Source organism: Hemitrygon akajei, chromosome 12, assembly GCF_048418815.1.
Source record: "Hemitrygon akajei chromosome 12, sHemAka1.3, whole genome shotgun sequence".
Classification (NCBI taxonomy): Eukaryota; Metazoa; Chordata; class Chondrichthyes; order Myliobatiformes; family Dasyatidae; genus Hemitrygon; species Hemitrygon akajei.
The window spans coordinates 21,986,733-22,489,916 of record NC_133135.1 but is presented as its reverse complement, the minus strand read 5'-3'; the positions used below and the strand labels follow the sequence as shown (position 1 = coordinate 22,489,916).

Genomic DNA, 503,184 nt, shown 5'->3' with positions numbered 1-503,184 from the left:
TGACCTCCTAAATATACTGCATTTCTGTACTTATTTTGCATTTCTTATTTTGGTCGCCTCTGAATGTGACAGTGTAGACCTGGAGAGCGGCCATGGGGGGTGGGAGGACAAAACACGCTTGAGGCCTTCAAACATCGACGGAGAGTAGGGAATTTGAATGTAACGATAATTGGATTTATATTTACTTTTGTATTAAAAATCACTTGATGTAAAGTTCATGGGAAGAGGAAAGGTAAGAGAATTGGGGGCGGTGGTAGGCCATCTGGCGTTTTGTGGCTGCTCTGCTCTTCAGCGGGATCATATTTAATATTTTACCTCAGCTGTTTTCCTGCACTATTGCTCGATTCTCTTAATATCTAGAAATAACGGTTTTGAGTGAACTCGGTAGCTGAGTCTCCACAGTCCTTTGATCATTTGCAAAGATTCATCACTCACTGAGTGAAGAAATTTCTCCCGATTTCAGTTCCAAATGGTCTAAGCCTCAATCAGTTTCATGTCTTTTTCCCCAAATCAATTATTCTCTTTGTGTCTCGACAGGTTTCTTTTGATTCTTTTTCCCCCTGAAGACACACAGAGATTTTTGGTCATTTCCTGATCCGCATTATAAATCACGGTGCCCTCTATCTGTAAATATCCTCACTAATGTTTTACTTTTTACATAGTTATGGACTTTCTTCCAGTCCATTTTTATGTTTCTGGACAATATTATCATACACTAACTTGCCATTGTTTGATTATCAGTTTCAGAATCAATATCACTGGCATATGTCACGAAATTTGTTATTTTGAGGATGCCGCATAAACCTATAAATTACAATAAGGAATATATGTATATGTAAAAATTAATAAGTAGAGCAAAAACAGAGGGCTAGTGTTCATGGGTTGGTTCATTGTTCACTCAGAAATCTGATGGCAGAACAGAAGAAGCTGTTCCTAAAGTGTGTGGCTTCAAGCTCCTGGACTTCACCTCTCATTGCAGCGATGAGAAGAGGGCATGTTCAGCGTGACGGGCTCCTTAATAATTGACGCCGCCTTTTTGAGGCATCACCTTTTGAAAATATTCTTGATGGTGGGGAAGCAAGTGCCCGTGATGGAGCTGGCTGAGCTTGCAACCCTCTGCAGCTTTTCCCAATCCCGTTGCAGTGGCCCCTCCACGCCAGAAGGTGGCGCAACCAGTTAGCATGCTCTCCACAGTACTGCATCTTTAGAAATCTGCTCAAGTCTTCGGTGACAGGGTTTCAGATTTCTGGATCATTGGAATCTCTTCTGGGGAAGGTATGAACTGTACAAAAAGGAGAGGTTACACCTGAACCCGAAAGGGACCAAATCCTTGCGAGCAGGTTTACTAGAGCTGTACAGGAGAGATTTAAACTAATTCGGCAGGCTGATAGGAACCAGCTTGATAGGACCGAAGATTTGGAGCTTAACATCCAAGGATACACATTGTAACAAAAGAACAGGCAGAGGGGGTGGAGTGGCTCTGTTGGTAAAAAAAAATTACATCAAGCCTTTAGAAAGAGGTGTCTTAAGATTCAAAGATATAGATTCCTGCAAGTCATAAAAGACCATGATGGGAGTTTAAATATAGGCGTTCAAATAGTAGCCAGGATGTAGGAAAAAAGTTACACTGGCGATAGGAAAGGCATGTAAAAAGATCAATGTAACAATAGTCATGGGGAATTTCAATATGCAGGTAGATTGGGAAAATCAGGTTGGTGCAGGATCCCAAGAGAGGTAATTTCTAAAATATACAAGATAGTTTTTTTTGGAGCATCTTGTGGTTGAGCCCACTAGGGGAGTGGCAATTGTGGATTAGGAATTGTGTAATTACCCAGGTTTGATTGAAGAGCTTAAGGTAAAGAAACCCTTAGGAGACAGAGATTGTAATATAGTAGATTTCACCCTGCAGTTTGAGAGGGAGAAGATAAAGCCAGATGTATCAGTCTCACAGTGGAGTAATGGGAATTACTGAGGCACAAGAGAGGAGCTGGCCAAAGCTGATTGCAGCGACGATGACAGAACAGCAATGGCTGGAGATTCTGGGGCAATGCGCAAGACACAGGATAGAGACGTCCCAAAGATGAAGGAGGAGGAGGCAATCATAGCTGACAAGGGAAGGTAAAGAAAGCATTAAAGGAAAAGAGAGGGCAAAATTTGGTGAAAGTTATAGATTGGGAAGCTTTTAAAAACTAACGCAACTAAAAAACCATGGGGGGGGGGAGATGAAATTTGCCTTCCTACAGCTACCCAACAATATCAAAGAGGATACCAAAAGTTTTTTCAGGTATGTAAAGAGTAAAAGAGAAGCAAAAGTAGATATTGGACCACTGGAAAATTACACTGGTGAGGTAGATAGATAGATAGATAGATAGATAGATAGATAGATAGATAGATAGATAGATAGATAGATACTTTATTCATCCCCATGGGGAAATTCAACATTTTTTTCCAATGTCCCATACACTTGTTGTAGCAAAAACTCATTACATACAATACAATACTTAACTCAGTACTAATATGATATGCATCTAAATCACTAGCTCAAAAAGCATTAATAATAGCTTTAAAAAGTTCTTAAGTCCTTAAGTAATGGGGACAAAGAAATGGATGGACTGAATAAGTATTTTGCACTGTGTAACACACTAGCAGTATGCTAGATGTTCGAGAGTGTCAGGGGCAGAAGTGAGTGCAGTTGCTATTACTAGGGAGAAGGTGCTTGGGAAGCTGAAAGGTCTGAAGGTAGATGTGTCGCCTGGACCAGATAGATTACACCCCAAGGTTCTGAAAGAGGGTGCTGAAGAAACTGTGGAGGAATTAGTAATGATCTTTCAAGAATCACTAGATTCTGGGATAGTTCCAGAGGACTGGAAAATTGCAAATGTTATTCCACTCTTTAAGAAGGGAGGGAAGCATAAGAATGGAAATTATAAGTCAGTTAGCCTGACCTCAGTGTTCGGGAAGATGTTGGAATCGAGTATTAAGGATGAATGTTAGAGGCACATAATAAAGTAGGCCAAAATCAGCATGGTTTCCTTAAGGAAAAACTTTGCCTGACAAACCTTTTGGAATTATTTGAGGAAATAACAAGCAGGATAGACAAAGGAGAATCAGAGAATGTTGTGCTCTTGAATTTTCAGGTGCTGTACATGAGGCTGCTTAATAAGATAAAAGCCCATGGTACTACAAGAAAGATACTTGCATGGATAGAAGATTGGCTGACTGGCAGGAGGGAAAGAGTGGGAATAAAGGGGGCCCTTTCTGGTTGGCTGCTGATGATTAGTGGTGTGGCGGACGGCTTGGTTTTGGGATTGCTTCTTTTCACGTTATGCGTCAATGATTTGAGTGAAGAATTGGTGGCTTTGTGGTTAGGACTGCGGATGATATAAAAATAGGTGGAGGGGAAGACGTTGAGGAAGAATGGAGTCTGCAGAAGTACTTAGATAGATTGGGAGAATAGGCAAAGAAGTGGCAGATGGAGTATAGTGTAGGAAAGTGTAAGGTCATGCACTTTGGTAGAAGGAATTAAGGCGAAGACTGCTTTCCAAATGGGGTGAACATTCAAGATCTCAGTGGTGTTAATGGGCTTGGGAATCCTTTTGCAGGATTCCCTGAAGGTTAACTTGCAGGTTGAGTCGGTGGTGAGGAAGGCAAATGCAATTTTAGCATTCATTTCAAGAGGACTAGAATATAAGAGCAAGGATGTAATGCTGAGGATTAATAAAGAATTGTTCAGATTGCACTGGGAGTATTGTGAGCAGATTTGAGCACCTTATCTAAGAAGAGATGTGCTGACATACAAGAGAGTCCAGAGGAGGTTCTCGAGCATTATTCTGCGAATGAAAGGGTTAATATATGAGTAGTTCTTGATGGCTCGCAGCCTGTAGTTGCTGGAGTTTAGAAAAATGATTGGGGATATCCTTGAATCCTGAATATTGAAAAGCCTAGGTAGAGTGGCTGTGGAAAAGATGTATCCTATATTGGGCGAGTTTAAGACCATTGGGCACAGCTTCAGAAGAGAGAGATTCCCATTTAGGACAAAGATAAAGAGAAATTTCTTTAGCCAGAGGGTGGCAAATCTGGGGAATTCATTTATTCATTGCCACGGACGGCCATGGATACTAAGTTATTGAGTGTATTTAAAGCGGAGGTTGACAAGTTCTTGATTAGTCAGGGTGTTAAAGGTTACGGGGAGAAAACACAAGAATGGAGTTGAGAGGGATAATAAACCAGCCATGATGGAATGGTGGAGCAGTCTCGATGGGCTGAATGGCCTAATTCTGCACCTGTGTCTTGTGTTCTTACGGTCATATCAAGTCTTCTCAAACTCCAAATGAAACGTAGCTGCTGTCATGCCTGCTTTGTAATTGCTATAAATGCTGGACCCAGTTGGCAATTTGGGCTGAGAGGCTTCATCAGGTCCTGAGGCTGCCTAACCTGCTGAGTTCCTCCAGCATTTTGTGTGTGCTACTCTTATTATTACATCTCTGCCTCACTTCCTTTACCTTTATGCCTCTCCTTCCAAAATATCATACGTATCTTTGAACATTCATTTCTCTCTTTTGGTCACCCTGCAGCCCCATTTCCATATTGTTAAGTAGATTTTAATCATTTATTTCTGTTCATGCTTGTTATGATTGCTATTTGCATTTAGGTGCACTCCTTTCATCTTTCTCTTCGAAATTCTTTACGCATTTTAGCTCTGCTGCTTTTCATTGATTCCTCTGCCTTTTTATTTCACTCAGTACTTTTCTAGCTTCAATTTCCTGCTTTGTTCCTCTTTATCATGAAGGTTCCATTCCTCTCGAGGTCTGACCAATGTTTTATAAAGTTGGAGCATAATCTCCCTGCTCTTGTATTTAATGTCCTAGCTAACAGATGCCAGGAAGGCAAGTGCCTTCTTAAACATGGCATCTGCCTGTGTACCTCAGAGTCACGCTGTTCTGAGTACTCTCCGTGACTTTGCCATTCATTCTGTATGTCATCAAATCAAATGAAGTTTAATTATCATTCAAACCATACATGGATACAGTCGAATGAGACAGTGTTCCTCTCAGGCCAAGGTGCATAATATACATTCGAAATAGTGAGGGAGGAACTCAGGGAAACATATGTATAGTCCAAGTCCCTGATGGTCCAGCTCCTGGCAATCCAACCTGTCATTCCATTGGTCGAACACGGGAGGGCAGCACAGTCAGACGATCCCAGCTCCCAATGGAGCACGGACGCCACACTACACCGCCTCCAGCGTCTTCACACCTGGGCTGCAGCAGCTGACAAGCTTGGGGCTTGAGGCCTAGTCCTCACTACAGCCGAGGCCACGCTGCTGCCTCATCGCCTGTCCCTCCACCGAACAAGGCAAACAGGTCTGCGGAACCTTACGCTATCAATGTCCAACAGGGACTTGCAACCGCAAGAGAAACTTCCAAGACCGTCACTCATGGCTACACAGCACGCAGCTTTCACGCACCAACTCCAATGCCTCCAAGTAGTAGGCAGCAGCAAGGTCTGCACCCAGAACGTGCCTCATTAATCCCCCAAAGATACATCTCCTCATGCTTATCTGAATTAAACTCCATCTGCCATTTCCCAACCCATTTCACTTTTGATATTACTCAACAGTCTGAGACTACCCTCCAAATGCCAACAACTCCACCAACCTCGGTGTCATCGGCAAATTTACTGATAATGCCTCCAATATAATATTCAAAACCATTCACGTACATTGCAAAGAGGAAGGGTCCACGAACTGATCCTTGGGAAGTACTACCAGTTTGTGTCATCCAACCACCAAAAGAGCTCCTGTTCTATAGCATGGAGTTCAACCTGATGCTGCTGGAAACACTCATCTGATTATCACATATGGCAAACCTGAGACATTCCACTCAGCTGAAGTACCTTCCATCCAGGATATCGAGATTTCTTCCTCACTCTCCAGATGAGTATACTTGGCTCTGTGCAAAGATCGCGTCAGGGAAAAATATGCTACTAGATGGCAGTACCAAGAAAACATGCTCATGCTCTCAAAATGCTGGACGAACTCAGCAGTCTCCTTGTTACTACCATTGGAAAGGAGATATAGGAGCCTGAAGACTCTCACTCAATAGTTAAGGAACAGTTTCTTCCCTCCCGTCATCCGATTTCTGAACAGTCCATGAACCCATGAACACTACCTCGTTAATCATTTTCTCTGCACTTTTTATTCTTACAATTTACAGTAATTTTGTCTTTTAAACATTGATACAATGCTCTCAAACCACTGCCAATTTTAAGTCCAGCTTTTGCTGCAGATCTGCTATCTCTGCTTTCACCTACCTCTTGTAGTTTGTACACATTTCTCTCATTGTGGCTACCTAGGTCTGCTCTGTAGCACCATCTCAGAAAGGGAACAATCTTTTTAAAAAGCTTGATGATGAATATGGCAATGAGTTTATCTGCAAACACTTGAAACACATAGACCTGTAATTTACTGTGAAAGTTAGGTCAGTAGTCCTCTCCCATGTATGCAAAGTCCAGGAACTTTTTCATCAAATGCAATCTTTGCACAGAGGGTTAAAGCTTGTCTAAGTGATATACGGACACATTGCTCTCATCTGATTTGTTCACAAGGCAGGGAACGCATGCTTCTCTCCACCGAGTTGCCCTGCCTGTCCTTACAGTTTACAATTTATGAAGGACAAATTAGACAATAAAAAATATTCAGTGTGAAGCTTGTAAAACATTTATAATTTGTTATGTTAAATTAGTTGTCAGAGGTCTTTTCTAGAGACTCAACCAATGTTTTAAATTTATTCCACTCTACTTGTCATTGAATGTATTAAAAACTTAGTAAGTCATTTTATTTTATTTATCTTTCTTCTTTCTCTCTTTTTCTGCTGAGCTAATCTTTCATGCTATTTAGTTCTCTTTCCACAATGGATGTGACATTTACTGTTGTTTGTTTATTACGTGCCATGTTGTGGACGATCATGGTCTTTCCATGATCATGGCTGTTCTTGGCAAATTTGTCTACAGATATGATATGCCATTGCCATTTCCTGGGCAGCATCTTTACAAGACAGGTGACCCCAGTCATTATCAGTACTCTTCGGAGATTGTCTGTCTGGCGTCAGTGGTCGGATTACCAGGCTTTGTGATATGCACCAGTTGCTCATATGACCATTCACCACCTGTGCCCATACCATCGTGTGACCCTGATTGGGGGGGGGGGGGGGGGGCTGCTAAGTAGGTGCAACACCTTGCCCAAGGGAGTCCTGCAAGTTAGCAGAGGAAAAGAACACCTTACACCTCCTTTGGTAGAGACATATCTCCAACCCGCCATCCGTTAAATATGCATTAAGTATACTCAGTCTAATTACCATAAGACCATTAGACATAGGATCAAAATTAGGCCATTTGGCCTATCAAGTCTGCTCTGCCTTTCAATCATGACTGATCTTTTTTTCCTCTCCTCAGCCCCAGTCCCCGTAACCTTTCTTTTCTTTTTCAATCTTTTTATTAGTATTAAAAATATTATGAACAAAATACAATCAAAATATTAATAAAGGGATTACAAACATACAAATTCCCATTACACATGAAGGAATACATAAGCAATGAATACAGTATAAATAAGTTTTCCTGAAACATAAACCATAAAGTATATATATGAACAAGGTAAATCTAGATATTTCATAATATATAATATAAAAAAAATAGATAGATAGATAGATAGATATATACTTTATTCATCCCCATGGGGAAATTCAACTTTTTTCCAATGTCCCATACACTTGTTGTAGCAAAACTAATTACATACAATACTTAACTCAGTAAAAAATATGATATGCATCTAAATCACTATCTCAAAAAGCATTAATAATAGCTTTTAAAAAGTTCTTAAGTCCTGGCGGTAGAATTGTAAAGCCTAATGGCATTGGGGAGTATTGACCTCTTCATCCTGTCTGAGGAGCATTGCATCGATAGTAACCTGTCGCTGAAACTGCTTCTCTGTCTCTGGATGGTGCCATGTAGAGGATGTTCAGAGTTTTCCATAATTGACCGTAGCCTACTCAGCGCCCTTCGCTCAGCTACCGATGTTAAACTCTCCAGTACTTTGCCCACGACAGAGCCCGCCTTCCTTACCAGCTTATTAAGACGTGAGGCGTCCCTCTTCTTAATGCTTCCTCCCCAACACGCCACCACGAAGAAGAGGGCGCTCTCCACAACTGACCTATAGAACATCTTCAGCATCTCACTACAGACATTGAATGACGCCAACCTTCTAAGGAAGTACAGTCGACTCTGTGCCTTCCTGCACAAGGCATCTGTGTTGGCAGTCCAGTCTAGCTTCTCGTCTAACTGTACTCCCAGATACTTGTAGGTCTTAACCTGCTCCACACATTCTCCATTAATGATCACTGGCTCCATATGAGGCCTAGATCTCCTAAAGTCCACCACCATCTCCTTGGACTTGGTGATATTGAGACGCAGGTAGTTTGAGTTGCACCGTATCACAAAGTCCTGTATCAGTTTCCTATACTCCTCCTCCTGTCCATTCCTGACACACCCCGCTATGGCCGTGTCATCAGCGAACTTCTGCACATGGCAGGACTCCGAGTTATATTGGAAGTCTGATGTGTACAGGGTGAACAGGACCGGAGAGAGTACGGTTCCCTGCGGCGCTCCTGTGCTGCTGACCACCGTGTCAGACCTACAGTCTCCCAACCGCACATACTGAGGTCTATCTGTCAAGTAGTCCACTATCCAATCCACCATGTGAGAGTCTACTCCCATCTCCGTTAGTTTGTGCCTTAAGATCTTGGGCTGGATGGTGTTAAAGGCACTAGAGAAGTCAAGGAATGTAATCCTCACAGCACAACTGACCCCATCTAGGTGAGAGAGTGATTTGTGCAGCAAATACGTGATAGCATCCTCCACTCCCACCTTCTCCTTATACGCAAACTGAAGAGGATCCTGGGCGTGCCTGGTTTGTGGCCTCAGATTATATGAAAAGTTAACTAACCTACTAATCTAGTATCTAAGGAAAAAAAAGAAGCAAAGAAAGAAAAAAAACTAAAAAAAAAGAGAAAAAAAGGGCTGTTTATAGTATCTCACAAGCATACATAAACATCAATGTCGTCAACTCCGATCCTCTCAACATACATACGATTAAAGCTGAAAAAACCAATAAGCTTGGCACAGGGCCATTACATCATATGAAAATATTGAATAAATGGTCTCCATATCTTTTCAAATTTAATAGAAGTATCAAATATAGCACTTCTAATTTTTTCTAAATTTAGACATAACATAGTTTGAGAAAGCCAATGAAATACCGTGGGAGGATTAATAACCCCGTAACCTTTGATGCCATGTCCAATCAAGAACCTATGAAGCTCTGCCTTAAATACACCCAACGACCTGGCCTCCACAGCTGCCTCTGGAAATAAATTCCACAAGTTCTCCACCCTCTGGCTAAAGAAATGTTTCTGCATCTCTGTTTTAAATAGATGACCCCCTATCTTGCGGCGGTGCCCTCTTGTCCTAGACTCCCCCACCATGGGAGACATCCTTTCCACATCTACTCTGTCTAGGCCTTTCAACATTCAAAAGGTTTCAATGAGATCCCCCCCCCCCATCCTTCTAAATTCCAGCGATTATAGACCCAGAGCTATCAAACGTTCCTCATATAATAACCCTTTCATTCACAGAATCATCCTTGTGAACCTCTTCTGAACGCTCTCTTAGATGAGAAGCCAAAACTGTTCACAGTACACAAGGTGAGGCCTCACCAGTGCCTTATAAATCCTCAGCATCACATCCCTGCTCTTGTATTCTAGACCACTTGAAATGAATGCTAACATTGCATTTGCCTTCCTCACCACCGACTCTACCAGCAAGTTAACGTTTAGTCCCTTTGCATCTCAGAATTTTGGATTTTCTCCCCATTTAGAAAATAGTCTACACATTTATTTCTACTACCAAAGTGCATGACCATGCATTTTCCAACATTGTATTTCATTTTCACTTTTTTGCCCATTCTCCTAATCTAAGTCCTTCTGCAGCCTACCTGTTTCCTCAACACTACCTGCCCCTCCACCAATCTTCGTATCATGTGCAAACTTGGCAACAAAGCCATCTATTCCATCATCTAGTCATTGATATACTCCATAAAAAGAAGTGGTTCCAACACCGGCCCCCGCAGAACACCACAAGTCATTGGCAGCCAACCAGAAAAGGATCCTTCTATTCCCACTTGCTGCCTCCTACCAATCAACCAATGCTTTAACCATGTTAGTAACTTCCCTGTAATATTATGGGCTCTTAACTTGGTAAGCAGCTTCACATGTGGCACCTTGTCAAAGGCCTTCTGAAAGTCCAAACTACAACATCCACTGCATCCCTTTTATCTATCCTACGTGCAATCTCCCCTTAAGGAAATCATGTTGACTTTGTTCTATCTTGTCTTGGGTCACCAAGTACTCCATAACCTCATCCTTAATAATTGACTCCAACATCTTCCCAACCACTGAGGTCAGGCTAACAGGTCTATAATTACCTCTCTGCTGCCTTCTTCCTTTAAAGAGTGGAGTGCATTTACAATTATCCAGTCCTCTGGAACCATGCCAGAGTCCAATGATTTTTAAAAGATTGCTATTAATGCTTCCACAACCTCTACCGCTACTTCTTTCAGAATGCTAGGGTGCACTTCATCTGGTGCGAGTGACTTATGTACCCTTAGGTCTTTCAGCTTTTTGAGCACCTTCTCCGTTGTAATAGTAACTGCAGGCACTTCTCTTCCCTCACACCTTTCAACATCTGGCACACTGCTGGTGTCTTCCACAGTGAAGACTGATGCAATATACTCATTTAATTCATCCGCCATCTCCTTGTGCTCCGTTATTATTTCACCAGCTTCATTTTCTAGCGGTTCTATATCCACTTTCATCTCGTTTATTTTTTACATACCTGAAAAAGCTTTTACTATCCACTTTGATGTTTTTTGCTAGTTTGCTTTCATATTTCATCTTTTCCCTCCTAATGGTTCTTTTAATACTCTCTGTAGGTTTTTAAAAGCTTACCAATCCTAATAACATCGTAAGCTGAACAATCTCGGTTCTTTCACATAATTGATTAAGGAGAACCCTAATGCTGTGCTTTGTACTCCCATATCTCACTTTTAGTCCTCTTGCAGATGCTTAAACAAGTATCTTGAGCAGCGGTTCTCAACGCTTTTTTTTGCCAGTGAACCCTACCATTTACTGAGGCTTCTATGGACCCCAGATTGGGAATCCCTGCTCTAGTACAAAACTAAGGGATGTTGCAGTGTTTTAGGTGCTATTGATGAGCCATTAAATTAAGGATGTTTCTCTTCTGTTGTTTTGAAAGACTCCATGACACCACTTCAGTGAAAAACAGTGCAAACTACTGATTAGATTTATTTATAAGGTTAAGATTAGCTTTATTTGTCTCCTGTACAATGAAACATCAAAACATACAGTGAAATGTGTTGTTTTACATCAACAGCCAATGCAGGTCGAGGATTGTGCTGGGGGCAGCCTGCAAATGTTGCTACACTTCCGGCGCCAGCTTAGCTTGCCCACAGTTCACTAACCCTAACGGCATCGCTAGCCCAAATGTCCAAATGCCAGCTCACTTGAACATCTGAAGTGTTATCACCATTTTCTTCTCCACGGAGGTTGCCTGACACATTTAGAATTTCTGCATTTTCTGTGAACAATTTCAGATAAACAACATCTACTGCATTTTGGTTCTGTATAATCAAAGTATTTCTTTACATTGGAATATTTACTAAACATTGCTTCATGTGCCTAGGAAATGCAAATGCTTTTGTATCAATCTAAATGGATTAAGTCAACATTTTATGGTGTTGTGATTCTAGTAATATTTGCTGATTAATTAAAGGTAGCCTTATCAATACCAGGTATTTGTCACTCAAAAACACAAAGTGACCCAATTAACTATAGTTATAATTATTTTATCAACAAAATCCTTGGGCTTTGTAGATATACAACTTGTAGATTTGCAAAACAATATTGTAGATATACATTTTATATCTAGGATTTTGTAGATAAACAGATGACTACACTGATGTTATGACTTTCCTTTTTGAACAAGTGCATAGTTCATAGTTTTGTTGTGATTTTTTAAATCAAGAATAAACTTGGAGGTTGGAATTAATGTTTTCCATTGTTTCACATGGAATAATCTTCCTTTGTTTACGATGTACATACAGGACTGCGTTTGTAATTTTCGCATATGAGATGTGGAAAAGTGTTTAAGTGCCTGTTAAAAGCAGCATCTTTGTAAGATTTATCTTGCTAACATCAACTTGCAATGCTGCAGTTTGCAAAATGGCACTATATTTACAGTATATAGTCTGTGAAATTAATTTTTAGATATTCCTTTGAAAGGTGGGTCTTTGGAATGTTGGGTGAGTTGTGTGAAATTCCTGTTTATTCCACAGTGTCAACTAATACAATGGAAAGAGAAAAAAATGACAGTTCAAGTTCATTGACTACGACCCCAGCTTGGAGTCGTGCCAGACTCGCCACACTGCAGCTGTGCATTCCCATTCCCCCTGTAGCCTGAGCCCACACTTCCGTAGCTGGTAGGTGCTGCAAAGATCCAATCAACTACCATTTCTCATATACTTAACTGTATACAATCTAAAGGACAGTAATTGTGGTTAAACTACAGTAAATAGCAAAACTAAAAATTTTTTTTGCAATTATATTGAAGTATAATCTGCCAAATTCAGTTTGCTTCTGAATACTGTAAGATGGCCCTAATTATTCAAGACACAATGCTATATCTGCTTAATATACCTAAATATTTATTGAGACCTGTACAGTACCTCTATATAACCACTATGCTTTGGACTTGTTTAGCACTGACAGCTTTTCATCTGTAGTTTCTACGAAGATTGATAAAGCATTCAGAATCTTACAGTAATTGATCTTCCATGAAACTATATATTTTTAATTTATTGAGATACAGTGATCTTTCACAAATTGGTACTTAAGTTATTTGGCCTTGTTTAAGAAAACTGTTCATGATCCAGTGATTGGGGAAATAAAGACTGAATATTTGGTAAAAGAAGTACATTGAGGTAGCCTGAATCAAATAATTATCCAAAGGACAAATGAATTAGAGCCAAACGATAAGCTGGCACTGTACACCTCATTAGTTAGTGCTTTCATGGAGAATAGGAGAATAAAGAGAGAGATTTTTTAAAACTATATCAATGAAACGTCGACAGTGCTTCTCCTTATAGATGCTGCCTGGCCTGCTGTGTTCCACCAGCATTTTGTATGTGTTGTTCAATGAGTGTTGATGTTGGTTTAATTGGATTATTAATTACAGCATTAAAATGAATGCTCACTGAGCCTAGACCTGAATCCAGATGGAAATGTTGTGCCCATCTGCCTGGCCTATATTTTAACCAAGCACAAGAGTTTAAGCTTTTTGGGCAAAATAAATCCAGCTGAGTGAATAACACATGGAAGTCCAACTCTGAATGATAAATACATCTGTTGTTTAAAAAAGTCTGATGGTTCATCAAATCTCTTGAATGCAAAGATCCCAAAGTGAAACACAGTATCTAAAACATTAAATTACATGCATAAATATCAAATGCCTAATCCTGACTCTTAATTCCCAGGAGCATCACTGCAAATTTTACAAACCATTAGCTAGTACTCCTATGTTTTATGTAAAACATCTTTGGAAACACAACTTTATTACAGTTTATAGAACACTTATAATCTCCACACACACACACATTCAGTATTACAACGAGAACTCCCAATAAATAGCTCACATTTTTATGAGGTGAATTGATAAGAATGTGAAACAATTTTGTAATTATGAGTAATACTTTTGAAAGCACAAGGACAAAATAATGTTTCAGAATGTTAACTTCATTAACTTAGAAACAAGCAATAAAGCATATAAGGCAGATGAGTTGAAGGCACAGATGTACATATATGGAAGTATTTCATTTTAACTTTAAAGAGCAACAAAAATGACAGCTTAACATTCCTGGTTACAAGGCTATCAGACAAAATAGATACGGAGATATTATTGAAAGTGGCAATACTGGTTTAAGAAACAATCAGAGCTGTGGGAAGGGAAATGTTAGAAGGATCATTGAAACAGACTGTAAGGGGTTGGATTAAAGAACAAAATTACTGCAAAGTAAAATCAAAGAAAATCCAAAGGTGTGTATGTAAAGAGCATGAGGATAACAAAGATAACCTTGTGAGTCTAAAATCAGCGGTAGGGAAATGGATGGGAAATATTCTGAGGGATAGGATTAATCTGCACTTGGAGAGCCAAGCATTTATCAAGGATAGGGGAGAACCTATCTGTGTATTTTGACTGAAACCTTTGAAGAGGTAACTAATTGTTCCATTGAAGCTACTGCACTTATATAAAGCTTTTGACGAAGTCTCACACAGAAAAATAGTCCACAGGGGATCTAGGGTAATTTCACGTATTGGATTCAAGATTGTCCAGGTTAATTCCTGCGATGTCCGGACTGTCTTATGCAGAGAGGTTAGAGAGACTGGGCTTGTACACGCTGGAATTAAGGAGATTGAGAGGGGATCTGATTGCAACATATAAGATTATTAAGGGATTGGACAAGATAGAGGCAGGAAATATGTTCCAGATGCTGGGAGAGTCCAGTACCAGAGGGCATGGTTTGAGAATAAGGGGTAGGTCATTTAGGACAGAGTTAAGGAAAAACTTCTTCTCCCAGAGAGTTGTGGGAGTGTGGAATGCACTGCCTCAGAAGGCAGTGGAGGCCAATTCTCTGGATGCTTTCAAGAAGGAGCTAGATAGGTATCTTATGGATAGGGGAATCAAGGGATATGGGGACAAGGCAGGAACCGGGTATTGATAGTAGATGATCAGCCATGATCTCAGAATGGTGGTGCAGGCTTGAAGGGCCGAATGGTCTACTTCTGCACCTATTGTCTATTATCTATTGATAGCCCGAAGGTAATGGTGAGTTTTAGTGAGTGGAAGCTCATGACCAGTGGTGTACCACATGAAATAGTGCTGTGATCCTTACTGTTTGCAATATACCTTACTAATTTGGAAGTGAGTATAGGAGGTATCATTAAGTTTGCATCAGACTCTAAAATTAGTGATCTTTTTGATAGTGAGAGAGGGTAGACTTTAGCTACACAATGATATTGATAAGTTAACAAATTTGCAGAGCAATAACATGGAATTTAACCCTAAAACAAAATGTGACAGAGGACAAATTAGGCTCAGATAGACACACTAAATAGTAGAACTCCAGGAAGTACTGAAGATCAAAGAGACATTTGTGTACATGTTCAATATTTCCTGAAGATGGCAATGCAGATATATAGAAAGGCAAGCAGAATAGTTGGCTTAATTAGCTGGGGCATAGAATACAAGAGCAGGGAGATTATGGTACAACTATGTAAAGCATTAAGTCACATCTAGAGTATTGTGTGTAGTTCTAGTTGTCACATTACATGGAGGATGTGATTGCATTATAGAGTGTGCTGAGGAGATGTACTGGGATGAAAAGAGACTGGATAAACTGGGTTTATTTTCCTTGGAGCGAAGAACACTGAGGGAGATCTGATTGAGGTATGCACAACTATGAGGAGCATGGATGGGCCTGACAGCAAGGAACTCTTCCTTTTCGCTAAAGTGAGCATAACCAGAGGCGTAGGATTAAGGTCAACAACAGAAGATTTCGAAAGGATTTGAGGGAAACAATGTGGAAAGTAGTTGAAATCTGACACATTCGAACTATGGGCTGTGTGCTGAAAAATGGGATGTCCTAGATTTTTGACATCCACCAGGGACACAGTTACCCGAAGAGTTGTATGACTCTATGTCATGCTGCAGCCCTTAAGTTCAAAATGGAATTTCAACAATTTCTTTAACCAGCCTTTTTGATTATCTCACAACTGGCTAGTTGGGAAAATCAAGGAACTGCAGAAATCCGAAATAAAAACAGAAATGACTGGTACACTCTGCCAGTCAGGAAAGAAAAATAGCCAACATTTTCAGGTCCAGGTGCTTTTGTCAGAACTGGAAAAGAGTTAGAAACAGATCAGTAGAATAAAGAAGCTGGTCACTTCTGTTGCGATGTCATTCATCTGCAATGTTTCCTCTCTACGGATGCTGCTTGCTCTAGGATGGCTTTTCAGCATTTTCTAATTCCAGATTTCCAGCAACTCTTGTTCCAGCATTTTGTTTTATTTCCTCTCTCTCTCTCTCTCTCTCTCAATCTCCCTCAAGGCGTACTCCCTTTAAATAGATCAGCTGCCATTATTAAGACCATCACCCTTTTTCAGCTGGCATTAATTGGCATTGTCCATTTTCCCTTCCACCCAACATAGAGACACCATTTTCTCTCTGCAATCCTGCACTCTGTCTGCAACTTAAAAAGGTTATTGATCTGAAGCAGCCACTCTTTTTCTTTCCCCAGCTGCAGTGTGGTATGCTGGGCATTTGCAGCACTTTCCCATTTTATTTTGGGCATCGATTGAGTTTGGCATGAGGATTAAAGTCACAGTTGCAAGCTATGTGTACTTTGGCCCACATGAAATATGGTTCCAAAGTTCAAGGATCAAAGTAAATCAAAATGTGATTCCATGTAACAAAGAGAGCACGGCATATACAAATGTTGCAATCACAAATTGTCGTATAAATTATTATTTTTTTTGTAGAACCATGCTGTATGCTTCCCAATTTATTGCCCACTTAAGATATGACAAGACCATAAGGTATAGGAGCAGAATTAAGCCATTTGGACCATTGAATCTGCTCCACCAATTCATCATGGCTGATACAATTTTCCTCTCAGCCCCAATCACCTGCCTTCTCCCCATATCCTTCCATGTCCTGACCAATCAAGAATCTATCGACCTCTACCTTAAATATACATAAAGACTTGGCCTCCACAGCTGTCTTGTGGCAAAGAATTTCACAGATTTATGACTCTGGCAGAAGAAATACCTCCTCATCTCCTTTCTAAACTGACGCTTCTCTATTCTGAGGCTGTGTCCTCTGGTCTTAGACTCTCCCACCATAGGAAACATCTTCTCCATGTACACTCTATCAAGTCATTTCACCATTTGATAGGTTTCAATGTCACCCTACATTCCTCTGAATTCTAGTGAATACAGGCTCAGAGCCATCAAATGCTTTTCATATGACAAGCCATTCAATCCAGGAACCATTTTCGTGAATCTTCTTTGAACCCTGTCCAGTTTCAGCACATCCTAAGATAAGGGACCCAATATTCCTAGTGAGCAAATTTTATAATTTGCTTTATAAAATTTCAACATTACATCCTTGCTTTTATATTCTGGTCCTCTTGAAATGAATGTCAACATCACATTTGCCTTCCTCACCACAGACTCAACCTGCAAATTAATCTTCAGGGAATCCTGCACAAGGACTCCCAAATCCAATTGTACCTCAGTTTGTTGTATTTTCTCTCCATTTAGAAAATAGTCAAGAAGTGCATGACAATACATTTCTTCAGACTCTATTCCATCTGCCATTTTTTGCCCATTGTCCTAATCTGTCTATGTCCTTCTGTAGCCTCTCTATATCCTCAAAATTACCTGCCCCTCTACCTATCTTCATATCATCTGCAAACCTTTCAATAAAGCCATCAATCACATCATCCAAATCATTGACATATAACGTAAGAAGAATCGGTCCCAACACAGACCCCTGTGGAACACCACTAGTCACCTGCCACCAGCCAAAAAAGGCTCCCTTTACTCCCACGCTTTGCCTCCAGCCAATCATCCACTGCTTTATCCATGCTAGGATCTTTCCTGTAATACCATGGGCTTGTAGCTTGTTAACCAGCCTCATGTTTGGCACCTTGTCAAAGTCCTTCTGTAAATCCAAGTGTACAATATCAACCAGTTATCCTTTGTCTATCCTGCTTGTTATTTCTTCAAAGAATTCCAACCGATTTGTCAGACAGGATTTTCCCTTGAGGAAACCGTGCTGACTATGGCCTATTTTATCATGTACCTCCAAGTATCCTGAGACCTCATCCTTAATAATTGACCCCAACTTCTTCCCAGTCATTGAGATAAGACTAACTGGTTTACACTTTCCTTTCTTCTGCCTCGCTCCCTTCTTGAAGTGGAGTGACATTTGCAATTTTCCAGTCTTCCAGAACCATTCCAGATCTAGTGATTCCTGAAAGACATTACTAATGCCTCCACGATATCTTCAGCCACCTCTTTCAGAACTCCTGGATGTATTCCATCTGGCCCATGTGACTTATCTAACTTTAGATCTTTAAGTTTCCCAAGAACTTGTTCTCTAGTTATGATAACTTCACACACTTCATGCCCCTAACACCTGGAACTTCCATCATACTGCTAGTACTTTCCACAGTGAAGACTGATACAAAATACTTATTCAGTTTGTCCGCCATTTTGCTGTCCGCCCCCCCCCCCCCCCCCCAATACTACATCTCCAGCATCATGTTTCCGTGCTCCAATATCCACTATCACCTCTCTTTTACACTTCAGGTAACTAAAGAAACTTTTAGTATCCTCTTTAATATTATAGGCTAGCTTACTTTGGTACTCCATCTTTACCTTCTTTTTTTTTAGTTGCCTTCTGCTGCTGTTCGAAAGCTTCCCAATCCTCTAACTTCCCACCAATTTTTGCTCTATTATATGCCCTGTCTTTGGCTTTGACTTCTCTTGTTAGTCACGGTTGTGTCATCTTGCTTTTAGAATACTTCTTCCTCTTTGGGGTGTATATATCCTAAGCTACACTACTGCCAACACTTGTAGGGGTTCCCATACTGGGGTCCACGGACCTCTTGCTGCATGGTATTGGTCCATGGCATAAAAAAGTTGGGAACCCCTAGGTCACAGAGGATAGCTGATCATTCTACTTGGTCCTCAACAATATAAATTTGCTTATTTGTTTTATGGACAACACACACAAAAATGTTGTTTGAACTCAGCAGGTCAGGCAGCATGTATGGAGGGAAATGAAATGGCATCTGCAGTCTCTCTTATGTCTACTATTTACTTCATACTTTGGTTTGAGGGAAAAAGGAGCATGATATATAAAATTAAAATGAATACAAGCAGCCATTTATTGACTTAGTTGGACATTTAAAATTTTATATTTCACTGGCAAGTATGAAATATTATAAAGTAATTCACCCAAGTCATAGGTATATAGATATTTACTGTAAATTCAGAACATGTAATTTGGATCTTAGGAGGAAACTATTTTCAGATGATTTAAAAGTTTAGACAGAAAAACAGTGCAGATTAGGGGAGGTCTATAGAAAAATAGAATTTTTATATTTCCTGCATTAATATTTTAATGTCTTTTAAATATATTAGAATTGGCATAGGACATATAATCTACCATTCTCTGTGTAAAAAATGTCACCCCCCCCCCCCCCACATCGCTAAACTTGAAATATATCCTTTAGGTATTTGACATTTCTACCCCAGGGAAAATAGAATATTAAATAAAGTACTGTAGATATATTGTTCCTTTAATAAAGCCAATACTTAAGAGAGAAAAAATATAGAGTTGTCATTTCTTCATCTAGAAACACTGTTTGCTACAAGGAAAACACCTTTTCTCCAAAATCAGACAGCTATACTTTGGCCAACAAATATGGTCCAATAAAAATCTGTTATACTAATTACGGTATTGTTGATTTGTCCTTGAATAAATTATACAATAACATATGAAACAAATGAAACACATCAAAAATATGGAATGAATTCATGACAAATGCTTATGTTTCTAGTGAATATTGTAGAACAGTTATACAGTGTGCAGACTTACAGTGCATTTGCACATAATTTTCACAATTTTTGTCCATGTGCATTGGTACCCTTCTTGCACATGGATATGTAACCTCACATTAATCACAGTCCTCAAATTTGACTTACTAAATTATAGATTAATATTTTCTTAGGTTGTTAGTTCTTTGTGATCAGTGTTGACTGGTTTTTAGTCCAGTTCTGTGGGCTCTACTGAAGGCTGTTGGAACCTGCAGACTTTGCTGTTGATGGGACAAAGGGGAACTTGATGGGAAGGGCTGGAAGGTGATTTTGGAGGTGAGATGCACTCCTGCCATTTGCACTGGGCTTGCAATTGTCAAGGGAGCCCTGAATTTTCCTTCTCCATTTTGAATGGTGATAGGCTCAGGATTCTTGTTTGGCATCAAAGGTTACAGGGAGAAGTCACAATAATTGAGGGGGATAATAAATCATTCATAATAGAGTGGCAGAGCAAGCTCGATGGGCTGACTGGCCTGATTCTGCTCTTGTGTCTTACAGTCTTATGGATTCTCTGTTGCAGAGAACGGGTGAATCTAAATGCAGGACACTGGCACGGAGATAGAGTTAGGATGCAAACAAGGGTGTGAGCGTGGCTGGACCTGAACGGCAAACAGGAGGATGAACGAAAAGGCAGGCGGCAGGAAAAACTTATCTTGACACGGAGCATTGCTGGAGCTGAACAGCAAACTGGATGATGAACGGAAAAGCAGGCAGCAGGCAATACTTATCTTGACATGGAGAGACAGTTACATGGGCAAACCTCGGTACTGGAATAAAACTTAGAATACACAATCCTAAGCGGCCAGGAATGTGAATTACCACACTGGCTGAAACAACGATCTGGCAATGAGTGGATGCAAAGTCGGGGTATTCATGCTGCAGATTTAGATGAGAATCAGGTGTGCGGCAATCAAGGAGCCCAGGAGAACACGGGGAAATGGGAATTAGGAGAATATGAGGAATTGGGACCGTGACATTCTCAACAGTCCGTGAAGATGTCACAACTTTTTAAGGAACTTATGGGTGATCCTTGAACATTTTCCCCTGTCTACCTGGTAATGTCATGGCAGAGCTTGGAATAATGTGTGTCCTCTTTGGGAATCTGATGTTTGGCATGTAAATGGTGCAATCTGCACGTCTGAGCTGATTGACTTTTATTAGGGCCTCAAGATTGATTACCAGTGAATCTAGATGATTTTGCAGATGCAGTAAATTATAATCAATAGTATATACTATTCTATTTAAGATTTGTATATGCAGAATTGTGTTTGTTTACAATTACAGAAGCAGTGAATATCTTACAGTAATGGAGTTAAGGTTAAGCACAATCTTATGGCAGAGTAATGGCCTATTTTCAATCAATCTGAAGTTCACATATTATGTTTTATTTTTACATTTCCTTTCTATTCCTCTAGGATTATGGCCACGTGTATGAAAACAATTACACCCTGTGACGAGGGATGGCGCTGCAGCACATCAACACCACGGAGAAGTTTCTATTACAAGTCCAGGCACAGAGACTTAAAATGGAAAAGAAATGTCACCTACGATGTTTCATAGACTACAGTTACGTAGAAAACCTTAATGGCATCTTAGGAAGCACAGCTGTTTTCAACATGGAGATTTTGATACATTTAGAAATTACAAATGGGAAATAGTGTACTTAGCTGAAAGAATCAAATGTTTATGCACAGCAGGAATAGCACTTACAATCCATTATCATTTGTTTCCTATTACAATAATCTTTTATCTTCCTATCTATACATCCCATTCTAAAAAATTCTTATAGGCTCAAGCATCATTCATCATTCACTAACTTTGCCTCATTTCTCTTCACAACAATGATTCTCCTGCTCTCTGTCCTCAATGCCTTGTAATTAATTTTGCAATGTCCCAGCTTTTCTAACCAATTCTTCATCTTTACTCTTCTTTGCACCATCCTAGCAATTCTAGGCAATGTTCTCCATTGTCCTAAAACCTTCCATATTATGTACCATTTTCTGTCAGCTTTTTTTAAATTCGTGGCCTTGCCTCAAAGGCATGTGTAAAGGGCTTTTGATGTATTGCTTTAAATTCTTATAACTATGAGTTAAATATTTTCTCATATATAGATTAACCAACTTTTCCCCATTCAAGTCTTATGTATTAAAATCTACTATGTCTATTTACCATCACTGACTCTTTTTATCAGGTTTGGAAGACTGGATATTCATATGATTTTTCATGATAAAAAGATAAAAATATTTAGAAAACATATTAATCAAATATTTTAATAAGTGATCACATATCAAGTTAAATTGCTGTTTCCTGAACTTATTTGGTTGAGTTTTTACATCACTTTGTCCAGTTAAGTCCATGGCACAGACCAATAGAATACTAGATTTCAATGTAAAGTATAAAATGAGTAATAATGGTAACTTTATATAAAAATATAAATAAGCTTGTGTGGTTTTGAGTTCCATGTCCTATGAAGGCAATAGGGAGTTTAGCATAGAATTAATAGGATGCTAAATTTCAGTAGCAAGAGGGTGGTGAATGTGGAATTCGTTGCCACAGACGGCTGTGGAGGTCAAGTCGTTGGGTATATATAAAGTGGGGTTTGATAGGTTTTTCATTAGTAAGGACATCAAAGGTTACATGGAGAAGGCAGGAGAATAGGATTGAGAGGGCTAATAGATCAGCCATGATTGAACAGTGGAGCAGAAAGGCCAAGTGGCCTAATTCTGCTCCTATGTCTTATGTTCTGTCTGACAGGGAAAAGAGCAAACACACTGACAATTTGGAACATGTCTAAAAAAATGCTCGAAACTCAGTCAAGTATATTGTGTACATTGTACATTCAGTTATTTTTTGCTCATCGGGTTGAGCAAGGTTACTGCATGCAGTGGAAGTTCTCTAATTGAGCGTGTCAAATTCGGCATCATTCACTCTCAGTTCTGTGCAGTAGTGCTCACTGAAAGCCATGTCTCAGCCTCCAAGCACCACAGAGTGAGTAAGTATGTTGACAGTTTCCATTTTCTACACCTACAGTCTATGACTGTTATTGCAAAGTTGGTGGCAAAAATGATTTCCTCTGCAGGGACTTGACGGACAGGACTGAGACATGAGAAACTTCAGATGCTGGAACTGAGACGGGATTGAAATGCAGTTTCCATAGTTTCTCTTCATCCCATCATTCTAGGTTGGATTCCAACCCTGTTCAAATATCTTGAACACCAGCTTTTAATTATCTATCCAGTTTTCCAGAATTGTTTCCTCTTTCTTGCTGAACAACGTTCACATTTCAAGGCATATTGTCTGGTTCTGTGAATCTGCAGAGAATTGTAGGGAAAAGAAATATTTAAAATAGAAGGCAACAACATCTGGTCATTGGGAAAAAAATGAAGATTTCAATATTTATTGAAAGAACAAAAACATATTCCTAACTTCAATCATTTTTGAAATTTGCTCCCACAATTTATAACCTGCTCTTTGGATCTATTACAGATTACACCATATTCTCAATTATTGCAAATTTTTATCATGACTTTGACTGAGCCAAATTGTAGTTTTTGCTTTTTTTTCTAAATCGCACATTCACACATATTTGTTGTTTGAATATGGGAATATTACCTCCAGAGTGAGTCCCCAATTACTTTATGTCGATGAATATTTTTTAAAGTAACATGTAAATAAGCTCTTAATAAATGCTATTAAAAGACTGAAAAAATCTTTAAGGACGTCGACTTTTTTCTTACTACTGGAACCAGAGACGTATCAAAAGGCCTTTAGTTTCATGTCGTCTTGCAGAACAGTATATTAGTGTTCCATAAACTCGGATACTTACCTCAGGTATGTGAATTGCAAACATGTTTATCTCAATTTGCGTTTCAGGATATTTGGAATACTCGACTAGACCAATAAAAAAAACTTAAGTTAATCTTTCATTTTAGAGACCTGAAGGGTTGACGTAGGTGAAAGGGAAAACTACTGTTGGTGATCTTGTTACAAGAAAAATTTTGGAATATTTTAATCACCAAGTATCAAAGGAAAAGCCCTTAATAATCCTTCCACACAAAAAATCTTCCTTTTATACTAAGATGTTCCACCTATTATAATTATTTTTCTCTTTCTGGCCTCTAGGGGCAAATGCTTTCCTCAATGTCAGTGTTAGATATAATAGAAATGTCTAGTGATTACTTCCAGCTTGGTTCTTACTATTGACCTCCTCTCCCCAATAGCGTGAGCTTGTGAGGCACAAGTCCACGCATAACCCAGTAAAAAAATATTACTGGGCTATTCTCACGGACGTGCAAATGTATAATCAGAACATTTGGAGAGAAACTATGGAAACTGCATTTGGGTCATTTCAATCCCATCTCGGTTCCAGCATCTGACGTTTCTTGTGTCTAAATTACTCTCAATACCAAGCCTTGGGAGTAAATGTGACAGAGGCTTATTTATCATTCGTGTTACTGCAAGCCCTGGATCACCGCAGTACTTCCGTGGAGCAACATGCTGGAGGAACTCGGGCAGCTTCTACGGAGAGAAATGAACAGCCGAATGCTTTCCCAAAGCTTTCATCAAGTCCCTCCAGTATTTTTGTGTGTGTTGCTCCAAATTTCCAGCATCTGCAGTCTCTTGTGTCTCCAATACTTCCGTGAATGTTAGGATGTCTAAGTGTTAAATATCCATGCATGCAAGCAAGAAGGGCTGGCAGAAGATAAAACAGCACATTTATTTCCACTGAACTGCTTGGCCAGTGCAGTTTTCCTCTAATGCTCGCATTTTGATTGGATTTCATCGCTCGGACGTTGACGTACTCGAAAATTTTCCACTGGATTTAAAAAAAAAATCTCGGCAGCCCACCCCTCAAATGCCAATGCAACCCGATCCCTCTGCCTTCACCTGTTACGGCTGCACCAGATTTCAGCCCGGGGGGAGGAGGGAGCGGCGCTCGGCCAATCGGCTGCCGGAGTCGTGGTCACGCGGGGGCGAGGCGGGCGCTGGGCGAGCGGCGAAGGTAAGCGGCGGCGACGGCGGCGGCTGAGGTTTCTCTCTCCCCTCCCCCGAGCAGCGACCAAGTGGCGAGACGTCAAGCGCTGCCGTGAGAGGATTCCGTCAAACAGAAGGGCGATGACAACCAAAACACTGGCGGGATCGAACCCCAGCTCGGTGAGGCGGGTGAGTGCTGGCGGGGGTGGGGGGGGGGGACGGCTCGGCTCGGCTCGGTTGTCCCGACCCCGGGAGGGGATTGTCCTCTCCGCGCCGCCAACCGGGAGACCGGGATCCCGCCTGGAAGTGGCAAGAGCCTGGCGAGCGCTTCGGTCGCCCCGCCGGTGTGAGCGAGAGAAAGTGACCGTTATTCGAGGCTCGTGGTGCGCGGAGCGGAGCCCGGCGGGCGGCGTGTTCTCCTTCCGGTGGGCTCCTACAGCGCCGGACCCTCCAACCCAACAGCGGACCAACGCCTCCTTCCCCCCCACCCCACCCCGCCACCCCCAACTTCCCTTCCACAGCTCTCTACATCGGCGTCTACAACATTTCCGCCCCCACCACCACCACCTTCCTTCCACTCTACACCAGCGCTTTAACAGCCCGCTTCCCTAACTCTGTGCAACGGAGCGGCTCTAACACCCCCCACCTCCCTTGCAAACTCTATACCGGCGCTTCCAACAATTACACCCCCCCCCCCTTTCGCAACTCTACACCGGCGCCTTCAACGGCCCTCTTCCCCCACACCCCCATCTCCCTTGCAAACTATACACCTCCCCTCCCCACTTTCCTTCTACAACTGCCGGTGCCTTCGACAACCCTCTTCCCCAACACTATGCATCTCCCTTGCAAGTTCTGTACATCGACGCCTCCGCAGTCGTCTTCCCCTATTCTGTGCACCAATGCCTCCAATACACCCGCCCCTACTGTCTTCCTCAGTTCTGTGACTGTCTCCTCCAACACCAGCAGCCTCCCCAACTCTGCACCTGCGCCTCCAACACCGCACCCACACCTGTCTTCCCCAACTCGGTGCATGTGCAGCTCCAACACCAAATTCCCCACCTCCCTAAATCCGTGCTGGTGTTCCTCCCATTGCAGCAACTTTTCTCGACCCCCCCCCCCCCCTCACCAACACTCTGCACCATGATACTGAACTCTTAGACCTCTCTAGAGTGAGGTAGATCCCTTGCACACTTTATCTTTTAGGGCAATTGTCCACTTTATCACTGTCAGCCCCTCATTTCTCTTGTCTCCACGTTTGATCTGAGAATCCAATGGAATTTTTGCTGCTTGAGCCACTGGTTATGTTTTTTCGTCAAATTATCCAGAAAGTGTGTCAGCAACAATAGTCAGATGAACTGGGTGTAGATTATCTAATTAAGGAATGCAAGTATTCACTGCACAGTGTACTATCAGTAGAGTTTTTAACTAGGTGCTTTTTTTTAAAAAAAAAACTGGTCTACACTTACTCCTGCCATTTTGACCCAGTTTATTTTCTGTTGCATACTAGCAAAGAAAATTATTTGTATGGTTGTCACAAACATTTGATTTCTAAAGCAGCTTTCTTTTTCAGAAATTTCACTAGTATAATTGATCAGACTATTTTTATGAATAATACAGGTTTAAACTTGTGATGCAGTACTGGTAAAATGTGCTCTGTAAAAGCTGAAGTTTACTAATCTATGTTCTCAGCACAAAACAGGAAAGTCTCTTGCAACAGATTATTATGTTGATGTGGGTTACCACTTCAGAAAGAAAGATTTGAGGGTTATGCTGTTTCTATGAGATATTTTTGTGCATCAGTTTAAATGAGTTTCACATGTTCTCTTTACATTGTTTTTATAATCTGGTTTGATTTCTCGCCATTCCATGTTACAGAATTGTAGATAAGCCCATAGACCCTCATATTTGTATGTAAATATTTCAGATAATAGTTTAATCTTAATTCTGGTGACTAGCAGTATTTTGTCTTTGGGGACAAAATGTGTAATAGGTGGGAATTTGGATCAATTGGGACTTTCAGCTTTGCTCCCTTTTGCAAAATGATCTAAAAGATTGTGCTGTTGAATATCTTTCAGAGCATCCCGAGAATGGCAGATAGTGTAGTTGACAGGTGACTTGAATCATTAATTTGAGCAACAAGACTGTTGTACTGAAAGTCACTCAAGATTTGTGAATAACATTGTAATGAAGCAAATTCATTATGTGTGAGAGAAAATAATTTCAACTCCTATTTAATAATTTTTAATTGTGTTTTTGCCATGTTTTGTAACTATATAACCACAAGCTGTTGTTTGGATCATGTTGGGATTCAGTGAAACTAACTTCCCAATAAAATTCTTTGAGGTTATCTTCAGAACGTTACTAAATGTTTTTCTATTCTCTTCATAGGGTCTGTCGTCCTAAACTTTTGCAAATGGTCTTTTAGCCTGGACTTCAGATCATCCTGAGAAATTTGCAAGCATCGCAACAGCTGGGATGTTGCGACAGACTGTTGGAAGTAATAAACGTGGTTTAGGTCTCTCCCGTTTATCCAGTTCAAATCTCTTTGTGTTGCCCAGCTCAGGAAACTGGAGTATGGGCCGAAGTGTCAAGAGTGGTTCTGTCAGCAGCATCAGCTCTAACTCAGACTGTTACGACAATCCAGTTGTGGATCCAGAATACATAATGCAGTTGGTGAATGATGTCAGGAAGTTTGCAGATGTACTGGAGCATTTGAAAGAAGCCTTTCTTTCAGGAGGTAGGTTATTTATTTAATGTTCATCTGTGATTTTCCTGTGAATATGCTTGCTTTAATGATTTGAAGCAAGCAGCATAGAAATAGTGACAACTTTGGAGGTAGCAACTCAGCCAAAGCCAAAATACTACTTAAGTTGTTACTTGTGTTCTTGTACAGTGAAAGCTTTCCCTAAAGCAAAATGTTCCTTTAGTCTTGTAGGTGCTTTGATCGTTCAACTTGTCACCATTCATAAAATTAACTCCTATTGTTATTTGTTCAATCCCTGGATATGGGCTTTACTGAAAGAGTCACATTCCTAGATGCCTTGAGAAGGAGGGGTTTTGAACCACAGAAGACTTTTAAGTGGTGAAGGTGACTCCCACTATGTTGTTGCCAAGAAATTTTGAGGTATTTTGTTTAACAGTGGTTGAAGAATGCTGAATAAATGTTCAGATCTGAATGGTATGGGCTTTGGGAGCCAGAGCACCATTTGTGTATGTTTTAAAATGTAATGGATGTTTTGAATTTTGACTGTGTTGCCTGAATAATGCAATAGAATTTCCTGCAGTATATTTTAATTCAATAATATGAGTGAAAAGAGCGGAAAAGAAAACAGGTGAACTGAATAACTTTTGTTTTTGGTGATTTTAAAGTTGAGATCCCATTCAGTTGGGTAATGGAAATCATTTCATAGTTGTGTGCGGAGGTTGTGCAATGGTTGAAGTAGATCATCTTTCACATTTTGGGCAACCACTATCAATTCCTTCCTGTCCACCATGTTTGTTGTATAAAATTGATGTAGACCTCCTCTCTTACCTAGTACAGGCCTCTGATCCTTGACCGAGGACACTGTCCTGTCCAATTCCCCTGTGGTCCCATATCCCACTGCACCCCTATCACCACTCCTGACTTTTCTCTTTCCCCTTTCTTCCTCACTTCTGATTCCAAGCTTCACTCCAGCTCCAACCCCTGCTATCTCTTTACTATCCCTGCCCGCCTCTAATGCTGAACAGCCAATCCTCAGCAAATACTTCTCTTTTAGATCTTTGTGACCGTACCTCCTGCAAATTGGTGAAACCAAGAGTGAACTAGGCAACTGTTTTGGAGAGCACCTGTACCCTATCCATAATGGCCATCTTGACTTTCCAGTTGTTGATTGGTTGAAAGTTGTTTTAACATTTTCTCACACCCATACCAACTTGTTTGTCTTCTGCCAGAGTTCGAGGATAGATGGGAAGAACAACATCTTGTATTTGTCTCAGGTAGCTTGCAGTTACCTGAAATTAGAGAATTTGCATCCCTGTAGTCTCCTTCCCCACACACTCAATTATCCACCAAATTTTCTTCTCCCTTTGTGCACTTTTCCCATCCCTTCTGCTCATCTCGTGCTATCGGCCCATCTTCCCTTCTCCATCTGATTACCTACCATTCTGTACTCCACCCCACCTATATACTGGCCATCTTTCCTGGCGCAGTGCCTTGACCTTGACCCTCTCAGTCCTGGTGCAGAGCCTTGACCTGAAATGTCAAATTACACCCTTTGCTTCCTTAGATGTTGCTTGACCTGGCTTTTGTTCCAAGTATACGGGTTTGTTTGGTGTCGTGATTTTTAAAAGTAAAATTCCTATACTCATTAAAATAAGCAGGTAATAGTAATACCAAGCATCATAATTTTCCAATAAGGAATTGCAAAACATCAACTTTAAAGAAATATAAAATAATTTAGCACTCACATCTTCCCCTCTCCCCACCCCTTACTTTTACTGTTATTGCTTTCCTCTTTCTCATTTCTGGTGATCATTAACATGTTTAACAGTTTCTTTCCATAACTGCTGCTTGCAAGATTGTTTCCAACATATTCTGTTTTTATTTCTAATTGCCAGGATCTGCAGTTTTTTGATTTCCAGAAATCCCCTAGTTTCCCAGTAAATATAACATAATAACTGAGATTGGATAGCCCTGGGGAGAGTTGATCATGGTGTTCATTTATCGTGTCTACAAGAAAAGAATCTTTCTTTTTCGCTATTATATCACTCTTTCCAGCAAGCTTTCCAACCATGAACTAAACTACCTCTTCTGAATCATACAGAATGCCTTGCGCATTTGAAGGTTCTTCCACTCTTCGCCAATACTGTTTCTTGACTGAATTTAAATATCTATATTTTTGCTTCTGCTCAACACTGGTTTAGTGTAGAAAAGCAGGTATTATATATGTAATCTCAGCAGTGGGTGGTGAATTTATCTATATTTCAGCAGAGTAGGAATGCAAAATTTGCCCTTGGTTGTGTATTTAATGAATTTGTTCACCTAGTTCTCTTGGGAAATTAATGATACTATAAAATATTCAAAAGCCTGTGTGACTTAACATAGAATTGTTCTGCCACATTGGTACCATTTGGCCCATCAGATGTATGTCACTTGTTTCAAAGCAGTCTGTTCAGATACATTCCTTGTTATTTTCCTATAACCCTTCAAACTGATTTCCCTCACTGCTTGCTTTACCAGTTCCCATTTGAAAGTATTGAAGTTTGTAAGATTGGCAATATTGGCACTACACTTAATCAGTAAGTTTTAGATCAGTATTGCTTCTTTGCATTCTTAAAGGTTTTTGCTTGCATTCTCCCTGCATTTTTTCACTACTTTCCAAATCCTTGAATTACCAGTTAATGACAACTGCATTTTCCTTATCTAAACTTCACATGATCTTGTATAGCACCATCAAATAACCTTTCAGTTTATTTGCTTAAATTAAGGAATGATATTCAGTCCCTTGCAAGGGGGGACATAGAATCTGGGGATGTAGGGTCAGTATGGATAGAACTGAGAAATTCTAAGGGTAGAAAGACCCTAATGGGAGTTACCTACAAGTCCCCAAACAGCAGTCTGGATATAGGGTGTAAGTTGAATGAAGAGTTAAAAATGGCATGTCGCAAAGGTAATGATACAGTTGTCATGGGGGGATTTCAACATGCAGGTAGACTGGGAGAATCGGAATGGTACTGGACCCCAAGAAAGGGAGTTTGCGGAGTGCCTCCGAGATGGATTCTTAGAACAGCTTGTACTGAAGCCTACCAGGGAGAAAGCAATTCTAGATTTAGTGTTGCGCAATGAACCGGATTTGATCAGGGACCTCGAGGTAAAGGAACCATTAGGAGGTAGTGACCATAATATGATATGTTTTAACCTACAATTTGAGGAGGAGAAGGGAAAATCGGATGTGTCAGTATTTCAGTTGAACAAAGGGAACTATGGAGCTATGAGGGAGGAGCTGGCCAAAGTTCAATGGAACGATACCCTAGCAGGGAAGACAGTGGAACAAAAATGGCAGGTATTTCTGGGAATAATGCAGAAGGTGCAGGATCAGTTCATTCCAAAGAGGAAGAAAGATCCTAAGGGGAGTAAGGGGCGGCCGTGGCTGATGAGGGAAGTAAAGGGCAGTATAAAAATAAAAGAGAAGTATAACATAGCAAAGATGAGCAGGAAACCAGAGGACTGGGAAGCTTTTAAAGAGCAACAGAAGATAACAAAAAAGGCAATACACCAAGAAAAAATGAGGTACAAAGGTAAACTAGCCAAGAATATAAAGGAGGATAGTAAAATCTTCTTTAGGTATGTGAATGGCAAAAAAATAGTTAAGGCCAAAATTGGGCCATTGAAGACAGATATGGGTGAATTTATTATGGGGAACAAGGAAATGGCAGATGAGTTGAACAGGTACTTTGGATCTGTCTTCACTAGGGAAGACACAAACAATCTCCCAGATGTAACAGTGGCCAAAGGAACTAGGGTAAAGGATGAACTGAAGGAAATTTATATTAGGCAAGAAACGGTGTTGGATAGACTGTTGAGTCTGAAGGCTGATAAGTCCCCAGGACCTGATGGTCTGCATCCCAGGGTACTTAAAGAGGTGGCTCTAGAAATTGTGGACGCATTGGTAATCATTTTCCAATGTTCTATAGATTCAGGAACAGTTTCTGCTAATTGGAGGGTGGCTAATGTTGTCCCACTTTTCAAGAAAGGAGGGAGAGAGAAAACGGAATTATAGACTGGTTAGCCTGACGTCAGTGGTGGGAAAGATGCTGGATTATATTATAAAATATAATATATTGTCAATTATATTGTTAATTGATTATATTGTCAATTATAAAAGAGGAAATTACAACACATTTGGATAGCAGTAGAAGGATCAGTCCAAGTCAGCATGGATTTATGAAGGAAAAATCATGCTTGACTAATCTTCTGGAGTTTTTTGAGGATGTAACTATGAAAATGGACAAGGGAGAGCCAGTGGATGTAGTGTACCTGGACTTACAGAAAGCTTTTGATAAAGTCCCACATAGGAGATTAGTGGGCAAAATTAGGACACATGGTACTGGGGGCAGAGTACTGACATGGATTGAAAATTGGCTGGCTGACAGGAAACAGAGTAGTGATTAACGGGTCCCTTTCGGAATGGCAGGCGGTGACCAGTGGGGTACCGCAAGGTTTGGTGCTGGGACCGCAGCTGTTTACAATATACATTAATGATTTAGATGATGGGATTAAAAGTAACATTAGCAAATTTGCTGATGACACAAAGCTGGGTGGCAGTGTGAAATGTCAGGAGGATGTTATGAGAATGCAGGGTGACTTGGACAGGTTGGGTGAGTGGGCCAATGTATGGCAGATGCAGTTTAATGTGGATAAATGTGAGGTTATCCACTTTGGTGGCAAGAACAGAAAGGCAGATTACTATCTAAATGGAGTCAAGTTAGGAAAAGGGGAAGTACAACGAGATCTAGGTGTCCTTGTACATCAGTCAATGAAAGCAAGCATGCAGGTACAGCAGGCAGTGAAGAAAGCTAATTGTATGCTGGCTTTTATAACAAGAGGAATTGAGTATAGGAGTAAAGAGGTCCTTCTGCAGCTGTACAGGGCCCTGGTGAGACCCCACCTGGAGTATTGTGTGCAGTTTTGGTCTCCAAATTTGAGGAAGGACATTCTTGCTATTGAGGGAGTGCAGCGTAGGTTCACAAGGTTAATTCCCAGAATGGCGGGACTGTCATATGTTGAAAGATTGGAGCGACTGGGCTTGTATACACTGGAATTTAGAAGGATGAGAGGGGATCTGATTGAAACCTATAAGATTATTAAGGGATTGGACACACTGGAGGCAGGAAGCATGTTCCCGCTGATGGGTGAGTCCAGAACTAGGGGCCACAGTTTAAGAATAAGGGGTAGGCCATTTAGAACAGAAATGCAGAAAAACTTTTTCACCTAGAGAGTGGTGGATATGTGGAATGCTCTGCCCCAGGAGGCAGTGGAAGCCAAGTCTCTGGATGCATTCAAGAGAGAGTTAGAGCTCTTCTAGATAGCGGGATCAAGGGATATAGGGAGAGGGCAGGAACGGGGTACTGATTGTGTATGATCAGCCATGATCACAGTGAATGGCGGTGCTGGCTAGAAGGGCCAAATGGCCTACTCCTTCACCTACTGTCTATTGAAGCAATTCTGGTTTCTTCAGCTTCAGTTTTTATCTAGAATATCTCAAATCTGGTACTAAATCTCGTAAATCATGTAATTCTGAAAGTCAAAGCAAGACACATAAAATACTGATGGAACTCAGCAAATCAGGCAGCATTCATGGAAATGAATAAACAGTCAACATTTTGGGCTAAAACCTTCCATCAGGACTGGAAAGGAAGTTGGGGAAGAAGCCAGAATAAGAAGGTGAGCGGGCAGGGGGGAGGACAAGTTAGAAGATGATAGGTGAAGCTGGGGGGAGGGGGAGTGGTGGTAAGAAACTGGAAGGCGATATGTTATAAAGTTTGAGGAAATAATTCTGGAGCCTTATGAATGCTGAAAAAGAAAGGAGTGTAGATTCTTGACAGATTATAAGAAAATGACAGATCAAAAATGAATGGATTGTAGATAAAATTAAGGATTATGGATTTTATTATAACATTTGCTGAACTAATTTTAAGCAAAGTATGGAATATAAACCTCTCCCTAGGTAACTGTTACATTCATTCAAAACATAATCTATTTTTTCCTTTTGATTTCTGATCCTGTGCATTTCCTGGTTTAAAAATATGTTCTGCTTTCTTAATTTACTGGCGCAGAACACAAAGATGATTACACCTCTTCCCATGTAGGATTCATAATAAATGTGTGTTACAAATGTCACAATGCAACAGTAGTGCAGTTAAGAACTTTTGCCTTGCAGCTGCAGCCCTGAAGTTTTGGGGGGGGGGGGGGGGTGGGGACTCGGGTGTGTGTGTTCTTTTTGTTTCTGCTTGAGTTTTCTGTAGTTGTTCTGGTTATCTTCTACATTCCAAAGATATGCCTGTGTAAGTAATCCCTACTGTGTAGCGTGTGGTAGAATATATTGAGATTGGTATAGTATTAGTGTATATGTTTGCTTGATGTGAACTTCAGTAGGCTACAGTTGTGTAATTCTTATGAACACTCTTATTAGGAGTGCTTCATTATGGTCTCTGTCATTTCAGAATTGTTTCAACAATGGCGTTATCTGTAAAATTGCATCCCTCTGTAGAGCAGATCAGCTAAATCTTTGTTCTCCTGTTTACTCTCCATGGTACACAATTGGAATTCCAAAGAAGTGTTTTAATTGCTTTGTTCCTGATTCAGTTCCTGCCTGCTGTGTTGTTGCTTCACTGTCATCTGGGTGTTTTCAGCATATCTTTGGTAATATTAATTACTTTTTATATTCAATGTTGAAATGTCTTAAATATGCAGAGGTAAAAGCTTTAATTGCCTTAGTTCTCTGGTGTTCTCATTTGTAAACTCCTTTCAGAGAATTAACCACATTGGCAGGTTCTCCACAGCAACACCGAAGTTCAGATAATACAATATGTAATATCATTTATATTGCTGTATTCCATTCAGCCCATTGAATCTTTGCTGCATCCTAGAGCGATCACATTTAGCCGTTTTCCCCCTTGCTTCCCTATGACCTTCCTGATTCTGACCATCTGTGTACACTGTATAACAGTGATTAATTAATCTACCATTGCATCTTTGGAATGTAGGGGAAGCTATAGCGTCCTGGGAAAACCTATGTGGTCACAGTGAGAATGTGTGCAAATTTAAATCTTTTGGCAGATGATTATTCCTCGAGTAGTATCACTATTATGAGCCTATTACAGCTCGGGGTGTTTGAGTGTTCAATTTTGGTGCTGTCTACTAGGAGTTTGCACATTCTCTCTGTTAACCGTGTGGGTTTCCTCCAGGTGCTCTACAATCCAAAGATAGGTTAATTGATCATTGTAAATTGTTTTGTGATTAAGCCAGAGTTAAATAGGTTGGCAACAGGGCGGTGCTGTACTGTATCTCAAAATAAATAAAGCAGTATTTTGACATTTTGTATCACTTTGTAAGATCTTATTGTGCTACTGGCTTTACCCATGCTGATGTAATTGTACTGTGGAGAGCATTCTAACTGGTTACATCACCATCTGGTATGGGGGAGAGGGGAGAGACACTGCACAGGATTGAAATAAGGTGCCTAAAGTTGTAAACTCAGTCAGCTTCATCATGGGCACTAATCTCCCCAGCATCCAGGACATCTTCAAGGAGCGATACTGCAAAAAGACAGCGTCTGTCATTAAGGAATCCCATCACCCAGGACATACTCTTTTCTCATTGATACCATCAGGGAGGAGGTACAGGAGCATGAAGGCACACATTCAATGATTCAGGAGTAGCTTCTCCTCTGCCATCAGATTTTTGAATAGACATTGAACCCATGAATACCACCCCACTGCTTTTTTTCCCTCTTTTTGAACTACATGTTTAACACATATATACATATTCTGTAATTTATCATATTATTTATGCAGTGTACTGCTGTAATATAACAACAAATTTCATGACATATGCCAGGGGTAATAATTCTGATTCACAGTATTTAGTTTTGTGGTGTTTTGGAATACCTAGATCTGTCATTTGTATAGTTTAATTTATAACTTCATTTAATAAGCATTTGTTACTAATTTGTAGAATGTAGTTGGGAACTTTTGACAATATTATTGCATTGTTCTTCCACTATGCCTTTCCAGGATTTTGATGTGGAGAAAATGAGGTATCTGCATTGTAATACTAATCCAACAATATCAAACAGACCTCCACAGCAGTTTGCTGGGTTGTCCAAGCAGTCTGTGTCTTAATGCTTTGTTTCCCTCTTGGCTATTCCTACATCTCAGATCAATTGTTTGAGGAAGGACCCTAGCTATGATCTGTATTAATTTACATATTGCACAGAAGTATTTTTGTTTAACAGTTTAAGGTTAATTTTGCTTTATGTGGCAGAACTTTGAAATTTATAGTATTTGTCACATTTTTCATGTTCATCACCAGTAATGTTGCACTTGATAGTGCCAAAATGTTAAAAAAGTTAATATTTTAGGTAATTTTACTATATTAAATTTTATAGGAACTTAAACATAATTTGGCCAATTTGTTTTTGAACTATTTAACTCTAAATGAGAAATCAGGTGACATTGCTCATGTAATTTGGTTTGAACTGTCATTTTTTGGCTAAATGAAAGATATACCTGCGAAATGGATATTGCTACCAAAAAAAATCTTTTAAATAATGCAATTTATTCCAATTTGGTGTTAAACAAATCCTTTAAAAAATTAAGCTTTATGGCCTGATCAAGTGCAGAAAGTTGAAATATGAAATCTAACATCAGTGATGTTTTTTGAATGTTTACACTCAATTCTCTTTTCCCAAATGTGGATCCAAAACCTGTATTTTGCTTTGTCTTGCTGTAATCCCACCTCATTTTTTCTAGTTTCTCACAAAATAGACAGGGCTTTGCATTGTGGCAGGACTATATCACCTCAACCAACCACAATCCAATTTTTAGTCACTTGTCCATGCCTGACTTTCAGCTCCTCCTCTCTCCCTTCATAAACCTCAGGTCTTATATCTTCATAAATTATAGGAAGAAGAATAGACCAGTGCATTATCTGGCAGAGCTATGAAGAATGGCTCAGACAGCAAAACAAACATAGACTCTGTGAACTGAATGGCTTCTTTTGTAAACAATTAAATATTCTATACATCTTGCTTTCATGATTTTTATGATTGTACAGTCTGAAAAATATAGGCCCTACTTAAGTTTTCATGCCGAACTGAACTTTGAAGAGTGTCTAACAATTGAATTATCTTCCTGTTTTAATTTTTTTGATATGTTAGTTCTCAATGAACAATTTTGTGTCTTGAATGTGTAGGCATTGGGGCACATCTTTTACCTAATCTACTCCCACTTCAGGCAGTTTGGCTGCTTCAACCCAGAGAAGTAATGGTGATTATACATAATTTTTTTCAAATCAGAGTCTGAAGCCATGGATGAGAACCTAGTGATGGGGCATTCGAATGGACTTACTTTTCTTGAACTGGATAGTAAATATCACATGTTTTGGAAGGTGCTTCTGAAGCTGTGATGAGTTGCTGCTGTATACTTTACAGATGGCTCATGCCACAGACGCGGTGCACCAGAAGAAAATGAATGCTTAAAACAAAAGAAGGGATGTCATCTATCAATTCTGGAATTGCACTCATCAGGCAGATGGAATATTCTATCAAAATTTTATTTTTTTATTTTTACAACTTTAGAATTAATTTGGCCAATCAGTTTCTGGCTGGTTTTATCCAATAGTATTCTGCAGAGGTGTGCTGCTGAATTTTACAGGCATTGTTTGTACACCTATGCCTCTTGGAGATATTCACACTACAGATATATCAAACAAAATCTGTTACTTATCAGCCATAGCTTGAAAGCTGCTTGTAGGCTTAGACTGTCATTTTCTGAGGAATTACAGTTAGAAGGATTATCCAGGTTATGATGGTAATTGAAGCAGCTGAAGATGGTTGGAACTAGAACATTTTTCTGTAACAATATTACAAATTTTTTCATTAAGCTGTGATTGACATCCAAGAAGTAAGAACCGCAACTGTCTTTTTGTGCTGCACTTGGTGGATGATTTTCCCTTTGATTCGATTGGCTTCAATTTTGCCAAAGCTCCTTGGTGCAAAATTTGGTTAAATGTTATCTTAACTTTTTCATTCTTCACCCTGGTATATAAATTTTTTGATTATTTTTACCTCATAAGGCATATCAACAGATTTAGGCCATTCTCCCCATTGTTTCTGCTCTGCCATTCGATCAGGCTGATTTATTTCTCTTCCCCACCTCATTTTCCAGTCTTCTCCCTGTAACCTTATTATCAGCCTCTGCTTTAAATATGCGCAATGACTTGGCCTCCACAACTGCCTGTAGGAATTAGTTAATCAACCTCTAGCTAAAGAAATTCCTTATCTCTGCTCTAGAGGAAATTCCTTTTATTCTGGGGCTCTTATCTCTAATCTTTTCAATACTTGGTAGGTTTCATTCAGATCCCTCCATTCTCTGACACCAGTAAGTACAGGGCCAGAGCCATCAAACATTTCTCACATGTTAACATTCTCAACTCAGAATCAATCTTGTAAACATCATCTGGATCCTCCAGCACATTGATACTTAAGTATGGGACCTCCTTAGTGCAAAAGGTTTAAGTGGGGCAAAATTTGTTGGGTGTGTCTAGAAAGGATTCCTGATGCAGTATATGGAGAATCTAACTAAAAGAAAGGCCATACTAGATCTAGTACAAGACAGTGAACGTAGTCAGGTGATGGACCTCTCTGGATGAGCATTTCCGAGCTCCATAACCTTTAGCACAGCCATGGACAAAATAGGAGCAGACAATATGGGGAAGTATCTAATTGGGGGAGGGCTAATTTCAAAGTTATTAGTCAGGAAATTGGGAGAGTAAATTTAGTGTAAATATTTTCAGGGAAATGCATAGCAGAAATGTGGTGGTTGGTTAGGAACCACTTGCTTGAGGTTCTGTGTAGATTTATCCCTTGATACAAGAAAAAGGATAGTACAATAAAGGAGCCACAGTTGATAATAAAGGTAGAACATTTAGTTAAGAGGAAGAAGGGCGTATACTTAAGTTTTACAAAGCAAAAATCAAGCAAGCCTCTTGAGAATTGTAAGGTATCCATGAAGGAGTCACAAAAGAGACTGCATTGTCTATCCTCATTATTTCCTTAAGGTATTCCAACAGATTTGTTCGGCATGATTTCGCCTAAAAGCTGATATAGGCCTATTTTAACATGTGCTTCCAAATATCCTGAAACCTCATCCATAATAATGGACTTTAAAATCTTACCAACTACTGAAGACATGCTAATTAGCCCATGATCTCTTGTTTTTTTTGCATCCCTCCCTTATAAGGAGGGAAAGAGATATTGTTTATTTTCCCAGTTCTCTGGAACCATTATGACTCCAGTGATTAAATAATCACGATTCTTAAATTATCACTACTGATGCTTCCACAGTCTCTGCAGCTACCAATTTCAGAACACAAGTCCATTTGGTCAGGTAAATTTCAGTTTCCCCAGCACCCTCTTAGTAATAAGAACTCCCTCCTTCCCTCCCCCCCACTCCCCCACTGCTCTTAAATTTCTGGCATGTTGATGTCATCCACAGAGAAAACTGATCTAAAGTAGTCATTCAGTCACCTGCCATTCGCCATTACTACCTGACCAGCATCATTTTACAGCACTCCCATGTCCAGTCTTTCACTTCATATACAGTGGATTCTGGTTAGTTGTGCCATTGGTTAATCAGGGTAGCCGCTTATCTGAAAGAACAGAAACTATTTGAGAAAATAGCCAGGTTTCACTTCATTTATTTGGGATACTGCCACTTAATTGGGGCAGAAGACTTACTGAACAGTTTCTAACTTGCGTCAGTCACCTGCACTTGTGTGGCTGTTAGACAGTACATGTTCGGAATGTGCAGTTTTTAATTAGCATCAGTTGCACAGGTTTGTATTCAAAAAGCAGTGATTTTTGTCACTGACAAAAAATAGACAGCAGACAATTCAGAACTGTTTTGCTCACTACGTATTCAAACATCCTAGGTTGCAGATACCAGAAATCACCGGGAGTGAAAATGAAACTATTTCACTACTTCATCTGGTTAGGAACTATGAAGAATTTGAAAGTGACAGTCATCTTCAATGTCACAATGAAAATGAAGATTTGGAGGATACAGTTTTCAAAAGCATTGCATGAAGGCAGTCCATTATGTGCACTAGGCGCCTGCACTGACTTTGTTTACTTAAAGTCTGTGAAAAAATCACTGCAGCATACACTGGATGAATTCCCCCGATAACTATTAAGAACTAATTCAGTTTTATAGTACTGTAATAGTGTTGGTAGTAGAAACATACAAAGCCTACAGCACAATACAGGCCCCTCAGCCCACAAAGCTGTGCCGAACATGTATCGTCTATTTTTCTAAGTTCCATGTACCTATCCAGGAGTCTCGTTTCCGCCTCCACCAACCCCGCCGGTAGCCCATTCCACGCACTCACTACTCTTTAAAAAGTTTTTTAAAAATTTACCCCTGACATCTCTATACCTGCAAGCACCTTAGAAATACGCCCTCTCGTGCTAGCCATTTCAGCCCTGGAGAAAAGCCTCTGACTATCCACACAATCAGTGCCTCTCATTGTCTTGTACACCTCTATCAGGTCACTTCTCATCCTCCGTCGCTCCATGGAATAAAGGCTGAGTTCACTCAATCTATTCTCAAAAGGCATGCTCCCCAATGCAGGCAACATCCTTGTAAATTTCCTCTGCACCCTTTCTATGTTTTCCACGTCCTTCCTATAGTGAGCGATCAGAATTGAGCACAGTACTCCAAGTGGGGTCTGACCAGGGTCCTAAATAGCTGCAACATTACCTCACAGGTCTTAAGCTCAATCCTACTATTGATAAAGGCCAATGCACCATACACCTTCTTAACCACAGAGTCAAACTGTGTAGCAGTTTGAGTGTCCTATGGACTCGGACCCCAAGATCCCTCTGATCCTCTGCATTGCCAAGAGTCTTAACATTAATGCTATATTCTGCCATCATATTTGACCTATCAAAATGAACCACTTCACATTTATTTGGGTTGAACTCCATCTGTCACTTCTCAGCCCAGTTTTGCACCCTATCAATGTTCCACTGTAACCTCTGACAGCCCTCCACACTATCCACAACAACCCCAACCTTTGTGTCATCAGCAAATTTACTAACCCATCTCTCCACTTCCTTATCCAGGCCATTTATAAAAATCACGAAGAGTAAGGGTCCCAGAACAGATCCCTGAGGCACACCACTGGTCACCAACCTCCATGCAGAATATGACCCATCTGCAACCACCCTTTGCCTTCTGTGGGCAAGCCAGTTCTGGATCCACAAAACAATGTCCCCTTGGATCCCATGCACCCTTCCTTTCTCAATAAGCCTTGCATGGGGTACCTTATCAAATACCTTGCTGAAATCCATATACACTACATCTATGGCTCTACCTTCATCAATGTGTTTAGTCACATCCTCAAAAAGTCCAATCAGGCTCATAAGGCATGACCTGCCTTTGACAAAGCCATGCTGACTATTCCTAATCATATTATGCCTCTCCAAATGTTCATAAATCCTGCCTCTCAGGATCTTCTCCATCAATTTCAACCACTGAAGTAAGATACCCTGCCTATAATTTCCTGGGCTAAGATCCCTTTCTTGAATAAAGGAACAACATCCACAACCCTCCAATCCTCCAGAACCTCTCCCTCCCCATTGATGATGCAAAGATCATTGCCAGAGGCTCAGCAATCTCCTCCCTCACTTCCCGCAGTAGCCTGGGGTACATCCTGTCTGATCCTGGTGACTTATCCAACTTGATGATTCCCAAAAGCTCCAGCACATCATCTTAATGTCTATATGCTCAAGCTTTTCAGTCCACTACAAGTCATCTGTATAATTGCCAAGATCCTTTTCCATAGGGATCTAATTTATTCTCTATTTCATTTAAATACATAATTTATTACTCTGTTACATCGTAGTTCACCTTTTTTAATACCTTTTTAACTATTTCTATGGAAATTCGGCTGATTGGGACAGCCGCTTAATTGGGCTGAAATGTACTGGTCCTGATGTGTCCCAAATAAATGTGAAGTGGTTCATTTTGATAGGTCAATTCTTAAGTCTCTGCAACTTATTTTGATTCTGTGCTGTGGTGCCCCTTCCTTCATACCACACGGTGATGCAGTCAGTTAAAATGCTCGCCACTGTACATCTGTACAATGTCTCTGGTGACATAACAAATCTCCTCATACCCAAATGAAATGTAGCTACTGTCATGCCTTCTTTGTAGCTGCATTGGTATGCTGGGCCCAGGATTGATCCTCAGATGTACTGACATTGAGAAACTTGAAACAGCTCACTCTTTCCACTTCTGATCCCTCTACGAGGACTGGTGTGTGTTCCTTCATCTTACCCTTTCTGACTGAAGTCCACAATCAGTTCTTTGGTCTTACGAGTGCAAGGTTGCTGCTCTGACACCAATCAACTTGCTTATATCTCGCTCCTCTAGTCATCATCTGAAATTCTGCTAACAATAGTTCTGTTGTCAGCAAATTTATAGATAGCATTGGAGCTGTCCTAGCCATAGTCATGGATGCAGAGAGTAGAACAGTGAGCTCTACTCTCTAAGATGCATCTTTGAGAAGCACTTGTGTTGACTGTCAGTGAGATGTATATTATATGTAACTAATTTCACTGATATTTTGTAGGTCAGTTATAAGATTGGCAACATCTATAGCACATCAAATGACACATTAGTGACATTCTTCCCTGCACCTGGCAGTTAGAGAAAGAAGAAAAAGATCTGCACTGATTTAGTGCCTTTCACAACAACAGTATCTAACAAAGAAGATTACAGCCAATAAAGTACTTTTGCAGTGTAGTTATTTCGCTTACTTGTTTGTTCAAGCATATGAGAGTTTGTCAAGGACAGGATAGGAGGCACGCTGCACACTTAAAGAATATCCCCAACTCTAATGGTGAAACCTATGTGATCTTCAAGGCAAAGGCATTCAAAACTGTCTCTTCCACTAGTGGGTCCTTTTAATCACAGAAACCATTATTTAGCCTATTTTCTTAACCACCACATGATAGCAACAAAAGGCTGAGAACATCTGATACAAACTGAAACCCAATCACATTCTGACTCTCATGCTGAAAAGTTCCAGAATAAGCTGCATTTCTATAGTTTTAACCATAACCATTTGGAAAATTACCTATATTTTCTGTTCGGGAGAAAAAAGGTCAACTTCGATTTAGGATCTGGACATAAATGCAAGACCTGCATTTATTTCCCACCCCTCTGAAAAAATACAGGTGAAATGCTTGAAATGCTGCTGTCCTTCTAGTGAAGGCAATCACAATGCAGCGGGGGAAGGAATCAAAGATTCCAATGCAGCGGCTGAATTTCAGGGGCAGAGGTTGCAGATCTAAGAGCTGCAACTGAACAGTCTATTGGTGTGTGTATATATATATATATATATATATATATATATATATAACTAGTAGAAACAGAATCCATGATCTGCCAGTGGTGAAGAGACTAAATATACAGCTTTACATTTATAAATGTATCAGCTCCTGATACGGCTTTAGTAAACTAAATTGTGGAGGCTAAAAAAACACGAAATGCTGGCAGAACTCAGCAGGCCAGACAGCATCTATGGGAGGAGGTAGGGATGACGTTTCGGGCCGAAACCCTTCATCAGGAGTGAAGTAACATGGGATGGTCGAGGGGGGATAAGAAGTGGGGGGAGGGATAAAGTAGAGAGCTGGGAAGTGATAGGCTAGAGGGAAATGGGCTGGGGGGAAGGTGGAGAATTATGGGAAATAAAAGAGAAAGAAAGGTAGGGCTGGGGGGAGAGATTATAGTGAGGGGGGGAAAGAGAGAGAAAGAGAACCAGACTAAAATAATAGATAGGGATGGGGGTAAGGGTGGGGGGCAGGGTATCAACGGAGGTCAGTGAGTTGGATGTTCATGCCGGCAGGAAGGAGGCTACCTAGGCGGGAGATAAGGTATTGCTCCATCGACCTGCGTGTGGCCTCATCTTGACGGTAGAGGCAGCCATGGACAGACAAGTGTGGAATTGAAGTGTGTGGCCACAGGGAGATCCCGCCACTGCTGGAGGACCGAGTGCCAGTGTTCAGCGAAACGGTCTCCCAGTCTGCGGCGGGTCTCCCCAATGTATAAATGGCCACATCAGGAGCACCAGATACAGTGGAGGCTATTGGCTCAACAGACAGTAAACATATGGATAGAGTAAAAGGAAGTAGTAGTGCAAGAGAGGTTACTGAAGTATCCAGAATTTAAAAAAAGACAAAGTTTAGAAAAAAATAAACTTCAGACAACATGGAGACAAACTTGAGAAGAGGGGTGATGACTACAGGATGAAAGCTGTTATATTTGAATGCACACAGTGAAATTAGCAAGTACGACGTGGGCATTAGTCATGGCTAAAAGACCACAACTAAACATCCTATCAAAAAGTAGATGGCAGAGGTGGTGGGGTGGCTCTGTTAGTTAAAAATACAAAATCAAATCCTTAGAAAGTTGCAGAATCCTTGTGAACAGAGTTAAGAAACAGCAAGGGTAAAAAGACCCTGATGGAAGTTATATGCAGCCTCTGAACAGATTCAGGAAATGGCAATTCTACATTCGGTTTCATACAATGAAACAGATTTGATTAGAGTGGTAAAGGAACCCTTAGGAGGCAGTGATTGCAATATGATAGAATTTACCCAGCAATTTGGAAGAAAGAAAAAATCCATTGCATTGGTTTTACAGTTGAGTAAAGGAAACTAGAGGCATGAGAAAAGGAGATGACCAAATTGGTTGGAAAGTGACTCTAGCAGGGATGATGGTAGAGTACTAACAACAGGAGCTTCAGGAAGTAATTCAGAAAATGCAGGATTATTTCATCCCAAAGGCAGCAACACATTCTAAAGGGAGCATGTGGATGAGGTAAGGTGGATAACAAGGGAAGTTAAAGACAGCATAAAAGCAAAGGAGAGGGCATACAATATTGCAAAAGGTAGCAGGAAAATAAGAGAATTGGGAAAGTTTAAAAAAACCCAACAGAAGACAATTAAAAAAGCAACAAGGGGAGAAAAGGTGAAATGTCAAGGTACACTGGGGAATAATACAAGAAGGTACCATAATTCCTTTCCAAAATACCGTGTGGTATGAAGGAAGGGGCAGCACAGCACAGAATCAAAATAAGTTGCAGAGACTTGTAAATCTGTCTCCATCAGGGCACCAACCTCCATAGTGTCCAGGACATCTTCAAGGAGCGATGTCTCAAAAAGGCAGCATCCATCATTAAGGATCCCCATCACCCAGGATGTGCCCTCTTCTCATTGCTACCATCAGGGAAGAGGTACAGGATCCTGAAGACAAACATTCAAAAGATTCAGGAACAGCTTCTTCTGCTCTGCCATCGGATTTCTGAATGGACAGTGAACCCATGAACACTATCTCACTACTTTTTTTTTGCACTATTGAACTATTTTATATTTACTGTAATTCACTTTATTTTCTCTCATGTATTGCATTGTTCTGCTGCCGCAAAGACAAATTTCACAACATGTGCTGCTGTTATTAAAACTGATTCTGACGTACTACAGATATATTGCTTATTGGATGGATGGCAACCATTAGTCTCACGAGACCACAGATCTGCGCCTGGAAAGTCTTGCTTCAGCCTTTCCAGGGCACAGGCCTGGGCAAGGTTGTATGGAAGACTGGCAGTTGCCCAAGCAGCAAGTCTCCCCTCTCCATGCCACCGATGTTGTCCAAGGGAAAGGCAAGGGCTGATGCAGCTTGGTACCAGTGACGTCGCAGGAGTTGCCAGAGCAAGGTTGATGACAACGTCAGACTACCTTAGGGATTCCAGCTCCGGATTTGTCCTCAGGGTTTACTCCCGAAGCCTTTCCTGTAAGTGGGTATGACTGCAAGACAGCGGAGGTTTGAAATCAGAGTTTTCCCTCTCTTAGATGGACTGCCTTCCCAGGCTGACGAGCTCCATCTACCCGAAGCACTGGTTTAAGGTGCCAGGACCCGCCTTCGCCCATTCTTCTATCAGTAGAAACATTTTCGCCGGGCTTAGAGGTTAAGCCACAGCAGAAGGCCAGGAGTTGGACTTGGTTGTCAGAGGCTATTTGAGGTGCACGCCATGAGGAGCACTTTTTAGGTTGTGGGAACTTGTCCCCACTACTGTGTTTTCACTCCTTGGAACTATTGTGTATTACAGATCAGTTTATTACAACAGTGTATTGATGTAAAGCAATGATAAATTGTGAGATCTAAGCCCTCTTATCATGCTAGGGAACCATTCAGTAGTTTTATGGATCAAAGCTGTCCTTGAGCCTGATGCAATGCGCTTTCAGGCTTTTACATCTTCTGCCTGATGAGAAGTGGGGAAGATGAGAAAATATTTTGGATGGATTAGCTCTTTGATACTGGTTGCTTTTCAAGGCATTAAGAAGTATAAACTGATTCTGTGGAGGGGAGGCTGGGTTCCCTGATATGCTAAGCTGTGTCTGCAACCCTCTGCAGTTTCTTGTGGTCATGAGTAAAGTAGGTGCCTTACCAACCTTTGATGCATCCAAATAAGGTACTTTCTATGGTGATTTAATAAAGATTGGTGAGGGTTGAAGGGGAACATACAAAATGTCTTTAGCCTCCTGAGGAGGTAGAGTTCTGCTGAGACTTTATTGGTTGTAGTGTGAATGTGGTTAGACCAAGGAAGGCTATTGTGATGTTGTCCTAGGAACTTGAAACTCTAAACTCTTTTGGTATGAGCACCTTTGTAAACTGGAGCCTGTTCACTGCCTCCCTTTGTAAAGTCATTGACTAGCTCTTTTGATTTGCTGATGTTGAAGGAAGGGTTCTGTCATGATACTATATACTCTATCTCCTTCCTATATTCTAACTCATTGTTATATGAGTTATGGTATCATCTGCAAATGTGTGGGTCGAGGTTCCCAACCTTGGGGTCCGTGGTATTGGTCCATGGGATAAAAAAGGTTGATCTGGCCAAACGGTTGTGAGTGGAAAGGGAATAGATTTAAGGGGCTGAGGATACAGCCATGTAGGGCACCAGTAATGAGGATAATTGTGGTGGAAGTTTTGCTGCTATCCTTAGTGATTGCAGTTTGTTGTTTAGAAAGTCAGAGATCCATTTGCTTGGGGAAGTGTTGAGTCCCATTTTAGGAGTTTGAAATGAGATTGCTTGGATTTGTACTATTGAAAGTGGAGCAGTGGTCAATAAGATTGTCAATAAGTGAAGGCAAATGGGCAAGTATCATAAGAGATAGGAGCAGAATTAGGCTATTCCACCCATCGCGTCTGCTCTGCCATTCCATCATGGCTGATCCAGGATCCCATTCAACTCCATACACATGCCGTCTCGCCATAACCTTTGATGCCCTGACCAATCAGGAAATGATCAACTTCCGCCTTAGATATACTCATGGACTTGGCCTCCGTCGCAGTTTGTGGCGGAGCATTCCACAGATGCACTATGCTCTGGCTAAAAAAAATTCTCCTTGCATCCATTCTGAAAGGTCACCCCTCATTTTTGAGGCTGTGCCCTCTAATTCTGGATACCCCCACCATTGGAAACATCCTCTCCACATCCACCCTATCTAGACCTTTCAACATTTGATAGGTTTCAATGAGATCCCCTTGCATTCTTCTAAATTCCAGTGAGTACTGGCCCAAAGCTGGCAAACGCTCCTCGTATATTAATCCCTTCATTCCCAGAATCATCTGAATGCTTTCCAGTGCCAACACATCCTTTCTGAGATATGGGGCCCAAAACTGTTGACAGTACTCCCAAGTGCAGCCTGACCAGTGTCCTATAAAGATTCAGCAATATCTTAATTTTATATTCTATTCCCCTTGAACTATAATGCCAACACTGCATTTGCCTTCTTTACAACAGGCTCGACCTGTACATTAACCTTTTGGGAGTCTAGCACAAGGACTCCCAAGTCCCTTCTGCACTTCTGACATTTAAACCTTCTCCCATTTAGATAAAAGTCTGCACTATTGGTTCCTTTTCCCCAAAATGCATTATCATACATTTCTGAACAGTGTATCCCATCTGCCACTTTTTTGCCCATTCTTCCAATTTGTCCAAGTCCTGCTGCAATTACATTGCTTCCTCAGCACTACCTACCCTTACACCTATCTTGGTATCATCTGCAAGCTTTGCCACAAAGCCATCAATTCCATTATCCAAATTATTGACAAACAATGTGAAAAGTAGCGGTCATAATACTGACCCCTGCAGAACACCACTAGTCACTGGCAGCCAGCCAGAAAAAGGCCCCTTTTATTCCCACTCATTGCCTCTGAGAATTCAAATGAATGTTATCTACTGCCTCTCCTTTGTCCACCCTGCTTGTTAATTCCTTGAAGAACTCTAACAAATTTGTCAGGCAAGATTTTCCTTTACAGAAACCATGCTGACTTTGACTTATCATTAATCTCCAAGTACCCTGAAACCTCATCCTTAATGATAGATTCCAATACTTTCCTAACCACTGAGGTTGGGCTAACCAGGCCTATAATTTCCTTTTACCTTTGTCCCTTCTTAAATTGTGGAGTGACACTTTCAATTTTCCAGTCCTCCGGGACCGCGCCAAAATCAAGTGATTCTTGAAAGATCATGACCAATATATCCATCATCTCTTCAGCAACCTCTTTCAAGACTCTGGGATGTAGTCCGTCTGGTCCAGGTGTCTTATCCATCTTAAGACCTTTGAGTTTTTTACCTTTAAGACTTTTTCCTTTGCAATAGCAATGGCATTCACTCCTCCCTGACACTCATGGACCTTTGGCACACTGCTAGTGTTTTCCACACTGAAGACAGATGCGAAGTACCCATTAAGTTCATCTACCATTTCTTTGACCCCCCCCATTACTTCTTCACCAGCATCATTTTCCAGTGGTCCAATATCAGCTCTCATCTCCCTTTTACTCTTTTTATATAACTGAAAAAACTTTTGGTATCCTGCTTTATATTATTGGCTTTTGTTGGATTTTAAAAGCTTCCCAATCATCCAACTTCCCCACTCACTTTTGCTATGTTATATGCCCTTTCCTTGGCTTTTATGCAGTCCATAACTTCCCTTGTTGGCCATGGTTGCCTACTGCTACCATTTGATAATGACTTCTTCTGTGGGGAATATCTATCCTGCACCTTGTGAACTATTCCCAGAAACTTCAGCCATCTCTGCTCTGCCATCATCCCCCGCCAGTATCCTTCAATCTACCTGGGCAAGCTCCTCTCTTATGCCTCTATAATTCCCTTTATTCCATCGCGATACTGATACATGTGACTTGTGCTTGTCCCCCTCAGGTTGCATTCAGTCATACTGTATTATGTTCACTGTCTCCTAAGGGTTCCTTTACATTAATCTCTCTAATTAGATCTGGATTATTACACAACACCCAATCTAAAATGGCCTTTCTCCGAGTAGGCTCATGCACGATGCTCTAAAAAGCCATCTCATAGGCATTCAACAAATTCCCTCTTTTGCAATCCAACACCAACCTGATTTTCTCAATCCCTTTGCATGTTGAAATCCCATTACAATTGTGTCATTACCCTATAACATGCCTTTTCCAGTTTCCTTTGCAAACTCAACCCCACATCTTCGCTACTATTTGGAGGCTTATATTTGATTCCCATAATGTTTTTTTTTTCACTCTTGCAATTTCTTCACCCACGAAGATTCAGCATTCTCTGACCCTATTTCACCTCTTTCTAAAGATGTAATTCCATCTCTTACCAACAGAACCACACAAGCACCTATAGCTTCCTGCTTGTCTTTTCAATACAAGATATATTCTTTGATGTTAAGCTCCCAACTTATGGCCTTCTTTCAGCCAAGACTCAGTGATGCCCACAACATCAAACTGACCAGTCTCTAATTGCACCATGTATTCATCCACCTTATTCTGAATGCTATGCATATTTAAATACAGCACCTTCAGCCCTACATTCTTTGCCCTTTTGAATTTTGCCTTTGTGGCACAATTTATCTCTTTACTCTGTATTTGTACCCAATCATTGGCTTGTCCTTGCCTGTATTCATGTTACATCCATCATCTACTTGAAAACCTGCTGGCTCATCCTCAGTTCTATTATGTTGGTTCCCATTCCCCTACCATATTAGTTTAAACTACTCCCAACAGCTCTAGTAAACCTGCCCACAAGAATATTGATCTTCCTCGTATTCAAGTGCAACCATTCTTCTTTTTACAGGACCTGCCTGGCCCAGAAGAGGTCCCAATTATGCAGAAATCTAAATCCCTGCCCCCTGCTCCAATTCTTCAGTCATACATTTATCTGCCACCTCACTCTATTCCATCCTCACTGTCATGTGGCACAGGCAGCAACAACAGGCATGTATCAGTCAAGAGGCATGTAAAAGATGAGGATAATTCGAAGTATTATATGAGTTGTGTCGCATACCAAACAAATCCATCATAGAAACTACCTTTGTGCCTGTCTACTAATTGAAGAATCTCAAATGAACGGAAGTAGTTGCAGGATTGGGGGTTGCAATTTAAAATGCGGGTACTATGCAGAGGTGAATTTCTGGAGTTCTGATGAATGTTCAGGAGGCTGGGTCATTAATAATTTATAGAGAGGGCGGAGATAAAATTTTGAAGGAGCATGGAATTGAGCACTATGTGCAATTGTTGCAGAAGAGATGTGAATTGGGACAAATGAGCCATGATCGTATTGAATGGCAGGGCAGACTTGAGAGGCTAAGTGCCTATTATTTTCTTGTGTCCTTTCTATTACTGATTAAAACAAACCATATAATGACTTCTATCCCATCCACTTGCCCTGTCAGATCACTTTCATGTTTTGTAAGGAATGTGTACACAATCATTGTTTTTTGGTTGTTGTAGTTTAGTTATACATTATTATGTAGTCTGAAAACCGTTTAACACCACTAACATGACTGTCTTTAAATTGGCGTATCATCTAGTTAAACACACATCATTTAATGTAGAAAAGCAATAAAGTTCTGTAATCAGTGGTGTTGAAGTTTTTAAGTTAAATAGTCTGTGTCTAATTCTGGCAAATTTATAATCTGAATAATTCCGTGAGAGCTCTGTTTATGTATTCTCTCATGAGCAAAACTAAGATTTCTAAAATTTCTAATATTTCTAAAATTCCAAATTTAGATTTTTAATTATACTTGCCAATACTACTGCTGATTCTTGTATGTTCCTTTTGGAAAGAAGCTGCTTGTTAACTGGTAAGCCACGGGTGATTGACTTTTATCTGTTTGCTGACCACTGGAGACTGATTTGGATGCTACTGTGGTATGGCATATGACTCAATATGCTGCTATTTCACTATTGTAGGGATTATTACAGAATATCATAAATTGAATTATTATAATATGGTAACATGAGTTTGAAGAAACAACTATCTGTGGATCGCTTTCATTCTGGAACTCAGAATACATTGACTGTTGAGGAATGGTGCTTTGAGCCCCGAGCAATAGGATAGAATAACATCTTGGCACACATCAAAATGATTGCTGTAATAAAATTGACTGCACCTTAAACCACACACTTGTCTATTCAGTGAACTTTTGTTTCCCATAGCAAGCTCAAATATAATCCAGATTTTTGCTGTTGCTTCTGTGCAGCAGTTGCTCTTTTTTTTTCTCCACCTCATTTGTTCTTGCATTAAATTAAAATTAATTGTATAGGAAATCTTCATTACATGGCACAGCAACCAGGCATAACCTACATTTATGAGAAGTATTCCAAGAAGCCTCAAATCATAATATAAAATGAATACCCCTGGAGATGTCGGGGGTAAGTGTTTTACTCAGAGTGTTGAGTGAGTGGAATGGGCTGCAGGCAACAGTGGTGGAGGCGATTACGATAGGGTCTTTTAAGAGACTTTTAGATAGGTACATGGAGCTTAGTAAAATAGAGGGCTGTAGGTAAACCTAGTAATTTCTATGGTAGGGACATGTTTAGCACAGCTTTGTGGGCCGAAGAGCCTGTATTGTGTTGTAGGTTTTCTATGTTTCTACATATGTACCAAGCAAAAATTGATATGTAAAGAGATAACTCAGCACTTGGTCAGAGTAAGACTTAATAACCCTAAAAAGAGCAGTGATGAGGTGGAAGAGATTTAATTGAGGATGATGGCACAGCTCTCAGTAGTGAGGCAAAAGGAGCAGATTGAGCTTGTGTTGAAGAAAGCTAATTTGAAGGGATGTGGAAAATATTTCTAGGATTGATGGGTGTTAAAGAAGAGGAGTAATAGGTCATGAATTAATTTAACCAAATGTAGACTACATTTTCAAAGGGAATAGAAGAATGAGTGAGCATAATTGATGCAAGAAATAATTTAGCCATCTGAGATTTTGATGTGATTAAGATTACAGATAAAGTTTGAAGACACACGAGTAATGTATTAGAATCACTGAGTCTAGAGATGGTGCTGGAGTCCAGCAGAAATCTGTGCTTCAGGATGGCACCAGAGAGCAGCACAACTGATGGTGACGTCCTGCAGACAGTTCAAGAAACTACCTCTTGTACTTGTACTTCTACTTTCAAATATGATTCTACTACTAAGATGCGTGTGATTGGAACCTGTGATTTATATTTTGGAGGTGTGTTTTAGGGCCAGTTGATTGATCTGACACTTCACTGTCTCCAAGGGAGTTCAGTGAAGTTGGGAGTGGAGGGTTCAGCCTGCAGGCCTGAACAAAGGGTGCAATCCCTCGATCAACTCCTTTGCTTCTCTTAGATTGAGATGTTGAGCAAAGACAAGAATGGAATGCAGGCGGTTGTTCAACGCTGTCTGCCTGCTTTTGACCGGCCTTCCTTGACCTCTCACTAGCTGCTGTTGGAGGCTTGCGTTCCATGTTTGCAAGGATTGATCGGCGAGTTTCATGGCTGTGGACTTGTTTTTGGGGGGGGGGGGGAGGAGAGGGAGGTGCTTTCGGTTTATGTTGCTTGAGTTTCTGGATTCAGGTTCCTTTTTTTTGGCTATTCATGAGTGGTTTGATTTCGGGCAGGTGGGGCTCACCTAGGAGAAGAAAAATGCTGATTTTTAAACCTCCACCCATGAAAAAGGCTTCTGGAATAAATACCAAGGAAAAAATCTGGAGCCGGGGTCCCTAAGGCAGTTTAATGTTGTTTACACCTTCACACTGGCAACCTCTGCGACAACACTAGTGCCAAGCTGTATCGGCACTTGCTTTTCCTTGGACTACATCAATGATGTAGAGAGGGGGAACCTGCTGCATGGGCAACAGCCGGTTCTTCAAATCTTCCCACCCAGGCTCACACCCTAGAAAGGACACAGTCCATCCTTTACGCAAACCGGTGATCCCCGGGACCGATGGCTGCCTACTAATCAGGATGATTGACTCAGACAGGATCACTTCATTGAAGACTTGTTCTGCAGCCTGTAGTCAGCTAGGGGTTCAGAACTGGACTAAACTGAATACCACTGGATTCCTGGTTTGATATATTGTGTGTTGTACACTCGCTTTTTACCATTCGTGCAATTTGTTCTTTTTTGACCACTTTGGGGGTTTGATTTTTCTTTGAACAGGTTCCAGGGTGTTTCTTTGTTTCATGGCTGCCTGCAGGAGGGCAAATCTCAGAACTGTATTTTGAATATATATTTTGATCACAAATGTACTTTAAATTTTTGAATCTTTGAAATTTCAATAGAGTATATGTTAGGTTAGGACCACAAACAGTGATTTTATGTAGATGAAACTTTTGAATTTTGAGATGGAGGACATGCAGGTTTCAAACTTAAATTAGTTAAATGGATCACAGATTGTAACTAACTTCGAAGTAGAACTTGTCTAGAAATTAAAATGGATATTATCATAAGATGCAACAAATCTTGAGTGACAGATACAATGATAGAGGAACTCAGCAAGTCAGTTAGCAGGTAGGGAGGAGAATAAACAGTTAATATTTTTGGTCAAGGCCCTTCATCAGGATTGGAAATGAATGGGAGGGGAGAATGAATGGAGTACAGGATGGCAGGTGATAGGTGAGATGAGGTGGGAGGGAAGATGGGTTGGTAGTGTTGTGGGAATGAAGTAAGAAGCTGGGAGAAGATGTTTAGAAGAGTAATGGACTGAAGAAAAGGGCATTTAATAGGAGAGGACAAGGTACCAAGGGATAAGGGGAAAGAAGGGAACTGGAGGGAGGTAATGGGCAGGTGTGGAGAAGAGAAGTGAGAGGGTAAACAGTATGAGGAATAGAAGAAAGGAGGAGGGAGGGGGAAATTATCAGAAGTTAGGGAAATCAGTGTTCATGCCATCAGGTTGGAATTTGCTGTGATGTGTTTCTCCTGCAACCTGTATTTGGCCTCCTCTATCCCTGGCCTCCTCTACTGCCATATGTCAAAATGGGAGGTCAAATTTAAATGTGTATCTACTGGTAGATCCTGCCTTAGGGGTGGGCAGAGCAAAGATGCTCAACAAAGTGGTCTCTTAATCAGCTTTGGGTCTCACTAATGTAGAGGAGGCCATGCTGGGAGCACTGGATACAAGAGGATCCCTTCGAAGTGAAGTGTTGCCTCACTGGGAAGGACTATTTGTACCGTGAATGATGGGTAGTTAGGGAGATGTAGGGGCAGGTGTAGCACTTGTCATGCTTTCAGGGATAAATGCCAGGATGGGGACGATTGGACAGAGATTTACTGGGATGCTGCCTGGATTAGAGAACTTCTTATGAGTAAAGGTTGAGCAAGCTAGGGCTTTTTTTCTTTAGAGTGAAAAAGGATGAGAATTGACTTATTATTCAATAAAAAGTACAGACAGAGTGGGTAACCAGCACTTTTCTCCCCAGTGCAGAAATGGATAATATGTGAGGGCATAATTTTATGATGGTTGGAGGAAAAGATAGTGGAGATGTCATGTGTAGGTGTTTACTCAGTGTGGGGGTGTGGAATATGCTGCCAGGGGTAGTGGTAGAAGCAGATACATTGAGGATATTTAAGAAACACTTCGATAGGCACATGGATGAAGGCAAAATGGGGAACTGTGAGGGAAATATTAGATTGATCTTGGAGAAGGTTAAAAGGTTGTCATGACATTGTGGTCCTAATGGCCTGTACTATGCTGTACTGTCCTTTGTTCTGTTATGATTCACCTTCACACAAGCTTTATTTCCATGATGTTCCTGCATGTTTAATCATCTTAATTAAAGATAAAATTTGGATCAGAAGATTGGTTTATAATGAGTTACTTACAAAGTCATAACTGCTAGAAGTGGTGTACGATGTGTAAATTAATTTATCATTCCTTTGTCCCTTCCCTCCCTGTCTCCACTCACTAGACTTTGTTACAAAAAATGAGTTTTTACATCATAAAATGTTTTATTTAAAAACAATTGGCACCAGCAGCCTCTGGTAAGGACTTTAAGTTTAGCACTTCAAGAGATCTCCTGAAGTGCTAACTGCAGTTCTCAAACTGCTTGACCTCTGAACTTGATGCACCCAAGGTCAAGGCACATAAGATCTGAACCAGCTACTACGAGGTCCAATTACACTATTATCTACCTACTACTCCCATTTTTTCCTATTTTCCATAGTTTTCCCATGTTTATTCCCTTCCCACAGGCCTGCAGAAATGGTTTGCAGCTGCAAACCTAGCAGGCAGCTGCGATTTGTGAAATTTAGAGTTTTTCATTATTGTCCTTAAATGGATTAAACCACAGAACAGCAATCTTTTCTTTCAGTAGACATTTGCCAAATTTTTAACTTCTGGTTGGAACTAATGCAGTATGCAGTACAATTTAATGCACATCTTTGCCTTTGCTGAAGTTCATTTTTTTTAGTTAAACAGGTCACATGAGACAATTCTGAAGGGTGCATATGTATATGGGCTGGTATGTCATTAATCATTTGAAAGTGACAAGAGTATATTGAGAGCATTGTTACTTGTGCATTTGAGATCCCCTTTTTTGTAAACAAAAAAAAAGTTGCATCTTCATTCAATATGCTGGAGGAACTCGGCAGGTCTGACAGCATCTATGGAAAAGAGTACAGTTGATGTTTTGGGGCTAAGATCCTTCATCAGGACTGGGAAAAAATGATGAGTTAGAGTAAGAAAGTGGGGTGAGGGGAGAAGAACCAGAAGGTGATAGGTGAAACTGGGAGGGGGAGGAGTGAAGTAAAGAGCTGGGATGTTGACTGGTGAAGGAGATACAGGGCTGGAGAATGGGGAATGTGATAGAGGACAGAAGGCCATGGAAGAAAGAAAAAGTGGGTGGGGGAGCACCAGAGGGAGGTGATAGGCAGGTAAAGAGATAAGGTCAGAGAGGTGAAGGGGCAGGGCAGTACCAGAAGTTTGAGAAGTGTATGTTCATGCCATCTGGTTGGAGGCTACCCAGACAGAATCTGGGTAGAGGAGGCCATTGATTGACATATGGGAATGGGAAGTGGAATTAAATGGGTTGCCACTGGGAGATCCTGCTTTTTCTGGCAGATACTCGGCGAAATGGTCTCCCAATCTATCTTGGGTCTCACCAATATGCAGGAAGCCACACCAGGAGCATTGGATACAGTAGATGACCCCAACACTCACAGGTGAAGTGTCACCTTACCTGGAAGGGCTGTTTGGAGTCCTGAATGGTAGTCAGGAAGGAGGTGTAGGGGTAGGTGTAGCACTTGTTCCACTGCAAGGATAAGTGCCAGGAGGGAGATTAGTGGGGAGGGACAAATGGACAAGGGAATCGCGTAGGGAGCAATACTTGTGGAAAGCAGCAAGTGAGCCACCCATTTTAATTCCACTTCCCATTCCGATACGTCAGTCCGTGGTCTCCTCTACAGTCGAGATGAGCCTTGTATCTCTTTCACCAATCAACTTTCTAGCTCTACTTTATACCCACCCAGTTGCACCTGTCATTTTATGTTTCTTCATCTTCTTCTCTTCCCCCCCCCCCCCCCCCCCAACAACCTCTAACTTTGACTCCTCATATATAATCATATATAACAATCACAGCATGGAAACAGGCCGTCTCGGCCCTCCTAGTCCGTGCCGAACTCTTAATCTCACCTAGTCCCACCTACCCGCACTCAGCCCATAACCCTCCACTCCTTTCCTGTCCATATACCTATCCAATTTTACCTTAAATGACACAACTGAACTGGCCTCTACTACTTCTACAGGAAGCTCATTCCACACAGCTATCACTCTCTGAGTAAAGAAATACCCCCTCGTGTTTCCCTTAAACTTTTGCCCCCTAACTCTCAAATCATGTCCTCTCGTTTGAATCTCCCCTACTCTCAATGGAAAAAGCCTATCCACGTCAACTCTATCTATCCCTCTCAAAATTTTAAATACCTCGATCAAATCCCCCCTCAACCTTCTACGCTCCAATGAATAGAGACCTAACTTGTTCAACCTTTCTCTGTAAATTAAGTGCTGAAACCCAGGTAACATCCTAGTAAATCGTCTCTGCACTCTCTCTAATTTATTGATATCTTTCCTATAATTCGCTGACCAGAACTGTGCACAATATTCCAAATTTGGCCTTACCAATGCCTTGTACAATTTTAACATTACATCCCAACTTCTGTACTCAATGCTCTGATTTATAAAGGCCAGTGTTCCAAAAGCCTTCTTCACCACCCTATCTACATGAGACTCCACCTTCAGGGAACTATGCACTGTTATTCCTAGATCTCTCTGTTCCACTGCATTCCTCAATGCCCTACCATTTACCCTGTATGTTCTATTTGGATTATTCCTACCAAAATGTAGAACCTCACACTTCCCAGCATTAAACTCCATCTGCCAACGTTCAGCCCATTCTTCTAACCAGCATAAATCTCCCTGCAAGCTTTGAAAACCCACCTCATTATCCACAACACCTCCTACCTTAGTATTATCGGCATACTTACTAATCCAATTTACCACCCCATCATTCAGATCATTTATGTATATTGCAAACAACATTGGGCCCAAAACAGATCCCTGAGGCACCCCGCTAGTCACCGGCCTCCATCCCGATAAACAATTATCCACCACTACACTCTGGCATCTCCCATCTAGCCACTGTTGAATCCATTTTATTACTTCAGCATTAATACCTAACGACTGAACCTTCTTAACTAACCTTCCATGTGGAACTTTGTCAAAGGCCTCTGAAGTCCATATAGACTACATCCACTGCCTTACCCTCGTCAACATTCCTCGTAACTTTTTCAAAAAATTCAATAAGGTTTGTCAAACATGACCTTCCACGCACAAATCCATGCTGGCTACTCCTAATCAGATCCTGTCTATCCAGATAATTATAAATACTATCTCTTTTCATCATCTCTATCATCTTTTTTTCTCCAGTCCTGATGAAGGGTCTCAGCCCGAAACATTGACTTACTCTTTTCCATGGATGCTGCCTGGCCCGCTGAGTTCCTCTAGCATTTTGTGTGTGTTGCTTAGATTTCCAGCATCTGCAGATTTTCTGTAGTTTGTATCTTCATTCTTTGCCCAAGGGATCCCGCACTTCTAATCTAGGTGTATGTCCGTAAATGTAGTTATTTTATCCAGTTATTATTTTACATATATTTGATTTTTGTTTGTTAACTTCAATGCATTTCATTTTTGAGTTAATTTGTAAAATCATTGGTAATGAACTTTGAGTGCTGCCAGTAAATGATTAAACATTATTTGGGTATATCTTTGCTTTTTTTCCAGAAAATAAAAGTTTACGTCAGATGGCTCATGAACGTCTAGGAGAGCTGTTACGGGTTTTAAAGTCGGTGATCAGCAAACATCAGTCATTAAATTCAGTGGATATTCTAAGTGCGACAGGGACAGTGATTTCTAAAGTAAAAGGTAAGAACAAACAATTCAATTGCATAACGATATGTAAATTTATTTAGAGAAATATTTAATGTGGCTGAGCTGTATTAAAATAGAAATATTTAAGTACATTGTATGCAAACTTTATTTAAAAATTTGTAGATTTCATATTGCTTGATTTCTTGTGTGCTGGTTTAGCTTCTCCCACTTCTCTAAGTAGAAGAAGGTGCTGCAATAATTAGGCACATGAATTTGATACCTATTATTAAACTAAAAATTGTGCTCTTGCAGTTTCATTAAGAATCTTAGTGTTCATATTTGTTAATTTTGCACTACATTGAAGGGAAGCTGAAATTTTAACTTCAAATTCAAAAAAGAGTTGATGAAAAAAAAGTTTGTGCAAGTAAGGAAAGTATTCCTCAAACTAGCACCACCTGGTGGATTTGAATCTACATCATGACATGTGGAATGATACAGTGGATTCCAGTTAATTGGACTTTTGGTTATTTGGGGCAACTCTTAAAGAACCAAAACAAATCGAGAAAATAGCCGGGATTCCTTTCGTTTATTTGGGACACTATGCCATTCAAACGGGGCAAGAGACTTGCCAGACAGGATTAAATAGCATCAGTCGCGCCCACTTGTGTGGCTGCAGGATTAAATAGCATCAGTCGCGCCCACTTGTGTGGCTGTTAAATGCTATGTGCTTAGAGTGAACAGTTTTTAATTATTGTCAGCTGTATGTATGTGTTCAAAAAGCAGTGACCTTTGTCACTGATAATTGGCAGGAAAATTCAGAACCATTTTGCTCACTGGTGTCAATCAAGCATTGAGGTTTGGAGAAGCTAGAAACAGCTGGGAGTGAAAATGAAAGGATTTTACTACTTCCAAGTTAGGAACTAGAAGGAATTTAAAGTTTTCAACAATTGAATTGAGTGTTACCTTTGATCCCCACCAGACACTCAGCTGTGTCTCTGTTTGTATTTGACAGTGGCCACACCCCATACACCACTTCGACAGGTGGGCTAAACCAGGTGAGAGTAGCTGACAGGTCCCTTACTGCGATAAGTTAAGAATGTGCCTGTCCTAGCATGCGAAGACAAGTGGACTTGGAGGATAAGACCTACAGTGAGATGCAGTGGCCAGGAAAGTGGTTTAGCAATAGTATGTGGAGAGCAAAGGACATGATGAAGCACAGAAGAAATTGTGGTCACGCCCTGTAATCAGGGAAGACCCTAGTTTTGACATCTACTTAGACCATTGGACCTGGACTTCCGAACTTGAGAGAGTGGAACACCCCCAGTAAAATGGCTGTTTCCACTTTAAAAAAGAATCTGCTGCACAGGTTTCCTGTCATTGACACATTCAATGGACAACAACCAATATTGATAGTTTTAATTTGTTCCGTAACTTTATTATGCCTTAACCACTTTTAATCTTTGACCCCCCCCCCACCTTACACAATTTAATCCTGAATAATCTTAACTACATTTCGCAAGTATATCACTACTCTTAGAACTGATAATAACAATCAAGTTGTCATCAGCAGGTAGAGACACAGGAGATGGGCAGGGTCTTAAATAAATATTTTATCATCTATTTACTGTGGCAAAGTTCATGAAAGCTAAGAAATTTAGAGAAGAGAACAGTGTCTTGGAACAATATAAAAGAGATGCTGGCATAACCATATCAATGTGGTGAAACTTGGACTCACTGGTATCTATTTTGAGTCAGGCAGCACAGAAAGAAGCCTCTCAGCCCATTATATCCATTCTACCCATTATAGCCCCATATATAGTAATCTCATTTACCAGAACTTATCCACAATCTTCTATTTCTTGGCAATTAAATGTCTTGATTAAATGTCTTAAATGTTGTGAAAGTACCTGCCTCCATCATCCACTCAGGCAGTATGTTCCAGATTCCAGCTGCCCTCTAGGATAGGCTCAAAACTTCTATCTTGAATGCCAGGGTGCTACAATATTTTGCTATGGTGGAAATGTCATTCTATACTCTTGTTTGGTTTAAAACTTGATCATTATCTTCCTCCTGATTAAAGAGCCATTTTATTGATCTGAAGTAAAGTTTAAGGGATTTGATCAGTTTTTTGCATCCTGTTCATTTCTCTAGTATTTTTATTATATATTTTGAGTTAAACATAATGAATTTTATATAGATAATAGCAGACAAGCCTGTTAGTCGATTCGATCAATTACTCTGCTTTTCTGACAAAGCTTTCCAGATAAAGTATCTTTATTGTAACTATTAAAGTTGAGAAATCTCTGAAATTGCATTTTCATGTTTAGCACATTCAAATCTTTTGCAATTAAGGAGCACTTGGTAGAAGACATTATGCATTGTATGTCATCAGAAATCACATTTTATTTTAAAAGCCTTTCTCATTTATTTTATTTAGTCTTATATTACTGTGATCCTTTGGTATGCTTTTCACACCAGAAAACAGTAAAACAGGACACAAGCTGAGAAGGGGGTATACTTGGGGAAAGGTGTTCTTGCAGTTAACTTTAATGTTCTATAAATATATTTTGTAACCACACCCATTTTTTATTATGAAGTATTGCTATAGATAGTCCGCTACTCGGGAAGTTACAGAAAGATTTGGAAAGAGTTACTGGAACTTTTTAAATCTTAGCTTTGTAAGTTATCTAGTTGTAAAGATGTGGCAAAATATCTACCTCAAATTGTCATTGTCTTTAAAATTCTTGATGGAGTTATTGTTCAAACTTACTACTTGTGTTTATGTCTTGGATGTGAGCAAAATCTGCAGGAAGTTTATTTCCTTAAAACTTGATGAGATCAAAAGACTAAAAGCAAAATCTTTTAACAGGAGCTTTCCTGCAACAGGAAAAAATTCTTCCATTTACATATTTTACACAGAAAAGCTAGTGGTAGCATTAGTGGAGTGCTAAATTAGGATATTGATAAAGACTTGTGTAATTCTTCAGGGCAACTTAATTGTATAAATTTACTGCAAAGTTTGAATATATAAACTGCATTTTGGAGTGTGAATTGGCAATGAAGACAAGTATTCAAATAATTTGTGCGGTATACTTAGGGTTTTATTCCAAACCAGAGCTTACACTTTGTGGGGGGAAGCAGAGAGGGGAAGGAACTGAAATGTTGGATTATAGTTGCCAACTCCTGGGAGAGTGCGGAGGTCCTTGCAGAGAAATTTTATGCAGATTTATTGAACCAGAAGAAACTTTTTTTTATTATTCACACAGTATTGCTTTGTCAAAATGGTTTGTTGCAAGAAGATTGTACTACATCTTCAAAAGAAGTTAATTAAAGAGTACTTTGTTATGGCTTACTCACAATATGTTCGCCCTGTTAGTGTGCTTAACGGCACAGGAAACTGATGTCTTGCAAGATTTCAGTCTTACGAGATTTGGAACAGAAGTTCCAAAAGGGTCTAAGAATTTTGTTTATTCTTGAATGATTCGGTACATTTTGCCTGTGAACTTTGTAATAGCTGTGTCGGTAGATTCCGTTCAGCAGTTACATCTGTTGTTGTATGCTATTTGAGGTATTTATTATATTTATATTAAATCAGCTTGGCATATACATACTACTGAAAATCCTTGTGCTTGTTGAATTGGTTTACATTAATTGAGATGCATATGATTTACTTCATAATGTGGAGTTGAATACCTTGTACTGAAGTGTTATTTCCTCTTAGGTGCAAATTACAATGAAGTAGATGAAGAGAAAAGAGAACATTTCAGTGAAATATTTGTTTCTATTGAAGCATTGGCATTCACTTTTGGTAATGTGTAAGTAATAACAACTAATCTTCTATTGCTATTATGAGGATTTTAGCTGGAATATTAATAAAAATGAATTTGTAGTTTAAGAATGCCTTGAAAGATGATTCAATTAAAATAATTTGTTTATTCATTTAACTATTAAATTTTAGCTGTTTTTTTTCCCTACTCCTTCCTATCCCTCAGATCCACCCACACCACTTTTCCAGTTTCTGATTTTTTTCTGGAACATGGCTATACTGCATTAATGTCCTTCCCGTAGTTTTTGCTTGTGAGTTTACACACTGAAAGTCAGCAGTGTTTTCAGCAATAGTAGTCAAGCTCAAACCTGTTGTTGACTACATCTGATATTTGATTACTTTAATGCTACTAATTGTTTGGCAGCCAGGGAAATGAACCCTGACTTTCTTTCCCACCCCCCCCCCCCCCCCCCACAGTTTTGTGTCTCACTATTTGTAGTAATCAGTTGCTTTTAAAGTTGAAATCTAAAACTAAAGAACTAAAGATTGAAAAGCGAACCACAGCCTTAATGGACTGAGGCTGAGTACTTCTATCTGTAATACCATTATGGCAATTGCACCCAAATTTAATGTGCATCTTCAGGTTTGTTTGGGTTTAGAAACTGAAACTTAATACCTGAAGAAATCTTTGCTTCAGTTTGAAGGTTGTGTGTGTGTGTTTTAGACTAATACCATTTTGTTTTCAAAAATGCACAAGTTGAACAAATTAAATGAGAATTATTTTATTTGCTTACAATTACCACAGATTGCTTGTGTGATAGTAAAGCAAACTTAAAGTAAAGCATAACAGCTCTTTAATAGTAAAGAAACTTTTTCTGAGAGAATGTTCTCTTCCATTTTGATTCCATGTGCCTTGTGTAACTGGGTAATCACACTATTTCTTAATAATGTCCTGTTTATATCCACGAATGTAAAAATCATTGGGCATTCTGTAACTTCTACTATGGTTAAACCAGGCAGGCCCTTGGCAGTAAACTTTCTAAAATAAGTTTCTATTTATTTATAAAACAACTGTACATTTATAAATATATTTACTTTCTAATGTAGTGTTTAGATTGCTATTACTGTCTCTTAGTTTCTTCCATGTTGGAGCTTTGTTTATTACTTAATGTCCTAACTTCATTTTAAAGCATGAAATGGAATCTAATGATGTATCTTCCAGTGACATAATTGTTATGATTGTTGCATCACAGTATTACATTGTTCAGAATGTTCTTGTGACAATCACTAGAGTGACATTCTAGAATTAGATTCATGCTGAATCTTCAATATAAGTAGGTGCGATAGAAAATTTGCTTCATTCTTCCCCCAACGCCTGCATTGAACCTTTTTAACTTTAATTTATACCTGTGAATATGGGGTACCTCAAATTGGTGAGGAGTAATGTGGCTGAAATTATAAAACAGGAAGTTACTGCATGAACTTGAAATTTAGAATCTCAACTATATTTCTCATGTCAAGAATTTTCAAGGTGGAAAGTAAGTAAAGGGAAATGCAAGTCAACCTGATGAAAATGTAACTAATTTTAAATCACCAAACATTTGGCTTACAGCATTTCAGACTTTCTTATGGGAGACGTGGACTGTAGTTCATCTGTGGGACTCCCAATCAGTGGAAGAAGCCGCGTAAGTCCATAGAAAAGTTTGTTAATAATGCAGATAAATATATTTATAATATTACAGACTCCTGCAAAACATAAGGAGTCTTCTGGATAACGGTACAGCTTTTTAAAAGTAATCCTTGCATCACAGTATTACATTGTTCAGAATGTTCTTGTGACAATCACTAGAGTGACATTCTAGAATTAGATTCATGCTGAATCTTCAATATAAATAGGTGCGATAGAAAATTTGCTTCATTCTTCTCCCAACGCCTGCATTGAACCTTTTTAACTTTAATTTATACCTGTGAATATGGGGTACCTCAAATTGGTGAGGAGTAATGTGGCTGAAATTATAAAACAGGAAGTTACTGCATGAACTTGAAATTTAGAATCTCAACTATATTTCTCGTGTCAAGAATTTTCAAGGTGGAAAGTAAGTAAAGGGAAATGCAAGTCAACCTGATGAAAATGTAACTAATTTTAAATCACCAAACATTTGGCTTACAGCATTTCAGACTTTCTTATGGGAGACGTGGACTGTAGATCTATCTATCTATCTAACCTAATTTTATCATCCTTTCCATGCAGCACAGTCATTGATAGCCTCTGCATATACACAAACTTTTTTCCCCATACGTACCTTCTACCTTAAATGTATGTATTTCCATTTCCACCCTATCACAGATCTTCCTGTTTTCTCCACCTCTTCCTATCCTCTGTAATTTTCATTTCCAGCTTTTCTCAGTTCTGTTCCAAATCATCACCTTAAAATATCATTCCAGTTTACCTTGTCACTAAAGATAGATAGATACTTTATTCATCCCCATGGGGAAATTCAACTTTTTTCCAATGTCCCATGCACTTGTTGTAGCAAAACTAATTACATACAATACTTAACTCAGTAAAAAATATGATATACATCTAAATCACTATCTCAAAAAACATTAATAATAGCTTTTAAAAAGTTCTTAAGTCCTGGCGGTAGAATTGTAAAGCCTAATGGCATTGGGGAGTATTGACCTCTTCATCCTGTCTGAGGAGCATTGCATCGATAGTAACCTGTCGCTGAAACTGCTTCTCTGTCTCTGGATGGTGCTATGTAGAGGATGTTCAGAGTTATCCATAATTGACCGTAGCCTACTCAGCGCCCTTCGCTCAGCTACCGATGTTAAACTCTCCAGTACTTTGCCCACGACAGAGCCCACCTTCCTTACCAGCTTATTAAGACGTGAGGCGTCCCTCTTCTTAATGCTTCCTCCCCAACACGCCACCACAAAGAAGAGGGCGCTCTCCACAACTGACCTATAGAACATCTTCAGCATCTCACTACAGACATTGAATGACGCCAACCTTCTTAGGAAGTACAGTCGACTCTGTGCCTTCCTGCACAAGGCATCTGTGTTGGCAGTCCAGTCTAGCTTCTCGTCTAACTGTACTCCCAGATACTTGTAGGTCTTAACCTGCTCTACACATTCTCCATTAATGATCACTGGCTCCATATAAGGCCTAGATCTCCTAAAGTCCACCACCATCTCCTTGGTCTTGGTGATATTGAGACGCAGGTAGTTTGAGTTGCACCATATCACAAAGTCCTGTATCAGTTTCCTATACTCCTCCTCCTGTCCATTCCTGACACACCCCACTATGGCCGTGTCATCAGCGAACTTCTGCACATGGCACGACTCTGAGTTATATTGGAAGTCTGATGTGTACAGGGTGAACAGGACCGGAGAGAGTACGGTTCCCTGCGGCGCCCCTGTGCTGCTGACCACCGTGTCAGACCTACAGTCTCCCAACCGCACATACTGAGGTCTATCTGTCAAGTAACATGCTGAGTATATTTTATTTCACACTATATTTTTAGAAATCTCATCTTGCTCTTTTATCTCCATAAACCAGTTACATATCATTAGAAAGAGTTTGGCTTTTTTCTACTCTATCAAAGCCCTTCATTGTTTATTATGCCGTTTCTTAAAACTCTTTTTAATCTTCTAAGGAAAATAACTCCAGCTTCTATATGCAGCACAGCAGTATTGATTGGAACATGCTTAGTGTGGTGATCAGGAATCATTTTCAAATGTTTGTTGCACTGTTCATTCACATACTGATTTGCTTGCTATGAATGCTTTTAGGAGTCTGTATGCCATGCATATTAGATTTGTTGAATGTAGAATTGATACGTGGGCATTTAAAAAGGTGGGTGCATGCTCTTGTTTATATAACACTAGTTTATAAATCAAAATTAGATTTGATGTTGTTGGTTTAGTTTTCTTGCAAAATGCTTCAAGTATATGTTCCACCCTTTTGCTGAACAGAAATGACTTAAAAGAAAGCAAGTTCCAGCAACCTCTTGCTGATTGTTGCTTTCAGTGATGTGGAATTTTGTGATTCAGTAAATATTATTATTTTACTGACTCTGTGCAATTAATGATTTTTAATTTCTTTTCATTAAGTCCTATGAAAACCTGTCAATGGGATCAGGAGGATCTATTCACGAAAAGAATGACCTGCAAGGTATACTTAAGTTTTTGATATTTTAATGACCTGAGAAATGTCATTGGCTGCCAAATTTCTCACTGTACATCAGTAAATACATGTAGCAAAGTGCTTATTCCAAACAGATTTTACACAACTATCTAAGGAGTGTTTTTTTTTTATTTCCTGCTTTTTTTCCAGATATATCAGAAATGTTGACATTTTAGTGATTTTTGGATAAACTTATCAATGCTGTTCTTAATGCCTTAGCTAGATTCCATAACATTTTCCCTCTTTTTTCCTTCCTGCAACCTGTACAGGATCTGGTTTAATGAAGATGAGCTTTGTACTGCAGTATCTATGGTTAGGGAATTGCTGCGTTCATTTCTTGCAACTGTTTTGTGTTCTAAATTACTTATGATGCAAGACTCCACTGCCTGCTTGAGCATTGTCAGAATCAGAACCGGGTTTAATATCACTGGCATATGTTATGAAATTTGTTGCTTTGCAGCAGTAGTACATTGCAATACATAATAAAACTGTAAATTACAATAAGTGTGTATGTAAAATAGATATTTTAACTTTTTCTTTTTAAAATTCAATTAAGTAGTACAGCAAAGAGGGGAAAATACTCAGGTAGTGTTCATAGATCTATGGCTGTTTATCTTATTCTGAGCAAAGGATGTGATTAACCCTTGTCAAAGGTATATGTGATCTGCTAATATTTTTTTAAGTTCCACAAGTTCAATCTTCTGATGAGATTTCCCACTGCATTGTTGCTGGGTTTCCTTTTATAGTAGCAGGAGACACCGAAAGGACGCGTACAGGCACTGAGCTGCTCAGTTCCTCCAGCTTTTTCTATATGTTACGTATACAGGTACTCCTAGGTTGCAGAAGAATTCTGCTCCTGACAACAGTCTGTGAACCGATTCTTATCTTAAGTTGGAAAATAACAGTTTCTCAGTAAAAGTGAGTGACAGCAATAACATTCATTTGCAGCCATTTGTCACAAATATAGTTATACATTTTTAATCAAGCAGCAATTGAAACACTTGGAGATTTGTCCATACAGACATAGTATTAATTATCCAATGTTATTTTTACATTTTGAAGACTACTGGAACATGGATGTTTGTCATACAGTTGACAGGTTTTTTTTCACTGAGACTTTGTGAAAATTCTCCCATAGAATTCTAAATATCGTGTGGATAGTCTGAGGCTTTTTCCCAGAGCTGAACTGGTTGCCACAAGAGGACAAAGGTTTAAGGTGCTGGGGAGTAGGTACAGAGGAGATGTCAGGAGTAAGTTTTTCACTCGGAGTGGTGAGTGCGTGGAATGGGTTGCCGGCAACGGTGGTGGGGTCTTTTAAGAGGCCTTTGGATAGGTACATGGAGCTTAGAAAAATAGAGGGCTATAGCCTAGTAACTTCTAAGTTAGGGACATGTTTGGCACAACTTTGTGGGCCAAAGGGCCTGTATTGTACTGTAGGTTTTCTGTCTTTCTATATGTACAAAGTTGCATTTCTGTGAAGTGTCCTGGTACATAGGGAGCCCTTATACTCAGTGCAGGCAATGTGCTACTATCAATAAGTGAATGCTGGTGCAGGGTATGTGGTTGTGGGGGTAGCACACTCCCAGGATTGCAAAGACTCAAGAAGAACAGTATTCTTGGGAGGCAAGTTCCTTGTCCAAAAGAATCTCAATGGACCGCCAAGGATACGGCCATTTGCTGCTGTTTGGCATATCCAGCAATGGTGCCTGGCTCGTGGGGGGTGGGGAGGGGTGGAACGGATGAACTTTTCTGTCCTTGGTATGAGGCCTGGGTGACGAGCAGGGAAATGTATCAGCAATAACATGGTATGATCTTGGGGCTTGAAAACGGAGTGCAATGTTGACAGTAATGTTAATTGTGACTACTCACTACCAGCATATATGCAATGCTGGATTTACAGTGGCAAGAGATTCCTACTCAGTGAGGACTGTCTTGGCTTAGAGATTTTGCCATGAGTGAAGGTCCCTACACTGAAAAATGTCTTGGATGAAGAGCTCTTCGGAGTTTCTTCCACATGGTTCCTGTGCTTGTCAGTAATATCTTTGACATCTATGGCCTATTCCCAATCTATCCAACAAAAAGTTTTGTGCAGGTATTTCCATAATAGGTCAGGTTTAGGTGAAGAAAACTGAAGATTCTATGTATGAATGAAGTGTAAAGCTGCAAGTTCAATTGTCATTCAAGCATACACATGAATACGTCCAACCAAAACTGCGCTCCTCTAGGAACACTGCAAAACAAAATACCAACAGTCGCACACAGCATACAGCACATTTAGCACATATAATAATGACAGCAATTCACTGGTTAGATCCGCAGTACTTGATGTTATTATCCAGTGGTCTCTTGAAATCATAAAAAAAAAGAATGGTTGATAGTTACACCTTTGTTTGGACATAGAGGCTGCTGTGACCATAGGCGCCACCATCTTACCGATAAATTACACCATGCTTGGTGTAGCTTGGCTAGTATAAAGTTTGAATATGGTGTCTTTAATAAACACGAGAAAGTCTGCAGATGCAGGAGGAACTCAGCAGTTCAGGCAGCATCCATGGAGATGAATAAACAATCGACATTTCTGGTTGAGATGAGACCCTTCTTCAGGACTGAGAAGGAAGGAGAAGAGGGAAGGAGACTAGCTGGAAGGTGATAGGTAAAGACAGGTGGGTGGGAAAGGTCAAGGGCTGGAGAAGAAGCAATCTGATAGAAGAGAGTGGACCATAGGAGAAGGGGAAAGAGGAGGGGACACAAGAGGAAGTAAAAGATCAAAGTGGAGGGAAAAGGAAAGGGGGTCGAGATTGTTTGCTGGAAGGAGAAACCAATATTCATGCCATCAGGTTGGAGGCTACACAGACAGAATATAAGATATTGCTCCTCCACCCTGAGAGTGGCTTTTTGTTGGCACAAGAGGAGACTTTAAATGTTCCTTTAAATCAGATGTTCAGGGTTAATAAAAACTGACTGTTCAGCAAATAAGCAGTTAGGTTGAAATTTATATGGGCGTGGAATTTCAGGCATCATACTGTTGATGACAGTTAGGGAATTCCTACAATAAGAAGTTCTTTCTGGTATTAAAAATGTCATTTGAAGATTGTTAAATTTCTTTATGGATTCTGAGACTAGGAAATGGGGAATATAACAAAAACTGAGCCCTTTTGCATCTCCACTACTAATTCAATCCTTCATAATTCAGAGGAATTTTCATTAGTATTAAAAACATGGTTCTAATGCAAAAAAAAAATCACCCAAATGAAGACAAAGATGGTTCAGCCCATTTTCAACTGCTTTCCATTCTTTTGCATCATTGTGTGAAAAGTGATGTTTGGAACAGCATGACCTTGCATTTTCTTATTTTCTTTTGCTGCCCAGTGCCTGCAGCTCAGAATGTAAATAGAATAGTTCTTTCCATCTACAAAGATTTCACTATTCTTGCTTGTCACCTGTTGTTTTCCTGCTGTGTGAATGGCAGACAGAATCATACAATACAGTCTTGTTTGGGAAAACCTACAGCAATGTCATCCAAAAGGTCTATGCCACGCTCAATGTGGAGTGATCAGATACAGTCCACTTAAGAGCATTCTGCTAATGGTTGAATTGCAAATGTAACAAATAAATACTGCAATGAAGTCATCTTGTCTCTGCAAATCAGGAAGTCTTAAGCTTGGATCCCAAGATCATGAGTTAATAAACAGAAGCCCATTCTAGATATGGATTCTCTCCTAATAGGTTCAAGGATTAATTTATTTACAATTCATCTAAATCTGTTTTTGCCATTGCATAATTTTTGATGGAAAGCGTATAATGCGATGAGTTGGTGCAATTTGCATTCTCTACCTAAATTGTGAAGACTAACGTCCATTGAAGGTCAAAAGAAATGTGTTGTTCTTTTCGCCAGGGCAGGGGAATCTAAAACTAGGTGATATACAAGAGGGCATCATGTCACTGTGCCCATGAACTGCCTAGCATATAGTAATTGAATCATTGTGGAAAGAACGATTATTTCTTTATATAAGTGGGCCAAACAATAAAGAAAGTAATCAATCAATCAAGATGAGTTTTTTGACTGTTACTGAGACTAATGGAGAGTATGTATTGTGCTTTGAGCCAGTGAGAAAAGCATTCCAGCATCAGGAAGTTGCTTACCTTGTCCAGAGATGAGGTTAGGGCAATTTTGAAATAAATCAGCTTGCCATTTTTAAGCTATTAAAGCATGCAAATAGAGCAGCAAAGCACAGTTACGCTAAATAATGACTAATAAATTCAACTTTTGTATGACTTGGGTAGTTACAAAAATTATATTGATATTTGCATGATAGTTGCTGTAATAATTCTCTGTATGTGGTCTGAATGTTTACCACATTTTTCACTTCTTGGAAAAAAAGACAAAAGAAAATTTCAAGGATGTTATTTACTTGAATTTAAAAAGAAAAACCTCTCATTTATAAAGAATTAATAGTGGAAAAATAACCAAAGCCGCCTCAAAATTTACTGATTTCTTCCTACAATAGCTTAAAGTTGTCACTTTAACAGATCAAGACCTGAAATATCAATTAATGATATTTTCTATTTTTGTTTAGCCTGTAGACTGCATCAGGTTTGTGGTTGAGATTTGTGAAATTATTTGAAAATTATCTCCAGATCACTGTAGAATATACCACAAGTAATGTTAAGTAGTGCAGGGTCTAAAATGGAAACTGCATATTTTAACATTAGAGTTTGATTTAAATATTAAATGCCTTTTTTGATTCAGTGTTAGTATACTTTCATGTGTAAGTTCAAGCACCACTCCCAAGACTTTGGCATGTTTTCATTTATTGCTCTAGTACACATATACAGCTGGTGGTTTTGCTTTTACTCAGAACATTAAATGGGCATCCAGGAAGTGTCTTTGAATAGATATTTTTAAAAATCTTTAAAATATTTTATAAGTGTTTGAAGAAAAATAGAGGAGCCCACTTGGTATCCTGGTTTATCTCTCAGCCAATGCCATCAAATTAACCAATTAATTTATTTGAATGATCTTGCAGCATGCAAATTGAATGCATCTTTTCCCCATATTATATCAGCAGCTTACAGTTCATAAAGTACTTTGTTGGCTGTGAAATGTTTTGAGAAATTTGTGTTGTGAAAGACACCGTAAGTTCATGTTTTCTTTTTAAGATGGATACTAAATACTTAAATGCACCACTGGTGGCAAGGTATGCTGAATGTTGCCTCCCCCATACCACCACCAGGTGTCAGCCATTATGCAACTGTTTTTACACTTTTCTAAATATTAACTGAGCTAAAAATAAGACTGGGTAGATTTACTTGGTTAAGTAAGTAGGTTTGAATGCCAAATCATAAGATCAGTTTATTTTAAACACATTAAAAATCAGTCTATTTTACTATAGGATAATGGAATGAAAAAGTTCAAATATTTTGCAGTTGATGACATGCTAAGAGAATGCTGTTAAAATACATAACTGTGTTGCAGTCATTAATGAAATGCAGAATTTGTGTACAATTACCTAGTAAATTTATCTCTTGTATTTTCAAATTGAACAGTCATTAACTGTAAATAAACTTATTAGACTTGCTATTGATTTGGAAAGCAACAACTTGCCTACAAGCTTTTGTTTGTTCTGACTTCATAGTCTCTATCACTGTAGAACTACGATATAACTTGGCATCAGTTTGCATTAAGCTACATTACAAGGTTACAACTTCTCAGTGCAGCTTTATTGGTTTCAGTTTGTTGTTTGAATTTAATTTATGTTTCATTTGTATTCTTGTGTTTTCATTTCCTGTTTTCAGGGGCTCTCCGAGCAGAGGAAGTTGATAACATGCTACTTAAACATGATAGTGGGATAGAGTCAGCTTTAATATATGCAAAAAATTGGTCAAAATATACTAAAGATATTCTGGCCTGGTTGGAAAAGCGGCTCAATCTAGGTGAGTGCTTCAGGCAGTTGTTTTAATAGCCAAAGTAGCTTTAATGAGTTGGCTGAAAGGTGCTGCAGTATCCATGTTCTAATGCTGTTTGCAATTTTCTTTGTATAAGTAAATAAGATTTTGTCTAACTTGTGCCAGCTTACTTATGTTGCCATTTTAAGAAATTTTGTTTTGTATCTTATTAGTGACTAGTTGTATTAACTTCTTCATTGAATGTAAAATATTACTTGAACTTCTGCAGAATGATTCATATGTTTAATTAATCTTGCCCAAGGGTGACCTGAAGGCTAGTGGGGGAAAGGAGCACCTTGCGCCTCCTTTGGTAGAATTGTATCTCCACCCCACCAACCAAATTGTAGACTAGGCCTATATTTATTGCCCATCCCAAACTGTGAAGTTTGTTGCTATTTTAACTGGTGACTAGAGGGGGATGAGTGGCATTACTAATCATGGAAAATGTCACAGCATTGCTCAGTCAGAATAAACTGGAGAGCTCGACTAGTAAGGCTTTATGGATAGAAACTGAGGAATAAGGAAGGTATGACCATGTTAATGTGATTTTATTAGAGACCATTCAACAGTCTGCAGGATTTAGAGGAACAAATTTGTAGAGAGATTGCAGGAAACAAGGTTGTGATAGGTGATTTTAACTTTAAATATATTGACTGGACCTTTGTATTGTAAAAGGGCTGGATGGGAATGAGTTTGTCGAATGCGTTCAGGAAAGTTATTAATCAGCATTTAGAAATCTTAACAAAAGAATGCGATACTGGGTGTCCTGTTGGGGAATGAGATAGGGCAGGCGATAGAATTTTGTGTAGGGGAACACTTTGCCTGACCATAATGCCATTAGTTTCAAGGAATTATGAAAAAGGATAGGTCTGATCCTTGAGTTGAGGGTCTAAATTGGAGAAGAGCCAATTTTGATGGTATCAGAAAGTACTGGCAAGTGTGGATTGGGGCAGGGTATTTTCTGGTAAAGGTGTACTTGGTAAGTATGAGGCCTTCAAAAGTGAAATTTTGAGAGTACAGAGTTTGTATGTTCTTCTCAGAATAAAAGGTGGATATCAGGTTTATGGAACCTTGCTTTTCAAGAGATTGAGGCCCTGGTCAAGAAAAAGGAGGTGGTGTATGGCAAGTATAGGCAGGCAGGAACAAATGAGGTACTTGAGCAGAAGAAATGCCAGAGAAAGCTTAAAGGAAATCAGACGTAAAAGAAGACATGAGGTTGCTCTAGCAGAAAAGGTGAAGGAGAATCCCTAAGGGGCTTTAGAACAAAAGGATAGCAACGGACAAAACTGGTCCTCTTGAAGATTAGAGTGGGAAGAAATGGGGGAGATTTTAAATGGATTTTTTTTTTTGCATCTGTATTTTCTTGAAAGACAGGCAGTGTCTATGGATGTGAGGCAGTGCTGTAGTGAAGTCATCAAGGATTCAATATACATTTATATCAAAGTATGTATGCAGTATCAACTCACAGACCTCCGTTGATATCCCTGCCCCCCCCCCCTTACCCCATCCCTAACTATAATTTTAGTCTGGTTCTCTTACTCTCTCTTTTCCCCCCCCTCACTATAATCTCCCCCCAGCCCTACTCTTTTATTTCCCATAATTCTCCACCTTCCCCCAGTCCATTTCCCTCCAGCCTATCACTTCCCAGCTCTCTACTTCATCCCTCCCCCCCACTTCTTATCCCCCCTCGACCATCCCATGTTACTTCACTCCTGATGAAGGGTTTCGGCCCGAAACGTCATCCCTACCTCCTCCCATAGATGCTGTCTGGCCTGCTGAGTTCTGTCGGCATTTTGTGTTTTTATTTATTTTCAGCATCTGCAGATTCACTCATGTTACTTTACTCTGAGGGTGGTGAGAGTGTGGAGTGAGCTGCCAGTGCAAGTGGGGAATGTAGAGTCCATTTCAACATTTAAGATCAATTTGGATAGGTACATGGATGAGAGGAGTATGGTGGGCTATAGCCCGGGTGTAAGTTGATGAGAGCAGGCAGTTTAATTGTTTGGCATGGACTGGAGGGCTTGTTTGTGCTGTAGTGTTCTAGGAATCTAGATTTAAACTTACGGTTTTTCAGTAGTTCAGCAACTATACACAAATTCATCTTATTAAGAGGTATCCTAGAAGGTTGACATTCATCTCTTTTGGGACCTTGTGATACACTGATGTCCTTCTTTCCCTTGACCAATTTTCTGATTGTTTGATCAATCCCTTTAATCTCATGGGTTTAAAGATGCACAAGATAGAATTTCAGATTTCTTTGAGAGTCCATGCATCTTTCTTTACCAAGGAACTCAACTCTTAAGTAATAATAATTTGATTTTTTAAAACATCTGTTCCCTTTCACGCTTTTCCAAGAACCTATTATGTTTTTCGAGTGCTGGTTAATTTTGTCCTTGATTGCTCTCAGAGTTTCACCCACTGTAAATGTTAGGTTGACAGGCCTACATTTATCAGGTTGACTGTAGCTGATTTTGTTAAACATTATCCTCTGGTATTGCTTCCACATTTGAGTATTGGACTTGGTAATTCTGGTAAAATTTTCAATAATTTCACTCATTTCCCTCTGCAACTTAGTTCGCATCCACATCAAATTAATTTCCTTTTAATGCTGCCAGCCTTCTCATCAACTTCTCTACTACCACTTGTATGGTGAAAACAGGAGCAAATAAATAGTTTTATTGCCACAGATTGCCTCTGCTTTGATGAAATCTCCATTTTAATTCTTAACTCAGCAACCCCTACACCTGCTACCCTTATTTCATTATCCTTTTTCCCATCTTTTATAATTTCTAACTATTTTTTAAACTTCTGCAGATATGGAATATGCAAGAAATTTTTCAAAGTTGGCAGAGTCAGCTAAGACATTTATTGGTCAACAGGTAAATATGTTTGTTATTAAAGGAATGCATTATTGCAAGTAACTACAAAGTAGACTGTTTTAGGAAATCAACATCTTTTTTGCTTTTCCTGATACATGCTGACAAGAATGGGGTGGGGCATATATTCAGGACAAGTTAAGTTATAGTACATATACAAAAAAAATCGGATTTGTTGAGCAAATGAGTCGACACATGAGAAATTTTAAATGTAGGCAGTCGGGGTGCTTGCCTCAAGATATAAATCGATTTACACATTAAACTTACCACATTTATATTCTTTGAATGGGAAAGCAGCTCTTAAGGAAGAAAGATAATCCAATATGTAGAAGATCTGTGTTCTTATTTTAGTTTTTTTTTTCCTGAACAGGTACACATGCCATTTCATTCAGTGTATATGTCTGCTTTTGAATATGATATGGAGTACTCTCAGGCTGTTCTTCAAACTGGAACAGGTCTCCAGTTAAATAAATTTATTCAGGTGAGTTATTTGCCATCCTACCAAAGGGTCTCAGCTGAAACTTTTTTTTCCATAGATGCTGCCTGGCCTGTTGTGTGTGTTGCTTGAGTTATTTGCAAGATATATTTCTCTTTTTTTAAACACAAATCATTGTATAGATCACATCACTTTAACAAATTCAAAAGTTAGCCTACAAAATACACTTGTTTTTCATGGCAACAGTTGCCTCACTAAATCACAAGTTCTAGTCTATAGATGGCAATAATTGAATTTGTGACTGAGTTCATTTGCCACAAAGTGAATAGTTTTTTGGTTGTTCCTTGGCTTATCAAAACATTGCCCATATTTTGTGCTACTAGGGATGTGTGATTCTCATTTGCTTCAGATATTCCTTCCTCTGATTTTTAATTACCCATACGCTATTCCTGAGGTAGATAGGAGAGAACTCTGAGATGCATGTTTCTGGAACTGATCACTATTTAAGTTCTCCTTGTTCAGCATTTCTATGTAACTTAAATTATGCACAATATATAGACGAATTAGATTTGCAAGGTTATCTTCTTGTGCAGATTTATACATGGATTGATTGCGATAACTTATTTGAAATTGCAATTTGACTTGTTTAGTTTCATTTGAATCCATGATAAAAGTTAATTTTAGTAGCAAGCGAGGTAATGGTATAAAATGACATTTTGATTTAAATATTTTACAGCCACTTCTGCTGCGAAGAAATGAGCTAGATAAGCAGCGTAAAGAAATTAAAGAACAGTGGCAAAGGGAACAAAGAAAAATGGTACCATTCTGTATACTTTTTAAAATTTTTGGACTTGCTCATTATATGTGCTTTTAATATAAAATGTAATCTTTCATATATTTCACAGCATGATGCAGAAACAACCTACAGGAAGGCAAATCTTTTGTACATTCAGCGCCAGGAAGAATATGAAAAGGCAAAATCTTCTACAATTCGAGCTGAGGAAGAACATGTAACTTCAAGTAGTGGACTGACTGGAAACCACAGCAAGCATCTTGAGAGAAAACGGAAACTGGAAGAAGATGCTTTACAAAAAGTATTTTATTTACGTAATTTAAGTGTGTGTATATATGTGCGTGTACACACACACACACACACACACACACACACACACACACACACACACACACACACACACACACACACACACACACACACACACACACACACACACACACACACACACACACACACACACACACACCCACCCCCCCCCCCCCCCCCCCCCCCCCCCCCCCCCCCCCCCCCCCCCCCCCAAAGTATTGAAGTGACAAGCTCTTTGTTATCTGTGTTGACTGCTACAACTTTTAACTCATCTTAAAGTCACAAACTAATTTGAACACTTCAAAACTTGACTTCTCTGGTACATAGTGCAACATGTACATATCATATCATATACATATGATGCATATCATATTATTACTGAGTTAAGTATTGTATGTAATGAGTTTTTGCTACAACAAGGGTATGGGACATTGGAAAAAATGTTGAATTTCCCCATGGGGATGAATAAAGTATCTATCTATCTATGGTAGCATAGCAGTTAGCGCAGGCATTGAACTTGAGAGTTCAATCCTGGCACGCTCTGTAAGGAGTCTGTACGTCTTCGCTGTGGAATTTGTGGGTTTCCTCTAGGTGTTCTGGTTTCCTCCCACAGTCCAAAAATGTACTGCTTAGTAGGTTAATTGGTCATTGTAAATTGTCCCATGATAGATTATGGTTAATCAGGTTTGTTGGGCAGTGTGGCTTGAAGGGCTTATTCTGCGCTGTATTTCTAAATAAAATAAAACTATTATAATCACTTTTTAATAAAAAATGAATTGATTTTTCCCTCTTCTTGTAGTTGCCATTTTGATAATTGGTTTCTGTGACTTAAATTGCAGTCATTGCTTGGATGTAATTGCATACATAAAATATTTTCTTGGAAGTGAAAATTGCTATTTGGTTGATAATAATGGGTTGTGTCAATATTTTCTGAATTCAGTCTGTTTATTATTATTGCCTTGCTGTCTTCCAAATTTCCTCATTTGAAAGCAATGTAGTACCACAACTTAAGTTGCCTGTGGGGTGATTTGTGTCTTGTTTGTTTGAGATTTGGGATAATTACTGAAATTAAAATGAGTTACTTAAAAACTTAAAAATTCTTTTTGGTAGGCAGAAGAAGCTGAAGAGAATTTCAAATCCTCTATATCAGATGCCAATGAAAAAAGAAGCAATATGGAAAGCATTAAGAGTGATATACTGACACAATTACGTGAACTTGTCTACCAGTGTGATCTCACCTTAAAATCAGTAAGATTGTTTTCTGCAAATCATGCTTCGGTTGCTAAATCATATATGAAGTTGTTTCAGCTTAAAGGACTTGAATTGGGCATAGTGGCATGGAGAGTTCGGTTACCCTAGAGCAGGGGTGCTCAACCTGGGGTCCATGAACCCCTTGCTTAATGGTATTGGTCCATAGCATAAAAAGGTTGGGAACCCCTGCCCTAGAGTATTGGTTATAAGACCATAAGATATAGGAACAGAATTAGTCCATTCGACCCATTGAGTCTGCTTTGCCATTCAGTCATGGCTATGATGTTTAACATTCTTTTCCCCACAGAATTAATAAGCATTGAACATAAATATCATTTTTAATGTAATATATGAAGTTAACTTGCCAAGCAATTTTTCCCCCCAACATGCATTCCATTGATTTTAACGTAAATTTTTTCAGGTGACAGTCAACTTGTTTCAGATGCAGCATGCTCAAGTGGTCTCCCTTCCTGTTAATTACCAATCTCTTTGTGAGAATACCAAGTTATATGAGCCAGGACAACAGTATTCAGAGTTTGTCAAAAGTTTACCAAAAGAGGAAGTTTCAATGGAATCGTGCCTTATGCCATTTCCGGTTTTGTCCAGTGGAGGGTATGTATTTGAGTGGTGTTGGCCTTGAATTATTTTGCTTTGTGTCCCTACCTAAAAGGACGCAGGTAAGGTACAATAAGGTAGTGTGAATACTTTGTACATGAATATTCTATTTATTGAATTTTGCTGTAACAAGTGACATTCACAGTCATTGCAGAAGAATAGACTGATGATTGATGCATTTTGCCTGCACTTTGTCACAGGTTTTCTTTCTTTATCAAAATTATTTTCTTAGTGGGGGGCATACACAAGGTCTTTACAATGCATAATGTAGACTAATACTTGTGGATTATCTCCCCACCACTAAATTCCCATTAACGAGGAGATATAGCTATTTTCCAAGAACTTGTCCATCCCATCTAACATAATAAAGCTCCATTATCTCACTATTCGGGAACCTCAGTATTTCAGCTTCCAGCTCACTTGGTAACATTTGTATTTCTTTCTGGAGCCCTGGCTTGCCATGCTCCCTTGAAATTTGCTAGGTTCAATGAAGTGATATGGGTAATTTTTCTTTAAATTGAATTTTTTAAGTAATTTAAGTAAAGTAATTAATATCATAATTGTCCAGAAAATCTGCTAGCCCAGCAGCACCAAGGTGCCAATCATGCTGAAATAATTGAATTTGTATTGTTAATTTAATATAAATTCTAGTAAAACAATTTCCTCTTTCCCCCCCCCCCCTACAGGCTTCCAATTACTAAAAAAACGACAAACAGTCCACATTCATCACAAGGAAATTTGTCACAGACCTCTGGTACCTCAGGTGATATTCCACTTCAGTCACCTGATGTGGAAAGTTCTTTTCATGTTAAGTCCAATAACCTGGAAGAGAAGCAATTGAATAGCATTGATCTTCAAGGTATTTACAAGGAATTTTCTTTCTCACAGGCTGTGTTCAACATCTTAAAAGATTGTTATTTAATTACAGTGCATTAGATCTTGCAGATTTTTAAAAAACCTGAAATTTAAGAGGAGTTTGATATCCAAAAGTTCTGAGGCTGTAAATCATATGTTGCTATTGTGGGTCATTATCAATAATTTAAATCATTTCATCCGTGCTCTCCAAAAGATGAAATGATTTGAAAATTTACCACAGAAAGAACAGTTTCTAAGAAAAGTTTTATCATCATTTTGTATCTTCCACCAGTGCAGACCTACCCTTGTTTTTTATTTATGTTTCTGCATTTTATGTATGAAACCATATTTGCGCTTTAATTAGCAAATTAACTGGCAAAGTGGTGCTGCTCTAGCAGCCCAGGTTTGAGCCTGATCTTTGGTACTCTACCATACTCAGTGATTCAGAACAGCTGCTTGCCCTCTGCCATCAAAATTTTGAACAGTCCTTAAATCCATCAACACTGTCTCATTAATCTTTTTGTAATTTGTACATTTTTTCCTTTGCACTGTATGGCTAGGCACAACTTTATATTTCATGTTATATATGAATAATAATATATCTCATTCTGATTTTCCCTGTGATTGTTTAGGCTTTGAAAAGCAAGGGAGTTGATCGGCATATGCAAGACTGTGGTTTACAGGAAAATAAGTGGGGGGGGGGGAATGATATTGAGCACAGACTTCTTGAGCCAAATGGCCACTTCTTATGAGGCGAGAGTGGATATTAGACCACTGGAAAATGATGCTGGAGAGGTAGTAACGGGGGACAACAAAATAGTGGAAGAACTGAATAAGTATTTTGTGTCTGTCGTCACTGTGGAATCCAAGTGTCAGGGGGTCATGAAGTTACCATAACTGAGAGAAGGAAACTGGAAGGTCTGAAAGTAGATGAGTCATCTGGACCAGATGATATAGATTCTAAAAGACATGGCTGAAGAGATCATGGAGGCATTAGTGATCTTTCAGAAATCACTAGATTCTGGAATGGTTCTGGAACACTGGAAAATTGCAAATATCACTCCACTGTTCAAGAAGGGAGAGAGGCAGAAGAAAGAAAACTATAGGCTAGTTAGTGTGACCTCTGTGGTTGGGAAGATGTTGGGAGTCGATTAAGGATGAGGTCTCAGGGTACTTGGAGGAGGCACATGATGAAATCAACCATTGTCAGCATGGTTTTTTCAAGAGAAAATCTTGCCTGACAAATCTGTTGGATTTCTTTGAAGAAATAGCAAGCAGGATAGACAATGGAGAATCAGATGATGTTGTGTACTTGGATATTCAGAAGGCCTTTGACAAGATGCCACACAATGAGCCCATGGTATTACAGGAAAGATTCTAGCATGGATAAAGCAGTGGCTGATTTGCAGGAGGCAAAGAGTGGGAATAAAGGGAGTCTTTTCTGGTTAGCTGCTGGTGAACTAAACATGTTCCACGGGTCAGTTTGGGACAGATTATTTTTACATTATATATCAATGATTTGGATGATGGAATTGATGGCTTTGTTGCAAAGTTTGCAGATGATACAAAGATGGGGGGGTCGTATTTTTGAGGAAGTGGAGGGGCTACAGAAGGACTTAGAATGGGCAAAGAAATGGCAGATGGAATACAATGTTGGGAAGTGTATGGTCATGCACTTTAGCAGAAGAAATTAAAGGGTTGATTATTTTCTAAGTGGAGAGAATTTTTTTTTAAATGAAGCACAAAAGGACTTGGAAGTGCTTGTGCAGGATTCTGTAAAGCAGCCTTTTTCAACCTTTTTGCCCTGGAGGAATCCTTGAAATAATTTTCAGGTCTCTGAGAACTCCTGTGTAAAAATTATATCTACAGCTCATGTACATTAGTATGATCTGTAAGTTGTAGATATAATAATCTAAAAATAATTTTCAATGCTCTTTTGAGAAGAGAATGGATTTTTACCCAACCTTTTTGAAAAAAAATGTAGTAAAGCTTACTTTTCTTGAAATTAATCTTTTTCAGTTTCATAAATTTTAAAAACTCCTAAGACAAACATAATAAATTTCTGTTAAATAACTGGCTTAAGCCAAAATGGGATTTAATTTTTCTTAAGGTAGGCTTGGTAGATTTGATTTAAATAAAGGTTGTACATTGATTTTAAATAAAAGTTGTACTGTTTGGTTTGAGATTCCAACAGCCATTTAAAATAATCAGCACTTTTATGTATCATAGGTCTGTGATTTTTAGTTGTCTTAATCGATTTTGCTGGAGCCATTGCTACATTTATAAGTTGTTTGCAACAGACTAAGCACAATGGAATAGGGCTAAATAAAATATAAAGAAGAAATGGCATAATAAATCCTAAATGAGAAAACCGCAAGAAATACCAACACTTCACAATACAATTCACTTCTAACCTACACAATCCACTTTTTGCAATGTTTACAACAACAGTAAAGCGGGAAGTCAGCATTTGAGTCACAGAGCATAAAAATCTCTTCTTTAAAATGAATATTTCCTTCCAATTTTCTACTACATCAGTAGAGTTTGCCCACTCCTTTAGATCATTTGGCGGCGTGTGGGGGAGTTGGAGGTAGTTCGGGAAGGAGAGACTTGAGTAACAGCCCAAGTTGGGCAAGTCCATTCAATGCACAGAAAATGCACTTCACACTCTACATCAGCCTACTGTCCTCCCTTCCATACAATACAGCACTCACAAATTATAAATGTAAATGGCCTCCCCTATCCCACGTCAGAAACTGAGAATAAACACAGTCCTACTGCACACTGCTCTACTGGGCTGAGAGACTTCTAAGAGATTGTGAACAGGGCTGCTCAGTCACTGCCCACTGCTGCAAGCACTAGCATCACAAGTTTAAAAGACTGTTTAATTTTTTCAGTCACTATCTCTGATGGAACCTTTGTGTTCCACAGACCCTGTTGACAAGCACTGTCCCAAAGGATAATTTGCAGGTTGAGTCTGTGGTGAGGAAACCAAATGCAATGTCAGCATTCATTTCAAGAGGGCTAGAATATAAAAGCAAGGATAGAATGTTTAAACTTTATTAAAGCACTGGTGAGGCCTCAATTTGAGTACTGTGAGCAGTTTTGGGCCCCATATCTTAGGATGTGCTGAACTTGGAGAGGGTTCAAAGGAGGTTTACAAAAATGAATCCTGGAATGAATGGTTTGACATATGAAGAGTGTTGGCTCTGGGCCTGTTTTCACTAGAATTCAGAAGAATGAGGTGTGACCTTATTGAACCCTATCAAATGGTGAAAGGCCTTGATAGAGTGAACATGGAGAGGATGTTTCCTATGATGAGGAGAATCTAGGGCCAGAGGACACAGCCTCAGAATAGAGAAGCATCCTTTTAGAACAGAGATGAGGAATTTCTTTAGCCAGAGAGTAGTGAATTTGAAATTCTTTATTGGCCAGGACAAGAAGAGATACGGGGAGAAGGCAGGAGATTGGGTGCTGAGTGGAAAATTAGACCAGCCATGATTAAATTGTGGAGCTGACCCAATGGGCCAAATAGCCTTATTCTGCTCTTATATTTGATGGTATTATGGTCTGTGTTGAAATTAATAAAGTTGTTTATGTAGAGAGTCGATATGGATTTTGCAGGCTAAATGGGCAACCTTGAGCTATCATTTTAATTCAGTACTTCATCATTCTATGATTTTGTCCTGTTGAATGGGCAGGTTGTCAACAATAGATAAATGTTTCTGTAAATCTTTTTTCAGTTTTGTTAGTATGGATTTTTTGTCTTCTATCCGTGCTGCATGGTTTTGCAAGATGATCTATTGGGCTAATAGTTTAAGGTAGAGTTGACATTTTTATAGTCTAAACTGTATTTCTGGTTTCCCTTTTGCAGCAGTCCAAAGTCATGGGGCATTTAGAGCTTGGCCCTTAGGACAGCAGGGCAGTGGTATGTGCAGTGATTCAGAAAGTGGAGGAGGAAGCAGCGAGTCACAGTCTGTGGATTCCCCTTCTACTAGCCCAGGTATGGAAATTAAACCTTTAGTAACTATTCCTGAATTCCGAGTGATCATGAGATGTTCATAATAATTTAATTCTTTAAGTTCTAAAAAATTAGTTCTTTACGACTAAAAGATGTCCCACATCGCTATTTTGTTTTATATGGTAGGAACATGAGCATTAGGTGTTACAAGATCATTTGCTGCACCCTACCACAAGTCTCTGAAGAATGAGAATCAGAACCAGGTTTAATATGACTGGTATATGTCATAAAATTTGTTTTACAACTATATAGTAATAAAAACTATACATTACAATAAGTATAGTACTGTGCAAAAGTATTGTACACGTGTAAAGGACACGTTTTTTTAAAAATCTTTAAAGCAAAGATGCTTTCAAAAATGAAAAGTTTCTAACTATCAAAATTACTATAAGGAGCAATAAATGGTGAAAAAAATCAAATCAATATTTGGTGTGACTATCCTTTATCTTTAAAACTGCATCAGTTCTCTTAGGTACACTATTGTGGACTTTTATAAGAAAATCGGCTGGTAGGTTGTACCCATTCAATTTGGAGAACTTGCCACAGTTCACAGACTCTGGCTATCTCGCTTGCCTGTCTCTCCGGATAATCCCAGACTGCCTTGATGGTGTTGGGATCAGGGCTCTATGGAGGCCATTCTATTTGTTGCAGAACTCCTTGTTCTTTACACTGCAGATAGTTTTTGGCCTTGTGTTTGGGGTCATTATCCTGCCGCAGAATGAAATTGGGACCAATCAGACGCCTCCTTGATGGGATTGCGTGATGGATGAGGATCTGCTTGTACTTCTCAGCATTGAGGGTTCCATTAACTGACTGGATTGCCAACTCCATTTGCAGAAATATAACCCAAACCTGCAGGGAGCCACCGCCATGCCTCACTGTTGGCTGCTGACACTCATCCATTTAGTGCTCTTCTACAAAGAAACTGTAGCTGGTTTGAGCCAAAAATTTCAAATTTTGTCTCACCAGTCCTGAGCACTTGCTGCCATTGTTCAGCATTTGTGTTTTTGTGGATGGGTGCATCTCTTGGCTTTGCTTCTACTTTGGAAGAATGACTTCTTGGCAGCAGCAGTTCCATGAAGACCAATTCTGACAAGACTTCTCCGGATTGTAGAGGGGTATACTTGGGTTCCAGTAGTTTCTGTGAGTTCAGAATTGATGGCAGTGCTAGACGACTTCCATTTTAGAAGGGATGCCAGTTTGATGTATCTCTCATCTGCTGCACTCAATTTTCATGGCCAACCACTACTTTTCTGGTCCTTAATCTTGCCTGTTTCTTCAGAAGAACTTGAGCAGCACATTTTGAAATTCTCATCTCCCTTGAAATTTCTGCTTGAGAAAGACCTTGCTGATGCAGATAGCTGCCTTGTGTCTTGTTGCTATGCTCACTCTTGCCATGGTATAAGAATTAATGATATAAAGTTTGAATTGTGGCATCTGCCACATCCTCATCTTACAGTTTGGTTGCCCTTCACAGTTTGATTTGTTCCACACTCATTTCAGTTTCAGTTAATCAGTTTAGTTCATTCAAATCATTATGTCATTGATCATTAGCACCCTGTTTGTTATCTTTATTTAATCATGCACTGAGCTACACATTACCTACAAAATAATTAAGTTTTTATTTGAAAAATGGTCTATTACTTGTATATTACTTTACGAAATGCAATTTCTCTAACTTATATAATTGTTTGGAAAATGAATGTTAAGAAATCTAAAATATGCTCTTTTCTACTGATACACTCACTAAAACAAAATTTCGATTAAAAAAAAAAATAATAATAATCTTGGATGCCTAAATTATTTACACAGTACTGTGCGTATGTATATAAATAAAATAAAGTAAGTAGTACAAAAAGAGAGGGGGAAATATTAAGCAAGTGTTCACAGGTTCATTGTCCATTCAGAAATCTGATGGTGGAGGGAAATGAGCTGTTCCTGAAACATTGTGTCTCTTCAGGCTTCTGTTCCTCCTTGATGGTGTCGATGAGAAGGGTGCATATCCAAGGGGATGGGGGTCCTTAATGGATGCTACATTTTTCAGGCATTGCCTTTTGAAGGTGTTCAGAATGCTGGGAATCTAGTGCCCATGAGCAAGCTGGCAGAGTTTACAACTTTCTGCAGCTTTTTCCAATCCACGCAGTGGCCCCATAAACGGCGATGCAGCCAGTTAGAATGCTCTCCGCAGTACAATTGTAGAAATTTGCAAATGTGTTTGGTGATGTACCAATTCTCCCCAAACTCATGAAATATTGCTGCAGTCATACTTTCTTTGTAATTGAATCAATATTTTGAGCCCAGGGTAGACCTTAGAGGTGTTAACATCCAGGAACTTGAAATTGCTCACCCCTTCCACTTCTGATCCCTCAGTGAGGACTGATGTGTGTTCCCTTGACTTGCCCTTTGGTGGTTTTATGTCAGTAGTTGTTGGTAGAAAAGGTGAAACACTATTAATATTGTAACTGCAAACATGGATCATTTTTGTGCATATTGGTGTCTAAGGAATTTGAAGGAATGATTCCTCAATATTCAGTTACAGTGCACTGTGTAAATGAGGCTAAGTAGAAAGTAGAAGAAACATGGATTTAAGCCCCATTTATGCATGATTATTTGACCCATCCTAGGCAAAAGGGATACTGGCCTTGGTACCAGTGTCTTTTAGGTTGAGAAGATTTATGAAACTGACTTTGTCTTTGTATTAAGCCCATGATTACTGTCCTGGAGTTTTGTGAGAATGAGTAGTATGTATTGGAGCTTAGAATATAAGGAGTTCTTATTGAAACAAGATACTGTGATAAATTTTGGGAGATCAAATGCAATTAGTGAAATCAAATCACAAATGAGAAAATCTGCAGATGGTGAAAATCCAAGCAGCACACACAAAATGCTGGAGGATCTCGGGCCAAGCGGCATCTATGAGAAAGAATAAAGTTGATGTTTCGGGCCAAGTCCCTTCATTTTGTATGTGTGTGTTGCTTAGATTTTCAGCAGATTTGCTCCAGTTCACAGTTGTTGCTTTAGTCAATTACATTCTTATTATCTTTCCATTTGTCCCTTACAAGATCATTAAAATTCACAAGCCTCTTTCTCTTTGCTTGTTATTTAACTCATTTAAGAGAAAGATTCCTGATCCCTTTTTTTAACCTATCTTTAAATATTTTGGCTGCATGATCTAAAACAAAATTATCTAAGGTGTGGCAGGAAGAGTTTAGAATTTCTGTGATACTGTGGTATGGAAGCCAACATTCTCTAAGTGAGGAGATGAAAGTGAGTGGAACCCAAATTTATATTCAGTTAGCAATCTTGAAATCCAATCATAAGTCATTGTGTTAACATAAGTAGGTTTTGTTGCCATAATTGATGTTATGCATTTACTTTGTTTGATGCAGGTGATTTTAAAAGAAGGCTGCCCCGAACACCTTCAACAGGCACCATGTCTTCAGCAGATGACTTGGATGAAAGAGAGCCACCATCTTTGTCAGACAATGGTGTGTATTTAGTTCCCCTGTGCATTATATTCGGGTGTGATTGAGGTTATCATTGCAAGTGATATTGTCTAGTTTACTATTACAAATCATATCACTGCAAAGTAAATTAATTTACTTTTAGTTATCTTGTTTCCAGTGGGCACCAGAGGAGATTGTGTGATAAGATTGTGCTCTTAACATATAATTTGTTTTAAAGAAGCCACTCTAGAAGTTTTCTATTGTGCGTTTTCCATTTTTCATAATTGGGCAGCTTCCAAGTACGGTAGCCAGGAAACACAAAAAGAAGATTCTGGCAACTTGTATGAGATGAGGCTCTTGAACTTGATGTAGGAAAGTTAATTTAGGATGCAAAGCATTGTGTAAGTTGTAGATCCCATGCAAGTACTGACATATTACTCACTGACACCTTCCCTCACTGCTGCTAAAACATTCCATACAACTATCTTTAATTTTCTTTTGAGGAGCTGCAATGTAAGCTGCCACCTGATCGGTTCATTCTGTCCATGTGGCTCTTGTCAAATCATCTTTCATGAAATTTGAGATCCAATTTTTCCAGATTCATTGGTCAGGACCATGAAGAGCAAGCATTATCTAAAAATAGATGTGCACAAATTTTTGAGTTTGATATTTGCTAGATGTGTGGCAGAAATCTGAGACTGATCTTTCAGAATAAGATTAATTGTGCTGTACAACTTTCTTAAAATGTAGGCCTAAATGAGATTGTAGTGGAGATGGCAAGTTCTCCAGGACCCTTCCGCAATACCGTAATGTCAAAGGCATCGCTAACACATAAACTGCGAAAACTGCGAGCTCCATCAAAGTGCAGAGAATGTGACAGCCTTGTGGTGTTTCATGGTGCTGAATGTGAGGAGGTAAAGTATCTGTAACTGGGTAGTTACTTGCCATATTAAAATCTTATGTGCACAAAGTTCTATTTCTCATGAATTAATGAAAATTAACCAGTTTTTGGGCATTACCTTTAATTCAGTTTACCTTTTAGATAGATAGATAGATAGATACTTTATTCATCCCCATGGGGAAATTCAACATTTTTTCCAATGTCCCATACACTTGTTGTAGCAAAAACTCATTACATACAATACTTAACTCAGTAATAATATGATATGCATCTAAATCACTAACTCAAAAAGCATTAATAATAGCTTTAAAAAAAAAGTTCTTAAGTCCTGGCAGTTGAATTGTAAAGCCTAATGGCATTGGGGAGTATTGACCTCTTCATCCTGTCTGAGGAGCATTGCATCGACAGTAACCTGTCGCTGAAACTGCTTCTCTGTCTCTGGATGGTGCTATGTAGAGGATGTTCAGGGTTTTCCATAATTGACCGTAGCCTACTCAGCGCCCTTCGCTCAGCTACCGATGTTAAACTCTCCAGTACTTTGCCCACGACAGAGCCCGCCTTCCTTATCAGCTTATTAAGACGTGAGGCGTCCTTCTTCTTAATGCTTCCTCCCCAACACGCCACCACAAAGAAGAGGGCGCTCTCAATAACTGACCTATAGAACATCTTCAGCATCTCACTGCAGACATTGAATGACGCCAACCTTCTAAGGAAGTACATAATTGTATCGGAAAAACATGCCGAATTACTGATTCCCAGAAGTAGCAATGTCATAAATCTAGCTGATCAGTCAATTAGATTTAAGTTTTTTAACAAAATGTGGAAAGCTGTACTTTGTTTTAACGCTCTCAGTGATAATAGTTTATAAAAAGTGGTTTGACTCAGTGAGCACTGCAGAGTGGAAATACAGTAATCTCTAGATGTCTGTATTTATTTGTGAATGTGAGCATTCCAGTTATTGTTGAATACTGAAATTTCATCACCAAATATAAAGGTGTAATTGTACATAAATGTGAATTAAAATAGAAACAGACACTTACTGCAAAAAGGGTAATTCCATTGGCTGCTTCTTGATTGAGAACATCCGATGTTAAATGTTTGCTGGTATTTGTCACTGCTAACTTAAGAAATGCAAGGAAGGAAACAGCTGATATAGGTCATTCAAGATTCTATGTAATTGGAAAAAATGTGGTGGACCTAGCCAGCTGGACCCATTTGTTACTGATTGAATGTAGCTACAATAGAAATCCTGCTCAGTCTGAGAGGAGCCACAAGTTCAAACATTGATGCATGTGCTTGGCTGTGGAGCCAATGGTATAAAGCTACCATCCACAGGATGAGAACTAAATACCACTTGTCAAAATTCCACCCAATTTCTTCCTTACCTGTACAGGCTAATGATGTGTAGGCCAATCTAGCTGACTGTCCTGTTCCAGAGAGGTGCTGTGAAGTTTTAGCAATGCATTGACTTGTTACTGGAAAATCCCTACTCCTGGATTGCTCTGAGCCTTCAGTGGGCTTGAGGTTTGTCACCTGTGAAAACACTGGTTATTTTTTTCGCCATTGTGTCAGCGAGGTAGTCTTAATGGTGGGAATCTCAGCAAGATTTGGCTCTACTACTAGGCAAAATGTGGAGTCCTGCAATCAAGCTGAAAGACAGTTGTGAGCACTTTTGCTGCTCCATATGACACAGATGACATGTCGGCACAAGAACACCCAGGTGCAACCAGTGTAATTTAACAGAAGCATAATGTATATCTTATAAACACAAGATTATGCAGATGCAGGAAATCCAGAAGAATACACACAAAATGCTGGAGGAACTCAGCAGGTCGAGCAGCATTTATGAAAATGAATAAATAGTCATTGTTTTGTGCCAAGACCCTTCACTGGGACTGGAAAGGAAGGGGGAAGGTGAGAGGAGGGGAAGGAGTACGAGTTAGAAGTTGATAGGTGAAGCAAGGGAGGAAGTAAGAAGCAGGAGATGATGAGTGAAAAAGGTAATGGGCTGGAGAAGGAGGATTATGATAGGAGAAGGGGATTGGGCTATGGGAGAAAAGAAAGGAGGAGGGGAACCAGGAGGAGGTGATAGATAGCTGAAGAGAAGTGAGAGGGGACCCAGAGTGGGGACTGGAGAAGAGGGAAGGAGAAATATTACTAGAAGTTAGCAAAATCAATGTTCATATAATCATGTTGGAGGCTATCCAGACAGAATATGAGGTGTTGCTTCTTCAACATGAGAGTGACCACATTGTGGCAGTAGAGGAGGTTATGGGCCAACATGTCAGAATGGAAATGAGGATTAGAATTAAAATGGTTGGCCACCTGCTTTTTGTGGGTGGAATGAAGGCACCCGACAAAGCAGTCCCCCAATCTACAACAGGTGTCAAAAGCAGTCCCCAAATCTGTGTTAGGTTAACAGTGGTTGACATAGATTGGGGGACTGCTTTGCTGAGCACCTTTGGATGGAACTTCTATCACCTACTAGCTTGTATTCCTTCCCCTCCCTCCATCTTAATCAGGGTTCTTCCCCTTTTCCAGTCCTGACCCAAAATGTTGATTGTTTATTCATTTCCATAGATGCTACCTGATCTGTCAAGTTCATGCAGTATTTTGTACATCTTTTATAGCTCCCTAATCATTTATACTACTTTAGCTGATTCTGCTGTTATCAGAATAAAGGAATAAAAATATGTTCTTTGTGTTTAGTCCTATGATTTGTATTGAACTGAAATTAACATTGTGAGTTAATACTTGTACTTAATTTCACTTGGCAGTGTAGTTTGGCATGCCATAAAAAGTGTCTCGAGACTCTAGCTATACAGTGTGGCCATAAGAAACTTCAGGGTCGATTGCATCTGTTTGGAGTGGATTTTATTCAAACTGCAAAAGATTGTTCTGATGGAATCCCTTTCATTATTAAAAAATGCACTTCAGAGATTGAAAACCGGGCTTTAAGCATAAAGGTAAGATTTGTCATGTGTTCTACAATGACAAACTTTTTCACTGATAATGATAGTATTATTGTTTGTGGAAGTAATTCTGCAATAATTGATGTGCCACCAGGTTTAGCTCAGTATTACATTATGAAGAACGTGTCTTATTTAGAACAAGCTCATGATAGCAATAATCATTCAATCACACGTCTTTAAAATAATTTGTAGTACTTTAAGAATACCAATTACCTACATAAGTAAAACCAGAATTCCAGTTAAAATAATTTTTAAAAAGCATTCTTTTTGTTTTTTTTGGATATTGCTAACACTGGTAGTAAGGACACATTTATTGCTTTATCGTGTTAAAAGTGGTGAATCATCACACAATGAAGTATTATGTTACAAACACTTAACTATGTAATCTAGGTTTAGAGCTCTGTGATGTTCAGTTCAAGTGGTTCTGCTAGTTAATGTATGAGTATTCAGCACACATTAAATCAGAAAAATTAAATTATTCACCTTAGAATTTAATTAAAACCTTAAAATTGCCTGAAGCTTTGGCCTCTAAATCTGCTCTGACAATTTTCTAGTAATGCATTGTCGTCTTTATCAATGTCCATATTCTATTTGCATAGTGTAAATTAGTTGTGAATGCTTATTTACTTAGTTTATTCTTTGTCAAAGGGTATTTATCGAATAAATGGAGCCAAATCTAGAGTTGAAAAGTTGTGCCAAGCTTTTGAAAATGGAAAGGATTTAGTGGAACTCTCAGATTTGTATCCCCATGATATTAGTAATGTGTTAAAACTGTTTCTTCGTCAGGTAAGCCATATCTGATATGACACTATATGTCAGTCATTTTTTTTTTTAAATCAAGTTTTTATTGAAGTGACATCATTATTTTCTTTTGAACCATAGCTTCCAGAGCCGCTGATGTTGTTTCGCCTTTATAATGAATTTATTGGCTTGGCCAAGGAATGCCATAATGTGAGCACTGAAGATGACGAAAAACGAAAGGGTCTGCCAGCACGCAAGTGGTCAGCAAGTGTAGGAAGAAAACAAATTCTTTCTAAAGTCAGAGATTTACTCAGGCAGTTGCCACAACCAAATTATAACACTGTGCGGTATCTCATAAACCACCTTCGCAGGTATGTAAAAGTAAACATATGGTCACTTTACATTTGAATATATCAAGATTTTTGAGCATTGCTGTTTATCCAAACCTCCATGTGTCACATTTCCCCAACCAGCCAAAAGATGTTCGTTTTTGCCTCTGATTGAAAGAGTGCATCAACATGCAGGTTTAATGGCTTGCTTCCAAAGTCCTATGCTGCAAAGAGCTTTGTCATCAACAGCAAGAAGCTTTGTACAAGTGAACTGCGCCTCTTGCTGAGAGAAACTAAGCATTTAGATACCGAACAGCTTGAGATCCAGAATGGTATTTGTCCTTCAGTACAAGTAAAAGTCCATGTTTGAATTAACTTTTGTCAGTTGTCTTCCTATTCACTCAACATTAGTACCTCAGTACTCTGCACAGAGGTCACTTAAACAGTGATATTGTTTATGATTGCAGAATGCCTTGATTTTTTTGTGTGCCCTTTCAGTTTTATGATGCATTTTACAGGTATCAGTAATATTTGAAAGCCCATGCAGAGAAAAAAAATTACAGTATCCCAGCTTCAAAAGTTGACATGTGTTTTTAATTTTATTATGTCTCTGAAAAGGAAATTTCATCCAACTGGTGGTTTTCTGAGCACTTTGAAGCATTCTCCTTCAAAAAGATGCTTTACAGAATAAAATCTGAAGAGCATTTGCCTTCTGCCATCGTAAATCTGAATCAAATTCTACGTCTTGACTGCATTGTATTCAGTGGCATTAATTTCATGCTTAAATTGCTCTGGTAACTTGACAATGTGGCATTGACGCTGTGTAACTATAAACAGCTTCAAGTTCCTCAGCATCCACATCACCAAGGACATCACGTGGTCTGTACACACCAGCTGTGTAGTGAAAAAGGCACAACACCTCTTTTACCTCAGACAGTTGAGGAAGTTTGGGATGGGCCCCCAGATCTTGAGAACTTTCTACAGGGGCACAATTGAGAGCATCCTGACGGGCATCACTGCTTGGTATAGGAACTGTACTTCCCTCAATCACAGGACTCTGCAGAGAGTGGTGTGGACAGCCCAGCACATCTGTAGTTGTGAACTTCCCATGATTCAGGATGTTTACAAGGACAGGTGTGTAAAAAGGGCCTGTAGGATCATTGAGGACCCAAGCCACAATCTATTCCTGCTGCTACCATCCGGGAAGCAGTACTGCAGCATAAAAGCCAGGATCAACAGGCTCCGGTACGGCTTCTTCCACCAGGCCATCAGACTGATGAACTCATGCTGATCTGAGTGTACTCTATATTACATTGACTGTTCTATTTATTACAAATTACTATGATTGCACATTTAGATGGAGACGTCGTTAAAGATTTTTACTCATGTATGTGAAGGATGTAAGGAGTAAAGTTAGTTCAATTCAATTTACCTTTTTTTTAAAGCTTTGTTTCCATTTATGTTTTGTGCATCATTTGTTGAACACAAGAAAATAGGACTAAGAGTAGGCCAACTAGCCCTCGTACATGCCCCATCTTTAAATCTGATCATAGCTAATCTGCTTCAGGCCCCAACTCTTATGCCTGTTCCCCGTAGTCCTCAATGTTATGATCTTTAAAAACAAAATTATCTACCTCCTCTTTAAACACCTTCCATAACCTGCTGAGATAGAAAATTCCAGAAATTCACTGCCTAAGACCTGTCATTTCCATTCTTTCAGTATAAGTTGAACTGTATCTTGCATTGTGATGTACTTTACAGTACCTTTATAGTAATTACAACCAATTTTCATAAAGCCAATTCCCACTCATTTATAATGTTTAACCAGGGGATAAATATTAGCTTGTATACCAGGATAACAGACGTGTTTTTCCACTTTAGTGTGGTACCTTTGGCTGCCTAATAGTACAAACAAGCTGAATATTTCCGTTCTCTTGATAGTGTAACATTTTCACAGTTCTTCATTATGATGCCACTTGTTACTTGAATGAACAACTTTCACAATTAGAAGCCAAAAGTGTTACTGACTAAAAACATTAACAGATTCACACATTTGCGTTTCCTCAACAGGGTAGCAGAAAAAGAAGAAGAAAATAAGATGTCACCTAGCAACCTTGGGATAATATTTGGACCTACTCTCATTCGACCAAAACAAACTGATGCTACTGCTTCATTATCTTCTCTTGTTGACTATCCGTATCAGGCTCAAATGGTGGAACTACTCATTAATTACTATGAAAAGATATTTGTTTTTCCACTGTCTCCATCATATTCACAAACTGGAAAGACCTTATTTGATGAGAAAGATAAGGTTATTCCTTTGTCACCTGAGGAGGGTATCCCAAAAAACAAGGGTCATGCAAAAAATAACAAAGAGGTAAGTGTTGGCTTGACCATTCTATAGAGCTTCTAGGAATTTAGATTTTTTCCCCTCATTGGAATACTCCAGAAATGTATTTCCAACAAAAATCAAGACAAAATATCTTTTGCATTAGGATCAACAAAGATCCCAATTTAGAAATCAAAAAATTAATTTGTGGTAATACTCAGCAAGCCAAATGTATTTCTGAAAAGAGAAATAGGGTTAATATCTCCATTTGAAGACTTTGTAAAAATACAGCTTTCAATAATTTGCAATTGTTTTTGGTTCTCAGTTTGGTTATTTTGGCACACTTACATTTTTGTATTTCTTATCCATAAAGTTCATGATTATTAGTCCTATAATAAAAATATATTCCAAGACTCTGTTTCTGAAGTGTATTCACAAACTTTAATCTTAGTTTAATTTATATAAAATCCATATATGGTATCAGGTGAGAAAATGAAATAGATTTCAGTTCGAATTGCTGAAAAAGAGAAAGGAAAAAGAAATGGAAAGAAAGCTTATGAAAACTTTAGGATTTTGAAAATTGAGAGGTTTTTTTTTGTCGGTGGGGTATTGCTTTAATGTTATTTACTTCGGTAGCAAAAATGCTGGCTGTGTATGATGAATACATGGTGGGGAGAGAGGTAGATTAAATAGCATGAAACGTGACCATGGTGTGAAGTGGGTTCATTCTTAATTACATAAGGCTTAGCTTGTAATCAAGTCACAAAACTTGATTCTCTTTGTTAGGTGTGAAGGAAATAGGAGCTCTTTTTTTCATTTACTTAAGACTTTTAACAAATATGGAAATAAAGTTCTGTAGCTTATTGGGAATACTCCAGGCAATGATGATGATGCAGTGATTGCATTATTATGCTAGTAACTAATAGTCTAGAGATGTTAGTTCAAATCCAGCTAGCTAAGAAATTGTAGTTCAATTCATTGTCTGAAATTAGTTTCAGTAAAGATCACTAAACCACCAGAATTTTATTGGGTGGATGGGAAATAGCTATCCGATTTACTTAAATCATTCAGCTGAAATTTTTTGCCATACTTAACCAATCTTGCCTGTTTCAAAATGCTCCATTTAGTCACAACTCAGACATCTATACCTGCATGTGACAAGATTTCAATAATACTCACAGCTGTGATAATGTATCACAAATAGCATTCATAGTCTGTTAGTGACTCTTTCCAGTAAGAGGTTGTTGCCTATCCTTGACATTCTGTGTAATAACATGGAGATTGCCAATGAGCAGAATCTCAATTAAACCAGCCAGCTCTTAGGACAGGTAGGGCTAGGCAGTGAATGATGGCCTTGCCATTGATGCTTACTTCTCAAAATGTAACTAAAAAGATATGCAGTTAAATGAAGTAAATATATTTCTGCCTTTTAATGCTGGCATAAGATTAATAAAATGTGTTGCTCTTAATGTATTATTACTGCCTACACATAAATATAACGGGGACATTTTTGATATTGGCAGGGCTTTGCGTTGTCTGGACATGAAAAGGAATCATCACAAAAGGTATCTTCCAGTAAGACCATAAGTGAAGGAAAGGATCTAAAATGGAGCAGAAAGGTCAATGAATTAGGTTTGTATCTTGGTGTGTATTTATAAAAGAAATCATGTTTTGGGGATATCAGGACTGAATGAAAGCATACGTTGTACAGGGGACCCAGTGTAGAGTAACAAGGAGAGTAGTGATTTGTTTCCGAATGAATGGATCATTAATTATTCATCTTTGAGAAATTGAAATTTTTCTTGGGATTAACAGTTTAAAACCAGTTGACAATACTAATGTATGAATTATACAATATTTTCAGGGCCAGATAACTCTATCAACCTGGAAAAATGTGAGATACTGAAACAATTACCAACTGCACAAGCTTCTGAAGAACACAAAGCCAACAAGTCAGCAACTGAAAAGGCCAGTCAACAGCTTGTTAAAGTTAATATGCGGCCTCCTAGGCCAAAGCCAATTATTCCAAGACCTGCTAGCCTTCCTGTTCCTGAAATGCTTTCTTTGAATGACAGAAGTGTGAAAGGGTATAGTAAAACAAACAATGAAAGGAATACTATTATTGAAGAAGTTCCAGAGATGCAAACTCCATCTCGTTCACCTACATGTTGCAGACATTCATATTATGACACCCAGTCTCTGCATCGGACTTGGGACAAGCAGTATAAGTGTTACGGGATAACTCAAAAGACAGCCATGATTGTGGCAAATGTTGCTCCAGAAAACAAAACTGTTGACAATTCTCTCTCTCCACACTTTGCTCAAGGTTCTGGCAATAGCTTTACAAGTAGCTTGCTGCCCAATAAACCAAACACAGTGACTGTTAGACAGGTAAAGACCACAAAGATTGATGGAAACTCATTAGATCCTGCACCACCTTATGCATTTCGATCTCCACGAACCTTACAGCCTCCACCTGGCACTTTTTACAAACCGCCCTCTAATGCACTCAAACATGCAGAAGGTTCTACGCTCAAACCTATTGTAGCATTAACTAATAACTCGGATTCTGTACAAGACAGCAATGGAACAATTAATCCTGAAGATAATGGATCTAAGGAATTGGAAAGTTCAGCAAGTGCAGCCAAAGAAACCCAAGCAGAACGCAAACTGGCATTTCAAAAACTGCGATCGAAACGACTTCCACTGGACTATGAATACAGAGAAGCCCATTTTGTTTAAATGACAATTAAATTAATTCTTAGTGTTATTCTGCCAAGTTGCTTCATTAATTTTATTTTTCCATGTGAGAAGCCATAACATAATCTAAATGTAAAACTTTCATCAGTGGTGCATCCTTGAAGTGATCTTCAATTTTCCACGTTGCTGTGTCATTGTCAAGTGTTGCTATGTTCATATTTCCAAAACTTCTCAAGCTTCCTAACAAAAGCTGTAGTTACTATTGATCTTTAAATGAGTTTTAAAATTGTATGGTAGCGTACAATTTAACTGTATCTTTTCCCAGAAAAAGATGAGGTAGCTGCTAAGTAAGCAGCACGGCATAAATTTATTTTGTGGCAGTAGTGTTATGTTTATATTCAGTCAGGTTTCCAAAGTTTTGCAACATTTATATTCTCAACTGCCATTCTTAATTGTGCAATGAAAGTTTACTATGAGTCTTAAAAACTGCACAGGTGTGCCAGAGCCCATGTTCTTTAATGTGCAAAACCTTCAAATATATTCCTATTAATTGTTAGCATTTGTAAGCCAAGTGATTTTCAAAATGCTTAAATTGTCATTTTATTTTATTGGTGTATATGTAGTGTGGTTCATGTCCAGGACGTGTGCTCATTAGGGGTTCTGTCTTAAAATGTGAATTACTTTTGTAAATTGTGCATATGTTTATTTATATTATGTTCATCTTGTTGCATGTATGCTTTGTTTACATTACTTTGTACACAAGACACTAAGCTATGTTTCTTAAAGCAAATATATTAATACCTATATATAATGTAATGAATTACAAGAAATGCCTTAACCTTTGGGAAATTGCCTTATGTAATTTATTAAAATTTAGGTTTATGTGTATTTTATAAATATTGAATTTATGTAAACTAATCGGGCATCCATCTGCATAAGACCAATTATGATATATTTGTAATGCTTTTAGGTGGATTACATAAGCCTTAGGAAATTTGACTGAAGTGTAAATGAGCAATATTTTTCATCACTGTTTTAAATGTTACTTCAAGAATGCCAGAGTTCTCTGTATTTACAACATTTTAATAAGAACTTTTACCAGTGATGCATTGGTCTTGGGTCTTCAGGTGGGAGACCTCCAATGAGAGGATGGGACATAATTGCTGGAATTTGAGATTATGTTAAATGTGCCTTGAGTTTACAGTTAAGATATTTTCTTTGAATAATGCTGGTAATGTTGCAGAAACAAGTTGTTACTGCGTCCTTTCATTCTGCTATGTTGCTTTATTGGAATTTCTGAACCATTATCTCATTGTATAGCATTCAATTGTAATAAATGTTCCTCTGTTTTTCTAAATTGATTATTGGTGGAAGAAAGTGATTAGAATTCCATATCTTTAATCACTTTGACACAACCTTTATCAGCTTAACACAGTCTTTATCCACTATATCTAATAGGAAAGTCACGTTTTGAAGTGTGGAGAGTAGGGAGGAAGATGTAGTTATTTGGATGTTTGCGTACACCAATTGTTCTTGGTTTGGTATCATAAAGTGTTGATGAAAATTTTCAACAGTTCGGGTAGCATCTAGGTTGAAAACTAGTTGACATTTTGGGTCAAGACATTTCATCTGGACTGAAGGAGTAGAGAGGAGATGGCCGGTGGCAGGAGGCGAGTGGAAGGATTGACACAAGAGCTGAGAAAACAGTAAGTGGATCAAGATGAGGTGATGGAGAAGACTGGGGTTGGGGGTGTGTGTGTGTAGATCAAGAGTAGATCCTTCTGTCTCTATTTTTCTAACTATTCTGTTCTTCCCACCTTGGCCTCGACATGTGTAAATTCTATATTATGAGGACATTAATGAATGTGCAACCAACTCCTGTCAAAAATGCACAAAGCTAGCAGAATTTATCATTTTAATTTGTTAAAAACAATATTTTGGAGTCAAGTTCTTCCTAAACAGCAATGGTTCCAGAGCACTAAAAATGGTTTTAAAGTATGTGCAGATTAATTGCTGGCTTGTTTCTGTAAGCTGTGAATTGTGTCAATGTGCCATTCTTTAAGTCCATACGGTGTGCTCAAGCAGACTAGACAGACTCGATTCCACCTCCACAAACTAGTTGGTCTCAGGATTTTCCTTCGGAATATAGCCTGAAAGAGAATGAGAAGATGTACATAGCAGGATGGACTATTGGTATTGGTGCTGGATGGTCTTTGGTGAGAAAGTAAAGCTTTATTCATGGAAAGAGTTCTTAGATGGAGAATCTATCTACTCAGTAGGCACAAAAAAGAAATTTGGCTCTGAAAACCTGCTTTCAAAAGGTCCTCTGCAGTCAGAATGCAAAGGCTGTAAAAATTATAGGCCAAGAATAATTAAGCATCTTTTATCTTGACTGAGGTTATGTACACTTCTACATGACATTAACAACTTGAACTAACACCAAATACACTTCAATGTACTACAATCGAAAGGTGTTGAGATCCTTTTTGCATTTTCTGTGGTTTTGCATTACTAATACCTATATGGTCAAAATGTAAGTAGCATTACACAAAACCTGCTCTAGGGATTCTTGTAGAGGCTGGCTGCATTTTTGAATTGGGGGTGGGGAAGAATTTTTGCTCCACTGGGCAACAGTCTTATGCCTTGCCTCTCCTGCTTACCATCAGAGATAACCAGTATAAGAATAAAACCTAAGAAAGAAATTGCAGTCCCAATTGTACAAATCAAAAGGATGCTATTTGCTTACAAATGGCTTCTAATTATTCTAGATAATCCTTACTGCCTTTCTTCCCTGTCATTCCTATGCATTCAGAAATGGGTCCATTGTAACTTTTCAGTCAACAAGGTCAAGGCAAATCTCATTACAAATTGATTTTGGTATTCCTGCCTATATCCTTCACCTCCTTGTTTATAAAGAATCTACCTCTGCCTTAATAATACTTGAAGACTGTTTATCCATTAAGGGAAGTGTTCCCACAACCTTAAACCTCCTGAGTGAGAAAATTATGCCTCATGTGTCTTAAACAGGCAATACCTTACTATTTCTTTTTAAATAGTGACCTCTGGTTCAAAATTCTTGCTTAAGAAAAAACATCCTTTCCACATCAAAGCTGTTGAGATTTGGGTTTAGAAAATCAATAAAGTTTTCATGCAAGCTGATAGGGTTTATAAGAAAGTGTATGGTATGTTGACCTTCATTAGTCAGGGATTGACTTGAAGAGCTTTGAGGTAATGTTGCAGCTCTATAAAATCCTGGTTATACCACAGTTGGAGTATTGTGTTCAATTCTGGTAGCCTCTTAAGAAGGATATAGAAGCTTTAGTGAGGGTGCAGAGGAGATTTACCAGAATGCTGCCTGGACTAAAGAACATGTCTTATGAGGATAGGTTGGGTGAACTATGACTTTTTTTTGGAATGGGAATAAGAAGTGACTTGCTGGAGGTGTACAAGATTATAAGAAGCATAGCTTGGGTGGAAAGAGCTATGATGCTTCCTGTTCAATAGCAGGATTGCCTGCTACAGTTACCTCTTTAAAGTTCTATCCAGAATTGGAGTTGCCTCCTGTACATTGCTTAACTTTGCATGCAGACTTGCAAATACATTATTTGTACTTAAGCAGCATGTCGATTAGCTTGCCTATTTGCACGACTAATCCATGTTACTTTATCTTTCTTGACTTAAGACTCAACTCCTTGCCCGATGCAACACTTGCAGCTCCAGCCTTGAAATGTGACTTGTAGTGCTAGCATCTAAGCTCAAAATTCAAAGTAAATTTATTATGCAAGTATACATATCACCATATACTATCTTGAGGTTAATTTTCTTGTGGGAACTCTTAAGAAGATAAAAAGAAACACAATAGAATCAATGAAAAGCTGCACACAATAATGAGCAAACTGCAAAAAAAAACAAATTGCAAATAAATAAGCAATATATAAGGAGAAAATGAGTTGTTGCACCCATAGATTGTGAAATTGGTTCAGTGTTTGGGTGGATGAAGTTATCACCTCTGGTTCAAGAGCCTTATGGTTGAGGTTCCTGAACCTGGGGCTCCTGTTCCTCCTTCCCGAAGGTAGCAGTAAGAAAAGAGCATAGCCTGGATAAAGACAAAATCTGCAGATGCAACACACAGAAAATGCAGGAGGAACTCAAGCAATCAATATGAATTGAGATATGGATAAGAGTAAACAAGTTGATGTTTTGGGCTGAGACCAATCAGCACTTTGGTCTTACTGATATTGAGTGCAAGGCTGATACTGTCACACCACTCAACTAGCTTATTCCTGTACACTCGTGTGTCCATCTGAGATTCTACCAACAGTGGTTGTATTATCAGTAAATCTATACGTGGCACACAGTCATAAGCCCACAAGATACAGGAGCAGAATTAGTCCATTTGGCCCATTGAGTCTGCTCTGCCATTTCATCATGGCTGATCCAATTTTTCCCTCAGCCCCAATCTACTTTCTCTCTATATCCCTTCATGCCCTGACCAATCAAGAATCTATCATCAGCATCATCATGGCTTGACTTCACGAACAAAGATTTAGGAAGGGGGCTGCCCACATCTGCAGAATGGTTGTAGACGTGGACGTGTCCTTTGGCCTGCGCAATGGTTTTTTTGGAGTGGAATGCAGTGTGCACGGTACTGGCCCCACCCTTTACACCCAGGGTTCATCTGCCATTGCCTAGCAAGCTGGGATGGTGACAGCGAGGTTCTCAGGTCATAGGAGTTATGTTGGAGTGTCCTCCTAGGTGGATGGCCTGACAAGGATAACGAGCTCCACCTGCCTGGGTTTGGAGTCAGAGTTGTCCTTCTCTTAGGCTGGCTGCCAACCAAGGCTCACGAGCCCAACCTACCCATCCAGCTATACCACCGGACACTTGGTCGCGCTATGACGTAGTAAGCTCAGTGGAAATGGGGGGCACCGACAAGAAGGTGTTGCTATGGACGCTTTAGTGTCGGAGAGGCCATTTGCAGTGGCCTCCTGCCTAGCAAACCAGACAGTGACCATGCAGCAATCAGTACACCAGGAAAGGAGCGGCAATGTATTGCGTGTGCACTTTACCTGGGTGAGTGGGACGCCAAGCCCAGACCTCACCAGCCCCCCAAGAATCTATCAACCTCTGCCTTAAATGTACAATGCCTGTAAAAAAAATATTCACTCCACCTTGGAAGTTTTCATGTTTTATTGTTCTACAACATCGAATCACAGCGGATTTAATTTGGCTTTATTTGACACTGATCTACAGAAAAAGACTTTGCCATGTCAAAGTGAAAGCGGATCTCTATAAAGTGATTTAAATTAATTACAAATATAAACACACAAAATGATTGATTACAAAAGTATTCACCTCCTTTAACATGACACAGCAAATCATCACTGGTGCAGCTAATTGGTTTTAAAAGTCACATAATTGGTTAAATGGAGATCACCTGTGTGCAATCAAGGTGTTTCAATTGATTGATAAAAATACACCTGCATCTGAAAGGTTCAATTGCTGGTGAGTCAGTATCCTGGCAAAAACTACACCATGAAGACAAAAGAACACTCCAAAAAGGTTATTGAAAAGCACAAGTCAGGAGATGGATGCAAGAAAATTTCCAAGTCTCTGAATATTCCTTGGAGTACAGTTAAGTCAATCATCAAGAAATGAAAAGAATATGGCAGCTGTAATCTGTCTAGAGCAGGTTGTCCTCAAAAACTGAGTGACCATGCAAGAAAGGCACTAGTGAGGGAGGCCACGAAGAGAAATATGACAACTCTAGAGGAGTTCCAAGATTCACTGGCTGAGATGGGTGAGACTGCATACAACAAATGTTGCCCAAGTGTTTTTCCAGTCACAGCTTTATGGGAGAGTGGCAAATAGGAAGACACTGTTGAAAAAAGCTCACATGAAATCTTGGCTAGATTCTGCCAGGAGGCACGTGGGAAACTCTGAAGTCAGCTGGAAGTTCTGTGATCTGATTAAACCAAAATTGAGCTTTCTGGCTACCAAACTAAACACTATATTTGGCATAAGCCAAACACAGCACATCATCAAAAACACACCGTCCCTACAATGAAGCATGGTAGTGGCTGCAACATACTGTGAGGACTCTTCATTGCAGCAAGCTTGTGAAGGTAGAGGGTAAAATGAATGCAGCAAATTACAGGGAAATCCTGATCATTCACGATCCTCATGCAATCTGACAGAGCTTGAGCAGTTTTGTAAAAAGAATGGAGAATAATTGCTATGTCCAGATGAGCAAAGCTGACAGAGAGACCTATCAACACAGACTCAAGGCTGTAATTGCTGCCAAAGGAACATCTACTAATTACTAACTTGAATGGGGTGAGTAATCATGCAATCAATTATTTTGTGTTTAGTAATTGTAATAAATTTAGACATTTTGTAGAAATTTGTTTTCACTTTGACATGAAAGAGTCTTTTCTGTTGATCATTCTCAAAAAAGCCAAGTTAAATCCACTGTGATTCAATGTTGTAAAACAATAAAACATGAAAACTTCCAAGGGGGTTAAATACTTTTTATAGGCACTGTATATAAAGATTTGGCTTCCACAGCAGCCTGGGGCAAAGAATTGCACAAATTCACCCCTCTCAGGCTAAAGAAGTTCCTCCTCATCTCCATTCTTAAAAGACACCCCTCTTTACTGAGGCTGTGTCTGCTGGTCTTAACCTTTCCTGTCATTGGAAACCTCCTCTCCACATCCACTCTATCGAAGACTTCCTCCATTCAATGGGTTTCAATGAGATCACCTTTCTTTCTTCTAAATTCTAGGGAATACAGGTCCAGAGTCATCAAATGCTCTCCATATGAAAAGCCATTCAATCCTGAAATCATTTTCATGAAGCTCCTTTGAATCCTCTCCAGTTTCAGCACATCCTTTCTAAGATAAGGGGCCCAAAACTGCTCACGATACTTCGAGTGAGGCCTCACCTAGGCTTTACAAAGACTCAGCTTTACAGCCTTGCTTTTATATTCTAGTCCTCTTGAAATGAATGCTAACATTGCATTTGCCTTCCTCAGTCATGGGTATAGAGAGAGTACAGCAGTTGGATAGGCACACATCGCTGAGGTGGAACAGTGTTGATTGTCAGTGAGGAGAAGGTATTATTACCAATTCACACAGATTGTGATCTTCCAGTTAGGAAATCACAGATCCAATTACAGAGGGAGGTATAAAGGCCCAAGTTCTGTAGTTTATCGATCAAGACTGTAGGAATGATAGTATTAAGCGCTGAGCTATAGACAGCGAACAGCATCCTGACGTGGGTGTTTGTATTGTCCAGGTTAAAGGGCATGTAAAGAGCTTTAGAGACTGCATCTACCATAGATCTATAGTGGCGATAGATAGGCAAAATGCTGTGGGCCCAGATCCTTGCTGAGATGGGAGTTGGTTCATCTTGTTGTTGAGGCATCTTGTGTGGATAGCCTGGATAGTGGGGGTCCTCGATGATAGATGCTGCTTTCCTGCGACAGTATTCCTTGTAGATGTGCTCAATGGTGGGGAGGTCTATAACCATGATGGAACGGGCTGTATCCATTACTTTTAGTTGTTTTTTTTTCATTCAAGTGCATTGTTATTTCCATACCAGTCCATATACTTTAATGCACATCTATAGAAGTTTTTCAAATTTTTTGATGACATACTGAATCCTCACAAGCTTCTAGTAAAACAGAGGCACTGCTCTCACACACAAAATGCTGGTGGAACATTTATAGGAAGAAGTACAGCTGACGTTTTGGGCCGAGACCCTTCATCAGGACTAACAGAAAAAAGAGATGGTAAGAGATTTGAAAGTGGGAGGGGGAGAAGACAGGAAGGGGAGGGATGAAGCTAAGAGCTGGGAAGTTGATTGGCAAAAGGGATACAAGGCTGGAGAAGGGGGAGTATCATAGGACAGAAGGCCTTGGAAGAAAGAAAGGGGGAGGGGAGCACCCAAGGAAGATGGAGAATAGGCAAGGAGTTATTGTGAGAGGGAAAAGAAGAGGAGGAGGGGCATTAACGGAAGTTAGAGAAATCAATGTTCATGCCATCAGATTGGAGGCTACCCAGACGGAATATAAGGTGCTGTTGCTCCAACCTGAGTGGGGCTTCAGAGGCACTGCTCTGTTTTTTTTTTATGATGGCAGTTACGTGTTGGACCCAGGATGAATCCTCTGAAAAGAAAGTGCCAAGGAATTCAAATATGCTGATGATCTTCGCCTCTGATCCCCCGATGAGGACTGGCTCATGGACCTCCAGTTTCTTCCTCTTGAAGTCAATAATCAGCTGCTTGATTTTGCTGACACTGAGTGAGAGGTTGAGCTGATGGTCTGCTTGAAATCACTTGATGATATTCTTACATTTTTGTTTGCGTTCTTCCCTCCCAGCATGCAGCTTGCTTTGCTTACTGTCTGAAACACAAACGGACTCAGGATGAGGGCTGTAAGGAGAGTATGGAGAAAGTAAGAGAAAGCATGCTAGTCCACATTTTATCAAGTGAAGAGATTGTGGGATTAGATATGACAATAACATCATCCAATCATTTTGGCCTCACAATCCATCATCAGAGTTTGCTGTAAACACGGTGAACACATCCTCCTCCTGTTGCTTATGGATATGCAGCCGCACTGTTTCCCAGTGCCTAAATGCTAGTGATGGTGTTTTATTTAATCATTCACAAGACATGGGTGTTCCTAGCAGGGTCACCATTTAATATCCACCTCAGAATGACCTTGAACCAAGAGACTATAAGCATCATATGTCTGTGAGTCACATATGTGTCATGTAGGGTAAGGAGAGATGTTGTACTTCCACAATGCTGTCATGATTACCAGTACTGATATGATTTTTTAATATTTGATGAGATAAATTCTGGATTAACTCAAATTCACAAGCAATATATCAAGAAGCTCTAATAGCAGCAGCCCTGTCTGTGCCATCCTGGGTCAGTGTATAATATTGAGCGATAAGATAAAATGCCTGAAATTAGACCAGTAATATCTAACATAGAAACATAGAAAATCTACGGCACAATACAGGCACTTCGGCCCACGACGCTGTGCCGAACATATACTTACTTTAGAAATAGTTACCCATAGCCTTCTATTTTTCTGAGCTCCATATACCTATCCAGGGGTCTCTTAAAAGACTATCGTATTCACCTCTACCACAGTTGCCGGCAGCCCATTCCATGCTCCCACCACTCTCTGTATAAAAAAAAACACTTGCCCCTGAAATCTACTCTGTACCTACTTCCAAGCACCTTAAAACTGTGCCCTCTAATAATAGCCATTTCAGCCCTGGGGAAAAAGCCTCTGACTATCCACATGATCAATGCCACGGTTGGTGAAGCCAATGCTGACTATTGCTAATCATATGATGCCTCTCCAAATGTTCATAAATCCTGCCTCTCAGGATCTTCTCCATCAAGATACCAACCACTGAGGTAACACTCACTGGTCTATAATTTCCTGGGCTATCTCTACTCCCTTTCTTGAATAAGGGAACAACATCTGCAACCCTTCAATCCTCCGGAACCTCTCCCCTCCCCATTGATGATGCAAAGATCATTGCCGGATGTTCAGCAATCTTCTCCCATGCTTCCCACAGTAACTTGGTGTATATCTCATCTGGTCCCGGTGACTTATCCAACTTGATGCTTTCCAAAAGCTCCAGCACATCCTCTTTCTTAATGTCTATATGCTCAAGCTTTTCAGTCCGCTGGAAGTCATCCCCACAATCGTCAAGATCCTTTTCAGTAGTGAATACTGAAGCAAAGTATTCATTAAGTACCTCCGCTACCTCCTCCAGTTCCATACACACTTTTCCATTGAAGTAGGAATCTAGAGTAGAATATTGTAAAATCTGCATCTTGTGTTTATCAGTGCCTTCCAACTCTGCACTTTAACACGACCCGTAATTCTGTTCTTTATTACTTCAACTAAAATATTAGCTTGTTGACGTTATTGACTGTTGGAGGAACTCAGCAGATTGAGCAACAAGTATCAGGGGAACAGAGCTGTTAACATTTTGCATCGGGACCCTCCTTAAAACAACTCTAATTCCTCTACAAAAATGAATATGAAGTCATTCTGGGTATTCTTGCAAGGCTTTTTTTCCCCATTGAAATGTTAATACGGTATTTAGTAAAAGGCATTTCAAAGGGAGCTGGTTTAGATTTGCCTTTAAACAAGCATTGACAAACTTTTTGAACCCTCAAATTGTTTTCATAAAGCCTATAAATATTACTATTACAGTGAAAGTTTATTTTCCTGCTTGTTTACACCCTTCACTTGTATGGAAACCTAGTAAGATAAACAACTCAAATTGCTTCACAGACATTGAACCACGAAATTCTGACTCGCGCCATATAAGGGAGAATTAGGGAAAGTGATACAAAGCATTAAATAAAATTAAAAAAGCTGAGTGATGCAAAGACTTGGGGAGTCATTCCTAGAGTTCTGGGCCTTGGTAGAGGAAGGCACTAATGGTGGGATAAGTAACTAAACTCAACCCAGAGGAATGAATTAAAGGAGCGTACACACCTTCAAGACAGCAGAACATCACAGAGAGCGAGAGGAAAAGTGTGGGAAATTTGAGGACAACAGTGATAATATTAAAATCAAGACATTTCAATACGCATGTAGATTGGGGAAATCAGTTTGGTGCTAGATCCCTTCAGAGGGAATTTGTAGAATGTCTACGAGATGGCATTTAGAGCAGCTTGTGTTCAGCCACGAGGGGAAAAGCAATTCTGGATTGGGTATTGTGGAATGAACCAAATTTGATTAAGGAGCCTAAGGTAAAGGAATGCCTTAGGAAGCAGTGATCATAATATGATAGAATTCACCATGCAGTTTGAGAGAGAGAGAGAGAGAGAGAGCGAAGACAAGGTCAGATGTATTAGTATTATAGTGGAGTAAAAGAAATTAAAGCGGCTTGCGAGGAGAGCTGGCCGAAGTTGATTGGAAGTGGACCCTAGCAGGGATGATGGCAGAACAGCAATGGCTGGAGTTTCTGGAAGCAACTCAAAAGGTGCAGATAGATACATCATGAAATGAAGTATTCTAAAGGGAGGATGACAAAACCATGGCAGACCAGGGAAGTGAAAAACAGCATAAAAGCAAAAGAGAAGGTGTGTAATAGACCAAACATTAGTGGGAAATTACAGAACTGAGAAGCTTTTAAAAACCAGCAGAAGGCAACTAAAAAAGCCATAACGAGGGAAAAGGTGAAGTATGAAGGTAAGTTAACCAATAGTATAAAAGAGGATACCTGGAGTTTGTACAGATATGTAAAAAGATGCTGGGGAGGTAGGAATGGGGAACAAAGAAATGGCCTACCTACATCAGTCTCCACTGTGGAAAGTACTAGCAGTATGCCAGAAATTCAAGAGTACCAGGGGGCAGAAGTGAGTGTAGTTGCTACATGAAGGAGAAGGTGCTTGGGAAGCTGAAAGGTCTGAAGGTAGGTAAGTCAGATGGACTGGGTTCTGAAAGCAGTAACTGAAGAGATTGTGGAGGCATTAGTAAAGATCTTTCAAGAAACACTAGATTCTGGAACGTTTCCAGAGGACTGGAAAATTGCAAACTGCGTCCTTTAAGAAGGATGGGGGGCAGAGGAAAGGAAATTATAGGCCAATTAGGCTGACTTCTGTGTTGGAGTTGGTGTCCATTATTAAGGATGAGGTTTCCGGGTAATTGGAGGTACATGTTAAAATAGGCCAAAGTCAGCATGGTTTCCTAAATGGGAAACCTTGCCTGACAATTTTTGAGGAAATAACGGGTAGGATAAGCAAAGGAGTCAGTGGATGTTGTTTACTTGGATTTTCAGAAGGCCTTTCACCAGGTGCCACACATGGCTGCTAAATAAGAGCATGTGATGTTACAGGAAAGATGGCAGCATGGATAGCAGGTTGTTAACTGGCAGGAGGCAAAAAGTAAGACTAAGGGGCGCCTCGGAATATGTGTAACTTGGGTGGTTTATGGCAGGATTTGAGTTGTTCTCCAATCTTGCAACGTAGACCTTGACATGTAGGCCTCAATCCCATTTAGAAGCCTATATGGGCAAAGTTCCAGATAACGTACAGAGTTCACCATGTAACCAATCAGTGATGAGACGCCCTCCCTACATCAGCACATCAATTGAGTTTCTGTAATGATGACCATTCAACTGATTAAGTATATAAAAGCAAAGCGTTCAGAGGTCACACCACAGGTGAACAGTGCACTGATGACATCTCCTCCTATGGTGATGAAGGTTTTGTGAATGGATTGCCTAGATCGGAGAACAATTCAACCCAACCATAAAAGGGGCCTTTTTCTGGTTGGCTGTTGGTGACTACTAGTGTTCCACTGAGGTCAGCATTGGTATCGTTTCTATTCACATTATATGTCAATGATTTGGATGACAAAACTGGTGGCTTAGTGGCCATTTCTGCAGATAATACATAGACAGGTGGAGGGGCAGGTAGCGGTGAGACTGCAGAAAGACTTGGACAGATTGGGAGAATGGGCAAAGAAGAGGCAGATGGAATATAGTGTAGGGAAGTGTATGGTTGTGCACTCAGGTAGAAGGAATAAAGGTGTAGTCTATTTTCTAAATGTGGAGAAAATTCAAAACTCCTGCAAAGGGACTTGGGAGCCCTCGTGCAGGATTCCCTAAAGGCTAGCTTTCAGGTTGAGCTGGTGGTTAGGAAAGCAAATGCAATGTTAGCTTCATTTTGAGAGGACTAGAATATAAAAGCAAGAATGTAATGCTGAAACTTCATAAGGCATTGTTCAGACCGCACATGGAGGGAGTATTGTGAGTAGTTTTGGGGTCCCTTTTCTAAGAAAAGATGGGCTGGCATTGGAGAGGGACAGAGGAAATTCACAAGAATGATTCTTGGATAAAAGGATCAACATTTGAGGAGCATTTGTTGAGTCTGGGCCTGTACTCACTGGGGTTTGGAAAAATGATGGGGGATCTCATTGAAACCTATTGTATTTTGAAAAGCCTGGATAAAGTGACTGTCGAGGGGATGTTACATACAGTGAAGGAGTCTGGGACCAGAGTACACAGTCTCAGAATAGATATCTATGTAAATCTGTGGAATCCATTGCCATAGATGGCCATAGAGGCAAAGTATTTACAGTGCCTATAAGAAAGTATTCACCCCCTTTGGGAGTTTTCATCTTTCATTGTTTTACAAAATTGAATCTCAATGGATTTAATTTGACTTTTTGACACTAATCAACAGAAAACAATTCTTTTGTATCAATGTGAAAACAAGTCACTACACAGTGATCTAAATTAAGTACAAGTATAAAACACAAAATAATTGATTGCATATGTATTCACTCCGCCCCCCGCCCCTTAATATGACACACCAAACTAGTACTGGTGCCGCCAATTGCTTTTAGAAGACACAAAATTAGTTAAATGGAGATCTGTTTTTGGAGACCTGTGTGCAGACAAGGTGTTTCAATTGATTGTGGTAAAAATACACCTGTATCTGGAAGGTCCAACTGCTGGAGAGTCAGTATCCTGGCAAAAACTACACCATGAAGACAAAAGAACACCCCAAACAACACTGGAGAAAAAGGTTATTGAAAAGCAAAAGTCAAGAAATGGATACAACGAAATTTCCAAGTCACTAAATATCCCTTGGAGTACGGCCATAGTGGGGTGTGTCAGGAATGGACAGGAGGAGGAGTATAGGAAACTGATACAGGACTTTGTGATATGGTGCAACTCAAACTACCTACATCTCAATATCACCAAGACCAAGGAGATGGTGGTGGACTTTAGGAGATCTAGGCCTCATATGGAGCCAGTGATCATTAATGGAGAATGTGTGGAGCAGGTTAAGACCTACAAATATCTGGGAGTACAGTTAGATGAGAAGCTAGACTGGACTGCCAACACAGATGCCTTGTGCAGGAACGCACAGAGTCGACTGTACTTCCTTAGAAGGTTGGCGTCATTCAATGTCTGTAGTGAGATGCTGAAGATGTTCTATAGGTCAGTTGTGGAGAGCGCCCTCTTCTTCGTGGTGGCGTGTTGGGGAGGAAGCATTAAGAAGAGGGACGCCTCACGTCTTAATAAGCTGGTAAGGAAGGCGGGCTCTGTCGTGGGCAAAGTACTGGAGAGTTTAACATCGGTAGCTGAGCGAAGGGCGCTGAGTAGGCTACGGTCAATTATGGAAAACCCTGAACATCCTCTACATAGCACCATCCAGAGACAGAGAAGCAGTTTCAGCGACAGGTTACTATCGATGCAATGCTCCTCAGACAGGATGAAGAGGTCAATACTCCCCAATGCCATTAGGTTTTACAATTCAACTGCCAGGACTTAAGAACTTTTTAAAAGCTATTATTAATGCTTTTTGAGATAGTGATTTAGATGCATATCATATTTTTTACTGAGTTAAGTATTGTATGTAATTAGTTTTGCTACAACAAGTGTATGGGACATTGGAAAAAAAGTTGAATTTCCCCATGGGGATGAATAAAGTATCTATCTATCATCAAGAAATAGAAAGAATATGGCACAGCTGTAAATCTGCCTAGAGCAGGCTGTCCTCAAAAACTGAGTAACTGTGCAAGAAGGGGACTAGTGAGGGAGGCCACCAGGAGACCCATGACAACTCTGGAGGAGTTACAAGCTTCAGTGGCTGGATGGCATAGACTGTGCATACAACAACTGTTGCCCGGGTGCTTCACCAGTCACAATTTTATGGGAGAAAACAATTTTTTAAAAATCTCACATGAAATCTTGGCTAGAGTTTGCCAGAAGGCATATGGGAGACTCTGAAATCAGCTGGAAGAAGGTTCTATGGTCTGATTAACCAAAATTGAGCTTTTTGGCCACCATAGGCCAAACACTGCACATCATCTAAAACATGAAGCATGGTGGTGGCTGCATCATGTTGTGGGGATGCTTCAGTGCAACAGGCCCTGGAAGGCTTGTGAAGGTAGAGGGTAAAATGAATGCAGCAGAATACAGGGAGATCCTGGAGGAAACCCCAATGCAGTCTGCAAGAGAACTGTTACTTGGGAGATTTGTTTTCCAGTGAGACTATAACCCCAAGCGTAAACCCAAAGCTCAACAGGAATGGCTTAAAAACAACAAAGTTAATATTCAGGAGAGGCCAAGTCAGAGTCTAGACCTCAATCCAATTAAGAATTTGTGCCTGGACTTGAAAAGAGCTGTTCACTCATGATCCCATACAATCTGACAGAGCTTGAGCAGTTTTGTAAACAGAATGGGGAAAAACTGCAGCGTCCATATGTGCAAAGCTGATAGAGACCTATCCACACAGACTCAAGGCTGTAATTGCTGCCAAAGGTGCATCTACTAAATACTGACTTGAAGGAATTGAATTTGTAAGTGATTTATTTTTTGTTTTATATTTGTAGTTGATTTAGATCACTTTGTAGAGATCTGTTTTCACTTTGACATGAAAGAGTCTTTTTTTTCCCTGTTGATCAGAGTCAAAAGAAGCCAAATTAAATTCATTGTGATTCAATGTTGTAAAACAATAAAACATGAAAACTTCCAAGGGTGGGGGGAGGGCGAGTACTTTTTTAAGCACTGTAAAACGGAGGTAGATAGGTTCTTGATTAGTCAAGCAATAAAGGGTTACGGGGGAGAAAACCGGATAATGGTTTTGAGAGGGATAATAAGTTCAAATCCATTATACAAGTACACATATGTCACTGTATGCAACACTGAGAATTATATTCTTTAGGAGGTTCACGTTAAATACAAAGGAACAAAAAAATAATAATAAATAAACAATAAATATTGAGAACATGAGATGAAGAGTCTTTGCAAATGCATCCATAGGTTGTGGGAACAGCTCAGCAATGGGGCAAGGCCATAAGACGAAGGAGCAGAATTAGGCCATTCAGCCCATCAAGTCTGCTCTGCCATTCCATCATGGCTGATCTTGGATCCCACTCAACCCCATACACCTGCCTTCTTGCCATATCCTTTGATGCCCTGATCAATAAGGAAACAATTAACTTCCGCCTTAAATATACCCACGGACTTGGCCTCCACCACAGTCTGTGGTAGAGCATTCCACAGATTTACTACTCTCCGGCTAAAATAGTCCCTCCTTAACTCTGTACCTCAGCAGTGAGTGATCCCTTCTGTTCAAGTGCCTGATCGTTATGGAATAATAATATATAGAACATAGAATAGAATAGTACAGCACAGTACAGGCCCTTCAGCCCACAATGTTGTGCCGACCCTCAAACCCTGCCTCCCATATAACCCCCCCACTTTAATTTCCTCCATATACCTGTTTAGTAGTCTCTTAAATTTCACTAGTGTATCTGCCTCCACCACTGACTCAGGCAGTGCATTCCACACACCAACCACTCTCTGAGTGAAAAACCTTCCTCTAATATCTCCCTTGAACTTCCCACCCCTCACCTTAAAGCCACGTCCTCTTGTACTGAGCAGTGATGCCCTGGGGAAGAGGCGCTGGCTGTCCACTCTGTCTATTCCTCTTAATATCTTGTACACCTCTATCATGTCTCCTCTCATCCTCCTTCTCTCCAAAGAGTAAAGCCCTAGTTCCCTTAATCTCTGTTATAACTGTTCCTAAAATTCCTGTACCTTCATTCTGATGGCAGCAGTGAGAAGTGAGCATTGGGGGGGTGGGGTCCTTGATGTTATTTTCCTGCGACAGTGCTCCATGTAGATGTGCGCAATGGTGGGGAGAGCTTTACTCCTGATGGACAGGGATGTATCTGTTACTATTTTGTAGTCTTTCCTGTTCAAGTTCATTGGTGTTTCCATGCTAGGCTGTGATGCAACCACTCAGCACATTCTCCACCACGTATCTAAAGAGATTAGTCAATGTTTTAGATGACACGCCAAATTTTTGCAAACTTCTCAGAAAGTAGAAGCTCTGTTGTGCTTTCTTTATAATGGCATTTATGTGCTGGACCAGGGTGGGTCCTCTGAAATGATACCACTGAGGAATTTAAAGTTGCTGACCCTCTCCACCTCTGATCCTCCGATGAGGGCTAGCTCATGGACCTTCTGTAGTCAACGATCAGCTCCTCAGTCTTTCCAGACATTGAGGAAAGTTTATCGTGGCACCCCTCTGCCAGATTTTCAATCTCCCTCCTCTATGCGGTGTGGTAAACTATGTATACCTGTCTGGACACGCCCCCCCTGTTGACTGCTCCTGTGGCTCCTCCCACAGACCCCTGTATATTGACCCAGTGATTGGGGCACTGCTCCTCCCTCAGTCTTCAACATGGTCGTGCTCCGTTTTCGCTGTTAATAAAAGCCTATTGTTCACTTCCAGTCTCCTAGAGTTATTGATAGAGCATCATGCTGACACATGATTACCTTTGATTTAGTCAACGATAGAGGTGTTGTCAGCAAACTTAAAAATGGCATTGGAGCTGTGCTTAGCTTCACAGTCATAAGTACAAAGTGAGTAGCAAGGGACTAAACATACAGCCTTATCATAGTCCATGCTCTCTTCTTGCTGCTGCCATCAGGAAGAAGGTACAGGAGCCTCAAGATCCACCACCAGGTTCGAGAACAGTTATTACCCCTCAACCATCAGACTCTTAAACCAGTGGAGATAACTTCACTTGACAATCGATGAACTGTTCCCGTAACCTTTGGACTTATTTTTGAAGATTCCTCATCTCACGTTCTTAACATTTATTGCCTATTCACTCTGTTGTATTTGCACAGTTTATTGTGCTCTGCACATTGGTTGTTTGTCCACCCTGTTGGCAGCAGTCCGTCATTGATTCTGTTGTGTTTCTTGGATTTATTGAGTATGCCCACAAGGAAAACGAATCTCAGTATTGTATATGGTGTAATCTACTTTGATAATAAATTTACCTTGAACTTTGTGGTGCACCTGTGCTGATGGTGATTGCTGTGGAAACTTTGCCAATCCAAACTGACTGGGGTCAGTAGGCAAGGAAATCGAGGATTCAGTGGCTATTAGTTTTGAGGGAATGACAGTATTGAATGCTGAGCTGTAGACAATAAAGAGCATCCTGATGTTTGCACCTTCGCTGTTCAGATGTTCCAGAGCTGAGTGAAACGCCAATGGAGTGGCATCTGCTGTTGACCTTTTGTGACAGTAGGCAAATTGGAGTGGATCCAAGTCAGTTTTCAGAGAGGAATTGAATGTTTCATCACCGGCCTCTCAAAGCACACTTCATCACAGTAGATATAACTGCTACTGGATGATAGTAATTGAGGCAAGTAACTGTGTTCTTCTTAGGCACCGGTAGAATTGAAACCTGCTTGAAGCAGGTTGGTGCCTCGGACTGTTGAAGCAAGAGGATAAAGATATCACTGAACGCTCCAGCCATTTGATCAGAAACTCAAGAGATTCTGCAGATGCTGGAAATCCAGAGAAACACAGACAGAATGTTGTAGGAACTCAGCAGGTTGGGCAGCATCTATGGAAATGAATGAATAGTCGATGTTTCATGCCAAGACCTTTCATCAGGGCTGGAAAGGAAGGGGGAAGGTGCCAGAATAAAAGGTGGGGGGAGGGGAAGGAGTACAAACTAGAACGTGATAGGCGAAGCCAGGTGGGGTGGGGGAGGGGATGAAGTAAGAAGCTGGGAGGCAATAGGTGGGAAAGGTAAAGGTTCAGAGAAATTGGAATCTGATAGGAGAGCAGAGTAGACCATGGGAGAAAGGGAACATGGAGGGGCACTGGGGGAAGTGTTAAACAAGTGAGGTGGGGTGTGGGCAGAGTGGGGAAATGAAGAGGGATGGGGGAGATGGAAACAATTCTGGAAGCTGGCAAAATCAATGTTCATGCCATCAGGTTGGAGGCTGCCTGGACTGTATATGAGGTGTTGTTCCTCCAACCTGAGAGTGGCCTCATCACGGCAGAAGAGGAGAGCATGGATCGACATGTCAGAATAGGAATGCGGACTGGAATTGAACTGGTTGCTTTTTTGCAGATGAGGTGAAGATGCTCGACAAAGTGGTCCCCCAGTCTATGTTGGGACTCACCAATGTAGAGGAGGCTGCTTTAGGAGCACCTGATGCAGTAGATGACCACAATAGATTTACAGGTGAAGTGTTGGCTCACCTGGAAGTACTGTTCGGGGTCCTTGACTGGAATTGAGGGCAGAAGTGAATGGGCAGGTGTAGCTCTTCTGCCGTTTGAGGGATAAGTGCCAGGAGGGAGGTTAGTGGGGAGGGACAAATGGACTAGGGAAGGGAGCAGTCCCTGCAGAAAGCCGAGCTCAGGTGTTTAGTACATGGCCAGGTTCCCTGTCTGGACCGAATGCTTTCCAAGGGTTTACCCCCCCCCCCCCCCACCCCCAAAAGAAATTCTCATGTCAGCCTCAGAAGCTGAAATCATAGGATCACTGGGGGCTCTGGGAGTTTGTGAAGATGCCTCCATGTTTTGATGGTCAAAACAAACATAAAAGGCATTAAGCTCAACTGAGAGTAAAACCTTGCTCTTACCTGCAGTATGTCACTTGATTTCACTTCGTAGGAGGTCATGTATTCAAGCCCTGCCACGGCTGTCGAGCATCCTTCAATGACTCGAGTTTGGTGCAGAGTCGCCATTTCACATGTGAGACGGCTTCCCTGAGGTCGTGCTGGAGTTTATTTTGGTACCAGGCCTAAAAGACACTGATTTGGCCCTCAGTGGGTTGCAGGTTTCTTGGTTCATCCAGGCCTTCTGACTGCGGAAGACTGTGACTGATTTTGTGGAGACACACTCATCTGCAATTGTCTTTACAAAGTCCATGACAGCTGTGGCGTTTTTGTTCAGATCCTCTGAGTCCTTGAACTCGTTTGAAGCAATCCTGTAGCCATTCCTCTGCCTCCTGTGACCATCTGTTTGTTGTCCTATATCTTTGCTATCCTTAAATCAACCATGATGGAATGATGGAACAGACTCGATGGGCTGAATGGCTTAATTCTTCTCCTGTCTTATGGTCTATGGTTTTGTATAACTGGATGCCATGTTGCTCTTCAAATGCATGGGCAGCAAAATTTTGTGTCCACTGAGCTTACAGAGTAGTTAAAGACAGGCCAGACAGAAGTGCAGTGGGATAATCAGAGATGATAAACATAGGAGACTCGACCAAAGATGATATGAGGTAAGCAGATTCCAGTAATATTGTGAAAGTGAAAATACATGGTCCATGTGATGACCCATAAATCTGCACGAGTTTCATTTAATCCAGAGCCTGGGCAGTTTAATTTTACTGATATGATGACAAATACCAAAAATCCTAAAATTGAAAGGTATTTTATGTGAACTGTAGCTAATTTTATTTGAATTTTTGGGCCACCTTACCAGTTCAATTATATTTTCTAATTCTAATTCTTCCAACTTCTTGAACCAAACCATGTTAAGGAGCCTGTAGTGATATAACCACCGATTAAGTGTGAGTCAGTGAAGGAAAGCCATGTACAGGTCTTGTAATAGAGTCTGCCTTTGTGTTTGTTACTCTGTCAGTGCATGCATAGATACACCGGAATAATCTATCAAAATCACGTCACCCTGTTGATATTGTGAGCTCGATTATTAATTCAACAGTCCAATCTTTCAGTTAAAAGAATGGCAAAATTAATTAGAAAATGTTAATGAAATTCTAAATATTCATTGTTTTATATTAACAATTTGGATTTTTATGCAATTAGAATACAGAGCTCTTTAACAAACAGAAATTTACAATTTCAAAAGTTGATATGATTTTGGTAGCCAGCCTATAAAGATTGTGCTTTTATCCAATTTGTTCTGTTACTCGGTCAGTGGAGGTTTTACTGAACTGCATCTTGGACTAATTAATAATGACAGCCCTGCATATGATTTGCTGTATTTTAATAAGGATGTCATCATATCGGGCCCCGAAATGTAGGTCATGTCTTAACAAATTCTCCTGTTAGTGATTTTACCTCATGATTTGTTTCATTTTTTTCAAATCAAAACTTAGTGAAAATGTAACTTGATAAAATTATTGAGTTCAACAAAGTCGACAGGAAAGGCAATTCAACTTTAACCAGTTTTTCTTGCACAAATTCAGTTGTTCCATTTTGAGAAGGGGATTAAAACAAGCAGATTACATTTGAGCTGTGTAGTTTGGCGCAGCACCATCATTAGGTCTCGTGTAGAAATGTATTCTCCAAAGAAGAGTTTGTTTCCCCTGGATATTTCCTCCAAATGTCATTTCTCTGTCTGAGGTAAGCTGAACTATATGTTCTCCTGCCTTTGCTTTCTACAAATAGTTATTTTGTACAGTCAGCCTTCTCCTTAGCATTCTTGTTAATCTGTTACAGGCTTTATTGCCGAACCGCGATCATTATTGTGCCAGTCATGCCTAACAACATTTGGAATGTAAGAATTATAGTGTTCATACACTTGGAAAAGAAGCCATTTTAGTCCTTGATTGAGTGGGGAAATGGATGAAATTTTGTTTGAACGGATGATAATGCTCCAGGTTAAATAAATAATGTCATGAAAGGTAGTTCTAAATTCTAGTAATAAGCTTAGAAATTTTCATTTGGATAGCAGTTTCTGATAGTCGTTTTAAGGTAGTCACTAATTAGGCTGCTGAGTATTTGCTGTGATTATTCAAAGAAGAGTTTAGGAAAGGGTCCGAAACCTAAGGTTTAAAGATCCCTCTTGTATGTATTCGGCCTAACAAATGCATCAGGTGCTTGGCCAGTTCAACAGCTGAGCATTCCTGAACAGTTTGATAAGCAAACGTCACCCACAACGTCAATGCCTATAAAATCACCACAGCATGTTCAAATTTAGAGGTTACCTATTCTTACTTTAAAGTTGCTCAGTACAATTAAATGAAAATTTCCAGCAAAGAGTATTTCATATGATTTAAATAAATGAGCAAATAGCAAATCTTCATTAATTGAAGTACTTCTGATGTAGCAATGAATATCCCAAAATATACTTTTTTTTTTGCCTTTCGATAATTTGGTATGAGTAAATAATCTATAGATCTCTTGTCCACCTTGTTGGTTGCAATTTTGTTCACTGAAGAAGAAATGATTTTGCTTTATCAATTTGCCTGTATATGTGGCTGAATTTTGAAAAATTTACGGAGTAGCATATAGCAATGTCCTAGATACAATATGATTGTCTTACATGGCTTTATTAATGTCACATGTATCGAGATAAAAAAATGCTTCACATGACCTCATACAGATCATTTCATCACATCCGAGCATAGGAGTTGTACAAGGTAAATCAGTAACATGTTATAGTTGCAGAGAAAATGTAGCGTAGCCAATAATAAGGTGCAAGTCCATAATGAAGTAGATTGTGAGGTCAAGAATCCATCTTACCCTCCAAGGGGACCATTCAATAGACTTATTACAGTGGGATAGAAACTGTCCTTGAACCTGGTGGTATGTGCTTTCTGGCTTTTGTATCTTCTGCCTGACAAGTGGGGTGGGGGAGGAATAAGAAAGAATTTCTGGAGTAGGTGGCGTCTTTGATTCTACTGGCTACTTTGTCGAGGCAGCAAAAAGTGCAGAAAGAGTCCATGGAGAGGAGGCTGCTGTACTGAGACAGTGAGAAGTTCAATGTCGCCTGGCCACCTTGAGGTATTAGTAGTTTTCTCTCGGGAGCTAACGCTAGTCAGTCCACATTTCTAGATCTGTCAGCAAATTAAAATCCTTTTTTACTAATTGGATTAAGTATTATCATAGAGCAGGGACAAAATGCTAATGCTTCAGTTTTATGAATATGGTGGTTGGACGTGAGCAAGGACAAGAGCATGCACACTGGATCTGATGATCCAGTTCAATTCTGAACCAGTTAATAGGATTTAGATTATAGAATATAAAATAGGAAAAGGTTGTAATGTAAGATATTAGAAACTAATTTTGTGAAATTTGTTTCCTTTGTACTAGACGTGGAAGAAATATAATAGATAATACAATTACAAACATAATATGAAACTTGGATAATGAAGTGATTTTAATTCATTTTAATATTACAATGGGAAAAAAAGAACTGGAACTGTTGCCTTTAGAGCAAAGAAATGCTTATTCAAGATTCAAAGTACATATGTAGTATATAACCCTGAAATTCATCTTCCCTCAGACAGCCATGAAACAAGGAAAACCATTGAACCTGTTCAAAGAAAAACATTTACCCCCCCCCCACACACACACATGCAAAAAATAAGAAATTGCACAGACAATTAATAAAACAAGTGAAAAGCACTGAATGTAAAACACAAAATAAAGAGTCCAGTTCAGCTCAACTCTGATTCAATCTAGTGGATTTAACAAAAATTTTGAAAATAAAAAGACATTTAATTAAAGTAATTCACGTAAGGACATTTATATGAATTACACAGTATAGAATTAAATCAAAACAAAGTTTTGAATTTTATCTGCTGAGTATTTCCTGAACTTTAGAGTTGTGGCTTATCAAAATCAAAACGAATCTATGACTCCAAGGTTCAAGAAATACTCAACAGATGAGGCAGCATCTATGAAGAGAGAAATAGTAAAGTTTCAGGTCAATGATTTGTGGTTAGAACAGCCTTTTCAATAGGTTATCTGGGATTGTTGAAGAATGGTAGAAAAAGAACAGTAAAGTGACTTTTTGCTGGTATCAGGAGCCAGCATCAATGAAGACCCAGAACCTTTCTCCTCCAGTTTCTCTGTGTCCTCCTTCTAACTTTGGTGAAAGTAAAGTATAGGAAGATGTAATACAATCTGCTAAATCATTTTCAATGGTTTTACAATTTTGCACAATGCCAACATTACACTGACCATTTTGGAGCATGTCCCTGTCATCATTTGTTTGGTTGTTATTTGCCATGTTTAATGACGTATGCGATCATGGTCTTTCTGTGACCGTGATTCACCAAACTTCTCTACAGCGGCGGTTTGCCATTACCACCTTCTGGCCAGTGTCTTTACAAGACGGGTGACCCAGCATTATCAATACGCTTCAGGGACTGTCCGACTGGTGTCAGTGGTCACATAACCAGGACCCATGATATGCACCAACTGCACATATGACCATCCACCACGTGCTCACATGGTTTCACGTAACCCTGATCCGGGAGCTAATCAGGTGCTACATCTTGCTCAAAGCTGACCTGTAGGCTGGTGGAGGGAAGAGATGCCTTACAGCTCCTTTGGTAGAGAAGGAATGCGTTACCACCTCACCACCCATTGACAATAACACTTTCTTGGAGATTAGAGTCCTAGAATCTTAGAGTTATGGACCACTTCGGCTCAACATGTGATCAAGTTGCTTACCCGAGCTGGTCCCTTCTCTCTGCATTTGGCCTATATCCCTTTAGGCCTTTTCTATCCATGTCCCTCTCTACACATCACTTCCTGTGGCAGCCTGTTCCACATACCAACTCCCTTTGTGTGGAAAAACTTGATCCTTGGGTTCCCTTTGAAATTTTTCCCCTCTCACTTTAAATCCATGCCCTCTAGTGTTAGACTCCATTACTCTGGGAAAAAGACTGTGATCATCCACCTGAACTAAATTAAGGAATAATAATTAATTTATTTTATGATTTAATTTGAGACAAACTTGAATGATTAAGTGCAATGTCTGCTTTCCTTCTAACCTCCTCTCCTTTGGGAATAGGCACAATCATCTTCAGGCTCAAAACACGGTGGCAGAGTCAAAAGTGAAACAAAACTCCCAATTTCACTAACTTAATTGAAATTGCTGTATAGACTAAAGGGAGGACTTTAAAAGAGCTAGGCATAAAGTACTATGGAAAGGTGATTCCACAGTGTGAGTAACTGAAATAATACATTTTGGATAATGAAGAGGGTATAGAATTAAATACTGAAATAACTTGCTCTTCATTGAAAGAGTTCTCAGAGTTTGAATGTGAATATATGCAGATCTTCAAAATTTTACAACGCTAAAACAATGAAATTTGAGAATGAATCATTATGTTCAAAGATTTAAATAGATCAGGGATGACCAAAAACCGGAAATTTATTTCTATTGATAACAAATGGTTATGAATTCAGTATAATTTTAGAAATGAAAAGGCAGAAGTTATGTTCCTTAATGTAGAACTATTGCATTATGTGATTATGCAAAGAGATCCCTATCGCATTTCAAAGGAATTCAGAAGAAAATTTCAAAAATATCAAATGATAAAAGAAGAGGATTGAGAAATTAATATTCCTGACTTTAAGATGCTAAGGAAGGGGAAATACCAGGGGCTGGTATGTTTATTTAAAAAGTCTTTTATAGCACTGGAGAATGAAACTGAAGTTGTCAAAGACAGAACGCATTTGTTTAGAACGAAACAAGTAGAAAGGAGTTAATATTACTGTTGCATATATACGTTAGACCACCAACTGATGGAAATGCAATAGAAAAGCAAATTTGTTGACAAATTCCAAAATAGCTAACTGGAAAATAGTTATTTCATAAATTTTTGAACTTCAGAATGAGCGAAGTATATTTCTAAAAGAGCCAAGATGTTTAACAATGAATAACATTGTGAGATTCAGAACACTCACAGAGTAAAGGTTCAATTAATAGTTATCTCTTTAGTAAGATGAAAAGGGAGATAGCCTGGCACACATAAATTTTAAAACATGAATAGCAAGAAGACAATGAACAATATTCCATATCTCGGGAGCAACTTCCTGGCAAAGACAGACATTAACTATGAAAATCACCACTGCTTTCAATGTGCTATGACTGCCTTTGGTTGATTGTGGAAATGAGTATTTGAAGATCAAGACCTCAAATCTGGCACAAAACTCAGAATCTGTTGGGCAACTGTTATCCCTTTCCTCCTATAAATCTTTAGGTGCTTGGCCAAAATACACATGCTATTCTGAGCTCTGTCATTGGAAGTAATTGCCAGGTTAACAAAGGAAAAGATTCCAGGACGGGCTCCAAGCTAGCCCGAAGGAATGTAACATCTACACTCATTCTTAATGATATCCAGCCCATGCGAGAGGAAGGGGAATTCAGGATGGCACTGAGAGACTCGAGACATATTGGGAACACGCAGTAGGTCTGCGTTAGTAGCAGAAGGAGTACATGACTGTGGTAAACTATGTATACCTGTCTGGACACGCCCTTCTGCTGACTGCTCCTGTGGCTCCTCCCACGGACCCCTGTATAAAGGCGATTGGGGCACTGCTCCTCCCTCAGTTTTTGAGATGTCGTGCTCCCTTTACGCTGTTAATAAAAGCCTATCGCTCACTTCCAGTCTCCTAGAGTTATTGATGGTGCATCAATGACCTCACCACCTATCCTTTCAGCTGCCCCATCGACCACAACCTGCTCCCTCTTCTAGAAGAGACAGCGGCTCCCACATTGACCTGATTAGCCACTTCAGAATCACAAAACTAGAATGGAGGGCAGGTTCAGGTACAAGACAGACCAAGCCTCGCCGTGCAGTAGGTTTCTGGATGAGCAAGTAAAGGGATGTTTATGACAGATATGTCCTTTTATTTAAATGTAGAGATGCCAGATTGAATGTTGCAAGTACATAGAAAGTGAAAATGGGATTGAATGTGAGACCAAAAGATAATCTTATCAAGATATATAAAATCAGAAGGGGCATGGATAATGTGAACGCACACAGTCTTTTTCCCCCATGTAAAGGGCATCAGAAACTTAAGGTATAAGATGACGGGAAAGACTTAAGACAGATATAAGCAGCAACCTCTTCGTGCAGAAGGTGGTGCATGTAGAGAACAAGCTAACCAGTGAAACTGGTTGAGGAGGTGCCATAACACATTTAAAAGGCATTTGGTGAGATAAGTGGATGAAGAAGTAGATGGCCACATGGATAATAGGAAAAAAATGGAGGGCTACGTAGGAGGGAAGGGTTAGATTGATCTTGGAGCAGGCTAAAAGGTCAACACAGTGTTGTGGGCCAAAGGGCCTGTACTATGCTGTAATGTTCTATGTTTGCGGGACACAGGCCAAATCCAACTAGCTTAGATAGGTCTGCATGGATGAGTTGGGCTAACAGGCCTGTTTCCGTGCTGTATTGCCCTGTGACTACATAACAGACTTTCAGCTCTCCTTAGAGATGAGAGTGGTGCCAGTGGAGAACTGCATTCTCATTTGAAATATGGGAGAAGGATAAACCCAACAACTGCAGGCCACTCAGCTTCGTGTCAGTGGGAAAAGAAATTTATAAAGTCGATTTATGAGAAAAATATTAATAGTTTTCATAAATACTAGCTAGACAATGAAAGACAGCTTGTATTTATTAAAAGCTAACTTGATCAAATTCATTGATAAAATAATAAACCAGACCAATGGAAATGCTGTTATTGGCATGGCTGTGAACTTTCAAAAGGCATTTAGAAATATACGACGTATTAGATGTGCAAACAGAATTGGATTACAGGGATTCCGGCGGCAAAGACACAAATCTTTGTGAAGGGCAGAAAATGGTAAACGGTTACCATTTAGTCACAGGGAACTGTACAGTGGTGTCTCCAAGGCTCAGTATTAGGCTCTTTTTAATCTGTTTAATGACTTTGGGACTCAAGTATAGAAAGCACGTTATGAATGTTTACATAAAGACAATAAACTTCTCAAAAAAAAATCAGGATTCAAAGTCCCTGCAGAAGAGTCTCAGTCCGAAACAACTGTTTATTAATCTCCATAGATGCTGTCTGACCTGCTGAGCTCCTCCAGCATTTGTGTGCGTTGCTTTGGATTTCTAGCAACTGCAGACGTTCTCATGTTTATCATTTGATGCTCCACTGCAAAGTCACTTCGAGGAATGCCTACCCTGAAGAACTTTAAATCTTCTCTTCAGCCCCGAAGAAGGGACTCAGCCTGAAACGTCGACTGCTTACTCATCTCTGTAGATGCTGCCTGACCTGCTGAGTTCCTCCAGCATCTTGTGTGGGTTGCTTTGAATTTGCAGGAAGTGGATTAGTAAAAGACTCAGACAAACTCAGGTGAGATTTAACACAGTACTCTGAAATCATACGTTTTTGAGGGAATTATAAGGAAAAGCAAAATGAAATAATGCAGGTTTCACAAGAATTCTGATTCAGGAAGTGTTTTTACACAGATATTTAATGTTGAAATGTCACTTAAATGTATATGAAACCATTGGCTTTGTTAATGGGAATGGAGAAATAAAGCCAAGATCCGTCCATATTGCTTTTCGGCATTGAAGGAGGTTATTTGGTCTATCAAACCCAGGCCACTCTCATTTTCTCCACTAACTTTCCATGTATTCTATTCTCCCTACACTCCCATCAAATCCGGCACCTACCTCCAAGGCCCCATCACTTAATTGTACACTGGTAGCAATTAAGTAATCAATCAGCTTGTTTTTGTGACATGGGCAGTTGTTGGAACACCCAGAGGAAACCCACACAATCACAGGACACACAGAAGGCATTGAATGTGAGAACTGAACCTGATTCATTGACACACTGAGACGAAAGTCCTACTGATCACCCTACTGGCTATGATGCTGAGTGATGTAGCCTGTGGTTGCTGCGTGACTGGGGTTTTTCAACATCAGACACTCTCACTCAGGCAGCCCAGCCAGGGTTGATTAGGCCCTGGCTTGTGTCCCAGCAGCATTGGTTCACGGATCACACCTCTCAATCCGTTGCCATCTAGAGGCTCACCCAGCAGCCTCTGTGACGGTCCTGGTGGCTCTTTTCTTTGCCGCCCCCGTACATTCCACCTCTATAGGCTTGCACCGTGTCCTGCACCTCTGTGTCTCACACTGCTCTACCAGCTCCTGCTATTTGGCTTCCTTACCTTCAAACTCCTCCTCAAACCAGTCTTCCTAAGGAACTGTCAGCTCTGCTATGACCACCTGATTTGAGGTTTCTGACAGAATGGCTGTGTCAGGCCTCAGTGATGAAGATGCAATGAAGTCAAGGAACTTTAATTGCTTGCCCAGATCAACATTCAGTTGCCAGTCAGACGCCGTGGCAAGCAAGCCTGTTAAAATGACTGCTCTGTCCCACCATTATAGAACATTGGCTAAAGCTTAACTAGTGGTCATGTCTGAGCAAAAAGTCAGATTTGGGTAGAAATAAGTAAGTATTTATAGAAGCAAAAGGAATGTTTAATTCCAGATTTAAAGAAGGAGGTACAAGAAAAATTGAATGGGGGAATCAGAAACAAAATGAAACCTGCTGGAAGAACTTAACAAGTCAAGTAGCAGCTGTGGATAGAAATGGGTAACTGACGGTTTGGACTGACTTCCTGCGTCAGGGCCGAATGGAGCTTGAAGCTCATGGGCCAAAATGGTGAGAAACACGGGTACTGTGGGAGGACATTTGGCTATAGCAATGAGTCCTGATAGTAGTGAGTAGCAGGTCTCGAACCAAAAAGTCAAACTATCTCTTTGCCTTCACCGATTTAAAGATGATTGTAGGTTACAAACAGAGGTACAGTATACCATGAAACCTTCACCCAAAGTGTTGTTATAATCAGGAATGTGGTGTCTGAGGGGGAGCAGAGGAATTGAATCAAAAGCAAGTTTCAAGAAGGGAAGGAACCAACCAAAGGCTTTGAGGAAATGGCAGAATGGTGGGTCTAACTGGACAACCATGTTGAGCTAAACACTTATTCATGTGCTGCATTTTATGAATCCATAATAATTGTTCCTCCTTAGTTACTTAACCGTCTGCTTCATCTTTTCTTGTGTTCTTGTACATCAGTCAATGAAAGCAAGCATGCAGGTACAGCAGGCAGTGAAGAAAGCTAATGGCATGCTGGCCTTTATAACAAGAGGAATTGAGTATAGGAGTAAAGAGGTCCTTCTGCAGCTGTACAGGGCCCTGGTGAGACCACACCTGGAGTATTGTGTGCAGTTTTGGTCTCCAAATTTGAGGAAGGACATTCTTGCTATTGAGGGAGTGCAGCGTAGGTTCACAAGGTTAATTCCCGGAATGGTGGGACTGTCATATGTTGAAAGATTGGAGCGACTGGGCTTGTATACACTGGAATTTAGAAGGATGAGAGGGGATCTGATTGAAACCTATAAGATTATTAAGGGATTGGACGCACTGGAGGCAGGAAGCATGTTCCCGCTGATGGGTGAGTCCAGAACTAGAGGCCACAATTTAAGAATAAGGGGTAGGCCATTTAGAACAGAGATGCGGAAAAACTTTTTCACCCAGAGAGTGGTGGATATGTGGAATGCTCTGCCCCAGAAGGCAGTGGAGGCCAAGTCTCTGGATGCATTCAAGAGAGAGTTAGATAGAGCTCTTATAGATAGCGGGGTCAAGGGATATGGGGAGAGGGCAGGAACGGGGTACTGATTGTGTATGATCAGCCATGATCACAGTGAATGGTGGTGCTGGCTAGAAGGGCCGAATGGCCTACTCCTTTGCCTACTGTCTATTGTTCCTGAACGACGTTTGGGACCTGTTATTAAACGCTTCTGGAGGGAGACATTATAACCCTCCTGCAAATCACACAGTGCGATAATTGTCATCAAACAATGAATTCTGTGACTATTGTACGACTGGAGCACTTGTCCTCCAAGAGGACCACAACCTTGTTGTAGGGTTTGAAGGCTTGAGTGCCTCAGTGACCAGGAGAGCTATGTTGGCTGGAGTCAGAGCCTTGTGCTTTGGCTCTTCGTGGGGTCATCCATGCCAAGCAGGTCAAAGGGTAGAGGCCAGATTAAGAGCGGTCCACCAGTCCTCCAGGTTTGGGGGTTCAGCTCAGGGTTAACAACCCTGACTGGTCAACAAAAAAAATGGTTCCGGAAACATCAATGAAGAATCCGCCTACATCTGTGTGTGAAGGTGTGGACAGACAGAGATGGAGGACTTTCATTGCTACCCTAAACACCAGCAGCATAATAGGAAGCAAGCAGTAAGGAGCAGGTGTCAACCAAGCCTTTCCTGGCTTAAGATTATATCACTGGATCCCTGTCATAAATTACTGTCACCGTAAATCAGTTTTACCCTCAGGCAGTCTAACTATTGGCAACAAACAAGATGTTGGAGGAACTCGGCACATCAGGCCGAGCTGCTTCAGCATCTAACTCCATATCCCAGCATCCGCTGCCTTTTATATCTCACTGGTCTAATTATTTGGGTGGCGTGGTGGAAATGCATCTCTACCAAAGGAGGTGTAAAACGCTCCTTTGCTCCACTAGCCTGCAGGTCACCCTTGAGCAAGGTGTAGCACCTGCTTACCCTTCCCCATCCGCTCTGATCAGGGGAACGTGAAACCATGGGAGCGGGAGGTGGATGGTCATATGAGCAGCTGGTGCTTATCATAAGTCTTGGTTATGTGACAACTGACGCCAGGCAGACAATATCTGAAGAGTATTGGCTGTGGTAACCTGTCTTGTAAAGACACTGCCCAGAAGAAGGCAATGGCAAACCACTCTGTAGAAAAATTTGCCAAGGACAATCATGGTCATGGGTAGACGATGATCTCCCATGCCATGCGGCACGGCACATAATGATGATGGTGGTCTAATTATTATACCCTTAATCTGCAGAATTCACAATTTTGAAAATGGAAGGCAGGTTGATCAGCCTCTGTAAAGGGCTGGTTTGAATATTTCCAGTACATACCCTTAATCAAAACCAAGAAACCATTCTGTTTGGTTTGAATGAGGAATGCACTTCTGAAATGTTACCTTGTCTTTTTACTCCACCTACTTTGACCAACCCATTGTGAACCCCCATCACTATCTGATTTTACTTTTTCATTTGCTTTTAATCATAACATCGTTAAGAATTTCAGCCATCGCTGACTACCCGGAGGTTTTGGGACTCTCCTGGCTTGAATGGCTCAGCTAATCATTAACACGAGATTCTGCTGATGCTGGAAACCCAGGGTAACACGCACAAAATGCTGGGGGATCTCTGCTGGTCAGGCAGCCTCAATGGAGGGGAATGAACAGTTGACATTTCGAGCTCAGAGCCTTCATCAGGACTGGAAAGGAAGGCAGAAGAAGTCAGAATAAGAACGTGAGGGAGAGGAAAGAGGACACCTTTCTCACTTGTCACCTCCCAGCTACTGACTTCATTACCCCCCGCTGCCCCATCTACCTTCTTGCTCACCTAGGTTCACCTTTCACCTTGCTGGTATTCTGCTGCCCCACACCTTCATCACCCTTCCTTTCCAGTCTGAGGTCCCTCCGAAGAGGCTGCCTGACCTGCAGAGATCCTCCAGCATTCAGTGTGTGTTATTCTGGCCGAGCTAATCGCTGGTTTTACAAACTGAGCTATTTTGAAGAAGCTGAAGAACTCTGAGTCAGGCACCAGCATCTCCTGAATTGTTGTTCCTTCCTGTTTTTAAAAATAAATTCAATTGTCTAATGTCAAGGCATTGCTGTTTATATTTTAGAAGTGCATATGCTAAATTACTGTAGTGGGAGAGGGGCAGAAGAATGAGCTCCTCCAATCAAATCACTCTCCTGCTGTGGAAGAACTGGACCCTCAGGAAGAGACAAAAGGTCAGTGAGTGAACAAAGCCAACAGTCTGTATTCATTCCCACACCAATGAACAGTAGAAAGGAAATAGCACAGGGAGACTATTAATACGGGATCAAATGTTATGTAAACAAGTTCAAGGACTGAGGTAGCAGATTTTCACCAAGTTCAGCTTTGCTCTTTTTACCTCAGTGCCTTGTGACATGGACTTCATTTCATTTGAACGTTGGTAAGTTGGCTTTTGTGGTCGGTTGGGTTGTTACAGCACAGAGCAGGTGCTTCTTGTCGGTGAGCCACACCGCCCAGAAACCCACTGATTTAACACAAGCTTAATCACAGAGCAATTTACAAATGAGCAATTAACCCTACTAACCGGTACGCCTTAGGCATGTGAGAGAAAACTGGAGTTCCCGGAAGAAGCCCACGTGCACACGGGAAGAACCTAAAACCTTTCTTCCAGAGAATGTCGGAATTGAAATCTGAATCCCCGAGCTGTAATAGCGTCACCCTAACCGCTATGTTGCTGTGGCGCCCATGTGGTAGCTCAGTTCTGGAATTACAGCAAATAGCTTCCATTCAATTCTATGGTAGATGTCAGTCATCAATGACATTGCTCCACTATCAAGTTATCCACTGCTAGGATACAAAAGGTGTTTCTTTTAGTAGTGACATTCCTTCTGTACACTGGACTGGAGATGGTGGATGTAATGCAAGTGTTCACACCATTTATGAGGGACATACACAGGGCAAATGCAAGCAGGCTTTTTCCACTGAGATTGGGTGAGATTGCAACTGGAGGTCATAGGTTAAGAGTGAAAGGTGAATTATTTAAGGGGAATCCTAGGGGGAGCTTCTTCCTTCAGAGGGTGGTGTGAGTGTGGAATGAGCTGCCAGTGGAAGTGGTGGTTTCAGCATCTATTACAAAGTTTAAGAGAAGTTTGGATAAATACATGGGGTATGGAGGTGTGTGATCCAGTTGAGATTCGATGGGACTAGAATAACAGCTTGGCATGGACTAGATGGGCCAAAGGGTCTGTTCTCTGCTGTAGTGCCCTATGACTCTGTCCTAGGTTTCCTCTGATACTGCAAGCCAAAATGAATATACCTAAGACTGAGAAAAAATTCAAGTCAAAAGAAAGTAAAATAAGAATTTTAATTGGGTATTTAGACATAGGATGACCTGTAGACTAGACACCTAATAAAAGATCAGTTAAGATGAGATTTTGGTGTGTTTATGTGTATGGTTAATGGTGCCTTTGCATGGTGATTAAGTTTCTAGTCTTCTTTCTGGAGACGCTGACAGCATAACTAATTCAAATCCCACCATGACAGTCGGGAATTTAAATTCTAGGAAATAAATACATCCAAAAATATTAAATCAAGTCAAGTTTATTGTCATTTAACTATATACATGTATACCACGTTTCTCCAATCTGCACTGTAGTATACATAACACACATTACACATAATAACTAAAGAAAGTAAGGATGAATTAATACAGATACATTAAAATAGATAAACAAACTAAAGTGCATAAATTAAATATTGAAGGGTGCAGAACAGATTGACCAGCTGCACTTTGAGTGCAATGCGGCAGAGTTTAGAACCTAATGGCCTGAGGGAAGAAACTGTTTCGCATCCTGACCATTCTTGTTTTTATGCATCGTAGTCTCCTGTCTGATGGTAGAAAGTCAAAGATGATGCTGGATGGACGGGTGGGATCCTTAATAATACTGAGGACCCTGCCTACGCAGCACTCATAACTGTCCCTGAAGGATGGTAGGGAGACCCCTATGATCCTCTCAGCCATTCTCGCAGTCCATTGTAAATGCTTGCATTGGCAATGGTAACCTTGAAATGATAAGATCCCCGTTTTTAAAAAAACCTTATTTATCAAGGTCTCACAGGGAAGGAAATATGCTGCCTCCCCAGTTACTTGACTCTCAATTGCGAAGTTCTACTAATGACCACCTTACTCAGACTTCCCAGAAAAAAGAACAGACATTTTTTCATCTGAGTTGCTGCGTCTTTAGTCTTTCTGATAATCAAAGTTACTGATACATATGATTCTTGAGCTGTCAATTACTAGGGGAGTTAGCTGTCTGTTGAGTCATTTCCGTTGCATCAGTACCATGTACACAGTCTTGCTGTCGATGGTGTGTCTTATCCAGTCAATCTTGAAGGTAGCTTTAATATAGAAGTAAAATGCCGTAATGAAGAGATATGCACAAATTGGGTAATGCATTAACTACAGCATATCATTAACATGGTGTTCAGAATCAGAATCAGGTTTAATATCATAGGCATACGTCATGAAATTTCTTGTTATGAGGCAGCAGTAATTTCAATGCATAATAATAACTAAATTACAGAAAGAGTAAATGTAAGAAGTTAAATAAGTAGTGCAAAAAGAGAAAGAAATGTAGTGAGGTAGTTTTTATGTGTTCAATGTCCATTCAGAAGTCTGATGGCAGTGGGGAAGAAGCTGTTCCTGAATTGTTGAGTGTGTGCCTTTAGGCTCCTGTACCACCACCTTGATGTTAGCAATGAGAAGAGGGCATGTCCTGGGTGATGGGGGTTCTTAATAATGGATGGTGCCTTTCTGAGAGATCGTTCCTTGAAGATGTCTTAATGCTGGGGAGGCTAGTTCCCCTGATGGAGCTGACTGAGTTTACAAACTTTCTGCAGCTTATTTCGATCCTATGCAGTGCCAGACTTGAATGCTCTCCATGGTACATCTATGGAAATTTGCAAGTGTTTTTGGTGACATACCAAATCTCGTCAAGCTGCTGATGAAATATAGTCTTTGTAACTGCATCAATATGTTGGGTCCAGGTTAGATCCTCAGAGATACTGACTTCCTGGAGCTTGAAATTGCTCACCTTTTTTCATTCTGATCCCTCAATGAGGACTGGCATTGCCAGTAATTAAGACAGAGGAACAATTTAATAATAGCAACTAAGGTGGACAGGAGAATAAAGGAAAAAGATACACGTCAACTATTTACACAGATAAATGGCTGGTTTGATAAACCATCTATTACTACTTCCAAACTGCCTGAGCTTGGCAAGAACAATACTGTAGCCAGTGTAAGAGTTTGTTTTAGGTCTATTAAGACAAGAAATAGTTTTATTCCTAATCCTTTATCTAGAGTTTGTCAGTACTCAAAGAAAAATTTGTTGACTTTTCCTTTTAGGTATCATAGTTGAATCATTTGTCCTTCTATCCCAGCTCCCAGTAATTATGAACAATCTGCTTATTGGTTCTGAAGCGCACATGCTCAACATGTAGAGTGGGTTTTAGGGTTGTGAATCCATTGCAGCATCTGAGGGGAGGTTTTGAGTTTCTCCCAACAGACATTATACCTGATGCGGTACTATGCAGAAGTCTAAGGCACATGTATATAGCTAAGCTGCCTTAGACTTTTGCACGGTACTGCAGTAATTTTATATAATTCATGGTACTGCTGCCACACAAAAAAAATAAATTTCATGACACACGTGAGTGATGATAAACCTGATTCTGATATGGATCTCTGTTGTGGACTGAGAGTGGGAAGCAGGCAGGGAGAGGGGAATCATGATTAGGAAAGGGGGAAGAGAGAGGGAGGCACCAGAGAGACATTCTGTAATGCTCAATAAAGCAATTGTTTTGAATCAAATGACCTTGCCTGGTGTCTCAAGGCTGTGTGTGTCTGCACTTACACCACACTCACCTCTCTGCCCTGGCTCTCCTTCTCTGCCACCTGTCCCACAGCCCTCCTGTGGCACTCCACCCTTACCATCCCCAATGTCCTTTGTTCCCATTAGATTTAGAAACTCTCTGCTCCACATTGACAAATACAGTACTGTGTAAAAGTCTTAGGCACCCTAGCTAAATATATGTGTCTAAAACTTTTGCACAGTACTGTACAGCCATCCTGTACACTGATAAAAGTGGTTAATGAAATGACGACATTTATAGAGTCATACAAAATGGGAACAGGCCTTTTAACCCAAATGGCCGATGCTGACAAAGCTGCTTTTCAAGCTTGTCCTACTTGCAGCCTTCAACCCAAATCCTTCCAAACCTTTCCTCTCTATTAAATTGTACAACTGTCTTCTAAAGGTAACTCACGCAAAATGCCTGAGGAACTCAGCAAACCAGGCAGCTTCCATGGAAAGGAGTAAACAGTCAAAATTTTGGGCTGAGTCTCCTCATCAGGACTGGAAGAGAAGTCGGAGTAAGAGGTGGGAGAAGGGAGGAAAACGCACAAGGTGGTGGATGATAGGGGAAACTGGAAGGGGTGCAGTAGGGAGCTGGGAAATTGATTGGTGAAAGAGATAAAGGGCTGGAGGAGGGGGAGTCTGACAGGGGAGGGTAGAAGACCATGGAAGGAAGGGAAAGAGAAGGAGCCCCAGAGAGAGATGATGGGCAGGTAAGGAGATAAGGTGAGAGAGTGAAACAGGAATGGGGAATGGTAAAGGAGAAGGGTAGGACAATTACTGGAAGTTCGAAATATCGATGTTCATGTCATCAGGTTGGAGGCTACCCAGACAGAATTGTTATTGTACACGTCTTAATTATTTCCTTTGGCAGCTCACTCCGCATACTTACCCTCTGTGTAAAAAAAAATAGTTGCCCCTCAAATTTGTATTAAATCATTCCCCTCTCATCTTAAACCTATAATCTGTAGTTCTTGATTCACCAGCCGTAGGGAAAAGATTCACCCTAGCTATGCTCCTTATGATTTTAGATAGATAGATAGATACTTTATTCATCCCCATGGGGAAATTCAACTTTTTTCCAATGTCCCATACACTTGTTGTAGCAAAACTAATTACATACAATACTTAACTCAGTAAAAAATATGATATGCATCTAAATCACTATCTCAAAAAGCATTAATAATAGCTTTTAAAAAGTTCTTGTCCTGGCGGTTGAATTGTAAAGCCTAATGGCATTGGGGAGTATTGACCTCTTCATCCTGTCTGAGGAGCATTGCATCGATAGTAACCTGTCACTGAAACTGCTTCTCTGTCTCTGGATGGTGCTATGTAGAGGATGTTCAGAGTTATCCATAATTGACCATAGCCTACTCAGCGCCCTTCGCTCAGCTACCGATGTTAAACTCTCCAGTACTTTGCCCACAACAGAGCCCGCCTTCCTTACCAGCTTATTAAGACGTGAGGCGTCCCTCTTCTTAATGATTTTATGCAGATGAACCATTTGTAATGCATACAAATACACATGTATGACCGAAACTTTATTTAAAACAAAAATCAGGCAGATTTTAATACCGCTATTAACTGACAGCTGATTTCTAATCTCTGACCAGCTTCGCTTCCTGGTGGAACTTGTTTGGCCTCTCTCTCTTTTCCTTGTTTTGGTTTGGCTGCGGAAATCAAATCCTCTCTACCAGCAACATGAATGTGAGTAATATTAAAGCTGATGTATGTTGTTGGCTTTACCATTATATCTGAATCACCGGCATGCACCTCAGTGTTGAAAAGATAGAATCATTGTTTTCGAAACTCCAGACCCATAAGTAGAAAACTGAACCCAACAACATACCAGGAGAAGCTGCTGTGAGTAAAATGCTAAAACTGAATATTGCTGGCTGGAGTCCCTGTCTGTTTTTGATCTGAATAATAACTGCACACCATAAGCTGCCCTAATTCATCAATCTCTTTCCCCAAGTGGTGCATATTTCATGGACAGAGAATACCAACAATAGGGCAGGATCAGCTCTCTTGGTGTTTCAGCTGAAGCTGAATATTTGACGTGGTTCCAAACCACTTAGTTTGACTGAAGTATTTGTGCAATCACGAGAAGCAGGGGGAAAACAGAGCTTCTTTCTTTGGACACAACACCTTTGTTTTTAATAGAATTTAAACTAATTTCAAAGAAAGAGTACTGAAATAAACTTAGAGACAACAGTCTTTTGAAATTTCTTTTCTTCCCCCCTGTTTAGGCCATTTTCCCAATAAAGCAATGCCCTCTGCGGGAATGTTGCCATGGTTACAGGGAATTTTCTGTAATCTCAACAACCCCTGCTTCCAGTACCCTACTGATGGAGAATCTCCTGGTGTGGTTTCAAACTACAGAAACTCCATGTAAGTATAATTTACGGATTCATAATAATATTTACCACGTACCATGATTCATTTGAAATCTCTTAAAAACCTTAGATGGGAACAGTTTTTGGTAGTTTTAATAATATAAATGTGTGTGCCACTCAAATAACTGGAGCAAAAACACTTAGTCATTCACAGATTATTAAAAATAAAATGTAAGGCTCAACATTTTGTAGCTACAGATGTTTCAGATGTCCTTTCCTCTTTTCTCCCCAGTCCTTACTTTGATCTGTCACCCTCTGGCTGTGAGTTGTAGCAGTTGTCCTTTCATGTCACAGTGATCATTTGGTGCCGAGGGATGTGTGTGTTTGGGGAACAATGAAGGGGTGAAGAGATGGTGCACGTACTTCAATTACTTTCCTCTTCCCAATGGCTCCACAAAGTTTGTTATCATCACCGACGACTGGACTAAGTCCAGTTGTCACTTCAACAGCAGCAACGATCAAATCTCCAGAGACACAAGAGATTCTGCAGATGCTGGAAATTTTGAGGAACACACACAAGTGCTAGTCTTGGTGAAGGGTTTTGGCCCGAAACATCGATGGTTTAATTCCCTCCATAGGTACTGCCTGACTTGCTGAATTCCTCCAGCATTTAGTGTCCATTGCTCATGAAACCTCCAGCCTTGGGGTTATTACAGGTAACCTGATACCTCAGCAAACACAAGGAAATCTGCAGAAGCTGGAAATTCAAGCAACACACACAAAATGCTGGTGGAACGCTGCAGGCCCGAAACGTAGACTGTACTTCTTCCTATAGATGCTGCTTGGCCTGCTGCGTTCCACCAGCATTTTGTGTGTGTTGCCTGATACCTCAGCATGTCCGATTGTGGGACTATACCAAAATATTTTTTACTCTACTGTCAGATTGATCCATTTAAATACATTAATCTCAGGACGAGGTTCAAAGGATTTATTGCTAACTTGTGCATCGATCGACATTAAATATAGGTTGGCATGGTAGTGTAGCAGTTAGCATAACACTATTAGGGTGCAAGCAACCTGGGTTCGAATCCTGCAACTGCCTGTAAGGAGCAAACACGAGGAAATCTGCAGATGCTGGAAATTCGAACAACACACACAAAATGCTGGTGGAACACAGCAGGCCAGGCAGCATCTATAAGGAGAAGCACTGTCGACATTTCGGGCCGAGACCCTTCGTCAGGACTAACCGAAAGGAGAGATACTAAGAGATTTGAAAGTAGTGGGGGGAGGGGGAAATGTGAAATCATAGGAGAAGACCGGAGGGGGTGGGTGAAGCTAAGAGCTGGAAAGGTGATTGGTGAAAGTGATACAGAGCTGGAGAAGGGAAAGGATCATGGGACAGGAGGCCTCAGGAGAAAGAAAGGGGGGGAAGCACTAGAGGGAGATGGAGAACAGGCAGAGTGATGGGCAGACAGACAGAGAAAAAAACAACTAAATATGTCAGGGATGGGGTAAGAAGGGGAGGAGGGGCATTAACGGAAATTAGAGAAGTCAATGTTCATGCCATCAGGTTGGAGGCTACCCAGCCGGTATATAAGGTGTTGTTCCTCCAACCTGAGTTTGGAAGTTTGTATGTTCTCCTCATGACTGCATGGATGCTCCGGGCTGGAAGGGCCTGTTGCTATGATACATCTCTAAATAAAAATAAATAAATAAATATTCCCCCTGTGCCACAATGCTCACTTAAAGAATCATGCATTATCCAACTTACCACAAGTACATTTGAGGGGCAGTGTAAGTCATTGTTTATTCTTCTAAAGAGTCAAACTATATTTATTATCAAAGTATGTACGCAGTATACAGCCCTGAGATTTGTCTTTCCACAGACAGCCTCGAAACAAAGAGACCTATGGAGCGACCCTTCCATAGCGGATGGTGATGCAACCGGTTAGGATGCTTTCCACGATAGAAATTTGCGAGTGTCTCTGTCTTTGGTGACATTCTAAATCCTCCTCGAACTCTTAATGAAATTTAGCCACTGTTGTGCCTTGGTAATTGCATCAAGATGTTGGGCACAGGATAGATAGAGATGTTGACACCCAGGAACTTAAAACTGCTCACCCTTTCAAATTCTGATCCCTCGATGAGGACTGGTGCGTGTTCCCCTGACTTCCCCTTCCTGAAGTCCACAGTCAATTCCTTGCTCTTTCTGATGTTGAGTGCAAGGACTCAATCCGCTGCATCCTCGTTAGCACCTGAAGTTCTGCCAACAACAGTCATATTGTTGGCAAATATATAGATGGTGTTTGAAATGTGTCTAGCCAACAACCATGGGTGTAGAAAGAGTAGAGCAGTGTCTAAACGCACATCCTTGAGGTGCTCCGGTGTAGATTGCCAGAAAGGAAGAGATGTTAATTCTGATTCGCACAGACTGTGGTTTCCCAGTAAGGAAGTGAAGGATCCAGTTGCAGAGGGAGGTACAGAGGGTATGACTGCGTTGAACACTGAACTATAGTCAATAAACAGCAGCCCGACATAAGTATTACTATTGTCCAGGTGATTACAGCCATTCATGATGTTAGGTTTCATTTGTAGGAAGTAATGGTTTGCAAACCCTGCCAGACCTGACATGCATCTAATTCAATCGCTAATCACAATCGGAATTGTTTTCTCGCCCATAAAATAGCCTTCCATATTTCGTACCCGGACTTCTTGTATAGTTCTGGATCATTGCTCTTAAATGCCACAGATCTAGTCCTCAGCAAACTATGAATCTACAACTTTTGGTTTGAGTATTGCTTAGAAGTGGTCCTTTATTCCAAGAAAATAGGGATAAAGGAATTCCCTAAAGGTTAACTTGCAGGTTGAATCAGTGGTAAGGAATTCAAATGCGTTGTTAACATTTATTTTGAGAGGACTAGAATATAAATGCAAGGATATAATGCTGAGGCTTTATAAGGCATTGGTCAGACCACACGTGGAGTTTTGTGAGCAGCTTTGGTCCCCTTATTGAAGAAAAGTTGTGCTGGCATTGGAAAGTCCCGAGGAGATTCACAAGTATGATCCTGGAAACAAAAGGGTTAACATATTAAGAGCATTTGATGGCTCTGGACCTGAACCCACTGGAGTTTAAAAGAATGAGGGGGGATCGAATATTGAAAGGTCTAGACAGAGTGGATGTGGAGATGATGTTTCCTTTAGTGGGGAGTTTTGGACCAGAGGGCACAGCTTCAAAAAAGAGGGATGTGTGTTTGGAACAGATGAGGAAAAATTTCTTTAGCCAGAGGGTGGTAAATCTGTAGAATTCATTACCATGGATGGTTGCGTAGGCCTTAAGGTGGGGTTGATGGGTTCTTGATTAATCAGGGAGTCCAAGGTTACAGAGAGAAGGCAAGAGAGTGTGGTTGTGAGGAATAATTAGACAGGATGGAATGGTGGAGCAGATTCGATTAACCAAATAGCCTAATTCTGCTCCAATGTCTTATTGTCTTATGGAACCTGTTCAAAGAACAAAAAACATCAAATCCCCCAATGCACAAAAAAGAACAAATGGCGCAAATGAGGGAAAAGCACAGAATATAAAGTATCAAACCACAAAAATAATCAAAACAGTCCAGGAATGTTCATTTCACCTTCTCATCTAAACATTCTGACTCCTTTTGGAGAACAGTTCTTTCAAATTCCTCATTCCCTGGAGAGGCACATGGACAGGAGATTATGTGGCCACAGAGGGTGATGTGCTGCCTCCTGGGTGCTAGGACCAAGCATGTCTGAGTAACCGCAGAAACTGCTCAAGGGAGAAGGGTGAACAGCCAGAGGTCGTTGTACACGTTAGTACAACTAACATACCTGTAGGTAGACATGGGATGACGTCCTGCAGAATGAGCATAGGGAGCTAGTTAAGAAATTAAAGCGCAGGAGCTCGAGGGAAGTGATCTTCAGCTTACTGCTGGTACCATGTGTTAGTGAATTCGGGAATAGAAAGATAGGCCAGATGAATGCATTGCTGGGGAGCTGGCATAGGGTCAAGGATCTGGTTTCTGGGATGATTGTGTCTCTCCTGAGGTTGAGGCCACTTGTACATGAGGGTTGAGCTGCACTTGAACTGGAGGGGTCCAATATCCTAGAGGAGAGAGCTTGGAGGGTTATGGGCCGAATGTGGACAACTGGGACTAGCAGAGAGGATGTTGTGGTTGGTGTGGATCAGTTGAGCCGAAGGGTCTGTATCTACGCTGTATTACTCTGGAACACTGTAGCTGAGGCCCACCAGACCTCATACCTCCAGCGCCCTATCTTGGATTCTGTGCCCTGGTGCATTGTAGCTGAGATTGCCCATTCTCTCTGTAACTGCATAGATTTCTCCTGGATGCCTGGTTTACTCCCAAATCCAAGAAACATGTTGATTGGCTGCTGTAAATTGCCTCAGGTAGGTGAATGGTTGTAGAATCAGGGGAGAGAGTGTGGGAAACAAGTGAGGGAAGTGAAGTGATGGCATTGCTCTGAAAGGCAACGTAGACTCACTGAGCTGAATGGTGAGTATCTTTGTTGTCAGGAGATGCTGTATGAGAAATATATATCCAAACCTCCATATTTCCCAACCATAACAGGTAAAGTTGACTGACTTTTATTAATGTGCTAAGCATGACCCCGCCAACTGCTTGTATGGCTGAGACTGGCCAACTCTGAGCAGGCTAAGGACCGCTGGGTGTTACCTAGATTTGCTCTTCAACACTGCTATTTCAGAATCAGGTTTAATATCATCGGCATTTGTTGTGAAATTTGCTGTTGTTTCGGCAGCAGTACATTGCAATACATAATCATGGAGAAAAATAATTGAGAATTACAGCAGGTAGGTACTGTATATATTAAATAGTTAAATTAAATAAGTTGGGCAAAAATAAAAATTAAAAGAAAAGTAGTGAGGTGGTGTTCATGGGTTCAATGTCAATTCAGAAATCGAATAGCAGATGGGATGAAGCTGTTCTTGAATCGCTGAGTGTGTGCCTTCAGGCTCCTGTACCTCCTTCCTGATGGTAGCAATGAGAAGAGGGCATGTCCTGGGTGGGATCCTAAATGATGGATGTCACCTTTCTGAGATCACTCCTTGAAGATGTCCTGGATACCAGGGGAGCTAGTGCCCATGTTGGAGTTGAACTTTCTTATTTACTGCTGGCATTTAGGGAAGCAATGAAGGTCCTCCATCAGAGACATAGAAGGATTCTTCATTGCTGTTTGACCAGTCAGGGTTGTTAGCCCCAAACCTGGAGAACTGGTGGACCACTTTTAGTCAGACCTCTACCCTTTGACCTGTTTGACATGGGTGACCCTATCAAGAGCTAAAGCATAACGCCCTGACTCCAGCCAACATAGCTCTCTGGATAACAGAGGCATGCAAGCCTGCAAACCATAACAAAGTTGTGTTCCTCTTGAAGGATGTTGTAAGGTAGCAGTTAAATATTAGTGCAGTGTAGATTTTGTGTGGAAAACCTAACGTGTTTGTATTCTTCTGGTCTTCTTTCTAGACTTGCACGTATATATGCGGATGCTCAGGAGCTGCTGGTTAATAAACCTGAAATTCATAAGCTACGCGTAATCTGGGATGACGTCAGCTTTCTATCCGACTTCATGGATATTCTCAGAACCAATCCGAGGAGAGTTGCAGGCAAGGAGTTATGCCTTCATACATAAATAATATTTCAAGAACTCAGACTATAAAACAATAAGACATAGGAGCTGAATAGGCCATTTGGCCCATCGAGTCTGCTCTGCCACTCCATCATGGCTGATTTATTATCCCCCTCTATCCCATTCTTCTGCAATCTCCCTGTAACCTTTGATGCCCTGACTAATCAATCTCTGCTTTAAATATGCCCAATGACTGAAGTGAAGCCACAGGTGTAACTTCGGACACATAACAAGGTAACAGGGTGGAGATACATGTCTACCAAAGGTGTTCCTGCAGGTCACCCTTGGGCAAGGTGTAGCAGCTGCTTAGCCCCCTCACCACCCCCCCAGGATGACATGAAGCCATGGGAGCAGGTGGTGGATGGTCGTATGAGCAGCTGGTGCACATCACAAGCCCTGGTTATGTGACCATACTCTCTGAAGAGTATTGATAATGGCTAGGGTCACCCATCTTGTAAAGACACTGCCCAGAAGAAAGCAATGGCGAACCACTCCTGTAGAAAACTTTGCAACAACAATTATGGTCATGGAAAGACAATGATTTCCCACGTGACACGAAACGGCACATAACAAATGAAGGAATGAAAGTAAACAAAGCCTAACAAAGACCAGATAAAGAGTTATTCTGTATTTTCTTGTATGCCCCAACTAACGAAGGTCATTATCGCATGTGCCTTTTTATTACGTTATCTAGTGTACCTGCCACCTTCATAGATCTTTTCTCTTGCATGCCAAGTTCGCTCTGTCTGCCTGTTCCAGTTACGGTAAGTGTCCTAGCCACAGCAGTGCTCCCGAGGTGCATTCCCTCACGTTTATCAGAGTGCTGGGGTGCAGTACTGGCATGGACGGGGGATTATTTCGCAGTGGTCTCTGTTGGAACTAGTTCCATAAACTGACACCACCTAGCAGCAGACCAGCACAGCAACGACAATACAGGGCTGCCACTGCATAATACCAGGGCCAAGTACTGAGGCGGGGGGCGGGGGGGTGGAGAGCGGTGCCGGAACCACCAGTGTACAATTGTTCCACTGACGGTTACAGAGGAGGTGAGGATAGTGCTCAAGCCATCGAGGTCAGGATGAGTTATGAATGTATTATGACAAGATGAGGTCATTGCTTTGAGGTGTGGAATAAGGCAATGCACCATTAAGACCCCGAGTTAATGGGTAAGGGGGTCAAGCAATGTGTCATGAACTGCAGTAAAAGCAAGAAAGAACAGGCATCTATTTTACACAGCGTCACATTGTCAGGATATCTAAAAACATCACCTCCTTTAAGCACTGTTGACATTTAATTGCTGTTGCCAAAATGTCAGCAGGAATACCAGTATTCACAAATCAGAGAAGTAGCAAGTTCATCTAATACTGATACCAGACGTCCCCCAAAAAAACTGTCTGGGAACTAGGAGAGTTTAATGATTATCTTCATGTTTTAAACCCACTGGAGTACATTGCCTAGACTCGATTCAGCCACAATTAAAAGTCAGCGTTCACTTAGAATCCCTGTAGTTACAGTCCACAAACCAAGCCAGAAATCTTGGTGTTGTGATGGACTCCGACTTAAATTTTAATTGCCTCGTTAAGACAATTACAAAGTCAATCTATTACCACCTTGAAAATATAGCAAGAGTTAAAGGGTTTATTTCTCAGCAAGACCTAGAAAAACTTGTCCATGGGTATATTTTTAGTAGGCTTGACCGCTTTAATGGCGTTTTCACAGGTCTCTGTGAAAATCCCTCAGATGGCTCTGGCTCATTCAGAACGATGCTGCTATAGTCCTTACTAACACCAAGAAAGTAACACATATCACTCCAGTTCTCAGATCCTTATGCTGTTTCCTGTCCATCAGAGGACTGACTTTAAAATATTACTCCTGGTTTATAAGCACTGTATGGTCTAGGGCTGAAACATATCTCTGATCTCTTGCTGCATTGAGAACCTCTTTGAGCTCTCAGATCGTCTGGGGCAGGTCTGCTTAAAGTCCCCAGGGTCAAAACTAAACAGGGTGAAACTGCTTTTAATTACTATGCTCCACATATCTGGAATAACCTCCCAGAGGATCTGAAGTCTGCCCCAACTTGAAGCTCTTTTAAATCGAGGCTTAAAACTTTTCTTTTTGCTGTAGCTTTTAATTAGAATCATCTGCACTGTAACTTCAATTTATCTATTTTTTTGTATGATTTTACTCTCTTATATATTGCCTGAAATTTGGTGTTTGATTTTTTTATATCTTGTTCTACGTAAAGCACTTTGAACTGCCTTGTGTTCGAAAGGTGCTATACAAATAAATCACTTGCTTGCTTTTACAAATCATTGATAGTAAAATGGAACCCAGGAATATACTTGTACTCAGTCTGCAGAAAGGAAGGGTGATCTTTTATGGAGAAAATGAAGTTATGACATGATTGGTGGGGTGGAGATGCATCTCTACCTAAGGAGGTGTAGGGCACTCCTTCCCTCCTCTAACCTGCAGGTCATCCTTGGGCAAGGTGTAGCACCTGCTTAGCCCCCTGATCAGGGTCACATGAAGCTAAGGGAGCAGGTGGTGGATGGTCATTTGAGCAGCTGGTGCATATCACCAGTCCTGGTTATGCAACCACTGACACCAGGCAGACAATCTCTGAAGAGTATTGATAATGGCTGGGGTCACCATTGTAAAGTCACAGCCCAGAAAAGGCAATGGCAAATCACTTCTGTAAAAAAATTTTACGAAAAACAATCATGATCATAAGACCATAATCTTCTATGTTACACAGCGCAGCACATAGTGATGTTGAGGTTGTGACAGCACATCTACAACCTCTAGTCCATCACTAATGACCAGGCAAGCCCCTCCATCCAGAGATATATACCAAGTTATACCTAAGATGTAAGAATATTTGTCAAAGATGTGGGTCTTCAGTCATTTGAAAGGACCAGAGATAATGCAAGTTTTCTTGTTAAGAGCAGAGAGGTTTCAGGAGAAATTTAATATTTTGATAAAATGAATATCCAAAATATTTTAGAGCAACTTGTGAAGTGAGTACATGCCAAACTGCTCAGGTGACCTCCTGATTAGTAAGGGTCTCGCCCAAAACATCAATGGTTTATTTTCCTCCATAGATGCTGCCTGATCTGCTAAGTTAGTGTCAGAGAGTCATAGAATGCTACAGCACAGAAACAGGCCCTTTGGCCCATCTAGTCTGTGCTGAATTATTAATCTGACTAGTCCCATTGACCCGCACCTGGAACATAGCCCACTCTACCCCATCCATCCATGTGCTTTATAAGATTGCCCTTAAGTGTTGAAATCAAACCCATATCCACCACTCTGCTGGCAGCTTGTTCCACATTCTCACCACCCTACGAGTGAAGAACTTTCCCCCTCATGTTCCCCTTAAACATTCACCTTTCACTCTTAACCTATGACGTCTGGTTCTAATCTCACCCAACCTCAGTGGTAAGTTTCTCCGGCATTTTGAGTGTGCAAGTTCCTACCATCTTGCATTCTGACTAGAGTAACAAAGTTAGAAACTAACTATGTTGAAGGGTGAAGAACACTTTATTCTTCTATTTAGTTATTTTCATGATATGCTGTTTCATTTTCAGGGACAGGTATTCGTATCAAAGACATTCTGAAGGACGATGAAACCCTGACCTCATTTCTACTCAAAGAAATTGAGCTTTCCGACTCTGTTGTGCATCAGTTGATCAATGCCCAAGTGCGACCTGAGCAGGTAAGTGTTATTGGGACTGCCGCCTGCAGAATAATACAAGAAAGCAGGAAATGCCAACCCCCTTCCTGCTCACCCCACCCCATTCTCACTAAGACCATGTTTCCATCTATTCAACTCAAGTAGAGGCTTTTCCATGTTGTCCTGTCAGGTACAAATCAACGGCACTCAGTGGCCACTTTATTAGGTACACCTGCACACCTGCTCATTAATGCAAATATCTAATCAGCCAATCATGTGCTGCAACTCAATGCACAAAGGCATGCAGACATAGTCATGAAGTTCAGTTGCTGTTCAGACCAAGATTCAGAATGGGGAAGAAATGTGATCTAAGTGACTTTGACCGTGGAGTGATTGGTGGTGCCGGATGGGAGTGGTGGTGGTTTGAGTATCTCAGAAACTGCTGATCTCCTGGGGTTTTCATGCACAGCAGTCTCTGGCGTTTACAGAGAACGGTACGGAATATGAAACGCAACCAGTGAGCAGCAGTTCTGTGGCCGAAAGTGCCTTGTAATGAGAGAGGTCAGAGTCAACACTAGCTCTCAGAGCATTCCCATTAATTTCATTTTGCTACGCATTTCCCTGTAAACCGTCTCTCTCACATACACTCAGTAGTTAGGTACGCCTGTACATCTGCTCGTTAATGCAAGTATCTAATCAGTCAATCATGTGGCTTCAACTCGATGCGTAAAAGCATGCAGATATTGTCAAGAGGTTCAGTTATTGTTCAGACCAAACATCAGAATGGGGAAGAAATACGGTCTAAGTGTCTTTGCCAGATGGGGTGTTTTGAATATTTCAGAAACAACTGGGATTTTCACACACAACAGACTCTAGAATTTACAGAGAATGGTGTGAAAAACAAAAAAAAAAACACCCAGTGAGTGGCAGTTCTGTGGGTGAAAATACCTTGTTAAGGAGAGAGGTCAGAGGAGAATGGCTACGCTGGCTCAAGCTGACAGGAAGGTGTCAGTAACTCAAGAAACCACATTACAACTTTGGCGTGCAGAAGAGCATGTCTCAATGCACCACTTGTTGAACCTTGAAGTGGATGCGCTGCAGCAATAGAAGGCCATGAACATAGACTCAGTGGCCACTTTTTTGGGTACAGGAGGTAGCTAATAAAGAGTATATTATTCAAAAGTCCCTTCTCAACAAAGAGCTTGGCTGTAAAGCTGTTCAGTGGACTCTTCCTTGACCAGGCACACAATGCTGATCCAGAGTACGATGGTATATTCAGTCTTTAATAGAGGGTGACATTCAACTTGGATAATGTGATGTCATTTAGTAGAGTTTCCTGCAGAGGCATTAAATATCAGGCAGTGTTGGCAATGACCGCTGATCCATCATGAGCAGATATAAATTTCTATCCTGCCTTGTGTGGTGGGAACAGTTTGCTGATGAATTCAATTCATCACTTTGGTGACCAAACAGAGCAGAGTTGATGCAATCCCCTGCCTCCTACTTCCCCCAAATCCCCCCCCCCAAACCACATCCCCCACCCACCACAACTTCTGCAGTTCCTCCCAATTCTGGTAAACATTAGAGAAACCTCATCGCCGAGCTGTGAATCTCCTGGATCAATGGAATAGAATGAGCGTAGGGACAGTTAGCTCACCAAGGTCATCTGCTTCATTTGCAAATGCTACATAAGTCGGTAAATCTATGAGTGGGGAAGCCAATGAAATGTGCAGGAGCCGTGCATCTGTTTTCTATCTGTCTTGCATTTTGTGTTGTGCATTTATTGTTTATTGTGGATAGTTAGTCACACGGGTTGGGGCATGGTGGAAGCAAATAATTTAGTTATGTATTTTTATATGATATCAGCAGATTTTCTCATGTTTGCAATTACTTTGTCTTTGGGTCAGTCTAGTTTGGGTAGAGCTAGAGTCTGGGCCGAGGTGATATCTTTTTTGTTGATTACTTAAATTCACTTAAACTTACTTGAATACACTTGAATATTCTTGACCACATTTAAGAACACTTGGCTTGGTTTAATACGCAAAGACTATTTATTTCATTATGTCGCTAGTTTAATTTCATTAGTTTTTATTGTTATACGATTCTTCATTGTGCTGGTTTCTTAATAAAGGATCGAACATATTCTTCAACTATGGAACTTCATTATTGGGTCTTGGCTTGAGATGTTGATCGTTTATTCCCCTGTATAGATACCGCCTGACTTGCTGCATTCCTCCAGAACTCTGTGTGTGCTACTCGTGAGTTGTTTGGTGTTGAGCTTGGCACAGACGTTGTGGGCTGAAGGACCACTTTATGTTTTACAGCAATGCTGTTGTGCATTTACGTGGCACCTTTAATATACCAAGTCCTGAGATACTTCACACAAACCTACACAAAAACAACTCTGAACTCCCATCACACTCTTAACTTCTTTATATAAGTGGAAACAAAACACTTTGTAATAGAGAATACAAAGTTTTAAAACAGTATTAAAGAGAATTTATTAGAACAGCTTTATTTGCAAGTGCAGTACACACCCTTAACCAAAAAAAAAATTAAAGCACAGATCAGCCCTTTACTCACTGAATGTCTAAGTGTTGAAGTAATTGCAATCTGCATCAGAATGTTTCTTTTGGTTTCGGTGTGTGGCCTCAAATTCTTTAACAGATGGAATGCACTAGTGTGGGAAGCAGCATTGACTGACAGTGCCCGGATAATAATAACATTGGAACACAGTGTTAAAAGTTCTTTTCATATGCAAATAATAAAAAGTGACAAAACATCCAAGTATGCCTTGATTCAAAATTACCCAGACTTAACCATCTTAACTTTCATTAGAAGCTTCAAACAGAGACTTCCTAAAGAACTATCGGCATTTTTGTGGCATGCTGCTTTGACCAGTGTGTATTGCTGTGTGCTTGTGGTTATGACAAATGGCTGCGTCCCTGAATAGTATTCCCGCAAACAAATAGTACAATGTCTTATTTCACACGTACTTACTAGGATGAAGATTCACAGAAGTCTGCAAATCGCAAGAGGGACTTTTTTTTTGTTTTCATTTTACATTTTAGGAATAAAGTGCGTTATTTACCAAATGATTAAATTAAAACTGGAGTTCAGAAATATGAAGGGAGGATCTCATTGAAACCTATCAAATGCTGAAAGGCCTCGATAGAGTAGATTTGGACAGGATGTTTCCTATGGTGGCAGAGTCTAAAACCAAAGAACACAGCCTCAGAATAGAGGGATGCCCATTTAGAACGGAGATGGGAGGAATTTCTTTAGCCAGACAGTGAAACTGTGGACTTTGTTGTCACAGGCGGCTGTGGAGGCCAAGTAATTGGGTATATATAAGACAGGGGTTGATAGATTCTTGATTAGTCGGGGCATGAAGGGATATTGGGAGAAGGCAGGTGAAAATGGATTAGCTATGATGAAAAGACAGATCAAATTCAATGGGCCAAATGGCCTAATTCTGCTCCTATATCTTTATGGTCTAAGACAAGCTGTTGGTGATGGAAATTAAGGTTCTTAACCCTCTCAACCTCAGCACCATTGACATAAACAAGAGCAGAGCGTATGGGCCAAATGGCCTAATTCTGCTTTGTTGTCTTAAGGTCATAAAATTAAGGTACCAGAAATTGGAAGGGCTTACGGCTGTCATTCAATTTAATCTATTTATCTATTTATTTTGTGATGCCTCACAGAATAGGGCCTTCCAGCCCCGATTTACCCTAACCCATCCAGAAGACAATTTATAATGACCAACTAACCCAACTGATAAGTTTTTGGACTGTGGGAGGAATCCAGAGCAGCTGGAGGAAACCCATGCATCCCACGGCGAGGACGTACGGAGTCGTATTATAGAGGAGGCAGGGATTGAACTCCAGACACCCTCCACTGTAATAATGTTGCCTATCGCCACAATAAGTCAACGGCAGATGCAATCTCAATGGCTCTCCACAAGGCTTTGAACCACCTGGACAACATAAACACATACGTCAGGATGCTGTTCATCGACTATAGCTCAGCATTTAATACCATCATTCCCACAATCCTGATTGAGAAGTTACAGAACCTGGGCCTCTGTATCTCCCTCTGCAATTGGATTATCAGCTTCCTAACTGGTGGATCACAATCTGTGCAGATTGGTGATAACATCTCCTCGCTGACGATCAACACTGGCGCACCTCAGTGGTGTGTGCTTAGCCCACTGTTCTACTCTCTATATACCCACGTCTGTGCGCTAGGCATAGCTCAAATACCATCTATAAATTTGCTGACGATACAACCATTGTTGGTAGAATCTCAGGTGGTGATGAGAGGGTTTACAGGAGTGAGATATGCCAACTACTGGAGTGATGCCGCAGCAAAAAACTGGCACTCAACGTCAGTAAGTCGAAAGAACTGATTGTGGACTTCAGGAAGGGTAAGATGAAGGAACACCTACCAATCCTCAGAAAGGGATCAGAAGTGGAGAGACTGAGCAGTTTTAAGTTCCTGGGTGCCAAGATCTCTGAGGACCTAACCTGGTCCCAACATATTGATGTAGTTATAAAGAAGGCAAGACAGCAGTTCTACTTTATTAGGAGTTTGATGAGACTTGGCATGTCAACAAATAGACTCAAAAACTTCTATAGTTGTACCATGGAGAGTATTCTGACAGGCTGCATCACTGTCTGGTATGGAGGTGGGGGGCTACTGCACAGGACCGAAAGAAGCTGCAGAAGGTTGTAAATCTAGTCAGCTCCATTTTGGGTACTAGCCTACAAAGTACCCAGGATATCTTTAGGGAGCGGTGTCTCAGAAAGGCAGTGTCCATTATTAAGGACCCCCAGCACCCAGAGCATGCCCTTTTCTCACTGTTACCATCAGGTAGGAGTTACAGAAGCCTGAAGGCACACACTCAGTGATTCAGGAACAGCTTCTTCCCCTCTGCCATCCGATTCATAAATGGACATTGAATCTTTGGACTATCTCACTTTTTAAAAAATACACAATATTTCTGTTTTTGCACATTTTTAAAAATCTGTTCAATATATGTAATTGATTTGTTTATTTTATTATTTTATTTTATTCTTTTTTTTTCTCTGCTAGATTACGTATTGCATTGAACTGCTGCTGCTAAGTTAACAAATTTCACGTCACATGCCGGTGATAATAAACCTGATTCTGATTCTGAACTGCTGCGCTACTGTGACACTCCAAGAAAAATAAACATAACAGCTGCTATCTGCTATGGTGACATTGAAATCAGAATATTCTGCAATCAAGCCCCACAAATATTTAGGCTGACACTGTTTATGATGTGAGATGATACGTTAACGAAGGAATCAAAATCAGGTTTATTGTCACTGACATATATTACGAAATCTGTTGATTTAAGACCATAAGCTATAGGAACAGAATTAGGCCATTTGGCCCATCGAGTCTGCTCCGCCATTTCATCATGGCTGATTAATTTTCCCTCTCAGCCCCAATCTCCTGCCTTCACCCCGTATCCCTTCATGCCCTGCCTCACCAAGAATCTATCAACCTGTGCCTTAAATATATCCAATGAAATAATTACTTATCAATATTTATTGTTGGATACAAAATTAGAATTGTTCTCATTCTTGCACCAGCAGTGCACTCAAGACATAAAAGTTAACTTCAATTGCAAGAAGTGAACAAGTATTTACTGCAAAAGAGAAATAATGAGATAGTGTTTGTGGGTTCATGGACCATTAGGAAATCTGATGGCAGATGGGAAGAAGTTGTTTCAAAAAACATTGAGTGTGGTTCTTTGGGATCCTGCAACTCTTCTGCAGGAGATTGAAATGAGAAGCGGGCATGTTGTGGATGCTGAGTGCCCTTAGAGATGGAAGCGTGGGCTCATGTGGGTACTAATATTTCAAAGAAAAGATTTTCTTTATTATTACCTGATTTATTTGGTCTTTATCAGGTTGTAGTTGATGGCAGTTTGTTGTTGGGAGAATGAACTATAACAGTTTCCCATATTACAGCAGTAACAACAGTTCAAAGGTATTTAAGTTAGTTGAAAAGTATTTTGGTGTATCCTGAAAGGGAGTTGAGAACTGCCACATATATGTAAAACTTCGCTTTGCTTTGAAGTCGTGTATAATGTATTTATAAACTATGCTGCACTAAAGTAGTTTTGTTACCATCAGAACTGTGAAAGCTACACAGCAACACAAAGCTCCCATCAATGAGATTGTGATGTCCCACCAAGCACACAGACCTGTCAGGTAGAATCACAGACAAGAGAAAATCTGCAAATGCTGGAAATCCAATGCAATGCACACAAAATTCTGGAGGAACTCAGCAGATCAGGGAGCATCTATGGAAGAGTGAACAGTCAACGTTTCAGGCCAAGACCCTTCTGCAGGCCTGAAATAGCAGCTGCTTACTCTTCCATAGATGCTGCCTCAGGTGAATGTTAAAGATACTATAAAATTATGTGAAGAAAAGCAGGGAGAGTCTCTCTGTGCTTTGGCCAGTATAGCCTTGTCCACTGACGTCGCTAATTATCTAATCATTCATCTCCTTGTAGTCTGAGATATCTTGCTGTGTGCAGATGAAATGGCGAGCCACAATTCAAAGGTTCTTCATTGGACATTCCCACATTGCAAAGACATTCAGTTCGTTATAAGTTATGAGCATGCTGTGTTGGTGCTGGATGCATGACAATGCCCCCAGCACAACCCTTGCTGATTTGATTTGTCATAAAATAATGAATTTCACGGTATGCTTTAACGTACGTGACAAATGAAGCTAATCTATCTTTAGGCCAATCTATCTATCAAGTGTCATGAGGCCAAGCCAGGTTCTAGATAATTCTTTTGTTTCCATTTCCTCTCACTGGGGCTAAGTTTGCCGATGACAGTACGGTAGAGAGCGAAGAAAGATTATAGCAGACCCTAGATTATCTGGGGAAGTGACCCAAAGAATGGCAGATGGAAGTTAACTCGGACCAATGTAAGGTGCTGAACTTGATTAAGCTAAACCGGAGTAGGACTTACACAGTAAATGACGTGGCCCTGGAGAGTGGAGTAGAATAAAGAGAACGTTGAGGCAAACTAGAGAAACAAGTAGACAAGGTGGTGAAGAAGGCACTTGGCGTGTTTGCCTTCATTTAGGACACTGTACAGGAGTTGAGTCACCATATAATGCACTGGTGAGACAACACTGGGAGTAACCCAGCCATTAGGTTGAAAAGATTCAGGTGCATGTTACAAGGGGTGATTGATAAGTTTGTGGCCTAAGGTAGAAGGAGTCAATTTTAGAAAACCTAGCACATTTATTTTTCAACATAGTCCCCTCCTACACTTACACACTTAGTCCAGCGGTCGTGGAGCATACGGATCTTGGACCTCCAGAAAGTATCCACAGATGGGTGATTGATAAGTTCATGGCCTAAGGTAGAAGGAGATGAGTTATACAGCTCTCGTTACATGCACATGCAGGTCAACTCTTTGAGTGATTGTGCAGAAAATTTGAAGTTAATAACTCATCGTCTTCTACCTTAGGCTACGAACTTATCAGTCACTCCTGATGAGTTATTAACTTCAAACTTTCTGCATAGTCACTCAAAGAGTTGAACTGCATGTGCATGTAACGAGAGCTGTATAACTCATCTCCTTCTACCTTAGGCCACAAATTTATCAATCACCCATCTGTGGACCCTTTCTGGAGGTCCAAGACCCGTATGCTCCACGACAGCTGGACTAAGTGTGTAAGTGTAGGAGGGGACTATGTTGAAAAATAAAAATGCTAGGTTTTTTGAAAATTGACTCCTCCTACCTTAGGCCACAAACTTATCAATCACCCCTCGGTACATTGACTGGAGGGCTTGAGTCATAAGAAGAAGCTGCGACTTTTTTCTCTGCAGTGTGGACCGATAGAGGTATATAAAATCACGAGAGGTGTAGATAAGGTGAATGGTCACAGTCTTTTTCCCAGAGTAGGGTGTCTGAAACTAGAAGATATAAGTTTAAGGTGAGAGGGGAATGATGTATAGGGGATCTGAGAAGCAACTTTTTCACACAGATGGTGAACAGCCTCTTCCCCTCCACTATATTTTTGAACAGTCCATGAACACTACCTCACTATTTTACTCTCTTTCCACACTATTAATTTACTTATATATATATTCTTATGTTACTGAATTCCATTGTACTGTTGCTGCAAAAATAACATATTTTGCACCATATTTTAGTGATAATAAATCTGGTTCTGATTCTGATTGGTAAATTTAATGAGCACTCAGAGGAAGTTGTAGAGGTATTTATACAATTAAAGTTCAAAGTAAATTTTATTATCAGAGTACATGTACCCACATACCACCCTGAGATTCATTTTCCTGCAGGCATACTTAGCAGATCTATGGAATAGTAACTATAACAGGATCAATGATAGATCAACCAGAGTGCAGAAGACAACAAGCTGTCAAAATGCAAATATAAATAAAAAGCAATATACATGAGACCAGGAAATAACAAATAAATAGTCCTTAAATTGAGATCATTGGTTGTGGGAACATTTCAATGATGGGCCAGGTGAGTGTAGTTATTCCCTTTTGTTCAAGAGCCTGATGGTTGAGGTGTAGTAACTGCTCTTGAACCTGGTGGTGTGAGTCCTGAGGCTCTTGTACCTCCTACCTGATGGCAGCAGCCAGAAAAGAGCATGGCCTGGGTGGTGAGGATCTCTGATGATGGATGCTGCTTTCCTACGACAGTGTTTCATGTAGATGTGCTGAATGGTTGGGTGGGCTCTACCTGTGATGTACTGGGCCAAATCCATTGTCTTTTATATAATTTTCCATTCAAAGGCATTGGTCTTTCCATACTAGGCTGTGATGCAGCCAGTTAGTGCTCTCTACTACACATCTATAGGGTTTGTCAAAGCTTTTAATGTCATGCCAAATCTCCACAGACTCCTAAGGAAGTCGAGGCACTGATTTGCTTTCTTCGCAATTGCATTTATGCGCTGGGTACAATGTCTAAAGCATATTTAGACAAGTGCAAGGAGAGTAAAGGTTTGGGATGTGGGCTAAACACAGGCAATAGGACTCACTGAGATGGACTGCTTGGATAAGATGAATTGAAGTTTCTGTGCTCTATAACTTCATGATTGTAGGGCGCTAAATCAGCTGCGATTCACGAAGTAAATTTGCAATTTGCGAAGTACAGGCAGTGGGGCAGTGAAACTGACTCCTGAATAATTTACACATGTACACACCCTCTATCCTTGGTACCACCAGGTACAAAATCTCTCACAAAATGAACTTTTATTCATATTTTATAATCCACGCCTATCAAGTTTGCTGTGTCAAATGCCCCTTATAATGCAGGCATTGTACTTCTAAGAACACATCTTGATGGATCACAGTACATCTTGAATTATGGGATCATAGACCAATGGAACATGCAAAGAGACCCATTATCCCATTGAATCTGGTGTGGTGCCATTTTCCTGCCTTTTCCCCATCGTCCTGTAATGTTACAGCATGAACGGAAGCCATTCAGCCCATCGACTCTGAATATCCTCTAGTCTCCCTGTCCTCGCCACGGAGCCTGTACTGCATTTCCCTACCCTACCTGAAGTGTGGTTTTCAGATATGAGCACAATATCTCTACAGCGAACCAGACGGGTTTTCTTTCCTCTAACAGGTTTTCATAACTTCAATCCTTTTGTATTCTGTACATCTGTATGACTTTCTTTGCAGCTTTATCACTTTCAAAAAAAATTGTCCATTCAAATCCCCAAATTTCCCTCATTCCCTTTTAATATTGTACATGTAGATATATCGTCTGCACTCATTCCTCCAGTCCAGCTGTCACTTGGTAACTTTCACGTCCAAGGCATCTGCTTTTCTCACCACTTTATCTGCTCCTGACGTCTGTAATCTCTGTCCACATTGTTCACAATGCGCCTGTGCTATTTCTGTCCTGTTTCTCAGTATTCCCAATGTCAGCCTGCAGTTAGAGGAACTTCTCTTCATTAACTTCCTCTTCCCTGCTAAAGTAAAACAATTGCACAGATTGAGACGTTGCTGGGATTATTGTTCAATCCACCCCCTTTCCTCTTTGCAGCAGTCGTTCCCAGATCAGAGTAATTACTGCAAAGCCACATTCACACAGTCAGCTGTAACCACTTGAATAAGTGATTATAGACAAATAACTACAAGAAGAGATAAGATTTTAATTAAGCTTCTTCAGGAGTAAGAAGTGCCGGGGTTGATTGTATTTAATGTATTTAAGTAAACTACTTAAGAACTTTTTAAAAGCTTTTATTAATGCTTTTGGAGAGAGTGATTTAGATGCATATCATATATTTACTGAGTTAAGTATTGTATGTAATTAGTTTTTGCTACAACAAGTGTATGGGACATTGGAAAAAATGTTGAATTTCCCCATGGGGATGAATAAAGTATCTATCTATCTATCTATCTATCAGACTTACAAGCATTTCAGAGTAGAAGGCACTTTAAGTCCAAAAGTTCAGAGTAAATTTATCAAAGTACATATATGTTACAATACCCTGAGATTTGTTTTCTTGCAGCATAAAAAGAAAATACAATAGAATTTATGAAAAACTATACATAAACAAAGACTTGACTATACTAGGCAGAATAATAGTTCAGCATGGACTAGATGGGCTGAAGGGCTTGAGCTGTGATTCTCTTTGACTTTGACTCACAAACAATCAATGTGCAAAAGACAAACTGCAAATAACAATAGTACTGAGAATAGGAGCGACCTGTTGAAGGGTCTTGGCCCAAAAAGTTGACTGTTTATGCTCATCCATTGATGCTGCCTGGCCCTGCTGAGTTCTCCTGCATTTTGGGTGCAAAGAGTCCTCGAAAGTAAGTCTTTAGGCTGTGGAATCAGTTCAGTGTTGGGGTGAGTGAAGTTACCCTCTCTGGTTCAGGAGCCCGTTGGTCGAGGGGTAATAACTGTTCCTGAACCTGGTGGTGTGGGACCTAAGACTTCTGGACCTGCCGCCTGACAGTAGTAGTGAGGAAGACATGGTCCGGCTGGTGGTGGTCTTTGATGATGGATGTTACTTTCTTGTGGCAGTGCATAATGTAGATATATTGACTATTTCTACAAATTAACTTGTATGCTATAAAAATGTTTTTGCATGAAATATGCCTTTCATGAAAGCACGAATTTAAAACTGGTGACGTACAAGAGTACAGCTGGAGTGGGACTTTCTAGAGCAATAGAGCAGCCAAGTCTGTAGCCTGCCTGGAGAGAGTATAGCGTTACTGTGCTGTTGGCTGGGTACCTTGTAAAAACAGGGAGGGAACCACAGAGCCCAAATCTCCCTATGGGTGGGTGTGACTGCAACACGGCAACTGCTTTGCAGAGCAGAGAGGGCCCACAGGTCCTGTGATTCTGGTCATCTGCTTTCAGCTGGGTGGGTTGAGGAGGAGAGGGGTTGTTATTCATCAATTTGACAAGAATTCAGAACAAAATGAGCTGGACACATTTCAGCAAATAAGATCATGGCTCTTCCCGTCTTCGCTTTATCAACATCGTGGAAATATTTGCCCAGTCTGTTGCAGATGTCGACATAATTAGTCTTTTGGCAAATCAGCAATCCAATTACCCTGACACGGAATTATAATTAGTTTCAAAATATTTGTTGAAGTTAAGTTATCAGTGAGTCCACAGCAGCACAATCGTGTGCCTTCATTAGATTAAAAAACCTCAGGCCAGCCAGTCGGACAGGTTGAAGAATGATACATTGATAATAAATGAAAAGCTAACCTTGCTTCTCTGATTAAGCCCATAGCATCCACAAGCTTCTGATGTCAGTTGCTTAGTTACCAAGTATTTGTCAAACTTCAGTTAGATAGGAGTTGTAAGCTCGGTAAATTTCCCGAGTCGCTTTTGTCTGAAACCAGCAGCTCTGTGAGGGACATCAATTTAACAGATTAAGATCGATGGGAAATGTAATGTGTCATAATGGATCCAGCACAGGGTTGCTTTGTCGTTTACACGCACTTTGACGAAGAATTGGTATCACTTGTACAAGGGTTACAAAATGTGAGTAACTAGCAAGACTGTTTCTTTATCTCTATCTCTGCTCTTGGTTAGCTCCAACAAGCTTCCGGACTCCATCCCAGAAACAACCTTACCCTGTCAGTCCTCAAATAGCCAAGGGTTATGTAGTTATATACCAACTTTGATAAGAATGACCAGGGCATTGAGAACCCATCAACCACAAACCTAAAGAAACACACACACAGCGCTGGAGGAACTCAGCAGGCCAGGCAGCATCTATGGAAAAGAGTAAACAGTTGACATCTTGGGCCACAACCCTTCATCACGTACTACTTTGATCTCCAGCATCTGCAGATTTTCTCTTGCTTGTGACAAACGTAAAAAGTTATTTTAATTGATGCCACGGTAACATAGCAGTTAGCACGATGCTATTACAGTGCAGGGCATCAGAGTTCAGAGTTCAATTCTGACATCATCTGTTAAATGTCTGAACGCCCTCCCCCGTGGACTGCGTGGGCATTCTCTAGCTGTCTGGTTTCCTCCCGCATTCCAAAGACGTACCAGTCAGCTGGTCATTGTAAGTTGTCCCGGGATCCGACTAGGGTTAAATCAGGGGTTCCTGGGCGGCACAACTCAAAAGGCCGGATGGGCCTATTTTTCTGTGTATCTCAATAAATAAAAGATAAATAAAATATTTTGGGATACAGTTACAGGCCCTTCCGGCCCATGACCAATTAACCTACTAACCTGTCGGTCTTTGAAATTTGGGAGGAAACCCTTACGGTCACAGGGAGAACGTACAGGCACTGGTGGGAATTGAACCCAGATCACTGGTGCTGTAAAGCATTACACTTACCTCTATACTATGTTCCTGGACCCGAAGTGCCACCGTTCCTTAAAAGGTGTTTCCAAACTGGGGTCCACAGACCCCTTGCTTAATGGTATTGGTCCATGGCATGAAAAGGTTTGGCTTAAGAGTAAAGCCCCAGCTCTGGAGGTGCCTGTAGGCCAGGGTCCTGTAAGAAGCCCATGACCCAAAGAACAGATGGTGGATGCAGAGATTTCTTAAGGTTCAGCAACTCCCTGATGGTTAGGATGCGCACAGGTTCTTTCAGGACATTGTCGAGGTCTTTCAGGACCCAACCACTCAAGCCCCCCCCACCTGGGGCCAAGAATGAAGCAAACTCGTTTCTACTCTGGGATAGACTCTCTCTACCCTTCTTGTGCCTCCCATCATTTTAATTTTTCAAGACTCTCCTCAGCCCTCAATGCTACAGAGGGGAAAAAAATCCAAGATTTTTTTAAACATGCAGCAGAGTAACAGGTTGTTCTGGTCCATTTAACCCACGCTAACCAATTACGCCCATACGACCAATTAACCTACTAACCCATAAGTCTTTGGAATGTGGGAGGAAACCGCAGAGAGAACTTTTAAACTCCTTACAGACAGCAGCAGGAATTGCATCTGGGTCTTCGGCGCTGGAATGGAACGGCATTACTCTAACCCCTATGCTTTTGTTCCGTCCAAGTTTGTCCACCCTCTCCTTATTGCTTCTCGCCTTTATTTCGGACAACATCTTGGTAAACCTCCTCTGCACCCTTTACATCCTCCCGGGAATGGGGCAGTCAGTATTGAACGCAGCCTAGCCAGAAGCCCTGTGCCACCAGCTACCTCGCAGACTACTCACCTGCCTGCTCTGCCCTCAGGGCTTCGGAGAGGGAATTCCAGAGCTGAGACTGTCCAAAGAAGAATGACATCTTGTAATCCACATATTCCCAGTCAGGGGCATACAAAGTACAACAAACAGAGGAAATTAGAGATTCAGAAGGGTTGTTGAATTGAATAGGGCTACAAGATGGGGAGGGGCATGTGTCTGGGGTAATTTGAACAGAAGGGTGAAGATATTAAAATAATGGCAGTGTCAGTCCGGGGTCAGATAACGGCGACTGAGCACAGGACAGGTTGATGGATGAAGTAACGGGGTAGGCAGCACAGATTTGGCAGAGTTCAGGTCTTCAGGCAATGAACAGTGAGAAGCCACGCAGGGCGGCATTGGAATAACCTCCTTTGTCCCCAAACATGTCAAAGTTATTGGTATTGGTTGAGCATTGCCACATGTACGGTAAAAAAAATTGTCTTGCGTACTGTTCATGCAGATCAAATCATTACAGAGTGCATTGAGCTAGAATAAGGTAAAATAATAACCATGCAGAATAAAACATAAGGATATTGAAAACATGCAGTGCAGGTAAGCAATAAAGAGCAAGATAATAATGAGATAAGAACTGAAATTGTCAAATCTGTAAACTATTTATACAGATGTATTTAGACCATGATGCTCACAAAGGTTTTAGATTTGAGAATTTAAAAGGACTTAATCTTACTTTATTTCTCATTGTAATACAGTAATTTTTCATGCATTGCACTGCACTGCTGCCGCGATACAACAAACTTCATGCTGAACGTCAGTGATATAATCACACCAACTATTAGCTGTGATGAAATGGCAGAGCAGTCTCAATGGGCCGAATGGTCTAATTCTGCTCCTATATCTCATGGTCTTATGGAAATGAATACAGTGTCACAGGTAGATAGGGTCGTAAATAGAGCTTTTGGTACATTGGCCTTTATAAATCTAAGTATTGTGTATAAGAGTTGGAATGTAATGGTGAGGTTGTATAAGGCATTGGTGAGGCCGAAATTGGAGTATTGTGTGCAGTTTTGGTCACCGAATTACAGGAAGGATACTAATAAGGTTGAAAGAGTGCTGGGAAGGTTTACAAGGATGTTGCCGGGACTTGAGAAACTGAGTTACAGAGAAAGGTTGAATAGGTTAGGACTTTATTCCCTGGAGTGTAGAAGAATGAGGGGAGACTTGACAGAGGTATATAAAATTATGATGGGTATAGATAGAGTGAATGCAAGCAGGCTTTTTCCATTGAGGCCAGGGGAGAAAAAAACCAGAGGACATGGGTTAAGGGTGAAGGGAGAAAAGTTTAAAGGGAACATTAGGGGGGTATTCTTCACACAGAGAGTGGTGGGAGTGTGGAATGAGCTGCCAGATGAAGTGGTAAATGCGGGCTCACTTTTAACATTTAAGACAAACTTGGAGAGGTACATGGATGAGAGGTGTATGGAGGGATATGGGCAGGGTGCAGGTCAGTGGGACTAGGCAGAAAAATGGTTCAGCACAGCCAAAAAGGGCCAAAAGGCCTGTTTCTGTGCTGTAATGTTCCATGGTTCTATGGTTCTTCTAAAGTTACTGAAGACCTGATTCTGATGCTGATTCTGACTTGGCATTATTCTACTCCCAACAGATGCATAAGTATTCACATCGGAGAGCACCCGTATGAAGGCTTGCTCGTGGATTGTGGGAAGCGCTTGGGAATGCTAAATGTAACACTGCTTGTTTTCCTTTCTCCCAGTTTGCTTATGGAGTCCCAGATCTATCCCTTAAGGACATAGCCTGTAGCCAGACCCTCCTTGACCGCTTCATCATCTTCTCCAGTCGGCGAGGTCTCCGCACGGTCCTGAACGGAATGTGTGTCCTCTCCCAGCAACGGCTCCAGAGAGTAGAGGACGCGCTTTATGCAAGCGTGGATTTCTTTAAGCTCTTTCAAGTGGTACATCTGTTATTCTACTTGCTTATCATTGTTAGAACATAGTTATTTGCTGTTTAAAAACCTTCATCACATTTTTTTTTGCCTGATTTCATCTTTACATTAACTTCAAGATGAAAGTCACCAGTTGTTGATTTTCAGTAATTCATACATTCTTTATGAATTTTCTTAAATTTGAATATTACCTAGCAGGTATATAGAAAAATAACTAGAATGAAAAAACAGTCTTCTCAAAGAATACTTTTGAGGCAACCTAGAATTAACATCTTCATGGAATTAGGCAGAAATGGGTAATAGTAGGAAATGTTAAGTACTTTTTTAAAGGAGGGGAGGGCAGGGGAGACAAGTGTAGGTTTAGGAGAGACATGGATGGCTGAAGGAAAGGTGCGATGTATAGGAGATTAGATCTGGAGGAATGATGAGGGCTGATGGTGGTTGAACAGAAACTCAGAAACAGGAAGACACAGAACCTGTTTGATGTTGAGCTGAATTTCTGATCTAAGAATGAAAATATCCAAAACAAGCTCTGTTTTCTTTTCAGCTTCCGAAAGTGCTGAACAGGCATGCGAGTGGAATAGACGTGCACTCTTGGATAAGGATTTTAAATGACGCGTCATCCGTCCTGGAAGAGGTAACGAAGTGCAGTGTTTGTGTTCAAAGTCGTGTACGAAATACTCAGTTCCATCTCGTCGCTGCTATAAAAAGAAAAGCCCTGTGCTTCAAATCCATCTCTGTCCAAGAAGGCTCGTTTCAGAATGCCCTGAATTATGTGAAATGGTCCACACTCATTTGAAACTGAGTAAAAGTAGCTAGACTGAATTTTATATCAGTTTGATATTGGAACTCAGTTTCCTTTCAAACATCAGTGCAGCTGTTGTAGTCTGATGTCATGGTATTAACCATACTGGATGGAGCAATCTTTCCCAAACCCCATTCAACCTCTCTAGGCGACTGAAACTATTGTGTGAGGTCATTACAGGTTACTCACTCTGCCTGGCTACATTCCAGGAGGTTTTGTTGCATGTAACCCCTCCTTCACCTCCATCCCTCCCATGATGGGTCAGCAGTTTTCAAAGCTCATGAAATTATACTGCACAGAAGTAGGGCCTTCAGCCATATCTACTGATTTGTCTACACGAGCCAGTCCTATTTATATACCTGTCTAAATGCATTTTAAATGTTGAAACTATATACCCCTCTGACAGCTTCTTCCACTTACCTACCACCCTCCACATGCAGTAGAAGTTTCATCTCGGGTTCTTTTTAAATCTCCCTCATCTTAAATCTAGCCCTCTAGTTTCAAAGGCCCCAGCCCTTTGAAAATGATAGAGACCGTTATCTAAACCCTCATGATTTTATATATCTCACCCGCCTCAGCCTCTTGTGCTCCATGGAAAAGGCCCAGTTTCTCCTTATAACTCAAGCCTTGCAGCCCCAATAACATTATCTCCAGCAAAATCACATTCCTCCTGTAGTTGGGCAACCAGACCTGCACACAATATTCCAAGGATGTTCTTCGCCAACGTCTTGTACAGTGTAACTTGAAATTCCAAACCCTAGACTCAGTGGCCTGACCGATGAAGCCAAGTCTTCAGTTTCTTCCTACTACAAATAAAAAAAAGATAAAAGGCTGCTCATGATAGGATGTCTTTTGATTGTCATTCAAATAGCTTCACTATATGCTAGAAATGTTTCTGTTTAAAAACTAAAATGTCCCAAAAAATTGAAAAGATAAACATGTTTAGCTTGGTGCCAACGATTTGACTCCTGGGTTTGGAGCAGTCTAAGAAATTAATTTTTATTTACTGGCTACTCTTGAAAATCCTTCTCTCTATTCAGCTTTGTAAATCCCGGTATAAGCTGCCTTCTTTTCGGACTGTTCATTGGGACTGAGGGTGACTAACATCCACGCTGGTTTTGTGGGTTCTGAAGTGGCTGGTGAAGTCAATGTAGGAATGACAGATGGGGCTGGAGCATTCCGATGGAGCGGTGGGTGGGTGACTGGTTTGTAAGGCGTCTTGCTACTCACACAAGGCCTCAGTGCACTCTGATCGCACGTTCTTGAGGCTATCAATACCACTCAGAATGCTTATTTTCCCCTTAAAGTAGTACCTAGCCTCCTGTTGTAAGTACTTGTACGTATTTGGTCGATATGTTCTGTTATCATTAGAACAGTGATGATAAGAGCTTGTAAGTGTGTTGGTGGAAATAAGAACTGGAACCTTCCCATACCACTGTTTGGAAATGAGCTGGTGATTCCTCTCACTTCTTCCTGAAGGACCTCCACAAAAACGCCTCTCATTTCCCTCCCTGATATTGACGGAGCAGCTTGATCTTTCCAAGTTTCTATTTTCGAACATAGAAGACAGAACACTACAGCCATTACAGGCTCTTCGGCTCAGAACATTGTGTAGACCTCGTAACCTACTCTACAATCAACCTAACCCTTCCCTCCTAAATAACCCACCATTTTCTATCAACCACATTGCCTATCTAAGAGTTTCTTAAATGCCTCTAATATATCTGCCTCTATCACCACCCCTGGCAGGGCATTCCACACAACCATCACTCTCTGAGTAAAGAACTTACTTCTGCCATCCCCTATACTTTCCTCCCATCACCTTAAAATTATGCCCCTTGTATTAGACATTTCCACCTGGGGGAAAAGGGTAATGGCAGTCCACTCTATTTATGCCTCTTGTCATCTTGTACATTTCTAAAGTTACCTCTCGTCCTCCTTTACGCCAAAGAGAAAAGCTCCAGCTCACTCAGCCTATCCACATAAGACATACTCTCTAGTCCAGGCAGCATGCTGGTAGCCCACTCTGCACCCTCCTCTATTTTGTTGCTTTGTTAACTTAATCATGTATGAAGTGACGGATGTACTCAATACTTTTCAAATGATTTCCACACAGTTCACTGCTCGGGACAGTGTTCGAGATCTACAACAGGTTGTTTACCCGTTGTTTACTGAGGGTGGTCCTGCGTCGTTCAGTCAACTGATGGACCTGTTATCGAGTCTAATCTGTGGCTATCCTGAGAAAGGAGGCTCCAGGGTTTTCTCTTTTAATTGGTATGAAGATAACAACTACAAGGCTTTCCTGGGAATTAATAACACAAAGAAAGAGTCTAAGTATACGTATGATTATGCAACAAGTAAGTATTTTTTTCCATCGAGTTTCCATGGACATAAACGTTCATTCACTCCACCATCCTCAAACAGAGACTGCAGTCCAGACTGTGTCCAGTCCTTGAAACACACTCACCCACCTACTCTAACAGCACCCCCCGAGCCCACAACTTCCAGCACCAAATTCAAGAGTAACGCTGTATAAAGAGAAAAGATTAGTTTTATTTGTCACATGTACATTGAAGCATACAGTGAAATGTGTTACCCATGACAATAACCAACACAGTCTGAAGATGCGCTGGGGGCAGCCCACAAGTGTCACCATGCTTCCAATGCCAACAGCTTACCATCCTTTACTACCCGAACCTGGGAGGAAACCGGAACACCCGGAGGAAATCCTTGCGGTCACAGCGGGAATGTACAAACTCCTTACAGACCGCAGCGAGAATCGAACCCTAGCCACTGGCACTGTAAAGTGTTAAGTTAGCTCCTTCACTAACATGCTGCTCCTGTACAGAAACAAGACCACCTACAGTACTGTGCAAAGACTTAGGCACGTACTGTATCTGTGGAATTCGTTGCCACAGGCAGCTGTGGAGGCCAAGTCATTGGGTATACTCTAATAATAATAAGTACTTTATTGATCCCGAGTGGGAAATTATTTCATTACGGCAGCAACATTTAAGAACACACTTAGCTATAATAATAAATGTAGTAATAATAATAATAATAGCAATAATATGTACTAATCATAAAGTACAAAATAATAATATACACAATAATAATGTGCAATAATAACATACAAAATAATGAAACAGTGACTATTGTACTATGATGTGTGTTCTCCTGTCACACAGAGATGAACTATTGTATATGCTTATTGCATTTGGTAGGAAAGATTTTCTGTAGTGATCCTTGTGACCGTGGAGCTGAATGTGTCTGTTTGAAATGGTGCTCCACTGTTTATTCAGTCGGTCATGGAGAGGATGAGTCAGGTTGTCCATAATGGATAACAGTTTGTTTAGTGATCTCCTCTCCACTGCTACCTCAGAAGAGTCGGGTTGTAGCCAAGGACGGATCCAGCTTTCTTGACGGAATCTGTTTGGTCTTTTTGCATCATCAGCATCAATGCTGCTCCCCCAACATCAGGCAGAGGTTGTGAGGTTCTTGAGTAGTCAGGGCGTGAAGGCATACAAGGGAGAAGGCAAGAGATTGGGTCTGAGAGGGAAATGGATCAGCCATGATGAAATGGCAGAGCAGACTCAATGGGCCAAATGGCCTAATTCTGCTCCTATATCTTATGATCTTATGCCTCTTCCACTTTGTCTGACAGTTCATGCTATATACTCATCGCCCTCTGGGTGAAAAACCTACCCCTGAAGTCCCCTTTAAATTTCTCCCCACTCATCTGAAAACTATGTGCTCTAGTTTTAGACTCCCTGGGGGAAAAAAAGACCGTGACCATTTACCATAATTGGCCTCTCATGAAATTATAATGTTATTTCATCATTGGTTCTAAATCCTGGAACTCTTTACCCAACAGAAATATGGAAACGCCTTTGCTGAAAGGAATTATCCCATTAATTTGCTCTGCTGTCATGGGTGTCCACAACAGTACTCTGTCAATAGTGTTCACGAGCTGTAAATTGATGAAACTAAGTGCAGAGAGTGGGTATCAATCAAATATTATCAGTATCTGCTTGGAAGGATTTTATTTTATTCTGGTCATTTCTGTTGGAATAGGTAGCAGTCTATGATGGTCAGATGACTAATATTTGATCATGTTTTCTGTAGCTCCCTTCTGTAATGCACTTAATCAAAACATGGAGTCCAACCCTGCAACCAAGATAGTCTGGAACGTTATGAAGCCATTACTAATGGGCAAGGTTCTGTTCTCTCCAGACTCTCCTGCAACACGACAGCTGATGAAAAACGTGAGTTCACAGGATTGTTGGGATAATTTCATCAGAATCTAAGCAATACATAGCACAGGTCCTTCCGTACACTACTTCCATGATGCCAGAGTCCACGCCCATTTATTCCCCGTTCTTGTTTGTTCGTGAACTGAATAGCCCGTTAGGTGCCATCAGATGACATTTCAGAGCTAAGCATATTGCTATGGATCCAGAATCATGTTAGGGCCAGACTGGGTTAGTCAGCAGATTCCCTACCCTATGATTAACCAAATGGGTTCTAAGATGACTCATTAGTTTCATGGCTAGCATCGCTAATTTCACATGCATGCAATCCTATCATTTGAGGGCAGTTTATTAATTTGCTTGAGTATTTCTCTGCTTGTGAGAATGCTAACTTTGAATAAAGTTGTATATACTGTAAATGAGCATCATTAATGTTTTAACCTGGATTTTGCTGTGTACTGAGGACTGGCGGTCCACTGAAAACCAAGACTTGCTTTACACACCATAGCCTATTGGCTGCAATCAGCCTTTCACTGTAACACAAAACAATAATTGCTTCTCCAGAGAACGTGAAGGTGTTGAACTTGTATCTGTATTTAGATAAGATGGCTGAACAATACTTTAGGAAATACAGAATGAATACTTGTCAAATACTTTTTCAGTTTGTAGATTTTGCATTGCATGTCAAATGCTGCTTTTGGTTTTGAAGAGTGATTAAGGTCATCTTTTACATGCTGCACAAGCTGGAAAATAGAGCAATGTGGTCTATGGCCATTAGTTCCAAGCCAACATTCAATACATCTCCTCAAACACTTAATATGGTATTGTGTCTCAAAGTGCAACCATCAGCCAGCCCAAATACTTCCAAAATGTCAGAAGATTCAGGATCATGCCATGGTTCTACTGAAAAATTTCCTCCAGCTGTTATTGATTCCCTGGATACATTTTACAGGCGCCATATCATCACAATATCACATATACGGTGTTATATCTGATCACCCAGTGAGACATTTAGCAACTCCTGTAAATGACTGTGTTATTTAAAAGAAGAATTTGTTCAAACCACTCTTCCGTACGTGCGTCCTGGGAGTATTTAAATGGAGCGTAAACTGATACATGCTGTCGGAAATTTCTTCACAGGCTAATGTCACCTTTGAGGAACTGCACAGACTTAAGCAGGTTGGGAAGGTGTGGGAGGAGGTGAAGTCTCAGCTTTGGAACTTCTTCCAAAACGGTGTGCAAATGAACATAATACGAGTAAGTGCTGACCATAAGCAAAGTGTTTCCCCACATGCCAAGCAGTTATCTCTCAACTCATTAACTTTTATCAGCATATTTATCTGGAATGTTCAATTGCCTCTGATGAACCTGACAGCAGATTTGAGTAGATATCTGGCCTGTTTATACTGGCATTGATTTCTCTATCTGGTATCGAGAATATTTCCCTCCCTTAGTGAGTAGATTTAGATTACGGTAGATTTATTTGTCATGTATATTGAAATACATTTCATTTGCATTAGCAACCAGTTCAACCTAAGGGTGTGCTGGGGGCAGCCCGCAAGCATTGGTGCATGGTCCAGTGCCAACATAACATGCCTACCATCTTCAGCAGAGCAAAACGCAGCTGACATACAATAAGCAACAAGAACAACGACGAGACAAAATGATGACAGCAAAACAAGCCCCTTTCTCACCTTCTCACCCACACACACAGTCGGGCCTACATCTCCAGGCCAGGCTTTCTCCAGGCCTCTGACCTCCAGTCCTTGATTCAGGCCACAAGCCCACTGATGTGCTGTATTCGGACCTTTGACCTCTGTACTCAATCACCCAGGGGTTTCCCCACACTCGCCAACCCCAGGCTGTGCCTTCATAGTGTCAAGTTATAATCTCAAATTTGCTAGAGATTGTTTTTAAGATTAGTAGTTAACATAGGAATTCAAGAACTGTAAAATACTCATGGTGCTCTAATACTTCTCAATGGGCTTTCTGCATTCCAGAGGACTGACACATGGAAGTTTAACTATGTAGGTTGATATATGATATGAATTTGGGCAACTTTAAACCATTTCCAAGAGGCCATGCACTTAGTATACAAAATTGCCCCTACTACGGCATTAACTCAACCCTGAGCTGTCGTAGGAGAGTAAGTATGGGAAGGGATTTTATTTTAAACCATTGCAGAATGGAGGTTATTTGCTGATCTTTCATCTAAGGCACGTTGCTGGAATTCAAAGCAACACACATAAAATGTTGGCGGAATCCAGCAATTTAGGCAGCATCTATGGAAAAGAGTAAACAGTCGACGTTTCAGGTCGAGACCCTTCTTCAATTACCTTTAACCCTACCTCATCATGTTTAGTAAAGGACTGCATGTATTCACATATGCACACAATATGCTTCATGTGCCTTTTCAAAAGCAATTTAAATCAGAATCAGGTTTATTATCGCTGACATACACTGTGAAATGTATGCAGTGCCGTGCAAGACATAAGAATTGCTATAGGCACAATAAATTCCCATGCATGCCCCTGTCTACCAGGCCTGGGAACACTTGCAGCTAAACTGTCATAGAAAGAGGTTTAATCCTTGGTATGTTTTTTCACTACATTCCTTGCCTTTTATTTCCCACAGGATTCAATAAAAAACCCCACTGTGTCATATTTCATAAACAGGCAACTGGAAGACATGGACGTGACTGCCAATGACATCATAAACTTCCTAAACAACAGACCATTCACTGATAGTACAGATGGAACGCCAATCTTTACCTGGCAGAATATTTATAATGTAACCGATCAGATCCTCACCACTTTCAATAACTATATGGAGGTAAGAAAACAGGAAAATTGATCAGTCTCGGATTGTGTTGTAGAGGTGAACTGCACCTGTTTGCTGTAACTCTGTAACCAGCTACTCCCTGGCAGATAAGGCAGCTTAGTGTTGTACAGGAACCATTTCTTATTTTATGTTTCAGGATGATTTATTCATTTTCAGACCATTATTTCTATATCACCATCCCAAATTGACGATGAGAGGGAGTGGGTGGGTGGTTTGCAAATTATGGTTTCGAGCGGCAGCCCTTGTAATGAGTAAGCCCCACAGTTTTGCCACAGTCACAGTGAGGGAGCAGCAGGGTACGTAGACCATAAGACATGAGAGCAAAATTAAGCCATGCAGCCCAAAGAGTCTGCTCCACCATTCCATCATGGCCGATTTATAACCCATTCTCCTGGCCTTCTCATCGTATCCTTTGATACCCTTACTAAGTAAGAACCCATCAACTTCTGCTCAGAAACTACACCCAGTTCCTAGCTGATCTGGAATTTTGCGGTGCAGCTATTCCCATGCACCATCTGGCCCCTTCTCCTGGCTGGACTCTTACTGTGTACTTTTCTTGTGGTCAAAGGTGTTTACTTGGAACAGTGCGGCAACGTCTAAAGCAGATTTATTATCATTGTCACATGTCGTGAAATTTGTTGTTTTGCATCAGCAGTGCAGAGGAATACAAAAAAGTTACTACAAGGAGTATAACAAAATAAATAAACAGCGCAAGGAAAGACCAAAATAGTCATGGTTCATGGACCATGCAGAAATCTGATGGTGGAGGGGATGAAGCTGTTCCTAAAACATCAAGTGTGTGTCCTCAGGCTCCTATACCTCCTCCTCAATGGTAGTAATAAGAAGAGGGCAAGTACTGGATGGTGAGTGCCCTTAATGGCACCTTCATGAGGCACCACCTTTTGAAGATGTCCGTGGCAGTGGGGAGGCTAGTGCCTCTGATGGAGGTATCTGGTCTACTGACTCAGCTAACTAGGTCATAGCACAGTAACAGGGCCTAGGCTTCTCTTCAGCAACATCAGGAATAGGTAGAACCACGGTATCGAGTGCTTTTCACACTTTTAAAATCTCACCCTCTTGTTTAACTCCCTCTTTGGCCACACGTTTCAGGCATCTCCATTTCTATAATGACCCCTGTCTTCCTCTCCCTGCCAATGGGCAGCCATTTTCAATGCCCCATTGTTGACGCCATGGCTCCAAGCTTTGTAGTTTCATTTCCAAACAGCAATGCCACTCTACCTCTATCTCCTCCTTGAAGATAATTGGAATCATGTTTATTATTGTCACATGTACTGAAGTACAGTGAAGTGCTTGTCTGGCATACTGTTCATACAGATAAATTCATTGTGCAGTGCGCTGGGGTAATACAAGGTAACAGAATGATCCCAGGAATGAAAGCGTTAAAGCAAGAAAACTTTTCAATGGCTCTGGGCCTTTACTCACTGAAGTTTAGAAGAATGAAGGGAGATCTTATTGAAACCTATCAAGCATTGATAGGCATAGTGGATGTGGAGAAGATGTTTCCATTATAGTCTGGGACCAGAGGGCACTGCCTCAGAATACAAGGATGCCCCCTTGTACAGAGATGAGGTGGAATTTCTTCAGCCAGAGGATGGTGAATCTGTGGAATTCATTGCCACAAACCACTGTGGAGGCTATTGGGTATATTTAAAGCAGAGGTTGATTAGTCAGGACATCAAAGGTTATGGGGAGAAGGTTGGAGAATGGGACTGAGAGGGATAATAAATCACCCATGTTTGAGTGGTGGAACAGAATCAGTGGGCTGAATGGCCTAATTCTGCTCCTATGTATTTTGGTCTTATAGAATGCAGAATAAGGTGAACAGCTGCCAAAACCCCCATGAAGAGTCCTGGCTGTTTTGGTATAATGAAGGCAGTCTAGAAGGGCATGTTGGTGCTGCTGAGACCAGTTGTTTCCTTCCTCTTGCAGTTCAATTGATAATTGAGAGTATCCACTATAGGGATGTGCTGCAGTCCTATTGGACAGAAGACCCATGTGACAATGTAACACTGACAGAAACACTCCAGCCACTATAGGAGCCTGTAGTCCCCAAAATTATATATATATATAGTACATATTAGTATCTCAATCAGCACATTCCAATACACAGCATGCCTCAATGTGTTTGTGAAACTATCACAATACTCAACACCTATTTAGCCATGATGCTGAAGATCTAGTGAAGCTTAGATTCAAGTACACAGGGTTCCATTTTCACTGCTGTTGGTTTAGTTCATGCCATAGGGAACACTCATCTGGCGTTACCGACACATTTCACTGTTGTCAGCATGTTTATATAGCTTTGGGAATTTTTTTTCAAAATAAAGATTGAATCAGCTCTGTGATTTAACTTCATCCCCCGGCAACCGCACTTGTTCCAGAATCCACTCACTCAGGAGATAAGATGTCTTGGCGCTGTAACAGTCGTCTGACAAAGGAGATTAAAAAGATCATCAAGATATTGAAGACAAGTAATTGCTAGTTAGTGTTTTTTTAACTGTTCATCGAGGAAAAGAGATGACATTACCCAACACCAAATATGCAACATTTGACAGCAAACAGATACTGTTTTGAGATCTTCCTGTACTTCCAAAGTTAATTTTCTTTCAGTGATTCAGCATCAAGAATATATGCCTGGAGATTGGGTAGGATAGACCAGCAAGATCATTTTCAATGATCTATATGAAAGAATCCCAGTGAGGATTCCAGCTGTCGCTTTAAAGATTCAGGGATTATGGACCTCTGTTCTTCTCCCTAAAAGTGCCATGGATCGATCAATTTTTGTGAGAATAATTTTCCGGGGCCCATCTTTTGTGAGTTTGAAACCTGTTGCACTTTTTCCTCTCTTCCCATTTAAATTCAAAGTGCTTTTCAGATTTTGGCTGCTTAATCAGTGAAAGGCTGACAGAACGGTAAGAGTTAAGATAAGCTTGTATTCTGGTGCTGTTTTGCTAAACTTCACATCTTTTAAGTATCTTGCTCATTCCACGATAATTCAACAAAAGACAAGTTTTTGTTATCTGGACATCTGTGGTTGCTTACTGCAGGTGCGGCAGAGTCGACTAAAGTATAAATTACTGTTTACATTTCAAGCATTTAATTACAGACACCATAAACTGTTATCTTCTCACTCTGCTATTTACTCAGCCATTCTCTTGTGGTAAACTTTTTGATTATTTGCAGTGTTTAAACCTGGATAAATTCGAAGGCCACTTGGACGAAGGGCAGCTCACCCACAGGGCACTTTACCTTCTGGAGGAGAACAAGTTTTGGGCAGGGATTGTGTTCCCGGACTTGCACCCGTGGTCAAACAAGCTTCCAGCTCATGTCAAGTATAAAATCCGGATGGACATTGATGCGGTGGAGCGAACAAATAAAATAAAAGACCGGTCAGTTTCATTCATAGAACGTAGAATGGTAGAATGGTCTCTGCAGACCAAGATGCTGAATTAAACCAGCTCCCTTCTGTTGGCACACAGTCCCTCCACCCTGTATATTCACGTGTCTAACACCACTATTGTATGTCCTTCCACTACTACCCTTGGCAGCTCATTTCAGGCATCTATCACTTTGCGTCAAAGAAAAACTTCCCCTGTACATCCCCTTAAACTTTCTCCTCTCACCTTAAATGCATGAAGAGGTCTATAAGTTCCGAAAGTAAAACCAGCTAGCTATTTGCAAACTCTCAGTGATTTTATATTCATTCCCGTAAGACGTTGGAGCAGAGTCAGGCCATTCGGCACAGCTGCTCCGCTATTTCGTCATGTCTGATTCCTTTTCCTCTCCGCTCCAATCTCCTGCCTTCTCCCTGTATCCCTTCCTGCCATATGTCCATGGACATGCCGAGTTCCTCAAGCAATTTGTGCGTCTGCTCCTATCGGTAGAATTCCTTCCCTGTGTGTCCTGTTGGCATGATACAGGTTGTGAGTGCCGTCTGTCTGATCTGTCTTCCTCCAACCGACATCTGAATGAAGTACGTGTGAATTTTAAATGGCTTGGACCCATTTTGCAAACATGCTTTACCAGGAGGGAAAGTTGACTGATTTCTCCAATCACTCCTGAAAACAACACCGTGTACTGTGCGCAGAAGCAAAATGCCGCCTGTACTAGAAACAGGACAGAAAATGCTGAACATATTCAGCAGGGCAGGCAGCCTCTATGGAAAATCAGAGCAAGCTTTTCACTCATTGACCTTCCATCAGAAGCTGCACACAATACTGAGAGAGGTAAAAATGAATGGATCCCCGGGTGGGATAGGGTCATGCCTGTCCGGTGAGATCTAACGGTCAGGCAGGTGGTCCTGCTGTGCTTCGTGGACAGCTCAGAAGATGTCATAGTTTGTGATCTGTGTTCTTGGCTGTGGCTGGACTTGGGCTTCCGAGGTCGAGAGAGCGGGACTGCCTGAGAGCACGCGCTTTTCCACTTTAAAAACTCTCCCACACAGGTTTCCTGCCTTTGTCGAACATGACAAAAGCATTGTGTCGGACACATGGAAACAAAAACACTGGGCAGAGAGATTGCTTTCAGTGGCTGAAATTGAACCCCCATGGACTCTACCTCACCACCCCCATCAGTTCCACAGGCAGACAAATGCCACGGTTACTTGCTTGGGCATTTAGTTTGGAAATGGCTGGCGGTGGCATCCAGCTTGTTTCAGAATGGGCTCTTCTCCAATTGTTCCACTTGGCTGTGCTATGAAGTGTAACCAGATGAGCCCGAGTTATTGAAATTAGAAGTGCACATTCTCTCCTATGACTGTAACATGTACACAATGGGGGATTGTTTCACACAATAGAAGCACAGTGTCCATGGGAGATGTTGAGTGATCCCCACTGCTCATCATTCCACAGAGCTTTGGTGTAGCTATTTCCTTGTCATTCCCCTCTATCTGACTGTGGGTTCTTTTATGTTGTGTGTACCCCACCCTGCTCCAGGGCCTATACAAGGCTAATTGTGAATATTCTCAGCCACGTTGACTGGGCAATAGTCCAACTGTGTGGTTTGGCCACTCTTTAAAGAGCCAACACAAGTTTCAATCCATTTCATTGTAACTCTGTCTTCACTTGAGACAGGATGCGACACTCCCTCACTAAACCAAACCCCCAGGCCGTTCCAGTAGCACTGAGTTAGATTGCAATGCCTCTTCCGGATAAACATGCACCTAAAATGGAATAAGCTACACAGTCTGATTCTGTCATGGGCATCAGAAAGATTCAGCACCAGGTGTAGGAACCTGAATCGCTACATTTTATTACCAGTAATGACGCAGAAAGCACTGGAGGAGCTCGGTGGGTCTATGGAGAGAAATGGAGAGTGGGTGTTTCAGGTTGAGACCTTTCACCGGTTCAGGAGTGAAAGGGGAAGTTAGCCGGTTTAAAAAGGTGGGGCAAGAGCTGGCAGAGTGATAGGTGGATCCAGCTGAGGAGGGTTGATAGACAGCTGAAGGAAGGTGGCAATAATCTCAGAAGCGATAGGCAGAAGTGACAAAGGGCTGAAGAAGATGAAATCTGATAGGAGAGGGCAGTGAAGAGTAGAATAAGAGGAGGGAGGTGGGGGGGAGTGTGTGGGTGGTGGGCAGATGGAGAGGGTGGGGGATCTTGCAGTAGGTTAAAAGTTGGCACAACATTGTGGGCCAAATGGCCTGTACTATGCTATACCATTCTGCGTTCAATAAACATCTGCTGAAGTTGTAATGATGGATTCATTAGTAAATGCACCATCTGGTCTGGTGCTGGGTTAGGCATAACAAGAAGGTCTTCATACACAGTACCAACTGCTCTGTGTAATGAGTTATCTTAAAGATGAACACTGCAATTGCCCTATATTTTCAGAGTTAAGGGGGGGGGGGGATAACTGGGACACTGAAACCAGTGATCAGGTTTGGGTGGCAGGGTGGAGATACATCTCTACCAAAGGAGGTTTAAGGTGCTCTTTCCCTCTGCTAGCCTACAGGTCACTCTTGGGCTAGGTGGAGCACTTGCTTAGCCCCCTGACCAGGGTCACATGAAGCCATGAGAGCAGGGGGTGGCTGGTCGTATGAGCAGCTGGTGCACATCACAAGTGCTTGTTATGTGACCACTGATGCCAGGCAGGCAATCACTGAAGAGTATTGATAATGGTTGGGGTCACCCGTCTTGTAAAGACACTGCCTATAAGGCAATAGCAAACCAATTCTGAAGAAAAAGCTGCTAAGAACAATCATAGTCATGGAAAGACCGTGATCACCCATGTCATATGACACGGCACATAATGATGATGATCTCTCTTGTATGGAACATGGATGCATTATGCATTAGTGCAGAAAAAATGTATGCTTGGGTGTGGGACTTGCTATATAGACAGTCTGTGTCTCAACAATTAACATCTACATTCATATGTGAAGGTTGAGTACTTGGGAAAGTACCAAAGATTTGACTATACCCACAAAATTGGTCCATACTCGTACACCATGCCACATGTGTAGTGATTTTGTTAAGTCTTAATTTATCCCTTTCCTTTATCTACAAATTCTTCCACGGACCCATTCATCTTTGTTTTGTAGCCTTGTCCACTTCCAGTGCCACCTGAGCTCTTCCCTTCTGTGACTTGAATTTCCTGTACCTGCTACCTACGTGCTCCCCAGCCCATCACTGACAACTCCAAACCTTAACAACCTTTTGTGGCCGGCGGTAATGGTGACTGTCGATTCAGGCACTGAGTGCACTGTGTCTCCCTAACTCTTCTCTAACAACGGGCAGGTGGTAATAATCTACAAAACATTAAAAATCAGTTCACTGTTTCACAACGGCAAGTGATAACGGGAGAAATCTGCTTAACCTGTCAAGATAGCTACGCTTAACATATTGCCCTCTGTTAATCTATTAACAGGATAAGCGAATTGGTGGTTGATTCACAAGCAGTAAGCCCTGATTCTCAACACAGCGGTGTAAAGGAGCAGATTCCCAGTTACGTTCCCTTCAAATGAGCACAAGGACTACCCTTGAACCTCAAGCATCCATGAACTGCTTGAACTCCTCTTGGTCATTTGTCCCCCTGAAAGTTCTCAGCTCAATTGTATGTAACTTCCGCAGCCTAATTGTCTGTTGAACACTCATAACAATTTGCACTTGTAGATTATCTTTAATGTAGTAAGTGTTCCGAGGTGCTCCACAGGAGGGTTAGCAAGCAACATCTGCCATCGAATCACATAGCACAATACTAGTGCATACTGCATTTTCCAAAACTTAAAAACAAGTAGGATGGAAGAAGTTTTAGTGATCTCCCTATCAGAGGAAGGAAAGGTGGGAAGCACAATTTAAGGAAAGAATTCCAGAGTTTCAGACTGCAGCAGCCACCAGTGATGAACAATTAAAAGCACTGCTACATGGTGGCGTAGTGGTTAGCACAACGCTTCACAGTACAGGTGACCCAGGTTCAATTCCCGCTGCTACCTGTAAGAAGTTTGTACGGTTTCTCCATGACCACGTGGGTTTCCTCCGGGTGATCCAGTTTCCTCCCACAGTCCAAAGATGAATCAGTTGGTAGATTAGTTGATCATTGTAAATTGTCCTGTGGTTAGGATGGGGTTAAATCAGGCAGCAGGCTCAAAGGGCCAGAATGTATCGCAATAAATAAATAAAATAGTAGATCTGATGCCATAAAATTACAAATAAAATTTCAGCTTCAACCACACTGGTTGCTCTCAATTACAGAAAACAGGTATAGGATCCAAGGATCTCTACACCTGACCCAGAAATATCCCTCTGCCACCCATTCCCCAACCACCACACATATAGACAGAAACGCGTGCACCCACACACACGCACGCACGCACACCAATGCGTACAGTGAAGCACGTTAATGACAGAGTCTGAGGATGTGCAGGCGGAGTGGCTCGAAATGTCCGAAGAGCCTACTCCCTGCTGAGTCTCAATCCATTTCTTTATGAATGTGCTGAGCAAGACTGACAATGGGGTGGTATGATCAAACATTTTTACTGAGTCACGCCAGTAACAGCACGTGCTGGGCAACTTACTGTGGCAATGGTGAACCGGCCCATCGAGACGGAAACATGCACCCTTGAATGCCTGGCGATAAAGAAAGAGCCCTCTGCGTGTGTGTGGGGGGGGGGGCGAATCAATTCACTGCGCAATCCATTTACCTCATGCGCTCCTGCAACATCCCCGCAATTGATTTGAAACGGTTGGCATTTCCTCTCAATCTCCTTCAATCTGTTGTGATTTCTGAGATGTTTCTGCCCTTTCAGTTGTCCCATGTGTTGATCATGCATGTGGAAAGGAGAGATTCCTGATATTTCCACCTCATGAGCATGGGCCCTTCTTATTTACACCATTACTGGGCGCCACTCATTCTGTATCTTATGTTAACTGGGTGCTTGCTTCTCCCACAGGTACTGGGACCCAGGACCCAGAGCTGACCCAATAGAGGATTTGCGTTATATCTGGGGAGGTTTTGCTTACTTACAAGACATGATTGAACATGGAATTATCAGGACCCATACCAGCACCGAGGTCCCATCGGGAATCTATGTCCAACAAATGCCATATCCCTGCTTTGTTGACGATATGTGAGTGAACTATTAACTGGTATTCTCTTAAAATTTTATTTTTTAAAAGATGATTTAGCTTCAGCAACTTGGATTTTGTTTTAGCACTGTTTAATGATAGGATATGAATGATAGAAAAATGGAGGGCTATGTAGGAAAGATGGGTTAGATTGATCTTAAAATAGGTTAAAAGGTTGGCACAACGTCATAGGCTGAAAGGCCTATACTGTGCTGGAATGTTTGATGTTCACTGTACAAGTAGTACATTTATTCCAATTTCATTAACAGTAAGGTGATTTCTTCAAGTGTCAGGTCAATTCTTCCAGAAATATGAAGAAAACACTTCTGGAAAAAGCCTGTTGAATTCATCAGTCCACGTTGAGGGGTCAGGACAAGGGAAGTAACCAACTGCATCAGGATCATGCCACAGATGCCATGAAATCCACAACCACATGAAACTATTGAGAAACTCAGCCTGTAGTTTTTGGTCAACTCTGGATATTGCTAATATTGAGGCTCAATGTGGATGCCCCCCCCCCCCCCACTAGGTCTTCTGAAGGGAAGATCCCTCCCACTGGCAGCTGGCAGGAGTCAGGCCCTCGGCTGCTGTGCTGCCTCAAACACTCTGCACCAGGGTACAGTGTCTGCCACCTCTACCCCACCACCACACCCCCAACAAGCTGCATTCTCAGATTGATTAGATTGATCTTAAAGTAGGTTTGGGCAGATGTGGTTTGTCACAGTGGCTGGCAGTTCATCCAGGCATGGGGTTATAGAACATAGAATAGTACAGCACGTTACAGGCCCTTCGGCCCACAATGTTGTGCTGACCCTCAAACTGCCCATATAACCCCCCACCTTAAATCCCTCCATATACCTGTCTAGTAGTCCCTTAAACTTCACTAGTGTATCTGCCTCCACCACTGATTCGGGCAGTGCATTCCACGCACCAACTACTCTCTGAGTGAAAAACCTTCCTCTAATATCCCCCTTGAACTTCCCTCCCCTTACCTTAAAGCCATGTCCTCTAGTATTGAGCAGTGGTGCCCTGGGGAAGAGGTGCTGGCTGTCCACTCTACCTATTCCTCTTAATATCTTGTTCCCAACCTTTTTTATGCTATGGACTTTTACCACTAGCCGAGGAATCCATGGACTCCAGATTGCGAACCCCTGATCTAGGAGAAGATAAACTCTGATCTCAAGCTTCTATTGCCTTGCGGATATACCCACTCTTGACGAAAGCTTCAGGAGTAAACCCTGAGGAAAAATCCAGAGCTGGAGGCCCTAAGGCAGTCCTATGATGACCAATACTGACTGGCAACTCCTGCGACGAAACTGGTGCCAAACTGTATCCCTTGGATTCGTCAGCTGCATGGAGCAGGGAGTCTGTTGCATGAACAACAGCTTGCTCTCCATATCGTACTGCCCTGACTTGTGTATCACAGAGGCAGCTGGGATGCAACATCCATGCTCGACCCCGACCAACATAGGGCCTCTGAAAGTAGGTTAAAATGTCGCACAACATCGTGGGCTGAAGGGCCTGTACTGTGCTGTAATGTTTTACGTTCTATCGGTGGGTTACCCAGGGGAAACATTACACATTAGATTACAACTGGAATAATTCAGCGAATACTTCCCAAGACTTTCAGGCTTAAATTCCTAAATTTCCAACCACAAACAACGCAAGGTTAGTCATTGATCATTATTGTTATAAATCAACCAGGCTTGCTGCGAGAGACTTTCTGGAGGCATGACCTACGATGCAGAGAATATAATGTAATCTTAAACATGTCCTAATCAGAAGTTACCAGCCACCAAATGATGCTTGTTGGGCACAAATTTACAAACTTGTGATTAGAATCTAGAAGAAATTGATCATTTTCTTAATGTTCGGTTTACAGGAAATCTAACTTGAAAAGCAAACATCTGCAGGTGCTGGAAATCTGAAATAAAAATAGAAAGTGACTCAACAAGTGTTATCTGTAGAGAAAGAAATGAAAGTAAGCTTTCAGGCTGATGAACTTTAGTTTGAATTAATTATAAGGGCATAGTAAATGGAGGCAGGAGAAGGCCATTTGGCCCATCAAGCCTGCCCTATAAGTCAAAAAGATCATGGCTGATCAGCTCCACCTAACTGCCTTTTCCCCATAACCCTTAATTTCCCTGCTTAGTAAAACTTATATAAATTATTATAAATGTGACAGTTTACATCTAGTAAACTAGACATTGTATATACCATGGTGAGATAATAAAACATTTTGTTTAACCCTGGGTTGTATGAAGACTCTAACACAGACAAAATACTGGAGAAACTCAGCAGCATCTATGGAGAAGAATAAATGGTTGACATTTCAGGCCGAGTCCCTTCATCAGGACTGGAAAGAAAGGGGGTGAAGCCAGAGTAAGCTTCCCTCCCTCACCACCTTGTTCCGTCTTCCTCCCCTTTCCTTTCCAGCCCCAATGAAGGGTCTCGGCCTGAGATGTCGACTCTATATTCCCCTCCATAGATGGTGCCTGACGTGCTGAGTTCCATCAGCATTTGGTGTGAGTTGCTCTGGATTTCCGGCATCTGCAGAATCTCTTGTGTTTTACTGTGTGAAGACCAATAAGGAGAGCGTTTGAGGATCCAATTCCTGCAGGAATGAAGGAACTCCTCAACAGCATTGTGAGGGGAAGGAATGTAAACCAGAAGGCTTGCCACCTGATATTAGCACAATTGTTATCTATTTGCTTCTTACACTTTTAACTTTTGCTGCAATTTATCTGCTGTGCCTGCCCGTTCCCCTTCCCACCCCTCCTGCCTATTGACTCTTTCTTTTCACCCCCAGCTTCATGCTAGCACTGACCCGTTGCTTCCCGATGTTCACGGTGCTCTCCTGGATTTACTCCGTCTCCATGACCGTGAAGAGTATCGTCCTTGAGAAGGAGCTGAGGCTGAAAGAGACCCTGAGAATCATGGGAGTCACCAGCTGGGTGCATTGGGTCACATGGTTCATCGACAGCTTCCTCATGATGGCAGCCAGTACGGTGCTGGTGACTGTGGTGATCATGGTAAGAACTCAGTGATGAGCACCACCCAAGCACATGGCATTCACCTTCAGAACAGTAGCGCAGGAATAAGAGTGGGAGGTAGAGGAGCCTTAGGCTGCACACCACCAGGTTCAGGCACAATTCCTACCCCTCAACTATCAGGCTCTTGAACCAAAGGGGATAACTTCACTTACCTGTGATTGAAATGTTCCCATTACCAAAAGACTCACTTTCAAGGATTCTTCATCTCACGCAATAGATATTTATTGCTTGCTTGCTTGCTTATTTCTTTCTTTCTTTCTTTCTTTCTTTCGTATTTGCACAGTTTGTTGTCTTCTGCCCTCTGGTTGAATGCCCTAGCTGGGCGGACTTTCATTGATTCAAATACATTTATTATCAAAGAATATATGAATTACACAACCTTGAGATTTGCTTGTTCACAGGTAGAAACCTGAAAAAAACCCAACTAAAGAAAAAAAAGAATAAAAATAAAAGACCGACACCTGATGCACAAGAGAAAGGAAAAAAAACACAAATCATGCAAGCAGTTGAAGTGAGCAACAGCATTCTGAACCAGAACTGAGAGCTCAGACCCAGAGCAGCATAGAGTAGGCCCAAAGCCTCACTTCTCAGTTTATCATATTAGCGAGCACGGAGCACAGCAGCTGCGGCTGTCTTCATAGACACAGCGCCATGGAGATGACCATCATGGAGAGCAAGTGAAATCTGCTCTCGTCCCAACTGACACCCTGTCTTTCCAGTCCTTTTGGGCCAACATTTAAATTGACCAAACAACGCAAAAGCGAAAGACTCCGGCACCCAGACAGAAGAGTAGGATCACGGAGGGCGAGAAAAATTGGCTCTCGCTTCTGATCTGAGCTGGCGTTTAAACTGTCAAGACACGTATTGTGCCTCTCACTAAACCACACCGTCCGATGACTCGCTCTGGGCCCAGATTTCGTCACCCAGACTGAAGCCACTCACAAGGTCTTCAAATCAGCTTGGCACCCAGAGCGATCCAACCTCACACCCAGGCCAGTTGTACAGGCACCAGATCTCCTCTGCCCAGGCCCCAACTTCTCCTTTTAGTGCTCAAAGTGCTCCAACATCACTCCCAGGCCAGCTGTACGGCCATCAGAACTGCATCAGCAAAGATTCTGCAGCACACCATCTCCGCTCATCCCCCAATGTCACTTTGCCATTGCCTGTCCCTTCTCTGTTTATGGCAATAATTTAACACAATTTACCACAGAAAAGGTATTTTTAGTGAAGTTTTTGGTCAGATTTCTTAGCTTTTTGACTACGTACCTGAAAGCAGTCGCACACGTTCAGTAGCGCCATCTTAACCAGAAGGCAGTGATTCTGTTATAGTTATTATTCTATAGATTTATTGAGTATTCCCACAGGAAAATGAATCTCAGGGTTGTACATGGTGACATATATGTACTTGGATAATAAAATTTACTTTGAACTTTAAACTTCACTCACCTCAACTCTGAACTGACTCCACAACCTATGGACTCACTTTCAAGGACTCTACAACTCATATACTTAGTGTGTATTTTTTATTTGCACAATTTATCTTCATTTGCCATTTGGCTGTCTGTCAGTCTTTATGTATGTATAGTTTTCATTAATTCTATTGTATTTCTTTATTTTCCTGCAAATGCCTGAATAAAATGAATCCCAAGGATGCGTCCGGTAACACATACATGCTTTGAGAATAAATTTACTCTGACTTTGACTTTGAAATCAGCATGACCATGGACACAGGCAGTGATCAAGTGTATTTGTGCCCTGTATCACAAGACTGTTAACATTCTTTGATTTGGGAGCCTGGTTTGAATTAGTTTCCCATCAAATATTTCTCTAAACAATGGGTGTATGGGTAACAACCTCAACCAGCGAGTTATCTTTTTCCACGTTTATACTTCCTGGGTCCTTTTGCATCGGAAAATCAAAGTAACTTTTTAATGCTTTAATGGACTAAATGGATCAGTTTAAGTTGTGGACAGCAACTTAGTGGTATCCAGGTTAAGAAGAGTTCAGAGACAACTCGTTGTGATGAAAAAAAAATCAGGAGCTGCCTTGGAAGGGAGTGGGAGGAGAAGCTGGATAAGGAAAGATCCAGATCAGGCAATTATCACAAGCACTGCATATCGTCCTAATTACAGGAGATTGCAGATTCAAGGTTACCCTTTCTTTTGCAATATACTCACTTCAAATGAAAAAGCTTGGGGTTTGGCTAAGATAGGGCATGAGAATATTTTAGTTACCGAGTCAGAGATTGGATTGTGCAGTCACTTTATTTCGACAGATGCTTATCTCCAGAACTTTTTTGTTACTATGATGGAGCTGCAGGGAACCCCAGGGCAACAAAATTATTTATGTCTGAAAGTTTCAAGATGTAGAAGCCTGAATCTGTTCACAGCCCACTAAAATACTTCACAGTTAAACAGAAATGGTCAGGTGAAAATGAAACGAACGGCTGGTTAATCTGTTTTTTTATATATATTGGCTCTGTTTGAGGGTTATATGTCCATTCACTGTTCTTCATTAAACAAAAACATTGTGGAATATGTTACAAACGCAACTTCAAATGCTGAAAATTTGGAATAAAACATACAATGCTGGAAATGCTCACAGGCCAGGGAGACACAGTGTTAATGAACTTCAAAGTTCAAAGTAAAATTTATTATCAGAGTACATACATGTCACCACATACAACCCCGAGATTCTTTTTCTGCGGGCATACTTAGCAAATCTATAGAACAGTAACTGTAAACAGGATCAATGGACAACAAGCTGTGCAAACGCAAATATAAATAAAAAACAATAAATAATCAACATGAAATAACAAGATAAAAGAGTCCTTAAATGAGTGTAGTTATCCCTTTTGTTCAAGAGCCTGATGGTTGAGGGGTAGTAACTGTTCTTGAACCTGGTGGTGTGAGTCCTGAGGCTCTTGTACCTTCTACCTGATGGCAGCAGCGAGAAAAGAGCATGGCCTGGGTGGTGAGGATCTTTAATGATGGAGTTGCTTTTTCTACAGACAGACAGACAGACATACTTTATTGATCCCGAGGGAAATTGGGTTTTGTTACAGTTGCACCAACCAAGAATAGTGTAGAGACATAGCAATATAAAACCATAAGTAATTAAATAATAATAATTATTATTATTATAAGTAAATTATGACAAGTGGAAATATGTCCAGGACCAGCCTATTGGCTCAGGGTGTCTGACACTCTGAGGGAGGAGTTGTAAAGTTTGATGGCCACAGGCAGGAATGACTTCCTATGACGCTCAGTGTTGCATCTCGGTGGAATGAGTCTCTGGCTGAATGTACTCCTGTGCCTAACCAGTACATTATGGAGTGGATGGGAGTCATTGTCCAAGATGGCATGCAACTTGGACAGCATCCTCTTTTCAGACACCACCATCAGAGAGTCCAGTTCCACCCCCACAACATCACTGGCCTTACGAATGAGTTTGTTGATTCTGTTGGTGTCTGCTACCCTCAGCCTGCTGCCCCAGCACACAACAGCAAACATGATAGCACTGGCCACCACAGCCTCGTAGAACATCCTTAGCATCGTCCGGCAGATGTTAAAGGACCTCAGTCTCCTCAGGAAATAGAGACGGCTCTGACCCTTCTTGTAGACAGCCTCAGTGTTCTTTGACCAGTCCAGTTTATTGTCAATTCATATCCCCAGGTATTTGTAATCCTCCACCATGTCCACACTGACCCCTTGGATGGAAACAGGGGTCACCGGTGCCTTAGCCCTCCTCAGGTCCACCACCAGCTCTTTAGTCTTTTTCACATTAAGCTGCAGATGATTCTGCTCACGCCATGTGACAAAGTTTCCCACCGTAGCCCTGTATTCAGCCTCATCTCCCTTGCTGATGCATCCAACTATGGCAGAGTCATCAGAAAACTTCTGAAGATGGCAAGACTCTGTGTTGTAGTTGAAGTCCGAGGTGTAGGTGGTGAAGAGAAAGAAACACAGGACAGTCCCCTGTGGAGCCCCAGTGCTGCTACCCACTCTGTCTGACACACAGCAGTGTTTCATGTAGATGTGTGCAATGGTTGGGAGGGTTTTACCCGTAATGGACTGGGTTGAATCCATTACCTTCCATAGAATGTTCCGCTGAAAGGCGTTGATGTTCTCATGCCGGGCCACAATGCAGCCAGTCAGCACTCTTTCCACCACACATAGAACATAGAACATTACAGCACAGAAACAGGCCTTTTGGCCCTTCTTGGCTGTGCTGAACCATTTTTCTGCCTCGTCTCACTGACCTGCACCTGGACCATATCCCTCCATACCCCTCTCATCCATGTACCTGTCCAAGTTTTTCTTAAATGTTAAAAGTGAGCCTGCATTCACCACTTCAACTGGCAGCTCATTCCACATTCCCACCACTTTCTATGTGAAGAAGCTCCCCCTAATATTCCCTTTAAACTTTTCTCTTTTCACACTTAACCCATGTTCTCTGTTTTTTTTCTCCCCTAGCCTCAGTGGAAAAAGCCTGCTTGCATTCACTCTATCTAAACCCATCATAATTTTATACACCTCTATCAAATCTCCCCTCATTCTTCTATGCTCCAGGGAATAAAGTCCTAATCTATTCAACCTTTCTCTGTAATTCAGTTTCTCAAGTCCCGGCAACATCCTTGTAAACCTCCTCTGCACTCTTCCAACCTTTCAACTTTTAGGGAATTATGTATCCCTCTGTAGAAGTTTGCCAAGGTTTTCGATGACGTGCTGAATCACCGCAGACTCCTGAGGAAGTAGAGACGCTGTCGTCCTTCCTTCACAATTATATTATCAAAGTATGTGTGCAGTATTCAGCCCTGAGTTTCGTCTTCTCCACAGACAGTCACAAAGTAAAGAAACACCATGAACCCGTTCAGAGAAACTCATCAATTCCACCCAGCCCACACACAAAACAAAACAAATCGTGCAAATGGAAACAAAAAAGAAACAAGCAAGAGACACAAAATATGAAACACTAAATCAAAAGAGTCCATGCTTATTCATTTCAGCTCAGTTTTCATATCAGCAAGCTGCCCTGATTCAAAATCACCAAAATAGTAACCAAAAAAGACACGATCAGAAACCAGAAACACACCATAACATGAACTCCAGAGTCTAGGCCATAAATTTGGTCCATCAACATTTTCATCTGTCTGTCCCCACAAATGTTCTGCTGAGTATTTCCAGCAATTTACATTGTTAGTACTATCAATCCACTACTGGGCACATATTAAAGTGTCTACAAAGCTTATCATCAATTACTGTCAGAGTTCTTGTCACTGACCAAGCCTTTAATTATGTGATTTGCTCTTTCTCATGTCTTCCAGAAGTTTGTCTTCCTCACATTTTGTTCTTTAAGATTTTAATTGTTTAATTCTCTTTTGCTTTTGTTCCCAGAGAGGAAACGTGCTGCACTACAGCAACCCCTTCCTCCTCTTCGTCTTTCTCCTGGTCTTTACCGTAGCCACCATTATGCAGTGCTTCCTGCTGAGTGTGTTCTTCTCCAAGGCAAACGTGGCTGCTGCTTGCAGTGGGATCATTTACTTCAGCCTCTACCTGCCTCACATTCTCTGCTATGCTTGGCAGGACAGGATGACCAGAAATATGAAGTTGACAGTGGTGAGTTTAACAGAGTGAAATCCTTACCTCTTTGAATAGTCCAGCACTGGTTCACATTAACTAATAGATGAGGGCATTGCAAAGTGCATCTGTAATATTTTAATCAGGATTCTCACACCCAACTTAGACATTGAGTCACATTGGAGACCTTCATGAATTGCTTCAGCCATTAGAAAGATTCAAGATTGTCAAATGCCAGGTGTAAAGGAGAATGGAATAATTGTTATTCCAAATCCGATGCAGCACAAAAAAACACAAAGAAAAAGAACGGAATAGTCAAATTTTAAAAGCACAATAAACATAAATACATAAGATAGCTTATATTCATAGATTAATTGTATGTCCATAAAGTGATGGTGCACATAAGGTGCCCCTGATAATTTTATATTCTTCTATCAGGTCGACCCCTCAGAGCCTGATGCTCCAGAGATTGTCCAATCTCTCCATCAGCACAAAACCTAGCAGACACTACAGGGAACACCGAGGGGGTCAGAGGTTCCTCAGTGAGGTTGAGCAAACCCAAACTAACATTAGAAGTTGCTGCCATTATTACTGCAGAGGCAGGATATCTGAAGTGGCTGAATTCATTGCTCAATAGTGTATGCTACTGCGTCACTGTTCCGGGGACTGAGATTCGATCCTGACCTCTGGTGTTGTCTGTGGGGTGTTTCTACACTCTCCCTGTGACTGTATGGTTTTCCCTGGATTCCCCAGTTTCCTCACACTTACAAAACGTGCTATGGTCACTGTCTAAATTGTCCCCTAGTTCATTAAGAGGCAAGAGGACCACGTGAAAGTTAATAGGCACGTTTAAGAGAGAATGTGGTATTGCTACAGGAAAAATAAGGGTGGAAGAATGGGTCGGGCAAGATTGCCCGTTGGGATCCTGCATAGGCCAAGTGGCCGCCTTCTGGGCCATAATAAGAAAGAATCTTGAGAGCTGTAGCAAACTTACACAGAAGGCAAGTTGCTGCTGCTTGACTCTACTCTGTGTTTATCTGGAACACTCGAGAACACCATCATCATTGAGGGCATATTTTTCCACAACATCATTTAAAATCTCAGAAAGAGAATGGTAAAAGTTTGCGATGTGTAGCAATGACTTGGATGAAAATGTAGATGGGTAATTAGCAAGTGTGCAGGTGACACCAAGACTGACAGAGCTGTGGACAGTATCAAAGAATACAGCGTGATATAAATCAGCTACAGATAGGGGCCGAGAAGTGGCAGCTGGAGTTTAATCCAGGCAAGTGTTGGGAGCTGCATTTTGGGAGATCAAATGAAGAGAGAAAGTATACAGTTAATGGAAGACTCCTTAATAGCACTGAGGTACAGACGGATCTTGGGTCCATGTCCATAGTTTATTGAAGTGACTATGCAGGCAGATAAGGGGGTAAAGAAGGCCTATGGCAAGGTTCCCTTCATTGGTAGGGTGTCAAGTATAAAAGTAAGGAAGTCATGCTGTACCTGTACAAAACTTTAGTCAGACTGCGCTTGGAGTGTTGTGTGTTACAGGAGGAATGTGGAGACTATGGAGAGGGTGCAGAAGTGGCTTATAAAATGCTGCCTGGAGTAACGGACATGAGCTCTAAGGAAAGGTTGGACAAGCTTGGGTTGTTCTTCATAGAGCATCAGAGGCTGAGGAAAGGCCTGATGTGTGTTTCTATAAATGACAAGAAGCGTAGATAGGGTAAACAGCCTGAACCTATTCCTCAGCGTAGACTGTCAAACATCAGAGGACATGTCTTTAAGGCTAGAGAGGGTAAGTTTAAAGGTGATGTGAAGAGCAAGTTTTTTAAGCTGAGAGTGGTAGGTGCCTGGACTAGGATAACAGTGGTTGTATTAGAATCATGCACACTAGTGCAGTTTAAGAGGCTTTTAGAAAGACACATAAATATTTTGGAAGTGGAGTTGTGTTACTATTGCTGCACATAACAAGTTACAAAGGAAAGCTTGTCCTGTATATTGTTCATACAGATCAAATGATTACACAGTGCACTGAGGTAAATCAATAACAGAGTAATGTGTTACAGTTATAGAGAAAGAATAGTGCAGGTAGCTGATAAGGTTCAAGGTCAGGACAATGCAGATTGTGAGGTCAAGAATGGCCTGTTCAAGGTTGTACTGATAGATATTCTAAAAGCCTTCACTGTGGTTGTGTCAAAGGCAATTCGCTGTCGTTGAAGAGCACTGCGAAGGGTATAGATAGGGTAAATGCCAGCAGGTTTTTTATACTGCTGGGTGAGACACACACTGGGTTCAGACTGAAAGGGGAACAGGAGGAGAATTTCTTCATTCAGAAGTTGGTGAGAGTATGGAAGAGCTACCAGCAGAAGTGGTCAAGGAGGGCCTGATTTCAACATTTAAGGGTAGTTTGGATAAGTGCATGGATGGGAGGAGTACAAGGACAATGGTCCAGGTGCAAGTCATTGGGACTAGGCAGAATAATAACCTGGCAAGGACTAGATGGGCCTGACGGTCATGACTCTGTTCCGTAGTGCTCTATGTCTCTGTGCTGTGACCATCACCGAATTGTTGGTGTGTTTCTTGACATTTCAGAGCCTGTTGTCCCCAGTGGCCTTTGGGTTTGGATCGGAGTATCTATCCCGCTATGAGGAGCAGGGTGTGGGTCTACATTTGGGCAATATCCATGCCAGTCCTGTTGAAGGGGACGAGTATAGTATGCTGCTCTCCATCGCAATGATGCTCTTCGATGCTTTTCTGTACGGAATTCTCGCCTGGTACCTTGATGCCGTGTTTCCAGGTATGCTGACGTCAAGTGGGAGATAGAAATTGGTTTATTGGAGTTGATTTTTTTATTATCACATGTACCGAGATACAGTGAAAAGCTCGTCTTGCATCCCTTTCATACAGATCGAGTCATCACATCGTGCATTCAGTCAGTACAAGGGAAAAGAAAGCAGAAAACAGAACAAAGTGTTGCTCTTACAGAGAAAGTGCAGTGCAGGTAGACAATAAGGTCATAATAACGTAGATTGTGAAGTCAAAAGTCCAACTTGTCAAACTGGGAATCCATTAAATATTTTTACCACATATAGATTTTACAGGAGGTATCTATTTCATGAAGTCTCAAGATTTTGTTATAGTAATGATTTGCAAACAAATATTATTAATTCCACCTGTTATTCTAACGATATATCTCTTTATCCCTAAATTACATCTAAACCATAGAAGGGATCACAGTCTCTGCTACGTTTAACTGTTTAATTGCAGAAGCACTGTAGGTAACATTTAATAATCAAGTGTAATCATGATAATTTTTGAGAAGTGCAACCTTAATATCCTGCATTTTAATCTTATTTGTTTTCAATTGTAATACAATAAGCAAGAACAGGCACAATATGGTTATTTATCATAAGCACAAGGGTTTTTGCTGACGCTGGCAATCTTGAGCAACACACACACGAAAAGCTGGAGGAATTGAGCAAGTTGGACAGCGTCTATGGAGAGGAATGACTGTCAGCATTCCAGATGAGATTCTTCATCAGCCAGATGAAGGGTTGTTGGCTTAGTCCTTTACATGGACGTTGCCTGGCTTGTTGAGTTCCTTCAGCACATTGTGTGTGTTCCTCACGGTTATTTATCAGCCAGTTCATGGATTCATAACGGAACCTGTCAGATACTATGCAAGCAGGATACTAGGGGCAAGAGAATTGATGAGAGCCATCATGCAGGTTTCATAGATGCAAGGGGACTTCACAGGGGGACGTGCAAAATCCACATGGACAGCACTCTGGGTCAGGATTGAGTCCAGGTCACTGGAACTATGAGACAGCCACCATGTGAGGCCATAACTAAAGTATTTATTTTACATAGGAACACAGAAAACCTACAGCACAGTACAGGCCCGTCAGCCCACAATGCTGTGCCCAACATGTACTTATTTTAGAAATAACCTAGGGTTACCCGTAGTCCTCTATTTTTCTAAGCTCCATGTACCTAACCAGGAGTCTCTTAAAGGACCCTATTGTATCCGCCTCCACCACCGTCGCTGGCAGCCCATTCCACACTCTCACCACTCACTACATAAAAAATTACCCCTGACATCTCCTCTGTACCTCTTCTAAGCACCATAAGACTGTGCCCTGTCATGTTAGCCATTTAAACCCTGGGAAAAAGCCTCTTGACTATCCACACAATCAATGCCTTCATCATCTTATTCACCTCTATCAGGTCACCTCTCATCCTCTGCCTCTCCAAGGAGAAAAGGCCGAGTTCACTCAACCTATTCTCATAAGGCATGCCTCCCAATCCAGGCAACATCCCTGTAAATCTCCTCTGCACCCTTTCTATGGTTTCCACATCCTTCCTGTAGTGAGGCAACCAGAAATGAGCACAGTACTCCAAATGGGGTCTGATCAGGGTCCTATGTAGCTGCAATATTACCTCTCGGCTCTTAAACTCAATCCCACGATTGATGAAGGCCAATGCACCGTATGCCTTCTTAACCACAGAGTCAACCTGCGTAGCAGCTTTGAGTGTCCTATGGACTCGGACCCCAAGATCCCTCTGATCCTCCACACTGCCAAGAGTACTACCATTACTACTATATTCTGCCATCATTTTTGACCTACCAAAATGGACCACCTCACACTTACCTGGGTTGAACTCCATTTGCCACTTCTCAGCCCAGTTTTGCATTCTATCGATGTCCCGCTGTAACCTCTGACAGCCCTCCCCACTATCCACAACACCCCCAACCTTTGTGTCATCAGCAAATTTACTAACCTATCCCTCCACTTCCTCATCCAGGTCATTTGTAAAAATCACGAAGAGAAGGGGTATATGACCCATCTACAACCACTCTTGGCCTTCTGTGGGCAAGCCATGGGATCCACAAAGCAATGGATCCACAAAGCAATGTCCCCTTGGATCCCATGCCTCCTTACTTTCTCAATAAGCCTTGCATGGGGTACCTTATCAAATGCCTTCCTGAAATCCATATACACTACATCTACTGCTCTTCCTTCATCAATATGTTTAGTCACATCCTCAAAAAATTCAATCAGGCTCATAAGGCATGACCTGCCCTTTACAAAACCATGCTGACTATTCCTAATCATATTGTACCTCTCCAAATGTTCATAAGTCCTGCCTCTCAGGATCTTCTCCATCAACTTACCAACCACTGAGGTAAGACTCACTGGTCTATAATTTACTGGGCTATGTATTCTCACTTTCTTGAATAAGGGAACAACATCTGCAACCTTCCAGTCCTCCGGAACCTCTCCCGTCCCCATTGATGATGCAAAGATCATCGCCAGAGGCTCAGCAATCTCCTCCCTCACTTCCCGCAGTAGCCTGGGGTACATCCTGTCTGATCCTGGTGACTTATCCAACTTGATGCTTCCCAAAAGCTCCAGCACATCCTCTTTCTTAATATCTACATGTTCAAGCTTTTCAGTCCGCTGTAAGTCATCGCTACAATCACTAAGATCCTTTTCCATGGTGAATACTGAAGCAAAGTGTTCATTAAGTACCTCTGCCATCTCCTCTGGTTCCATACACACTTTTCCACTGTTACATTTGATTGGTCCTATTCTCTCACGTCTTATCCTCTTGCTTTTCACGTACTTGTAGAATACCTTGGGTTTTTCCTTAATCTTGCCCAGCAAGGCCTTCTATTGGCCACTTCTGGCTCTCCTAATTTCCTTCTTAAGCCCCTTTCTGCTAGCCTTATAATCTTCTCAGTCTCTATCATTACCTAGTTTTTTGAACCTTTCATAAGCTTTTCTTATCTACTTGACTAGATTTTCAACAGCCTTTGTACACCATGGTTCCTGTACCCTACCATCCTTTCCCTGTCTCATTGGAGCGTACCTATGCAGAACGACACACAAATATACCCTGAACATTTGCCACGTTTCTGCCATACATTTCCCTGAGAACATCTGTTCCCAATTTATGCTTCCCAGTTCCTTCCTGATATCCTCATATTTCCCCTTACGCCAATTAAATGCTTTCCTAACTTGTCTGTGCCTATCCCTCTCCAATGCCATGGTAAAGAGATAGAATTGTGATCTCCAAAATGCTCTCCCACTGAGAGACCTGACACCTGACCAGGTTCATTTCCCAATACCAGATCAAGTACAGCCTCTCCTCTTGTAGGCTTATCTACATATTGTGTCAAGAAACCTTCCTGAACACACTTAACAAACTCCACCCCATCTAAACCCTTTGTTCTAGGGAGATGCCAGTCAATATTGGGAAATTAAAATCTCCCATCACGACAACCCTTTTATGATTACACCTTTCCAGAATCTGTCTCCCTATCTGCTCCTCGATGTCCCTGTTACTATTGGACAGTCTATAAAAAACATTCCGTAGAGTTTTTGACCCCTTCCTGTTCCTAACTTCCCCCCACAGAGACTCCGTAGACAATCCCTCCATGACTTCCTCCTTTCCTACAGCCGTGACACTATCTCTGATCAGCAGTGCCACACCACCACCTCTTTTGCTTCCCTCCCTGTCCTTTCTGAAACATCTAAAGCCTGGCACTCTAAGAAACCATTCCTGACCCTGAGCCATCCAAGTCTCTGGAATGGCCACAACATCATAGCTCCAAGTGCTGATCCACTCTCTAAGCTCATCCGCTTTGTTCATAATATTCCTTGCATTAAAATAGACACATCTCCAACTGGCTATCCTCCTGCTCACACTGTCTGCAAGCTTTCTCTATTTGTGAGCCAACTGTCCCTTCTTCTGTCTTTCCCTCTCCCCAACAATTCTAGTTTAAACTCTCCCCAACAGCCTAAGCAAACCTCCCCACCAAGGTATTGTTCCCCCTCAGATTCAAGTGCAACTCATCCTTTTTGTACAGGTCACGTTTGCCCCAAAAGAAATCCCACTAATCGAGAAATCTGAATCCCTAACCCCTGCTCCAATCCCTCAGCTATTTCCTTTTACATTTGGGATCCTGGGTAACCTCCAATGAGTCTTGCTGTCTGAATCAGGAGACAGACTCTTTCAATTGAAAAGAACTGAATCCATGCTGGTCCAACCTGATGCAGGAACATCTCTCACCACAGAGACATATAGCACTATAATACAGAAACAGGTCCTTCCGTTCTTCTAGTCTGTGCCAAACTGTTATCCTGCCTTGTCCCATCACCATGCACCAGGACCTCCAATCCATGTACTTATCCAAACTTCTCTCAACTGAAACCACCCCACCCCCATCCATTTCCACTGACAGCTTGTTTCCACACTCTGAGTGAAGAGTTCTCCCTCAGGTTCCCCTTAAATATTTCACCTTTCACCCTTAACCTATCACCTCTCATTGTAGTCTTACCCAACCTCTGCAGATAGTGTCTATCTTATCTATGCCCCTTATCAAATCTCCCCTCGTTGTCCTACACAACAAGGAAAAAAATTCCTAACCTGAACCCTTTCCCTAAAACTCAGGCCCTCCAGAGACAACAACATTCTTGCAAATTTTCTCTGTACTCTTTCAATATTTTTGATATTTTCTTCGTAGGTATATAGGTGATCAAAACTGCACACAAGACTCCAAATTTGGCCTCACCAACATCTTATCCAACTTCAACAGCCAGGGAACTTAAATCGGAACTGTGACCATAAAGCTGCAATTACTTGTGTGACCCTTTGCCCTCCTGCACTGGTTCCCAAACTCCCAGCAACAATCAGTTTTTGTGACGTTTGGAATATCTGCCTCCCAGACTTCCCTCAGCTATGTAACTAAGTGCTGGCAGTCCCTCACGGAAATGCCGACATTCCTGGGGAAGTTGTGAGCCAATACAGGATTAAAGATTGCTTGCATTTCTATTTATCTGGAAAAAATAACTTTACCTCATCCCAACCTTCATGTCCTCAGGAGAAGCAAATTAAAGATGCCAGTTTCCTTTGGTAATGATGTCATTCCCATTGAAACCATATAAGAATATTTAATAATGGTATTCCAACAGGAGATTTGGTGGCATGATGATCATGACAGGTTGAATAGTTCACCTCATCTGTTCTTAATCAGTGTATTTTTCTTTCTTTTCTTTTTACAATATTTTTATTCAGAAAAAAAAGATTTACAGAGTGCAACACATAGATACATCTCAACATAACTTGTTCATATATTGTAATAAAATTGATCAAAATGTTATAGCATAACACGTAAAGGTATACCACTCTGTAATCAAAAATTTAAAGATAAGTCATACATCATATAATAAATTTTTTATATTAAAGCAAGTCAACCCCCTACCAACTACCAAAGAAAAAAGCTGATGGATGACAATGGATAATTAGAAAAAAAAACATATTCACTTAAGAAGAGGAGATAAAAAATATACATAAAAGTCTGTGCACTGTTAAACTTTATAAATTGGAAAAGTAATTTAGGAAAGGTCCCCAAATATCATAAAAAGATTGTTTTGAATTTAAGACTGAGCAGCGGATCTTTTCTAAATTTAAATAAGACATAATATCACGTAGCCATTGAAGATGTGTAGGAGGGGTAGACTCCTTCCATTTAAGCAAGATTGCTCTTCTTGCTAAAAGAGAGGTAAAAACTAAAACCTGTAGGTTAGGAGTATTTAAAGTTATATCTTCATTTGCAATAATACCAAACAAGGCAGTAAGGGGATTTGGGTCAAATTGGACCCTAAAAAGTTGAGAGAAGGTATGAAATATTTCCCGCCAAAACTTTTCAATTGTAGGGCAAAACCAAAACATATGAATGAAAGAGGCATCAGCAGAGTTGCATTTATTACAAAGTGGAGAAACATTCGGGTAAAAACTGGAGAGCTTCTGTTTAGAAATGTAAGCTCTATGAACCACTTTAAATTGTAGAAGAGAATGACGAGCACAGAAAGATGAATTATTAACCCGTTTAAGAATTTTATTCCATCCATCATCAGAAATCTGACAATTTAGGTCATCCTCCCAAGCTTTTTTTATTTTATCTAAAAAGTCTTGTCTAGAATCAATCAACAAGTTATAGATACCGGTAATAGAACCATTAACAAAAGGTTTTAAATTTAAAAGATCGTCCAGTAAATTTTTATCAGGACCTATAGGAAAAGTAGCTAACTGGAAACGTAGAAAATCTCTAATTTGAAGGTATCTTTGAAGGTATTTTTAAAAAGAAAGGAAGAAAATTAGATTTTAAGAAGGATTAGCTTTATTTGTCATATTACATCCCATGTCAAATCATATCATCAAGGATTATGCTGAGCACTGCCAGTGTCACCTCCCTTTCAGTGCCAATGTAGCATGCCCACAATTCGCTAACCCAACACGGTAGCACAGCACTGTTATAGCTTGGGGAGCCGGAGTTCAAATCCAGCGTCCTCTGCAAGAAGGTTTGTACGTTCTTCTTGTGAGCACTTCAGTTTCCTTTGGTAGCTCCCACAGTCCAGAGTTGTCGCAGCTAGTAATTTACTTGATCATTGTAAACTGTCCTGTGATTACACTAGGGCTAAATCAGTGGGCTGCCGGGCAGCGCGGCTCAGAGAGCCTGAAGGGCCCGTTCCGCGCTGTACCTCTAAATAAATAAATATGTCTTTGGACTGTGGGAGGAAACTGGAGAACGTGGAGGAAACCCACAGGGTTGACTGTACAAACTACTTACAGATAGCAGCAGGTACTGAACCACAGTCTTACAGCTGGAACTGTCATAGTGTTACTCTAACAGCATTAAAAAAACATTGTATTGTATAGAGTCCTGAAGAAGTATCTTACTAGTCTGTGCATACTACTGGCTGTGTCGTGAAAAAGGCATAACAGTGCCTCTTTCACTTCAGATGATTGAAGAAGTTTGGTATGGCCCACCAAATCCGAAGAATTTTCTATAGGGGCATGATTGAGAGCATCCTGACAGGCTGCATCACTGCCTGGTACGGGAACTGTACTTCTCTCAATCGCAGGACTCTGCAGAGAGTGCTGCAGGCAGCCCAGCACATCTGTAGATGTGAACTTCCCACTATTCAGGACATTTACAAAGATAGGTGTGTAAAAAGGGCCTGAAGGATCATTGGAGATCCAAGTCACCCCAACTACAAACTGTTCCAGCTGCTACCATCCAGGAAACAGTACCACAGCATAAAAGCCAGGACCAACGGGCTCTGGGACAGCTTCTTCCACCAGGCCATCAGACTGATTAATTCACGCTGACACAACTGTATTTCTATGCTATGTTGATTATCCTGTTGTACATAACATTTATTATAAATTACTATAATTGCACATTTGACGGAGATGTAACGTAAAGATTTTTACTCCTCATGTATATGAAGGATGTAAGTAATAAAGTCAATTCAATTCGTTTCAGCCCCAAAGGTCCACTGTCTACTCTTTTCCATAGATACTTCCTGGCCTGCTGAGTTCTTCCAGCACTCTGAGCATGAAACTTTATATATTTATAATGTTAAGCAACACACACAAAATGCTGGAGAAACACATCAGGTCAGGCAGCACCTACGGAGATGAATAAACAGTCGACGTTTCAGGCTGAGACCCTTATTTGGGACCTGAAGGAGGGTCTGGGCCCGAAACGTTGACAGTTAATTACTTTCCATAGATGCTGCCTCACCTGTTGGGGGTTCCTCCAGTGTGTTGTGTGCGTTGCTTTGGATTTCCAGCATCTGCAGACTTTCTCCTGTTTATTTTTATAATGTTCTTGTATTTGGGGATGATGGAAAATTTGAAGTTTGCCTCACAATTGCCATTGCTGACACTAGCATTTAACTCCAGAGTTAAGTGACACACACAAAATGCTGGTGGAACACAGCAGCCCGGACAGCATCTACAGGGAGAAGCGCTGTTGATGTTTTGGGCCGAGACCCTTTGTCAGGAGTCCTAGATGCTGCTTGGTCTGCTGTGTTCCACCAGCATTTTGTGTGTGTTGCTTGAATTTCCAGCATCTGCAGATTTCCTCGTGTTTGCTTTGCCAGCATTAAGTATTTAATTTTGTGGCATGTGGCCAAGTGGTTAAGGAGTTGGACTAGCGATCTGAAGGTCATGAGTTCGAGTCCCAGCCGAGGCAGCGTGTTGTGTCCTTGAGCGAGGCACTTAACCACCCATTGCTCTAGTCCACCCAGCTGAAAATGGGTACCAGCAAAATGCTGGGGGTTAACCTTGTGATAGACTGTCATCCTATCTGGGGTGGGGGGGGGGGGGGGGAGTCTTGTACAGTTGCTTCACGCCACAGAAACCGGCATAAGCACCGGCTCTGATGAGCCTATAAGGCTCAGGACAGACTTAACTTTAAGTATTTGAATAATTGGATTCGAGTTTTGGATCAATCGTCCTTACCTTTAGACACCAGTACGGTAGTCTAACCACTGTGTTTCTGTGGCAATATTAATCGCTATTCAGAGGTAATATAGCCCAGAACACTGTATCTATGCTTTAACTCACCTCGTGCTTCTTTTCTGTTCTTTAGGCCAGTACGGAGTACCAGCACCCTGGTATTTTCCACTGCAGATTTCTCACTGGGTTGGTGCTGAAAAGCCCCAAGCCGCAGCAGAAGGTGAGTTATTTATAAACCGAGAAGCCATTTTTCCCGATCGTGTTTCCCCCCCTGTTGTAGCTGATATGGATTACAGGAGTATGTCTGAGACAGTCGGAGTGGGTACCCTGTGATTACTTAACTAGATCACATCTGGCTTTGTGAAGGCAGAATTCTCCACTTAAAAGTGTCTGAAAACTTAGCCAGTTCTTTCCTATTATTACCAGAGACTTAAAAGAGACTCGGCATGCTGTCTATACTCTTGTTAAAATTAAAGCCTTGTGCTGACTGCATTTAAAGTTACATCAATGCACAACTTCAATGGTGTTTTCGTTACAATGGCAAACTGCCAAGTTATCATGGGCGGCAGTATAATGGCTCAGTGTTGAATGGGCAGCGCTGGATGTGACAGGAATGAGCTTGTGTACAATTCACCTTCATTGTCATGATGCAGCCAAGGATACAAAATAAATAATTCCATAAAAACGTACAAAATAGAAGCCATGTTTGGCTATACTGCCTCTGAGCCTGTAGGATTACCCATGAATTTACAGTTCAGTAAGTTCATGAGTGGTCCAATACCTCAGGCATACGTTCCCAACTGATTCTCTTATGCTGCAAGTGCAAATATTAACTTGAGTATCCACAGCACTCCTGGCCAGAGCAAGTTCTGAGTAAAGATATCTTCAGGTGAGATAGTAGGAAAAGATTTAGGCGTATTTGATATGAAATATTTTGGGCGGCACGGTAGCACAGTGCTTTACAGTACAGGTGGCCCAGGTTCAATTCCTGCCACTGCCTGTAAGGAGCTTGTACGTTCTCCCCATGACCACGTGGGTTTCCTCCGGGTGCTCCAGTTTCCTCCCACAATCCAAAGACGTGCCAGTTGGTAGGTTGATTGGTCGTTGTAAACTGTCTCGTGATTGGGCTGGGATTAAGTTGGGGGGATTGCTGGGCGGCACAGCTCTAAGGACTGGTAGGGCCAACTCCATGCTGTATCTAATAAATAAATAAAAATGAAGTCCGATAGCGGTCAAGCCCTTATCCAGAATCAGAATCAGTTTATTCAAGAATATTATCTCAGGGCGGTTACTTTAGTTAATCCTGAGGCTAAATATTAATGAATTTAGGCCATAATGTCAACAGTCTTCTTATCTCAGACTCCTTATCCAGAGATTATGTCCCTACGTTCCAGATTCTCCAGACTTCAGTGTCAACTCAAAAACATTCCTTCACAATCCCGTTCCTTATTGCCATCCAGCCTAATTATGAAGGCTTCCGTGCTGGCTCAGTGTTGTTTTCCGATGGAGAGATAACTTTGGAAATTTAACAGGTAAATTCTGCCACGTGATCAGTGTCTTCAGATTAGCTAAAGTAACTGCCCCAGTATTATATTCCTGAGTGAAGTAATTCTTTGTAAAGTGCTGCCAGTGTGGATTAATTTAGTTGGGACACATTGTAAGCTATTTCATCATAAGCTATTGTATCCCAGTTTGCACCCGAAGTGAGCATGAATCAAAATTTACTTTTAATCCTTGCTAAGACAAAAATGAATTGAAAGGAGCTGTGAAAGAGCCTGAGAAGGTGGAGAAGCCTGTGGAGGCAAAGGAAGAGAAACCAGCAGAGAACACAGCAGAGCAGGTGTCAGACAAACCCGGGGATGGCGACAAGCCGAAGGACGGCAAGAAGATTTGCAAACTAAAGGAAAAAGAGGTGAAGGAGCAGCTTGAGAAGGAGAGGCAGGCGAAGGAGAGACTTGAGAAGGAAAAGCAGGAGAAGGAAAGGCAAGAGAAGGAAAAGCAGGAGATGGAAAGGCTGGAAAAAGAAAGGCAGGAGAAGGAGAAGGAAAAGGAAAAAATCAACCCTGGTAATAACTCAAATCTGTAACGTTTTAAAATCAGCTTTACAGCACTCCATGATGTTGACTATGTCTGTCTTTATCTGTTGGCAGTGACAGCAGCAATGGCAGGAAACCCTCTCTATGAGTTGGAGCCTTCGAGTCTGACTCTGGGAGTGTCCGTTCAGAACCTGGTGAAGACTTTTGGTGAGGGACAGAAGCCAGCCGTAGATGGGCTGAGCATTAACTTCTTTGAAGGGCAGATCACTTCCTTTCTGGGTCACAACGGAGCTGGAAAAACCACCACAATGTAAGAGCTTGTGTTCTATTTGTTGCAACAATGAAAGTAATCACTGCCCAGCGAAAATATGGAAACAAGCCAGGCTCATGCAGCTCTGTTTACATCCCTGCTCAAGTCAAAGGCAGTAGAATAAAGGGCTGTTGGCCATCTGCACAGTGAAAATAATTGCTCTGCACAATGGCTCTTCTGTAACTATTGAAAATCTGTCATATGTTACCGAGCAGTATCAGTAGAACATGACTTGCTACTGACCACATGCAAAGGGGTTGCATTTGAGTTCCTGGGACCCAAACGAGCAACAAAAGATTGTGAGAGGAGGGCTGAACAGAACAAGGGCAAGTACGAAGGGGTATAGAAAAGCAAAAACAATTGACCAATATTTCCTGTTACTTGGACAGTATGTTTTACTGGAAGGAGTTTCAGTAAAATTCTCTTCAGCATTAATCCTCTCTACAGTTTAGTGCAGATAATTTGCTAATTTACTGTAGTCACCCAGTTCAATGTAAACCTTGGGAAGCTAGGCATTCTCTGTCCAAGGAGCACACGTGGCCAATCACTGAACTAGAACAACAGCTGCTGCTGAAATTATCTCGAGCATTCGGCAAACACGTTCCATCTGAGTCGTTCACTTGCCTTCTCCCAAACACCAGGCACCGAGCTCCAGCTCCGGCTCTTCTGAGTTAAACTTTTCAGAAACCAGGAGCAGGAAAGTTCCTTATGTCTTTGTTGTTTTGTGTACACCCTATGTCAGATTGGACTGCACCTTAAAAGATAATTTTAAAAAACAGGAGTGCAGGGGTACAAATTAAACGGGGTGAAGTATATTCAGTTTTCCAAGAAGTTTAAAAGCAAGAGAAAATCTGCAGATGATGGAAATCAAGGTAACACACACAAAATACTGGAGGAACTCAGCGGGTCAGGCAGCATCTATGGAAATGAACAAACGGTCGATGTTTCAAGCTGAGACCCTTCATCAGGACGGGATAAAAGAGATGAGAAGTCAGAGTAAGAAGATGAGGGGAGGGGAGGAAGGAGTCACTCAATAACTGCTATATAATAATAGAGTCAAAGAGAAGTACAGGATCAAAATGGTCCCTTTGGCCCGTCCCTTTGCCTATCTATACTGATCTAATCAGCCAGCATTAGGCTCCTATCTGTCTATTTCTTCCCAATCCAAGTACCTGTCCAAATGCCCCTTAAATGTATTTGGCTCCACCATCTCTTCTGTCCACTCATTCCATATAATAACTGCCCTCTGACTGGAAAATCTTCCCCTTCAGATCTCATTTAATTTTCTCTCCTCTCATTTTAAACCTACTGTATGCCTCTCTTTAGACTCTCTTACCCCATGAAAAAGACTCAAATGATCCACCCTATCCATGCCCCTCATAATCTTATAAACCTCTATAAGGTTTTAAATTCAGACGTCCCTCTTTCTTATCCAAGTCACTTATAGGGTACCTATGAAATAACGCCAAGGACCCAGCATTAATCCCTGTATTACCCACTGGTGACAGGTGTCCTGTCAGAAAAGCAACTCCCTACCATTGCATTCTGTCTTCAATTACCAAACCAATCTTGGATCCAATTTGGCAACATGTCTCTCCCTCTCTCACCTTAGCTTCTTACACGTCCCTCACCCCCTGTGACGCTTCTCCTCCTTCCCTCTCTATGGTCTTCTACCCTCTCCTATCAGACTCCCCCTTCCCCAGCCCTTTATCTCTCCCACCAATCGGCTTCCCAGCTATTTACTTCATGCCTCCCCCTCTCTCGGTTTCACCTATCACCTGTCCCCTCCTACTTCTTCCTTTCCTCCTCCCACCTTCTTATTCTGGCTTGCTCCCCCTTCCTTTCCAGTCCCGATGAAGGGTCTCTGCGCAAACCGTCGACTGTTAGTTCCTTGCTAGAATCCATGTATACCAGATCTACTACTCTGCCTTCATCAGCTTCCTTCAGTACTTCCTCAAAAATCCAGAGCCAGGGCTTTCCCTGTACAGAACCACGTTGACTTCCACCAATCAGTCCCTGCCATTCCAAATGAACATAAATCCCGTCCCTGAAATGAGATTCAGCATTGTACTAAGTAAGTGTTTATTAAATAAAAGATAACTTGAATTGCTGTAATAATGAGATTTATCCCTGGGATAAAACAATTTCAGACTCTAACAAGTTTACCAAAACTTAAAAGGTCCAAGTAAGGAAAACAAGAAATTAATAACAAGCATTTAAATAAAACCCGCCGTGCCCTTGTGTCATACCAAAGCACCTTCACGCGAATAATGAGAGGGATATAAGAGACAACAGAAAAATAGACTGTCAGTACACAGTTTATTTATCTGATCACATAATGGAATTGAAATGCGTCTCAAGAAGTGACCTATCATAGACAGGCAATGAATGAAGAGATACACACTGTTGGTTAAAGCTGCACACTGATGTTAAGATTTATTATATGCTGCCCTAAAGTGGTTAGCTGACATTTATAGCTGGAGCCGAAGCTCATATTTTCAAATTATTGATCTGAATTAAAATCCAGAGTTTCAGAAAAAACTAAAATAATTTTAATTGGATAATTGAGTAAACATAGCTGCAGGGAGTCAGCATCAGCGTGTATTCACTGGAACATGGTTGTTTAACTTGCAGCATGGTAGTGCAGCAGGTAGAGTAACACTTTACAGTGTCATCTGTAAGAGCACGGTGCAAGGAGTTTGGATGTTCTCCCTGTGACCGTGTGGGTTTCCTGCAAGTCATTGAGTTATAGAAACATGGAAAATTACAGCACGGAAACAAGCCCTTCAGCCCATTTGTGCCGAACCATTTAAACTGTCTACTCCCGTCAACCTGGGCCATAGCCGTCAATACCCCTATTGTCCTTGTATCTATCCAAGCCTCTCTTAAACATTGAAATCGAGCTCAGATGCACCACATTCATTGGCAGCTGGTTCATCTTTCTCACAACCCTCTGAGTGAAGGAGTTTCCCCTCATGTTTCTTTTAAACTTCTCAACTTTCACCCTTAACTCATGATCTCTAGTTGTAGTCTCACCCAACCTCAGTGGAAAAAGCCTACTTGCATTTACCCTATCTATACTCCTCATAATTTTGTATACCTCTGTCAAATCTCCTCTCAATCTTCAAGTCGCAACCTATTCAATCTTATAGCTCAGGTCCTCCAATACCAACAACATCCTTGGAAATTTCCTCTGTACTCTTTCAACCTTACCTATATCTTCCCTGTAGGTAGGTGACCAAAATTACATACAATATTCCAAATTAGGCTTCATCAACATCTTACACAACTTCAACATAACATCCCATCTCCTGTACTCAATACTTTAATTTCAATGAATTATGGCCCTGAATTCCCAGAGCCCTTTGTTCTACCACACTCCTCAATGCCCTACAGTTCACTGTGTAAGGCCTACACTGGATGGTCCTACCAAAGTGCAACACCTGCATTAAAAACCATCTGCCATTTTTCAGCCCAATTTTTTCAGTTAGTCCAGATGCTGTTGCAGGTCACAATAGTCTTCCTTGCTGTCCACTATAGCCCCATTCTTGGTGTCAATACAAAATTTGTTGATCGAGTTAACCGCATTATCATCCAGATCATTGATATAGATGTCAAACAATGATGGACCCAGCACCGATCCCTGCGGAACTCCACTAGTCACAGGCCTTCAGTCAGAAAGTCAACCATCTACAACCATCCTCTGCCATCTCCCACAAAGCCAATATCTAATCCAATTTACTACCTTATCTCGAATGCCAAGCAACTGAAACTTCTTGACCAACCTCCTATGTGGGACTTTGTCAAATCCCTTGTTAAATTCAATGTAGACAACATCTGCTGCCTTGCCCTCATCAACTTTCCTTGAAAAACCCTATAAGATTGGTTGGACATGACCTACCAAGCAGGAAGCCATGCTGACCATCCTTAATCAGTCCATGTATATCTCTTATATTTGGTCTCAGAATATCTTCCAATTATTTTCCCACTACTGATGTCAGGCTCACTGACCTATAATTTTTTAGTTTACCCTTAGAGCCTGTCTTAAACAGCAGAACAACATTAGCTATCCTCCAATCCCTTGGTACCTTTCACTACGGATGATTTAAATATCTTTGCTAGGGCCCCTGTGATGTCTTCACTTGCGGCCCACAAAGTCTGAAGGGCAAAAACCTTGTTAGGCCCTAGGGATTTATCCACCCTAATCTGCCTCTGCTTTCCTCCCACATTCCAAAGACTTACAGGTTAGGGTTAGTAAGATGTGGACATGCTACATTGGCGCCGGAAGCATGATGATACTCAAGGGATGCCTCAGCATCCTTTCTTGCAGAGGATATATTTCACGGTATCTTTCAATGTACACGTGACAAATAAAGCTAATCTCATTCTCCACACAGCAAGTGGCACTTTCTTCTTCTTTGTACAGTGTACGTAGGTTAATAACCACCCAGTCTTGACTTAAGGATCTAGAATTCATTCATCAGTCATTAGGTTGACCATCCTGCTCCAACCAACAAGTTAACACTTTGAAGGAAGTTGCTGTTAATGGTGTCCTTGTTCAGCAGTTTTTCTTCTCTCTCAAAAACTAAGTCCAGTCAATGTGAGGTGAGTTTATTGTTATCTACACAAGTGCAGTGAGGTTCAGGCACATTGAAAATATTGCTTGCTGCAGGATGCAGGTTCAGACAGCACACAGAACGTAAACTGGACAAAAATTATACAAGACAGTGAAGGAAGCAAAGCAAGACTTTAGTGCAAGAGGTGTTCCCGTGCTGAAGCAGTCAACTTTATGCTGAAGCCAAACTGCCATTCCAGTTCATGTAATTGAGTGATGTGTAATGCAGCGGAGAATGAAAGGTAGCAGAACATGACCCCAGTCTTGCTTACTAGCAGCCCCGCTCCCCACCTCTTATTGTCTGTGCTGGGTTAGCTGGTTTAACAGATAGTTTAGTCTCCTCCTCCTACCCACCTTCAAGTTTCTCCTCTTTACTTCCCCATCCCCCGGCCCCTGACACACCCCCTCTTCCCTGATCTCTGCTATTCTGGAGGTGAGTGTTTGTCAAGGATGCGTGAAGGTCCAGTTGTAGTTTGTCTGTGGGGCTACTGATATGGAAACAACCTGGCCACCCTTGTTATTCATGGTTCACACTGAAGTGGCTTCCTTGGCAACATGCTGGGGACGGAGCAGGTGGACAGAAGCGTCAGCATAATCAGGAAGGACGAAGAACTTGTCAAAAGGAGCTTTAGCATTCCAAACTATTTCCTACAGGAGCAAACAGTACTGATTGCAAGATGTCTCTGATGGATTGCAAGTGCCTTATAATAACAATCGAATTTCCGTAAAGTTGTGTAATTACTTCTTAAGATGTGCAACAGCTTTTCCACGTGTGCTCAGTTTTCAAAGTGGATGATATTATGTCTGCCAGGTCTAATGAACTTCTCCCTCTGTTTAATAGGTCAATGCTGATCGGTTTATTTCCACCCACATCCGGTACTGCATTTATTAACGGCAAGGACATCCGCACAGAAATTGAAGCTATTCGACAGGACATCGGCATATGCCCCCAGCACAACATCTTGTTCAATAAGTAAGCAGAATATCTCAACAGATCTGGATGCACAGTTCTGGTCGCCCCACTATAGGAAGGATGTTGAGACTATAGAAATGGTGCAGAAAAGGTTTACCAGGATGCTGCCTGGTTTAGAGAGCGTGTGCTATCATGAAAGGCTGGATAAACTTCAGTTCTTTTCTCTGGAGCACCAGAGGCTGAAGGGGAGAACTGATAGAGCTTTAAAAGTTTATGAGTGCCACAGACAGAGTGGACCATATCCCTCCAAGCCCCTCTCTTCCATACACCTATCCAAACTTCTCTTCAATATTGCAGTTGAATCCGTATCTGCCACTTGCACAGGCCTCATGTTCCACACTCACTGCACCCTCTGAGTGAAGTTCCCCTTAAATGCTTCACCTTTCACCCTAAACCTATGACCTGTATTTCTAGTCTCGCCTAATCTGAGGGGAAAAAGCCAGCTTGCATTCTAAACCCCTCAAAATTTTGTATTCCTCTGTAAGAACACATCTTGGTCACCTCTGCTCCAGGGAATAAAGTCCTAACCCATTCAACCTTTCCCTATACTCTGGTCCTCAAGTCCTGGCTACATCTGTGTAAATGATTGTGAAGTTTAGTACAATATAGTACATTTTGGGAAGAAGAAATGGAAGGTCTCTTAGGATTTAGAAGGTTCTAAGTGCTGTAGTAGAGGATGATTGGATTCTGGGTTACAAATAAACCAATCAAATAAAGCTGCACAACAGGTAGCAAGCAATACCATATTGAAAGCAAATTAAGAAATGGACATTTTTACTAGACGGACAGATTCCACATTAAACTTGCATCAGAGAGATTGGATGTGGAGAGATATTTCTATAAATAGGGTATTCTAGAATCAGAGGGCACAGCCTCAGAATAAATAGATGTCCCTTTAGAACTACGATGAGGAGGAGATTTCCACAGCTAGCTGGTGGTGAATCTGTGGAACTCATTGCCACGGAGGGCTGTGGAGGCCAAGCAGTTTGTTGCATTTCAGGTGGATGTTAATAGGTTTTCGATTGGCAAAAGGATTAAGGATTACAGGGAAACACACACAAAATGTTAGAGGAACTCAGCAGGCCAGACAGCATCTATGGAAAAGAATACTGTCGACGTTTTGGACCAAAACCCTTCGGCAGGGCTACAGGGTGAAGGTGGGAGAATGGATGAAAAAAATCAGCTGTGATTGAATGGTGGAGTAGACTCAATGGGCCAAATGGTTTGATTCTGCTCCTATCTCTTCTAGTATCAAACCTTAGCCAAGCCATACTTTTCAAGTGTTTCTCCTGATACCAGCATCAGCCGTCTCTTGAGTCTCCACACGTGCACACAGATCTGATCACCACGTTATTAAAAAAATGATCACGAGACGATCGAGGGGATGCAGTGAGGATTTAAAATGACGGCTTCGAGTTTGGACAGACCCATACATGTCAGAAAGAAGTATACAGACTGGGTCTCCTCACCGTCAAAAGAAAGCTGGTGGGAGATCTAACAGAGGTCTTTACAATAATGGAAGTTTTTCATGGGGACTGAATACAGAGAAATTATATTTTCTTGAGAGGAAAAGCGTAGTTAGAGATTTTTCAAGATAAAATAGTTGCCTTGAAATATAGTTGGGAAGCTTCACCGAAAGGCCGGTAGGTATGTGAAACCTGCTATCATTGAGAATAGGAAGGAAGCGGCTCGACAGGGGTATGAGACAGAAGGAAACAGCGGGTCCCGGTGACATATTTACAGAAGGAAATATTGGAGGTCTGAATGTGGCATAAACACCACGGTAGAATTATCAGGCTGAATGACTCGTTTTTCGAGCTGTCTATCTACATAATGCTTTGCTCTGGAGACATCTATATGGCTCTCTGGGCAAAGAAGAAACTGAAGGAAATGTGAAGTAATGAAGTTGAGATTAAGCAATGTGAGTTAAAATTTTGGAGCCAGTTCACGTAGCAATGCTTTAGAAAAAAAATCATATCAAAAACTTGACGATTTGAGCACATTTTTCAGAATCAGGTTTAATATCACTGGCAGATGTCATGAAATTTGTTGTTATGTTTTTTTATACATTGAAAAACATTGATACTGCCTGGCCTGCTGAGTTCCTCCAGCATTTTGTGTGTGTTTCCCTGTAATCCTTAATCCTTTTGCCAATCGAAAACCTATTAACATCCACCTGAAATGCAACAAACTGCTTGGCCTCCACAGCCCTCCGTGGCAATGAGTTCCACAGATTCACCACCAGCTAGCTGTGGAAATCTCCTCCTCATCGTAGTTCTAAAGGGACATCTATTTATTCTGAGGCTGTGCCCTCTGATTCTAGAATACCCTATTTATAGAAATATCTCTCCACATCCAATCTCTCTGATGCAAGTTTAAAAACTGTAAATTATAGTAAGGCGTATATATGTAAATAATAAAAAGTCAAATTCAATAAGTAGTGCAAAATGAGAAAAAATAGGGTTCAATGTCCATTCAGAAATCTGATGGCGGAGAGGAAGAAGCTGCTCCTGAATCGCTGAGTGTGTGCCTTTGGGCTCCTGTACCTCCTCCCTGGTGGTAGCAATGAGAAGAGGGCACGTCCTGGGTGATGGGAGTCCTTGATGATGGATGTCGCCTTTTTGAGCCACTGCTCCTTGACGATGTCCTGGATAGTACAGAGGCTAGTACCCACGGTGGAGCTGGCTGAGATTAAAACTTTCCTCGACTTATTTCAATACTGTGCAGTGAAACCTCTCCCACCCCCATACCGGATGCTGATGCAGCCAATTAGAGTGCTCTCCGCAGTACCATGGCACCTCTGTGGAAATTTGTGAGTGTCTTTGGTGACATACTAATTCTCCTCAAGCTCCTAATGATATACATTAGGAGTTTGACAATTCACCTTCAGACAGTAGGCGTCACCAGCATGGCCAAAAATTCCTCCACTGACAACAGAAATCAGACTTACCTGCAACTTTGCTGTTCTCTCACAAAGAAACCTGTGTGGGGTTTGGCAGTGAGACATCACTCAGTGTCTCACGTTGATATGTTGCAGAGAGCACCTCACAGACTCTGTTATTGCTTTTCCGTCCTATTACCTTGAGGAAATACGAGGGAAAAGCATCGTCAGGATGCACACTGAGGCTGGGAGACGCTCTCTGCAAAATATCAATGCAAGACCTCGCAGAGGTCAGGCTTGTACTGATCTGTATGGGTGGCAGGCAAAACAAAGTTTTTCACTGTATCTGTGACAATAATATGCCAATTACCTATAACCAGCAGTATGGAGAAGTAATCAGAGATTTGATCACTGATGAGAGAATTAATCAGAGATTCTCCTTTTGGTGACAGCACACTATACTTGCAAGCTGCACGCTGTGATACCTGGCCTTTTGATCAAGCCAAACCTGAAAGAAGAGTCATATGTGGCATAAGAGCTAATTGTGCCAATTCATTGCATGTGGATCACCTGTGCCCTTTCCCCACACCCCTCTGCTCCCGTACTTTCCTACAGTTCTACTGTATTCTCAGCCACTATACTGCCACTGCCATAGAGAACGTTCTTTAATCTCTAACTCACTTCCCAGAGGTCTCAGCAGACATGCCCACAAAGCTTTTCATACAACTCATGGTAGGAGCCGCGACTGCACAGTTAGAATGCATACACCTGTGAGCTAAACACTATCACGTTGTAGTTAATGCACTTTTGTCCAATTGCACAGATTTTCTTTGGGTGTGTCTGTGTTATGTCCAGCACATACTTCATACACCAAAATAATGTGATACCCACTTAGAAACATAGAAAACCTACGGCACAATACAGGCCCTTCAGCCCACAATGCTGTGCCAAACATGTACTTACTTTAGAAATGACCTAGTGTCACTCAAAGCCCTCTATTCAATTAGGCTTCATTGTGCACTAATGTTTGCACTGATGCTGTTTGCCCTGCTTTTTGTCATCAGAATCAGGTTTAATATCACTGGTATATGTGGTGAAATTTGTTTTTTTTTTGAAATACATGCTAAATAATTATAGAGAAAAATACCGAGTTACATTAAGTATGTACTTGTCTATTCAATAGTTAAGTTCAAATAAGTACTGCAAAAATAAAAATAAAAAAGTAGCGACTCCTGTCCATTCAGAAATCAGATGGCAGAGGGGAAGAAGCTGTTCCTGAATTGTCGTGTGTTGTGCCTTTAGGCTTCTGTACCTCCTTCCTGATGGTAACAATGAGTGGAGGGCATGTTCTGGGTGGTGGTGGGGGGCGGGGGGACCTTAATGATGGCCACGGCCTTCCCAAGGCACTGCTCCTTGAAGATATCTTGGAGACTCCAGAGGCTAGTACCCATGATGGAGCTGACTAGTTTTACAAGTTTCTGCAAGTTACTTTGATCCTGTACAGTAGCCCCTCCACCCCCCACCCCATACCGGATGGCGATGCAGCCTGTCAGAGTGGACACTACACTGCCTCACTGTTTTTGCACCACTTCTTTGTCATATATATTTCTTATTATAATTTATAGTATATTTTATTGGATTGTACTGCTGCCACAAAACAACAGATTTCACAACATAAATCACTGATATTAAGCCTGATTCATTGACTTAAGTTATAAACTCAAGATATATAAAATAGATGCAATTCATTCCTGTCTGTAATGCGTATTGAATCATTAAACACAGCTGCACAATAAGGCACACTAAGTGAATTACTTCCCCCCATTCATTGATAGCCTCATGTTATACAATGGTCAAACGTTTTGTTCGCTGCGATGGGTTTGCAGAAGAACATAAATGCTTGTAACTACTGAAAGACAAGGAAGCAACACTGACACACGGCTGCACCCTGGACAAAGTCACAAAGATGTGCTCTTCTCCACAGCACATCACTTCAATTCACCTGGCAAAAGAACTGGCACATCATAGAACGCAGGGCTTCCTTTAAATCTAGAATCTGTCCAGGGAGAAAGATGATGCACGAATCATTTATTACACAGCGGGACTGCAGAACGATTCTGTGTTATGCTGGACTGCAATATCCATCAAGATAAGCCAAGTGTATCAGTCTTGGAATCTGGTCCACCATTAAAGTGAGCTTATGAGCTGGTCAATAAATGCTGGGGAATGCTTGGTATGTTGGCCTGGGGAAGTTTGTCTCTCTCTCACATGTTAAGGCTGGAATATTATTCTTGAGCCTGGAGTCTGAAGGAGGCTATGTGTGGAATCATCTGATTTTTACATTTATCTTCCCTGCAGTCTAACGGTGGCAGAGCACATCTTATTTTACACTCAACTCAAAGGCCACGCAGCTGAAGAAGCAGAAAAGCAGACAGAAGTAATGCTGGATGAAATTGGATTGATTCATAAAAGAGACGAGTTGGCTCAAAATTTATCAGGTAGCAGCCCATTTGCCACTTGTTTATTCAAATACTGTGACTTAGCCCTGTTCCACCGTTCTGTTTTGAGTAGGCCATCTAATATTGCTCAGTGAGAATCACTAAGCACAAATTTGGTTGGCATGTGTCAAACCCAACAAAGCAACCTGCATTTCAGAAGGTTTTCACAAAGTATCAGAAAGGTTATGAGGTTCTTTATGCTTTATTTCTTATTCCTTAAACTTATGATCTCAAGACGTAAGAAATGGAAGCAAGGAGTGAACAACCTTCTGCTCTCTTAATCCACTAAGATATTTTACCTCGTCGTCTCCTTCCTGTACAGAAATATATCTCTGATTCCCTTTATATCTAAACTCCATTAATCTGTCTTACTATATTTGGCAACTGAACCTTTGCTAGAGAATTAGAAAATTTCTTTGACCTCTAGGTAAAATAAAATTCTTTCCACTTCTACCATGATGATTGATTCCCCCCACCACACCTCCACCCCCTGTTTCTGAGGCAGTGACGCCTGGTTTGAGCCATTTGACCAGGAGAAACATCATCCCTACATCTCCCCTGTCAAGTTCCAGGAGAATTCCATATGTTTCTGTGAGGCAACTTCTAAACCCTGAAGGTTATAGACGTTGTTTGCTTCCTCCCTCTTTAAACCCACCAAACCAGTCCCTCCATTTCCCTCCTTCTATTGCAAGTATATTCTTCCCTGTGCAGGGAGACCAAGAGTGTACACTTCATTCCTGGTGCAGTCTCAGCAGGGCTTTATGTTATTGCAGTTGGACATCTTTATTCTGTAGTGAAATTCATTTGCAATGAAGAATGTACCACTTGCATTCCTAATTACTGGGAAGTTTTCAGTGTCTTCTGCCTCAAACGATTTGTTTAATTTCTCTGCCAGTTCCTACGGGTGAGTCTTATCACAGTAGGATTTCATGAGATATTAAAGCAGAGTTATTAACCTAAAGTACACTGCAGATGCTGTGGTCAAATCAACACGTACGAAAGCTGGATGAACTCAGCAGGTCGGGCAGCATCCGTTGAAGTGAGCAGGGGCCGAGACCTTTCGTCAGTCCTGTTCATTTCAACGGATGCTGCCCAACCTGCTGAGTTTGTCCAGCTTTTGTAAGAGTTATTAACCTATTGGCCAGTGGACACTGTTTGCCTTTGTGACTCTGAGGGTCACTGTCATGAAGATCTATAGCTTGACGTCAGAGTACAACTTGTTGAAAGTTTTCCTCTTTCCTTCCACAGGCGGAATGCAGAGGAAATTGTCAGTAGCCTTAGCATTCATCGGGGGAGCTAAAGTGATAATTCTGGATGAGCCAACGTCTGGAGTAGATCCGTACTCCAGGCGATCTATCTGGGATCTCTTACTTAAATATCGTTCAGGTACGGTACCCCTTCGATGACTTCAGTGAGAAAAGAAAATGCAATGCATGCAATGAAGTTACAGCGAAACCTTTTATCAATATTGTATCCTGAATTTGAAAAATATTACTTGTGAATGCTTCATCGACAACTGTACAAGAAAACTGTGTGCTTGCCTGTCTGCTTGCGTATGTGCTCGTGTGTGGGTGTGTTGTGTGTCTATAAAGTGATTTGAAAACTTACTGCTAACTGTACATTGAAGCATATAGTGAAGCACATCATTTGTGTTAAATCAAAGCGGTGAGGATTGTGTTGGGCAGCCCACAAGTGTTGCCATACTTCCGTCACCAACGTAACATGCCCACATTTCACTAACCCTAACCGTACATCTTTGGAATATGAGAGGAAACAAACATCTGAAAGTGAGAAATATTGTTTACACCTGGCTCTGATTGGGCTTTCAGGTAAGGTCCAAGCCTATATGTTAGTCCATGCCAATATTGACCACAATCTGTTCCATCATTAACCATACTCCATACCATAGTTAACCATTAGTCAGTTCCACCGTGAACTATTCTCCTTGCCATCGATAACCAAAGCCCATACCATCCTTAATCAGTAGTATGTAATTGTTAACCATAGTGCATACCATCAATAACCAGTCCTTGCCATCGACTCTGCCATAATTTCATTCAAATTCCACCCTTTAGGCTTACCTGCTGCCAACTTAACCATATAACCATATAACAATTACAACATGGAAACAGGCCATCTTGGCCATTCTAGTCCGTGCTGAACGCTCACTCTCACCTAGTCATACCAACCTGCACTCAGCCCATAACCCTCCATTCCTTTCCTGTCCATATACCTATCCAATTTTTAAAAATAACAATATTGAACCTGCCTCTACCACTTCTACTGGAAGCTCGTTCCACACAGCTACCACTCTCTGAGTAAAGAAGTTCCCCCTCGTGTTACCCCTAAACTTTTGCCTCCTAACTCTCAACTCATGTCCTCCTGTTTGAATCTCCCCTACTCTCAATGGAAAAAGCCTATCCACGTCAACTCTGTCTATCCCCCTCATAATTTTAAATACCTCTATCAAGTCCCCCCTCAACCTTCTATGCTCCAAAGAATAAAGATCTAAGTTGTTCAACCTTTCTCTGTAACTTAGGTGCTGAAACCCAGGTTAACGTTCTAGTAAATCTCCTCTGTACTCTCTCTACCTTGTTGACATCTTTCCAATAATTTGGTGACCAGAACTGTACACAATACTTCAAATTCAGCCTCACCAATGCCTTGTACAATTTTAACATTACTTCCCAACTCCTATACTCAATAATCTGATTTATAAAGGCCAACATACCAAAAGCTTTCTTCACCACCGTATCCACATTTCCAGACTTTACTGTCCCGTCCAGCCTCTCACACCATTCCCTGTACACTTCAAGTCATCCAAAACTCTTAATGATCTAGCTTGCACTGCCCTGTGCTCTCTGACCTGTATTATTGCCCCAGAGAAAAATTCTCATTTCATTTTCAGATTGCTCCTTTGTCTTTCTCCTCCCATTCCCTCTCACCTCCTCCATCCTTGCAATCACCTGAGGAATCTGTGTTCCTTTAATTTCTTCTTTACTCATTACTCAACCACTGACAGCCACTGGAATTCGCTGCCTTAAATTCACTGTCTCCTCCTCCTATCTCATTTAAGATTTTCCTTAAAATGTCTGTCTTTGACTAGGTTTTCAGTCATCTTCCTTATATACAAAGAATGAATCGGCTTTGATATTCTTGAGACATTTTGCAATCTCAAACATGCTATATAAAGGAAGATACTGTTCTTAATTTTGATAAAATGGTGGTCTCATAGCAAAAAATAATGGTTGGGTGGGGGCAAGGAGGGCTGCAATTCGAGCATTAAAAAAGTCTGAGTGTGTCATAGGTTAATACACCGTGAAACAGCCCTTTGGCCCAACATCCTCTTGGCCAAGTTCCCTACTGAGCGCGTCCCGTTTTCTTGTATTTGGCCCATGTCCCTCGAAACCTTTCCTAACCACGTACATGTCCAAACATCTTTTATACACTGTAGTTGTATCTGCTTCTATGACTTACTCTCGCAGCTTGTTCCAGATTGCCGTTGCCCTTATTGATTTATTTATTATTTGCATTTGCACAATTTGTCGTCTCCTTGCACGTTGGTTGTTTGCCAGTCTTTGTGTGTAGCTTTTCATAGATTCTGTTGTATTTCTTCGTTCCACTGCAAATGCCTGCAAGAAAATGAAGCTCAGCAAATAATGACATATGCTATACTTCACTTTATCCTCCGCATGCCCGTCAAGTCCCCTTTAAATATTTTCCCTGTCATCTTAAGTATTTGCCCTCTACTTTTAGTCTTCCGCTATATTGGGGAAAAACAGGCTGAGACCATTCGCTTTATCTTACAGTTTTATATACCTCTATAAGGTCATTCTTCAGCCCCAGGCACTCCAGAGTAAAATACTCCAGCCATCCAGTCTCTCCTTATAACTCAAGCCATTCATTTCTAATAATATCCTCATGAATCTTTGAAATGGAATTTGGCATTAAGGAAAACATTGGTGAGCGAAACTGCGCTGACCATTTCTCTGACATGTCTCCCCTCCTTGGGCACACGGCACTGAGTCGTGGTCAAGGAGAGTGCACAGAATCGCGGTTACCTTCTTTGGGTAGGTGAAAACCTCCCACCGTCCAACACGCACACGGTCAATGTCCAGAGATTGGAAGCTGATGAATGAAGCCCGGAGACTGGTGCAGCAGGTGCTCCACGGCCAATTCGAACAGCAGATGGACTCGTCTGATCTTGGCTCCTTGTTTGTATCTTATCCACAAAGCCACTTGTCTCAGCAACAGAGTGTTCTTGTGCTGCATGTCAATCTCCTTTAACACAATGGGTGCCTTTATACAGGAGAATTCACAAGTTGAAAGAGCAAACACTGGAAGAAACCCAGCAGGCAGCCCAGAGATCTTCCATAGGATGGAGATAACATTGCAAGATCAATGGCATCTGATTTCAGATTTCTTGCATCTGCAATGATTTGACTCTCGTTTTGCATTAGTCAAGGTTTGATCTTGGTTACCCAATTTGAATTAAGAGCTTCATTGGTGCAAGAGTTTGCCTCAGGTGTCTCTGAACCAGGTTCAAAAGTTAAAGTACATTTATTATCAAAGTACATATATGTCACCATGTATATGCTACTTCAAGATCAATTTGCTTACAGGCAGTCACTGCAGAGAAAAGAAATACATAGAGTCCATGAAAAACTTCACAGAAAGACTGTCAACCAACCAGCGTGCAAAAGAACACAGATCCCAAAGAAAATAAGTAGATAATAAATAAACAAACAAATAAATAAATAGGTAGATAATATTGAGAACATGAGTTATAGAGTCCTTGAAAGTGAGTCCACAGGTTGTAGAAATCAGTTCAATGATGAGGTGAGTGAAGTCATCATCCCAGCTTAGGAGCCTGATGGTTGAAGGATATTAACGTTTCCTGAACCTGGTGATATAGGAGCAAAGGCTCCTTGTACTTCCTTCCTGATGGCAGCAGTGAGAACAGAGCATGGCCTGTATGGTGGGGGTCCTTAACGATGGATGCTGCCTTCCTGTGCCAGTGCTCCTTGTAGAGCTCCCAGGGTGATGAGCAGTGGTGCTGGGTGCTGCTAGCACTCTGAGATCACTGTGGTTGAGCGAACACACAAGCTGCTTTCAGTTAAATAAGGTCAAAGCCTCGCATTATATCTACAGCACCGGAGAAGGCAGGAACGGGGTATTGATTGTGGATGATCACATTGAATGGCAGTGCTGGCTCGAGGGGCCGAATGGCCTACTCCTGCACCTATTGTCTATTTATCATCGTCCAACTACAAGACATAGGAGCAGAATTAAGCCAAATATCCCATTGTTCACGGCTGATTTATTTTCTCCTTCAACAACTATTCCTTGTATCTTTTGACGTCCTTACTAATCCAGAACCTATCAACCTCTGCTTTAAATATATCGAGTGCAACAGTAAGATGGCTGTTAGGCTTACATTCAGGAGCACTCTCTGAGTCTGAACAGCCTGTCCACATGGTGTCCATAACAAGGCAGTTCTGATCAACTGATAATATTTTGACTGCACTCTGTGCAAGTGCAGTAATGTTGTTATTGAGGTGACTTCACATTATCCAGTGAGAACCATTCCATCACAGATAAACAGTTCCAGGAACTCTCCTCCCATATGGGCCTCTCCTACTCACCCCTTCTGAGCCATGTGCAGCAGCAGAGCTGGTAACCGATTCAGAAAAGGGACCATAAAGCAGTATTTAAAATATCTGGAGGCACAAGAGACTGTAGATGCTAGAATCAGATGATGGGTCTCAACCCCAAATGTCAACTGCTTGTTTCTTTCCATGGATGCTACCTGACATTGCTGAGCTTCCCCAGCAATCTGTGTGTTACTTAAAGTATAAACTTCTACTCTTTTTTTCTTTTTCTTCTCCTTCACTCCTGCTATTTTCACCTTTCCTACCTTGTACCCAACTCCATCACCTCACCACCCTCACGACCTTTATCCTCACCCTCATCTTTACCTTCACCATCTCAAAATTCACCTCCAGTACTTTATCCTCCATTGCTTTCACCACCTCCAAACAGAGGATGACTTGATTTCACTCTGAATGTGTTAGTTCTGAAGTGACTGATGAGGCCACTCTGGGAGCTGCAGATCCTTCCATAGTTGGGGCAGGAGGTGCCTGGTGGCAGCTGCTGAATTTCTTCAAAAAGTTTACAAAAAGTTCTTGATGCCATCTGGAATACTCCTTCTCCACATTGAGTGGTCATGGGCCAGAGATTGTCAGGGGTCAGTGGGCACGGTGCATTTTCATCACAAAGGCTTTAGGTACATTCTTGAATCTTTTCCTGTAGCAATCTCTCCCCATAACAGAGCTCAGAGCAGAATGTCTGGTATGGTCTTCTGAGAGCTGTGGCCCAGCAGTGCTGACAAACTGTAACCAGGGGCTCAGTGCTGGGGGGGTTTGGCCAGGGAGAGGACACAGGCATTAAGTTGATTATTTTCCCAGTGAATTTGACTGAATTTGGAGGATCTGGCGGTATCTTTAGGCACCTGCTGCAGGGTCCAGAAGCATCCAGGAGTGCAAGGATCACTATGGGTTTGTGTTAGGTCTAGATCTTCAAACACTCTTTTGCACAATTGACCAAAGGCTAAAGAGATGAATTTCATCACTGATGACTATTGTGCCATATTAAATAAAAGCATGCACGCGGGAAATAACTTTAACCTGTGTTTTCACATTGCAGTGAAGGAAAAAGAGAACAACGTGCATGTGCAGAAAACAGATCAATATGTAGTGCTGGAGGGGGGTCATTAATCTAAAAGAAATAGACCCATACATTACACTTCCTCCCCTTTAGATTAATGAAACATAAACTGTGTATGTACACCACATTCAATTTCCCTTTCATAACCCATATTCCAAATAAACATGCTTTCACAATTACAGTCCATAACTAACTTCACAGTTCTAAAGGTTCAGTCTTTTTTGGTGGTGCTCTGTTTCTTTCAGGGTAACACCTCTAGACCTGTGGAGTGGTATCAGGTTTAGTAGGTGTTTTATACAAAACAAAGTTCTTGGTTTCCAGTGTCACGTTGCTGTCCAGTGACTGTAATGCGTCCGTCCTGTTGGATGCAGTCAGCTCAGGAGTGTTCCCCAGCTGAGCATCCAGTATCTGATCCACATGACGTCTCCAAGTCTGATCTCCAACATCCATTGTGTACATCAATGGTCCAGTTCTTGTAGCTATCCTACCAGATGTCCACTTGTCTTCTCAGTAATCATATTCTAGGACTTCCTGTTTAATCTCGAATCTCCCTGCTGCTTCACTTGACAACTGGCTGAACTGTTTATTCTGCACTTCCCTCTGTAGATCTGGTTTCAGGAGCTCTATGTGAGATCTCAGATTCCTGTTCATGAACAGCATTGCAGGTGTTTGATCTGTTGTCGCATGAACAGATTTCTGATAAGCAAAAAGGAATTTGTCCACCTTGTGCTGTAGAGAAATGTCCTCCTTTTCTGTAGCTTTAATGGACTTCTTGAAGGTTTGGATAAACATTTCAGCTAAGCCATTCATTGCTGGGTGGTGAGGAGCTGACTTGAAATGGCTGATGCCATTTTCCTTCATGAACTGTCGGAATTATGTGTATTGTGGTCCGTTGTCACTCACAATTTGTTCTGGTATGCCATCTCTGGCGAAGATGGTCCTCCGAGCAGAGTCAGTCTTTGCTGAGGTGGTTGACTTCATTGGTATTTCATTGGTATTGATTCCTGGGATGGCAGGACTTTCATATGAAGAAAGACTGGATCGACTAGGCTTATACTCACTGGAATTTAGAAGATTGAAGGGGGATCTTATTGAAACATATAAAATTCTAAAGGGATTGGACAGGCTAGATGCAAGAAGAGATTGTTTCCGATGTTGGGCAAGTCCAGAACGAGGGGTCACAGTTTAAGGATAAAGGGGAAGCCTTTTAGGACCGAGATGAGGAAAAACTTCTTCACACAGAGAGTGGTGAATCTGTGGAATTCTCTGCCACAGGAAACAATTGAGGCCGGTTCATTGGCTATATTTAAGAGGAAGTTAGATATGGCCCTTGTGGCTAAAGGGATCAGGGGGTATGGAGAGAAAGCAGGTACACGGTTCTGAGTTGGATGATCAGCCATGATCATACTGAATGGCGGTGCAGGCTCGAAGGGCTGAATGGCCTACTCCTGCACCTATGTTTCTATGTTTCTATGTATAACGTCTGGCCACTTCGAATGAGGATCCACAGCATTCAGAAACATGGCCCAGCAAAACAATATACATTCTTTGCAAGGAAGACAATGGCCACTCCCATGGGTGTAACAGTGCCTGTGGGAGTACATTTTGAACTTTTTGGCATCCCGAGCAGCTTTTGGCCAAGTTTTCAATCTGTTTATCTATTCCCTTCTCAAAAACCTTCTGATTAACATTAAGCAGCTGTGATCGCCTCTGGTTAGTGCTACCATTTGGGCTGCCACACTGAGAGCTTTGATTGAGTGCCAGTCCAGTTGGAATTTTCTCAACCATCAACATCTGAAAAGTGCTGGCCCTCCACTTTTCATGCTTAAAACATTGTTTGGCCTCCACACATCACATTCATTTTCAGTTTGCCTTTGGGAGACACTTGTTCATCTTTAGCATCACTGAGGTCTTCTCTAAGGGTACCTTAGATAACAGACCATTGCCTCTGGAATTATAGACAAAGCTGATCCTGTAACCAGCTCCATTTTCAGTTTTACATCAGACACATCTACTATGATCCATGTTATACTGCGATCTGCTTCAGTAATACTATGCAGTTCTAGGCATGACAGTTCACCTTTCTTAGACTCTGTGTTGTCTGATTCTGTTTCACATTTGGTCACTTTATACATTTATACACTGTATACATTTCATACACCTCTCCCATTTCACGCACGTCTGCTCTCACCCCACCCGCCCGCCACCTCCCTCGTCCTCACCTACCAACCCACCAGCTTCCGGGTCCAACGTATAATTCTCCGTAACTTCCGCCACCTCCAATGGGATCCCACTACCAAGCACAGCTTTCCCTCCCCCCCCTTTCTGCTTTCCGCAGGGATCGCCCCCCCCCATCCCTTCCCACCGATCTCCCTCCTGGCACTTATCCTTGTAAGCGGAACAAGTGTTACACCTGCCCTTACACTTCCTCCCTCACTACCATTCAGGGCCCCAGACAGTCCTTCCAGGTGAGGTGACACTTCACCTGTGAGTCGGCAGGTGAGGTATACTGCGTCCGGTGCTCCCGGTGCGGCCTTCTATATATTGGTGAGACCCAACGCAGACTGGGAGACCGTTTCACTGAACACCTACGCTCTGTCTGCCAGAGAAAGCAGGATCTCCCAGTGCCCACACATTTTAATTCCACATCCCATTCCCATTCTGATATGTCTATCCATGGCCTCCTCTACTGTCAAGATGAAGCCACACTCAGGTTGGAGGAACAACACCTTATATTCTGTCTGGGTAGCCTCCAACCTGATGGCATGAACATTGATTTCTCTAACTTCTGTTAATGCCTCATCCTCCCCTTCTTACCCCATCCCTGATTTATTTATTTCCCCCCTCCTTTTTTTCTCTCTGCCCATCACTCTTTGCCTGTTCTCCATCTCCCTCTGGTGCTCCCCTCCCCTTTTCTTTCTCCCGAGGCCTCCCGTCCCATGATCCTTTCCCTTCTCCAGCTCTGTATCCCTTTTGCCAATCACCTTCCCAGCTCTTAGCTTCACCCCACCCCCTCCGGTCTTCTCCTATCATTTTGGATCTCCCCCTCCCCCTCCTACTTTCAAATCTCTTACTATCTTTCCTTTCAGTTAGTCCTGACGAAGGGTCTCGGCCCGAAACGTCGACAGTGCTTCTCCCTATAGGTGCTGCCTGGCCTGCTGTGTTCCACCAGCATTTTGTGTGTGTCACTTTATACCGTTGCTCAGTTTTGTGCGCACTTGGTGTGCTCCTTCTCTCGTCTGCCTTGCGTACTCTCTCTGTGTGACCTTGTCTGTGGCACTTTCTGCAGACCTTCTTTGAACCAGCAGTCATTTGCATCCTGGGAGGATTTGCCACATCGATAATATCTTTGGCTTTTTGCACCGTTCAGGGACATTTTGTGCATTTCACATTCTAACCTCCTTTTCTCTAACTTTGCTGCACCCTTTGTTGCAGTCTGTAATTACATTGCAATGGTCAATGCCTGTTCTGAGGTCAGGTATCTTTCGGACAGTAGCCTCTTTTGAATGCTTTGACTACGCATGCCACATACAAACCTGTACCTTGATGCATCAGAAAGTCCATCTCTAAAGTAACAGTACTGGGAAAGTTTGCACAGTTCTGCAATGTATTCAGAAAGGCTTTCATCTTTCATCTATTACCTGCGGTTTAGGGCTCGAGAGATTTTGTAAAATTGTAACAATTTCATCAAACGTAAGACTTAAGACCATAAGACATAGGAGCAGAATTGGGCCATTCAGCCCTTCGAGTCTGCTCTGCCATTCCATCATGGCTGATCCCAGATCCCACTCAACCCCATACACCTGCCTTTGATGCACTGACTGATCAGGAAACAATCAACTTCTGTCTTAAATATACCCAGACTTGGACTTCACTGCAGTCTGTGGCAGAGCATTCCACAGATTCACTACTCTCAAGCTAAAAAAAAATTCCTCCTTATCTCTCTTCTAAAGGGTTGCCCATCAATTCTGAGACTGTCCTCTAGTTCAGGATACCCCCACCACAGGAAACATCCTCTCCATATCCACCCTATCTAGTCCTTTCAACATTTGGTAGGTTTCAATGAGATCCTACCACCCCCCCCCCCCCCCGAATTCTTCTAAATTCCAGTGAGTACAGGCCCAAGGCAGTCAAATACTCCTCATGCATTAACTCCTTCATTCCTGGAATCATCCTTGTAAACCTCCTCAGGACTCTGTCCAATGATAACACATCCCTTTTGAGATATGGGATCCAAAACTGTTGACAATACTCTTAGTGCGGTTTGACTAGTGTATTATTTTGCATTTGCCTTCTTTACCACAGACTCAATCTGTAAATTAACCTTCTGGGAGTCTTGCACGAGGACTCACAAGTCCCTCTGCACCTCTGATGTTTGACCCTTGTCCCCATTTAGATAATAGTCTGCAATATTGTTCCTTTACCAAAATTCATTATCATGCATTTCCCAACACTGTATTCCATCTGCCACTTTTTTGCCCATTCTTCCAGTTTGCCCAAGTCCTGCTGCAATCACATTGCTTCCTCAGCACCACCTACCCCTCCACCTATCTTCATATCATCTGCAAACTTTACCACAGAGCCATCAGTTCCATTATGCTTGCTGGCTTTTCAGCAGTTACTAGGTTGTGTAAGAGACTGTACGTCCTTGCACCTGAGAAATGTAGGGGCTTTCTTTTGCTCCTCCACATTGCTCGTGTTACAATGCAGTTCAACCCTCTTGATGTATGACTCCCATCTTCATTAGGGCTATCAAATTCATCGACTTTCCCAAATGAAGCCATCACCACGTTATTTCCACTTTAAATTCAGCACGTCTTTCGCTGTTACCCATGGATCCTTCAGTGTTCTCGCTGTTTTGTCCCATAATTGCCGGTGCATTCATGATATCTTCGTAGTCGTCACCAATTTGTTGTGTCTGTGCACAACCACATATCAATTAAATAAAAGCGTGCATGTGCAGAAGATGCGTTTAACTGGTGTATTCACATTGCAGAGAGAGAAATGTGCATGCATAGACAACAGGTCAATACGTAATGCTAAGGGGGTTGCGGTCATTGCTTTAAAAGAAATAGATCCCGTCCATCTTCACTGAGAGGTGACTCTTGAGATATGAGAAGAGGACCATATTTTCCAATACCTTCCCATGAGCCTTTGCTGTGTCAGGGGATGGCATTGTACAACAGCAGCATTTTAGTAGAGGGCTTTTGTCATATTGAGTGTCCCATCCTCTCATAATCTTCTTCAAAAGTAAAACACAAACATGAGATTCTGCAACACACACAAAATGCTGGAGGAACTCAGCAAGTCAATCAACATTTCGGGGTGTGAGCCTTCATCAGGACTGGAAAGAAGCTGGAATAAGAAGATGGGGGAAGAAAGAACGAGCCAATATAGCATTAAATACACAGCAGGTATTGAGTTATTTCACAGCAGTTTTGGTGTATAATAGTAGGCTTTACTAGACCTTGGTAGGAAAGTTTTAAAGAGATGTGGGCCAAACCCAGGCAAATAGATCTACCTTAGATGGCCTTTTGTTTGGTAAAACTGCTGAAGGGACTGTTCCTGTGCTGAATTACTGTCTGACTTTGACTCTAGATATAATGTTGGTGCATAAATAAAGCTGGGTGGTACGATATAAATAATGACACACTAACAGAAATCCACTATTATGTGTCAACTATATATCACTTTGGACTCCACACTACATATATTAGAGTCATATGGTAAATTCTGCTGCAGTAGAAAGCAGAATTTCTTTAGCGCCCAAAAACATCTGAAGCACTCATAGACCATTGTAAGGTGAAATCTGACCCCGAGCCCCTTGAGTAAATGTTACAACAGATGTCAGCAATCATAGTCAAAGGAGTTGATTTTCAGGAGAATCACAGGGCGAAGGAGAGAGGTTGGAGTGGAGGGGTTTGGTGGAATTCCGCAGCTTAATGTCTGGGCAGCTGAAGGCAGAGCCGCCTGGGGTGGAGTGATGAATCTCAGGAATGCTGAACAGAGCTCTATAATTCACACTGCTGATATGGAGTTCTGCACACCCAGGGGGCTTAGCGCTGCTGACAGGACTTTCTCTCTGTTGACGGGAATGAATCCCGCAGGACCTGAATTCCTGTGTCTGCCACCGGCATTGTGAATTGTACAAATCCGTACCAATAATTTGGAAAGGAAAAGGAATTTTAAGGTATTTTTAACTGAGATTATACCAAACAATGCACATTTTCATAAACGCAGGAGACTCTGCACTTGCTGAAAATCCAGGGCAACACACACAAGATGCTGAAAATAGCTTCTCTTTCAAAATAAAATGTTCTCTCTTCCACCCATCTGAATATTTATCAAGAGCGCTACGTACACAGGGTTGCTAGCATTGTCAAGGATCCCTCCCACCTGTCCCACAATCTCTTTGACCCCTATCATCAAGCAGGAGGGACAAGGACAAGGATTGTTAGGATGGGAAACAGCTTCTTCCCCCAGGCTACTGAACCGCCTGCCACCACCCAGGTCTCATCAGCTACAAAGCGCCAGTAGCATTATACCGTTTACTTTTTAACTTGTGTCGTAAGTGCTGAATCCTGGTCTTCTGGCATATATTTTAATATTTGTTAATTCATTTGTAGTATTACTTTATCTGTATATGTGTGAGTTATACTGTGCTGTGCATCTTGTCTGGAGGAACGTTGTTTCATTTGATGATATACGAGGGGTGATTGATATGTTCGTGGCCTAAGGTAGAAGGAGTCAATTTTAGAAAACCTAGCACATTTATTTTTCAACATAGTCCCCTCCTACATTTACACACTTAGTCCAGCGGTCGTGGAGCATACGGATCTTGGACCCCCAGAAAGTGTCCACAGATGGGTGATTGATAAGTTTGTGGCCCAAGGTAGAAGGAGATGAGTTATACAGCTCTCGTTACATGCACATGCAGTTCAACTCTTTCAGTGATTATACAGAAAGTTTGAAGTTAATAACTCATCTCCTTCTACCTTAGGCCATGAACTTATCAATCACCCCGAGGAGTTATTAACTGATGAGTTACCAAACTCTTCTCAAACTCTGCTGCATGCCTGTTGTGAGCACAGTTTTCATAACACCAGTTCTGTATTGGGGGAGAATACAGAAACAAGTGCAGTTAATGAAATGATGAGTCACTTATTCTAAAACTTCTCAACTAAATCTCAAAAGATTGGACTGAGGTTTCACTCTGTGACCTTTGCCACCCTCAACTGTAAGTTCTGAAACCTTTTGTTTTTATTATTTTGCTGTTGCCCCGTTGACGGTAAGTGTAGGGAAACTCCAGCAAAAGTTTTCAGTTTCACTGTGAATTATTCACTGCCATCTCTGAAAGATCAGGCAAGGAGCAGACTCACCCGTTCCGGTGTTAATAGTGCCCCTGACAAATGAATCAGACTGAATTCTCAAAATAAATGTTTGGAGAGTGACTCTCACCAGGTGGAACATGAAGGTGTACGGGTTAATGCTGGCGCTGTAAAAAGGAGAGGAAATGAAATGGCTTATTGTCAAAAGCAAACCCATGGGAGTCCATTTGGTTTGATCTGTGCCGTAATGTGCAGTCTTGATTGTGGGTTTCCTCGGTGGAGGGGGCTGACAGGGTAGCTATCATGTACAGGGGATGAGAGAAGTGGAGGAAGTTAGTAGGAGAGAAGAGCTTAAAAGGAAGTACTCTACTTTGAAATTACTCAAAATAATTTATACCAGAGATTAAAAACTACAAGTCTCTGACTATTAGCATGCAGGCATGCAGGTTGCTTTTATGCAATTCCTAATAATACCAGTTTAACAGAGGCATTAGCCATTTAAATTAATTCGTTTAAAGTCCCCTCTGAATAGAGTGGGCAAAGAATTCAACACAGACGTGACAGGCATCCATGTGGTAATATTGTGAAATATGTTCCCTTCCTGAGCTGAGATGTTTGTGCTATTATGTCACATTTTCGGAAGGCCTCTCCCCTGCAGTTCGCTGTAGATTAGTTCTGTGTCCTTGCTGTTTTTTTTTTATATGCCACTCTTGGCCAGGGCAGCCTCTCAGCTGGAACATAGATTATTCAGCTGTGTTTAGTAACTTTACGCATGAGGACATCTGGACTCACATCATAGCCAAAGAACCACAAGGCAGAATATGTCGATAACTCATCTTCCACATCTTCCAACCACCCTCTTTTCTGGCAATTGCCTACAGTTTTATTGTACATAGTTGCACCTACACTAATAAACAGAATAATTAAATATTTTATATGAAACTTGATAGATAAGGAATTTATGACTAACCAATGCTTTTGAATTCTTGAAACATTCCCAATAGTTCCAGTAAATAGTTCATCAGGTTTTCTTGTGTCTCAGTGGTAACTCTCTCAGCGCTGAGTCTGAAGACTGAGTGCCTTCTGAGCTCCTGATAGCATGTTGCAGTCTAGCGCTTCACCAGTGGGAATACCTCCCTGCATAGAGGGTTCATCAGTTCTCTAGGGTAGCAGTAAAAATCCCACAACACTGTGAAACATAACTCAAAGTGAAACCTTTCAGGAGTGACTCAGTCAGACCCCACTTGGAGTACTATGTTCAGTACTCGCTACAGGAAGGATGTGGATTCTAAGAAGAGAGTGCAGAGGAGATTTACAGGGATGTTGCCTGGACCGGAGAGTATGCCTTATGAGAACAGGTTGAGTGAACTTGGCCTTTTCTCCTTGGAGCGACAGAGGATGAGAGTTGACCTAATAGAGGTGTATAAGTTGATGAGGGGCATTGATCATGTGGATAGCCAGAGGGTTTTCCCCAGGGCTGAAATGGCTAGCATGAGGGGGCATAGTTTTAAGTGTTTGGAAGTAGGTACAAGGGGGATGTCAGGGGTAAGTTTTTCCACACAGAGAGTGGTGGGTGCATGGAATGCACTGCTGGTGGCGGTGGTGGAGGCAGATACAATAGGGTCTTTTAAGAGACCCTTAGATAGGTACATGAAGCTTAGAAAACCAGAGAGCTATACAGTAGGGAAATTCTAGGCAGTTTCTAGAGTAGTTTACATGGTCGGCACAACATTGTGGGCTGAAGAGCCTGTAACGTGCTGTAGATTTCTATGCTCTATGACTCTTCCTTCATTTTGTGCGCAGGGATGTAACTGAATTAATATTTACTCTGCAAAAAGCAATGGAATTTAAACAACTTAATGTCGAAGATAGTCAAACACAGACACACGCCAAGTTTGATCTGAGCCTTTATGTGTAAAGTCTTGCTAGTGGTTTAGGTATTTTGTTTTTATTTAGAGACACAGCATGGTAACAGGTCCTTCCGGCCTAACGAGGCTGTGCCGCCCAATTCCACCCATGTGACCAATTAGCCTACTGACCTGTACACCTTTGGAATGTGGGAGGAAACCAGAGCACCTGGAGGAGACCCACATGGTCACGGGGAGAAGGTACAGACTTCTTACAGACAGTGGCAGGAAGCGAACCTGGATTTTTGGTGTTGTAAAGTGTTACACTAACTGCTATGCTACCGCGCCGCCCCGTTCAGAAGAAAGCTCGTGAGCTAACAAGTAAAACAAATGTGGCTGGGGGATCTTGGGGGTGAAGCAAAAATAAGAGGGAGAGGGGGAAGAGGGATTCAACGAGCAATAGCCATCCATCAATCTACATCACTAAAGCAAATTATCTGGTATTGCACTATTTTTTTGCTGTTTGCCATGGGGAAACCTGGAGGGCACAGTTCCAACATCACAACGTGGACTGAACCAGCTGTAGCATGCTCAAAGATGTTCCAAAATGTCCATGCAAGGTGCAATACCGGAACAGACTCGATGGGTTGAGTGGCCTAATCATGCTCCTATGCCTTATGCCTTATGGTTTAATAGAAAGTTTTTGTCTTTATTTTGTGTATATTTCATTATGTTTCCACCAATCCAAAACCATGCTCAGAAAACCCCCAAAATGATTACATTTCTTGTAATCACATTGACTGGTGAACTATTGAGAATGTAAACACAAGGGGTTTTACAGATGCTGGAAATCCAGAGCAACACACGCAAAATGATGGAGGAAGTCAGCAGGTCAGGCGGCACCAATGGAAATGGATAAGCAGATGATGCTTCAGGCCGTGACCCTTTACGAGGACCAAAAAGGAAGAGGGAGGAAGCTGGAGGAGGGGAGGGGAAGGAGGTCTCACCTATCTCCTACACAAACACAAGAGATGGTGCAGATGCAGGAAATCCAGAGTAGCACACACAAAAAAGCTGGAGGAGCTCAGCAGGTCAGGCAGCATCAATGGAGAGGAGTAAAGACGACGTTTCAGCCAAGACCCTCATTGGTCCTCTCCGAAGATGCTGCCCACCTTGCCGAATTCCTCCTGCTTTTCGTGTGCGTTATTAACGGCCAGCTTGTACTCCTTCCCCCCTCCTGCCTTCATATTCTGGCTTGTTCCCCCTTCCTTTCCAGTCTCGCTGAACAGTCTCGGCCCAAAACGTTGGCTGGTGGTTCCCCTCCATAGACGCTGTCTGACCTGCTGAGTGCCTCCAGCATTTTCTGTGTGAAACTATTGAGAAAATGTTTTATTCCACCTGAGGAATAGTGTGAAGAGCAATGGGGCAGGCAACGCTGGCTGGTGGAAAAGCTCCCTCTGCTGGACAGTGTTGACTTTTCCAGTAACAGCCCAAGAAGGATAAAAAGTTCCCATGCTGTTGCCCTCAGGAAGAACGATCATCCTCTCCACACACCACATGGACGAAGCTGACCTCCTCGGCGACCGAATCGCCATCATCTCCAGGGGGAAGCTGCAGTGCTGTGGCTCCTCATTATTCCTGAAGAACAGCTTTGGCTCCGGTTTCCACCTCACTCTGGTCCGCAGCATGAGGAAAGTGAAGCGACAGAGACGAGATGCAGCGGTAAGTTGGTGGACCACTGTGTACAAACAGGACAGGCCACGCAATCTGGAAGGGCATCAGTGCAGCTCTAGGGGTTCTTTGTTTTCTAAGGGTAGATCATATCTCATGACGGAGTGGGCTGTTGACAATGTACATTCATCTTTAGTGCACATGTCAATGGAAAGGTATTTCCCTGATTCTTTTCCTGATGATTATTGGTAAAGCAGCCTCAGGAAATTACCCAAGACTGTGCAAGGGAAACATTGCCACAGAAACAATATAACTGATCTCAGGGAAGTGGGTCAGAAATATGAAGCTAAAATTGGAACAGATCAAGGAGTTCGTCTCACACAGATGTAAGACCATCCTGTGGAGTCAATTCTGTTTGCTGCTCTGCGGTTTTGACTGACATCTGCTGTTCTTTTACCCACCGACGACCACAGCCGACCTGTGCCTGTGAACCAGGCTGCAGCTGCTCCTGCTCCAATTGCTTCCCCATCGATGAGACTCTCCCAGAAGAAGAGCCAGATGGTACGGTTTACAATTCCACCCCCCCCGCCCCGCCACCCTTCTTAGTGTTAGATGTTCCATCCAGGCATGTGAGTGGCATCATTTCTCCCTGCCGTGTAGGAACCTGTCTGAACCAGCCAACAGATCCAGGCTGCTAGTCAATTACAAAAATGTGGTAGATTCGCCAACATTTGTGTTTTCCCATCTTTGGTCAAGCATTTGACCAGGTCCTTCTTGGCAGGTTAATCCAGAAGGTTAAGTCACATAGGATCCATGGAGACTTGAAAGATTGGCTTCAAAATTAGGTTGACCATGCAAGACAGAGTAAAGTGATGGGAAGGGTGTGGTTTTGGTTGGAGGTCTATGAACAGCAGTGCAAGGATCAGTGTCTGACATATATAAATGTCGGTGGGCTGATTAGCAAGTTCCTCAAACACACAAAAGTTGGTAAAATTGAGGATAGTGAAGAAGGATTCAACAGGATACAGAGCAGATGGGAATGTGGACAGGGATATGTAGAAGTGTGAGGTGTTGCACTTTGGGAGGACAAATGTATAGAGTAATCCTGGGGTGTAAGCCCAGAGCACCCTGCAAGCAGCAACACAAATGGACAGGGCAGCAAGGAAGGTACCTGGGGTGTTGAGTATAAAAATTGATAACTCGTGTTGCTTCTGTATAAAACTTTGCTCCAGCCACATCTGAAATATTGTGTGTAGTTCTGGTCACGTGGGAAAGTTGGGGAGGATTTGGAGAGGGACAGAAGAGGTTCACAAATGCATGTTGTCCTGATTGGAGAGTTTCATACATGGCGAGAGGGTGGACAAACCTGGGTTATTTTCTCTGGAGTGTCAGAGGCTAAGTGGAGACCTGTTAAAAGCATATTACATTACGAGAGGCATAGATAAATAGTCAGGGTCTTTTTTTTCAACGCCAGGTGGAAATGTCAGCTACTATATTGAATAGGTTTAAGGTGAGAGGAGGAATGTTTGAAGGAGATTTAAAAGAGCAAGTACTTTACACAATAAGAGGTTGAAGGCTGGAACGCATTTCCAGGAGAACTGGTGGAAATGGATACCATACCAAAGTTCATGAGGCACTTGGAAAGGCACGTGGACAGGAAGTGACAGCAGGGCTCTGGGTCACGTGCAGGCAGATGGGACTAGTTTGGTCTGACATCACGATCTGCACAGGTATCATTGGCTGAAGGGCCTGTTTCTGTGCTGTGTTCTATGTTTGTTTGCCCTCAGCAAGGCACTGGTAGGAAACTGATGCCACAAAGCATGCAAGCAATGGTCTAGTGTCATTTCTAATGTTACTGCTGCAGACCTACCCCTCCCTGTAACACTGCTAGTTCCTTTCCCCATTGCAAGAATTCCCATTTGATGTTGTTGTCGTTTCGACAGGAAGAGGACTATTTCTTCAAAGTTTGAAAGGTTAAGTCTACAAGGTTAGCCAACAGGAAATGTCATTAGGCTCTGAGCTGCAACACAGCATCTAAAGCTGCAGTGCAAGAGGCTTTGTATCTCTTAATAACCCTCCAAAGTGTCCCTCGTTCTTTGGAATTGCATTCATTTTCAATCATCCATTATTCTAGTCTCACGCAGAAATAAATGTGTGTGGAAATTAGCATCCAAACCAATGCATTCCCTTTCACATGCCAATCTAGTTTTTGCTGCTTTAACAGATATAGGCATTTGTAAACCACTAGGGATGAATGATTTTGTTAAAATAGCAGGTATTATTGAAAGTCATATCAGCATGTGAATGCCAGTATTTCACTCAGAGTCATACAGCCTAGAAACAGGCCATAAGACCACAAGACATAGGGGCAGAGTTAGGCCATTCAGCCCATTAGGTCTGCTTCGCCATTCCATCTTGGCTGATCCTGGATCGCACTCAACCCCATACACCTGTCTTCTCGCCGTACCCTTTGATGCCCTGACCTGTTAACCTGCTTTAAACGTGCCCACAGACCTGGTCTCCACCATTCAGCCCACAGCTTCCACCGCGCGGTTCGAGGCTTTTACTTCTTACCTCCACGTAGAATGTAGCAACTGGATGTAGATGGAGGGCAAGTGGTCACATCAACCTGCCTCATCACTGAACACATTTGCAGCTGATCACGGCAACTCAAATTCTTCACGCAAAGTCCAAGTCCAAGTCCCCTCCTCTTGGCCCTTCACTTGCCCCATAAACTCACCAAGAATAATCTATCTAGATAACACACAAAACAAAGCTTTTCACTGCATCTGGATGCATGTGACAAATAATAAACCAATTACGCGGTAGTCATGGAAAAGGACAGCACAGAAACTGGCCATTCAGCCCATCTAGTCCATGCCAAAACCATTTAAACTGCCTACTCCCATCGACCTGCACCAGGGCCACAGCCCTCCATACCCCTACCATCAGTGTACTTATACAAACTTTGCTCAAGTGTTGAAATTGAGCTCGTGTGCATGACTTGTACCTCCTCAATAACTGAACATCCTCAGCTGACTGGGTTGAGAATTCCTGACATTGTGACCCCCCATTTCCCCATTCCGAATTCTCCCACTTGAAGAAATGGACTCTCGGCATCTTGAGTCTCAATGAAATTATCCCTCACTTTTCTAAATTCCACTGAGTTTAACCGGATGTTTTTAATTCTAAACCACTAATGATAATGGATTGTGTGCGTTGGAAAGATGTTGACTGAGTTTTGTAAACTGTAATGCCTTCTTGTACCTCTTGTTGATATCTCGCTCCAGGTGACGTAGACACATTAACAAAGCTCATCCAGCACCACGTCCCCGAGGCCCAGCTGATAGAGAACGTTGGCCAAGAGTTGTACTACCTGCTGCCCAGTAAAGACATCAAACACCGTGCTTATGCCAGTCTGTTCCGAGAAATTGAGGAGACGCTGCAAGATTTAGGCCTCAGCAGCTTTGGGGTATCTGATACCTCACTGGAGGAGGTGAGGCTGGTTATTACGTACTCCAGGAAGTTTTTGTTACCAGCATCTCAAGTCACAGATTCATGGCATTAACGAACATAGAAACAGTCCCTTCAGTCCATCTGATCTCTGCTGCCCACGTTGCTGACCTGAACTAGTCCCATTTGCCTGCATTTGGTCCACATCCCTCTAAACCAGGGGTTCCCAAACTCTTTGGTGCCATGGGGCTCCTACAATTAACAGAGGGGTCTGTGGACCCCAGGTGGGAACCCTCTGTTCTAAACCAAATTATTTGGTAGCTGAACCAAAACAGCCTTTCCAAAGTTGTGTCTGTAGAAATAGTGAGAAGCCATTAGGTAAGATTCTTGCAGACAAAGCACAAAGGTTCCAGCTCCTAGAACTAGGTGGTTTTTAGTTGAATAGAGGTAGATGTTGTCTTTTAAATGTACTAATGGGATGCTCACTTAAGCCAGAGATCAGGTGAAGATTTTTCTCTCAGAGGAGCTTTGGTCTTTGAGGAGAAATGGAAAAATAAATCCTTGAATGTTTTTATGACAAATAGATTATCATATGGTGGGCATGTACTGTCGGCACCAGAGTGTGTAACAGGACGTGCAGGATGTCCCCAGAACATCCTTAGTTTGTGTTGGTTGTCAACACAAACAATGAATTTCACGACCACGAGGAAGTCTGCAGATGCTGGAATGTATGAAGACTGTAACACACACAAAATGCTGGAGGAACTCAGCAGGTCAGGCAGCACCTATGGAAAAGAGTAAACAGTCGATGTTTCGGGCCAAGGCCCTTCTTCAGGACAGAGGAGGAGGTGGGAAAATGCCAGAATAAAAAGGTGGGGGGAGGGGAAGGGGGCCAGCTGGAAAGTGATAGGTGAGGCCAAGTGGGTAGGAAAGGTCGAGGACTGGAGAAGAAGGAATATGATTGGGGAACAGAGTATACCATAGGAAAAGGGGAAGGAGGAAGGGACCCAGGGGCAAGAAATAGGAAGGAGAGAAGAGGGAAAAAGGTTGGAGTGGGGAATAGAGGAGGGATATTTGTTCACCGGAAACAGAAATCGATATTTATGCCATCAGGTTGGAGGGTACCCCAGATGAAATATAAGGTGTTTCTCCTCCACACCTAGGGTGGCCTCACCTTGGCACAAGAGAAGGCCATGGATTGCCACATCAGGATGGGAATGGGAATTAAAATGTTTGGCCATCGGGAAGCCCTGCTTGCAGTGGTTGGCGTATTTCACGATGTGCTTGTGATAAATTAACAAATCTGAATCTGGATCTTTATAAGGAGGGAATTGAAAGGGAGATAGTAGTGACAGACTGAAATTGTGATCGATTGACCATGATCTTATTAAACTGAGGAGCAACTTTGAGGGCATGACTTAGCTACTCCTGCCCCTTATTAAAATATTTATATTTACATATTATATTTTGGTATCTTTATGTGTCTGAGAATATCAAAAATCTATGTTTTTTCAAACTTTCTGGAGGAATGCAGCAGATTGAGCAGCTTCTGTGGGGTGGGGGAAGGGTTGGCGACAGTTCCATTTCCTACTGCAGATGTAGCTCAAGCTGTCGAGTTCCTCCAGCAGATAGTTTGTTGCTCCATATTCCAGCATCTGCAGTCTCCTGTGTCTTGACAGAGGCAAACAAATTGGATTAAGGAAGTCCATGTGGACATTTGTAGCATTGTTAACTAATAAGTTCAGAGATGAGGTCTGGAACTGTGTTCATGTGTTACCTCATAGGTGTGCTCTACATGACCTTACACCCAATAGCTGAAGCATGTAAGTTTTTTGGAAATAGTTGTAATATACACCCAGTGGCCACCTTATTAGCTACATCTGTACACGCTGTTAATACAAATATCTAATCAGCCAATTATATAGCAGCAACTCAATGCATAAAGGCATGGTCAAGTTGTTGTTCAGATGAAGTATCAGAATGGGGAAGAAATGTGATCTAAGTGACTTTGACCATGAAATGATTGCTGGTGCCAGATGGGGTGGTTTGAGTATCTCAGAAACTACTGATCTCCTGGGATTTCCATGTGCCCCAGTCTCTAGAGTTTACAAAGAATGATGTGAAAAACAAACAAAAAAGAAATCCAATGAGTGGCAGATCTGTGGGCAAAAATATGTTGTTAATGAGAGAGATCAGAGGAGAATGGACAGACTGGTAGATTAGGATAATAATCTATGAGACAGGTCAGTATCTGAACAGTGGCAGATATTACATCAGCTGGTGGATAATACCCAGCAGGGATTTCTCTCATATTAGAAAGAGGAATTCCCTGGGAAAGAGGCACACAGAAGGAGGACATGCCCTCGTCTCATTACTACCATCAGGAAGAATCAATGTTTTAGGAACAGCTTCTAGTCAAGGTCAAAGTAACACTTATTATCAGAATACAAATATGTCACCACATACAACCCTGAGATTCTTTTTCTGCGAGCATACTTAGCAAATCTATAGAACAGTAACTGTAAACAGGATCAATGGGCAACAAACTGTGCAAACGCAAATATAAATAAACAACGAGCATGAAATAACAGAGTCCTTAAGTGAGTGCAGTTATCCCCTTTTCAAGAGCCTGATGGTTGAGGGGTAGTAACTGTTCTTGGACCTGGTGGTGCGAGTCCTGAGGCTCTTGTACCCCCTACCACACGACAGCAGTGAGAAAAGAACATGGCCTGGGTGGTGAGCATCTTTGATGATGGATGTTGCTTTTCTATTGCAATGTTTCATGTAGATGTTTCACTGGTAGGGAGGGCTTTACCCGTGATGTACTGGGCCGAATCCATTACCTTTTGTAGGATTTTCCACTCAAAGGCATTGGTGTTTCCATACCAGGCAACTTGTCAGCTCATTTTCTATCACACATCTATAGAAGCTTGCCAAAGTTTTGATGACATGCTGAATCTCCGCAGACTCCTGAGAAAGTAGAGATGCTGTCGTGCTTTCTTCGCATTATATTTATTATGATGGGTCCAGGACAAGTCCATTGAGATAGTGACACCCTCCACCATCAGATTTATGAATGGTCCATGAACACTACCTCACGATTTTTGCTCTCTTTTGCACTATTTGTTCAATTCTTTATTAGAATTTCTTTAAACATAGTATTTTTTGTGTATTGCCGCAAAACAATAAATTTCAATCCATACATCAGTATAGTAAATCTGATTCTAAGACTGGTTAACAAAGCAAGTCAAGGATAATGTTACATTGAAAAATATGGCATACAAAGTACAAGGACTGATAGCAGGCCAGAGGACTGTGATCCCACAGCGAAAAACTAAAGAGCTCATAAAGATGGAGAAAACTGATTTTGAGAGAAAATCAAAACAAACAGTACAAGTTCCCATAGACATGCAAATACAAGGAAGTCAAGGATGGAAAGTTCAAAGTAAATTTATTATCAAAATAGACCACATACAACTTTGTAATTTAATTTCTTGCAGGGATCCACAGGAAAATAAAGAAATACAATAAATCCATGCAAAACCACACCTAACAAAGGCAGACTCCCTAAATGTGAGTTTATAGGCTATGTAGTCTGTTCATCCACACCAGTCCAGAGCCCAGTGGTTGTAAGCAACAACTGTTCCTGAAGCTGGTGGTGTGGGGACCCAAGACTCCTGCACCTCCTGCCTAACGGTAATTAGGGAGAAGAGAGGGAGGTGGGTCGAACACAGGCAGATGGGATGGGCTCAGCTGGAGGGTCCTGGCTGGCACGGAGTAGTGGGACTGAACACCAGTTTCCTTTCCACCGCCAGGCCTCGACACTTCGATCTGGCTTGAAGTCCACTCTCTGTGGCTCTCTCTTCTGGCAGTGGCCATACCTACACTCCTGAAAGTCGAATTCGCTGAATGCTTCAGGAAATTGTAAACTTGCTAGTTTGTTCGGATGGTTCAGAAGTTCATTTCTTAAAGGGAAATCACAGGCTGCAGATTGCAGCAGCCATAGTTCAGAAGGAAAGGAAGTAGAATATCTAGCAGTTTTGTGAACTGCCTGCAAAACGTTGCTGTATATCGCCAGCGGCATCATGAAGTATGGACCATTAGATCCAATCTGTTGAAATAATATCATCATCATCATTATGAGTGATGTCATATGACATCATCATTATGAGCGATGTCATATGACATCATCATTATGGACATGTCGTATGACGTGGGCAATCATGGCCTTTGACTATGATTGTTCTTGTCAATTTTTTTCTACAGGAGTGGTTTGCCATTGCCTTCTGGGCAGTGTCTTTACAAGATGGGTGACCCCAGCCATTATCAATACTCTTCAGAGATTGTCTGCCTGGCATCAGTGGTTGCATAACCAGGACCTGTGATGTGCACCAGCTGCTCAAATGACCATCCACCACGTGCTCCCATGGCTTCACGTAACCTTGATCGGGGATGTAAGCAGGCGCTACACCTTGCTCAAATGGGACCTGCAGGCTAGCGGAGGGAAGGAGGGTTTTACACCTCCTTTAGTAGAGAAGTAACTCCACCCTGCCACCCAGGTGAATTGATAGCAGGAGCTAAAACAAGGGCTGATATGTTAAGTTAACTCATTGTTTCGGTCTTCACCATGGAGGATAGCTGCAAATGTGTTAAGGTAACAGTTGGGCTAATATTGGAATCAGGTTTATGGTCACTGATATAGGTCATGAAATTTGTTGTTTTGAGACAGGATGAGTGGACAAGGGTGTCATGTAGAGATCGATCCCTACGGAAAGCGGGGAGGTGGGGAGGGGAAGGTGGCTGAATTGTAATGCTACATCTATTTTCTTGTTTTGAACCCATCACTCCTGTGCAAGGAGTTTCCCAATGATTCAACCACTTTCTGAAACTGACAGTTCAATTTTGAGCTACGGGGTTTCCAACCAGCGGTTGTGGGCTTGAGTGAGTCATCGTTGTGTTGGACAGAAATTTCAGTGCAGATCCACCCACCAGTCTACCGTGGCTGCATGAAAGATCTCTTTCTACTTCTTCCTAAAATGCAGTCAACATTTATAGCTCTTCCCTGACTGATCTCAGAACTAAGTGACCAACTTCAGGAGATGAATAACAGTTAATAGCATTGGAGCAAACACGAGGAAATCTGCAGATGCTGGAAATTCAAACAACAACACACACAAAATGCTGGTGGAACACAACAGGCCAGGCAGCATCTATAGGGAGAAGCACTGTCGACGTTTCGGGCCGGGACCCTTCGTCAGGACTAACCGAAAGGAAAGATAGTGAGAGATTTGAAAGTAGGAGGGGGAGGGGGAAATGCGAAATGATAGGAGAAGACCGGAGGGGGTGGGATGAAGCTAAGAGCTGGAAAGGTGATCGGCGAAAGTGATACAGGGCTGGAGAAGGGAAAGGATCATGGGACAGGAGGCCTCAGGAGAAAGAAAGGAGGGTGGGAGCACCAGAGGGAGATGGAGAACAGGCAAACAACTAAATATGTCAGGGATGGGGTAAGAAGGGGAGGAGGGGCATTAACGGAAGTTAGAGAAGTCAATGTTCATGCCATCAGGTTGGAGGCTACCCAGACAGAATATAAGGTGTTGTTCCTGCAACCTGAGTGTGGCTTCATCTTGACAGCAGAGGAGGCCATGGACAGACATATCAGAATGGGAATGGGACGTGGAATTAAAATGTGTGGCCACTGGGAGATCCTGCTTTCTCTGGCAGACAGAGCGTAGGTGTTCAGTGAAACGGTCTCCCAGTCTGCGTCGGGTCTCACCAATATACAAAAGGTCACACCGGGAGCACCGAACGTAGTATACCACACCAGCCGACTCACAGGTGAAGTGTTGCCTCACCTGGAAGGACTCTCTGGGGCCCTGAATGGTGGTGAGGGAGGAAGTGTAAGGGCAGGTGTAGCACTTGTTCCGTTTACAAGGATAAGTGCCAGGAGGGAGATCGGTGGGAAGGGTTGGGGGGACGAGTGGATAAGGGAGTTGCGTAGGGAGCGATCCCTGCGGAAAGCAGAAAGTGGGGAAGGGAAAAATGTGTTTGGTAGTGGGATCCCATTGGAGGTGGCGGAAGTTATGAAGAATTATGCGTTGGACCTGGTTGGTAACTTCTGGGTAGCCTCCAACCTGATGGCATGAACATTGATTTCTCTAACTTCCGTTAATGCCTCATCCTCCCCTTCTTACCCCATCACTGATTTATTTATTTCCCCCCTCCTTTTTTTCTCTCTCTCTGCCCATCACTCTTTGCCTGTTCTCCATCTCCCTCTGGTGCTCCCCTCCCCCTTTCTTTCTCCCAAGGCCTCCCGTCCCATGATCCTTTCCCTTCTCCAGCTCTGTATCACTTTCGCCAATCACCTTTCCAGCTCTTAGCTTCATCCCACCCCCTCTGGTCTTCTCCTATCATTTCGCATTTCCCCCTTCCCCCCACTACTTTCAAATCTCTTACTATCTTTCCTTTCGGTTAGTCCTGACAAAGGGTCTCGGCCCGAAACGTCGACAGCGCTTCTCCCTATAGATGCTGCCTGGCCTGCTGTGTTCCACCAGCATTTTGTGTGTGTTGTTGTTTGTAATAACATTGGAGTTGCCATAAATAAGCTAGACTAGTTATGAACAGTAGATTCCTTCCCTGAACATATCTATGAGCTAGATAGATTTTTGGAGTGATCCATTTTGTTCATGGTTGTCATTCCTGATGACAGCTTTTTAATTTAGATGTATTTAATTGCTTTAATGGTGAGATTTGAACTTGTATCTTCACATGTAATAATCCTCCCATCTGAATACTGGCCTAGTAGCATAGCCATTATGCTTCTGTAACCCCACTATGCTTCTAGAAATTTAAAAAATTATGATGGATATTATAGGACATCTACACATGAAATCTGGTTTCACACCCCATTAGATTTGCTTTCAGCATTTCTGATTTCCCAACGGGTGTGACTACATCATCACTGGAAATAAAATTAGCTTACGTACTCGAGGTTGTTTCATACCACGGCTGGGATCGTGGCAGCAAATGGGTAAACTCCACAAAATTTAACGGCACTAACATTATTTATGGTCCGCTGCATGTATCGAGGATAAGCAGTTGCCAATGTTAATGTATCAAAGTGTGGAAATAAATAATTCATAAGCACAGAGTGCTGAGAAATACAATTAATTTATGCAGTATCTCCTTTACTACATCATTTCAGTCATTGGAATTTGAAATTATTGCTGCCTGTATTTCGCCTGTTGTCTCTAACACCTTTAGTTCACCTGTCATTGTTCTTCATCTTCACTTGCCACCTGTACTTCATCTACCTTCTCCAGATGACAGTAGTTCAGTTCTCCATGTTCTTTACCTTCTTGTACCTCACTCTCTCCCTTCTTGACCTACTGCCTGCATCATATAGTCAACTCCACCCATTCTCCATGTCTCACCTGCTGCCGTTCTTTAGATCAATTGCAATTCACCTAACATCTATACCTCACCTGCTGCCAGTAATTCAATTTAATTGTTTTCTAACCTGCAGATATTCCTGAAGGCTACGGAAGATGCAGCTCTCAAAGCAGGTAAATAAGCACTTTCAAAAAAAAATCCTGAAAAATGTGGTTATGTTGTGTAATTTTGGTGAGCTTTCTGGGAACGAATATATCTGCAACAGTGTGCATTCTTCCGATTTGAAAATTTTGGACCCATTTTTGTTCATCAAAGCTTAGGTAAATAACCCATGGAAGGATGGAAATTAAGTCTGGTAAATATCAGTGTAAGTAGCTGTAATTTATGATGCCAAGCAACCTTTTTGCTACAGACCTGACCAACTTAAACTGTGGAGTTTGACCAGAGCACCAGGGAATGATCTAAATTCACTTTTGAATATCCATTTCTTTTAGAAGTTTTGTTTATTTACCTTTGGACTCTTGTTCTCCCTGTCTTAATCCACCTCACTCTCTTTCCTGCCATTTTGTGAGTGTAATCTTATTTTGTCTTCAATTATAATATGTTCTCTGATTCCTGTTTTTTATTCTTCTGTTATTTGTTTAAACACTGTTATTCACTAAACGCTCAGTGCCTTAGATACATTATTATCACCTCATGGGTCATTTGTAAACTCTTCAATAAAATATTCTCTAATAATTTATCTATGTATAATATAATAATCATAAGGGCTGTCCAAGAACATAATCCTCACCACGACAAAAAAAATTCTCAAATTACTAAATTCTTACTCTTTTTTTCCCCTCCCTTTGTTAATCATGGTGCCTGCAAGGCTGTGTGATCCCAAAAAAATCAAACACAGGCGTTGAAGAGGAACAGGAAACAACAGTTGTCAATATTGAAGCAAAGGATGGTGAGTCGAGAGAGCATTCCCCATTTCCCTGTATTCTGCATGAGGACCTAAGAAAGCCAGGGAGGGGAAATTCACCTTTAGCCCTTGAAGCAAACTGGATGTGAGAGTATCAGGTGTGCGTAGTTCTCCCTCCCAACATTTATTGCAAAGATTTTTATTGGAACTGAGCATACAAAGCTACAATAATACTCCTGCATACTTCCAGCATTGGAGTTGGGGGGTGAATTGCCCTCCTCATATCATAGTTTTGATCAGACTGTAGATGAAGCCTCTGTGATATTAGAACTGACATGGTTGTTAATGCAAACGACGCCATGCCACTGTACGCTTCAGTGTACATGTGATAAATAAGTCTGAATCTTGTTCCTGATAGCAATCGTTAACCAGGACCTCACAGAAATTCTATTTTATTGTGTGTAATTGTCTTGTTGATCACATAAAGCTAGACAAAAGTCTAATATTAAGGGCTAAAGGAAACACATGGTTAAAATGGGATGAGTGCAGAAAAGAGTAACGAGGATGTTTCCGGGACTCAAGGGTGTGAAGTTGGCCTGGCTGGGTCTTTATTCCTTGGAGTGTAGGAGAATGAGGGTTGATCTTATAGAGATGCTTAAAATTGTGAGAGGCATGAATGAGGTGGATGGTAACAGTCTTTTCCCCTGGGTAGGACACCCCAAAACTAAGGGACATAGACTTAGGGTGAGATGAGAAAGATTGAAACAGGACCTGGGGGAGGGGGGGGGAACCTTTTCATACAGAGGGTGGTGAGCATGTGAGAAGTGGTTGAGCAGGTACATAGGTATCATTTATGAAGCACTTGGACAACTGCATGGAGGATTGGGTCTTAGAGGGATATGGGCCAAATGCAGGAAACTAGGACTAGCTGGGCTGGAACTGTGATCAGCATTGTCTCATTGGACCAAAGAGGCCTTATCAAGACTGTATTGCTCAATGACTCCATTCAATGTTATTGTTACTAGCAGAAATTAATGTAAAATTAGGGATTTTATGCTTCAGTTCCACAGGGTATTGAAACTACCTCCACCTGCACTGCGCTTTTCCTGTAGCTGTAACTGTAGCACTGTATTTGGTAATTGTTTTTCACTTTGTACTAACTTGTACTTGTGGTTTGAAATGATCCATATGGATGCCGTGCAGAACAATGTTTTGGAACATGTGACATTAATACACTAAACCAATTACCAATTATAAATAGAATGTAGAATATTGAGTTGCAGTTGTGGAGACGGTGCAGTGCAGGTTGACAATAACGTGTAAGGGCCAAGACAAGGTAGACTGAGAGATCTTTATCATATAAGAAATCCATTCAAGGGTCTTAAAACATACAGCGCATTTGTGCACTATGTGGAGCTCTATGACTGATCAGCTCATACGTAACAATAATTTTGGTTCATGTTACCATATAGCTACATATGTTTGCGAATTTCTATTATTGCCGGTCCATTCGCATGATGGAATATGTTCCTTCCACAGAATGTTGCTACCTGATAGCTGGGGAGTAACCACGCAGACACAGAACAACTTTACTGCCATTTCAGTCAGTTTTTTTGCTTCACTCAGCTTAATGACTCCTCTCTTTTGTTTCTCTTCCTTAGACCTTCATTTTCACTGTGTAGGCTTATATTGTCATTATAGATCAGTACTTTACAATTGAACCTTAAATAAGCAGGTCTATTCCTGTTTCAAACAATGGATAACTTTTTTAAATCTTTGAAGTTCCAATTACTTACATTACTGGTTTTGCCCTTAGAATAATTCTTGGCACTTCCTTTGATAGAATAAAGGTTGAGAGATGAAAAATCATTGCAATATTTTTTCTTCAACTTTCCTTGGATTGACTACAGAAACAGAACAAATTCCTTCACAATTAATCATATTATGTGTGTGATTTCCTCTCCCCTTCTCTACCTTCCCACAGAAAAGGTTCTTCTTACCTATTCTGCACAAATAGTAATTATCAGACACTAAATTTCATAACTTCATTATTAACACAGAAATTAATCTCTACTTCAAATTATTAGCCTTGGTCTCCAAAGTTAAAAGAAAAGTCAACTTTTAACTCAAAGGATAAAAATTCAACATTGGAATGAACTAATCCCTGGATAACATGTAGCAATACTCAGTGGGAAAAATCATCAGTTGTACAAAATAGTGTAAAATTACAAACATTTTAAAAAACAGATGGTGAACAGAACCAACAGTGTTCATTTGTATGAGTTGATTATTCATAGGTTTTCACACTGTACGTGAATGTCAAAGTGTGCACATTAAAAACACAAACTCACGGTTTAGAAGCAGGACTGGGCCGTCAGTACACATTCTGCTCCGTGAATTTTACATTCCATTCATCTTCAAAGGCAGTCTTTTGTGTTGATGAAAAACTAGTGCCACTCCAGGTTTCTGGGTTCTGAGTGACTAATGAAGCCAATGTGGGAGCCACAGATGCATTCATGGATGGGACAAAAGGTACTTGATATGGTGGGTGTGCAGTTTGTGAGGTAGTGCAATTCTTTCACCAAATATGCAGTCTTCTGTTTTCATTTGACCCATGGCCTTGAAATTCTCAATAGCACTCCCAAAGCTCTTTCTCTACCTTGAGAGATCATGAGCCAGAGATTCCCTGGAATTAGGAGGGATGATGCCCTTTCCTGTCCACCTGATATCTCCTCCAGAAACCATTCAGAACAGAGTGTCTTTATTGGAAGTTTGTGGCTGGGCATGGGAAAAAGTAGCTCCATTATACATTGATATTATCTGGAAGGGTGTCGAAGGAGTGGTAAAATCTCTGGTGAAGGGGCTTGTTATGTAAATTCTGGCACAGCTCAGTCACCTCTGGTCCCCGTCAGACACTCAGCTCTCACCTGTGGCTCCAAGTAGCTGTTCACATGTGACAGCAGCTACCACCCGCTTCATCTCTTTGACAAAGCCAAACCAGGTGAGGTTAACTGAGGGGCCTCTGTGAGATAGGGACGTTGCCACAGATGGTTGTAGAGGCCAAGTCTTTGGATGTATTTAAAGCAGATCTTGAGAGGTTCTTGATTAGAAAGGGTATCAAAGGTTACAGGGAGAAGGCAGGGGAATGGGGCTGAGAGGGATAATAAATCAACCATGATGGAAAGGCAGAGCAGACATAATGGACTGATTGGTCTGATTCTGCTCCCGTGTCATATGGTCTTAATTTAGGTGCTGCATTATATCCCCCTTATGCCTGTCACAGCAGGATAAGTAGAATGTTACAGAGTACATCACAGCTGACAAATTGATGGCAACTTGTTGCTGTTGATTTGAAACAATCAGGTTTATATGTCATGAAATTTGATGTTTTGTGTTAGCAGTATAGAGCAAGACATAGAAATCACTATAACTTACAAAAATAGTGTGAAAGGGGAATAGCAAAGTGACGTTCATGGGTTCGTGGAAAATTCTGAAGTCTGATGGTGGAAAAAAAGAAGCAGCTCCTGAAATATTGAGTGTGGGTCTTCAGGCTCCTGTATCACCTCTCTGATGGTAGTAATGAGAAGAGGGTATGTCCCAGATAGTGAGCGTCCTTAATGATGGATGCCGCCTTCTTCAGGCACCACGTTTTGAAGATGTCCTCGATGGCAGGGAGGCTTGTGCCTACGTTGGAGCTGGCTGAGTCTTTAAATGCAATGTTCTCTTGCTCTTTTTCCCTCTGCCATCTATCAGCGTCCACTGAACCTACAGTTCAGGCTGGGAGGAGCTGGATACTTGCTGAGTAAACCATGCCTCGGTCAAGAGGCCGGCATCTGTGTATTGAATCTTGGCAGTGAGCATTGGATCATGGAGTTAAGCCTGATGTCCAGATGCATGTAATTACAGCAAGACTCAATAGCACATTAATGAGGAGCAAGACTCTGGCCATGCTCCATCCACCCACTCCCAAAGCAAACAGTGATCCAAAACACCAACACACCCTCTTTGAGCTGAGCTGACAATTCTGAATCTCCAACGCCATTTAACTCAGATCCCTAACTGAAACTTCAGGCAAGGAGTACTTGATTTTCAATCATCATGCACAGTGCATTACGGCAACAACAACATTTTTCATTGTCATTAAAATGTGATCATTTAAGAAGTCTGGTGCAGAAGGTCACTTCAAATAATATACGGAGTTAAAGAGAAGTAACAGGAGTTACAGAACTCCGATGTCTCACTGATGTGCAGATGTGTAATTAGATCTAATGACGAAGCCTCCAGGCATGCAGTGTCATGGGATCACAAATAACCTTTTATCCATTCTGCAATTGTAATTACACTGGAATTTAAAACTATGATTTTCTTGTGATGAGTATGGTTTCTGGAAAACTGGAAAAGGTGATATTGCTTCAAAAGTACAAAACTTTCAATGGAAACAACGGGTTTTATTTCACTCAGCGTGTTTTCTTGAGTGAGAGCAACTATGGGGATAGAATTCCTCCATGTTTTGCCCATGGACTGACAAGATAGTCTTGGAAAAGGAACACCTCAAGCGTCCAGAAGGAACTGCAATCCCCATCGTGGTTCCTAAATGATTTATTGGCTCTATCTTTATTCATCAAAAATTGCTTTATTGGGCTACCTTCCTGAAATCCGTTTCAAATTATTGCCTTGAATCTTTACTATTGGTGAATTTGGAACAGTGGCCCAAGATTGAGTTTATTTTTAACTGGCTTGGATATCTTTCAATTACTTCACTTCAAGGTCTCATGTCCCATTTTTTCCCAATCAGTCCACTCTTGCAACTGGACAAGGCCCATGTTCTTCTCCACGATGTTAACTATAGACTCAACCAGCTCATTCTGGGTTTGAATGAAAAGCAGTAGGAATGATGCCATTCTAAAAACACCTTTTGCTTCAACATTCTCATTCAATCCCATGTTCCATTGTGAAACCCCAACTTTAATGCTAAGTCATTGCCATTAGTGATTTTGTTTGGGAGGTAGTGCATATTTAGCAGCTCAGTGAACCCATATCTAACCCAGTGGTTGCAAGGAGAACAATGGGTCATGGATAGTTCAGTGGACCAGAAGCACCAGTGTAGTGTGAAGATCTAAATTCACCCTGAAAAATCCAGAGAACTCAAGGTAGTCATTAAGAAGGTATACATTGTGCTGGCCTTCATTAGTTAGGGGATTGAGTTCAAGAGCCATATGGTAACGTTGAAGCTCTATAAAACTCTGGTTAGACCACATTTGGAGTATTGTGTTTAGTTCTGGTCACCTCAGTATAGGAAGGATGTGGAAGCATTAGAGAGGGTGCAGAGGAGATTTACCAGGATGCTGCCTGGATTAGGGAACATCTCTTATGGGGAAAGGTTGAGCAAGCTAGGGCTTTGTTCTTTGGAGCAACAGAGGATGAGACGCTACTTGGTAGAGGTGTATAAAAACATGAGGCATGGGTAGAGTGGACAGCCAGTGTCTTTTTACTGGGGAGGCAATGGCTAATGGCAGAGGACATCCTTTTATGATGAGCTGAAGAAAATTTATGGAGATGACAGAGGTACACACAGAGGTGGGTGCCTGGAATGTTCTGCTGGGATTGGTACAATCGGGAGTACTCTTACGCATATGGACGTAGGAATAATGGAGGGTTATAGGTTAGATTAATTGTAGAGTAGGTTTATATAGCTCAGCTCAATATCTACCCTCCTGGTCTTTTCCTTTTGACATACTCTTCCCAACCTCTTTCTTCCTGCTCATGACATCATTAAATCTTTTCCTTTGATCTAATACTATCTTTAATATTTTTTGATAGTCACAGCTGAGCCTCTTTTCCTGTTTGTTTTTTTAAACAAAATGTAAACCAGGCACTATCTCTTTAAATGTTAATAATTGTTTATTTACATATAAATGTAATTTCCCCAACTCACTTCGCATACTTTTGTATTTGTTTTACTCAGATTTAAATCTTTGCTTTCAGAATGAACTGAGTGACTTACAATATTTATATTTAAAGGGTCATCAGAGTCCTGATGAAAGGTCTCAGCCCAAGATGTCAACTATTTATTCCCTTTCATAGATGCTACTGAGTTCCCCTAGCATTTTTTGTGTATTTCTCAAAAGTTCCAGCTCCTGCAGAAAATCTGGTGTTTAATATATGAAATACTGTTGTTTTTGATCACTGTCCCTCATAAGCCTTTAATGCCAGATTTCCAATTAACCATCTCTCAGAACATTATACTTGAGCTACAGCAAAAACGAGAAAATCTGCAGATGCCGTAAATCCAAAGAAACACACACAAAATGCTGGAGGAACTCAGCAGGCCAGACAGCATCTATAGAAAAGAGTAAACAGCCGAAGTTTTGGGTTGAGACCGTTCCTCCGGACTGGAAAGGAATGGAAGAAGTCAGAATAAGATCTAAAGATCGAAATAGACCTAAGGCAGCCTGTTTCCTTGCTGAATCCTCAACCTCTTTATCCAGAAGCCCATCTCTTATTCAGTCCATCAATTTGTCCTTCAAATGTCCTAACCTGCCTTGTTCAGACTACATGTAGATTAAATTTTCGGTACTATTTCCTTTCCACGTACCTGCGAATATGTTGTATGGTGCCAGTGATTAGTGTTCAATTCCCACCGCTTTCTGTGAGAGGTTTGTATTGCACATTCTCCCTGTGATCTCATGGATCTCCTCCAGGTGCTCTGGTTTCCTCCCACATTCCAAAGATGTGCGGGCTAGGGTTAATAAGTTGCAGACATGCTATATTGGTGCCCAAACATGTTCTCTTATAGGCTTCTCCCAGCACATTCTCGGACTCATTAGGGTTATAAAACCCTAACCCTAATGTGTTAGTCATTGACACAACCAGCACCTTCATGGAATGTTTAGATGTACTTGACAAATACAGCCAATCTAAATGTAAATCTCATTTGTATCATGTTCTACAACACAATTACTGTTCAGAGACTTGTCATCAACCCTTACCAGTGTTTCCTGACCCCTGTAGTTACCCAGCTCCACCTGCTGATTCTACACCACAATGTGTTGAGGCAAGATCCCTGTCGATTGATGTTATCTCTTACTAATAGTGCCACCACTAGCCCCCATCCCCACCCCACCCCACGTCCTTTCCTTTTCTCACCCACCCTTCCCAAATGTCAAATACCTTGGAATATTTAGTTCCCATCTTTGGACACCATGCTACAGAATTTCTGTAATGGGAGTTAGATCATACTCATTTAAACTATTCTTGTGTCCACTTTGTTGCATATACAGCAAGCATTTATATTATAGTGTCTTTAAATTTGTCCTTTGACATGTTTCTCTATTCTGACCTTACTCGCTTTTGTTTCCGTGATCTCTTTATTTTGCTTAGCACATTTCCAAGTTCAGCTTCCTGTTTTGTTTCTCTCTCTCATGACCCTCCTATCGCTTCCCTTTTCCCTGTCAAGCTGCCTTTAACACTCCCAAAAAGCACCAGCAAATCCCTTCACCCACAGCCTGCTGTTCCACCCCGCCAAGATATTGGTCCATTTCTGCTGGGGTGTAACCTATCCACTTGTACACAGCCCAGCTGCCCCAGTTCATTGGTAAATTAATCCATTATTGTCCCGTGTACTGAGGTACGGTGTAAAACTTGTCATGTATACGAGTCTTGATGAAGGGTTTCGGTCTGAAATGTCGACTGTTTATTCCTCTCTCTAGTTGCTGCCTGACCTGTTGAGTTCCTCTAGCATTTTGTGTATGTTACTCTCAATTCATTGCAAAAGTGCATTGAGGTAGTACAAGGTAAAACAATAACAGAGTGCAGAATAAAGCGTCAAAGTACAGAGAAAGTGCAGTGCAGGTAGACAATAAGGTGCGAGGTCATAATGACGTAGATTGTGAGGTCAAACATACATCTTATTTACTAGGGAACCATTTGGAAGTGTCATAACTGCAGGATAGAAGCTGTCCTTGAGCCTGGTGGCACATGATTTCAGGCTTTTGTATCTTCTGCCCCATGGGAGGAGGGGAGAAGAGAGAATATTTGGGGTGGGAGGGGTTTTTGATTATGCTGGATGCTTTACTGAGGCAGTAAGAAGTATAGACAGAGTCCTTGGAGGAGAGGTTGACTTCCATGATGCTGGTGACCAAGTGTCACATTGGCAGTATCCCTCCAGCCATGTTCTCATTTGGTCTCTCCTGCTGTTTCTGAAGGTGTTTCCATGTGTACTGGAAATAGTCCTGAGTTTCCTAGTTCTCTAAATTTCCAAGTTCTCTAGTTCCATGTTCCTAGTTCCTTAAATTCGACCAACTACATTGTGTAGACATGATAGTACGTTGGACTGGAGAGAGTGAGGAGGAGATCCACCTGAATGTGGCCTGATTGAAGGACTTTAGTTCCGGGGACAGATGAGACAGGCTGGATTTGTTTTCCTGGATTGAAGGAAGCTGATAGCTGACCTGTTTGTTATGTGCGATATCGTATGATGTAGTTGATCATGGTCTTTCCATGACATGATTGTTCTTGGCAAGTTTTTCTAGAGAAGTGCTTTCTTCTGGGCAGTGTCTTTACAAGACAGGTGACCCCAGCCATTATCAATACTCTTCAGAGATTGTCAGTTGTTGCATAACCAGGACTTGTGATCTGCACTGGCTGCTCATATGACCATTCACCATCTGCTCCCGTGGCTTCAGGTGACCCTGATTGGGGGATAAGCAGGTGCCACACCTTGCCCCAGGGTGACCTGCAGGCTAGCGGAAGGAAGGAGTGTCTTACACCTCCTTTGGTAGAAACATTCAGTATCTCCACCACGCTGCCCAAGGTGACCTGGTAGAAATATAAAAAATATTTTGAGGCATAGGTCAGGAGGATGGTCAATCTCTTTCCCATCCTAACGGTATCAAAAACAAGAGGGCATAGGTTTAAGGTGAGATTAAGGTGTTTAAAGGAGATTTCAGGTAAGCCTCTTGGTCAGCAGGGAGGAGATGGGCCAAAGGGCCTCTTTCTGAGCTGTATGACTCTACATAGCACAAAGTGTAAAAGAAAATCCATCCAGTGAGGAGCCGGTGGGGAGGGGGGGGTCTCATAGGTTCTCAAAATGTGTTTAAAAATCTGCATGGTGATGGAGTTCAAAAAATGTGGACTGTCACTGGACCACCGCAAACTCTCCTACCAATGGTGGAGTTCAGGGAGAAGGAAATGGAAAAGCAATGACAGAGGTGTACAAAGTATGAGGGGTATAGATAGGGTAAATACAAGCAGGCTTTTTTTCCACTGAGGTTGGGTGGGACTAGAACTAGAGGTCATGGGTTAAGGGTGAAAGGTGAAATGTTTAAGGGGAACCTGAAGGAGACTTCTTCACTCAGAGGGAGATGCGAGAATGGAACAAGCTGACAGTGGAAGTGGTGTATGGTTTGATTTCAAAGTTCAAAGTAAATTTATTATCAAAGTACGTATATGTCACCATATACTACCCGGAGATTCGTTTTCTTGTGGGCATTCACAGTAGATACAAATAAGCACAATAGAGTCAATGAAAGGCTACACACAAAGATAGTCAAGCAACCAATATGCACCAAGACAAACTGTGCCATTACTAAATAAATAAATAGTTAGTACTGAGAACGTGAGCTGTAGAGTCCATAGCTTGTGGAATACTTCATTGTTGAGGTGAGTGAAGTTATCCAGGCTGGTTCAGGAACCTGATGGTTGAAGGGTAATAACTGTTCCTGACTCTGACGGTGTAGGACCTATGCCTCCTGTACCTCCTTCCTCAGGGCAGCAGCATGAAGGGAGCATGGCCTGGATGGTGGGGATCCTTAATGACAAATGCCACTTCCTTGTGCACCACTCTTTGTAGATGAGCTCATCGATGGGGAGGGACTGGGCTGTATCCATCAGTTTTTGTAGGCTTTTCCATTCATTGACATCGGTGTTTCCATACCAGACCATGATGCAACCAGTCACGATGCTCTCCGCTGTGCACCTACTGTATAGAAGTTTTGGGTGACGTGCCAAATCTTTTGAGAAATCTTCACAGACTTGTAAGAAAGTAGGAGCACTGCTGTGCCTTCTTTTTCCATACCAGTCCCAGGACAGATCCTCGGAAATGATAATGCCAAAGAATTTAAAGATACTGACCCTCTCCACCTCTGATACCCCAGTGAGGATGGGCTTGGGCATCTCCGGTTTCCTCCTCCTGAAGTCGATAATCAGCTCTTTGGTTGTGGTGACATTGAATGAGAGATTCTTGTGACACCACTCAACCAGATTTTCAATCCCCCTATATGCCGGCTTATCACCACCTTTGATTCAGCCAACAGCGGTCCTGTCATCAGCAAACTTGAATATGACATTGGAGATGAACATTGCCTTTAAGAGAAAACATTTAAACTTCATCATTTAAGAGAAATTTGGATAAGTACATGGATGGGAGGTGTATGGAGGGCTATGGTCCAGGTGCAGGTCAATGGGAGTAAGCAGAATAACAGTTGAGCACAGACGATGGGCTGAATGGCCTATCTCTGTGTTGCAGTGCCCTGAGACACTATGTTTCTAAATGAAGGAATTATGCAGAGAGCAGGGTGTGGTGTTGGTGCCAGAGTATAAGTTTGAGTGGTTTATACACCGGGAACACTTCTGTGGGCAGCAGCCATCTTTGGTTTATATTGCTCAATGAGATCACATCTTGTAAATAGAGCCATCTTATTTCCAGTGCTTTGTGCAAAGGTTTAAATATTGTCTTAATTTCTGAATGCAATCAGCAGCCAGGGGGCAGTCCCAGAACAGCCAAGCTGTGGAGAACACGCAGAACGCTGCATCCGCTTCTGAGGTGATAGCCAGCGGGCAGCCGGCAGCGGAGAGCTCGGGTCCAGCCCCTGACGAGGGGCCATCCAACCCCACCGACCAGCCGCCAGCACCAGGGAGCGGCGGCAAGGGCTCCAGGCAAATCAAAGGCACAGACCTTCTGAAGCAGCAGTTCAAGGCATTGTTCATCAAAAGGCTGAACCATGCTACCCGCAGTCAGAAGGATTTCGTGGCACAGGTAGAGTGAAAAATATCAGGCCTCCCTGACTTAAGTTGTCTTTTGATTAATATTTATTCATACCTGGACATAGCATTGAACAGAGGGGTGGGAGTGAACAAACCAACACTGAAGGAGCTTCCAACTGCACAGTAAAGTGTTCTAGACCATAAGACCATAAGATATAGGAGCAGAATTGGGCCATTTGGCCCATCTATTCTGTCCTGTCATTCCATCATGGCTGATATGTTTCCCTTCTCAGCTCCAATCTCCTGCCCCCTCCCTGTAATCCTTCATGTCCTGACTAATCAAGAATCTATCAACCTCTGCCTTAAATATATCCAATGACTTGGCCTCCACAGCCAAGGAGAGGAAAAAGCAGTTAATGATGTTGGACCAAGATCTTGCTCAAGCATCTGCAGAACCTCATGCTATTTATTTTATTGTGAGTTCCCACTTCCTGCTCTCCTGACAAAACTTACTGAAATTTGAGCATTAAAAGATGCCATCAAAAGCACCATATGACATACAGTATAAACACTGTCGCCTCTACCAACCCACGCTGTTCCTTTCATCTTTCATCAGAAATTCTGGGGCATACTCCAGCGTGAGAAGGTTCTTCCACCACCCCAGCTCCACCTTGTTCTGGCGGAGATCACTTGAGTGGTTACAGAGCAAATATCAAACCTGTGGTGTGTGTGCGTGCGTGTGTGTGTGTGTGTGTGCGCGTGCGTGTGTATGTGTGTGTGCACGCACGCACACTTCCTTGTCACACTGTGCAATGTTCCTACACGCAACCAGAAATCAAAAAAACTCAGTTTTAATCTTAAGATCCAATCATTAATAAACCTTGTCAAGACAAACCATTGCTCTGGGCAGTTCTTCCTCCACTTTTTTTTTGCAGCTGTTAATCAATACTGAATTATGTTCATTTCCTTTTGCTTTGCCACTGAACAAGAAAATGAGCATAATTCAGTACTGATTAACAGCTTCACCTTCAAAGTGAAAGAATTGTGTTTATACACCCCTTTCTCAAAGCGGTCAGATTCTGACAGAGATTGATATTCACTCATAGATCCCCAAATTATCTAGCTGTTGCTGCATCTAAGTGTATGTGCAATGTACCTTCTTTAGTTTGACTGCAGTCAGTATATTCTGAATTGATTTTGACCAAGGGGTTCTGGGATCAACACAGAAATCAATGCTGACACTCTAATGGAATACTGGGGTGTGCTGTCTCTCAGATGATCCAGGTCTGAGGAAGAGCAGCATGATTATGCCAAGTGTCTTGGCCAATATTTGTCCTTTCCAAGTAACATCACGAAAACAGGTCATTATTACACAGTTATTTCTGGGACTGCATTGTGCGAACTGCCACCTTCCCTACTTAAGAATGTCAGGGTTATAGAAATGCAAGTTTTATTTTAAACTAATAAGGAAATTCTCAGATTTGGCGGAGTGTTTGGAACTGATCCCAAGCCATGACAATTATCCCTCAGAGACATGTGCATCAGTGGTGGGGCTCTGTTGCTTTTGGAGTAGCTACAATGAGCCTCAGAAAGTGAGCAAATAATAGTGCTTCCCACACTCACATCTGTATATTTGTGTATATTTTATAATCATTTTTAAATCTTGACAACTTGTAGTGAGAGTGGAGGGCAGATTCAAGGATATAAAATTTCAGCTGTGTTATTGTTGACTCAGGTATAGAACCCATCCTGTACAAATTAAACTTCTTTCTTTTTAACAGTTTCTCCTTCCTGCCAGCTTTGTGCTTTTGGCTCTTTTCTTCTCGCTTATAATCCCTCCATTTGGAGAGTATAAAAGTTTAACGATCCACCCATGGATGTACGGTAAACAATACACCTTCTTCAGGTAAGTCAGCTGCTTTTGACAATTTCACATTATGACGTCCTTCTGTTGGAATGATTGGTTTGTTATCCATTGTATCCGATGATGACAGTGAAACCTGTGCAAGAGAGTCTTCAAAGTGGAAAACCCACTGCACTGGAGCAGTTCCACTCGCTTGACCGCGGAACCCCAGGTCCAGTCGTATGAGTAGGTCTTCCTTCAATGCAGTGGATGACCATGACTTCTTTTGAACCTTGTCATGCCCGTCACTCTCCACGAAGCGTTGCAGAACCCAGAACTGCCTTCCTGGCCATTGCATCTCATCTGACAATGTGCCAGGGTTGACTTCGCATGCTGGGAAATGCATGTCCCTACCTCTTTGGGGTATGAGGCCCACTGGCTACCCTCACCTGGTATAGCCCCCCCTGCCAAAGCGGTGTACAGGGATGTGGCTGCTGTAGCATATGAAGAGTTGGAACTGCAGGTGAGAGCTGAGTGTCCGGAGGGAACCAAAAGTGAGTGAGCTGCCCCAGATTGGACATGACAAACCCCTTCACCAGAGGGGCTAACCCTCTCTCGACTCCTCATTCTGTTGGAGTATAATACATATTATTGTGTTGTTTGCTATACTACACAATATAGAGTCATGAGTACTAGATATCAGTATTATGCAGAGTTTAATTTATATAAAATTGTCAGATTTGTTTGTTTAATTTATATGACAGTTTGTCCTCATAGTGGTTCCCTTGCTCAAGATAGACCGTGTTGCATTCATGACCTTCCAGGCTTTGAAAGCAGCACCTGAGGAAGGCTGAAAAGATGTCCTGCATCTCTATTGTCCTATCTGATGTTTTAGACACTCGGCCATCATTCTCTGCAGGCCCAACACTTCCAGAGCACATTATCTGGATCTCTTCCTCTTCTGTTTGTGGAAACTTGTAATACATTTTTGTTTATTTTTATTTGGAGATACAACATAGTGACAGGCCCTTCCGGCCTAACCAGCCTGCCCCGCCCATTAACACCCAGATGACCAAGTTACCTACTTTGGAATGTGGGAGGAAGCGCACGTGCTCATGGGAGAGAGTGTAATGCTCCTTACACGCAGCGATGGAATTCAACCTGGCCGCTGGCAATATATTAGCATTTTGTTAACCATTACCACAAAAGCTGTGGCTGGGAACACACTTTACAACCTGCGAAGCTCTAGGGAAACCCTGATGATATGGAAGAAGCCGTACAAAAGCAAAGTCTTTTTGGGTGTCAGGGTGGAGATACTGAATGTTTCTACCAAGGGAGGTGTAAGGGGCTCCTTCCCTCCGCTAGCCTGTAGGTCACCCTTGGGCAAGGTGTAGCACCTGCTTAGCACCCGCCCCCCACCCAGATCAGGGGCACATGAAGCCATGGAAGCAGGTGGTGGATGGTCAAATGTGCAGCTGGTGCATATCACGTCCTGGATATGTGACCATTGATGCCCGGCAGACAATCTCTGAAGAGTATTGACAATGGCTGGGGTCACCCGTCTTGTAAAGACACTGCCCAGAAGAAGACAATGGCAAGCCACTTCTGTAGAAAAATTTGCCAAGAACATTCATGGTCATGAGACCATGATCGCCCACATCATAGGACACGACACATAGTGATGATGTCATACGTCACGGCACATAATGATGATGGTAATGATTTCTGCAGCACCACTGTATGTCCTCTAGCCCATTTAAACATAATCTTTACAAAATCATCTTTAATTCTTTTATAATTGAGATAATTAGTTACATATTTAAATTAAAAATGCATTTCATAAAATATAAATAAGATTTTCACAATTTCCATGCTTTTGTGATTAGCGGGTACTTTATTCATGCTAGGAATTTGCAACGTGGTGCAGATACGTACTTTGGAGATTGGTGGTGTCGTGGTTAGTAAGGCGCTTTACAGTACAGGTGACCTGGGTTCAATTCCTTCCACTGCCCGTAATGAATCTCCCTGAGACCACATGAGTTTCCTTTGGGTACTCCAGTTTCCTCTCACAGTCCAAAGCCGGTTCGGTTGGTTGGGTTAGTTGGTCATTATCAGTTGTCCGTGACTAGGCTAGGATTCTATCATGCAGTTGTTGGGTGGCGAGGCTCAAAGGGCCGGAAAGGCCTACTCCATGCTGCATCTCAATAAATAAAAAAAGAATCAATGCTCGTCTGCCAAGTGACAACCACATCCTGTGAATGAACTAATGAAAGTTGTCACGGTTTACACACAGTGGCCACTTCATTTGTTATCTCCCATGGTACAAAATGAAGCGGTACCTCCAGAGTGTGTTTTTATGGTCTTCTGCTGCTGTGGCCCATTCACTTCGAAGTTCAACTTGTTGTACATTCAAGAGATGCTCTTCTGCACACCACTGTTGAAATACATGGTCATTTGAGTTACTGTTGCCTTCCTGCCATCCGGCCATTCTTCTCTGACTTCACTCATCAACAATGCACTTCGCCCAAAGAACTGCCGCTCACTGGATTTTTTTTAATGTTTTTCACACTGTCCTCTGTAAACTCTAATGAAAATCCCAGGAGATCAGCAGTTTCTGAGATACTCAAACCACCCCATCTGGCACCAGCAATCATTCCCATGGTCAAAGTCACTTAGATCACATTTCTTCCCCATTCTGATGTTCAGTTGCTGTTCAGATCAAACCTCTTGACCATGTGTACATGTTTTATGCATTGAGCCCCTGTCTCATGATTGGCTGATTACATATTTGCAATAACGAGCAGGTGTACCTAATAAAGTGGCCACTGAGTGTTTGGAATCTGAGAGTAAAAATTATTTAGCGTGATCGTTCTAACACAAACGACCACAGCATACACAGATTCCTGATGATCAACATGTCTTGAGTAGCTGTGCACCATTGTGCTGTGACAAAGGATCAGTTTATTTGTAAATAAGAGCATTAGAAGCAGTTCTCTATAAAAGTTCTGCACAAACCAGATGTACCAGTGAATATTAAGTACAAACCACATCTGGATATCCCCCTGTTCACAAAATGCTTTTTACATTAAATGCTGGTATTATTTTAAGATGAAGCTGTAGAGAGGTAGCTCTGGTCAAAATAATTGTCATGATCTGCACACTAGGTAATATGTTTGTTCCTTCCCTGCATCTCAACAGCAATGAATTCCCGTCTGATAAGAAGCTGAGCCCGATGACAGAGGTCCTGGTGAACAAGCCTGGATTTGGGACTCGGTGTATGAAGGACAACCCCATCGAGTAAGACTGATTACTTTCTACAACCTACTCACTTTAGGTGAAATTAGCATTGCTTTCTGATGACCTGCTTCAGTCCCAGTTCTGAATGCCATAGTTTATATATCCTGCCTTAACATTCAGTGTCCATCTACCAACAACACTTGTGTGTTATTTTGAAACAGGAGCTACCCCTGCAGTAATCACTCCAGCAACTGGGAAACCCCTCGAGCTGACCTCACAGTTGTCAACCTGCTGAAATCCCCTTTTTATTCCAAAAGCAACCCTTCACCACCATGCCAGTGCAGCACGAAAAACCGGCTCATCATGCTTCCTGACTGCCCCCCAGCGGCCGGAGGCCTTCCTCCACCACAGGTACTGACCACGTTCTGTGAGACCGCTTCCAAATGAAGCAGACCTGAGTGAGTGTGTGTCCATCTGCAGGGACCAGTGCAAGGAGGCAGAGGTGTGTGTGTGTGTGCGTGTGTGTGTGTGAGGGTGTGTGCGTGTGTGTGTGTGTGTGTGCGTGTGTGTGTGTGTGAGGGTGTGTGTGTGTGTGTGTGTGTGTGTGTGCGTGTGTGTGCGTGTGTGTGCGTTTGTGTGTGTGTGTGTGTGTGTGTGTGTGTGTGTCTCAGACAAGTCAAGTTTATTGCTATTTAACTATACAGTGTACACACCTATACCGTCAAAAGAAGCAACATTTCTCTAAAACAGTATAAAGCATAGCAGTACACATAACAAACAATAACTTAGGAAAGTAAGGATGAAATCTACAAATGAATTTTGCATAAATAAACAAAGTGCATAAATTAAATATTGTAAGGTACAGAACAGATGCGGCAGGGTGTTCAGAAGCCTAATGGCCTGAGTGAAGAAACTTTTTACCCATCCTGACTGTTGTGTGTATATGTGCACATATGTATGTATGGTATGTTTCTGTGTTTCTGCATGCATGCATATGTATGTGTGTCCATCTGTATGTTGTGTGTGTGTATGTGTGCATTATGCATCTCTGTGCAAGTGTGTGTATGTTTCTGTGTGTGTGATGCACCATCAATAACTCTCAGCGACGGGAGGTGAACGATAGGCTTTTATTAGCAGCAAAAGGGAGCACGGCATTTTGGAGACTGAGGGAGGAGCAGTGCCTCCAATCGCCTTTATACAGGGGTCTGTGGGAGGAGCCACAGGAGCAGTCAGCGGGGGGACGTGTCCAGACAGGTATACGTAGTTTACCACAGTGTGTATACGCATTATGCTTCTGTGTATGCACGTGTGTGTGTGTGTGCATTGCACATCTGTGTGCACACATGCATGTGTTTGCATGTACATACTGTGTGTGTGTGTATTGTGCATCTGTCTGTCTGTGCATATGTGTGCAGGCTCGTGTGCGTGGATGTTTCTGTATGTCTTTATACAAACACCTGTAGATTAGCTTGACTCCTGCTGGAAGATTGTTTGAGGTGAGGTGCAGTGTTGAAGATTAAGGAAAGAGCTGTTAAGGTAGTGGCGTTGCTTGAGTTCTCTGAACTGTTACTGGCTCTGCTGTGGTTTATATATGGCTTATGTGGCATCATATATCAGCAGAAAGATAATTGCAAATACTTGTGGGGAGCCAGTCTACGTCAGCCTCCACGATAAGACCGAACTGAATCTTAACCTCAGTCACGGAATTGTAGTACACAGCATGCATTCAGGCTCTGAGCTCCAAGTCTGCTACAACCCATTCAGTGATGTGTGTGAGAGACCGGCTTCACACTAAACATCTCCAAAGAGAGGCTGTTTACCAATCAGCCTTCACTATGTATCATTGGCCGCTGACAGTGAAGGTCCATGAGGAGATCTTGGGGAAAAGAGCGGACCAGTTCCCATACCAAAGTGGCCACTGATGAGGAAATCGACTCCGCCCTGCAGTGCATCAGCACAACCATCGGTCTTCTGAGGAAAGAAGCGTTTGAAGTTATAAACCACAAACTGAGCATAAATTCATGGTCTATGGAGCAGCAGTGATCCCTGGCCTCCAATACTCTTCAGAGACAGAGTGGCTTATGAAAAGGGTGTCGAAAGGCTTGAGGGGGAATGGAGCCAGGTTGCGTTGATGGGCAAGGGCAAGGTAGTGAGACCAAATCTGAAATTTTGTGAGCAGACCTAAGGAGCACCTCCATGAGATGGGCTTATTTTTCCCTTGGGTTAAGGAAGACCATGGGATGATCCTGCTGTAGTGTAGAAAGCTGACAGGATAGATTCAGGAATAATTTCTGTTCTGGGTAGCTTGTCTAAGGTGAGTCATCCAATTTGATAGAAAAAGTAGAAGTACAGGCTATTTTTCAAATGATGAATGCTTATCACAAGCATACCCTACCTAAGAAGATCAATAAAATTGCTGGAAATCTTTAAGATAAAAACAGAAAAGATTGGAACCCCTCAGCAGGTCAGGCAGTATCTTTCGAAAGAGAAACAATTAATGTCTCAGATCAGGGACTCTTCCTCAGAACTGGGTAAGAGTGAAAAGCAAGTTAGCTTTCAGTGGCAGAAAAAGATGATGAGGGACAGAGAGAACAAAAGAAACATTTTTGGTAGGAGGAGACCAAATGTGCTAATGTACCAGCTGGGCACATTATTCTTCTTTATCTGTATTTTATGATGCTAATAGCAAGTCTGTGGGACCTGACCAGGTTCAAGTTCTTCGTCAACTGACAGAACATATATACAACCAAACGAAGCAGTGTTCCTCTGGATCACAGTGCACCAACACAATTTATATCACACGCAGCTCATAAACCAAAATATCAAACTATAAATAAGTTAATAAAATATAATTCGAAATGTATGCAGTGAAGTGTGGCACAGGCAAACAACAAACAGCTCGTTGTCCTCATGATGAGATCTCTGTGGTGGCAGAGTATTCATTAGTCTCACAGCCCGAGGGAAGAAGGTGTTACCCAGTCTGGTGCTCCTGTATCTCCTTCCTGATGGTAGTGGGTCAAAGAGATTGTGGGATGGGTGGTAGGGATTCTCAACAACATTCCTAGTAAATGTCCTAATGGGGTTCCTCTTGACGATTTTTACTATCCTCTGTAGGGTCCTGTGGCTCAATGGCTTGCAGCTTCCATACCACACAATGATGCAGCTGGACAAGACACTCTTGTTGGTGTTCCTCTAGAAAGTTGCTAGAACAGGAGTGGGGAGCCTTGCACACCTCATTGCTCACCTAGAAGCTGGGCCTCATTTCAGCAATGCAGGAGGGGACAGACAGGAACATCAGAAATGGAGAGGGATGAAGAGTTAAAGTCACAAAAGTCAACATGCAGGTGCAATTAAGATGGCAGGTAGTTTGTTGGTCTTTATTCTGAACAGATATGAGGCACCTTACTCCAGGCTGTGGTGAGACCAAATCTGAAATTTTGTGAGCAGACCTCTATGAGATGGGCTTATTCTCCCTTGGGTTAAGGAAGACCATGAGATGATCCTGCTGTAGTGTAGAAAGCTGACAGGATAGATTCAGGGATAATTTCTGTTCTGATAGCTTGTCTAAGATGAGGATGATAGCTTGTCTAGGTGAGGATGGAAAGTTTCTTCAACCAGATCTGGCAGATCTTGGGAATTCTCTACCTAAGAGGCCATGGAGGGAGTGTCAATGAGCACGTGCAAACATAGGACCAGCTAACAACGTGCTGGAGGAGCTCAACAGGTCAAGCAGCATCTGTGGGAGGAAGGAAACTGTCACTGTTTCGTGTTAAAACTCTGCACCGGTACAGAGCCTCAGCTCTGCACTTCACACTCCCTGAGTACAAATATTGATGGGTTTTAGTTGGCAAGGAAATCAAGGGATATATAGTTAATGCAGGAGAATTTAAAAGATATTACTGAATGCAAAACAGGCACACCAGGCTAAATATCTTATGCCTGATTGTATTTCTTATGTTCTTACAGGAGGTTGAGCGAGTTAGGGCTTTTCTCTTTGAAGTGAAGGAGGGTGAGAGGTGGGTTGATAGAGGTGTACAAGATGATAAGGGACATAGATCGAGTGGACATCCTGAACCTTTCCCTCCAGGGTGGAAATGTTAATACAGGAGGGCATAATTTTAAGGGAATTGGAGGAAAGTATAGGGGAGGTTGTCAGAAGTAGTTTTTTTTTACTCAGCAAGTGATAAGTGTGCAGAAAACTCACCTTGGGTCATGGTAGAGGCAGATACGTTAGAGAGATTCAAGAGACTCTTTGATAGGTGTGTGGACGAAAGAAAAAATGGAAGGCTATTTGGGAAGAAAACATTAGATTCTTCTTGGAGTAGTGAAGAGATTGGCACAGCATTGTGGGCGGAAAGACCTGTACTATGAAACGTGGACTTTTTACAGAAAGTAATTCAAAACCCAAGTCAGTGGCCACCAATGATGTCTCTGTAAAGTCCTCCAGATCTTCAAGCAGAATATGTGAGTTAATGTTAGTGCCCTCTCCAGACCATCATCCCCAGTAGTGAGATGCCAGTTAAACTCAGCCAGCTCTGACTGGCAGGCTACCTACACACCAAATTCTCTGAACAGGCACTTGACTCCAAGCTCCACCACAGCAAGAGTTTACCAAATGATTCAACCATGTTCTCAAAGCCTCCTTTTGGGGTACAAATCCTAAATGACCCGAGGTCCATGACCCCTTAATTGAACAGGGAATGCTTACGGCAGTGTTGATAACCTCAGTCCCTTTGTTAGGAGTGACAGAAGCCTGATATCTTAGGGTGAATGAGTACTACCTCCCACTTTTCCCCTTTAGCACCTCCTAATCCATTGGTTGCAGAATCAGTGGGTCCAATATTGGCCCCAGAACACACAGAACTGAGCATATATAGGAAATTAGTCAGCCAGCACTCAGAGTATTGGGAGCAGTTTTGGGCCTCTGATCTAAGAAAGGCTGTACTGGCTTTGGAGAGGGTCCAACAAAGGTTTATGAGAATGATCCCAGAATGCAAGGGTTAATGCACGAGGAGCGTTTGATGGCTCTGGAGCTGTACTCACTGGAGTTTGGAAGAATGAGGGGGGATTTCATTGAAAGCTATCGAATATTGAAAGTCCTAGATAGAGTGGGTGTGGAGAAGATGTTTCCTATAGTAGGGAAATCTAGGACTGGGGGCATAGCCTTTGAGTACAAGGACATCCCTTAAGAACTGAGATGGGGAGGAATCTCTTTAGCCCAGAGGCTGGTGAATCTGTGGAACGCATCGTCACAGATGGCTGTGGAGACCAAGTCATTTTGGTACATTTAAAGTGGATGCTGATGCGTTCTTTATTAGTTACCCAGAGAAGGCAGGAGAATGGGATTGAGAGGGAAACTGAATCAGCCACGTTGGAATGGTGGAGCAGACTCAATGAGCGGAATATCCTAATTCCACTCCTATGTGTAACTGGAGTGGAAACATATCATCCTCAACCTCAAACAACTGCTTAAGATATTTGAATGTGGGTGTGTATCAGTCTGTGTCTGTGTTTGTGTCTGTGTTATGTTATTATAAGGTCCTGATGAAACATTACTTGCAGATTAAACAACATACAGTTCATTGGCAACATATAATTACAACTGGAAAATTAACTGGTCCAAGATGATCATACTTGTGTGTATATGTGTGTCTGTAAGTGAATCTGCATCTCAGCATGCGATTTTGCTGTTGTTAGAATGAAATAAACAGTCAATGAGAAAGGGAATTCAGAATCAGGTTTATTATTACTGATACCTGTCATGAAAGTTGTTGTTTTGTGGCAGCACCACAGTGTAAGACATAAAAATTACAGTAAGTCACAGTAATAAGTTATCAGTGCAAAAGAGGAACGACAAATCCTATTCGTGGGTTAATGCACCGTTCAGAACTCTGATGGTGGAGGGGAAGATGCGGTTCCTGAAACATTGAATATGGGTGCCCAGCCTTAGCCCCGACAGTAGTAATGAGAAATGGGAGTGGCCTGGATGGTGAGCTTCCTTGATGATGGATGGCGCCTCTCCACCCCCGCCCAAGGCACCACTTCCTGATGATGTCCTTGATGGTGGGGAGGGATTTGCCCTTGATGGATTGAGTCTACAACCCTCCGCAGCCTCTTTCAATCCTACGCATTGGAGTCGCAGTACGAGGTGGTGATGAAACCATTGAGAAAGCCCTCCACCATACAATTGTAGAAATTTCATCCATTATCACAATAGCTTATAAACTGCTTTGAGCTTAATTCTGTTAATAAAAGAAAAGTAATTTAGTTTCAGTTTTTTATGTGGAAGCCTATTTTAACATTAATATTCAATTCAAGTTTAATTGTCCTTTAACCATACATGAAAACGCATGAATACAGCCAAACAAGGCAGCGTTACTCCAGGGCTGAAGTATAAAGCATAGTGCAACAGTCACACAGGACAAAGATCGCAAGCACATAGGATATCAGTGAGATACAGCCTTGCAAAAAAATCTGCACCCAGAAATCTGCAGTCAACCACAATACAGCTTGTCTTCTGCTGAGTGAAGGTTGGGGGAGGGGGGCAGCACCAACTCCAGCCTAGATGCCGTGCTACATCACCCCCGGTGGAGCACCCCAGCTCTGACACCTCTCTCCTGGTGGTTGTAAACAGGCAACACCCTGGCTTGAGGCGTAGTCTTTGCTACGACCGAGGCCACACAGCAGCTCCCCTGCCGCCTGCCATTGCTCACCGCCAATAAATCAGTGAATTGAACTTGCAGTTTTCAACATTAGCAATGTCCAAAAGGGTCTTGTGATCACCAGTCACTCACTATCAGACTGTAAGGCTCCAGCAGCAGCACGATGCACAGCTCCTTCATTTTGTCCGCCAACAAGCAACACTTCAAGCCCTTAATGTCTAGCAGGATCTTGCGATCAATAAAGACATGGTTAAAAAGGACAGCAGCACCTTTTGTTGACCCGCAGAAGCCTCTGTGGTCGAATGTGCCATGATCTTACTGGAAAAAACCTTATCCTTTGACACAAATTAAGTTGCTCTCTCCATTTCAGAGGGTCCAGAGCTCGACAGACATTCTGCAGAATCTCACTCAAAGGAACATATCGGATTTCCTGGTTAAAACGTACCCCAAACTGATAAAGAGCAGGTAGGACTCGTTCTACATGCCGTCAGGCTTCTGCTCATTCAGAACTTAGAATTCATAAACCACATCATTGTCCGAGTAACAAACTCTTACCCGAATTAGAAGTGTCTAGTTCTCACCTCAGAGGATTTCTGATCATTTTGAATATTTAATCTTTCTGCCTTTGTTTGTGTCCTTTAGCATGCAGAGCAAGTACTGGGTGAACGAACGCAGGTATGGAATCAGTTTATCCAATATACAATAAATCCCAAGTGTTTGAGAAATGGAACTGAGATGAGAAAAACATAAAGTGAATGTGCTATATCCAACGTCCTGTTAAAACCAGGGGTTTTAAGGGTTGTCGTGTTTTTTGTGCTTTCCTGCCCCAATAACTTTATTCCACAAAGTAAAGTTTAAAAAATCACGTCAATGAATTGTTTCTGCCCTCAAAGGTTCACTCCAGCCCAAGTGGTACTCTTCAAAGTTTGAAGTTCAAAGTAAATTTCTTTTCAAGTATGTGCCCTTGAGAGTCAGTTTCTTCAAGTTCATGTTCACAGTTCAAGTTTAATTGTCATTCAACCAAATGTGATTACCCATGAATACAGCCAAACGAAGCAGGCGATACTCTGGGGTCAAAGTGTAAAACACAGTACCAACAGTCACACACAGCACAAAGCATATATAACACATATAAAATAGCAGTAAAATATAGTCACACAAAATATATATATATATAGCCCAAGTCCATGAATGTTGTAGCAGTCTATGGTCAAACACAACCCAGCTCGTCTTCTGCCAAGTGAACGCTGGGGGGCTGCACCACACCACCTCCTCCACCTTGATGGAGTGCCCAACTCCAATGCCTCGCCCTGGCTGGCTGCAAACATGCAACGCCTTGGCCTGAGGCCTAGTCCTTACCACGACCAAAGTCCCACAGAACCCCCCCCCCCACCCCGCCATCCGCCAATAAATCAGTGAATCAGACTTGCAGCATTCCACATCAACAATGTCCAACAAGGTCTTGTGATGACAAGGAAAGTGACCAAGATGATCGCCCGCTGTTAGACTGCACACTTCTTTTGCACACCAACTTCACTCTGTTGCAGACAGCATCACGGTCCGCACCAAATCCGGCTGCTGCGGTTTCTCCACCAATGAGCAACTTGGGTAGACCTACAGTACCTCAGATTCTTAATGTCCAGCAAGGTCGTGCAATTGTAAAAGATATGTTTGATAAAGGGAATATCGCCTTGGGTTAACCCCATAGAAGCCCTTGTGCCATCTTGTCGGCATTTAGAGGGGAAATAAACTGAGGAAATACAATTGAAGCTTTGAAAAAACATACATAAACAAAGACTGACAAGCAACCAATATGCAAAAGAAGACAAACTGTGGAAATAATGCTGAGAAGAAGAGTTGTAAAATCCATAGAAGTGAGTCTGTAGGTTGAGGAATCAGTTCAGAATTGAGGTGAGTGAAGTTATTCATGCCAGTTCTGGAGCCTGATGGTTGTAGGGTAATAATTGTTCCAGAACCTCCTAGTGTAGTCTTCCATGCCTCCTGCCCAACAGTAGTAGCAAGAAGAGAGCATGGCTGGTTGATGGGGGTCTTTGATGATGGATGCTGCTTTCTTGTGACAGTGCTCCACATCAGTGTACTCAATGGTAGGGAGGGCTTTATGGGTGATGGACTGGGCTGCATCCACCAATCCCTGTGGTCTTTTCCATTCCCGGGCACTGGTGTTTCTGTACTAAGCTGTGATGGATACTCTCCACTGTACGTCTATAGAAATCAGTCGAAGTCTCCAAGTCATGGGATAGACCTCTACCGTATTGTTGGACATTGTGTGCTCTGTCTCCATTTCACCCAGTCACAAAGCTGCCTTGGAAAAGGGGCAGGCAGTCAGAATGAACAGACTTCTGGTACCCCATTGTTTAGAACTGTAGGTGGTCACCCAGGAGCTGTCAGATGAATAGATCCCCTGACCAGCCCAACCTTTGCTCTAAGTGCTCAGAGATCAGTAGCCTGAGACTTGTGCAGATAAAACCTGAGAAGCAGTCTTTTTAAGAACCCAAACATAATCTACAATCTCTTTCCAGCCAGTGCTTTTTTTTTTGTGTCTGCTGTGAGCTATTTGGTCCAGTTGAAATACTCCTTGTTGGCTGAAACAATTCACAGTGCTTAAGATGAAGCCCCTCTGGACCATCTCCAATGCCAGCACGTCCTTTCTGAAGATAAGGGGCCCAGAGCTCCAAATGCTGTCTTTCCAAGGCCTTATAAAGCTTAAGCAGGACTGATGGCCTAAACGTAATTGCTCTTGTCCAGAGGTGGCGGTCACCCCTTGAAGCACTGCATTTTGTTTGGTGAAATGAGTCCCATAATTTGGCACCAGCCCAGCTTCAATGAAGAAAAGATCATATTTCTGAGTGGATCCCCCGTGATCTGGAGTTGATCCACTCGTGGGGAGGCAAATGCTTTACCTGGGGGGGGGGGGGGGGGGGGTGTATGGGGTTGGCCATGACCTCGTGTAGAACGAGCATTACATACTCTGTTTACTGTCATGGTGAAAGGAATGCTTTAGCCGGAGGGAAGGACATCGCCGTGTGTAGAATTAATATTGCATATGTGGATGGTAGGGGTATGGAGGGCCATGGCCCAGTGCAGTTTGATGGGAGCAGGCAGTCTAAATGGCTCAGCAGGGACTAGATGGGCTGAAGGGCCTGCTTCTTTGCTGTATTTCTCTATGACTCTATGCCTCTATACCCTGTTAAATGTCAAGGAGAGGCTGAACTGGGGAGGGTTGGTCATCACCTCGTGTAGAGTGAACCTGTTGCCCAAGCTTCAGTGTTATCCAGGTGCTGCCGGGCACTGATATCTTCTATTAATTTCCTGATGGCGGTAAAGAGAACTGAGCATTGGGCAATCTTTGTGGAACATTCACACAATGACCTTTCGAAAAAGAGCAGGTCACCAGATCTGGTAGGGCTGAGGGTGTTGTCCTGAGTAGTTCGTGCAGGGAAGTGCTGAGTCCGAGCTGACAAGCCTCCTTCTCGTTGTTGTTCGTCCGTTCACTTGACGCGTGTCTGTTTCATCACTCCAGGTATGGCGGCATCACCATCGGAGGAAAACTTCCAGGCCTACCCGTCAACCATAAACAGATGAGCAGCTTTTTCTCCCAGCTGGGCCGCCTGCTGAATATCACTGGGGTAGGCTGCTCAAACCTTTGTTTTCTACCATTGCAAAGTAGCTCTTTGTTCAGCCTAGTTCAGTGGTTTTATTGTATTACATTTCACATGATGTGGTTTACCCAAATGAAGGAAGTTGCAAGTGATCGACACTGTTTTAGTCACTTCCCTTGCAATCAGAAACTAATCCTCAACTATTTCCCTGCTGCTGAATGATCTTGTGTTTATCCAGATTTCCTTTTGAAGGATGAAATAGTCCCAACTCACTACGGCTATTCACATCATGTGGTGGGGCTACAACTAGTGCTCATGAGTTAGGGTGAAAGGTGAAAATTTTAAGGGGAACTTTTTTTTTGATTGATTAAAGATTGATTGACTGAAATACAGTGCAGAATAAGCCCTTCCTGCCCTTCAAACTACACCGTCCAGCAATCTGACTACATCCTAGCCTAATAACAGAACAATTTACAATGAATGACTAACTAACCTACCAACTGGTACGTCTTTGGACTGTGCGAGGAAACTGGAGCACTTGGAGGAAACCTGAGCAGTCACGGGTAGAACATACAAACTCCTTACGGGCAGTGGCAAGAATTGAACCCGGGTCGCTGGTACTGTAAAGCATTGTGCTAGACCACTACGCTACCATGTCACCAATGAGGGGAATCTTTTTCACTCAGAGGGTCGTGAGAGTGTGGAACGAGCTGCCTGCACAAGAGGTGCTTGTGAGCTTGATTTCAACATTTAAGAGAATTTTGGATAGGTACATGGATGGAGGGCTATGATCCCAGTACAGGGCAATGGGTAAAGGCAGTTCAGATGGTTCAGCACAGACAAGATGGCCTGTTTCTGTGTTGTACTACTCAATGACTATGATACCATCCCCAGTAAAAGCAATACACTGGTTAATGGAACAATAAATATTTTAAAATCTCCAGTGGGTTCTTAATGTTTTACTGTTGATCTTCAATTTGGGTTTAGATATCAAATGATGTCTGGTTCAGTAATGGATTAATTAATGCAACAGAGAAGCCAACCTAATACCTCCCTCCATTCCAGGGACACTGAGTCAATTAAATGACTTTGTCAAAGAAAGATGACAATATAATTACAAATTTCTCTTTGCATATTTGATAATCCACATAAACAGTACACAACTAGCAGCATTTTAGTACTGAAGAAGGTGCTTTGGCTGATGTTACCAGCTGATGGAATAATTCAAATGTCACATTGGCATTACTTGGAGTTAACATCACCGAAAGCACAATAGGGTTAAAGTTTATTTAGAGATACAGGACCTTCTGGCCTAATGAGCCTGCGCCACCCAAATACAACCATATATCCAATCAACCTACTTACCAGTATGTCTTTAGAATGTGAGAAGATACTGGAGAACCAAAGGACACCCACACCTGCACAAGGAGAACATACCGTCTCCTTACAGACAGCGGCAGAACTGAACCCAGGTCACTGGCTCAGCAATAGTGTTATGCTAACTGTCATGTCACCCCAAACGTGTCAGTGTTAGTTCACTGTTCAGGATTTTGTAAGGCAGTTTTGGATATGAAGTCTAATCAGTCTATTACTTGGTAATGATCATATTATTTTAGCCATCAGGTTCATTGACCTTCCAAAACCTTATCTTGTGGGCCGGCTAATCTTCTTTTCCTCTTTCACCTTCTCTGGTGAAGTGTTGTTGTTGCAAAGGATGTCCCTCTACTGTACAATGTGTATAAGCTCATCGCATACATACACCTGAATGCAGTTTATCTCCAAATGAAGAGGGAAAAGATGCACTTCATTGTTAAATAAGTTTATAGATAGGGCCATAGGGCAAGGCCATCCTATAGCATTCAGAGGATATTTCCATGTTTCATTGCTCCCTCTAGTGGTAGAAAGATATTGCTTCTTCCATCCAATTCTAGTTACAATGTTCATGTTGAATTCCTGGTCATATTATTCAATTAATTGATTTTTTTTTTTGCACTAGGGCAATACTACACAGATGGTGTTTAGCAATCTGAATGACTTCCTTAAGTATTTGGAGACTGAAGAAAATATCAAGGTGAGTCACAAAACCTGAAATAAAGACCACAAAATTCTTTTTGTTGTGCTTGTACCTTTTGTAGCGGCCAATTCTAAGAAAAAACAATTGCCACTACTGGCAACCACCATGAATTTGTTATACTTGTATGATGCGCCTCAGCTCCAATAATGATGGTTCCAAAAGTCGAAGAAAGTTATTCGATCCTTTATTCTCAATTAGCAAACATATCATCTAGAAGCGATGAAATTTCAGTATACTTAAGCATAATTAACTAAGCTTTCAGCAAAAGATGTGACCTCAGCTCCAAACCACCATGAACAAAGCTTTTATTCCATGGCAGATTGCAACATCGTAATCAGCGAGCTGTTTCGTTTCATTGGTCTCCCCACTCGCTGTGAAAGGGTGACTCCTCTCTGTCCCTTGTTATGAAGAGAGAGAGACAGAGAGAAAGAGCCCGTAGCATGTTGAATTGTCAGATGAACAATTGTTTTTGTTGGACTGCAAGTCATGGTCTCTCTTTGGGGGCTTTGCTATTGCTTGTTTGGTGGGTGCTGAAGTAACTGGGGGAGGGTTGACACTGCTGCTATTTGTGTGTTGGGGGAGAGGGGTGCTTGGGCATCCAATGTTTTTCTGTCACTCATTCTCTCCTGTTTTCATGGATTTCTGTGAAGAGTAAGAATTTCAGGTTGTATACTGTATACATTCTCTGATATTAAATGGAACCATTGAAAACAGAATACAATGCAGATATAGAGGAGATGCATGGCTCCTACATTTTTGATGCAATCGTTTGCTTTGTTCTGTGTGCACACCAATCTGTGGTAAGACTCATACTGTTGGCCATCTGGAAAAAGAGCAACTGGATACCTCAAGGATCCGATGTAAAACTATACTCCACATGAAAACATCTGACCTCATTTAGGATTTCATTTATAAACCAAAAGTACAAAACTGATTCTTGCTTTCGTGTCAGGAGCTGTGACTCCCTAACGTATATCTATTCCAGGTGTGGTTCAATAACAAAGGCTGGCACGCCATGGTTGCCTTCACGAATGTGGCCAACAATGCAATTCTTCGGGTGAACCTTCCCAAGCAACATCACGCAGAGGACTATGGCATTACCGTCATCAATCATCCGCTCAACCTCACAAAGGAGCAGCTTTCAGAGGTGACAGTGTAAGTTGGTGAGCGCTGAGGCCACATTTATTGAGCGACCCCTGCCCATCTCTGTCAGTCACGGGAATAGGCCATTCAGCATACTCCACTATTTCACAGGTTCATGTGAATTATAACCTCATTATAACCAATAATAACCTCAACTCCACATCCTTGCCAACCCCAGTGAACTTACACTTTCTTGCTGATCAGGAATTTACTTCAAAAGTATTCAAAGACTCTGCTGCCAATACAATTTAGACCATGGGACCACAAGACATACGATCAAAATTAGGCCATTTGGCCCATCAAGTCTGATCTGCTATTCAATCATGGCTGATCCTTTTTTTTTTACCCCTCCTCAGCCCCACTCCCCAGCTGAGGAGAATTTCAAGGAGAATTCTCCAAAACTCATAACCCTCTGAGAGGAAGAAAAGTGGCTTCACCACAATTTTAAATGGGTAACCCTCACTTCTAAACAGAATCAAGATTTAATACTTGCTACCACTTAATAATTTTGAGATTTGCAAAGCATCTTCTGAAACCTCTGAAAGCATCACCTATAAAACAATCAATGGCATGGTACCATTGCAGTTAACGTAACGTTATTACAGAACCAGTGACCTGGGTTAAATTCCATTCGCCGTCTGTAAGGAGTTTATATGCTGTCCCTGCGACCATGAGGATTTCCTCCGGGTGCCCCAATTTCCTCCCACATTCCAAAGATGTGCGGGTTAGTAGTTAAATTTGCCACATGTGTGTACTTGGGTAGCATGGGCTCGTTGGGCTGGAGGACCTGTTACTGAGCTGTATCTCTAAATAAAAATTAAATTGAATATTGCAAGTTTTCACTAACCGCAGGGGAAGAATATCCAGTAAATCATTTTTTGGAGCTGTTGGCCCAGTGATGAACAATGGCCAGGAGTCTAAAAAGGCAGATGGGCAAGAAAGGCCTGGGGCCGTGCTATATCTCTATAAGAGCCTCTTTGAGTCTCACTCCCTGTTATAATTGTATCAAGCTTGCTAGTGTTTCTCGCCGCCATTAACAGCAAATTGGATATGTGATTTCAGCCTTACTACTTCAGTGGACGCAGTGATTGCAATCAGCGTGGTCTTTGCCATGTCGTTTGTCCCAGCCAGCTTTGTGATCTACCTCATACAGGAGAGGGTCTCGAATGCGAAGCACCTGCAGTTTGTCAGTGGAATGAGCTCGACCACCTACTGGGTGTCCAACTTCCTTTGGGATATGGTACGTCATAATCAGAGGGAAAGTGAGCGCACCCAGGCAGTAGCAGCTGGTAATAATGTTCCTCACTTGAAACTGTCTTATAATACATGTCAATTGTCTAAAATGTAATATAATTCAGTCACATTATAGAAATAGATCATTGCAATATGCCAACACCTAAATATTATGATTTTGAGTTGCTAGAGCTGATACGATGAAATTTTAGAACTCAAAGAATTCAGATATACAAGTCAAACACGGTTAACCTTTTAAAAAAAAACAGTGTTAAGTAAGTTTAATTACAGTTCCTATAAAAAGTATTCTGCCTCCCCTCCCGGAAGTTTTCATGTTCTATTCAACATTGAATCACAGTGGATTTAATTTGACTTTTTTGACACTGATCAACAGAAAAAGACTCTTTCATGTCAAAGTGAAAACAGATCTCTAAAAAAAAGTGATTAAATTAATTAGAAATATAAAACACAGCATAATTGATTGCATAATTGCTCACCCCCTTCAAGTCAGTATTTAGTAGATGAAACTTTGGCAGCAATTACAGCCTTAAGTCTGTGTAGATAGGTCTCTATCAGCTTTGCACATCTGGACACTGCAATCTTTCCCCATTCTTCTTTACAAAACTGCTCAAACTCTGTCAGATTGCATGGGGATCATGAATGAACAGCCATTTTCAAATTCTCAATTGGATTAAGGTCCGGGCTCTGACTTGGCCGCTCCAGGACATTAACTTTGTTGTTTTTAAGCCATTCCTGTGTAGCTTTGGCTTTATGCTTGGGGTCTTGCTGGAAAAAAAATCTCCCAAGTCACAGTTCTCTTGCAGACAGCATTAGGTTTTCCTCCAGGATTTCCCTGTATTTTGCTGCATTCATTTTACCCTCTACCTTCACAAGCCTTCCAGGGCCTGCTGCAGTGAAGCATCCCCAGAGCATGATGCAGCCACCACCGTGCTTCATGGTGGGAATGGTGTGTTTTGATGATGTGCGGTGTTTGGTTTACACCAAACATAGCCTTTAGTCTGATGGCCAAAAAGCTCAATTTTGGTTTCATCAGACCATAGAAACTTCCAGCTGACTTCCACATGCTTTCAGGCAAACTCTAACTGAGATTTCATGTGAGTTCTTTTCAACAGTAGCTTTGTCCTTGCCACTCTCTCATAGAGCTGTGACTGGTGAAGCACCCCGACAACAGTTGTTGTATGCGCAGTCTCTCCCATCTCAGCCACTGAAGCTTGTAACTCCTCCAGAGTTGTCATAGGTCTCTTGGTGGCCTCCCTCACTAGTCCCCTTCTTGCACGGTCACTCAGTTTTTGAGGACGGCCTGCTCTAGGCAGATTTACAGCTGTGCCATATTCTTTCCATTTCTTGATGACTGACTTAACGGTACTCCAAGGGATACTTGGAAATTTTCTTGTATTCATATTCTTGAAAACTTCCAAGGGGCTGAATACTTTTACAGGTACGGTATATTCAGCTTTCCTAAGTGGTTGGTTAGCTGTTCCTTTTCTGATTATTGATTCCAGCATCTTGTCAATAATACATGTTAAACTAATTGGCCTGTAGTTCCCTGCCTTCTGCCTCTCTTCTATTTTGTACAAGCGAGTCACCCTGTAACCCTCCCAGAGTTCAGTGTGATATCGAGTCATAGAATACTACAGCACAGACACAGACCCTTTGGCCCATCTAATCCATTCCAAACCATTAGTCTGCCTAGACCCATCGACCTGCACCCGAAACATAACATTCCATACCCCTCCCATCCATGTACCTATCCAAAAACCTCTTAAATAATGAAATCAACCCTGCATCCAGATGGCAGCTCGTTCCGCACTCTCACCACCCACTGAGTGAAAAAGTACCCCCCATGTTCCCTTAAACATCTCAACCTTCACCCTTAATCCATGATATCTAGTTCTAGTCTCATCCAACCTCAGTGGAAAAGCCTATCTATACCCCTCATAGTTTTGTGTAACTATCAAATCTTCCCTCTGTCTTCTACATTATAGGGATTAAAGTCCTAACCTATTCAACCTTTCCTTAAGTCCCAGCAACACCTTGTTAATTTTTCTGCACTCTTTTGATCTTATTTACGTCTTTCCTGTAGGTAGGTGAGCAAAACTGCACACAATACTCCAAATCAGGCCTCGCCAACGACTTGTACAACTTCAACATAACATCCCAACTCCTGTAGTCAATACTTTGATTTATGAAGGCCAATGTGCCAAAAGCTTTCCTTACCACACTGCCTGCCTGTGATGCCACTTTCAAGGAATGATTTATTGCCAGATTGCTACCGCACTGCTCAGTGCCCTATCGCTCGCTGTGTCGGACCTACCCTGGATCGTCCTACCAAAGTGCAACATCTCACAATTGCTTGTATTAAATTCCATCTGCCAATTTTCAGCCCATTTTTCCAGCTGGTCCAAATCCCGCTGCAAGCTTTGATAGCCTTCCTCATTTTCAACTATACCCCCATTCTTGGTGTCATCGGCAAATTTGCCGATCCAGCTTACCACATTGTCATCCAAATCGTTGATATAGATGACAAACAGCAACAGACCCAGCACTGATCCCCCCCTGGCACACCACTAGTCGCAGGACTCCAGTCAGAGAGGCAACCATCTACTACCACACTCTGGCTTCTTCTGCAAAGCCGATGTCTAATCCAATTTCCAACCTCATCTTGAATGCACACGAATGAGCCTTCTTGACCAACCTCCCACAAGGACCTTGTCAAAGGCCTTGCTAAATCCATGTAGACCCCATCCACTGCCTTGCCTTCATCAACTTTCCTGTTAACTTCCTCAAAAAACTCTATAAGATTAGTTAGACAGGATCTACCAAGCACAAAGCCAAGCTGACTATCCTTAATCTGTCAATGTCTATCCGAATACTTATATATCCGGTCCTCAGAATACCTTCCAATAACTTTCCCACAGCTGATGTCAGACTCACCAACCTATAATTTCCTGATTTATTCTTAGAGCCTATCTTTACAACATTAGCTATCCTACAAACATCCGCAACCCACCAATGGCTAAGAATGTTTATAATGAGTATTTTGCATCAGTCTTCACTGTGAAAGACACTAGCAGTGTGCCAGATATTGAAGGGTGTGAGGGAGGGGAAGAGGAGTGCAGTTACAAGGGCGAAGGTGCTCAAAAAGTTGGAAGTCCTAAGGGTACATAAGTCACCCAGACCAAATGATCTACACCCTAGGGCTCTGAAAGAGGTAGCTATACAGATTGTGGAGGCATTAATAATGATCTGACAAAAACTTTTGGACTCTGGCATGGTGCCAGAGGTCTGGAAAATTGCAAATGTCACTCCACTCTTTAAGAAAGGAGGGAGGCAGCAGAAAGGAAATTATAGACCAGTTAGCCTGATCTCAGTGGTTGGGAAGATGTTGGAGTCAATTGTGAAGGATGAAGTTATGGAGTACTTCGTGGTACAGGACAAGATAGTACAAAGCCAACATGGTTTCCTTAAGGGAAAATCTTGTCTGATGAACCTGTTGGAATTCTTTGAGGAGATTACACGTAGGATAGATAATGGGGTGGATAAGCAGTGGATGTTCTATATTTGGACTTTCAGAAGGCTTTTGACAAGGTGCCACACATGAGGCTGCTTACCAAGTTAAGAGCCCATTATATGTCAAGAAATTAACTGGCATGGTTAGAGCAGTGTCTGATTGGTAGGAGGCAGCCAATGAGAATAAAAGGGTCCTTTTCTGGTTGGCTGCCATAGGGGTCAGTCAGTGTTGGAACGGTTTCTTTTTAAGCTGTAGGTGGCTTTGTTGCCAAGGTCGCAGATGATATGAAGATTGGTGGAGGGGCAGGCTGTGTTGAGGAAACAAGTAGGATGCAGAAGGACTCAGACAGATTAGGAGAATGGGCAAGAGAGTGGCAAATGAAATGCAAGGTTAGCAATTGCATGGTCACGCACTTTGGTAGTAGAAATAAATGTGCAGACTATTTTCTAAACAGGGAGAAAATCCAAAAATCTGTGATGCAGAACAATCTAACTTGCAGGTTGAGTCGGTGATGAGGAAGGCAAATGCAATGTTAGCATTCATTTCAAGAGGTCTAGACTACAAGAACAGGGATGTGATGCTGAGGCTTTATAAGGCACTGGTGAGGCCTCACCTTGAGGATTGTGAACAGTTTTGGGCTCCTCATCTAAGAAAAGATGTACTGGCACTGGAGAGGGTTCAGAAGAGGTTCACAAGGATGATGCTGGGAATAAAGGGGGGATGAAGGATGGGAGGGGGGGATCTCATTGAAACCTTTAGAATGTTGAAAGGCCTAGACAGAGTAGATGTGGAAAGGATGTCTCCCATGGTGGGGGAAACATAGGACAAGAGGGCACAGCCTCAGGATAGAGGGGCATCCATTTAAAACAGTGATGCGGAGAAATTTCTTTAGCCAGAGGGTGGTGAAGTTGTGGAATTTGTTACCATAGGCAGCTGTGAAGGCCAGGTCGTTGGGTGTATTTAAGGCAGAGATTGATCGGTTCTTGATTAGGCATGGCATCAAAGGTTATTGGGAGAAGGCTGGGGAGTGGGGCTGAGGAGGGGAGAAAAGGATCAGCCATCATAGAATGGTGGAGCAGACTTGACAGGCCAAATGGCTCATTCTGCTCCCATGTCTTATGGTCTTAAATATCTCTGCTAGGGCCCTTGAACCTTTTGCACTAGCCTCCCACAGGGTCTGAGGGAACAGCTTGTCAAGCTCTGGGGATTTATGCACACCAATTTGCCTCAAGACCACAAGCACCACCTCCTCTCTCATCGTATAGGGCCCATGACCTCACTGTTGCATTGCCTCATTGATGCACCATCAATAACTCTCTCTGAGACGTGAAGACGAGATATCGGCTTTTATTGACTGGAAGAAAGAACAAGCCGTAGTTGACCACCATACTACATCCTGGAGACTGAGGGCCGGGCTCAGGCCTCAATCGCCTTTATACCGGGGTCTGTGGGAGGAGCCACGGTCAGTGGGAGGGACCACAGGAGCAGTCAGCAGGGGGCGTGTCCAGACAGGTATATGTAGTTCACCACACTCATATCTACAGAATCTGTGTCCATCTCCCGGGCAAATACAGAAGCAAGATCTCCCCCATCTCTTCCAGCTCCACACATCAATTACCAATCTAATCTTCCAGAGGATCAATTTTGACCGTTGCTATCCTTTTGCTCTTACTATACCTGTAGAAGCCCTTAGGATTCTCCTTCACCTTGACTGCTAAAGCAACTCATGTCTCTTTTATTCAACCTGATTTCCTTCCTAAGTGTTCTTTTACATTTCTTACACTCCTCAGCTGCCTCATTTGTTCCTAACTGTCTGTGCCTTTGATGCACTTCTGTTTCTCAACCAGGGCTTCAATTTTTCTCAAAACCAAGATTCCGTAAACCTGTTACCTTTGCCTTTTATTCCCACAGGTACATACAAACTCTATACTCGCAAAATTCTCACTTTTGAAGGCCACCCACTTACCAAGTACACCTTTCAGAAAATCACCTGTCCCAATGCACACTTGCTAGAACCTTTCTGATACCGTCAAAATTGGCCTTACACCAATTTAGAATCTCAACCCAAGAATCAGACCTATCCTTTCTCATAAACACTTTGAAACTAGTGGCATTAAGTGTTCCCTTACATAAACTTCTGTCACCTGCCCTGTCTCATTCCCTAATAGATCTAGTATCGCACACTTTCTCATTGGGACTTCTATGTACTGATTAAGGAAACTTCCCTGAACACATTTGACAGATTCTATCCCATCCAGTCCTTTTACATTTTGGGAGTCCTAATCAATATGTGGAAAGTTGAAATCACCTACAATCACAATCTTGTGTTTCTTGCAACATTCTGCAATCCCTCTACAAATTTACTCCTCTAAATCCTGTAGACTGTTGGGTGGTCTATAATATCATCCCATTAACGTGGTCGTGCCTTTCTTATTCCACAGTTCTACCCATAAAGTCTGTCCTGACTGAGCACCGCTGCGACATTTTCCCTGACTAGAAATGCCACCCCTCCCACTCTGTCACCTCTAAACCAACAGGACCCTGGAACATTGAGCTGCCAGTCCTGCCCCTCCTGCAACCAAGTCTCACTAGTGGTAACAATGTCATAATTCCTCATGCTGATCCAGGCCCTGAGGTAATCCACCTTTCCTACAATACTCCTTGCATTGAAATATACACAGCTCAGAACATCAGTCCCACTGTGCTCACCCTTTTGATGACCAAATTTGTACGTATGTAGGCTTGACAACGTCTTTCTGCACGACCACTCCACTATCTGTTCTAGTGCATTGGTTCCCATCCTCCTGCAGCTCTAGTTTAAACCACCACACTGCCCCCCCCCCATTCAATACTAGCAACCCTTTCCGCTAGGATATTAGTACCCTCCAGTTCAGGTGCAAACCATCCCTTTTGTACAGGTCCCACCCTTCCTGGAAGGGAGCCCAATGAAAGATATCAATCAATGGGCCCTCTCTCTCTGCAGACATAACCCTTAAATCCCAGTGCAAAGTTCAATGGGCACTGTGACTTACTGCTTGAAGCCCCCTGGTTTCCTTCAAAATTTAACCCCTTATCATTGAGATTTTTGTCATTTCTACCATGTTGTTTGGAATTAGTCTGTCTGATATCCTAGGGGTATTAACAATGCCTTCCATGGTGAAGACTATTGCAAAAAAAGTTATTTGACACATCTGCCCTTTCTTTGTGCGCTGTTATTAATTCACCAGTCTCCTTTCCTCAGAGTTCCTCACTTACCTTAGCCGCCTCCTCCTAGCATACCTGGTTGGGAGCTGAGGGACTGAGGGTGTGAATTAACAGAGGTTCTAACAGACATCTTCAACATCTCTCTGGATCAGTCCACAGTCCCTTCAGGCTCCAAGGCAGTCTTCTACAACACCAGTTTGATGTTTAGCCTGATCCTCTTGACCATGTCTACATGCTTTTATGCATTGAGTTGCTGCCACATGATTGGCATAATTGGGTATTTGCATTGATGACCAGGTGGCCACTGAGAGTATGTACTTAGACAATAAATTTAATTTGAACCTTGAACTTTGATTGCTGTGCTATCTTGCAGCAGTTGTAACATTTCACCTGACAATGTTTGCTTCCCTATTCCTCAGTGTAACTACTCAGTGACTACAATAATGGTAATCCTGATCTTCATTGGCTTCAGGAAGAAAGCCTACACCTCTTCACAAAACCTGCCTGCATTTGTAGCTCTGTTACTGCTTTACGGGTAAGGCATAAATTCAACATCTCCATTATTCATTTCCTCAGGGGCTGATTGGTCATTATTTGTCTGCTGGCATCAAGCTTCAAACGTGTGTTCCCCTCTGTTGCAGGTGGGCGGTGACCCCCATGATGTACCCAGCATCGTTTGTGTTCAGTGTTCCCAGCACTGCCTACGTGGCTCTGTCCTGCATCAATCTCTTCATCGGCATCAATGGCAGTGCCATCACGTTTATTCTCGACCTGTTTGAAAATAGCAGGGTGGGTGTTCTTTGAGTTTTTGTAAGCCTACTAAATAGACATTTTGTTTTACTCTTCCCTGGGAGAATGATGGAGTGGGCTGAGATACTCCTGCTCTGCTGGTTCGCATTATTGGTGGAATGAGAGACTAGATATTTAAAAGCCATTATAGGCCAGGTAATCAAGCCAGGACTTGAAGACCTGAGTTACAGGGAAAGGTTGAATAGCTTCAGACTTTATTCTCTGGAATGCAGGAGACTGAGGGGAGATTTGATAGAGGTATACAAAATTGTATCGATAGGGTTAATGCAAGCTGGGGTTGAGTGAGACTAGAACTAGTGGTCATTGTTTAAGGGTGAAAGGTGAAATATTTAAGAGGAACATGAGGGGGATCTTCTTCGCTCAGAGGATGGGGCAAGTGTGGGACAAACTGCCAGCAGAAGTGCTGGATGCGGGTTCGATTGCAGCGTTTAAGAGGAGTTTGGTTAAGCTGCAGATCAATGGGATTAGGTACACAGAATAAAAGCTAATGTGGTCCAGGTAATAACCAGGTAAACAGCCAGGATTTCAGAACATGACTTACAGGGAAAAGTCAAATTGGGACTTTATTCCCTGGAGAGTAGGAGAAAAAGGGGAGATTTGATAAAGGTATGCAAAAGTAACATTTAAGAGAAGTTTAGATAAGTACATGGATTTGAGGGGTATGGAGGGCTATGGTCCAGGTGGAGGTCGATTGGACTGGGTAGAATAGCAGTTCAACATTACTAGATGGGCTGAAAGGCTTTTTTGTGCTATAATAGTCTGACTCAAATAAATGGGCCTTCTTATTTCATTTTGTTCAAAAAATACAATGTTCTATTTTTATTAAAATGTTATTTGTTCAACAAATGAATCTCTGATAATCTGCAGGAATTCAATAGAGATAGTTCGTTTGTTTAATTGTCATTCAACTTTACATGAATAACATTGAATATAGGCAACGAAACAGCGTTACTCCAGGGCCAAGCTGCAAAACACAGTACCAACAGTCACATACCGCACAAGGCACGTATAAGATAGCAAATATATATAAGATATCAGTAAAATACAGTCACACAATAAAAATAAAAATAGTCCAAGAGAATAAAATAACTGTGCAAAACTCTTATATGTGAGAGAGAGAGAGAGAGAGAGAGAGAGAGAGAGAGAGTAGGAGAGTGAGAGAGAGGGTGAGTGAGGGAGACTCTGCACCCACACAATTCCCCTCCCACCCCTGGCACTCCTTCTCTGCCACCTGCCCCACACCCCTCCCATGGTGCCCTACCTTCACTATTCCCAACATCCTTTGCTCTCGTGGGATTTACAAACTCACTCTCCATTCCATGTTAATAAATACAGTATTGTGCAGAAGTCTAAGGCACCCTAGCTATATATACAGTATGTGCCAAAGACTTTTGCACAGCACTGTATAAAGTAATGATGAATGCCCGGAAGGTAGGGCAATGGGTGGCTAGTAAGGTTGTTGGGTGATAACTGAAATACACAGTGAACTTGTAACTTCTGATGTTCACTAGTTCTTCAGGTATGTCCTATTTGCTTATGGCCAAAGGTCAAAACAATTAATACTGCATGATTTTTCTATTCCAGGGTCTCCAAATGTTCAATTCAATGTTAAAAAATGTTCTGCTAGTATTTCCACACTTCTGTTTGGGAAGAGGTTTAATCGACATGGCTATGAATCAGGCAGTGACTGAGGTATACGCAAGGTTTGGTAAGTCTTCACATAGTCCATCAGAGAGTCAGTAAGTGTGTCTCCATCCTCGGGTCCTATTGTTCTTCAGTCATAAGTTGAAGGTACTGTGGAGGGCGAATATAATACTGAAATGAAATTACGATGCTGCCTGGCCCGCTGTGTTCTACCAGCATTTTGTATGTGTTGTTGTTACCATTTTAAGACTTAGTTTCACATTTTAAGTTTCTTCAATGTGCCATTTGTCAGTACAGAATCTGCAAGCAGAGACTACACAATTATTAATCTCACTTTTGACTTACTTGTGAGAAGGTACTGTTTACCTTTTTGGAGAAAAAACAGAGTAAGAAGCCCCAGCCAATTACACCAGTAGGATCAAGTAACCCACGTGGTCACAGGGAGAATGTACAAACACCGTACGGACAGTGGGAAGAATTGAACCCTGATCGCTGGTGCTGTAATAGTGTTATGCTAACCTCTACTCTATTGTATCAAAGCAATAAATGTGACGACCCTTAGCGTTCTCTCAATTTTACCACCCTCCCAGTGAAGCTGAATTGCGAATGTCCGCGTCCTCAGGTCAGGTGTATTCAGAACAATCTCTCTGGTCAGGTAGTTCCTCACCTGTCACAGTCAAACTGCATTAACTTGTGGCAGCAAATGTCAGCACTCAAGTGGGTATGTGGAGATGAACTGTTTTAACATTCGTGTTATCAGTCGAGTCATCACAGCTGTAACTTAATAGCAGTTTGAAAAAAATAATCTCATGATAAAAGAAAAAAAGTCTAAAAGCCTATCTAATGTTGAGCACTAGATTGGGTTAAAGCAATGAGTTTAAAAAGCTTTTACTGGAAAGGAGATGGTTATGGTTAGCGTTACTAATTTGGAACTTGCAGTAGTGCAGCGATTCTGCTAACCGCACACAGAAAGTGCAGATACTCGGTGACTTGTGTTTATGTGGTTACTGCAAAAAGCAGACTATGGCCTGCATTACTGGTTTCCTGTTTTCAGAACCCAGCTTGACAATCATACAAAGAGAAAATCTGCAGACGCTGGAAATCCAAGCAAAACAAACACACACACACACACACACACACACACACACACACACACACACACACACACACACACACACACACACACACACACACACACACACACACACACACACACACACACACACACACACACACACACACACCCAGGCCAGGTGTGATTTACGAAAAATCGGGCTGAGACCCTTCATCGGGGCTGGAGAAAAGATAAGGGGGCAGAGTTAGAAGGTGGGGGGAGGGGAGGAAGAAGCACAGGGTGACAGGAGAAACCAGGAGGGGGGAGGGGTGAAGGAAAGAGCTGGGAAGTTGATTGGTGAAAGTGATGCAGGGCAGGAGAAGGCAGAATCTGATAGGAGAGGACAGAAGGCCATGGAAGGAAGATAAGGGGGAGGAGCACCAGAAGGAGGTGATGGGCAGGTAAGGAGACAAGGTGAGAGAGGGAAAAGGGGATGGGGAATCGTGAAGGTGGGGGGGATTCGTTTTTATTAGGGCACAGAGGGCTGTACGCCACACAGAGTAACCCACGTGGTCACAAGGTGAACGTACACACTCCTTACGGACAGTGGCAGGAATTGAACCCGGGTCGCTGGTGATGTAACAGCGTTAACCGAACTTCTACACTATCGTGCCACCCCCATAAATATGACAGCCCTTAGCATTCTCTCAGTTTTACCACTCGCCCAGTGAAGCCGTAATGTGAATCTCCATGGAAAATGCCCAAGCCTCAGATGGTTTTAAATCAAAATGTTTTTGTAAGTTTGCTCATTCTTCAATGTGAAAGAATCTTCAACAGTTATTAAGTTTTGAAGTTGTGAGTAAACCATTTCATCCCTCATTCCAAAGGTGTCCAGGTTAGTAGGTTAATTGGTCACAAGGGTGTAATTGGGGATTGCCCGCTCATTGGGCTGTAAAGGCCTGTTGCCCAACTGTATTTCCAAATAATTCTATTGTGATTGGAGGAAAGTTTAGGAGGAATGCCAGAGATAGGTTTTTTACAGAGAGTGGTGGGTGCATAGAAGAGACAGGTACACTAAGGACTTTTTAAAAACTCTCAGAGAGGCACAGGGATGATAGAAAAATGGAGGGATGTGTAGGAGGGAAGGGTTAGATTGAAGATACAGCAGGTTAAGAGGTCGGCATAACTTTGTAGGTTGGAGGACCTGTACTATGCTGAAATGTTCTACGTAACTGGGGTGAAATGTGTCAATGTCAGAACCGATATGATGGAGCTGGAAGATAGAGTATAATCTTTACAGGAAGCGGGGTTGCAGGTGATATTTGTTAGTTCATCTGTGGGAGTCTGCAAGCTTGCAATGGATGTTGCTCACCAACCTGTCCCCTGAGATAAAGAACCCAAGCAAGAAAAGGGAGGAGCGGCAGGTTGAGCATGCAAAAGTGAGAGGAAGTTGGCAGCGAAGGTAACACAAGCAACTCAATGGCACTCTTCTACCCATCGCGTCACCACTAGCCCATTCCCTCCCTTCCCCCCAACCATCCATTGGCTCTGCAGGAGGACAATCCTGATTAAAAATATTGATTACAGATACTCTGTGTCCCTGTTTATTCCTCTTCATAGATGCTGCCTGGCCTGCTGAGTTCCTCCAGCATTTTGTGTGTGTTGCTCAGGATTTCCAGCATCTGCAAAATCTATTGTGTTTATCAACAGAATTAAACCAGTTCAGTATACACTAAGGACTGGACGTGGGAAGGTTAGTCATTATCGAGTGCTGGAGTTACACAGTGGGCAGACAGTCTTCTCGCCCAGCTCTTCCGTGCCAATAGTAAGCATCAGCGCTAAGAATTAAAACCATAAGACCATAAACTATAGGAGTAGAGTTAGGCCATTTGGCCCATCAAGTCTGCTCCACCATTTCAACATGGCTGATCCATTTTTCCTCTCAGCCCCGATCTTCTGCCTTCTTCCCATATCCCTCCATGCCTGCCTAACAAAGAATCTATCAACCTCTGCCTTAAATATACCCAATGAATTAATTATTAATCATTATTTATTTTTGGATACAAAATTAGAATTGTTCTCATTCTGGAGGTAGTCATGAGGCAACTAGTTAATGTTAATGTGCTGAATCTTGTTTTGCAGGTGAAGATTTTTATTTTAACCCATTCCACTGGGAGTTCATCGGCAAGAACCTTACAGCTTTGGCGATCGAGGGAGTCGTGTACTTCACTCTGAACCTCCTCTTCCAACACCGCTTTTTCCTCAGCCACTTGTACGTATGTCACTTTCCCCAAAGGAGCAATTCCTTCCTCTGTCTCCTACTTAACCTGAAACACTTTGCAGCTTTCAGCACTCCCTCCCCGTCTTCCTTAATATTTTGTTTCTTCAGGCCACTGATCTCCTTTTGGTAGGATTTATGAATTTTGTTTCAACAAAAGTTAATCAGAATCAGGTTTATAGTCATTGACATAGAGTATGTCATGAAATTTGTTGTTTTCTGGTTGATATAAAAATTACTGTAAGTTACAAAAGCAAATAAGAATACAAAAGAGGAATAGCAAGTTGGTGTTCATGGGTCATGAGCTGTTCAGAAATCTGATGGCAGAGGGGAAGAAGCTGTTCCTAAGACATTGAGTGTTTGTCTTCAGACTCCGGTACCTCCTCTCCAATGGTGGTAACGAGAAGTGGTCATGTCCCAATGGTGATGGAGGCCACGTTCTTGAGGCACCACCTTCTGAAGATGCCCACGAAGTTAGGTAGTGTTGTGCGTGTGAAAGAGGTGACTGAGTCTACAACCTCTGCAACTCTGCTAAATGGAGCCTCCATAACAGGCGGTGACTCTCCATGGTACGTCTGTAGAAATTTGCTAGAGTGATGGGAATTCCATTAATCAACTGCTCAGTGCAGTAATTATCTGTCACCCTACAACTGGTGTGGCACTTGGAGCAGATGTAGGTCAGTCCGAGGCCCTGCCTGTCAATGAGATCATGGCTGGTCCAGGCTTGATGCCCAACTCCATCTCCCTGTTTGTTCCCTAAAACTTTGATTCTTTCAAGTCCAAAAATCTGTCTACCTCAGCCTTGAAAGGATTCAATGACTTCACCTGCACAGCACTCTCAGGTACAGAATCTTAAAGATTCACAATGCCCTTGGAGAAGAAATTCCTCCTCATCTCCATCTCAAATGGATGACCCATTGTTCTGAGCTACATTCCTCTAATTCTAAATCCCTCCGTGAGGGGAAACACCCCTTCAGTGTAATACCCTTTCAATTCCTCTAAATTCTAACCTGCTCAACCTTCTCAAATTATGCAACCCATTCATTCTGAAATCAACTTAAAACTCAAAGGCAAAATCTGAAGTGAAAACAGAACTTCATGAAATACCTTGTAGGTCAGGCAGTAGCTGTGGAGAGAGAAACAGAGTGAACTTTCCAATCTGACATTGCGTAATCAGGTCAAAAGTGGTCCATCTGGTGAATCTTCATCAGATCATTCCATGACATTCTCAACACCAGGGAACAGGCTGCTAACAACTTCATTCAGAATTCTTACGTTCATTCACCAGGTAGTTGGACTTTTAGAATGTTTCTATTGCCTTCTTATGCTAGTGATTACTGAAACCAAGGAATGTTGAACAAGTAATATGAAACCCCTGAAGACTGTGACACTTTAACAATAAAAGCATCGTGTAGTTGGTTGCTCATCCTCCTAGAGACTTATTGCAAAAAGGAATGGATGCTAGTCCCACCATGTATATTTTAGAAGGGCTGGAGGTGAGTTTTAGGAAGGAGAGGAGGGAAGGTGATTTTAGGGAGGTCCCAGGGCAGATGGTGGAAAAGCTGCCATTGAAGTTGTGAGGAGTTCCTTCCAGATTTGAAGGAATGCAGTTCACTGGATGAAAGAATAGAGTTAGGGAGGGAATCGGCCAATGTGGGATTTAATTACATATTTGAGAATTATAGTTTAGGAGTGCTGAGGAACCAGAAGCTAATGTAAATAGACATTGGCAAGGAAAAAGTGTAATACCACAGCAGCACGAAGGAAAAGAAAACTAGCGCAAAACGTGCAGCGGGTTTGCTATCAGTCCATCTTGCATGGTTAACCCGTGTCATCTGAATTTACTTGTGTCGCCTTTGCCTTATCTGCTGGTTTGTTCATCTGCGCAACGCCAACATTCCAACCTGTTGATCTTCCTGTCGGTGCTCAGTTTGGAAAACTGGCACCACTGCTCTCCATGGTGAGTGTTGAGACAACGAGCAGGGGGCAGGGTTCACTCATACACACCCGCTATACATTATCAGAAAATATTCCCCAAGCAGCATGACCAGGCCCACCAGGCATTGATGATTGTGGCCATCACCCCCATTTGAATGTCTCCCTTTCTGATACAGGCCAATAACTCTCAGCAACTTGCCTGCCATTGAAGAAGATGATGATGTGGCGAAGGAGCGTGAAAGGATTCAGACCAAAGTCAAGTATGACATACTGAAAATAAAGGAACTGACCAAGGTGAGTGGAACCCGGTCAGCTTATTAAAGGGGATGGATGTTAGAAAGTAACTGAGGTTGAATTCTGTTCCCACAGTATTACGCAGGGAAATCCCAGCCGGCTGTTGATAGGATCAGTGTAGGTGTTCGGCCTGGAGAGGTATGTTTCAAACTCCACATGAATATTGAAAGCTAATTGCACGTGTTCACAAACTAGTCATTACATTTGCTCATTATCCTTTCCGCTGTACTTTAGTGCTTTGGGCTTCTGGGTGTCAATGGTGCTGGAAAAACAACCACCTTCAAAGTACTGACCGGTGACATACATCCCACATCGGGTGAAGCTTCGATCGCAGGCTACAGGTACATTTCTACGCACTCCTAGATGTCTTTGTTTTTATTTATTGAGATACAATGCGGAACAGGCCCTACCGGCCCCTCGAGCTACGCCACCCAGCAACCCCTGATCTAACCCGAGCCTAATCACAGTACAATGACCAATTAGCCTACCGATGAGTATGTCTTTGGACTGTGGGAGGAAACCCACGCAGTCACAGGGAGAACGTACAAACTCCTTACAGGCAGCGGAAGGAATTGAACCCGGGTCGCTGCTACTGTAAAGCGTTGTGCTAACCAATGCCACCCTTTTGAAAATTACGCAGGATCAGGTTTATCAATGACATAAGTCACGAAATTTGTTGTTTTATGGCAGCAGGTCAGTGCAATTTATAAAATATGCTATAAATTACAAAGAGAAATACCGTGTATGTTAAAAAATTAAATAAGTAGTGAAAATAAGAGAGCAAAAAGAGTGATGTAGTGTTCACGGATTCAGCGACCATTTGAAAATCTGATGGCAGAGAGGAAGAAGGTGTTTATAAGATGCTGAGTGAGCATCCTCAGACTCCTGCATGCCCTTCCCAATGGCAGAAATAAGATAAAAGCAGATTATGGTGGTGGGGGTCCTGAATGCTAGATTCCACTTTTTGAGGCATGGATATTTGAAAGAGTCGCTCTATCATAGGCTGGTGTCCATGACAGAGCTGACTGAGTTGAGTTTACAACCCACTGTAGCTTTTTCCGGTCCTATGATTGGATGCCTCCATACCAGACGGTGATGAAACCAGTTAGAATGCTCTCCACAGTCCGTTTGTGGAAACCTCCTAGCACCTCTCATTAAGTAGGCTGTTCTAAATGAACACGTAGAAGAACAAAATACGCTGCCTTTAATGACTTTGCTAGCAATCCTAAACCTTGCTGTTTCATTGCACTCCATCGCTGTTTTGTGACCTTTTCTCCCAGCATTCTCACCCACATTGAAGACGTTCACCAGAACATGGGATATTGCCCTCAGTTTGATGCAATCGATGACCTCCTTACAGGCCGCGAACATCTCTTGCTCTACGCTCGTCTGCGCGGTGTTCCGGAAGATGAGATCGACCAGGTAATTTTCCCAGCGATCACTATTATACTGCTTGTGGTAGCTGTGAGAGGGCCACTGGTGCACTGTAGGAATAATGGCTTAATACACCGCAGGCTGAAGGAGAGGATGGGACAGGCTAATGGGGTTGTAAATAAATCTCAATGCATGTCAGCTCTGTTCAAAGTTCAAAGTAAATTTATTATCAGCATACAGTTACTGTATGTCACCGTATACAACTCTGAGATTCATTTTCTTGTGGGCATGCACAGTGAATACAAGAAACTCAGTAGAATGAAAGGCTACTCCAACAGGATGGACAAACAATGTGCGAAAGACAACAAACTGTACAAATATAAAAAGAAAAATTAGTGAAGAGGGCTCTACCTGTGATGGCCATATTCATTACTTTTTGTACACTTTCACGTTCAAGGGCATTGGTGTTTCCATACCAGACCAAAGTGCAACCAATCAATATACTCTCCATCACACATCTATAGAAGTTAGTCAAAGTTTTAGACGACATGCTGAATCCTCCTCAGTTTCTAAGGAAGTAGAGGTGCTGCCATGCTTTCTTCATAGCAGCACTTCATAATCTGACCCAGGACAGATCCTCTCAAATGATAACACCGAGGAATGTAATGTTGCTGACCCTCTCCACTTCTGATTCCTCTCAATGAGAACTGACTCATGGACCTCTGATTTCCTCCTCCTGAAATCAAAAATCAGCTCCTAGGCCTTGCTGGCATTGAGTGAGAGGTTGTTACAGTGGCACCAGTCAACCAGATTTTCAATCTCGCTCCTACATACTGATTCACCACCACCTTTGATTCTGCCAATGACATTGGTAGGTCGGCAAATTTAAATATGGAATTGGAGCTGTGCTCAGTCCCCCAGTCATTGTATAAACCAAGTAGATCAGGGAGGCTAAGCACGCAACCTCGCGGTGCACCTGTGCTGATGGTGATTGTGAGGAGGTATTGCTGATACTAACTGAATGGGGTCTGCAAGTGAGGAAATCGAGGATCCAGGTGCACAGGAAGTACAGAGCCCAAGATCTTGAAGCTTATTGATTAGCTTTGAGGGAACGATAGTATTGAATGCTGAGCTGTAGTAAATGAAGATTATCCTGGTGTATCCATCTTCACTGTCCAGATGTTCAAGGGTTGAGAGAAGAGCCAATGAAATGGCATCTGCTGTTGACCTGTTGTGATGGTTGGTCAGTTGGAGCAGATCCAAGTCACTTCTCAAGCAGGTATTGATATGGTTCATCAGCATCATCCTGGAGCACTCCATCACAATGGATGATAGTCACTGAGGCAGGTTTTCTTAGGCACCAGTACAATTGAAGTCTACCTGAGGCAAGTGGGTATCTCAGACTGCCAAAGTGAGAGGTTAGTGAACACTCCAGCCAGTTGATCAGCACAAGTCTTTAGTACTCTGGTATGCCATCTGGGCCTGATGCTTTCTGTGGGTTCACCCTCATGAAGGATGCTCCCATGCCAGTCTCCGAGACTGAGGCTACATCCACACTAGACCGGATAAATCCGTAACTGAAGCTTTTTCTCTTCGCTTTGACCCTCTGTCCACACTGAAACAGCATTTTCCTCCCCTGAAAACAGAGCTTTTCTAAAACACCCACCAGAGTATGTAAATTTGAAAATGCCGATTGGGCAGAGTAGTGTGGACAGGGTAACCAGAGATTTCTAAAAACGCTATCATGACGTGCTGGAACAGAGGGAGGTGGCAGTGCACAACCTAACAACTTCAGAACAGACGGCAACAAGACTGAAGCCAGAAGAGTTAGAAATGTACTCACCAACTTCTTTGACCCATAACTTACTGAATAAATAAGTATACTCACTTTGCCCTGTTTTCTGTCCTTGCTTGTATGAAGGTGGTTTACCTATTTATGCAAGTACTTCTTTGACAATAGATGTGTAACAGCCTAATGTAACATTGTATGGAAATACAAGATAACACTGATGAAGACATGTTTTATACATTTAACAAGGGGCTTTATTAATGCAACAGTTAGTCAGTTTTTCAATGTTCGTCGTCAGCCGGGTAATACTGTCCATGAACTCCCTGTCAGTTGCCTCCATACACTCCAGTATTTGTTTTTTTTTAGTTTTAATTCCTCCTGCCAACAGCTGTCCGTCGTTTGGCAATTTCCTTTTAAGTTTTTCTAGTCTGTAACTGCACAAACGCACACTTTCACAGCGAGATTTGACACCAAATGTGTCGCTTGTTTTCTGTAGATGTGTCCCTGTGCATGCGCAGTAGGAGGAGATTCACCCAAATACCCGTTTTAATGTGGACGGAGGTATTTTCAAAAAACGCTTGGTGTGGACGCCTACTGTTTTTACACGAAACCGGCATTTTCAGAATTATCTGGTCTAGTGTGGATGTAGCCTGAAATCACAGAGTCATCAGAGGCTCTGAGAATTTGCAAAGATGCCTCAATGATTTGATGATCAAAGGTAGCATAACAGGCATCGAGCTCATCTGGGAGGGAAGCCTTGTTGGCGTCTATGTCACTTGATTTTATTTTATATGAGGGGACTGTATTCAAGCCCTGCTACTAATGTTGAGCAGCCTTCGGTGATTCAAGTTTGGTCCAGAATTGCCACTTAGCAGATAAAATGGCTTTCTGGAGATCATACCTAGACCTCCTGTACTTTACTTGATCACAAAGCCTGAATGCCACTGACCTGGCCCTTGGCAGATTGCGGACTCAAGGAAAGTGTGATTATATTGAAATAAAAGCAAAGCGTTGTTGGCAATGGAATGTGTGGTGACACATGCGGGCTGCCCCCAGCACATCCTTGGGTTGTTATGCATTTCACTGTACATCTGAATCTCAATCTGGGATGCTGGAAAAACTCAGCAGATCAGGCAGCATCTGCGGAAAGAAAAATGGTCAACATTTCAGGTCTGGAACGCATTACCACAACTGAAGTTCTTATGAGGGACCGATCAGAAACTTCTCAGGTTGAAACCCTGCATTGGGTCTCACATGGTCCCGGTGCACAGTTCCAACTGAAATGTTGATAATTCTCTTCCCCCTACGGATGCTGCTTGACCCCCTGAGTTCCTCCAGCAATCTGTTTGCTCCTCACTCCACGATCTGGTGATGCATTTCTTCCTAAAGAAACAATGATTAAGATGTATCTTTTATTCTTAAACTTAAACAAGCTACATGTATGTAACAGTGCTGACTGAATGCACACACGTGCACAACAGCAGACTCCAGTGAATAGAATGTGACTTTCACACTACCAAAGGGACAAGCCTACGGGCTTGAGGGAGGACACTCCTGCATTTCTCAGAGCAGGGTCACCTGCCTGAAGCTCTGTATGTAAGGTGCTCAGTTTCTGTCAATCTCATTCTAGGTGGCCAGCTGGGCGATTGAGAAACTGGACCTCACTGAGTATGCAGACCAGACAGCTGGGACATACAGTGGGGGCAACAAACGCAAACTCTCCACGGCCATTGCCCTCATCGGCTGCCCTCCGGTGGTGCTGCTGGTAGGAAACTCTGAGGATTTTTACATTCTGACATTTGGGACTGGCACCAGAATTAAACTGTCTGATTAACAACTCAGTGCAAAAAAATTTTGCTTAAATAGTGCTCTTCGCAATCTCAGTATGTCTTAAAGACCCCCACAACTTCAGAGGTACATTTAAAGAGTTCATGGTGTTGGAACATCATTGCCAACCTATACACAGCAAACTCCATAAGACATAGGAACAGAATTAGGCCATTCAGCCCATTGAGTCTGTTCTGCCACTCCATCATGACTGATTTACTATCCCCCTCAACCCCATTCCCCCACCTTCTCCGTAGCCTTTAACACTCTGACTAATCAAGAATCTACCAGCCGCCACTTCAAACAGACCCAAGCACTTGGCTTCCACAGCTGTCTGTGGCAATGAATTCCACAGATTCACCACCCTCTGGCTAAAAAACTTCTTCAAGTAGAAATCTGATGATGACTATATAATCTGCTTACACACGGGATGTTAGCTGGGACACCAGGTGCATCTCTGCTGTTCTCTGAAAGAGTGCTGTGGGATCTGTTACATTCATCTGGAAGGGAAGGCTGAGCCTCAGTTTAACATCTCACCTGAATGGTGTGACTCTGACGGAGCAGCTCTCCCTCAGTCGTGTACCCAGAGAGTGGGTGTCAAAGTATGAAATTGTGTTTCCTGCATGAGCTAAATTTAATTTTAATTGAAAGATAGGTGCTGTTGGTGGACTTGGGCTTGTTGAGGAGGAGGAGTGAAGAAGGGGTGGTTAGATTGTGCTGGGTGCAACGTGAGGTGTGGGAGTGGAGTGTGAGAATGATTTGGCTTGGGGTGGGGTTGGTGTAGGGTCAGGACTGGGCTGGGGGCAGGTGTGGAACAGAGAATGGATAAGGTGGACACCTGTCGACGGGAACCTGGCTGATTAACCCTTTCCACGAGTGGAGAAAATCTATCTGAATGGAGGCAATAATGGCATCTACTGTTTTAGGCTTGGAATCTAGGACCTCCTGTGTGTTGAGTTGCAAGATGGGAATTGGACCATAAAGAAAAAGATGTTACCACTTTAAAAACCCTTAAAAAAAACTACATACTATATACTTCCGCCTCTGTGAGACATCTGAGTAGGATGTAATAAAACTTTACCGTTCTCAGAATCAGATTGTCAGATATTCAGAATCTCTCCTATAGAGAGAAGTGGAATATTCCCAATAACGTGTCTGAGAGAAACAAGGCTGGTATAATTATATGTAAACCGGTAAACTGGTTTATAATTGTCACACTTACAGTGAACAGCTTGCCTTGCATACTGTTCGCTCAGATCAATTCAATGCATCAGAGCATTAAGCTAGAACTAGGTAAAACAATAACAGAGTACACCGATGGCACCAAGAAAGCACAGTGCAGGGCAAGGTTGGTGTAAGGACATAACCAGGAAGATTGTGAGGCCAAGAGTCATAGAAACATTGAAAACCTACAGGCCCTTTAGCCCACAAAGCTGTGCTGAACTTGTACTTACTTTAGAAATTACCTGGAGTTACCCATAGCCCTCTAATTTTTCTAAGCTCCTTGTACCTGTCCAGGAGTCTCTTAAAAGACCCTATCGTATCCACCTCCTCCACCGTCGCTGGCAGCCCATTCTACGCACTCACCACTCTGAGTAAAAAACTTAGCCCTGACATCTCTTCTGTACCTACTTCCCAGCACCTTAAAACTGTGCCCCCTCACTCCAGCCATTCCAGCCTCTGGAAAAAGCCTTTGACTATCCACATGATTAAAGCCATCTTATCATATTAGGGAAACATTTGATATTCCTATGACAGCAGGATAGAAGCAGTCCTTGAGCCTAGTGGTACATCCTGTTGCTGGTGTAGATGCAAAGGGCTGGAGCAACAATGCTCTGGGAATACACACACACAAATCCAAGTTGCACTCCGTTTAGCATAGGGGCAGTTCCTCTTGTTCCTGTATTGTCATTAGGTTAGTCTCCTGGGGTGGGGGAGGGAACAGTTTCTGGGACTCATCACCCCTTGGCAGTACGTCAAGGGGAAGGTTCAACATCAACACCTTGTTTTGGTCGATAGGAGCGAGCAGCTGAAACAGGATTTGCCAGAATCTGAACCAGCTGAGAGAAAAGGACGCGTTGCTCCTCTCCACGCCTTGTGGTGTAAAGGAGCAGCACTCTTTGTCCTTTCTCTTTTGTCCGTTTATTATGAGGCCGAGTTGCTAACTCGACGTCAGCCCAGCACGGATGGAACACATGCAAGATGTGAACCTGGGGCCACTTGCTTGAAGACCAGTGCAGCTGTCACTACACCATCAGCCGGCATAAGAGCGAAGGACAGAAGTTTGTAAACTTCAGTGGAACTGAATCCCAGGAGGAGGATATAGCAGGGTGTGTGTACTGTGCTCATAATGAAGAACAAGCCCTGGGAAAGAAAATCATCAATTTCAAATTCAACGTTGATTTGGTGCTAGCAACCTCCTTGGGCAAATTAACTTTTCAAGTCAACTCAACTCAAGACAAGTCACTTTTTATTGTCATTTTGACCATAACTGCTGGTACAGTACACAGTAAAAACGAGACAATGTTTTTCAGGACCATGGTGCTACATGAAACAGTACAAAAACTACACTGAACTACATAAAAACAACACATAAAAAAACTACACTAGATTACAGACCTACCCAGGATTGCATAAAGTGCACAAGATAGTACAGACATTACAATAAATAATAAACAAGACAATAGGCACAGTAGAGGACAGTAAGTTGGTGTCAGTCCAGGCTCTGGGTATTGAGGAGTCTGATAGCTTGGGGATAGAAACTGTTACATAGTCTGGTTGTGAGAGCCCGAATGCTTCGGTGCTTTTTCCCAGACGACAGGAGGGAGAAGAGTTTGTATGAGGGGTGTGTAGGGTCCTTCATAATGCTGTTTGCTTTGCAGATGCAGCGTGTAGTGTAAATGTCTGTAATGGCAGGAAGAGAGACCCCAATGATCTTCTCAGCTGACCTCACTATCCGCTGCAGGGTCTTGCGATCTGAGACGGTGCAATTTCTGAGCCAGGCAGTGATGTGGCTGTTCAGGATGCTCTCAATACAACCCCTGTGGAATGTGATGAGGATGGGGGGTGGGAGATGGACTTTCCTCAGCCTTCGCAGAAAGTAGAGATGCTGCTGGGCTTTCTTTGCTATGAAGCTGGTGTTGAGGGACCAGGTGAGATTCTCCGTAAGGTGAACACCAAGAAATTTGGTGCCCTTAACAATCTCTACCGAGGAGCCGTCGATGTTCAGCGGGGAGTGGTCGCTCCGTGCCCTCCTGAAGTCAACAACCATCTCTTTTGTTTTGTTCATATTCAGAGACAGGTTGTTGGCTCTGCACCAGTCCGTTAGCTGCTGTACCTCCTCTCTGTAAGCTGACTCATCGTTCTTGCTGATGAGACCAACCACAGTCGTGTCGTCGCCGAACTTGATGATGTGGTTCAAGCTGTGTGTTGCAGCTGTTACGGATTCAGCAACAATAAATATATGAGTGAGGCAGGGTTTTTTATAACAAATAAAACATTTATTAAACACTGAAAAACAAACCCCCAAAAATAAACAAACAACTAACGTAACCGGAAATCAGCTGCTGTGTGGCAGCTTAAACAGTTCTTAAAGCAAGGAAGCCTAAACAGTTCTTAAAGCGATGTTGCAAAAACAGTTCTTCAAAGTAGTATTGCAAAAGTTCAAAATGCTTACAGTCCATTTAAGGGAGACTTTTTAAAACGATTTAAATTCTCTTTCACATCGTCTTGCTGCGGTTCCCAGTTGAACTATACTTTTCGCACAAAGAATTTACGAAGATGAAATGTAACGGCTTAAAGGCACTGACCTTTCCTTGACAAAACTGTTCCCAATCCTTTCTGCTATTCACAGGGATTAACATGGGGACAGTCAACGAATTCCTTCCGAATGAGGATCAAACAAGGTCGAACCTGTTTCACTGTCGAAATCGACTTTCCTCAATCTTTTAACTCCTGAACTCCAATCTTCACTCTCCACTGATTCTCAACTAGCAGTATTATAAAGAAACTGCTGGCAATGACCTTTTAAACTTTAGGCATTAAATAAAACTCCATCTTTCAACTAAACTCCGTCATAACATTAAATCATGCAGTGGCATGAAGTCAACCTGGCAAATCCAGCCATGAACTGCCCCTCCTCACAGGGAGGGGTCCTCCTTTTATACCCTGTAAAAAAAACTGTCACATGACCTCTACTGGCGGGAAAATGACATCACTCCACCATCACAAGACCATTACCTCAAGTCCAGTATAGCTTCAACATCTGTCACGTGACAAGTACACCACTGTCACGTGTCACGGGTATGTAACACAGCACAGTCGTGGGTCAGCAGAGTGAACAGCAGTGGACTGAGCACACAGCCCTGGGGGGCCCCCGTGCTCAGTGTGATGGTGTTGGAGATGCTGCTCCGGACCCGGACTGACTGAGGTCTCCCAGTCAGGAAGTCTAGGATCCAGTTGCAGAGGGAGGTGTTCAGGCCCAGTAGGCTCAGCTTTCCAATCAGTTTCTGAGGGATGATTGGGTTGAATGCTGAACTGAAGTCTATGAACTGCATTCGAACGTACGTGTCTTTATTGTCCAGGTGGGTTAGGGCCAGGTGGAGGGTGATGGCAATGGCGCCATCTGTTGAGTGGTTGGGACGGTACGCAATTTGCAGGGGGTCCAGTGAGGGGGGCAGCAGGGTCTTGATGTGCCTCATGACGAGCCTCCCGAAACAATCGGCCAGTTATTCTTCCATTCTTTCCTGATCATGTAATCATCAAAAGGTGTCTGTGTCATGGTTACCGTTTCTAAGATATTTATATGTTCCATTAGGATGAGCCAACTACTGGGATGGATCCAAAGACTCGGCGATTCCTCTGGAACTGTCTGCTTGACATTATCCGAGAAGGCAGAGCTGTGGTGTTGACCTCACACAGGTGACTAGGTTACTTGGTAACCATTTATTTATCTATTTAGTGATACAGCGCGGTAAACCCGGCGACCTTTAACCTAGTTCGGGGTGGCGGGGTGGAGGTATTTCTCTAGCAAAGGAGGTGTAAGGCACTCCTTCCCTCCGCTAGCCTGTAGGTCACCCTGGGGCAAGCTGTAGCCGCTGCTTAGCCCCCAGTCCAGGTCACATAAAGCCATGGGAGCAGATGGTAAATGGTCATATCAGGAGCTGGTGCCATTCACAAGTCCTGGTTATGTGACAACAGACACCAGGCAGACAATCTCTGAAGGGTATTGATAATGGCTGGGGTCACATGTCTTATAAAGACACTGCCCAGAAAAAGGCAAAGGCCTTTTCTGTAAAAAAATTTGCCAAGGGCAATCATGGAAAGACCATGATCACCCACGTTATACGACATGACACATAATGAACGATCAATCCTAGTTCACACTGAATTTCGCTGCTGCACAATTGGTGTCCAGGTCTTTAGCTGCCAAGGCACTAAAATCTAAAGTTCCTTGTCAAATGGACTTCACTTATTTAGAGATAAGCACAGTAACAGGCCCTTCCAGCCCAACGAGACTGTGCTGCCCAGTCACCCCATGTGACCAATTAACCTACTAACCTGTACGTCTTTGGAAAGTGAGAGCACCCAGGGAAAACCGACACGATCACAGGGAGAACACACAAACTCCTTCCAGACAGTGGCAGAACTGAACCTGGGTCGCTGATGTTCAAATAGCTGTACTCATTGGTTAAGCAAATCGCATTGTGCTAGTTATCTAGAAGTGACCAAATTCTCTGCTCGCTTACAGCATGGAAGAATGTGAAGCACTCTGCACGCGATTGGCCATCATGGTGAACGGCCAGTTCAAGTGTCTTGGCACCATACAGCACCTGAAGTATAAGTAGGTCCAGATTCCTGCTGTCTTCCCCAGTTGTGTTGACACCTGGTTGAATCTACATGTATTCAGTCTTGGGATTGAGACTACTGAAGTTGTCCGAATTCATCTTAGTGGTCTTCAATGAGTCTGTACCCAGTTCTTCAGACTCTTAGATCTTGAACTGAAGAGTGAAATATGTGATTTTACATGATAGATGTAAAACTCTTCAATGTCTTTGTCAGGACAAGAAAACATTTTGGATGTCCAACACTTGGAATTATTTGTAGAAGGGAGTGGTAGATGTTCCACTAGTGCTGAAATAACCTGGTACATTTCACTGAATCACCAGGTTACAGTGGATGAATTGCTCAGCCAATTTTCAAAACCCATCACCCGGAAAATGTTAGAACTAGGAACATTGACTGTTCTGTCAAAGTTTTGTGTTCCATCTGTTGGTTTACTCAACATGAAATCTGCGTCCTCCCTGGCCACTGGAGTGGCCAGAAATACAGAATACAGACAGGATGGGCCGAGAAGTGGCAGATGCAGTTCAATGGGGAAAGTGTGAAGTGATCCAATTTGAAAGATCGAACGAAGGTGGAATACAAGGTTAATGGCAATGTTCTTAGCAGTGTGGAGGAAAAGAAGGATCTTGGGGTCCATGTACATAGATTCCTCAATGTCACTACGAAGTCACAAGTTGATAGGGTGGTGCTGGCCTCACCCTACGGTGCTGTTTAGTGTGTGCTGGCTTCGGTTAGCCAGGGGATCGAGTTCAAGAGCTGCGAGGTTATGTTGCAGCTCAATAAAGTTATGGTTAGGCCACACTTCGAGTACCGTGTTCAGTTCTGGTTGCCTTATTATAGGAAGAATGTGGAAACTTTAGAGAGAGTGCAGAGCAGACTTACCAGGATGCTGATTGGATTAGACAATATGTCTTAAGTGTAAAGGTTCAGTGAACTAGCATTTTTCTCTTTGGATGGAGTGACAGAAGATGAGAGGTGACTTGATGGGTTGTACAATATGATAAGAAGAATAGATAGAGTGGACAGCCTGAGCCTTTTTCCCAGGAGGGCAATGGCCAATAGCAGAGGACATCCTTTTGGGGTAAGTGAAGGAAATTATAGGGCAGATGTCAGAGGTAGGCTTACTTTTCACAAAGAGACAATGGAATGCATTGCCTGGCAGATACATCAGGGGCATATAAAAGAATCCCAGGTAGGCACTTGGGTGTATGAAAAATAGAGTGAAGGGTTAGACTGGCTGCAGAGTAGGTTTATATAGACTGGTATAACATTGTGTGCCAAAGGGACAGACTGTTCTGTAGGGTTCTACGGTCTTTGACATTTCCTTAAAGAGTAACATTGATCAAGAACAAGTCTGTACAATTAGGAGAGTAATTATAATGTATACTGCTAATTCACTTTGTGTTTGATAGGTTTGGGGACGGTTACGTGGTGACACTGAAGATTAAAGGTAGTAAGCCTGGAGCTTCACCTGACCTGAATGCAGCAGAAACTTTTATCAAGAGCAACTTTCCAGACAGTCTGCAAATAGAGAAGCATCACAACACCATCCAGTACCAGCTGTCTTCATCATCGTTAGCCAAAATCTTCCAGTTACTGATCTCCAACAAGGAGCAGCTGAGAATAGATGAATATTCAGTCTCCCAGACAACTTTAGACCAGGTAATCATTTCCACAGCTGAGTCGTTCCACTTCTTGTAAATTAATTGTCAACACAAGAGATTCTGCACGTGCCGGAAATCTTGGGCAACACATACACAAAATGCTGAAGGAACTCAGCAAGTCAGGCAGTATCTATGGAGGGGAATAAACAGTCAACATTTCAGGCTGAGACCCTTCGCCAGAACTAGTCATCAAGTCTGTCCCACCATTCAAATATGGCTGATTTGTTTTACAACCTTCTCCCCATAATAACCCCCCTCATCAATCAAGGACCTATCAAACTACATCTTAAATACACCAATTGACTTGGCCTCAACAAACCTCCATGGCAATGAATTCTACTGATTTACCACCAAATTAAACCTGCCTCCTTTCTGGGAGACCTCATGTGCAGTTTCACAACAGTTACAGCATCCAACAGTTCCTTACTGTGATACGCAGTTACAAGTGGACCCTAAGGACGGTGCTTATCTCAATGGAGAAAATCCCATGTTGTCTATTTGATGAGTTGAGTATGGGTTTCTCTATTGGTTTATTGGATTTCTTTCAGTTCTCCTTGGTGAACTTTGAACTCTCCAAAGTTGCATATTTGACTCTTCCTTTCCGTCAACCACACGCTGCTTCCTGGTGACTTCCTTCACCGTGCAGCATCTCACGTGCTGCATGTCCAAACCACAGATCTCAACCTTGCAGTACTTCCATTCAGGCAGGTTACTTACTTGAATAATCCATAGCTCACCCCAAGCTCTACATAAGGAAGACCTCTGAAAGATCTTCCAACCAAATTGTCACTTCCATCACCCTAAACCAAAGTCTTGCTCCCCCTCGGCACCCTCTCAGAATGAGAAGGGGATGGTGGTGTAGCAGTTAACATAACTCCAGTATTGCGCCAGTGATCCAGGTTCAATTCCGCTGCTGTATGTAATAAGCTTGTATATTCTCCCCATGACCATGTAGGTTAATTGTTTGCACAGGCTCATTGGATTGGAAGGGCCTGTTGCTGCGGTGTATTTTAAAATAAATAAATAATGAAGGGCCATTTGAACAACCTTCCAATTGTGGAGCTGTTTCAGATCTCATACCATCCATCACAACACCTTCCTGTTCCCAGGAGGAAGTATCATATACCACAGCCTCATAGCTACCCTGTGGCTGAAACTTTTGCTCATGCTCCATTTATTGCCATGCTTGATTAGCCTCGTGCTTTTCTGCTTTACCTTCTAATTCCTCCTCTTGAGCTTTAGTTCACCCAAGCGTCTCTGGATCCACTCTTATCCTGCTGCAGCTCCCGTTCTTCCCTCAGCCGTGCCTGTTCTGATAAAGCCTGGCCCCAGGCCCAGCTCTGCCTCCCATTCCAAATTCTTGTCAATGTGCCAAAAGCCTCAGATTGACTTGCACCTACCAAGCTCAGATCTTTATCAAAACATCAACTCTTTTTACACTTCCAGTACTTCCTGTTTCTGTTTCAGATTTTCAACATCTTCATGTTCTTTTGTTTTTTATCCATAGAGTCTACTCCAACTCAACGACTTCTCCTGAGGTCTTTCTGTGCCTTTCCTCTCCCTATGCATGTGCCCAGTTTCCTGTATTCCTCCCATGAGATCTTCTCCACTTTTCCCTGGTTTCCCTTTGGACACCCCTCTCTGTCACCCCTACTTGAAACCCAACATTTTGACTGAAATCTTTGTTTACCCCTTTGATTCAGCATCAATTTTACTTAATGCTCATTGGGACATTCCCCCGCCCCCCACATTAAAGGTGGTGTGTAAGGGTCTGGTCCCAAAACCATTGCTCTCCACAGATGCTGTTGAGTTCCTGTGGATTTGCAGCAGCTGCAGAATCTCTTGTTTTTATAAATGCAAATTATTTGTCAGGTAAGGACGATGTAAGTTTAAAACTTGGAGGCTCCTGTACTTGTTCGCATTGGTTGTTTGTCGCACCCTGACAGTTTACGATTGATTTACCCCTGGCCAGGTATTTGTGAACTTTGCCAAACAGCAAACAGCTGAGGAAGAAAGTCTCGCCCTCCACCCACGTGCAGCTGGGGCCAGGCGGGAGGTGAAAGTAACACCGGCTCCGGTTGAAAGCGCTCCCAACTCTGCTGCCACCGAGACAAATCTGGAGAAGAAGTCTTGAGGAAGTGCCAAGAAGGCCATGGTGATCAGATCGCACTGTGTGGACTGAATCACAAAGGTTCTGACTCTGATATCTCTCCTCTGGTTGTCTCAGTGAGAGAGGCCCCACATGTGAGAACTCGACATTATCGACGTGGCTGCAACTACCAGGAGCTGCAAAACTTGGATGCCAAGTTTTGTGACTTGCTGAATAGTGAGCTGCTAACCTCAGTATCTTGTACATCTATTTCGAAAGGACTCCGACCAAGTACAATAGCTATAAACCGCACATGGCTATTGCAGTGTCATGGTCAGATCATGCACTCTGGCCACAGTTTTTAGATACAGGATGTACCTATGAAGTGGCCACTGAGTGTATGTTCATGGTCTTTCACTGCTGTAGCTCATCCACTCCAAGGTTCAACATGCTGTGCATCCAGAGATGATCTTCTGCACACCACTGTTGTAACGCATGGTTATTTGAGTTTCTGTCGCCTTCCTGTCAGCTTGAACCAGTCCGGCCATTCTCCTCTGACCTCTCTCATTAAGAAGGCATTTTCACCCACAGAACTGCCATTCACTGGTGTTTAGAAACGTAGAAAACCTACAGTACAATACAGACCCTTCGGCCCACAATGCTGCGCTGAACATGTGCTTACCTTAGAAATTACCCAAGGTTACCCATAGCCCTCTATTTTTCTAAGCTCCATGTACCTATCCAGGAGCTTCTTAAAAGACCCTATCGTATCTGCCTCCACCATGGTCTCCGGCAGCCCATTCCACGCACTCACCACTCTCTGCGTAAAAACTTAACCCTGATATCCCCTCTGTACCTACTTCCAAGCACCTTAAATCTGTGCCCTCTCGTGTTACCCAGTTTTTTTTTTTGTTTTTTGCAGTATTCTCTGTAAACTCTAGAGATTGTAGTGCATAAAAATCCCAGGAGATCAGCAGTTTCTGAGATACTCAAACCACCCTGTCTGGCGCCACAACCACTCCACTCTCAAAGTCACTTAGATCACATTTCTTCCTCGTTCTGATGTCCAGTCTGAACAATAACTGAACCTCTTGATCGTATCTGTAGACTTTAATGCATTGAGTTGCTGCTCCATGATTGGCTGATTAGACATTTGTGTTAACGAGCAGGTGTACCTAACACCTAGTGTAGAGGCCTGTGCACCTTAACGTATTAAAAGCCCATTAAACACATTACATGTTATTCAATATTGTTAAAAGTGGAAATTTAATATCTAATACTTTAAGATAGGCTTAATGATGTGCAATAACATACTGTCAGACTGAACGTAAATAAAAATAACTGGGGAGGGTTGGATTTCCTCTGCACACTACATTGGAATCCCTCCCAAAAACAAGAACCACACATGCTGGGAAACTGAAACTCAAACAGGAAGTGTTGGGAATAGTCAGCAGTTCGGGCAGCATCTGAAATGCTGTCACCTTTTCTCCCTCAATAGATGCTACAACTGCCCTGCTAAATATTTTCTGTTTTCATTTATAATCTTTGTATTGGCAGCTGGGTGGAGATATGTCTCTACCAAAGGGGGTGTAAGGCGCTCCTTCCCTCCACTAGCCTACAGGTCACCCTTGGGCAAGGTGTAGCACCTGCTTAGCCCTGCACCCACCAACACCCCCACCCCCCGGTCAGGGTCACGTGAAGCCACGGGAGCAGCTGGTACATATCACAAGTCTTTGTGATGCAACCACTGACACCAGGCAGACAATCTTTGAGGAGGATTGATAATGGCTGGTGTCATCCGTCTTGTAACAACACTACCCAGAAGGTGGCAATGACAAACCACTTCCGTCAGAAAATTTGCCATGAATGATCATGGTCATGGAAAGGCCCATGATCACCCTCGTCATGCGACACGGCACACAGTGAATGAGTGAACGACTGGCTGCCATTTCCTGTGTTTCAACTCACTAGATTGGTTGTAAAAAGGGGCCTAAAAGACACTATAGAAATGCAAATCTATTTATTTTACATTAAAAATAGGTTTATGACTATGTTGCAGCCATAACAGGTAGATACTTCCTCCACACTCCTACCTTGATAGGTTTCTCAGGATTAAAGCTTAATTAGTGGTGCCACAAATGACCTGTGTATCTATGGGACGTTGTCCTTTGGATTCTGCACTGTAAGACCCTGACTGACAGGGGCCCAACCTCAGTCCCATAAATCTGTTGCAGCTAGTGAAACTCTCTACTAGAATGTGATTTATTTTTTAGGTTTTTAGTGATAATTAGAATGAGTCAAAATATAGTAGATCTGCTACCATAAAATTACAAATAAAATTCCAACTTCAACCACATTGGTGGTGACCTGATACTCTCAATTGTAGCAAGCAGGTGCAGGATCCAAGCTTCTCAGACTCAGAAAGATCCCTCTGCCACATAAAAATGTTTCTCCCGCCGATTCCCCAGTCACCACACATGTAGACAGAAACAGACACACAGATGCGGAGAAGCAGGTAAAAACAGAAACACACACACACACATCAATACATACAGTGTAATGCATCAATGACAGAGTCCAAGGATCTGCTGGGGGCAGCCTACAAGTGCCACCCTGCTTCCCACGCTAACGTAGCATGCCCACAGCTTACTGACGTGTATGTCTTTGGAATGAGTGCAAAAATGAAGCAGCTGAAGAAAAACAGGCCGTCACAGGGAGAAGATGCTCCTTACAGACTGTGGCAGGAATTGAACCTCAATCTGTGCCATTGTAAAGTGTTACGCTAGCCACTACGTTACCGTGCCACCCTCAATGCTAATTTCAAGGTACATTCCCAATATACACCCTTAGGAGACGCACATGTTTAAGGAAAGACACAGCAAAATGCACTCACACTGAGGGAAAAATACAAACACAGAAGCTAGCACATATCACATATACACAGAGACTGGTATCGGCCTGCGCGCGCACACGCACACGCACACGCACACGCACACACACACACACACACACACACCACCCCCCCCCCCCCAACAACACGTGTCTAAGTATATCGTAATCCCCCACCTACTGTAAGCGGTGAGTTTGCGCATCCCTGCCCTAAAGCAACCCACCACTTCCTTCTCCTGGATCTTATAAATCTTAAAAGAGCAGAAAACATTTCAGCTAAGCATTCTGATCAGAAATAAGCTGCATTAATAAAGATCTGCAAAATAATGCAACGACACCGACCCGCTGTTTGCATTTGTGTTTATTTAGAAACAAAATCTTTATAACAGCAAAGCTCCTTGCCTTTAGCCGACAGTAAAATATCAAACAGACCAGTGCATAGAGTGAGATGTGCCTGAGCATTAGAACTGCACCGTTAATGTTAGAAAACAGGGTGTGGATTATAATGCAATGACAAGGAGTAATATAATAATCAGCCAGCAATGCTCGTGATTTGGGACAGTTCACCACAGACAGAGGTTTGATTTAATAATATAATACTGTGGGGTTTCAGTTCACAAAACAAAATTGAATGTTGGCATGTGCTGAAGGCACAGCGACAGTACGCCAGCACAGCAACAAGGATAAAAACGTCTGCCGAGTGGACTCCGTGGCATCCAGTTTGCTACATTATAGCAGGAAAGGAATTATTGGCATGCGTAGGGTGGGATAATCCTTAAACTCCTTCAGGTACATGTGATGCTTCCCTTTAGCCCAGACTGTCATCTGAAAGAAACCTATTAGAGTGAACAGTCCAACTGAAAGACAACAGGAAGAAAATGTTAGATAAGAATTAGGTGGATGTCCTGGTTAGACTTCGTTATTAACTTCCTTTTGACTATTTTCAATCAGGAATGTGAAACCTGCCCTACCTGGAAGACACTGTGTCATTACAGTGAAACCAACCCAAGATCCTACCTAGAGAAGGCAACAGATTGAGAGGATTACAGACTGATTCGGAAACAGTAGACAGTTATTCAATTTGTAAATCTGGGTAACTTGTTTTTAACTACAACACAGCAGATTACACATTCACATATGTAAATTACATTAGACATAATAAAATAATGAAATGCAAATTATTCATCATTGGAATATTAATAAGCATTAATTACTACATTTACAGTTAAAGAAATAGTAAAGAGACAAATCCTGACAGTAAACAATGTAAATAATAGTAATATTTCTCTGTCACTGGATACAAAGTGGGCACAAATTTCTCACCGTGAACTCTGTCCACCTCAGTTCTCAGCTCTTGCCTGGTGGAGGCACGGTTCATGTGTGGTTCTGAGAATCGAGCTACTAACATATGAGAGGGTCTCTGCTGATGTGGGAAATCCAGAGCAACGTGTACAAAATGCTGGAGCAACTTAGCAGGTCAGGCAGCATCTATGGAGGGGAATAAAGAATTGATGTTTTGGGTCGAGACCCTTCATCGGGACTGAAAAGGGGAAAAGAAGCCAGCAGGTCTGGTGGCCCTCCTTCCCTTTCTCCCACGGTCCATTGTCCTCTCCTCTCCGATTCCTTCTTCTTCAGCCCTTCTCCTCTTCCACCTGTCACCTTCCCAGTTTCTCACTTCATCCCTCTCACCCTTCAGTCTGTACTACTTCCCCCACCCCCCACATTCTTATTCTGGCTTCTGCACCCTCCCTGATGAAGGCCTGAAACATCGACCCTTTATCCCTCTCCATAGACGCTGCCTCATGTATTTAAGTGCTGCCACTATGGCAGGGAGATCGGGTGGGGGTATGTTGATATGGGTAGTACCCAGGAATAAAGCTCTGTGCTCAGTGTGGGCAGTGAGGTAACACAGCACGTGAGGAAAGGTAAACATCATCATCCCTGAAGTAGTACTTGTAAAACTCTGACCCAAGGCAGTCAGTGAAGGCAATTTGCGCTACAGCTGACAAGTACCGTCTCTGCTGGGTACAAATCAATACAGTTGTGTGAGAGCTCGTGGCACAGAACATACCTCATAAGTGTAATTGGGACAAGAAACAAAGAAGAAGAGCCAGGTAAAAGGGTTCTTGGTCGGGTGAGGAATCTTCCGCACTTTGGACCCTGGGGAGGAAATGAGTGAACACAGACCGTGAGTACTTCCAAAACACTGCATACTGTCCTATCACCAAGGCCCCAGACAGGCTTCCTGTCTCATGAACTTTCCAATTTCACACTAACATTTTCCTTTTGGTGTAAGTAACATTTTTGAACTCCCTGAACTATTAATCACAGCAAATTAGTCCCATAGAGTCTAAAGAGCAGAGCAGTCAGTGGGAGGGAAGGGATTACAACCCCAGTAAATAGTGGGGAGAATATCATGGGATTAGTGTAAACCAATGTTTCCCAAACTTTTTTTTAGCTCAACACCCTCCTAAAGTACCTTCATATTTGCCAATGCCCCTCTTAGGCACAAAATACTTTCTGGCACCTCCATAGTGTAAAAACATGTCATGTCTAACATGAGAAAAATGATTCTGCTTTAAATTTTTATTTGTCTTTAAACCTAGCTTACTCAGTACCTGTGCACTGTAAGGCAGCTTTGATATCAATGTGATATCAAGCTTGGTGGTTCTGAGCAAGAGTTGAAATATCTGGTTTAACTTGTGTCAGCAAAAGCCTTAAGTCCCCATGTGTAACAATGTCCAAGAGGTTCCTGTTTTTTGTGAGTATGTGGCTCACTGCACTGATGCCTCTTTCAACCAAGTGGGAGGATGGGAATGCAATGAAGGGCACTCTGGCTCTTCGCCAAAGACCAGGAAACTTGTGACAGTGTAGCCACATACAACAAAAACCGGCATTTTTGAAAAGCAGTTTTTCTTCTTCTTCATTCTGAATTCTGATCATTTCTTCTTGCAAGCTCTCTTCTTATTCTACCTACTTGCAAAGAAATGGGTTAATTACCCAGTCCAGAATTTCCAGATCGTTCAAATCCTTGAATCAAGTTTGAAAATCCTTCTTCAGTGACTGGAGGTGTAAGCAGTACTCTTGCAAATCACCATCTGTGAAAGACAGTAACATACTTTCCATGGAGGGAAACTGAGAACATTCTTCTCCCAATGTTTTGGTCATATATTTCCAATTTTGCGATAAAAGTGGACACACACTCTTTGCCTGCATTAAAATGAATTTCTCACCCTGCAGTTTCATATTTAGAAAGCTCATTTTGTCATACAGGACTGGGTAGGTATGCCACATGTCCACATATTTCAGTCTTGTTTCCCAAACTCTTGTCAACTTTGAAAAAAAAATTCAACCATAGTGTCAAAAAGTTCAAAGAAACATTTTAAGCAGCAGCCTTTTCACAGCCAACACACATGAAGAAAAAGACATTTAAACTCTTTGTCATTATCTTGGCATAACTGGCAAAATATTCTGCTATTTAATGAATGAACTTTAATTTTGCTGATAGCAGGTATTACAAGAGTTATGCTTGGAAAAAAAAGTTGCTGGCAGAGGTTTTTGGCTGTGAGGTGTTGATATGAATTACACAATGGATTGCAAACAGACTTGGAATTTCTTTTTCATAAATGCCACTAAACCAGCATGGCAACCTGTTGTATATGATGCTCCATCTGTTGCAGAAGAAATCATGTTCCTAATCAGAATACTTCTATCGTCAGGGTACATTTTGAGTTCGTCATAGATTGATTCTCCAGTGATACTTGTTTTTTTAACTTTTTACAAAGGAGAGCCTCTTCATAAACTTTTCCATTTTTCATAAATCGTATATATGCCACTAACAATGCCTTGTTGCCTCACATGGTTGACTAATCCAATTGTATCCCAAATTCTGTTTTTTTATAGCTCTGTACATAGTTGATTCTCAATGTCTTCTCTCATTGCATCAATACGGCAATCTACAGAGTTATTACTCAGAGGAATTGTTTTTAAAATACTGGTATCCATTTTGAGAACAGTGCTGAGCACCTCTGATACAGCAGGCATTATCAATCTTTCACCAAATGTATGAGATTTTCCACACATTGCTATCATTTTGGAAACGTTATAAGAAGCAATGGTCATTTTTAGCTTTCAAGGCAAATGACTCGAATGTGCAACGCTTTTCAAATGTTTCTTTCATCTTCTGGAACTGAGTAATACCATAAGTAGCCTTTTCAGGTTGTCTTTTATGGAAGTGTTCCTGCAATCTTGATGGTTTCATGGCTTCATTAGACAGTACAGTAATACAAATAAGACACATGGGGTGTTGCTGATCTAATGGGAACAGAATAAAACCTTTCTCCAGGTATGTAGCATTGTATTGACACACTTTCTGTAGTTTCTGTTTCTTTGAATTAGAATTCAAGGCTTCACCATCTTCAGACCGGAGATCACAGGGTACGCATTTATCCATCATTAACAGGGCTAAATTAACACAAAATTAACACAAACTGGGAATGCTTATTGGATATTGATGATGGCAGCAAATTGACATAGTTGGTCAGGTCTCGTGCCTCAAGTTAGGATGCTGCTTACCGCACCCCCCCCCCCCCAAGAATCTTGAACGCCCCCTGATGACCCCTATTCCCCTAATGCCTCCTTAGGACACGTATCCGTCCCCGTTGGGAATCACTGATGTAAACGGATGTTTGATGGTTAGTCCAGATGATGGGCTGAAGAACCTGTTTGTACACTGTATGGCTCTATGACTCTAAATTAATGGATAAAGATGAGTTACTGTCACCTTACATGCAACGGCAAAGAAATCAGTTCCATTTTGCAAGTGTTCCACTCTTGAGAGCTTAGTCTTGTAATCTGTTGCACAGTTTTCACCCGACTTGATAATTTCTTTCCTTCCATGACCTGCTGAGTTCCCCCAGCCCTTTGCCCACTGCTTATTCTTATCATTCTCTATAAAAAGTAAAGGTTAGTTTTTTGAGTGGATTTTTCAGTGGGAACTTCTTACACACCATTTGTTTGTTTGTACTGGAAGGTATACCAAGGGAATTGATCCAACATTTTTCCAGTCTTTCTTGCCACAATTTTGCCCCATCTGTCTTAAATTACCACTGTTCAGAGCTAATTTAAAGATTAACAGGAGACCGCTCAACTTGAGCAACTCACTGAGAATGCTGGAGGAACTCAACATGTCAGGCAGCATTTATGGAGGGAAATGCTGACCATTTTGGCCGAGACCCTCCATCTGTTCATCTAGCCCTCCAACATCGAGATCAAACCAAATTCACTCAGTAGGTTGCAGTATGTAGATGGCACTTTCAAAGTCAGAACTCCAAATCATCTTCAACTCGCTCACTGGAAGTGTGAGCGGATGGGTCCTCCACCAAACCTCTCCAGCCCAGAAGGCCTCTATCACAGCTTGCCTGCCCAGCTCCCTGGCCACAAGTGTCCACAAACGGACCCTGAGAACATGGACCACTTCCAGTATCTCAGGAGCCAAATCAAAGCAGACATCGATGAAGAAGTGCAAGCTCAGTCTTGGTCCATCTGGGGAACGGAGTGCTTGAAAAATTATCCCTGTGTTCCTGGATCCTTCGGAGGTATTGTCAACCTACAGCAGGCATCTCAAAGCACTGTCAAACTATGGCCAACGTTACCTCTGCAAGTCCTCCAAATCCACCGGGAGAATAAACAAATCCAGTACCAGCATCATATGTTAGGGCCAACATTCCTAACACTGAGGCCCTAATTTATACTCAGTCGGTTCTGTTGAGCAGGTCACATCATTTGCAACCTCACCCCAGACTCCTGATGCAGGCACTCAATCCTGATCGATACTACAAGGGGAGATTCCCAGGACATGGAATGTCCTGACAAGCTCACCTTAAAAAGGTGTAACATCCCTACAACTCGGAGGAACTCCTAACCCAGGATGGTTACGATTCAAAGTTTAGATTAGCTCTGTTTGCCACGTGTACATCAAAGTGTGTCACTTGCCACAGTCCAAGGATGTGCCGGGGGCAGCCCACAAGTGTCACCGTGCTTCTGGCCCTCAGCTTTCCATGCTGTACAACGCTAAAGCCCTGTCTCTATGATTACTTAAAGTGGAGAGGGAGCATGAGGAATCTGATGCCCATTCACCAGCCCAAAGTACCCGCCCACCTTGTCTGCCACACCTGTGGCAGAGTCTGCATGCCCAACGTCAGTCACCTCCGTACCCACAAAACTGGAATGGAAACCCATCACCCTCAGTCCTAAGGGGTTGACAAAGAAGACGACATGGAGAGCATCCCTCTGCCTGCCATGTTCTGGAGGAGGAGTGGCATCTGAGTTAGCAGTTCTTGGCCTAGCATGTAAACCCATAGCACAGGGTGGTATTTCTGTACTGACCAGTGGGAGTGAGAGAACAAACCACATCCCCATCTGCCTTCTTGGGTGGACAGAAAGTCTCCAACATACCAAGGCAGTTCTGCTGAACGTGGCTGGCCAACACCACATTAACCACCAGCATAATCCCCTTTTCCTATCTCTGTCTGCAAGACATAACTGCAAGCACATTGTTGATTAATGTAATAAGTAAGTTGTGAAACAGATCATTCTGGGACTATGATGGGTAATACGTACAAGGGAGTTAATTTCATTGTATTGCTGAACAGTTGTTCTATCTCCTCCGTTCCAATAGAATGGACAATATATGAAACAATTGGATTATTTTAGTTGGAATGAGTACAGAGAAAATTTATAAGGATATTGCTAGGACTTGAGGACCTGAGTTATCAGGAAAGGTTGAATAGGTTAGAACTTTATTCCCTGGAGTGTAGAAGAATGAATGGAGATTTGATAGAGGTATACAAAATTAGGAAAGGTACAGCTAGGGTAAATGCAAGCAGGCTTTCTCCACTGATATTGGGTGAGATTTCAACTAGAGGTCATAGGTTAAGGGTTAGAGGTGAAATGTTTAAGGAGAACATCAGGGAGAATTTCTTCGCTCAGAGAGTGGTAAGAGTGTAGAACAAGCTGCCAGAGGAAGTGGTGGATGAAGATTTAATTTCAACATTTAAGAGAAGTTTGGATAAGGTCATTGATGAGGTATGGAGGGCTATGGTCTGGATGCAGGTCAATGGGACTATGTAGAATAACAGTTCAGCATGGGCTAGATGGGCCAAAGGGCCTATTTCTGTACTATATAATTGCCAATGGGAATATACTGTAAGAATGTCAATGGTAGATACATGTAGAATGAGAGATGGCAAGATTCAAACCAGGTTCAAAATGTGAGCTGGAAAATGGATTAAAATAGGAAGATCTGCATCATTTTATTTAATGCCTAATACTCCCAGAAGAAACATTTTTCACTATTTTTGTAGTGTTTGCCCGTTTAAAGCCATCCAGCCCATCATCAATCTCACACTGGTGTCCATTTCCCATTGCATTCCTTGCACAGGGTGACATGCACAGGACATTCTTTGATTGAAATTGGATTGAAAGGTTGGAAATTGTACCGTGGATGTTTCAGTTGCAGTAGGAAGAAGGAAAGAAAGAGGAAGTCACCTGATAGTTTGGAAGGCATGAGAGAGAGAGAGAGAGAGAGAGAGAGAGAGAGAGAGAGAGAGAGAGAGAGAGAGAGAGAGCGCGCGCGCAACAGGACACACATACATATTCACACATGCACATACACCCACACATTCTCACACCTATGCATGCACGCTCTCACACACATGCACACACACAAAACCAAGTTCTAGACATTCTGAAAGGAAGAAAATCACCATAGTGATTCCTTATTACAGCATTGTCCCAATTTCATTCTTCAGTGACTCCTAATTTGGTGCTGGATAAATTAGGCAAAATCCAATTTCAAGGCTGAATTCTTTTTATGCAGAATCACATTGAGAGCAGTGAGTGACAAACAGACAAGCCACAAGACTGTGGTAGTACTTACCCTCTGCACGCAGGTTCCTCAAGGCTATGTGGATTGAGAAATTCCCAAGTTCACACACCTACAGTGATGAAACAAACATAGAGACACGGTAATAAACAGCCCATCCTCTGCAATACAATGCTCTCATCGTTCTTTACCCGGAAGAAACCCTCCATGGTCACAGGGAGAATATGCAAACTCCTCACAGACACGGCGCAAAGTGAACCCGGGTCCGTGTTCTATGATGGCTTTAAAATGGAGATCGGTCACGGAGATTCCACAATGACTCAGAGTGGAAGTGAAGAATGTCACCCTGATTCCAAGGGAGCGAGGGAAGATACGCAAGTGGCTCAAGATTAAGGTTAATCTTCGTTGCCATCACCACCTTACAAATGAATGGCGAAACAATTGATTCCCTTCGTGACAGCATAAAATAAATTCTAATCTCCGGCAGATGGGGAGATCTCTTTAATCTACAGGCTGATAATTTCATCGCTCCAATTTGAATGGAAATGGAGTCAAAGCAAGCATTGGATGTTACAGGACAGCATAACCTACCAGAAAGGTAATCAGGGCCACATTGACTTGTTGGTCACCATATACTGTAAAAGACATAAAGCAAATTAGGACCAAACATGGTTTAAAATGGATCTTTGTCAGTAGCTGGGATGTGGAGTGCACCATATCTTGTTACTTACAGGGAGGTGTGTAGAGAGGATGATTGATGAAATAAGCCAGCCATGCCGTGAACCCCCAATAATAGAAACAATTCTGTGGAGACAAAGTTCGACATTCAGACAGCAAGCCAGACCTCTTCAATCCAATGACTCAACTTTCTAATGAGATGCAGTTTCTGGAAACATAAAGTCTTTTGATTCAGTTTTTCCTGTTAAGTGGATTTAAGTGTGTCCTGGAAATCTCTGCTGGACAGATTGTGAATAATCCAACACTCCCACTCAAGAGCAAACTTTATGGGTGACTTTAAGTTACCTAGCTTAATAGTTGGAAAGTTTATTTTATTTCAATTAAATGTGTTTAACTGATGTGTATCAATAAACCAAAAAATTAAACAGAATCAGGCCATTCAGCCCTGACTAATCTTTTCCCCTCTCAACCCCATTCTTCTGCTTTACCTCCATAACCTTTGATGCCCTTACCAATCAAGAGTTTATCAACCTCCACTTTAAATATACGCAAAGACTTACCCTCCACCTGGTAATGGTAAGGGCATTGCCAATGGTGACGAATTCCACAGATTCACCACTCTCTTTCAAATTAAACTCTCCCTCATCCTGTTCTAAAGTGACATCCTTCTACACTACTTTGCTCTTTGGTTCTAGACTCTCTCGCCATTGGAAATACCCTCCCTACTTCCACTCCATCTAGGCTTTTTAATATTCGCTAAGTTTCAATGAGATCCTCCCTCATTCTTCTAAACCTCATGCAAGTACAGGCCCAGAGCCATCAACTCTCCTCACATGTTAACCCTGTCACGACTGGGATCATCCTCGTGAACCTTCTCTGGTCCCTCTCCAATGCTAGCACATTCTTTCCCAGATATTGGGCAAAAAAACCTCTCACAATACTCCAAGTGCAGTCTGACCAGTCCTTATAAAGACTCAGCAATACATCCTTATATGTTCTAGTTCTCTCGAAATGAATGTTAATATTGCATTTGCCTTCCTTACCACCGTCTCAACCCACAAGTTAACTTTCAGGGAATCTTGCAGGAGGACTCCCTAGTCCTTGGGCACCTCTGATTTCTGAATTTGTTCCCTGTTTAGAAAATAGTCTACACCTTTATTTCCTCTAACAAAGCTCACCATCAAACACCTCTCATTTATATTCCATCTGCCACTTCTTTGCCCATTCCCTTATTCTCATTAAGTCCCCCCACAGACTCTCTGCTTCCTCAACACTACCTGCCCCTCCACCTATCTTTGTATTGTCCAAAGACTTGACCACCAATCCCTTCATCCAAATCATTGACCTACAACGTGAAAAGAAACGCCAGTACCAACCCACGCAGAACACGATTAGACACTGGCTGCCAACCATAATAGGCCCCCTTTATCAGACCATAAAACACGGGAGTAGAACTAGGCCATTCAGCCCATCGAGTCTGCTCCACCATTCCATCATGACTGATCCCAGATCTCACTCAACTCCATACACCTGCCTTCTCACCCTAACCTTTGAAGTCCTGACCAATCAGGAAACAATCAACTTTCACCTTAAATGTACCCACAGACTTGGTCTCCATCACGGTCCGTGACAGAGTGTTCCACGGATTTACTGCTCTCTGGCTAAAAAAATTCTTCCTTACCTCTGTTTTAAAAGGTCATCCCTCAATTTTGAGGCTGTACCTTCTAATAGTAGAAACACCCACCATAGGAAAATATCCTCTCCACATCCACCCTATCTAGTCCTTTCAACATTCGGTAGGTTTCAATGAGATTACCCCCACATTCTTCTAAATTCCAGTGAATACAGGCCCAAAGCTGCCAAATGCTCCTCATATGTTAACCCCTTCATTCCTGGAATCATCCCTCGTGTATCTCCTCTAGACTCTCTCCAATGACAACACATCATTTCTGAGATATGCGGCCCAAACTGTTAACAAATCTCCAAGTGTAGCCTAACTAGTGTCTTATATAGCCTCAGCATTATCTCTGTTCCCCTTGAAAAAAATGCCAACATTGCATTTGCCTTCTTTACCACAGACTCAAATTGTAAATTAACCTTCTAGGTGTCGTGCACGAGGACTCCTAAGTCCCTCTGCAGCTCTGATGTTTGAACCTTCTCCCCATTTAGATAATAATCTGCACTACTGTTCCTTTTACCAAAATGCATTATCATACATTTCCCGACACTTTATTCCATCTGCCACTTTTTTTCCCAGTCTTCCAATTTGTCTAAGTCCTGCTGCAATCCACCTATTTTCATATCATCCGCAAATTTTGCCACAAACCCATCAATTCCATTATCCAAGCCATTGGCAATGTGAAAAGTAGTGTTTCCAATACTGACCCCTGAGGAATACCACTAGTCACTGGCAGCCAACCAGAAAAGGCCCCTTTATTCCCACTCACTGCCTCCTCCTGCCTGTCAGCCATTCCTCTGTCCACGCCAGTATCTTTCCTGTAATATGATTGGATTTTATCTTGTTAAGCAGCATCACGTGTGGCTGCTCACGTGTTATCAAAGGCCTTCTGAAAATCCAAGTAAATGACATCCACTGCCTCTCCTTTGTCCACCCTGCTTGTTACTTCCTCGAAGAACTTTGTCAGGCAAGATTTCTTTTTCAGAAACCATGCTGACTGACTTATTTTATCATTAGTCTCCAAGTACCCTGAAACCTCATCCTTAATAATAGACTCCAACACTTTCCCAACCACTGAGGTTAGGCTAACTGGCTTATAATTTTCTTTCTATCGCCCTCCTCCCTTCTTAAAGAGTGGAGTGACATTTACAATTTTCCAGTCCCCCGGATTTTTGAAGGATCATTACTAATGCCTCCTCAGTCTCTTCAGCTACCTCTTTCAGAACCCTGGGGTGTAGTCAGTCTGGTCCAAAGACTTATTTACCTTCAGACTTTTCAATTTCCCAAGCGCCTTTTTAATAACAGCAACTACACTCACTTCTGCTCCCAGACACTTATGAATTTCTGGTATTCTGCAAGTGTTTTCCACAGTAAAGATGGACGCAAAATAGTTTGTCTGCCATTGTTATATCCCCCCACCCCCATTACCACCTCTCCAGCATCATTTTAGAGCACTCTTGCCTAACTTTTACTCTGCGCATATCTGAAAAGAACTTCTGATATCCTCTTTTATATTATTGGTTGGCTTACCAAGATGATATGTCATCTTTTCTCTCATTGCTTTTTTAGGTGCCTTCTGTTGATTTGATTTTAATCTTCCGAATCCACTAGCTTCCCACTAATTTTTGCTATTTTATATGCTTTCTCTTTTGCTTTTATAGAACATAGAAACCTACAACACATTACAGGCCCTTCGGCCCACAATATTGTGCTGACCATGTAACCTACTCTAGAAACTGCCTAGAATTTCTGTACCGCATAGCCCCTCTACTTTTCTAAGCTCCATGGACCTATATAAGAGTCTTTTAAAAGACCCTATTGTATCCACCTCTACCACTGTAGTTGGCAGTGCATTCCACACATCCACCACTCACTGTGTGAAAAAACTTACCCTTGACATCCCCTCTATACCTACTTCAAAGCATCTTGAAACTACGCCCTGTTGTGTTAGCCACTTCAGCCCTGGGAAAAAGCCTCTGGCTATCCACACGATCAATGCCTCTCATTTAGGCCGACTTTGACTTCCCTTGTCTGCCACTAGTTTATTTTAAGTTTCTAACTGATGTGTATCAGTAAACCAAAATATAAGTGCTACTGGACTCTCTTACAATGAGGGTGGACTTAGCAATCTGGTTTGGTAATCGTTCCTCTGCCCCACGCACGCACAATAAAGCTATTTCTCCTTTGCTGAACCAGCACTGTGAGTGCTCCAACTTCAAGTGGATCTTTTACCATGAACCAACTGCTGGAGAAGCTCAGCAGGTCCAACCAGTTCTGTGGAAGGAAAGGAACTTTAATATTTTCAATTTTTCGGATGCCACCCAACCCGTCCAGCAGATGTGTGTTGCTTCAGATGCCAGCATGTGCGGTCTCCTTTGTCTCCAGTACAAGTTGGTTTTATTTGTCACATGGTCACAGAAACAAACAGTGAAAGGCATCATTTTGCATCAGATCAAATCAGTGAGTATTACGCAGGGCAGCCCACAAGTCTCACCAGTTTTCCAGCGGCAACACAGCATTCCCACAACTCACTAAACCCTACGTCTTTAGAACGTGGGAGGAAACCAGAGCACCCGGAGGAACCCAACACAGGCACAGGGAGAATATGCAAACTCCGCACAAAGAGCGGTGGGAATCAAACGGTAATTGGTGATCACTGGCGCTGTAAAACGATTGCGCTGATCGCTACTCTACCATGCTGCCTCATTTGCCATGTGCCTGCATTTAGCTCATCTCCCTCAAATCCTTTCCTATCCAAATGTCTTTCAAGCATTGTAATTTTACTTGGCAGCTCATACAAAACACCCAACAGTGTTTGACTTTGAAATGTGGGAGGAATCCAAAGCACCTGGAAACACACACAGTCTCGGGGAAAACAACAAACTCCTTACAGTCAGCCCGATTTCACAGCCGGTGCTGCAATAGCATTATGCCAACCACTACACAATGGCGCCACCCAAGTGGATTTTGTTTGGATGTGTCAAGGATGACCTTTTCAGAGCTTATTTACCTCTAGATTTCATGGGTTTGGTTCACCACCATGTCCGTAAGAACTGCTGAACTCATTTCCCTGCTAGAAATAACCACCCAGTACTGTCTCTCAAGCTTGTCCTCACATGATACGGAATAGAGCATAGTCATACGTCCCACAAGCTGAGATTTAGAAGCTGGCTGATCTATGTTTTAACTCTATCTCCTATCTTGTTTCCATATCCCTTCACACTTCCCCTAACTAAAGCTTACCAACTCCATTTCACCCACAACTCTAAGTGAGTGGGTTCCAGGTTTCCTCTCTCGGGTCCCACTACGACACCCCAACTGTATGGCTATGTCCATCATGGTGAAAATCCCATCCGAACATAGCAGTCTCTCACAATTTGTCTGATCGCCGTATATGGAACATAGAACTGGACTGCACAGTAACAGGTTCTCCGACCCACAATGTCAGCACCAGAGACAACACCAAGTTAAGCTAAATCCCTTCTGTCTGTCCATGATCCACGTCCCTGGACATTCGAGTGTCCATCTAAAAGCCCCTTAAATGCTTCCATTGTATCTACTTCCACCATCACTCTCAGCAGCTCGTTCCAGCCACCTCCCAGTCAACGTGTAAGAACCTTGCCCTGCACATTTCCCTTACTCTTGTCTCCTCTCACCATAAATCAGAACCAGAATCAGGTTTAATATCACTGGCATATGTCGCGCCATCCGTTGTTTTGCGGTAGCAGTACGTCACAAATCATGACAATTGAGGCCTTCAGTTGCGTCCAGGCTGTCTACGTGATAGGTGAACAAGAGGAAATCTGCAGATGCTGGGGATCAAAGCAAGACGCACAAAATGCTGGAGGTGCTCAGCTGCCCACGCAGCGTCGCTGGAAAAGAGTAAACAATCAACGTTTCGGGACGAGTCCCTTCATCAGGACTGGGGGAAAAAGAGATGAGAAGTCAGATGAAGAAGGTGGGGTGAAGGGAGGAAGAAGTATGAAATGGTAGGTAAGCTCGAGGAAATCTGCAGATGCTGGAAATTCAAGCAACACACACAAAATGCTGGTGGAACACAGCAGGTCAGGCAGCATCTATAGGAAGAAGTACAGTCGATGTTTCGGGCCGAGACCCTTCGTCAGAACCTCGGCCCGAAACGTCGACAGTGCTACTTCCAATAGATGCTGCCTGGCCTGCTGCGTTCCATCAGCATTTTATGAAGTAGTAGTTGATGGGTGAAGCTGGAAGAGGGAGAGGGGTGAAGTAAAGTGCTGGGAAGTGAAAGAGGTAAAGGACTAGAGAAGGGGGAATCTGTAGGGAGAGGACAGAAGGCGGTGGAAAGAAAGGAAGAGGGAGGAGCACCAGAGAGGGGTGATGGACAGGTAAGGTGAGAGGGAGAAATTGCAATGGGGGCTGGTGGGGCAATTACCCGAAGTTCAAGAAATCGGTGTTCAAGCCATCAGGTTGGAGGCTACCCAGACCTGATACATAAACCAGGGCAGTACGAAATGGGGAGCAAGCTGTTGCCCATGCAACAGGCTCCCCCTCTCCATGCAGCTGATAAATCCAAAGGAACAGCAAGACCTTTGGCACCGGCGGTGTCACAAGAGTTTCCAGTCAGCGTTGAACTCAATGTAGGACTGCCTTAGGGACTCCAATTCTGGATTTTTCATTGAGATTTACTCTTTAAGCCTTCCCCTCGAGTGGGTATGGCCACAAGGCAGCAAAGGTTTCAGATCAGAGTTTTCCTTCTCCTAGCTGGGCAGCCAACCAAATGGCCTACTTCTGCTCCTAAATCTAATGGTCTTATGGTCTAAATGTACTTTGAATCTATTTGTACATGTACATTAAAACATCGAAACACACAGTGAAATGTGTTGTTTGCGTCAGCAGTCAACACAGGGACGTGCCGGGGGCAGCCCGAAAGCGTCCCTGTGTTTCCAGCACCAACGTAGCATGCCTACAAATGACTGACTCTAACCCTAACCCATACGCCTTGGGAGCATCTGGCAGTGTCTGTAGGGAAACCCACATGGTCATGGAAAGTGCAGACTCCGTACAGAGAGTGGCAGGAATTGAACCCCGATCGCTGGTTGTTAGCACTGCGAGGCATTGCAGCAACCACTATGGGACCATGCCCCTGTCATATCATCAGCCTCTGATGCTCCAGAGAAATCAACCCAAGGTTGCCCAGCTTCTCCTAATACCTCCTACCTTCTAATCCAGACAGGGTATTTGTGTACCTTTCCAATGGCTTCGTAACCCTCCTGTAATGGGCCAACCAGAATTACATGCAATAGTCTAGGCACGGCCTAAACAAAGATTTCTAAATTTGCAATGTGACTTACTCCTATTCTCAATGCTGCAACCAATGACAGCAAGCATGCCATATGCCTTTCTTTATCACTCCATCTGAAGGGTTTATGTGGCATGCAGAAGACTGTCTTTGGCCACTGAAGTACTGGTGGGTGATTGGACTCACTTCCTGCTCATTCACTTGCAACTGAAGCGATATCTTCAAAGTGGGTAAAACCACATGGACTTACCACGAGACCATAAGATCATTAGAGATAGCTCTGCCATTTCATCATGGCTGATTTATTATCCCTCTCAAACACATTCTCCTGCCTTCTTGCCATAACCATCGATACCCTTACTAATCAAGAACCTATCAATACCTGTTTCAAATATACCCAATGACTTGGTCACCACAGCCATCTGTGGCAATGAATTCCACAGATTCACCATCCTAGGGAGGATCCTCTCCTCGATGTCCATGGTCTGTGGAGAAACGTCCAATTACAATGGACTCTGGGCAGTTTCTCTCAAATCTCTGAATGTGTCTCACTGTTTCAATGGGACGTTGTCCTAATCTCAAGCTCACAAACTTTCGTTTACAGCCCATTTAGTTTCAAGCCCTGGTTCTCTCTCCAAACACTTGATGATGTACTGTCAGCTGGCTGTCCGCTAAACAGGAACAAAGCAAATTAATAGCAGTCACTTGAATGGTGTTGGTTCAGTGATCTGTGCCAACCACATGCACATCCATCCTTTATTGGAGTATGCTTCATGCCATGACAGATGGGCAGTTAGAATATAGAAATCTACAGCATATTACAGGCCCTTCGGCTCACAATGTTGTGCCAACCATGTAACCTACTCTAGAAGCTGCCTAGAATTATCCTACCGCATAGCCCTCTATTTTTCTAAGCCCCATGTCCCTATCTAAGAGTCTCTTAAAAAACTGTTGTATCTGCTTCCTCCACCATCGCCGGCAGTGCATTCCACTCACCCACCCCTCTCTGTGTGAGAAACAGACATCCCCGCTGTACCTACTCCCAAGCACCTTAAAACTATTATGGACCAACAGCACTCGGAAGCACTTACCTTAATGGTATTGCGGAGAGGCATTGTCCCGTGAGAAAAACGATGCACAAACAGCGTTTCGATCAGTCTTTTGACGTAGTGGAAGGAATGGCAAAAGCCAGACAGGCTGGAAAAGACAAGGAAAAATTGAATGTGGGCCCAGGCAGCGAGGGACCTGCTCACGTCCTCCGCCTGGGGGAGAGCCAAAGAGTCTCCCAGCCCAGTCCAGAGCTGCTGCCAACTCTGATGGCAGGTCGACAGCCCGAACCACTGGGGTTGAAGATGCTGGGTGGGGGTGGTCCCTTTGAGTAGGAGAAGGTTGGGGAATCCCAGGGTAAAAGCAGTTGAAAATTCGCAAACCTGTGCCGGGGGAGAGAGCGTCAGGCAGCTGATCTGCCCTCAGTATTGCCTGCTGGAGTATTACAGCAAGGAATCTGGCTGCTGGGCTCGGAGGACTGAAAACGGAGGTGGTGGGGTAGGGAGGGGGGGGGGCAGAGGGCGCGGAAAGCTCCATGGAAGATTCCAGTACTCTTAGAGCTCAGATTGAGGAAGAGCAGTGATGCCTCCCAGTCTTCCTCAAACTCGTCTGCTTCTCCCACTTCTCAGCAGTGATGCCTCCTCACTCCAGCATTATGACCTTCTCCCTCGGCCTCCCCACAGGATTCAGAACCACAACCCTACCTTCCCCGGGCAACCTGAAGCCCACCCAATACCGGACCCCCCTCCCTAACACCATCACTAACACAGACATTCCAAGGATGATCCCGTTTCCTGAAGCCCACTCAATGCTGGACCATCATGCACCATGGTCTCTGGGGTTCAGGCACACTCCGTGAAAGCTGGATCACCTCCATTAAGAAATCCCCAGGGTCACTAGTTCTGCCTCCCTCTCTATTTCTGCCGTGGACTGCAATACAAAAGCACTGTAAGCACCAGGCACCCCATGTACTTACTGCACCACGGTATGAGGGCTGGTGGTAAAGTCATACTCTTCCTCGTAGATAAAAGGCAGGCGGGAGTAGAAGAGCAGGTAGATGAAGAGTGGGCCGGCGTACTCTGTCAGGAACACCTGCAGTCAAAGCGCAAGGGCAGGGTCATTGATACACAGAGAGGGTGGCAAGGTAGCGCCAGCGAACAGGGTTCAGTTCCCACCGCTGTCCATGGGGAGACTGTACATTCACCCCAGGGCCGTGTGGGTTTCCTCCGGGTGCTCCAGTTTCCTCCCACACTCCAAAGGCGCACAGGGTAGTAGGGGTTAGTAAGTTGTGGGTGTGCTGCATTGGCACCAGAAGCGTGGTGACACTCACTCACCACATCACAAGTCCGCGCCTCTCTTAGAGTAAAAATCAAACTAAGACACGCAATCCCGGCTCCACGTTTCCTTTCAATTACTTTTATGTTTTGGAATGACAAAACAATAGTGGTGACCAGGAACCTGAGATGACTATATACTTCTTGAAGCGCAGTGAGATGTTCAGTTTTTTTAAAAAAAACAGAAGACATCCAAGTGCTTCTTCAGGAAGGGACAGAGTCGGCTGAGTTTAAAAAAAACATAAAATGAATAACTTCATGGGTTCATAAACAACAAGTCCTGGGAGATAATAATAATAAATAAAGCACAAATGGCTACTAACATTTCCCTAATAGACGCATTTGATTGCACAAGAGATAACTGGATATTGTATGCTGAGTGAATTGAGTAGAATTCGAAGGAAATGAAATAGCCAGTGAAAAGCGAGTGCCAGTTAAAGGCATACAGTTTGCTCAGAAGTTTAACTGCTCCAATCAACAAGCCAAAATGAGCTTTGCTGATATCGTAAAAGTAAGTCTGCAATATTTAGAACCGAAATCATTATTGATTGCAGAATGCTTCAGGTTTCATAAGCAAAATCAAAAGGAAGGAGAATCAATTTCAGTGTATGTGGCTGAATTGAAGAAATTGTCTGATCATTGTCAGTTCAGTAGTAGATTTCATGATGCACTGAAAGATTGAAAAAAGTATCTAATGCTTTCCCAGCACATATGACAAATAAACTCTTCTCAGACTTCCGGCCGAGTACAGGTATCGATTATAACAGACGTTTCGATGACAGACTCTGCCATCCTCATCAGGGTTGATGCCCGGGCATGTCTAGGCCGGTGCTATTTATACCCCCGTAGTCCATCTCTCCTGATTGGTTAGTCCTCATTTCAATCAGGTTTTCGCTCTCCCACCTTGCTTACAATGAAATTCCAATAGCTCATCATCTCAACGTTGGTTATAATTGATACCTGTACCCAGCTGGAGGCCTGGAAAGAGTTCACTCATCACTGAGAGACTGTTTAGTTTGTGGAACCTTACTAGAAAACATTCAAAAAAGCTCCTAACTGAAGCATAACTCACATTTAAAAAAGCAGTTGAAATTACTGTCTCAATGGAAACAGCAGACAGAGATGCAACTCAGTTGCAGTCAGCAGTGAAAGTGAACATGAATGCCTAAACAGAAACGGGTCTGGCCAAACAAATTGTGTTACCATTGTGCCAGGAGCTCACATACACCAGACCAATGCAGGTTTAAAGGTGAAAACTTACAGAAAATGCAACAAAACAGGACACATACAAAGAGCATGCCTGGCAGTCAAAAAGAAGTGGACTGCACAGGGAAGAGAAAAAGACAAAAAGCCAAGTTTCCATTTCAAAAAGAGCACTAATTTGCACACTGTTGGAAAAATTTGGTAATATTGAGAGTGACACAGGACTGAGTGGCCTTGTGATTTACAACGTGAAAACTAACAACAGACAAGCAATATGGCTCACATGAGAAGTGAATGGCAAATTAATTAAAATGGAATTGGACACTGGCTCGGTTGTTTCAGTCATTCCACAAAATGAGTTTGAGTGGCATTTCAAAGATACTGAACTGAAGCCTGCAGATATCCAACTAAGAACTTACACTGGAGAAATGATAACTCTTTGGGAATGACATTCATAACAGTGAAATACAACATCCAACAAGCCACATTGGGCTTGTATGTGTTAAAAACAGGAGGGCCAGTATTGTGGAGTCATGACTGGCAGAGACAACCACAACTTGAATGGAGATCCATCCCCTAATGCAACAGAGTCAACTGAGAGTGAATTAAGAAAGGTATTAGATTATGCCACAAGCATTGGAAAACTCAAACATAGAGTATCAAGGGTAAAATAGTGTTAAATGAAAAAGCTAACCCAATTTTTACAATGCCTATCCGGTTCCTTATACCATCCATGACAGAGTAGCCAGTGAGCTAAATGGAGACTGAAAAAATTCTTCCCAAGGTTGAGTGGAGCCCATAGGAAACCCCAGTGGTCCCAGTACCCAAGAAGAAAGGGTCTGTCAGGATCTGTGGCAATTTTAAAGTCACCATCCAACCCAGTACTGAACATAGGCCAATCCTCTCCGCCCAGAATAGAGGATATCTTTGCAAACCAAACAGGAGGGGAACACTTCAGCAAAGTGGACTTGGCTGAGGCCTACTTACAGAACGGGCTAGAAGAAGAGTCCCAAGTGTTCCTCACCATAAACACTGACAAAGGCTTTATCACTGGGACAGGCTTACTTTTGGAGCAGTACCTACACCTGCACTCTGATAGAAAGCTACGGATCAGGTCCCACGCACCCAGACTTACATCATGGTATGGGAGCAAAGGGGAAGTGTGAATTACAGGATGTGACTGGAGGAGGGAAATATTGTTGTTACATCATCGTTACAAGTGAAGATATCAAGGGACATCTCCAAGAGCTAAAAGGATTAGAAGATTATGGGCTCAGAGCACAACGCAGCAAGTGTGAATTCTTTAAACCAAGCATCTCTTACTGTGGTCACACTATTGACACTCTAGACAAGTGTGCTGGGAAAATTCAAGCAGTGGCGGATGTCCCAAGGCCAAAGGACGTGTCACAGTTCCGGTCCTTTTTAGGATTTGTCAATTACTGTAACGGGTTCCTGACAAACCTGGCTCCGCCCTTGAACTCATTATTACAGATCGGGAAGAACTGGCAATGGACAAAGCAGAGTGAGGTGGGTGTGCTGCAGAAAAACAAGGGAAATGCTGATATCAGACACTGTACTCGTACATCATGATCCACTTTGTCCAATGACACCTCGTCTTATGGTGTAGGCGCAGTCATGTCACATGCTACCAGTGATGGAAGTGAACACACCTTGGTATTTGCATCACGTTCCCTTACCGCTACCGAGGAAAACCACTCACAGATTGACAGAGAGGCTTTGAGTCTGGTTTGGGGTGTAAAACATTTCAGCCAGAACTTGTCTGGGAGAGAGTTGACCCCCATTACTGACCGCCAACCACTAGTTAACACTTTCAGTCCACAGCAGGGTGATCCACTAACTGCAGCAGCATGAATGCAGCAATGGGCTCTGTTTTTCGGAGGACACAATTACAAGATCGAATTCAAGAGGATAACTAATTATGGAAATGCTGATGGATTGTCTGATTTACACTTGGGAAAGGGCATACCTGAAAAATGTATAAAACAAGACTCCCCTCTTGATGAATTCTTCCGGATGCAAATCAAGTCTCCCTATTACAGCAGAGATGATCCACAGGGTGACTAGAAAAGTGATTAAATCTCACAGCAATCACTTCACATTGATTAAAACTCTAGGTCTGAATGGGACACTTTATCTGAGTTGAGTTGTACTACATTCTGAGTTGGAGTTTTAGCTAAGTAGGGGGGACTGTTGCGTATTTAATATTTCAGTAATATTACTGAAGATGCCTCCTCATATGCTGACGAAACATTTGCAAGTAAATTGCCAAGATCGGAGGACAGCTCAATCCAGCCATCAACCATCAACCACCAGAGCTACACATTTTCCAAATTATTTGTAAGTATATTGTGTGATCAAGCATTGTTTATTTAAATAATTCATTATGGGTTATACGTAAAAGTACGTGAATGGGATATGTCATCAAGCCACCATGTTATACATGCATGCCTTGCTTAAAGTAAAAATGAAACTAACACACACATTCCCAGATCCATGTTTCTTTTCAACTAGTTTTATGTTTCGGAGTTACAACACATACTATTTCCCTCCTCCAATCACATCCTGTAATTCACACTTTTCCTTTGCTTTTCTGGGACTCTTTATACTTCTCTACATTATTTTCTTCCCCTGCTCTCATTCTATATTCTTTTCCATCAATCACCTGATATATCCTTGTCCCCCATCACTTTCCCTCCTCTCCTCCACCCCCATCAACTTTCCCTCCCTCTTCTTTTCCTCTCCAAACCTTAACCACCTTCCCTCTATTTCTGCCCTTTCTCCTCTCAGTTCATTCCTCTTTCATTCTTTGCCCTTCCCTCTCTCTTCTTCATGAACAACGCCCCCCAACATCTCCACACTCACACTTAGTCTTCCATGCCCCGTATCCTATTTTCATCTGTCTCTAATTTTCCCCTGCCTGTACAACTCGAGGGTAAATTGGGACAAGACAGGATACTATCTCCCCCAATTCTACTTTCCATGAACAAGATCTCCCCCAACATGCTACCACAGTCTAAATAGTTCTAGGATTCCTTCTAGATTCCATCCAGAGGTAAGGTAACTGTTCTGCCTATAACAGTAAGAAATAGTAGCGGGTTGTAGACACAGGTCAGCACATCTCAGAAACCAGCCTCTCGTCCATGGACTCTGTCTACACTTCCTGCTGCCTCAGTAAAGCAACCAGCATAATCAAAAACCCCTCCCACATGGATTTTCTCCCTTCCCCTCTCTTCCAATGGGCAGAAGACACAAAGGGCTGAAAGCACATACCATCAGGCTCATGGATAGCTCCTTCCACATTGTTGCAAGACCATTGACTGGGACCTAGTACAATAAGATGGACTCTTGACCTCCAAATCTACCTCATTATGATCTTACACATCATTGTCAGCTGCACTACACTTTTTCTATAACTGTAACACTTTATTCTGCATTCTGCTATTGTTTTATCTCAGTACACTGTGTACCAGGCAGTCCCCGGGTTACGTACGAGTTCCGTTACTGAGTCCGTCTTTAAGTCGGATTTGTACGTAAGTCGGAACAAGTACATCCGGTATTATTTAGCGTCAGTTCATCAAATGTTTGTCTTAGTATATAGTATATATTTTACCTTTCTATGCATATAAAACACTTATGAAACGTACGTATTCCAATAATTAAACTACTGTGTTGCTTACTAATAATTGTAGCTTTCATTGGGGCAGGGCGTTTCACATGCTCCATTATTCTCACTTTATCCGTTATCCTTTAAAATTGCTCCGATCATTGACCGACTGTAGCCTAACACTTTTCCAATGACCGATGGCATTTCACCTCTTTCCAAACGCTTTATTATTTCCACTTTATTTTCAATCGCGATCGCTTCCCATCAATGGAACCGAAACACTGCGGGTCCTGACCTCCGCCGGCTCCCGAGATCCGCTGAGTCCTAAGGACGACCGCACTGATACAGGTTAAATAGGACAAGTGGGGGCTGTGCTGGGTTTGGGTATTTGATCCTCCACAATATTCCGCGTGGGTATTTAAATTGGAGGTGGCAGTGTTTTTTTTTATGAGGTCAAGTTGCGAGCTTGACATCAACCCAGCACGGACGGTACGGGAGTCACTGGATCGACATCAACCCAGCACGGGAGCGATCTGTCACTGGATCGAACTCGCTGATCTCACTGCGCCACCAGCCAACTGGAACCGGGGGTGGGGGGGGGGGGGGTGCCGGGATGAATCTTACTAAGAAAAATTTAAGCCAAATACAAAGTTAAACACTCAACACATTGCCAATGGCAATGACTTAAAATGGCATTCGGCGTCGCAATCCGATTTAAAATGGCGGACAGCATCGCGATCTGACTTAAAATGGCGGACGGCATTCTCCTTCCTCGGTTCGTAAGTACGAGTTGTCCGTAAGTCAGACGTTCGGAACTCAGGGACTACCTGTAATCATTTGAAATGTATAAAAATATCTGTGATTTGGTACATGTGACAATAAGATAGAGATAGATACTTTATTGATCCAAAAGGAAATTGCAGTCTCACAGTAGCATTACAAATGCACTGACATACAAATAATATTTGAGAAATAAGAACAAATAATAATAAGTTACCTCAAACAGTCTAGCAGGAGGGGGGGTCATCATTTCCCCAGCTATAGGTTGACTCACTATAGAACCTAATGGCTGAGGGTAAGAACGACCTCATCTAGCGCTCTGTGAATTAGCACAGTTGACTCAGTGTATTACTAAAAGTGCTCCTCTGTTCAGCCAAGGTGGCATGCAGAGGGTGAGAAACATTGTCCGGAATTGGCAGGATATTCTGTAGGGACCTATGTTCTACCACAGCTTCTACTACTTTAACAGAGCCAGCCTTTCTAATCAGTTTATTGAACCTGTTGGCATCACCTGTGTTGATGCCATTGCCCCAGCACACCACCGTGGGGAAGGTTGTACTGGTGACAACAGACTGGTAAAACATCTGAAGGAGAGGCCTGCATACTCCAATAAGAAACCAATTCCAATTCCTTTCAGACAAGTCCATTGTAAATTGTTTGCATCCTGTGTTACAAGCGATACTGCCTAGTTTCTGGAACCATATTTTCTTCAGTTGACAGGTTAGAACCACCGAGTAGTTTAATCCATTTAATTACAGACCACATTGGAGTTTACATGCAATTGCGGACTATAGCCAGTAGGTGGTGGTGCAGTCCACATAATCTCTCCTTTCCCGTCTGCCCCTCAGAATCCAGTGGGACTTGCTTCCTCTGTTTTCTAGGTGCTGGTGTGACCGATATGGGATTGAGAAGATACCTGACAGAATTTGTGGTAGGCAGTGTGCCCCTTTGCCTGTTTACTCTGGGCTTCTGAGAGCTCCCGTAAAATGCTTTTAAACTTACCTTTTAGAATCATAGAGCGCCACAGCACAGAAACAGACCCTTTGGCCCATCTGGCCCGTGCTGTACTGTTATTCTGCCTAGTCCCATTGAACTGCAACTAGACCACAGCCCTCCATAACCCTCCCATTCTTGGACTTATCCAAATCTCTCTTTAATGTTGCCACCACTTCTGCTGCCAGTTCATTCCAGTCACACCACCGTCTGAGTGAAGAAGTTTCACCTGTTCCCTCTTAATTATTTCACCTTTCACCCTTAGCCTTCCACCCTTAACTTGTTCTGTTCTCACCCAACCTCAGAGGAAAAAGCCCACTTGCATTTACCCCTCATAGTTTTGTACACCTCCCCTCATTCTCCATTCACACTCCAGGGAATAAAGTCCTAACCTATTCAACTTTTCCCCGTAACCTCCCTGCAAGGAAATCCCAGCAACATCCTTAAAAATTTTCTCTGCACTCTTTCAATCCTGTTGATACCTTTACTGCACACAAAATTCCAAATTAGGTTCACCAACATCTAATACAGCTTCAACATAACATCCCATCTCCTGTGCTCAAGGCTTTGATATATCAAAGTCAACGTGCCAGAAGCTTTCTTTATTCAGGGACATTGGGGTTGGGCCTGAAGTAAATGAATAGCCATGATCTTACTGAACGGCAGAGGATCCACAAGAAGCCAAAAGACCTACTCCCTCTATTTTTAAGTTCTTCTACTCTGAGGTCCTGTCACTCTGAGGAGCCGGGCGAGGTTATGACCAAGGCATGTTCCATGCACCCTGTCAGCAAGAGGGCTCCATTCCCTAATCCCTGCTTGACGGTCAGGTTTGTGCTGAAGAACTGTGGCTTTTCCCAGAACTCTGGTGTTGCTCCCGTTCATCCCCATTCTCTGTCAAACTGATTCTTCCTATTGTACAAGTTCTCCCAGTGGCTTTTAAAAGTCACACCTTCAGTACGTGTTTATAATTAACATTCCTCTTAAGCTTGAAATATTTCCATTTATCCATGAGCTTTATTATTCATATGGTGGGTTTTACTCTTAAACGTCTTAATTAATTCTTGAGAAACAGCAAATTGATTAATTAATTCCTGAGAAACTCTGTGAGGGGGAGGAATCGGCCCACTGACAATAGACTGTGTAGTAAATAACTCAATCACAAGGGGGGTGTTTGATAGGTATTTGAGTACAGGGGGTGATTGATAAGTTCGTGACTTAAGGTAGAAGGAGTCCATTTTAGAAAACCTAACACATTTATTTTTCAACATAGTCCCCTCCTACATTTACACAATTAGTCCAGCGGTCGTGGAGCACACGGATCCCTTCTTTGTAGAAGTCGGCATCTTGGACCTCCAGAAGTGGTCCACAGCAGGGGTGATTGATAAGTTTGTGGCCTAAGGTAGAAGGAGATGAGTTATACAGCTCTTGTTACACATACAGTTTAACTCTGTGTGAAAATGCAGAAAGTTTGACGTTAATAACTCATCTCCTTCTACCTTAGGCCACAAACTTATCAATCACCCCTGCTGTGGACCACTTCGAGGTCCAAGATGCCGACTTCTACAAAGAAGGGATCCGTATGCTCCACGACCGCTGGACTAAGTGTGTAAATGTAGGAGGGGACTATGTTGAAAAATAAATGTGCTAGGTTTTCTAAAATTGACTCCTTCTACCTCAGGCCACAAACTTATCAATCACCCCTCGTAGTTTGTCTTCAGGCATGTCCCAGTCTCAAACTGATAATATTTTTGAAAGTCAAAACAGTTCCTGCATATTGTTTGGGTTTCTCAGAACCATTCCCTTCCCCACCCTGCTCTACTGGCAATCTCCTCTGAATCCAGTCCCAGTGCTTCCATACAACATAGAAGGAAGCCATTCGACCCATTGAGTGCATGCTAGCACATGGTACAATCACATTCCCCCACTGTGCATCCCTGAAAGCTCTTCACCCCTCGTTTCACTAACCGTCTCACTAGGGACCAGCCCACCCTCTGGCATGTGAATGGGGACAGCAGCAAACAGGGATATCCATGATGTTTATCATGTGCAAGCACCATACAGACTGGATTGAACCTGTGCTGCTGGAGCTGATCGGCAGCAGCAACCTTCACCCTCTCTCCTGGTTTATACCCCTCCTGTCCTTGGGGAAAGACCATAAGATACAAGAGCAGAATTAGGCCATTTGGCCCATCGAGTCTGCTCCACCATTTCATAATCTCCTGCTTTCTCCCCATATCCCTTCATACCCTGACCAATCAAGAATCTATCATCCTCTGCCTTAAATATACATTAAGACTTGGCCTCCACAGCTGCTGGTGGTAAAGAAGTTCACAGATTCACCACTGTCTGACTAAAGAAATTCCTCCTCATCTCCGTTCTAAAAGGACCCCCCTCTATTCTGAGGTCACGTCCTCTGATCTTAGACTCTTCTACCATAGGAAATACCCTCTCCACATCCACTCTTTCAAGTTCTATCCATTATCCAAATCATTGACATATAATGTAAAAAGAATCGGTAGCAACACAGACCCTGTGGAACACAACTGGTCACTAGCAGCAAGCCAGAAAAGGCTCCCTTTATTCCCACTCTTTGCCTCCTGCCAACCAGCCATGCTAAAATCTTTCCTGTTATACCGTGAGCTCGTAACTTGTTCAGAGGCCTCATTATGGTACCTTGTTAAAAGCCTTCTGAAAATCCAAGTACACAAAATCCACCGATTCTCTTTTGTCTATCCTGCTTGTTATTTCTTCAATGAATTCCAACAGATTTGTCAGGCAAGATCTTCCCTTGAGGAAACCATGCTTCTATGGTTTATTTTATCATGTGCCTCCAAGTACCCTGAGACCTCATCCTTAATGATCGACTTCAACATCTTCCCAATCACTGAGGTCAGACTAACTGGCCTATAGTTTCCTTTCTTCTGCCTCTCTCCTTTCTTGAAGAGTGGAGTGACATTTGCAATTTTCCGGAATCTAGTGATTCTTGAAAGATCATTACTAATGCCTCTATGATCTCTTTAGCCACCTCTTTCTGGTGTGTACACCATCTGGTCCAGGTGACTTCAGACCTTTCGGGTTCCCAAGAAACTTCTTTTTAGTTACGGTAAATTCACACACTTCATGCCCCCGACACCAGGAAATTCCACCATACTACTGGTGTCTTCCACAGTGAAGACTAAAGAGAAATACTCATTCAGTTCATCCACTATTTCCTTGTCTCCCATTACAACCACCCCAACATCATTTTCTAACGATCCGATATCCACTCTCGGCTCCCTTTTACACTTTATGTATCTGAAGAAACTCTTGGTATCCTCTTTAATATTATTGACTAGCTTACTTTGGTATTCCATCTTTATCTTCTTAAAGACTTTTTTAGTTGCCTTCTATTGGTTTTAAAAGCTTCCCAATCCTCTAACTTCCCACTAATTCTTGCTCTATTATATGCCCTCTCTTTGGCTTTTATTTGGCTTTGACTTCTGATGTTGGCCACGGTTGTGTCATCTTTCCTTTAGAATACTTCTTCCTCTTTGGGATGTTTGGCATGTGCTTTCCAAATTGCTTCCAGAAATTCCAGCCATTGCTGCTCTGCCGTCATCCCTGCCAGTGTTCTTTTCCGATCAATTATGGCATATATGTCAAACTCAAGGCCCGCAGGCCAAATCCGGCCCGCGGTGGAATTATTTTTGGCCCGCGAGATAATATCTAATTACTATTAAAGCTGGCCCCAGTAATCGAAGCGCCTATGGCGTATGATATGGCTAATGCTGAGTTTATTCAGGTACCAGGTTTTCAGGGTTTTTAGTGTTTATTCGGCAGTCTTGCTCGGCAGTCTTCTTCATAACAAATGGAATTTGTAAAGTGAAACACTTTGTAGTTATAGCAGAGACTGAGACACGTGAGAGCAGGCTGAAAAAACGGAGGCAACGAAAGCTGCGTTCGCACGCGTCCGACTGATCCGGCCCGCATGAAGCTGCATTTTGCTCAATCCGGCCCGTGACCTAAAATGAGTTTGACACCCCTGAATTATGGCAATCAACTCCTCACTCATTGAATTTACTTTATTTCTTACATCCTTCACATACATGAGGAGTAAACATCTTTGCGTTACGTCTCCATCTAAATGTAAAATGTGCAATCATAGTAATTTATAATAATTTATAATAAATAGAACAATCAATGTAATGTAGAATTTACTCAGATTAGCGCAAATTCACCATTCTGATGGCCTGGTGGAAGGAGCTGTCTCGGAGTCTGTTGATCCTGGCTTTTATGCTGCAGTACCGCTTCCCGGATGGTAGCAGCTGGACTAGATTGTGGTTGGGATGACTTGGGTCTCCAATGATCCTACGGGCCCTTTTTACACATCTGTCCTTGTAAATGTCCTGAATCATGGGAAGTTCACAACTACAGATGCGCTGGGCTGTCCGTACCACTCTCTGCAGAGTCCTGTGATTAATTGTTTGCTCTCAACTGTGCCCCTGTGGAAAGTTCTCAGGATTTGTGGGCCCATATCAAACCTCCTCAACCATCTGAGGTGAAAGAGGCTGTTGTGCCTTTTTCACCACACCGCTGGTACGCACAGACCGCGTGAGGTCCTCGATGAAGTGGGTGCCGAGGAACTTGAAGCTGTTTACCCTCTCAGCCCCAGATCCATTGATGTCAATAGGGGTTAGCCTGTCACCATTCCTCCTGTAAAATTCACAATCACCTCCTTTGTTTTTGCGATTTTGAGCATGCCTCTGTAATTCCCTTTACTCCACTGTAATATGATACATCTGATTTTAGCTTCCCCTTCTCAAAATTCAGGGTTAACTTGGTCATATTATGACCACTTTCCCTCGAGGGTTCTTTTACCTTCAGGCTTCTAATCAGTTCGGGTTCATTGCACAACACCTCATCCAGAATAGCTGATCCTCTAGTGGGCTCAACCACAAGCTGCTCTAAAAAGCCATCTCGTAGGCACTCTAGAAATTCCCTCTCTTGGGATCCATACCACCCTGATCTTCCCAATCTACCTGCATATTGAAGTCCCCCATGACTATTGTAGCATTGCCCTTTTGGTATGGATTTTCCATCTCCCGTTGTCACATCCTTACTACTGTTTGGGGGTCTGTATACAACTCCCATCAGGGTCTCTTTACCCTTGCAGTTCCTTAGCTCAATCCACAATGAGTCAACACCTTCCGATCCTATGTCACCTCCTTCTAATGATTTGATTTCAGTTTTTACCAACGGAGCGACACCACCCTCTCTGCCTTCCTGCCTGTCCTTTTGATACAATGTGTACCCTTGGACATCAAGCTGTCAGCTATAATCTTTCAGCCATGATTCTGTGATGCCTCCAACATCATACCTGACAATGGGCAACTGTACTGCAAGTTCATCTGCCTTGTTCCATATACTGCATGCATTAAAACACCTTCAGTCCTGTATTCGCCCTTTTTAACTTTGTCCTCATTTTATGTTGCAACTCGTCCTGTTAACTGCAAGTTTGCCCCATCAACAGCGTCTCCTCACTACACATTGCCTGTGTTTGTAAACCAGCTATCTCATCGTCAGCACTCTTATCCACCTTTCTTACGATACTTTGATATACAGGCAGCTCGGGACATCAGTCTCACCATGCTCAACCTTTTGATTCCTAACTTTGTCCGAGGTCTTACCAACAGCTGTCTCCACAATCTTGCCACTGACCGTTCTGGCACTCTGGTTCCCATCCCCCTGCAACTCTAGTTTAAACCCCACCGTGCAGCACTGGTAAACCTTCCCACTAGGATATTAGACCCCTCCAGTTCAGGTGCAAGCAATCCCTTCTGTACAGGTCACACCTTCCCTGGAAGAGAGCCCAATGAACCAAAAATCTTAAGCCCTCCCTCCTACACCAACTCTTTAGCCACATGTTAAACTGTATCATTTTCCTAGTTCTGGCCTTGCTAGCACATGGTATGGGTGGCAATCCTGAGATCACAACCCTGGAAGCCTCTGCCCTTTAACTTATCTCTAAGATCTCTTTATGCAGAACCTTGTCATTTGTCCTGTCCATGTTATTGTAGACCACAAATTCTGGTTGTTTACCCTCCCACTTAAGAATGCTGAGGCCTCGATCCGAGATATCCCAGATCCTGGCATCCAGGAGGCAACATACCATCTGGGAATCTCATTCTTGCCCACAGAACCTCCCGTCTGTTCCCCTAACTAACAAATCCCCTATCACCACAGCGTGCCACTTCTCTCCCCTTCACTTTCGCGTCACAGAGGCAGGCTTAGTACCAGAGACTCACCCACTGTGACTTTCTTTTGTTAGGTCATTCTGCAACCCCCAGCCAACCCTGACAGCATCCAAAGTATGTACCTGTTGTTGAGGGGGATGGCCACAGGGGTAATCTGTACTGGCTCCTAAACCCCTTTCCCCTTCCTGACTGTCACTCAGTTTCCTCTGTCCTGCACCTTGGGTGTAACTACCTCTCTACATGTCCTATCAGTCACCCCCTCATCCTCCTGAATACAGGTAGCCCCCGAGTTATGAATGTGCGACTTACGGACAACTCGTACTTACGAACCGAGGAAGGAGAACGCCGTCCACCATTTTAAGTCGGATCACGACACCGTCCGGCATTTTAAGTCGTTGCCGTTGACACTGTGTTGAGTGTGTAACTTTGTATTTGGCTTAAATTTTTCTTAGCAAGATTCACCCTGACCCCATTCCAGTCAGCTGGTGGCGCAGTGAGATCAGCACTGGGCTGGAGAACAAGTTCAGTCCAGTGACAGACCGCTCCCGTTGCCAGGTTGATGTCGAGCGCGATTCGACCTCGTAAAAAAAACACTGCCACCTCCAGTTTAAATTCCCACACGGAATATTGTGGAGGATCAAATACAGTACCCAAACCCAGCACAGCCTCCACTTGTCCCATTTAACCTGTCTCTGTTCAGTGGAGTTTAGGACCCAGGGAATTCAGTGCGGTGGTCCTTAGGACCCAGCGGACCTCGGGAGCCGGCGGAAGTAGGGACCCGCCGCCCGCAGTGTTTCTGTTCCGTTGATGGGAAGCGATCACGATTGAAAATAAAGTGGAAATAATAAAGCGTTTGGAAAGAGTTGAAACGCCATCAGTCATTGGAAAAGCGTTAGGCTACAGTCGGTCAAAGATCGGAACAATTATAAAGGATAAAGTGAGAATAATGGAGCATGTGAAAGGCTCTGCCCCGATGAAAGCTACAATTATTACTAAGCAACACAGTGGTTTAATTAATGGAATACATACGTTTCTTAAGTGCTTTATATGCATAGAAAAGTAAAATATATACTAAGACGAACGTTTGACTAACTGATGCTAAATAATACTGGATGTACTTGTTCCGACTTACGTACAGATCCGACTTCAAGACGGACTCAGGAACGGAACTCGTACATAACCCAGGGACTGCCTGTAATCCGGAGTTCATCCAGTTCCAGCTCCAACTCCTTAACGTGGTTTGTTAGAAGCTGCAGTTGGATGCACTTCTCGGAGTTGCAGTCGTCAAGGACACTGGAGGTCTCCCTGCTTTCCGCATCCCGCAAGAGGAGCATTTCACTATCCTGCCGGGCATCTCTACTGTTCCAGCCGAGCAGATTTAAAGAAGAGATGGAAAAAAACCTTCAGCTTTTCTTTCCTTTGCTTTCTCTGACCAAAGCCTCGAAGAGCTAAAGCCTCAAGATCACCACAGATGACAGCCCCTGCGCTTGCCCTTGCCTCCCTTTAATTTACTCTTACTAATCAATCCCAAACACCGATTATCCTCGGGCAGTGGACCTGATTGAAGTCCCCTCCTCTTCAAACTTCCAATGTCCAGACTGGCCATTGGTCAAAGCTCTTTTTCACCAGTGGCCAATCTGAGGAGGTAATTGAGCTGGGGGGACTCCAGTGAGATGAGGTGCTAGGCTTAAATACACAGTGAGGCTCCTTGCCACCAAGAAACAGAAGTTTGTGGCAAAGGAGCCCATTCTGTCCCTCATCTCTGTGCTAGCTTTAGAATTAGATGGTTATTGAGGGGAAAGTTTTTGTCCAGGCGGATGGATACATGGAACAATCTGCTAGAATAGAGGCAGGTACAGTTGCAGTTTTGACAATAAGGCAGGTTCAGGAACACTAAAGATTTAGAGCAGGGGTTTCCAACCTGGGGTCCACAGACCCCTTGGTTAATTGTAAGGCTCCATGGCATAAAGAAAGTTGGGAACCCCCAGTTTGGAAGGATACGACCAAATTCAGACAAATGAGACCAGCTCAGCTCAGACACCTTGTTGAGCCAAAGGGCCTGCTTCTGTGCTGTATAATTCTCTCACTCTATACATTCTTTGAAAAGCACTTTTTCAGCTCAAAGCTCTCACGTTTTGTAAGAAACTTGGCAAATTCCCTTATCCTCAAGTACTACAACTAGAGGTCATGGGTTAAGGATGAAAAGTGAAAAGTTCAAGGGGAACATGAGAGGAAACTGCTTCACTCAGAGGGTCGTGAGAGCGTGGAATGAGCTGCCAGTGCAAGTGGTGCATGCAAGCTCGATTTCAACGTTTAAAAGAAGTTTGGATAGTTACATGGATGGTAGGGGTATGGAGGACTACAGTCCTGGTGCAGGTGGATGGGAGTAGGCAGTTTAAATGGTTTGAAATGGACTAGATGGGCTAAAGGGCCTGTTTCTGAGCTCTACTTTTCTATGACACTGTGACACTACTGATATCAGATTCTTGAACAGATCTCTTGTATGATAATCTCATTATAATCTTGTACTTTATCATTTACCTGCACTGCACTTTCTCAGTAGCTTTCACACTTTATTCTGCGTTGTTGTTGCTTTACCTTATTCTAGCTCCAATGCCCTGTGTAATGATGTGATCTGTTTGAACAGTTTTCACGACAAGCTCTTCAATGCATCTTGGTACATGTGACGATAACAACCCACTACTTGGCTAACTCCCTTCGTTTGCTATTTTTCAGATAATCTTTCACCATCTCTTCAGGCAGAGGGTTTTGATTATTTAAAACGCTCTGCTAGAAGGTTGTGGGAGCTTGCTGTTTACAAAATGGCTGACGTGTTGCCTGTAACACAACCACAATAAGATACAAGATCAGAATTAGGTTATTTGACCCACAAGTTTGCTCTGTTATTCGATCAGGTCTGATTTTTTTTTTATCCCTCTCAACCCATTCTCCAGTCTTCTCCCCATAACCTCTGATGCCCTTACTTATCAAGAACCTATCAACCTTTGCTTTAAATATACCCGATGACATGGCCTACGCAGACATCAGTGGCAGTGAATTCCACAGATTCCCCACCCCCTGGCTAAAGAAATTGCTCCTCATCGCTGTTCTAAAGTGACATCCTTCTATTCTGAGGCTGTGTTCTCTGGTCCTAGACTCCTCCACTATGAGAAGCACCCTCTGCACATCCACTCTATCAAGGCCTTTCAATATTCAATAGGTTTCAATGAGATTCCACCCTGCCCTCCCCCCATTCTTCTAAACTTCAGGGAGGTCAGACCCAGAGCCATCAAATGCTCCTCATAGGTTAACTCATTCATTCCCAGGATCATTCTCATGCACCTCCTCTGAACCCTCACCAGTGCACCATTGTTGGCTGGAAACAGTTCAAGACCCCTATGTACAGAGGCCCAAGAAAAACACAACTCTTTCCATAAACCCCGAGCGAAAAGTCTCCTAACCTACCTTCTGGATTTGGTTTTACTGACTGTTTTGCATTCATCTGTCCTCTCTCACACTACCTAGCATTTGACTAAGGTACCCTGGAGTAGGGAATGCTGGGATCACGGCCAGATGCAGGAAGACTCACCGTGGTCCAGCCAACCTGTGGGCCAAGGTCCTTGAAGTAGAAGGTTGCGGTGGTTCCAACTGGGAGGGTCTGCAGCACTTCCTCATCCCTGACACATTTACCCTCTGCAAAATAAAGATTAAGGAGATTAAATTTTAAAGATTAGCTTTATCTGTCACGTGTACACTTAAACATACAGTGAAATGTGCCAGTTGTGTTGATGATGCATTGGGGCAGCCTGCAAGTGTTGCTATATTTACAGCATGAACGTAGCAAGTCCATAATTTACTAACACCAACGCAATACGTCCTTGATATGTGGGAGGAAAACAGAGCAAGCAGAGGAAACTCATGCAGTCACGGGGAGAACGTACAAACTCCTTCGAGGCAGCGGCGGGAATTGAATGCTAATGAGCTGCCCTATGTCAACAGTGACACCAGATGGTCAGCTATGTTGGCACTTGGGCCAAACTGCATCCATTCAGAAGGAACCTTACATTTGGAAGCAGAACCGCCTTGCAAGGGCCAAGCACTTGCTGTAAAGGTTACAAAAACAGAAAACCGGAGCAAGCAAACTCTCAGCAGGTCAGCGAACGTGCGGAAATAAAAGCAACCGCCGAGGTTGAAAATCCAGTTTTCTATCAAATTTCTGCAAGAGTTTCTGGTTTCCATCTTCACAGGAGGTGAGGGAGTCAGAAGGAGGATGTGGTTCACTGGAGATAGTTTGTGGTAATCCTATGGGGTTTAATGCTGTGTGGGAGAACAAAACATTGCGAGGTCACTAATATGCATGCGAGCCAGGCATTGTTTAACAGCTGGGCTGTAGAGGTTAGCTGAGGTAGGTTTCAGTGAGTTGAGCTGGTTCACTCCAGAGGGTCTTTGCTGACTGGATGTGCAGCTGTGGGGTGCGTGACCTCGGTGGGGATAGGGAAGGGAGTGAGGGGGAAGGGAGTGAGGGGTAGTTATGTAGTGGTGAGTTATCATCAGTATAGCATAAGATTGCCAGCAGATGGATCCCTTCCCAAGAATCATAACCAGAATCAGAATCAGGTTTATTATCACTGGCATAGGTCATGAAATCTGTTGTTTGCGACAGAAATATACCTAAATTCCAATAAGAAATATATATATCTGTACTGTATACTTTATATATATATATATGCTTATAATTTTATAATTTATTTATTATTGTAATTTAGGGTATACACATACCTACTGTATAGTATTATACAGTATAGATAAAAATGAAATAGTGCAAAAATAGTGATAAATTGTGAGATAGTGTACATGGGTTCATTGTCCATTCAGCAATCTGCTGAATGGGTAGAAACAGTTCCTAAAACATTGACTGTGAGTCTTCAGGCTCCTATACCTCCACCCTGATGGTAGTAATGAGAAGAGAGCATGTCCTGGGTGATGGAGGTCCTTAATAATGAATGCTGCCTTTTTGAGGCATTGCCTTTTGAAGATAATCTCGAAGGTGCATGATGGAAGCTAGCTGCGTTTAAAAGCCTCTGCAGCTTTTTTCTGAGAGCTAGTTGGCAAGGCCAGAATGTGAGTGCATGCCTCTGTGAGACTGAAAAGGTCCGTGTGCCCTCACCCAGGAGGGGACGTGAGACCACCATCTGGAAACTCTCATCTGGGTCCTGATTTGGAAATTTATCGCAGTCCAACTCCCTTCCTAACGGTTCATCATCACCCTCTCAAGGGCAATTATTGATGGTCAGTGGACACTGGCCTGGACAGTAGTGCTCACGCCCCACAGATGGGTGCCATGGTAACTCTTACAGCTGGAAGCATTCCTGAGCTCGGAGTTCAATTCTGGTCTGTTCTGCAAGGCCTCCCTGTGGAACGCAAGGCTTTTCCCCCGGTGTTCTGGTTTCCTCCCACAGTCGAAAGACGTACTGGGTAGGTTAATTGGCCACTGTCAGCGCCAGTGACCAAATTCAATCCCACCGCTGTCTGTAAAGAGTTTGTACTTTCTGTCCGTGACCGTGCGTGGGTTTCCTCCAGTTGCTCCAGTTTCCTCCCACATTCCGAAGACGCAGGGGTTAATATGTTAATTGGTCACAATGGGTATAATTGGGCAGCGTAGACTGGTTGGGCAAGAAGGGCCTGTTACTGTGTTATATCTTCAAATAAAAATGGATGTCTACGGAGGGGGTGCCTGACCAGCTTTTTGTGTGCGTTGCTCAAGATTTCCAGCATTTGAGTCTCTGATGCACCACACCAGCTTTTCTTTTATCATACAGGGGTCTGAAATCTGGAATCCTCACCCCACCTGCATGAGCAGACAACCTTCACCAGGAGGACTACAGCAGGCCAAGGCGGCAACTGACAACAACCTTCTCATGGGCAATTAGCGATGGGATCAAATTTATTAACCATATACATTTACATGTATTAGGAATTTGCAACAAAAAAAATTCAACAAGTATACAAATAAAGAATTATGTATAAAAGTTCAAAGTAAATTTATTATCAAAGTACCTATATGTCACAAATATACAACCCTGAGACCTGTAATTTAACCTCTAAAATGAATTTGCAAATGGCTTGCAGGTACAACAGGTTATTGAGAAGGTAAATACAACGTTGGCCTTCATTGCTAGAGGGATTGAATTTAAGAGCAGGGAGGTTATGCTGCAACTATACAGGGTACTGGTGAGGCCGCACCTGGAGTACTGTGTGCAGTTCTGGTCTCCGTGCTTGAGGAAGGATATACTGGGTTTGGAGGCAGTGCAGAGAAGGTTCACCAGGTTGATTCCAGGGATGAAGGGGTTAACCTATGAGGAGAGACTGAGTCGCCTGGGACTATACTCTCTGGAATCCAGAAGAATGAGAGGAGATCTTATAGAAACATACAAAATTTTGAAAGAGATAGGTAAGATAGAAGTAGAAAAGTTGTTTCCATTGGTAGGTGAGACTAGAACTAGGGGACACTGCCTCAAGATTCGGGGAGAAGATTTAGGATGGAGATGAGGAGAAACTGTTTCTCACAGAGAGTGGTGAATCTGTGCAATTCTCTGCCCAGGGAAGCAATTGAGGCTTCTTCACTAAATATACTTAAGAAACAGTTAGATAGGTTTTTACATAGTAGGTGAATTAAGGGTTATGGAGAAAAGGCAGGTAGATGGAGCTGTGTTTACAGACAGATCAGCCATGATCTTATTGAATGACGGGGCAGGCTCGATGGACCGGATGGCCTACTCCTGCTCCTATTTCTTATGTTCTTATTTTGAGGTTAAATTACAGATATGAAATAAAATGTGCATAAATACATAAATGCCTTTATATACAATATGAACATAGAAACATAGAAAACCTACAGCACAATACAGGCCCTTCAGCCCACAAAGCTGTGCAGAACATGTCCGTACCTTAGAAATCACCTAGGGTTGCCTCTATTTTTCTGAGCTCCCTGTACCTATCCAAAAGTCTCTTAAAAGACCCTATCATATCCGCCTCCATCACCTTCACCGGCAGTCCATTCCACACACTCACCACTCTGAGTAAAAAACTTACTCTGTACCCACTTCCAAGCACCTTAAAAATGTGCCCTCTTGTGTTAGCCATTTCAGCCCTGTGGAAAAGCCTCTGACTATCCACACGATCAATGCAGCATTATAAAAAGTGATTTGCTGTGTTTACAGTGCAGTACTGAGGTAATGGAAGGGGGTGGGGGGGACTAACTAGAATGGTTGATCAGATTAATTGTCTGGGGGGGGGGATAACTTTGAAGCTGGCATAAAACTTTTATGTTAATAGCTCTACAGTGCTTTCTGGAAGGGAGGTTTCAGAAAAGGCCTTTTTCTGGGTGGGTAGAGTCCACAATGATTATTCCTGCCCACTTCTTTGTCCTGGACACGTACCAGTCCTGCTGTGAAGGGAGACTGCAGCCAATGACCTTTCCCACTGTCCTGACCGTCTGGTACTTTTTGTGTATTGTGAGAGGACGCTGCACCAAAGCAGACAGTAAAGGCTGATGTGAGGACCCTCTCTGTGAAGGCAGTGTAGAATTGCACCAGTACGTTCTGGGGGAGATGGAACAGGCAATAAATCCTGCTCTGGTGGCAACGTCCGCATCCTGAACATGAAATAAAAGGGCTCAAGGATGACTTTAGACGGCAAATTGGACCTCACTCTTTCAAAGGTTTGGGCTGCTGTTACTTTGGCATGGGATCTGAGTGGGGTCTGATGGCGATTGGAACTGTAGCTCTCTCAGTAGTAATGTTAGCCCCATGATTAGGATCACATCCACCGGCCGCCAAACATGCCGTCACAAGCAGATTCTTTCAGCAGTGCACATTTCTGAGATTCCAGAACTATTAAGGTAGATAAACAGAGCGTGTTATCTGCACGTCAGTAAGGCACCACATGCAATCCCTTCATCTGACTCTGTAAAGGGAAAGCGGGCTCTTGCCCTCACCCAGTGAAGTAAGTCGCGTGCTAGTGACTCTGAAATCGCGTCAATCAGAAACCTGTCAGTACTGGAAATCCGAAATAAGCGTTTACAGAACTTGCTTCAACGCTCGAGCTTTGATTCCATCTGCCTCGGCCCAAATAAAGGACACTTAAGCAACTAAGAAGGATTGGAGAACATCACTACGCCCACATCTCCTACAATCGCTTCTCTGCGGATCGTCACCTTGTCATTGTGGAGAGGCTTGTGAGCTCCTGACATCCCAAGAGCGATGCCGCCCGGAGCTTAGCTCCAAGTCTGGTTACCCATGGGGGAGTTCCAGAGGTGGAGCTGGGGGAAGATGATGACACATCACAACGGCAGCGGAGGTGGAGGAAGGCTGCAGCAGTGAAGAGTCCCCAGTCACCTTGCATCCCACGCCACTGGACCCTGACTCCGATCTGTCAAACACTCTGTGGTGGCTGCCCATGGACCAGCCTCCCCAGGTTAAATAAAATCAGCCACAGGCATTCTCCTCTGAGGGAATAGCCCTGGGGGGAACATCCATACTTAACTCGAGAGATCGCACGCCTACATTCAGAATCACCAGTGACAGCCAAAGTAGAATTAGATAGCACAGAAGGCGGTGATTTGGCCCATGGATAATGGGCTGGCCTTTTAAAGAGCTTCTCATGTGGCTCCTCTCTCCTTCCCTTTCCAACGCTTTGTAATGTTCTTCTGTTCAGTCATCTCCGATTTGGAACTTGCTATTCGACGTTCCCCAGAACCTCTTCAGTGGAACGCACTGCTGGAGTGAGGGCAGAGGCAGATACACTAGGCAGATTTAGGAGACTCTTAGAAAGACACGTGCATGAAAGAAATATGGAGGGGAATAAACATTTGAACTTCAGGGCTGAGACTCAGCCCAAAACGTGACTCATTATTCCCCTCTGTAGATGTTGTCTGACCTGCTGAGTTCCTCCAGCACTTTGTGTGTGTTGCCTAAGATTTCCAGCACCTGCAGAATCTCTTGTGCTTTGGATGAAAGAAATATTGAGGGCAGTGTGGAGAGAAGCAGCAGGTTGATCTTATAGTAGGTTAAAAGATCGGTACAACACTTTAGAGCTCGATTGAGCGATCTGCTGTCCCCGGAGAGGACTGCGAGCACGCAGAAGAGGCCCAGGGCTGTGATTGACTCCACTTCGAAGCATCGAGGAAGATTGCAGCATCGGGGCGAATGTGGGGGCGGTCAGCGGACACCCTCCACGGAGATCACGGGTCGACGGTGGTCGGTAGCCGAGTCAGCAACGCCGCAGTCTCCCTTCGCGGAAGGACTGGGTTGAAGCGGCCATTCTCCTCGGTTCTGGCGGACAGATGTTTTTGAAATTCTGAGGTTTATGTGATTATTGGACTGTAGTTTATATTGCTCTCCCTCAGTTTTCTGTGTTCTCTTTCTTGTTGCCGACTGGCGGGTCGCAATTCCGGGTGGGCGATATGTTGGTTTTTTGCAAGGGAGGGGGTTTGGGGGGGTTTTGGGGTTTCTGGCTGAGCGATCTGTTAATATTTGTGCGAGAGAGGGGTTTGGTGTTCCAGATGCCATTTTAGTTTTTTTGTGTGGGGGAAGAGGATGGTGAGGGGAGCTTCCTAATTCAATCCTAGGCAACACCATAACGGAAAACACAATAACAACCTACAATTTACAAGACAATGAACCTTGAGAAAGGTCACATGCACAAATGTCAATAATCAAACTTAAATAAACGTCAACATATGAACAGACTTATCAACAGAAGGAAAGCAGGGAAATCCATTTAACAAATGTTGTGCAGGGACAGTCAGGGTATTACACCTGATTCTGGGAACAAAGGGTTAACATACAAGGAGTGTTTGGCAGCTTTGGGCCTGTACTCACTGGAATTTAGGAGAATGTGGGGGATCTCATTGAAACCTACCGAATGTTGAAAGGACTAGATAAGGTGGATGTGGAGAGGATGTTTCCTAAGGTGGATGGATCCAGAACTAGGGGGCACAGCCTCAAAATTGAGATTGACCTTTTAGAACAGCGGGAAGGAGGAATTTTTTTAGTCCCAGAGTGGTGAATCTGTGGAATGCTCTGCCACAGACTGCAGTGGAGGCCAAGTATGTGGGTATATTTAAGGCGGAAGATGTAAGTTTCCTGATTGGTCAGGGCATCAAAGGATATGGCGAGAAGGCAGGTGTATGGGGTTGAGTGGAATCTGGATCAGCTATGATGGATTGGCAGAGCAGACTCAATGGGCTGAATGGCCTAATTCTGCTCCTATGTCTTATGGAGTGAGTTTTGGTGAGAAGCTGGATAGCTACAGGGGAGATACTTTGGAAATGATGCATAGTCCTGGTGGTGAGAGTCTGTGTTGTTTTTTATGTAGTTCAGCCTAGTTTTTGTATTGTGTCATGTAACACCATGGTCCTGAAAAATACTGTCTCATTTTTACTATGTACTGTACCAGCAGTTATGGTTGAAATGACAATAAAAGTGACTTGACTTGATATATCGTCTCCCTGTTGGCAATTTGGTGACTAGCTGAATGCAAGGGTGGGTGGAATCAGCAGTAAATTTTTCACTTTTTTTATTTGCTCTGGCGATGAACAGGTGTTGCAATAACTTGGGCATGCAATTAAAACTAACTTGCACAAAAGTTCACATTTACCACTAGAAGACATCATTAAATCCCAGAAAAAACTAGAGATTTCGTGTATACTGACCAAATTCAATTTTAATTGCAAAAACAGGCTAGGATTGAATTTGGTCAGTACGCACCAAATCACTAATTATTTTGTGGATTTTAATGGTATATTTTAGTGGTAAATTAATCATACCCAATCTCCCAGAGTTTGAGCTCGATCATTTCAAATGGAATAAAGTCATTGATAGCTGTATGTTACTTACTGGGATCTAACCTGATGGATTGTCTTGCTGGATACCACTGGGGGTCTAAAAAAAAAGACAAGTAAAAATAGAATTCATCTGTTATTGCAAAGTGTCACATAGCAGTTACGAGCTTTTAATGGAGAGGTTCTGGAATGAGGAGAGTATATTTCCCACAAGGACACCATCCCCAAATGAATTCTGCCCACCCAAACGCACTTCTGTTTATCTGCCTTATTTTTCCAAGGCTTGTATATGTTGTGAAGAGCTCGCTGTGGTCTAGAATTAGCATGTCCTGAAACATCCTAGTGAGGGTTGTTTAGTGATCCCCTGTGCTACTGGCTGCCCCTTTTATTCTAAGCATAATCGAAGTGGTACTGACAGAACAAGTGATGTCATTTCTTCATCATCCCCATAGGACCAGGCATAATTAATTTGATGATATTGCTCTTTCAGTCTTGTCTGGATGATACAACACAATACAGAATAAAGTGTCCAGTGGCAAATCTGTGGAATTCGGTACCACGGGGGCTGTGGAGGCCAAGTCATTGGGTTTATTTAAGGCAAAGGTTGATAGATTTTGATTAGTCAGGACATGAAGGGATATGGGGAGAAAGGCAGGAGATTGGGAGCTGAGAGGGAAAATGGTTCAGCCATGATGAAATGGCGGAGCAGATTTGATGGGCCGAATGGCCTAATTCTGCTTCTATATCTTATAGTCTTATCTGTGCTTCCTCTTTCCGAACGTGTTTCGATTAGTGGCACCTCTCAGTTTTTTACTGCCCCTTGGAAATCCATTCCAAAATTACTCCTGGCCCTACTTTCAGGTAAGGCAACTTACATCATCTTTAAAAAACTGTACTTGACCCCCTCTAATCACTTTTCAATAACATTAGATTTCTAGCCCATATCAGTTTTGCAGACATTTTCTCCTCATTTACATGACTAATTCTGTTAAAAATTCCTTACCTGGTATCCAGCCATCAGGGACCCACCCTAACTCTGAAATCTCTCCAAACAAGTGAAGGCTCACAGTACATTTCCATTATATCAAGTATTGTCCGCAACCTCTCCAAGGACTTGACATCTTTCACGAAGTGTGGTCGTATGAATTCAACACAGTAATTCTGTCAACCAGTCATTTAGAAATTCCTGGCATAACTTCCTTGCTTGTGCACCATTAATAACAGCAAAGATCCTGTATCCTTTTTTAAAAAAAGGCTTCTCAACATAACTTGCCACCAGGGACGTGTGGGACTTTAAATATGACCAGGCTTGGAGGGGCAATTAACTACATAACTATTGAAAACATTTGTGCAAATGCCTTATTTCCTCACCATTCTCAGTAACTATTGGGTATTGAGGCACTGACCCCTGGAAACCCCCTCTACTTCACCCAATACACACTCTCCCCTGCCACTGCCAAAATCAGGCTACCTATGCAATTGGGTGTCTGTGTTCAGGTATCCTCCCTAAAACTGAAGCATCGCCCCTTAACCTTGCCCTTTCCCATTCCTCACACTGACTTCCAAAGAGGTTGCTTGACATTTCTCTGCTGAATTTCATCCACTGCACACTTCACCACCCATTTTCAAGTTTGCTGCCCTCAGGAAGAATGAGACAGTCAAGCAGAAGAACGAAAGGTACAATAAAAATGGGCTGATAAATGGCGGATGGAATTTAATGCGGACAAGTGTGAGGTGTTGCACTTTGGGAGGACAAGCCAGAGTAACACTTACACAGTGAATGGTACTGCAGTGAGGAGTGTGGTAGGACAAAGGGATCCATAATCCCGTGAAGGTGGAACCACAAGTAGATAGGGTTCTAAAGAGAGCTTTTGGCACGTTGGCTTTCATAAATCAGAGCACTGAGTGCAGGAGGTTGCATATTATGTTGAAGTCTATATGGCATTAGTGAGGTCAAATTTGGAGTACTGTGTACAATTCTGATCACCTACCTTCAGAAAATATATCAATGAGATTGAAAGAGGGCAGAGAAAATTTACAAGCATGTTGCCAGGACTTGAGGACCTGAGTTATAAGGAAAGATTGAATAGGTTAGGACTTTATTCCGTGGAGCATGGGAGAATGAGGGGAGATTTGATAGAGGTAGACAAAATCATGAGGGGTAAAGATAGGGTAAGTGCAAGCAGGCTTTTCCACTGAGGTTGGGTGAGACTAGAACTGGAGGTTATAGATGAAGGGTGAAAGGTGAAATACTTTAGGGGAAACTTCTTCACTCGGAAGGTAGTGCGATTGTGGAATGAGCTGCCAGCGGAACTGATAAATACAGGTTCAATTTCAACACTAAGATGATGCTTGGATCAGTACAAGGGTGGGAGGGTTATGGAGAGCTATGATCCAGTTGCAGTTTGATAGGCAGCATGGACCAGATGGGCCGAAAGGCCTGTTTCTGCGCTGTAGCACTCCATGGCTCACAAGGCAGGTTTGAACGCATGTCATCATATCTTTATAATTCCTGACAACATACAAGGAGCCTACTTGGCCCATCAGGTCTCTGCCCTCTCTCAGAGCACTCCATTTCCCTGTAACCTAACTCTCATTAACACCCACTCCTCCTGCCACCCACCCACACAAAAGGGAGAATTTTCATTGAGTGACACCTCTCTGCCCCTTTATTAGGGAGAGAGAGCCTGGGGTATTTCGAATTGCTGGGTGAACGATTCGTTTTTGCAGATCATGGTCTTTCTAGGTGGGTGGAGGATCCTGATGCTTTTTGCTAAAGTGGGGGAGGGCCGATGCTTTACTGTTGCTTGGGTGTGGGAGGGAGAAGTAGGGGGCATTGGGGGGGTTCTAATGCTTTTACTGTCAGTCAGTCTTTAGGGCACTGTTCTGTTTTTATAGATGTCTGTGAAGAACAAGAATTTCAGGTTGCATATTGTACACATTCTCTGATAGTAAATGGAACTATTGAACTATTGACAACCTTTATTCAAGATATAAATTTATACAACACTTTTGTGCTCCCTTTCAAGTTACCGGCTAACCTATCCTCATTTACAAACACAAGAGGTTCTAGAGATGCTGGAAATTTTGAGCAACACACACAAAGCACTGTAAGAACACAGAGGTCATTCAGTCTTTGAACCTCGTGTTTCTCTTCCAGCTCCGCTCTGTGTTTACGCTTGCCACTCCACTTTAACACCAGCTTGACATTCATCCAAACCCTGTTTTTCTCTTTCATCTTAATCTTCAAATCTCCACTTATCCATGGAGCTTTAGCCCTGGATGCCCTTCTCAGTAATGAGGCTGGACCCAAACCATCTCATCTTTAAATGCCTTCCATCGCTCATTCTCTATTTTCCTGCATTTCCTGGGGCTTTTTCTGAATATCAGATTTCACTGGGTCCATCCTCATTGTTAAATTTATACTGGAGGACAGCTGGTGGAGGAATAAGTATCCCAGATCCAGGAATTGTCATCGATGCAAAATGGAATGGTACGAAATGATTTACAGGCTCCCATATCAAACCAGGTTCCCATTGCACGTCTTTAGTAGAGTGAATAAGCTTTCCTGCACTAAGAAGACTTTTCTAGTAAAACAGAACGTGAGTCCTGACGGATGATAGGAAACCAGTGGATAAATTAAAAGCAAACAATTGCCAAATTATTTTTTTAAAAATTCACTAGAACTATTGCTACGGATATGACTTACATGATTTATGGAACATAGATTTTATTTCTCCAACGGTTGCATTTGGTTCGACCTGAGTGAGAGGCAAACGGAATATGTTCAGTATTTCTTCGCTACCGAAATCTGTTCAGTAATACTGCTTATGAGAAACTCTGTGAGGGAGAGAGTGCTGGCTTTTGCAACTGCAGTTTTATGAGAAAGCATTTAAGTGAGCTGCACATGACCCAAGAATGCACTTTTACCCACCAAGGATATAAATATGTGTTAATATGACATTTTAATCCCAGGCAGCCTCACAGCCCTGAAAGTGACTTCCATTGCCTTGCAACAAAGTCGTTTACAAAAGCAATGACTCCGAACATGATCCTTTATTCACCTTACACGCGTTAGCCGTCATTACAAAGTTATCCTTCAAAGCAATCGGGAATTTTACATGAGGTAAAATTTAGCTGGATCCTCAATAAATGCGCCACCTATTAAAAGCCGTATGAGTTAGATGCTTGAAGCTGCAAAGCCGGGCATTTTTTAAAATAAGAAAACCTTAATAATGCAAGAGTTCTTTAAGCTACGATGGTACCCAAGACGCCGTTTTAGGCATTTAAGCTCTTACCTTGTCCAGGAAGCAGAGTTGTTCTTTGTTCTTGGCATCTAGGATTTCCACCTCAAAGAAAACAAATGATTTTACTTTTTTAGCCGAGGTTAAGGAATCTCTTGACTGCTGTGTGACATTAGGAGTGACAGCTTTCTTTTTGAAACTAGACGCAGTGAATACGGTAGTTAAGTCGATGGTCTGCAGAGATACCATTATTTTGCAATGGGCACACGGGTGAATGGGAATGTTGCACAGAGGCACCAGCAGGCTGGATGTAAAGAAATTGGCAACTACGCATGTCCTTGACATTTCCACATGACAATAATTGTAAAGGGGGAGTATGACAGCAGCATGACAGAAGGACCCAACTGATGGAAATGTCCTTGTAATTTAATACTCCAGATAGTTCACTCCATCAGCCGCATTTGTAGTAGAACAGATCCATTTCCTTCTCATCCAGCTGCTTCACTGCTGGAACATTCATCCTACAAACCAACACTAAGTTACAATCACAGCAAACCATATTATCACAGAAAATTCAGCCTTTTAAAAACTGGAGGTATTTAATAAGACGCAACGAAACCGGAGCATACCGCACATTCCAAAATATCTAGCAGTGTGAGACTGAATTTCCTATGTCAACACGCATCTCTTCACGTTACTCCCTCAGTGGCCACATTGTTAGGTACCTCCTGTAACTAATAGAGTGGCCACTGGGTGTACGTTCGTGCTGTGGCCCATCCACTCCCAGGTTCAATGTGTTGTGCATTCAAAGACGTTCTCCTGCACACCACTGTTGTTCGCTCCCGATACAGCAAGACCATAAGACATAGGAGCAGAGTTAGGTCTTTCAGTCAGCCAAGTCTCCCCTTCTCCAATGCAATACGTCCTTCCTGTCAGCTTGAACCAGTGAGGCCGATCTCATCTGACCTCTCTCATTAACAAGGAATTTTCTGCCACAGAATTGCTACTCACTGGATGTTTTTTTTTTTTTTCGTTTTTCACACCATTCTCTGTAAACTCTAGAGATTGTTGTGTATGAAAATCCCAGGAGATCAGCAGTTTCTGAGATACTCAAACCACCCCATCTGGCACCAACAATCATTCCACAGTCAAAGTCACTTAGATGACATTTCTGTCCCCTTCTGATATTTTGAACTGAACCACTTGACCATGTCTGCATGCGTTTATGCATTGAGTTGGAGCCACATGATTGGCTGATTAGATATTTGCATTAACACGCAGGTGTACAGGTGTACCAAATAAAGTGGCCACTGAGTTTATAAACAGACTAAAGTTTTACATGAGTTGGACAGTAAAATTCTAGGGGCCCTTGGTCTAAGGACAAGATAGCACTAAAATGAAAAAGGAGATTCATATTTGATATGAAAATAATTGTTTGCAGATACTTAAAAGTGACCTTGAAATTGAAAAATCGGATCCTTCTCTTAGATGCATTTGGGAACTATTTTGTAAAGAGTCCAGTGTGATTTTTACAGTGTGTGTATATGAAACGTGGGTAAGCGCAGTACACACACATCAAACACCGACCTCCTGCCAATAGACAGGTCCTTAGACAATACACGCAGTACACACGTATCAAACACCGACCTCCTGCCAATACACTCATCCCTACACAATACCCTCAGTACACACACATCAAACACTGACCTCCTGCCAATAAACAATCTCCTGTTTTACTGCAGTGCTACATTTCAGATTCAGATTCATTTTTCACATAGAAACAGACAGTGAAATGTGTTAACCAACAACACACCTGAGGGTGTGCTGTGGACAGCCCACAAGTGTCACCATACATTCCGGTGCTAACACAGCATGCCCACAGAACACAACAACAGCAGCAAAATAAGCCCCTTTATTCCCTGTGGTGAACTACATATACCTGTCTGGACACGCCCCCTGCTGACTGCTCCTGTGGCTCCTCCCACGGACCCCGGTATAAAGGCGATTGAGGCCTGAGCCCGGCCCTCAGTCTCCAGGATGTAGTATGGTGGTCAACTACTGCTTGTTCTTTCTTCCAGTCAATAAAAGCCGATATCTCGCCTCACGTCTCAGAGAGTTATTGATGGTGCATCACACACTCACACTCACACTCACACTCACACTCACACTCACACTCACACACTCACACTCACACTCACACTCACACTCTCACTCACTCACTCACACTCACACTCCTCCAGTCTCCATGTTTCAGATATCAGGCATCAACTTCCAGGCTTCTGATCGATCTTCGAGCTTCAATCTTCGGTTTTGAACCCTGAACTAGCCAATGGCACCACCTGGAACTTCAGGCCTTGAAATCCAGGCTCTCTGACTCACTGTGTCTTTGGGTATTTTATGACTATGGCTCTATTTAACACTCCCAATAACAATTTTATAACATCTCTAGTACAGTAACCAGGTGGCTGTGTGGAGATACCTCTCTACCAAAGGAGGTGTAAGGCACTCCTTCCCTCCGCTAGTCTGAAGGTCACCCTTGAGCAAGGTGTAGCCCCTAATTAGCGCCCCCCCCCCCCAATCAGGGTCATGTGGAGCCATGGGAGCAGGTGGTGGACGGTCCAATGAGCAGCTGATGCTCCTGGTCATGTGACCACCAACACCAGGGAGACCATCTCTGAAGAATATTGATAATGGCTGGGGTCACCCGTCTTCCAAAGACACTGCCCAGAAGACAACAATGGCAAACCTCTCCTGTAGAAAAATTTGCCAAGACCAGTCATGGTCATGGTAAGACCATGATTGCCCATGTCATATGGCATGGCACATAATGATGATGTCATATGGCATGGCACATAATGATGATGATGCACACAGTAAAACATCCCATGTGGAAGATCAATCAGATGAAATTTGGCACTTAATAAACCAAATATTAAGCAATATTGTGGTAAGTAAGAAAAAAATGATCAAGAGCAACACACACAAAATGCTGGTGGAACGCAGCAGGCCTGGCAGCATCTATAGGAAGAAGCACTGTCAACATTTCGAGCCGAAACCCTTCGTCAGGACTAACTGAAAGAAAAGATAGTAAGAGATAAATGATCAAGAGGGAGATTTTCAAGAGCACCTTAAAGAAAGGGAGAGTAAGGTACAGTAATAGAAACAGGCTCATTGTCATTGACGTAGGTCGTGATATGTATTGTTTGCTGAGACTGTACAGTGCGAACATAAACATTACTGGAAGTTGCAAAATAAATAGTTCAAATGATGAACATTAAGGCAGTGTTCATGACTCAACATGATAACAAAAACTTTGACAAATTTCTACAGGTACGTAGTGGAGAGTGTGTTGACTGGCTGCATCATGGCCTGTTATGGAAACACCGTACAAAATCATACAGAAGTTTGTGGATTCAGCCCAATACACCACAGGTAAAGCCCTCCCTACCACTGAGTACATCTACATGAAACATTGTCATACAAAATCAGCACCCATCATCAGAGATCCTCGTCACCCAGGCCGTGTTCTTTTCTCACTGCTGCCATCAGGTAGAAGGACTCGCTTCACAGGGTCAAGAACAGCGACTACCCCTCACCCATCAGGCTCTTGAACAAAAGGGGGTAACTGCACTCACCTACTGAGATGTTCTCACAACCAATGATCTCACTTTAGGGACTCTTCATCTTGTTATCTCATGTTCTCGTTATTTATTGCTATTTATTTATATTGGCATTTACATAACTTGCTGTCTTCTGCACTCTCATTAGTATTCTATAGATGTGCTGAGTATACCTGGAGGAAATTGAATCTCAGGGTTATATGTGGTGACGTATATGTACTCTGATATTACAAGCCTGACTGAATTTTTTGAGGACGTGACTGAACACATTGATGAGGGTAGAGCCGTAGATGTAGTGTATATGGATTTCAGCAAGGCATTTGATGAGGTACTCCGTGCAAGGCTTATTGAGAAAGTAGGGAGGCATGGGATCCAAGGGGACATTGCTTTGTGGATCCAGAACTGGTTTGCCCACAGAAGGCAAAGAGTGGTTGTAGACGGATCATATTCTGCATGGAGGTCAGTCACCAGTGGTGTGCCTCAGGGATCTGTTCTGGGACCCATTCTCTTTGTGATTTTTATAAACGACCTGGATGAGGAAATGAAAGGATGGGTTAGTAAATTTGCTGACAACACAAAGGTTGGGTGTGTTGTGGATAGTGTGGAGGGCTGTCAGAGGTTACAGCGGGACATTGATAGGACGCAAAACTGGGCTGAGAAGTGACAGATGGAGTCCAACCCAAATAAATGTGAAGTGGTTCATGTTGGTAGGTCAAATATGATGGCAGAACATAGCATTAATGGTAAGACTCTTGGCAGTGTGGAGGATCAGAGGGATCTTGGGGTCCGAGTCCCTTGCTGGCCCAGCAAGCCCGTGCCGCCCAATCACAGCCAGTGCTGACCGTGCGTCATCGGAATGTGAGAGGAAACTGGAGCACCTGGAGGAATCCAATTGGTCCCGGGCAGAGCAATGGAAGCCATTCCCACAATGCCGTTGGGGTGTGGAGGTCCAAGCTTCAGACCCAGTGACATTAAAGGAACAACTGATGCAGGGTCACAAGAGAATCTGCAGGTGCTGGAGCAACGCACACACCATGCCCCTCCATAGACTGTCATTTTTATTTAGGGACGCAGCACAGTAAAAGGCCCTCGTGACCCACAGAGCTCGCACGGCCCAATTAACCCCGCCAAGAGGACCACAACCTTGTCGTTGGCTTTGTGCCTCAATGACCGGGAGAGCTGTGTTGGCGGGAGTCAGAGCTTTATGCTTTATGGTGGTGCGATGAGTCTTTTCCCCGGGTTAGTGGAATCTGAAACTAGAGGTCGCAATTTTGAAATGAGAGGGGAAAGATTTAAGGGGAACCTGAGGGACAAGTTTTTCACACAGAGGGTGGTGGATGCATGGAACGAATCTGCCAGCGGAAGTGTAAAGGTGGCTAGAATTACAATGCTTAAAAAACATTTGTACAAGTACACGGATAGGAAAGGTTAGAGAGATACGATCCAAATATAAGAAAATGGGACCAGTTTAAGTAGGCATCTTGGTTGGTAAGGACAAGTTGGAACGAATGGCCTGTTTCCATGCTGATTTACTCTATTAGACATGTACATAACTGCCATCACAGGTGCTGGATGGTCGTATGAGCAGCTGGTGCATTAAACAAGTTTTGGTTATGCAACCACTGATGCCAGATGCCAGCCAGACAACCTCTGAAGAGTAAGGATATTGACTGGGGTCACCCGTCCTGTAAAGACACTGCCCAGAAGACAATGGCAAACCACTCCTGTAGAAAAGTTTTCCAAGAATAATCATGGTCACAGAAAGATCACGGTCGCCCATGTCATGCGACACGGCACGTAATGATAACTCCCATCTAGTGCGGTACGCTTGTCAGCTTGATCCTCCCTGGCTTCCATGTCTATGCTTTGCAGTACAGAAGCCAAGAATAAGCTGCAAGCAGATGCCAGGGCACCTGACCGTCCCTCCAGCTCTGGATTCGGCACCGAGTCCGGTTGCTGAGCTCAGACCAATTGCTGCCTTGATGGACGAGAACCACTCGACCACGAAGTTGTGTCACACATCAGGATGGAAATAGTCAGTCCAAATATAGCCCACAAAGAAACAGATTCACTTTGAGTTTAAACCAGAAACCAAACAGTCCAGAAGTTGGTTTGACAAAGAATTTTGGAGTTTAGCGCCTTAGCAGCTGACAGCATGCCAACAGTGGCGCAGAAGTGAAATTCAGTGTGAACTAGGATAAAGGTCACAGAGCTTAGGAGGTCCTTATATTTACAGAGAAAAACAGGGGAGACCAGCCACGAATGTGAGGGAATAGAAAAGTTGCTGAACAATATCACTGACTGGGCATCAAGTTTCAGTTGATCTATTCGACATTCTGTAAAAAGTTTGTGGATTTCAATTCAGTACAAGTCTGTAAAACCAGCCTCACTTAGTATTCCAATTCATTACAAGTCTGTAAAACCAGCCTCACTCAGTATTCCAATTCATTACAAGTCTATAAAACCAGCCTCACTCAGTATTCCAATTCATTACAAGTCTATAAAACCAGCCTCACTCAGTATTCCAATTCATTACAAGTCTGTAAAACCAGCCTCACTCAGTAACTCAACTCATTACAAGTCTGTAAAACTAGCTTTTTCTGCATTAGACTTCACATTCTATATCTCAGGATTGTCTTCTCGAAATAAGGATAAAAGTTCATTTTTTTTTAATGACCTGATGTGAGGAGTGATTTAGAGTTGTGGGAGTTGTGTTATGTTGCAATTTCTTAAGTGCTTTTTGGCAGACATTAAGTGAAGTATTAAAGCAAGCTGCTTGTTGTGATTGCTGTCTCCATTTGAACATTTATTAATTGTTTTCAACAGACCTGTGCTATCGTGGTTCTAAAACCCTGCTGTTCTATTGCAATGGAGTGATGTGGATCAGCAGTTGAGAGGAATCCCAGTGACATTCCAGCAGAAAACTGCAGCCAATCTCCCAGGTAGTCAAAGTCAAGGCTGAGTTACTGTCACTGTCATCTGCACAAGTACATGTATGTACACACACAGTGTAAAACTTGCTCGCAGCAGTATCACAGGCACGTTGCATCAGATACACAGGAGAGACATAAACTATGCACATTTTTTGCAAGAAGAAAAACACAATTAAAACGAATGAAAAAACGAAGTCCATTGTAGTGCAAAGTGGTCAAAGTCATCATACTGTTGTTATACTGTGTTAGTGATTAGGATTGTGCAGGCTAGTTCAGGAGCCAGATGGATGAAGGGAAATGGTTGTTCCTAAACCTAGTGTTGTGGCACTTAAGGCATTTACACCCCTGACTCGATGGTAGCTGCAAGATGGACTGGGGAGGTGAGGATCTTTAATGATGGATGTTCCCTCCTTGAGGCAATGTATGTCACTGAATGACGTCAGTGAAGTAGATTTGTTTTTATGACATTCCAGTAATTTCACTTTCGCCACTAGGAACACAAAAGTTTGGTTCACATTTTTTTTTTGGAATTTATTTTTTTATAGAAGTTCATCAAACAAACATTTCCATAAGATGTATTTCAGACATTGTACATATATATCATATAATCATATATGTCACAAATCTCCACAAAGTATTTATCTGGAGTATACACTTATAGAAAGGAGTGGAAAGAAAAAACAAGCAAAAGGAAAGAACTATGTACAAGTAGGGAGTGATCTTTTTTTTACAACATATTCATTGATTTGTGAGAATAAAATCAGGCCTATGAGGCATTATGTAGTTAAACCATTTTTCCCAGTATGAATCAAATTGTTCCAGCTTATGATTAACAGATGCTGTTATCTTCTCCATTTTGTAAATGTCCATTGTAATTTCCATCCATGTATTTAAAGTTAGGCTCTCCTGTGATAACCATTTCCTAGTAAGAGTCTTTTTACCAGCCAGCAACAGTATATTCATTAAATATTTATCTCTTTTCAACCATTCTTGAGGTATATATTCAAAATATATGGTCTTACTCTCCAAGGGTATTTCACATTTAAAGATGTCTTGTAGGGCATTGTGTATCCCCCTCCAATAGTCTTTGATAACAGGGCAGTCCCAAAAAATATGATAATGATTTGCATTTTGATTTCCACAATTTCTCCAGCAAACAGGGAGGTTACTATCATAATGGGATTTCTGAGAGGGTGTAATAAAATATCTTATCAAGTTTTTCCATCCGAACTCCCTCCATTTCTATGAAATGGTACACTTCCATTGATACCTCCATATTGTTGTCCATTCTTCCTCAGATATAATTATCCCTCCTTCCTTCTCCCATTTTGTTTTAATGTATGAAGTCGAATGTGCTTTAAGATTTGACAACCCCTTATACATGCTTGAAATGATTCTACTACCATTATCTGAATTATATGCTTTTCTAAAGAGCTCTATCAAGCATGTATTTGCCTTGGTTACATTTTTAAGCGTCTTATTAACATATTGTCGCATTGGTAAATACCGATAAAAATCTTGTTTTTCTAACAAGTGTTTCTCTTTAAGCACTTCAAAACTGAACAGTGTTCCTTCTTTCATTATGTTGCAAAGAACTGTTATTCCTTTAGCTGTCCAGTCCATAAATCTAGCATCCAATTTATTTGGTGTAAAATCAGAGTCATATGCACACCATTTAAGAATTGCAATATCTCCCTCTAGATTATATTATTTTATAGTAGTTTTCCATATTTTAAGAGTCAATTTCACCCATGGGTTATCAATAGTATTTATGTACCTTTGCAGGTTGTTATCAGCCAAAATTGCTTGTCTGGGGATGGGAAGTACCCGCTCCTCAATGTTTTTCCATTGAGCGTCATATGATGAGTTGCACCAACATATCACAGCTCTCAACTGTGCTGCAAAATAATAATCTCTAAGAGAAGGTAGGCCCCATCCCCCCTTTTCCTTTGCTAATTGCAAAGTTTTGAGATGAACTCTAGGCCTTTTACCCTGCCAAATATACCTTGATAACATCTTGTTCCATTCATTGAATTGATTTTGATTAATCTCTATTGGTAGGGTCTGAAAGAGATATAACAGTCTGGGCAGTATATTCATTTTAATAGTCTCAATCCTTCAACTGAGACTGAAAAAAGGAATCAGGCTCCATCTTGCCACATCTTCCTTAATTTTTTTATATAGAGGCTGATAATTACATTTTGATAATTTTGCCAAATCTTTTGGCATAATGATACCCAAATATTTGAAAGACTCTGTGTGCCACGCCCAGGGGTATCGACTTTCAACTTCTCTTGGTGGGCTATAGTAATGTGAAAGTAATTGGGTCTTATCTATGTTGATCTTGTATCCTGATAATTGACCATATTGTTCAAAGGATTGGATCAATTTAGGTAAAGAGTATGTTGGTTGCCCTAGATAGATCAAAATGTCATCCACATAACAAGCCAATTTATGCTCTGTCCCTTTAATAGTAATTCCCCTGACATCTTCATTTTGTCTGATGTATTGAGCTAATGGTTCCAGATATAGCGTGAATAGTGGTGACCATGCACAACCCTGTCTCATGCCCGTTTCTAGGGTAAGACTATTTGATAAATATCCATTGATTTTAATCCTAGCAGTAGGATTGTCATATAGTGTCTGTATAGTTTTAATAATTGTGTCTTGGAAACCAAATCTATGTAAAACTCTGTAAAGAAAATTCCAATTAACCGAATCAAATGCTTTTTTAGCATCCACGCTTATCACTATTGCTTCGATTTTATTTTTTTGTATATCATCCATAATATGAAGTGTCCTTCGAATATTGTCTTGAGTCTGGCGTTGTCATATAAAACCTGTCTGATCATTACGTATCAGTATGGGTAGAAACTCCTCTAATCGTTTGGCCATGATGGAGGTAAATAACCTATAATCTACATTAAGAACGGATATTGGTCTAAATGACCCGCATTCCATTTTATCCTTGCCTTCTTTTGGTATAGCTGAGATTATCGCTTCCTTCCAACTGGGTGGCATTTGTGCCTTTTTTAGAACCCAGTTCAGTGTGGGGAGTAAAACAGGAATTAACTCATTTTTAAATTCTTTGTACCACTCTGCCATATACCCATCTGATCCTGGTGACTTGCTTAATTTAAGCCTACTAATTGCAGCTTTTAATTCAACTTCAGTTATGTCAGCAGTCATCGTTCTATTTTGTTGACTTCGCTTAAAGTGGGTAACTCTAGAGAATTCAAGAAGGTGTCAATTTGAGTTATGCTTCCCCCTGGAACTTTGGAATATAGCGTTTTGTAAAACACTTCAAAAGCTTCTTGAATTTCACTTAGCTTATTTTTATCATTTTCGTTCTTGGGTCCCTAATTCTATGAATTGTATTTTCTGCTATCTTTTTTTTCAGTTTCCACACCAGTATTTTCATAGATTTTGATCCACTTTCATAATGTCTCTGTTTCAGAAACATTAAGTTTTTCCTGATTTCTTGCGTAGCCAAATTATTTATTTCATTCCTAATTCTTTTAATTTCCCCTAATGTATCCTGTGCCAAATTCAATTTGTGTTTTTTCTCTAGTTCCTTCAGCCTATTTTGTAATTCCTCTAATGTTTTATTCCTTATTTTTTTCTTATATGAAGATATCGCTGTAATTTTCCCTCTTAAGTCAGCCTTCAGAGTATCCCATAAAATGGGAGGTGAAACCTCTCCATTATCATTAAATTCTAAGTACAGACCAATTTCTTTTTTAATTTGTTCCTTAAAGTACGGATCTTTGAATAGACTTGAATTTAGTTTCCAAATAGTATTCTTTGGTTGTAGGTCAAAATCAGCAGATAAATATATAGGTGCATGGTCACTTACATCTATTGTCCCAATTCCACAGGTGTTTATTTTGTCTTTGTCTTTTCCAAATGTTATGAAATAGTCTATTCTTGTATATACAGAATGTGGAGCAGAATAATGAGTGTAATCCCTTCTATCAGGGAAAAGGTCCCTCCATATATCAATTAAACCAACACCCTCAAAAAGTGTATTAACTTTCTTATGTAAGGATTTTGTTTCATAGGTTTTTCTATTGGAAGAGTCTAAGTTTGGTTGTAATTGTAAATTTAAGTCTCCCCCACATATCAGGAGACCTTCTGTTTCCGTTACCATAATATCAGTAATTTTCTGAAAGAAACCAATATCACTTCCCGGAGGTGCGTATATATTCAATAGAGTAACTGAATTGCCATCTATATTCCCCCTTACCAGAATATATCTGCATTCTTTATCTCCCATTTCGAATATTTTTTCAAAATTTAGCTTACTTGAGGTAAGAATAGCAACTCCTCTCCTATGTCCTGATTTATATGAGGAGAAAAACAGATTAGTGAAGCCCATTCTCTTTGGTTTTTTATGCTTATTATCACTTAAATGAGTTTCCTGTAAATATACTACATGGGCTTGTTCTTTTTTCATTTTGGATAAAATTCTCTTGTGTTTGATTGGATTTAATAGCCCATTTACATTAAAAGAAATGAATTTTATCTTGTCCTTAGCCATCTGTATTTAGCTGTCAATGTATCATTTAAATTAGAATAAAACTTAATTGATCTACTCCCTGAACAAATAAGAACCAAGAAACGCAAATAATAACAAAAATGGCAACGAACGTGTGATTCCAAGGCTGAGGTCTCTAGTAAATGACCCTAGTAAATGTATATATATATGCAAATATATATACATGCATACATACATACACACACACACACACACATATATATATTCTCATTTTGGTGGGAAAAAAGGAGTAAGTGAGCGAATAAAGAATAACAACTAAGTAATATAAAATCCACATTATAATAAGTATTTCTCGAGTTAGGTATATCACCGTGTACTTTTGCTTCTGTTTAGCTTCTCAACATTTTTAAAGTTAGCCAAACCTTATGGCTCTTCTGAAGGGGATGAGGACTGTCTTTGGGAAACTCCTGGTCTCTTCCTGATATGTTTCTCTCAGCCTCCTCCCGTCTCCTGCCTTCTCGATTCTTGCACTATTTCCCAAGCCGAGTGGGACAATTCCTCAGCCAGGCTTTCCCTCGTTTTGGTCACGCTGACGGGCAACCCTCTGGCCTTCATGTCTGTAGTCGCCTCTTCCACTGTCTGGTACAACTGCGTCCCGTTGTCATAAAACACTCAAAGTTTAGCAGGGTATGGAGTTTGAAATCTAATCTTTTTTTGCTTTAGTACTCGCTTTACTTCAGAGTATTCTTTGCATTTCTGGAGGACCGCGGGGGGTTAATCTTGGTCGAAATATATTAATTTATCCTCTAAAAACACTCTCTTCTTACCCTAGGCCCTTCGTAGAATCTCCACCTTGGTGCTGTACTGAAGGAATTTAATTATAATTGAGCGTGGCTTTCTATCCTGGGTAGGTTTTGAAACGAGCGCACGGTGCGCTCTTTCGACTTCCAGCTCCATAGCCGGGGGAAGATCCAGCGCGTCCCGCAGTAACTTTCCAACAAATTCCGTCATAGACGGGCCCTCTGCTCCTTTGGGAACGTTGTAGATTCTGATATTTTTCCGCCGTGATCTTCCCTCCAGATCAAGCAGTTTACCTTCTTGGTGATGTATGATTTTTATTGTCTTGCTCAGTATCCGTTCCACGTTTTGAACGCAATCTTCCACCTTCTCAATGAAAGTCTCTGCCACCGCTATTTTTTGATTAACACTGGCGAGCTCTGCCTTAATATCACGAAGCTGCTGCTTTATATCTTTCTGGACCTCCATTATCTCTTTCAGGATTTCAAAGACATTCACCGCTTCGTCTGAACGAGACCCAGCAGCCGCCTCGCTAGCACGCGGTCGGGTCGGAGACCCACTCGCTGCACTCCTCTCGGACGCAGGCTCCGCAGTGTCGCTTTTTTTATTTCCATTTCTTCTCCCCATTCTTGCCCCTCTTTTCAGTTCAAATATTTTTCGAAAAATATTATATTTGACGGGTTAATGGGGCTTAATACACGTTTTTCCGGAGGAGCTAGTGACTTAAGCTGCCATTCTCGACAATGATGTCACCGGACCACCTGGTTTACATTTGTAATTTCTTTTACAATGGTTAAATACAGGCGGCTAAAATTGTTTGTCTCACTAACCCACCCAACATATATCTGTCAATAATGTCGACACAGTGCATTCCAGAATCTTTCAGTCTTTGCTTAAGTTTTTAGTAACGTTTCACGTGACTTTTGTTCTAAATTTTTACATTTCTTGTATCTGTTGGAAGCTGGGTCACTCTCCCAGGTTCCATAGAGATTTAAGTTGCAAAATGCACCAGCATCTGATTTGCAAGTACAGCCTCCATCTCAGGAATACAGTTCTGCCAAATCTGTGCAGTATATCAGAGTTATCATTGTGGTTTTTAATGAATTTGGCAATTTGTACTAAATAATGGGCAGTTATATTTCCTGTGCTCACTCTGAGAACTGAACTGGAGGTGTAATCTGCAGAAACTGAAAACCGCTGGCCAAACTTGGGAGACTGCAAAAACATCTGCTAGAGATCGCAGAAAGTGGAGGACTTTTGTTGAGGCCCTGTGCTCCATAAGGAGCGAAAAGGATTAAAGGAGAAGAAGAATCTGCAGAAAGATCTCATTTATAGAGTCATAGACAACTGCAGCACAAAAATAGGCTTTACGGCCCATCTAGTCTATTCTGAACCATTTAAACTGCCTACTCCCATTGACCTGCACTGGGACCACAGCCCTCCATACCCCTGCCATCCATGTACCTATCCAAACTTCTCTTTAACGTTGAAATCAAGCTCACAAGCACCACTTGTGTTGGCAGCTCGTTCCACACTCTCACGACCCTCTGAGTGAAGAAGTTTCCCTTCTTGTTCCCATTAACTTTCTCGCCTTTCACCCTTAACCCATGACCTCTTGTTGTAGTCCCACACAACCTCAGTGGAAAAAGCCTGCTTGCATTTACCCTACCTATACCACCCATAACTTTCTATATCTCTATCAAATCTCCTCTCAGTCTTCTACGTTTCAAGGAATACAGTCCTAACCTACTCAATCTTTCCTTATAACTCAGGTCCTCCAGACCTGGCAACATCCTCATAAATTTTCTCTACACTCTTTCAACCTTCTTGACATCTTTCCTGTAAGTAGGTGACAACAACTGCACACAACACTCCAAATTAGGCCTCACTGGCGTCTTATACAACTTCAACATGACTTTCCATCTCCTGTACTCAATAGTCTGATTTATGAAGGCCTATTTCTGACCTGGCTCCCATTTTGTTTATACTCTCATTTGGCTTTGAAGTACTGATACAGCAAACTTAACTCAAGGTCATTAATAATTCATCGTTTTCCTTGTGTACATGGAGTTTGCAACTATATCCCAACGGACCGCACATCGACCAGGACTGCTGATCATCTTCAGACATGCCAGCACCATTAGCTTGCAATAATGTAGTGCCTAGAACGTAGTAACATGACCCAAGGCATTTTAGAGACCTGTTGTCAAACATTCCTTAAACCATTAGTCCAAATAGAACATATGCATGTAACCAATACCATGCAACAATATCCCAGCTTCTGAACTACTTAACTGATTTAATTTTAACTATAGTGAATGGCGCAGGGATTATGAGAGCCTGTATTAGAAAGTTAATCAATCCAAACACAAGGAGAGATGCATAAGCACTTGGATGCTTTCAAGAGCAGCACTGTAACATAATGGTTAGCACAGCGCTTTCCAGTACCAGCAACCCAGGTTCAATTCCCGCCGCTGCCCATAAGGACTTTGTACGTTCTCCCCGTGACCGCGTGGGGCTTCCCTAAGTGCTCCGGTTTTCTCCAGCAGTCCAAAGACGTACTGGGTAGGTTAATTGGTCATTGTAAATTGTCCCATGATTAGGCTAGTGTTAAATCGGGGGGGGGGGGGGGTGCTGGGTGGCGTGGCTCAAAGGGCTGGAAGGGCCTATTCTGTGCTGTATCTCAATAAAATAAAATAAAAATGTTGATGTGATGAGAGTTGGTGTTAACATTACCACAATGTCGCTATTGTAATGAGATGATCTGTATGGATGGCATGCGAAACCAAGATCTCGACTGTTCCTCGGTCCATTTGACTATTATAAACCAATTCAGTTCCTAGAAAATGTTCTCAGAGAAGTGTTAACTTAACATTTCTCTTTCAATTGCCTACTTTTCCTCTCCAGTAGTTTCCAGCATGAGCCCTGGTGAAGGGTCTCGACCCGAAACGTCAGTTGTTTACTCCTCTCCGTAGATCCCAGTTGACACAAAGTTTTCTGTCTTGTTACGATGACAATGACGAACTAGTTTACCAACGTTGTTCCGAATCTACCCTCCGTATCTGCACCACTGCTGTTAATAACAGCTCTCTCTCTACTTCTGGAAGCATTCCCCCTCCCTGTACCCCCACCTCTCCATCCTACATTCACCTCGTTCTGCAACTCCTGGCTCATTTTTTTCCAATTAATTTAATTAATTTAATTTTTTTTTTGCTCAGCATAACAAAACTTTCAATTTCCAGATACATTTACATCTCTTCCCCTCACAGATATCAGCTATCAGAACACTTCCATCAAAATACAGACATCACCACAACATCCTATACAAAAGCCCTTATCAGTATAGCAGACAGGTTTACATCTACATACTGCAGAAAAAAATTGCTTTATTTGTCACATGTATATCAAAACATCAAAACGTAAAGTGAAACACATTATTTTGCATCAACAACCAACACAGTCCGAGGAGGTGCTGGGGGCAGCCCGCAAGTATAATCACACTTCTGGTACCAACGTAGCACACCCGCAGCTCGCTAACCCTAACCCATACCTCTTTGGAATGTGGGACACCACTGAGGAACCCCACACAGTCACGGGGAGAACATACAAACTCCTTACAGACAGCAGCAGGAATTGAACCTGGATCACTGGCACTGTAATAGCGTTACGCTAACCACAGTACCACCACGTGCCCAATTCTGTTCTGACGGTAACTCTCGGTACAAGCAGGGATCCACTGTCAAATCCCATCACAGAGAGAGAATTGTCAGAATTAGCGGGCGTTTTTGATTCTGATACTCAGATGTGCAGCCGTATCCAGCTACAGACAGGCACCAACGACAGCGACCTTGCCCCAGCGAGACGCTCTTCATCGAGATGCTGCTTCACCCTCGCTGGACACTGAACAGCAGGAAACCGCCTCCACGTGGAGCTGCTCTAAAGCCACTTCAGCTGGTGAGCCAGCGTCATGGTAAACGGAGGGATCCCCTTCATTGTGTGTGTTCCAAAGAGTGAGATCAGTCACCACTGGTCTCGGAGTCCCCACATATTTCGTTTCTGTGCAGAGTATAAATAGCCAGATGGACCAATGAGGTATTCCTGTGACCTCTGTCAGTTATTAATAAAATATTCTTGACATTAAGCCACTTAAGATGCAAGCCCTGCAGCCTCATTGGGCACTAGCTCAAGGGGCTGAATGTCCAAGGATATTAATGACGAACCATCACCACATTAATAAATTAGCACTTGCGTTTGGACAGAGAGAGCATGAACTGCTGTTGGATCTCTGTTTAGTTTCTGATGCTTAGGGTTCCTCCGGGTCTCAAAGATGACGAGCAGTCTTAATTACAAGATTTCAGTTTTATTTTAGAGTACAGAAAAAAACATGCAAATACAAAACAAACTAATGAAGAACTGAGAAACGATGCTAAAAGGGGAATTAATGCTGAGGGGCATCAGACAAAGGAACAAATCTATCAATTTTATAGATAAGATAAAGAAATTCCTTAAATAGAGATAGGTTATTAGTTATTAGTTATTAGTTAATAGGCTACGCCGTCAAAACAATTACATCACATGGATAACATGCTAATACTCAGCCAATGAAAAATGAGAGAGGTGATAAACCATTAGTCTAGCTGCTACACTGCTTTCTGCCAATGAGTGTGAAAAATACATGAGTTTGTTAAAAAGTACCAACTTATTTTTTAAAAGTGTTATTAAATAAACAGCGGTAAGTATCCAAAGATTTTACATTGGATTGAGGCTGGCTGTTTCTGACACCCCTCTCTGCATCGGTTGGTCCATTTCTGGAAGACTGGAACATGAGGCATCATTCTCTTGCTCCTACGAATACATACTCATTCAAAGCTCAGAGTGCCTTCTGCTTTAGTGTAACTTTCTCTCTGCGGTTTATCACTCCTCTCCCATCGATCAGCCCAATTTTATTTTTTTAACAAATGGAGAGTGGGGAGGGCAGAAAAGATCCATGAGGCTGTTACTAAAACGGGAGGACTTGAGTTATAATGAGAGATTGGATACACTGGAATTTTCATCTCAATCTCAGGATGCAGAGGGGTGAGCCCCCACAAAGATATAGTACATAAAATCAGGATGGCTGTAGATAAAGTGGATGATCACAGTCTTTTTTTGTCCCCCAGGGTAGGGGAGTTGAAAACTGGAAGATATAGATTTAAGGTGAGAGGGGCAAGATTTAAAAGGGACCGGAGGCAAACTTTTTCCCACAGAGAATGGTGGGTATATGGAACCTGGCTGCCAGAGGAAGTTGTGGAGGTGGGTATAATTACAATGTTTAAAAGATATTCAGACAGTAAATGGGTAGGAAAGGTTTGGAGAGATATGGGCCAAATATAGACCCCACCTTCCCTTGCAATGTGTCAGACCAAATAGATGAAAGTCCCAGTTTAAGGAATCAAAATACCTTTCATTTTATAGTGTCTTCCTTGGCCGTAGAGTGTTGCAAAACAGCCAGAGATTCCCTTCTGAATGATGGTCACTGGTGGTAACTTTAAACACTAATTCAGGGTTCTGCCCAAAATAGCAGTATTTTACAGCTGCAGTCATTTTCCAGTTAGAATTGAGAAAATAAAAACCACCTGGGATTTAGTTACACAGGAGTAGCTGTCATCAATGTAAGTGAAAAATCAGGTCTTGTGTAGATCGCAGAGGCATGAATGGTACAGTAGGATGTGTCCTGAAACACTGTCCTAGAACATAGGACATACAGTTGAAGTCAGAAGTTTACATACACTTAGGTTGAAGTCATTAAAACTCATTGTTTAACCACTCCACAGATTTCATATTAGCAAACTATAGTTTTGGCAAGATGTTGAAGACATCTACTTTGTGCATGACATGAGTAATTTTTCCAACAACTGTTTACAGACAGATTATTTCACTTTTAATTGACTATATCACAATTCTAGTGCATCAGAAGTTTACAAACAAAATCAAAAGAAATCAGCCAAGACCTCAGAAAAAAAAATTGTGGACCTTCGCAAGTCTGGTTCATCCTTGGGAGCAATTTCCAAACGCCTAAAGGTACCACGTTCATCTGTACAACACCCATCTCTGACATCCCCCCTTTACCTTAAGTGTTGTGCTCCCTCGTATTAATCATTTCCTCCCTGGGAATAAGTCTCTGGTGTTACGAAAGATGAACAGCTCTGATGGGCAGAAGGGTGCAGGGTTGCCCATGTCCCCCTCCCCTGGGAGAATTACAAACCGTTACTGTTGCCAGGCTGCTAATGAGAGAGAAAGAGATGGAACAAAAACATATTGGGACTGGAACATTTGCTTCAGACAAGGGAGAGATAACACCGGGGGAGAGAGACCATATTATGACTCCTGTAAGACTCACAGCTCCGGAGAGGGCTGTTTACTTGGTACCATTCTGTTCATTAAAATTCCTCAGTGGACAGCCAGAGTGGGCTGGTTTGATGAACTAAGCCATTCAAACCTGATTAACACCTGAGACCCCGTGAGTAGGGATAAAAGTGAGGTCTGGAGAGACACCCCTCAGTCACACCAGGAGACACACTAGTGAGCACTGTTTAAGTGTTGGAACCCATGAGAAAAGTGTGGGGCATTGGAGACCGAAAGAAGGATCGGTCAATTTTAACTCACAGTGTTTACAGAGAGGCCAGTGGGGGCTTGTGTGTGTGTCCACCCTTGCCTGGGTGATGAGTCCACCATAAAAGAACAGTCTAGCTAAAGGACAGGGGGGTTATACCTGAATGGCCACAACAACACATCGACGGATCAAGCACGTAAAGGAAGGTTTGACTGGCTGTCACTGTTTGATCTCTCTCTTTCTCTCTCTCTCTCTCTCTCTCTCTCCCTCTCTCTCCCTCTCACAATTACAACACATTGACCAACAACTACCTCAGCCTGTATGAACTGAACTGAACTTTATACTTTCCCATGATACTTCATTATCCCCTAGACATCGATAGAACTTGTTTATTATTGATTATTATTATATCCACACTTTTAGGTCTAGTATTGCTAACGTGTATTATCTGTATATTTGCATTGTTGATCTTGATTTGTATATTTTCCTAATAAACACTGTTTTGAAAATAGTACCAGACTCCAACGGACACTTCTAACTTTGCTGGTAAGACACCCAGTTACGGGGTATGTAACACTGGCTAACCACTATCTATTCTACTTATCATCTCGTATACCTCTAGCCAATCACGGCCCATCCTCCTTCTCTCTAAAGAAAAATATCCTAGCTCGCTCAAACTATCTTCATAAGACATGCTCTCTCATCCAGGCAGCAACCTGGTAAATCTCCTCTGCACTCTCTCTAAATCTTCCACATCTTTCCTATGATGAGACGTGCAAAACTGAACACAATACTCTATGTGTGGTCCTAAAAGATTAATTTTTGGTCCCTCTCTGTCTAGTGGCCTTCTCTGAAAATGTGAGTATAATTGAATAAATGTGGGATGGCGTAATTGTGAGGGTGCATGGGTGAAAGGGTGTGTCAATGATGTGTCTGCATGTTTGGCTGACAGTGAACAGTAGGAAGTTTATCCCAGTGTGCATAACCCTCAAGATGGATGCAATACCGATGAGATAATTGTCCACTTCTGCGTGCGTGGTCTGGAAAACGATGCGATGATCCTCATCTGGTAATGTCCTGAGGAACTGACACTTTGATCTACGGGCTGTCCCCAAGACTGCATACCAAGACAAGCACTAATTGCTGTAGGAAAACCATCAACTTCTGCCTCAAAGCTGTTGGTCTGCCAGTTTAACAAGATATCCGTGAGCGAATATTACCGACTGGCACGTTCAGGAGTACATTGCATGGGATGTACTGAAGCTTGGTGCAGTACCACGAAGGCTTTGTGGGGAAAGACCACAGACTAAAGTCCTGCCATTAAAGCCTCTCAAACATTTTGTGGTCATACTGTTTAATGCAAAGAATTAAGTGGCTGTGCACATTGTGAAAATATGTATTGGTTTGACACCACAATGAATATAAAGAAAGATGAGTGTTGATGTTATTTGTTTTTTATCTTTATTTTTTCAAATAAGTTATAGCCTTGAAAATCATGATGATGATGATGATGATGATCATCTTCTGTAGAGGATTTCAGCAGATCTTCGAGTTCTCTAGCCACACACTTAATGCTTTCTCAGTCTTCGCAAGCACTTTATCAAGAACCAGAGAGACCATTTTTGCCATTGTAGGGGGCAGCACTAACACTTCCACGAATTTCAGCTTCTTTCTGCTTTATTGTGCGAATGCTCGATTCGTTCTTACCGACCTTGCGGCCCACTTCGGCTAGCGACATGCCACTTGTCAAAAGATCTAAGATTTCTACTTTCTTGGCGAGGGACAGCACTTTACACTCCCCCTTAGCCTTTGAGGAATTGCTTTGACCGCGTAATTGCTTTTTAGGAGCCATATTTTTCACAGGAACAAAGTAGCGGACAAACGAGACGCGAGGCAAACAAAGCTCGAGCAACGAGTACTGGAAGAGCACTTCCAGGTTTTCTCAATTCGCGGTTGATTGAATTCACGCATGTGGAACTCGTAGATAAGGAGGGCCGACTGTACATTTATGTTTGTGTGGGCATAGAGTGAATAAGAGTATCGGTACATTTGTAAGAGTGCATTATTAAGAGCACTACAACATTTTTGTAGTTTGGAGGCCTGTGTGCCTCATTGACCCAGAGAACTATGTTGGCTGGAGTCAGGGTTTTATGCTTTGGCTCTTTGTAGAGTCACCCATGACAAACAGGTCAAAGGGCAGAGGCCAGACTAAGAGTGGCCCACCGGTCCTCCAGGTTCGGGGGTTCAGCTCAGGGCTGGCAACCGTGACTGATGAAACAATTTGTTACAGAGACAGCAATGAAAAATCCTTCTACATCTGAGTGTGACGGTATCCCAGGACTTGTATGGCTGACAGTAGTGAAAACCCAGAGGAAGCTACTGACGTGATGAAGGAAGCCCTGAACACCACTGGAGATGGAGAACCTTCATTGCTGCCCTAAAGGCCAATGGTGTAATGGGCAGCTAGATGTTTTTAAATATGAGTGTGAAAGTAAGTGAGAAGTCTGAGGGAATGAGAGGGATGAGATATTTATCAGCCTTCTGGGCTTCCAACTAATGAATTCCAACAAATTCAAATAATCATTTTACACATTTATAGATGCAGATTCCATTTTTCTGCTCTCATTAATATCACACCCCTTTCAGAGAAACTAAAAGAGGACATTAAGGAGTACATCTGAAAGCAACACAAACAAAGTACTGGAAGAACTCAGCAGGCCAGGCAGCATCTGTGGAAAAGGGAATAGTCGACATTTCGGGCTGAGACCTTTCATTCAGTCGTGATGAAAGGTCTCAGCCCGAAATGTCAACTGTACTCTTTTCCAGAGATCCTGCCTGACCTGCTGAGTTCCTCCAGCATTTTGTGTGTTGCTTGGATTTCCGGTATCTGCAGATCTTCTTTTGCTGGAAATGAATGAAATCTGAGGTTCCCATTGAGGTGGTGAAAATTACTAAAAAGCTGGAAATGTTAGAATTGTCGAGCCCTGAAGGCTGTGAATTGACTCGTCGGCTGTTGTTCCTTTGTTGGAACAGAACAGTACAGGCTGCCAATGGAAGCTATGGAGAGGGTGCAGAGGAGATTTACCAGGATGTTGCCTGGTTTGGAGAATAAGTCATATGAAGCAAGGTCAGCAGAGCTGGGACTTTTCTCTTTGGAGCGTAGAAGAATGAGAGGGGACTTGATAGAGGTCTACAAGATTATGAGAGGCATAGATAGGGTGGATAGTCAGTACCTGTTTTCCAGGGCACCAATAGCAAACACCAGAGGGCATATGTGCAAAATTAAGGGAGGGAAGTTTAGGGGAGACATCAGGGGTAAGTTTTTTACACAAAGAGCTGTAAGTGCCTGGAATGACTTGCCAGGGATGGTGGTGGAGGCTAAAACATTAGGGGTATTTAAGAGCCTCTTGGACAGGCACATGGATGAAAGAAAAATGGAAGATTATGGGGTAGTGTGGGTTTAGTACTTTTTTTTTAAGGATTATATGGGTCGGCACAACATGGAGGGCTGAAGGGCCTGTACTGTGCTATAGTGTTCTACGGTTCTATATAGTTCAAAGAGGGAATGGGATATGGAGAACTAAAGTGAGAGAAAAATGGAAGCTCAGAGTCATCGAAGCAGATCTACATTCCTTAATTAATTGAGGGTAGTTTAAGATCCAATGCACTTAGTAGAAATTACCACTCATTCATTTTGACTGAATGAAGAGGTTAGGTTTATTACTCTGAGGAAAGCAAACTGACTGTACAGAGGGAGGGAGGGAGGGAGGGAGGGAGAGGAAGGGGCATGTTTTGCTGTTGTCCAGTTGTTGCCTGTGTCATTCTTCTGGACATAGTGGGTGTCATGCTGCGTTGGAAAGTGTGGCGACACTTGTGGGCTGCCCTTGGAACATGCTCAGTTTGTGTTGGCTGTTAGTGCAAATTACACCTTTCACTATGTGTGTTTAATGCACAAGTGTACGGGGTGTCAGGGAGGGGTAGCGCCTCTGGTGGGGGGACATGTCGCGTCCTTTTCAGGCGGTTTGTCCACCTTTGGTCCCCGCCTGGCACTCAGCTCTCACCTGTGGCTCCTCGTAGCTGTTTGCGCGCGACAGTGGCCACGCCCTGGGCAACGGCTTCGACAAGCCGGCTAAACCAGGTGAGGGTAGCCGATGGGTCTCAAACCCTCGGTGAGACAGGGAGATGTCTATCCCAGCATGTGAAGACAGACTCTGGCAGAATGAGCGGATGAGACCAGTGGTCCAACGGTCAAGAAGGCGGTCTCTGCAAACATTATGGAACATGTAGAGCACAAGACACAGAAGATGTCCTGGTCATCCACTGCACCTAGTCCCATCTGCAGCCGCCTCCACTCTTGTCTTGCCACTGGATCCAGATGGGAATTGGGAAGAGAGAGTGAGGCTGACGCTGCGCAACTCTCCCTCACTGAAATCCAAAACAAGCGCTAGTCTCGACACCATCATCAAACAGCTGGCTGGTGGCGTAGTGGCATCAGCGCTGGAGGTCCCGAGTTCGAATCCGGCCGGCTCCCATGCATGCTCTCCATCCGTGCCTGGGTTGAGTGTTGAGCTAGCAACTCGTCCTCATAAAAGGTACTAATGGGGTCGAGGTCTTCATCGATGACGATGGACGAACCTTATAATGTACAAGTGATAAATAAATGAATCTACATTCTGAAATGCTGGATGTTATAAAAGGACTGAGGAAAGCTGGCTGGAGAGCTTCAGAGGTAGAAGTGACTGTCATCCTTATCCAAGATGGCGGCGATTTAGTTGTTTATTTTTAAATTGTTGTTTTAGGTTCATAAGGATGGTTTTGGGGACAGAGAGGGAAGTTAGGGGCAGAGTCCACTCTGTGATCGAAGACCAGTGGCGCAGACGGGGAACGTCCATGGTTGGACGTCAGGCCAGCAGAAGATGGATGAGGGCCCTCCCCCCGCAGGTCAGTGAGTTGTTGGCGGGTTCAGAGTCGGTGTGCCGTGTGGGCAGAAAGAACAAGTTCTGATGACATTCTGCGTTCGCAGATCGGTGAGAATGGAGTTCGAGGCCGAGCGTTCAGTGATCAGCGTGTCCTGGGATCAATGCTGAGGATCGAGCATGAAGTCTGAATCGAGTCTGGAAGTTGAGACCTTCCGGCCGGAGCCAAGTCTGCAAATCTCCACAACTCTGCGGAGGATGTCGAAACACAATATCTGCAGGCCCGAGTCCAAGTCCGCTGGAGGTCTGCAAACGCAAATGGTGCATTTTCCTGTATGATTCAATGTAAACGTCACAAATAAACTTGAATCTTGATTTACTGTTGTGGTGAACTACATATACCTGTCTGGACACGCCCCCTGCTGACTGCTCCTGTGGCTCCTCCCACAGACCCCTGTATAAAGGTGATGGAGGTCTGAGCCCGGCCTCTCTGTCTCCAGGATGTAGTATGGTGGTCACTCACTGCTTGTTCCTTCTTCCAGTCAATAAAAGCCGATATCTTGCCTTTACGTCTCAGAGTGATTGATTGATGGTGCATTAACTGTGCAAACATCAGGTCATTTCCAAACATGCGACTTAACCGGAGAGCTCAGAATGAGAAGATAGCTCCCTTGCTGAAGTAACACGGAGATGAATTTGCTTCAAGTCTGCTAAGCATTTGTCTGATAGCAGCACTTTCCACCGAGAAGCAAAGTAAATGGCACAGGACCATTGAGTCTTTTGGCTGGAGTGCACCTTTGAAATTAAACTCTGACTTGGAAGCGATACAAGTGTCAGTGCGTTTCCCGTCCCCCAGAGCTGAAAGTGCTTATGAGACGTTTATTGCTGCATTTCCAGTGCTTGATGCATGACAGCTTTATTGCTTATCTTGTTTCTCCCAATAGCTGCTGCTGCTCATTGGAGAAGTCATTCCCCTTTACTGATGCCAAAATACGATTATAACTGGTGCCGTGAACATGTCATTGAAAAATGCTGAACAGTACAGTTCTGTTTGTTCGCCTGAAAACCGCGTATTTCCTCAGGCAGAATCAGCCTCCCTGATATCCCGACCAAAATCCAATCCTCCACCTGACTGCCTGGGAAGGGTTTATCTGATTACTATCCCATTGCAGTCGGATATCCTACCACAGTGACAAGCCTTCAAAAGGCTTCACCAGCTGTAAGTGCTGCAGCCATTTGTAAAAGGGCCTAGATAAATGTAAGGTTTTCCTTCCGGATGGAAATTCTCAAAAAAAAATTGTTAATTGGTTTATTACTGTCACACGTACCAAGGTACAGTGAAAACTTGCCTTACATGCTGCTCATGTGACTTTGAAGCAGCACAAAGTAAAACGGAGTGCAGAACAAAGTGTAAAGGTTGCTGAGCAAGTGGAGTGCACGTTGACACTGTCATAACGAGGCAGATTGTGAGGTCAAGAACCCATACTGAGCAAAGAAGTGGCAGATGGAATTGTACGGACATGTGCTTTGGTAAACGGAATAACAGCATGGACTATTTCTAAACAAGAAGAAAATTCAAAAATCAGAGGTGTGAAGGGACACGGGATTCCCAAAAGGTTAACTTGCAGGTTGAGTCGGTGGTGAGGAAGGCAAATGCAATGTTAGCATTCATTTCGAGAGGACTAGAACATAAAAGCAAGGATATAACGCTGAGTCTTTATAAGGCATTAGTCAGATCACTTGTGGAGTATTGTGAGCAGTTTTATGTTCCTTATCTAAGAAAAGCTGTGCTGGCGTTAGGGAGGTCCCGAGTAGATTCACAAGAATGATTTGAGAATGAAGGGGTTAACATAGGAGGTACTAGGGAACAATTTATTAGTTTTATAATAGCGGGGTAGAAGCTGCCCTTGAGCCTGGTGGTATACGTTTTCAAGCTTCTGCTTGATGGGAGGGGGAGAAGAGAGAACGTCTGGGATGACGATGCAGGCTGCTCTACCGAGACTGTGCGAAGAGTAGGGAGAGACCATGGAGGGGAGGCTGTGTTCACAACTTTACAATTTTAGCATTCACAGGCAGAGCAGAGTGCAATGTTTAAGTTAAATTTATTATCAAAGTACGTATGTGTCACCAAATACTACCCAGAGATTCATTTTCTTGCAAGCATTCACAGTAGTACAAAGAAGTAGAATAGAATCAGTGAAAAACTACACACAAAGATGACAAATTGTGTAGGAGAGAAAGTACAAGTAACGATAATAAATAAATAAAACTGTGAACGAGTTGCAGAACCTTCAAAATGAGTGCAAAGGTTGTGTTCTGTGATCATTCAGCGTTGTGGTGAGTGAAAATGTCCACAATGGTTCGGGAGCCTGACAGGTGAAGGGAAGTAACTGTTCCTGAACATGGTGGTGTGGGGCCTACAGCTCCTGTACCTCCTTCCTGATGATAGCAGCTTTCTTGTGGCAGCTCTCTTTGTAGATGTGCTCAGTGGCATCAGGGACCTCTCCAGTGATGAACCACACTGCGTTTTGTAAGCTTTTCCATTCTTGTTTCCATACCGGCCCTTTGTCAGAGTTTTAGACGAATCTGCACAAACCTCTAAGAAAGTTCCTGTCATAGCAAGCCATGATGCATCTGGATAAGATGCTTTCCGTGACAAAAACTGGTGAGGGGCAAAGGGGACATGCCAAATTTCTTCAGCCTCTTGAGGAAGTAGAGGTTCTGCTGAGCTTCCTTCACTGTGGCCTCCACATGTTTGGACCAGGCCAGGATATGGGTGATGTTCACATCTAGGAACTTGAAACTCTCAACCTCAGCAAAGAGGAGACTGGGCACTTCCCTCCTTCCTAAAGTCAATAAGCAGCTCTCTTGTTTTGCTGACATTGAGGGAAAGGTTGTTGTCATGACACCATCTCATTAGGATCTCTATCTCCTTCCTGTACTCTGACTCACTGATATTTAAGATATGACCCACTGCAGTGGTAGCTTGTTTGTTTAATATATCAGCAATATTTGAGTAATATTGCAAATATATTGTTTGATTAACCATTCTTCATTTGCGTGCATAATTAATTACAGGTTATCGGCAGAAAGTATGTGAATGGCATGTGTGACTACACCACCAAGTCACATGCACGCACCTCACTAAAGTAAGAAAAGCAAAGAGCAGACGCGTTATCCCCGAGCTCCCACCTTTTTCTTTCAATTCTTCTTTGAGTTTGAAAACAAAGCAGAATCATCCACATGATTGATGAGGCCAAACTCAGGTTGGAGGAGCAACACCTCATATACCATCTGGGTAGTCTACAGGCCCTTGGTATGAACATCGGATTCTCCAACTTCCGGTAATTCCCTCCCTCTCCCTTCCCCCATCCCACTTTCACTCTGCCTCCTCTTCCAGCTGCCTATCACCTCTCTCATGATTCTGCCTTCTTCTACTACCCATAGTGCTTTCCCCTTACATTCCTTCTTCACCTCTCCGGCCTATCCCCTCCCTGCTTCCCCTCCCCCACCCCTTGATCCTTCCTCTGATTGGTTTTTCACCTTCCCCCTCCCCCCAACTTTTTTATAGGCCCCCTTCCCCCTCCTTCTTCAGTCCTGACGGAGGGTCTCGGCCCGAAACGTTGACTGCTCGCTTCAACGGATGCTGCCCGACCTACTGAGTTCCTCCAGCTTGTTTGTACGTGTTGATCATCTACAAATATGTGGATAGCGTTAGGGCCGATTCTAGCACTACCTCACGTTTTTTAATATACAGTATTTCTATTTTTGCACATTTTTAGTAATCTATTCGATATACATAATTGATTTATTTGTTTATTTATTATTATGTTTTATTTTATTTATTATTTTTTCTCTCTCTCTGCTAGATTATGTATTGCATTGAACTGCTGCTGCTAAGTTAACAAATTTCACGTCACATGCCGGTGATAATAAACCTGATTCTGATTCTGATTCTGGTAAGTAACTGAATTCCTACCAAACTCTGTCCTGCTTGACTGTCCATACAATCTGTTTAGGATACTTCGCAATGTTTTACTAAAGGACTTTTGTTAGCTGGAGATAAGACTTGCAGAATAGCACTCCAGACTAATTAAAACCCTGATTTCAAAAGTTGGCCTCGATCACCTTTGAGTATATTGACAGGTCATATTTATGTAACATATTTATATGCACTGTAATCATTTATATAGGCAAAAGTCAGGATGGCTTCCTTAAGGGAAACTATTGCCTGACCAATCAGTTGCAATTCTTTAAGAAAATAGAAGTCAGAATAGAGGAGATTTTACTTGTTTACTTGACACGAGGCTGCTAAACAAGATAAGAGCCTATAGTATTACAGGAAAGATACTAGAATGGATAGTAGATTGGCTGACTGGCAGGAGGCTGAGAATGTAAATAAAGGGAGCCTTTTATGGTTGGCTGCCTAGAGGTGTTCTGCAGCGACTGCTTCTTTTCACGATGTATGATGGAACTGATGGCTTTGTTGCCGTGTTTGTGGGTGATACAAAGATAGATAGAGGAGTAGATAGTGCTGAGGAAGCAGTGAGTCTGCAGAAGGACTTAGACCAGAGGGCACCAACCTTCTTTATGCCATGGACCAATACAATTAAGTAAGGGGTCCATAGATCCCAGGATGGGAATCCCTGACTTAGGCATATTGGGAGAACGAGCAAAGAAGTGGCAGATGGAATTGTATGGCCATGCACTTTGACAGACGGAATAATGGCATAGACTATTTCTAAACAGGGAGAAAATTCAAGTATCAAAGGTGTAATGGGACTGGGAGCCCTCATGCAGGATTCCCTAAAGGCTAATTTGCAGGTTGAGTTAATGGTAAGGAAGGCAAATGCAAAGTTAGCATTGATTTCGAGAGAATATAAAAGCAAGGGTATAATGCTGAGGCGTTAGGGCAATGAGCGGAGAGTCTAAGAGCAGAGGGCACAGCCTCAGAATAGAGGGGCAGCCATTTAGAACAGAGATGAGGAGGAATTTCTTTAGCCGGAGGGTGGTGAATTTGTGGAATTCATTGCTACAGATGGCTTTGGAAGCCAGGTCATTGGGTATATTTAAAACAAAGGTTGAATAACTCTTGATTAGTCAGGGTGTCAAAGGTTATGGGAAGGAGGCATGAGAATGGAGTTGAGAGGGATAATAAATCACCTGTGATCAGATGGAGTAGCAGCCGCAATGGACTGAATGGCCTAATTCTGCCCCTATACATTCTGGTCTTACATGTTACATAAACACAAAGCAGGAAAATGGCCAAAAGATTAGACAACAGTACTTTTCATGCAGGGCAAGAGTACAAGGGTTAGAGATGATGGATGGAACTCTTATCGCTTAAGTCATGGAAAACAATAACAACAATATATGTTTTTATAGCTGCTGTAATGTAGTAAAACACACCAAGACTCATTTGACATCAAGCCACATGTGTATATTATTCTTTCTGTTGTAGAGTCTATGCAGCTGTAATCAGGCAATGGAGGACTGATAACATTTCGGTAAAAACAGAGGCCTGGCATACATGTCCCATTTGGTCCAACCATGGGGAGAGTCCTTGGAAGGGAAAGAAGTCCAAGTGGTGTTCCAACTGAACAGAAACTTTCAGAGAGTCCTTTGCCAAAAAAACCCGTATAATGAAACAACAAGAGATGTGTTGAGGTGTGTGTAAATTTAAGAGGGCACAAAAATTCACTACTGCTATAAAACAATCCGTAAATATCTTCCTACTTAGCTAGTTCAAAGGTTCATAGGTCCATTTATTATCAAAGTATCTATACAGTATACAACTCTGAGATTCGTCTTCTCCAGATAGTCATGAAACAAAGAAAACCATGGAAGTCAGTTCAGAGGGGAACAGCAAACCTAGCCCCCCCGCACAAAAAAAAGAACAGCAACATAATCATCAAACCCACCTCCCCACAGGAAAACACAAGGATATCGGCCCCCGAAATCCCACTCTCCCCGCACAAAACAAGAGCAACTCTGATGAAAAGGATATTCCAATGCCTGAGCAAGAACAAAGAAAACCGTGATATGTGCTGTGACAGTGGGTGAGGTCCGAGCACAAGCCTGCTCAATTCGTTAAGTCACCTACAACCAAATACTTTAGAAATAATTATTTGTTCAAATCCAGTACAGCTGTCAGTAACTGACAGAACAAAAAAACAAATAATAGTAATGTATTAGAACATCTGAGTGAGAAAACAATTACATATTATAACAGAATAAACTTTGACGCTGGTTTTAAATCCTTTATGTATTAAATAAAATTATTCCAGGCTGAATTTTAAACAGAAGTGTTTCATACTAAACACAACACCTTTCCCAATGAAGGGTCTCAGCCTGAAATATTGACTGTTTATTCCCATCAGACCGACTGACTTGCTGTGTTCCTCCAGCACTTTGCTTCATACCAATGTATTCTTCTCCTCCTGGCGTGTCTCAGTACTTCAGTTTTCATCAAAGGTTCTGTTTTAATCCTACTTCCTAGCTAGACATCTTTGGAACAAAAATCAACACAGATACTTCAGCTATTGCCAAACTCGACAGCCAACCCAGGACTGGAAATATTTCCATGGACAGAGATAATCTCACCATTAATTACTGTATGAAATAAGAGTTGAGCAGGAGCTTGAAGTTGAATGTTACATAATCTCTGGGCTCAAATGATTTGCACAAAGTGCAAGCTTGGCTCTTATGTTTATATAATTTTCAGAAACTTTGATCATCTTATGTCTTGTAACATATACAGCTTCTTTTCTTAGCACCGCGCTAAGTGCAAAGGTGATGGTAGGGAAAGATTCCTACTATGTGCATATCACAGAAAGATCAAAATCGCATTTATACGAAGACAGCTATAAATAGCGATCATCTCCAGTGAGGGCCTGTGTGTATTTGTACAAGCACCAGAAACAAGAAAACCTTGATGAAATATTATTGATCTCAGTGGTACACTCAAACCGAGTTTTCAGATTTTCAGGATGGCAGGGAGTATCATGAAACCTGGGAATGCAAAAATAAGAATAGAAATTCCTTAGGTATACTGATATCAGCTACCCTCTGCAATCAAAGCTGAATCAACATAATCCCCTAGTTAAGACTTGCCAGCTCCTGCTGCCGACACCATACGTATGTGTTGATCAATAAGAATAAGTTTGCATTTATATGGAGATTTTCTCGTCCGCAGTGAGGCTGTGCAGACAGAGAGATACAGACCAGTGAGAGGAGCCTAACGAGCCCCACATCGCCAATTATATCCATGTGACCAATTAACCTACATGTGTATGGAAATGGGAGGAAACCAGAGAACCCTGAGGAAACCACATGGTTACAAGGCAAACATACGCAAATTCCTCACAGACAGCAACAGGAATTCAACCAGGTTCACTGTAATGTTGATATGCTAACATACCACCCTCAATTCCATTTTGGAAAGCAATAATGCAGAGAAAAGATAGATAGATAGATAGATAGATACTTTATTCATCCCCATGGGGAAATTCAACATTTTTTCCAATGTCCCATACACTTGTTGTAGCAAAAACTCATTACATACAATACTTAACTCAGTAATAATATGATATGCATCTAAATCACTAACTCAAAAAGCATTAATAATAGCTTTAAAAAAAGTTCTTAAGTCCTGGCAGTTGAATTGTAAAGCCTAATGACATTGGGGAGTATTGACCTCTTCATCCTGTCTGAGGAGCATTGCATCGACAGTAACCTGTCGCTGAAACTGCTTCTCTGTCTCTGGATGGTGCTATGTAGAGGATGTTCAGGGTTTTCCATAATTGACCGTAGCCTACTCAGCGCCCTTCGCTCAGCTACCGATGTTAAACTCTCCAGTACTTTGCCCACGACAGAGCCCGCCTTCCTTATCAGCTTATTAAGACGTGAGGCGTCCTTCTTCTTAATGCTTCCTCCCCAACACGCCACCACAAAGAAGAGGGCGCTCTCAACAAGCAACAGTCAAAATGTGCGCCAATATTTCTAGTCCGAGCCCACTTGTTACATGTATATAGCTTACAATCCAGAGGCCTGGTGATCAAGGAATATGGATTCAAATCCCAAACCAGTAGTTGGATATTTCAATTCAGCTGATTAATTCTGGAATAACAATTATTTTTGCTCATAATATTGAGCATGAAACCATTGACTTGACATTGTTGTCTTTGCTCAGCCTAACTGTGCGGAGTGGCGTGTAATCGACTCCAAACCACAGCAATCTGGTCGATTTATGACCGTGTTCTGACAAGTCACTCAGTTAAAGAACAACTTGGGCTGGGAAATAAAATCTGACCTCTCGACAATGCTCATTATCATGTGAATGAGTGAATTATGGGTAGGCTAGTATATTGGATACAAAATTGGCTTGGTGGTAGGAGGCAAAGGGTGGTGTAGAGGGCATTCAGAATGGTGACACATAGCCAGTGGAATACTGCAGGGACTGGTGCTGTGTTTTTTTATTACTTAACATACACAAATGACTTGGAAAAGATTGTCCATTGTGCCTGATGATAATAGGAAACTGTGCGAGAGAGTTCTTAAAGTGAAAAAGTCTTTGCACTGGGACAGTTCCACTCTCTCAAACTCAGACGTCCGGATCCAGTGGTACAAACAAGCATCACAAACCGGGGTCTTCCATAGTTGCAGTGGATGACCGTGACATCTTCTGTGCCTTGGCACGCCTATCACTCTCCATGCAGCGTTGCAATACCACCTTCCCAGCTGTTGGGTCTCACTGTATATCAGCTCCGCCCAGTCCGTAGAAGCTGACTTCACATGCTAGGACAGGCGCGTCCCTATCTCACTGGTGTACAAGGCCACCAGCTACCCTTACCTGGTTTAGCCCATCTGTCAAAGCAGTATACCGGTATGCGGCCGCCGTCGCATGCAAACAACAGCTACTTGGAGCTACGGGTGAGAGCTGAGTGTCCGGTGGGGACCAAAGGTTAGTAAACTGTCCCAGAATTGACACAACAAGCCCCTTTGGAAGACAATATAGATACTATAGTTAGTAAATTTACAGATGACATCAAAATTGGTGATACAGTGGAGAATGAAGGTGGTTTCTAAGATTAAAGCAGGATCTAGATCACTTGGGAAGGTGGACAAACGAAAGGCAGGTGGAATTTAACTCAGACAAATGTGATTTTGTGCATCTTGGGAAGTTAAACCAAGGGATGGTAGAGACAGTGAAAGGCAGGGAGTGTTACTGACCCGAGAGACATTGATTTACTGTCCATAACGCCACTGGTGTTTAGGGCAGCAATGAAGGTCCACCATCTCTGACAGTGTTCAGGATTTCCTTCACTCATGTCAATAGCTTCCTCCCAGTTTTCACTACAGTCACTCACAAAGTCCCAGGTGGAGAGTCATGAATACCATTGAACTCAGATGTAGAAGAATTCCTCATTGCTGTTTCCATAGCAATTTTGTTTTACCAGTCAGGGCTGTTAGCCCTGAGCCAAACCCCTGAACTTGGACCACCCTTAGTCTGGCCTCTACCCTTTGACCTGTTTGGCATGGGTGACCCTACCATGAGCCAAAGCATAAAGCCCTGACTCCAGCCAACAGAGCTCTCTGTGTCATGCAAGCCTTCAAACCCAACAGCAAGGTTGTGGCCCTCTTGGAGAAGAGAGGCCTTGGGATAAAGGAAAATATTTCCCTGAAAGTGGTGACACAGGTGGACAGGGTCAAGAAGAACACGTATGTTGGAAAAGTCACAGGTAGATTAAAACGTTGAAGTATACAGTGGAATGCATCATCTGTTTCATTGACCAACACAGACCAGAGGCATGCTGGGGGCAACCCTCAAAAGCCGCCATGCTTCTGGTGCCAACATGGAATGCCCAGATGCCCACGTCTTAGTAACCCTGACCTAGACACCTTTTGGAATGCAGTAGGAAACCACGGCAGTGGGAGGAAACCCACATGGTCGTGGGGAGAACGCACAGACTCCTTACAGACAGAGGTGGGAATTGAACCCCAATTTTCCGATCGCTGCCTTCATCAACTGAGTTATTGAATATAGGAATTGGGACATTCTGTTACCGTTGTCGAGACTGGTGGCAAGTCTGCAATGGAGCATCATTTGCAATTCTGGATTCTACACTATAGGAAGGATATAGAAAGATGCAGGTGCAATGAGAACGTTTAAAAGATACTCTGTCAAGAACATGGTTAAGAAAAGTTTAGAGAGATATGGGAAAAATACTGGTGATAGGTTAGCATAGGTAGGCAACTTGGTCATCATGGATGAAATGAGACATACGGCCTGTTTCTCTGCTATACATTTCCATGAATTGCTCCAAAAGGCACGTGGACAGAAGTTGGTAACAAAATTTTCTATCTCAGTCTGAGTTCTGACAAAGGGTCTTTGACCCGAAAAGTTATATCTGTTTCTCTTCCCACAGATGCAACCAGATATAGAACATGAAACAGCACAGTACAGGCCCATCAGGGGATCAGTTAGGGAATTGGGATTAAAAGCCATGAGAAAATGTTGCAGCTCTATAAAACCCTGGTTAGTATTGTGTTCAGTTCTGGTCGCCTCATGAGAGGAAGGATGCGAAGGCCTTAGAGAAGCTTCAGAGGAGATCTAAGTGACAGAAGTAGTGCGTTTTTCAAAGGTGCTAACTTGCAAGGCAATCACACACACACACACACACACACACACACACACACACACACACACACACACACACACACACACACACACACACACACACACACACACACACACACACACACACACACACACACACACACACACACACACACACACACACACACACACACCCTTTTTAAAATAGAGCTGTTTTGCATAAAACCACTACAATCCTCGATGTGTGTCTTTTGTTTCACTCTTACATAATGGTTGTTTGTACTGGCTGGAGCTTGAGTCATTCCTTTTTTATAGGCCATTTGTAAATCATCTGGTGTCAGAAAAAAAACAGCTGAATTGCTTAACACGGGATTGTAAAATGTACAGCCCTGGCTTAGATATTTCTTACTGTCTCATCACTGTGGCTGGCAAACTCCTGAAGTTCCTCAACTACTAGAGGGAGAGTCGTTGATAAAAGTACTATAGTGCAATTCACCTTCAACAGGGCAGTAAATACCTGCACAACACACACAACATGCTGGAGGAGCTCAGCAAGCCAGGCAGCGTCTATGGAAATGAATAGGTAGTGGAAACCCTTCTCCAGGACTGAGAAGAGAAGGGCAAACTGCCAGAATGAAAAGGTGGGGGAGGAGGGCAAGAAGGCTAGCTGGAAGGTGAAAGGTGCAACCAGGAGGGTGGGAAAGGTCAAGGGCTGGAAAAGAAGGAATCTGATAAGAGTTGAGAGTGGACCAAAGGAGAAAGGGATGGAGGAAGGGACCCAGGGGGCAGTGATAGGCAGGTTAGAGAGGTAAAATGTTTGAGTGGAGAATGGGGGGGGAGGGGAATTGTTTACCAGAGAGAGAAAAATCGATATTCATACCAAAAGAATGGAGGCTACCCAGACGAAATATAAAGTGTTACTCCTCCACCCTGAGGGTAAAGCCCAGCATTGACATGTCCCACAGACGAATTAAAGAAAAATAGTGAGAATATATCTAACTTGATTTCCAGCAACTGCAGGTTTTCTCTTGTGAATGAAATGTGTTGTTTGCATTTACAAACACAAGGCTGTGCTGAGGGCAGCCCGTAACCATCACCACACATTCCGCCAACACAGAAGTCCCACCATACTGGGCAGAACAACAGATGAGAGGCATTGATCGTCTGGATAGAGGCTTTTTCCCAGGGCTGAAATGGCTAACACGAGAGGGCACAGTTTTAAGGTTCTTAGAAGCAGGTACAGAGGAGACATCAGGGGTAAGTTTTTTTACGCAGAGAGTGGTGAGTGTGTGGAATGGGTTGCCAGCAACAGTGGTGGAGGCGGATACGATAGGGTCTTTTAAGAGACTCCTGGATAGGTACAAGGGGCTTAGAAAAATAGAGGGCTATGGGTAACCCTAGGTAATTTCTAAAATAAGTACATGTTTGGGACAGCATTGTGGGCTGAAGGGCTTGTATTGTGCTGTAGGATTTCTATGTTTCTAAATCAAGCCCCGTTCCTCCCCCCCCCCCCCCCCCCCCATCCATCCAACCGATATACACACAGTCCTCTAGCTCACAACAGCATCCAGTGGGCTTGTGGATTCACAGACACTGGGCCTCCGCCATCCACAGCAAACTCGTAGAGATTTGCAGGTTTGGGGCACGGGACCAGCTCAGTTTTCCAGAGCCCTTTGGCAGCTCTACTTGACTTTGCTTAGTGCATTGTTTACTGATAACAACCCAGCCTCCAACGTAATTAGCAGCATGACTGACTGAAAGTATTTCCGAACTATGTGCATGTTCACTGTACCATGCCAGCCAGGGGCAGTTGTGTATGAGGTACCATAGTCTTAAGCACATATATAACCAGGGGGCCGAAAGCATTTGCACAGTACTGTAGTAATTTAATGTATCGCACTGTACTGCAGCCGCATAAAAAGCAAATTTCATGCTGTGTGTGAGTGATGACAAACCTGATTCTGATATAGGTCTGTACTGTGGACTGAGAGTGGGAAGAGAATCGTGGTTGGCAAAGGGGGAATGGAGAGGGGAGGGAACAGGAAGCACCAGAGAAACATGCTGTCATGATCGATAAGCCAATTGACTTCGCCTTGTGTCTCAGGACTGGGTGTGTCTGCACCCGTGCCACCCCCAGCCCTGGCACTCCTTCTCCGCCACCCTTCCCTCAGCGCTACACCCTCACCATTCTCAACAACCTTTGCTCTACCCGATTTACAAACTCTCTCTCCACTTCGTGTTGACAAATGCAGAACTGTACAAAGCTCTTCGGCACTCTGACTATACTGTATATATGTGCCTAAGACATTTGCACATTACTGTAGTTTGCTGACTCAACTACAGCAATGGAAACGTGGAAAGCTAGTCCTGACTAAAACTCAACTGAGGTGTGGGGTCTTTTCTCACTCCATTACACATGGTACTTCATACAGTACTCACTCAAAATGTCTGCATAGTTTGTGTTTGATAAAGTTTAATATCACCTCTTTTAAACACAAAGTACACTGCAGATGCTGTGGTCTAAACAACATGTACAAACAAGCTGGAGGAACTCAGCAGGTCGGGCAGCTTCCGTTGAGATGAGCAGTCAATGTTTTGGGCTGAGACCCTTCGTCAGGACTAAAGAAGGAGGGGGCAGGGGCCCCTTAAAGAAGGTGGGGGGAGGGTGGAAAACCAATCAGAGGAAAGATCAAGGGGTGGCGGAGGGGAAGCAGGGAGTGGATAGGCAGGAGAGGTGAAGAAGGAATGTAAGGTGAAAGCACTATGGATAGAAGAAGGCAGAGTCATGAGAGAGGTGATAGGCAGCTGGAAATGGAGGCAGAGTGAAAGTGGGATGGGGGAAGGGAGAGGGAGGGAATTACTGGAAGTTGGAGAATTCGATGTTCAAATATCACCTCTTTGTTTGGTGTTTTTGTTCTAGTTTAGCTCCTTTGTTTGATTTGAATGTGGTGGGTATGTGGGTGAGGTAGAAGCGATTAAACCAATATTATACCCTAATTTGGGGTTGGCAATAGGAAACAATTTTGGTTGTTGGACAATGGTGGCTTACATTTAACATACACTCAGTGGCCACTTTACTAGCTACACTGACACACCCGCGTGTTAATGCAAATATCTGATCAGCCAATCATGTGGCAACAACTCAATGCATAAAAGCTTGCAGATTTGGCCAGTCGTTGTCCAGACCAAACATCAGAATGGGGAAGGAATGTGATCTAAGTGACTTTGAGTATCTCAGAAACTGATGATCTCCTGGGATTTTCATACGCAACAGTCTCTAGAGTTTACAGTGGAGCAAAAGAACAAAAAACATCCAGTGAGTGGCAATCGTGTGGGCAAAAATGTGTTTTTAATGAAAGAAGTGTTACGAATGAGGAGCAACTCTGATGGGCCGAAGGGTGTAAAGTCGCCCCTCCCCCCCCCTTTTTGAGAATCGCAAAATCGCTATTATTTCGGGTCTGATACCAAGGAAATGAGAGAGATAAACAGCTCATGTCAGTTAATGAGAGAGAGAAAACGCAGGGATACACAAAAGTGGAATGTCTCCTCCTGACAAAAGCGGAACGGAACCACTGATTACTGCTATTGTCTCTTGGAGAAGGAATTGTGTATTGAGTACTGTTCTATTCATTGAAACCCTTCAGGGGGCAACCAGAGTGGTCTGGTTGATGGGTTGCATCATCCCAACCTGATTGACACCTGAGACCCTGTGAGTGGGGATAAAAGTAGGGTCTGGGGAAACACCCCTCAGACGCACCAGGAGAGACGCTACAAGACCGGTGGGGGCTTGTGTGTGTGTCCACCCTTGCCTGGGTGACGAGTCCTCCACGGAACGGTCTAGCTGAAGGACGGAGGGGTCATACGTGAATGGCCACAACAACAACGCAGCGACGGATCAAGATCGTAAAAGGAAAGTCGGCAAGTCAATAGCTGTTACTCTCTCTCTCTCTCTCTCTCTCTCTCTCTCTCTCTCTCTCTCTCTCCAACAATTGCAACACAGCAACCAACAACTACTGCAGCCTGCATGAACTGAACTGAACTTTATATTTCCATCGGACAATTCATTATCCCCTAGACGATAGAGCTTATTTCTTATTGATTATTATTATACACGCACTTTTAGGTTTAGTATTGATGATGTATATTATCTATATATTTGCATTGATATTATTTTTGTGTATTTTTACTAATAAATACTGTTAAAAATAGTATCACCAGACTCCAACGGATACTCCTATCTTTGCTGGTAAGATACCCAGTTACGGGGTTCGTAACAGAAGTCGGAAGAGAATGGACAGACTGGTTCAAGCTGACAGGAAAGCGACCGTAACTCAAATAACCTCATGTTACAACAGTAGGGTGCAAACGAGCATCACTGAATGCAAAACAATTTGAACCTTGAAATGGATGGGCTACAGCAGCAGAAGAGCGCAAACATACAGCACACTCAGTAGCCAATTTATTAGGTACATGAGGTACCCAATAGAGTGGCCACCGAGTGTATTATGTAAAGTCGGACTTTCAGAATATGACCTGTCAGACATTGCGTGATTACTTTTCTGTGTGGCGCTAGGTATAAAACAGATAATTCTGTTGGTTACCGTGGAAAATTTCTCTACAACTGAACAGTAAATTCATCACCATGGAGAGTGAAGTTTGAACAATAAATAATGAACAGAATCCAGTGCTTTTTGTAGGTACAGAGATAAATGAAGCATTTAAGACTGAGATTCTTATTAAGTGAGGGTATGGAGAGGTATATTAGTAGACTATTCAGCAACTGAGTTCCACCACTCGGGTCATAGTTCTATTTCTTACTTACATTAACTAGCCTTGGTTCCACAACTCCTGGCTGTCTGAAATATATCAATTTCAGGACTTGTGTTTTCACCAGATTCCAGGCCTTTTGGGGAAAATTACCACTCTGAAAACCCTCCTGCACGGGTGCAGAAAACATAATCTAAACACACTCCAATGCACAACAGAGGAACTGCACAAATCTAATTGTCATCATCGGATGACAGACAGCCAATCAAATCAATCACTGTATTGAATCAATTACTTTTTTTTGAAAAAAGAACAGTACAGTTATAATACTGGCATTTACCCAATAATGTGGAAAATTGTCCAGGTGTGGTGCATTTGGAAATAGCAGAACAAAACCAATCTGTCTGGTTGATGCTCTATCGGTTAACACTCAATCATCTGCAAAGTAATGGAAACTGTCACCGACATTGCTATTGAGTGCTATTTATTTAACAATAACACTCACTGATGCCAAATTTGGATTCTACCAGAACCACTTATGACCAGACCTCATCACAGCACAGAGCTGAATTCCAGAGAGACTGTGACTGCCCTGGTAATTAAGGTATTGACCAAATGCTCTGAACAATCTACAGACTTACTTCCACAGATTCCACAACTCATATTCTCAGTCTTATTACTGTCTTTAATTCATTTGTTGTTGTTGACCTCTGTTTACGTATAATTTTTCATAAATTTTATTGTAGTTATTTTCCTGTAGACACCTGCAAGAAAATGAATCTCAGGGTAGTATATGGTGACATATACGTTCTTTGATAATAAATTTACTTTGACTTTGACCCTGACTTTGAAATGTGGTATCAAGGCACCTGGTAACACTGGAGTCAACAGGCATTAAAGGGAAAACATTCCAGTGGTTGGGACTATGTGATAAAGAAGATGCAGATGGTTGTTGGAGGTCATCCGTCCCACTTCTAGGATATCACTGGAAACAGTTTCTTAGAGCTGTGACTTGGCCCCAACCATTTCAGCTGCTTCGTCGATGACCTTCCTTCCTTCATGAGATCAGAAGAGAAGAGGATCACAGATGGTTATGCAATGTTTGTCGCCTGGGCAACTGAAGCAGCCCATGTCGACTGCAAGACTGTCCTAAAAAAGTATTGAATTAAGGACTGGTAAGAGGTCAGTAACACTGAGGCCTCATGCACACCAGGTAACAAATGGCAGCAGCGAGAGGGAGAGAGAGTCTCAATTCCTGCATCCTGTGGTATAACCATTTGCTGAGTCCATTTGATCAATATTTCTGAGGTCGGCAATGACCGGAGGAGCAAAAGATGTCGCCAGAGGTTTCTGTGGGCCCGTGCGTCTTCTTCTAGTTTGTCCTCGAAGCAGGTGGCTGGGGTCCTGTCAGAGTCCGTGATCTACAGCTGCACTCAAACTATGGTTCTTTACAGGCGGTGGGTTTCACTCTCAGAACCTGCTGAGCAGCCTGGCATTCCAATATCTCCGGTTGCGGCCTGGAAGATAGGCGCCTGCGGGATGCAGCCCTGTGGATGAACCAATTCCTCATCAATGTCGCCAGCTGAAGCACCGCGGGAGATTGAAACATCAAGGCAGCAGACGTGCAATTGAAGGAAGGTGAGGGTGAGAGAGCGAGAGAGCAACATTTCTGTCATTCATTCTTTGGGGTTTTCCTGTTTTGTGGATGTCTGTGAAGAGTAAGATTTTCATGTTGTATACTGTATATATTCTCTGATATTAAATTGAACCAATGAACTAGAAACCCAACTGGAACAGCCACAAAGTACCACAGCTACAAGGGCAGGTCAGAGGTTGGATATGTTGTTATGACACTCTCCACGCTTTTGGCAAAGAGCAAGAGTCCAATGGAATACTAGGGATTTGCCTGGAAGGGTACAGCTTTAACAATTCTTAACACTATGCAGGACATTCAACACTCTTGCTTGGCTCCCCTCTCACCCAAGCATCCTTTCCTACTACCACCAGTGTATGGTGGCTACAAGGTGTACCATCTACAGTTGTTCTCGTGGGCCATTCTGAAAGCATCACCCAACCCCGGCACCCTCCACGAAGAGCAGCAAGGGCATGAGAACACCCGTGTCTACAGGTCCTGCTCCAAGCTGCACACCATTACAATACATCTCCCATTCTTCATTGTCACCAGGTCTAAATCTCAACTCTCTACCCAACAAAATTATGGGACTACCTCACCACAAAGACTGTAGACACACCATCACATCCTCAAGAACATATTCTAGTTTATCATCATGAATAAACATGTCCAGGATACAATTGTCATGAAAACTAGCTTTTTGCTTCAGCAGCAGTTTATTACAACCATGCTAAAGATAAATTATATAAGCTTAAATAAGCATAAATTATACAATACATAACTTGTGACACAATAAATAAAATAACATAACAACATTAGTGCAGGTTGAGGGAAATAAAGTCTGAGGTAGAATTAAGGGCAATAAATTCTGGCCTTACCAGCAATACCCCTATTCTGCAAAGTTAATTGTTAAATATCACCAAGTAATACAGGAGGTTCTGCAGATTCTCAAAGTCTTGAATCTCAATCTCTCTCTCTCTCTCTCTCTCTCTCTCTCTCTCTCTCTCTCTCTCTCTCTCCTCTCTCTCTCTCTCTCTCTCTCTCTCTCTCTCTCTCTCTCTCTCTCTCTCTCTCTCTCTCTCTCTCTCTCTCTCTCTCTCTCTCTCTCTCTCTCTCTCTCCTCTCTCTCTCTCCTCTCTCTCCCTCTCTCCCTCTCCCCTCTCCCTCTCCCTCTCCCTCTCCCTCTCCCTCCCTCCCTCCTCTCTCCCTCTCTCCTCCCTCCCCCCCCCCCTTAGGGAAATTATTTACCCCTTCGTACAGTAGATGCTACCCCGGCATGCTGAGTTGCTCCAGCAGTTTTTGTGAGTTGCACCAAGTAGATCTTTTCTTAATCTATTATCAAGAGCATACAGACCTCAATACTGTACATTATTTTTACTGCCTAACTCTCTTCGTCCCAACACAAAGCTGAGGAAGCTGAGTCACACCATCCCAAAGGCAAGAGCTCCTTCCTGAACTGAATGCTTCACTCCAATGGGGTCTTACCCGAGGCCTGTGTAGAGACAATGAAGTTCCCCTCCCTGCTACCCCAGCTCTTTGCCCAACTACAGATGAAAGCTAACAACAAGTTGGCCTTTTTAAATCTTATCAAAGTGGCTCACTAGCTCCACCTTCTCAAGGCAATTGAAGATAGACAGTAGTTCCTGGGCTTGCCAAAATGCTCACGCCCTCTCAATGAATAAATGTAAGAGACTTACTTTTAGGTGAGTGATTAGATAAATGTAAAAGTTGCTGAATGGGATTGGAGAGGTCAAATTATCCTCTCAACCCAACTGGGGGAATAGGTTTGAAGATTGAACATTCCAGTGTTCCCAAGGTAAGAAGGTGATAAACAGTCCTGTAAAGTTAATTCCTGTAACTTTAATTCATTGCAAGGTGCGGGAGTGGGGGGCAGGGGGGGTGGGGAACAGTGTACTACATAACTTCACTCACTCATCCCAACACTGAACTGATTCCACAACTGACTCACTTTCAAGGTCTCGACAAATTGTATTCTCGATATTTATTTATTATTACTCTTTAGTTCTATACTTTTTTTGTATTTGCAGTTTGTTGTCCGCGGCATACTAGTTGTTTGCTCGTCTTTATTGTGTGCAGTTTCTGAATGATTATACTGTTTTGCGTTTCTTTATATCTACTATGAATGCCCACAAGAAAATGAATCTCAGGGTAGTATATGGTGACACACGTACTTTGATAATAAATTCACTTTGAACTTTCAGTGTCAACACTGTAATTCATTTCAATTGGCTTTTCAAACTGTTGCTTCTCTGCAACTACATATCGATTAAATAAAAGCACTCTCATGGGAGGTGGTTTAACTGGTGTATTCACAGTACAGCCGGAGAGAGAGATCAATGCGCATGTGGAGACAACAGTCCATATCTAGTGCGAAGGGGAGTCATTGTTCCAAAAGAAATAGATCCATACAGAACACAAACCATTATAAAGTATCAAAAATGTCAATATATTTCAACTTTCTAAAAGCTTGGCATCACTCATAGAAGTTTTTTTTCCCAATACAGCCGCTTGTGATCAAGGACCGTCGTACAAATGCTAGAGCATTAAAAACATTTTGACTATAAGCAAGGTGATCTTGGTAGACTAAATCCGAAGCAACTGATCTGACTGAGAGCAGAGTTACTGCTGAACTGGTTCTTCTGCCTATTATAGATCATGTCTGGTTATTGACTTATAGAATAAGGAGCCGCTCACATCAGGGAAAGCTGTGTCAGTAGATTCTTTCAGCTTGTCTAATTTCTCTTCCAGGCAGTTCCAGGAAATTACGTCCTAGCTGTGGAATAGGCTTCTTGACATTGAAGCATTCTGATGAAGATATCAGAGATCCTGAGTTCACCACGTTTCTGTACTTGTTGAATTATTTCTGCTGCAATAAATCTACATTAAAATCTAGATGTATACTTCTGTAATTTTTCTTTACCCATTACTTTTATTCAGTGACAGCCGCACCCCCCCCCCCCCCAGTTCGAGATTCTCCCACAAGTAGAAACATCCTCTCCACACTTATCCTGTCAAGATCCCTCAGAAACTTATGTTTCAATCAGGTCACTTATCTCTCTTCTCCATGAGAGGCTGAATCCCAATCTCTGCACTCGTGCAAGACTAACTGATACAGAAAGGTATATGATATTGTAGGATTTTGTGAATGAAACACGTGAGAGTCGTTTTATGTGCTTAACAAAAACCACAGCCCTTTACCTCCAATACGAACAAACCCAAAAGTAGTCACCTTACACTGACATCATTATGTCAGACAATATCTCAAAGTGAACACAGCTCAATGACAGTGTTTGTGAATTATGTAGAACAGGTTCTGTTATGAACAATATGTGTCATCTGTCACAGACCTCCTACTTTCTGATGCACTGGCACCGTTGAAGCTGCATGGCAGTTGGCACTCCTTGCCATTTGAGCCAAAGCACGCGTGGGTAAAACATAGACCTGGCGTCGTCTGGTTTGGAGCCATGGGCGGGAGACTGCTGGAGGCCTACTGAGACAGTGAAAGGAGGAGGAACGATGCACTTCTACCCGACCGAGTGTAGACTATCGAGCACCTAAGCAAGCTCCCTATAGTCCTTCATGTGTGTTAGTGTCAGCTGTACAAACTTGATCAGCCACTTATTGCATAAAGAGTTCTTTCAAAATAAAACAAGAATGGTGATTGCCCAGGAGAGGTAGTACATGGTCCATAAGTTCACCCAGGATGGGCGAGGAGAGCAACTCTTTGGTGTACTCACTCAGACTGACAGTCCAAAAGTCTGAAGAAGGTGAGTTTCCAGAGTGACATATTTATCACATGCAGGCAGATGGTCTAGTAGACAGACCACTCTGGCTCCAGTGGAACTACTTAGCGATGCTACGACATTGTAAAATTTGGTATCTCTCACAGCACAAACTGGGCTTCCGCCTGTGCAAACCACGTTTGCACTGCTCCCAAAACTCTGGCAGCTTCAAAGTGGCTGCATTGGTCGACACGTCATTGAGTAACACAGGAATCGTCTGAGAGCGTCAGGGTCACCAATGTAGGATTTTATGAATATAACTTGCAAGAGTCATTTTATGTGCTTAACAAAATCCATAGCCCTTTACTTCCAGTATGAATAAAACAAAGTCACTGAGACTCTTAAAGAGAACACAACTCAATGATAATGTTTGTGAATTATGTAGAACAGTTTCTATTATGAACAATATGTATTCATTATCACCCATTACATACAATATCTTTGGAGCTTTGAAACGCCTCACGTTGGGAAGGTGCGAGAATAACTGATGGAAATAGGAGAACGAGGTCCTTGCTCTCAAAAAGTAGAAGGGAACATCAGATAAGCTGAACTGAGTCGTGTCACCACAACAACCTTGCACTCAATGTCAGTAAGGCCAAAGGAGTGATTATGGTCTTCAGATAGGGTAAGACAAGGCAACGCACACAGTGATCATCAAGGGATCAGAAGTGGAAAGGGTGTTAACATCTCTAAGGATCTAACATGGGCACAACGTATCGATGCAGCTACTAAGAAGGCAATTCAGTGGCTATATTTCATTAGGAGTTTGAGGAGATTTGCTATATCATCAAAGACACCAATTTCTACAAATGCCCCATGGACAGCATTCTAACTGACATGCTGTCTGGTATGGGGTGGGGGGGGGGGGGGCTACCCACAGGATCAAAATAAGCTGCATCAAGTCGTGAACTCATTCAGCCCAATCATGGGCAGTACCCTCCCCAGCATCCAGGACGTCTTCAAGGAGTGATGCCTCAAAAAGGCTGCATCCATCATTAAGGACCCCCATCACCCAGGACGTGCCCTCTTCTCATTGCTACCATCAGAGAGGAGGTACAGGATCCTGAAAGCACACACTCAACAATTCGGGAATAGCTTCTTCCTCTCTACTGTCAGATTTCTGAATAAACATTAAACCCATGGACACTACTTCACTATTTTTTTTCTCTTTTTGCACTACTTTCTTAATTTAACTTTTAAAATATATACAGTATATTAAATTACACTAAGTACAGTTTTTATTATGTATTACAATGACCTGCTGCTGCATGACAAAAATTTAAACCTAATTCTAATAATTGCTGGTGTTGGGATCTCTGCTTTGATTTCAGAAAAGAGAGTTGGATTTGAACGATAAGTTGGCACAAGTGTGCTAATGCAGCACATTGACAGGAGTTTAACATGAATATGAAGTTGATTTCAATCTGTTCCGACAAAAAGTTTTTGTATCAATTCACTAATGGTTGACAATTACGACAGCAGAATGAACATTAGTACCAGTATATTAAACATGACTAATGTTATGAGAGTTCATCAGTGTTTTAACAGAAGCATTTAAAATATCCATATATCAGATGGCACCGGAGATAGACATTGATCTCAGTGGCTTCTCTCAATACAGGAAAAAAAGCCTTGGATAAATCCTACTAAGCCCCAGACCAAGAATGGACTTCCTGTTGCTTCTGGGGATAATTAATAAAACATTCAAATTCCAGGATTCCTGTCTTGGGGTTGTTGCAAAAGCGAACACTATCTCGTTATTCATTTTTATTGCACTATTTATGTTTTTGAAATGTATGGTAATTTTGTACTCTACTGCCACCACAGATCAGCGAACTTCACCTTTACGAGCCAGTGATAATAAATCTGATTCAGAAAGTACAGAGAGTTAAAAATGGATAGCATAGAGGTTAGAGTAACACCACTGTCTAGTAGAAGTTTGTATGTTCTCCCCGTGACCATGTGGATTCCCTCCAGGTGCCCTGGTTTCCTCCCACATTCTAAAGGCATATGAGTTAGGATCAGTAAGTTGTGGGCTTGTTATGTTGGCATCGGAAGCATGGTGACACTTGCAGACAACCACCAGTACATCCCCAACACAAACGATGCACTTCAATCTGTGTTTCAATGTATGTGTGACTAACAAAGCCAATCTTTAACAAAAAAAAAACTGGCAGTGTAGTCTTCCTTTGTACAAGACTGTGGCTTGGACAAATACAGATTATTATCCAGTTTTTGTTCACTCCTTAGCCAGGGCTAGATTCAGAAGAGGACAACTTAGTTTGCATTTTTTTAAAAATTAACAATAACCAGGAGTAGAAAATTGGGTATACTTCATGTGAAAAGTCAGAGTAAATTGCACAGAAACAGGCCCTTTGGCCCAACTGGTCTATGCTGACTGAATTAAACTCCATTTGCCATTCCCCGGCCCACTTAATCAGCTGATCAAGATCCTTCTGTAATTTTTGGTTTCTTCTTCATTGTCCTCTATACAAACTATATTAGAGTCATGTTACTAACCATGCCTGGTACATTCTTATCCAAACCATTGATATAGATGACAACAGAAATGGGCCCAGCATCCACCCCAGAGGAACTCAACTAGTCACAGGCCTCCAGTTCAAGAAGGAACTTTCTACACCTCCCTCTACTTTCTACCATCAAGCCGATTGTGTATCTAATTAGCCAGCTTTGTCCAAAGCAGGGGTTCTCAACTTTTTTTATGCCATGGACCAACACCATTAAGTATGAGGTCTGTCGATCCCCAGTTGTGAACCCCTGCTCTAGGGGGATGGTGATGGTGAAGGAGTAATATTGACAAAAGCCTTAATAAAAATATGTTAATAAATTGGCTTTTCTCCAGAAGACTTCATGGCTGTGCAACTGAGGAGTTAATGGCATGTGAAGATAAATGATACTGTGATGGAATTAGGCTTGATAGACCAGAACAACATTTCCTGATCATGTCCATAGGCTCTAAAAGTTATATTTACCCAGGATTAGTAGAGCGTCATTTGAAAATCTCTTCCTCGCTGATTTCGACAGATTCTTAATCAATGGAACTTCCAATGATTAGATCAAGTTCGCTGGTCAATAAGAAGCAGTAGCTTTCCTGCTCTCCCTCTCTCCCTCCTCAGTCCTTGACTCTTTTACTGATAAAATCCCTTTCTATCTCGGCTTTGGACGCATTCAGAGGTCCAGCACTCACGTGGCTCGTGGATTTCTGGCATGTGCTGCTCTTCCTCATGATCATCACTATCGAATTTCCAGTATCTGTTTCTTTTGTGATTCAATGGATATGCATGGTTAAAATAATGAATCGGGTACACAATATACAAAACAAAAGTAAAAGCAATATCGGGAAACAATACACTTTAGTCCTGAAGATACACAAGATGAGACAATGATTCAAATGTACAGAGGTTACTGGTAAGCATTCTGATTGTAGTGACCGCTTGTGCTGCCTCCTGGAAAATCCTGTTTACTTCTGACCCTCTGACTGACTACTTTAACCTTTCATGAGGTATTCATGAGGTATTACAATGTTCCATGGTCACTTTTGCTTATTAAACTACTTGCAAATTCTGTCCATACGGGATTCACATGGACACCAATACAATTACACAATGTGTGATTGAATAAATGCAGAATTTAATCCCACCATATTAGGTACACTAGTACACCTGCTCATTAATGCAGGCCTCTAACCTTCAGCCTGTTCTGTGGCAGAAAATCAATGCATTAAAGCATGGAGACCTGGTCAAGAGGTTCAGATCAAATATCAGAATGGGGAAGAAATGTGATCTAAGTAACCTTGACCATGGAATGATCACTGGTGCCAGATAGGGAGGTTTGAACATCTCAGAAACAGCTGATCTTCTGACATTTTCATGCACAACAGCCTCCAGAGCAGGGGTTCCCAATCTTTTGTTATGCCATGGACCCCTGCCATTAACTGAGAGGTCCATGGACCCCAGGTTGGAAACCCCTGCTCTAGAGTTTACAAAGATGGGTACGAGAAACAAAAACAAATCCAGTGAGTGGCAGTTCTGTGGGCGAAAATGCCTTGTTAATGAGAGAGGCCAGACTGATTCAAGCTGACAGGAAGGCGTCAGTAACTCAAATCACCACACATTACAACAGCGGTGTGCAAAAGAGTATCTCTGCATGCACAACGTGTCGAACCTTGAAGTGAATGGGCTACAGCAGCAGAAGACCACAAAGATACAGTCAGTAGCCACTTTTTTAGATATAGGGGCTACCTAATAAAGTGGCCACTGAGTGGATATTAATCCTAATCTGTAATCGGGTACAAGATCCACAGGGAGAGTTAAAGAGTTAAGAAAATAAGATCACATAATGCTGGCAGAATTGTCAGTAAATAATGTCTGCTGCTGCCACTCGCAGAGCTGTCAGTAACTAGAGGGTCTGATTCAAGATATCTGGCATGAGCGTCAGAGGTGAGATAAAAATATTTTGTGCCTAATAATAAACTTCAATTGATATAGTATCTCTGATATAGAAAAGAATTGCCAAGGTACTGCACAGGACTCTGGTCAAACAAAGAATGGGTACCAAATTTTACCTATTAGTCCAGATGCATATAGGTGTCAAGAAACATCTTAAAAGAGGGGTGAGTTAGAAAATCCAGAGCACACATACAAAATGCTGGAAGAATTCAGCAGGCCAGGCAGCATCTTTACCAGGGCCCCCAACCTGGGTTCCACAGACCCCCTTGCTTAAATGGTATCCAAAAAAAGGTTGGGAACTCCTTATTTATAGAGAGGAATAAACAGTCAACATTTCAGGCTGAGATTCTTCATCAAGACTCGTATCCAAAGCTGCTTATCCCTCTCCATAGATGCTGCCTGACCCCTGACCTGTTGTTGGGGGGGGGGGGGGTGTGTGTGTGTGTGTGTGTGTGTGTGTGTGTGTGTGTGTGTGTGTGTGTGTGTGTGTGTGTGTGTGTGTGTGTGTGTGTGTGTGTGTGTGTGTGTGTGTGTACGTACGCACACATCTGCAGAAAGTCTTGTGTGTAAGTTGGAATAGCCAGAAACATTTCAAAAGAGAATCCCACTGCTTCACACCTTGACAGCTGAACAAATGCCTGCAAATGGTTGGTTGAGTAAACAGAAACACAGAAAACCTACAGCACAGTCCAGGCCCTTCGGCCCACAATGCTGTGCTGAACATGTACTTACCTTAGAAATTATCAAGGGTTACCCATAGCCCTCTATTTTTCTAAGCTCCATATACCGATCCAGGAGTCTCTTAAAAGACCTTATTGTATCCGCCTCCACCACCGTCACCAGCAGCCCATTCCACGCACTCACTACTATCTAGGTACAGAGGAGATCTCCCTGACATCTTCTCTGTACCTATTTCCAAGCACCTTAAAATTGTGCCTTCTTCTGTTAGCCATTTCAGCCCTGGGAGAAAGCCTCTGACTATCCGCACGAACAGTGCTTCTCATCATCTTATGTAACCTCTATCAGGTCACCTCTCAACCTCTGTCTCTCCAAGGAGTAAAGGACAAGTTCACTCAACCTATTCTCATAAAGCACACTCCCCAATCCAGGCAACATCCTTGTAAATCTCCTCTGCATCCTTTCCATAGTTTCCACATCTTTCCTATAGTGAGGCAACCAGAACTGAGCACGGTTCTCCAAGTGGGGTCTGACCAGAGTCCTATACAGCTGTAACATTACCTCTCGGCCTCTTGAACTCAATCCCGTGGCTGATGAAGGCCAATGCACCGTATGCCTTCTTAACTATAGTCAACCTGCGCAGCAGCTTTGAGTGTCCTATGGACTCGGACCCCAAGTCCCCCTGATCCTTCACACTGCCAAGAGTCTTACCATTAATGCTATATTCTGCCATCATATTTGACTTACCAAAGTGAACCACCTCACACTAAATGCTGTGGATACTCAGCAGGTCAGGCAGCACGTGTGATATCTCAGGTCAATGACTTTCAATTAGTCAATAATCTGAAAAATTAATTATTTTACTGTCTTTGCAGACACTAAGGTCATCAAGTCATAGAGAGATATAGCTCGGATCACCAAAGAGGTAAAAGCACAACCACCAAGTTCTCAAACATCCTTTCATATTCATCCTACCGTAACCCATAGGCATGACATCAGCTATATTTTATTAAAAGTTTGAGGAGGTTTGGTATGTCACCTAAAAAGGCTCACAAATTTCTAGAGATGTCCCATGGAGGCCATTCTAACTGGCTGTGTCACCGCCTGGTATGGGGGAGCAACACAAGATTGAAGAGAGCTGCAGAGAGTTGTAAATGTAGTCAGCTCCATCATGGGCACTAGCCTCCATAGCATCCAGGGCAACAGCAAGGAGCGATGCCTCAACAAGGCTGCGTTCATCATCAAGGACCCCCACCACCCAGGTCATGCCCTCTTCTCATTGCTACCATCAGGGCAGAGGAACAGAGCGTGAAGGCACACACTCAACATTTCGAGAACACCTTCCTCTCCACGGCCATCCGATTTCTGAACACTACCTCACTACTTTTTAACTTCTATTTTTGCACTACTTATTTAACTATTTTATATATATATACTCTCTGTAATTCACAGTTGTTTCTTGATTATTATGTATTGCATGTACTGCGGCCACAAAGTTAACAAATTTTATCACATACTGTATGCCAGAGATATTAAACTTGATTCTCATTAACTCCCCAAAGATTCTATCGCTCATCTAACACTCTGAACACACACACAAGTCTTCGGCGTATGGGGGGACACACAGGAGAAACTTGTCTGGTCATAGGCAGAACGTACAAACTCTACACAGACAGCACTGGGAGTCAGGATCGAACCCTCATCACTGAGATTGTGAGGCAGTTACTCTCCTTTCTGTGTCACTGTTCCCTGCTGAGCATTTCTGATGACCTCTGCTTCTATTTCAGAGCGGTCAACGCCTTTGAGTCAGACACTGAGGTTGAGCTCGAGTTAGGGTGCAGTGCAGCCAAGGAAGTGGACACACTTGACGCAGTGAAGCGCACGCGCTGGGCTGAAGAAGGGCCGGGAGCTGTCGAGCTGGCTAAAGCTGCACAAACTACACAGTGACCTCTCTGATTCAGAGGTAAGAATTTGCTGGCAGGCTGAAAAATCTGATGGTGGAGAGGAAGAGGCAGCTCCAAAATCACAGAGTGTGGTTTTCAGGCTCCTGTACCTCCTCCAATGCACAGGATTGGTCCCTGCCTCGGCACTCTGCCTCACCCTCTCAGTAGATGCTGCAATGAGGAGGGGTTTCTTTTGTCAGAGATGGCGAATCTGTGGAATTCAATGCCTCAGACAGCTGTGGAAGCCAAGCCAGTGGAGCTTGATAGGTTCTTGATAAGTCAGGGCATCGAAAGTCACGGGCAGGTGAATGGGGTTGAGAAGGACAATAAATCAGCCATGATAGAATGTCGGAACAGTCTCGATGGGCCAAATGGCCTAAATCTGGTCTCCTGTCATATGGTCTATTTCCATTATTTTCATTTTTTTTGTTTCTCGTTGATGATCTACAAATGCACGATTGATAACGGAGAAGTGAGGCTCTCAGAGGGTTAAAAGACTGGATGGGGATTATAAAGATGAGACTCAATTTATTGGTAATCAAGGGGTTACTTAACCAATTCAGTACTGGAGACATGAGACATGACATTAGGTCATGGGCACTTTTGAATGACAGCTGGATTACAGAGAGTAGGGGGGTCCATAAAGCCAGCCCGGAACATTCTAAAATGGCTGATAGATGAGATTTAAGCAGGGGAGGGGTTAGGGGGAGAACAAATTTGAGCAATGGTAATAATATTGTGGGTTAAATGGCACCTTTACACCGTAAACCCATTCATGATAGGTAACGTGCTGCCTGAGAAAGTGAAGAAAATAGATTTAATAGCAACTCTGAAAAGGGGATTGAATGAATCCTGGGGGGGGGGGGGGGAAGAGTTAAAAATGATGGAGAGGACAAGGTCTGAGGGTTTTCATCAAGCTGGCAAAGCACAAAAGCCTCGTGCTCTTTGTGTGCGACATGGTTCTGTGTTTCTATATCAAAGGAAATATGATCTGAGAGAGTTTTATTGGCTAGAGTTATTAGTGTACACTGTATCACGCCCAAGACACCAGAACTAGAATTAAAATCAATTGCAATCCTGAAAGTTTTCCAGCATTTAGAAACCAGTCCTTAATTCATTCCCCCAAACTCCAATAAAGTCAAAGTATTTTGGCTGTCTGAAAGACACAGTGATTTCTTCATATTCACCAATATCAATCTGTTCTACTAATGCATTCACTGTGGCGGTCATTTATTAAAGTTTCGATCCTTCCATATAATTCAAGATATTTTCTCGTGCTATTCAGGATTTGTAATGTGAATGTTTTCAAGAAATTGGTCCATGCTTTTGGTATTCTTGACACTAATGCAGAAATCACTTATAGGAGGCGACAGTTCCTGTCTGAATGAACCCGAGATATACTGACATCCACTCCGCCGAAATACAGAGCGTTGCTACAAGCTGTTTCCATCTCCCAGAATTGAATTGAATTGACTGTATTACTTACATCCTTCACACACGAGGAGTAAAAATCTTTACGTTACGTCTCCATCTAAATGTGCAATTCATAATGACAGGGTATCAAGCAGTTACAATGTGTGAATTAGACAGTGTAGCAGTAAACCGTACACTACTTTTAGCCACTCCATACAGCAGTACATCGCTAAATGTTAGAGATAAAAACCCTGCACACCCTCTTTCATTGTATGCAGATCGCTTTCATTAATACCACGCAGAAAACCGCCACTATTTTTGCGTTTCTTCCTACCTCGAAGAAGCTGACCCGGCTCATGACTGCAGGAGCTCCCGGGCGTTAGGTGCCGGTCCCCCGTGTGATCTAAGGAGTAACCCCGGTGGCTTGCGCTCGCTGACAGCTCGGTTGAGTTAAGGGAGCAGAAGTCGGAATCAGAGAGTGCCTGGCAGTGGACTGCGTCCTGACCATCTCCTCTCTGGGCCCTGGGAAATTCTATACAGGGTGGAGCTAAGGACGAAATGTGACTGAAGGCCAAGAATGGGAGCATCACTCACATCACCAGCTCAATGACTCCACGAGAATTTAGCGCAGTCTTCAATTCCCCTTGCTCTACGTGAGGGAAAATTGGAACTGTTTCTGATTTCCCTCGCTGATTGCAACATCAGCTATGCACAGGAGAGTGTTTGACTACAAAGCTATCGTCCCTTGAAGATGACCTCGGGTGTTTAAATACTGCTCTACTCCCAGCATCTCCCCTCTACCCCCGCCCCCTCCCCCATACCATCGCCCTACCCCCTCACCCTCGCCCCACCCCCTCCCCTCCTCTTCTCCCCCTCCCGCTCTCAATCCCTCCCCATCCCTCCCACTCCCCCTCACCCTACCCCCTCTCCCTTCCCCTGCTCCTCTCCCCTCCCCCCACTCCTCTTTCATTCCTCCTCTCTCCCTCCCCTCCTTCCCCCTCCCTCTCCAACCCATCTCCCTCCCTCCTCCGACCCTCATTGCTAGAGGGATTGAATTTAAGAGCAGGGAGGTCATGCTGCAACTATACAGGGTACTGGTGAGGCTGCACCTGGAGTACTGTGTGCAGTTCTGGTCTCCATACTTGAGGAAGGATACACTAGCTTTGGAGGCAGTGCAGAGGAGGTTCACCAGGTTGATTCCAGGGATGAAGGGGTTAACCAATGAGGTGAGATTGAGTCGCCTGGGACTATACTCTCTGGAATTCAGAAGAATGAGAGGGGATCTTATAGAAACATACAAAATTTTGAAAGGGATAGATAAGATAGTAGGAAAGTTGTTTCCATTGGTAGGTGAGACTAGAACAAGGGGAGATTGCTTCAAGATTCGGGGAGAAGATTTAGGATGGAGATGAGGAGAAACTGTTTTTCCCAGAGAGTGGTGAATCTGTGGAATTCTCTGCCCAGGGAAGCAATTGAGGCTTCTTCACTAAATATATTTAAGAAACAGTTAGATAGGTTTTACATAGTAAGGGGAATTAAGGGGTATGGGGAAAAGGCAGGTAGATAGAGCTGAGTTTATGAACAGATCAGCCATGATCTTATTGAATAGCAGGGCAGGCTCGATGGGCCGGATGGCCTACTCGTGCTCCTATTTCTTATGTTCTTATGTTTCGACCCCTCTTCCCCCCCCCCCCACCCCGGTCGAGCTGTTTTGCATATGAATCTACATTAATTGCTATCCTTAATATAGACAGAACGTGCCAAAGCATTTTACAGCAGCATTATCAAACATGCAACAACACAACATGAAAGGGAAGTTAAATATTTAACAGTTTCAGAGACAGCATACTCTTCCAGCGCAACAAGCCCGTGTGGCTCAATTACACCCATGTGACAAATTAACCTGGTAACCCGTACGTCTTTGGGTTGTGGGAGGGGAGGATAGCAGAACGTCCAGAGGAAGCCCTCGCAGTCACGAGGAGATCGTACAAGCTCCTTAGAGGCACCAGCGGGAAATGAACCCAGGTTACCAGGGCTGTAAAGTGTTACACTACCATGCCGCCATTTCCTGCTTTGGTGTTAAGTACAACTCTGCTCTGCACATGTCAATTAATATATTTAAAAGGCATTTATTGCATGTTGAAAAGTACAATTAGTATGACTCCTTTATCTAATGGGTCACAGATTTCAAACATGAAACCTTGGGGTCTGTGACCACGTTGAGAGATAGATTACTGGACATTTTTAATTACTCATCCTTTCAGCAACTACAGTATATGAATTCAATTCAGGATGCCAAGGAGAAAGAAGTAGGGCTTCCAAAAGTTCTTCTCTAACTTTGGTCTTTAGCTACTAGATTCATCAGGACAGGATTTACATTGCGTGTGTGTGCAGTAACATGAAACTGCAGCATACAGTATTCTAGTCTGAGCCAATAAGACTTGTATCCTTCCGACGAGGTGATCCAAGGAACAATAAACACTCTACTGCTATTTGCTGACATCATCATTCCTGCGGACTCCAGTTGTGACAGCATCATACAAGATGAAGACATTATGCTCAAAGCATGAGCCATGTACATAAGCCACAGTCAGTGAACAATCAATACCTCATTTCCGATAATGGTTCTACATCTTTTGTCTCTCGAAACATACAGTGAAATGCATCACTTGTGTTAACAACCAACACACCCGAGGGTGGGCCGGGGGCAGCCCGCAAGTGTCACCGCACATTCCGGTACCAACACAGCATTCCCACAATGCTCAGCACCAACACAGCGTTCCCACATTGCTCAGCAGAACAACACAGAACACAACAAAACAAGGTGCAACAACAGCAAAACAAGTCCTGTCCCACCCCCTGTGCATACAGTCCCCCAGCCCCAGGTTAGGCCGTCTTTGGCCTCCATCATCAAGCGGACTTGGACTCTAACATTGGGCTTCAACTTCTCCAGTGGACTCGCAGAGATTTGCAATCTTAGGGACTCCAGCGATCAGGCCTTGACCCCTGGTCTTCTGATTGACCCCCAGACCTTGATCCTCGGCATCGACTGCAGGACCAACCGATCACCAAACACTAGGCCTTGAATTCCAGTCTCATCGCTTCATGTACCCTGGAGGTAATCAGACTTCAACTTCTTTATGCCTGTCCTTTACATTTTCTGACAGTCTGCACTCTTTGTAACCTTTTTTTGCCTTTCATGTTACCCCAGACTTTCTCTATTATTCCTTTTCCATTCCTTTCCTCCATATCTTAAAAACTGCTTTATCTCCAACCTTTTTCAGTTCTGATAAAAGTTCTTCAATCTAAAACACCAACTTATTCACCCATTTCAAAGTCAAAGTATTTTTTAATCAAAGTACGTACAGCACTGTGCTAAAGTCTTGGGCACATGCGTAAGACTTTTGAACAATACTATATTTACCAATATGGAGCAGAGAGTGAGTTTGTAAATGTGGTGGGAGCAAAGGATGTTGGGAATGGCAAGGGCAGAGTGCCACAGAAGGGGCGTGGAACAGGTGGCAGAGAAGGGGAGGGGGTTGGCACAGGTCCACCCCTGAGACACCAGGCAAGGTCATTTGATTCCAAATAATTGTTTTATTGGTTATTACAGAATGTCTCTGGTGCTTCCCACTCCCTCCCCTCTCCATTCCCCTTTTCAAAACTATGATTCCCCTCTCCCTGCCCCCTTCCCACTCTCAGTCCACAATAGAGACCCGTATCAGAATCAGGTTTATCATCACTCACGGATTACTTGAAATTGTTTTCTTACAGCAGCAGCAGTACAGTGCAATACATAAAATTACTACAGTACTGTGCAAAAGTCTTAGACACCCTAGCTATATACATGTGCCTTAGACTTCTGCACAGCACCGAATACTGTGCTACCATATACTGCCTTGAGATTCATTTACAGGAGCATAACGAAGCACAATAGAATTTATGAGAAGCTATACATAAACAAAGACTGACAAATTTCCATACATGCTACCAACGTAGATATTGGACATTCCCATCAACCCCATACACATATCTCCCCAGAGCCTATGGTTTCTTACATGTCCATTCAGGTTATGTGTGAAAGAATAGATTATGGGGAGACAAAGGATTCTCCCAGCAGCCACCTATACAATGAACAATTTATAGTAGCTTACTAATCTAACAAATGATACATCTCAGAGGTGTGGGAAGAAACTGGTGTACCCAGAAGAAAGCCGTGCAGTCGTAGACTCCACTCAGGCAACGCATACAGTTATTTCTCTATAATTCTCACATGTGTTTTGCTAAACAATTTCCTGAGCAATATATTATTATCTTTTTTTTGATCATTTAGCATGATCATGGATAAAGATACATAATATTTATCTGCATATAGTAACTAACCATCCGGTGTCAACAAATCAACTAAAAAAAAACTTATTCTGAATGATATTGCCAAGGTTAATAAGAGTTATAGATACAAACAGAATGGAAACAGGTCCTTCAACCCAACTGGACCGTACCAAACAAGATTTCCATCTAGTCTCACTTGCCGGCATGGAATTCTTTCATTTTCTTCCCTCCTTTACTCTCTGTATACTCATGACTGTGTCATCACCCACAGCTCCAATCTGCTAATTAACTTTGCTGATGATGCTACACATTGGCCTAATCTCAAATAAATATGAGGCAGCCTACAGAGAAGAAGTGATGAAATGCTTTGAGAGGTTGGTTATGACTAGACTGAACTCCTGCCTCAGCAAGGACCTGGACCCATTGCAATTTGCCTATTGCCACAATAGGTCAACGGCAGACACAATCTCAATGGCTCTTCACACGGCTTTAGACCACCTGGACAACACAAACACCTATGTCAGGATGCTGTTCATTAACAATAGCTCAGCATTTAATTCCATCATTCCCACAATCCTGATTGAGAAGCTGCAGAACTTGGGCCTCTGTACCTCCCTCTGCAATTGGATCCTCGACTTCTTAACCGGAAGACCACAATCTGTGCGGAATGGTGATAACATTTCCTCCCGCTGACGATCTACACTGGCGCACCTCAGGGGTGTGTGCTTAGCCCACTGCTCTACTCTCTATATACACATGACTGTGTGGCTAGGCATAGCTCAAATACCATCTATAAATTTGCTGATGATACAACCATTGTTGGTAGAATCTCAGGTAGTGACGAGAGGGCGTGCAGGAGTGAGATATGCCAGCTAGTGGAATGGTACCACGGCAACAACCTGGCACTCAACGTCAGTAAGTCAAAAGAGCTGATTGTGGTCTTCAGGAAGGGTAAGATGAAGGAACACATACCAATTCTCACAGAGGGATCAGAAGTGGAGAAAGTGAGCAGTTTCAAGTTCCTGGGTGTCCAGATCTCTGAGGATCTAACCTGGTCCCAATATATCGATGTAGTTATAAAGAAGGCAAGACAGCTGCTATACTTTATTAGGAGTTTGAAGAAATTTCACATGTCAACAAATACGCTCAAAAACTTCTATAGTTGTACCATGGAGAGCATTCTGACAGGCTGCATCACTGTCTGGTATGGAAGGGCAACTTGTACAGGACTGAAATAAGCTGCAGAAGGTTGTAGATCTAGTCAGCTCCATCTTGGGTACTAGCCTACAAAGTACCCAGAAAATCTTCAGGGAGTGGTGCCAGTGTCTCAGAAAGGCAGCATCCCTTATTAAGGACCTCCAGACCCAGGGTATGCCCTTTTCTCACTGTTACCATCAGGTAGGAGATACAGAAGCCTGAAGACACACACTCAGTGATTCAGGAACAGCTTCTTCCCCTCTGCCATCTGATTCATAAATGGACATTGAATCTTTGGACACCACTTCATTTTTTAAATATACATACGTAATCTATCCAACATACGTAATTTTTTACTTGTTTATTATTATAATTATTTTTTTCTCTCTGCTAGATTATGTATTACTTTGAACTGCTGCTGCTAAGTCAACAAATTTCAAGTCAGATGCCAGTGATAATAAACCTGATTCTGATTCTGATTCTGTCACAGTGGTGTCCAGAAAACAAACCTCTCCCTCAATGTTGCAAAACCAAAGGAGCTGGTTGTGGACTACAGGAGGAATGGAGACAGGCTAACCCCTATTGGCGTCAATGGCTCTGAGGTAGAGAGGGTGAACAGCTTTAAATTCCTCGGCATAAACATCACTGAGGATCTCACGTGGTCTGTACACACCGGCTGTGTGGTGAAAAATGCACAACAGCGCCTCTTTCACCTCAGACGGTTGAAGAAGTTTGGTATGGGCCCCCAAATCCTAAGAACTTTCTACAGGGGCACAATGGAGAGCATTCTGACTGGCTGCATCACTGCCTGGTATGGAAACTGTACTTCCCTCAATCACAGGACTCTGCAGAGAGTGGTGCGGACAGCCCAGTGCATCTGTAGTTGTGAACTTCCCGCTATTCAGGAGATTAACAAAGACAGGTATGTAAAGAGGATCATTGGGGACCCAAGTCACCCCAACCACAAATTGTTCCAGCTGCTACCATTCGGGAAATGGTACTGCAGCATAAAAGTCAGGACCAACAGGCTCTGGGACAGCTTCTTCCACCAGGCCATCAGGCTGATACCTGCTGATACAATTGTATTTCTTGTTGTACGTACTATTTATTATAAAGAACTATAAATTACACATTGCACATTTAGATGGAGATGTACTGTATCTTACTCATCATGTATATGAAGGATGTAAGTAATAAAGTCAATTCAATTCAATTCAATTAGTTTAGATGGGTTCAGATTCATTCTGAGGCTGCCAATCCTGTCTTGACTTTCCTCATCAACTTCCTTCTTTCAAAGTTCAAAGTTCAAAGTTCAAAGTAAATTTATTATCAAAGTAAAATATATGTCTTTATATATAACCCTGAGATTTGTTTTCTTGTGGGCATACACAATAAATCCATAATAGAATAAATGAAAAACCACACCAACTTGGCATTCAGCCTGTGTGCAAAAGACAACAAATTGTGCAAATGCAAGAAGAAAGAAAAAAATAATAATAATTAAATAAACAATAAGTATTAAGAACATGAGATGAAGAGTCCTCAAAAGTGAGTCTGTAGGTTGTGGGAACAGTTCAGTGATGGGGCAAGTGAAGTTGCTTCACGAACCAGAATCAGAATCAGGTTTAATATCACCAGCATATGTCAAGATGGTTGAGTTACTTGTGCATTAACTTCATCCTTATCGACCGTGGTTTCCTTTGATGGTCAGTAATTTGATGTTGCTTCAAAGGAATGCTTCCACAGCAGGGCCAGAGATTAGTTATCAAATTGGACACCCTGCCCACATTCTCTCCACTTTGCTCAAGTCAAGTCATTTAACGATTCACATGTATACTATCAAACAAGACAATATTTCTCTGAATCAGGGTGTAAAGCACAGAACACACATGTAACACACAATTCCTTATGAGAGTATGGATGAAGCCTACTAATGAATTACTCACCAATAAACAAAGTGCATGAATTAAATATTGTAAGGTACAGAACGGATTGAATGCAATGGGGCACCCAGTTCAGAAGCCAAATGGCCTGAGGGAAGAAACTGTTCCCATCTTGACTGTTCTTATTTTTATGCAAAGGAGTCTCCCACCTGAAGCTAGAAAGTCAAAGAGGATGTTGGATGAATGGGTGGGATCCTTGATAATACTAAGGGCCCTGCGTACACAGTGCTCCTGACCAATGTCCCTGATGTATGGAAGGAAGACCCCTATGACCCTCTCAGCCATTCTCACCGTACTTTTTTTCCAGGCTGATGAAAATTCATTATCCTGTTTCCCTCCACAAATATTGAATCACCTGCAAGATATTTCTAACCCTCCTGTTCTTACTTCACATTCCCAGTAGCCGGAGTGTTTTTTAAATATTATTATTGTAAAATAGCTATTTGATGTAAATGTCACTTGAGAGTAACATATACAATAGTATTTGAACATGACTTGAACCAATCTGTCCAGTATTCTTTCTACCAAATGGCCCAAGAATTCTGTGAAATCTTACGTTATGTTCAAGCTGCTCCTAATGATCTACCAAGATGGTTTTGGAAGAGGACTGCAAATTTTGCATATGGTATTACACTAAATGTTCTCTAAGATCAGAGCAGAGATAACAATTACTGAGTCACCAGATAGGAAATGAGCTGCATGTTAAATTGATATAGGTGTCAGATAGACCACTGGAGCTTCCCCATTGGCCCTTGAATGCTCCTGTCCTGCATCCATCTATGATCGGTGTTTAATTTCACCTGCATAGACAACTGGTGCAGACAACTATACTTTTCAGTTTTGATACAAAGTCCACACTGGCAACAAATGCCATACAGTATAATATTGGTATATTATCACTAATACTGTTCACGCTGCAAGCCAAGGAATTTCATCGCGCCTTGGGATATTTGATAATAAACTTCAGCTGATAAGGATCAGTACTAATCTGCACTCTAGGGATGATTTACATTGACAAACAAGAGAAAATCTGCAGATGCTGAAAATCTAAGCAACACAAACAGAATGCTGGAGGAACTCACAGGCCAGGCAGCGTCTACAGAAAAGACGCAAACACGAGGAAATCTGCAGATGCTGGAAATTCAAGCAACACACACACACAAAATGCTGGTGGAACACAGCAGGCCAGGCAGCATCTATAAGGAGAAGCACTGTCAACGTTTCGGGCCGAGACCCTTCGTCAGGACTAACTGAAGGAGTACAGTCCTGCTGAAGGGTCTCGGCCCGAAACGTCGACTGTACTCTTTCCCATATCTGCTACATGATCTACGTTGAGCAGAGGTTGTTAGGGCAATTGTCGGTAGCGCTGTAAATAATAAGAAAAAACAGAAAACGTTTGGGATTTTAACTTGTTGCACTGTACTGCTGTCACGTAGGACAGTTATGAGCCCTGCCGACCTCTGCGGCTGGCATTATCGAGCACCCGTGTTTGCTAACTGTTATCTTAACTCGAGCCATAAAGCTGGCATGCTTTCGGTTTTAACCTGTCAAGCTAATAGTGATTCCTGCACTCTTTATTACCGTAGTTCCTTAGTGGAGTCATTGTGTTGGAGAGAATTCTGTGTCTCGCGGTGTCGCTCCGAAGTTCTGTCGGTGTTCCTGTGCCTTGTTTTCGCCTCTTCAAGGGGAATCTGCCGCTCTCCGCTCTTGGGGTCGAGCCGTTGTCCGTGCTTCCCGTGACCGAGGCCGCCCTCCGCTGCAGCCGGGTTGAGTCGGTGCCAGCCCCTGCTGTGACAGAGAGAGCCGACCGTTCCTCGGCATTTGAGGTCCAGTCCTGGGAGCGCACACCGCGACGAGGACAGTTGAAATAGTGGATCAGATAGAATCTGTGGAGAGGGAAGCAGTGTTAATCCCTCAGATCAATAATACTTTTATCAGGACGGGAAGGGAGAAATAAAACAAGCTTTAATTTACAGAGGAAATGGAGAGAGGAGTGAGAACCAGAAAGAATCAAGATAGCGGAGACCACAGAGCGTTCCAGGAAGGATAGGTAGCTGCGGTAGCGGGTCTAGGTGAGCACATGGTCCGAGAGTCGGAAGGCAGCAGAGATCACAGTTTGTCCCCACTCCCTTCTCCAGTCCTTATCTCTTTCACCAATCAACTTCCCAGCTCTTTACTTCACCCCTCCTCCTCCTCTCCTGGTTTCACCTACCACCTAGTACTTCTTCCTCCCCACCTTGTTAATCTGATTTCTCCCTTCCTTTCCAGCACACTCCGCCCTTCATTCTGGCCCTGCTATCCAATATGAACATGGCTGGCCTACACCGGACCTCATCTCCTCCTCTGTACCAGCTAATCAAAGCCCTCACTTCACTGATCTTACGAAAAAGTATCTATGCCCTCTTTAGGTACTCCAGCGATCGCGCCTTCACGGCACCTGCTGGTGTTCACCGCAGGAGTGATGAACGAAATCTGAAATGCCGGGAGGGAGAATGGGTACTGGGTGATAGAACTGGGGAATACGAAGCTCATTGACAGAAATGGTTGATTTCATTATTGGTCCCAGCGGCCAGGTTGGATGGTGACTGGTAACACACTCACCAACTACAGGAGGAACTCCATAGGTCAGGCATCGTCTATGGACGGTAAGGAACAGTCAACGTTCTGGACTCTGTTGAAGGGTCTCACTTCGAAACATTTGTTAGAGTGTTTTTTTTAGGGTTAGCGCATATAGCAAATAACTTGAGCAACTGACTTCAGCTACACGTCTTTAGGTTTGAGTTTGAGTTGTGGATTAAATTTAAAATGCAGCTCTGAACCATGGGCTCACAAGAACGTGATTCACAGCTAATTGGAAGACCAGACAGTGCAGATTAAATTTGTTATTTGCATGCCATTTGAGTGTCTATCATGTATGAAGAGGGAGGTGCGAGGTGGAGTGCAGTTTGCATTGTAAATATGGAATTGTTCTTTCATCTTTAATCTGAATTGTCATTTGATCTTTAACACATAAAATGCCATGTGGTGTTGGGACAAGCAAGCCTTTTTCTTCCAAAAGAGGTCTCAATATGATGCCTGCTCGACTCTATTTTGTAGAATAAAGAGACTACTTTATATCTACTAGTACTTCTCTCCCGTGACAGTTCATTTCCCTCCAGAGATGCTGCCTGACCTCCAGAGTTCTTCCAGTATTTTGTAAGCTTTGCTCCAGGTTTCCAGCATCTGCATTCTCTCTTGTGTCTGGTGTTCCTTGTGCTCACATATAGCTTCATGATAACAGTTCAGAAGACTGAAAATGAAGAGACCAGACCAGAAACAGGACCAAGAATTCAAATGGCAGGCAACTGAGTGTGTTTGGGTCCCTGGACGACCAGAAGGTAGGAGATTTTTTAAAAAACCATGTATTACGTCCAGAGTTTGAAGGGAAATGCGTTGAGAGAAGAGGCAGGGACATTGATGGAAATGCAGGAGTGAGTGGGGTCTTCAAGGATCAGTCCCTTTAGAAGGCTGAAAGGGGAGAGGTAGCGTCAGAAACATCTTTCGTTCTCTCCTTTCCAAATTGCTTTACCCACAACCTTTCTCATTTCTGACCTTTACTACTTCTATTAGCAGAGCGGTAACTTGAAATATTAACTCTGTTGCACTCTTCATTGATACAACCTGATCTGAAACTATTTATAGCATTGTACGGTTTTATTTCAGATTTCCAGCATCTGCTGTATTCTGGTTTCAGACCACAGTGCTGCAGAAGGTGATGCTATGACTATTATAGGCCAGACCAGATTGCTCCATGTTGAATGCTAAGGCAATATTGTATTGGTTTGGAGCCTCTCTGTCAGCAAGAACATCTATATGATGTCTCAAAAAGGCAACATTGATCATTAAGAACACCCTACCATCTGGGCCAAGCCTTCTCCATTCTTCCATTAGACAGGAGGTCCAGGAGCCTGAAGACCACATCTTTAGATTCAACAACAGCTTCTTTCCCACTGCCATCAGGTTCTCGAACTGACCTGAATATCCCTAACACTATCTGGAATTTTTTTTTCAAATATCAACTTAGACTGATGTCCTTATCTTTTGTTCATTTTGCCTTGCACATTATGTATACTTTATCTTAATATGTTTATGTTGTGTTTCTTATGTTTGTAGAGGCCTGCTGCGAAAAAAAAAGACAAGATGTCATGGTATACGCAATTTATAGATATCTGTGAATTTGAATTTGAACTTGGAGGAGGCTGGGCGGCAGCAGCTCCACGTTACTGCTTTGACCGGCGACACACACAAAATGCTGGAGGAACTGAGCAGGCCAGACAGCATCTATGGAAACTCTTCATCAGGACCGTGGAGTTGCAGTGGGCGGTGTTTAACGCTCTGCGGCTGACTGATCTACATTGCGCAGTGAGCGGCGCTTGCGGGTCCAAGGGGCGGGGCCGTGGCCCTGCAGTGGGCGGGGCCATTCCACAGAGTGACAGGCCGCCAGCCAGCGTCGCGAGTGGGTCGGGGTCGGTGACGCGACCCGAGTCGGCGGCTGCGCGTTTCGCTACGGACGGACGGACGGGGCAAAAGGGGAGGAAAGGCTGGGTTACGGCAGCCGGCACAATGTCGGACCCCGGCGTTCAGATGGCGGGCGGCAGACATCTCTTCGCTCAGGCTTCGGCCGTCTCCATCCACACCGGAAACATTGTTAACTGGAGCCGGCTCAAAAAGAAGTGCCCGACCTCGCCGAGCGAGGAGGTGAGCGGAGGGTGGCTGTGGCTATCGGGGTCGGGTGGGGGGCGGCGTCGTGACCGCCATTCAGGCGCCGATAAGCTGGTGGGCGGGGGCTGGGGCTGGGTCTCCTGGTGCCGCGCCGGTCTGCTCCTCTCTCACTCACTCACTCTCTCTCGCTCTCCTGCAGTTGCAGGACTGTATCCGTGAGACTCTGGAGAAGTGGTGCACCCAGGTCAACCCAGAGCTCCTGGAGGTGAGTGTATCTTCACCTACCTTCCCAGCGTTTCTGTACACTGATATAACCACCTGCTTTCAAGCCATGCTGTCGAAAAGCGTCAGGACCGAAAGTAAACAGACCTCTCAGAGGATGGCAGGGAGCGCCAAGCCATTCAGGCCAGAGCAGTTAAGCGCTGAAGATGGTTTATATGTGGTCCACCATTTGCACAAACATGAGGCATTTATTCTTTAGGATTGTTATGTTTACTCTAACCAGTGGAAGATCTGGTCAGTGTTGCACACATTTCTTTTTGTTAATTGTAATTCTCAAAGTCAGTGTTATCTGATTTATTTATATGTATTTTCCACCTTTGTTCCCCTTTTCTGATATTTGGAGCTGTGAAGTTCTCCATTTGTGGAGTAGAATTTTACTTCTATTCGAAAGAAAAATCCTCCATCCTCCATATTTTTCCACAGTTGGCACACTTTCGGAAGTTCCACTCTAGAGAACTGAGTGCACAAATTTAGACTAACATCATTTCACTTGAGGGATTACAGCTGTCCTCGTTTGTCATTTTGGTTAAATGCAAAAGATGGGGCAATTTCAAAGATGTAAATTTTGCTGGTGTTCTGGCCAATTCTTATGCTAGAACTTTAAAAATATTTACTCTGTGATCTGGTAGGAAGTTGCTGTGGTATGTTACACGAGCACATTTCAAAGGTAATCCATTGGCATTGAAGCCCTGGCACCACCAGACCATGAAAGGTGCTATATAAATGCATGTTTTCCTCCTTTTGCTGCATTGACTTCTGTCCCTTCTACACATCTGAAATAAAATGTTTTTTCTTTTCACACTAATTTTGTAGGAAGTTTCCCTTTTTCATGTGACACTTTAAATTTCAGCAATTCTTTTGCTTTGCTGGAAGATGTTTTCAGGATTAACTGTCCATAACATCTTTGTCCTTTCCAAACTTGGTAATAGTATGACCACTGTGGTTTATAGGACATTAACCATGAACCAGTCATGCTTTTCAGTGGTTTTTAGTGCACTTTTATGATCTCACTTTATGATTCTTTTATTTGTACTTGGATAGTTAAAAATTAAACTTTAATTTAGCTATTTCAGTTTTTTTGAAACAATACATTGGATATTATTGTATATGTAAGTTTTTATTTCTCTCCTGTCTGTCAATGAAGTACTGAATTGTATTATATTAACTTTTCCGGTTTACTCTAAGCATAATGTCTTGTGACAAACTTGGCTGATTTTGAGGAGGTGTTATGTGCAGAGGCGTGAAGTACAATGTCCCTTTTATTCTTACTGACTAACAGTTCTGTACTTTGCCTAAATTATCACACATTCTACATTAGAGCAGGGATGATCAAACTCTACACTTCTATTTATATGTGCTGAAAGATATAAATTAGTGTTTTAATTTTGGATTGAACTAACTAATGGGAGAAGGGTGAGGTGGTTCAAAATTGGGAGGGGGGGGGAAATCTCATCTGAGCCAGTTAGATGAAATATTGTGGCTACATTCATAGATCGGAGGCTGAGTTATTTGCTAACACCTTCAAAGTATTTCCACCAACAAGGCACACATCAAGATTATGATGGGAGATGCTCTCCTGTCTCTGAGTGTTCCAATCTGTGCCCTAAATATTCATTTTCTTCAATAATGCATTGTGGTTGCAGTTTGTTACATCTGAGAAATCTATTGCCAAGGCTATTCCAGCAGTACTTTCCAAACTCAATACTTTTTACAGCATAAAGAACCTCCACTTTAAATATACCCTGTGACTTGGCCTCTACAGTCATCTGTAACAATCAATTTCACAAATTTGCTTTAATCTTATTGTTTATCAAAAGTCTATCTACTTCTGATTTAAGAACTTAGAAACTATGCTTCTGTGTCCCTTGAAACCAATTCCAAGGAAAGAAGGTCTTCCAAAAGTATATTTTGCTTAATCTGCTCTTAAATGGGTGACCCCTTATTTTAAAATAATGACCAATTTTATAATAATGACCACCTAGTTCTAGATTCTCCAGCAAGAAACATCCTTTCCACATCTTCCATGTCAAGTAGTCTCAGGATCTCATATGTTTTAATCAAGTTCCCCATCTTCAAAACTAGCAGATGCAAGTCTAGCTCAGACAACCTACTCTTTCCAGGTATCAGTCTAATAAAGCTACTCTGAACTACTTCAGAAGTATCTATCTGATAGTAAGGAGAGCAATACTTCTGAAGTGATGTAATCAATGGTCTGTATAACCAAAACCTAACCTCCCCAATTTTCATTCAATTATCCGTGCAATAAATATTCTGTTAGCTTTCTTAATTAAATGTACTTAAAAACTAGGCATCGTGTATTTGAGCATTCAGATTTCTCTGCACCTCAACACCATTTTTCTTACTGTGACACAAATTTTTCCCACAACCTATCTATATTCCTTTATAAGCTTCTTGTATTGCCTTAACAACTTTCTTCGTGTCTTCATGAGATGTAGCCACCATATCTTTGCCTTTGTTCATGTTATTTATATAAACTGTAAAAATAGAAGTTTTGGCATTGATCATAGGCACACCACTCCTGCTAATGAGAAAAAGAACATTCTCTTCTACACTGCTTCCTGTTAGCCAGCCAATGTTTTGCTTTCTACACCATGCAGTCTTATTTTTCAGAAAAACACTTAATACAACATCTTATCAAAAGTATTTTAGAAATCTAGGTGTAGTGTATCAGTTCCTCTTTGAGCACAACACATGTAACATCTCCAGAGAATCCTTACACAAAACCAATCCTCTGAGGATTTTGTGAGAAGTTTGTAGCATTTTCCGAGTGATGAGCTGACAGGTCTGCAGCTTCCTCTTTTTTTAAAGAACAACGCACACAAGATGTTAGAAGAACTCAGCTGGTCAGCGTGTATCTATGGCAGGAGGAATAAACAGTCAGCATTTTGAGCTGAGTCCCTTTTTTTTTTAAAGAACAACGCACACAAGATGTTAGAAGAACTCAGCTGGTCAGGGTGTATCTATGGCAGGAGGAATAAACAGTCAACATTTTGAGCTGAGTCCCTTTTTTTAAAGAACAACGCACACAAGATGTTAGAAGAACTCAGCTGGTCAGGGTGTATCTATGGCAGGAGGAATAAACAGTCAACATTTTGAGCTGAGTCTCTTCATCAGGACCCTAATGAAGGGTCTCAGCTGGAAACGATCATCACTGTCCTGATGAAGGGGCTCAGCTCAAATCATCAACTGTTTTATTCCTCTCCATAGGTACTGCCTGACTTGCTGAGTTCTTCCAAATTTTTTTTTGTTGCTCTGGATTTCCAACGTCTGCAGAATCTCTCGCATTTATGATTTCCTATTTTCTAGTGCCCTCTTTCCATGAGTGAGTTATATTGCAACATATCAATGAATCCAGAAAATTTTGGGACATTAAATCCAATGGATCAACATGTCATTGGCTGCTTTTAAGGACTCCAGAATGAAGTTTGCCAAGTCCCAGAGTTGCCAGCCTACAACTCCCATTAATTTGCTTGGTACGCTTCCATGATAATTTTCCTGAGCTCTTCCCTCACTTCCAGTTCCCAATTCAGAACAGTTTCTTGATTTCAATGATTTGAGAAAACTACCTTTTCACTTTGCACAGAGCTAGCTAGTTCTGATGTAAAACCCATAACATCAACCCAGTTTTACTCTCTCCATGCAATGTCTGATGTGCTGTATAATTCCAGCACCTTTTTTGTTTCAGATCTTCAGTAATTGCAATATTCTCATGTTTTTTCTCTCATTCTTCTACTATATCTCAAATTTAATTTTCACTTAGATATTCTTGACGTCTACCCATTTACAGGCAATCCCTCCTCTCCCCTGAAATTTAAAACATAAAATAAGCTGTTAATCATTTGGAACATTTAACTGTGTTTTTATCTGCACAGATGCTCCCTAAGTTGAATCTTTCCAGCACTTTCTATTTTATACTGGGGTTAGAATAGCCTGCTGTCAGATTAATTTCAGAACATACAGCTTTATGAAACTACAAATTCCTTTTGACAATTTTTGTAGTCTATACATAAAAATCACCATAATTAAGACTGTACCATCCTGACAAACTCCTATTATTTATCCTTCTATACTCCCATCTGTGTTTTAAGCAGTGCGTTGAGTATAAATAAGAAAGTTAATTCGGTATGATATAAGTTTGGTGTTGAGCATCAATATCTTGGCCCAGTCTTTGTAGACTGAAGTGTAGCACTGTATCTGGGTCATATCTCAAGTGAGTATTATTGTTTCATTGCCTTTCTCATCCTATTATATGAGCCAAATGTAGAAATCTGAGATGGTCGCAAAGGAAATAAGGCCATGAGATGCAGGAGCAGAATTAGGCCATTTGGCCCATCGGGTCTGCTCTGCATTTCTTCACGACAATCCAATTTTCCTCTCAGCCCCAATCTCCTACCTTCTCCCTGTATCCCTTGCCCTGACCACTCAAGAATCTATCAACCCCTGCCTTAAATATACAAAAAGACTTGGCCTCGCCAACTGCCTGTGGCAAAGAATTCCACAGATTCACCACTCTCTGGCTAAAGAAATTCCTTTTCTATTCTCAAAGGACATCCTTCTATTCTGAGGCTACGTCCTCTGGTCTTAGACTCTCCCACCATAGGAAACATCCTCTCCATATCAGAACTGATTTATTTTCCCCCTCAACACTGTTCTCCTGCCTTCTCCCCCTAACATTTGATGCCTTCACTAATCAAAATCATATCAACCTCTGCTTTAAATATACCCAGTGACTTGGGCCTTCTCGCCTTCTGTGGCAATGAATTTCGGAGATTGACCACCCTCTGGTTAAAGAAATTCCTGCTCATCTCAGTTGTAAAGGGAGGTCCTTCTATTGAGGCTGTGCCTTCTGGTCCTAGACGCTAACACTATTAGAAACATCCACCCTACATCCAGTAGGCTTCAATGAGGTTCTCTTCCCCCCCCCACCACCACCACCCTTATTTCCAGCAAGTATAGGTCCAAACACTCCTTGTATGTTAAGGTAGAGGGTAGTGGCTGGTGTTAGTCTGGTTGGATGTCTGTGACCAGTGATGTTCTGCTGGGATCAGTTGTGGGACCTCTATTTGCATGTATAGAAATTGTAGATTAGTTAGTAAGTCTGTTGCTGACACAAACTGGTGGAGTTGTGGACAGTGAGGAAGGTCACCAACGGATACAGCAGAATATAGATCAATTACAGTAATGGGCAGAGTAAAAGCAGATGCAGTTCAGTCCAGGAAAGTGTAAGGTGTTGCACTTTGTGAGGCCAGAGTGAGGGGAAAGGATACAGCTAATGGCAGGACCCTTAACACCAGCGATGTACAGAGTGATCTTGGTGTCCAAGTTCACAGCTGCCTGAAACGGCCATGCGGTTAGATAAGATGTTGAGGAAAGCATATGGCATACTTGCCTTCATCGCTAGGGGCACAGGGTATGAAGCAGAACCAGGTTTAATATCACCAGCATATGTTGTAGAATTTGTTAACTTTACAGCAGCAGTACAATGAAATTAAAGATCAATAAATATGGAGGAAAAAAACTGACATTAAGTATATAATTGTAAATAGTTGTTAAAATAAGTAGTGCAAGAAATATATTTTTTTTTAAAAACAGTTTTGTAGTGTTCATGGGTTCAATATTTATTTAAAAATCAGATGGCAGAGGGGAAGAAGCTATTCCTGAGTCGCTGAGTAGCTTCAGTGTGACTGTAACAGTGTGAAGAGGGCATGTCCTGGCTGTTGGGGATCCTGAGTGATGGATGCCACCTTTCTAAGGCACCGCTCTTAATGATGTCTGGGATAACATGGAGGGTAGTACCCATGATAGAACTGACTATTTTACAAATTTCTGCCACTTCGATCTTATGCAGTAGCCCTCCCACCCTCCCCCCAAACACAATACCAGATGGTGATGTAGCCAATCAGAATACTCTTGATGGTACACAAGTTATGTGCAGTTCTGTAAGACTTTAGTTAGGTCATACTTCGAGTATTATATAGTTCTGGTCCTCCCATTACAGAAAAGATGTGGTGTCTTTGGAGAGTGTGCAGTAGAATTCACCAAGATGCTGTTGGATTAGAGGAAAAGTAGATATAAGAAGAGATTGAATAAGCTTGAGTTGTTTACTTTGGAGTCTTGGCAGTTGATGTGAGATCTGCTAAAGTTTATAAAATTATGAGAAGTGTAGAGGCAGTAGATAATCAGTCTTTTTCCCAGGGTCAAAATGTCAAATACTACAGTGCAGAGCTGAAAGTAAAAGGGAGAAAGTGGAAAGGGGATGTGCAGAGCAAGATTTTTTTTTACACAGTGGATTGTGTTGCTAGTATTAGTTGCAGCAGATGCAATAGTGGTGTTCGATAGACCTTTTAACGTGGACATGAATGTGCAGAGAATGGAGGGATATGGATCAAGTACAGGAAGAAGGGATTAGTTTTCATTTGGCATCATGCTTGACACAGATGTTGTGGGTCAAAGGGTCTGTTCCTGTGGTGTGCTCTACTAATGTACTGTCTTCACCCACTTCAGTCAGAAAACATCATCAGAATTTTAGAAATATACCATTTGTAACCCTCACCTATTTGAACAAATGCCAGAGAGCTTTATCATCTCTAGTTTCTAATCTCCCAAATTTATTGTCTCTCTTTGATTTATTGCAGGATCCACCTGCTACATTGGAATGTGCCCTTACTCAGGACGTAGACTCAATAAGCCCTGAAGAGAGGGAGGAAGTGAAAGTGTCAGGTAATGTAGGAATATAAATGACATGGGTTGCTTGTCAGTATCCTGTTGAATTTAATGCGGGAACATCAAAATATTCTTCACTACTTTTCCTGCACTAAAGCCAGCTATAGAAACTATGAACTAAAGGTGGTGCCTCAGAGCAAGGAGGGAATAGGGTAGGATAAGGGACTTGGAAATGGTCGGTTTGCTTTGTGGTCTCGGTTGAGCTGTCCTCTTGTGTCTACCTTCTGGGAAAGGACTTGAGTTGCTGTGGATCTCAGCTGCCAGTTTTATCAAGTCCTGCAAAATCTAGGCAATTCATTGTTGGCACATACATGGTGGGCTGAAAAGCTTGTTCTTGTGCTACATGACATCTTTATTAAATTTAAATAGCTGGAAAATCTGAGGAAACCAGTCCCTTTGAAATTATTTTCACCATTCTATTTCTCCAACACAAAGAATGCACATGGAATAGAACTGGGTTCAGCATTTCCCATTGGCGTGTGGTGAAGGGGATGGTATGCTTGCAGGCGGTAAGGGTTGAAGTGCTGCTTTCCTGTTTGAGACTAAGGTGTTTTCTCCTGTTATTTCTTCTCTTCCCTCAATTCATTGTCCCTTTTAGTAAAATGTTACAATTCTCAATTATCAGAGCAGGTGATCTGACAAACTTAAATTGTAAATGTTCAGGAAATCATGGAGAAATTAACTTGTCTGCATGAGTTATGGTTGTGATGATTCTAATAACTTTGCCTTCAAGTTAGAAAGAGACAGCAAAAGAATAAGGCGACAGGTGGAGGCTAATCATAGACTTTTTGAATTAAAAGGATAATATCTGTGCTCTAATTTCATACTCTTGTGAAATAACACATCACACCTCCCTCATTCCTACAAAAATGATCATAAATTTGTGCTTGTTACCAATTCACTGACAGCTGAAGACCTTGCGGCATGTACCTTCAAGCCTGATTTAATCCACCATTCTATCGGAAAAATGCCAGCAGTATCATGAAGGTTCCCACATCCTGTTTGTCCCACTCCCATCAGTAAAAAGGTTCCGTGGCATCCCTGCCAGGACCACTAGACTCATAGAAAACAGGCTTCTCCCAAGCCGTCACATTAATCAACACCTCCACCCCACAACTACTACATACGTCACCTAAAGTCGCTGTGTATGTAACAGTTACTTGCCCTTTTTGTTTTATAGGATTGCTTTTATAGCTTTTGTTTTTAAAATTATGTTCTTTATGCTTATTGTTTTTTAATTCTGCATCAGATCCAGTGTGACAATCATTTTGTTCTCCTTTACAATGGTGTACTGAAGAATGATAATGAAACTTGACTCTTAATGTGGTTCTAGTTTTTCCAATTTACATTATGATGTTTCTCAGGTGAATTTATTTTCCCATTTTCCATCTCCATTGCTCCCAGAGCTACAGCCAAGGCTGAACAAATACATCTTACAAGTTCATAATTTTATCACTCTCATTTTCAATGCCACAGAATTCATTTTCTTTTTTTATGCCTACTTCAGTGTTCAGTCTCCATTCTCCATCTTATATACTTCAGCAGAAAAACCACATCCTTTTCTGATTCCCAAACCATTTTCCAAGTAAATGTTGTCCATACTGCTTTCGTCACTAAATGGAACCAAACACAGTCAACCTCGCGAATTACAAAGATGCAACTTAAGGGTTTTGTGGAGTGTGTTGGCTAGCTAACTGATAAAGAGCTTTGACTTGCAGGTACATCTGTTTTGTGTGAACAATATATTTTAGTTAAATGATTTGTGCTTACATTTGTATGTTTAAAATTATTTTTTAGCTACAATATTTTATTCTATAGTAATAACTACTTCAGGAGTTAATCAATTATTTTTTTAATGCAGCCAAACTTTTCCTCAATGATCCTGACTCCTCAAGCATTAAGGATGCTGTGGAAAAAGGTATGTGTCACTGCATGAGGTATTTACTTTTGGATTTTTATTGTTCTGGTGTACTTTTTTTGATGCATTTGAATGTTTTTAATGAGTATTCAACACATTAGATGAAGTCCACTGCAGCACTAGACACTTGGTGCTTTATAGTGCTGAATGCATTGATATGGATTATTCATGCTGGGTAGTAATGTGCTTTTACGGTAGCTGTGGAATCATTTTATGACTGCTCTTGACTCTTGCAGCTGGTAACAAAGTCGAGCTCACATTGCACCTTTGCTAACCTAAAGATCAAATTACTCTCTTAAAAGAAAACTGACAAAGGAAACTCCCTTCTTGGCACAAAAATAGATCTTTCCCATCTCAAAGGTACACAGTGAAAATTCCTTGAGTGAAAAAATTAGATCAAGTGTAAATGCCACTTCAATTAAACCGCAAATTAGTCATATAGAATTCTGTCTGTCTGAGGCCTCCATCGGTCAGTGTTGACCATGGATATTGCATCCTAGCTGTCTTGATACCCAAACCTGGGCAATACAATATGGAGAGCAAGCTGTTATCCATGTAGCAAGTTCCCCCTCTCCACACAGATGAACCCAAAGCAACGACAGGGACCAGTTTGGTACCAGCAGCTCAGGAGTTGCTAGTCAGCATTGAACTCAATTTAGGACTGCCTTAGAACTCCAGCTTCTGATTTTTTTTTCCCCCCTCAAGGTTTACACTGGAAGCCTTCCTCATAAGTGGGTATAGCTGCAAGGCAGCGGAGGTTTGAGATCAGAGTTTTCCTTCTAGATGAGCTGCCAACCATGGCTGATGAGCCCCATCTGCCCAAAGTGACTGGTTTTAAGGTGCCAGTAACCCACCTTTTCCCCTTCTGTCAGTAGAAACGGTTCTGCTGGGCTTACTGGCTAAGCCACACGTGAAGGCCAGGAGCTGGACTTGGTTGTCAGGGCAGATTTGAGAACATGCCATAGGTAGTGGGAGCTTATCCCCATTACCACCCCGTCCCTCCGGGTATAACAACCTTAAGGAACCTTAAGTCGCATAGCATTAAAGTATTAAGAAATACATAAGCATCTGCTAGGTTATTTACGTTTTTTATGTAGCCTTATTTTATGATGTTGATTAGATAATACCTCAGTGAAATATCACAGGTTTTTCCTGTTTTTAAACAATAAATGAATCCAGCTCAAGTAATATTTGAGGATCCTCCCTCACTTGAGAAGCCTATATCATAGAATCAGAAGAGTATAGTTGCTGAAGAAGCCAATTTGATCTAATCAATGATTATTGGTATTTGTGGAAAACAATTAAGTTAATATTTAGCTATGTTAAATACTGGGAAAAACTGTACAAGATCCTTACAAGTAATGGTGGGAATCGAACCCTGATCAGTGATCGTTGGTGCTGTAAAGTGATTGTGCTAAATGCTATGAAGCTGTGTCATGTAAGTCTTTATTACTAAGGCTGAATTGTCTGGATGCAGAGCCTTTACTTAGTCGGTGCTTTCAGCCATTTCCTGAGAGTTAGCAGGATCTGTTTGAACGGGCTAAAGTATTGTCTCCTGTGATCTGTGGAGAAAACTGAAATGGGTTATCCGCTCTACCTGAACATGTTTGTGAAAGCTCCATCCTTGAGCTGTGGCATTTGCTCACTGGTCCTTGCCTTTGAGGAAGATGGAGATATCCTTGATTGGTGGGGGGGGGGAGGGTGCATTTGTTTTCTGTTCATAAGAAAATAGGAGCTGGAGCAGGCCCACTTCAGCCTCTGAGGCCTGTCCCACTGTTGATATGATCATGGCTGATCTTTGCTGGCCTCAACTCAGATCTGTTTCTAATCCTGTAATTCAAACCTTTCTCCATATACAGGAACCATGAAAATCTAGGTTTTAAATATTCATGGCCCTGTCATTTTGTCTGTAACTCAATTCCTGCACCAATTCAGTATTACTATCTGCTGCAAATGCATACAGCAGTGCTTTGGAGCTGCCACTGAACCTAGTTCGAGTGTAATTGAATCCTAAATATCTTGGTGCCAAATAATGTAGTTTCTGCTACATTAATGACAAGGCTAATGCCATTTGAGAACAAATCTATTAAAACAGAATACCTGAAAGCAGAAACTCTGTCTACTTGAAGTGTTAAATGACATGTACACGACACTGGAAGAACTCAGCAGGTCAGGCAGCATCTGTGAGAAAAGAGTAGCCAACGTTTTGGGCCGAGACCCATCATCAGGAATGGGGGGGGGGGGGGGGGGGGGGAGAGAGAGGGCCGAAGCCCAGTAATAGAGATAGGGGAGGGGGAAGGGCTAGAGGCGCCAGGTGGAGAACCAATCAGGAAGGATAAAGGGGGAGGGGATAAGCATGAAAGAACTGTAGAGGTAAAGGAGCAGAAAGTTGAAAGGGGAGAGAGGCAGAGAGGGACCTAGGATGAGGGGAGGGGGAGGGAATTACCGGAAATTGGAGAATTCAATGTTCATACCACCAGGCTGGAGGCTACCCAGACGGTAGATGAGGTGTTGCTCCTCCAACCTGAGTTTGGCCTCATCATGGCAGTAGAGGAGGCCATGTATGGACATACCTAGATGGGAATGAGAGGCAGAGTTGAAGTGGGTGGCAACTAGGAGGTCCCGTCTATTGTGACGGACGAGCACCTCCGCTTGTTTTTAATGTTTCAAATCCACTATAAATATTAAATTTGATCAGTTTTGGCATTTGTATATGGGCAATATTAGTTCTACAATGCCTGCATTGCTATATTTGGTTAGTCATTTCTGGACTGCTTACTAAATGTCTTGCTAGTTAATATCTCCACATTGTCAAAACTGGAACATTAACTCACTCATATTCTCCCCCATATTCCTTCCCACTCCCACTGACTACTACCATCTTAAACCTATTTACATGGTAATCTCCCTCTTGAAGTCCAGTAGTTTTCCACCAATACTGTGTACAGTCGTGTTATCCTTTTGTTTACTGTATAACTGCATTGTTTAAAAGGTTAATCAGTAGATTTGTTTAATGGGCCATTGGTTAATCAGGACAGCCACTTATTCGGGACAACTCTTAAGGAACAAAAACTAATTGAGTAAAGAGCCAGATTTCCCTTCATTAAGCAGGATACTGTACTGCTTAATTGGCTCAGGAGACTGTTCCTGAATAGTTTCTAATGAGCATCAGACATATGTACTTGTGTGGCCATTGGATACTAAATCGTGCTTGGAGCGAACAGTTTTTAAATGGTGTCAGTTGCATGTGTTTGTGTTCAAAAAGCAGTGATCTTTGTCACTGATATTCGGCAAGAAATAAGCAGTAAGACAATACAGAACTGCTTTGCTCACTGCGGTTTCAAGCATTCAGGCTTGGAGATGCCAGATGGCCAGGAGTGAAAATTAAACAATTTCACTACTGGAAGTTGAGAGCTACAAAGAATTTGAAGGTTACAATGAAAATGAAGAATTGGAGGATGCAGTCATCAATCGCATTGTTTGAAGACAATCCATTAAACCAGGTGTCTGCGCTGATTTTGCTTATTTACAGTAAATCAAAAGAACATGGCAGTGTACAGGGACACTGGATGAATTCCTCCATTAACAATTAGGAACTAATACAGTTTATAGTATTGTAGTAGAATTGATAGAGTTCTAATTTGTTCTGTATTTTATTTAAATACATAATTTGTTACTCAGTTAAATGGTAACTTGCCTTTTTTTATATCTTTTTAACTATTTACATATTTTAACAACTTTAACATCAGCTAATTGAGGCAGCCGCTTAATTGGGCCAAAACGTACTGGTCCTGATATGTCCCAATTAACTGGTTTCCACTGTATTAGAGGACCAAAATGCTGTTGTTCAGGATCTAATGTGAATGCTGTATTTATTGCAGCTTGTTCAGCACTTGCAGTATCACAGCTGGACTCAGTGATACTAGCTCCTCCTCCTCTCACAGATGGAGCTTGTCTTTCTCTCGCACACCTGAAACCTTATTGGGAAGAGCTGGAGACTCTGGTTCAAAGTCAAAGCATTGCAGCAATTGGTACCTCTGATCTGGATAAGGGGCTTCTAGAGCAACTCTATCAATGGGCTCAGGTAACTGGATTGTGTAATTCTTTGTTGATTTAGGAAGACTTCAAGATTTGCTTTTTAAAATGTATCCTTTTTTATTGGAAATTGCTGTACTCAGTTTATCTTAATTAATGCTAATCTTGGAGCAAAGTGGTGGACCAGGATCCATTAAAATGCTAGTCCTAAATCTGAGGCGCTGCAGTGGCAGAGCTAAGAGCTGCTTCCTCACAGATCCAGTAATCCATCTTCAATCCTAGTTTCCAGTGTTTTGTGTAAATTGTACATTCTGTGCATGAGCATGGGTTTCTTCTGGGTATGATTGCTTCCTCCTGCATCTCAAAGTTTGGAAGGTTGGTAGATTAATCATCATCTTTAAATTGTCCCTCATGTAGATGAGTTGGGGGGGTGGGGGGAGAGAACTTGATAGAGACATAAAAAAATTATTGCAGGGTTAGTATAGGAGGGAACTTGATGGTCAGCACAGACGTGGAGGGATGAAGGGCCTATTTCGGAGCTCTATGGCACTATCCCTAAAGTATGTTATCATTGCATGATGTTGGCTTGCCTCAATGCTCCCTGTCTGATCTCAACTAGAATGCTCTTCGATGAACTGGAATTAAACGTGCTACACAGCAAGAAAAAAAAGCTTGCCATAGTTTTTGAAATTGTACTGATGTACAAACCCCATTTCCAGAAAAGTTGGGATATTTTCCAAAATGCAATAAAAACAAAAATCTGTGATATGTTAATTCACGTGAACCTTTATTTAACTGACAAAAGTACAAAGAAAAGATTTTCAATAGTTTTACTGACCAACTTAATTGTATTTTGTAAATAAACACAAATTTAGAATTTGATGGCTGCAACAGTCAACAAAAGTTGGGACAGAGGCATGTTTACCATTGTGTTACATCACTTTTCCTTTTAATAACACTTTTTAATCGTTTTGGAACTGAGGATACTAATTGTAGTAGATTTGCAATTGGAAATTTTGTCCATTCTTGCTTAATATAAGACTTCAGCTGCTCAACAGTCCGTGGTCTCCGTTGTCTGATTCTCCTCTTCATGATGTGCCATACATTTTCAATAGGAGATAGATCTGGACTGGCAGCAGGCCAGTCAAGCACACGCACTCTGTGTCTACAAAGCCACGCTGTTGTAGCCCGTGCAGAATGTGGTCTGGCGTTGTCCTGCTGAAATAAGCATAGATGTCCCGGGAAGAGACGTCGCCTTGATGGCAACATATGTCTCTCTAAAATCCTAATATACGCCTCAGAGTCAATGGTACGTTCACATACATGCAACTCACCAATGCCATGGGCACTGATGCACCCCCATACCATCACAGATGCTGGCTTTTGCACCTTTCGCTGATAACAATCAGGATGGTCATTTTCATCTTTGGCATGGAGAACTCAACGCCCGTTTTTTCCGAAAACTAGCTGAAATGCGGACTCATCTGACCACAGCACACGGTTCCACAGTGTTTTGGTCCATCTGAGATGAGCTTGGGCCCAGAGAACTCGCTGGAGTTTCTGAATAGAGTTGATGTATGGCTTCCTCCTTGCGTAATACGGTTTCAAGTTGCATTTCTGGATGCAGCGATGGACTGTGTTAAGTGACAATGGTTTTCCGAAGTACTCCCGAGCCCAGGTGGCTATAATTGTCACAGTAGCATGACGGTTTCTTAGGCAGTGCCGCCTGAGGGCGAGAAGATCACGCGCATTCAACAGTGGTTTCCGACCTTGCCCTTTACACACTGAGATGTCCCTGAATTCTCTGAATCTTTTCACAATATTATGTACTGTAGATGTTGAAAGACCTAAATTCTCTGCAATCTTGCGTTGGGAAATGTTCCTTTTGAACTGACTAGCAATTCTCTCACGAATTTTGGTACAAAGGGGTGAGCCACGACCCATCCTTGCTTGCAAAGACTGAGCCTTTGATGGACGTTACTTTTATACCCAGTCATGATACCTCACCTGCTACCAATTAGCCTGCTTAATGTGGAGTCTTCCAAACCAGTGTTACTTGAATATTCTGTGCACTTTTCAATCTTATTTTAATTCTGTCCCAACTTTTGTTGAGTGTGTTGCAGCCATCAAACTCTAAATTTGTGTATATTTACAAAATACAATTAAGTTGGTCAGTAAAACTATTGAAAATCTTTTTGTACTTTTGTCAGTTAAATAAAGGTTCATGTGAATTAACATATCACAGATTTTTGTTTTTATTGCATTTGGAAAATATCCCAACTTTTCTGGAAATGGGGTTTGTATTACCTTGCTCTTAAAAAGATTGATTGAAAGGCAGACATAGTGGTCATTCCCTTCAAGAAATGATTTAAAAATGCCTCTTTCAAAAGAGGATTTCTATAAGTGATTTTGCTAATAGTTTGGGTGAAGGGGAGCAAAATCGAGAGATGGATAGGTTCTTTTTGTAGTTTGATTTGAAATTACGAACGTATGATCTCAGAATATTTTGCCACACTAATAATTCAAAATACATGTGTGTTTCTACCTTACATTGCCTGTAACCTATCACTTTCTTCCCACCCACCACCACCCCCTCCCCATGACCTAGGTGAAGCCTAGCAGCAATCAGGTAAATTTAGCTTCCTGTTGTGTGATGCCGCCAGAGCTTACGGCCTTTGCTAAAGAATATGACATACAGTTACTGACCCACAGTGATCCTAAAGGTGAGACTGTGTATAATTGTCTATTCACCAGAAGTGCAGACTCTAATGAGGTTGATGTTTGAGATCAGTTTGTAGGTTGCTTTTGGAGGTTGAGCAGGAGTTCTGGTTCCTCCGTCCCACCTCAACCCATTATCTTTTGTCCTGTCCTTGTAAATTTCTATTTCCTTAAATCTTGGTCAAATCAAATCATTCTCATGAGAGACAATCAAGTGAATCTCAAGGTACCATTAACCATTGGGAACAGCATGAGTGACTCCCACATGAATGTGCAAATCCTGTGCAAGATTTCTTTGGTCATTAGTACTTCATGTTGTATAAATTGGTTGTTTTATAAGCACCATGTTAAGCTGCCTGTTATAGCCGTTTGGGTGGGCTTCAAGATCCAATGGTAATATGCAAAACCAAGCAGTTGGACATCTGGCCAACACTGAAACCTGAGCTAAACCACCAAAAATAACCCTGAACTACTTGATCCAGTAATATATCTCTTTTACTGTGCACAGAAATAGCAGGCTCCCCACCACTGTCTTAAAGGCAACGGATGGGTAATAAATCCAGGCCTTACCAGTGATGCATGCAAATTAACTGTAATGTGTAAAGGTGTAATGGTAAAATCAATGACCATTATGTCTTTGTACATTATAGTATTTCAAGTTAATTTGCAAGTGAAGCAGTTTAGATTTTTTTTAACTAATCAAGTTCTTGTAATGCCAGCAAATTATTCTCTAAAGCATACTTTGTACATTGGAAATTTTAAGTGATTTTACACTAATTACATTATTTCTTTTCCTTCAAGAATTGATCCCCATGTTAAGTTTTCAAGAGGCTGTCGTTGCCAGCATGCAAGACAAACTGGCATATGAATGGATAACTAAGTGGGTACTGCGTTATTCAGTAATTGTTAAAAGCAGAGGAATTATTAAATCAAAGGGTTACTTTGTATATGCTAAAAGAATACATTATTAACATCTTTGACAAACTAGTTAGTTGGAATAGCACTTTTATGAACCAATTTATGCATGATATGCAAAGGATGAATTTTTAGAAGCTGCACTACTGACCAAATGCCTTTTGATCCTTAATCTATTACTGGGTCCAAGATACTTTTTTTTAAAATGGGGGGAATCTGAAAGGAATGGATTGCAAAACCAGTTTGTTTTGCATATTTTGTTTTTTTAAACCAACTAATTTAGTTGGCAGTTCTGTTAAATCGTTTGCCTTTCAAAATGCTTTTTGGTTTAAATCTATGTGAAGAATGTATTTCATGTGGTTCATGTATTTTCTTTCTGGGAACAAGTCTTATGAGCATTTCAAAAAAAATACTAACAGAACACAAGAAAATCTTCAGGTAGATGCTGGTTTATGGTACACAGGCTATTTGGTCTGGCCTCTGTTTGAACCTTTGTTCAAAATAAATTGATTACCAGTTAAGATATTGTTAACTTATGCAATTAAACATTCTTACTGTACTTTTGATTTTTCCAAGAAATGAACTTGCGCTACACTATTAACATGTAATGAAGTTTAGGGTTATGGCATATACGGCAGTAATGTTTCAGAAAATATTGTACTGATGGTTTATTGTTGATTTATAACCACAAAGCCTTGAAGTGGAGTTCATTGGAATGGAGTGAAATATCTTAAATTCTCTCCACACGTCTGTCTCAAATTCTCCACTAACTTCAGATTAGTTAATAAAAGGATGTGTTTCAATGTGTGAATTCCAGTTAGACAACTGGACCTTGGTGTTGCCTGGAAAAGGCATACAGAATAACAAGCCTTTTTCTTTTGCAAATCACTGACTTTTATTTTGATGATGCCTCATTGATAACTTTTTTGTTTAACTTTAAAATTAAGATAATTTCTTTCTTGTGCAAGAACAAAGCCATCACAAAATTGTATTTACTGGCATGCAGCATCACTGTTCTGAGATATCATTTGTTGGCAAGCTCTGTGTCCACGTTGACCATGATGCAGTGAACTAGAGGCAGGTTTGTCATAATGTAGGTTATATTGAGTGGAACAGAGTGAAATGGCAGTGGATTTGCTATGGGCTCTTCTCGTTGTGTCAAGTTCAGTGGTGTCCACCAACAGTGGTGAAATAGGTAGTAGTTTAAAACGTTCTTGTCATTCTGCACGCATGATTGCATCATGTAAGCCACTGGTTTTTGTGGGCAAGGGCTTTTTAAGGAAAGGCCAAGTTCAAATATGATTTAACCACAAGTGCTGGTTTCAATCTACATGCTCATCTACTTGCTGCCCTTAAATCTTGATGACAAATCATGAGGATGCACATTGCAGCATTATCCTTGCATTGATTGAACTTGTAATTTGGGGCTACTTTGGCCATAACTTCTAGTTTTAAAACCAGCAATCAATTTTGTGCTTAACATTTTAGGCTGAAGTACTTTACAAGATTGAATGTACAGTAGTTGCAATGAAATAGTAAATATTTGGAAATAGTGAATCTATGAAAATGTTATATTTTGTTTACTTGGTCATGTAATGCATTTTAAGTGATTTGCACATTAAAAGTGTAATTGAAATATTTCACTGATTTTTCTCTTTATTTTACATCCCTCTTTGTTTCTTGCTGCTTGTGATAGTGTTCGACCACAAGTCAATTAGGCATTACTCTTTTTAAAGTCTATTCCAAGGTGACACAAAAGTCATTAGATCATTGAGTTGCAGATCCAAGGCTTCAGTGGATTCAAAGATTCAGAATACATTTATTATCAAAGTATTTATAAATTATACAACCTTGAGATTTGTCTGCTTACAGGCAGCCACAAAGCTAGATGCCCAAAAGAATTTTTTAAAAAATGAAGATCAACACCCAAATCTGCAGAGCAAGAGGAGAAAAAATACATCATACAAACAATAGAAGCAAGCAACAACATTCCCGGCCAAAGTGTATAGACCCCGAATCCCCGGAGCAGCCAGAGTCAGCCCAAATCCTTGATATCAGTTCTTCATATAGCAGGGCTAATCACCAAGAAGCTTGCAGAGAAGAAGCATGTAACAGTGGGAGCAATCTCACAGCCTTAGTCCTGTGGTGAAAGGAGAACATGTCAGGAGAGTGACTGGAATCTGTGTTTAAATTGATAGAATATGAAAAGCCTGTGTATTTCTTCATTAATGAAGTATATGCAACATGTAATGAGGACAAGTTGAAGTTATAATTTTTATTTAAGCCTTCCACTTCAAAGCTTAACACAGGCACTGGCAAGTCTTGCTGTATTATGATAGAATTAATAGGTAAATGTTACTCTAGAGCAGGGGTTCCCAACCTGGGGCCATTCATTCCATTGAGTGTACTCCACCATTCCATCATGGCTGATCCCGGATCCCATACACCTCCATACTCCATACACCTGCCTTCTCGTCATATCCTTTGACTGATCAGGAAACAATAAATTTCCACCTTAAATATACCCATGGACTTGGCCTCCATCACAGTCTGTGGCAGAGCCTTCCACAGGTTCACTACTCTGGCCAAAAAAAATTACTCCTTACCTCTTTTCTCAAAAAGTCACCCCTCAATTTTGAGACTGTGCCCTCTAGTTCTGGATACCCCACTGTAGGAAATATCCTCTCTACATCCACCCTATCTAGTCCTTTCCACATTCAATAGGTTTCAATGAGATCTCCACACATTCTTCTAAATTCCAGTGAGTACAGGCCCAAAGCTGCCAAATGCTCTTTGTATGTTAACCCTTTCATTCCTGGAATCATCCTCGTGAACCTCCTCTGGACTCTCCAATGTCATACATTCTTTCTGAGATAATGGGACCCAAAACACAATACCCCGAGTATGGTCTAATTAATGTTACAAAGGCTCAGTATTATGTATTTGCTTTTATATTCTATTCCCCTTGAAATAAATGCCAACATTGCATATGCCTTCTTTATCACACTCAACTTGTAAATTAACCACCCAAGAGTCTTGCACAAAGACTCCTAAGTCCCTCTACACCACCTCCAATGTTTGAACCTTCCCCCAATTTGGATAATAGTCTGCACTATTGTTTCTTTTACCAAAATGCATTATCATACATTTCCCAACACTATTCCATCTGCCACTTTCTTGCCCATTCTTCCAATTTGTCTTAAGTCCTGTTGCAATCACATTGCTTCCTCAGCACTACCTACTTCTCCACCTATCTTTGTACCATCCATGGATCCCTTCTTAATGGTATTGGTCCATGGTGTATAAAAAGGTTGAGAACCCCTACTCTAGGGAATAATAGCCATAATTAGTACGTCATTAATTCTGGAAGTAACAATATTAAGTCTCACAATGGTAGAGCCTTAAAGTCAACATGCATGTGGGGGCAAATTGGCTTTGACTTTAAAATATATAAATGGTGCAACGGTTAAAGAATTATCTAATCTCAAAAACATTGATTCTGTTCAGAAATGAGATGAGTAATCCAATAGAGGCTAACTGAAGTTCAAGGATGATGTAACATAGAAAAGCTTTAAAGGTTTCAAGGAACAATAGTAGTCTTGAGAATTGGGAGAATTTTCGAAAGCAGCAAAGAATAACTAACAAACGCTGGAGGAACTCAGCAGATCAGGCAGCATCTATGGAGGGGAATAAGCAATTGACGCTTTAGGCCAAAACCCTTTACCTCCTCTACCTATCACTTTCCATTTCTCATTTCATTTTCTTTCACCTATCACCTGACAGGTACAAGAAATATTAGTGCTTCCCCCCCTCCCCCCACAACTTCCTCTCCAGTCCTGATGAAGGGCCTCAGACTGAAGTGTCAACTGCTTATTTCCCTCTGTAAATGTTGCCTGTCTGAGATGTAAAAGAGTTGGGATGGACTGTAGTTTTTGATGGGCTCTAGATCATGGTCTGGGAGGATGGGGATGCTTTGCTATCGCTCGCATGCTGGGTGGTGGGATTTGATGCTTTCGCTGGAGCAAGTGGGGGGAGAGGAGGGTTGACGCTGTGTGTCGGAGGGGGAGGCGGCTTTGGGGTTCTAACGTTCAGTTATTCTTTGATTTTTTTTCTGTTTTGTGGATGTCTGTGAAGAGTCAGGATTTCAGGTTGTATACTGTATACATTCTCTGATATTAAATTGAACCTGCTGAGCTCCGGCATCTTGGGAGTTGTTCTGGATTTCCAGTATTTACAGAATCTCTTGTGTAAAGGCTAACTAATATGCTGCTAAAATACAATGAAAATAAAGTAGAAATATAAAATCAAATTAAGAAACTAATCAAAATTTAGAGTCTAAAGTCGGTCCCTTAGCAGCTGACATATTTAATTTGGAATAGGGGTTATGCGGGAAGTGTTGGTTTACAATTAAGTGTATCAAAAATAATTAGTAACTAAGCAGCGAATGTATGAGATAATATATGAGGAAGTAGAATCTAAGGAAATGAATGGACTGAGGCTGACAAACCTGGAACTGATGGCTTAGAGTCTAAGACCTTAAGACTTAGGAGCAGATTTAGGGCATTCAGTCTATCAAGTCTGCTCTGCCATGTCATCATAACTGATCCCAGATTGCATTCAACCCCTCTCACCATATCCCTTAATGCCCCGACCAATCAGTAATCGATTAACTTCCGCTATGAATATACCAATGGACTTGGCCTCCACCCAATCTGAGGCAGAGCATTCCACAGACTCACCAGGCTTTGGCTAAAAAAAAAATTCTTCCTTCTCTTCTAAAAGGTTGCCCCTCGATTTTGAGGCTATGCCCTCTAGTTCTGGATATCCCCACCAGAGCAAACATCCTCTCTAAACTATATCTAGTCCTTTGAAATAACCTGTGAATTAATCCTTTGGGAGTCTTGTATGAGGACTCCTAAGTCCCTTTGCACCTCTGATGTTTGAATTTTCTCCCCATTTAGAAAATAGCCTGTACTAGTGTTCCTTTTACCAAAATACATCATCATACATTAACCAACACTGTGTTCCATCTGCCACTTTTTTGCCTATTCTTCCAATTTGTCTATGTCTTGCTGCAATTACATTGCTTCCTCAGCACTACCTACCCCTCCACATATCTTCATATCATCCACAAACTTTGCCAAAAAACTATCAATTCCATTATCTAAATCATTGACAAACAATATGAAAAGTAGTGGTCCCAATACTGACCCGTGAGGAACACCACTAGTCACTGGCAGCCAACCAAAAAAGGCCCCTTTTATTCCCACTCGCTGCCTCCTGCCTGTCAGCCATTCCGCTATCCATGCCAGTATCTTTCTGCAAAGGTACGTTCCAATGAGACGGAAAGAATGGTGGGGTACAGGAACCATGGTGTACAAAGGCTGTTGAAAAGCTAGTCAAGAAGAAAAGCTTACAAAAGGTTCAAAAAACTAAGTAATGATAGAGATCTAGAAAATTATAAGGCTAGCAAGAAGGATCTTAAGAATGAAATTAGGAGAGCCAGAAGGAGCTATGAGAAGGCCTTGGTGATCAGGATTAAGGAAAACCCCAAGGCATTCTACAAGTATGTGAAGAGCAAGAGGATAAGACATGAATAGGACCAATCGAGTGTTACAGTGGAAAAGTGTGTATGGGAACAGAGGAGGTAGCAGAGGTACTTAATGAACACTTTGCTTCAGTATTCACTATGGAAAAAGACATTGGCGATTGTTAGGATGACTTACAACGGACCGAAAAGCTTGAGCATATTGACATTAAGAAAGAGGATGTGCTGGAGCTTTTGGAAAGCATCAAGTTGGATAAGTCACCAGGACTGACAAGAGAAGTTAAGGCTAAAATAAAAGCAAAAGAGGCAGCGTACAAGGAAGCAAAAATTAGTGTGAAAACTGAGGACTGGAGGAATTTTAAAAAAATTACAGAAGGAAACTAAGAAAGTCATTAGGAAAGAAAAGATGAATTATGAAAGGAAATTGGCAATTAACATAAAAAGGACAGTTTTTTTTAAATATATGAAGAGTAAAAGAGTGACATGGGTAGATATAGGACCTATTGAAAAGGATGCTGGAGAAATTATAATGGGTAACAAAGAGGTGGCAGAGGAACTAAATGAGTATTTTGCATCAGTCTTCACAGTGACATTAGCAACATGCCTGATAGCCAGAGGTCTCAGGGAATAGAATTAGGTACAGTCAAGATTACTAGAGAGAAAGTGCTTGAGAAGTTAAATGGACTAAGGATAGATAAGTCTCCCGGACCGGATGAAGTGCATCCACGGGTTCTGAAGGAGGTGGCTTTGGAGATTGTGGAGGCATTGGAAATAATCTTCCAGGAATCAGTAGACTCTGGCACGGTTCCGGAGGACTGGAGGGTCACAAATGTGGTTCCGTTGTTTAAGAAAGGGGGGAGGCAGCAAAAAGAAAATTACAGACCTATTAGTCTGACATCGGTAGCTGGAAAATTATTGGAGTCGATCCTCAAGGATGAGATTATGAATTACCTTGAGGTGCATGACAAAATAGGCCCAAGCCAGCATGGTTTCATGAAGGGTAGATCCTGCCTCACCAACCTATTGGAATTTTTTGAGATAATCTCGAATAAGATTGACAAGGGAGAGGCTGTGGATGTTGTGTATTTGGATTTTCAAAAGGCCACATAAGAGGCTGCTTAATAAGATGAGGGCCCATGGAATTACAGGAAGGATATTGGAATGGGTGGAGCATTGGCTGATAGGCAGGAAACAACAGGGATCCAATTCTGGTTGGTTGCCAGTTACTAGTGGTGTTCTGCAGGGGTCGGTGTTGGGGCCTCTTTTTACACTGTATATCGATGATTTAGATTATGGATTAAATGGTTTTGTGGCTAAATTTGTGGATGACACCAAGATAGGTGGAGGAGCAGGAAGTGTTGAAGAAACAGAAAGGTTGCAGAGAGACTTGGTCAGTTTAGGAGAGTGGGCAAAAAAATGGCAGATGAGATACAATGTCCAAAAATCGGAAGTGCAAAGGGACTTGGGGGTCCTAGTGCAGGACACCGTAAAGATTAACCACCAGGTTGGATCAGCAGTAAGGAAAGCAAATGCTATGTTGGCATTCATTTCAAGAGGAATAGTGTATAAAAGGAGGTGTTGATGAGGCTCTATGGGGCACTGGTGAGACCCCATTTGGAATACTGTGTGCAGTTTTGGGCCCCCTATCTTAGAAAGGATGTGCTGATGTTGGAGAGGGTTCACAGAAGATTCACGAGGATGATTCCTGGAATGCAGGGACTAACATATGAGGAGCGTTTGTCGGCTCTTGGATTGTATTCATTAGAGTATAGAAGAATGAGAGGGGATCTCATAGAAACATTTCAAATGTTGAAAGGGTTGGACAGAGTAGATGTGGAAAGGCTGTTTCCCTTGGTGGGTGAGTCCAGGACAAAAGGTCACAGTCTTAGAATTAGAGAGTACCCATTTAAAACAGATGAGGAGAAATTTTTTTAGCCAGAGGGTCGTGGATTTATGGAATTCGTTGCCACATACAGCTGTGGATGCCCAATCATTGAGGGTTTTTAAGGAGATTGACAGGTATCTGATTAGTCAGTGTATCAAGGGTTATGGGAAAAAAGCCGGAAATTGGAACTAGAGAAGAGAATAGTTTAGCTCATGGTGGAGTTGCGGAACAGACTCAAAGGGCCGAATGGCCTATTTCTGCTCCTTTGTCTTGTGATCTTGTGACTGGATGAGATGTACCCCAAGCTACTGTGGGAGGCGAGGGAGGAGATTGCTGAGTCTCTGGCAATGATCTTTGCATCATCAATGGGGATGGGAAAGGTTCCAGAGATGGGGATGGGAGGGTTGCAGATGTTGTTCCCTTATTCAAGAAAGGGAGCAGAGATAGCCCAGTAAATTATAGACCAGTGAGTCTTACTTCAGTGGTTGGTAAGTTGATGGAGAAGATCCTGAAAGGCAGGATTTATGAACATTTGGAAAGGCATAATATGATTAAGAATAGTCAGCATGGCTTTGTCAAAGGCAGGTCGTGCCTTATGAGCCTGATTGAATTTTTTGAGGATGTGACTAAACACATTGATGAAGGTTGAGCAGTAGATGCAGTGTATATGGATTTCAGCAAGGCATTTGCTAAGGTACCCAATGCAAGGCTTATTAAGAAAGTAAACAGGCATGGGATCCATGGGGACCTTGCTTTGTGGTTCCAGAACTGGCTTGCCCACAGAAGGCAAAGAGTGGTTGTAGACAGGTCATGGTCTGCATGGAAGTTGGTGACTGGTGGTGTGCCTCAGGGATCTCTGGGTTCTGGGACCCCTTCATGATTTTTATAAATGACTTGGATGAGGAAGTGGAGGAATGGTAAAGCTGTAAATTTGCTGATGACACAAAGGTTGGGGGTGTTGTGGATCGGGTGGAGGGCTGTCAGAGGTTACAGCGGGACATTGATAGGATGCAAAGCTAGGCTGAGAAGTGGCAGATTGAGTTCAACCCAGATAAGTGTGAGGTGGTTCATTTTGGTAAGTCAAATATGATGGCAGAATATAGTATTAATGGTAAGACTCCTAGCAGTGTGGAGGATCAGAGGGATCTTGGGGTCCAAGTTCATAGGACTCTCAAAGCTGCTGTGCAGATTGTCTGTGTGGTTAAGAAGGCATATGGTGTATTGGCCTTCATCAACCATGGGATTGAGTTCAAGAGCCGAAAGGTAATGTTGCAGCTATATAGGACCCTGGTCAGACCCCTCTTGGAGTACTGTGCTCAGATCTGGTCGCCTCATTAAAGGAAGGATATGGAAACTATAGAAAAGGTGCAGAGGAGATTTATGAGGATATTGCCTGGATTGGGGAGCATGCCTTATGAGAATAGGTTGAATGAACTTGGCCTTTTCTCCTTGGAGTGACGGAGGATGAGAGGTGACCTGATAGAGGTGTATAAGGTGATGAGAGGCATTGATCATGTGGATAGTCAGACTTTTTCCCCAGGACTGTAATGGCTAACACAACAGGGCACAATTTTAAGGTGCTTGGAAGTAGGTCAGAGGAGATGTCAGGGTTAAGTTTTTTTACGCAAAGAGTGATGAGTGCTTGGATTGGGCTGCCGGCAACGGTGGTGGAGGCAGATACGATAGGGTCTTCTAAGAGACTCTTAGATAGGTACATGGAGCTTAGAAAATAGAGGGCTATGGATAACCCTAGGTAATTTCTAAAATACATGTTTGGCTCAGCATTGTGGGCCGAAGGGCCTGTATTGTGCTGTAGGTTTTTTGAAAAAACCACTGAAATATAGTTGGAGGATTAATTTCTTTCCAATTCAATAAAATAGATCTTCTAGCCATTAATGGAACAAATGCAATCATTCATCGAGAAGCTAGACTGGACTGCCAATACAGATGCCTTGTGCAGGAAGGCACAGAGTCGACTGTACTTCCTTAGAAGGTTGGCGTCATTCAATGTCTGTAGTGAGATGCTGAAGATGTTCTATCGGTCAGTTGTGGAGAGCGCCCTCTTCTTCGTGGTGGCGTGTTGGGGAGGAAGCATTAAGAAGAGGGACGCCTCATGTCTTAATAAGCTGGTAAGGAAGGCGGGCTCTGTCGTGGGCAAAGTACTGGAGAGTTTAACATCGGTAGCTGAGCGAAGGGCGCTGAGTAGGCTACGGTCAATTATGGAAAACTCTGAACATCCTCTACATAGCACCATCCAGAGACAGAGAAGCAGTTTCAGCGACAGGTTACTATCGATGCAATGCTCCTCAGACAGGATGAAGAGGTCAATACTCCCCAATGCCATTAGGCTTTACAATTCAACCGCCAGGACTTAAGAACTTTTTAAAGGCTATTATTAATGCTTTTTGAGATAGTGATTTAGATGCATATCATATTTTTTACTGAGTTAAGTATTGTATGTAATTAGTTTTGCTACAACAAGTGTATGGAACATTGGAAAAAAAGTTGAATTTCCCCATGGGGATGAATAAAGTATCTATCTATCTATCTAAATGACTATTATCCACCATTGGTAAACTGAAAATTGCAGTAATAGAATGCGGTTGGAAATTGATATTCAGAACTGTTGAAATAATACTGAAAATATCTTTCCAGTAATTTTGCAAACAAGGGCAAGACCAAAACATATGGGTCAATGAAGCAACATCAGAATGACATCTGTCACAGGTTGGATTAACATAAGAATAAAATCGAGCAAGTTTATCCTTAGACATATGAGCTCTATGTACAACCTTAAATTGTATTAGGGCATGTTTAGCACAAATAGAAGAAGAATTGACTAATTGTAAAATTTTCTCCCATTTCTCAGAGGGTATAAGACAATGAAGTTCTTTTTCCCATTCCTTCTTAATTTTTTCTGATACTTCTGGCTGTATTTTCATGATCATATTATAAATGACAGCTACTAAACCCTTCTGACAAGGATTCAGAGCTAAAATTCTTTCTGTAATGTCCGATGGACATAGTTTCGGAAAAGACTGTAACTCAATATTCAAAAAATTTCTAACTTGCAAATATCTAAAAAAATGAGTTTTAGGTAAATTATATTTATTAGCTAGCTGTTCAAAGGACATAAAGCTATCATCTAAAAATAGATCACGAAAACATGTTATACCTTTTGTTTTCCATAAAACAAAGGCTTGATCCATAAAAGAGGGCCGAAAAAGAAAGTTAGATATTATAGGGCATGATAAGATGAACTTATTCAAGCCAAAAAATTTATGAAATTGAAACCAAATTTGCAATGTATATTTGACTATAGGATTAGTTATTTGTTTATTCAATTTAGATAAAGAAAAGGGAAGTGAAAATCCTAAAATTGAAAACAATGAAAAGTCTTGTACAGATTTACATTTCAAATTTACCCATTGTGGGCAAGCTGCTACAGTCGATTCTTGTGTCCAGAATATTAAATATCGTATATTAACTGCCCAATAGTAAAATCTCAGGTTTGGCAAAGCCAAACCGCCCTCCTTCTTAGGCTTCTGTAAATATTTTTTGCCTAGTCTAGGATTTTTATTCTGCCACAGATAGGAAGATATTTTGGAGTCAATAATATCAAAAACAGATTTAGGAATAAAAATTGGTAATGCTTGAAATAAATATAAGAATTTATTAATTAATTAATAAATTAATATTATTTATACTCCTTCACCCAAAATACCAGAATGTGTCATTTCCTTAGATGCTGAAAAAGCATTTGACAGAGTTGAATGGCCATATTTATTTAATACGTTGCAGCATTTTAATTTTAGTTTGAAATTTATATCATGGATTAAATTAATATACTATAAACCAGGCATGGGCAAACTACGGCCCGTTAAGCTTTTTAATCTGGCCCGCAGAACTTGATGAAATTATATTAATAAACCTTGTTAACGTTTTTTTCCCCGCAATTCTGGCGTTTTCGCCACAACAAAACTAAATCCAGACTTTGATGCGCTGGCTAAAAAGGGAGACCAACAACATTGTTCCCACTGAAATTAAAAATAAGTTTCTTCGTTGTGTTATGTAAAAAATGCATTTGAAAATATTTTTTTCAATAAGCCTTACATGTTACATGTCATTTCTGTTAAGTGATGGACATGAGTAGTGCGCAGGTGCACATACGTTCTCAAAATAAAAAATGCGCTCCAGATCAAATAACGTGCTCCGCATACTGGCGCGCTGTCACTGTTCTGTCCTTGTGCTGGTCGTTGTTGAGTTTTGGCACAGGGGACAATTGAATAAGAAGGAGCAGGACAAGTAGACCTGCATCTCCTACCGTTTTTGAAATAAAGACCGTCAGGAGGAGAGTGATGATGATAATATCTTGAAGGATAACAGAATTTTCAGTGCTTTAAAATAATAACTGTTACTATTAAAACAAGCTGTATTTTATTCATTTAATTTTCAGTGTTTTAAAAGTCATTTCAATAAATAGCTAAATACCATGGGACTTCAAAGACAGATATTTTGTTGTAATGCATTTGTTCATTTTCAATTGAAATTAAAGCACATGTTTTCTACATATCCCATGATATTTTATTTTCTCTTATGAGGTGTATTACCAAAACACTCCGTCCATCTGCTCCTGGTCCGGCCCCCCTGTCAAATTTTAGAACCCTTTGTGGCCCACAAGTCAAAAAGTTTGCCCACCCCTGCTATAAACCCTTGGCTTCGGTCTTTACCAATAATCAAAGATCTTTTTTTCAGTTATTCCATGGTACAAGGCAAGGCTGTCCTTTAAGTCCTTTACTATTTGACATTGTTTTGGAACCATTAGCTATAGCCATTCGTGAATCACCTAATATTTTGGGTATTACTCGTGGGGAAGGGACGTATAAGTTATCATTATTTGCTGATGATTTGTTACTATACATATCCGACCCTGAGAAATCTATTCCTGCTATTTCGTCCCTGCTTGCTCAGTTTAGTTACTTTTCTGGTTATAAATTGAATTTTAATAAGAGCAAATTATTTCTATTAAATATGCAAGTTCCAATTTATAAACATTTACCATTTAAAGTTGTCACAGATTATTTTACTTATTTAGGTATTAAAATTACCAAAAAACATAAAGATTTATTTAAAGTTAATTTCTTACCTTTAATTGACCAAATTAAGCAACTTGTTACCAGGTGGTCTCCATTATCTTTGTCATTGGTTGGTCGAATTAATGCTATTAAGGTGCTGTAGGTTTTTTATGTTTCTAGATTTGTCAGTCAAGATTTCCCTTCACAGAACCATGCTGACTTTGACTTATTTTATCATTAGTCTCCAAATACCTCAAAACTTCATCTTTCATAATGGATTCCAACACTTTCCCAACCATTTAGGTTAGGCCAGTTGGCCTATAATTTCCTGTCTTTTGTCTGCCTCCCTTCTTAAAGAGTGGAGTGACAGTTGCAATTTTCCAGTCTTCCAGGACCATGCCAGAAGCAACTGATTCTTTAAAGATCATGAGCAATGCATCTGTTATCTCTTCAGCAATCTCTTTCAGGACTCCTGGATGTAGTCCATCCGGTCCAGGTGACTTATCCACCTTAAGACCTTTCATTTTGCTTAGCATTTTTTCCTTTGTAATAGCAATGGCATTCACTCCTGCTCCCTGACACTCACGGACCTCTGGCACACCGCTAGTGTGTTCCACAGTGAAGACTGAAGCAAAGTACTTACCAAATACATCTGCTATTTCTTTGTTTCCCCCCCCCCCCACCCCCATTACTACCTCTCCAGCATAATTTTCCAGTGGTCCAATATCAACTCTTACCTCCCATTTATTCTTTATGTAACTGAAAATTCTTTTAGTGTCCTGCTTTAGATTATTGGCTAGATTGCCCTCATATTTCATCTTTTCCTTTATAGCTTTTTAGTTGCCTTTTGTTGCATTTTAAAAGCATCCCAATCATTCAACTTCCCACTCACTTTTACTGTCTTATATACCCTTTCTTTGACTTTTATGCAGTCCTTAACTTCTCCTGTCCTAAGGTCAGCCACATTGCCTAGCCCTGCCATTTGAGAACAACTTCTTCTGTGGGACGTATTTATCCTGCACCTTGAGAACTATTCCCAGAAACTTCAGCCATCTCTGTTCTGTCATCATCCCCAGCAGTATCCTCCTCCAATCCCCTGGGCAAGCTCCTCTCTCATGTCTCTGTGATTTTCTATATTCCATTGTGACACTGATACATGTGACTTGTGCTTCTGCCTCTCAAACTGCAGTATGAATTCAATCATATTATGATCACTGCCTTCTAAGTGCTCCTTTACATTAAGATCCCTAATAAAATTGGGTTATTACACAACACCCAATCTAAGATAGCCTTTCCCCTTGTAGGCTCAAGCACAAGCTGCTCTAAAAAGCCATCTTGTAGGCATTCAACAAATTCCCTCTCTTGCGATCTGACACCAACTTGGTTTTCCCAATCCTCTTGCATATTGAAGTCCCACATTAAAATTTTGACATTACGCTTATTACATGCCCTTTTGTCATGACCTCAGCCCCCTCCTTTGTGAGAATCGCAAGAGAGAGAGCCTTACGGTTTGGAATGTGGGCTGGCCGCTCAGCAAGACAAAAGCCTTGGACATAGCCATTGTCTTGGGAGACACCTTTGTGGAATAAGGAATTGGACTGCGTGCAAACCCTAAGGGCAATGTGAGATGGGTGATGGGGGAAAGATTGCCTTACCCCCACCCTGATTGACATCTACAACCCTGCCAGTCCAGATAAAAGGTGGGCTGCCGAGGCAGGGCCTCAGACGCACCAAGGAGACACACGAAGAAGACACGATAGTGCTTCCCGTCGGAGCGGGAAGCCATTCTGAAGGAAGCCACATGCGTTAGATTCCGGATCGGGAGTCTGTGGCTGGACCCAAAAGGAAAAACTGCTTTAACTAACAGCAGGGATTTGCCTCGCAAGGACGACGGGCAAGTGTTCCTTTTCTCTCTCTCCAACACGTGAAATGTCAGCGGTTCCCGAAACGGGGAAGCCTGCAGACTTTGAGTGACTCTTATACCCAATTGGACTCAGTATCCCCTAGACAACGATAGAGCTCATTTTTGATTGATTATTACTACACCTGTGCTTTAGATTGAGTTTTGACGATGTATATGATCTGAATGTTTTGTAGTAACCATACGTTTGTGCCCCTTTATAAATAAAAACGTTTGAAAATAGTGGCACCAGGCTTCAGCGGACCTCTCTATCTTTGCTGGTAAGTCACCCGGTTACTGGGGAACGTAACACTTTGCAAACTCAACCCCACATCTTAGCTACTATTTGGAGGCTTATATATGATTCCCATAATGTTTTTTTCACCCTTGCAGTTTCTTAACTTAAAAATTGTAACCTAAGGTTCTAGAAAAGGATTGAATTTATTACTTACAATCTTCACATACTAGGAGTAAAAATCTTTACATTACATCTCCGTCAAAATGTGCAATGTGCAATTTATAATAATTTGTAATAAATAATATGTACAACAGGACAGTCAGTATAGTATAGAAATCAATTGTATCAATGTGAATTAATCAGTCTGATGACCTGGTGGAAGAAGCTGTCCTGGAGCCTGTTGGTCCTGGCTTTTATGCTGTGGTATCGTTTCCCGGATGGTAGCAGCTGGAACAGTTTGTAGTTGGGGTGTCTCAGGTCCCTAATGATCCTTTTGGCCCTTTTTATGCACCTGTCTCTGTAAATGTCCTGAACAGTGGGAAGTTCACTGGGCTGTCTGCACCACTCTCTGCAGAGTCCTATGATTGAGGGAAGTGCAGTTCCCATACCAGGCAATATGCTATATTGCATATATTGTTTTCATTCTGATAAACTGGTCATTTTCAATATGGCAATGCAGCCAGTCAGGATGCTCTTAATTGTGCCCCTGTAGAAAGTCCTTAGGATTTGGGGACCCATATCAAACTTCTTCAACCATCTGAGGTGAAAGACAGACAGACAGACATACTTTATTGATCCCGAGGGAAATTGGGTTTCGTTACAGCCGCACCAACCAAGAATAGTGAAGAAATATAGCAATATAAAACCATAAATAATTAAATTATAATAAGTTAATCGTGCCAAGTGGAAATAAGTCCAGGACCAGCCTATTGGCTCAGGGTGTCTGACACTCCGAGGGAGGAGTTGTAAAGGAGCACTATTGTGCTTTTCTCACCACACCGCCAGTATGTACAGACCACATGAGATCCTCAGTGATGTGTATGCCAAAGGAACTTAAAGCTGTTCACCCTTTCAGCCCCAGATCCATTGATGACAATAGGGGTTAGCCTGTCTCCGTTCCTTCTGTAGACCACGACCAGCTCCTTTGTTTTTGTGACATTGAGGGAGAGGATGCTTTCTTGACACCACTGTGTCAGGGTGATGACTTCTTCTCTGTAAGCGAAGGGGACTGCTAGGATGGTGAAAAGCATTGGTTGTAAACTTAAATTCCCAGCATGCTGGAAACATCCCAACAATTAGGAAAAGTACAAATGTAATATCACCATTCAACAAGGAGAAAATAGTTCAGCCTAATATATTTATGGGAAAAGGCTAAGCCTATACTTCAGAAAGTTATGAAGGTCATTACAGAAATGACGACGGGGTCAACGATTCGGCAGTGTCAACATGGTATTATCAAGGGGAAATGGCTTTCTTTATACCTTTGAGGATGTAAATAGGAAGTGTGATAAAAGGGAGTCAGTAATGAGAGCATATCTGAAAAGCAATTTGATAATGTGCTTGTGAAAGGTTACTAAACAATGGTTTGTGAAGTTTAGAGTAACATTGCATAAGCTGATGATTTTCAATATGGCAAACTAGTTCTGGGATCAATGTTCAGCCTTTAGCTAACATTCAAATTTAAGTACAGGTGTGCAGTTAGCAAACATTCACTTGGTGAATCTTTGTTACATTTTTAATTTTAATTTAAATTAGTTTAATTTAATTTAATTTAATTTGTCCCTTAAAATTTAATTTGTTCCAATAAACATCTTTGCAAATTTCAAGCACAGGGCAATGAAAACCATTAACACTTGGATATTTCATGGGATTAATGAGAAAGGATGTGAAATAGGGGAAAGATGTATTTCAAGTTAAAATACCTTTTAAAGGAGATCCTTTAATTACCCTCCACATGTCTGAAGTGCACTTGCCAGAGAAAATGTGTTCCCAATTAATGCTTCTTAGTTCCTGTCTAATGCCCTTGCAATTTACCTTACTCCAATTTAAAACTCTCCCACAAGGACCATACCTATCCTTATCTTTAGCTATCCTGAAAGATAAGGACATGTGGTCACTATTTGTTGACCCACTGAAAGGTCAGTCACATGGCCAAGGTCATTACCAACACCAGGTCCAGTACGCCCCTCCGTCCTGGATACACTTAACAAACTCTGCCCCATTTAAACCCCTTAAACTAAGAAGGTCCCACTTTATATAAGGTTCCACACAGTAGGCTTATTCAGAAAGTCAGAAGGCATGGAATCCAGGGAAGTTTGGCCAGGTGGATTCAGAATTGGTTTGCCTGCAGAAAGCAGAGGGTCATAGTGGAGGGAATACATTCGGATTGGAGGGTTATGACTAGTGGTGTCCCACAAGGATCGGTTCTGGGACCTCTAATTTTCGTGATTTTTATTAACGACCTGAACGTGGGGGTAGAAGGGTGCATTGGCAAGTTTGCAGAGGACACAAAGGTTGGTGGCATTGTGGATAGTGTTGAGGATTGTCGAAGATTGCAGACAGATATTGATAGGATGCAGAAGTGGGCTAAGAAGTGGCAGATGGAGTTCAACCTGGAGAAGTGTGAGGTGGTACACTTTGGAAGGACAAACTCCAAGGCAGAGTACAAAGTAAATGACAGGATACTTGGTAGTGTGGAGGAGCAGAGGGATGTGGGGGTACATATCCACAGATCCCTGAAAGTTGCCTCACAGGTAGATAGGGTAGTTAAGAAAGCTTATGGGGTGTTAGCTTTCATAAGTCAAGGGATAGAGTTTAAGAGTCCTGAGGTAATGATGCAGCTCTATAAAACTCTGGTTAGGCCACACTTGGAGTACTGTATCCAGTTCTGGTCACCTCACTATAGGAAGGATGTGGAAGCATTGGAAAGGGTACAGAGGAGATTTATCAGGACGCTGCCTGGTTTAGAGAGTATGGATTATGATCAGAGATTAAGGGAGCTAGGGCTTTACTCTTTGGAGAGGAGGATGAGAGGAGACATGATAGAGGTATACAAGATATTAAGAGGAATAGACAGAGTGGACAGCCAGTGCCTCTTCCCCAGGGCACCACTGCTCAGTACAAGAGGACATGGCTTTAGGTAAGGGGAGGGAAGTTCAAGGGGGACATTAGAGGAAGGTTTTTTACTCAGAGAGTGCTTGGTGCGTGGAATGCACTGCCTGAGTCAGTGGTGGAGGCAGATACACTAGTGAAATTTAAGAAACCACTAGACAGGTATATGGAGGAATTTAAGGTGGGGGGATATATGAGAGGCAGGGTTTAAGGATCAGCACAACAGTGTGGGCCGAAGAGCCTGTACTGTGCTGTATTGTTCTATGTTCTATATTAGGGAAATTGAAATCCCCCATGACAACAACCCTATTATTTTTACACGTTTCCTTAATCTGATTACATATCTTTTCCTCAATATCCCAGAGGCTATTAGAGGGGTCTGCAGTACAATATCATCTGCGTGATTGCACTGTTCCTATTCCTGAGTTCCACCCAAAGGGACTCCGAGTCTAACTCATTCATTGTGTCTCCCCTGAGTGCAGCTGTGACATTGTCCCTAATTAGTAGTGCAAATTTTCCCTGCCCTGTCTTTTCTAAAACTTTGAAAATCTGGCACATTAATCACTCATTCCTGCCCTTCTCTCAACCAACAGCTATAACGTCATAGTTCCATGTACTGATCCATGCTCTAAGTTAATCACTGTTCCCCATAATACTCCTAGCATTAAAATATACACACTTGAAACTATCCGGCCCATCATACCTGTTATTTCGATTTTCCCTTTCAGTTCGTGCCCAGACATCTACCTCCTAGTTTGATCCCTTATTGACCTGGGGCTCCAGTTCCCATCCCCCTGCAAAACTAGTTTAAACTCTCTCAAATCGCATCAGCAAACCTCCTGGCCATATTGGTTCCCCTCCAATTCAGGTGCAACTGCCCCTCTTGAACAGGTCACCCCTTCCCCAGTAAAGGTTCCCATAATCCAAGAACTTGAAACCCTGTCCCCTGCACTATCTCCACAGCCATTCATTCATCCTTACTATCACCCCATTCCTACTTGCACTAGCCCATGGCACAGGGAGTAACCTGGAGATTACAACCTTGAAGGTCCTTCTCTTCAGCCTCTTTCAAACTCTTTATATACTCACTGTGTAGAACTTCTTCCCTTTTTCTGCCCCTGTCATTGGTGCCAATATGCAACACAACCTCTAGCTGTTCCCCCTCCCCTTTGTGAAGTTGTTACCCAGTCTGGCAGTCCTAGTCCTGATGCTCATGTACCTCCTTCCTGACAGTAGTGGGTTAAAGAGATTGAGGGATGGGTTGTAACAATACTTTGGGCCCTTTGTCTGCAACGTTTCCGGTAAATGTCACAGATAATGGGGAGGGAGAGCCCGGTTACTTTTTTGCCCGTTTTTACTATCTTCTGTTGGATCTTGTAGACTGATGCCTTGCATCTTCCTGACCACACGGTGATGCAGCCATAAAGGACACTGTCAAAGATGCTCCTGTAGAAAGTTGTTAGAATGGGGACAGGGAGCCTTGCATGCCTCACTCTCCTCAAAGTAGATGCTGCTGTGCCTTCTTGACTAACGAGGAGGTGTGGGGTCCAGGTTAGATTGTCCATTATGTGCATACCAAGGAACTTTGTGCTCTTTACTCCCTCCACAGCAGAGCCATTGATGTGCAATGGAGAGTGAGCAACAGTCATCTTTTATCTCGTCCACGTTGAGACTCAGATTGCTGTTCTCACAAGCCTCTCTACCTCCTCTCTAGATGCTGATTCATCATTGATGCTGATGAGGCCAACCAGCCTCTGTAGTATCATCAGCGAGCTTGGTGATGCAGTTTGAGCTGAATCTGGCAGTGCAGTCATGAGTCAGCAGCATGGACAGCTAGGGGTGGAGCACACAGCCCTATATTATCTGGCAACTAAGGCCAGTTAAATGAATGACTTGTTAGTTCCAGCTTGTCAATCCGAGTATGATTGTTTTAGATATACTGTATCCTTACTGGGATCATTATTTACTACCATCAATGGCTTTTACCCTATTGGATAAAAGTCTCATTGGGCCTCCTACTCTCTGAATTTTTATTGGGAACCTAACACTTGTCAACTAGTGGAGATAAGGCCCTCTGTTGATTAGGGTCGACAGTGGATGTTGTGTTCTAGCTGCCTATACAAATCAGGGCAGTACGATATGGAGAGCAAACTGTTGCCCAAGCAGCAGACTCCCCCTCTCCAGACAGCTGATGAATCCAATGGAACAGCAGAGACTGATGGAATTTGGCACGACTTGCTAGTCAGCGCTGAACTCAATGTAGGGCCGCCTTTCAGCCTCCATCTCCGGATTTTTCCTCAGGTTTACCCACCGGGCAGAAGAGATTTGAGATCGGAGTTTTCCTTCTTGATGAGCTGCCAACCATGGCTGATGAGCCCCATCTACCCAAAGCGACTGGTTTTAAGGCACCAGTAACCTGCCTTCACCCTGTCTTCTGTCAGTGGAAACAGTTCCACCAGGCTTAGTAGCTAAGCCCAATGTGAAGGTCAGGAGATGAACTTGTTTGTCAGAGGCAATTTGAGATGCACACCATTGGGAGCATTTAATGGACAATGGGAGCTTATCCCCACTACTCCCCCCAGCTATGACAAACTAAAGAAACAGGTACATCAAATAATCTGGGGTGGGGGGGCAGAGGGAGTTGCCAGATGAGGAAAGGATGGGAAAACATTCAGATATCTTTTTCTGGTTTTATTCCTATCAAACTAAGTAATTGGCAAGCCATTTAAACACAGGTGTTCAGAGAGATTTGGATAGATAGATAGATAGATAGATAGATAGATAGATAGATACTTTATTCATTCCCATGGGGAAATTCAACTTTTTTTCCTCATACAAGGAATAAAGTTAACAAATAAAACAAGTGGCCTTCATTGCAAAAGAGCTGGAGTGCAAGAATAACAACGCCTTGCTACAGTTGAGAGATTACACAGGGATTGAAGGATTACACAGGCTGAATACAGTTTTGATCTCAGTGCCCCCTTCCTGGATTAAGTGCACATCCTTTGGATCGCTTAATATTTAAAAATCTTTAATTTGCAAATCCTTCACAACCCTCTTGGAAAGAAAATTTGAAAATATCAAAGCTTTGTATAAATTTCCTTTCACCCGTGTGCTATTCTGGTCAATCCATTAATTTCACACTGATCCCGGGACAGCTTCTTCCACCAGGCCATCAGGCTGATTAATTCACGCTGACACAATTGTATTTCTAAGCTATATTGACTATTGTGTCGTATACCTTACTGTACATACTATTTATTACAAATTACTATAATTTGCACATTGCATTTAGACGGAGATTTTTACTCCTCATGTATGTGAAGTATGTAAGAAATAAAGTGAATTCAATTCAATTTGTCCAGTGTACTGTAACTCCTTTTAAATCATTAGAAATGTAAAACGGTAAAATCTTCCCTACAACGAATGTTAATAGTCTGTTTACAGTGAGAAGGCTATCATGGTGACCTCCAAGTTTACCCTCGGTTGTGAATAATCGCCGACAAAAATAGTTTAATGTATTTCTGCGTGGTGTGCATTTTTGCAGCAAATAAAGAAAAATTAAGAAAGGGCAAAATTTAAACAGCGTAGAACGGAACGCGTCAGACCAATCCACCTGCAGAGGATGAAATACATCAATCATAGTGCTGCAGTATCCTCGGCAGAAAGGACGCAATTTTAACAAGGAAGGTTTACAGCAACGTAATGACACTGATGACTGAAGTTGAGTAAAGTAACGTTTGTGTATGCAAGTGCGATAAATAAAACACCCATCTAGCTTGACGATAAACCTCACTGAGCCGACTTCGCTGCCCACCTCCATAGACGCTGCCTGGGACAAGAGCGATGGCGTGCCCGATTGGCGGTGGCACCAGGCGGAAGTGTCCGAGGGAACCTCTCGATGGGACACCGAGCGGAAGTAGCGTGCAATCGACCAGCGGGATGGTGCAGACGCGGAGTGGCCGGCGGACTCTGACTTCCTTGGTGAGTGCGGGGATGCCCTGGTGTTCCTCTCCGGTGCAGGGCAGGCTGGGGAGGAAGGACCGCATTTAGGTGTTTGCAGGCAGTGCAGCTGGAGCGGGAGGCAGCGAGTGCTCGTGGCCGGCGGCAGAAGGCTTCAGCCTGTCCGCTCCATCTTATCTAAGGACACCCGAAGTGTGGTCACTAGACATGTGTCAGCTTCAAACACGGGGGACCGACCCGAGTGGCAAATTTTTCATGTAGATGGTGGCCAGTCGAGCTGTCAGAAGAAATGGTTGAGGCAGACACAGTAGTATAATTTAAGAAGCACTTAGATAGGTTCATGGAGAAATATAGATTGAACCCAGTAAATTGGAACTAAATGAGTGGGCACCGTCGTCGGCATGGACTGGTTGGACCGAAGGGATTGTATCCCTGCTATGACAACCAGCTCCTGCACACAGGAATGTGCTGGGGTACCCTGACTAGGGTAAGGTATAGGGCAGGATATAGTTCCTCCATTGGTCACGACCATACACTTGTGTACAGTAACAAATAATCTGTTGGAGAATCTCAGCAGTTTGAGGAGCATCTTTTGGGTGGTAAGGAACTATTGACATTTGACTATCTCTGACCTGATGTTAGGTTTCAACCCAGAATGTCTCCCATTCCTTTTCCTCCCACTGACACTGCTTGACCTGCTGAGGGCTTCCAGCAAATTTTTTCTTGCTTCAGATTCCATCTGTAGTCTCTTAAGTCTTGGCTTGTGTACGGCCTGTACATAGAGTGAGTATTTGTAGGGCTGCAGGTATCTTCTGTAGCCAGGGAACTTGGTTTGTGACTGCATTTCAGATTTGTGAACTGTTAGAGCTACAAATTGTTCAAAGGAACACTATCCTGCCTTACCCTGGGGAGGACGGAGGTGGAGCAACTCTCCTGCTCTTCCTTGAAGTAGTGATTTGGAATCTTTTTGTTATCACCTGAAGGAGCAGTTGTGAGGTATAGTTTAATGGTAATGATCTCCAAGACGATAGATGCCCCTCGTTCCTTTCTTTGCACTGCTGTATCGAGTACAATGAGACGCGATGATGGTGACATGAGGACGCAGGTGCTGGGATCTGGAGGAGAGGCGATGCTGGGTACAGTTTGTGGATGATAAGCAGTTGGAATCAGGTGCGGGAAAGAAAGAATTTGGGAAACAGGAGACACAAGGGACTGCAGGTACTGGAATGTCGAGCTGGAGGAATGGTACAGACCTGATGCAGGATTTCAACCCAAAATGACAGTGTACGTACACACACACACACACACTCTCTCCCTCTCCCTCTCCCAACTGATGGAGAAGGGAGGGTTAGTTTGATGTGAGGAAGGTTTATTTTATTGTCAGAGTATACGTGTAGAATACAACTTCGGCATTTGTCTACTCCAGGTAGACACTGAATACAGAAACCCATGGGTCTTGATGAAAGGGAAGACATCAACTCCCCCCTCACCTGCAGCAAAAAACAGCCACAAAAACAATCAGCGATCCTCCTCTCGTAGCAATCCCCGACCCGTTAGTCCAATAATCACATAAATCTCAGAATATGGGAGGCGTCTTTTTGCTGCATATGAGGAGGGCAGCCGCACATATAACAATTACAGCAGGGAAACAGGCCATCTCAGCCCTTCTAATCCGTGCCGAACGCTTACTCTCACCTAGTCCCACCTACCTGCACTCAGCCCATAACCCTCCATTCCTTTCCTGTCCATATACCTATCCAATTTATTTTTTTAATGACAAAATCGAACTTGCCTCTACCACTTCTACTGGAAGCTCGTTCCATACAGCTTCCACTCTGAGTAAAGAAGTTCCCCCTTGTGTTACCCCTAAACTTTTGCCCCTTAATTCTCAACTCATGTCCTCTTGTTTGAATCTCCCCTACTCTCAATGGAAAAAGCCTATCCACGTCAACTCTATCTATCCCTCTCATAATTTTAAATACCTCTATCAAGTCCCCCCTCAACCTTCTACGCTCCAAAGAACTTGGTCCTTCCATAAAGAGTGACTGCCAGCCTGGATGCTAATGGCACCGGTGCAGGGCCGATCGCCAACCACCCCAGCCCGGATCTGAATGCCGCCGCCCATGCGGGCCCGAGCTGTCGCTGACCCCCTCCACGTTCACCTCAATACTTCAACCTTCCTCGCTGCTTCCAGATAGAGTTGTTCATTTCTGGTCTTTTCCACAAGTCAGCTTGTGTTCTTGGGCCTTCCCCCACCCCCAGTGTCTGCTCCCCACAAGGCAGCTCTCTGGACACGGCGCAGTGCTGGATCCTCCGATCGACATTCAAACTATACGTCACAGGCTCCAACGTGCGTGCTAAGGGACCTGAGATTGGAGAATCGGTTGTTTGTGCTGTTGGGTTGAAGATAGCCCATGCAAAATATAAGCTTCTGTTCTCGTTTGCATTTGCCCTCATCCTAGAGTAGAGGAGGCCAAGGACAGACAGGCTGGTGTGGGAATGGAGAGGGGAGTTGAAATGGCATGCAACACTGTGCTTAGGGTAGCCATTGTGGTAAAAAAAAACTCCACCCTCTGCATGAAGAAATTTCTCTCCATTGCATTCCTAAATGACCAATCGTGCCTCACTCTGCTCAGTTCAACAAAGAAGCACAAGAAAAGATGTTTCATGTATGATGCAAAAAAGTTAGTGTTCTCAATAAATTCTCAAAAGAGAGCCAGTGATGGTAGATACTGAAGCTTGCCTTTTTTATTTATTTTTCATCTTCACTGTGTACCCATAATTCTTTATTTTTAGGAAGCAGTGTCTGGGACACCGGTCAGTCAAAGGAAGAGCAGGAGTAGGAGGTCTGAAGCTAAGACAGAAAGCTGTACTGAATCTGAACGCAACAACAAAGCAGGAGAGAAAGAGAAGCACGTTGTTTGGGCTAAATCGCAACCCAGTCCAGTGCGGCCAGCAGAACACCGATTCGATGACATAGAAAGTGAGGCAAAAACTAAGAAGGAAGATTTGACTGAAGTTGAAGGTTTCAAAATTGGTATTGAAAAAATTGAAATAAATCAAGAAGATGAGTCGTCGTCCAGTCCAGTCCAGTCAAAGAAGCTCAGCAAAAAATTGGAATTCGATGATTGTTATATAGAAAGTAATGTAGACACTGAGACCGAGATACATGAAACTGCTGATAAAATAGACCAAAAGACAGATAATCAGGAAAATGAAGGAGGCAGTTTAGTTTGCAAGACTCCTGATGTTATCAGTTTGCAGCTTAGCAGTGATGAAGACCAGAATAGTCCGCGTGATGACAACAGTGACGTAGTATCCAGCAGGGATGCTATTCCTGGAGACTCTGCCATTCCTTCTTTAACAGCAGGAAGTCCTTTGGAAACGGATAGCAACCTGTTTGTGATTGACACACAGCCTGGAATAGATCAAGATAGAACATTTTATTTGGACTCAAGTGGAAAAGAGGATAGTGAGGAAAGTGAAGCAGAAACTGGGGACAGAGGCAAAGAATCAGAAGAAGAGGATGATGATTTTATCGATGAAGAAGAGGATGAAGAGGAAGAAGAGGACATTTTGAACACCAAATCCAGACTGTAAGTATTAGAAAAGATTTAACTATTGGTTAACAGTTACAGAGTAGTGAATTGTGTCAGCATATGTTAATTGTGCTCAGTCTAACCCAGTATCCCTAGTTTTTGCATGCTTCCCCAGAAATGGCCCAGCTGACTCCATCGACACAACAAAAGCATCTAATCTCCATCCATTTCTCTGACTTCCTTGTAACGTGTAATAATGGAAGTGAGAGCGGTGAGGAAATTGCCGGCAGTTTCCTACTGGCCAGAGGTCAGAACGTTTTGGCCAACAAAAAGCACTGAATTAGTTAATATAAAAGACACTGGTCATTGCATGCTAACAAATCACACAGCATGGAAGTGTAGTGACTAGCACAAGCGCTTTACAGTACCAGCAGGGTTCAGGTCCCACTGCTGCCTATGACAGCATGGGTTTCTTCCCACAGTCCAAAGTCGTACTGGACATTGTAAATGGTCCCGTGATTACATTGGCGGATTGCTGGGTGGCATGGCTCTAAGGGCCTATTTGGTGCAGTATGTCAATAAAATAAATTTTTTTTTAAATAATATCATGTCCCATTGAGAAAGTGAGGAGGCATGGGATCCAAGGGGACATTGCTTTGTGGGTCCAGAACTGGCTTGCCCACAGAAGGCAAAGAGTGGTTGTAGGTCGGTGACCAGTGGTGCCTCAGGGATCTGTTCTGGGACCCTTACTCTTCGTGATTTTTTTAAATGACCTGGATGAAGAAGTGGAGGGATGAGTTAGTAAATTTGCTGATGACACAAAGGTTGGGGGTGTTGTGGATAGTGTGGAGGGCTGTCAGAGGTTACAGCGGGACATTGATAGGATGCAGAACTGGGCTGAGAAGTGGCAGATGGAGTTCAACCCAGATAAGTGTGAAGTGTTTCATTTTGGTAGGTCAAATATGATAGCAGAATATAGCATTAATGGTAATGGCAGTGTGGAGGATCAGAGGGATCTTGGGTTGGAGTCTGTAGGACACTCAAAGCTGCTGCGCAGGTTGACTCTGTGGTTAAAAAGGCATACAGTGCATTGGCCTTCAATCGTGGGATTGAGTTTAAGAGCAGAAAGGTAATGTTGTAGCTATTTAGGACCTTGGTCAGACCCCACTTGGAGTACTGTGCTCAATTCTGGTCGCCTCACTACAGGAAGGACGTGGAAACCATAGAAAGGGTGCAGAGGAGATCTACAAGGATGTTGCCTGGATTGGGGAGCATGTCTTATGAGAATAGGTCGAGTAAACTCGGTCTTTTCTCCTTGGAGTGACGGAGGATGAGAGGTGACTTGATAGAGGTGTATAAGATGATGAGAGGCATTGATTGTGTGGATAGTCAGAGGTTTTTTCCCAGGGCTGAAATGGCTAGCACAAGAGGGCACAGTTTTAAGGAGCTTGGAAGTAGGTACAGAGGAGATGTCAGGGGTAAGTTTCTTTTACGCAGAGAGTGGTGAGTGCGTGGAATGGGCTGCCGGCAGCGATGATAGAGGCGGAAATGATAGGGTCTTTTAAGAGACTCCAGGATGGCTACATGGAGCTTAGAAGAATAGAGAGCTATGGGTAAAGCCTAAGGTAGGGGCACGTTCAGCACATTTTGTGGGCTGAAGGGCCTTTATTGTGCTGTAGGTTTTCTATCTTTCTATGTCTATTTGTAATAGACAATTTCCAAAACTAAATGGTCCTTGCAGTAGGTAGATAAAATTTAGAATAAAATGTAGTCTATTTACACTCACCATGAACTGGAAGTTTAGACAAGACTACTTATTTATTCATTCATACGTTTACCTATTTAGATACAGCTCCTTCTGGCCCACCGAACTGCACCACCAAGCAACCCACTGATACTAACCCAAGCCTAATCACAGAACCATTAACCTGCTAACCGGTACGTCTTTGGACTGTTGGAGGAAACCGGAACACCTGGAGGAAAACCACATGCACACAGGCTCCTTACAGAGGATGCTGGAATTGAACTCTTGACAGCCTGAGCTTTAATCATGTTGCTTTAACCTCTACGGTCCAATGATGCCCTATTTCATTGACATATAGTATGGAATAAGCCTTTCCAGCCCTTTGAGCCATACAACCCAGCAATCTCCCAGTTTAATCCTAGCTTAGTCCTAGTAAATTGTCCCATTTTCCTAGTAAATGGGACAATTTACAATGACTACCAAACGGTACGCCTTTGGGCTGTGGGAGTAAACTCACGCAGTCTCGGGGAGAACGTACAAGGTCCTTACAGGTAGTGGCAGATATTGAACCCGGGTCACTGGTACCGTAAAGCGTTGTGCTAACCACTATGCTACCGTGCCACCCCAATTTTGTGTTATTACCAAGATCTTTTACTGTGAATTGAAGAAATGTCATTTAAAAATACCTTACAATCTTTACATTCAAGCGTTGAAAGCAAAATTCAAACCATAAACATCACCTGAAATATATTCATTTTGTCCAAAACCTTGAACTACATCTGTTTACTGAAACTAAGCAGAATTTAGTTCAAAATAACAATTCTGTTTAAACTCAGGTGAAACATATGAGGGAGAAATTTCTGAAATTTCCTTTAGAATAACTCAAAGAATAAAATAATTTAGAAAGATGAAAAGCCTGTTGGCAACTGCAATAACAGCAGACATGTTTCAGTTGGTATTATTGTTTAACTATAAGGATGCAGGAATTGATCAGGGATCACATTTCCATTCTGTTCCCACTAGGGCACCCCCAGTACTTTCAGTGCTATTGGATGTTTGTGAAGGCTGAAAAGTTGAGCAGGGATGTATGATGGCTCACTATGGTCAGGTGACAAAGACAAAGCCTTCAGTATGAATCGAAGCAATGATGCCTTAAACTTTGGTTCCCATTTTAAATGTTATAAAGTTTATAGGTAAAGCTGTGTTGGAAGACTTGTCAAATATTAATGGAACCTTGCTTATATATTCCAGAATAGACTCTTCAACCAGTATTGATACAGGACTAAATCTCAAGGAACTAGGTGGCCTTTACATAAATTTTAATGCTGACAAGCGTACCAATTCAAAAGGCATAAATAAACTTAAGGATCAAAATGAAAAAGATGAGGTAAGATGTTTAGCTGCATTCTGACCTTCTTGTCAATCAATTTGATTGAAAATCATTGGAAATCTGAAATAAAAGCAATGCATGAAACACTCTGAAATACAGGTGGCATCTGTGAGGGAGAAAATAAATCAGATTGATAACCTTCTAGTACAAATGCTATAAATTACAGAGGAGGAGGATGGAGAGAGGTGAGAATGTCTGTGATAGGGTGGAGACTAAAGAGCCTATTAAAGAGGATGTAAGTTGGGCAGCAGGTCAGACAATATCTCTGCAGAGAAGAATTCCATAACTTAAGATAATTCATCATCATGTGCTGTGTTGTATGATGTAGGCAATCATTGTCTCATGACCATGATTGTTTTTGGCAAAGCTTTCTACAGAAGTGGTATGCATAACTGCTTTCTGGGCAGTGTCTTTACAAGATGGGTCATTATCAATGCTCTTCAGAGAGTGCCTGGTATCAGTGGCTGCATAACCAGGATATATATTCCAGCTGCTCGTACGACCACCCATCACCTGCTTCCATAACTTCACGCGACCCAGATCATTTCCTCAAATGAGATAGCAACGAGCAAGCTCTCATACCCGCTCCTCATTGCTTTTTCTCTTGCTCTCCACTCAGTCACAGCTATTGATTGTTCCTTCCATCACTTTCTTTTTTTCTCTCTCTCTATAAGTTAAATCATGTTTGTTCATCAATCTGAAATGTTAACTGGGCGTCACCTTTCCTTCCCCATTATATACCTGAGGTCAAAAGAAATTACATTGCCCCTTTTCCAACTTAAATCAGGCCATAATCATCCCTTGTGCTTGCTGGAGAGGGTCAGCATTTCATCACAGTAGATGTGAGTGGCATTGGGCTGTAGTCATTGAGACAGTTCATCCTGATCTTCCTGAGCACTGGTATGATTGTCAGCTTTTTGAAGTAGGAGGGAACCTCCAACTGCATCACTGAGAGATTGAAGATGTTCTTGAACGCTCCTGCCAGCTGGTTGGCACAGATTTTCAGAGCCCTACCAGGTACACCATCAGGGCCTAACACCTTGAGAGGGTTCACTCTCTTTAAAAAAAAAACAGAGATCGCAGGATCACTGGATGCTGCAGGGATTTACGTAGATGTAGTTTTTATTCTTCCTTTCAAGGTGTGCGCAAAGGTGTTCAGCTCATCTGAGAGTGAACCGTCACTGCCATTCATCGTGTGAGGTTTCACTTTGTCAGAAGTAATGTCCTGCAAACCCTGCCAGAGCTGACGTGCGTGCAGTTCCATCTCTAACCTCAATCAGAATTTCTTTTTCGCTTTTAAGATAGTCTTCCGTCGGTCTTGTATATTTCTGAATCACCAATCTTGAATATTGCAGGTCTAGCCCTTAGCAGACTATGGTCTAATTCATCCACGGCTTTTGAGTTGTAAATGTCTCGTATGTTCTCAAAAACACACGCTTATCCACAGAGATTTTGATGAAGTTGGTGACAACTGTAGCATATTCATTCAGGCTCGAAGCTGAATCACTAAATATTATCCAGTTCACCAACCAAAGCTGTCCTGTAAGCACTCCTCCGGCTCTCTGCCCCCCTTGGCCACTGGTGCTGCCGTCTTTAGTCTCTGCTTATATGCTGAGAGCAGAAGTACAGCCAGGTTCAGAGTTTCCGAAGTGTGGGTGTGGGATGGCACGGTAAGTGTTCTTGATGGTGGTCAAGTATGTTGGCTCCTCCAGTTCCACAGGTGATGATAAGTTAGTGGATCCAGAGGAGGCCACGAGAATGATCCCAGAAATATATGAGGAATATATATATATACAGGCTCTGGGCCTGTACTCACTGGGGTTTAGAAGAATGGGGGGGGCAGGGGATCTTATTGAAACCCATCAAATAATAAAGTGCTAGATAGAGTAGATATGGCAGTTATGTTTCCTGTAGTAAGGGAGTCTAGGACCAGAGAATACAGCCTCAGAATACAAGGACATACCTTTAGAACAGAGATGAAGAGGAATCTCTTTAACCAGATTGTGATGGATCTGTAAAATTCATTGCCACGGACAGCTGTGGAGGTCAAGTCATTGGGTATACTTAAAGTGGAGGTTTAGTAAAACTTGATTAATAAGTGTGTCCAAGTTACAGGGAGAAAGCTGGTGAAGGGGTTGAGAGAGATACTAAGTCAGTCATGGTGGAATGGTAAAGCAGTCTCGATGGGCCGAATGGCCTGGTTCTGCTCTTAGTCTTGTGGTCTATGTTGGTTCCTGCAAAAGCTTTAATTTCTTCTATTAAATGCCTGGAGTGACATTTAATCACTGTAATCTCCTACAGTCTTTTGCCCTTTCTAAGTTTAAATACTTCACACTCTTGGCAAACTTACTTCTGCTTCTAGTCATAACTTGCTCCTCCAACTTTCTTTCCATTTTTACCTTTTCATTCTTTGATTCTCTTTCAGACCTCCTCTGACCAAACTTTTAGCCTCCATTCTAAAATTTTCTGATGTGGTTACTGTCAACTTTTTATTTGTTAATGCCTTAAGATCTTTTTGCCTTGGTAAAGGTGCTTTATGATGCACTTGGTCACAGTGTAGAATTTGAACAAGTAACAGTGGTTTCTGTTTGAAGATTTTTGTAATTTGCTCTTTCTGTTCCTTAGCTATTAAAAAATAGCATTCTGACACCAGAGTTTGAAAAACAAGATAATGTTCCATCTCTAAAGGTGTCCGAACGCCAACTGAAAAAACAGCGCAGGGTAAGTCGGAGATGACGGCATTCTACTTGCATGGTATTTAAAAACAAGACTCAAAGTAAAATAGTTCCTTTGGATATTCAGTTTTTTAATAGCATCCTATTATTGATCATTTTTCCACATTTAGAAAGAACGTGCAAAGACCGCAGGGGACAGTTGGTATAACATGAAAGCTCCTGATTTAACAGATGAATTGAAGATGGATCTACAGGTCTTAAAAATGAGGGCTGCCATTGACCCTAAACGCTTCTACAAGAAGAATGACAGAGATGGCTTCCCTAAGTATTTCCAGGTATGATTACAGTAGATGAGCTGTGTTGTATAACAATAATGCTTTGTTTAGGTAATAACATATAACAGTTTGTTGGCACACTGGACAGAAGCCGCCAATATCTGCATATTGGTAGTATTTCAACTTGTAATTTAGTAGTACTTCTCTGACTCAGATTTCCTCCAGTGAGACACTGGGAACTCCATCACCTAATGGCTCATGCCTGGTATTGTTCTGCTGACTGTCATAATTTAACACAACATGATAGACGCAGAAGTGGAGCTTTGGGTCGTTGCAAAGAAATTACCTTAAATCCTAAGTCTTTATCTACCTGAAAGCTGGAAACAGAAGATGATTTGAAAGCATGATGGATGCCGAGTCCACAGTTACCCACAAATGCATTATGATTGGGATAATAACCGTTCTCTCCATTTGATAAGAGATTGACTTGAGAGAGTATGCTGTTCCTAAATAGGCTTACATTGTAGGAAGAACTTCAAACCAGTTTTCAAGTTTCCAGTTTCCAGGCATTCTGCCTAGACTAGAAAAATCTCTTTGGAATAGAGTTGAAGTATTGGCTTTGAATTAATAGAGTTGAACTAAATTAGATTGTCCCACATTGGGATTCTCAGAAAATTTACCTGGTTTGGATAATTGATGTGAGTAATGTTGTTCATGGTTTCATTCTCCTTGTAACTGCTTATTGATTACTCTGGGTTTGATGCCAATTTGTTAAAAAAGACACGTTGGGCTCTTTCCATTACTTCTCATGGAAACAGATCTCATGGTGTAGGGGTGCACCTTCTTCATTTTTGTTCCTGAAGCTGCTTCTTCATTTTTGACTTAATGAAATAATACTCTCTTCATTGACACCTCCCCTAAGGAAATAATGTTTCTTCTCTCGCTCTATCAAATCCCTGAAGCACTTGAGTCTCTTAAACGTCATACTTTCAGCTGGTCATTAGCACCAGCCCGCAGGTTCGGCTTATCAGCATTTAGTCCAATTGCCAATTTGTAAACAGCAATGTGAAATGTTTTTCCTTTGGCAAAACTAAGACAAATCAAAAATATTTTGTATTTTAGGAAAAATTCGCCACTAATACAGTAATTGAAATACAGTATGTTTATTAATACTTTGGAATCTAACATTGTTAAACTATGAATTCATCCAATGATATGTGCTTCAACAGTTTGTTTGGAATGTATCATGATTGTTACAATGTGTAACCACTCATAAATCTTTTATAGATTGGTGAAGTTCTGGACAATCCAGCAGATTTCTATCATTCTCGATTACCTAAGAAGCAAAGAAAGCAGACAATGGTGGAGGAGCTGCTGGCAGATGCAAAATTCCGACGGTATGCCTTTCCATATGTATAGGAACAGAAGAAAGTCTCCTGATCTGTGTGTCTGCACCACTGAATTTTCCTTTAGTCACTTCTCCTTAGTTAACAAAGCTACCAATTAAAACGTTTAAACCTTCAATTAAACAAGCATTCAGAGTTTATGTGAGGGATGGCATTTAAGATTTCCAAAACTCGTTGTGTAGAAAAAAACACTTTTTGATAGAGTTTCTCAGTATCAGATGCCACTGAATCTTGTAAATCATTTAATTTTTTTAAAATTACGCTCTTTTTAAGTTGAAGTAACTGTAAGTCCAGGCTTATCAAAAATCCTTTTAATTGAACTCCTTTTGGCTGTATCGTTGTGATTATTTTTGCTATACTCCTTTGGTGGACAATGATATCTTTACTGAGTTGTGCTCAGAACTGAAGGCATTGCTACTTCACTTCTGAATTCCATGACAAAGAGGTAAACATTTCATCTGTCCTTTCTGGACACCATTTGCTGTATCTATGCACTAGCTTTTAGTCATTTGTGTACTGTATATCCAGATCTAATTTTTCACCTTAGAAACATAGAAAATAGGTGCAGGAGTAGGCCATTCGGCCCTTCGAGCCTGCACCGCCATTCAGTATGATCATGGCTGATCATCCAACTCAGAACCCTGTACCTGCCTTCTCTCCATATCCCCTGATCCCTTTAGCCACAAGGGCCATATCTAACTTCCTCTTAAATATAGCCAATGAATTGGCCTCAAGTGTTTTCTGTGGCAGAGAATTCCACAGATTCACCACTCTGTGTGAAGAAGTTTTTCCTCACCTCGGTCCTAAAAGGCTTCCCCTTTATCCTTAAACTGTGAACCCTCGTTCTGGACTTCCCCAACATCGGAAACAATCTTCCTGCATCTAGCCTGTCCAATCCCTTTAGAATTTTATACGTTTCAATAAGATCCCCCCTCAATCTTCTAAATTCCAGTGAGTATAAGCCTAGTCGATCCAGTCTTTCTTCATATGAAAGTCCTGCCATCCCAGGAATCAATCTGGTGAACCTTCTCTGTACTCCCTCTATGGCAAGAAAGTCTTTCCTCAGATTAGGGGACCAAAACTGCACAGAATACTCTAGGTGCGGTCTCACCAAGGCCTTGTACAACTGCAGTAGAACCTCCCTGCTCCTGTGCTCAAATCCTTTTGCTATGAATGCCAACATACCATTTGCCTTTTTCACTGCCTGCTGTACCTGCATGCCCACCTTCAATGACTGGTGTACAATGACACCCAGGTCTCGTTGCATCTCCCCTTTTCCTAATCGGCCACCGTTTAGATAATAATCTGTTTTCCTGTTCTTGCAACCAAAGTGGATAACCTCACATTTATCCACATTAAATTGCATCTGCCATGAATTTGCCCACTCACCTAACCTATCCAATTCACCCTGCAGCCTCTTAGCATCCTCCTCACAGCTAACACCGCCACCCAGCTTCGTGTCATCCGCAAACTTGGAGATGCTGCTTTAATTCCCTCGTCTAAATCATTAATATATATTGTAAACAACTGGGGTCCCAGCACTGAGCCTTGCGGTACCCCACTAGTCACTGCCTGCCATTCTGAAAAGGTCCCGTTTACTCCCACTCTTTGCTTCCTGTCTGCCAACCAATTCTCTATCCACATCAATACCATACCCCCAATACTGTGTGCTTTAAGTTTGCACACTAATCTCCTGTGTGGGACCTTGTCAAAAGCCTTTTGAAAATCTAAATTTACCACATCCACTGGCTCTCCCCTATCCACTCTACTAGTTACACCTTCAAAAAATTCTATAAGATTCGTCAGACATGATTTTCCTTTCACAAATCCATGCTGACTTTGTCTGATGATTTCACCTCTTTCCAAATGTGCTGTTATCACATCTTTGATAACCGACTCTAGCATTTTCCCCACCACCGATGTCAGGCTAACCGGTCTATAATTCCCCGGTTTCTCTCTCCCTCCTTTTTTAAAAAGTGGGGTTACATTAGCCACCCTCCAATCCTCAGGAACTAATCCAGAATCTAAAGAGTTTTGAAAAATTATCACTAATGCATCCACTATTTCTTGGGCTACTTCCTTAAGCATTCTGGGATGCAGACCGTCTGGCCCTGGGGATTTATCTGCTTTTAATCCCTTCAATTTACCTAACACCACTTCCCTACTAACATGTATTTCCCTCAGTTCCTCCATCTCACTAGACCCTCGGTTCCCTACTATTTCCGGAAGATTATTCATGTCCTCCTTAGTGAAGACAGAACCAAAATAGTTACTCAATTGCTCTGCCATGTCCTTGTTCCCTGTGATCAATTCACCTGTTTCTGTCTGTAAGGAACCTACATTTATCTTGACCAATCTTTTTCTTTTCACATATCTATAAAAGCTTTTACAGTCAGTTTTTATGTTCCCTGCCAGCTTTCTCTCATAATCTTTTTTCCCTTTCCTAATTAAGCCCTTTGTCCTCCTGTGCTGGTCTCTGAATTTCTCCCAGTCCTCAGGTGTGCTGCTTTTTTTTTTGCTAATTTATATGTTTCTTCTTTGGACTTGATACTATCCCTAATTTCCCTTGTCAGCCACGGGTGCACTACCTTCCCTGGTCAGGCAGCATCTATGGAAATGAAGAAACAGTCAGCATTTCAGGCCGAGACCCTTTATTCGGACAGTACCAAAGCCTGAACTCTCACACCACCAGTTACAAGAATAGCCACTTCTCTTCAACCATTCAGTTCCTGATCAAACCTACACAACCTTAATCCTACCTTATCAAGGGGCCTCAACACTCAATGACTTTGACCACTTTGCACTAAAATGGGTTTCACTCTTTTTGTTCTATTTGACTTCTTTCTTTTAAAACTTGTTTGTGATTAAATATTTCTTATGAATGTCGCTTCTCTGATGTCGCGCGCCTGTGATGTTGCTGTAAGTAAGTTTTCCACTGCGCCAGCACAAAATGTACTTGTGCATTCTCCACAATCTCACCATTCACACCATCGGGGAGAATGCTACACAACACCCTTGCGAGGACCACCTGACTCAAAATAGTTACTGAGGCTGAATAACACCTCCATCCACTAACCAACACCTCCACACCCTCGACCACCACTACTTTGTCATTTCCTGTCAGTCACCTTCTGCACAGACTCTCACCCCTGTGCTTCATATCACTTTATGGACCTGTAATCATCTATGGATTTAAGCTATCTTATATATTTATATTTATTGTGTTTTTATTATTACTGTATTCTTCTTCTTATTGTGTTTAGTTTTGTGCTGCATCAGATCCAGAGTAACAGTTATTTCATTCTCCTTTATACTTGTGTACTGTAAATGATATTAACAATCTTGAATATACCTCATCCTACATAACCCTCCATTTATCCATTATCCATGTCCCAGCCTAAGAGTTTCTTAAATGACTCTGATGTATCTGCTTCTACCACTACCCCTGGTTCTACACATCCACCACTTTGGTTTATTTGGTGGATGGCTAACTATTAATGCCAACTAATGCATAAGCTTCTAAAGATAAATTTTAAGGTGACTAAGTCATCTCACAATGTATTGATTAATATTGGTAAATTGGTTAATTATTGTCATGTGTACCAAGGTCCCCTCTAACCTTCTTGCTCCTCACCTTAAACCTATGGCCCATTGTTGTTAGACACCGGTCACGGGGAAAAGTAAATTGAATTGAGTAAATTGGTAAATTGTTTTATTATTATTACATGTACTGAGGTAGAGTCAAAATTTTGTTTTGCGTACTATCCATACAGATCAACTCATTACATCAGTGCTTTGAGGTAGTACAAGGGAAAACAACAAGAGAACGAGCACCATGGTGGTGACACTGTTACAGCTCAGGGCATCGGAGTTTGGAGTTCAATTCTGACCTTGTCTGTAGGAGTTTGCACATTTTCCCTGTGACCAAAGTACGTTTCCTCCGGGTGCTCCAGTTTCCTCCCACAGGCCAAAATGTACTGTTTATTAGGTTACGTGGTCATTGTAAATTGTCCTGTGATTAGGCTAGGGTGGATTGCCGGGTGGTAGGGCTCGTGGGATTGGAGTGGAGGGGCCTGTTCCATGCTGCAACTCTGCTGCAAAAAATGAGTACAGAGTGAAGCATTACAGTTACAGAGACAGTGCAGTGCAGACAGACAAGAAGATGCAAAGCCATAACAAGGTAGATTGTGAAGTCAAGAGTCCATCTTATTGCACTATGGCTCTATTCAGTAGCCTTATAACAGTGGGATGGACTCTTATTTATACTAGATGGTGTGCAGAGTAAATTAATAAATCCCTGCATGAGCCCCTTTTATGTTATCACTGGCACCAGCCTACTCACCATCAAGGACGTATATAGAGAAAGATGCCAGAAAAAGGCCAGTGACATCATGAAGGATCCCACCCTCCCTACGTCCCACTCCCATCAGGGAGGAGGCTACGTTGAATCCATGCCAGGACCACCAGACTACCTTCCCTGGTTTATTCTGTTGCCAAACTGGGATGAACAATTGTTGTAGTTCATCCATGCGATCTTTAAATGCTTGCCATTGCATATCCACCGTCAACCCTTTAAGTATCATTTGCCAGTCTATCTTAGCTAATTCACATCTCATACCTTCAAAGTTACCCTTCTTTAAGTTCAGAACCTTTGTTTCTGAATTAACAATGTCACTCTCTATCTTAATGAAGAATTCCACCATATTATGGTCACTCTTACCGAACTAAATTTCTAAGGAAATTAAGATTGCTCCATTTTGATCTTTAGTATGTTTCAGTGAGTCAGTCTCCTACAGCAATGTGTTACCTACTTACCTATATAGAAAGTCGAACTTTCAGGGATCAACACTAGAGCCACTCCTCAAAATATATGTTCACAAATTTGACTTTGAGAATCAAAAACATAATTTCAAAACTTTTCAGATAACAGAGTGGAGAGAAGAGTGTATAATTAGTATAGATGAGAATATAATCATCTTCAGGAAGACAATAGCCTTGCAGAATAGGCACATATTGACAGTTGAATTTCAACAAAAATCAAGTGGGCAAATCTGTCATTTTAAAATGAACAAGATTGCCACTCTTAATTATCTGCAACCTGTTTGATAATTAGCCTAACAAGGAAACAATTTATTTTTGTTCTTATATAGAACTGAGCAACAAAGAAATGAAGCCCTCATTAATGCTGAGGAGCTTACTGAAACTTTCAAACGGTACAAGGAAAAGACTGCTGAAAAAATTACTAAGACAAGGAGGGCATTCATCCACCTTGTTACGAATGCTCCTTGCGTTGACACACAAAGCCTTCAGGCTTGTTTTTACAACACTCTTAGCCCTTATACAATTATGTTGAAAAGTGGCTCTTTTTGCTTTTTGCCCTGGATTTGCCTGCCTGCCACTTTTACTTTTCACCTTACTACTTTTCACTTCTACCCTCATTTTACACCCCTCTGTCTCTCTGCACTTGTTCCCATCCCCCTGCCACATTAGTTTAAAGCCTCCTGAACAGCAGTAGCAAACGCTCCCCCTAGAACATTGGTTCCAGTCCAGCCCAGGTGCAGACCGTCCTGTTTATACCGGTCCCACCTCCCCCAGAACTGGTTCCAATGCCCCAGAAATTTGAATCCCTCCCCCTTGCACCATTTTTCAAGCCAAGTATTCATCTGAAATATCCTCCTATTTCTACTCTGACTAGCACGTGCCACTGGTAGTAATCCAGAGATGATTACCTTTGCAGTCCTACTTTTTAGTTTATCTCCTAAATCCCTAAATTCACCTTGTAGGACCTCATCCCGTTTTTTACCTATATTGTTGGTACCTATGTGCACCACGACCACTGGCTGTTCACCCTCCCATTCCAGAATGTCCTGCAGCCGCTCAGAGACATCCTTGACCCTTGCACCAGGGAGGCAACATACCATCCTGGAGTCTCGTTTGCGGCTGTAGAAACGCCTATCTATTCCCCTTACAATCGAATCCCCTATCACTATAGCTCTCCCACTCCTTTTCCTTCCCTCCTGTGCCGCAGAGCCACCCATGGTGCCATGAACTCGGCTGCTGCTGCCTTCCCCTCATGAGACATCTCCCCCAACAGTATCCAAAACAGTATATCTGTTTAGGAGGGAGATGACCTCAAGGGACTCCTGCCATACCTGCCTACTGCTACGCTGTCTAGTGGACACCCCTTCCCTTTCTGCCTGTGTAGCCTTTACCTGCGGTGTGGCTAACTCACTGAACGTGCTATTCACGACTTTATCAGCATCGCGGATGCTCCAGTGTGAATCCAATCGCAGCTCCAGACGCTCAGTGCGGTCTGCCAGAAGCTGCAGTTGGACACACTTCCTGCACACATAAGAAACAATTTCAATTGAATATAAGAGCGGGGATGTGATGCTGAGGCTTTATGAGGCACTGATGACACCTCACCTTGAGTATTGTGAACAGTTTTGGGCTCCTCATCCAAGGAAAGATGTGCTGGCATTGGAGAGGGTTCAGAGGAGGTTCACAACAATGATTCAGGGAATGAAATGGTTTATACCTGGTTTATAAATGGTTTATATCCTTGAAGAAACAATTTCAATTTATCTTTCTTGACCTGTAAATGGAACTTCCCTTTTCACTGTTTTACCCACACCCCATTATTTGTCTGTATTCCTTGGTGATCACATGCTCTTAATGTACTGCACCTCACATCTTAATGTCAACACTGCCTATAATAACAATCACTGTGGGTAGGAGTTAAATTTACTCTCTGGAGTGACATCCTAGGGAGTAACTTGACTCCTACTTTCAATCTCATTCCTTCCAACTCTAAGGAACCCATGTTTCAGGATTTAGTGTTCTATTTACTTTCACCCATCTGTCCAGTGGAACCTCATTAGTTGCTTTTAGTCATCCCTATACACAATGTTCATAAACAATTCATGATTGAATTGATAATTGCTCCTGATTTTATTTCCTAATAATAAAGTCCAGCTATAACAATCATTTTGGATGCAGGAATTAAAAATACCTTTAAGGTTTTACCATAGGACCATACAACATAGGAGTAGAATTAAGCCATTTGGCCCATTGAGTCAGCTCCACCATTCAATCATGGCTGATCCTTTTTTGTCCCCCCACCTCAATCCACACTCCAAACTTTTCCCCGTAACCTCTGATGCTGTAACCAATCAAGCTGTGCCTTAATCACACCCAATGACCTGGCCTCCACAGCTGCCTGTGGTAATAAATTCCACAAGTTCTCCACCCTCTGGCTAAAGAAATTTCTCTGCATCTCTGTTTTAAATAGATGTCCCTCTATCCTGATGCTGTGCCCTTTTGTTGTAGACTTCCCCACCACGAGAAACATTCTTTCCACATCTACTCTGTCTAGGCCTTTCAACATTCGAAAGGTTTCAATAAGATTCCCCCTCATTCTTCTAAATTCCAGCAAGTACAGACCCAGAGCCATCAAACGTTCCTTGTATGATAATCATTTCATTCCCTGAATCATTGTTGTGAACCTCCTCTGAACCCTCTCCAATGCCAGCACATCTTTCCTTGGATGAGGAGCCCAAAACTGTTCACAATACTCAAGGTGAGGTCTCATCAGTGCCTCATAAAACCTCAGCATCACATCCCCGCTCTTATATGCTAGACCTCTTGAAGTAAATGCTAACATTGCATTTGCCTTCCTCACCACCGACTCAAACTGCAAGTTAACCTTTAGAGTGTTCTGCACAAGGACTATCAAGTCCTTTTGCATCTCAGGTTTTTTGAATTTTCTCCCCATTTACAAAATAGTCTGTAGTCTGCACATTAATTTCTACTACCAAAGTGCATAACCCTGCATTTTCCAACATTGTATTTCACTTGCCACTTTCTTGCCCATTCTCCTAATCTGTCTAAGTCCTTCTGCAGCCTCCCTGTTTCTTCAACACTAGCTGCCCCTCCACCAATCTTTGTATCATCTCAAACTTGGCAACAAAGCCATTGATTCCATCATCTAAATCATTGATATACAGCATAAAAAGAAGCGGTCCCAACACCGACCCCTGTGGAACACCACTAGTCACCAGCAGCCAACCAGAAAAGAATCCTTTTATTCCCACTTGTTGCCTCCTACCAATCAGTCAATGCTCTAACCATGCCAGTAACATTCCTTAATACCAAGGGCTCTTAACTTGGTAAGCAGCCTCATGTGTGGCACCTTGTCAAGGGCCTTCTGAAATTCTGAATATACAATATCCACTGCATCCCCTTTATCCTACTTGCAATCTCTTCAAAGAATTCCAACCGATTTGTCAGGCAAGATTTTCCCTTAAGGAAACCATGCTGACTTTGTCCTTATCTTGTCCTGTGTCACCTCAATAACCTCATCCTTAACAATTGACTCCAACGTCTTCCCAACCACTGAGGTCAGGCTAACTGGTCTATAATTTCCTTTCTGCTGCTTTCCTCCTTTCTTAAAGAGTGGAGTGACATTTGCAATTTTCCAGACCTCTGGCACCATGCTAGGGTCCAGTGATTTTTGAAAGATCATTACTAATGCCTCCACAATCTCTACCGCTACCTCTTTATGAACCCTAGGGTGCAGTTTATCTGGTAGAGGCGACTTAAGTACCTTTAGGTCTTTCACCTTTTTGAGCACCTTCTTCCTTGTAATAGTAACTGCACTCACTTCTCTTCCCTCATTTAGGATGCAAAATACTCATTTAGTTCATCTGCCATCTCTGTGCCCCAATTATTATTTCTCCGGCCTCATTTTCTAGTAGTCCTATATCCACTCTTATCTCTCTTTTATGTCTTACATATTTGAAAAAGCTTTTACTATCCACTTTGATATTGTTTGCTAGCCTGTTTTCATGTTTCATCTTTTCCCTCCTAATGAATCTTTTAGTTGCTCTGTAGGTTTTTAAAAGCTTCCCAATCCTCTATCTTCCCACTAATTTTTGTTTTGTTGTATGCCCTCTCTTTTGCTTTTACATTAGCTTTGACTTTCCTTGTCAGCCATGGTTGTACTATTTTGCTATTTGAGTATTTATTCCTTTTTGGAATACATCCTATCATGCACCTTCCTCATTTTCTCCAGAAAATGCTGCTCTGTTGTCATTCGTGCCAGCAGCTCCTTCCAATTTACTTTGGCCAGCTCCTCTCTCATACCACTGCAATTTCCTTTATTCTACTGAAATACTGCTACATTAGACTTTACTTTCTCCCCATCAAATTTCAAGTAAGACTGCTCTTAAAAAACTATCCCGTAGGCATTCAACAAAACTCTTCTCTCTTGAGGTCCCTTACCGACCTAATTTTCCCAATTGATGTGCAGGTTAAAATCTCCCATGACTATCATAACATTGCCCTTTTGACACACCTTTTCTACTTCCTTTTGTAATCTGTGCTGCACATCCCAGCTACTGATGGGAGGCCTGTATATAACAGCCATCAGGTTCCTTTTACCCTTGCAGTTTCTTAACTCAACCCACAAGGAATCAACATCTTCCGATCCTATGTCACATCTTTCTCCTGATTTGATGCCATGCTTTACCAGCAGAGCCACGCCACCCCTTTGCCCACCCTTCCTATCCCTCTGATACAATGTATAACTCTGGACATTCAGCTTCCAACTACAACCATCCTCCAGCCACGATTCAGTGACAGCCACAAGATCATACCTGACAATCTGTAATAGCGCAGCAAGATCATCCACCTTATTTCTTTACTCTGTGCATTGAGATGTAACACTTTGAGTACATTTGCTACCCTTTTTAATTCTGCATCCCTAATCCACTGATCCTTACCCTGCTGGCTTCAATTTTGACCTGTCATTTGCCTGCACTTCCGAACAGTCTGACTGCACGCCATCTTTGTTTTTTTTATCATCCGTCCTATCCCGCGTCCCTTCACTCTAGTTCCCACCCCCCCCCCCCTGACAAATTAGTTTAAACCCTCCCCATCACCTCTAACAAACCTGCCCACAAGCATATTGGTCCCTCTACGGTTCAGGTGCAAGCTGTCACTTTTGTATAGGTCATACCTCCCCAATGAACCAAGACCCTGAAGCCCTGCCCCCTGCACCAGCTTCTCAGCCGTGCATTCATCTGCACAGGCAGCAATCACTCCCCTGGAGGTCCTGCTTCTTAGCTTTCTACCTAGTTCTCTAAATTCTATTTTCAGGACCTCTTTATTTTCCTTCCTATTTCAATATGTACCAAGACATCTACCTGCTCTCCCTCCCTCTCCAAAGTGCTGTGGATGTGATCCCAGATCTTCTTGACGCTGGCACCTGGGAGGCAACATACCATTCAGGTGTCCCTTTCATGGCCACAGAATCTCCTGTCTGTTCCCCTGACTATTGAATCCCCTATCACTACCACCCCCCTCTTCTCCCTCTTTCCCTTTTGCACCACAGACCCATACTCAGTGCCAGTAACCTAGTCATGGGTGCTCTGCACTAACTGCCTATTCACATTTCCATTTCTCCTGACAGTCACACAGCTAGTCGCCTCCTGCAATTTAGGGGTGACTATAATTGATGATCTCCTGTACAAGTCAAAAGTCATCCAGCTGCTGCTTCAGATCCCTAACACGGTCTTCAAGGAGCTGCAGCTGGATGCACTTCACGCAGATGTGGTTCCCTGGGAGACTCAGTCTCCCAGGATCCAACATCCAGCATGAAGAACACACAACAGCCATTTACTACACTAGGTACAGTAAGAGAGAAAAAGAAAAGGGATCTTTGGCAGAAGCTTACCCAGAGGCAACACCTCTTCCGAGCCAAAGCCTCCTTTGAGCCAAGGCCTAACACTCCTACTCTCACCACTGGCCTACTCCCAACAATAGCTTGTCCCTTCTGTACTTTTAAACGAGCATCACTGACCTGTGAGAAACCTCGTTGCTGTGGCCTGCTCCTGCCGCTGATTGGGACGCCAGAATGAGCCTGAATGCCCACAAAGTTTTCCTATTAAAGAGGAAACACGAGGAAATCTGCAGATGCTGGAAATTCAAACAACACAAACAAAATGCTGGTAGAACATAGCAGGCTAGGCAGCATCTATAGGGAGAAGCGATGTTGACGTTTCGGGCCGAGACCCTTCATCAGGACTAACCAAAAGGAAAGATAGTACTATCTTTCCTTTCGGTTAGTCCTATTAAAGAGGCTTTTTTTTACTGCAGTTTAAGCTTATTTTGATATTCCCCATGTTTTATTTGAGGATTGTAATGTTTCATAAAACCATAAAACATAGCAGAATTAGATCATTCAGCCCATTGAGTCTGCTCTGCCTTTCCATCATGGTTGATTTGTTATCCCCCTCAGCTCCATTTTCCTGCCTTCTCTCTATAACCTGTGACACCCTTACTAATCAAGAACCTATCGATCTCCACTTTAAATATACACAATGACTTGGCCTCCACAGCAATGAGTTCTGCTGATTCACCACCCTCTGGCTAAAGAAATTCCTCCTCATCTCTGTTCTAAAGGAATGTCCTTCTCTTGAGGCTGTGCCCTCAGGTCCTAGGCTCCCCCACTGTAGGAAACATCCTCTTCATGCCCACACTATCTAGCTTTTCAATATGCGATAGGTTTCATTGAGATTCCCCCCTCATTCTCCAATGTGTACAGGCCCAGAGCCATCAAATGCTCCTTGTACATCAACCTTGCATTAAATTTCAGGTACAGTTGACACCTTGTGCAAATGATTCCACTTCCCAGACATTGCCTTCTCTGAATCCTGCTGAACAACAGTATTTTCTGTACTTTCCAGGCACCAGACTGGGAACCTGCAAGAGTTTACAACTCTGCTTAAATACTGTCACATGAGATTGGCTTTGATCTGGTTTTTTAGCAACATGAAGTTAAACTGAAAATGTTCATTTGCTGATACAGGTTTTGAGAGAATCGTATTTGAGTAAGCTCAAGCGGTTGTGGCACTGATGTACGATAAGGAAAGATTCTGTTAAATTGATTTGTTTGTTCTTTCCAGGTACAACAAGAGAAAATACCAACAGATCATGACAGAAAGGGCAGCGCTTGCAGCAGGCAAAAAGCACCATAAGAAGAAGAAATTTAAAAAATAAAACCTGAAGAAAAACATGCCTAATTCTCAATATATTTTCATAACCAATAATACATTAAAAGTTTATAAAAATGACTGTGCTACCAACTCCTATTTCCTCCCCATTTATAAAAGCAAACTAGCTAAGTTAGCTACAGGCAATTTTAGAAATAAAAGAACTGTTCAGCAGTGCTGAAATACGTATCATGAATTAATTTCCAGCCTCGAGATGATGTAATGTCAAAAGTGATAAAGAAACTTCACAAGTCCTACTTAGATTTGTAATATTGTCAATTATTTTTGTAGATGCAGCTAACCTTTGTGTGTGTGTGTGTGTGTGTGTGTGTGGGGGGGGGTGTGTGTGTGTGTGTGGGGGTGTGTGTGTGTGGGTGTGTGTGTGTGTGTGTGTGTGGGGGTGTGTGTGTGTGTTCAGCCAGTGTTGAATACAGACGATCAAGAACAGGATTCTTTACTTTTCTGTATCAGCTCTGAGCACTCTGTGTGCCAGACATGTAATTCTTCCTTTTGAGCTGTGAATTCATTTTTATAATTGCGGTGTACATTATTAGCTTTCTGATCTTAATATGAAACTTGGCTGATATAATGGAAAACCTTTTAAATGAGTATGCAAAAGTTATTTCTAGTCCAACTAAATACATATTGTACAACTAAGTAACATACTGTGGATTGACTGGCCCCATATGTGCCAGCTTCTTTGTACTTCTGGCATCAGTGGATGCTATATGACAAAACCTCTCTGAACCTACTGAACACATTGCAGTGGGGTGGCAAAATCCACGCCATGCAAAGCTCACACACAAAATGCTGGTGGAATGCAGCAGGTCGGGCAGCAGCTATGGGAAGATTACATTTAGCCATGCTTCTGTAACGAGCTTCAAAGACACCCAACATCTGCCAAGTCTCTCCCACTCCTTAAAAGAAACCTTTGTGCGGATCCTCATACTCAAAATAGCAACTATAATACATTTAGTGCCATCACTGAGATTGCATTTAATGAGAGCACTGAATGAATTTGGCTAATTGTTGACATACACAGGCATTGGTGCTAGGTGCAACCAGCGTTGTTGCCGTCCAGCTATCAAATAGCCATTGGACACCATGCCACTCTGGCTCACCTGAGTACCATATTCTGCATAGGTGAGTCATTTTGCAGTAGGGATGAATTTTACAACGGTCTGAAACAATTTGTCCTGATTAAACAAGTTTTTTTTAGGGGGCTGCAAGTCAAATAATCCAATATATTTGGAAATGCACAAAAGGATTCTTTTTACAATGCAAGATGTAATTAATGATTAGGAGCTTGATTTCGTATCCAGGGAATGCAGGAATCATTCCTTTCTTTGGTCATAAGACAAAGCCAAGTCCAGAACAAGGGGTCACAGTTTAAGGGTAAAGGGGAAGCCTTTTAGGACCCAGATGAGGAAAAACTTCTTCACACAGAGAGTGGTGAATCTGTGGAATTCTCTGCCACAGGAAACAGTTGAGGCCAGTTCATTGGCTATATTTAAGAGGAAGTTAGATATGGCCTTTGTGGCTAAAGGGATCAGGGGGGTATGGAGAGAAAGCAGGTACAGGGTTCTGAGTTGGATTATCAGTCATGATCATACTGATGGCGGTGCAGGGCCGAAGGGCCTACTCCTGAACCTATTTTCTATGTTTCTAAAAAGATATTTATGTTAACCATTAAAAATAAAAATGTCTTAAAGATCATACTTATGGGATAAAATGTTTTATGAATAGGAATATGTAATCATGATTATTTATTTGTCATAGACCATTACACTTATGCATCTGACTTTTGGAACTTTATTTAGGATCACCATCACAAAATCTCCCTTGTCTATTCTACCAGCCACATCCTCAAAGCATTCTGGTAGTTAAGCTTTTTTTTTCAATAACCATGCTGAATCAATTCAAGGTGATCTGTTATTGCATCGTTTAAAATGGACTCCAGCACTTTCAGGGCATTTTGCTAACAGACTGGCAGACCCCTGTCTCATTTAAATTGTCATCATATTTGTTCTCCTCTCCCCCCCCCCCCCATAGCAACAATTCCAGAATCTTTAGAACTTTGGAAGATGAACCCACTAATCTTAAAGGTAACTGGTAACTCTCAAAATCCTGGGGTGTAAATCACTGAAGGTCTTTGGAATTTATCAGCTTTTTAATTCACCGATTTCTCCAGTACTTTGACCAACACCTCGTTCGTTCGATATCTATGCAGGGTCATAAATTGTCCACGTTTCGGGCTAAGACCCTTCATCAGGTCTGGGTAGGAAGGGGATAGCTGAAGCCAGGTGAATGGGGAAAGAGTTCCTCCAGCAGTTTATGAATTTTCAGCATTTGCACCATCTTTTGAGCAAGTCCATCTGTCTCACTAGGCCCTCGATTCTCTAATATTTATGCGTTTATGTTGGCTTTATGTATGAAGTTAAATATGTATGAGTTAAATATACATTTAACTCCAGCTATTATTCCTCATTATAAATCACCCTATCTGTAAAGGACGCTCAGATCGTTAGTTTTTTCCTACCTACAAAGTATTTTAGAAACAGCAACAAAACGCGGATACAGGCGCTTCGACCTGGGGGGGTTCATGCCTACCGGGGTACCCGTCCGGCTTGTCCCAATTTCCGACATTCGACCCCGATCCCTCCACAAAGCTATCCAGTGCTCATTAAGTCATACTGCTGTACCTGTCCTGCCCATCTTATGTAACTCGCCGGTCTTCACTCACAATCTTTGCTTTTCGGAAGAAAAGGAAGGTAAAGATTTACGGCGGTTCCGTGCTCAGTGTTGGTCACTGGTGGGTGAATTACAAAACCAACTTCCCTTTAGAAACTTATTTCGAAATTATCAAGTCTGCAAATCTGGTGAATTGAGAGGTGGAATCAGAGAAATGAAAATAGGGAGTGCCAGGTCGAGTTAACTCATGTGCACAAGATTAATACACTGAAAACATCGCTTGCAGCAACATAATCGAACGTAGCTACAGACAACAGGCAGATAATAAATTGTACATAATTTTCTCACTACGTAAGTCTGGCGGCATCTGTACAGGAAGGCGTCGGGTTAATGCTTCAGATCAAATACGCTCTCTGACGGGGCTGAGAGTTCCCAGCGTTTCCTACTTTGATTTCATTTTACGGTAGCTGCAAGTTTGTGAAATTAGAGGAGCCTGTTCCTACATGAGTAACTCTGCGTGAATAATTGTAAAACGCTGCACGTGGCAAGAAGAAATAAGTGATTAGTATTGGAATTCCTACTCCGGAACCTGGTGCCCCTCTCCCACTCCGGTCCCGTCCCCCATCCGACGGACTCCCCCCGGTCCATGTCCAACAACTTCTCCCGCTCCCCATCTCCGACCCGCTTCCCTGTTCAAAGGCCCCGGCCACCCGCCCCCCATTTCCCGATCCGGCTCCGTCATGTGACGATCCTTCCTCCGGTCCGGTCTCGCCCTCTTGCCCGCCGACTCTCGTCTGGCCCGTTCCTCCGTCCCGTTGTCGTACCCCGGCGGCGCTCCCATCCCACGGTCCCTCCCCGGTTCCGCTGAATCCACCATCCCTTCCTTCAGCCCCCTCAGCACTTGTGACACCCCGGCTCCCCGAACCTCCCCCTCGCTGAACTTGGGGCTCATTACTTTGTTGAAGCCCTTATATGGGGTCAAATTTGCCTTCCTCTTCCCGGAGGCAGTTTCTGCTCCGTTCCGAGAAATTCAAAGAGAAATAAAGAGTTGAAACGGGAAGCAAAAGCGAACGACTCCGCCGGGACTCGAACCCGGAACCTTTGAATGCCTTCAAGCCGCTAGAAGTCCAATGCGCTATCCATTGCGCCACGGAGCCACCTGTTGGATTCACCACTACGCTCCACATGGCTCCACATATCGCATTGTATCGTTCTCTTGCTTTAGTGGATTGTTGTTGGTAGCTTTGTTTTAATACAAATACAAAAGTTTCCCCTCATTTCTTTCTGCAGCATTTTGGGACTTCTTTTTAGAATTATAGGAAATTGCCTTCAACGTTTCAAGAAGACAGCGTTTCGTTTAAAGTGCCCGAAACATCCTTGCTGAACAAAAAAGAGAGCTGCCGTTAGCTACGCGGGATATTAGCACTTTTAGTCTTTTATTAATATGAGGAGCTGCATTTCAACAGTGCTACTTTGATCCATCCCCAAGCTGCCGAGCAGACAAACAAGCAAGCGGTAGCAGGCCAGGAGCTGTGCTGTAGTCTGGTCTCTTGGCTCAGAGAATTACAGTATTGGTAACTTGTAAATAATATTGAGGAGAAAAATAATTTAGTCTTCAGCAAAAAAATATGTTGCTATCTGAATATGTGATATAATCTGCTGGTGTTTTTTTTTAAACTGTAGATAAATGAAAATATGAAATAAAAACAGAAAATGCAAAGATGTTCAGCAGGCCAGACATCTTGGTTGGGCACCAGTTGCATCCATGGGAACGAAGGGCCTTGTTTGCCATTGATTTGGAAGGATTTTTTTTTTCACTGTTCTAGTCCTGATGAAGAAAAGATTTAAGATAAAGGTTAATTTTATTTGTCACATGCACATTGAAACATCAGTGAAATGCGTCATTTAAATTAAATTAAACCAGCTAGGATTGTGCAGGGCAGCCCACAAGGTAAGAGCCAAATAAGCCGTTCCTTTTGAAGCAGTTTTTTCCCTCTCCACAGATGCTGTCTGGCCTTCTGAGTGCTGCCAGCATTTTCTGATAGAAATTGACTCTTGTTCGGGTCTTTACTCCTCATTTACTCGGAGCTCTCTGATTTAAAGCCGAAATTTCCGAAACAATTCACGCCAGAGTCCTGATGAAGGGTCTCTGCATGAAATGTCGACTGTTTACTCCCCTCCAGAGAAGCAGCTTGACTTGCAGAGGTCTTCCAGCATTTTGTGCCGTTTGTTAAGATTTCCAGCATGTGCAGATTCTCTTTACTCTCTTTTTGCCCTACTTAATTGTATATATTAAATTGTCCTGTCTATTGTCCTGTTTATTATTTATTGTAATGCCTGCACTATTGTGTGCACTTTATGCAGTCCTGGGTAGGTCTGTAATCTAGTGTAGTTTTTTTTTTCTCTGTTTTTTACGTAGTTCAGTCTAGTTTTTGTACTGTGTCATGTAACACCATGGTCCTGAAAAGCGTTGTCTCATTTTTACTGTGTACTGTGCCAGCAGTTATGGTCAAAATGACAATAAAAGTGACTTAACTTGACTTGATATATATAGATCTTATTGTAATTTATAGTTTTTTATTATTAAAAATTAGAAATTTCACAACATATGTCAGTAATTAGAAAAACACAATTCTGATTTAGAGAGCGGTAGTTTTCAGTGATGAAGATGTGATGTAAATCATACTGGCACAAGGCACTTCAAAGGAACAGCATCAAACAAAATTTGAAGCCTAGCCTCATGAGGCCAACTATAAGGCAGGAAAATTTTATGTGAAATAAAAATTCTTGAGATTAGGGACCTGCCATCTAAATGTAAAGCAGTGGTGTTGAAGGGATTAATGTCAGGGATGTAACTGAGAACAAGTTGTAACTGTGCACCTTTTAAGGCCAGAGGAGACGGCAGGCAGGGCCAAAGTTCTGCAGCAGAAACAAGGGTGAGTATTTTGAAGTTCCCAGACCAATTCAACAATGTGCTCAAAGCTTCCTTGCAGGAATGCAGCCTCCTTGCTGGGAATCTCTGACTATGATCACTCAAAGTGAAGAAGGAGCTTCGAGAACCTTGAGGCCATGCATCAGGAGCACAAAGATGCCCAACGTAAGCAGCAGAGGGAGTGCACCATCCCCATCAGACATATCATGCCTCAGCCCTGGAACTTGGCCTTGTCAGCTACCCCAGGACCCGCAAAACCAGAGTGGAAGCAGGTCCCTCTAGATACCGAGGGACTCCCCAAGAAGGAAGTTGGAATCAGGTTTACTATCACTGACATACGTTGTGGAATTTGTTGTTTTGCAGTGCAGTGCAATACATAAAAAAGTCACAGTAAGAAATATTTTAAAAATAAATAAGTAGTGCAAAAAGTTAGTTTGTGTTCATGGGCTCACGGACCATACAGAAATCTGAGTGCAGAAACGAAGAAGTTAATCCTAAACCAGTGGGCGTGGGTCGGTAGCCCCTGTACCTCCTCCCTGATGAGAAGCGGACGTGTCCTGAATGGCAAAGGTCCTTAATGATGGATGGACCATTGTCCTCAATAGTGGACAGGCTAGTGCCCAGGATGGAGCTGACTGAGCTTACAACCCTCTGAAGAACGGGACTTGTGTGAATTAGGATGTGGAATTGAAGGATAAAACACTCTGATGGGGTAAACAGAATGCAGGAACATTGTTACTGTACTCTATGTTCTCTTTAAATCTATATACTTGGACCAATTACATCGAATTATAAAGAACAAACAGCACAGTATGTTCCTTTTAAATCTATGTAATTTGTCTATAACAAATACTTTCCAGTTGAAAACAAACTATTAAACTATGATCAACATACACAAAATGCTGGAGGAACTCAGCAGGCCAGGCAGCGTCTATGGAAAAACTTTCAGTTGACATTGCGGGCCAAAACATTGACTGTACGTTTTTCCATAGATACTGCCTGGCCTGCTGAGTTCCTCCCGCATTCTGTGTGTGTTGCTTTGGATTTCCAGCATCTGCAGATTAAACTATGATTTCTCAAAAGGTTGGATAATTACTAGTTAAATTTTTCATCTCTGCTGAATTGCAAGGTCAGGCTATTCCCAGCTCGACTACGTTCACTGCCTCGACTTGGGAAGTTTTTCCAATACTTACTTGGCTCTTAATTTCTTGAGAACCCAACCTCCACTTTTGATTGGGATACAACGTGGAGTAGGCCCTTCCAAGCCTTCAAGCCAAGCCACTTCAGCAACCCCCTGATTTAATCCTCGCCCTTTCACAGGACAATTTACAATGACAATTTAACCTGCCAACCAGTACATCTTTGGACAGTGAGAGGAAACTGGAGCACCTGGAGGAAACTCACCTGGTCACGAGGAGAACAAACAAACTCCTTATAGGCAGCGGCAGGACTTGAACGTGGTTTGCATGTGCTGTAAAGTGTGTGTGTGTGTGTGTGTGTGTGTGTGTGTGTGTGTGTGTGTGTGTGTGTGTGTGTGTGTGTGTGTGTGTGTGTGTGTGTGTGTGTACTGCTACCACAAAACAACAAATTTCATGACATACACAAGTGATATTAAACCTGATTCTGATTCTGAAAAACACCCGTTTTGTTGTTTGAGAGGCATTATAAAATAAGTATGTTAATTGCAAGGATTTATCTATGTATATAGTCTATTTCAAGCTATTTTAAAAGGTTTATTGTTTGCTGGTGTGTACAAGCAATGCATCTCCAGAGACAGTAAAATTCAGATAGGTCAGGAAGCACCGTGGAATCGAACAGTCAACGTTTCAGGCTGAGACCCTTCGTCGGCCTGACATGTTGACTGTGCGTTTCCACGGATGGTGCCTGACCTGCTGAGTTCCTCCAGCGTGTTGCTTTGACCCCAACATCTGCAGAGTATTTTGTGTAAAATTCAGATGCCCTGTGAGGGCTGGTTGATGTTGTTGCAGTGCCACGTATCTCCACTAGGGGTCGGCGCTGGACCTGAAATAGGAAGGCGCTGCCATACCACGTGACTGGATGGCGGGACTGTGAGCTGTGTGTCCTCATGTCCATTGGCCTGTTTTCTGTTACCATCCTAAGGACTGAAGGAACTTTCTCTTTGTCTCTTAATGTGTGTGTTGAGGAATTGTTTTTATTAATTACAGTGGTAGCACAATATGTTAACGGTTCCTGATGAAGGGTCTCGGCCCGAAACATTGGCTGCTCTTTTCTCACGGATGCTGCCTGGCCTGCTGAGTTCTTCCAGCGTCGTGTACGTATTCTTTGATCCACAGCATCTGCAGCTGTATTTTTGTGCACAATATGTTAAATTAGCCATATTCTTCTTCTTTTTCAAATTAAATTAGGCAGGGTAGCTCAAAGCACCTGCCACAAGTTTTTGGAAGGTACTGACCTTTCATAGACATCAATTACATAATAAGGTGTTGGGTGGGTTCCACAGAGTTCAATAATTTAAATGCTGTACATATTCAGGCAGTTTACTCTGTGAATAACCAGAATAAAACAGTAATGAGATGAACGAGTTACACTGGAAAAAATGTCCTCCGGTTTCTGTAGCAACCCTCCTTGCTTAGGATGTAACATACATGTGCAGTGCCTCGATTATGATTTCTACTGCAATGCTGTGAGGTATTTTTTAATTTAGCAGTTTCCTATAAAAGCAATGTGTCCTGTTGTTAAGAGTGTTTTTGGCTTCGGCTAAAAATCCAGCTTAGGAATCTGCGTCAGCCAATCGGGGAAGTCTCGGTACGTGTTGTGACTTTCCGCCCAGTGGGATGTGGAATTCCATGGAAGATTCGAGAGAGCTGGGCGGAATTAGATTTCTGGCAGGAGCTGCGGAGCAGGGCACAAGGAGAGATGCTCGCGGGATGGACAGACGCCGTTGTAAGAAGAGCTTTGTGCAGATGAATGGTTCCAAGGAGGAAGAGCCAATAATCCTGAGTTAGCCAGTTTGTTCGAGATGGCCTTCAAGGGAAGTCCGAACTGTGGCTGGTGTCATTCACGCAGAATGTGAGTTCAACACATGAGCAAAGTAATACACTCGACCACTCCGGGAATGAGCGCCAATGTTTATGTGCACATTCAGACTGGTTTAACTGTAATGGGCCCTTTGATTTTTCTGTTAACTATGTTAAAGTTGAAATATATTGGTGATATATTTTCTTTGTAATTTTATGCTGGTGTATGATCTGTTAATTTTCTGGTGAACAAATACTTTGCATGGGGCAGTATTCACTAAAATTAATATTTCTTCCCACCTGTTTAGTTGAAGCCAAATCGTACCAACTTTAGAAGTGTATGCCTATGGAAGGTGGCCTTCCCACCACTGAGTAACATGGCTGTCAGCAGAGCTGGCTAACGAGCCAAGTTTTGTATACGAGCCCCAGTGAGAGGGTTGCATGCATTGTCTGGTGCACAGAATATGGAGTAGGGAGATTTTGGTGTAACACACACAGAATACTGAGAGAACTCAGCAGGTCAGGCAGCATCTATGGAGGAGAATAAACAGTCAATGTTTTGAGCCAAGACCCTTCATCAGGACTGGAAAGGAAAAGGGTGTGGGCAAGTTCTGGTACAACGTTCTGGAACATTGGTTAGGGCACAGCTGCACTGCTGTCATTTCTACTGTACAGGAGCTCGAGGATGCACGCTCAATGTTTTAGAAATAGCTTCTTCTCCACCACCAGATTTCTGAATATTCTATGAACCTGTGGACACTGCCTCACTAATTTGCTCTCTTTTTGCACTTTTTTAAAACTTTTTTATATATTATATATATGTAAACTCTCCAAGATGGTGGTGTGACGCAGCTTGCAGCGGCCTCTCCGGAGCTGATATCTGTTATTTGTTAAGCGGGGTGCCGTACATAATCCTAATCTGATGAAAAACGGACGTGGGAGCACGGAGGAACATCTGGAAATCTCCAGGAAGGCCTTCTTCTCTGCTGAGAAGAACAGGCCCCCAGTCCTCGGGGCCATGTTGCCGATGGCCGTTGGCGGAGGCGCCGTAATGCGCTCGGCAGAGGATGGGGCTCAGAGAGGCTGTGCCGGAGGGGATGGTCGTCGGCTCAGAGGTTCGATGGACTCGGAGTCCACTGTGGTTGGGGTGCTTTCACTGTGTGCTGCGCCGTGGAAGTCCATAACGGGTATTTTGCCACCTGCGTGAGATGACGAGTCTATCGGGACCCTGAGGACTTGTGGAAACTGTGTGGTGGTTTCTTTCGAACTTATAGTCTTTTAACATCTTTGGACTATCTTTACTGTGCCCATGCTCTGTTTTTTTTTATCAATAATGGTATTGTCTGCACTGTTGTAACTATATGTTAACTATAACTATATGTAACTATGTGGTTTTATGTAGGTCTTGTAGCTTTAGTTTTTGGTTTGTTGGGTGGTAGAGTTGGTCTCCTGACCTGGTGTGTCTGGGTAGTCTTGTTTTGTCTGGTGGATTTGGAGCTCCTTTCCGGGGAACGCGCTAAGATGGTAGCACGATATTAATACGCAGCAGCCTCTCCGGACTCTGGATTTGGGGATTGCCAAATGTTATGTGGATTTTCTGGTGTACTCTGTTTCGTCGTGTGCTTTTGTGATATCATTCTGGAGGAACATTGTCTCATTTTTTAACTGCATTGCATTTGTGGTTTCTAAATGACAATAAACTGAAATTCAGTTCAATTCAATTCTTATTTTAACTTGTAGTAATTTTTAATGCATTGCACTGTCCTGCTGGTTGATAGGGGTCGTCAAGAAAGGTTTTGTCATATTGACCTTCATAAGCTGAAGTACTGAGTACAGGAGGTGTACTGTTATGTAGAAGTTGTATGAGACATTGGTGAAACCTAATTTGGAGTACTGTTTGCAGTTTTAGTCTCCATCCTACTGGAAAGATGTAAATAAGGGTGAAAGAGCACAGAGAAAATTTAAGGGACGTTGCCAGGTCTGGAGGACCTGAGTTATAAGGAAAGATTGAAAAGGTTAGGACTTTATTCCTTGGAATGTAGAAGATTGAGAGGAGATTTGATAGAGGTATACAAAATTATGAGGGGTATATAGATAGGGTAACTGCAAGCAGGCTTTCTCCACTGAGGTTGTTTGGGACTACAAGTAGAGGTTATGGGTTATGGGTGAAAGGTGAAAAGTTTATGGGAAACATGAGGGAAACTTCTTCACTCAGAGGGCTGTGGGAGTGTGGAACAAACTGCCAGCGCAAGTGCTGCGTGCGAGCCCAGTTTCAACATTTAAGAGAAGTTTGGATAGGTACGTGGATGGTAGGGGTATGGAGGGCTGTGGTCTAGGTGCAGGTAGATGGGAGTATGTGGTTTAAATGTTTCCCCATGAACTAGATGGGCCAAAGGGCCTGTTTCTGTGCCGTAGTTTTCTATGACTCTATATGTCAGTGATCTGATTCTGATTCTGAATTTGTCAGGCAATGATTCTTCACCTTCCTGGTGACAGAGAAAACAGAACTCCACCTCACATTACTGTATTTGGTGATAAAGGAGACTGCACAATGCAGTTCCCGAGTTTCTATGAGATAGACATTTGTAAAGAAATTAAGTGGTACCATAATTTCAGTGGTACATTATTTGGATTGCAGCATTTATCATGCATGGAGTTCCTTTGGGGCCTAAATCCCTGGGATAAATAGACAGTAAAAATGATGGATTTTACACAACTCTGAGAGGTGATTTTTCAGCCTGCAAGAATATTTTCCACTTCGATGTCTGAGAAACACAACGATGAACTTTTAAACCTGATCCTTCCTGAAGCTCTGAGAAGGCTGTCAAACCATTCAGCTGCCTATTAGTTGAGCTTATTTTACTGAACCTAATGCATTTTGTTGTCGGCCTTGTGAGACAGCTTCTCGTGAAGAAGATTCTTGACTGTAGTTTCTGTGCCTTTTGAAAAAGTGAATAAAACATTTTCTAAACAAAGTTCTTGTCATCAAAATTATCAGTAGTCTTCAACTTCCCAGGTTCCCTATGAGAGGGTTGGTGTTAACCATAAATGCTTACTCTACCTGTCCGTGTCTTCCAAAGAGAAGGCAGAAAGAGGCTGAGTATTTTAGTCACATTTACTCATTTAATCTGTTATTTAATGGCAAATTATGTGTTTTATATACACACAAAAAATGCTGGAGGAATTCAGCAGATCTGGCAGCATCTGTGAAGGGGAATAAACAGTTGATATTTTAAGGCCAAGACCCTTCATGAGGTCTGGAAAGGAATGGGGCAGAAGCCAGAATAATAAGCCAAATAGGGAAGGCGGGGAGATACAAATTGGCAGGTGGTAGGTGAGATGAGGTGAGGGGGAAGGTGGGTGGGTAGAGGAGGGGGAATGAAGGAAGAAACTAAAAGGGGAAAGGTGGAAGAGCTAAAGGACTGAGGAAGAAGAAGAAGAAATCTAACTGGAGAGGACATGGAAGAAAGGGAGTTGTGAGGAAGGAGAGGGCGAGATGAGAAGAAAAGGGGTAAGCAGAATGGGGAATGGAAAAAGAGAGAAGGATGGAGGGAGGAATTCCCAGAAGTTGGAGAAATCAATGTTCATGCCATCAGGCAGGAGGCCACCCAAACAAGGTGTTGGAGGAGGTGTGGCTCTTCCAAACATCTTCCTCTGGATTCTGCCCCCAACGTTTCCAGTCCTGATGAAGGGTCTCGACCCAAAATGTCTATTTGTTCCCCTCCATACATGCTGCCTGACCTGCTGAGTTCCTCTGGCATTTTGTGAATGTTGCTCCAGATTTCCAGCAGAATCTCTTATGTTTTATTTAGTGTTTTTTGGTTTATCATTCTGATCTGTACTGAGATATAATGAAAAACTTATATTACAAGCCATCTTCAAAACATAAGGACTTCGGGGTAGTAGACAGGAAAAGCAATAACAAAATGCAGAATGAAGTGTTGCAGTTACAGGTAGACAACAAGGTGCAAAGTCCGTGACGTGGTTGTGAGGTCAAGAGTTTATCTTTAACAGACAAGAGGTCTACTCAAGTGATTTATAACAGTGGGATAGAAGCTGCCCTTTAGCCTGGTGATAAGGGTTTCCAATCTTCTGTCTGATGGAAGGGGAGAGAGGAGAGAATGTCTGGGGTGGGAGGGGGTCTTGATTAAGCTGGCTGCTTTACTAAGGAACTGGAACGTTAGATTTATAGACCACCAAGGCACTGAACAGGCCCTTCGCCCACCTAATCTGTGCTGAACTGTTATTCTGCCTAGTCCCATTGCCATCCATTTCCCTCCCATCCATGTACTTCTCCAACTTTCTCTCAAATGTTGACATCGAACTTGCATCCACCACTTAAGATGGCAACTTGTTCCAGTCACACCACCCTTCGAGTGCAGAAGTTCCCCCTCAGGTTTCCCTTAACTATTTCACCTTTCACCCATGTAGGGGAAGCTGTATTTGATGTGCTGAGCTGTGCCTACAAATCTCTGCAATCTCTTGAGGTCTTGGGCAGAGCAGTTGACACACCAAGCCATAACCATTGATTTGTGGAAACTTGCAACCTAGCAGGCCTTTCAGATCATCTGTGAAACAGTTAAACTATTCTCATCACCTATATCCACCAAGTAACACCTGCCTTGTCTTAACTAGATAGTTTTCTTGTCCCCATTGGCTGTCCAAATCTCTGTTAAAAAAAACATTTATGGAATCAGCTTCCAGCACTTCTTCAGGCACAGCATTCCAACCCTGGCAACTCCCTGTGTGTGAGGAAAACCAGTCTTCATTTCTCTCAACACACACAAAATGCTGCAGGAGCTCAACAGGTCATGCTGTATCGATGGTGGGAAATGATTCAAATCCTGATTTAATGCTCAATAAGGCTTTCTGCATCTACATTTCCAAAACCTCTCATTGGTAAAGCTCTTGCTAAACAGTGGGATGAACTTCAGAAAACCGTAAAAGTCATCTTACTTTTATTAATTATGGTAATCTTACTCAATGTCAGCAAGATCAAGGAGCTGATTATTAACTTCAGGAGGAGGTAACCAGAGGTCCATGAGCCAGTCGTCATCGGGGTCAGAGGTGAAGAGGATCATCAACTTTAAATTCCTCAGTGTTATCATTTCAGAGGACCTCTCCTGTAAGTGCAGCGCCTCTACTTCCTTAGGGGTTTGCGAAGACTTGGCAAGACATTTAAAACTTTGACAAACTTCTACAGATGTGTGGTGGAGAGTGTATTGACTGGCTGCGTCACAGCCTGGTATGTAATGCCCTTGAATGGAAATTCCCACAAAAAGTAGTGGATATAGCCCAGTCCATCACACAGCCCTCCCCACCATTGAGAACATCTGCACAGTGTTGTTGCAGGAAAGCAGCATCCTTCATCAGGACCCCACCACCCATGCCATGCTCTCTTCTCGCTGCTGCTATCTGGAAGAAGGTACAGGAGCATCATGACTCACATCACCAGGTTCAGGAACAGTTATTACCCCTCAACCATCAGGCTCTTGAACCAAAGAGGATCATTTCACTCACCCCATCACTGAACTATTCCCACAACCTATAGACTCACTTTCAAGGATTCTTCATCTCATGTTCCTGATATTTATTGCTTATTTATTTTTATATTTTTCTTTCACTTTGTATTTGCTCAGTTTTTTGTCTTTTGCACACTGGTTGTCCACCCTGTTGGTGCAGTCTTTCATTGATTCTTTTCTGGTTATTGGATTTACTGAGTATTCCTGCAAGCAAACAAACCTCAGGGTTGTATATGGTGACATATGTGTACTTTGATAATAAATTTACTTTGAACTTTGAATTTCTGAAAGTCAATAGGCATGTTTGTTTCTTAATGTGTAAGCCACTTCATATTGTTTGAAAACACATTTAATCCTAAAATTAAATTATTTCTGTGTGAGGGTTTGATCTTAGCAATAATGTTTTTTATTACACTGTACACCCCTTGCTGTTCTGCAGTTCCTTAATCAAATCTAGGGATTCAATTGGCTTGGTTCACCAGATCTCCTGGGAAACCAGGCAAATCTGAGCCCCGGGATTGGGTGATGGGCATCCAATCTCAGGAGTGGATGAATGGGAGGTTAGAGACACAAGCAATCCTGCAGACATTGGAGATCTTGAGCAAAACACACAAAGTGGAGGGAGATGAACAGCTGACTAGCATTTTGTGTGTGTGCCGCTGGAGGTTAGAGGCGCTGGGTAGCAGATTGAATGACTAGCGAGCTTACAAAGGGGGTGTTTGTGAGACATTAAGTGTGCATGCTTTTGCAGGGTGTTGTGTGTCCATTACAACACACGTGCATTGCTGAAGGAACTGTGCAAATCAGACAGCATCTATGGAGGGAATAAATAGTTGGCATTTGGCTTTTTATTTCCCTCCATAGATGCTGCCTAACGTGCTGAGTTCCTACAGCATTTTGTGTGTGTTGCTCAAGGTTTCCAGAATCTCTTGTGCTGATATGTCTATTGTGAGTATTTTAACATTATCAGGTGATTATGAGCACGAGTGTGCATAATTTCATTGGGTAACTGGGAAGGTGTAGGGGGAAAGTGGGTATGGCTGCTATTCTTTCCACCGCAAGCTTGTACACTCCTTAATGAGTTCGGTTCGTCACCTCTTCCCAGGGAGCATCACCATATTTGCCAGCTTTCCCCATTGTTAAAGTCATGGAATAAGATCTCCCTTTTTCTCAATGGTGGGGGAGAGTTTGCTGCCGATTCTTGAGTCAGAGAAACTCGGAATAAAAGCAACGCGGCAGACCGTTAAGTTGCAATGAACGAGTTGTTTTGTTCGGTGCTCTCCCCTCTCGCTGTGGAAAAGGGGCGACACCTCTCTGTCCCTTGTGAGAGAGAGACACAGAGCCTGTGGCATGGCGAATTGTCAGGTGAACCATTAGATTTTGTTGGACTGCAGATCATGGTCTCTCTTTGGGGGGCTTTGCCATTGCTTGCTTGGTGGGTGGTGGGTGCTGACGCTTTTCACTGAATAAGTGGGGGAGAGGGAAGGTTGATAACTTGCTGCCGCTTGTGCTTGGGAGGGGGGAGAGGGGGCTTTGGGGTTCTAACATTTTACTGTCATTCATCCTTCAGGGTTCTCTTCTGTTTTCGTGGATGTTTGTGAAGAGTAAGATTTTGGCTTGTATACTGTATACATTCTCTGATATCAAATGGAACTACTGAATCGTTGTAAAGGCCCTTCGGCCCAACTCATCCATGTTGACCAGATTTCTTACCTCAGTTACTCCCACTTGCCTAGTTTTGAAGTTATTTTCTGAGTCTCTCCTGCAGATTCTAACACCCTGGGAGCGGAATCCCACAAGAACGGCTCAACCCCCAATAAACCACCAAGATTTATTTTGTATGAGCCGCAGGAATAATTTGCTGGCTGGCTGCTCTTTCAGGTCTGATTCACATTCAGGTTTATTTCTTTGTCACATGCACATCGAGACACGTGGAGTGAAATGCACCATTTGGGCGAACAACCGACGCAGACCAACAACGTGCTGGGGGCAGCCCGCGATGCCGCCAACGATGCACACCCACAGGGTTTGGCAGAACAGCAGGGAACACAGCGAAACGACAAGCCCCTTTCCCCGCTCCCACTCACCCACACACACACGGACAGTAGGCGGAGAGGTGGTGGGGGTGGGGACGGGATATTGCTCCATGAAGCTGAGTTTGATCATCCAGCTTTCACACGCACCTGCTTATTCCCACAGAGTTCACTACCAGCGGCAAGCCCAACTCAGGCCGTTCTGCTCCATTGCCCTGACAGACACAGCAAGGCAAAGTATGTTCTGGATGTGACCTAAGGCTTGTACATCTGCTTGGGTTGTTGGTTGCCATAGCATTAATATCTCTATATTGATCTCTTGTCTCCTCTCTTTACAATCTTTCAGGTTTACTGGACTTTGTGGAGCTGAAGAACACTGTCTCATTTATGTAGCACCGAGCACAAATTCCCAACGGTCAACATTTTGGGCAAAGACCCTTCATCATGAAGGATCTCAGCCCAAAACACCAGCTCTTTGTTACTCTCCATAGGTGCTGCCTGACCTGCTGAGTTCCTCCAACAATTCAGGTGTGTTACTCTGGATTTCCAGCATCTGCAGAATTTCTTGTGTTTAGAAATTCCAAAAATGCTTCTCAGCCGAAGTAATACTTTCGTGGTTGTAAGATAGAGAGAGAGAGAGAGAGAGAGACAGCTATTTCCCTGGAGACTTTGAGGACAGAGAGCTCCTGCCAATAGCAATGTAAAAGGATCAGAAAATCTTTGGTGATGGACGGGATGCCAAGACTCCCATGTTCTCCTTCAAAATAATGCCGCAAGTTCTCTTACATCCATCTTAGAGAGCAGATGGGGGCTTGAGTTGTCATCAGAAAGATATTTCTCTAACTGTGCAGGATGCCGTCAATACTGCACCGTAGTGTCAGACTAGAGGTTTGTGCTCAAGTTCCCGAAGTGGGATTTGAACCCACAAATTCCAAGGTGAGAGTACAGTCAGCTGAGTCAGCATGGTCAGCATGTGCTACGTGAGTTGCACTTTGGGAAACCCTTAATAGGTGGTAATCTTCAGCTTTTAAATATTCAAGCAACACACATAAAATGCTGGTGGAACACAGCAGGCCAGGCAGCATCTATAGGGAGAAGCACTGTCGACGTTTCGGGCCGAGACCCTTCATCAGTTTTAAATATTCATCTGGTATCAGCATCAGAGCCTGGTCAAGTCCTGTGATATTATAAATTCTCTTGTATATTCAAAATGAATCAAAGCAGTTTAAGCTTTTCTTGATATATAATGGCAAGACAAGCATGTATCAAAGTGCAATACTGGCAAATTAATATTAACACATTGTTAGAAAACTTCAATCTGTCTATGTTAAAAACTTTGTTGGGGTTAGAGATTTGACCATGGAGACAATAGCATGCTTGCTAGCTATTGTTCATACCTAACAGTTTTTTAAATTGAGGGAAATTCCTCAACAAAATATGGGATTCAGAATCAGAATCAGATTTGATATCACCGGTGTATGTTGTGAAATCTGTTTAACTTTGCAGCTGCAGTGCAAAGCAATACATGATAATAGGGAGAAAAAATGAATTACTGTATATATATAAAATTTTTAAATAAGTAGTTCAAATCAATTTCAACTGACATACAAATCGTATCAATTCATTTTTAGAAGTAACTTATTATGAAGAGAGACAGGTGTTCACAATTTTCCATTAAAGGAAAAAAGTCTTGAAGGTTTTAAACTGTTCTCATTTCACCATGTTCGGTTCATATGCTTATTTACATAGTGCCTATGTATATGATATGTATGATATGAGTCCTGCCGAAGGGTTTCGACTGAAACGTCGACTGTTTACTCTTTTCCTATATGCTGTCTGGCCTGCTGAGTTCCTCCAGCATTTTGTGTGTGTTGCTCGGATTTCCAGCATCTGCATATTTTCTCTTGAATATGTATGTAATATACACATTACAAGATAGATAATGCATATTGTGTGTGCATGCATACATATTGTATATGTATATATATTTTATTGTATGTATGCATGATGTTCAGACATCTTTAAGAACAGAGTAAATGTGTGCCTATAACTATTATACAAGTGTACTAATGAATATGACAGCTTGAAATAGATACACATTATAAAGAGCTTGAAACTGATGTCAGATGGAATCCAATTTGAAAGAAAACAGGAATATCATGGTTTCACTGATACTCATTAATTTTTGTTCTGACTCAGGATGCCAGAATATCCCAGCCCTGCCCTAAGGCCTGGTCATCTTCAAAGAATGTTCCCTTGTAGAGAGTATCTGTTCCCCTTTGTTCAGTCATCAGTTCCGCCCGCCTGGTCACCAGTTTACAATGCTGCAGTCAGAGAAAGGCCCTCTTCTGATAAACGATGCCTCTCTCTCTTGCTCCTAAGAGCAAGAGCCCCATGAAAAGAAGCAGTTTGTCTTTCAGAAGGGGTATTAATTCACACAGGCAGCTGAGGTCTTCCTCTGACTCCCAGAACAAGCACCTGCAACATCGATGTGAAGCTTTGTCTTGAGTTATTGTACATTACGTGGCCACTTTATTTGGTCTCTACTGTCCTAATAAACTGGCCACTGAGTGCATGCCAGAATCAGAATCAGGTTTATCATCACCGGCATGTGTCGTGAAATTTGTTAACTTAGCAGCAGCAGTTCAATGCAATATGTGGTAATATAGAAAGAAAACAAAATTCTGTAAGTAAATATAAATATATATATATAAAACAATGCAAAAGCAGAAATAATAGAAAAAAAGGGAGATAGTTTTCATGGGTTCAATGTCCATTTAGAAATCTGATGGCAGAGGGGAAGAAGCTGTTCCTGAATCACTGAGTGTGTGCCTTCAGGCTTCTGTATCTCCTTCCTGATGGTAACAATGAGAAGAGGGCATGTCCTGGGTGGTGGAGGTTCCCTAATAATGGACGCCACCTTTCTGAGGCACCATTCCTTGAAGCTGACATGGTTACTATGGAGACTAGCAGCCAAGATGGAGCTGTCTAATTTTACAACTTTCTGTAGCTTCTTTTGGTCCTGTGCAGTAGCCACCCCAACACCCCCCCCCCCATACCAGACAGTGATGCAGCCTGTCAGAACGCTCTCCAAGATACATCTATAGAAGTTTTTGAGTGTTTCAGGTGACAAACCAAACCTCTTCAAACTCCTAATGAAATATAGCTGCTGTCTTGCCTTCTTTATAGCTGCATCAATATGTTGGGAGCAGATTAGCTCCTTGGAGATATTGGCACCCAGGAGCTTGAAATTGCTCACTCTCTCCACTTCTGATCCCTCTATGAGGATTGGTTTGTGTTCCCTCGTCTTACCCTTCCTGAAATCTACAATCAGCTCTTTGGTCTTACTGACATTCAGTTCAAGGTTGCTGGTGCAACACCACACAACTAGCTGGTATGTCTCGCTCCTGTACACCCTCTCATCTCCATCTGAGAATCTACCAACAATGGTTGTATCGTCAGCAAATTTATAGCTGCTATTTGAGCTATGCTTAGCCACAGTTATTGGTATGGAGTAGAGCAGTGGGCTAAGCACACACCTCTGAGATGTGCCAGTGTTGAGAGTCAGTGAGGAGGAGATGTTATTACCAATTCGCTCAGATTGCGGCCTTCCGGTTAGAAAGTCGAGGATTCAATTACAGGGGGAGGTACAGAGGCCCAGGTTCTGTAGCTTATCGATTAGGACTGTGGGAATGATAGTGTTAAGCGACTATAGATGAACGAGCTATACAGGTGACCCCTGCTTTACGAATGTTCACTTTATGCCACTTCGCTTTTACAAAAGACCTACATAGTAACCTGTTTTCACATTACAAAAAGGATTTTTGCTTTTATGAAAAGTTTTCCCATATAAATTAATGGTTCTTCGCTTTACGCCATTTTGGCTTAAGAAGGGTTTCATAGGAACGCCCTACCTTTGTAAAGGCGGGGTGGGGGGGCACCTGTAGTCAACAGACAGCAGCCTGACATAGGTGTTTGTTTTGTTCTAGTGATCTAAAGCCGTGTGAAGAGCCATTAAGATTGTGTCTGCCATAGACCTATTGTGGCGATAGGCGAATTGCAATGGGTCCAGATTCTTGCTGAGGCAGGTGTTCATTCTACCCATGACCAACCCCTCAAAGCTTTTTATCACTATAGATGTGAGTGCTTCCGGGTGATAGTCATTAAGGCAGCTCACACAACTATTCTTAGGCACTGATATAATTGTTGGCTTTTCGAAACAGGTAGAGATCTAGAAGATTATAAGGCCAGCAGGAAGGAGTTTAAGAATGAAATTAGGAGAGACAGAAGGTGCTATGAGAAGGCTTTGGCAGACAGGATTAAGGAAAACCCCAAGGCATTCTATAAGTATGGAAGAGCAAGAGGATAAGACATGAGAGAATAGGACCTATCAAGTCTAACAGTGGAAAAGTGTATATGGAACCAGAGGAGATAGCAGAGGTACTTAATGAATACTTTGTTTCAGTATTCCCTACGGAAAAGGATCTTGGCAATTGTAGGGATGACTTACAGTGGACCGAAAAGCTTGAGCATGTAGATATTAAGGAAGAGGATGTGCTGGAGCTTTTGGAAAGCATCAAGTTGGATAAGTCACTGGGACCGGACGAGATGTACCCCAGGCTACTGTGGGAGGTGAGGGAGGAGATTACTGAGCCTCTGGTGATTATCTTTGTATCATCAATGGGGATGGGAGACATTCCAGAGGACTGGAGGATTGCGGATGTTGTTCCTTTATTCAAGAAAGGGAGTAGAGATAGCCTAGGGAATTATAGACCAGTGAGTCTTACTTCAGTGATTGGTAAGTTGATGGAGAAGATCCTGAGAGGCAGGATTTATGAACATTTGGAGAGGCATAATATGATTAGGAATAGTCGTGCCTTATGAGCCTGATTGAGTTTTTTGAGGATGTGACTAAGCACATTGATGAAGGTTGAGCTGTAGATGTAGTGTATGGATTTCAGCAAGGCATTTGATACAGAACCCCATGAAAGGCTTACTGAGAATATCCATGGGGATATTGCTTTGTGGATCCAGAACTGGCTTGCCCACAGAAGGCAAAGAGTGGTTGTAGACGGGTCATATTCTGCATGGAGGTTTGTGACCAGTGGTGTGCCTCAGTGATCTGTTCTAGGACCTTTACTCTTTGTGATCTTTATAAATGACCTGGATGAAGAAGTTGAGGGATGGGTTAGTAAATCTGCTGATGCCACAGAGGTTGGAGGTGTTGTGGATAGTGTGGAGGGCTGTCAGAATTTACAGCGGGACATTGATAGGATGCAAAACTGGGCTGGGAAGTGGCAGATGGAGTTCAACCCAGATAAGTGTGAGGTGGTTCATTTTGGTAGGTCAAATATGATGGCAGAATATAGTATTAATGGTAAGACTCTTGGCAGTGTGGAGGATCAGAGGGATCTTGGGGTCCGAGTCCATAGGACACTCAAAGCTGCTGCACAGTTTGACTCTGTGGTTAAGAAGGCATATTGTGCATTGGCCTTCATCAATCATGGGACTGAGTTTAAGAGCCGAGAGGTAATGTTGCAGCTCTACAGGACCCTGATCAGACCCCACTTGGAGTACTGTGCTCAGTTCTGGTCACCTCACTACAGGAAGGATGTGGAAACCATAGAAAGTGTGAGAGGAGACTTACAAGGATGTTGCCTGGATTGGGGAGCATGCCTTATGAGAATAGGTTGAATGAACTTTGGCTTTTCTCCTTGAAGCGACGGAGGATGAGAGGTGACCGGATAGAGGTTTATAAGATGATGAGAGGCATTGATCATGTGACTAGTCAGAGGCTTTTTTCCAGGGCTGAAATGGCTAGCACGAGAGGGCACAGTTTTAATGTGCTTGGAGGTAGGTACAGAGGAGATGTCAGGGGTAAGTTTTTCACGCAGAGAGTGGTGAGTGCGTGGAATGGGCTGCCGGTGACAGTGGTGGAGGTGGATACAATAGGGTCTTTTAAGAGACTCCTGGATAGGTACATGGAGCTTAGAAAAATAGAAGGCTATGGGTAACCCTGGGTAATTTCTAAGGCAGGGACATGTTCGGCACAGCTTTGTGGGCCGAAGGACCTGTATTGTGCTGTAGGTTGTCTATGCTTCTATGTTTGACTGAATGTTCCACCTCTCTTGTCAACAGCTTGCAAGGTGTTCTGGATGGGTCTGTCCTGCTTCTTCTCCAACCAATCATAGTCATTTCCTGCAAATCAAAACAACTGCTGACGCTGGAAATCGGAAACAGAAAATGCTGGAAATACTCAGCAGGTCAAGCTGCATGCTGTGGAGAGAGAAAAAGAGTTAGGTTTCAGGTCAGCGTTTCACGAAGGAAGGAGACAAGTGAAGCTTGCTAAGCTGCAGAGAGAATGGAAGGGGTGAAGGGCTCTGATAGAGTAAAACTGTGGTGACCATGGAGATAAAGTGTAATTGAGGATATCTGCTCAGTAAGTGAATGGAATTGCTTAGAGAATGAGAACGTATCTCTACTGTCCATTACGTTGCTGGCATTGAGGGCAGCAATGAAGGTCCTCCATCTCTCGCGGTGTTTGGGGCTTCCTTCATCGTGTCAGTAGCTCAGTTTTTGCTAATGTCAGTCCTGCAAGTTCCGGGTGGAGACTCGACAATACTGTCACCCTCAGATACAGAAGGATTCTTTATTGCTGTTTCCATAACAGTTTTGTTTAAGCAGTCAGGGTTGTTAGCACTGAGCTGAATCCCCAAATCTGGAGGACCGGTGGACCACTTTTAGTCTGGCCTCTACCCTTTCACCTGTTTGGCACGGGTGACCCTACCAAGAGCTAAAGCATAAAGCCCTGACTCCAGCCAACATGGCTGTCTGGGTCACTGAGGCACACAAGCTTCCAAACCCAATGACAAGGTTGTGGTCCTCTTGGAGGAGTGAGAACGTAGGAACATAGAAACAGACAGACTAGGCTGGGCATGTCTTCCACTCCTAAAGAGACAAAAAGGATAAAAAGAAAACAAACGAGTTGGGCCAATATCACAGATGCATAACTGATACAGACGGAAATCAAGTTAGCTGAAATTGTGGAATTTAGTACTGAGTTCAGACAATCTACTTTCGCCATCACTCCCCCTTCTCTGCAACTTAAAACTTGCTTGTTTTCTTCTAAATTTTCCTCATTCCGACACCAGATTTTTAACGTGAGAAATTACCTCAGTCCCTCTGCCTACGTGTGCTGTCTGACTTGCTGAGTATTTCCAGCATTTTCACATAATGTAAATTTGGTAAATAATTCTTTAGCTCCTAATTCTGCAGTTCAAGTTGGAACTGTGTTCCATGTTCTTATCTCTATCTTTGTGAAGAAAATCTTCTGGAATCTATGCTAAGCTTATCTCTCTCTGGTTTGAACCTGGATCTCACAGTTCTGCTTCTGCATTTTAAGTTACAGTGAAATTTCAGTTTAACCCTTAGTGAATACACATATTAAACAAAAGAATTGTCTCCCTGATCTGAGAAGTTCTGGTTTCAGTTGGCTTTTTTTAAATTTGTCTGGCTACCTGCATATGAATCTCATTCTTGGAATATGTGAAATAGAAGCAGGAGAGAACTAGTAGGTCTCTTGTGACTGCCCAAAGTTCAAAAGTAAGTTTATTATCGAAGTTCATATATGTCACCATATATAGCCCCAAGATTCATTGTCTTGTGGACATTCATAGTAAATACAAGAATCAAATGAAAGACCACATCCAATAGGACGGTAAACACCCAGTGTGCAAAAGACAACGAACTGTGAAAATACAAATAGATAAACATCAAGCACATGAGAGAGTCCTTGAAAGAGAATGCCATTCAGTATTCTCTTATTTCAACGTCACTTTCCTTTCACTAACCTTTTATGTCTTGTTTCCCTTAAAATCCAACATTGGGGTCAATGAATATACTGAGTGACTGGCATTGAAAAGGGGGCAGAAGAGACTCACGAGAACAAACCCAGGATTGAAAGGGGTAACGCATGAAGAGTGCTTGATGGCTCTGCCTCCATACTTGCTGGAGTTTAGAAGGAGTGGGGAGGAGGTATCAAATATTGGAAGGAGTGGATGTGAAGAGGATAATTCCTATAGTGGGAGAGTCTAGGACCAGAGGGCACAATCCCAGATTAGAAGGCAAAAGAACAGAGAGCAGGAATTTCTTTAGCCAGAAGGTGGTGAATCGGTGGAATTCATTGTCACAGACAGCTGTGGAGGCCAAGTCAATGGGCATATTTCAAGCAGAGATTGATAGGTTCTTGATTAGTAAGGTTATGGGGAGAAGGCAGAAGAATAGGGTTCAGAGGGATAATAAATCAGCCAAGAAAGAGCTGGACCTGTTTCTCAGAGGTTATTTTGAGACACACACTGCTGGGAGCAGTTAATAGAAATTGGGAGCATATCCCCACTACCAACAACACCACCTCCCCTCACCAGCTATGACAACCTCAGGAACCGTAAAGGCTCTCACCATCCAGGAAATGCCTTCTCCTCATTGCAACCACCAGGGAGGAGGTACAGGAGCCTGAAGACACACACCCAATGATTCAGGAACTGCTACTTCCCCTCAGCCATCAGATTTCTGAAGGACCATGAACCTACCTCACTTTTTGTTTTCATTTTGCACTACCTATTTATTTTGTTATAATTGTAAGTTAAAGTAATTTTTTACAGAGTTTATAAAATGTATTCACCCCCCCCCCCCCCCTTGGAAGTTTGGCTTCCACTGTGATTCAATGTTGTAGAACAATAAAACATGAAAATCTCCAAAGGGGGTGAATACTTTCCATAGGCACTGTACGTGTTGCAATGTACTGCTGCCACAAACAACAAATTTCACGACATATGTCAGTAATAATCCTGATTCCGATTTGGATTAAATTGGCATCATCGTCAACACCGACATCGTGGGGTGAAGGCCTTGTTCCTGCGCTGCACTGTTTGATGTAAACCTTAACAAACAACCTTCTGAGAATCTAAGTACACAATATACCACAACTGCCAAATTCTGTTATTTATTCTGCCGGCTATACTTTAGAAAACTCTAAGAAATTTGTCAGACATGGTTTCCCTGTTATACAGTAAATGTCTCTGGGAGGTGCTCCCCTCTCAGCTCGACCAAGCAACGATGATGTGGGATTACTGGCAATCTTTAAATGTGAACTGACCTCACTGAGGTTAGTTGCCTTCTTCCTCCTCCTTTTCCTGTCCTGGTGGAAGCTCTGAGCCTGAAATGCCGACTGTTTATTGCTGTCCACAGGTGCTGCCTGACCTGCTGAGTTCCTCCAGCAATTTTGTGTGTGACCTCACTGCATCTCTTCATGGAATTGATCACACCACAGCCTCTCCAATAGACAAGCAGCATTTTTCCTTTAAAACGTGTCGTTTTAAAAATGTGATATTTCTGGTAGTCATGCTGGTTAAAGAGGAGTGCTACAGCTACACTCACTGGTGAAACAACGGCAACAGGAGCTGGCTCAGAAAGGCAGTGTCCTTTATTTAGGAGCCCCCAGCACCCAGGGCATTTTCTCACTGTCACCATCAGGTAGGAGGTACAGAAGCCTGAAGACACACACTCAGCGATACAGTAACAGCTTCTTCCCCTCTGCCATCCGATTCCTAAATGGACATTGAATCTTTGGACACTACCTCACTTTTTTAATATACAATATTGCTGTTTTTGCACATTTAAAAAAATCTATTCAAAATACATAATTGATTTACTTGTTTATTTATTATGTTTTATTTTATTTATTATTAATTTTTTCTCTCTCTGCTTGATTATGTATTGCATTGAACTGCTGATGCTAAATTAACAACTTTCACGTCACGTGCCAGTGATAATAATTCTGATTCTGATTCTGATTCTGAGGACAGAGTCACCACCTGGAATTTCTGAAGTACGTACATCGATCCAAGGCACTGATGCACCTTGAGACGAGATTGCGCTGAACTAACAAACCTCTGCTGCTACCTGACCCACATTCATCATGTGAGCAGATTATTCACAGAGCACTCCCAAAGCAGGATTCACTGTTGGGTAAGGTAAGCAAACCACAAACTCTGAACAACATGTGCAAAAGGAGCGTCCTCACTCCAGCACTCTTTGGTTTCTATAGACCAGCATGCCCACTGGAACGTCAAGATTCAATTCCTGCCCCTGTCTGTAAGGAATTTGTACCTTCTCCCCATCACCGCATGGGTTTCCTCCAGGTGCTCTGGTTTTCTCCCATATGCCAAAGATGTTGACTTGAGTTCATGATTGTACAAGGGAGGAATACTGAAGTGGTTTCCTGTTGCCTTCTTCATTTGCAGTGTCCATACTGGATGGGTAACCCTGGCCGTTGATCAGCAGATTCATCTGCCCAGCGTTTTTAGTTTTACAACCATAAATTCCAATTTGTAGAATCTGCTTGTAAAACCATCGACCACCTGCAAACCATGGCTCCACGTGACCCTGACTGGGAGGCTAAACAGGTACATTTGGCATTCATAGCAAAAGGATTTGAGTACAGGAGCAGGGAGGTTCTACTGCAGTTGTACAAGGCCTCGGTGAGACCGCACCTAGAATATTGTGTGCAGTTTTGGTCCCCTAATCTGAGGAAAGACATTCTTGCCATAGAGGGAGTACAGAGAAGGTTCACCAGATTGATTCCTGGGATGGCAGGACTTTCATATGGAGAAAGACTGGATCAACTAGGCTTATACTCACTGGAATTTAGAAGATTGAGGGGGGGATCTTATTGAAACGTATAAAATTCTAAAGGGATTGGACAGGCTAGATGCAGGAAGATTGTTTCCAATGTTGGGGAAGTCCAGAACGAGGGATCACAGTTTAAGGATAAAGGGGAAGCCTTTTAGGACTGAGATGAGGAAAAACTTCTTCACACAGAGAGTGGTGAATCTGTGGAATTCTCTGCCACAGGAAACAGTCGAGGCCGGTTCATTGGCTATATTTAAGAGGAAGTTAGATATGGCCCTTGTGGCTAAAGGGATCGGGGGTATGGAGAGAAAGCAGGTACAGGGTTCTGAGTTGGATGATCAGCCATGATCATACTGAATGGTGGTGCAGGCTCGAAGGGCCGAATGGCCTACTCCTGCACCTATTTTCTATGTTTCTATGTACTACGCCTTGCCCAAGGGTAAGGCATGTAGGCTATCGGACGGAAGGAGCGCCTTGCACCTCCTTTTGCTGAGCAATTGCACAGCACCGACAGAAAGACACTGAAGAACAGTGCGGTTTTGTCGAAGGCAAGGGAACATCAAATGCCACTTAGATTCTCAGGAGTATTATCGAAAGGTCACTAGAAGTACAACAAAACCTATACTTACCTATGTTTCATTGAGTACACAAAAGCCTTTGACACAGTGAAACACCAAGTCATCATGAAAATGCTTAGAGATATTAATATCGACAGAAAAGATCTAAGAATCATCAGGAATCTCTACTGACAACAAAGTGCAGCTATACAGATAGGCAACGAGAGTGTTGAAATTCAGCCAATAAAGCGAGGAGTCAGACAGGGTTGTGTTCTATCACCAGACCTGTTCTCCCTGTACAGTGAAAACATCATGAGAGCCGTACAAGACCTACCTAGAATAAGTATAGGAGGATTCAATATCAACAACCTCCGCTGTGCGGATGATACAGTGAAGTAAATTTACAGAAACCAGTATCTACCATCAACACAGAGACAGAAAGACTTGGCCTAACCTTAAACAAAAAGAAAACTGAAGTAATGGTAGTATCAAAGAAACCTGATATCCCAAACTGTAGGATTGTATTGGGAACTGAAATCCTGAAACAAGTTCACAGCTTCAAGTACCTTGGATCATGGGTAACATCTGATGGCAAATGTGAAACAGACGTAAAAGCAAGAATAGCAATGGCAAGAACAGCATTTACAGAAACGAGAAACATCCTAACGCACAAAAAAGTAGCAATTGACATCTGCCTTAGAACTCTCAGCTGCTACATTCTCCCTATATTGATGTATGGCTGCGAGTCATGGACCATCACAAATGCAATGGAAAAAAGAATCAATGCAGCAGAGATGTGGTTCCTCAGAAGAATGCTGTGCATATCATATACGGACAGGATAACCAATGAAGAGGTTCTACAGAGAACGAAAACAAAACGTACAGTACTGAAAAAAATCAGAAAACAGCATTCAAAATTCTTTGGACACATCATGCGAAGAGAGACATTAGAACGTTTAGTTATGACTGGACAGCTGGAAGGAGAAAGAAGCAGAGGCAGGCAGAGAGTGAGAATGATAGATGGATTAATATCACGGTTAGAAACAGGGGAGGCAACAACTACAATTCGGAGGGTCAGGGACCGTGATGGATGGAGAGACATGATTGCCCACGCTGAATGGCAAGGCACCTGAATATATATACCAAAGATGTACAACTGGGGCTAGTAAGTTGTGGGCGTGCAGTGTTGGCGCCGGAAGAGTGTGGACTGTCAGGAACAATCCTCACTGACTTGAGACAAATGATGCATTTCATGATATGTTTCGATGAACATGTGACAAGTAAAGCTAATCTTTAAAAATCTTTAATAGATGTTACTCTAACTGAAGAAGCCAGTTGTCCTGTTCTGCAGGGGGT

At 42.2% G+C, this 503,184-nt stretch overlaps 5 protein-coding genes and 1 non-coding gene across 12 annotated transcripts; 4 read left to right on the top strand and 2 right to left on the bottom strand.

Annotated features, from left to right (window-relative positions):
- Positions 1–24,839: 24,839 nt before the first annotated feature.
- Positions 24,840–98,166, top strand: LOC140736792 (rho GTPase-activating protein 29-like). 3 transcript variants are annotated; one of them, XM_073062720.1, is made up of 23 exons: positions 24,840–24,855; positions 27,216–27,564; positions 58,244–58,384; positions 62,052–62,145; positions 63,709–63,781; positions 66,213–66,273; positions 72,082–72,219; positions 75,046–75,110; positions 75,478–75,588; positions 76,280–76,360; positions 76,449–76,637; positions 77,756–77,893; positions 78,318–78,508; positions 79,198–79,370; positions 83,241–83,369; positions 86,777–86,875; positions 87,584–87,747; positions 90,512–90,700; positions 91,355–91,492; positions 91,589–91,818; positions 93,847–94,153; positions 95,629–95,737; positions 95,970–98,166. In XM_073062720.1, the coding sequence occupies exons 2-23, from the start codon at positions 27,303–27,305 to the stop codon at positions 96,845–96,847; spliced, it is 3,960 nt and encodes a 1,319-aa protein (XP_072918821.1). In that variant the 5' UTR covers positions 24,840–24,855; positions 27,216–27,302; the 3' UTR covers positions 96,848–98,166. The 3 variants fall into 3 exon arrangements, with proteins under 3 accessions (XP_072918821.1, XP_072918819.1, XP_072918820.1); XM_073062718.1 differs by lacking the exon at positions 24,840–24,855 and adding an exon at positions 24,867–25,016; XM_073062719.1 differs by lacking the exon at positions 24,840–24,855 and adding an exon at positions 24,870–25,007.
- A 19,724-nt stretch (positions 98,167–117,890) lies between these two features.
- On the top strand, positions 117,891–302,352 carry abca4b (ATP-binding cassette, sub-family A (ABC1), member 4b). Of its 3 annotated transcripts, none has more exons than XM_073062716.1 (51): positions 117,891–117,996; positions 129,110–129,218; positions 134,513–134,606; positions 135,149–135,290; positions 140,758–140,897; positions 144,508–144,635; positions 160,034–160,231; positions 160,770–160,859; positions 163,144–163,384; positions 165,153–165,292; positions 166,418–166,534; positions 167,912–168,109; positions 171,323–171,528; positions 176,529–176,705; positions 179,513–179,735; positions 185,153–185,374; positions 187,934–188,138; positions 196,791–196,877; positions 198,400–198,723; positions 198,808–199,003; positions 204,460–204,591; positions 209,831–209,970; positions 211,219–211,356; positions 227,400–227,593; positions 228,016–228,103; positions 230,833–231,038; positions 238,518–238,557; positions 239,256–239,336; positions 250,049–250,326; positions 252,056–252,180; positions 255,316–255,414; positions 255,576–255,765; positions 262,387–262,481; positions 262,659–262,691; positions 265,558–265,663; positions 267,633–267,707; positions 268,696–268,865; positions 269,916–270,093; positions 277,242–277,357; positions 277,464–277,611; positions 279,217–279,340; positions 282,473–282,602; positions 284,723–284,840; positions 284,916–284,978; positions 285,075–285,181; positions 286,121–286,262; positions 289,634–289,768; positions 294,647–294,750; positions 295,580–295,672; positions 297,087–297,336; positions 299,311–302,352. In XM_073062716.1, exons 2-51 carry the CDS (start codon positions 129,153–129,155, stop codon positions 299,470–299,472), a joined length of 7,254 nt encoding a protein of 2,417 aa, XP_072918817.1. In that variant the 5' UTR covers positions 117,891–117,996; positions 129,110–129,152; the 3' UTR covers positions 299,473–302,352. The 3 variants fall into 3 exon arrangements, with proteins under 3 accessions (XP_072918817.1, XP_072918816.1, XP_072918818.1); XM_073062715.1 differs by having other exon boundaries at positions 250,046–250,326; XM_073062717.1 differs by lacking the exon at positions 239,256–239,336 and having other exon boundaries at positions 250,046–250,326.
- Positions 302,353–302,661: 309 nt separating this feature from the next.
- LOC140736788 (very-long-chain enoyl-CoA reductase-like) lies at positions 302,662–410,122 on the bottom strand. Of its 3 annotated transcripts, none has more exons than XM_073062713.1 (13): positions 409,872–410,122; positions 348,192–348,242; positions 347,603–347,654; positions 343,949–343,993; positions 336,640–336,743; positions 319,859–319,974; positions 318,927–319,032; positions 310,933–311,005; positions 310,793–310,836; positions 310,256–310,313; positions 304,388–304,476; positions 303,288–303,333; positions 302,662–303,173 (listed from the first exon to the last, which is right to left on the bottom strand). In XM_073062713.1, the coding sequence occupies exons 3-13, from the start codon at positions 347,616–347,618 to the stop codon at positions 303,046–303,048; spliced, it is 825 nt and encodes a 274-aa protein (XP_072918814.1). In that variant the 5' UTR covers positions 347,619–347,654; positions 348,192–348,242; positions 409,872–410,122; the 3' UTR covers positions 302,662–303,045. The 3 variants fall into 3 exon arrangements, with proteins under 3 accessions (XP_072918814.1, XP_072918813.1, XP_072918812.1); XM_073062712.1 differs by lacking the exon at positions 409,872–410,122 and adding an exon at positions 401,153–401,402; XM_073062711.1 differs by lacking the exon at positions 409,872–410,122 and having other exon boundaries at positions 348,192–348,414.
- Positions 410,123–412,532: 2,410 nt separating this feature from the next.
- Positions 412,533–431,243, top strand: gclm (glutamate-cysteine ligase, modifier subunit). The gene is made up of 7 exons (XM_073062714.1): positions 412,533–413,027; positions 413,191–413,256; positions 419,930–420,014; positions 421,879–421,935; positions 425,817–426,019; positions 428,579–428,693; positions 429,490–431,243. The coding sequence occupies exons 1-7, from the start codon at positions 412,893–412,895 to the stop codon at positions 429,657–429,659; spliced, it is 831 nt and encodes a 276-aa protein (XP_072918815.1). The 5' UTR covers positions 412,533–412,892; the 3' UTR covers positions 429,660–431,243.
- A 19,814-nt stretch (positions 431,244–451,057) lies between these two features.
- Positions 451,058–474,666, top strand: dnttip2 (deoxynucleotidyltransferase, terminal, interacting protein 2). The gene is made up of 7 exons (XM_073062710.1): positions 451,058–451,344; positions 454,120–454,919; positions 457,858–457,993; positions 460,622–460,717; positions 460,842–461,006; positions 462,234–462,343; positions 474,319–474,666. Exons 1-7 carry the CDS (start codon positions 451,207–451,209, stop codon positions 474,410–474,412), a joined length of 1,539 nt encoding a protein of 512 aa, XP_072918811.1. The 5' UTR covers positions 451,058–451,206; the 3' UTR covers positions 474,413–474,666.
- Positions 474,667–478,167: 3,501 nt separating this feature from the next.
- trnar-ucu (transfer RNA arginine (anticodon UCU)) lies at positions 478,168–478,253 on the bottom strand. Its single transcript is given in 2 exon segments — positions 478,168–478,203; positions 478,217–478,253. It is a non-coding gene; the product is annotated as a tRNA-Arg (tRNA).
- Between the last annotated feature and the right edge of the window lie 24,931 nt (positions 478,254–503,184).

Excerpts from the sequence above, each read along its gene's own strand:
- dnttip2 (XM_073062710.1), top strand. The coding sequence starts at position 451,207 with ATGGCGTGCCCGATTGGCGGTGGCACCAGGCGGAAGTGTCCGAGGGAA. Across the intron at positions 454,920-457,857 it reads TTGAACACCAAATCCAGACT|AATAGACTCTTCAACCAGTA; the intron begins GTAAGTATTAGA and ends TATATATTCCAG. Across the intron at positions 457,994-460,621 it reads ATCAAAATGAAAAAGATGAG|CTATTAAAAAATAGCATTCT; the intron begins GTAAGATGTTTA and ends TCTGTTCCTTAG.
- LOC140736792 (XM_073062720.1), top strand. The coding sequence starts at position 27,303 with ATGTTGCGACAGACTGTTGGAAGTAATAAACGTGGTTTAGGTCTCTCC. Across the intron at positions 76,361-76,448 it reads AAAGGGAACAAAGAAAAATG|CATGATGCAGAAACAACCTA; the intron begins GTACCATTCTGT and ends TATATTTCACAG. Across the intron at positions 79,371-83,240 it reads GAATAGCATTGATCTTCAAG|CAGTCCAAAGTCATGGGGCA; the intron begins GTATTTACAAGG and ends TCCCTTTTGCAG.
- abca4b (XM_073062715.1), top strand. The coding sequence starts at position 129,153 with ATGAGCTCCTCCAATCAAATCACTCTCCTGCTGTGGAAGAACTGGACC. Across the intron at positions 140,898-144,507 it reads CAATCCGAGGAGAGTTGCAG|GGACAGGTATTCGTATCAAA; the intron begins GCAAGGAGTTAT and ends TTTCATTTTCAG. Across the intron at positions 168,110-171,322 it reads CTTTCAATAACTATATGGAG|TGTTTAAACCTGGATAAATT; the intron begins GTAAGAAAACAG and ends GATTATTTGCAG.
- LOC140736788 (XM_073062711.1), bottom strand. The coding sequence starts at position 348,386 with ATGGTATCTCTGCAGACCATCGACTTAACTACCGTATTCACTGCGTCT. Across the intron at positions 336,744-343,948 it reads ATCCATCAGGTTAGATCCCA|AGGGTAAATGTGTCAGGGAT; the intron begins GTAAGTAACATA and ends TTTATTTTGCAG. Across the intron at positions 310,837-310,932 it reads TCCTCTCTACACACCTCCCT|TATATGGTGACCAACAAGTC; the intron begins GTAAGTAACAAG and ends TGTCTTTTACAG.
- gclm (XM_073062714.1), top strand. The coding sequence starts at position 412,893 with ATGTCGGACCCCGGCGTTCAGATGGCGGGCGGCAGACATCTCTTCGCT. Across the intron at positions 420,015-421,878 it reads GGAGGAAGTGAAAGTGTCAG|CCAAACTTTTCCTCAATGAT; the intron begins GTAATGTAGGAA and ends TTTTTAATGCAG. Across the intron at positions 426,020-428,578 it reads AACTCTATCAATGGGCTCAG|GTGAAGCCTAGCAGCAATCA; the intron begins GTAACTGGATTG and ends CCCATGACCTAG.